This window comes from Bufo bufo, chromosome 2, assembly GCF_905171765.1.
Source record: "Bufo bufo chromosome 2, aBufBuf1.1, whole genome shotgun sequence".
Lineage (NCBI taxonomy): Eukaryota > Metazoa > Chordata > Amphibia > Anura > Bufonidae > Bufo > Bufo bufo.
In genome coordinates this window covers 55,062,672-55,639,387 of record NC_053390.1, presented here as the reverse complement: position 1 = coordinate 55,639,387, position 576,716 = coordinate 55,062,672, and the positions used below count along the sequence as shown (strand labels likewise).

Below are 576,716 nucleotides of genomic sequence, written 5' to 3'. Positions count from 1 at the left end.
TAAAGGAGTTTTGCGGTTACACAAAAAAACTAATAAAACCAGCATTCAACCTTATTGCATTGTGTAAGTCAGATTATGAAGTTCTGAGTGCATTTTGACTCTTCCAGCATAACTGCAATCTGTGTAGTACATCGTCCTCAGAGGCAAGATCACTGATGATGTGTCTACATGGCAGAGCCTTGCAAGTCTTGCCACGCCTCAGATGAAAACGTGATGTTATCAGGACAGGGAACCAACACAGTGGAAAATGTTATGTGACCGTGATGGATTTCAGGAAAACGGAGCATCACAGATAAACCATCACTATTAGGGATCATGCACACGAACGTATGTACAGTCCTGATCAAAAGTTTAAGACCACTTGAAAAATGGCAAAAAATCATATTTAGCATGGCTGGATCTTAACAAGGTTCCAAGTAGAGCTTCAACATGCAACAAGAAGAAATGGGAGTGAGACCAAACATTTTTTGAGCATTCAATTTAATGAAAACAACGAATAAACTGAAACAGGCTGTTTTTCAGCTGATCAAAAGTTTAGGACCACACCAAAAAAAACGAAACCCCCCCAAAACAGAAATCCAACTTCCAAACATGAACTCAGTAATGTTATTGTTTATCACTTAAAAAATTCGTTTCGGCATGCTTGATGCAAGCGTTTCCATGAGGTGAGTGGGAACATTTCTCCAAGTGGTGAAGACGGCCGCACGAAGGCCATCTACTGTCTGGAACTGTTGTCCATATTTGTAAACTTCCTTTGCCATCCATCCCCAAAGGTTCTCAATTGGATTTAGATCAGAGGAACACGCAGGATGGGCCAAAAGAGTGATGTTATTCTCCTGGAAGAAGTCCCTTGTCCTGCGGGCATTGTGTACTGTAGCGTTGTCCTGTTGAAAAACCCAGTCGTTACCACACAGACGAGGTCCCTCAGTCATGAGGAATGCTCTCTGGAACATCTGGACATAGCCAGCGGCCGTTTGACGCCCCTGCACTTCCTGAAGCTCCATTGTTCCACTGAAGGAAAACGCACCCCAGACCATTATGGCGCCCCCTCCACTGTGGCGTGTAGAAAACATCTCAGGTGGGATCTGCTTGTCATGCCAGTAACGTTGGAAACCATCAGGACCATCAAGGTTAAATTTTTTCTCATCAGAGAATAAAACTTTCTTCCACCTTTGAATGTCCCATGTTTGGTGCTCTCTTGCAAAGTCCAAACGAGCAGTTCTGTGGCGTTCAAGGAGACAAGGTCTTTGAAGACTTTTTTTGTTTTTGAAGCCCTTCAGTCTCAGATGCCGTCTGATGGTTATGGGGCTGCAGTCAGCACCAGTAAGGGCCTTAATTTGGGGCGAGGATCGTCCAGTGTCTTGACGGACAGCCAATTGGATCCTCCGGCTCAGTGCTGATAAAAAAATTTGGGGTCTTCCACTTGACTTTTTTGTTCCATAACCCTCAGGATCATTTAAGAAATTCCAAATGACTGTCTTACTGCGTCCCACCTCAGCAGCGATGGCGCGCTGTGAGAGACCCTGCTTATGCAGTTCAACAACCCGACCACGTTCAAAAAGGGAGAGTTTTTTTGCCTTTGCCATCACAACGTGTGACTACCTGACAGAAAATGACAATGAATCCACATCTTTGCACAGATTTGGGCTTTTAAAGGCATGTGGTCCTAAAATTTTGATCAGCTGAAAAACAGCCTGTTTCAGTTTAATCGTTGTTTTCATTAAATTGAATGCTCAAAAAATGTTTTGTCTCACTCCCATTTCTTCTTGTTGCATGTTGAAGCTCTACTTGGAACCTTGTTAAGATCCAGCCATGCTAAATATGATTTTTTTGCCATTTTTCAAGTGGTCTTAAACTTTTGATCAGGACTGTATTTTGCGGTCCGCAAAACACGGATCCGCACAAAATACGGATGACGTCCGTGTGCATTTCATACCTTGCGGAACGGAATAGGTGGCTCCAAATAGAACAGTCCTATCCTTGTCCTTAATGTGGACAATAATAGGACATGTTCTACCTTTTTACGGAATGGACATACGGAGTAATTCCTGTGTTTTTGTGGCCCCACTGAAGTGAATGGTTCCACATACGGCCACAAAAAAAAAAAAAGAACGGACACGGAAAAAAATACGTTTGTGTGCATCAGCCCTTAGTAATTGATAATGTGTTGTATCCTCTCAAATGATGCTGATAATTGCAAAAAGGGAATACCTTTTGAGCCCTTTCAGACCTCCGCTGTATATGTACATGCAAAAACTGAAAATTGCAAGGTCCTGAAAGGGTTAAGCAGCCATATGGGGAACTTGTTTATGTATGGTACATATCAATGAGCATTTGTATATATGCACTGTGACTAAAAAAGTTGCAATGGCCTTTGTGACCTTTTAACGCCATAAAACTGGCTGGGGGGAACGATAAATTCCCCTCATCGTTTATAAGGCTGAAAATGCAGACATCAACATCAGCTTATTCTTTGGCAATGTTGAGCCAGAAGAAGGCAAAAAACCCTTTAAGTACAAGCCAATTTTCATCTTAGGGGAAATGCAGGGGAGAAAATTGTTGAGACACAACCATCCCCTTTTAACAGACCCCACCTCTTTTCTTACAAGCCCCACCCATTTCTTAAGGCACACGTCCTTCCTTGTGGAGCCCAGCCCCTTTCTTCTCTAATTCCAAATCTGGCAATCAGATAGATCCATAGATCAACGACCCTTCTCCGGAAATATAGTAACTCTTAACTTCTAATACATCCGGTCTCATATGCAGCAAGCCCCTAAGGGGCCAGTGCAGAGGATGGGAGTGGTAGTGGCCATAATGCGGTGTGTCATAATAAACTAGTTCAGGCCGTTGCTCCCTGGAGGTCGGTGCAGTAAAAATGTAGTTTGAAGAATCAGGCCAGAAGTAAATGTATTACCAGATGCAAAATATAAGTTGTGGTACATCCAGTAGTAGCAACTACAAAGTGCCGTTTCTGGCACCAGTTAAGGAGCTATGGAGGCAGGTTGAATGACAATTATTGGCACTTGTGGGTATAGGTTCCACTGTCAGATTCAGACTGGAGCTTTATCTGGCCTAGTAGTGGTATTGGTGATGGGTGTCTGAGCCGTAGTCCCTCACCTTGCAGCAATGCCTGTAAAGCTGTATTTCGCTGATCACTCTGCAGTCTTGTCTCTATGATGCCTTCTGGACGCAGAATTTGCTGATCTCTCTGGAGTATTGGTCTCACAGGAGAAGAATCTAAGGTTCCTAGGAGTAGGAGCTCTGGCATGCGTTTCCTCTCCACTCTGTAACTAGACAGTAACTTCCCCTCCTGGCAGGAAGCAGACCAGAGAGAAGGAACAGGATGGACCAGAGAGAAGGAACAGGATGGTGAGCCCTGTTCCTGCCAACCATTGTCAACCATACCTTCCTCTTGCTGGAACAAGTTTAAAACAATAAAAAAAATAACATTACAATACACAACTATTTACAATTTGCAGATATCCCCAGGTCTGGGTTACTACACATAGTCTCACTGCTCTTACAGTAAAGAATCCCGTCTATGATGATGGTGAAACCACATATGTTAAAGTCATGGCCCACCAGCTGTTACAAAACTACAACTTCCATCATGCTCAGACAGCCTACAGCTATCAAGGAATGCTGGGATTTGTAATTTTGCAACAGCTGGAGGGCCATGAGTTTGGCGATCCTGCTCTAGACGTAGAGGATGTCCCCTCATCATGGTTACAGTCCTTGGTATCTGTATTTGCCTTTGATATATTTATACATAGTTTTTAGATCTCCTTTCAGCCACCTTTTTCTAAACTAAATGAGCCTCATTTTGATCACCTTTCTGGTTCCTGTAGTCCGCCCATTCCGCGCAGTCATGTGTCACTCGGATCTCCTTGTCAATCATCACATTTGTAATCCAGGCATCTACTACTCTTCTGAGTGGTCACTACATAAATTATGTACAGGATGCCTGTGCTCATGTCATTACTGCTTCCCTCCAAGGTCGTTAGAGAATGAGGATGTTTGAAAAATCTATACATTAATATTTCTAATATAATTTATCCTCAGGAGCAGACCCCGATATGTACTTATAGCCACCAAACATATATGCAGTTCACAAAATAAGCATCAGACAACATAGGACGTACCTGTATGACAACACACGTACATAACGAACATCATAGGCTACTTTCACACTTCCGTTTTTACTGGATCCGGCAGGGTTCAGCAAAAGCGCTTCCGTTACCTTTATCTTTAACATTGCCAAGACGGATCCGTCATGAACTCCATTGAAAGTCAATGGGGGACGGATCCGTTTTTTATTGTGTCAGAGAAAACTGATCCGTCCCCGTTGACTTGCATTGTAGTTCATGACGGATCCATTTTGCTCCGCATCCCAGGATGGAAAGCAAACCGCAGCATGCTGCGGTTTGCTCTCTGGTATGAGAATGGATTTTGGAGCATTCCGTTCTGTTCGGTTACGTTTTGTCCCCATTGACAATGAATGGGGGGAAAACAAAAGCGTTTTTTTCCTGTATTGAGACCCTATGACGGATCTCAATATCAGAAAATATTAACACTAGTGTGAAAGTAGCCATAATATCAAATACGCCAAAATGATGGACTATTTATGTAGGGGATTTGGAGCTTTGATATGATGTTAAATATGGACCTTCGTCTGCAAAGTAAGGGCGGGTAGTATCTACACCATACTATAGCCCTCTCTTTATTCTTCCTGGATGTCCTCCTCCTATTCCTACAGCACAATGAGTGACTAATCAGGTTTAATCTGGGGTCTGTATAAACCTGTAGTCTGATCTGGGGTCCATATAAAGTTTGGGGCTGATTTGTGGTCTGTATGAATTTGGGGTCTAATCTGAGGTCTGTATAAATTAGGGGTTGGTCTGCAGTCTGCATTAATTTTGGGGTCTGGTCTGGAGGTCTGGAATAAATTTTTGAATCTGTTTAGGGGATGTATATGAATTTTGGGCTCTGTATTAATTTTAGGGTCTATTCTGGGGGTGTGTATAAATTCTGGGGTCTGGTCTATGGGTCGGTTTGGTGTCTTATCTGAGGTCTGTATTAAGGAGGTGACCATCCATGTGAAATTTACTTTTGAAAACACACTAGAATGTCACAAAAAAAGTAGTGATGCCCCTCCTACTGTTCTCATCAATAGAGGAACTCTTGGCGTCATTCCTAGCCACGGCCGGTTGAGGTGAAGTTCGGGGCGGTGAGTTTGACACACATATGTGATGAACATGCATTATATGTAAGTACTGCAGCCCGTCGACTGGAATTTTAGTTTTTTGTGCAGCCCATATATCCGGTCAAGCTTAAGACCCCTGTTCTAGACCTTCTTAAGATGTCTGTTCTCCTTCTCTCAGAAGTACTTTAGTGTTCTGTGGAACTTGAGGCTTTGTCTGTAGAGCTTCTATCGCACATGCCAAGCTTGCAGCTTTCCTCAGACTAAACTCTCGTAATTAAATAAACAAGGCCATTACCCTGACAACCTGAATGATAAACAAGAATTCTTAAGTTTTTTAACCTCTTCGTTGCATGCACATTTACCATTGAGCTTACATAACACAGGAAAATCAAGTATTTAACCATAAATCACAAATTTGCACAAAATAATAGTAAGTCAAGTGCTCTAGCAATAGTTAACCCTTTGCAATAGCCCACTGGGGTACTGCACTAGGACATATTTACCAGTGATTATTGATATTCGTGTTAGGCATAATTGACAACATTTGACCTGCAGCATCTGGCAGAGGTGATGGTTCTGCACATGAAAGTGCACCACTGAAACTCTTCCAGACATAACCCGCCCTTTTTGATAGGCCACACCCCTTTTATTACATGCCCTGCCCCTTTTCTTTAGGCACTTGCCCTTTCTTGTGGAGCTGTGTCCCTGTCTTATAACACGGATACCCTTAAAGTATACTGTATGTAGGCCTGCTTCTTGGAGGCAGGAGCACTTCATGCTGATCCTGGGGGATTTGCCAGGAGTCCCGGAGGTCTCTTCCTTTTCTGGAAGCCTCTCAGCCGTTATGGAAGAGTTGGTTAATATGGTTTTAGACTTTTCATCAATTCTCTCAGACTATCCAGGAACTTTCTTTTGGACTTTCTAGGGAACAGGAATAGTGAATGCAGAATCAGCAGTTGCACTGTGTCCTGGTTCCTGATGCACCAGTAAACACCAGTATTATAAATGTCAGGTATTAGATGAGGCGGGCATTACAGATTTTGCACTGGAGTCATTTACACAAAAGGATATACAGTTGCAAGAAAAAGTAGGTGAACCCTTTGGAATGATATGGATTTCTGCACAAATTGGTCATAAAATGTGATCTGATCTTCATCTAAGTCCCAACAATAGACAATCACAGTCTGCTTAAACTAATAGACTAATGACATCTCCAAGAGCTAATTGAAGTGAGGTGTCAGCCAACTGGAGTCCAATCAATGAGATGAGATTGGAGGTGTTGGTTACAGCTGCCCTGCCCTATAAAGAACACACACCCGTTCTGGGTTTGCTTTTCACAAGAAGCATTGCCTGATGTGAATGATGCCTCGCACAAAAGAGCTCTCAGAAGACCTACGATTAAGAATTGCTGTTCATCAGTCCACGGTAAGACAAATTGTCTATCAATGGAGAAAGTTCAACACTGCTGCTACTCTCCCTAGGAGTGGCCGTCCTGTAAAGATGACTGCAAGAGCACAGCGCAGACTGCTCAATGAGGTGAAGAAGAATCCTAGAGTGTCAGCTAAAGACTTACAAAAGTCTCTGGCATATGCTAACATCCCTGTTAGCGAATCTACGATACGTAAAACACTAAACAAGAATGGATTTCATAGGAGGATACCACAGAGGAAGCCACTGCTGTCCAAAAAAAACATTGCTGCACATTTACAGTTTCCACAAGAGCACCTGGATGTTCCACAGCAGTTGGCAAAATATTCTGTGGACAGATGAAACCAAAGTTTAGTTGTTTGGAAGAAACACACAACACTATGTGTGGATAAAAAGAGGCACAGCACACCAACATCAAAACCTCATCCCAACTGTGAAGTATGGTGGTGGGGGCATCATGGTTTGGGGCAGCTTTGCTGCGTCAGGGCCTGGAAGGATTGCTATCATCGAAGGAAAAATTAATTCCCAAGTTTATCAAGACATTTTGCAGGAGAACTTAAGGCCATCTGTCCACCAGCTGAAGCTCAACAGAAGATGGATGTTGCAACAGGACAACGACCCAAAGCATAGAAGTAAATCAACAACAGAATGGCTTAAACAGAAGAAAATACGCCTTCTGGAGTGGCCCAGTCAGAGTCCTGACCTCACCCCGATTGAGATGCTGTGGCATGACCTCAAGAAAGCGATTCACACCAGACATCCCAAGAATATTGCTGAACTGAAACAGTTCTGTAAAGAGGAATGGTCAAGAATTATTCCTGACCAGTGATGGCCAGTTCGCCGTGTTCGCACGCGAACACATGCGAGCTGCCTTTTTAACTCACAAGTCCGGCGATGCACAGGTAAGTCCTTACCTGTGCCTGTGCGCGAGCCGGTCTAAAATTAAATGCGGTCTCTGGGTGCAGGCAGTACAGAGAACAGCCCGATGAAGGCCCCCGGAGGCTGTTTTCGGAACTGCCTGCTCCCAGTGACCGCATTTAATTTCAGACCGGCTCGCGCACAGGCACAGGTATAGACTTACCTGTGCATCGCTGGACTTGTGAGTTAAGATGGCTGCTCGCATGTGTTCGCGGGCGAACACGGCGAACTAGCCATCACTGCTCCTGACCGTTGTGCACGTCTGATCTGCAACTTCAGGAAACGTTTGGTTGAAGTTATTGTTGCCAAAGGAGGTTCCACCAGTTATTAAATCCAAAGGTTCACATACTTTTCCACCTGCACTGTGAATGTTTACATGGTGTGTTCAATAAAAACATGGTAACATTTAATTCTTTGTGTGTCATTAGTTTAAGCAGACTGTGATTGTCTATTGTTGTGACTTAGATGAAGATCAGATCACATTTTATGACCAATTTGTGCAGAAATTCATATCATTCCAAAGGGTTCACATACTTTTTCTTGCAACTGTATAAGGACACTAGGCAAACTATATACAACTGTATTCAGTGCCAGGTAGTCCCCTAACCTGCTTGTTTAATATCCTGATCCAGACCTTGACTTTGAACCTGGACTTTTTTTTGTCCCCCGACTACAGCCTTGAATTATCCTCTGTATCACAAACTCGTCACCGCTATATAAACCTTACTGAACCCTGGATTGCTAGATTACAATCCTGATCACCGACCTGTGCTGCGTACCTGACTCTGCTACATCGCTATTGCCAAACCCTGGATTGCCTGACTACCCTGCTGATCAATGCTTCTGTGCCACATACTTGACTTTGCCTGACTTCCCGTTCTAATCGCCATTTCTGTACAGGACCAGCTCTGCTACATCTCCATTAAGCCCTAGATTATTCTGTCATTAAGGACAAAGGTGGTCATTTATCAAGACCAGCGTTTTAGACCCCGATCTTAATACCCCTTTAGCTGGCGGTGGATCCATACATAACTTCGGCAGATCCACTGCTACTTCTAAATCTACCATCCTTGCTGGCGTAGATTTATTCTATGCCTAAAACAGACGTAGAAAATGATAAATGACACTGTCCTGCCAGGCCACCTCCGCGACGCCCCCTTATTTTTAGACCTAGCGTGAGCGGGGAAAAGCTGCAGATTGCAAATAACCATTGTGCCTCAATCTGCGACAGATATACACCAAAACGTGGCAGATATCTGTTTGTAAATGACCCTCCCCCCGAAAAAATTTTGATTTTATTTAGTTTTTTTCACATTCTGAAAGCCGTAACTTTTTTTATTTATTTTTTCTCCTGGATGGTTTGTATTTTTCAGTGGAGCCATTCTTTTAATTTTCTAAATATTCCCCAGTTGCCATGATGACCCATCGCCATCGGCATCCCGCAATCGTGTTGATGGGGTGTCATACAGTGTGATAAACCCCTTAGATGATCGGACATAACTCTGGTTGTTACTATGGTGTGAATTGTTTGACTACTCTTCTGATCACCACTTCTGTACCGTCCCAGCTCTGCTACATCTCCATTACAGTACTGTTTTCCTCTGCTATGACTTATTCCTGATAAGTTTCATTTGACTTTTGTGAATCTGACCCTTCAACCGTATCTCCAGTCTCCTCTGCAGAAATTATCTAGAAAATCAACCACCGGGCAAGATTGAGGCGTAAAAGTCCCGGGGACGGCTGTGTCCTTCGGCCTCAGAAATCGCGCCATCTGGTTGGTCTTTTTATTGCATATTGTAGGACCTGGATCGTTCCTCTGTCCTGGCTCAGAGTTGTAGTCACTTTCAAGTTTCCTATCACAAAGTCACAATTTCACCTCAATCTGCGAAATGCGTCTTGTCCTTCTGAATTGCACTGGGTGCGTTTCTGCAGGAATCTCCATGAAATCCAATGTGACAGCACTGTCCTCCTTAACAACTCCGGTAAACGGATCTATTATCAGTGGCCGGGCCCGGCTGTATTGCTACTAGGCGCAGTAATTAATTTCAATGCATATCATTGCCAGGATCGCTTAGCGGTAAAGGGAGCGAGATGAGACGTGTCACGCCACAAATTGAGCAAGAGTCTTCACCTCTGGGTCGTGCGGCCAATTTAACAAGAGCCTGACAAACTAACAACTAAAGGGGAGGTGGGAGAAGTCAAGGATCCCCGGGGTGATGGACGCCTGGAATTTACCCGATAAATTGTTACCTGGCCCTGGCTGTGCTTTGCCCATTAAAACACACTGACTTTTCTATTGTTTTCCATTACTGCCGGGCAGCTTTTAATTGGCACTTTGTTTACAGCAGCGATGGCGCGCGGGTGAACACGCCGACATCCCGGGAACGAGATTCTTGTTTATTAAAGGGAAGTGACACTGGCTTAATAAGTTTTTGTAGCAAGTCAAGGTTGGGACCCGGGAGCGTTAAAAAAACAACCACTTCTATTTTATGACATGAGATTTTCACGCCCCCCGGAGTGTACAGCTTAATTGCAGGTTTTCGTGTTTAATCAGTGAAGAAGCAACGATGACTATATCCTGTTAAGGGCTCATGCACACAAACATATTTTTTTTCCATGTCCATTCCGTTTTTTTTGTGGCCCGTATGTGGAACCATTCACTACAACGGGGCCGCAAAAAAACCAAAAATGTGCATTCCGTATGTCTGCATGGCCGTTCCGCAAAAGAATAGAACAAGTCCTATTATTGTCCGCATTACTGACAAGGATAGGACTGTTTTATAAGGGGCTGGCCGTTCCGCAAAATATGGAATGCGCGCAGCCAGTATCCGTGTTTTGCGGATATGCAATTTGCAGACCGCAAAACACCAATGGTCATGTGCATGAGCCCTATCTGATACATTCAGAATATTTAAAAAAGACTCTGGCCCCTTTATGACCAGACACGTTGTTTTTTTTAAGCAGATGTGGCTTCAAAAGCAATAAAAAAAAATTCCGCTTGGAAAATTAACTCTTTTTTCTAATCAGTTTTTTATGCCATTTTTACTTTACTGTTGTTTGATTTTTATACCCAGGAAAATGTAAATGAAAAATAAAAAATAGAAATATTTATTTAGGATACACTCACATGGCAGCTTATGACTTTGTCAAATCCTGCCGCGGGCATTGTGGCAGAATTCTCCGCAATTTTTTGTTGCTGTTCACTTTGGATTCCTGCCCTGAATGGAGCTAAACCGTGAGTGGACACCTGCCGCTGCTTCACGTGGCGTCTGTCCGCACACCGTGCCTAGAAGAGACACATCCCTTCATGGCGTGGTCAGGGCCGTCTTTAATATTGATTGGACCCTGGGCAAGAATTTACTTAGGCCCCTGGATCCTGCCTTCCCACACCCTAGCATGCAATCACGCCCTCCACCACTACACACACTCCCAAAAAAAATCCACACACCTCGTAGAGTAGTAAACTTTAAAGGGGTTGTCTGGGATTGAGGACTTTGTTCCATTAGTACAAGACAGACATACATATAACATACATCCATGTCCTACCTTTTCCACATGTTTCTGAAGCCCCGTTTTCTTATAGGAAATTCTTCGCCGGAAGTGAACCTTTCTTACACTCGGTGACGTACCGGGTCCCTTGCAGGAGCGCTGAAGCCTCTGCTTCCGGCTGCTCAGGGAGCCCGGTGACGTCACCGGCACTGATGGGCGGGCTTTAGCGCTGCTCTAGCCAGTTAAACGGCTAGAGCAGCGCTAAAGCCCGCCCATCAGAGCCGGTGACGTCACCGAACACACTGCCGGGAGGAAGCCTCCTTCCCGCAGTGTGTTATTGTAAACAAAAGAGCCTTTGCCCTGCGCAATTTAGCACAGCGCAAAGGAGAGCATCGGAGCATGAAATGCTCCGATGCTCAAGTCAGGGGGGCTGCCTGGGTGAAAATAGAGGTTTGTCAGGGTTCAGCTCTGAACCCGGACAACCCCTTTAATAATGATGAGTGGCCACTAGAGGTGTTCCTTGGCAGTAATATAAATACTGCCTTTTTTCTGAAAAGGCAGTGTTTACATGAAAAAGCTTGCAGAGACATGCTATAGACACCAGAACTGCTACGTTTAGCTGTTGTGGTTCTGGTGACTATAGTGTCCCTTAATATAGAGAAGAAGAAAAAAGAATCAGCACAAAAGTATCAAATAAAATGGCTGTATCATTATTCTAAAAATTAAAAAAGCACAACTTCTGACACAAATATATAGTATTATGAAGATTACTTTTTTTTTTTACAGTGTGCAGATAGTACTGTACTACTAACCCCTACATCCACCCCTTCATACAGGGTAATACAGCGCCACATACCTTTTACATCCAGTAACGTCTCTTTGATGTACAGTGTTGCCCATAATTATTCATACCTCTGGCAAATTTTGACTTAAAGTTACTTTTATTTAGAGGTGGGACGAATCCAATTTTTTCCGAATCCGAATCCGAAAAGGTTCTCGAATATATCGAATCTTTCGAATCTCGAATCCTACGAATCCTGTACATAATTGTGTGAACGCACGGTGTAAGAAACAAAGTCAGACCGCGTCAGTTTGTCTGAACCTCCACCTCCCAGTCACGGTCGCACCCTATATGACCGCGATGACCCCTGCTATGACCCCTGCTCCTATCACTACAGAACATACAGGGTAATACAGCCTCATACCTCTTACATCCAGTGACGTCTCTTGTAGATGTTCTCTTTCCTCATCTTCTCCTTTCAGACCAGACACCATTTTTCAGCCATCTTTAGTCTCTGCAGCTTGACAAAAAAAAAAAATCTTAGTTTACTACTTTTCCATCATCCTCCCATCTTCTGGACAAATCATCCTAACACCCCCAATACTGTTCCGCTGTGCTCCCCAATACTATACTGCAGAAACAGATAATACCCCTGATAATACTAGTACCACACAGAGCCCCCCATATAAAATACCCCTTCTTTGTGGCCTCAGTAGATGCCCCCATAGTGCCCCCAATAATGTGCCAATAAGAAGTGGCCCCACAGTGCCACCCAATAATGTGCCAGTAAGTGTCCCCATAGATGCCCCCCTAATCATGTGCCAGTATCAAGTGCGGAGTGCCTCTCTCCTCCCCCCCCCCCATGTGCCGGTATCATAGTGCCATCTCCCACCCAATGTGCCAGTATTATAGTGCCACCTCCGCCCATAATGTGCCCGTATCATAGTGCCACCTCCCCCCATAATGTGCCCGTATCATAGTGCCATCTCCCCCCCAATGTGCCCGTATCATAGTGCCACCTCCCCCCATAATGTGCCCGTATCATAGTGCCACCTCCCCCCCATAATGTGCCCGTATCATAGTGCCATCTCCCCCCATAATGTGCCCGTATCATAGTGCCATCTCCCCCCATAATGTGCCCGTATCATAGTGCCATCTCCCCCCATAATGTGCCCGTATCATAGTGCCATCTCCCCCCATAATGTGCCCGTATCATAATGCCTCCCCCCAATGTGCCAGTAGTATCATCTCATAGTGCCTCTCACCTCTCCCCCTGGCATTCACAGATCCCCCCACCCCATAACAGTGCCATCCACAGACCCCCCCACCCTATAACAGTGCCATCCACAGACCCCCCCCCCCCACCCTATAACAGTGCCATCCACAGACCCCCCCACCCTATAACAGTGCCATCCACAGACCCCCCCACCCTATAACAGTGCCATCCACAGACCCCCCACCCTATAACAGTGCCATCCACAGACACCCCCCCCACCCTATAACAGTGCCATCCACAGACCCCCTCCACCCTATAACAGTGTCATCCACAGACCCCCCACCCCCTCCATTGCCGCTCCAGTAGTTATAAAAGTGTAATTGTGATTAATAATTATGCTGCCCCCTCTGTCTGTAGTATTACATGATCCAATAAATCTTACTTGCAGGGCTAGTACTGCTATCGTAACAGGCCGGCCGGGCAGACGAGCGGCAGCGTCACTGACTGACGTCACCTGCCTGAACCGCCTGCTTCATTCATAAAGTAGGCGGCTCAGGCAGGTGACGTCAGTCAGTGACGCTGCCGCTCGTCTGCCCGGCCGGCCTGTTACGATAGCAGTACTAGCCCTGTAAGTAAGATTTATTGGATCATGTAATACTACAGACAGAGGGGGCAGCATGATTATTAATCACAATTACACTTTTATAACTACTGGAGCGGAGGGGCCGGAGCACAGTGAACGCACCGGCCCCCAGCTCCGCCTCCCAGTCCCTCCCACTGGATTCGTCGGATTCGTTTCAGGCAAATTACGTCGGGATTCGAGTCCACGAATCCCACGAATCCAGCAAGATTCGAGGGATTCGTGGATTCGACGAATCCCCCGTCCCATCTCTACTTTTATTCAACCAGCAATTTTTTGACGGGAAATGACATAGGTGTCTCCCAAAATATAATAAGACGGTGTACAAGAGGCATTATTGTCGGGAAAAAAAAACATTTCTCAGCTTTTATTTACATTTGAGCAAAAAATACAAGATGTTCCGCACTGTGGAAAATCTCAGAGGACGTGGTCGGAAGCCAAAAGTGACACCTGTGCTGGCCAGGAGTATAGTTAGAGAGGTGAAAAAGAATCCAAGGATCACCACCAAGGCCATCCTGGTGAATCTGGGCTCTACTGGTGGCAATGTCTCAAGGCAGACAATCCAAAGTACACTGCACTCTGCTGGGTTCCACTTCTCCAGATAAGGCACACAAAAGCTCACTTGGCCTTTGCAAAAGCTCATCTGGACAAAGAAGAAGACTTCTGGTCTTCTGTGTTATGGTCAGATGAAACAAAAATTGAATTGTTTGGTCACAATTATGTTTCCTTCATTTGGCGTAAAAAAGGAGAAGCCTTCAACTCAAAGAACACCATCCCCACTGTCAAACATGTTGGTGGGAACCTAATGCTTTGGGGGTGTTTTTCAGCCAATGGACCAGGGAACCTAATCACAGTAAACGGCACCATGAAAAAAGAGCAATACATGAGGATTCTCAACGACAACATCAGGCAGTCTGCAAATAAACTTGGCCTTGGGCACCAGTGGACATTTCAGCATGACAATGACCCAAAACACACAGCAAAAGTGGTGAAGAAATGGTTAGCAGACAACAACATTAACGTTTTAAAGTGGGCCAGTCATAGTCCAGACTTGAATCCAATTGAGAATCTGTGGAGGGGCTAAAGATCAGGGTGATGGCAAGAAGACCCTCCAACCTGAAAGATTTGGAGCTCATTGCTAAAGATGAATGGGCAAAAATACCTGTGGAGACATGCAAAAAGCTGGTCTGCAATTATAGGAAGCGTTTGATTGCTGTAATAGCCAATAAAGGCTTTTCTATTGATTATTGAGAAGAGTATGAATAATTTTGGACTGGATACTTTTTGCTCAAACGTAAATAAAAGCTGAAAAAAGTTTTTTTTTCCACAATAATGCCTCTTGTACATCGTCTTATTATCTTTTGGGAGACACCTATGTCATTTCCTGTCAAAAAATTACTTGCTGGTTGAATAAAAGTAACTTTAAAGAGGACCTTTCACTAGTTTAAAAACTAAAAACTAACTATATCAGTGGGACTCCCAGGCTATGAGCAGTGCGCTACGATTGGCCAGCGCTGCAGCAAGGGACAACCCTAATACAAAAACTCTGCCCAGTACAACAGAGGGAGCTGCAGACACCGGAGCCTATACCAGGCGAACAGAGCGGCGCCCAGACATACTAGTAAGTGCAGGGGGACCCCTGGGCGCCGCTCTGCCCACTGATATAGATAGTTTTTAGTTTTTAAACTAGTGAAAGGTCCTCTTTAAGTCAAAATTTGCCAGGGGTATGAACGATTATGGGCAGCACTGTAGATGTTCTCTTTCCTCATCTTCTCCTTTCAGACCTTCAGACCAGACCACAATTTTTCAGCCATTTCTCGTCTCTGCAGTTTGACAAACAAAATCTTAGTTTACTACTTTTCCATCATCCTTCCATCTTCTGGACATATCATCCTACCACCCACAATACTGTGCCGCTGTGCTCCCCAATACTTTACTGCAGAAACAGATAAACCCCCTGATAATAGTAGTACCATGTAGATAGTGCCCTTCAATAATTATAGCGCATAGCAAACAGTGCCCCTGACACTAAGGCCTCTTGCACACGACCGTATGGCTTTTTCAGTATTTTGCGATCTGCAAAAAACGGATCCGCAAAAAATATGGATGACGTCTGTGTGCATTCCGTTTTTTTGCGGAACGGAACAGCTGGCCCCTGATAGAACAATACTATCCTTGTCCGTTATGCGGACAATAATAGGACATGTTCTATCTTTAAACGGAACGGAAAAACGGAAATACGAAAACGGAAGTCATACGGAGTACCTTCCGTTTTTTTTTGTGGACCCTTTGAAATGAATGGTTCCGTATTCAGTCCGTATACGGAACACAAAAAACTGATCGTAAACGGAAAAAAAAGAAACGTTCTTGTGCAAAAGGCCTAATAGTGTAAACATAACGTCCCCCAAAAATAATTGTGGTAAAGGTACTTTCACACTTGCGGCAGAGGATTCCGGCAGGCAGTTCCGTCGCTGGAACTGCCTGCCGGATCCGGCAATCCGGACGCAAACTGATGGCATTTGTCAGACAGATCCGGATGCGGATCCGTCTGACAAATGCATTGATATCCCAGATCCGTCTCTCCGGTGTGATCCGGAAAAACTGATCCAATATTATTTTTTTTTGCATTTTTTAAGGTCTGTGCATGCGCAGACCGGAAAGCCGGATCCGTTTTGAACACTTAATGTTGATTCCGGCATAATACACTTCAATGTAAATTAATGCCGGATCTGACATTCCGGCAAGTGATCAGTATTTTCTCCATACAAAAAACATAAGAGGGACTGAACTGATGCATCCTGAACCGGATTGCTCTCCATTCAGAATGCATTATGATAAAACTGATCAGTTTTTTTCCGGTATAGAACTCCTGTTACGGAACTCAATACTGGAAAACAAAAACGCTAGTGTGAAAGTACCCTAAGCTGATACTGTGCCAAGGTGCCCTCACAGTAATAGTGCTCCCAAAAGTCCCACCAATAGAAATAATTCTCTGCTATAGCACACATGGTAGTAATAGTGTTCCTACAGTGCCCCCAACATGTCCCCACTGTGCCCCAGAAGTAATTATGCTCCCATAGTGCCCATACTAGTAATCATGTTCCCCATAGACCCCCCAGTAGTAATAAAGCCCATCATAATGCCCCAGTAGTAATAATTCTCTTTATAATGTGCCAGTGCAAAAATACCCCCTTTTAATGCCCCCAGTTGAGCTAATGTCCCCATAGTGCCCCCATAATGTGCCAGTATAAAATACACATATATAGTGCCCCCAGGAAAGGACCCATAGTGCTCCTCTCCCCCCTTCTTCCTAGTGCCCCCTATAATGTACCAGTATAAAATGCCCCATATATAGTGCCCCAGTAGATGCCCTCAGTGTCCCCATAAATTGTAAGTATAAAATACCCCTTCTTAGTGCCCCCCATAGATGAGGCCATAGTACTCCTCTCTCCCCTTCCCCATAGTACCCACCATAATGTGCCCCAGTATAAAATACCCCTATACAGAGCCCCCCATATAAAATACCGCTTCTTTGTGGCCTTAGTAGAAGCCCCCATAGTGTTCCTCTCCCCCCTTCCCCCTATATAAAATACCCCTTCTTTGTGGCTTCAGTAGATTCCCCCATAGTGCCCCCAATAATGTGCCATTAAAAAGTTCCCTCATAGATGCCCCCACAGTGCCCCCCAATAATGTGCCAGTAAGATGTGCCCCCATAGATGCCCCCCAATAATGTGACGGTAACAAGTGCCAACATAGATTCCCCCTAATCATGTGCCAGTAACACGTGCCCCCATAGATGCCTCCCAATCATGTGCCAGCAACACGCGCCCCCATAGATGCCCCCCAATCATGTGCCAGTAACAAGTACCCCCATAGATGCCCCCAATCATGTGCCAGTAACAAGTGCCCCCATAGATGCCCCCAATCATGTGCCAGTAACACGTGTCCCAATAGATGCCCCCAATCATGTGCAAGCAACACGTGCCCCCATAGATGCCCCCCAATCATGTGCCAGTAACAAGTACCCCCATAGATGCCCCCAATCATGTGCCAGTAACAAGTGCCCCCTTCGATGCCCCCAATCATGTGCCAGTAATACGTGTCCCAATAGATGCCCCCAATCATGTGTCAATAACAAATAGATGCCCCTAATCATGTGCCAGTAACACGTGTCCCAATAGATGCCCCCAATCATGTGCCAGCAACACGCGCCCCCATAGATGCCCCCCAATCATGTGCCAGTAACAAGTACCCCCATAGATGCCCCCAAATCATGTGCCAGTAACAAGTGCCCCCTTCGATGCCCCCAATCATGTGCCAGTAATACGTGTCCCAATAGATGCCCCCAATCATGTGTCAATAACAAGTGCCCCCATAGATGCCCCCCAATCATGTGCCAGTAACAAGTGCCTCCATAGATGCCCCCCAATCATGTGCCAGTAACAAGTGCCTCCATAGATGCCCCCCAATCATGTGCCAGTAACAAATGCCCCCATAGATGCCCCACAATCATGTGCCAGTAACAAGTGCCTCCATAGATGCCCCCCAATCATGTGCCAGTAACAAGTGCCTCCATAGATGCCCCCCAATCATGTGCCAGTAACAAGTGCCTCCATAGATGCCCCCCAATCATGTGCCAGTAACAAATGCCCCCATAGATGCCCCCCAATCATGTGCCAGTAACAGGTGCCCCGATAGATGCCCCACAATCATGTGCCAGTAACAGGTGCCCCGATAGATGCCCCACAATCATGTGCCAGTAACAGGTGCCCCATAGATGCCCCCTAATCATGTGCCAGTAACAGGTTCCCCTATAGATGCTCCCCAATCATGTGCCAGTAACAGGTGCCCCCATAGATGCCCCCCAATCATGTGCCAGTAGTAGTACCATATAAAAAAAATAAACACTTACCTCCATCAGGCTGGCAGCGATGCGATGCAGGCCTCTTCCGGCCTGTGTCCCGCACTGTACGGCTCAGGCGGATCGCGCCGCCTGCACCGGCCTCTGATAGGCTGCAGGCCTAGTGCCTGTAGCCTAACATAGGAATAGGGAAGGAAGACGCCTCTCCCTCCCCTGCCCTGCCGCAGAACTTCCATCTGTATTGCTGTCCTGAGGACGGCGATACAGATGACTATGAAGATGAGCGCTTCCACAATGGAAGCGCTCATCTCCCTGTGCCCTTCCACCTCCCCCCACGTCACCAGTGGCCAGCGGGGCTCAAGACAGCCCTGGGCGTGGTTATGGTTCTAAACCATCCTCCACGTGAAATGCAGCGCCGCCTCCCATTAAAAATAATGTGAGTCTGACATCACGTGGCCACTGACAGAAATTTGGCATGGAGCACGGCATAGACCACCATACGAATTTCGCCTTAAAGGGGTTATCCCATGACTAATGTAGAAATGAAAATCAGACATAATCTAGTACATGATAGTCTCTTTCTAACAAAGCTAGAACCAGCCCTGTACCTGACAAGGATCCAGAGATCTCCCCATTCATTGCTCTGCTAGATTTATATCAAGCTGACAGCTCAGGGGGGGGGTGTCTTTTCTGCTGGAGCTTTCTCCCTATAACAGCTCAGGAGATGTGTCCTCTTTCTCCCTATCACAGCTCAGGAAGCAGTTGAAGGATGAAACTGAGCATGTGCGGCCATCTCAGTGAGCAGGTCAAAGAAATAAGAAAAAGAACAAAGAGAAGGTGGCGCTATACAGATACATTTTACTGAATAGCTCAGTGGTTATGCTAAATTTAATAACATGCAATTAGAAAAGTACTCAGATCCAGTTGCTGGTTTGAAAACTGTACAATATTTTTCATGGGACAACCCCTTTAAATTGCTTTTGTTTTTATATGGGGGCTACATAGTTTTCGGTTACTGGAGGCGGGCTAGTTGTCACGAACCAGCAAGTGTGAACCCACTGTGCCATGTGTCCTACCTCCTCTAAGGGCGTTGTCTAAGTGAACCCCTCGATCTTCACAGTACCCCTGATGGTGAGGATAGACTTTCCCGAGGGGAACACCAGAGGGGAACACCAGACCAGACTTTCCCGAGGGGAACACCGGATCGCGCCGCCTGCACCGGCCTCTGATAGGCTGCAGGCCTAGTGCCTGTAGCCTAACATAGGAATAGGGAAGGAAGACGCCTCTCCCTCCCCTGCCCTGCCGCAGAACTTCCATCTGTATTGCTGTCCTGAGGACGGCGATACAGATGACTATGAAGATGAGCGCTTCCACAATGGAAGCGCTCATCTCCCTGTGCCCTTCCACCTCCCCCCACGTCACCAGTGGCCAGCGGGGCTCAAGACAGCCCTGGGCGTGGTTATGGTTCTAAACCATCCTCCACGTGAAATGCAGCGCCGCCTCCCATTAAAAATAATGTGAGTCTGACATCACGTGGCCACTGACAGAAATTTGGCATGGAGCACGGCATAGACCACCATACGAATTTCGCCTTAAAGGGGTTATCCCATGACTAATGTAGAAATGAAAATCAGACATAATCTAGTACATGATAGTCTCTTTCTAACAAAGCTAGAACCAGCCCTGTACCTGACAAGGATCCAGAGATCTCCCCATTCATTGCTCTGCTAGATTTATATCAAGCTGACAGCTCAGGGGGGGGGTGTCTTTTCTGCTGGAGCTTTCTCCCTATAACAGCTCAGGAGATGTGTCCTCTTTCTCCCTATCACAGCTCAGGAAGCAGTTGAAGGATGAAACTGAGCATGTGCGGCCATCTCAGTGAGCAGGTCAAAGAAATAAGAAAAAGAACAAAGAGAAGGTGGCGCTATACAGATACATTTTACTGAATAGCTCAGTGGTTATGCTAAATTTAATAACATGCAATTAGAAAAGTACTCAGATCCAGTTGCTGGTTTGAAAACTGTACAATATTTTTCATGGGACAACCCCTTTAAATTGCTTTTGTTTTTATATGGGGGCTACATAGTTTTCGGTTACTGGAGGCGGGCTAGTTGTCACGAACCAGCAAGTGTGAACCCACTGTGCCACGTGTCCTACCTCCTCTAAGGGCGTTGTCTAAGTGAACCCCTCGATCTTCACAGTACCCCTGATGGTGAGGATAGACTTTCCCGAGGGGAACACCAGGTCGCTACCTCTTGAGAAGGATAGGCACACAAGGCAGCTAGTCCAGGCGGACCAGGAGGTACCTGAGAAAGGTACCAGAGGTACAGGCGTTGTCAGCGGGCTAAGTCATAACAAAGAGCAACAGTGCAGGACCGAAGCATGAGGCAGAGGCGAAGTCAGACAGGCAATAGGTCAGGGCAAGTGGCACAGGTACAGATCAGGCAATCCAGATCAGCAACAGGAGAGTCAAGGCAAACAGGCAGGGATCAAACAGGTAGCACAGTCCAGGAACACAAGTACGAGTCAGGAACACAGGAACACAAGCGGATATTAGGAACCTTAGCAGGACACAAGGACCTTGACAGTGAGGCATCTGGGAAGGGGGCTGAGCCACTTATATATGTGCAGGAGGGCTAGGATTGGTCAGCGAGGTCACATGACCTAACCCATAAAGCACAGGGAGTGACGCGCGCCGGCCCTTAAGGAAATGCTGCAGGAAACAAGCAGCAAGCATGCTGTGGCCAGGGCTTAGAGGAAACTGGAACGGATCCTAGAACAACAGTACCTACACAGACAGAGCCCAGGACTGCAGCGGTGAATGGGAAGCATTCTTCTGCTTCCCAAGACCTCTCCTCAGGACCAAAGCCCTTCCAGTCCACAAGATAGTAAGTCTTCTTGCCACACTTCTTGATGTTCAGGATGTCTTTGACCTCAAATATCTCTTCAGAGTCTTCAGATATCGGAGTTGGAGTAGAAGAAGCCGTCGAGAAGCGATTAAGGACTACTGGTTTTAGTAAAGACACGTGGAAGGCATTAGGAATAAGCAGAGAAAGAGGCAGACGTAACTTATATGTCACTTTGTTGATCCTCCTCAATACTTCAAAAGGTCCAAGGAACCTAGGAGCAAACTTGAAACTGGGAACCCTTAAGCGGATGTTTTTAGAAGAGAGCCATACCTTATCTCCAGACGAGAACTGAGGTGGTTTTCTTCTTCTCTTGTCTGCATTTGCTTTCATGCGGGTCACCGCTTTGTTGATGCACTCCTTGGTGTCACTCCAAATCTTCAAAAAATCCCTACAAGAGGAATCTGCAGCTGGTGCCCCAGAAGATGTAGAAACAGGGAGAGGAGTACAAGGGTGTTGTCCATAAACGACAAAAAATGGGGAGGATCCAGTAGACTCACTAGAGTGGTTGTTATAGGAGAATTCCGCCCAAGGTAGCAATTGTACCCAGTTGTCGTGTTGGGCTGAAACAAAATGCTGGAGATAGTTCTCTAATATTTGATTGACCCGCTCTGCTTGCCCGTTGGTCTGGGTATGATAACCAGAAGAGAAGTCCAGCTCAATTTTGAGCAGCCGGCAAAGAGCTCTCTAGAGCTTAGAGGTAAACCGGACTCCGCGTTCAGAAACAATATGCCAAGGTAGACCATGCAAGCAGGATATGTGTCTCACAAACAGTTTAGCAAGTTCCGCAGCCGAGGACAGTCCAGCCAAAGGAACGAAGTGTGCCATCTTAGATAAGCGGTCCACGACCACCCAGATAGCTGTACATCCGGCAGAAGAGGGCAGATCTGTAAGAAAGTCCATGGCAATGTGTTGCCATGGGGCATCAGGAACAGGAAGAGGTAACAACAGCCCAGGTGGTTTGGTCCTGGAGACTTCATTCTGAACACAGACGGTGCAGGCAGACACATAATCACACACATCCTTAGACAGTGTGGGCCACCAGTAGTGGTGAGACAAAAGTTCTGTGGTCTTGTGGATCCCTGGTTGACCAGCCAGTTTGGAGTTGTGCCCCCAAGCTAGAATACGTTTTCTCTTGGAAGATGGCACAAATGTCTTCCCGGGAGGGGTGTCTTTCTGGTCAGAGAAGTCAAATGACCAAGACAGAGCATCCGCCTTGATGTTCTTCTCAGCCGGGCGAAAGTGAAGCTCAAATCAAAATGGGAGAAGAAGAGTGTCCATCTGGCTTGACGAGGATTCAGATTTTGGGCCCTCTGCAGATATCTAAGGTTCTTGTGGTCGGTGAAGATTATCACTGGATGCTGGGCCCCCTCCAATAGATAACGCCACTCCTCCAAGGCAAGTTTTATGGCCAGAAGCTCTCTGTCTTCTCTACAGTAATTCCTCTCAGCACGGAAGAAGAGTTTGGAGGAAAATTCAGGTGTAAACATCTTGCCCTTGGAACCTTTCTGTAGTAAAACAGCAGCGGCTCCTATGGAGGAGGCGTCCACTTCTAAAAATAATTGGTGGGAGACATCGGGATGACGCAGAACAGGTGCAGAAGCAAAGGACCTCTTTAATTGGATGAAGGCGACCTCCGCCTCAGGAGTCCAGTCTCTGGCATTCACCTCTTTCTTAGTAAGAGCGGAGATCGGTGATGTAAGAGATGTAAATTTCGGGATGAACTGACGATAGAAATGAGCAAATCCAAAGAAGCGCTGTATAGCACAAAGACCCTGTGGGCGGGGCCAGTCCATTACTGCATTAAATTTTTCAGGATCCATCTGCAACCCGCCATCCAAGATGATGTATCTGAGGAACGGTCTGGAAAGATTTTTCAAAGATGCATTTCTTGAGTTTGGCATAAAGTCGATTCTCTCTCAACCGCTGCAAAACTAAACATACATGTCTCCGATGAGTGGTCAAATCTGGAGAATAGATCAGTATATTGTCCAGGTACACTATCACTCAGACATAGAGCAGGTCCCGGAAGATATCATTTACCAACTCCTGGAATACCGCGGGAGCATTGCACAGACTGAAGGGCTTCTACTTATCGCCCTTTCGAATGCGGATAAGGTTGTATGAACCGCACAGGTCAAATTTTGTGAAGACCTTAGCTCCCCGGATCCTGTCAAATAGTTCAGAGATTAGCGGAAGAGGGTATTGATTCTTGACTATGACCTTATTCAGACGTTGATAGTCGATACAGGGCCGTAAGGATCCATCTTATTTTTTGCACAAAGAAGAGCCTGGCACCGGTTGGTGAAGTAGATTTCCGGATAAACCCCCTCTCGAGATTCTTCTTGATGTAATCAGACATCGCTTGGGTCTCAGGAAGTGAGAGCGGGTAGACTCGACCACGAGGAGGAGTGGCACCAGGCAGAAGGTCAATCGGACAATCATATGGACGATGAGGAGGCAGGGTCTCGGGCTCTTTCTTACTGAAGACATCCGCAAAACTAGCATACTGCTGCGGAAGTCCAGGCAGATCTACAGGTACAGTAGGCGAGAAAGCAGGTCGGACCTCTGATAAACAGGTGGACTGACAGGATGATCCCCAATGCAGAATTTGACCGGAGTGCCAGTCCACAACTGGAGTGTGCTGACGCAGCCAAGGAAGACCAAGGATAACCGGATTCATGGATGCTGGCAGCACATAGGAGATCATCTCTGAATGCAGAACCCTTATTTGCAACTTAAGTGAAATTGTAACAGAAAGCACAGGTTCAGAAAGTGGCAGTCCATTTACGGTACTGATGGACCAGGGCTTGTTGAATGAAGTTACCAGAGTCCAAGATTGCAGGCACAGACAGTGTGACTCCCTTGTGAGAGAGAGTCACCGGAAAGTTTCGGAGAGGACTTCTTCTTGTCTAGGACCACACCTCTCAACTGATCCTAGACATTGGTGTTTCCTGGCTTCTGTGGACAATTACATGGGCCTTGCCTCCACAATACAGACACAGGTTCTCTGCTTTGTGGCGCAAACGTTCCTGGTCAGACAATAGAAGGCGCTCTATTTGCATGAAGAACCGGCCTCTGGAAGGATGGAGCCAAAAAAAGTAGTCTTCTGGTGCATGATACCTCCTTAGAACGTTCCCTGAAACGCATATCTATCCTTGTGGTCAAGGTGATCAGGTCATTCAGAGTAGACAGACTCCTTAATCCGGTCAGAAAGGCCCTCCTAGAACAGCGCCAGTTGAGTCTCATTGTTCCATGCAAGTTTGGCAGCCAGGGTACGAAACTGGATGGCGTACTGACCCACAGACGAGAAACCCTGTCGTAGACACAGGGGAGGATGTGCGGCCGGGCTCTTCAAAGACCTGCCGGAAGGTAGCCAGGAAAGACTGCAGATTAGTGGTCTCTGGACCTCCATGTTCCCAAATAGGATTTGCCCAAGCAAGGGCCTCATCAGACAGCAGGGACACAATGAAGGCAACCTTGGACTGCTTAGTGGGAAACTTCTGCCCATGCAACTCAAAGTGGATCAGGCACTGGTTCAGGAATCCACAACAGTTTTTTTTATTTCCACCATAGCGGATGGGAGTTGCACACCAGTGGCACACAAATTCGGATTCACCGGTGTGGGTATTGTAGGGGTAGCAGCGTCTGGCGACCCTGCAGTAGCTGGCGAAGAGACGGCATCCAGACGAGCAGCAATATTTTGCATGAACTGCATCATGACATCCTGATGTTCACTCTGACGCCTCACTTCATGTAACAATTCCTGAACGACAGGCTTGGGGTGACCAGCAGGGTCCATGGTCTCAGTGTACTGTCAGGAACCAGCGGGTGTGAACCCACTGTGCCACGTGTCCTACTTCCTCTAAAAGGGCGTTGTCTACGTGAACCCCTCGCTCTTCACAGTACCCCTGATGGTAGGGATAGACTTTCCCAAGGGGAACACCAGGCCGCTACCTCTTGAGGAGGATAGGCACACGAGGCAGCTGGTCCAGGCGGACCAGGAGGTACCTGAGAAAGGTACCAGAGGTACAGGCGTTGTCAGCGGGCTGAGTCGTAACAAAGAGCAACAGTGCAGGACCGAAGGATGAGGCAGAGGCGAAGTCAGACAGGCAATAGGTCAGGGCAAGCGGCACAGGTACAGATCAGGCAATCCAGATTGGCAACAGGAGAGTCAAGACAAACAGGCAGGAATCAAACAGGTAGCAGAGTCCAAGAATACAAGTACAAGTCAGGAACACAGGAACACAAGTGGATATTAGGAACCTTAGCAGGACACAAGGACCTTGACAGTAAGGCATCTGGAAAGGGGGCTGAGCCACTTATATATGTGCAGGAGGGCTAGGAGGAGGAAACTGTGGAGCGGATCCCAGAACAACAGCACCTACTCAGACAGAGCCCAGGACTGCATCGGTGAATGGGAAGCACTGGCGCCCGAGACCGCGGCAGTAAGCAGGGGAGCAGCGGCGCACAGTAGCCGCTGTTACACTAGTGATGACATTCTTTCTTTTAATATTCATTTATTTACTTATTTTTATTTATTTATTTAATTCATTTTTTTTATATTACACTTTCTGCCCAGCCCGGCCCGTAAGGACATACAAGAAATTTGGGAGCATTAATTTGGGCATGGCCTGCAAATGGTAAAATAAAAATAAAGGTGCTTGTTCTCACTTAGCTGATCCCTGCCTCCACCATCCCAACAGTCCCCACTGCAGTCCACTTCCTGCTCCTGTTCTAGACACAGCAGGAAATGGCTAGGAGTGGCAATCAGCCAATCGCTTAATGAGGCGGATCATTGCCGCAGCCAGTGAGTGGCTGCTGAGTATTCACAGCCGCAGCAGGAAGTGCAGTGTAGTTGGGACTTGGGAACCATCAAAATTGCAGCAGCAGTGGGTCAGCAGGGGGAGTAAAAATACCTTTATTTATTTTTAAAAATAAACCTAAAGTTTCCCTATACATTATTCTGATGATGTTGACCATCATCAGAATAATGTATTGGGAAACTTTAGGTTTATTTTTTTAATTAGATGAATTAAAGTGTGTTTTTAAGGGTCTTACTTTTTGCTGGACTTAGTTTGATATATTTTGAATGACTCATATGCTGGAAATTATTGTTTTGATAGACTCTGGTATATTAGGTGGTTTATAATAAACTCCTATTAGTAATTTATTATTGTTTTTTAGCTCCATGTATCTCTACCCACAGTGACTCCACATGTTCATGTCCCTCACTTATATCTCCACGGAGTGTGGGCTTTAGACAGGACTTTACATAAAGGCAGACCCCTCCCCCTCTCCGGTTTTGGCGATTCTTTCTAAACAGACTGTAACCCTGTACATTAACCGCCCAGTCATAGCTATTAATCCAGCCATGTCTCAGTTATTCCCACTATGTCATAGTCCTCCTCACACATCACTAATTCCAGTCACCCAGTTTTATTAGTCAGGCTTCTGGCATTAGTATACATACATTTAAGAGGTTTATGTATATTTTGTACCCTACACCTTTCCTGCTGAGCTGTTCTAGTCCCTCCTTCTATTTCTTCCCCAGTCCCATTACATTGCCCCCGGTCTCTATCTGCACTATCTTCCCATCCTATAAAATAATTACCCTCCCCCCCAGTCCCTAGTTTAAACACTCCTCCAACCTTCTAGCCATCTTCTCCCCCAACACAGCAGCCCCTTCCCCATTGAGGTGCAGCCGTCCCTACGATAGAGCTTGTAGCCGATAGAGAAGTCGGCCCAGTTCTCCAGGAACCCAAACCCCTCCTTCCTACACCAGTTCTTGAGCCACTTGTTAACCTCCCTAATCTCCCGCTGCCTTTCTTGTGTGGCTCGTGGTACCGGTAATATTTCGAAAGATGTCTCAGTTTTTTGGGATCTGAAGCTTTGTGCTGTGCTGGAGGGCTGAGAGCCGCACGCTGGGGAAACAGGCCCCCTAAAGCCTGCTGTGGACTACTGGAGGCAGAACTGCCAGCAAGGAGAATTGTGTCATATGAACTTTCCATTGTGTGTGAATTAACACCAAGACTGCAAAGTTACATGCTGTTTTGTGCAATTGCCTCAAGTGTGAATAAACACTGACGTTTTGAGTTAAGAACTTTTATTTTGCCTCTGTACTGCGCCCGCTTACCCTATCTACCAGAGCAAAACCCCACTATATATATACTTTTTTTTTTTTGGCATTTCCTCCGAGACAGAGTATTTAAGACCCAAGACGTCTTCCGCTTCTTCAGATACATCAATGGACATTTTAAGTAACCGTCAATGTTTGATATTTACTAAAGGAATGATTTTCTGTCACGGTGCGACCAGTGTAGTAATCAGAGAACCCCGTGCGTCAGCCGTCAAGGTTACAGCAAATGATTCATATTTTATGAGCCCAATGTCATAATGTTTACATGCCTAAAGGTAAAGTTTCATGAAGTTGCCAGATATTGTTCCATATGTCTGTAAGGAGCCTTCACAATCTTCAGTTATAACATCTGCAAGCCCTGAAGGAACCCAGAAAAGCTTATCTTAGGTTTAGGCTTTATATATAAGGGAGCGTTAGCATTAGGGTTTTTCTTACAGGGGTTATCCCACTAAAATTATTACTATGCAATGAAAAGGGCATTTCAACTGAAATATACATGTCATAAAAATTTTGCTCAGTTTCATATGTACAAATTGCATTTTCCTCTCTGGTAGGGCCCCCTGCTGTTTATCCTTCTGGTCCACCTTCTCTTGCATTCAGTGGTTGACATGCTCAGTCGCTTCCTGCTATCTCCCTTCCCTCAGTGCCAGCAAAGAGATCTCATAGTGAAGCAGAATAGGTGGTCCAGACCCCTTTCATTTATTCATCCCTACTTCTGAATTTATAGAAATGCGGGTATATAATTAGGCAGTGGAGAAGGAAATTGTGGGGGCATTACATACCATATGTATCTCCGGGAGCATATCTGAGGAACTATTTTCTACGCAGAAGAAAAAGGGGATATGAGGAGCTAATTAAAATACATTCTGGGAGAGGCAAGTGCTTGACTGTCTGTTGTGAGCTGCTACCCACCCACAGAAAAGGGAAAAAGTCATTGAGATAAGCAAATAAGTGAGCAAAAAAAGAGTTTTAAATTCATTGGACAATCCCTTTAATTTGCAAACCTGTAGGCTTTTCTGTAGGGGAGGAGGGAATGGAAAACTTGGATGTCCAAGAGAGCAAGAAAATGTCATTCTTGCTTCCTCACATTTTATTATAATGTTTTTATTTTCCTAGACCATAATATAGATTTAGTGATTAATATTGCTAATATTGACAAATTTTTGTTAATTAAAAAAAAATTCACACCACTAGAGGGAGCAAACCGAAGACAGATTAAGGGAATGGCCATATGGAGTGGAATTTCCACCATAACGAGTCCACAGGAAAATTTGCAAGTGTTACATTTGGATTTGTCACATATTTTTCTGTAAATGGTGAAATCTGTGGTGGACATCTACAGCATACAATAAATTTATATGCTATGGTCAATTTCTGCCACTGATTTTTCAGTGTGGATGATATTTTGTAAAGTCTCATTTACATTGCTGGCACTGTAATACACTGCAGATTTTCCACACCCAATTCTGCAGTATATCCACCAGGTGTGAACATACCCTAATGATCTGTTCACACAAATTATCTGAACACTTCAGCACGTGCACCAGGAAAGCTCTTTGTTCATAATCCTTTCCCCCCATTCACATAACAAAGGCCAAAAGAGTTTTATCTGGGCCTCTACTAAGGTGGCATATGTTGGCATATCTTACTTCGTTTGTATAGAAATTCATAGCTAGCTGCTTTTTTATGCCGAGGTTTTATTTTAACATGGAGGTCGGCAGAATCCAAGATCATAGAACTACAGGTGTCAGAACTCCAAGGGCTGAAAGAGTAACAAAGTCTTGAACAAGCCTGGGTCAGAGCCATAGGACTACAAGTATCAGCAATCCAAGGACAGAGAATGTGGCAAAATCTAGAACAAGCGAGGGTCAGAGCCATAGAACTATAAGTTTCAGCAATCCAAGGGCATACAGAGTAACAAAGTTTTAAAAATACAAGGGGTAGAGCCGCAGAACTACAGTTCTCAGCAATCCAGGAATAAAGCAATAAATAGGTCAGAGAGAAGTGCAAGAGTTCGCAACAATGAAGCAATCTGAATAGAACTACAAATGTCAGCGATTCAAGGGCAGAGAGAGTGACAAAGTCTTGAACAAGCCAGGGTTAGAGACGCGGAACAACAGTTCTTAGCAATCCAGGATAAAGCAATAAACAGGTCAGAGAGAAGTCCAAGAGCCCGGAACAAAGAAGGCAATATGGAAATATATGGGCTCAACAGAGGAGATTAGCACTAAGCCTACAGTCAGACAAGATCTGCAGAACAGGAAGTAGTTTTAAATTTGCCACCCCATGACATTGTCTTTGGGCATTGGCTACCTTGTCAAACTGGTGCTGCAGAGCAGGAAAGCTGGGCAAGAGTATGGTGCAGGCAGAGAATATACAGGGTGGGCCATTTATATGGATGCACCTTAATAAAATGGGAATGGTTGGTGATATTAACTTCCTGTTTGTGGCACATTAGTATATGTGAGGGGGGAAACTTTCAAGATGGGTGGTGACCATGGCGGCCATTTTGAAGTCGGGCCATTTTGAATCCAACTTTTGTTTTTCAATAGGAAGAGGGTCATTTGACACATCAAACTTATTGGGAATTTCACAAGAAAAACAATGGTGTGCTTGGTTTTAGCGTAACTTTATTATTTCATGAGTTATTTACAAGTTTCTGACCACTTACAAAATGTGTTCAATGTGCTGCCCATTGTGTTGGATTGTCAATGCAACCCTTTTCTCCCACTCTTCACACACTGATAGCAACACCGCAGGAGAAATGCTAGCACAGGCTTCCAGTATCCGTAGTTTCAGGTGCTGCACATCTCGTATCATCTGAAGGCAATCGTCTATGCTGTAAAGATATGAGATGTGCAGCACCTGAAACTACGGATACTGGAAGCCTGTGCTAGCAATTTCTCTGCGGTGTTGCTATCAGTGTGTGAAGAGTGGGAGAAGAGGGTTGCATTGACAATCCAACAATGGGCAGCACATTGAACACATTTTGTAAGTGGTCAGAAACTTGTAAATAACTCATGAAATAATAAAGTTACGCTAAAACCAAGCACACCATTGTTTTTCTTGTGAAATTCCCAATAATTTTGATGTGTCACATGACCCTCTTCCTATTGAAAAAACTAAAGTTGGATTCAAAATGTCTGACTTCAAAATGGCCGCCATGGTCACCACCCATCTTGAAAAGTTTCCCCCCTCACATATACTAATGTGCCACAAACAGGAAGTTAATATCACCAACCATTCCCATTTTATTAAGGTGTATCCATATAAATGGCCCACCCTGTAGAAGAGCTGGTCTGGATCCTGGTAATAATGGGTAATGAGCTGGTATTAAACTCAATGATAAAACCATCTGCAGCTTACTTCCCCTTGAGGTCACCTTCTGCTGCAGAGATGACTATATACAATGTACACATAAATAATCGTTAGGCGGTGGATCCAGGTACAGCTTCTGCAATAGGATGAATATGCCTAGTCTCAGCCTACTGCTAAAGGTTCCATAAATGCCAATATATATATATATATATATATATATATATATATAATGCCCTACATACAGTGTATGTCTCCATAGGTGGCACTGTTTCTGGGGGAAAGCAGACTTTTTTCTTCACCGAGCTCAAACAACTTCTTGAAAGTTGCTGAGGAGTGTTCATGGAAAGTTTTACTGCCAACCCCAAATGTCAGTGTAGTCTATATCTCGCCATACAATCTAGATGTGTCAGATGGCAGATGGCAGGGGAGATAAGAACTGGACTTGCCTGATCCTTTTGTTCTCAGGAGTCCTCAGGTCTCCTCTCTCCGTGTTCAGGACACATGCACCCCTGACCAAGCCAAGGTTGCATGTGTATGGAGGGTTTGGGAGAGATAGTGCAGTACCCCAGACCTGGGGATATCTGCAATTGCTTGTATTATTATATTGCAATGTCATGTTATGTTATGCCATTCATTCCAGCAGAGAAGATATGGTTAGCAGAAACTTGGTAGGACTGGGCTGATCCTATTTCCTGCCAGGTGGGGGAGGTCAAGTCCAAACTGCAAGGAGGAAGGAAGTACATACCAGAGCTCCTACTCCAAGAGACAGTATCCAGTTCTCCTGTGAGACCATTACTCCAGTAGGATTTCTAGAATCAAGAACACTGCTTCCAAGAAGCTACAGTGTGCCAAGAAGGCAGAGTGATCAATAAAACTACAGCTTCACAGACCCTGCTGCTGGTGAGGGAAAACAGGTCAGACACCTATCACGTAAACCACCTCCAGGCCAAACTAACTTCAAAGCTGTATCACACAGTGGACACCTATTGTGTAGTCCACAAGTGCCTGCAAGTGCCCATTAAATTGCGAACCAATCAACCACCATACCTCCTCATCTGGTGCCAGAAACTGCACTTTGTAATTATTACTGCTGAATGTGCAACAAGTTATATTTTACGCAACGTAAAGAGAGACTGTTATACTATTACTTCTGGCCTGATTCTTCAAACCACCTATCCACTTCACTGATCCCCAGCGAGCAACGGACCAAGGGAGTACACAGTGACACAATACTTCATCAGGGCAATTACCACTCCCATCCTCAGCACCGGCTCCTCGGGGACTCGATGCAATAGGTTGTGGCCAACATGTTATGGGTAAACTGGCCATACACATTAGATGAATATTGCCACACCTGCCAATTTTCGCCAGCCATCTAATTTGTTTATGAGCCTCCTGACTTTTGTCAGATGTCGGGGGGTGAGAAGGACAGGGCAGTTGAATTTTAAAGGGACTCTGTCACCACTTTCTAACCCCCCTTTTCAAAGTATTGTTATCTGCATGGCGCCCCTGTGATTATAAATGTGTTGTTAGAAGTTAAATTCGCCGTCTCCTTTTGATAAAAAGAGCTTTATCTAACCTGTCAATCTTCTTGATAAGGTGCCCAGGGCGTTTCTTTTCGTCTCAATCTGCCGCCCGCCGCCGCCACCGTTGGTGCCCAGCTCATCCCCTCATGCTTTCAGCGCCGCCTGAATGTAATCAAATACGCCTTCCGGCTCTCTCTCAGTGCCCCCTCCTCCTTTTCAAAGATCCCGCGCGTGCGCACAGGGCTGTGCCTGATGCGCCCGTGCGGACATTTACAATCAGCCTCATTGAGCGAAGTGCGCATGCGCGCACTTCGCTCAACCTCCTCATCAGACGAGCACTGCAGCCAGCAGGCTGCAGTGCTCGTCTGATGAGGAGGTTGAGCGAAGTGCGCGCATGCGCACTTCGCTCAATGAGGCTGATTGTAAATGTCCGCACGGGCGCATCAGGCACAGCCCTGTGCGCACGCGCGGGATCTTTGAAAAGGAGGAGGGGGCACTGAGAGAGAGCCGGAGGCGTATTTGATTACATTCAGGCGGCGCTGAAAGCATGAGGGGAGGAGCTGGGCACCAACGGTGGCGGCGGCGGGCGGCAGATTGAGACGAAAAGAAACGCCCTGGGCACCTTATCAAGAAGATTGACAGGTAGATAAAAGCTCTTTTTATCAAAAGGAGACGGCGAATTTAACTTCTAACAACACATTTATAATCACAGGGGCGCCATGCAGATAACAATACTTTGAAAAGGGGGGGTTAGAAAGTGGTGACAGAGTCCCTTTAACATATCCATTCCTTTTTCTTTCAGGGCGATAAGCCACAGATAGAGGAGTTTGGCAGCGGCTTACTCTCCTCTCCTGATACAAAACACATGTATGCTCAGAGCAGTGGCATAGCGTGGAGGGGCCGTTGCCCCAGGCACAACATTTTAGGGGGCGCCAACAGGGTCGCACCGCCAATTAGGCAAAGTGAGGCAATCGACCCAGGCCGCGCGGCCCTGCTCAAAAGTGGGTGGGGGGCGGCGGCAGGTCACAGGGAGATGAGCGCTTCCATTGTGGAAGCGCTCATCCCATAGTCATCTGTATTGCCGTCCTCAGGACAGCAATACAGATGGATGCTGTGGGGCAGGGGAGGGAGAGGCCTGAGCCGTACAGCGTGGACACAGGCCGGAAGAGGCCTGCATCACATCGCTGCCATGGAGGTAAGTATAAGTGTTTATTTTTTTATATAGTACAATACTGGCTACTGGCACATGATTGGGGGGCCATCTATGGGGGGCACTTGTTACCTGAACACGATTGGGAGGCACTTGTACTGGCACAAGATTAGGGGGCACTTGTTACTGGCACATGGTTAGGGGGCCATCTATTGGGGGCACTACTTACTGGCACATGATTGGGGGGCCATCTATGGGAGGCACTTCTCAACTGGCACATGATTGGGGGGCATCTATGGGGGGCACTTCTTACTGGCACATGATTGGGGGGCATCTATGGGGGCACTTGTTACTGGCACATGATTGGGGGGCATCTATGGAGGCACTTGTTACTGGCACATAATTGGGGGGCATCTATGGGGGCACATCTTACTGGCACATTATTGGGGGCACTGTTTGGGGAATCTATGTGGGCACATCTTACTGGCACATTATTGGGGGGCACTGTGGGGGCATCTATGGGGGCACTTCTTACTGGCACATTATTGGGTGGCACTATGGGGGCACTAATTACTGGCACATTATTGGGGGAATCTACTGAGGCCACAAAGGAGTATTTATATGGGGGGCTCTGTATAGGGGCATTTTGTACTGGGGCACATTGTGGGGGTACTATGGGGAAGGGGAGAGAGGAGTACTATGGGGTCATCTACGGAGACACTAAGAACGGGTATTTTATAAATTGCAAATTATGGGGGGACACTGAGGGCATTTACTGGGGCACTATATATGGGGCATTTTGTACTGGTACATTATGGGGGGCACTAGGGAGGAAGGGGGAGAGGAGCACTATGGGGGTATTTTATACTGGCACATTATGGGGGCACTATGGGGACATTAGCTCAACTGGGGCATTTCTTTGGAGGTGGCCATGTCTTTGGCCGTACGGATTGATAGACATCTCTTAGGTAGAGGTGCAAGGTTCCCCTCGGGCAGGGGGTGCTGTCTGGTGGAGAATCAGTCCCTCCTGTCGCTCGGGGGTACTATGACACTTGTATTAGGGCTGGAGAGGAGCCTATGCAATTGGGTCAGATTACTTCTTGCTCTGGTAATAGAAATTTAGGAAGCTGAATAGACTGTGTTACTTCTGTGGTCAAGAAGGTCATTTGTTAATGTGTGCCATTTTATTAAACCTCAAAGTGGTAAGGAAAAACAAATAGGTGATCCCTTCAAAGAAAAAAAAAAACTCCCTTACCCTTGGTAGTGTGAATGGGGAGTCAGAGCAGGCATATTCGTATCCTACCTGCAGTACCCGATTCCTCCTGCCTGCCATGGTGGCGCTAGAGTCTGGAAATTTTGAGTTAAAGGTATTGTTGACAGTGGCTCAGGGGTTAATCTTATTGATTTCAATTTCTTCAGAGTCATGGTTTTAAAACTAGCGCATTAAGATGCGATACAAAGATGCCTAACTCATATTGTTCAGGATATTCATTTGAGGGTGGGTGATTCTCATGTTGAGTTCATTCCTTGCTTTGTTATGAAAGGTTTACCTGCTCTGATGGTTCTGGGTTTACCATGGTTGATAAAACATAGCCCTACCATTGACTGGCAAACAAGACAAATCAGTAATTGGAGTGAATTTTGTATGAACTGTCCTTAGTGCCTCTATTTCGGGGGGGTGTCCACTAAGGTGTTGCCTTAGTCTAAGGTGTTGCCTCAGTTTCTTCCGATTTTTCGGACATATTCTCGGTTAATCTTATCCCCGAACTCTTGCTCAGGTTCTTATTGATAACATTGTGGAATTACATGGCATTCCCTCTGATTTGGTGTCTGATAGGGGGACGCAATTAGTTTCCAGGTTTTGGAGGGCTTTTGTTCTCGTCTGGGTATTCAGTTGTCTTTCTCTTTGGCTTTTCATCCTCAGTCGAATGTCAAACTGAGCGCACTAACCAAAACCTGGAGACCTATTTGAGGTGTTTTGTCGCTGAGAATCAGGATGAGTGGGTCCCTCGTTCTTGTCTTTAGCTGAGTTTGCCTGAATAACCGTAGGCCGGAGTCACTGATTTTTTTGTGCATATGGTTTTCACCCTCAGTTTGGCACTTTTTCTGGACCGAATCTTCTGGGATACCAGAAGAGGAGAGATTCTCTTCCTCTTTGTCATCTACTGTATCTGGCGGAAGATTCAAGTTAATTTGAAAAAAATGGGTGAAAGATATAAACAGATGGCTGACAAGAGACGTATGACCTGTGTGGCGGTGATTTGGTGTGGTGGTCCACTAAAAACATTAAGCTGAAGGTGCCCTCTTGGAAATTGGGTCCAAGATTTATTGGCCCTACAAAATCTCAGCTATTGTCAATCCGGTGCGTTTCGTCTGGAACTTCCGCAGGCCTGGAAGATCCATAAATATGTTTTCACAGGTCCTTGTTGAAGAAATATGTGGAACCTGCGGAACCATCTCCTTTGCCTCCTCCTCCTGTTTTGGTTGATGGTAATCTGGAGTTTCAGATCTCTAGAATTCTCAACTCACCGCGTTCTTCGGGGTTCCCTTCAGTACCTGGGTGCATTGGAGGGGATACGGTCCCAAGGAAAGAATATGGGTTCCGGCTACTGATGTTAATGCTAGCCACCTTGTCAATGCCTTTCACAGGGCACACTCGGATAAAGTTGGACCTGGGTGTCCGGAGGTCACCCGTAGAGGGGGGAATACTGTCACGCCCTGCCCTGTGGGGTGTTTGAGGAGATCTATCAGAGTTACTGCACGTGACTCGATCTGACAGTTTGTTTTTTTGTGGGTTTTAACTGAATCTCACCTCCTCCAGGTGTTGTTCTTAAGGTAATTGGTGAGGCTATTTATTCCTCCCTCTCCCTATAGCCTTTGCGGGTTATAGTTCTGCCTTGTGTGAGCTCTGGAAGTTTGGTGGATCGTCTGCTCCAACACATCTCAAGATAAGTCCTTTTCCCTTTTTTCCTTCTGTGTCTGCTTTTACTAGGCCTCTAGGGTGACGCTAGCTTCTTTGGTTGTTGAGGAGCTAAGTGTCTCTTTCCTCTTCACTACAGCTGAGGGTTTGGTTCAGTGTGTTTATAGTCTTAGGTACGTGGGCATAGCACGTTAGGGAAAGTGTTTTAGGGATTGCTAGGTGGTGACGCCCTTTGTTCCCTAGCATTTGGGGCCTAGTCAGTTGTTTTGTTTGCCTTGTTGTGTTCAGTTTCCTTCCCTTATCTTACCCACCGTGACAGAAGAGAACACTACATCAAAGGAGACATCATTGAATGTAAGAGGTATGTGCGCTATATTACCCTGTATGTTCTGTAGTGATGGGAGGGTGGATATATAATTTGTCCCACACTGTAGCAGCCTGGCCCCAGACTTCAGGTCACACTGTGCGTGTTCTGAATTCTGGGGGGCTCACACCCATCTACTACATTATCTGTACACAGAGAGTTATCACCGTGTTATCTGTGGTGTTACATAGGACTGCAGGTGATATCTACTACATTATCTGTAAAAAGGGGCGTGGCCACAGGTTTGGGGGGGGACAATAACTGGCTTGCCCCAGGTGCTGGCAACCCACGCTACAACCATTGGCTCAGAGAAACAAGTATGCACGTGTATGGAAGGATCAGGAGAACTTCCAACAGCTATCTAAAATGCATGGTCAACCAGGAGCTGCAAAGATTGCTGTGATTAAATGTACTATGTGTACTGCTCTTCAGCCTATGTTAGCACTATAGAAATAAAGGGAAATACATAGTAACATAGCCAAGGAAGAATTCTTATTTAAAGTCAGTCCTCTACCAGCCAGAACAGCGTGGACGTTCTTCAGTAAGAGAAAATCTCTGAATTTGTGAAGCATTCCCTCCGGATTTCTCCATCCTGCTCGACTAAAGAACTTTATGTATCAAAATCGATTGTTGCTTTATTATTCTTACGTTTAATCTTCTTACACAGGGGCTGAAATCGTCTCCCTACCCTTGATTGCCTACAAGATCTATTGAACCTCTAATGAAATCCTAATTAACACAAGCAATACCTGGCGAAAAAGACGTTTTTTTTAGCTCCCGCCACCGCCCTCCTGCGCGTTAATTAGACCCATGCAATTCCATGGAAGGAAAAGTCAAGGCTGACAACGGCGCGTGATTGTAAAGACAATTAAATACTAAAAATTCAAGGTGAAAAAATAACAATTTGCAAAAAAAAAAAAAGGTCTCCTATTTTTATAGACTGCAGCTATTGAGGAAAAATTGAGTAAATTCCCAGACGCCCAGACCGCAGTCTTGGTTCACAATTCCATCAATTCCTTTACGGTACAATCAATATTTATGAATCCCCTAAGATATCTCGCCACGAGAAATATAGCCGAACGTTTTGCAATGCGGTTGCAAAGAGGTAACAAAGGACGAGAATAGCTTTCAAAAATAATCTCCGTGACAATCCGCCGCTGCCAATATTATTTAATGCTGCCTTTTTTATGTATTGACAAGGCCCGGAGAAGGCGTTTGTTTAATCCGTACGCCCTCCATAAACATCTGTCAATGGATTAACCCCTGCTGCATCGGGCCGCCCGCTTACCGAGGCATTAGGTATATTGTTATTAATGTAATGAGACTTTTAGCTATTTGAAATAGATCTCTGGCGAGAAAACAAAATCATCTTTACAGTAATGGCCATATTCCTTGAAATAGCTGAATGTATTCCGATGCGAATGTAACCCCATGCGGAGATATAGGGCAAGGAATGGATTTCTCTATACCTAATCGCTATTAAAATACAGGGTTTCATTTCCTGTATCGGGGACCTGTGAAATGTAACAAAATAAAATAAAAAACAAGCAATGTTATCAAAGGGATTTGACTGGATTTAGAGTGAAATGGAGGCTTTAAGGGGGGATACCTCTCATAGCATTGTGTAAGTTGGGAGGATGGATGACATCTGACTGATGTCTTATTGTCTGAGGTCTCTTCTTATTTTACATAGGCTTTTACTTGGCAGATGAGGAGAGGGGATATATCCGTGGTTGCAGATACACATGGAGAACACCGAGGCTCAGAAGTCCAGTGGCCAGAAGCAGTGACCAGAAATGATTACCCTCCCCTCAAGGTTTAATAGCCCATTAACTAATTTTATTTTAAGGGTTTTGCAGGAGTAGAGTATTAATGGAGTAGAATATTAATGTCCTATCCTTAGGAAAGGTCATCAATATCTGATTGTGGAGATTTGATCCCCAGCAGTCCCACCACCGATCAGCTGTTTGGAGAGGCTGTGATGCTTCAGGGTAGGGCTGCAGCCTGTGCAGTGTCCTAAAAATACACTGCAAAGTATTAAAAGTCTTAATATCAATGTATTTCATGTATTATGTGCTTGTACTACAAATTCTATAAAGTTGTATAGGGGTTGGGAGGTCCCATGAGGCTAGTCAGGGCTGGCTCCACCCTTCCTCTCTAGGACGAAGATTATGGAGTTAATGGCTGACTGCTGAGGAGTGAACACTCAGAGCAGCAAGGAGCAGCTCCTGTAGGAAGATTCCATTCCCCTACAGCCACAGAAAACGTATGTGCCAGTCCTCAGAAGGGAAAAGGTCTATAGAAGGTTTAGCCGACAGAAGGGATTGCAGATTATGGCAAAGAAGGTAATTGCCGCTAATCTGGCTACAGCCTCCTTTGCGTGTGGTGGAAACACTGTAAGCTACAAGCTGCTCAACATAACCAAAAGACGGGAGGGCCTACTGTCAGAGACTGTATCCTCTGAGGATACTGTGAATATCATATACACATATATCTGATGATAGAGAAAGTGCATCCTTTAGGGCCGGGAAAAGGAAAGATTGACCAGTCTGATTGTAAGAGAGAGAGAGGAAGCTAGCTTCCATATACAACCTTTGGGATCTACTTGAATTGACTGTAAAGACTGCATTTCATGTGAATAGTGCTTGTGTGGATCACCTGCTGACCGGCTTCAGTAAAGTATTGTGGATTTGTTATACCAACACCCATCTCATCATTATACCACACTATATTTGCACCGCAAGGTGCTGGCATCACAACAACCGGGACCCTACCTTGCAGTGTAAAACAGCAACATTAAGGGCACCTCAACCGCCATCAGGCAGGAGAACCCCAGAACCAGAGTGTGCCCCAAAGGGAAGAACCAGTGTGCCCGTCACTGCACGCTGGCCCAGGGAACTTCAGAAAACTGTGAGTACAATTACTGCAGCCACCCGGCCACCCAAACTCGCGTGCACCCCTGTGGCGCAGTCGCTGCACCCCCACACAGCATATTAAGCACAACACCATACACTGTATTGTGACTGTGATGGTATTGCACCTCACCTATGTAGCTGACCTTATCATTGGGAGTAGCCTGAGGAGGTTGCATTGGAGGTTGCACTTCAGATATGGGCCTCATAGCATGGACTGAACCTTAGTCTTTTTGGCTGGCTAATCAACTTTTGCAGCTGACATTGCTACTTGGGATTTGGACAACCGCCGAAGGAGTTGTAGATATTTGTACTCTCAACTGGAAACTAGAGGAGTTGTACAAAGAGCGTTTAGAGTAGAAACTGAATAACTGGTCTAAAATAGGTCCTAAAGAACACTTCAGACTCCAAAAGTATGGTGACTTCCTGCAAGCATGCAGCAATGCCATCCCACATGTTCAGGGACATGAAGTACTGAACGACTATCTAGTAAACCACAGGATGCTAACTAAGCTACCTGATGAAGTGGCTTCTAGATGGAATCGCTACGTGACTAAACAGTTAGATCTAGGTAAGAACTTCCCAAGTTTAAAAGAGTTCTCTGAGTTCGTGAATGAGGAAGCACGAATAGCATGTAATCCAGTAACATCATCTTACATCTTAAAATCCTTAGAAGAAAGGCCTGCAAGAGAGATAAGACGTGTCAGAGCAACTAGCTTTGCAACCAACACAGCAGCTAAAGGTCTAGATACCTACAAGAGCAAATTCAAAGTCACTACTGGGATCAGTAGAGAGACAGAGACCGACAAATCTTCAGACTACCTTCAAATGTATTTTCTATGGAGAGAACCACTCCCAAGGAGATTCCCCAGAAGAAAAGAAAAAATTTGTACTGGATAACCAATTGTGTTTCGGATGTCTAAGAAAAGGCCATGTTACTAAGGAGTGTAAGAAAAAGTCCACATGCAGCGTTTGCAAAGGATGCCATCCTAGCAACCACTACATGAAGAACGTCCAAAGAAAGATAAATCCTCAATGCCTAAAGATACTGAGGAAGGAAAGAAAGTTTCGGTATTCTCTTACAGAGTGAGGGAAGGAGAAAGCAACGACACTTCAATGGTTGTACCAGTGTGCATTTCAAATCCTAAAAGGAGGAAGAAGAAGGTATACCGGCTATGCGCTACTGCAGGGGTCAGCAACCTCCGGCACTCCTGGTGTTGTGAAACTACATCTCCCATCATGCACACATTGCTTGGCTGCTCTCTAAACTCCCACACAAGGGGAAAGAGCATGCTGGGAGTTGTAGTTTCACAAGCAGCTGGAGTGCCCGAAGGTTTGCTGATCCTGCGCTACTGGATGCCCAGAGTGACGTCACCTTCATTGATCAAGAAATCTGCAAGAATTACAAGTGGCTAACAGAACCAGTGAAGCTCAAACTCACCACAATGACAGGGAGAGACACAGTAGTGAACAGTCAAAGGGTCATATCTCATGAAATCTCCCTGCTGAAGTGAGTTTGGTGTTGGACTGTTGATAGGCTACGATTGTCCCGAAGCCTTGGTACCACGAAAGGTAATCACAGGAGGAAAGGGTGAACCCTACGCAGTTCAAAACTGATCTAGGATGGGGTGTTATTGGAGGAAAACAGCAGATCGCAAACTCAAGACAGGTGACAGATTGTGTCATCGAATATCTGTCCAAGAGTTACAACTGTAAGTCCAGCAAAAAGTATTCAAGATCCTTGAATCCAACTTTGCAGATTTAAGTTTTAAAGAAAAGAGTGTATCTCAGGAAGACATAAAGTTTGTACACACTCTAGAAGAAAGTATTCAGCAGAAATGCCCTTACCAAATAACTACCCAAGAATGCATGTGGAACCCTCAGCCACCTCCTCTATGGCATTCTTGGGTAGTTATTTGCTTATCCTTTCCACACATAGGTCTGTTTATGCCCTTACTTAGGATTTTTATGTCTGATGGCTTCTGTTGTCTTATTGGGCCTGCTTGTGTCGTGGCTTCTCTCTGCAATCTATATACCCTTGTGTGTTTGACCCCTCAGTCTCCTCTAGGGTTGTTAATTTCCTCACTGAGGTTTCCCCCTTCCTTGCCTGCTGTTTTTTTTACAAAGTATATTTTTATACATGTTAAATTAATGTATATTAAAAAAAGACTCTTTCATGTTTATATATACATGTGTTTGGTGCTCATTTTTTGTGTGCCCAGTAATCTTAAGAGCAAAAGAAATACTACAAGAATTATGCAGACAGAAGTTGGATGGGAACGAGCCCATACCTGAAAATATTAGGCCAAGGTGGGAGAGTTGGATAAGAGACTTGCAAAACTTGAGAGAAGTTCGAATACCCAGATGTTTTGTACCTCATGATTCGGAAAGTACAAGAAAATAGAACTTCATCAATTTTCCAGATTGCCAGTAGTTATGGTTATAATCAGTGCTCCTACATCATAGGAGAAGAAAAGATACACAGTGTGAGTAATAGGAGAAGAAAAGATACACTGTGCCCTGGTTATGGGGGAAGGCCAGAGTTGCACCTACCAGTATTCAGACAATACCAAGACTAGAACTGACAGCAGCCGAGTTTCATCATCAGGTAAGCAAGTTCTGAGAGAAGAATTGGAATTGAAAATAGATGAAGAATATTTTTGGACAAACTCACAAGTTGTCCTAGGATACATAAACAACAAAGCTCGAAGATTCAATATTTTTGTCGTCAACAGAGTTGAGAAAATTCGGGAAATAACAAATCTGGAACATTGGCATCACATTGACATAAAGCATAACCCAGCAGATCATGCTTCAAGAGGCCTGACATGTAACAGAAATTGAAAAATTCAAATTGGGTCACAGGCCAGATTTCCTTTGGGAAAAGGAAATCACGCCCTTAAAGGTTACACAGAATTGTCTATGGGTGATCCAGAAGTAAAATAAGTCTCATTCGACAGAGATTCTACAGTGAAGAGTTGAAGAGACTTAGTCAATAACCTAAAAGGCTTCCAAACAACCACCTATTGTACAAGCTTAATCTTGTTCTACAGGATGGTATACTGAAGGTGGGAGGGAGAATGGAAAATGCATCGTTACCTAGCAGAGTGAAGCATCCAGCAATTCTACCCAAAAAGTCTACCTTCACAAGATTGATTACTGATCACTACCACAACATATCCTTGCATCAAGGAAGAAGCTTTACCTAAAGCTGTTTGAGAGAAGGTGGTTACTAGATTGTGAAAGGAAGCAAAGTTATAGCAAAGTATATAAGTAAATGTGTTGTCTGCAGAAAGGCACATAGACCTACTGAAGAACAAAGAATGGCAGATTTACCGGCAGATCGTGTAAACCCATCACCACCATTTCTTTATAGCGGAATGGATTGTTTTGGCCATTCATCACCAAACATAACTGTAAGGAGTACAAAAGATATGGACTAATATTTACATGTCTAAGCTCCTGGAAATGTTAGGAGATATGTCAACTGACACATTCATCAACGCCTTGAGATGTTTCATAGCCATTAGAGGTACCATCAGAGAGCTTAGATTTGACCAAGGATCTAATTTTGTCGGAGCGAAGAATGAATTGAAGAAAGCTCTAAAAGAGATAGATAAAGAATAAGTAACTGAGTATTTGTTAGAGAAACAGTGTGATTTTTATATGAATGCTCCACATGCAAGCCATACAGGAGGAGTTTGGGAAAGACAAATCAGAACTGTAAGAAATGTTTTAAGTTCAGTGTTCAAAAAGAATGCCGGAAGAATAGATGATGCTTCCCTTAGCACCCTATTCTATGAAGTAATGTCTATTGTTAACAGTCGTCCACTTACAGATGATAATATCAACGATCCAACAAGTTTGGACCCATTAACTCCCAACCATCTACTTCACCTTAAGTCTAATTACATACAGCCACCACCTGGCAAGTTTACCAAAGAGGATTTATATGCTAAAAGGAGATGAGGAAGAGTTTAATATCTATCAGATCAGTTTCGGAATAGATGGAGAAAAGAGTACTTAGCCAATCGTATGATAAGAAGTAAATGGCAAACACCCAGAAGAAATGTCCAAGTTGGTGACAGTGGCGTACCTCCAATAGAGGCAGACCACGCAGCTGCTATGGGGCCCCTGGGGGAAGGGGGCCCGCCGTGGAGGATAGGCCCCGCCCACTAATTACACTTGTATGGCTACCTGAGAAAGTAAGAGGTGGCGAAGGACCTTTGGTGATGTCATCAACCATGTGACCAGTGCAGGAAGCCAATGAATAGCAGAGCAGCAGAAGTCTAAAGGACCTTTGGTGATGTCATCATCATGTGACCAGTGCAGAGGACTGGTGAAAGACCTGTGGCATATCACTGTGAGGGGGCGGAGCTTCTGTGTGGTGCCTGAAGGAGAGGTTAGTGGTGTTCTGGGATAACATAACATCCTAGAAAAGCTGGGAGTTGTAGTTTTGTCGTATTATATGTTTCTCAATGTAATTTAAACGTATGCCCTAGTACAGGCTGGTAATGCTGGGAGTTGTAGTTCTCTCCTCTTATACCCTCTCTTTGGAATGTATACTGATGACCCATAATAAGTCTGGCCATACTGGGGGTTATAGTTATTTCTTTTTAAAGCTCTTACCTGGTACAACTAGATGATGTCCTATAATCTGGACATGCTGAGAGTTGTAGTTCTCTTTTCTTAGGCTGGATTCTCATCACAGTTTAGTTTTCCGTTTTGCATGCAGGACTTTTTTCTGTCTAAAATAACGGATCTCCGACAGAAATGGCATAAACAGATGCCAAATGTGCAGAACTGATGCTTGAAATACAGGATCATTTTTTTTTCGTTTCTTTTTCTGTTTATCTGACGGATCAGAAGAACTGAAAACTAAACGGTGATATGAACCCGGCCTTATACTCTGTGTAATATCTACTTGTATCTGATCATAACAGCCTGGACATGCTGGAAATTGTAGTTCTCTGCACTTTCACCTCTCCCTGTGTTGCTCCCTAATTTCCAATAATAATCTGGTGATGATGAGACTTGTAGTTCCCTTGTCACTATTATAATGTTCTGCAGCAGCTGAGGTGTGTATTACTTGTTCACTTCTGTGCTGGTGACGGTCGCTGTTCTGCCGTCATAGGAGCACAACAACGAAAATCACTGCAGTTCCGGATCTGGCACTTCATGGACGACAACACCTGACGGATCCCGCTGACTATGATGAGATCTGTCAGGTTTCCATCTTCCAGGCTATAAAATTGTGTCCAGCATTTATGACCTGATCCACGAATGAGGCCCCAACACAGATGTGAACGAAGCTTTATATGTTCTGCAGCAGCTGAGGTATGCATTAGGAGGTTCTGACAGTTCATAAGGCAAGGGGGGCTATGGTGGCACTGGTATACTATTATGCCAGCACCACCATAGCACCCCCAATGAGCTGTGCCTGTGTGCTGCTTATAGTGGACAGTGCTGTAGTGTACGGGAACTGTAATACCCGTCACTACCAAAGTGTCACTTGGTGTGCTGTCGTCCCTCCTTAATTATGGAGAAGTTGGTATATGTCAGTTTTATAAATTGTCATGTAATGTAATGTTATGTATTTCCCTGTTACTGTGAAACTTGCATGGACAGGCCTGCAGGGGTGTCATTCCAGCTTCTAGTCGCTAGAGGGAGCTAGAGAGCCCTAGTTTATATAAGGCCCAAACAGGGAAGTGAAAGTGAGTCTTGTGGAGAGCTCAGAAGTTTCTAGAGCCTCAGGAAGCAGAGAGAGAGACAGAGGCAAAGATCAGGAAAGCAAGAGGTACTAAGTATAACAGAGGAGGTACTTATAGAAGCCATAGCCAAGGATATAAAGCCAGAATTAGGTTAATGGGCCTTGGTGAAGAATTGCTGTATTCCAGGATCAGACAGAATTAGAGTGCTAGCTCCTGTGCTGCAAGTCCTGTGTTCAACACTCTGTAATTACCCTGCTATAACCGACTTGCCTGCATCGACCGAATTGTAAAATCGACTGTATGCCAAGGAACTGCGATTCCAACATTGTCTCTGCTTGAAAATTACTAAAGTTGGAGTTCTGTTTTAAAGCTACGTTTCCTCAATTTATTCCTGCATCCGCAAACGGCGTGCCACCGTTTACTTGGCACTGGCGTCACGAACTATTTCTACCTATACCTGCCCTTGCAGAGAGTCAGCTGTACCAGGTTAGTGTATATTGCACTACATCACCCAGAAACACCTACTACACACAACTTGAGTACGCTGCACCTTCTCTTTTGGCGTCACGAACAGGATACGCACGCTTTCTAGTGCAAGAAGCGTGAACTTTGTGCCTTATACAGTTGCCCTGTGACCAAAGTGACAATTTTCCTGTTTTATTCAAGTGGACTTTGTGGACTGAAAATCGTACCCAAAGTGTACCAAAAACCTCTAAAAAGCGCTGTGCAGTGTTGCGCTACCCAGAGGAAGAAAATCGCCGCATTGGAGTGTGGTTTTGTGGACTTTTTACAATCCTGCTTGCTGTCAGTGAATGGACAGCGTTTTGCTAAAGATGGCCACCGGCTGCCTGGAGTAAAGTTTCCCGCGCCGCTGAGGACATTCGTGGGCGGATCCCTGCAAAGACACAGAGAGTCCCGCCCCTCTTCATCATCGCACCGCTGCGGCCCTGCTTCTCCTGCGTCACCGCGGGCTCAGGACGTCCGGAACCTCGCGAGACTTGGCCTGCGCAAGACCAGCGATACCGGTAAGCACTTGTAACCGGAGGGAAGGGGATTGTTCCGGCCCCTTTAGTCGCCAGCGGCCACCTCTCAATAGACTACCATGTCAGAGCCAGGAGTGCCTGAGCAGCCGGCCCCGGGAGAGCTTGCGGCTCCTAATCATCCTACAGCCCCCAGCATGATGCCCTTTACCATGCCTTACTATTTCGGGGCCCCATGGTTCCCCCGCTACAGGGGAGAGACCCATACCCTAAGGGACTTTAAAGAAAAGTTGCTGGCACTATTCCGATTGTACCCTATAAATGCCGACCAGCAAATGGAAATCATGCTGGCGCAACTGGAGGGAGCTGCCCGCAGGGAGGTATTATCCTGGCCTGCTACTGAGCGGAGTACTTTAGAACAGATCTTCACCCGCCTCAGAGCCACTTTTGAAACTAGGACTGCCTCAGAGATAAAGATGCACTTCTTTGGCAAGAAACAGAAGTCCGGTGAGTCCCTCCGTGACTTTGCCCTATCACTTCAGGAGGCTTTAGAGGCTGTAATCCAGATAGATCCCAAAGAGGCTGATAACCGGGACCAGACCCTGAGGGAACAATTTATCAACGGGGTGTCTAGTGAACAAATAAGGACCCAGTTAAAGATGCTGTCCGCCCAGCACCCTAACAGTGCCTTTCTGGACTTTAAAGAACTGGCTATAAAAATTCTGGGGTCCACAGTATCTCCTGAGTTGAGCGCCCTATCTGAGTCATCAGCCTGCAAGCCAAAACCGCTTGTCACTAACCGAGCTGAGGCCGGCCAAGCTGTTCAAGTGTCAGCTACTGATACTATTGCCATGCTGACAGAGCAAGTAAATCACCTCACTAAAAGTCTAGAGAAAGTGTGCAGAAAAATAGAGGAATGGGAAAAACCCATAATGCTAGAAGAAGAATTCCTGTCACCTCCTAGGCCGTTCCCACCTCCTTACCAAGAGACTCACCCCAGGGATCCTGGGAGGCGTAATAGAGGTCGCAAGAAGCCCGTGTGTACATACTGCAAAAAGCTGGGACACACAGAATCCACGTGCTGGCAGTTAAACGGGCAACCCCTGAGGCTGAGGACCACCCCTCGGGAGGTAGAACACTAGGTCCAGAGGATCCAAATTGGATGCCACGTTATGTAGGATCCCATCCTAAAATCAATATAGAGATCAACGGGATCCCCTTTGAAGCCCTATTAGATACTGGGTCTCAGGTCACTACTATTCAGCTGCCTGCATTTGAAAAGTTCTGGGACACCAACCAGTTGACCCAACCGCCTGAATCCTGGGTGGAAATTATCGCCAGCAATGGCAAACCAGTAAAGGTTCATGGATACTGGGAACCCACCCTGCAGGTGGGAGAAGTAACCCTGCCTCAACAGGGAGTGATCGTAGTACAGGCCGGTGACAGAGGAGGACATCCTGTCATTCTAGGCACCAATGTCTTCAAGAACTGTTATTCAGAAATACTTGCTGTATTACATCAGACTTTGCCCACTGCTTCCTCTGCATCCAGGAGGGTGATTCAAAAGACTATTACAGTGTTAAGTGCCCAGCAGAGGTTTGCTAATGGGAAAGGAGAAATTTGTACTGCCAGGATCCGTGATATTAAGCCTGTGACTTTGCCTCCTAATTCTCAAACTCTTTTGTGGTGTCGTGCTGTCCTGGGAGTCGAAGGCCGAGATTATCCAGCCCTGGTGGAACCAATCCAGATGGAGGATTACCCTTATGTGAGAGCTGCCAAGTGCCTGGTGAACGTCTCCCAAGGTAAAGTACCTGTCCGTCTGATTAATCTGAGTAATCATCCTGTTGCGCTTACTAAGCATTGCCCTGTTGCCCAGCTGTCCCAGGTGTCCTTCCAAGACATCATTCGTCTTCCAGTGACAGAAAAGCCGCCAGCTGCAGACAGCAGATGTTCGCCGGTGACCCAGCCACAAGTGCCCTGGTGGGAAGAGCTCCATGTAGGGGACGAGACTACCCCCCAACATCAACAAGAAGGGATTCTACAGCTTGTCAAGGAGCACCACCAGGCCTTCAGTAAGCATGCTACTGACTATGGAGAGGTTAGTGTCATACAACACACCATACCTACTGGCTCTCATCCTCCTATCAAGGAGAGATACAGACCCTTACCACCTACTTCATATCAGACTGTAAAGGAAATGATCCAAGAAATGAAAGACTCTAATGTGATCCGGGACAGCCGTAGTCCGTGGGCTGCACCCCTGGTTCTTGTAAAGAAGAAGGACGGTAGTATCCGTTTCTGTGTGGATTATAGGAAAATTAATCAAATAACCCACAAAGATGCATACCCACTGCCCCGCATTGAGGAGTCACTAACTGCTCTGGGCTCCTCTGCCTATTTCTCCACATTGGACTTGACCAGTGGCTACTGGCAAGTACCCATGGCCCCTGCAGATAGAGAAAAGACTGCCTTCACTACTCCCATGGGCCTGTTCGAATTCAATTGTATGCCGTTCGGGCTATGTAATGCCCCAGGAACTTTCCAGAGACTAATGGAACGGTGTTTGGGTCACAAAAACTTCGAAACAGTGCTGCTGTATCTTGATGACGTCATTGTGTACTCAAAAACATATGAGGACCATCTGAAACATTTGGCAGAAGTATTTGAAATCCTTATCAAATATGGCTTGAAGGTAAAGCCATCCAAGTGTCACCTGCTCAAACCTGCAGTAAGATACCTGGGGCATATAGTAAGCGGAGAGGGAGTGCAACCTGACCCTGATAAATTGGCAGCTGTCTGTAATTGGCCGGTTCCTACTACTGTCAAAGAGGTGAGGAGTTTCCTGGGTTTTGCCGGCTACTATAGACGTTTTATCCCCCATTTTGCTCAAATAGCTGATCCTATCCAGGAGCTCTTGAGGGGGCAACCCAAAAAGAGTCCTAGAACTCCTGTGCCCATTGAGTGGAATGAGAAAAGAGAGATAGCGTTCCAATTGCTAAAAAAGAAACTGACCGAGCCTCCAGTGTTAGGTTATCCAGATTATAGCAAGCCCTTCCATCTCTATACTGATGCTAGCAAGCGAGGCCTGGGAGCTGTGTTAGCCCAGATCCAAGAGGGAAAAGAGAGAGTGATAGCATATGCAAGCCGCTCCCTGAAAGGAGCTGAGAAAAATGACCAGAATTATAGTTCCTTCAAACTAGAGTTCCTGGCATTAGTGTGGGCGGTGACAGAAAAATTCAAGGATTATCTAGCCGCCACCCCGTTCATTGCATTCACTGACAATAACCCTCTGGCTCATCTCAATACAGCTAGATTGGGGGCCTTGGAGCAGAGATGGGCCTCTCGCCTTGCCAACTATAATTTCTCTGTAAAGTATCGTGCTGGACGTACTAATGATAACGCTGATGCTTTATCCAGGCTTCCCACAGAGACAGCTCCTGATGATGTGCGAGATGCTTGGGAAGATGTAGAGATGCCGGCTTTCTATAACAAATTTGCTCAACAGGATCAGGCTCGAGCTACCAATAACAGAGCTGCAGTTCCTTCACCCTCCAGTAGGCCTGAACCTAAAGAAGAAAGGTGGGTGAAACTACAGTCTGAAAGTAGAGTGCTGGGTGAGTTGTTGGACTTCATTACTAGTGGCAGGGCCCCTGAGAGGATTCGGCGTAAGAGTGCAGATCCTGAGCTCATCAAACTGTGGAGACAGCGCCATCAACTCTTCATACAAAAGGGCCTATTGCTACGGAGAAGCCTAGACCCAGTGTCCAACGAAAGAGTACACCAGATTCTCATACCCCGACGAGATGCAGGTATGGTGTTGGAGATGTACCACAATCAATCCGGTCACTTTGGGGTCCAAAAGACTGAGGCTACTATCCGCCAGCGGTTTTACTGGGTAGGCATGAGAGAAGACATGGAGAAGTGGTGTCGAGAGTGTGTAGCCTGTGCCTTGAAACGAAGTGAGCACCATGATCAGAGGGCACCACTGAGACCCATTGTAAGTACTCGTCCTCTTGAACTTGTCGCCATCGACCATGTAAAACTGGAGCCTAGTCGCTCAGGGTATGCTTATGCCATGACTATTATTGACCATTTCACAAAGTTTGTTGTAGCAGTGCCTGTGAGAGACCAGACAGCCAAGACTACAGCCGAAATGTTCTGGAAGCACTTCCTCCTGCCCTATGGATGTCCAGAAAAGATCCTCACCGATCAAGGACCTGCTTTTGAGTCCCATCTGTTCCATGAACTGTGCCGCTTACACAACTGTAAGAAGATCCGGACGACGGCCTACCATCCTCAAGGTAACGGATTATGTGAAAAAATGAATCAGACCTTGATAGAGATGCTGAGGGCCGTGCCTCCTGAGAACAGAGGAGATTGGCCCAGTCTGTTGCCACAGCTCATGTTCACATACAATCATACCATACATTGTTCCACCGGGTATACCCCTTTTTACTTGATGTTTGGGCGCCAAGGAACATTGCCTGCTGATCATTCATTGGACATACATGTGCCTGATTGCATTAACCCATTACCTAACACCGACTGGGTTGCTGAGCACCAAAGGCGATTAGATGCAGCCAAAGCCATTGTTCAGGAACGTATGGACCTTGCTAGAGACCGACAGCAGAGAGACTATGATCAGGCAGCCCATGCAGAACCCTTGACCATAGGGGCCGTGGTATGGTTAAAGAATAACCGTCGTACCAGCAAATTGGACAGTAAGTGGGAGCGAAGTCCCTATGTTGTCACTGCAATCCCAAATGTTGGAACTCACACTTATGAGATCACCCGGGAAGACAAGGGATCCCAAATTGTACACCGAAACCGGTTGAAGCTCTGCCTGACACCAGAACCTAGTGCCGAGAGTTCCGGATCTGAATATCCTGTGTCAGAGTCAGCAATACAGCCCGATGATCCTATGCAGGCTGTCAGTGACCTAAGGTATGACGCTGATCCCATGCATTGGCTTCTGACACCTTGGTTGAACTTGCTGGTGCCTGCTTCGGCACCTATTGCGTCTTCACCTCCAGAAGAGCCGGTGCAAGATGCTCCGGATCCAGTTCCCCCTCTCGTGGATATTGTTGTTCCTGTTGTTCCAGTTGTTCCTGACCGAGGTCTCACGGATGGAGACCCTCCTGTTGCTCCTCTCCCTTCTACCTCGTTGCTAAGGGAAGAGGAGACCCCTGTTTTGAGAAGGTCTACCCGGATGACCAGGGGACGCCCACCAGTCCGTTTAGGAGACTTTGATTATTCTGGTGGTGTCTCCTCCCAAACAGTTGCCACGGGCAATACTTTACTTGACATTTGTGCGCAAGAATGGACTCCTCCACGTGGGCCCTTGCCTGTGCTACACCCACAGGAAACCCCTGGGTAGTCCCGTTATTATGCTGTCATTTTATTGTGCAACTTCATACTAAGGAAATGTGCCCAGAGATGGACTCCACCGCATGAGAGCCTCTGTGATTTAATAAGAAATAACCTGGGTACGGACTCATGTTTGTTATTTGAGCCTCCAAGAACTTTTATACCGTTTTCTACTGTTTTATCATGGACTTATTCGTTGTCATGGACTATCCTGGTTCTAATGTTACGCTGTGCCAGGTCAGCGCCCCCGTTCCATTCACTATCCTGAGAGAAGAGAACGACGCCCCTTGTCACCACACTTCACTTTTGCCAATTGGACCTGATGTAAATGTAAATGCAGATGAATTACATGTATGTATGCCTGCATGTCTCTATTTTCTATTTCAGGTAGAGATTCCAGTTGGGCGACCCATGATGGAGTACGAGGTCGTACTCAGCTTAAAGCAGTGGGGTATGTAGTGTACGGGAACTGTAATACCCGTCACTACCAAAGTGTCACTTGGTGTGCTGTCGTCCCTCCTTAATTATGGAGAAGTTGGTATATGTCAGTTTTATAAATTGTCATGTAATGTAATGTTATGTATTTCCCTGTTACTGTGAAACTTGCATGGACAGGCCTGCAGGGGTGTCATTCCAGCTTCTAGTCGCTAGAGGGAGCTAGAGAGCCCTAGTTTATATAAGGCCCAAACAGGGAAGTGAAAGTGAGTCTTGTGGAGAGCTCAGAAGTTTCTAGAGCCTCAGGAAGCAGAGAGAGAGACAGAGGCAAAGATCAGGAAAGCAAGAGGTACTAAGTATAACAGAGGAGGTACTTATAGAAGCCATAGCCAAGGATATAAAGCCAGAATTAGGTTAATGGGCCTTGGTGAAGAATTGCTGTATTCCAGGATCAGACAGAATTAGAGTGCTAGCTCCTGTGCTGCAAGTCCTGTGTTCAACACTCTGTAATTACCCTGCTATAACCGACTTGCCTGCATCGACCGAATTGTAAAATCGACTGTATGCCAAGGAACTGCGATTCCAACATTGTCTCTGCTTGAAAATTACTAAAGTTGGAGTTCTGTTTTAAAGCTACGTTTCCTCAATTTATTCCTGCATCCGCAAACGGCGTGCCACCGTTTACTTGGCACTGGCGTCACGAACTATTTCTACCTATACCTGCCCTTGCAGAGAGTCAGCTGTACCAGGTTAGTGTATATTGCACTACATCACCCAGAAACACCTACTACACACAACTTGAGTACGCTGCAGTGCCCTCAGACAATGAATGGGGACAATCAAAAGCGGGTTTTTTCCCGGTATTGAGACCCTATGACGGATCTCAATATCGGAAAATAGAAACGCAAGTGTGAAAGTAGCTCCTAATGTCTACACGGCTGCAACTGCTGGGGGTATGGCAGGGGAGAAGCCAGGGCAGGTGGTGGGATGGGCCAGTGGACGGAGTTAGTGGGGCCCCATTAAGATTCTTGCTATGGGGCCCAAGGATTTCTATGTACGCCCCTGGTTGGTGACATAGTGTTAGTGAAAGAAGAAGATTTACATAGAAGTCAATAGAAATTGGCCAAAGTTCTAGAAGTCCAAAAGGATGAAGACAAACTTGTAAGAAGAGTGTTGTTACAAATAGGAGACTCAAAACTTGACAAAAAAGGAAAACGTCTCACTACTCCACTCAAGTTGGAACGTCCTATACAGAAGTTAGTTGTTCTACTTGAGAGTAATAAAAGACACTTGGAAGTTGAGAACATGATGGAAAATTCCTCAAATTCATGTTTAAGTCCTACTACTGAGAACATAGAATTATAGGTAATTTTGGTGGGAGTGTAGCTGGCCAGCTAAGACCTGTCCTAGGTTGCTAGTATAGCTTATATGTGTATACAGCTTGACCTGCAAATAACATTAATACAGCTCCTATGTTTGTGTGTTACAAAGTCAGAGACATCAAAATTCTTCTAATGCGGCAGGGCGTGACTTGAGGTGGGAGAACGGAGCCTCTAGGAGCAGGAGCAACGCCCCCCTGCTCCTAAAGGCTAATTTGCATATCATCAAAATTGTGCAGTAAGGGGTGCATCCATAAGCATAAGAATAGGAGAGTTAGTGTCACGGCTGAGGATGGGGAAAACCCTCAGCCGTGCGATGCCAGAAGATAGAAGGTCGCTACTTGGCCAGTACCACAGAATTAGGGAGCAGGTCACCTCCTAGAGTTTCCCTAATCTGACCCTGACTCCTAGCTGCATGAGCCGCCCTTGAAGGTAGGAGGGCTCATGCTCAGGAACCTCGGATCCCTATTGACCCTCCGTCGATCCCTCAACTAGGAGCTGGGTAGACAGCCCGTTCCTCCTGGACGCGGAGAAACAGGAGTCTAAAGTGGCCGAGCTACAAGGGGAACAGAAACAACTTATGGCAATGGCAGGTAAATGCAACAAACACCACACTCACCTGCCACAGACAACAAAGCCTGGAACCCATGTGCAAGTGCTGCTGTCCAGAACACAAACGAAGACAGCACACACCACACATCACACAGGAACCCAGGACCATAAGCTGCAATAACAATGAGACCACACACACACCTTCATAACACCATGTAACGTAATTTATGACCACAAGTGTGGCCCTCACTGACAAATGGTATTAGCCAGGAGGATGACTTCAGCTAACCATGGCTGAAGTACCCCTCAGAGTCTGGCATCCAGCAGGAGCTAAATAGCCTCAAGTGGCCACACCCACACACACACCCAGTGTTCACAAACTAAGAAGGGAGTAAACCCTTCCTACACCAGGCAAGGGAAAAAGCCACTTAAAGGGGAAGTGTCCAAATAAACATCACACTGCAGCTGTTACCGCAGGCAACGACATGCGTGGCAACCATGTCCTCGGAGTCAGCCAGAAGGCCGAGACACTGCCACCACATGTACACAATACCAAACGTTGCCACGGGCAGCCACAGTGAAGGGAAGTGTCACAGTGCACACCTACATAAACCTCGTGCACACCAGACATACAAAACCAGGAGCTACCGCATGCACTTGGCAGCAAGCTGCCTAGCAACCGCTCAGGATGCTATACCGCCAAACACAATCTTGTTGCCAGCGGCAACCACACGTGAGGCAACAAACAAGTAGCTCTCACCATGTAGTTGACCACTACCAAACCGCAGGCCACCACATGCGGGTCCAGAGTCACGACCATGACCATGGTCGTGACACTCCCACCCCTCAAAGCCCCCCCACCAAAAAAAAATAAAAAATAGTTAGGAACTAAGAACAGGGATGGGAGAAGGGAAAACATGGGGGAAACAGCGCCAGTAAATGCGAGTCTCCCCAGGACTGCTGCCGGACCCTGGAGCAACACACAGGAACCATGGATCCGACTGCCAGGCTCTGGAGCAACACACAGGAACCAGAGACCAGCAAAGAAACAGCCCGGGAAGACCGCACTGACACTGCGTCCACTCTCTACTCACGTTGCTACTCCAGTCGCTGCCAACAGCCACTCCAAACCAGCACACCGCCGGAACACCAACGGAATGCTGCCAGCAGACGACCAGAGATAGGAACGTAGAGAGGGACATGGGATCACCAACACGGACACGGAAGGCACGGTGGCGGGGAAAAGCCACTAACCGCGCCGTTAACGGTGATCCCTGGAACGCTCTCCCTCCGGAGAACGCGCAAGCACCCCACATAGATTGCGATGCATGCTGCACCCTCTTTCGAAGGTATTGCCACGTGAGGAGCCATTGTGGTCATACTGTCACGGCTGAGGATGGGGAAAACCCTCAGCCGTGCGATGCCAGAAGATGGTAGGTCGCTACTTGGCCAGTACCACAGAATTAGGGAGCAGGTCACCTCCTAGAGCTTCCCTAATCTGACCCTGACTCCTAGCTGCATGAGCCGCCCTTGAAGGTAGGAGGGCTCATGCTCAGGAACCTCGGATCCCTACTGACCCTGCGCCGATCCCTGAGCTAGGAGCTGGGTAGACAGCCCGTTCCTCCTGGACGCGGAGAAACAGGAGTCTAAAGTGTCCAAGCTGCAAGGGGATAGGAACAAGAACAGCCTATGGATATGGCAGGAGAACTACACTAGTTCACACCTACCTGCCACAGCCTTGCTGACTGGATCCCGTGCTCACAGCTGATGTCCACACTATACATAAATGGACACAGCAAGCACACATGAACCCAGATCCATAGCTGCGATAAACATGAAAGGAAAACAACATCAACTAAACATCACATAACATTTGCCATGAACACAAGGGTGGCCCTCACTGGCAGATGGTATTAGGTAGAAGGATGACTCCAGCAGACCATGGCTAAAGTACCCCTCTGACTACTGCTCTCAGCAGAGGCTATATAGGCCCAAGTAGCCAAACCCACACAGACACACCCAGTGCTCACAGTCTAGGAAGGGAATTAACCCTTCTCACACCAGGGAAGGGAAAACCGCAACTTAATTACACTGCAGCTGTTACCGCAGGCAACGACATGCGTGGCAACCGTGTCCTGGGAGTCAGCCAGAAGGCCGAGACACTGCCACCACATGTACACAATTACACGTTGCCTCAGGCAGCCACAAGTAAAGGGAAAATGTCAGTGCACACACACAAACCTCGTGCACAACAAACAGACAAAGTGCATACACAAAACTACACGTTGCCAAAGACAACCGCATGCATGGACAGCGAGCCGCCCAGCAACCAGCTCAGGCTGCTCCACTGATCAACAACCACAAGTTGCCAGCGGCAACCACACGTGAGGCAAGATACTAGCCCTCACCTGTGGTTGACAACAATACCAGACCGCGGGCAAATGCATGCGGCTCCCAAGGAGTCACGACCATGACCATGGTCGTGACAGTTAGGGTCTGCTGACATTAGCACATCGCTAATGTTAGCCAGTTTAATAGGGTTAATTCTGGTGACAGAAACCCTTTAAGAAATGGCAGTTAACAGGAACAGTGGAGGTAAAGAGAAAGTCTGTAAGACCAAGAAAAATCCTACAAGCAGAGAGCTGCTCGTAGGATTACTAGAAAGGCATATCTGAACCCCCACTTGACTTCAAAAGACCTTCAGGAAGATTTAGCAGACTCTGGAGTTGTGGTACATTGTTCTACTGTTCAGCTAAACCACGGATGTCAAAATCATGGTCCTCCAACTGTTGCAAAACGACAACTTCCAGCATGCCCTGATAGCTGTAGGATGTCCATCAATAAAATAAAAAAAGAAACCGCAGCACTTTTAATTGGTGAAAAAATGTGTTGTCCATTATTCACCCATACGACGTTTCAGTCCGCTTGCTGGGGCCGTTCTCAAGCTTGGCTTGAGAACAGTCCCAGCAAGCGGACTGAAACGTCGTATGGGTGAATAAAGGACAACACATTTTTTCACCAATTGGAAGTGCTGCGGTTTATTTTTTTATTTTATTGATGGAACAGTGGTCAAGTTTATACTGCTGGAACTCCTCTTCTTTGTACTAAGGTGTGCTGCCCTGGATTTGATTGTTTGTGTAGGATGTCCAGGCATTATGGGAGTTGTAGTTTTGCAACAGCTGGAGGGCAACGAGTTTGACATCCCTGAGCCACACCTACATAAATATGGCCTTCTTGGAAGAGTCATCAGACGAAAACATCTCCTGCGTCCACCCCACAAAACTCTGTGTCAGAAGTTTGCAAAAGAACATCTAAACATGCCTGATGCATTTTGGAAACAAGTTCTGTGGACCGGTGAGGTTAAAATAAAAAAATTTAGCCACAATGAGCAAAGGTATGCTTTGAGAAAAAAGGGCACAGAATTTCATGAAAAGAAAACCTCTCCAACCATTGAGCATGGGGTGAATCAATCATGATTTTGGGTTGTGTTGCAGCCAATGGCACGAGGAACAAGTAGAGGAAAGGATTCAATAAAATTCCAGCAAATTCTGGAAGCAAACATAACAATAACTGTAAAAAAACACACCTCAAAACCGACACCTGACTACCTTAAAAGCCACAAGCTAAAGGTTTTACCATGGTCCCCTGATCTTAACATCATTTAAAATCTGTGGATAGACCTCAAAAGAGCAGTGCATACAAGACTACCCAGGAATCTCACAGAACTAGAAGACTTTTTCAAGGAAGAATGGATGAAAATCCCTCAAACAAGAACTGAAAGACTCTTGGCCGGCTACAAAAAGTGTTTACAAGCTGTTATACTTACCAAACAGGGTGCTATTAGGTATTTACTAGTGTTGAGCGAAGTGAAGCATTCGAAGCAGAATTTTTTAGAAGTTTAGGAAACTTTGATTCCCAATGAATCCGAATTTCCTTGTGCCGTGGTCAGTTTTTCCTAAAACAGCAGCTGCATGTGTTACAAAGTGAAAGTAAGAAGCCCGGGAACGCAAGATCACCCATAATACTGTGCAGCCAGCCAATCCACAGATAGTCACCCCCTGTGATGTCACAGCCCTATAAAACCTTCATCCCCCGTGGTCTCCGCAATTGTCCTGTAAGCTAAGAATAGGGAGAGAAGTGGCAAGCACTAGGGACAGTGTTGCTGAAAATGATTAATAGATGAATATTGGAGTGGGAGAGTGCAGAAAGAGTGCAGGGAGAGTGCAGGGAGACTGCAAGGAGAGTGTATCGCCGTGTGCATCACGTTCTAGTGCATTGACATTCAGAGTTAGCATGGAGCTTACTATGGCAGGCCTGAAAAGCTTCAGAAGTATCCAGGCTGCCATGGTAACTGATCGGAGACCCGCGATTTCACTGCAGGTACTTCGATCGGAAGGCAGAGGGAGCCTCATCCCTCTGCCTTACCTCACAGATGCTGCGATCGATGTTAATCGCAGCATCTGAGGGGTTAAATGACGGGGTTCGGCGGGATCGCCATTCCCCATCATTGTGATCAGATGTTTGCTGTATGATACCGCTGGCACCTACCGCATATAGAGCGGGCTCACTGCAGCAGCCTGCTCCTTACTTTTCCTCAGCCAGCATGACATACAGGTACACGTAGCTGATTTATAGTGATTCTTGACTAAATAATTTGTAACTAATTGAATTTTTTGCCTAAATTTGGCAAAGTTGGCAAATCAAATTTTTACAAACGTTGCTCATCTCTGCAATATCTACTACAGTTTTGCTTTGGGCCCTTTTCCGTTATTTTGTAAAAGGTGGAAATAAAAATAGTTTTTGCTTAAACTGCAAAGGGAATGTGTCATCTTTAATGTTATGCCTTTTGGGGATCATTTCATCCTCAGCTTGCTTAATTGCTTCTCAGTAATAGTAATTTTGACCAGGGGTGTCCAAACGTTTGCATGCCACTGTATGTATGTCATTGTCATTCTGACATTATTTACTATAATATAAGCCGTCTTAGCATTAAAGAGCTTGAAAGGGGTTGGGAGAGAGAGCAAAAAATTTTGAAAAAAAAGTTCCCTCATTTGTTATCCAGTTCGCATCCACTGCATGTGTATGGGTTTTTTGGAACCCAGTTTATGTGCCCTGACAAATAATTGATGTGGATTGTTGTCCACGTGAAATAAAAAAAAATAAAAAATAGCAGCATGCTACTTATTCTTGTGGATTCTGGACAAAAAAAATTGCTGATTAGCTTCACCTGGATGGGGATAACCCTCATGCAGATCTGGGGATGGGTAGGAGAAATCCAAGCTTATATTACGTGTAATATTGCCGCCAATTGCCTGATAAACAAGCAAACGCTCGTTCATTGGGCAATTCAGATTTTTAAGCATGCTTAAAAAGCAGCGCTTGCCGGCAGCAGATCATGCTGTGTAATAGCGATCTGCCACCGGCAAACCACTATACAGCATGGGGACAAGCAATGGCATAACGATCGCTCCTGCCCATGCATGTAATAGCAGCGGTCTCCTCCACTAGCTAGCAAGCGAACGCCGGGAGGAAAAGCTTCCCTCCTGACAATCACTTGCTTATCTGCCTGTCTAATACAGGCTTTAGTGTACTTTGCTGTTATCTAGTGGCCATTGTTATATTTGGTTGTAAATTATCTATGGTTAATTCATTATTATTCATCTTGTAACTCCTCCTCTGTGAGCTCACATTCTGTGTCCTTTAGTATTTTCCTGTTTATTAGACATGCATCATAGATAGAGAGATAATGTTCCTTTGAACTCTCCGGGTACATTCAATAAATTACCTAAAGGCATATCTATTGCATCCACCTCACTGAAATTCTACATGCAATGGTGTCGCTAGGGGGAAGATTATAGCAAGTTTACCATCTTCCACTGATTGTACAAAAGACAGTCACTCACACTCATCTGAGACTTCTCTCACATACATCGGTGGCAGAATAGCATCCTTCAGTGAGACTTATCTTAGGAACAAAAGACAAGTCAACAGCAGCTTGCTTGTGGTTTCCAGTTAGAAACAAAATTATGTTTTTCAAAGTGGAAGAAAGGTTTTCTCTTCACTGACTCATAGCCAATGTTACGGAAAAGAAAAGATTTCTGTTAAAATGATGATCAAGCAATGTTCAGGGTTGGTGTAAAGAGAGAGTAAAAAGTTCACACAGCTACCACCATCATCAGGTCTCCACCGTCCACCACAGGAGGATTCACAGTACTGCAGGTCTCTGATGCTTGACTTGGAAACCCAGGCCCTGGGCACTGCAAATTGAACACTGTACAGTTGTGGCCAAAAGATTTTGAGAATTACATAAATATTGGAAATTGGAAAAGTTGCTGCTTAAGTTTTTATAATAGCAATTTGCATATACTCCAAAATGTTATGAAGAGTGATCAGATGAATTGCATAGTCCTTCTTTGCCATGAAAACTTAATCCCCAAAAAAACTTTCCACTGCATTTCATTGCTGTCCTTAAAGGACCTGCTGAGATCATTTCAGTAATCGTCTTGTTAACTCAGGTGAGAATGTTGACGAGCACAAGGCTGTAGATCATTATGTCAGGCTGATTGGGTTAAAATAGCAGACTTGACATGTTAAAAGGAGGGTGATGCTTGAAATCATTGTTCTTCCATTGTTAACCATGGTGACCTGCAAAGAAACGTGTGCAGCCATCATTGCGTTGCATAAAAATGGCTTCACAGGCAAGGATATTGTGGCTACTAAGATTGCACCTCAATCAACAATTTATAGAATCATCAAGAACTTCAAGGAAAGAGGTTCAATTCTTGTTAAGAAGGCTTCAGGGCGTCCAAGAAAGTCCAGCAAGCGCCAGGATCGTCTCCTAAAGAGGATTCAGCTGTGGGATCGGAGTGCCACCAGTGCAGAGCTTGCTCAGGAATGGCAGCAGGCAGGTGTGAGCGCATCTGCACGCACAGTGAGGCGAAGACTTTTGGAAGATGGCCTGGTGTCAAGAAGGCCAACAAAGAAGCCACTTCTCTCCAAAAAAAACATCAGGGACAGATTGATCTTCTGCAGAAAGTATGGTGAATGGACTGCTGAGGACTGGGGCAAAGTCATATTCTCCGATTGAAGCCTCTTTCCATCTGGAAAAAGGCTTGTCCGGAGAAGAAAAGGTGAGCCTTACCATCAGTCCTGTGTCATGCCAACAGTAAAGCATCCTGAGACCATTCATGTGTGGGGTTGCTTCTCATCCAAGGGAGTGGGCTCACTCACAATTTTGCCCAAAAACACAGCCATGAATAAAGAATGGTACCAAAACACCCTCCAACAGCAACTTCTTCCAACAATCCAACAACAGTTTGGTGAAGAACAATGCATTTTCCAGCACGATGGAGCACCGTGGCCATTAGGCAAAAGTGATAACTAGGTGGCTCGGGGACCAAAACGTTGACATTTTGGGTCCATGGCCTGGAAACTCCCCAGATCTTAATCCAATTGAGAACTTGTGGTCAATCCTCAAGAGGCGGGTGGACAAACAAAAACCCACTAATTCTGACAAACTCCAAGAAGTGATTATGAAAGAATGGGTTGCTATCAGTCAGGAATTGGCCCAGAAGTTGATTGAGAGCATGCCCAGTCGAATTGCAGAGGTCCTGAAAAAGAAGGGCCAACACTGCAAATACTGACTCTTTGCATAAATGTCATGTAATGTCGATAAAAGGCCTTTGAAACGTATGAATGCGTGTAATTATATTTCACTACATCACAGAAACAACTGAAACAAAGATCTAAAAGCAGTTTAGCAGCAAACTTTGTGAAAACTAATATTTGTGTCATTCGCAAAACTTTTGGCCACGACTGTACAGTAATAGTACTGTATGGTATTCTTATTTAGGCACTATATGGCACTGTCATTTTCTGCACTGTATGGCAGTATTATTTAGATACGAGATGGTTAGTTGTGCACTTTCTGGTAGCTTTCTTGCATAAGAGTGGCCCCCTTGGTATGTTTTACCAGAGGCCTCTCCAGATCTTGACATGCCCCTAGCAATGATATAGTGCACAATGGACTAGGGTTGCTGTGAAGACTTGGTGCAGCCGGAAAAGTATAAAAACGTCAGTCATTGTTTTTTGAAGTTTGTTTTTTTATAATGTCTGCAGTCACTATAGGACAATCTCACTCCGCAGGGCCTCTTATTTCACTGCCATGGTACTTTTCCGCAAATGTCCTAGAGGTGGATCTGTCAGCTGTTTTGCAGGTTTACTGATCCTCTTGAAATTAAGCACAATTAAATATTGAAAATGTCACTTCTGGGCGTCCAGCCTATTACCACTTATGAGGGCTTATTGCCCTCATAAAGTTACTTTTACAGCTTTCCTGGACTGTACAGTAAGGTTTGGCCTCATCGATGCCTTGAATTATTCAAGTCAGTGTACGGATATTGGAAAAATTCACTATTTAAGATGTTACTTGTCGGATGGGGTCTTCAAAGGAAAGTGCATCCATATTCTCCCATAAAAAGTAAGCTGTGCAAATGCTATGCTTAAAGGGGGGGTCCATTACAACAAGGAAATTTATACCCTATCCAAGTGGTCTGATCGGCAGGATCTGACTACTGGGGCCTCAGTCGGTCACTAAAACGGGCCCATGCTCCCTATTTGAATGAAGTAGAAGGCACACATGCGCGTTGCACTCTATTCTACTCTATTGGGCTGCACTTGCACTCTGGCATCAGCCTCATGCAATCTGGTGGGAGACCATAGGAATTTGGACAAACCCACTGTATTGATGTCAAGCCCTGGATAGCGTAGACGGAGGGCCACTGTTACTCTGTCACCCGGGGCCCCATAAACACCTTTTGAATGAGCCAGCACTGTGATGGCAGGCCATCGTTGGCTGCTCGATTGACTAGTCCACTTTAAATTTCTTTCTCCAAAGTCAGCAGATGATGCGTTTCCAAACTTTACTCAGTCCACATTCGCAAATCATTTTTATCTTACAATCCATTAAATGAAGTTGCAATGTCTGCACAGATAAACAATGCCCTCAATTGCTGCTCCGTTTGCGAGCAAGTAATATTCATGTCTGCGTGAGTATGGCATGTAATTAACATGTCATAATCAAAATGACTAAGTTTGACACATTCTAATCACTGCATGGAGATTATGGCATAGCCACGGGCTATGTTGCACGGCCTAGCTTAATATAATTTGCATAATGAAAGCACAGTATCAGTAATAGCTTTTTTTTTCTCCCTCTTGTTGTCATAATTTCACCCGGAGCTTCCATGGGCTTTGTATCCTGTCAGATGTTTCCAGCGACAATGATTGTATCCTCAAGACTATAGTAAAAAAAAAAAAATCTTAAAGTTCGGCAAATCTTCTACAATGGATTGAACCTACTAAGGAGCATTTAACCTAGTCATTCCGATGACCTTACATCAATATCGTGATATGGTAATTATATAACATAATTAACCCCGGAAATTGAATTGGTAACCATAGGTCGCATGGAAAAATATCGGACAAAATGTTTTATGTCTGTCTAGTCTCCCAAAAAGTCAGTGAACAAAAGAGAAATCTAAATCAAAATTTTGCGCGTCCATCCCTCACTGGAGGAGTCTGGCTAGAATGGTCTTCATGCAAGAATTAATCCAAAAAACCATACCTTCAACCTGGACTCAAAGCCAAGCGACTCAACTATGCACAAAAACATAGGAACTGGGTGCAGAAAAATGGTAGCAGGTGCTCTGGACTGATGAGTCAAATTGAAGTATTTGGCTGTAACAGAAGGCAATTTGTTCTCCGAAGGCCTGGAGAGTCGAACAATAATGATTGTCTGTAGGAGACAGTGAAGCATGGTGGAGGCTCCTTGCAAGTCTGGGGCTGCACTTTAGCAAATAGAGTTGGAGATCTGGTCAGGATTATTGGTGTCCTCAATGCTGAGAAATACAGGAAGATACTTATCCATCATGCAGTACCATCAGAGAGGCATCTTATTGGCTCCAAATTTACTCTGAAGCAGGACAACAACCCCAAAGATACACCCAATGTCATTAAGAACTATATTCAGTGTAAATAGGAGTCCTGGAAGTGATGATATGACCTCCACAAATCCCTGATCTCAACATCACCCAGTCTGTCTGGGATTAAATGACAAGACAAAAGAATTTGACCAAGTCTACATGCAGGACAACCCCAAAGATACACCCAATGTCATTAAGAACTATCGTCAGTGTAAAGAAGAGCAAGCAGTCCTTGAAGTGATGATATGGCCTCCACAAATCCCTGATCTCAAAATTGTCTAGTCTGTCTGGGATTACATGAAGAGACAAAAGGATTTGACCAAGCCTGCATCCACAGAAGATCTGTAGTTAGTTCTCTAAGATGTTTGGAACAACCTTCCTGCCGAGTTCATTCAAAAACTGTGTGCAAGTGTACCTAGATGAATTGATGATGTTTTGAAGGCATAGGGTGGTCACACCAAATATTAATTGGATTTAGATTTCTCTTTTGTTCAATCACTTTGCATTTTGTTAATTGATAGAAAAAAATAACCAAATATTAATTGGATTTAGATAAACTATTAACACTTCATTTTTACCTTGCAGAATTTTCCACTCCTGCCTAAAATTTTGGACAATATGGTATGTTGGTTCAGAGATGATGCCATTGACCCGATCCATTTTAGCTCAGTGGGGCAACCAATAACCTTTTTATGAGGGATCTAATGATGTAGACATTGACCTGATCCCTGGTAGTACAGTGGTAAAAACATTTACATTTACATTATAGTCCAATGGTAAGAACACTAGCCTTAACTTTTTTGACTTAATGGTGGAGACACTGACTGATCGGACGTGGTACACTTGTAAAGCAATTGACCAATGATTCCTGATGGTACAGTGGTGACATCGATTTACATTTCCATCATGGGCTAGTGGTTAAAAACATTAGATTTTACTCTGATGAATGATAGAGGCATTTTTTGATTGGAGGTAGTAGAGTGGTTGATTTTTTCCTTGATGGAATAGGGTCTGATTCCTGGTAGTCTTGTGGTTATAACATTACATCACCTATCAAAAATATGTGTATGCCCAAATAATGCAATGATCACAACCAAATATTAATACCACATAAAAGTGTTTTAAAAAACAGAAATCCACACAGTACATGAAGAAGGGACAACTGGAAAGGGGCTGGCCAAATTTCATACTCTGTGTATATTAATAATCAATTCCTCTATAGGTCTGTTTATAGGTTTTCTGGTTATAACATTAGTATAATCCTTAAATAGGTTGTCCAATTATAGCAGCTTATCACCCATCGACAGGATGGCAACAAGTATCTGATTAGTGAGGTTCTGACCGCTATTTTTGAAAGCATTCTTACCTTGCAGCATTTTTTTCCGCCATTGGCTAAAACATTTGCACAGTACTGTAGATCTGGACAATGGGGCAGGTTTACTATAGCAAATGTGCTAGAAGGCTCAGGTTTAGCCCGAATCTGGTGCACGTGCCTTATATCACATTTATTTTTTTCCGACACAAGGTAAGCTGACTAATAGACGGTATACACTTAGACTAGACGGTGTAATGTTGCAGCAGATCGTCCAGCATCAGCCACTGTGATACATTTGATGCAATTTTAGAATGTCTAATCAATGTTTACACTGTCTATTCCTTAAGTAGAAGTAATTCTGCCCCAATGTGTCCAAAAGTTAATCCTGAAGGATCAGGCCTGATTGGGACCCCCAAACCTCTGGGACCCACAGCAAGTTCTATGGCTGTTATACTAGGTTTCTGCAGCCACCACTAGAGGGAGTTCACTATGCATATGTGTATACAGCTTCCATGTAGTTCAATACTTGCTGTATAAATCCATAAGCAGTGAGTTCTCCCTAGTGGTGCCTGCTAGAAATTTATTATTTAAAGGCTATGGACAACTTTAGGGGCAATCTTTTTTTATTATTGCATTGTACTCATTTTTAGCCAAAATATGTTTTTCAATTAAAAATATCATCCCCTTTTTCTGTACATCCTTAAGATTATCTAGTGCCAGCCTCTGTGTTTATATTGTTTCCCGTCAGGCAGCTCAGCTGATGGCTCCTCAGATCTCCTAACTTTATAGACACTCATCATAGCTCAATTCTTATTGTGCAAAGATAAGGCAATATTGGCTCAAAGTGAAAGTGAAAAGCTCACAGCTTGGCAAGGAGCTAACCCTTTATGAGAAAAACTGTTGAAAATATTTAATTGAAAAAATCAATTTTTTTGCCCAAAATGAGTAAAATGCAATCATTATAAAATTATGCCCTCCCCCCCTCCCCCCCAAAGGTTTTCATAATCTTTATCTCTATAATGCGCAGGAGTGAGTTTGGAACTCTGTTTAAAAAAATGGGGCTCTGACCCCTATAAAATATGAGGCCCACTGAACATCCTCTTGGGCACTGACCAAAAAGTCAGTCCAACTCCTTCTATCAGTTGATAATCTGGTATCCAATAATCTTTGCAACAAGCAACAAATGAACAACTCCAAAGAGCAGGAAAAGAAAATTTAGCCAAAGATTAGATTATCAGTTCAACATTTTACATTATGTTAACATTCATCATGTAAAACATTAGCAGCAGATTCAAGATATTTCCTGTGCGTCCTTTTGTTACATGGTGGCGTAGGGAGACTTACATGCAATGCTCCCTAGTAGGCAAATTTGCTCTCCTCCACAAAGGAAGAAAACTGTCTCTCTGAAGACGCCCTGTGTATAAGAAGTACAAGTAAAAATAATGAAAAATAGCAAGAACAATGCAAATCTGATTGGTAATAAAAATATGCAAAATATATTTACACATCCTGGAAAATCAAGCTCAATAACTATATGACTGATTGCATATAGACCTGTGATTCCTTTCTTTCTTTAGGGTACTTTCACACTACCGTTATTCTTTTCCGGTATTGAGTTCCGTCCTAGGGGCTCAATACCGGAAAAGAACTGATCAGTTTTATCCTAATGCATTCTGAATGGAGAGAAATCCGTTCAGTATGCATCAGGATGTCTTCAGTCACTCTTACGGTATTTTCTCCGTTCCAAATTCCGGAACGTTTGCCGGAATGCCGGATCCGGCATTATTTTTCTTTGAAATGCATTAATGCAATGTTCATGACAAATTACTTTGTCACGAAGAGCATTTCTTTGTATTGGGTGCAATAACATTGTACCCCTTGGATGCCGCATTCATAGCTGATTGTGGGATCTGATAGTGTAAAATAAAAATAAAAACATTTACCACATCTATTTGCTCACTGGGCCGGCCCCCATCATCTTGATTGAAGATCTGGCGTGAAATCTTGCGTGGCCCATAAAGTCATCACATCTGCCGGCATGGTGATGTCATACATCACTACGCATGGGAATTCATGCGAGATCTTCAATCAAGATGGCGGTGTTTTTTTAACCGCGATTCACTACCACAAAGCACGAGGAAATTCGGCTCAACCTTACATCTGAGTAATTACTATAAAGTGAGTAATATTTTATCAGGTATTTTTATATTACTAATAATAATAATAAGAAGAAGAAGAATAGTAATAACAATAAAAATAACATAATCAGAATAGTTTTTACAGGTTTTGTTAAATATTTTATTACTATACTATTGTTGATATTTTATTATTTCCTTTTTTTATTCTTTCTTTTATTTCTTTTAGTTGCACTGTTACTATTATTTTCTGTTATTAATTGTATTATTTCTATTACTATTATTATCAGATGTAAGTAAAATACTTAATTTTCTCTTTATAGTCTCAGTTTAGTGTCTCTTGTGAATATATAGATAGATGACGGTGTGATTTATGCTCTGCTAAAGATTGTGTTGATATGTAATAAGACAACTGATACATGCTCTTATCACCGCGCTCTCCATAATTCTCATAGTTGATGCCTCTTGTAATCGCATGTTTTATGGTTAGCTAAAATGACCCTTGGGAGCTGATTAAAGGTTTACAAGAGCCAAGAAAATCTGATAGGATTTGGACTGAATCTGACCATTTTTAAGTTTTCTATCCTTAAGCTTTTAAGTACTTCCAAGCTATTATTTGTCTTTCATGCACTAGATCTTTTATTTTTCCACCATGAAAGAAAAAAAAGCTGCGAACTGAGCGTGTTGACGAATCAGATTAACAGCTATCACCAGATTATTTTTATATTTTTATAGCATTTTTTTTTTGCCTGGTAACACAGAGATTATAATATTCACTTGACAACTCAAGTAATATGTACATTTATATATTTAAAGGGAACTTGTCATGTCCTTTGTGACCCACAGGTCTCGCTATATGCCATGTAAAGTGATTGGAACACGGCTCTTCGCCATTCGCCATAGTCTAAATACTTGTCCCATACCTTTGATAAACTTTTCCTATGTCATACTTAATTTAGGGCTTAGGAGTCTGATAGGGGTTGAAGTCACAGGAAGAGTCCGGCGTATTCATGAGTTGGGGAGACAACTGTGCCTCTATCTACATGAGTGACACCACCACCTTCTAGATCCACTCACTGAAATCCTGCACATGCGCCATGGCAAGGTGTACTCAAAATTACTTCACTGCGCAACTGTCTGTTGGCCTTACGTACTATTGGTGCATGCATGGGGATTTCAGTGGCCGTAGCCAAACAGGTAAAAGAAACTGGTCTGCCCCATAAGGAGTTCCAATGGCTCATGAGCAGTGCCACCATATGGTGTCTCCATAGCAGAACCCATGTGGAATCCTGTACTTTGGTGAGCCCTCTCAGCCACCGGGCTTCATAGCAGCTGTCATGGCTACTGTGGGTATAGTTACAGCCATGACAGTGCCACTGTTGCCTTGCTGATTTTATCTGCAACCTGATAGTCCTTGAGCAAGGACTGATGTTTTTCCAAATGCCTACTGTCGAGCAATATCTTCTTATATTATATCTACTATGATGCATCAAGGTATGATCTACCTACAAAAAGTCAGTGTTGGTATTATGATGAGATGTCCTAAGTGTTAAGGACACCATGCTTGGTATTATTAGGATATGGTAGTCAATTCTGGGGTCTTCTCCAAGGGTGTAGATACCAAAGAGGCAGAATATGAAATTGTTATTGGGCCAAGTCCAGGTTGGTCTCATCCATTTTGCAATTGAGTAGTGAGAACCTGTGCAGGACTCCCCTCCCCAAAGGAACTGAAAAAGGCCCGCAAAAACGTGGGTGGCGGAGAAACACCAGAACCTTCTGTCCTGGGTGGTAAAACCATTGTGCCATAATCAGGAGATCCAATTTAATCTTTGCTATGGGGGAACCCTATGTTGTACACTGCAGGTCTTCTCCACTAAACATGGAATTTTCCAGCTGGAGCTGAATCAAGGGTCGGCTCTGAAATAACCTTCTAAAGGGAACATATCTGGAACATGATTGAAAGACACATAAATGCTACCCTTGTGAGGTTTAGATAGCTCCTTCTAACATCTAAGAACCTCCAACAGCAAACTGATTACTGGTGATCCTGCTGCCAGGTCTCTCAAAATCAGATTTGATCTCCAGGATTGCGTCCAGTGAGTCCTCACTCTCCTCATGAATAATGAAGCATTATATGGTACAAGCTGAAATTAATGGACCATCTGTGTAATGCATGGACAAATCCTCCAAAAGGAGCAGTGCTCTTAGTTGGCTCTCCATTCTGGCTAATAGAGTAGGGTACCGAGGTACATCCATCCATATGCCCTATTGGATAATTTTTACTAACTTTTCATTATTTTCCTCTTTGCAAATTCTGGATAAACATCAGCAAGCTGCTGCTGACAGATCTATTAGTCTTACTGTGCCTCTCTTTATTCATGTGACTATTATAACACATGAATAGCAGTGCATGTACAGCATTAAAGGGGTTGTCTCACTTCAGCAAATGGCATTTATGATGTAGAGAAAATTAATACAGGGCTCTTACTAATGTATTGTGATTGTCCATATTACTTCCTTTGCTGGCATGATTAATTTTTCCATCATATTATACACTACTCGTTTCCATGGTTATGACCACCCTGTAATCCAGCAGCTGTGGTCGTGCTTGTACACTATAGGAAAAGCACCAGCCTCTCAGGTGGCCAGGACCGCGGGAGCGCACATAGGGGCGCATGCGCAGCAGCTCCCGTCCCGGCCACCTCGTATCTGCCTCTGCAGTGTTGGCCATAACCTCTGGAAATGAACAGTGTGCAATGTGTTGGAAAAGCCAGCAAAGAAAGCAATATAGACAATCACAATACATTAGTAAGTGCCTTGTATTAACTTTCTCTACATGATAAATGCCACTTACTGAAGTGAGACAACCGCTTTAAGTATTTATGTGAGTATCTCTGATAGTCATGTGCTAATGAGCTGAGTTGCAAGGAACATTAATGTGGCACTTGCATGCACTACATATTAGGGCTCATTCAGACGGCCGTATGAATTTTGCGGAACGGGTGTGGACCCATTCATTTCAATGAGGCCGCAAAAGATGCATACAGCACACCCTGCGCTGTCCGCATCCGTGGTTCCTTTCCACGGCTCCACAGAAAAGATAGAACATGTCCTATTTTTGTCCGCAGTTGCTGACAACAATAGGCATTTTCTATTATGGTTGCGGCCATGTGTGGTCCACAAATTGTGGAACGCAAACGCCGGTATCCGTGTTTTGCGGATCAGCAAAGCACTACGTCCGTCTGAACGGGACCCTTAATGAGTGTTGCTGCTCAGCCATGATGGCAGATCATAGGCAGGATCGCACCATTACCATCTAGTGTACAGCAGTGTAGTGAGGCCCCATCCCCTTACCACATGGGCAGCTCTGCAAGTGGAGGCAACCAGACCTCCTCACATTCTAGGACAGGTTGCTGGTGGCCATTTTAAATAATTCCCAAGGAGAAGCCCTTTAAGCTACATAAGTCCTAATTAGAATTAAAGGGATTGTTCCACAAAAAATACTCTACATTTTTAAAAGCAACACCTGGATCGAAATAATTTTGTAATTGCATGTATGAAAAATGACCTAAAATAAAATCTATTTGTATAGCGCCACCTGCTGCATGTTCGTTTCCTTATCGCTCTGTCTACCTCGCCGTGGTGGACGCACATTCTCAGTTCCATACTTCAACTGCCACCAGCTATATATACTGCTAGAAGATGTGACAGTTACAGGGAAAAAGCTGCGGCATAAAGGACATGCCCCCTGAGCTGTGATAGAGAAGACTGCAGCAGAAAGGACATAACCACTGAGCTGTGATAGAGCTGCAGAAAGGACACAAACCCTAAGCTGTGAGAGGGAGAGAGTTTCAGCAGAAAGTACATACCCGCTGAGAAAGGACACACTCCCTGAGCTGCCATCTTGAAATAAATCTAGCAGAACAATTGGAGCCATAAATGGGGAGATCTCTGGATTCAACGAAGATACAAGCTTCGTTAGAACAAGATTGTCATGTACTATATGATGTCTGATTTTATTTTATTTTTATTGATCATGAGGTCATCAATTATCAACAAAACCTTTTGATGGTTTCCAGGTTCCAAGATATTTTTTTCTACACTGCACAAACTAAATTTTTTTTTACATTTGCTGACTACGGAGCCAGTGTTATTTGGTGGAGCTGCACTTCAAGTGCATCCGACTCCACAAGAACATGAAAATTAGTCAAAAATTCCTTTACTTTACCGTATATAATAAAGTATATAAAATAAGCATAATAAATGGAATGTTTAACCCGGCATAAACCCTTCTTAAATAAAAACTAGGGAGAAGAAATCATTTGCCATTTATTTTTTTATTTTTTTGGGGGGGAAGGGGTCTGATTGCTAGAAATCCTCCCTGATAAGAAAATCATTTCCCTCTTGGGCTGAGCCTTTAATGGGGAGGAAAGCCGCTGGTCTAAATACATTGTGCTCTGTCTACGGGATGAAGGTGAAAAGTCTCTAATGGAGAGATTAGACTTGCTACATCGCGACCGTAACTGACTTTTAAAAGGAGATTTTAGGGGTTAGAGAATGTTAAAAGGCTTAAGTGTCCTGTGTGATGTTTGCTTGTTATGTGCACTCATCCTAAGTAACATGGTCTACACGGTATAATGGAATAACGTAAGATCTGAGCCGAGAACGCGCGCAGGGTCTTCTGGATTCCTCGTTCGGCTCATTCCTAGAAGAATATAAAAAAGCCAGGCTGAATAACCAGGTATAAATGATCCATATACCCTGTTAGGGTCATAGACGTCAAGAGCCTAGCTCAGGAATCCCCTCTATGAGTCAGAGCAGAAGACCCACGGCTCTCACTGTGGTGGACCTGGCTACATGGACAGTCATTCATTTTAATGACCACCATGTAATACTACATTTTTCATGCTGAGACCAAAACTTCCCCAGAAGCCGGACCCTTAAAAATAAAATTTTAAGGAATACTAAGACATAGCCCATTACATGGGTTCTTTGACAGCTTCCTCAGGGGTAGAAGGAGAGGAGTAGTATTCCTCCAGCATATAGGCCAACGTTTCCACCCACGCTGGGGCCTTTCTCGACCTTCTTCAGGGGTTGTCACTGAAATGTCTCATATATCAAAATGAAAAATCCATAAATAGTCAGATTCACCATTCTGCAATCTGATAAAGCTGGGTGATCATCATATTAGTTCCCCCCAGAAAGAGATCTAATTTAGAGAAGGCTAATGTTGAACATCTTGAAAGGGAATCTGTCAGAAGAAGGTTCACTGATAAACCAGGCACAATGTCTTGTAGTCCATAAATGTAAACCAGCTCACCTTGCAATCCACAGCCCTTTGCACGGAATGAGCCAAGCCGATCGCTCTTGTAGAACATGAGAAGAAAAGATGGTTCCAGCACTTGTAATAATTCAGTTGCCTTTATTTCTTTTTTTTGTGGCATGTAACTCACATAGACACAAACCTTCACCCCAGCAAGGCAATTGAATTATTACAAGTGCTGCAACCATCTTTTCTTCACAATGTATTGTAGGCCTAGCTCAGTTGAATGTAATGATAACTTTCACTTAGCAATTCATTGCTTCATTCTGGAGAAAAAGCACTGTTAATCCATATGCAGATGGTCAGTTAAGTGCACAAAGGGCGGGCCCAAGCCCCTCTGTGCACCATTGTTCCTCCTTCTTGATTGACAAGGCAAGGTGTAGACTATGCAGAAACCTGGCCTGTCAACAAAGAATACGGAAAAGCTGACAGAGGAAGCAGGAGGAGCAATGGTGCACAGAGTGGCTTTGACCCACCCTTGGTGCACTTAACTACTTATTTGCATACGGATTAAAAGTACTCTTTCTTCAGAATGAAGCAATGGATGACCAAGTGAGAGGTTTCATTACAATACATTGAGCCTTTCCTGGTGACAGACCCTTGAATGTTGTCAGGGCATGGTGATGCAGTGAGCCCTTAGGGGAGCCAGAGCAGAGGATGGGTGTGGTAGTGGCCCTGATGGTGATACAGTGTACTCGCTCGATTGCTGGTGTCAGTGCAGTGAAGGAGGGGCACCCTATGTTCTCTCAAGGCACTCCCTGTAGTCTTGGGCTCCCTGCCTAATGATAGCTTACGAGTTCCCTTGATATTAATGCCCATGTGGGTGTTAGGCAGGGCATGAGATAGAAGCGCAACAGCCAGTGTGTGGTGTTAGGAGAGTTAGTAACCAGACCAGATTAACCAAATGAAAGTCTCTCATTATTGTGTGCACATTAGGGGTTGTAGTACATCCAGCAATTATCTGTATACAATGAAGACTCCTACCAGATGTCCAAGCATGAGCTGAGCAAGCAGTTTGTAGCAAAAGCCCTCTTAATACTCCTTCTCTGGCTAAAGTATCTGTGTCCGAGCTCTCTGGATAGCAATTACAATCTGGCAACCGTGGCTGTAGTGTCCACAGATCTGGGGGTGAGTAGGGTGTCTTAACATGTTTCCCCTTTGCAGCAGCAGGGTCTGAAATGCATCCAGCTGGATTACCTTGCTGAATTGGATATTGTGGCCATGCAAATCCTCCTTCAACACTTCCATCTCCTGGAGCTCTTGTTGATGCGGAAAGCTTGAAGATGAAGTCTGAGGAAGAGGATCACATCATGTCTGCCCCTACCTCCACCCTTCTCACTACTCTAACTTTTTGGAAAATCTGGGTGATAAAAACTATGGTCACTATTATTTTGGCCCAAACAAGTGCTTACGCCAAGTTTTCAAGAGCCTTGTAGGCTATATCTGTCTCAGTATATAAGACAAGGGTGTTATCACTGCAAGCATTGCAGTAGCATCAGAGCCCTGCTGCTTGAGGCGGCAAATAGGTTCCTCTAACACATGCATTGGCTCTATAACAGGTTTACATTGGGGTCCAGGAGTCACAAGATATAGAGCAATCACAATCTGGCAACGTGGCTGTAGTTTCCACAAATCTGAGGGTGCGTAGGGTGTCTTAACATTTTTTACCTTTACAGCAGCAGGGTCTGGAATGCATCCAGCTGGGTTCCCTTGCTGACTTGAATACTGTGGCCATGCAAAAAAGCAAAGTGGGTGCCAGCATCTATGGGAGCTGTAACAACGACCCAAAACGTTCACAAGAAGCCAATGACATACTAGGAAATGCCGAAGACTCTATGCAGATCAGGATAATTGGATAAGCTGACATGATCCCATCTATGTCCCATTGTGCTATATTTAATAATTCCACTTCATTTCTCTACAGGGCATCGCTTTGCACATGAAAACCACATGAGGTATTGTGTTTTCCGCAGCCGCAATGTTCTACTATTACAGTATCAACCAATAAATCAGTAACCACAAGGCACACAGTGATTTGGAAGCGCAGGAATACCGCCATTACTGCAGCTCATGTGACCGGCCGACGTGTGAGGTAAAATATATGTGTGGCCGGGGCAGTATTGACAGAAGCATAGATTCATTGACATGGCCGTTAATATTTAATGGCGAACAAGTCTTCGGCGAGGTTATGCGGATGTAAATAAGTGAGGGGAATGTGATAGTTACCCCGCCCTGAATCATTCATGAGGCCTGAGGATTTACAAAAGCTAAATATGACTCTGTATTTACTATAGGTCATCTGCTAGGCCGAGGCACAAAGCATTTCTGCTCTAATGGACAGTAACATAATACACTTCAATAATGCAGCCGCTGTTTCGTGTCCCAGGCAAAGCTTGGGTTTCCTGGAGCTGCTCTGCTGTAAACGACGATGGGCACGGAAAATAAAACTTATAGACCTTTATATGATATAGAGTCACTGGAGGCATTTGTGTATTATATTATGTTCTGGGGCGTCCACAGATTTCATAGGGCCCCATAGCAAAACTTAGTATGGGCCTTCCTCCCCCAAACAGTTTCCCAATACACATGTATCAATCACTGCAATGCAGAACGCAAAGCAGCGCAACGCCCCAGATTTCTGGGGGGGGGAGGGGGGATTACAATAAAACAATTGTCATAAAAAAGTCACCCTAGGGCTGAAAAAGTCGCCCACTATATCAGATCTCTATGTCATAAAAAGTGGACTAGGTGCTCCATAAATATATGAAGCTCATTCTGACCACATAAATGGCATAAATACATTGATAAATCCCCTGCTTCCCTTCTATTACAAAGCTGACTGCCTGCAGCCACCACCAGGGGGAGCTCAGTGCATAGGAATTTATGCAGTTACAATTGACTTTAAGGGGTATTCTCATCTCAGACAATGGGGGCATATCGCTAGGATATGCCCCCATTGTCTGATAGGTGCGGGTCCCAATGCTGGGACCCATACCTACAACGAGAACAAAGCGGGGAGAGATGTTGCTGGAGGACTACGGGAAATTTCCCGGGGTTCGTCCACCACCAAGCGCTTGGGAAAACCCCTTTAATGAGAAGCTGTAATTATCTGTTTGCATTGAGCTCCCCCTAGTGGTGGCAGTAGGGGTTTCACATCAGGAAAAGAGGAAGGAGTTCAGTGCTTGGTCCTGTAGAAAGTGTGGTCTGCCTTCACTTAAGGTACACTGCTGATTATGTTCTATTATATGGTATCACCTTTATATCTGCAGACAGCTCAGGAAAAGAGAACAGAGGATGGGAGTGGTAGTTTTAGTCCTGCAGATGGTAGTTGTACTCATAGTGACAATTCCCCCTCTGGCTCTCCCGAGGGTCACTCGAGGCACACCCTGGTCTTGGGGCTCCTGCCTGGTGGTGATTGGGGTGCCCTTGATGTTAAGTGTCTTGGCAGGGTGAAAGGCAGTAGTGTGGATGAAGTGGCCAGCGGATGATGGAAGAGTCAGTGATCAGGCCAGTTGACGTAAATAAATAAGTAGTATTTCCAACAATAACAAGACACAGTTCTAAGTAGATCACAGGGCAGTTCTTCCCCAATAGCAACATATGGTCAGCAGCCATGATGGGGGTTACAGCACTCCTTCTCTCTGTTTCTCTAAACTCTCTCTCTGCTGAACCTTAGGCAGGCAGTGAGGTTCCTTGTAAATGTTTCTGAGGGGGGCAGATTTGAGATACAGCTGGCCAAACCATCTCAAAGTGTGGAAGGGTGCGCTAACAATGTTCCCTCTCACAGCAGCAAGATCTCTCTCTGCCATAGACGTGCACAATACCTTGTTGACTGACTTCAATGCATGGCCTTGTAGATTCTGGACCTTCTGATTTCACATTCTCTCTGAAGCACCTTTAAGCTACATGCCTAAAATCGGACACACTGTCAGTTTTTAACCACTTCACACCCGATGACGTACATGTACATCATCAGGCGTGTGTTTAAAGATGGCACCCGCCCCTGCCCGTTGCGGGCACCATAACCACAGGTGGCCGCCTGCTTCTTTTAGCAGACACCTGAGGCTAATGTCCGCAACCGGCAGTAATGCCGATCGCGGGCATTTAACTCCTCAGATGTCGTGGTCAATCCTGACCACGGCATCTGCGCACGCTGAAAACCTTCTGCTCCAGATTCCCCGTGTGGTGATCGGAGGAGCCGGAGCGTGTATGCAGCGTGTATGCAGCAGCCTCTGTCTTTGTGAATGACAGGAGGCTGCTGCATAGTATTTCCTAAGGAGCCCTTGCCTGTAATAGGACTCCATAGGAAAGTAGTGAAATCATCATAGATTCCATTGGAGTCTATGATCATAGCAATCAGATGATTGCATGTTATAGTTCCCTATGGGAACTATAAAAAAGTTGGAAAAAAAAAAAGTTAGAAAAATAAATAAATAAATAAAAAACTTTTCCCAAAATAAAAATAAAATAACTAAAAAAATTTAAAAAATACACATCATGGGTGTCGCAATGTGCGAAAATGCCCATAGTATACAAATATAAAAATATATTCCCCATACAGAAACAGCAAAATTGCCATTTTTGGTCGCTTCATTTTCTACAAAAAATTAAATAAAAAGAGATCAAAAAGTCATACACACCACAGAATGGTATCAATGAAAAGTTCAGATTGCCCCGCAAAACATAAGCCCCCATACAGGTCCATACACATAATTACAAAAAAGTTATAGGGGTCAAAATATGGCGACAAAAAAATAAAACAGATTTTTTTTCCCCACTTTTTAATTTTTTTATCACTATCAAAACGCAAGAAAAACTATACATATAAGGTATCGCTGGATTCATACTGACCTGTAGAATAAAAGTAACTGGTCAGTTTTATCACATATCAAACGTTGTAAATAAAAAACCCGTAAAACTGTGGTGGAATTGCTTTTCTTTTGCAATTTCACCTCATTTGGAATTTTTTTCCTGCTTCCCACTACATTATATGCAATATTAAATGATGGCGTTAAAAAGTAAAACTTGTCCCGCAAAAAATAAGCCCTCATATGGCTATGCGAACAGACAAATAAAAAAGTTATGGCTCTGGGAAGGCAGGGAGCGCAAAACGAAAACGAAAAAAAAGGGTGTGAAAGGGTTACTAGCCTTTTTTTATGGTCGTCTGGCCATTTTTAATGACCGTTTTACATGCGTTTCTCATGGTTGTTAAAAATGACCATGAAAAATGGATGAATTTAATTTGCTTTTTTTTTATAAAGATCCCAACCGCTACAGTGCCCTCAGTACAAATAATGTTCCCCATAATGGCCCCCAGCAGTAATAATGCCCCCATAGTGGCCCCTATCTGTAATAATGCCCCCTATAGTAGCCTCCATCTATAATAATGTCCCCCATAGTGGCCCCATCTGTATTAATGTCCCCATAGTGGCACCCATCTGTAATAATGCCTCCACAGTGGCCCCCATCTGTTATAATGTCCCACATAGTAGCCCCCAGATGTAGTGTTTTGTTTTACCAAAAAATACAAATAAAAAAATACCTCATCCACTTGCACGTGCAGAGGCAGTCGCTCCTCTCTTCATTGAATAGGACCTGCAGAAGGACTTGTGCTCAGCTTGATGACACATCATGCTGGGTGCGTGCAGTGACGTCATCACACTGAGTGCAGGTCCTTCGGCGGGTCCTTTCCAGTGAAGAGAGGAGTGACTGCCTCTGGCATGCAAATGGAGAGGTATTTTTTTTGGGTTTTTAACCCCTAAAAGACTACATTGTCCTAGTGTACCCATTAGATGGGTGCACTCCTGTCTAAGCGGCTGTTAAAAACGGTCCAATTGATTTCAATGGGGTCTGTCTGGCCGTGAAAATGGCCAAGAATAGGACATGTCCAATTTTTTGACGGACGCTATTCACTGGCTGTTTAAAAAATGGCCATGTGAATAGCCCCATAGACTTTCATTGGTGCTAAAAAGGGCCGCGTGACAGTCATTAGTTAAACGGCTGTTACACTGCCATTTTTCCCTGTCTAGTGCATGTAGCCTTAATGATAAAGTCATTTACTTGGCCGTAGAAGTCTCAGAGATGAAGGTTCTGTAAGTTCGGGCCTAGCTTTGAGATGCTTGCACAAATAGGTCCTCTCTCTTCCTCAGCTAGACTCTCACTACCCTTGCTGAACTAACCAGGGGGCAGACCCAGATTCATCTTCTGGCAACATAAAAGAATGAGCCGAGATGTTAACCCTAAACTGTCCATACAGTGCCATTAGGTATACAAATACAGTAAATCACATATCACTTAGCAACATAACATTACAACAATTTACCCTTTGCAGTGACCCTGTTCTGGGGTACTGAAAGTCTACAGAGCAAACCAATATGGACAAGTGGGGTGAGCCCCCTGTACCACAATTGGCCTAAACTGGGCCAGGAGAACCCTCTTTTTGTCACACTTAAAGGGATAAGTGTGACAGGGTAGGGGATAAGTATCCAATCATGAAGGATCTGACCGTTTAGACCATCACAGATTCATATCTTGGAACAACCACTTTAAAAGAGTTTTTCCACTATACAATCGGTGGAGATCCTGGGGGTCAGCACCAAATTTATGATGTATATGAGCCATTTTCAGGGTAGTTTTCTCCATGCTTAACAGTTGGCTTTTTTTTTTCAATCAAATCGTTTTTATTATTCAAATAAATTGGCATATCACAGGACAGTTTACGTCTACAATTTTTCTGAGATTTTCTCCCCCCCACATCTCATATACACAGAATTGTATAAAACATTATCATATGTTCAAATATTTGATACATCTTCCACAGTCATTGTACATAATGAATATACCAATATAAAGACAAAAACAGTTACAGAGTTATTTGACTGTTAAACCCCAACAATCCCCCCCCTCCCCCAACTCCCTGGCCCCCCCCCCCCCCAAATCAGAGCATGAATTTTCAAGACCTTTTTATATTACTACATGAGTGTGAGACAACCATTCATTCCACAACTTTTCAAACTTCTGAGGACAACCTCTCCTAACAAACACTCCCCTCTCTAAAGTCAACATATCATTCACCTTTCTCACAAATTCATCCACAGTTGGCGGACTCCCCTGGATCCACCTGAAGGCAATCAACTTCCTGGCCACATACAATAGTCTCCCAACTGCCACTTTGACCGCCTCTCCCCCACCAATCTCCTTCACATATCCCAGCACACATATCTTTGGGTCCTTCTGCACCCTCAACTCCAGGTTACGATAACAGTTGGCATTTACTAAGGGACGGCCAGCTGTTGTATGGGCCGAGCTACATTTTTAGTCAGCTCTATTCAATTGAATGGGGCTAAGTTGCAGTACAGGACGCAACCACAAATACACCAAATGGGACTGTTTTGGGGACTGCAGTGAATATACTCTTTCCGTCTGCTGTCTATAACAGCTTACATTCTACAGAAGAGAGGACCCTACCCATAAGAGCTTACACCAGTGGCGTGCCTAGGGTGTTTGGCACCCGGAGCGGGTCCTTTCTTTGGCACCCCCCGTCCCCAATACTTTCAAAAAATTGGACCCCCTCACAGTAGTATTGCCCTCATTATACTACCTTCACAGTAGTTTTGTACAGATGTGTGCCCCCTCACAGTAGTTATGCCCACATTGTGCCCTCTCTGTGTCCCTTTCACAGTTGTAATGCCCTCTTTGTGCCCCCTTCACAGTAATAATCCCCATTGTGCCCCCTTCACAGTAATAATCCCCATTGTGCCTCCTTTATAGTAATAATTCCCACTGTGCCCCCTTCAAAGTAATAATCCCCATTGTGCCCCTTAATAGTAGTAATGCTAACTGTGCCCCCTCCATAGTAGAAATCCCCATTGTGCCCCTTCACAGTAATAATCACTATTGTGCCCCCTTCACAGTAATAATACCCATTGTGCCCCCTTTATAGTAATAATGCCCACTGTGCCCCCTTCATAGTAATAATCCTCATTATATAGTAACATAGTAACATAGTACATAAGGCCGAAAAAAGACATTTGTCCATCCAGTTCGACCTGTTATCCTGCAAGTTGATCCAGAGGAAGGCAAAAAAACCCTGTGAGGTAGAAGCCAATTTTCCTCACTTTAGGGGAATAAAAAATTCCTTCCCGACTCCAATCAGGCATCAGAATAACTCCCTGGATCAACGACCCCTGTCTAGTAGCTATAGCCTGTAATATTATTACACTCCAGAAATACATCCAGGCCCCTCTTGAATTCCTTTATTGTACTCACCATCACCACCTCCTCAGGCAGAGAGTTTCATAGTCTCACTGCTCTTACCGTAAAGAATCCTCTTCTATGTTTGTGTACAAACCTTCTTTCCTCCAGACGCAGAGGATGTCCCCTCGTCACAGTCACAGTCCTGGGGATAAATAGATGATGGGATAGATCTCTGTACTGACCCCTGATATATTGTGCCTCTTAATAGTAGTAATGCTCACTGTGCTCCCTCCATGGTAGAAATCCCCATTGTGACCCCTTCACAGTAATAATGCCCTCTTGCCCCCTTCATTGTAGTAATGCCCTCTGGCTCTGTGACCCCTCCACAGTAGAAATGCCCATTGTGATCCCTTCACATTAGTAATGCCCAGGGCCGGCGTTAGGGGGGGCAAACTGGGCAATTGCCCAGGGCCCCATCCTCTAAGGGGCCCCCCTGTCTCAGTGCTGCTTGCTGTTCAGCTGAACGTCCCTGGAAGCGGAGGGGTCAAGAGCTGAAAAGCTGCACTTTACAATGCAGTGTAAGGCCCCCTCCCTGTACACATAACACAAGTCAATACCACTGTGCGGCTCTGCAAACTGACAGCTCTGGACACCAGCAGCACTCTTCTACTGGAGCTGTAGGACCTGCCATGATGTCACCTGCAGGAGGTGGAGCTCAGCAGAGAAGAGGGGGATGAAGGACCTGCGATGACCTCACCACCATGTGACCAGAACAGGAAGCGGAGCTAAGCAGTGCAGTAAAGTATTGAAGAAGAAGACCAGTGATGCATGGAAAGAAGTGAAGGATTCAATGTAAGGCTACTTTCACACTGGCGTTTTGGCTTTCCGTTTGTGAGATCCGTTCAGGGCTCTCACAAGCGGTCCAAAACGGATCAGTTTTGCCCTAATGCATTCTGAATGGAAAAGGATCCGCTCAGAATGCATCAGTTTGCCTCCGTTCAGTCACCATTCTGCTCTGCTCGGGAGGCGGACACCAAAACGCTGCTTGCAGCATTTTGCTGTCCGCCTGACGAAGCAGAGCCAAACGGATCTGTCCTGGCACACAATGTAAGTCAATGGGAACGGATCAATTTTTTCTGACACAATCTGGCACAATAGAAAACGGATCCGTCCCCCTTTGACTTTCAATGGTGTTCAAGACGGATCCGTCATGGCTATAGAAGACATAATACAACCGGATCCGTTCATGACGGATGAATGCGGTTGTATTATTGTAACGGAAGCGTTTTTGCAGATCCATGACGGATCCACAAAAACGCTAGTGTGAAAGTAGTCTAACTGCCAGGGAAGTGCTGGGAGTTGTAGTCCTCTCCTCTTATACCTCCTGTTATGTAATATCAGAGTACATTACAAGATGAGGTATGAGGAGAGGACTAAAACTCCCAGCATGTCCAGCTTGTTATGCAATATCAGAGTACATTACAAGAGGAGGAAAAACAAGAGAATGAGGAGATGACTACAACTCTCAGCATGCCCAGGCCATTATTATGTAATATCAGGGTACATTACAACACCCTGGATATGCTGGGAGTTGTAGTCCTCTCCTCTTATACTTCCTTTTATAATCTACTCTGATATTACATAATAACGGCTTGGACATGCTGGGAGTTGTAGTTCCATCCTCTTATACGTCCCCTTCTAATGTACTCTATTATTAAATAATAATGGCTTAGACATGCTGGGAGTTATAGTCCTCTCCTGTTATACCTCCTGCGATAATGTGCCCTGAATTAGGGCCGGGACGATGAATAGGGGAGGGTAGTAATCCGCCTAGGTGTCATGCCCTGCTCAGACTATGTGCGGAGGTCTGCCAGATTGGCAGCATGTGTCTAGTCATTTGTTTTGTTTTGGAGTCGTGCTGGATCCGCCTCCCTTCAAGTGCTCTGGGTGGGGTCGTTGGTTTAAATTACTCTCACTCCCAGGGTTCAGTGCGGGTTATAGCTTCTGTCAGGCTGTGGAAGCAAGGAGTGAAGGATTGGCTTTTCCTGCTCAGATATGATAAGTTGGTTTCGGATTTCTTTGGTTTGCTGTCTAGGCTGTTTGTGTGTCGTCTGTCCCCTCCTGGTTCTGAGGCTGCCCCTTTTCCCCTTTTACCATCTCAGGGATTCTAGGGTATTCTCAGCCCAGGCACGAGGACACATTATTCCCACCTTCAGGGTCTGAATGTGGGCAAAGCAGAATAGGGAGAGCAGTTAGGGATTTGCTAGGAGGTGACCTTATCAGGGCTGGGACAAGGCCATTTGGTGCCCAGAGCGAAGATGGCAAACTGCGCCCCCCCCCCCCCCCCCCCCCGTTTTTAAGAAAGAATCAATGTTGTTTCAAAACAAGAATATACTTAAAGCAATAGAACAAAGGACTGTGGGACTTTGAAAGTCACAGACACTATAAAGTTCCCCCCCATCATCATGTGCCAGTATAAAGTCCCCCCCATCATCATGTGCCAGTTTTGTAATAAGCCCCCCCAATGTGCCAGTAACACTATTGTAAAGAAAAACAAAAAAAAAACACTTATACTTACCTAAGTGTCAGCGATGCGATGCAGCCTCTTCCTGTGTCCCACGCTGTAATGTAAGGCTCAGGCGGCACGATGACGTCATTGCGCCGGCCTCTGATAGGCTGCCGGCCTAGTGCCTGCAGCCAGGGGCGTACATAAAAATCACTGGGCCCCATAGCAGGAATCTAAATTGGGCCCCCATTCCCCTTTTATAGCCCCTCCCTTTGTTCCATGAACTATTCTTGCTGCTGCGTTTTATAATTTATGCCATCAGGGCCGGAATGGGATTACAAAACAGCCCTGGCACACAAAAGAGGTATAATAGATGCAGATGTATATTATATACAGCAGTGTACAGTTATGTGAGGTACGCGGTATAATAGATGCAGTGTGTACAGGTATATAGTATATTCCCTAGTGTTCTGATATGTGAGGTACAGGGTATAATAGATGCAGTGTGTACAGGTATATAGTATATACAGCAGTGTACTAATATGTGAGGTACGGGGTATAATATATGCAGTGTGTACAGGTATATAGTATATACAGCAGTGTACTGATATGTGAGGTACGGGGTATAATATATGCAGTGTATACAGTATATACAGTAGTGTAATATGTGAGGTACGAGGTATAATAGATGCAGTGTGTACAGGTATATAGTAAATACAGCAGTGTATTGACACCTCGTACCTCACATATCAGTACACTGCTGTATATACTATATATCTGTACACACTGCATCTATTATACCTCGTACCTCACATATATAGTATATACAGAAGTGTACTGATATCTGTACACACAGCATCTATTATACCTCATACCTCACATATCAGTGCACTGCGGTATATACTATATATCTGTACATATTGCATGTATAATACTGTGTAATATATGCAGTGTGTGTGCATGTATGTGTGTGTATATATATATATATATATATACAGAGCAGTGTATTGATGTGACACATAGAAGGTATAATACTGTAGATGCAGTGTTTATAGAAATATGTGGTCAGTTATGCATTATAGTCACTGTGAGGTACATGAGGTAGTGGTAACTGTCTGAAGTAGTATACATGAGTGAGCAATGAGTAAAAACAGGGCATGGAGGGGGGGGGGGGTAAATGATGAAAAGTGGAGGACCTCCTCTTACCTCTCCATTCCAGTCTGTATGGATCAATACAGAGCTGCTTGTGAACTTTTAATACTTGCTGTTAGGGGTTGAAGGACCTGTGATGATGTCATCACAGGTCCTGGCAGATGTACCTTTGAAACCTAGGAACTACACCATTTTTGGTGCAGTTCCTTTGCTAGATTCTGCAGGACCTGTGATGTTGAAGATGATGTCATCACAGGTCCTGGCAGATGCACTGTTCTAACCTGGGAACTACACTTTACACTGTGCAGTTCCCTTACAGGACCTGTGATGACATCATCAAAGGTCCTTTAGCTTTAGAAAGGTAAACAGGAGTAATTAGGGGGCGGGGCCTCTCCTCCACTTCGGTGCCTGCCTGCAGCCTATCAGAGGAAAGGGAAGGGACACGCCTCTCCCTCCCCTGCACCTCCGCTGGCACAGACAGTTTACAATGGAGATGAGCGCAATGGAAGCGCTCATCTCCCTGTGCCCGGCGGCGGCTGCTCACTTGGGGGGGGGGGTCATTTTAGTTGGGGGGGCACATGGGGGGGCACAGCATGATGTAGGGGGGGCCGTGGCCCCCTCTGGCCCCCCCCTGGCGACGCCACTGCTGCTGGCACTTCACCTGCGCCCCCCTCCTGTCCGCAAATGGTAGCGCCCAGGGCACCCGCTCCTTCGGCCCCTGCCTTGTACCGGCCCTGGACCTTATCCCCAGCTTCTCGCCTAGAAAACTTGTTTGTTTTGTTATCTGTGTATCTTATATCCTGTCCGCCGTCCGCCGTAGGGCGCCACTTCACTACCCATAAAGGGGGGACGCACTCATGGCCGTCCAACTTCACAAGCCTCAGGCCGCTAGGTCTCAAGCCTGTGAGGCATCAGAAAAGCACAAGAAGCCGCAATGACATCAATGCGACCTCCTGCGCTGGATCTCGCATGATGACGTGTTCCCGTGAGACCCAGAGCAGGAGTGGTGAGGTCATTGAGACTGCATGCATCAGGACTCAGCAACACAAGTCACAGATAACACTGTGGTCTGCATCACAGGCAGCAGAGGGGGAAGCGGGAGTGAGGTGTTTTTTTTTTTTTTATACTAAATATTCGCACTGCTGCGGGCACCAGGGAAGGGGGGAAGGAGATCATTATATACACCTTGCACTACTGGGGAGGAATGGAGGAGCATTATATACTGTGTGGGGATTTGCTCTGGTAGACAGGTTAGCGGACGCAGTACAGAGTACAAAGACTTTAACTTAAACAGTTCAGTGTTTTGTTCACACATAGGGATAAACAAAAAGTAACGGTTTGGAGTCTTGGTGTTTGTTCACACCAAAAAAAGTCCACAGAACAAAAGCCTTCACCTGGTCAGCAGTTTTTCCACCCGCAGTTTACAGCAGGCAAAATGCGGAACGGAATTGCGGACGTGTGAATGGAGCCAAATAAAATCCTCTTTGTCCCCTCCATAGTAATAAAGTCCTCTGTGCCCCCTCCACAGTGATAAAGTCTGTGTCCCCTCCATAGTAATAAAGCCCTCTGTGCCCCCTCTGTATAAAAAAAAACACAAAAAAACACAGTAACTACTCACCTTGTCCCGCTCCTGAAGCTCACATACCTCTCTTCCCTACAGGCACATATCGCTCTGCAGCACTGTGTGGGTGGAGCTTATGCAGACTTCCAGGCTGCAGGCTCCGCCTACACAGGCCAGCAGAGCGATCTGTGCCTGCAGGCTGAATGGTGGAGCGGGGAGAAGTCTTCCTGCTTCACCATTCTGTGCGCCGCCGGCCTGAAGGAGGGGAGGAGCGCGGGGAGCTGAGGGGTGAGTGACAGGACCACAGCTCCCTGCACTCCAGCAATGAGCACTTCTATCTGTTTTGATGGAAGCGCTCATTGCTTCTGGCACCCCCCTGAGAGCCGACACCAGGGGCAGACCACCCCCCATGCCCCCTTGCCTTAGTACGCCACTGGCTTACACTCTGCCCATAAGGGCTTACATTTTAGAGGAGAGAGGTCCCTGCACATATAAGCTTACACTCTACAGGAGAGAGGTCCCTGCCCATAAGAACTTACACTCTATAGAGGAGATGTCCCTGCCCATAAGAACTTACAGTCTACAGGAGAGAGGACCCTGTCCATAAGAACTTGCAGTCTACAGGAGAGAGGTCCCTGCCCATAAGAGCTTACACTCTACAGGAGAGAGGTCCCTGCCCATAAGAACTTACTGTCTACAGGAGAGAGGACCTTGCCCATAAGAACTTACAGTCTACAGGAGAGAGGTCCCTGCCAATAAGAGCTTACACTCTACAGGAGAGAGGTCCCAGCCCATAAGAGCTTACACTCTACAGGAGAGAGGTCCCAGCCCATAAGAGCTTACACTCTACAGGAGAGATGTCCCTGCCCATAAGAACTAACAGTCTACGGGAAAGAGGTCCCTGCCCATAAGAGCTTACACTCTACAGGAGAGATGTCCCTGCCCATAAGAACTTACAGTCTACAGGAGAGAGGACCCTGCCCATAAGAACTTACAGTCTACAGGAGAGAGGTCCCTGCCCATAAGAGCTTAGAATCTACAGAAGAGAGGACCCTGCCCATAAGAACTTACAGTCTACAGGAGAGAGGTCCCTGCCCATAAGAGCTTAGAATCTACAGAAGAGAGGTCAGAGAGGACAGCAGAGACAGCTGTAGATAGGTAACAAGGATAAATCTTTGGACAACTCTCTAATCAGTGATGGTCCTTTATGAACCCCTCTACTGGAAACCCCTGATATGGAACATATGACAGAGAGCTATCTATAGGGCTACAAAAAAAAAAAAAACAGTTAAACAGTTACATGTTGTAGTTGTTAGGAGAAGAAAAAAGAATCCTGGGCGGCATTATATCTTGATCAAGGGATGACTGATAATATTCCAGTAAGCCATCGTTCAGGCCTATCGTTTGATGACAAAGCGCTGCCTCTATCACACATCCATTATTGGCTGCCATCCCTCAGGCAAGCACATCAATAATCTTGCCTCTTCCTGTAGCCGTGGCACCTCTACACGGGGAGGACACTGCAGATCGCTGGTGGGCATCTCGGCTGCAGCAGAACCTCATTACAATCCCCGTTCTTGCAGAATCTTTAACATGGACACCGCTGTTAGAGCAGAGGTTAAATTAGGCTATTTGGTGACCATTAAATTGCCTTGACACAAAGCCTCAAAGACTTTCCCTTCTTGTTTCTTCTGTTCGCAACTCTCTCTAGTAGTCCCCCCCCCCACCCGTATCTGCAGGGTCTTCCACCAGTTGCACAGGCTGAGGCGCTCTTCCAGCCCCACGTCATCAACTTATTAGTCCTAATTAATGGCTGCGCCTCATTCTCCGGCTTCCTTGTGGTCCATCTCTTCATAAGGAAAAAAAAATGATTCGAACATTTGAAAGCATCTGTTGCAATTATTGGTAGATTAATAGAGGGAATCTCGCGGGCCATCTGCTCCGCAGCAGAACGTCGTCCTAGAAGATTCTGAGTTTCGCAGTTTTGTATTTGTACTTGAGTTCCATTAAAAGGGGAAATTCACAGAAGAGGTTCTTCTGATCGATACAGGTGAGAACATTGGTGGTCCTCAGAATGAAAGAGCTTTATAGATCTGTAACTCTAGAGATAAAAGAGAACAAACCCCTTTGACACTGCTCGGAGATTCTTTGTAGAGATGAGTGAATCGAAGTTGACGAAGTGGAATTCGATCCGAATTTCAGGAAAAAAACTAATCCGAATTTCCTCACACTTCATGGTAACGGCTGCTGCACGTGTTAGGACATGGAGCAAAGAACTCTGGGAACGAGTGATCACCCACATAGCCATGCATGCAGCCAATCAGCAGCCAGCCAGCCCTGTGATGTCACAGCCCTATAAATAGCCTCAGCCATTTTGGATTCTGCCATTTTCCAGTGTACTTAGTGCAGGGAGAGACGTCAGCAGGCGCTAGGGACAGTGCTAGGAAAGACTTCATTGTGCTGAAAAATGTATTTACAAGTTCAGGGAAAGATTAGTCATGGTGTAGGGAAAGCATAGGGAGGCATCATCTACACCAGGGGTACTCAACTAGTTTTATTAAAGGTCCACATACCAGGGTCTGCAGTCAGGTGAAGGTCCGAGCTGAACGCCAACAGTAAAGATGCCATGCGATCATGTGATACATGCACGTGGGGCGCTCTGACGTTATAGTGGAGCGCCCCGGGTAAGTCCCAGAATTAGTAATGGCCACATTAGTGCCCCAGTAAGAATAATGTCCCCATTAGTGCCCCCAGTAAGAGTATTGCCCCCATTAGTGCCCCCCTTCTCTGCTTTTGCAAAAAAAAAAATATATATTAGCATTCACCTGGCTGCGGTGAACATTCGCTGCTGACTGCAAGCTCAGGACCGGTGCTCCAACGTGATGACGTCTTGTAGGTCCTGTCCTGAGCTTCTAGTCAGCAGGGAGTGTTCTCCACAGCGTGAGCAAATGGAGGTGGAGGTACCGTAATACAGTGTTTCCCAACCAGTGTGCCTCCAGCTGTTGCAAAACTACAACTCCCAGCATGCCCGCACAGCCAAAGGCTGGAGGCACACTGGTTGGGAAACACTGCCGTAATATATATTTTTTTTTACTAGCACAAGTAGCGGTGGAGGTAAATGCTGTACTAATGGGCGTTCCATGATGGAAGCGCTCATTAGTAAGGGTACTTTCACACTTGCAGCAGGACGGATCCGACAGGCTGCTCACCCTGTCAGATCCATCTTGCCACTACTTCGCCGTGCCGCTGCTCTGTGCCCATCGACTATAATGGGGATGGGGGCAGAGTTACGGCGCAGCACGGTGAGAGGCCGCCAGACTAAAAGTACTACATGTCCGACTTTTACGTCTGGCGGCCCACTCAATATAATAAACATTGGTGGCGCAGTGCGCCCCCCCTCAAAATAATAAACATTGGTGGCGCAGTGCGCCCCCCCTCAAAATAAAAAAACATTGGTGGCGCAGTGCGCCCCCCCTCAATATAATAAACATTAGTGGCGCAGTGCGCCCCCCCATCACCCCAGTATAATAAACATTGGTGGCGCAGTGCGCCCCCCCTCAATATAATAAACATTGGTGGCGCAGTGTGCCCCCCAATATAATAAACATTGGTGGCGCAGTGTGCCCCCCAATATAATAAACATTGGTGGCGCAGTGTGCCCCCCAATATAATAAACATTGGTGGCGCAGTGCGCCCCCCAACATAATAAACATTAGTGGCGCAGTGCGCCCCCCCCATCACCCCAGTATAATAAACATTGGTGGCGCAGTGCGCCCCCCCTCAATATAATAAACATTGGTGGCGCAGTGTGCCCCCCAATATAATAAACATTGGTGGCGCAGTGTGCCCCCCAACATAATAAACATTAGTGGCGCAGTGCGCCCCCCCATCACCCCAGTATAATAAACATTGGTGGCACAGTGCGCCCCCCCTCAATATAATAAACATTGGTGGCGCAGTGTGCCCCCCAATATAATAAACATTGGTGGCGCAGTGTGCCCCCCAATATAATAAACATTGGTGGCGCAGGGTGCCCCCCAATATAATAAACATTGGTGGCGCAGTGCGCCCCCCAACATAATAAACATTGGTGGCGCAGTGCGCCCCCCCTCAAAATAATAAACATTGGTGGCGCAGTGCGCCCCCCCAATATAATAAACATTGGTGGCGCAGTGGGCAGTGCCAATGAGGGTTAAAAAATAATTTACTCACCTCCTCCAGTTGATCGATTAGCTGCCGGTCTCCAGTTCTTACTTCTTTCTTCAGGACCTGTGGTGACATCACTGAGCTCATCACATGATCCATCACCATGGTAATGGGCCATGTGATGAGCTCAGTGACGTCACCACAGGTCCTGAAGAAAGAAGTAAGTACAGGAGACCGGCAGCTACGGATCAACTGGAGGAGGTGAGTTAATTTTCTTTTATTATTTTTAACCCTCATTGGCACTTCCCACTGAGCCACCAATGTTTCTTATACTAGGGGGGGGGGGGCGCACTGTGCCACCAAAGTTTCTTATACAAATACAGGAGGCGGGTGCTGGAATCAAATAGCCGGCACCCGACCTTTGTGACAGGGGGCTGCGATCAGCTACAATTAACCCCTCAGGTACCGCACCTGAAGGGTTAACTCAACTGCAGCTGATCGCAGCTCCCTGTCACAGAGGTCGGGTGCCGGCTATTTGATTCCAGCACCCGCCTCCTGTATTTGTATTCAGCCAGGTCAGTTTTCTTCATTGGTGGCGCAGTGGCCACAGCCCCTCCCCTCCTCCTCCTGCCTCTTCTTATTGGCAGCGGCGGGGACAGCAGCAGCACAGGGGGGAGTGAGAGACTCCTCCTGCGCTGCTGAGAAGAACATCAGCTCCTGTGCCTGCCGCTGTATGGAGCAGAGCTGCCAGAGTGTGCAGGAGGAGGAGCGCTACATGTGGAGGAAGCCCTGTCTCACTGCGCTGTGGGACAGGCGGAAGTGCGCCGGTAAGCTCCTCCTCCTGCACGGCACAGTGTGCAGGAGAGGAGCAGCGCTCTGAAGGATGGCCGGGGTCCGGACAACTGGCGGCCGCGGTCCGTATTTGGACCGCGGTCCGCCAGTTGAGTACCCCTGATCTACACTATAAAAGGAGAACAGAGTGCAATAGGAGATATTCTATTACACCTTGAGCTGCACTTATTGGGGATCCAAATTGCTTTTAGGTTGTTTGCATTATATGATACATCACTAATTCCAGCAAACCTTGCTTGTGATTGGGGTGCAAGTTCTGTAATACAGCCATTTACGGGGTATATTAATAGGAAAGATACGTACATCCTATTAGCCGTTCTGCGTTGATTTTACATTGTTTTACTTTTTTGGGGGGGTGTATTAATATAAATATATATATATATATATATATATTAGGACTGCACGATGAATCGAAAAAATAATCGAATCGCAATAATCGGCAAATGCGATATGGCGATTTGGCCGACCCGAAAATGCCGCGATTATATATAAAGGGGCCCCGCGCACATAACTGGCTTTGTGTGTAAAGTATTTTACTAGTGTGTGAAACAATCTCTCTCCTATTGATAACAGGTCCAGCCTCTATACTCACTTTCACGATGAATGCACTGCAGCGAACGGCAGCGAGCGGGCCGGCCGGCGCGTGACTGACGTCACTTAGTAATGCTCCTGCTCCTGCTGCCGCCCGCTGTAGTGCATTCATAGTGACAGTGAGTACAGAGGCGGCCATGTTATCAATAGGAGAGAGATTGTTTTACACACTAGTAAAATACTTTACACACAAAGCCAGTTATGTGCGCAGTTTAGGACACATGAGGGGACACATAGGGCCATGAGGGGGACCAGCATAAGATGCTATATGTCTTATTCTGCCCCCCCTCATGGCCCTATGTGTCATAGCACACATCCCCTATAACAGCGTCCTCCACAGATCCCCCATAACAGCGTCCTCCACAGATCCCCCACATAACAGTGTCCTCCACAGATCCCCATAACAGCGTCCTCCACAGATCCCCCATAATAGCGTCCTCCACAGATCCCCATAACAGCGTCCTCCACAGATCCCCCATAACAGCGTCCTCCACAGATCCCCCATAACAGCGTCCTCCACAGATCCCCCACATAACAGTGTCCTCCACAGATCCCCATAACAGCGTCCTCCACAGATCCCCCATAATAGCGTCCTCCACAGATCCCCCATAACAGCATCCTCCACAGATCCCCCATAACAGCGTCCTCCACAGATCCCCCACATAACAGCGTCCTCCACAGATCCCCCATAACAGCGTCCTCCACAGATCCCCCACATAACAGCGTCCTCTACAGATCCCCATAACAGCGTCCTCCACAGATCCCCCATAATAGCGTCCTCCACAGATCCCCATAACAGCGTCCTCCACAGATCCCCCATAACAGCGTCCTCCACAGATCCCCCATAACAGCGTCCTCCACAGATCCCCCATAACAGCGTCCTCCACAGATCCCCCATAACAGCATCCTCCACAGATCCCCACATCTCCACATTCGATGGCGTCTGGCACGTTGGATAGGCGTTCTGTTCACGGATGAGTCCCGGTTTTCACTGTTCAGGGCAGATGGCAGACAGTGTGTGTGGCGTCGTGTTGGTGAGCGGTTAGCTGACGTCAATGTTGTGGATCGGGTGGCCCATGGTGGCGGTGGGGTTATGGTATGTGCAGGTGTATGTTATGGACAACGAACACGGGAGCATTTTATTGATGGCATTTTGAATGCACAGAAATACCGCGACGAGATCCTGAGGCCCATTGTTGTGCCATTCATCCACGACCATCACCTCATGTTGCAGCATGATAATGCACGGCCCCATATTGCAAGGATCTGTACACAATTCCTGGAAGCTGAAAACATCCCAGTTCTTGCATGGCCAGCATACTCACCGGATATGTCACCCATTGAGCATGTTTGGGACGCTCTGGATCGGCGTATACGACAGCGTGTTCCAGTTCCTGCCAATATTCTGCAACTTCGCACAGAGGAAGAGGAGTGGACAAACAATCAACAGGCCACAATCAACAACCTGATCAACTCTATGCGACGGAGATGTGTTGCACTGCGTGAGGCAAATGGTGGGCACACCAGATACTGACTGGTTTTCTGACACCCTCAACCCCCCCCTCAAGGCAAAACTGTGCACATTTCAGAGTGGTCTTTTATTGTGGGCAGTCTAAGGCACACCTGTGCAATATTCATGCTGTCTAATCAGCACCTCGATATGCCACACCTGGGATGGATTATCTCGGCAAAGGAGAAGTGCTCACTAACACAGATTTAGACAGATTTGTGAACAATATTGGAGAGTAATGGGTCTTTTGTGTATGTAGAAAATGTTTTAGATCTTTGAGTTCAGCTCATGCAAAATGGGAGCAAAACTAAAAGTGTTGTGTTTATATTTTTGTTCAGTGTATATATATATATAAGAATCGGAACAGCACCTCCTGATACCTACAATATACATATAAGCAATATATGTATATTGTAGAGGACCAGGCATCCTCTTTGGAACTTAGCACTCCCCGCCCATCCCCCACCCCTTGGTGTTTTTAATCAGAGTAACAATGGAGCTGGACCCTCCATGTTAGAGTAGGTCCCACCTGATAAGAAGCGACCTTGTCGTCTGGTAGGTGGGCTAGACATATTTTTGATCAATAATATGTGCTAAGGGCTTCTTCACTGCTTTGCAGTAAATAATGGCGTCATGTATTTGACCCTGTTCACATATTCACCTGTTCGCTCAGTCTTAGCGCATTTAGTGGTGTGCTGCAATAAAATTTAGACTAGAACCTTCAGAATCACAGGTGCATATCCATGAAGCGAACATAATTACAAAAAACAAAATGGCTGCACACCGTTATATATACAAACAATAGAGCTAAGAAATGGGGGTCATTCTAGGTAAAAGTGGTACAATACCGACTGTAAATGAATAATGGAAGCTCTTGGCGCACATACGTGTCGGGCCCATCTACCAGGCGTCAAGGTGGCTTCCGCAGATGGGTCCCTATCACTAAATATACTGCCTCACTTTGGACTTACTTAAGCCTACAATATTCAGGGCAGTGTAGGAACCAGCTACAAACGTACTCTGCTCAGAAGTCCCAGGTAGATGGGCGTGTTCAGTGGTGTGCTGCTACTTTATTTGTTTGCTATATATATATATATATATATATATATAAATTGCAAAAATCCACGGCACTCCTTGAAAGTAAAAAAATTTGCTATTTATTCACACTTGTCATACAGCAACGTGTATGAGAGAGAACCGAAACATTGCTGTATGACGTGTGAATAAATAGCACATTTTTTCACTTTCAAGGAGTGCTGTGGATTTTTGCAATTTGTCTACCACCCAGAATCGAGGGGTTACCGCTGGCACCCACTTTACAGGTGGCAAAGGAGTGCTGCCCTACTTTTGATGTACCGTATATATAAATATATACACTGCTCAAAAAAATAAAGGGAACACTTAAACAACACAATGTAACTCCAAGTCAATCACACTTCTGTGAAATCAAACTGTCCACTTAGGAAGCAACAGTGAGGGACAATCAATTTCACATGCTGTTGTGCAAATGGGATAGACAACAGGTGGAAATTATAGGCAATTAGCAAGACACCCCCAATAAAGGAGTGGTTCTGCAGGTGGTGACCACAGACCAGTTCCTATGCTTCCTGGCTGATGTTTTGGTCACTTTTGAATGCTGGCGGTGCTTTCACTCTAGTGGTAGCATGAGACGGAGTCTACAACCCACACAAGTGGCTCAGGTAGTGCAGCTTATCCAGGATGGCACATCAATGCGAGTTGTGGCAAGAAGGTTTGCTGTGTCTGTCAGCGTAGTGTCCAGAGCATGGAAGCGCTACCAGGAGACAGGCCAGTACATCAGGAGACGTGGAGGAGGCCGTAGGAGGGCAACAACCCAGCAGCAGGACCGCTACCTCCGCCTTTGTGCAAGGAGGAACAGGAGGAGCACTGCAAGAGCCCTGCAAAATGACCTCCAGCAGGCCACAAATGTGCATGTGTCTGCTCAAACGGTCTGGGTTGTGCTTACAGCCCAACACCGTGCAGGACGTTTGGCATTTGCCAGAGAACACCAAGATTGGCAAATTCGCCACTGGCGCCCTGTGCTCTTCACAGATGAAAGCAGGTTCACACTGAGCACATGTGACAGACGTGACAGAGTCTGGAGACGCCGTGGAGAACGTTCTGCTGCCTGCAACATCCTCCAGCATGACCGGTTTGGCATTGGGTCAGTAATGGTGTGGGGTGGCATTTCTTTGGAGGGCCGCACAGCCCTCCATGTGCTCGCCAGAGGTAGCCTGACTGCCATTAGGTACCGAGATGAGATCCTCAGACCCCTTGTGAGACCATATGCTGGTGCAGTTGGCCCTGGGTTCCTCCTAATGCAAGACAATGCTAGACCTCATGTGGCTGGAGTGTGTCAGCAGTTCCTGCAAGACGAAGGCATTGATGCTATGGACTGGCCCGCCCGTTCCCCAGACCTGAATCCAATTGAGCACATCTGGGACATCATGTCTCGCTCTATCCACCAACGTCACGTTGCACCACAGACTGTCCAGGAGTTGGCAGATGCTTTAGTCCAGGTCTGGGAGGAGATCCCTCAGGAGACCGTCCGCCACCTCATCAGGAGCATGCACAGGCGTTGTAGGGAGGTCATACAGGCACGTGGAGGCCACACACACTACTGAGCCTCATTTTGACTTGTTTTAAGGACATTACATCAAAGTTGGATCAGCCTGTAGTGTGTTTTTCCACTTTAATTTTGAGTGTGACTCCAAATCCAGACCTCCATGGGTTGAAAAATTTGATTTCCATTTTTTTATTTTTGTGTGATTTTGTTGTCAGCACATTCAACTATGTAAAGAACAAAGTATTTCAGAAGAATATTTAATTAACTCAGATCTAGAATGTGTTATTTTTGTGTTCCCTTTATTTTTTGAGCAGTGTGTATATATATATATATATATATATATACACTCACCTAAAGAATTATTAGGAACACCTGTTCTATTTCTCATTAATGCAATTATCTAGTCAACCAATCACATGGCAGTTGCTTCAATGCATTTAGGGGGGTGGTCCTGGTCAAGACAATCTCCTGAACTCCAAACTGAATGTCAGAATGGGAAAGAAAGGTGATTTAAGCAATTTTGAGCGTGGCATGGTTGTTGGTGCCAGACGGGCCGGTCTGAGTATTTCACAATCTGCTCAGTTACTGGGATTTTCACGCACAACCATTTCTAGGGTTTACAAAGAATGGTGTGAAAAGGGAAAAACATCCAGTATGCGGCAGTCCTGTGGACAAAAATGCCTTGCGGATGCTAAAGGTCAGAGGAGAATGGGCCGACTGATTCAAGCTGATAGAAGAGCAACGTTGACTGAAATAACCACTCGTTACAACCGAGGTATGCAGCAAAGCATTTGTGAAGCCACAACACGCACAACCTTGAGGCGGATGGGCTACAACAGCAGAAGACCCCACCGTGTACCACTCATCTCCACTACAAATAGGAAAAAGAGGCTACAATTTGCACAAGCTCACCAAAATTGGACTGTTGAAGACTGGAAAAATGTTGCCTGGTCTGATGAGTCTCGATTTCTGTTGAGACATTCAAATGGTAAAGTCCAAATTTGGCGTAAACAGAATGAGAACATGTATCCATCATGCCTTGTTACCACTGTGCAGGCTGGTGGTGGTGGTGTAATGGTGTGGGGGATGTTTTCTGGGCACACTTTAGGCCCCTTAGTGCCAATTGGGCATCGTTTAAATGCCACGGGCTACCTGTGCATTGTTTCTGACCATGTCCATCCCTTCATGACCACCATGTACCCATCCTCTGATGGCTACTTCCAGCAGGATAATGCACCATGTCACAAAGCTCGAATCATTTCAAATTGGTTTCTTGAACATGACAATGAGTTCACTGTACTAAAATGGCCCCCACAGTCACCAGATCTCAACCCAATAGAGCATCTTTGGGATGTGGTGGAACGGGAGCTTCGTGCCCTGGATGTGCATCCCTCAAATCTCCATCAACTGCAAGATGCTATCCTATCAATATGGGCCAACATTTCTAAAGAATGCTATCAGCACCTTGTGGAATCAATGCCACGTAGAATTAAGGCAGTTCTGAAGGCAAAAGGGGGTCCAACACCGTATTAGTATGGTGTTCCTAATAATTCTTTAGGTGAGTGTATAAATGTGTCATAAATGCCGTTTGGTAGTGAAGTTACACTGTACTACAGCCATTTACATGGTGTAGAAAAAGAGAATATATGTACGTCCCATCACCTGTTCTGCAGTTAATTGTGATTGTCATATTTGTTATTTTGGGGTGTAGAAATAGAAAATAGAATACATCTTAATTGGCGTTCTGTGGTGAATTGTGCTAAAAAAAAATTGGGCGGGGGAGTTTATTAATCCGAAAAAAAAAAGAATATATGTCTTAATTGCCATTCAGCGGTAAAGTTACATTGTACTACAGCCATTTGGTGTAGAAAGAGAAAATATACGTACGTCCCATCACCCTGTCTGCGGTGAAGTGTGCTTTCTTTTGGAGGGGTGGAGTTTATTAATCAGAAAAAATATATACAGTTGCAAGAAAAAGTATGTGAACCCTTTGGAATGATATGGATTTCTGCACAAATTGGTCATAAAATGTGATCTGATCTTCATCTAAGTCACAACAATAGACAATCACAGTCTGCTTAACCACCTCCGGACCGCTGTACGCACAGACGCGTCCTGGAGGTGGTTGATTCATTCCTCCTGGACGCGCCGGCGCGTCCTCTCGCGATGGCCGAGATTTCCTGTGAACGCGCGCACACAGGCGCGCGCGCTCACAGGAACGGAAGGTAAGAAAGTGGATCTCCAGCCTGCCAGCGGCGATCGTTCGCTGGCAGGCTGGAGATGTGATTTTTTTTAACCCCTAACAGGTATATTAGACGCTGTTTTGATAACAGCGTCTAATATACCTGCTACCTGGTCCTCTGGTGGTCCCCTTTGTTTGGATCGACCACCAGAGGACACAGGTAGCTCAGTAATATGTTGCACCAAGCACCACACTACACTACACCCCCCCCCCCCCGCCATCACTTATTAACCCCTTATTCACCCTTGATCACCCCTGATCACCCCATATAGACTCCCTGATCACCCCCCTGTCATTGATTACCCCCCTGTCATTGATCACACCCCTGTAAAGCTCCATTCAGACGTCCGCATGATTTTTACGGATCCACTGATAGATGGATCGGATCCGCAAAACGCACATGGACGTCTGAATGGAGCCTTACAGGGGCATGATCAATGACTGTGGTGATCACCCCATATAGACTCCCTGATCACCCCCCTGTCATTGATCACCCCCCTGTAAAGCTCCATTCAGACGTCCGCATGATTTTTACGGATCCACTGATAGATGGATCGGATCCGCAAAACGCACACGGACGTCTGAATGGAGCCTTACAGGGGCATGATCAATGACTGTGGTGATCACCCCATATAGACTCCCTGATCACCCCCCTGTCATTGATTACCCCCCTGTCATTGATCACCCCCCTGTAAAGCTCCATTCAGACGTCCGCATGATTTTTACAGGTCCACTGATAGATGGATCGGATCCGCAAAACGCACACGGACGTCTGAATGGAGCCTTACAGGGGCATGATCAATGACTGTGGTGATCACCCCATATAGACTCCCTGATCACCCCCCTGTCATTGATTACCCCCCTGTCATTGATCACACCCCTGTAAAGCTCCATTCAGACGTCCGCATGATTTTTACGGATCCACTGATAGATGGATCGGATCCGCAAAACGCACACGGACGTCTGAATGGAGCCTTACAGGGGCATGATCAATGACTGTGGTGATCACCCCATATAGACTCCCTGATCACCCCCCTGTCATTGATTACCCCCCTGTCATTGATCACCCCCCTGTAAAGCTCCATTCAGATGTCCGCATGATTTTTACGGATCCACTGATAGATGGATCGGATCCGCAAAACGCACACGAACGTCTGAATGGAGCCTTACAGGGGCATGATCAATGACTGTGGTGATCACCCCATATAGACTCCCTGATCACCCCCCTGTCATTGATTACCCCCCTGTCATTGATCACCCCCCTGTAAAGCTCCATTCAGATGTCCGCATGATTTTTACGGATCCACTGATAGATGGATCGGATCCGCAAAACGCACACGGACGTCTGAATGGAGCCTTACAGGGGCGTGATCAATGACTGGTGATCACCCCATATAGACTCTCTGATCACCCCCCTGTCATTGATCACCCCCCTGTCATTGATCAACCCCCTGTCATTGATCACTCCCCCTGTCATTGATCACCCCCCCCAGACATTTTTTTGGCCCAAGTTAGCGGAATTTATTTTTTTTTTCTTACAAAGTCTCATATTCCACTAACTTGCGTCAAAAAATTAAATCTCACATGAACTCAACATACCCCTCACGGAATCCAAATGCGTAAATATTTTTAGACATTTATATTCCAGACTTCTTCTCACGCTTTAGGGCCCCTAGAATGCCAGGGCAGTATAAATACCCCACATGTGACCCCATTTCGGAAAGAAGACCCCCCCAGGTATTCTGTGAGGGGCATATTGAGTCCATGAAAGATTGAAATTTTTGTCCCAAGTTAGCGGAAAGGGAGACTTTGTGAGAAAAAAATAAATAAAATCAATTTCCGCTAACTTGTGCCAAAAAAAAAAAAATTCTATGAACTGGCCATGCCCCTCATTGAATACCTTGGGGTGTCTTCTTTCCAAAATGGGGTCACATGTGGGGTATTTATACTGCCCTGGCATTCTAGGGGCCCTAAAGCGTGAAAAGAAGTCTGGGATCCAAATGTCTAAAAATGCCCTCATAAAAGGAATGTGGGCCCCTTTGCGCATTTAGGCCGCAAAAAAGTGTCACACATCTGGTATCGCCGTACTCAGGAGAAGTTGGGGAATGTGTTTTGGGGTGTCATTTTACATATACCCATGCTGGGTGAGAGAAATATCTTGGCAAAAGACAACTTTTCCCATTTTTTTATACAAAGTTGGCATTTGACCAAGATATTTATCTCACCCAGCATGGGTATATGTAAAATGACACCCCAAAACACATTCCCCAACTTCTCCCGAGTACGGCGATACCAGATGTGTGACACTTTTTTAGTGCGTTTTAGTTATACTGCCCTGGCATATTAGGGGCCCAAATGTGTGGTAAGGAGTTTGAAATCAAATTCTGTAAAAAATGACCAGTGAAATCCGAAAGGTGCTCTTTGGAATATGGGCCCCTTTGCCCACCTAGGCTGCAAAAAAGTGTCACACATCTGGTATCGCCGTACTCAGGAGAAGTTGAGGAATGTGTTTTGGGGTGTCTTTTTACATATACCCATGCTGGGTGAGATAAATATCTTGGTCAAATGCCAACTTTGTATAAAAAAATGGGAAAAGTTGTCTTTTGCCAAGATATTTCTCTCACCCAGCATGGGTATATGTAAAATGACACCCCAAAACACATTCCCCAACTTCTCCCGAGTACGGAGATACCACATGTGTGGCACTTTTTTGCAGCCTAGGTGGGCAAAGGGGCCCACATTCCAAAGAGCACCTTTCGGATTTCACAGGTCATTTACCTACTTACCACACATTAGGGCCCCTGGAAAATGCCAGGGCAGTATAACTACCCCACAAGTGACCCCATTTTGGAAAGAAGACACCCCAAGGTATTCCGTGAGGGGCATGGCGAGTTCCTAGAATTTTTTATTTTTTGTCACAAGTTAGTGGAAAATGATGATTTTTTTTTTTATTGATTTTTTTCTTACAAAGTCTCATATTCCACTAACTTGTGACAAAAAATAAAAACTTCCATGAACTCACTATGCCCATCAGCGAACACCTTGGGGTGTCTTCTTTCCAAAATGGGGTCACTTGTGGGGTAGTTATACTGCCCTGGCATTCTAGGGGCCCAAATGTGTGGTAAGGAGTTTGAAATCAAATTCTGTAAAAAATGACCAGTGAAATCCGAAAGGTGCTCTTTGGAATATGGGCCCCTTTGCCCACCTAGGCTGCAAAAAAGTGTCACACATCTGGTATCTCCGTACTCAGGAGAAGTTGGGGAATGTGTTTTGGGGTGTCATTTTAAATATACCCATGCTGGGTGAGAGAAATATCTTGGAAAAAGACAACTTTTCCCATTTTTTTATACAAAGTTGGCATTTGACCAAGATATTTATCTCACCCAGCATGGGTATATGTAAAAAGACACCCCAAAACACATTCCTCAACTTCTCCTGAATACAGAGATACCAGATGTGTGACACTTTTTTGCAGCCTAGGTGGGCAAAGGGGCCCATATTCCAAAGAGCACCTTTCGAATTTCACTGGTCATTTTTTACAGAATTTGATTTCAAACTCCTTACCACACATTTGGGCCCCTAGAATGCCAGGGCAGTATAACTACCCCACAAGTGACCCCATTTTGGAAAGAAGAGACCCCAAGGTATTTCGTGATGGGCATAGTGAGTTCATAGAACTTTTTATTTTTTGTCACAAGTTAGTGGAATATGAGACTTTGTAAGAAAAAAATAAAATAAATCATTTTCCGCTAACTTGTGACAAAAAATAAAAAGTTCTATGAACTCACTAAGCCCATCAGCGAATACCTTAGGGTGTGTACTTTCCGAAATGGGGTCATTTGTGGGGTGTTTGTACTGTCTGGGCATTGTAGAACCTCAGGAAACATGACAGGTGCTCAGAAAGTCAGAGCTGCTTCAAAAAGCGGAAATTCACATTTTTGTACCATAGTTTGTAAACGCTATAACTTTTACCCAAACCATTTTTTTTTTACCCAAACATTTTTTTTTTATCAAAGACATGTAGAACAATAAATTTAGAGCAAAATTTATATATGGATCTCATTTTTTTTTGCAAAATTTTACAACTGAAAGTGAAAAATGTCATTTTTTTGCAAAAAAATCGTTAAATTTCGATTAATAACAAAAAAAGTAAAAATGTCAGCAGCAATGAAATACCACCAAATGAAAGCTCTATTAGTGAGAAGAAAAGGAGGTAAAATTCATTTGGGTGGTAAGTTGCATGACCGAGCAATAAACTGTGAAAGTAGTGTAGGTCAGAAGTGTAAAAAGTGGCCTGGTCTTTCAGGGTGTTTAAGCACTAGGGGCTAAGGTGGTTAAACTAATAACACACAAAGAATTAAATGTTACCATGTTTTTATTGAACACACCATGTAAACATTTAAGGTGCAGGTGGAAAGAGTATGTGAACCCTTGGATTTAATAACTGGTTGAACCTCCTTTGGCAGCAATAACTTAAACCAAACGTTTCCTGTAGTTCCAGATCAGACATGCACAACGGTCAGGAGTAATTCTTGACCATTCCTCTTTACAGAACTGCTTCAGTTCAGCAATATGCTTGGGATGTCTGGTGTGAATCGCTTTCTTGAGGTCATGCCACAGCATCCCAATCGGGTTGAGGTCAGGACTCTGACTGGGCCACTCCAGAAGGTGTATTTTCTTCTGTTTAAGCCATTCTGTTGTTGATTTACTTCTATGCTTTGGGTCGTTGTCCTGTTGCAACACCCATCTTCTGTTGAGCTACAGCTGGTGGACAGATGGCCTTAAGTTCTCCTGCAAAATGTCTTGATAAACTTGGGAATTCATTTTTCTTTCGATGATAGAAATCCGTCCAGGCCCTGACGCAGCAAAGCACCCCCAAACCATGATGCCCCCACCACCATACTTCACAGTTGGGATGAGGTTTTGATGTTGGTGTGCTGTGCCTCTTTTTCTCCATACATGGTGTTGTGTGTTTCTTCCAAACAACTCAACTTTGGTTTCATCTGTCCACAGAATATTTTGCCAGTACTGCTGTGGAACATCCAGGTGCTCTTGTGCAAACTGTAAACGTGCAGAAATGTTTTTTTTGGACAGCAGTGGCTTCCTCTGTGGTATCCTCCAATGAAATCCATTCTTGTTTAGTGTTTTACGTATCGTAGATTCACTAACAAGGATGTTAGCATATGCCAGAGACTTTTGTAAGTCTTTAACTGACACTCTAGGATTCTTCTTCACCTCATTGAGCAGTCTGCGCTGTGCTCTTGCAGTTATCTTTACAGGACGTCCACTCCTAGGGAGAATAGCAGCAGTGCTGAACTTTCTCCATTTATAGAGAATTTGTCTTACCGTGGACTGATGAACAGCAAGGCTTTTGGAGATACTTTTATAACCCTTTCCAGCTTTATGCAAGTCAACAATTCTTAATCATAGGTCTTCTGAGAGCTCTTTTGTGCGAGGCATCATTCACATCAGGCAATGCTTCTTGTGAAAAGCAAACCCAGAACTGGTGTGTGTTTTTTTATAGCGCAGGGCAACTGCAGCGGCTAAGGCAGTGTGAGACAGCGGCTGAGCCAGCAGGGTGGCAGCAGTGGGAGGTCGGGAGTCAAACGTGACCGGTGTAAACCACCCGCTTTGCAGGAGCCTGCCGGCCCGGAAATTAGCAGTGCAAGGGTTCATGGAGGCAGCGGTAGCAGGTAATCAGCACAGAGTGTTGGTGGGAAAAATGCCATACTCTGCGGTGTGGCAATTTTTTTGTTAGGCCGCCCGAGGAGGTGAACATGGCCATTTGCCAGACTTCTGAGCAGAAGGTGAAACGTGGCCAGGGTGCCAATGTTGGCACCACTGCCCTGCGTCAACACATTCAGCATCACCATAAAGTGGCCTGGGAGAACCGTGGATCCAAAGTGGTGGTCCAGCCTGCCGCAGCAACCGCTGCATCACCCAGTGGCACGCACCCAATTTCATGCAAAGCTCCACCACCTCAGCCGAAGGGACCTGTCTGTCCTTCCTATCATCTGCTGGTCCTGATGCTCCTGCTTCTCCTCTTCCTACTCCTCGTTTGTCATTCAGTCAGCAATCGATCACCAAAGCGATTGCCAAGAGACAACAGTATGCGTGCACTCATCCAATGGCGTAGAAGCTGAATGTGCTCCTGGCCAAGTTGCTGGTCCTGCAGTCCCTCCCCTTCTAAGTGGTGAACTCTGCACCTTTCAGAGAACTGATGGCTTGTGCCGAGCCAAGGTGGAAAGTCCCAAGCCATAATTTATTTGCCAAAAAGGCAGTAACAGCCCTGCACACATATGTAGAACAGAAGGTGGGCCAGTCCTTGAGCCTGTCGGTGTCTGCGAAAGTGCACATCAGTGCCGACATGTGGAGCTGTAAATACAGTCAACAACAATATATGTCCTTTACGGCCCACTGGGTAAATGTGGTTGCTGCCCAGCCTCACCAGCAACTTGGCCAGGTGACGCCGCTTCCGCCTCCACGTTCTCACGCTGTTGGTCCTGCGACAATATTCGCCTCTACCTCCTCATTCTTCACGTGTCCTCAGCCTCCACTGCAAGGACAATTCACAGTGCCCCACCAGCATACCACATGTGAAGGGCATGGCGGTGTCACGCTGTTCTGTACCTAGTTTGCCTGGGCGAACGGAGTCACACAGGGGAGGAACTGCTCCGTGTCCTTCATCAAGAAATTGAATCCAGGCTTTCTACTTAAACTCAAAATCGGAATCATGGTGACCAACAACAGAAAGAACATGGTATCCACACAAATGAGGTACATGGTGTCAGCGCTGCGTCATGGAGGGCTGAGCCATGCCCCCTGCATCTCGCATGTGTTCAATCTGGTTGTAAAGCGGTTCCTGGAATTCCACCCTCCATATGTTGGACCAACTATATGAACAGAGAAAGGCCATAAACGATTTCTTGATGATACAGGGGGACAAAGATACTCCCCTGTGTAACTTCGATGTGAGCCAGTGGCAGCTCATGCGTGACACCTTCAGTTTGCTTGGGCCCTTTGAGGAGGCCACCTTATTTGTCAGTCGCCAGGAATATGAGATGAACAAAGTCATTCCACTGATTCATGTCCTGGAACAGATGCTGCTAAATCTGGCTGGCCAGAAGACAGGAGACGTGGTGACTACATCTCACGGCCACATGAGCCCTGTGGGGGCTGAACTAGAGAAGGAGGAGGACATTCGAGCACAAGCAATGTGTAGAGAAATGGGTGGTTTTTCTACACAGGTGACAGGAGAGGAGGAGCAGGAGCAACCAGAGGAGCTACAGGGCGATGAGGAAGACGAGGCAGAGGACCCAGACATACCGTGGCAGTATGCAGTGGAGATGGAGCCAGGGGGTGTCTCTGAGTCACTTGCGCAAATGACCCGATGCATGCTCACTTGCTTGCGTTACTGACAGCCGAATTGTCACCATTCACCAGAGGGATGACTACTGGCTCTCCACCATGTTAGACCCTCGCTACCGGTCCAAAATGGGGGCCTTTTTCACACCCGCTGAGAGGGAGGACAAACTGAACTACTATCGAGACATCCTATGTAGTCAGTTGGCCGCTGCCTATGTGCACCATCACCCATCCTCGTGCAGTCATCCTCTGTCATCTCCATATGCTGCTGCCACTTCACCACTCTGTGGTCTCCTCATGCTGCTGCCACATCACCACTATGTCACACACTCTATGGTCTCCTCATGCTGCTGCCACATCACCACTATGTCACTGGGCCACTCTGTGGTCTCCTCATGCTGCTGCCACATCACCACTCTGTCACTGGGCCACTCTGTGGTCTCCTCATGCTGCTGCCACTTCACCATTCTGTGATCTCCTCATGCTGCTGCCACCTTAACACTATGTCTCTGGGCCACTCTGTGGTCTCCTCATGCTGCTGCCACTTCACCACTCTGTCATCTCCATATGCTGCTGCCACTTCACCACTCTGTGGTCTCCTCATGCTGCTGCCACATCACTACTATGTCACTGGGCCACTCTGTGGTCTCCTCATGCTGCTGCCACATCGCCACTCTGTCATCTCCTCATGCTGCTGCCACATCACCACTATGTCACTGGGCCACTCTGTGGTCTCCTCATGCTGCTGCCACATCACCACTCTGTCGTCTCCTCATGCTGCTGCCACATCACCACTCTGTCGTCTCCTCATGCTGCTGACACATCACCACTATGTCACTGGGCCACTCTGTGGTCTCCTCATGCTGCTGCCACCTTAACACTATGTCTCTGGGCCACTCTGTGGTCTCCTCATGCTGCTGCCACATCACCACTCTGTGGTTTCCTTATGCTGCTGCCACCTCAACTCTATGTCTCTGGGCCACTATGTGGTCTCCTCATGCTGCTGCCACTTCACCACTCTGTGGTCTTCTCATGCTGCTGCCACCTCACCAATATGTCACTGGGTCGCTCTATGGTCTCCTCATGCTGCTGCTGCTACATCACCACTATGTCACTGGGCCACTCTGTGGTCTCCTCATGCTGCTGTCACCTTAACACTATGTCTCTGGGCCACTCTGTGGTCTCCTCATGCTGCTGCCACATCACCACTCTGTGGTCTTCTCATGCTGCTGCCACATCAACTGTATGTCACTTGGCCATTCTGTGGTCTCCTCATACTACTTCCTGGATTCTGTTCACTGATTGAATTTGCTATTGTTGGTTCCTCAAATAAGTCTATTTCTTTATTTGTGTTTTCCTGTTGGCTTGATCCTAGGTGACCCTGACTCCCTCCGTATTAAGTGTAGTGAGCCGGTGGTCGTGTCCCCTCACTATTATAGGGTGTTCAGGTGTCACACAGTCGAGGTACGTGGACATGCAACTTTCTATCATTGAGATCTTTGCATGGGCTGAGCAGCCAGGGAGAGTTCTAGGGCTTTAATAGGGCTCACCCTTTTGTTCCTTAGTTTGGGATCAAGTCAGTCGGATCTTTATTTGTTACTTCTTGTTTTCTGCAACACCATCCGTGACATTCACTCTGTGGTCTCCTCATGCAGCTGCCACTTCACCACTCTGTGGTCTTCTCATGCTGCTGCAACCTCACCACTATGTCACTGGGTCACTCTATGGTCTCCTCATGCTGCTGCCACATCACCACTATGTCACTGGGCCACTCTGTGGTCTCCTCATGCTGCTGCCACTTTAACACTATGTCTCTGGGCCACTCTGTGGTCTTCTCATGCTGCTGCCACATCAACTCTATGTCACTTGGCCATTCTGTGGTCTCCTCATGCTGCTGCCACTTCACTACTCTGTGGTTTTCTAATGCTGCTACCACCTCCACACTATGTCTCTGAGCCACTCTGTGGTCTCCTCATGCAGCTGCCACTTCACCACTCTGTGGTCTCCTCATGCTGCTTCCACCTCACCACTATGTCATTGGGCCACTCTGTGGACTTCTCATGCTGTTCCCACCCTCCCCACTTCATGACTGGGCTACTATTTTGCCTTTTTGGCCTGGTTGACATCATCATTTATTTGACCCTTATTCTGATCTGTCAGAAGGAAGGAAAAATGAGACGCACAATGGATCCTGTCTATGTAGCAGCTGTAAGGCCTGTTTGGACCATGGCATTGTCCTGTACCCCAAGTGTCAGTGTCATTATCCTCTACCCCAAGTGTCAGTGTCATTACCCTGTACCCCAAATGTCAGTGTTAGGCTACTTTCACACTTGCATTTAGAGCGGGTCCGTCTGGTGTCTGCACAGACGGATCCGCTCCTATAATGCAGACGTTTGGATCCATTCAGAATGGATCCGTCTGCATTATAGTTTAAAAATTCTAAGTGTGAAAGTTGTTCAGACGGATCCATCCAGACTTTACATTGAAAGTCAATGGGGGACGGATCCGTTTGAAAATTGAGCCATATTGTGTCAACTTCAAACGGATCCGTCCCCATTGACTTACATTGTAAGTCTGGACGGATCCGTTTGCCTCCGCACGGCCAGGCGGACACCCGAACGCTGCCAGACTGATGCATTCTGAGCGGATTCGCATCTACCCAGAATGCATTAGGGCAGTACGGATGCGTTCGGGGCCGCTTGTGAGACCCTTCAAACGGAGTTCACAAGCGGAGCCCCGAACGCTAGTGTGAAAGTAGCCTTATTATCCTGTACCCCAAGTGTCAGTGTGCCATTATCCTGTACCCCAAGTGTCATTATCCTGTACCCCAAGTGTCATTATCCTGTACCCCAAGTGTCAGTGTCATTATCGTGTACCCCAAGTGTCAGTGTCATTATCCTGTACCCCAAGTGTCAGTGTCAGTGTCATTGTCCTGTACCCCGAGTGTCAGTGTGTCATTATCTTGTACCCCAAGTGTCAGTGTGTCATTATTCTGTACCCCAAGTGTCAGTGTGTCATTATTCTCTACCCCAAGTGTCAGTGTCATTATCCTGTACCCCAAGTGTCAGTGTCATTATCCTGTACCCCAAGTCAGTGTCATTATCCTGTACCCCAAGTTTCAGTGTCATTATCCTGCACCTCAAGTGTCAGTGTCATTATCCTGTACCCCAAGTGTCAGTGTACCATTATCCTGTACCCCAAGTGTCAGTGTGTCATTATCCTGTACCCCAAGTGTCAGTGTCATTATCCTGTACCCCAAGTGTCAATGTCATTATCCTGTACCCCAAGTGTCAGTGTCATTATCCTGTACCCCAAGTGTCAGTGTGTCATTATCCTGTACCCCAAGTTTCAGTGTCATTATTCTGTATCCCAACTGTCAGTGTGTCATTGTCCTATACCCCAAGTGTCAGTGTCATTATCCTGTACCCCAAGTGTCAGTGTCATTATCCTGTACCCTAAGTCAGTGTCATTATCCTGTACCCCAAGTTTCAGTGTCATTATTCTGTACCCCAACTGTCAGTGTGTCCTATACCCCAAGTGTCAGTGTGTCATTACCCTGTACCCCAAGTGTCAGTGTCATTATCCTGTACCCCGTCAGTGTCATTATCCTGTACCCCAAGTTTCAGTGTCGTTATTCTGTACCCCAACTGTCAGTGTGTCATTGTCATATACCCCAAGTGTCAGTGTGTCATTATCCTGTACCCCAAGTGTCAGTGTCATTATCCTGTACCCAAGTGTCAGTGTCATTATCCTGTACCCCAAGTATCAGTGTCATTATTCTGTACCTCAAGTGTCAGTGTGTCACTATCCCATACCCCAAGTGTCAGTGTCATTATCCTGTACCCCAAGTGCCAGTGTCATTATCCTGCACCCCAAGTGTCAGTGTCATTATCCTGCACCCCATGTGTCAGTGTCATTATCCTGCACCACAAGTGTCAGTGTGTCATTATCCTGTACCCCAAGTGTCAGTGTGTCATTATCCTGTACCCCAAGTGTCAGTGTGTCATTATCCTGTACCCCAAGTGTCAGTGTCATTATCCTGTACCACAAGTGTCAGTGTGTCATTATCCTGTACCCCAAGTGTCAGTGTGTCATTATCCTGTACCCCAAGTGTCAGTGTCATTATCCTGTACCCCAAGTGTCAGTGTCATTATCCTGTTCCCCAAGTGTCATTATCCTGTACCCCAAGTGTCAGTGTCATTATCCTGTACCCCAAGTGTCAGTGTCATTGTCCTGTACCCCAAGTGTCAGTGTCATTATCCTGTACCCCAAGTGTCAGTGTGTCATTGTTATAACATACAGCTGTATATTATACTTTGTTACTCTAGTACAGTCCACCCCTGGCTGCTCCACTTTCTCCACGTTATTACGCCCCTGTACGTCTGGTAATGAGCTATTAATATCAGAATGACATTGTCTTTAACATATTTAACTAAGACTTATGAGATATGATCTAGATTTCTGCAAGTAACTTATTCAGCTGTTATTTAAAAAAGCAACACTCATGATAACTAGGCCATGAAATAAGGGTATCATTGTTTTAATAATTAGCAATTACCAGCTCTGAATTATTAATTGCATATTTCCCTGGTAAGAATTCCTCCTGAGAATAGAAATAAGCGGCGCTCAGAAACCTCAGGAACTCAACAATTCAATGGCAATGAGTAAAAATAGGCAGAAAAAGGTCTGAACTAGGTGCACGCAAGTCAATCACTACTGGGATTTCTCTAGAAGCTTTAATTAGTTCTTCTCTCCGTTCACCCTGATTGGTCTGTAGTTCATTAGTTATTAACTAGTGCGGCTTCCAGTGAAATGTGGTGAAATTCCTATAAATCGGTCAATAGTCTGGAATTTGTGTATCTATCCAACCATCTTCTTTTTCTTGTCTCTCTTATCAAAGAAGTTGTCCAGGCTCCTCTCTTTTGGCTCGGTCATGTAGCATCTATCTATCTAATATCTATCTATCTATCTATCTATCTATCTATGTATCTATCTATCTATCTCATATCTATATTTCTATCTACACCGTCGAGTTCTATTATTACAACCAATTCCTACTTTCAAAGTCGGCAGGGCGTAGCTCATGAAGGATAGTGGTGCTGCTCTCATATTGGTATTTTTTCTCATGAAGGAGGTCACGTGTGCTGAGCGGGCTTGGGAAGAAAGGGATGATTATTGGCTTTTGGATGTGGAAACAGTGGAGTACCATGTGCCATTGATATTATAGATGAACATCGACTATGAAGGTGCGCGAGGACGGACCGACGCGCTACAGTGGAGCAGCTGACCGTCAAAATGAACCAGGGGCCACAAGACATGTCTCAAAACAGTTCACAATGATCCCTACTGCATATGGGGCTCCCTGCACCTCTGCTAACAAAGTTGCATTGTCAGAAAAAGCCTTCAATTTTCATGGCAGTATCGGAATTGTACCATCCGCTGATTGGCAACGGGTTGTCTTCTCTGACGACTCACATTTTCTACTTCATGGAACGGATGGACGTTGGTGGGTCAGGAGAGAAACATCAGAGAAAAAACATACTGCAGCCATTGCTGGAAGAACACAAGCTGGTGGTGGCAGCGTTATAGTCTGGGGAAGGTTTTCGTGGTATTCTCTGCATCCACTCATCCATGTAGAAGGCACTTTCCACCAATTTGGGTATGAATCCATCCTGCAGATCAAGTACACCCATACATGTTGATTGTCTTCGCTGGGGCAGATGGGATCTTCCAGAAAGACAATGCTACATGGCAAGAAATGTCTGACACTGATTGGAAGATGCATACCTCCCAAACATCCTGGATCAGGCAGGACAGTCCTGGATTTCGGTGGCTTCCCTGCGGTCTCGGAATGGCTGAGATATGTCCTTAGGACACAGACAGTTGATTACACTGGCAAAGCAGGATGCTGTCCAACCCTATGCTTCACCATTTTGCTCACTGTTGGGGCTCCCCAGAAGGCCACATATTGAGCTGCTGGGCTATGTAGGAGAAGCTCACAGACCCGGGAATCATCCTGTGCTCTCCTCCTGCAAAGCCCAGCAGTGTTATGTGTGACCACTTCGTGCTGCTGCTGCTGAGAAGCGCAGGATGTGCCTGATCATCGGGGGAAGTAGATGAGTATTTATGTTTTTTTATTTATATTTTGGTATTGTACAGGGTACAGTACAGGGGGAGGGTAAATTACCATGAAAGAGGCACAATGTGGGCATAACTACCATAAAGAGAGCACAATATGGGCATAACTACCATAAAGGGGACACAGTATGGGCATAACTAGCGTGAAGGGGCACAATGTGGGCATAATTACCGTGAAAAGGCACAATGTGGGCATTGATTAACATAAAAGGGCACAATGTGGACATAACTACCAGGAAAAGGCACATAGTGGGCATAACTACTGTGAAGGGAGCACAATGTGGATATAACTTCTGTGAAGGGCACAATGTGGGCATAACTACTATGAAAGGGGCACAATGTGGGCATTTCTACAGTGACGGGTCACTAGGGGGGCATAACTACTATGTGGGGGCACTAAGGGGACTGGGTGGGATTGTGTGTGCATACATAGGCATTAGGCGGGGTCAGGGGCATGGCTCAGCATTAAAAAAAAAAACTGCGGAGAGCTATGTGCGCCACTATTGTTGTCCCTCTTTCTGATTTTCAAAAGTTGGGAAGTATGCAGACGAAAGGAGAGGTGTAGAGGAAGTCCAGTGGAGATAATGGTCTAAAAAGGACTTGCAGGCTCTATGGCACATGTGTCCAGGAGAAGCCTCTGGTGCCTGGATACCCATTTAAACAGCTTGATCACCTGTGAGAATCTCCACATCTCAAGGTGGATATCGCGTGGACGTGTACTGTTAGTGCAGCAACCTGTCCAAAAAAGTTGCAGAAGAGTTTGCCTGCCATTGAGGGGACCACTCTCTGTTTCCATAGTATTTTCTGAAACATACAGCTCATATCTGGATGCTTATATCAGAGTCTGATAATGGAGCGCTGTTACTAACCCCGCAGCTGTGAAACCTGTAACATCCATGAAAGTGCATTTTGTGTATCCATGGCAAGATAAGAACTGTCCTGATCTGTTTGCATGTGAATTCTTCAGTAAAGAACTGTTCTGCTGTACAACTGCCTGATCATTATTTCCTGCACTACTATTGTACTGAAAAGTGTTGACATCACGACGGGTGGGACCCTGCCTTGCAACTCAAAACCTTCACCATCAAGGTCATCAGGCAGGAGGACCCCAGAAAAGCAGTGTGCCCCAAATGGAAGAAAAGGTGTGCCCTTTCCGGCACTGCACGCCTCCCCAGGATGCTTTAGAACCATGAGGAAAACTACTGCTACACCCATCCCGTCGCCCAAACTCACACACCCCTGTGGACCAATTGCAGCATATCTACATACACTGCATTCAGAAAGTCTTCAAACCCTTTTACTTTTTTTTTTTGAATTAGTTATGTTGCTCCTTGTACTAAAATACAAGGAGACATTTAACTTCACTTTTTTTTTTTTTTTTTAACTATTGATTTCTCCTGTAGCCCCAGTTACAGGGGTAACACCGCTCCTAGAGAGGATGTACAGCAGTTAATCAGGCTGATGGATGTTTTTTTCTTTCTTTTTTTCTGTTTTCGCCCAGCCCTAAATTGAATATTTCAGTCAATACAATTTAGAAAGGAATGAAGAAATAATTACATTTATACAGTTGTGTTCAAAATAATAGCAGTCAGACATCACTAACCTGATCAATCACTGTTTTTGGTAGAAATGATATTTCTACATGGCAAATAATTTACTAGCAGGTGTAGTAGAGTAATAGAAATTCAACAGACACAACAGACATGTCCTGCATGCTGCTGATTCTCTGCAATTCAATTACTTATTGAAAGCGGCATGTTCAAAATAATAGCAGTGTGGAGTTCAATGAGTGAGGTCATTCATTCTTTAAAAAACAGGAGGCAATTATTGCCCTTATTTAAGGAAGGAAGGCAGAAAATGTTGTACATGCTGGTTACAGTGCATTTCTCTCTGAAATTCTGAGGAAAATAGGTAGTTCCAGACATTGTTCAGAAGAACAGCGTTCCTTAATTAAAAAGTTGATTGGAGAGAGGAAAACATATAAAGAAGTGTAGAAAATGATAGGCTGCTCAGCTAAAATGATCGCAAATACTTTAAAATGGCAACCAAAACCTGAAAGACGTGGAAGAAAACGAAAAACTACCATTCGAATGGATAGAGGAATAGCCAAAATGGCAATAACAATGACAACAATCAGCTCCAGGAAGATTAAAGAAGGTCTGAAGTCACCTGTGAGTACTGTTACAATTAGAAGACGCCTATGTGAAGCCAAGCTATCTGCAAGAAGCCCCCGCAAAGTCCCACTGTTGAAAAAAAGACATGTGCTGAAGAGGTTACAATTTGCCAAAGAGCACATTGCCTGACCTAAAGAGACATTTTGTGGACTGATGACAGTTTGTCAGACGACCCCCAAACACTGAATTCAAGCCACAGTACACTGTGAAGACAGTGAAGCATGGTGGCGCAAGCATCATGATATGGGGATGTTTCTCATACTACGGTGTTGGGCCTATTTATCGCATACCAGGGATCATGGATCCGTTTGAATACATCCGAATACTTAAAGAGGTCATTCTGCCTTATGCTGAAAAGGAAAAACCCTTGAAATGGGTGTTCCAACAAGACATCGACCCCAAACACACCAGAAACGTGCAACATCTTGGTCCCAGACCAACAAGATTGACGTTATGGAGTGGTCAGCCCAATCCGCGGATCTTAATCCAATAGAAAACTTGGGGGTGACATCAAAAATGCAGTTTGTGAGGAAAAGCCAAGAAATACAGAAGAACTGTGGAATGTAGTCCAATCATCTTGGGCTGGAATACCTGGTCACAGGGGCCAGAAGGTGGTTGACTCCATGCAACACAGATGGACAGCAGTTCTCAGAGACAGCGGTTATACAACTAAATATTAGTGAAGTGATTCAAAGGAAAGCAAAATCTTCAGACATTTTTCAGTTTATATAGTGAATGTTTGAGTTTGTAAAGAAGAATACAAACACTGCTATTTTTTTGAACAGTCTAATATTCACTTTTCTTAATTTTTTTTAGAGGAACAACACAAATGTGATATATTTTTCTTCATGTTTTGATTTGGAATAGAATGTGTAGTGTTCCCAATGCATTTGTGTGTATGGACATAAAAGCTATTAGAAGGATTTTGAGCTTTGTTCATTTTGAGCTATTATTTTAAACACAACTGTACATATACCATTAATTTCTTATACGCGCTGGTCTATGGTATACCTCATCTAATACATCACCTACTTGGGTCATGTGGATCTGTGAAAAGGAGATCATAACAAAGTACATGCATGTTTACAACTACTATGGTACGTAATATTGTAGGCCTTATAGGCCTCTGACATCCGCAGTAGAAGAACCTACATGCTAGAACGCCATATGTACAGTGGATATAAAAAGTCTACACACCCCTGTTAAAATGTCACATTTCTGTGATGTAAAAAAAATTAGACAAAGGTAAATCATTTCAGAACTTTTCCCACCTTTAATGTGACCTATAAACTGTACAACTCAATTGAAAAAAAAACTGAAATCTTTTAGGTAGAGGGAAGAAAAAATAAAAAATAAAATAATACGGTTGCATAAGTGTGCACAACCTTAAACCAATACTTTGTTGAAGCACCTTTTGATTTTATTACAGAACTCAGTCTTTTTGGGTATGAGTCAGTCTATCAGCATGGCACATTTTGACTTGGCAAGATTTGCCCACTCTTCTTTGCAAAAACACTCCAAATCTGTCAGATTGCGAGGGCATCTCCTGTGCACAGCCCTCTTCAGATCACCCCACAGATTTTCAATCTGATTCAGGTCTGGGCTCTGGCTGGGCCATTCCAAAACTTTAATCTTCTTCTGGTGAAGCTATTCCTTGGTTGATTTGGATGTATGCTTTGGGTCATTGTCATCCTGAAAGATGAAGTTCCTCTTCATGTTCAGCTTTCTAGCAGAAGCCTGAAGGTTTTGTGCCAATATTGACTGGTATTTGGGACTGTTCATAATTCCCTCTAGCTTAACTAAGGCCCCAAGTCCAGCTGAAGACAAACAGCCCCTTGGCATGATGCTGCCACCACCATGCTTCACTGTGGGGATGGTGTTCTTTTGGTGATGTGCAGTGTTGTTTTTGCGCCAAACATATCTTTTGGAATTAGGGCCAAAAAGTTCAACCTTGGTTTCATCAGACCATAACACCTTTTCCCACATGCTTTTGGGAGACTTCAGATGTGTTTTTGCAAAATGAAGCCTGGCTTGGATGTTTTCTTCGTAAGAAAAGGCTTTCGTCTTGCCCCTCTAGCCCATAGCCCAGACATATGAAGAATACGGGAGATTGGTGTCACATGTACCACACAGCCAGTATTTGCCAGATATTCCTGCAGCTCCTTTAATGTTGCTGTAGGCCTCTTGGTCGCCTCCCAGACCAGTTTTCTTCTCGTCTTTTCATCAAAATTTTGGAGGGACGTCCAGTTCTTGGTAATGTCACTGTTGTGCCATATTTTCTCCACTTGATGATGACTGTCTTCACTGTGTTCCATGGTATATCTAATGCCTTGGAAATTCTTTTGCACCCTTCTCCTGACTGATACCTTCTAACAATGAGATCCCTCTGATGCTTTGGAAGCTCTCTGTGGACCATGGCTTTTGCTGTGGGATGCGACTGAGAACATTTCAGGAAAGACCAACTAGAGCAGCTGAACTTTATTTGGGGTTAATCAGAGGCACTTTACATGATGGCAGGTATATGCTGACCCCTATTTAACATGATTTTGAATGTGATTGCTTAATTCTGAACACAGCTACATCCCCAGTTATAAGAGGGTGTGCACACTTATGCAACTACATTATTTTAGGTTGTTTTTTTTCTTCCCTCTACCTAAAAGATTTCAGTTTGTTTTTCAATTGAGTGGTACCGTTTATAGGTCACATTAAAGGTGGAAAAAGTTCTGAAATGATTTATCTTTGTCTAATTTTTTTACATCACAGAAACCTGACATTTTAACAGGGGTGTGTAGACTTTTTATATCCACTGTATGTCTGAAGCATGGGTCAGTGGTTAGCCCTTGTATGTTCCCCAATTTTGATAATATAATAAGGGGCATACATAAAAATCACTGGGCCCCATGGCAAGAATCTGAATTGGGCCCCCTTGTGAGTGACCCATCGCACCCCTTAGGGTACGTGCACATCTACTGCAGAGGTTCCAGCAGAAGCCTCCGTTGCAGATTCTGGCAAAAACAATGGGCAAAATACCACTGCATGCGGGATCTCGAATGACCCCATTATTGTGAATGGGATCCGGCAGGTGCCAGCAGTGTTTGGCATATGCTGGATCTGGCGATTCTGGTATTCTGCTGGTATGCTGGAACAGAATACCAAAATCTGATCACAAGTGATTACCTAGCCTTACCCGATGAACTGTGCCCGCTACTGCTACTTTTCATATAGTGCGTCATCCTTCCCAATGGACTGTGCCTGCTGCTGCTTCACCTCCTCGCCAATGCTGACTTACTGTTTGTGCTGCTGGCAGAGCGCAGTCAGGGCCTGGGGCAGATCTTCACGGAGATGGACTGTAGTCGGAACTGGTGACGCTGCTGGATCAGGTCAGTGCGACGCATGCTGGCGGAGGAACAGGACAGGGACATTTTACAAAGTGCAGACAGAAAACTAAAGGATTTAATTCAGTCACAACTGATGTTTCTCTGACTGCTGCAGAACCTCCTTATACACACCTCAGCTGCTGCAGAACCTCCTAATACACACCTCAGCTGCTGCAGAACCTGATAATACACACCTCAGCTGCTGCAGAACCTCCTAATTAATACACACCTCAGCTGCTGCAGAACCTCATAATACACGCCTCAGCTGCTGCAGAACCTCATAATACACGCCTCAGCTGCTGCAGAACCTCATAATACAGACTTCAGCTACTGCAGAACTTCCTAACAGCGGGATCTGTCAGGTGTTGTCGTCCATGAAGTTCCAGATCCGGAACTACTGTTATTTTCGTTGTTCTGCTCCTATGATAGGGCAACAACATCACCAGCACAGATGTGAACAAAGCCTAATACACACCTCAGCTGCTGCAGAAGATCACAATAGTGACAAGGGAACTACAAGTCTCATCATTACCAGATTGTTATTATTGGAAATTAGGGGGCAACACAGGGAGAGTTAAAAGTGGAGAGAACTACAACTCCCAGCATGTCCAGGCTGTTGTTATTGGATACAGGTGGATATTACACAGAGAGAGTATCAGGCCGGGTTCACATCACCATTTCGTTTTCCGCACTTCTGATCCGTCAGAATAACAGAAGAAAAAGAAAAAAACAGATCCTGAATTTCAAGCATCAGTTCTGCACATCCGTTTGAGCCATTTCCGTCTGAGATGTGTTATTTTAGACGGAAAAAAAAAGTAGTCCTGCAGGCAAAATGGAAAACGAAACGTTGATGTGAACCCAGCCTAAGAAGAGTGAACTACAACTCCCAGCATGTCCAGATTATTATAGGGCATCATCCAGTAGTACTAGGTGATAGCTTTAAGAGGAAATAACTATAACCCCCAGTGTGGCCAGACTTATTATGGGGCATCAGTATACATTACAGAGAGGAGGAAATATAGAAACATAGAATGTGTCGGCAGATAAGAACCATTTGGCCCATCTAGTCTAAGAGGGAAGAACTACAACTACCAGCATTACCAGACTGTACTAGGGCATAAGTTGAAATTACATGGAGAGGGATATAATAGGACAGAACTACAACTACCAGCATTACCAGACTGTACTAGGGCATAAGTTGAAATCACATAAATCTTTCTGCACAGATGGGAATGATTATTAATAAATATTTATAGTAAAATCGTGCATTTTTTATTGATACTTGCACTTTTGTGTTTATGTACTTTACACCATTCAGAAGCGGACTATTAGTATACTGCACTTGTATGTGTTATGTATATGATGTATTATGTGTAATGGACTCTTTATTTTTATGTAATTGCCAAATTACTTATTCATGGCAAATGTAAATTAGAGATTATGGGAAATGTAGTTTCTTAAGAAAAGTCCTAGTAACAGGACTGAAACGTTTCGTTTTCTGGTGAATAAGGCCTCATGCACACAACCATATGTATTTTGCAGTTCCCAAAAAAACAGAGTCGCAAAAAATACGGATGACAATTCCGTATTTTGCGGAACCGAACAGCTGGCCTCTAATAGAACAGTCCTATCCTTGTCCGTAATGCAGACAATAATAGGACATGTTCTATTTTTTTGCGGAACAGAAATATGGACATACGGAAACGGAATGCGTAATTAGTACCTTCAGGTTTTTTTGCGGACCCATTGAAATGAATGGTTCCGTATACGGTCCGCAAAAAAATTGAACGGACACGGAAATAAAATACGTTCATGAGCCCTGAAGGACAACAGATTTGAACTATTGGGAGCGCTGCGGTATTTTTCTACTCTATCTCTTATCTACTTAGGGTTGTCAAGATACCAAAATTTTGATTCGGTTTCGATACCATAAAATAGTATTGTGATACTCGATACCATTCGATACCACGCAAAAAAAAAAACACCAAGAAAGTCGCATGCATTCCGCATTTTATGTAATGTCCGGCCCATAATAGAACAGTCCGATCCTATTTTTTGGGGGGACAAGTTTTTTTTTTTTTTCTGTTATGATGTTCGAATAGGGGATATTTTTTTTTATTTTAATAGTTTGGACTTTTCGGACATGGCAATATGTAATATATTTATTTATTCATTGTTTATATATTTTATATGTAAAACTGGGAAAGAGGGTGATTTATACTTAATATTTTGGTGTTTGTATTTTGTGTTTAATTTTTTTTAAACTTTTTATTTACTATTAGCCTCCTTAGGGGCTAGAACCTGGGATCTTTTAATCCCTTGTCCTATTTACCCTAACAGAGCTTTATCAGGGTGAATAGGACATCACACTGTCCCTGCTGCCCTGTGCTTTGTGCACACGGCAGCAGGGAGCGGACCATGGCAGACATGGCTTCAGTAGCGTCCTGGCTGCCATGGTAACCGATCAGAGCCACAGGATTACACTGGGTAGCGTCCTGGCTGCCATGGTAACCGATCAGAGCCCCAGGATTACACTGCTGGGGCTCCGATCACAACTGCCACTGCCACCAATGAGGAGGAAGGGAGAGGACCCAGTGGGCACTGCCACCAATGACTTAAATACTGGGGGGCGCACTGCGCTACCAATGATTTTATTACTGGGGTTGGGGGGGGGGGGAGGCGCACTGCGCCACCAATGTATTTAATACTGGGGGAGGGGGTGCGCACTGCGCCATCAATGAAGATGACTCGCCCATTAATTCAAATACAGGAGGTGGGTGCCGCCTGCAGAATCATATAGCCTGCACCCGACCTCTATGACAGGGAACTGAGCGAACATGGCACTCGCTGAGAGCAACGCGCACCATGTTCTCTGATATTAGGCTGCACAGTAGAGCAGCCTAGTATCGTTAAAAGGCAAATCCCGGTATCGAATCGAAACTGGTACAAAAGTATCGATAATCCGATATCTGGTGCAACCCTATATCTACCTATATATTTATTATATATATGTTATCTTTGTAATCTGTCTAATAGCTATCAAATATCTAACTCATATCTATTTTGCTATCTATTTCATATCTATGTATCTCTCCATCTATCATCTTATATCTATCTTTTTATATACACTATGTATCATCATATCTATCTCATATCTATTATTCTATGTGTATCTATTTCATAATAATATTTGTAAATTGCTGCGGAATATAGTAGCACTATATAAGTGAGTATAATAAATAAATCTATGTCTATCAATGTATCTATTTATCTTATATCTATAGATAGATAGTGTGGGGATTCGCTATGGTAGTTGGAATAAGCGGGTGCAGTACAGAGGCAAAGTACAAGTTTGTAATTCAAATGTCCGTGTTTACTCACACATAAGGTCAAACAAAAACACTCTTTGCAAGGTTGGTCTTTGTTCACACCGAGTAGAAAGTTTGCATAACAATATTTTATTGCATAATAAAAAAAACGTCACCTTGTTGGCGGTTCTGCCTCCAGCAGTCCAAATGCAGGCTTTAGGTGGCCTGCTCTCCCAACACAAAGCTCTCAGCTTTTCAGCCCAGCACAAGGCTCAGTTCCCACACCAGCGATTGCCAGAGCTCCTCTGTCAAAGAGAGGTAATCACTCTCAGCTGACACTGCCGGCTGGGTTTTTTCATAGGCCAATTAAGACCCGGCCTGGAACGTGGGGAGTAGTCACCCACCCAGCACTTTGACTACTCCCAGTAAGAGCCGTCCCAGATCAGCTATACAGCCATACTAAAATAGCAAAGTGTCAATCAGCATTAGCTGCTGCTGACACCTGAAAATACCGGCTCTTACTTCACCGAGTCCAGGAACCTCGGCGACACATACCTTCCGGCAACGATGGACCCTTGCGCCTTCCTACAATAGATAGAAAGATAGATACTGTAGATAGATAGATAATTAGGCTGAGTTCAAACTTCGGTTATTTCAATCAGTTAGGGCTCATTCACACGAACGTATGGGTGCCGTTCCGTGCATTGGGGGCCGAAATTTGCGGTCCCCAATGCATGGAGAACGTTCGTGAGGCATCCGGGACGGATGCAGACCCATTCAACTTGAATGGGTCCGCATCCCTCCCTTCCGCAAAAAGATAGGACATGTTCTATATTTTTGAGGAATTAAAGTATGGAACCGAACCCCACAGAAGCACTCCGTAGTGCTTCCGCTCCGCATCTCCGGAACGGTGTCCGTTTATTGCAGGTCCGCATATGGGGTACGCAATACAGAAACGAAACACATACTTTCGTGTGAATGAGCCCTTATTGTGAGCCAAAACTAGGTGCGGGTCAAAAGCACAGAACAGGTGCAGATATTTCCCCTATACCTGATCTCTGAGTAGGCTTCACTACTGATATTGGCTCAAAATAGCTGATCAAATAACTAAAGTGTGAACTCAGCCTTAGGCCTCATGCACACGACCGTGCTGTTTTTTGCGGACCGCAAACCGCGGATCCGCAAAAAAACAGAAGCCGTCCGTGTGCCTTCCGCAATTTGCGGAATGGAACGGGCGGCCCATTGTAGACATGCCTATTCTTGTCCGCAAAACGGACAAGAATAGGACATGCCATATTTTTTTTTGCGGGGCCTCGGAACGGAGCAACGGATGCGGACAGCACATGGAGTTCTGTACGCATCTTTTGCGGCCCCCATGAAGTGCGGACCCGAAAAACGGTCGTGTGCATGAGGCCTTAGATAAATAGATATATATATGAGATAGATATTCTGGATGGATACAATAGATTATAATCAGGTGTCTACTGGATATAAAAGTCTTGATTGTTTCCTTTCAGCGTGGATGAGGGTCTCATGTGCAGACAGATAGAAACCTCACAATACAGAGGAGCAGCCACTCATCCCCAGAAATAAACTCAATTAATACATCTCATTCTCGAATTTGCTCAGGTCTTTTACGGCCCAGCTAAAGAAAAAGAGACTTACTCCATTTCCGAAAGGCCTGGATTTAACACACTATCTTTTAAGGAAGACATAAAGCTCGTTAAAAATTAATGGCAAATGTAACAAAGCAAAATGAATATTTCATCAATGCTTTTATGCTATAAAAATAGATAAATAACAAAAACAAAATATTATTATTACATTCCACCCGGCAGCGAAACGGTTAACGGCTGGCAGCATGCGACTTCTAATAAACACTCCTCTAATTCTGTAGGAAAAACACTAATTAGAAAAGCAATAATAATTGGTGTAATTGTTCTAAATTACCTTCCTAGCAGAGAAGTGTGCTTATATGAACAAGCCACAGCTGCTGCACCAGATCCCAGTCTTTCCCTTCTCTCTGCTGCCATCCAGTGGACAATAGAGGGGATTGCACCCTGCCATAGGTAATAAATTTCCCAACTGCACAGCCATTTACCAGCACCCTCAGGTGTGCAAACAATTCAATTTAACATAAGAATGAATTGGGTGCATTTAAGAATTACAAGTTCAGATTACACTGGCACAATTTCTTATATATGGCTGCAGCTAAATTAACAAAGCGGTGCCGGTTCATACAAGTATTGGCAAACAAAGCGCAATTTAAAAGAAGCTTAAGGGGAAAGAAGTGATTGTTGCTATTTATTTTCCAGTGCAGGAGTTTGGTTATCAAACACCTTGGCTACAATTTATTTTATTACATTTTCTTCTCGTGTATCTTGTTATTTTCCCCCCTTTTAATTCACAATGTGACTGGATTCTTGTATCAGGTTTTTATGAACTTGTTTTTTTTTAACAATTAAATAATTCAGTAGAAAATAAGGTTACCATAGAGCAGTGTTACCCAGCCACAGCCTGCAATTGTCAAGGCATGCTGGGAGTTGTAGTATTGCAACAGCTGAAGAGCCACAGGTTGAGGCCGCTGCCTTAGAGCAGGGATACCCAACCTGCGGGCCTGCAGCTGTTGCAAAACTACAACTCCCATCATACCCAGACAGCCTTCATCTATCAGCCTACAGCGGGGCATGGTGGGAGTTGTAGTTTTACAACAGCTGGAGGGCCGCAGGTTGAGCATCCCTGTCTTAGAGTAATATAGAGGGATGCATGTGCACACAGAGAATGCACAGCCGTGGGGGACGACACACCATGAAGGCGAATCTGTGGCCAATTTTCCCCTAGTGGATGGGGTTGAGGAAAGAAGGATCGGGCATGTTGAATTTCAGCGCTGATTCCTTTGGTTCTCAGTGGAGGCAAGCTGCCGATGAAGGTGTCTGGCAGTGGCTTACTCCCCTCTCCACAGTGAAGTCAGGCTGAGTGTGCATGTGTGCAAGGAGGCAGGAAGAATAGCAGATATGGAAGCTATTAAAGGTGCAGCACCTTAAAGTGATATTCCCATCTCTGCCATTCATTATCAGAATACCCTCTGCTATGGAAACAACTGAGCGAGCTGTGCTAGGACTATAGCTTTATGGAAACCGTGTAGAATAGTCCCCTTGGTTGTTTCCGTAACCCTCTGGACGTAAGGCTGTTAAAATGCCGCGCTAGTCACACCGCAAATATATTTTCATTGCGTCATGGCGGCAGGAAGGAGCTGTTTCTGATTATTAGTCTCATGGATTGATGAAATCTACAATATGTATAAAAAAAAAAAACATCCATATATCAATACATTTGGAGCTGTAGATGATCCTTGGAGTTAGTGCAGAGAGCCCCTGAGGAGAAGAATCAGGCCAGAAGTAAACATATAAAAGTCTCTCTTTAACGCAAAATATAACATCTTCCACATCCAGCAACATTAGCAGCAGATGAGGAGGTACAGTATGGTGGCAGGTTGGATAGCAATAGGTTGGCACTAGCAAGCACTTGTGGTTTTAGGTGCAAGGCAGGGAGCAGTCTCCATGTGCTCCTCTCCTGCAGACTCCAAGCCCAGTTAAGACCCATCCACTTAGCTCATGCTTGGACATCTGGGAGGACTTTGCACTATGTACAGATAATTGCTGAATGTACTACAACTCCTATTTTCTACCCAGTAAATAGAGACTTTCATTTGGTTAACCACTTAAGGACCACAGGTTTATACCCCCCTAGTGACCAGGCCCTTTTTTACAAATCGGCACTCCACAACTTTAGCGGTTTATTGCTCGGTCATGCAACTTACCACCCAAATGAATTTTACCTCCTTTTCTTCTCACTAATAGAGCTTTCATTTGGTGGTATTTCATTGCTGCTGACATTTTTACTTTTTTTGTTATTAATTGAAATTTAACGATTTTTTTGCAAAAAAATGAAATTTTTCAATTTCAGTTGTAAAATTTGCAAAAAAAACGACATCCATATATAAATTTTTCTCTAAATTTATTGTTCTACATGTGTTTGATTAAAAAAAAAATGTTTGGGTAAAAAAAAAAAATGGTTTGGGTAAAAGTTATAGCGTTTACAAACTATGGTACAAAAATGTGAATTTCCGCTTTTTGAAGCAACTCTGACTTTCTGAGCACCTGTCATGTTTCCTGAGGTTCTACAATGCCCAGACAGTACAAACACCCCACAAATGACCCCATTTCGGAAAGTAGACACCCTAAGGTATTCGCTGATGGGCATAGTGAGTTCATAGAACTTTTTATTTTTTGTCACAAGTTAGTGGAAAATGATGATTTATTATTTTTATTTCTTTCTTACAAAGACTCATATTCCACTAACTTGTGACAAAAAATAAAAACTTCTATGAACTCACTATGCCCATCAGCGAATACCTTGGGGTGTCTTCTTTCCAAAATGGGGTCACTTGTGGGGTAGTTATACTGCCCTGGCATTCTAGGGGCCCAAATGTGTGGTAAGTAGTTTGAAATCAAAATGTGTAAAAAATGACCGGTGAAATCCGAAAGGTGCTCTTTGGAATGTGGGCCCCTTTGCCCACCTAGGCTGCAAAAAAGTGCCACACATGTGGTATCGTCGTACTCAAAAATAATCATTTTCCGCTAACTTGTGACAAAAAATATAAAATTCTATGAACTCGCCATGCCCCTCACGGAATACCTTGGGGTGTCTTCTTTCCAAAATGGGGTCACTTGTGGGGTAGTTATACTGCCCTGGCATTTTCCAGGGGCCCTAATGTGTGGTAAGTAGGTAAATGACCTGTGAAATCCGAAAGGTGCTCTTTGGAATGTGGGCCCCTTTGCCCACCTAGGCTGCAAAAAAGTGTCACACATGTGGTATCTCCGTACTCAGGAGAAGTTGGGCAATGTGTTTTGGGGTGTCATTTTACATATACCCATGCTGGGTGAGAGAAATATCTTGGTCAAATGCCAACTTTGTATAAAAAAATGGGAAAAGTTGTCTTTTGCCAAGATATTTCTCTCACCCAGCATGGGTATATGTAAAATTACACCCCAAAACACATTGCCCAACTTCTCCTGAGTACAGCGATACCACATGTGTGACACTTTTTTGCAGCCTAGGTGGGCAAAGGGGCCCACATTCCAAAGAGCACCTTTCGGATTTCACCGGCCATTTTTTACAGATTTTGATTTCAAACCACTTCTCACGCATTCGGCCCCTAAAATGCCAGGGCAGTATAACTACCCCACAAGTGACCCCATTTTGGAAAGAAGACACCCCAAGGTATTTCGTGATGGGCATAGTGAGTTCATGGAAGTTTTTATTTTTTGTCACAAGTTAGTGGAATATGAGACTTTGTAAGAAAAAAAAAAAAAAACATCATTTTCCGCTAACTTGTGACAAAAAATATAAAATTCTAGGAACTCGCCGTGCCCCTCACGGAATACCTTGGGGTGTCTTCTTTCCAAAATGGGGTCACTTGTAGGGTAGTTATACTGCCCTGGTATTTTCCAGGGGCCCTAATGTGTGGTAAGTAGGTAAATGACCTGTGAAATCCTAAAGGTGCTCTTTGGGATGTGGGCCCCTTTGCCCACCTAGGCTGCAAAAAAGTGTCACACATGTGGTATCGCCGTATTCAGGAGAAGTTGGGCAATGTGTTTTGGGGTGTCTTTTTACATATACTCATGCTGGGTGAGAGAAATATCTCGGCAAAAGACAACTTTTCCCATTTTTTATACAAAGTTGGCATTTGACCAAGATATTTATCTCACCCAGCATGGGTATATGTAAAATGACACCCCAAAACACATTGCCCAACTTCTCCTGAGTACGGCGATACCACATGTGTGACACTTTTTTGCAGCCTAGATGCGCAAAGGGGCCCACATTCATTTTATGAGGGCATTTTTAGACATTTGGATCCCAGACTTCTTCTCACGCTTTAGGGCCCCTAGAATGCCAGGGCAGTATAAATACCCCACATGTGACCCCATTTTGGAAAGAAGACACCCCAAGGTATTCAATGAGGGGCATGGCGAGTTCATAGAATTTTTTTTTTTGGCACAAGTTAGCGGAAATTGATATATATATTTTTTTCTCACAAAGTCTCCCTTTCTGCTAACTTGGGACAAAAATTTCAATCTTTCATGGACTCAATATGCCCCTCACGGAATACCTTGGGGTGTCTTCTTTCCGAAATGGGGTCACATGTGGGGTATTTATACTGCCCTGGCATTCTAGGGGCCCTAAAGCGTGAGAAGAAGTCTGGAATATAAATGTCTAAAAAAATTTACGCATTTGAATTCCGTGAGGGGTATGGTGAGTTCATGTGAGATTTTATTTTTTGACACAAGTTAGTGGAATATGAGACTTTGTAAGAAAAAAAAATAATAATTTCCGCTAACTTGGGCCAAAAAAATGTCTGAATGGAGCCTTACAGGGGGGTGATCAATGACAGGGGGGTGATCAATGACAGGGGGGTGATCAGGGAGTCTATATGGGGTGATCACCCCCCTGTCATTGATCACCCCCCTATAAGGCTCCATTCAGATGTCCGTATGTGTTTTGCGGATCCGATCCATGTATCAGTGGATCCGTAAAAATCATACGGACATCTCAATGCAGCCTTACAGGGGGGTGATCAATGACAGGGGGGTGATCAATGACAGGGGGGTGATCAGGGAGTCTATATGGGGCGATCACCCCCCTGTAAGGCTCCATTCAGATGTCCGTATGTGTTTTGCGGATCCGATCCATGTATCAGTGGATCCGTAAAAATCATACGGACATCTGAATGCAGCCTGACAGGGGGGTGATCAATGACAGGGGGGGTGATCAATGACAGGGGGGTGATCAGGGAGTCTATATGGGGTGATCACCCCCTGTCATTGATCACCCCCCTGTAAGGCTCCATTCAGACGTCCGTATGTGTTTTGCGGATCCGATCCATGTATCAGTGGATCCGTAAAAATCATACGGACGTCTGAATGGAGCCTTACAAGGGGGTGATCAATGACATGGGGGTGATTAGGGAGTCTATATGGGGTGATCACCCCCCTGTAAGGCTCCATTCAGACGTCTGTATGTGTTTTGCGGATCCGATCCATGTATCCGTGGATCCGTAAAAAACATACGGACATCTGAATGCAGCCTTACAGGGGGGTGATCAATGACAGGGTGGTGATCAATGACAGGGGGGTGATCAATGACAGGGGGGTGATCAGGGAGTCTATATGGGGTGATCACCCCCGTCATTGATCATGCCCCTGTAAGGCTCCATTCAGACGTCCGTATGCGTTTTGCGGATCCGATCCATCTATCAGTGGATCCGTAAAAATCATGCGGACGTCTGAATGGAGCTTTACAGGGGGGGTGATCAATGACAGGGGGGTGATCAGGGAGTCTATATGGGGTGATCAGGGGCTAATAAGGGGTTAATAAGTGACGGGGGGGGGTGTAGTGTAGTGTGGTGCTTGGTGCTACATATTGCTGAGCTACCTGTGTCCTCTGGTGGTCGATCCAAACAAAAGGGACCACCAGAGGACCAGGTAGCAGGTATATTAGACGCTGTTATCAAAACAGCGTCTAATATACCTGTTAGGGGTTAAAAAAATCACATCTCCAGCCTGCCAGCGAACGATCGCCGCTGGCAGGCTGGAGATCCACTCGCTTACCTTCCGATCCTGTGAACGCGCGCGCCTGTGTGCGCGTGTTCACAGGAAATCTCGGCTCACGAGAGATGACGCCAATCAGCGTTAGCGTAGCCTGGGAGAGCCGCCGCAATGACGCCTTTCGGCGTTACATGTGCGGCAAGTGGTTAATCTGGCCTGGTCAACATTACAAGACTTGCCTTGCATCTACACAGACATATAACATCAAGATCACCCCAAGACCACCACCCAGCAGGAGCCCTAGCTAATTGGCGTGCCCAGAGGAAATATATGGTCCTTCTCTTTCACTGCACCAACCCCAGCGAGTGAAGGCCTGAGGGAGTATACCATGACACATCATCAGCAGGGCCACTACCACTCCTATGCTCTGCTCCAGCTCCTCAGGAACTAGGTGCAAGTTTTTGTTTTTTATTGAGTGAGATTTACCAGTGGGACAATTTTGTGGTGCCTAATGAAAACTATTTAGGCCCATGGTTTTCTCCAATGCATGACAACTCCCACAGTGATCTTGCACTACAGGAATCTGGCCAGCATAACCACCAGGATTAAGCAATTGATCTAGATTATATCATGGGTCTGGATTCCTTGAGTTTCTGATCCAGTTATATCTTCTTCTGTGCTAATTGCTAATCTCCTTGGCAAGGTGGCACCTAGAAAGGAGAGGGAACCCATGTCAAACAGGCAAATAGCGTCTCTTTCCTGGTTCAGTCCACCACATTCTTCCATCCAGTATAGACTGACCTGGCACGTGTTGACCTCTCTTTGTTGTATGACAGTCAGGTATCATGACCCTCAGGGTGGTTGATAGATGAGCCATGTGCAAGTGCAATTTGCCCATGAATAAGTGTGGTGGGACCAACCTGAGCTCCCACCATAGACCCACACTGGGTGCCACCATAGTTCTTACACCCTTAGTCAATATTTGCTCATCCAAAAATTCTACTTACCCATGGTAACCTTCCAATTTTGGCTCAGACATTGAACGCAGAGTATTTCAGCTGACACAGTACTCGTCTAGACCGTAGACAGGTTTTATTGTCACTTCATTGATTTAGCCTGAGACCTCCACAGCTGGGAAGAGCCGTGTTTCCTGCTCATAAACAGAATGATACTTTACTTAATTGTGGGGCCAGAATTTATACATGGCGGCTTGTCAATGTGCAAAATGAATTGAAATCCTATATAGCATTGACGGCCATGCAAGTATATTAACCAACTCTGTGCCAACTCTTATGGCTTTAAGTCCCACAGCTAAAATAACCTGGCAATGAATCTAATAAAGGGGGGTTCCAGTTTTAATTTTTTTTTATATATATATTTTTTTGTTTATATAATAGAAAATTATACAATTTTCTAATATACATTTATTTAAAATTCTGCATACATAACTTACTTATATCAGGCGGTTGACCCCTGTATGCAGTAGAATGGTATAAACCATGTATCAGTCCTGTGTAATGTATCCATAGCCTAACTCAACCATGGCATCAGTCATGTGACACTCTTTACATCATATAATCCTTGACATTCAGTAAGCAGCAGTGTTACATGACATACATGTGCTGGGTCAGCACACATTCATGAGATAAGTAAATAAGACTCGTGGTGAAATAATTATTTTTATTGAAGTTATTACAGTAACTACATTAAGGTGTGTATTTACATGGCTGCCTGTCTCTAGGTGATGTTATAAAATGGCTAACTGTCTTTAGGTGATGTTGTCATGGTTTTAATAAAGTCAGGTGTAAAAAAACAGATCTGTTTCTACACATACTATTTGTTTTCTTTAGGGAAAGGCTAGTGTATAGATATAATAAAAGTCTGCAATCAAAATTTTAAATAGATGTACAGTACAGACCAAAAGTTTGGACACACCTTCTCATTCAAAGAGTTTTCTTTATTTTCATGACTATGAAGGCATCAAAACTATGAATTAACACATGTGGAATTATATACATAACAAACAAGTGTGAAACAACTGAAAATATGTCATATTCTAGGTTCTTCAAAGTAGCCATCTTTTGCTTTGATTACTGCTTTGCACACTCTTGGCATTCTCTTGATGAGCTTCAAGAGGTAGTCCCCTGAAATGGTCTTCCAACAGTCTTGAAGGAGTTCCCAGAGATGCTTAGCACTTGTTGGCCCTTTTGCCTTCACTCTGCGGTCCAGCTCACCCCAAACCATCTCGATTGGGTTCAGGTCCGGTGACTGTGGAGGCCAGGTCATCTGGCGCAGCACCCCATCACTCTCCTTCATGGTCAAATAGCCCTTACTTTCAAAGTTTTCCCAATTTTTCGGCTGACTGACTGACCTTCATTTCTTAAAGTAATGATGGCCACTCGTTTTTCTTTACTTAGCTGCTTTTTTCTTGCCATAATACAAATTCTAACAGTCTATTCAGTAGGACTATCAGCTGTGTATCCACCTGACTTCTCCTCAACGCCACTGATGGTCCCAACCCCATTTATAAGGCAAGAAATCCCACTTATTAAACCTGACAGGGCACACCTATGAAGTGAAAACCATTTCAGGGGACTACCTCTTGAAGCTCATCAAGAGAATGCCAAGAGTGTGCAAAGCAGTAATCAAAGCAAAAGGTGGCTACTTTGAAGAACCTAGAATATGACATATTTTCAGTTGTTTCACACTTGTTTGTTATGTATATAATTCCACATGTGTTAATTCATAGTTTTGATGCCTTCAGTGTGAATCTACAATTTTCATAGTCATGAAAATAAAGAAAACTCTTTGAATGAGAAGGTGTGTCCAAACTTTTGGTCTGTACTGTACAGTCGTGGCCAAAAGTTTTGAGAATGACACAAATATTAGTTTTCACAAAGTTTGCTGCTAAACTGCTTTTAGATCTTTGTTTCAGTTGTTTCTGTGATGCAGTGAAATATAAGTACACGCACTTCATACGTTTCAAAGGCTTTTATCGACAATTACATGACATTTATGCAAAGAGTCGGTATTTGCAGTGTTGGCCCTTCTTTTTCAGGACCTCTGCAATCCGACTGGGCATGCTCTCAATCAACTTCTGGGCCAATTCCTGACTGATAGCAACCCATTCTTTCATAATCACTTCTTGGAGTTTGTCAGAATTAGTGGGTTTTTGTTTGTCCACCTGCCTCTTGAGGATTGACCACAAGTTCTCAATGGGATTAAGATCTGGGGAGTTTCCAGGCCATGGACCCAAAATGTCAACGTTTTGGTCCCTGAGCCACTTAGTTATCACTTTTGCCTTATGGCACGGTGCTCCATCGTGCTGGAAAATGCATCGTTCTTCAGCAAACTGTTGTTGGATTGTTGGAAGAAGTTGCTGTTGGAGGGTGTTTTGGTACCATTCTTTATTCATGGCTGTGTTTTTGGGCAAAATTGTGAGTGAGCCCACTCCCTTGGATGAGAAGCAACCCCACACATGAATGGTCTCAGGATGCTTTACTGTTGGCATGACACAGGACTGATGGTAGCGCTCACCTTTTCTTCTCCGGACAAGCCTTTTTCCAGATGACCCAAACAATCGGAAAGAGGCTTCATCGGAGAATATGACTTTGCCCCAGTCCTCAGCAGTCCATTCATCATACTTTCTGCAGAAGATCAATCTGTCCCTGATGTTTTTTTTGGAGAGAAGTGGCTTCTTCGCTGGCCTTCTTGACACCAGGCCATCTTCCAAAAGTCTTGGCCTCACTGTGCGTGCAGATGCGCTCACACCTGCCTGCTGCCATTCCTGAGCAAGCTCTGCACTGGTGGCACTCCGATCCCGCAGCTGAATCCTCTTTAGGAGACTATCCTAGCGCTTGCTGGACTTTCTTCGAAGCCCTGAAGCCTTCTTAACAAGAATTGAACCTCTTTCCTTGAAGTTCTTCATGATCCTATAAATTGTTGATTGAGGTGCAATCTTAGTAGCCACAATATCCTTGCCTGTGAAGCCATTTTTATGCAACGCAATGATGGCTGCAAGCGTTTCTTTGCAGGTCACCATGGTTAACAATGATTTCAAGCATCACCCTCCTTTTAACATGTCAAGTCTGCTATTTTAACCCAATCAGCCTGACATAATGATCTCCAGCCTTGTGCTCGTCAACATTCTCACCTGAGTGAACAAGACGATTACTGAAATGATCTCAGCAGGTCCTTTAATGACAGCAATGAAATGCAGTGGAAAGGTTTTTTTGGGATTAAGTTAATTTTCATGGCAAAGAAGGACTATGCACATCATCCGATCAATCTTCATAACATTCTGGAGTATATGCTATTATAAAAACTTAAGCAGCAACTTTTCCAATTTCCAATATTTATGTAATTCTCTAAACTTTTGCCCACGACTGTATATTAGAAAATTGTCCAACATCCTGCTCTCTAAATAAATAAATGTGATCATTAAAGGGGTAGTCCTCTTTTGTAATATTGATGACCTATCCTCAGGATAGGTCATCAATATCAGATCACATCAGTTGTTTGAAGAGAATAGGAAGGAGCCGCCCTATTGAAATGAATGGGACGTCTTCTCGTAATTACACCTGCTCAGCGCTGCGGTTGCGATGGCGAGCAGGTAAACAATGAATAGAAGGCAGTGGTTGTATGAGCCCTGTGGTCTCTTCAAACAGCCGGGAGGCGGACCACCGCTGATCTAATACAGAAATACCGTAATGCTGTATGGGATAAACCTAGGAAGTTGGGATGTGGGCAAGGAGGCTTGGTGTAGGATTTCCCTGATCTAGGAATAAGGGAGTGGGTTGAAGTTGATGCAAATGCAGGATTTTGAACTTGAAACTGAGGATTTTCACGGGTTGGGGGGGGGGGGTACATATTTACACTTTTTATGGAGCCCATCCGCAATAATGTGTGACTTTACATCGGATAATTGACAAATCATTGGGATCTGTTTGAAAAAGGATCTCTCATATCTATCTGTCATGGCTCCATGTACAATGGAAGCATTGCCGCTAGTGTGAATAGATACAATGTAACAGAATTCAGATAATATATGCAGTAATGTAAAGGAATAAGCGTCTGACAACGGGGAGAGGGGACTCCCCAACCAGTAAGCTATAGCAGATGTTGTTTGTTTTAAATCACGGCACCAAGTAGTGCACATTGTTACTCACAGCACCGTCCTTATTTCAGCCTCCCTCCTCCTGACCACCAGGGATCCTGCAAGTAACAGAAGGCATGCAGAAATTAAAGAATAAAAAAAATAAATAAATGAAAGTTTGATGAACATTTTTTGCCAGTTTTTGCTAACAGGACCTCTGACAAATTTGCGCAAAAGTTTGCATCTTTTCTCGTCACTAATCAAATTTTTATTGTAATGAGAAAAGGCACAAGGTCTACTTTATTATCTACTTGCATTCCCCACGTAATAACAATCGTCATTCCTGTTATTCCTACTAGAAGTTTATGAATGAATTGCCAGTAGTCTCCATTAAAGGTTCATCTGGGTGTTACCAGTTGTGGGGTGTCCCTGTACTTTCTAACACTGTCCAATCTGTGCTGCCGGTGGCAGATTGTGCGGGACACACCCCAACTGGTAACACCCAGATGAAACTTTATTGCAGACTGCTGCCAATTAAAGCTAGGTACACAGCGACATTGGTGGCACCAATGTCGCGCAACATTTATTGCATTGATAGTCTATGGTGTCGCACTGCAACATGCTGCGACTGCGACACGACGGTGGCAAAAAATCCTTCCAAAATCCATCGCAGTGCGACGCCATAGACTATCATTACAATAAATGACATTGGTGCGACACATGTCGCAATGTAGTTGTACCCTTTTTGTCGGACGACTTATTGTCAGTCGACACATGTCGCTGTGTAGACCTAGCCTTATTGATAAACTTCTATTAAGAATAATAGGTGAATGACACAACATCTCAACATAGAGATCTAAGAAATTATGATCCACACTTGTTATGACATGGAGAATGCAAGTGATTACTAAAAAAAGATACATGTCAGGAGGGGTGACAGGTCCTCTTTAAAGGGGTTGTTCACCCCTGGGGACATTTTCTGCATGGCCATAGCCATAGAGGCAATTATACTCCATCACTCCTGTGGCTCTGCCGCAGCTCCTGAGTCTCCACACATGTTGATCCAGTTTGATGCCGGTCACGTGGCCACTGCAGCCAGTGCATGTCACCCATGCATTACGTAACCTTGTGACATGACGCATGGCTTACACATCACTGTTGCGACCAGTCATTGGCTACCACGGACAGGTGAAACACGTCAAACAAGATGTTGACGCAGGAAGACCCAGGAGCTGCAGCAGAGCCAGGGGAGCAAAGGAGCCCTTTAAGTGAAAAAAATATCCAGGGAAAATCTATGCCTGTTCTGCTTTGGGCCACAGATTCTGGGTGCCACCAATCCATTCTGCTTTGACTAGGGTATAAGGCTAGGGCACCAAACTTTGCAGTGGATAAGAGAAGCCAAGCTACAATATATATCTTCCCCTTTAAATAGATAGGACCCAGATAATGAGATGATTGATCCTTGTGGTTCCAGTCCTTCACAGTGACCAGTTCCTAGGCCCGCCGGTATGACGGGCTGTACCCAGCCTTTCACTTCCTCTGTGTTTAGAAGTCTTATATATTAATGAGTCTTTCTCCAGCAAACAATAAGGACTGAGAGATCCCTTTCAGGTCCCCTCATTAGCGGCCCCGTCCCCTGGTTGAGTAAGGTAGATGTAGGTCTTAGGTGATATCTGTTTTCCGAGTGATTAGTCCTCCTTGTGTCTTCTTCAAAGAGCATTCTGGTATTTTAAGATGCCCTTGTTATTCTTGATCAGGAAGAGTGGAAAATTTATTTTGGACTAATTAGTCCAGCATTGGTGAGCATTCTCCGGTTACGGCAGCGGTTCAGCCATGGTGCGTTCATCCAACACTTGACACTGCCCAAATTAAGAGAGTCAACACAAAGGCTCCTGGGCCGACTATTGTGCAGAGTGAAAGGTCAGGGGTAGAACCGAACAAAGTTCTAATTAACAATTAATAATTGACCACGCTGGCTTTTGTTGGACTTTAATTATTAGTAGAATCTACGCTTCAGTGGGTCAAACCAAATTGTGCCTTCTCCTCAAGATGTTCTTCTATTCTTCTCGACACAATGGAGGGCTGTGCAAGCAGAAGACGAAGATAATTTGTTTCTTTAAACTGTGATAATGTATGGAAAGTTACTTTCTGCTCTAAGACGTACAGGAAGATTGGGGGCGGTGGTCTTAAAGGGCTATTCTACTTTACCATTTCATGAAAATATATTCATTCCATGTGCCTTAGAAAAACATGGCTTCTTTGTTCCCATAACAGGGCCACACCTGTCCACATTTTATGTGTGATGACGCAGCTCAGCTCCATTTACCTTAGTAGACATGACCCATGGAAAGCCGTGAGGCTCTTTTTGGAAGAAAGCAGACATGTTTTTCTAGTCCATGACGTTCCCTTTCTGTTAGAGCAGTTTCTGATTTATCATGGTCTCCTACATAGGAAACAGATGCTGGGGGATGCTCTATTTTATTGGTGCAGAAGCCTCTGAAATCGAAGAAAATAAAAGTATTTTTTTCTTTCACCATATAAGTAATCTACATAACATATTTTGACTTTTTTTTTTTTTTTTATATATTACATTACTTGTTATACTGATCCTGTTACATCTTGTATTATACTCCAGAGCTGCACTCACTATTCTGCTGGAGGAGTCACTGTGTACATACATTACATTACTTACGGTACTGTACTGATCTTGAGTTTCTTCCGTGAGTTAAAATGGAAAAACCGGGTATAGAATGTGTGGCAAGGTTTATTTTTAGTGGTTCCCTTTCCTTATAATTATTAGCTTTATTTAGTAGCCTTTTAATGTAGTGATATCCCTTGTAATGTAGTTAGTGAGCATGTACAGGCCCCTATTGTTCCATGTTACGACACTCACCGCCAGGTAGATGAAGCCGCTGTTTAGTGAATAAGCCCCTTTCTCCAGAAATGCAGTTTTTAATCCAGCCGATCGCCAAACTCCCGAATGGAGCATACGAAGTGGCAACTCCCGATCAGCAATTCAGTCGAACTCCTTCCACAGCTAGCAATATACGAAAGCGCTGTCCCAATAATAAATCCCTCCACAAACGAGACCAAGCTCCGTCTTGAAAGTCAAACAGGAATCAATTTTATTGAGGGCTACCCGCCCGTATTTATGCAGGTCTCCATCTGGTGGACACGCCCCTAGGGGACCAGAATGGAGACTGACACAGGACAGACATGCAGCACTACAGAGACAATACATCCCCCACAATGCATCATGGTCTCCTCCTCTCTGCCCTGGAGACCTGAGGAGTAATCCCATTATCTCTCAAGACAGAGGGTAACCACAATACACACGTGGGGACAACAGAACAGACATCACCATTTAAACATACAATGTCACAACCCTTTTCAATACACAGACATTTAACATCCCACAATGGCACGAATTAGACCAGGAGTTCAAGTTAGTTTAAGTCCTTTGTGAACAATGAGGCCATTTGGGTTAACTAGCAGCACACTCTTCTCCTGGGTGGCCGTCCGTTCAGTAGTTCCAATCGGTATTTGGGGAAACACACAAACAGGGGCATACGGGCAGGAAATCCAGCGAAATAAAGGCAAACAGACGAACCAGCAATATAGGTCTATACAGATGGATCTGTCACACGGCTCCCCCCTTGTGGGACACTCCGGCAGACCCGGCTTGACCCTTTAGCGGGTCAACTTGGGGATGACCGGACTAGGAGGTAGCAAGAACGTCGGTTTGCCGGGACAATCCATCTGCATTCCCATTCTGCTTACCGGGTCGGTAGCTGATGGTGAAGTTATACGGTTGTAAAGCTAAACTCCACCGCAGCAGTCTACCATTGTCTCCTGAGACCCGGTTAAGCCAGACAAGGGGATTGTGGTCCGTCACAAGGGAAAATTCCTGTCCATACAAATAAGGGCTTAACTTTTTTAATGCCCAGACCAGGGCCAAGCATTCCTTCTCCACTGCCGCATAACTCACTTCTCGGGGTAACAGCTTTCTACTGAGATATGCGACAGGGTGCTCTCCTCCATCTTCCCCGACCTGGCTCAGCACAGCCCCCAGTCCATACATGGAAGCATCTGTATGGACGAGAAAACGTTTGCTAGGGACTGGGGCAGCCAGGACAGGGGCATTTACAAGAGCCTGTTTGAGTGCTTGAAACGCAGCTTCACAAGCCGGAGACCACAGGACCTGCTTAGGGAGATTTTTCTTAGTCAGGTCAGTCAGGGGCTTAGCAATAGTGCTGTAGTCTGGGACAAAGCGTCTGTAATACCCTGCTGTCCCTAGGAAGGCTAACACCTGGGTCTTAGTGACAGGTGTGGGCCAGTTAGCTACTGCCTCTATCTTAGCCGGCTCCGGTCTCTGGCTCCCACACCCCACTCTGTGACCCAGGTATTGCATTTCAGCCATGCCTAGATGGCACTTCTCTGGCTTCAATGTCAGGCCAGCAGCCCGAATTTTGTCCAAAACTACCCCTACATGTACTAGGTGTTCCTCCCAGGACCCACTGTAGATCGCAATGTCATCCAGGTATGCACACGCAAATTCCTGGAATCCATTGAGAAGTCTATCCACCATACGCTGAAAGGTAGCCGGGGCATTCTTCATCCCAAATGGCATGACCTTAAATTGGTACAAGCCAAATGGGGTGACGAAGGCCGACTTGGGGATAGCATCCTCGGCCAGGGGAATCTGCCAATAGCCTTTACACAGGTCTATGGTGGTCAGATAGCGTCCCCTGGCAATACGATCTAATAATTCGTCTACCCGGGGCATCGGGTAGGCGTCAGTGGTGGTCCGCTCGTTGAGCCGCCTGTAGTCTACACAGAACCGCGTGGTCCCATCTTTCTTAGGCACCAGGACTACAGGCGAAGCCCAAGGACTATCGGAGTGTTCGATGACCCCAAGCTGGGTCATCTCCTGTATCTCCTTCCGCATTCCTTCTCGGACTGCTTCAGGGATACGATAAGGGGGCTGTCGCAGGGGGTTCTGTCCAGGGGTCTCTACCTTATGTACAGTTAGGGTAGTGTAGCCAGGCTCTTGGGAGAACGTCGCCTGCTTCTCCCACAGAAGCTGTCTTGCCTGTCCCTTCTCTGTGGGGCTTAATCTATCCCCTAGCTGTACAAGACTAGTAAGGTCAGTCTGGGAGTCCCTCTCTAACAAATCGGGTAAGGGTAAACTCTCTGTATCGTCCGCAGCAGGGGCACATACTGCAGCGACATCCTCCGGTCTCTCCTGATACTCCTTTAGCATGTTCACATGAAAGGATCACTGGATCCTCTCATCTGAACAGCTGGCTATGAGGTAGGTAGTATCACACACCTGAGCTACCACCTTATACGGGCCCTGCCAAGATGCTTGCATCTTGTTCGCCTTCACAGGTTTGAGCACTAGCACTTTCTGCCCAACCTGGAAGACTCGCTGCCGGGCACCCCGATCGTACCATCTCTTCTGTCTCCCCTGGGCCACCTGGAGATTCTCTCTTACCATCAGGGACAGTTTCTCCATGCGGTCCCGGAGTTCCAGAACATACGGCACTATGGGGGTCCCTTCCTGCTCTGTCTCCCCCTCCCAGTGGCCTCTAATGAGATCTAGGGGTCCGCGGACCCTCCTCCCATAGAGCAACTCAAAGGGGGAGAACCCAGTAGATTCCTGGGGCACCTCTCTGTAAGAAAACAACAGATGAGGCAGGAATCGCTCCCAGTCTCTGCAAGTGTCAGAAAAGGTCCTCAACATCTGTTTGAGGGTGCCGTTAAATCGCTCGCAGAGGCCGTTAGTCTGTGGATGGTAGGGGGAACTAAGTATCGGTTTAATGCCGCACACCCTCCACAGTTGCTGGGTGAGCACAGCGGTAAATTGGGTTCCCTGGTCAGAGAGAATCTCCTTAGGGATCCCGACCCTAGTAAAAATCCTAACCAGGGCATCAGCAACTGTCTCTGCCTCTATATTAGACAGCGCTACTGCCTCTGGATAGCGAGTGGCATAGTCCACCACGGTGAGAATATACTTCTTACCGGATGGACTAGCCCTGGCCAGTGGACCCACAATGTCAACGGCTATGCGGGCAAAGGGCTCCCCAATGATAGGCATAGACATAAGCCTAGCTCTTGGGTGGTCCCCCCGCTTTCCTACCCGTTGACAAGTGTCACACGTACTACAATATATCCGCACAGCCTGATTAAAATTTGGCCAAAAGAAGTTCTGCATGATCCTATAGGCTGTGCGGCGGGACCCTAGATGTCCGGCTAATGGAACATCATGCCCTATCCGCAGAATCTCCTGCCGGTATTTTGCGGGCACCACCAGCTGTCGATTCGGCGGATGGGCAACACTTTTCTGGGACGGTTTAGGGATCCTATATAACCTGTCCCCCACCCATTCATACCGCTCCCCATCTACTCCTACCTCTCCAGTATCTGCTCTGTCTCTATACTTCTGGAGAGTCGGATCTGCCTGAGTTTCCCTCCCAAACTCCTCTGGGGAATCCCAGCTAGCAAAGGTCTGTCCTAGGGTATCAGTCGGGGAATCGGGTCTTACCTGGGTCTCAGCAGCAGGTGGGCTGGTTCCAGCAGCACGGGTCTGGGCCCGGGTAGTCACTGGGTTGACATCAGCAGGTCCCATTGGAGCATAAGCATAAACCAAAGGGGCCAGGTCATTCCCGAGCAAGACATCAGCAGGCAAGTCTTTCATAACCCCCACATTCACATGTCCAGAGCCCACTCCCCAATTCAAATGAACCCGGGCAACAGGTAGACGGAACACGGCGCCTCCTGCTACCCTCACTGCCACAGTATTTCCAGTGTGTTGGTGTTCCGAAACAAGGTTCTTTTGGAGCAGGGTCATAGTGGCTCCGGTGTCTCTCAGACCAGTGACCACTTTGCCATTTAGTCTAACGGTCTGCCTGTGTTGCTGCCGGTTATCCTGCTGGGCTGCTTGTACTGGATCCGCCTCATGTAGTATACCCCAAAATTCCTCCTGCTCAAGACAGTGAGCGGAAGACTGGGGTGGCTGCTGATGTCCGCCGGCTGGTTTTCTCCACGACTGCGCTTGGTTGTTATTGTTCAATGGGCACTCCGGTCTCTTGTGCCCCAACTGTTTGCACCCATAGCACCGGATAGGCTGAGAGTAATCCCGGGCGTTGAACCGAGCTGGCTGAACATAATTGTTCGCTGGTGGTATTGTGGGGCTGCGTTGCGCTGGGGGGTGATACACAGTAGTGGTTGGAGGTGCTGCCGGTTTGTACTCCACTCGGGTAGGGACCTTGGCTGCTGTCTGGTCTAGCCTTCGTGCATCTGTGTATTCATCGGCCAGACGAGCAGCTTCAGGTAAGGTAGCGGGTTTGCGGTCCCTCATCCACTCTCTGACTCCTGCAGGTAACCGATCAAAGCAGTGCTCCAACAAAAATACTTGCAGCACCTCTTCCCCAGTTACCGCTTGACACCCTGCCATCCAGTGGGCTGCGGTGCGGTGTACCCTGCATGCCCACTCCACATAAGAATCGCCAGCCTGCTTGTTAGTGTCCCGGAATCGCCGCCGGTACGCCTCAGGGGTGACAGCGTATCTTAGCAAAAGGGCATCTTTTGCTGCCCGGTAACTTGTAAGTTCCTTCTCTGGGATGGCCCGAAAAGCCTCACTGGCCCGGCCGGATAATTTCCCAGAGAGGATAGTGACCCATTCCTCTGTGGGTACCTGGTGTAAGGCACACTGCCTTTCAAAATCGGCCAGGAACCCGTCAATCTCTCCCTCCGTTTCCACAAAATGTCTAAATGCAGCAAAAGGTACCTTTCTCCTTCCATTATTATTATGGGGTACCTCTGCTGCTGCAGCTCCTCTTCCCTGGAGCGCCTGTTGTGCTGCTACTGCTGCTTGCACCTGGATCACAATATCTGCTGCAGGGTTGGGGCCAAGGTGTGCCAGCCTTATCTGGACTGCCCGGTTAAATTGTACCTCCTCGGGTGTTAAATCCAGTATGCCAGGCACATTAGCTCTCTCCGTTCCCTGTGCTGCATCCATCTCCAATAATATTGAAATAATCTCTCTCTTCTTGAGATTACTCGCTGATCGTCCTCTGCGTTCCAATATATCTTTAAGGGTAGAACGCCTTAATTCCTCATACTGCATTTCCACCCTGGGATTTGTAGCTGGCCTTCTGGGAGGTGGGATTCATCCCGCTGCTTGCCACCAATTGTTACGACACTCACCGCCAGGTAGATGAAGCCGCTGTTTAGTGAATAAGCCCCTTTCTCCAGAAATGCAGTTTTTAATCCAGCCGATCGCCAAACTCCCGAATGGAGCATACGAAGTGGCAACTCCCGATCAGCAATTCAGTCGAACTCCTTCCACAGCTAGCAATATACGAAAGCGCTGTCCCAATAATAAATCCCTCCACAAACGAGACCAAGCTCCGTCTTGAAAGTCAAACAGGAATCAATTTTATTGAGGGCTACCCGCCCGTATTTATGCAGGTCTCCATCTGGTGGACACGCCCCTAGGGGACCAGAATGGAGACTGACACAGGACAGACATGCAGCACTACAGAGACAATACATCCCCCACAATGCATCATGGTCTCCTCCTCTCTGCCCTGGAGACCTGAGGAGTAATCCCATTATCTCTCAAGACAGAGGGTAACCACAATACACACGTGGGGACAACAGAACAGACATCACCATTTAAACATACAATGTCACAACCCTTTTCAATACACAGACATTTAACATCCCACAATGGCACGCATTAGACCAGGAGTTCAAGTTAGTTTAAGTCCTTTGTGAACAATGAGGCCATTTGGGTTAACTAGCAGCACACTCTTCTCCTGGGTGGCCGTCCGTTCAGTAGTTCCAATCGGTATTTGGGGAAACACACAAACAGGGGCATACGGGCAGGAAATCCAGCGAAATTAAGGCAAACAGACGAACCAGCAATACAGGTCTATACAGATGGATCTGTCACATTCCACAATATGGGCCAGACCAAATCCTTATGGGCTGAGGTAACTGTAAATGTATTTTATCACTGTTTAGTAAACTTTTTACACACCTAAGCCTTGTTAAGCCTACTTTTTTTCCTGGATTTTTGAATTAATGGTAAAACAATCCTGTATTATTCTCCAGAGCTGCAAAATTTGAAAAAAGCAGCTCTCACCTGCTCCCTGCTGTGCAGAGCATGGATAACAGCCCCTGGGCTTTGCTGTTCCAACAATAATTCTAAAAAAAACTCTAGGAATCCAGCTCAAAGCAAAAAGAGGGGAATCTTTATTTCAGCGGTTAAAAACTTCCAGTACAGGATATAATGTTACGCGTTTCAGACCTCTTTTAATTCGGGTCCTTCATCATGACATATTCTCCAGAGCTGCACTCACTATTCTGCAGGTACAGTCACTGTGTACATACATTACTTATCCTGTACTGATCCTGAGTCACATCCTGTATTATACTCCAGAGCTGTACTCACTATTCTGCTGGTGGAGTCACTGTGTACATACATTACATTACTTATCCTGTACTGATCCTGAGTTACATCCTGTATTATACTCCAGAGCTGCACTCAGTATTCTGCTGGTGGAGTAACTGTGTACATAATTACTTATCCTGTACTGATGCAGAGTTACTGTACATCAAGCATGTCAAACTCAAAGGCTAACATGGGCCAAAAAAACAAAATTTTAGTTTATGTGGGCCGCATCAAAAAAAAAATTTTTTTTTTTACAATATAATGCAGACGGATCCGTTCTGAACGGATCCACCGTCTGCATTATATGAGCGGATCCGTCTCAGACGGATCCGCTCTGAATGCAAGTGTGAAAGTAGCCTTAGGGGCGAGAACCTGGGATCTTTCATCCCTTGTCCTATTCAGCTCTATCAGGGTGAATAGGACTTCACACTGTCCCTGCTGCTCTGTGCCTTGTGCACACAGCATCAGGGATGTTACCATGGCAACCAGGGCTTCTGTAGCGTCCTGGCTGCCATGGTAACTGATCGGAGCCCCAGGCTTACACAGCTGGGGCTCCGATCAGAAGCTGCCACTGCACCACCAATGAGGGGGAAGGGAGAGGTCCCTGTGGCCACTGCCACCAATGATTTTAATACTGGGGGGGTTAAGAGGGGCTGGCGCACTGTGCCACCAATGATTTTAATGGGATGGGGGGTTGAGGGGGGGGGCACACTGCACCACCAATGATAAATTACCCCTTTATACAGGAGGCTGGTACTGGCAGATCAGCAGTTAACCCCTCAGGTGCGGCACCTAAGGGGTTAACTGCCTCTGATCGCAGCTCCCTGTCAGCGGCAGGGTGCCGGCAATGCGATTCTGCTGCCGGCACCCGCCTCCTGTATTGTGTTAAAGACTGACTTTCACTATCAGGCTACACAGAGCGGCGCCCAGCGATGTCTCAGCACTCACCATTAGTCCTGGGCGCCGCTCCGTTCGCCTGCAGTGCTCCATTACTGTCTCCTCTCCTGCTCCACATGCTGCTGATTACTATCGGAGCGATGGGAGGAGACATCAGCTTCACTAGTGGGCGTTCCTTCTCCCTGGCTGTAGCGCTGTCCAATCGCAGCGCAGGGAGAAGGAACGCCCACTAGTGAAGCTGATGTCTCCTCCCATCGCTCCGATAGTAATCAGCAGCATGTGGAGCGGGAAAGGAGACAGTAATGGAGCACTGCGGGCGAACGGAGCGGCGCCCAGGACTAATGGTGAGTGCTGAGACATCGCTGGGCGCCGCTCTGTGTGGGAAATGGGAATAGTCCTATCATTGGTGGCTCAGTGCGCCCGCCCCTCCTCCTCCCCTCATCCTGTATTATACCCCAGAGCTGCACTCACTATTCTGCTGGTGCAGTCACTGTGTACATACATTACATTACTTATCCTGTACCGATCCTGAGTTACATGCTGTATTATAGTTCAGAGCTGCACTCATTATTCTGCCATATTCCACGAGACTCCACAAGAACGATAACTTTTTTGGGTGCTAAATTCCAGGCAAAGTCCATGTATGACAGATTATAATTGGGCCTAGTTATAACCCCTCATAATTACACAAGACGTTTCGGTCACATAAGACCAACAGTCTACAAACTACATAAATGCAAAAAACACATCTGAAACCGAACTTAAAGGGGTTGTCCAGGATTACAAAAATATGGCTTCTTTCTTAAAAAAAAAACAGCACCACCCCTGTCCACAGGTTGTGTGCAGTATTGCAGATCTGTCCCAGAGGCTCCAATACAGCTGAGCTGCAATACCAGACGCAACTCATAAGCAGGGGTGGTGCTGTTTTTGGAAGAAAAAAGCCATGTTGTTCTAATCCTGGTCTATCCTTTTAACATATAAATACCCCTACAGTGAATCAAACACAACAAAAAAATTGTAAAGTAAAAGTAAAAGAATGTGAATATATACCTAAAATATTTTTATAGTAAACGAGCGCTATATTATGCATCTGAAAAATAGACATAACGAAATTATAAAATAGGAATCCCAGATCTGTAAAATGACATAATTGTGGTACTACAAGTAGCAGCAAGTCGTGGAATGAACATCTTGCGCCCTTGGTTGGACTTTTATGTATACACAGGGTAATAATGCAAACATAGAGGTTCACTCCTTCTCCCTTCTGTATCTCACGACATGCTGCTACTTGTAGTACCACTATGATGTCATTTTACAGATCTGGGGTTCCTATATCATGATTTCTTTATGTCTTACTGATTTATCATTGCTCAGATGCATAATATAGTGCTTGCTTACTATGGGAATATTTTAGGCATATATTCACATTTGATTGACTGTGATAGGGGCAATGTCGTAACTATAATCATAGCACTTGCTATGGAGCCCAAGGTTTTGGGCCCCCAATAGGTGCAAGAATGTTGTACTTTTTTGCAGAGAAGAACGATATGGTGGCTTTTTGATATAATGTGGGTTTTCTGATATATGTTGCTATTAAACATATCTTTAATTATTACTGCTTATGCTGCTCTTTGTCTTAACTGGGTGGTTGTGGCTCCACCTTATTTTGCTATGGGGTCCTATGGCTCATGCACATGGTCGTGCCCATATAGCGGCCTGCAAACAGCGGGTCCGTAATATGCAGGCACCGGCTATGTGCACCCCGCATCAGTTAAATGGTGTGGAACGGAGGCACGGAACCCCACACCACAAAAAAGTAGTGCATGCACTACTTTTTTTGCAGTGCAGAATACGCACAGATGTGGTCCCCCAATGCACGGAACGGCCTATCAACAGCCGTGTGAATGAGCCCATATAATTACGGGGCATCATTTATTTTTTTACTTTTATCTTGTTCATTTTTGTCCTGTTTTATTCAATGTAATGTGATTCCTATGTTACATCAGGCTCCAGGTGTGGTATTTATGGGCTTATTTTGCATTGATTTATTTTATGTAGACTCTTACCATTGATGAAGGTGTGATATGACCGGAACGTCCCGTTTAATTACAAGCAGCTATAACTATGCATCAATATAATCTATTATATTAGCACCCTGCTTGAAATTTTGCACCGATAACAGTATATCATTATATGAAGCCCTATTACATTTGAGTGCTATGGAATACTTTCCCTGTATGGATATTGGCTATGACAAGCCCTGTTCTAAGCACCTAGGAGCGCAGGTGTCAATAATTTTGTTGTCGCATAACCGTGGCATATATGTACCTACAAACTCAGCATCAAGCACATGTAATACAGTGAATTACTAATTGCTCATACAAGACAATGTGCTTATATTATAACTAGTGAAGGTATGTGTCGCCATCTTGTGGCAGGCTAACATAATGCATAATTGGTAATAACTGAGTGACAAAATGGTATACAGCGCAGTATTTTTAGTTCAAAATGGGAATCAATCTCATCAGAAAAAAGCAGAGGAGGAAAACATCCAAATACCAGCATATTACTCTGAAATATCCATGGTAGACAGCTCTGTGCAACCACAAGCATCTGATGATAGTGGTGTTTAGTCTACAATATTTGGGGACCTAATTTGCAGTCCTGAGCAAAAGCTTTGCGTTGCATTGGAGAGGGAATTTATTAAAGTCTGTACTTCATTTTGTGCAGGGCGTGGCCTCCCGCACACCAACAGGTTTAGGGCTCATTCACATGACCGTGCCGTTTTTTGCGGTCCGCAAATTGCGGATCCTCAAAGCACGGATGGCGCCCGTGTGGCTTCCGCAATTTGCGGAACAGAACAGGAGGCCTATTAAAGAAATGCCTATTCTTGTCCGCAAAACGGACAAGAATAGGACAGGTGTAAGGGTCAGCCCTTAGAATACTGTTCTTTGCACAGATATCTACAATATGGTGTTACATAGACTGTGATGACTTATTTCAGCCACTAGAGGTCGCTGTGGCTCTGAGTAGAGGAAGCTGAACTTTTTCTGAGATGCACAAGAGGTAGAAGGAGCCAGAAGTTCCCAGGGTTTGAGTCCTGGCTGGAGGTGTGTGTGTGCCCTGGTAGCTGTGAGGGTGGCTGCCATGTAAGGAGCCAAGTAAAGGCTAGTGATGGGACATGGGGAGCCTGACTGATGGAGTCCTGAGAAGCTGGCTGTGTTGGAGACAGGCCAAGATAGACTCTGAACTGAAGTGCTGCAGCTGTAATCCAGAGAAAGAGACTGCACAGTGTGTTCCAGAGGAGTGGGACCGTGTGCAGAGACCAGTACAAGCCGGATCCTTCCTGCTAGAGCTGAAACTAGGTGAAGGTCTGCATCTGCTGTAACCAGAGAGAAAAAGACAAACAAGCAAGCGACCGGACCTGGAGCCAGACTGCATCTTATTGGATCAAGGAGAATCTGCAGAACTGTGAGTGGCACCGGTGCAAAGCTGTGATAGGTTATAGAGTCAGGGACTTAGTCAGTGCGCTGTAGAAGCGTCCCCTGGGTAGCAGGGCTAGATAGGAAATAAGTGTTGAGAGTAGCTTGTAAGCTGTCTGTTTGCTGTTTAGATCATTCTGTGTCTATGCAAAATTCCTGTACCATTGTTGATGATTTATGTTCACCTGTTCATGCCATTCCTGTCATTGACCCATTGTGCCTCTGGTGCAGTGGTACTGTGCTGTTATTCAGGTTTTCAAGCAGTTTCATTTTGCTCCTTAATAAAGCAGTTTTTTGCTTCAGTCTCCTTGTCTGCTGTACTGTACTTGAATCCTGCCTTGCAGTCTCTCCCTCACATGACCGCTACAAAGGACTCAAAATTTTTGAGGGGCCACGGAACGGAGCTCTTTTGCGGACCCATTGAAATGAATGGTTCCATATACGGACCGTATGCGGAAAGCAGAAAACGGCCCGTATACGGAACACAAAATACGTTCGTGTGAACGAGCCCTTACTACACATTTATGCCAGGAATTATAGGGGATTATAGGGAAATAGAACCATGGATTTCATAGGACCCCATAGCAAAAAATAGTATGGCCCCCCAGCTCCACCCAGTTTCCCTATACACATGCATAAAACACTCCCAGAACACGTGGATTGCAAAATTTACATTTTTATTTTTTTATTTAAATGGAAGAAATTTTTTATTAAAAGCATAGTAATAAAAAGAAGTCATCTTCCGCCTCACCCACTTTAGCCACTGTCAGAAGTAGTGGAACAAGTGAATCACACCAGACAACTGGTATAAATACACGGATAACAATAATTGCTCTTACCGGTAATTGTTTTTCTTGAAACCCATGACGGCACCTATGCGACCAGGACCTCCCATCCAGGACAGGAAACCTGACGAGATAAAAAGGTTCCCACCCCCACCACACCTCAGTGATTATAATAAACCAAACTCCGGAGGCGTGCCAACACCAAGAAAAGAAGAAAGCACAAAAAGAGAAAACAAATTTAGTAACTCCCCAACTTCCGTAGGGGCACTGTAACTGATATACATATTAGGTGCATATATATATATATATATATTACACATACACACACAGTGGATATAAAAAGTTTACACACCCCTGTTAAATGTCAGGTTTCTGTGATGTAAAAAAAAACAAAAAACGAGACAAAGATAAATCATTTCAGAACTTTTTCCACCTTTAATGTGACCTATAAACTGTACCACTCAATTGAAAAACAAACTGAAATCTTTTAGGTGGAGGGAAAAAAACTGGGGATGTAGCGGGGTTCAGAATTAAGCAATCACATTCAAAATCCTGTTAAATAGGAGTCAGCATACACCTGCCATCATTTAAAGTGCCTCTGATTAACCCCAAATAAAGCTCAGCTGCTCTAGTTGGTCTTTCCTAAAATTTTCTTAGTCGCATCCCACAGCAAAAGCCATGGTCCACAGAGAGCTTCCAAAGCATCAGAGGGATCTCATTGTTAAAAGGTATCAGTCAGGAGAAGGGTACAAAAGAATTTCCAAGGCATTAGATATACCATGGAACACAGTGAAGACAGTCATCATCAAGTGGAGAAAATATGGAAATAACAGTGACATTACCAAGAACTGGACGTCCCTCCAAAACTGATGAAAAGAAAACTGGTCTGGGAGGCTACCAAGAGGCCTACAGCAACATTAAAGGAGCTGCGGGAATATCTGGCAAGTACTGGTTGTGTGGTACATGTGACAACAACCTCCCGTATTCTTCATATGTCTGAGCTATGGGGTAGAGTGGCAAGACGAAAGCCTTTTCTCACGAAGAAAAACATCCAAGCCAGGCTACATTTTGCAAACACACATCTGAAGTCTCCCAAAAGCAGGAGGGAGAAGGTGTTATGGTCTGATGAAACCAAGGTTGAACTTTTTGGCCATAATTCCAAAAGATATGTTTGGCGCAAAAACAACACTGCACATCACCAAAAGAACACCCTACCCACAGTGAAGCATGGTGGTGGCAGCATCATGCCAAGGGGCTGTTTTTCTTCAGCTGGAACTGGGGCCTTAGTTAAGCTAGAGGGAATTATGAACAGTTCCAAATACCAGTCAATATTGGCACAAAAACTTCAGGCTTCTGCTAGAAAGCTGAACATGAAGAGGAACTTCATCTTTCAGCATGACAACGACCCAAAGCATACATCCAAATCAACAAAGGAATGGCTTCACCAGAAGAAGACTATAGTTTTGGAATGGCCCAGCCAAAGCCCAGACCTGAATCCGATAGAAAATCTGTGGGGTGATCTGAAGAGGGCTGTGCACAGGAGATGCCCTCGCAATCTGACAGATTTGGAGTGTTTTTGCAAAGAAGAGTGGGCAAATCTTGCCAAGTCAAAATGTGCCATGCTGATAGACTCATACCCAAAAAGACTGAGTGCTGTAATAAAATCAAAAGGTGCTTCAACAAAGTATTATTTTAAGGGTGTACACACTTATGCAACTATATTTTATTTTTATATTTTTTCTTCCCTCTACCTAAAATATTTCAGTTTGTTTTTCAATTGAGTGGTACAGTTTATAGGTCACATTAAAGGTGGAAAAAGTTCTGAAATTATTTATCTTTGTCTAATTTTTTTACATAACAGAAACCTGACATTTTAAGGCTACTTTCACACTAGCGTCGGGGCTCCGATTGTGAGCTCCGTTTGAAGGGTCTGAACGGATCCAAACGTCTGCATTATAGGAGAGGATCCGTCTGTGCAGACACCAGATGGATCCTCTCTGAACGTTAGTGTGAAAGTAGCCTAACAGGGGTGTGTAGTCTTTCTACATCCACTGTATCTCATATTCTTAAAAAATATATATTTTTTTTTTAAAAGGGAGGGAAAATAGGGGTGCCGTCATGGGTTTCAAGAAAAACAATTACAGTAAGAGTAATTATTGTTTTCCCCTCACCGATGACGACACCTATGCAAGAATAAAATGTAAGTCAAAAACTAGGGGGGGGGACTGAAGTACTTTTCTCCCAAGGGCGCATCTGAGTTGAGATGTAACCTATAATGTTTGAAAAAAGTGTTGGGAGAACTCTGAGTAGCCGCTCTACAGATCTGGGCCAACAAAGCCTCAGCCCTTTCTTGCCAGGAGGTAGCTACTGCCCTAGTAGAATGAGCCCCAAACCTCGTTGGAGGGGGAAGGTCAAGAGAAGAATAGGCCATCGAAATAGCATTCTTAACCCATCTAGCTATCACACTAGAGGAGACTTTATGGCCCTTACACTTTCCTTGGAACTGAATAAGGAGGTTTTCATCTATCCTCGAAGGAGAAGTGGAATCTAAGTAAAACAGTAGACACCTTCTGACATCCAAGCAATAAAATCTCTCCTCTAACGCATTGACTGGGTTAGGGCAAAAGGACGGAAGAATCACATCCTGATTTATGTGGAAATCTGAAACCACCTTTGGCTGAAAAGTAAGGATAGGCCTGATGATAACCTTGTCTTCTAGGATGGTAGTATAGGGAGGGAATGCAGAAAAAGCTTGTATTTCAGATACCCTTCTGGCCGAGGTTATAGCAAGAAGGAAGGCCAATTTACAAGAGAGAATCTTAATCGAAATGTCACTTAATGGTTCAAAAGGTTTCTGGGATAGAGCCGTAAGAACTGTATTTAGATCCCAGGGAGGGGACAAGGATCTGAGGGAAGGCTGAGACCTAGAAGCAGCAGATAAAAATCTCCTGATCCAAGGATGCTCCGCTAACCTGTAATCAAAAAAGTAACTTAGGGCAGCTATCTAAACCTTCAAAGTTGAGTCTTTAAGATGTCTGTCAAGCCCTGCTTGTAAAAATTCTAGCACTTTTGGAATTTCTGGAGACTTAAGAGGATCTGGACTATAACCTAAGAAGGGAGAAAACACATTCCAATTTTTATATATTTCTTAGAGGTCACCTGCTTTCTACTTTTTAGCAATATGGAGACCACTTTAACTGACAAACCTCTTCCTAACCAGATTTCCCTGACAAGTGAAGGACTTCTGGATTGGGGTGAAGTAACGGGCCCTGGAAAAGAAGATCTTCCCTCAATGGCAGAGTCCAGGGAGGTTGAATTGTCAATTTCAGAAGACTCGAGTACCAGGATCTCTTGGGCCACTTTGGGGCTATTAAGATAACCGAGGCCCCTTCTCTCTCTATCTTGTTCAACACTTGAGGGATTAGACAAACGGGAGGAAAGGCATACCCCAACTCTAGACTCCAGTCCTGTGCTAACCCATCCACTCCTGATGGGCTGTCTAAGTGATTTAGGGAGAAAAATCTTTCTACCTTCCTGTTGGCTCAGGAGGCAAACAGGTCTACCGTAGGCAGACCATATTTCTAGACTATCTGAGAAAATATTTCTTTGTTCACTCACCAGTCTCCCTGTTTTACGGAAACTCAACTGAGGAAGTCCGCCACAATATTTTCCTTTTACTTCAAGTGAATTGCTGAAAGGAGAGCATCCTTATATAATTCAAGTAGCCTAGTTTCCCAGACTAATAAACTCCCGTTTCCGGTCAAATTAAAATATAACATTTATTTTTCCTATTAAGAATAATATAAAATTGGAGAACAAAGGAAAACTTTAAAATTCTAGGTATGGCAGGACTCTATGGGCAGAGATAAGGGTTAAATCACCCATGTATTCTGCCTCCATAGCATACATCCACCTGCCTTTTGCTTTTTATTTTGGCGATATACTTTATTTGCCTTGATGGAATTTATGTAAGGAGGTCGCCTGTAGAGTCGCTTTAGATCATTTGTTTTCCATGTCTATATATTTTATTTTTTAGCGCGGCTCTCCACCGCTTGTGGTCAGGATTCAGAGGAGCCTGCAGTTACTCAATATGGTTGATAGTAGCTCCATTCCCCTGAAGAAGCCACGTTCAGTGGTGAAACATGTTGGGGGAGCTCTCGTTCTAAGATTTTAGATTAGGCTAGGCAGGACCAAGAGTCATGGTGAGGAGTAACTGCAGGCTCCTCTGAATCCTGACCACAAGCGGTGGAGAGCTGCGCTAAAAAATAAAATATATAGACATGGAAAACAAATGATCTAAAGCGACTCTACAGGCGACCTCCTAACATAAATTCCATCAAGGCGAATAAAGTATATCGCCAAAATAAAAAGCAAAAGGCAGGTGGATGTATGCTATGGAGGCAGAATACATGGGTGATGTAATCCTTATCTCTGCCCATAGAGTCCTGCCGTACCTAGAATTTTAAAGTTTTCCTTTGTTCTCCCGTTTTATATTATTCTTAATAGGAAAAATAAATGTTATATTTTAATTTGACCGGAAACTGGAGTTTATTAGTCTGGGAAACTAGGCTACTTGAATTATATAATTTGAATTTCCTGGGTCTAAAGGGTCTTTGAAATATCATATACGAAGAGCATCCTTGTCTCTGCTAAATAAAAAATCTCCTGGCATAGGTGAAAGAGGGAGGAGACTATTGTCCCCCCTTGACGGTTTATATAAGAAACCACTGTTGTATTGTCAGAATAAAAAATCATCCTCTTGTTTCTTACTTCCGGAAGTGCTACCGTCAGAGCCATTTGTACCGCTTTTAACTCCTTGAAATTGGATGATTCCTTTCTTGTATTCAGGTCCAACCTTCCCTGCCAATACCTGCTCTGGGAGTGGGCACCCCCATCCCAAAGGGCTTGCATCGGTGATCACAATGGTCTGATCTAGGAATGTCCATGGGACACCTGCTGAAAGGTGCTCTGGCATCATCCACCACATCAGGGAGCGCCTTGCTTTTGAGGATAGATGGAACTTCTGATCTAAAGAATACGGGAAACCGTCCCACCACCTCAGGATATCTGCTTGAAGATTTCTGGAGTGGATCTGCGCATATGGAACTGCCGGGATTGCAGACGTCATTTGTCCCAGTACCGCCATCGCTTCTCTAAAGGTACACCGGTAAGACAGGAAGATTGACCATATCAATTCTATAATTGTCTCCTTTCTTTGTGGTGGAAGAAAACTCCTTTGTAGACAAGAATCTAACTGAATCCCCAAAAACACACAACTCTGAGAAGGAATCAAGTTTGACTTTTTCCAATTGATTAACCACCCCAGGTCTTCTAAAGTGGAGCAGAGGAACTTGATATCTTTTTCTAGCCCTTCTCTTGACTGAGAAACAATCAAAAAATCATCCAGATAGGGGATTAGAGAAATGCCTGACTGTCTTAGAAAAGCTGCCACCTCTGCTATCACCTTGGTGAAGACCCTCGGTGCCTGTAACACACTGAAGGGAAAAGCTTGGTACTAGAGATGTAATAACTTCCTCGGAACCCATACCGCTTGCCATCCAGCAACTCTGGAAAATAATATTCACCGTAGATTTTATTGTCTCCATTCTGAATTTTTTGTACACTAAGGATTTGTTCAGTTTATTTAGATTTAGAATAACTCAGAATGTTCCATTCGGCTTTTTTACCAGAAACAAAGGGGAATAGAATACTTTGCCTCTTTTTGCTATGGGAATTGGACAAACTACTCCCTTGTGTAAGAGGGAAAGAACTTCTGACTGTAAGGCCTTCCTTAGTTCCTGATTTTGGGGGCAGGCTGTCTGGACGAAAAAATTCTTCTGGACAAGAAAGGAACTCCAGCCGGAATCCGTTTTCTATTATGTTTAAAATCCATTTGTTTTGGGACACAGATTTCCAGGCTGGAAGAAAGCCCGACAGTCCTCCTCCCACCGACTTCTGGCGTCATTGAGAATTGTCTTTGGGTTTGTTGTCCTGGGTTTCGAACCGAAAACCCCCAGACTTCCTAGAGAATCTCTTTCACTTCTATTACTCTGCTTACTCCTCTGCCCTTTAAACGAAGCCTGATGTTTACGAAAAAAAGGGATTCTTTTGGGGGACCGAAAACCTCTTCTTGTCGTCTGAAGCTCTCTCTAAAATGTCATCAAGAGAGGAACCGAACAGTCTAGAACCTTCACATGGGAGAGGGCAAAGTCTAGACTTTGAGCCCTGATCCCCTTTCCAAGACCTAAGCCATACAGCCCGCCTAGCTGCATTTGACATGGCCGCAGCTCTGGCAGAAAAACGAACTACATCCGTGGAGTCATCTGCCAAAAAATCTTTCACCTTGTGGAAGGTTGGTAGAGAGGCAAATAAATCTTCTCTTGGTGTTTTGTCTCTGATATGAGATTCTAACTGCCCCAGACATAACCTTAAAGAGCTAGATACCCACGAGGCACACTCCCATGATCGTCTGAGATAAATATCCGCCTTTTTGTCTAAGGGGTCTCCTAAACAGCCTAGGTCTTCGAAGGGAAGGTCTGATCTTTTGGCGATCTTGGCTACCGGAGCATCTACGGAAGGAGCTCGGTCCCATACGTTAGATACCGATTCCTCAAACGGGTATTTACGGTTGACAGAATTTGGAATAAAACATTTTCTGTCCGGATTTTTCCATTCCTTTTTAACCACCTCCGGACCGCCTAACGCAGGATCGCGTTCCGGAGGTGGCAGCGCTGCGCACAGTCACGCATATACGCGTCATCTCGCGAGACGCGAGACTTCCTGTGAACGCGCGCACACAGGCGCGCGCGCTCACAGGAACGGAAGGTAAGAGAGTTGATCTCCAGCCTGCCAGCGGCGATCGTTCGCTGGCAGGCTGGAGATGTGTTTTTTTTAACCCCTAACAGGTATATTAGACGCTGTTTTGATAACAGCGTCTAATATACCTGCTACCTGGTCCTCTGGTGGTCCCCTTTGTTTGGATCGACCACCAGAGGACACAGGTAGCTCAGTAAAGTAGCACCAAGCACCACTACACTACACTACACCCCCCCCCCCCCCGTCACTTATTAACCCCTTATTAGCCCCTGATCACCCCTAATCACCCCATATAGACTCCCTGATCACCCCCCTGTCATTGATTACCCCCCTGTCATTGATCAACCCCCTGTAAAGCTCCATTCAGACGTCCGCATGATTTTTACGGATCCACTGATAGATGGATCGGATCCGCAAAACGCATCCGGACGTCTGAATGAAGCCTTACAGGGGCGTGATCAATGACTGTGGTGATCACCCCATATAGACTCCCTGATCACCCCCCTGTCATTGATTACCCCCCTGTCATTGATTACCCCCCTGTAAAGCTCCATTCAGACGTCCGCATGATTTTTACGGATCCACTGATAGATGGATCGGATCCGCAAAACGCATCCGGACGTCTGAATGAAGCCTTACAGGGGCATGATCAATGACTGTGGTGATCACCCAATATAGACTCCCTGATCACCCCCCTGTAAAGCTCCATTCAGATGTCCGCATGATTTTTACGGATGCACTGATACATGGATCGGATCCGCAAAACGCATCCGGTCGTCTGAATGAAGCCTTACAGGGGCATGATCAATGACTGTGGTGATCACCCCCCTGTCATTGATTACCCCCCTGTAAAGCTCCATTCAGATGTCCGCATGATTTTTACGGATGCACTGATAGATGGATCGGATCCACAAAACGCATCCGGACGTCTGAATGAAGCCTTACAGGGGCATGATCAATGACTGTGGTGATCACCCCATATAGACTCCCTGATCACCCCCCTGTCATTGATTACCCCCCTGTCATTGATTACCCCCCTGTAAAGCTCCATTCAGATGTCCGCATGATTTTTACGGATGCACTGATAGATGGATCGGATCCGCAAAACGCATCCGGACGTCTGAATGAAGCCTTACACGGGCGTGATCAATGACTGTGGTTATCACCCCATATAGACTCCCTGATCACCCCCCTGTCATTGATCACCCCCCTGTCGATGATCAACCCCCCTGTCATTGATCAACCCCCTGTCATTGATCACCCCCCTGTCATTGATCACCACCCCTGTCATTGATCACTCCCCCTGTCATTGATCACCCCCCCTGTCATTGATCACCCCTCTGTAAGGCTCCATTCAGATATTTTTTTGGCCCAAGTTAGCGGAATTTTTTTTTTTTTTTCTTACAAAGTCTCATATTCCACTAACTTGTGTCAAAAAATAAAATCTCACATGAACTCCCCATACCCCTCACGGAATCCAAATGCGTAAAATTTTTTAGACATTTATATTCCAGACTTCTTCTCACGCTTTAGGGCCCCTAGAATGCCAGGGCAGTATAAATACCCCACATGTGACCCCATTTCGGAAAGAAGACACCCCCAGGTATTCCGTGAGGGGCATATTGAGTCCATGAAAGATTGAAATTTTTGTCCCAAGTTAGCGGAACGGGAGACTTTGTGAGAAAAAAATAAAAAATATCAATTTCCGCTAACTTGTGCCAAAAAAAAAAAATTTCTATGAACTCGCCATGCCCCTCATTGAATACCTTGGGGTGTCTTCTTTCCAAAATGGGGTCACATGTGGGGTATTTATACTGCCCTGGCATTCTAGGGGCCCCAAAGCGTGAGAAGAAGTCTGGTATCCAAATGTCTAAAAATGCCCTCCTAAAAGGAATTTGGGCACCTTTGCGCATCTAGGCTGCAAAAAAGTGTCACACATCTGGTATCGCCGTACTCAGGAGAAGTTGGGGAATGTGTTTTGGGGTGTCATTTTACATATACCCATGCTGGGTGAGAGAAATATCTTGGTCAAATGCCAACTTTGTATAAAAAAATGGGAAAAGTTGTCTTTTGCCAAGATATTTCTCTCACCCAGCATGGGTATATGTAAAATGACACCCCAAAACACATTCCCCAACGTCTCCTGAATACGGCGATACCACATGTGTGACACTTTTTTGCAGCCTAGGTGGGCAAAGGGGCCCATATTCCAAAGAGCACCTTTAGGATTTCACAGGTCATTTACCTACTTACCACACATTAGGACCCCTGGAAAATGCCAGGGCAGTATAACTACCCCACAAGTGACCCCATTTTGGAAAGAAGACACCCCAAGGTATTCCGTGAGGGGCATGGCGAGTTCCTAGAATTTTTTATTTTTTGTCACAAGTTAGTGGAAAATGATGATTTTTTTTTTTTTTTTTTTTTTTTCCATACAAAGTCTCATATTCCACTAACTTGTGACAAAAAATAAAAAGTTCCATGAACTCACTATGCCCATCAGCGAATACCTTGGGGTCTCTTCTTTCCAAAATGGGGTCACTTGTGGGGTAGTTATACTGCCCTGGCATTCTAGGGGCCCAAATGTGTGGTAAGGAGTTTGAAATCAAATTCTGTAAAAAATGACCTGTGAAATCCGAAAGGTGCTCTTTTGTATATGGGCCCCTTTGCCCACCTAGGCTGCAAAAAAGTGTCACACATCTGGTATCTCCGTAATCGGGAGAAGTTGGGGAATGTGTTTTGGGGTGTCATTTTACATATACCCATGCTGGGTGAGAGAAATATCTTGGCAAAAGACAACTTTTCCCATTTTTTTATACAAAGTTGGCATTTGACCAAGATATTTATCTCACCCAGCATGGGTATATGTAAAAAGACACCCCAAAACACATTCCTCAACTTCTCCTGAGTACGGAGATACCAGATGTGTGACACTTTTTTGCAGCCTAGGTGGGCAAAGGGGCCCACATTCCAAAGAGCACCTTTCGGATTTCACAGGTCATTTACCTACTTACCACACATTTGGGCCCCTAGAATGCCAGGGCAGTATAACTACCCCACAAGTGACCCCATTTTGGAAAGAAGAGACCCCAAGGTATTCGCTGATGGGCATAGTGAGTTCATGGAAGTTTTTATTTTTTGTCAGAAGTTTGTGGAATATGAGACTTTGTATGAAAAAAAAAAAAAAAAAAAAAATCATCATTTTCCACTAACTTGTGACAAAAAATAAAAAATTCTAGGAACTCGCCATGCCCCTCACGGAATACCTTGGGGTGTCTTCTTTCCAAAATGGGGTCACTTGTGGGGTAGTTATACTGCCCTGGTATTCTAGGGGCCCAAATGTGTGGTAAGGAGTTTGAAATCAAATTCAGGAAAAAATGAGGAGTGAAATCCGAAAGGTGCTCTTTGGAATATGGGCCCCTTTGCCCACCTAGGCTGCAAAAAAGCGTCACACATCTGGTATCCCCGTACTCAGGAGAAGTTGAGGAATGTGTTTTGGGGTGTCTTTTTACATATACCCATGCTGGGTGAGATAAATATCTTGGTCAAATGACAACTTTGTATAAAAAAATGGGAAAAGTTGTCTTTTGCCAAGATATTTCTCTCACCCAGCATGGGTATATATAAAATGACACCCCAAAACACATTCCCCACCTTCTCCTGAGTACGGAGATACCAGATGTGTGACACTTTTTTGCAGCCTAGGTGGGCAAAGGGGCCCATATTCTAAAGAGCACCTTTCGGATTTCACAGGTCATTTTTTACTGAATTTGATTTCAAACTCCTTACCACACATTTGGGCCCCTAGAATGCCAGGGCAGTATAACTACCCCACAAGTGACCCCATTTTGGAAAGAAGAGACCCCAAGGTATTCGCTGATGGGCATAGTGAGTTCATAGAACTTTTTATTTTTTGTCACAAGTTAGTGGAATATGAGACTTTGTAAGAAAAAAAAAATAAAAAAAAAAATCATCATTTTCCGCTAACTTGTGACAAAAAATAAAAAGTTCTATGAACTCACTATGCCCATCAGCGAATACCTTAGGGTGTGTACTTTCAGAAATGGGGTCATTTGTGGGGTGTTTGTACTGTCTGGGCATTGTAGAACCTCAGGAAACATGACAGGTGCTCAGAAAGTCAGAGCGGCTTCAAAAAGCGGAAATTCACTTTTTTGTACCATAGTTTGTAAACGCTATAACTTTTACCCAAACCATTTTTTTTTTTACCCAAACATTTTTTTTTTATCAAAGACATGTAGAACTATAAATTTAGAGCAAAATTTCTATATGGATCTCGTTTTTTTTTGCAAAATTTTACAACTGAAAGTGAAAAATGTCATTTTTTTGCAAAAAAATCTTTAAATTTCGATTAATAACAAAAAAAGTAAAAATGTCAGCAGCAATGAAATACCACCAAATGAAAGCTCTATTAGTGAGAAGAAAAGGAGGTAAAATTCATTTGGGTGGTAAGTTGCATGACCGAGCAATAAACGGTGAAAGTAGTGTAGGTCAGAAGTGTAAAAAGTGGCCTGGTCTTTCAGGGTGTTTAAGCACTGGGGGCTGAGGTGGTTAAATAATGCTTCAATGTTCTTGTGAATGGAAAAAACTCTATGGCATTTTGGGCCCAGACCCTCAAAAGCCTGGTCAGCAATAGTTTTAGTCTCTTTAACAGCCTCCAATTGCATAGTAGATTTTACGGCTTTTAATAAGGGCTCTACATTTTCTGGAGGAGACAGACTTCCCTGCTGTATCTTCATCAGATTACATATAATCAGAGGACAAATCCTGGCCTGATTCTAGGTCTTCATCTATTCCGGAAGGCTCAGAGTCAGAATCCCAGTTATAGGCCTGTCTCTCTGGCGATTTTTGCCGGTCTCGCTTGAAAGATTTTATGGAAGATTTAACTTCCGCACGAATTAAGGCCTTAATGGTTTTTGATAAGTTATGGAATTCTTCCATCACTAGCTTATCAATACACGATTGACATAGTGGTTTAACATATGTAGAAGACAGAGGCACTTTACATCCTCTATGTTTGGATTTGCCAGAAGCTCTCAGGTACTTTAGCAACCTATGAATAAAGCATACAACACCCAGAAATAAACGGGGGGTTAGAAGATGGTCAGTCTCACCCAGGTGTAGCGTCAATCTTTCTCCCTCCTCAGGTCCAATACCTGGCTTGTGGGCCTCGAGGGTTCCACGGGGTCGGCGCGTCCGGTGTCACCTGGCTCCGACATGATACGCGGCGGCTCCAGATTCTGCACAGCACTGTGTGCATCCACGGTTGGCTGCCTTCTCCTGCTGCCGGATTTATAACGCGCCTCGGCTCCTTCCCATGGCCCAAGAAAAAAAGGGGTGAGGGGTGCCTAATCCACGGCAGCAGAACTTCCGGACCTGCCACAGGAATGACGTCTATGCGTCGGAAGCCGCTCTGAGTCTGCGCATGCGCCGAGCGTCCTGGAGCCAGATTCCGCCATCTTGGAAATGGGACGCCGGCACAGCCACTGATAGTCAGCAGGTAGGAGACAGATTCATGATCTAGAGGGAACTGCTCATGTACCTCCTATCCAGAGGACTGAACTGAGGTGTGGTGGGGGGGTGAACCTTTTTATCTGGTCAGTTTTCCTGTCCTGCATGGGAGGTCCTGGTCACATAGGTGCCGTCATGGGTGAGGGGAAACATCTGTTTCCCTTCACACAGTATACACTACTCACAAAAAAGTTTAGGGATATTTGGCTTTGGGGTGAAATTTATGGAAAACGTAAAAAGTTCCCGCTGCAGTGATATATCATGAAAGTCGGGCATTTAAGTAAAAGCAGCAATGGTGATTTCCTCACCTCAAACAATTTATTCAAACAAAAGCCAACACCAGTGGTGGGTATACCCCCCACAAAAATTTCAGTGTCTCAAGAACTTGTCATGTGGCCTGGAGCATCAATCACAGCTTGACGACGACTTCTCATGCGGTTCACAAGTCGACTTATTGTCTGCTGAGGCATGGCATCCCACTCTTCTTGAAGGGCTGCCCTCAGGTCATTAAGGTTCTGGGATACAGAGTTACGAGCCTCTACATGGCGACACAGCTAATTCCATAAGTTTTCAATGGGACCTCGATGAGCTGGTGCATTGAAGATTAGGCCTGTATTGTTCATGCAGAGGCACAATGACTGGATTATTGATGTTATTCAAGTAGTATGGGCTTGTCACTGTACCATTCACAAAGTGTATGGCAGTTCTGTACTGACTAGACACACCTGCCCACACTGTAACACCACCACCAAAAGTTGGTTTGGTGACAACAGTGGCTGATGTATAGCACTCTCCTTGACATCTCCAACATAAACGACTTTCATCACTGAACAGTGCTGAGGCCCCTGGTCCCTACTCCAGAGTAGATCCTCCCTGTCCCATGCAAGATGATGCCTGTAGTCAGGTACCCTTGCAGGTCGTCTAGCATGCAGACCACTCTGGTTTCGAATGGTTTGACGTGACACTTGGGTGCCTCTCACCTCCCTTAAATGTGCATGGATTTGTGTGGCAGTCATCATCTGGTTCCTCAGGGTATTGTTCACAATGAAGCGGTAATCTGTGTGGGATGTGGCCAAAGGACTTCAATGCCTTTCTGTGACTCTTCCAGTCTCTCTGTATCTATGATACAACCTGCTGATGACACTCTAAGCTCAGTGGCCACTTCCGTCTGAGAACATCCTGCTTAAAGCCTCACAATGGCGAGGTACTGCTGATCAATTCTTAGGTATTGTCTTGGTCTCATGATGTCAGAATGTGAACAGCATGATGAGGAGGACTGTTTAAATACCAATTCTAATTGAACCAGGAAATGTATTGGTTCATGGATCAAACGACTGTTGTGAATTTTGCCCTTAAAGGGATTCTGTCATGACATTTTAGGCCTATAACCTAAACATATGGCCAGGTCCATCCAAATAGCATGAATCCGAAACTGTACTTATTAAATGTGCCTGTGGCTCTATTAGCACATAAAACAGGTTTTTATAACCTGTCATTCACCTACCTAAGGTGCCCAAGGGGACGTCGCTTCATACAGGGTGCCCGGCTGCAGCCATCTCCATCTGGTGCGCAGCACCGTCTTCCCAGTTGAAATCGCCGCCTTCCTCACCTCAGCCCCGCCTCCGCAATCATCCAGTGCCTCTGCCAGATCCCACGCGTGCGCACTAGGCATAACCTGAGGGACCAGACGATTGCAGAGGCGGGGCTGAGGTGAGGAAGGCGGCGATTTCAACTGGGAAGGCCGGCGCTGGGCACCAGACGAAGATGGCTGCAGCTGGGCACCATGTATGAAGCGACGTCCCCTTGGGCACCTTAGGTAGGTGAATGACAGGTTATATAAACCTGTTTTATGTGCTAATAGAGCCACAGGCACATTCAATAAGTACAGTTTCGGATTCATGCTATTTGGACGGACCTGGCCATATGTTTAGGTTATAGGCATAAAATGTCATGACAGAATCCCTTTAAGCTCTCCTTGTTAGAGAATAGCAAGTTGTGCAAAAAGTACTGAAACAATGAACAGTTGGACATGTGCATTCAAAACTTTAGAGAAGATCACATTAAGTTCACTTGTAAAGGTTAGAGTGCATTTAGGTTCATCCTGAAAGTTCACCCACAAGCCAAATATCCCTAACTTATAAACTGGCCGCCTCTGAATAACAAATAAAAAAAATGATGCTGGGTTTTCTTGCACTTCTGGGGTCATGGTATTTAGCGAGTCACACTGTGGCGGAACCCGCCTCGCCACTGGGCATTGGAGAGGCCTGGCTGCCCGCCTCCTACCTGCTGACTATGGCCCCTGGTAAATTGGTACGTTTGAATGCAATATTTGGGCATGTGGTATTTTATATTGCTGCTACTGGCCCTTTAATGGCCATCCGTGGACATGTTATGACTTTTAGGAACAATGCCCCTTTAAGACTGTGTAGCAGATTGCATTCAGGCTGTCTTAAATATTATGTATGTTATTATGTGTTCGGTTAAATTGTATATGTGTATGCCAGGGTTCAAGTTAGTCCATTACGTTTGGTAATTGTATTTTGTGGATTGCGTCTCAGACAATGCTTATTGTGTAGGTTAATTACATCTCAGACAATGCTCATTGTGTTTTGTTTATTGCATTACAGACAGAGGGAAGGGGATTTTGTGTACAATTGCTGGGAAGGGTTAAATACTGTAGATACATATGATTGCCTGTTTTTGCAGAGTCCTGTGGGTCGTAACCTTGTTGGAAGATGTGTATAAATCAATGCTTGTGTTAAAATAAAGGGAGTTCCTGTTTTAACCCTCAAGGTGAAGTGTCGTCTCATTCTTGGGGGAGGATTTATTGCATGCTGTCCCAGTTTAACTGCTAGGAGTGAAAACCTATTCGTATGGTTTCCTATTCAACTGCCTACAGCATTCATATGCTTGAAGAGGATTTATCTGCTTCTTCGGTTCAGTGATTGTGGTGTCTACCAGAGTGCTTGGAAACCTCAGGAAAACGCTAGGAGCATCAGTCAACGGAGGTACTCAGTCGGGGTGCCAGGTGATCCGTTACACACACATTAACCTCATCCTCATTCAATTCAATTCAATTCAATGGCTTCACATCTGGGGTGATTTACAAAGACTGGCATTTTGGACAATGCATAGCACATCTCTTCCCCTGGGGAACGTAATATTTGCTGCCATTTTACTCTACAGCCTAGCAGCACATTTACATAGGGCAATTATTGGGAGCAGGCACTAGTTCAAACACTCATCCCTGATTAATTGACCTGATCTTCCCCTCCCATGTACAGTGCATTCGGAAAGTTTTTAGACACTTAAATTTTTCTCACATTTTGTCATGTTGCAACTAAAAACAACTAGTTTTCCCCAACATTCTGCACTTAATTCACCATAATGAGAAAGTAAAAACAGAATGGTAGAAATCTTTAACCACTTAAAGGGCTTCTGTCACCCCACTAAACAGTTTTTTTTTTGTTTTGGTTAGTTATATTCCCTATACTGCGATTTTTTCATACATACTGTAATTAATCATTTCGGTTCAGTAGATTATGTTAAAAACGTATTTTTAAAATATGCAAATTACCTTGCTACCAGCAAGTAGGGCGGCTACTTGCTGGTAGCAGCCGCATCCTCCCATCCTAAAGATGCCCCCTCCGCATGTTGATTGACAGGGCCAACGGACGGGATCATCCTCTGGCTGGTCCTGTCTGCTATCAAGATCTCGCGCCTGCGCCGTAACGGTATTCAGTCGGCGCAGGCGCACAGAGGAGGATGCTCACTCGGCCGCTCCATCCTCAATGCGCCTGCGCCGATGACATCATCAAGTACACCTGGAAGAGAAGACGCCGGCATCGCTGGAAGGAGGCGGAGAGTCTGGTGACGTCGCTGGATGCTCGAATCAGGTAAGTATGTACGTAATAAGCATGCTGCCACAAAAACCACCAACGAAATGGGAATAAATAATTTTATAAAAATGAGTTATTAACACTATACCACCAACGATTATTAATAATAAATCTCTTCCGGGTGTACTTGATGACGTCATCGGCGCAGGCGCATTGAGGATGGAGCGGCCGAGTGAGCGTCCTCCTCTCAGTGCGCCTGCGCCGACTGAATACCGTTACGGCGCAAGCGCGAGATCTTGATAGCAGACAGGACCAGCCAGAGGACGATCCCGTCCGTTGGCCCTGTCAATCAACATGCGGAGGGGGCGTCTTTAGGATAGGAGGATGCGGCTGCTACCAGCAAGTAGCCGCCCTACTTGCTGGTAGCAAGGTAATTTGCATATTTTAAAAATAAGTTTTTAACATAATCTACTGAACCGAAATGATTAATTACAGTATGTATGAAAAAATCGCAGTATAGGGATTATAACTAACCAAAAAAATATAAAAATGTTTAGTGGGGTGACAGAAGCCCTTTAAGTGGTTAAAGATTTCTACCATTCTGTTTTAACTACTGAACCGAAATGATTAATTACAGTATGTATGAAAAAAATCGCAGTATAGGGATTATAACTAACCAAAAAAATATCTTTTACTAATCGGCACTTCACAACTTTAACACTTTATTGCTCGGTCATGCAACTTGGCACCCAAATGAATTTTACCTCCTTTTCTTCTCACAAATACAGCTTTCTTTTGGTGGTATTTGATTGCTGCTGAGATTTTTTGTTTTTTCTGATATTAATCAAAATAGACAGCAATTTTCTCGAAAAAAGTGTAGTTTTAACTTTTTCTGGTAAAATTATTCAAATATAATTACATTTCTATACAATTTTGTGTCAGAATTTATTGTGCTACATGTCTTTGATAAAAAAAAAAAAATCCAATAAGTGTATATTTATTGGTTTGCGCAAAAGTTATAGCGTTTACAAACTATGGTACAAAAATGTGAATTTCCGCATTTTGAAGCAGCTCTGACTTTCTGAGCACCTGTCATGTTTCTTGAGGTGCTAGAATGCCAGGATAATATAAATACCCCCCAAATGACCCCATTTCAGAAAGAAGACACCCCAAAGTATTCGCGGAGGGGCATGGTGAGTTTATGCAGGGCTTTTTTTCTGGCGGAACGGCGTTCCGCCACCTTTTGACATCGCAGCCTGCGATGTATCAGCAGGGAGGGACTGGGAGGAGGAGCTGGGGGCCGATGCGTTCACTGTGCTCCGGCCCCGCAGCTCCAGTTAATGTGTAATTAAATGAATAATGATTCCTGCTGCCCCTCTGTAGTATAACTTTCAATATATCCTACTCACAGCCGGCTACTGTTATCGTAATGCAGGCCGGCCGGGCAGACGAGCGGCAGCGTCACTGACTGACGTCACCTGCCTGGGCCGCCTGCTTCATTCATAAATTAGGCGGCGCACGCACGTGACGTCAGTCAGTGACGCTGCCGCTCGTCTGCCCGGCCGGCCTGCATTACGATAACAGTAGCCGGCTGTGAGTACAATATATTGAAAGTTATACTACAGAGGGGCAGCAGGAATCATTATTCATTTAATTACACATTTTATAACTGTACTGGAGCGGCAATGGGGGGTCTGTGGATGGCACTGTTATGGGGTGGGGGGGGGGGGGGTCTATGGATGGCACTGTTATGGGGTGGGGGGGTCTGTGGATGGCACTGTTATGGGGTGCGGGGGTCTGTGGATGGCACTGTTATGGGGTGGGGGGGGGCTATGGATGGCACTGTTATGGTGTGGGGGGGGGGCTGTGGATGGCACTGTTATGGGGTGGGGTCTGTGGATGGCACTGTTATGGGGTGGGGGTGGGGGTGGGGTCTGTGGATGGCACTGTTATGGGGTGGGGGTGGGGTCTGTGGATGGCACTGTTATGGGGTGGGGGGTCTATGGATGGCACTGTTATGGGGTGGGGGGGTCTGTGGATGGCACTGTTATGGGGTGGGGGGGGGGGGTCTGTGGATGGCACTGTTATGGGGTGGGGGGGTCTGTGGATGGCACTGTTATGGGGTGCGGGGGTCTGTGGATGGCACTGTTATGGGGTGGGGGGGGGCTATGGATGGCACTGTTATGGTGTGGGGGGGGGTCTGTGGATGGCACTGTTATGGGGTGGGGTCTGTGGATGGCACTGTTATGGGGTGGGGGTGGGGGTGGGGTCTGTGGATGGCACTGTTATGGGGTGGGGGTGGGGTCTGTGGATGGCACTGTTATGGGGTGGGGGGGGGGGTCTGTGGATGGCACTGTTATGGGGTGGGGGGGGTCTGTGGATGGCACTGTTATGGGGTGCGGGGGTCTGTGGATGGCACTGTTATGGGGTGGGGGGGGTCTATGGATGGCACTGTTATGGTGTGGGGGGGGGTCTGTGGATGGCACTGTTATGGGGTGGGGTCTGTGGATGGCACTGTTATGGGGTGGGGGGGGGGGTGGGGTCTGTGGATGGCACTGTTATGGGGTGGGGGTGGGGTCTGTGGATGGCACTGTTATGGGGTGGGGGGTCTATGGATGGCACTGTTATGGGGTGGGGGGGTCTGTGGATGGCACTGTTATGGGGTGGGGGGGGGGGTCTGTGGATGGCACTGTTATGGGGTGGGGGGGGGGTCTGTGGATGGCACTGTTATGGGGTGGGGGGGGTCTGTGGATGGCACTGTTATGGGGTGGGGGGGGTCTGTGGATGGCACTGTTATGGGGTGGGGTCTGTGGATGGCACTGTTATGGGGTGGGGGGGTCTGTGGATGGCACAGTTATGGGGTGGGGGGGTCTGTGGATGGCACTGTTATAGGATGGGGGATCTGTGGATGCCATCCCCAGATCCTCCACCCCATAACAGTGCCATCCTCAGATCCCCCCATTAACAGTGCCATCCCCAGATCCCCCATTAACAGTGCCATCCTCAGATCCCCCCATTACCAGTGCCATCCCCAGATCCCCCCATTACCAGTGCCATCCCCAGATCCCCCCATTACCAGTGCCATCCCCAGATCCCCCCATTAACAGTGCCATCCCCAGATCCCCCCATTAACAGTGCCATCCCCATCTGGGGGGTTTCTTTGCTGGGCTGGACTTTTATAGCCCCCCCCCCAAAAAATTTTACTTGCGGTCCTAGGGTTGGGTAGAGGGGGCGGTCCTAAGGGTGGGTAGGGGGCGGTCTTAGGGGCAGGTAGGGGGCGATCCTAGGGTTGGGTAGGGGCGTGGCCAGGGGAGGGGGTGTGAGTTCCACCACCTTTTCTCTGAGAAAAAAAGCCCTGAGTTTATGTATGATTTAATTTTTTTTCACAAGTTAATGGAAAAGGACACTTTCTGAGGAAAAAAAAAAAATATATAAAGTTTCCATTTCTGTTAACTTCTGGCAAAAAAAAAAAAATCTCCCACGGACTCACTATGCCCCTCAGTGAATACCTTGGGGTGTCTACTTTCCGAAATGGGGTCATTTGTGGGGTGTGTTTACTGTTCTGGCATTTTGGGCGGGGCTAAATTGTGAGCAACCCTGTAAAGCCTAAAGGTACTCGTTGGACTTTCGGCCCCTTTACGCACCTAGGCTGCAAAAAAGTGTCACACACGTGGTATCGCCGTACTCAGAAGAAGTAGGGCAATGTGTTTTGGGGTGTATTTTTACATATACTCATGCTGGGTGAGAGAAATATCTCTGTAAATTGACAACTTTGTATAAAAAAAATTAATAAGTTGTCATTTACAGATATTTCTCACACACAGTATGGGTATATGTAAAAATAAACCCCAAAACACATTGTCCTACTTCTTCTGAGTACGGCGATACCACGTGTGACACTTTTTCGCAGCCTAGGTGCGCAAAGGGGCCCAAATTCCAATGAGTACCTTTAGGATTTCACATGGCATTTTTACGCATTTGGATTCCAAACTACTTCTCACACTTTAGGTCCCCTAAAATGCCAGGGCAGTATAAATACCCCACAAGTGACCCCATTTTGGAATGAAGACACCCCAAGGTATTCCGTGAGGGGCATGGCGAGTTCATAGAAGTTTTTTTTTTGGGCACAAGTTAGTGTAAAATGATTTTATTTATTTTTTTTCTTACAAAGTCTCATATTCCACTAACTTGTGACAAAAAATAAAATTTTACATGAACTCGCCATGCCCCTCACGGAATACCTTGGGGTGTCTTCTTTCCAAAATGGGGTCACTTGTGGGGTATTTATACTGCCCTGGCATTTTAGGGGCCCTAAAGCATGAGAAGAAGTCTGGAATCTAAATATCTAAAAATGCCCTCCTAAAAGGTACTCATTGGAATTTGGGCCCCTTTGCGCACCTAGGCTGCAAAAAAGTGCCACACATGTGGTATCGCCGTACTCAGGAGAAGCAGGGCAATGTGTTTTGGGGTGTATTTTTACATATACCCATGCTGGGTGAGAGAAATATATCTGTAAATGACAACTTTTTCAATTTTTTTATACAAAGTTGTCAATTTACAGAGATATTTCTCTCACCCAGCATGGGTATATGTAAAAATACACCCCAAAACACATTGCCCTACTTCTTCTGAGTACGGCGATACCACGTGTGACACTTTTTTTGCAGCCAAGATGCGCAAAGGGGCCCAAATTCCAATGAGTACCTTTAGGATTTCACAGGGCATTTTTACGCATTTGGATTCCGTGAGGGGTATGGTGAGTTCATGTAAGATTTTAAGTTTTTTGTAGAGCCTAAGGTGACCCTAATGTACTGATATAGATCTGATAGCGATCAGTCTTGATCACTTACAGATACTATATAGTACTAGTGCTGATTAGCGACAGCGATGACGCTAATCAGCGACTGCGGTGCAGTGGGCTGGGCGCTAACTACCTAACAAGTAGCTAACTAACTGCCGGTAATAAGGGACCCTTAGGCCCCATTCACATGTCCGCAATTCTGTTCCGCATTTTGCGGAACGGAATTGCGGTCCCATTCATTTCTCTGGGGACAGACTTTGTCTCGCTCGGATCCGGAATTGCAGATCTGCACTTCCGGGTCCGCACTATTCTTGTCTGCAATTGCGGACAAGAAAAGGCATTTTCTATATAGTTCTGGCAATGTGCGAATCCGCAAAATGCGGAAAGCACATTGCCGGTGTCCGTGTTTTGCGGATCTGCAAAACACATACGGACGTCTGAATGGAGCCTTACAGGGGGGGGGGGGGGGGGGGTAATCAATGACAGGGGGGTGATCAGGGAGTCTATATGGGGTGATCAGGGGTTAATAAGTGACAGGTGGGGTGTAGTGTAGTGCTTGGTGCTACTTACAGAGCTGCCCGTGTCCTCTGGTGGTCGATCCAAGCAAAAGGAACCACTAGAGGACCAAGTAGCAGGTATATCAGACGCTGTTAACAAAACAGCGTCTGATATACCTTTCTGATGCGATTTTTTTTAACATCTACAGCCTGCCAGCGAATGATCATCGCTGGCAGGCTGTAGTATAACTTCCGAGCAGCGCGCGCATGTGCGCGTTCACGAGAAATCTCGGGTCTCACGAGATGACGCCAATAGGCATCATCGAGACCTGAGAGAGCCGCCGCACTGACACCTTTCGGCGTTAGTGTGACGGCAGGAGGTTAATTTGTTGAAAATATAAACCTTGCATTGACATTAGTATTCAGACCCTTTACTCTGGACTTAGTTGAAGCCTCATTGGCAGTGATTATAGTCTCCAGTCAACCATCTTCACACGTCGGCAGAATCTTTGGAGCTCAGCCACAGTGACCATTGTGTTCTTTGTCACCTCTCTCTTACCAAGCCCCTTTTCCCCTGATTACCGGTACTTAGTTTGGTGGGCGGCCAGGTCTAGGAAGAGTACTAGTTCTTCTACATTTCCTCTATTTAAAAATTATGGAGGCCCCTGTGCCTTCACACAATCCTGTCTCTGAGCTCTACAGGCAGTTCTTTCCTCCTCATGGCTTGTTTTTTGCTTCGATATGCATTGTCAGCTGTGAGACCTTATGTTGACAGGACTGTGTCTTTCCAAATCCTGTCCAATCAACTGAATTTACCACAAGTGGATCTTCAAGCTCGAATTAAATAAATGTGTTAAAGCAGGGATGCTCAACCTGCGGCCCTCCAACTGTTGTAAAACTACAACTCCCACCATGCCCTTCTGTAGGCTGATAGCTGTAGGATGTCCGGGAATTATGGGAGTTGTAGTTTTACAACAGCTGGAGGGCCGCAGGTTGAGCATGCCTGTGTTAAAGGAAATGTTTTCTGCCAGTTAAAACTAGATAGTAACACATCTCCCTTTTTTCTAATCTGTTTTTATTTTCTGATTGCAGATTTTTTAATTTTATTTCCTGAACATGATTATGGGGGCAGCCATCTTGCCTGAGCTTTTCTTAACAGCATTTACAGCATTAGAAAAATTGCCTTACGACAGCCCTATGGTCCATGGACACAATGGTCTGGAGGGGGCCCTATTGACTTCTATGGGAGAGTTTTCTAGGCATGCTCTGCGACCTGTGCAGAGGTCATTGTACAAGGAAAGAATAGATAAGATTTGACGATCGCCTATTGTGAATGGTGGATCCTGTCTTATCAGTCATTCTAATCCTGCCTCTAATGATATCACTTCTGTGTATAGATAAGCAGGTAACTGCAGTAAAGTGATCTGTACAGAGCAAGAAGTGGCGCCAATTATTAGACTTGTGGCCAGTGCGAAAACTGCAAGATTTTATGGTTTTTATTTAAGTATAGATATTGAAAATTAAAAATATCAAAAATTCTTCAAAATATGTTAAACATAAAAACGTGATTTAAACAATAGGTAATTTTCTAATGACACATTTCCTTTAAATAAATGTGTAATCTGTAAAAACCACTTCTACATCAAACACCACGGATGTCTTACATTTAGAATCAGCAATGGATATGCCGAAGTTATCTAGAGGCCGGTGTGGGACTGCCACAGCCATTCAGTGACCTCAGAGGTGATGATCGCATGTATGGCACGTGAACATAGAGGCCAGAAAATGACTACAGCAGTCACACCTGGTATATAAAACTGTCTGGGACCACCAGCGCGGCAGGGGATTTATAGAGGTTATCCCATCTAGGATACTGAGGGCATATTACTAGGATATGCCATCAATGTCAGATAGGTGCAAGTCCCACCTCTGAACTCTGCTCCCATCTAGAGAACAGGGCACACGAAGTGAAAGAGAGCAGCCATGCATGCGCTCCATTCATCACTATGGTAGCTCCGAATACAGCCAAGAGAGCGTGCTCAGCTATTTTCGGAAGTCCCATATTGGCAAATGGAGATGCCGGAAATTGCCGAAGCAGAAGTCAGCTATTTTCGGAAACGTGGGATGTTGTGCATGCATGGCTGTTCTCTATTCACCTCAAAGCTCCCGTTCTGGAGATACGAGCGGGTCCCAGACATCCTATCTGACATTGATGGCATATCCTAACAATATGTCATCAATGTCCTAGATGGGAATAGCCGCTTAAAAAAAATCCCTGCAGCAACTCTCAGACAACCCCTCTACTGCAGCTCTATGCCAACTGATAGAATATTACCATAGACTTGCTGAACGGTGAGCAGTGAGGTTCATCTGTACTTACCCACGTATTGTCATTACAGAGTACGGACAATGTAATACCGCTCAGAATCCAGTGACTACAAGCGGCTCTGAGGAAACACCACCACCACCACACCATGTGAGAATTTATCCTTTTTATTAGTGTATTCACATACTCGGCAAATGCAACACGCACAAAGCTTACGTCAAGTTCACAAGTTCTACCAATACACCAATCTACTGGTAAAACTAGTTCACAAATGTTAAATGCTTTGCCAGTTACGGTTCAATGGTTTGGCTTTCTGCTTAACATCAGTGCGAGATCTTTTTGGTTTTGGGACTGCAACATATGCAGAACAGCAAGGGGGATTCTTAGGTCGGGGTACTCGAGTACCCCATAACAGGGCATCTTATCAGAAGTCCCCTATCCGGACGCAAGGCGTTCTGGGCTGGCGTCCAAGCCGTAGTCTGTAGAAAGAACCCTCGAATCGTGACCTACTGAGAGTGGGGCCAGTATACAAGCCCTCCATGAGCCATCACTGCCCACGAATCAGCCTAGAGAGAAAGCCTGAGTAACACTGGCCGCTAGTTTGTTCTGAAAACCCGATAATTTCCACTAGAGGTACTCACAAAGTACGCTAGTGTCACTGATACAGTCCGAGGTGATAACGAGAGAGAAAGAAGAAAGGCAAGTCTGACACCGTCACGTTTATAAAAGGATGACAGACAGCTACAGAACAAGTACTGTATGTTAATAAGATGTACACTTAATTCTGAGTACCCTTTACTACACAACCTTTGACCCCCACCCGGCCCTAACCTTGCATGTCCATAGCACAATTCTAAAAAGTAGGGTGCAAAATGTAGTGTCCAAGGGTTCAAAATAACATGCACTTAAAAACAAAACAAAAATATGAAGTCTTCCTTTATTTCCACCATCTGATCGGTCTGCGCTGTGGAAATGTTAAAATCAAAATTGGGGGAAAAGCTGCAAACCTTTTCCAAAAAAAAAATAAAAAAATTGTTGCTGATCGTCGTCCAAAGCTGTGAAAGATATAATTCTAGGTCTATGTGGCCGCAGCAAGAAGACGAAATGAAATGAGGAGAGCAAGCGGATGCAACATGACTAGGGCAACTTATAAAATAGGCAAAAAAAATAATAATAAAGACAGATAAGCTCAGCAGAAGATAAATTGGAAACTTAAGCCAGGTCTGGATTTTTTGGAAACAACTAAAATAAGAAAGCAGACAAACCCTATCTGGGATAACAGCAAAACAGGTTAACTATACAAGACAAACAGGCAAGGGGCTAATCATGTTATTGTTAAACCGTTCGGACACTTCCGATATATGCCCAATAATACATTAAACGTCCTTTTAAAAATCTAGATTTCCCGGTAAGGAGTGACTTCACACTGCACTTTCTTCTATGGGATGTCCGGAGAACAAGGTGCTTTCAAAGCTGATGGGACCTCAAGTGCTGCTTCTTGGTATTATGATTGTAAACAGTTCATGGGGACCATACACAAATACTACGACAGACGAGCTGTAATTAAAGTCTGTTGTCAGGACTTCGGGGGTTAAGCCCGTAGGTTGTATGGATAAAAAAGAAAAGAAAAAGAAGGGAGGAAAAAAATATGAAAAATCGGAGGAGTCCCCATTAGGACATGCTGGAGCAACGGACTGAAGGAGAACCCATCTGAGTCAACACTTTGTCCAACCATTGCAAAGGTCCATTCAGGTGAAGCTCAATCCAGCAGGGAGTGCTTGTGACTGTCTGCCGCCTGCAAAAGGGTAGAAGACACATCGTAAGGAAAACGCACATTCTCAGAGAGTGTTAATAGAGGAGAGTCTCTCTTTTAGGGCCAACTAGTAAAAGTCAGGGTACAGTAATTCTACAAAGAGTGTTGCTCTGGAGGACCAGATGGACAGCTTTCACTAAAAATGGTGTAATGCTTCTTTTCTCCTGCGGAGGTGCTGCAGAGAAAATGAATTGTTTTGCACAGGGCTTTTTTGTTATCTATAACTGGATCGGTTACCTGCTACTAAAAGGGTCAGACAAATGGGGAAGGGGGGTTGGACATACGCAGCAAGCTGTCAATTGAAAGCTCATTCAGCCAGCAGCTCTCTCTTGATTCCTTGTCACACATGTAAACCAGTGACTGGTTGCACAGAAATTTCCTGCTTGTCCAGAGGGTTCAGGAGGTAGAGACTAGTGTGGAATTGGGAATTGTCGGGGGATTGGTAAAGTACTACTATTTTCTTATTACATCATTCTCAGCCATTTTTTTTTCTAAGAATTTCAATTGGCCTTTAGCCTAAGGCGACCTCTTGCCACACCAACATTTTTTATAACGATAGTCTATGGCAGGGCTGTCCAACCTGTGGCTCTCCAACTGTTGTAAAACTACAACTCCCACCATGCCCTGCTGTAGGTTGATAGCTGTAGGCAGACTGGGCATGCTGGGAGTTGTAGTTTTGCAACAGTTGGAGAGCCGCAGGTTGGCCATCCCTGGTCTATGGTGTCACACCGCGGCATCCTGCGACTGCAATACAGAAGTTGCCAAAATCCATCCAGGTTGGATTTTTGTGTGACTGTCGTGTCGCAGTATGTTGCAAGTCGCACTGTGTCACAACATTGACTCATTACAAAAATTTTTTTTTCCTTTTGCACGGAGTTCTGCATGGGATTTGTCTAATCTCATACACTTTGCTGGTACTGTGGTTTTTCCGCATGAGACTAGTCGCAGGAAAACTGCGTAATCCACATTGTGCTCAGGCAGCCTTAATGCCTGAGCACCTGACACTCATGTCACGATGACTGCGATACTGGAACATATGGGTTCTGAGAAGTGTGAAACCCCTCACTGCTGTATGCAGTTAAAGGGCTTGGCCACTTTCTGGCTACTTATGACCAATGTGGATGTAACATGACTATATGGAACTTACTAATATGTGCCGTTTGCTATATTTTATAAGACAGACCCCCTGGTTGGGGAAATCTTCTGTGCTGTCCAAATAGAGATCCTGTCCACAAGATGGCACCTGATGGAGGGCCTTGTGACCAGAACATAACCTTCATACGATTTCTCCTCTATCGAAACACACTGCACCTTCACTAAACTCCCAACAGTGCAAGTGCAAGTGTATTGTCTTCTCTATTCCATCACATGGAGGTCAGTTGCCTGGTCACATGACCCTCCGTCAGCCGCCATCTTATGGACAGGACCTCTATGTGGAATACACAAAAGACTTGGCAAACAGGGCATACCTTATTAAATATAGAAAATTGCGCAGAATTTCAACAAAGGCCATATTAGTAAGTGTCATATAATAATCTTACAAAACACACTAGTCAACAGTAACCAGAAAGTGGGCAACCCCTTTAATCCGTGGGGAATGAACAGGTACTTTACTTTGATTTCCCATGGATTTTTGTGCAGTTGACTGCTGCGGATTCTTTCTGTGCCACACTGCAATGTGTGGAAATACCATAGAGCTGCCTGCGCATGATGCGTACTAAAGTGTGGATGTTCGTGTGCAAAATCCACTGTGTTCTACAGTACCATTTTTAAATCTACAGCATGTGATTTTATATATTGACATGGACCAGATCTCATACAGAAAATTCCCACTAATATCAATGAGGTTATATTCTGTATGAAATGCACAGGAATAATGACAGATGCAGATTTGCCGTAGATCTAAAATCCACAATTTTTAAAAAAAATTTTTTTGCTCCTCGCCTTTTGTCCACCATATGGTGCAGATTTGCTGCTGCAGGTCTCACGGCTGATCCGTGCATAGTCACTACAGAAAATTTCCACAGCAATTCTGCAACACATGCAGGTAGCTTAAGATATTCAGTCAGCAGCAATGGATTGTTCAGGTCCACGAGACCACGACCTACCTGTATTCAGCACCCCAGCCCTTTACAAAGCTCATTCTGATGGTGCACATTCTGGTTAATTGGTAAACTGCTTCGAAGCCCTGGTTCACAGACTGAGCAAGGAGGGCAGCAAATTCTTGGTTATTGAAAATCTTCAGGTTGCAGCCTATGAGACGAGATAAAGAGACGTCTTAAGAGACAAGCATAGAAGAGTGGACAATCCCTTTGAGATCATTGTATTCTGGGTCTTCTGGACCAGACCTAGTTTAGTAATTATCGTCATGCGTTTAAAGGCTAAATATTATTTTTTTATTATTATTATTTGCTGGGCTATTGACATGATCTTTGAAGTGTGACAATTTAATTTTTATTTTAATTTTCTTCTTTAAAAGAAGTTTAAAGCATATATGAAAAAAAAGTTAAAAAAAATACTTCTCTTACATTCTTGCCAATTCTTTGAGTTAAGCATAGCTTAAAGGGGTTTTCCAAGAATGTAATACCGATGACTAGGGAAGAGCGAACTTGCATTTTTCAAGTTTGGGTTCAGTGTTCAGGTATTTCTGCAATTCCGTTATCACGGAATATAACGGAATGCTATGACAAAATGCCCCACGGAGGCCTTCAAGAGGCATTCCGTTTTGCATTTCCTCATAACAGAAGTTAATAGGGGGCATAACAGATCCAGCTGAATCCGTTATGCTGCCCATTGACTTCTATTATGACAGAATGCAAAACGTAATGCCTCTTAAAGGCCTCCGTGGGGCAGTCAGTCATATTCCGTGATTACGGAATCCATAATGGAATTGCACAAATACCCGAACGCCAAACCCGAACTTCAAAAATGCGAGTTCGCTCATTCCTACTGATGTCCTATCCTCTGGATAGATGAATGAAGAACAGACCAGCACTCACTGATCGATGATATAGTGCATTCTTTATTGTCAATAGTTCACAGTTACGTTAGAATTCCGGTGGCCTAATCTGGCTGGGGATCAGGCTCCCGGAGCTCAACGTATCCAGCATTGCCAGAAACAGTGTACCTCCAGATCCCCATTGACTAAAATGGTACCCGGCAGTGATTTGGCTGCTTTTCCCAAATAAATGAATGGCTTCGGTTGGCCAAATACCGCTGTCTGGCTGACAGCTCCAGTAGGAGAGTTGGGTAGGAAAACTGGAGTAGCTTTTCTAAACAGAAGTGTTCGGTTTAAGGATGAGACAAATTTATCAAACAACATAAGACATATGATAAATGTTACATAAAGTACGCCAACACTGACCCAAGAAAAACTGACTTTAAATATTCCCCTCATGGTAAATTCACTGCATATTTCATACACTGTTCCTGCCTTTTCTGACTGTATAGATAATATTTTCGGTCATTTATTAGGACAGGCTCTGGCCTCTACATAACTTAGGCGCATCCACTGTCGGCGTACTCCCTTGCTGCGTGGATTTAGATAATTTTCTATGACAAAAACAGGCATAGAAAATTATAAATGAGACGGGCTTGGCGGTCCGCCCTCTCCACCGTCCACGCCCTTTTTTTTAGAACTGGCGTGTGTGGAATAGGAAGAAATCGGAGATCTTGCCGCAAATCACCTTTGCGACAAAATCCGCGCCAAATATACATAAAAAAGTGGTGTATATTTGGTCATAAATGACCCCCATTGTTTTTAAACTATACTTTTTCACTGAATATTCCATACACTGCTTATGACTTTTCCCCAGGGTCCCCAGCAGGGAAAACTCATTCTGTTACAATGACAATTAGGGCTGAGCATGGTCTAGTTATGGCGGGATTACACGGCCCGATTGTGAGACAGATTATCGTCCCCGGTAAAGGAGAAGACAATCACCGTATGAATGAGAGAAACGGTCGTTCCTGTAGGCAAGTGAATTATAGTTTCTGGGCAGCAGATCTGCGTCATCTAAACAGCGATCTGCTGCCCTGAAACAATGCAGCTGTTCTCATACTATGGAGGTGATCACTGCCTGTAAATGCAGAGATTCACCCCCACTTAACGAGTAGCCAGTTGTAAGGGAAGGAATGCTTCCTTCCTGATAATCATCAGCTGCTCCTCGGGCCGTGTAAACCCGCCACTAGAACCAACAACAGACTAGTAATACTTGAATCCTGGAAACCATGTGACCCCGGCGTCTCATTGAGTGCTGAGAATACGGAAGACAGCAACTGTGAAAGTCTTTCTGTCAGACATGATATTGCTCGGGCAGCTAGCTTAAACCCAAGAGATAAATACATCCTGATGTGGGTTTAAGAAACAGGACCACAAGCTGTAAATTCTGGCAAAAGACATGTAGGTTACCCATTTTATTTCTTTCAGTTTCACTTGTCAAGTGGATTTACCTGGTGGAATCTTACACACCGTCGCTGGATGCCACCCATACCGCTGGTTACAATTAGGACTCTGGACAAATATAGCACTATCACTTAGGCACTCTGCAAATACTTCGCCCCCGATGTAATACAACCGCACTCCTCTTCCTGTGACAGCAGAGAACACAGTGGTCACTGGGTGTATTAAAAAGCAAAAAGAAACAAATGAATACATTTCTCCAAAGGTTATTGATCTTATTACCTATATGGCGCCGAGTCATTTCCACCGTGGCGTTCCGGTTCACATTGGACAGCAAACCTAAACAGAATCTCTCAGAATTTGATGGATCTGTGAAGCCGTCAACTGTGAGCGAAGGTTGTGATGCATGAAAGGTTTCCCCCACTCGCTGGTTCAGCTCATAATAAGCTATGGAGCACCAGAAAGCCGGTTCAGAGTAAGTGACGGGTTGCAAGTCTGTAAGACCAAAAACACTCGAGAATCAGAATCAAGTCAGAGAATATCCTCCACATGCTATGGTTTTAAGAGGGGTTGTCGGACCCCTGATGTTCAGATACTGATGACCTATCCTGAGGATAGGCTATCAATAGTACAGCTGACAAATATACAGATTTCTGTCTCCTACCAAGTAGCTGGACATGATCAGAAATTTTCCAGTTTCATACAGTATCGCCTCAAAAGCAACGTCTCCATTTAGCTAAATTCAAGATGCCAGAAGACTGGTTGGGCTCCCTCCTGGATTCAGGCATCTTCCCCACTTACATATCCATGTATCGAGCTATTTTCCATCATTTTTAGCATAGTAACAAATTAAAAGACAGATTAAGATGTCCTGGTCTAGTTAAAATTGGATTTTTTGTACTCACCGTAAAATCCTTTTCTCGTAGTAGGCATTGGGGGACACAGCACCATGGGTATATGTCCAACTACCACTAGGAGGCACTAGACACAAAAAGTGTTGGCTCCTCCCCGTTGGGCTATACCCTCTCCACAGGCACAAGGCAGCTCAGTTTGTACCAAAAGCAGTAGGAGAGAGAAAAAAAGCAAGGAACCAACAACTCCTGTACCGGGAAAAATCAAGAGACCAGCCCGGAAAATCGGAAGTAAAAACATAGGGTGGGATCTGTGTCCCCCAATGCCTACTACGAGAAAAGGATTTTACGGTGAGTACAAAAAATCCAATTTTCTCGTGCATGGCATTGGGGGACACAGCACCATGGGACGTCCCAAAGCAGTCCCCGAGGGTGGGAAAAGAACAGCCATGCCACCGGTTGGGCATACAGGTGCGGTAGAACCATGTGACCCAACAGGAGAAAGACATGGAATGGGCAAGAGGTTCCATAACAAGGAAGAAACCTCAAGGAAGAATCAGTGAAGACTGTCAGCACCCCAGGAAAAATGCCTGGAAGAAAATCCCAAATGCAAGAAGGCGGCAAAAGGGAACACCGAGCTCAGCCAAGGGCTGGAGAAAAAATTAGGACAGCACCGCGTGTTGGGACTACCTAACGCTCTAAATTGTCTCAGACCCAAAGAGCGAAAAAACCTGTGGCCAACCCCTGACAGGCCAGGGGAGAAGGAAACAAGGAAGTACTGGAAGCCAAACGAGTGAGTGAAGCAATAGCAAGGCTCACATGTGAAGGGAGCAGGTCTCCCCTCACCGCAAGGCAGGTGATGAAGTTAAGCGCCCTATTTAAAAGGCGAAAACCCAAGGCTGCTAGAGGAAACCGCCAACCCTTGGAGAAGGAGGGGGTTGTAGGTAAAAGCCAGGAAAAAAGAGTAAGACCTGCGTCCCAAAAACAGGAGACGAGGCTCGAGCCTCTGAAAACAAGATATCACTGTGAAGCGTAAGACCAGAGGTAACTCTGGGCATGTGAAGCATCAGGGAAAAAAGGAACCAGATACAGGCCCAGGAAATCTCAGCAGGACACACTGGACTGAAAGACATGGAAGTAGAAGGAGAGTACTCCAACAGCCTAAGGAGGAAAGGTTCTACAACAGGAGGAGGTCCCTCCCGAAGGAGACCATACGGCGGAATTGCAAACCGTAGCGCTAAACCACTCAATACGAGGTACTTGACGTGGGAGGATGGGAAAAGAGACACGAATCCCAAGAAGACCACAAGGCTATTGGAACCCAAAAAGGGAACAATCAAACAAGGCCCCGACCCCCCCAAAAAAACGATTGTCATGCAGAACCTGAGTGGTCAAATGAACGGGGACAGGGACTCCAGAAAGGAGTACCCGAAATGGGCTCACAAGGAACCAGGAGCTGAACCACCAGAAGACAACGCAAGCCAGAATATCCAGGAAAGGAGAAATGAAACTACCATAGGGGAAGGGACATTGGCCATGGACAACTAGCCATTCCAAGAACAGTGACTAGCAAACTGTATACATTGTCCCAGAGAGGGCAAGTACAGCAGCTCGGGATGTACCACTAAATTGACAGACATCCATATGCATAAGGAATGCAGAAGTCGCCATGAAAAAGCCGGGTGAGACTACACAGAAAAGTAGAAACCAGATGCGACCGGCGTACTGAAAACTCCCAGGGGGGAGAAAGTACCTGACAGGTGCAAACGACGGCAAGGTCCAAGGGGACTGCCCCTCTGACATGTAGTACAACTAAGCAGAGAATATAAGGGAATACCGAGAACACCTGGACCCAGAAGGAACTACGGGACCCTGTCCGATGCCAGAGCAATCAGCTGAAAAAATACCTGCCAGGCAGGTGTGTGGCGCTCAGTGGTCCTGTCCCTGACCCGTCAGGGAGGACGTCCAGCGACGAAAAATGCCGATGACCCCAGAAGGATTCCATGTGGCGGAGGACATCCAGCGATGACCGAAAACTGCTGCAGCGGCCGATGCTCACCAGCTACGTGCCCCAACAAGGTAGAAGATCCAGTGGAGATCCCTGTACTCCACCAGGAATGGGCCACTCTGTAATAGGAAACCACGCGAGTACTCCTCTATAACATGGGGTAACGCGAAGCGCAGCATACCGTAGTACCTTATAGAGATGGCAAGTGCAACGCTAGCACAAAGGCCAACGACCACCTGGCCATGGTGTAGGGAGCGTGGTTGTATGTGGACCACCCGCCGGATCAGAACAGATCAGCCATATACTGGAGCTACAAGAAGTAGCACTAGACCGACAAGGTGGGGGTTGGGCTGGCCCACCCCTGCCAGATATGGTAACCATGCACATGCAGAACCAGGATGGCCTGTTGTAGACAGTGCCCTGAGAAGTACAAGGAGACCATTGAGCACGACAGTAACGGAGTGGAGATGTATGGAAGAACCAAAAGGGTGAAACCAACATCCGCAGCACAGATTAGAACCTGGGGGCAGAAAGCACCCAGTAATACAGAAACTGTATGGGCCACAGATTGCACCATAGGGCCCAGCACTTTGAGTAATACAACCACACGCCTAAAATATAGGGAATGTGGCTGCATGTCTAAGGAGAGTGGAAACATAGCCACAACATCTGGGAATGCGACAGCATTTGGAGGGTACAGGTACTCAACCTGTAAAGTAGAAATATGGCTGCGAGTGCAGAGATACGACCAGAAAGGTGTAATGGGTACAGCATCTGGAGATGGTAGAGGTACTACCTTTAAGATCGGAGCAATGTGGCCACATGGTGCACCCTAGAACCAGAGAGGTGCAACAGCTGCCGCGTTAGCAATGGTACCTATATTCCGCCCGGGAAGGGGAAAATAGGGCCGCACGGTACCACAAAGAACAAGACAGGTGCACACTACAATCAGGTAGGTGAAATGGCAACTGAAGGAGGCCCTCTATTTCGCCTGAAAAAAAGGGAAACAGGGCCGCATAGTACACCATAGAGCCAGACAGGTGTAACGGCTGCAGCATCAGAGACGGTGCAGGAACTCTACCTATGAAGGGAGTAAGATGGCTGTTTGGTGCACACTATGATGAGGTAGGTGCAATGACCACGGCAATTGGAGGAGGCCTCAATATCTCGTCCGGTAAGGGAGAGAAAATGCCACATGGTACACCATAAAGCCACACAGGAGCAACAGCTACAGCATCAGGAGATGGTGCAGGTACTCTACCTATGAAGGGACCAAGGTGGCAGCTTGGTGCCGACTAGAAGCCGACAGAGGCAATTCTACGGCAATTGAAAGTGGCCTCTATATCTCGCCCGTAGGGAGAAATGTTGCCGCATGGAACACAATAGAGCCCGCCAGGGGTATTGGCTACAGCATCGGAGATGGTGTAGGTACTCTACCTATGAAAGGGAGCAAAAAAGTCTGGGAACAGACAGGAGCAATTGCTACGGCAATTGAAGGCGGCCTGTATATCCCGCCCGGAAGGGAGAAATAGTGCCGCATGGAACACCATAGCGCCAGCCAGAGGTATCGGCTACAGCATCAGGAGAGGTGTAGGTACTCTACCTATGAAAGGAGCAAAGTGGCTGGGAACAGACAGGTGCAATTGCCACGGCAATTGAAGGCGGCCTGTGTATCTCGCCCGGAAGGGAGAAATAGTGCCGCATGGAACACCATAGAGCCAGCCAGGAGTAATGGCTTCAGCATCTGGAGTAGGTGTAGGTACTCTACCTATGAAAAGGAGCAAGGCGGATGGAAACAGCCAGATATAATTGCTTTTCCTTACCAACCTACAGGAGGCGCTTGCCTAAGCTATCAGCTTGCCTAGAACAGGGGCCTCCTGTTATGAGGTAGAGTGGCGAACACCAGCACCAGGATGGGGACCCGGTGGAAACACTCTCAAATGTGTAGAGCATAGCCCCTGGTATAGGGGAACCAGGAAGGCTTGTCAGGTACAGCCAATGGCAGTGGTGCAGGTACTCCCCTGTTAAGGAGAAGGCGTACGTACCAGAGACACCAAGTAGGTGACTCATTATGCTAAACACGGGGACGGCTGCCTTACCTGTGCGGTTGAATACCTGTGCAGTCAGGGGAGCGCCATCCGAAAATCCCCTAGAGGGGATACCAACCCTGGGTAGGAGAGGTTCCTCCGTGCACGTTAGTCTTGACCTTCCAGGGGGCTTCTGTATGGAGGAAGACCGCCTGATGCTCTGTTCCGAGGGAATCGGTGCAGAGGTGTCCCCAGAGGCAACGGATGGGGTGACAGTAAAGGATTCGTCACCAGCCTCAGGCCTGTCCTGGGGAGGACCCGAGGATGCCGAGGAGGGGTGGAATCCTGTTGAGACCACCCGAGGTTGTACTGTGAGCTACCCCTTGCCGGAGCCGGTATCTAAGCATGCCTCATCTGCAGGGAGGACCCTGGGAGGGCATAGGTGGCCGCAATTGGATAGGTAGCGGTCCAGCGACTCCGCCAGAGATTGGGAGAGTCGGACAAGGTTCCCATGGCTTTGACAAAGAGGGAGACCATTCAGAAGGGACCTACACAAAAGGATTTGGTCAGGGGACACAATGGGGTCTGGGAAGAGGTACTGCACACAAGCAGGGACAGGCCGACCGCATGGCAGCCTTCGTAGACAGCGGACGCACGTGAAAACACGTGGCGATCCGAGGAGACCCTCATAGAGCAGCCAGCAGAGGCTGTCATATCTGGACCCGGATGCCATGTTCCCCAAAGAGGTGCTGCAGCAGCTATAGAGAATGCAGGAGAAATGAAGCAATTGAGAGACAAAAACATAGGACAATGACTTAAAGAGGTTCTGCAGTTCTTTTAAACTGGGGATCTATCCACTGGATAGATAACCCACGTTAGACCAGTAAAGGGTGGAGGAGATGGCCCCTCCCGAGGGCCGGGCGGGGTCAGAAAAGCCCGGGAAGCAAGGAGGAGTGGCCGGGAAGATCGTGGCCTAGCAGGCCCAAAAGCCGGGGCCTCGATTTATGAGGCGGCCGGGAATGGAGCGAGGGGGGCGGGGCGAATCGCGGCCGACCGAGGGGCCTCCGGACCCACAAAACTAGGTGAGGAGGGTGGGGGGGGGGGAGCGACGCCTGGGGGTGGGCGGAACAGGGCAAACAGAGCACCTGGGAGCCGGGAACAGGCCATGGAAGATGAGGCCTAGTCCCTACAAAAGCCGGGGACTAAAGTAGTGGGGAAGGCCCAGGAGAAGACTGTGTGGCCAGGGAGGAGAAAAAAAAAAAACAACCAAGGGGGAAGAGAAAGGTGGAGGAAGATGGAAGCTTCCCAGGACCCCCAGCTAAGGTGGATCCCACCCCCCTGGCCACAGGAGGGAACCTAACCCTGGGGCAGGGACACAGGGACAGGGGTACTCACTATACTCACCATCTGATGTCTTCAGGCGCCGCAGGGTCACCCCTTCGGCAGACTCAACACGGGAACCGTGGGAATGCCGGCAAGCCACTGCGGATGCAGTCTGTGGGGACTGGGTGACCGGCGATGGTACAGAAGTACGCGCCCGCAGGGGGGGCAACTAAAGTGGAACACGATGGAGCCCCAGCCTGCAGCAGGTATAACGGTGGAGATCACCGAGACCTGCAGAAGAGAGAAAAAAAATAAAAAAAATAAACAGCAGGTCCTGCAAAAAAAAGCAGGACAGGTCTGCCTCCTACGGACACTAGACAAAAACTGAGCTGCCTTGTGCCTGTGGAGAGGGTATAGCCCAACGGGGAGGAGCCAACACTTTTTGTGTCTAGTGCCTCCTAGTGGTAGTTGGACATATACCCATGGTGCTGTGTCCCCCAATGCCATGCACGAGAAAGTGATGCTCCGGCAGCTCTTCCTCTGAGGGAAGGCACTGATCACAAGTTGTACTTATCTAGTCAGTGCCCTTCTCAGGTCCACAGACGGATATTTGGCCTGGCTGGTGTGTGGTGCTCCATGAATTTGTGAAGATTCATCCTAAAAGGACTAGATAAGTATAACTGGGAAGGGGTTGCCTTCTCTCCAGCAAAAAGATGCATTTTTATTTTTTTTTGCTCTTAAAGGGCCAACATGCGGATTCTGACAGTTTTCACTGAAAATTTGGTGTCGATTCTGCAATAGAACATCATTCATCTCCTATTTACCGCACAGGTATATATAATAAAAAAAAAAAAAAAAAAAAGTGTGACCCAGTAATCACATACTCCAGAACTCACTACCCCAGCACACCAGACTGTCCCCCACCATTGAAACCTTCAAATGCAACATGAAAACCCTCCTCTTCAGGAAAGCCTACCATAACCCCACAGTACCATCTGAGCAGCTTCTACCCCTCACCTAAGGTCTCTTCCCTGGGTGATTGTAAGCCCTCACCAGCAGGAGTGGTACCATGGAACCAAACCAGTGTTTTTTTTCAGCATAAATCAATTTCTGAAGGTATTATGCGAAGTCTTGCTCATTAAGACGGCTGTATGCTGTACGCAAAAATGCAGCGTGTCTGCAAAAAATAACGGATTGCATTCCGTTTTTTTACTGATCCATAGACTTCAATAGGGCCATGTCCTGATTTTCACTGACAAGTATAGGACATGTTTCATTTTTTTGCTGAGCTGTGCAATGGAAGAAAAGGGCCCCATAGAAGTGAATGGGACAGCATCTAATCCGCAAAAAAACGGATCCGCATTTTTGCGGACAGCATACGGCCGTCTGAATGAGCCCTAATACTGTATGGAGCTCAGAGAAAGGAGTCCGATGAAGTGCTTGCATCCTCCTCCGGACATTGACAGGTTTTTGTTCTATTGTGCAAAGAGAAAAACTGTCAATCATCGATCGGATAGCGGTGGCAGCTTCATCGGACTCATCTCTTTCAGCGCTGGCTGTATAGTTTCAAAGGTCAATAAAACTACTTAATGCTCCTAAACCAGTGACAGCTAAAAATGACAGCCTGTCACGACAATATGCTGCTTGGTTCCCTTTAAACTCATGTTTATTGTACTGGTTTTTAGCCTTTTACCTTTTTGATACGTATAGCGACCTAAAATTAATGCTACTTTACCATAAACAATAATGATGTAAAAAAAAAATAATAATAATACAATCTTCACTTTCTAACACAAACAGATGTAAAATCAGCATGAACTCCACAGCTCTAAAGGTTTATATCCATCACAGGATACATAGTCTGAAAGAATTAGACCCCCTTCACACGAGCAAGTTTTCTGTGCGGGTGCGATGTGTGACGTGAACGCATAGCACCCGCACTGAATCCTGACCCATTTATTTCAATGGGTCTGTGTACATGAGCATTTTTCAGTTCTTCTGAGTTGCGTAAAAAACGCAGCATGTTCTATATTCTGTGTTTTTCACGCAGCCCTGGCCCCATAGAAGTGAATGGGGCTTCAGTTAAAAATGCATTGCATCCGGATGCAGCGCGTTTTTCATTGATGGTTGCTAAGAGATGTTGTTTGTAAACCTTCAGTTTTCTATCACGTGCAGGAAAAAACACATTAAAACACATTGCACCCGCGTGGAAAAAACTGAACGCATCCGGAGCTAATCCGTCACGCTCGTGTGAAAGGGGCCTAAGAGAATAATCACAAAGTGCATAGAAAAGATCAGACTTACCCAGGTTATGATTGACTGGAGAAAGTGTACTAGGAGAAAGTTCAGCTGGAGAGCCTGTATATTGTAAAACAAAAAAAACTAAAACTTTAACTACTTCTAGGCATACAAAAGTTCATATACATTGGTCAGAAGAATTGGTCCATTTTTGGAACAAAAGAAATAAAAATTAACAGCATATGCTACATAATGAAGATTAAAAAAAAAAAAATAATAATAATCACTCCGCACCTCTATCGATAAAGCATTTGACTGTTGCAGTCTCAGTGGACATAATGGCTCCCATCGCTGAGTGTCACGGTAATACCCGCAGTGCAGCCGATGACCCACATTTGTGGTCACGTACTGTACTACTGAAGTTTGCCACTTTTTATTCCTGTTATTTTTCCCAAGAATCTGGATTTCCCATTTAAAGGGATTTTCTGAGATTTTGATACTGATGACTAGTCTTGAGAAAATCAAGTCATGGATCTGAAGTAGATTCATTCAAAAACTACGATTTTAAAATAGGAATCCAGAGTCAGGTTTGGTACCGAGGTACCAGCCAGTACCAAACCCGACTTCGGACTCCTATTTTAAGATGTTTTAAAGATGTAGATAGGAATACTAAATTATTTCACTGAAGTCTATGCGCAGCCCATACATTTTAATGCTGTACAGAGACAGCATTAAAATCAAAGTTTTTGAACGAATCGACTTCAGATCTTTGGTATGAAGCTCAAGACTACTAATGTCCTATCCACAGGACAGGTCTTAAGTATCGGATCGGTGGGGGTCCAACACGTCTCTCCTGTGAGCACCACGGCCTTCTCTCAGATTACCACGCAAAGCGCCGTACATTGTATAGTGGCTGTGCTTGATATCGTGTTCAGCCTGATTGAAGTGAATAGGGCTGAGGTGTGATACCAAGCACAGCCACTATACAATGTACGACGCTGTGCTTGGTAAGCAGGGAGAAGGCCACAGCGCTCACAGGAGAGTCAGTGCCTTCTCGAACAGCTGATCGGCGGGGGTCCTGGGTGTCAGACCGCCATGATCATAGGATAGGTCATCAGTATCAAAATCTCGGAAAAGCCCTTAAAAGACGACCTGGCCCCTCCCCTGAAAAGTCTGTTTTCCGTATCTCATATGACAACAATTCTGGAGCATCTATGAATGAATCCCTAGCAGTTTAAAATGATGGTGTTTGTTACCAGTTGGGGGGGGGGGGGGTTGGGGGGGGGGTGTCCCTGCACAATGGCTGCACTGACTGGATAATATCAGACTGTGCAGGGACACACCCTCAACTGTTAACACACAGCTGGGCCTTTATTGTAGACTGCGGGCAATTTGTTCATACAATTCTAGGAGGACTAATAGAGAAATGGCACAACAGGCAGTATAAGAATAGATGCTACAGAATGATGAGTACACGGGGAATGTGAGTAGCTGCTAAAACGTACATCAGGAGTGGTGACCGATCCCCGTAAAATCCACCTTAATTCAACTGCACTTTATTCTTCTTAATAATCCTTAATATCCTCCTTATCCATAAATCTGTAGTAACCCCACTGAAGGCAAGGGTACCTGTGTCCATGCTTTGGTTAAGTTGCTGATCGCTAGTCTCGCCATCTTCACTAATGTATCCCGGAGGTGGAGTTTCTGTAGAAATAGAATTAATTAGCCCATAGAAAACATGACAGAATCTAAAGCAGTGTTTTTTATAAATCCGTAACTTTTTTTTTTTGCTGCAGCTTTGCAAAAATTGTGATAAGACTGGCATGTGCGAATGCGCCCTTATTAATGATCAAGTACAAAAACAATTCAACAAGCAAAACCTGATAAGTAGTAAAACAGCTGGGTCATAGTGGAAAATAAGGAATGAAACACCAAGCCCATGTGATTTCTGTTCTCTATTGAATTCCCATTGTAGATATGATAACTATAGTGGAGTATAATAGACGGCTGGAGCCCTAAACCCAGGAGAAACTGCAGCCACATCTCCCTTCTCCCAGTCTTTATTTACCAATCATATACTGGTAATAAATATATATAACACTGGGCAGCACCGCAATCAAGACTGAAAAATAGGGAGTGCTAGGAAAGAATTTGGTAATTGCATAAACAGCAATTACCGAATATAATTCTACCAAACACTGATAACGCTATTCCCTGAAGGAACACCAGAATATCATGTGGCAGACAGCAGTTACAGCAACTGTGCGGCTTGGCTACTTTCATACATCACTTCACATGTGATGAAGTGAGGAGTGGTTTATAAAGGAGCCCTGTTCTATAGTAGGCCTGAGTCCCGCATCTATCAGACATTTGTATTAAATCCTGTTGACGTGCCATAAAGGGTTATATCCATTTCAGACATTGGTGGCATATCACTGTGGTTCCACCTCTAGGGCCCGCTTCTTTCTCCACAACAGGGCCCCTGAAATGAAAGAGTGTGCACTGGCACGGCTATTTTGGAAAGTCCCACAGTGGTGAATGGAAAGTGCATGCATGTCACCACACCGCTTATAGGACTGCCAGAAATAGCCAAGCCAGCACTCTGCTTTTTTCAAAACTCCCACTGTGGAGAATGGTGTGTGGCCGAGCTTGCATGGTCTGCACGCCTTCACTTTTGGGGAGGGGGGTGCGTGCTCTGGAGACGGCAGACAGCAGCAGGTTCCAAAGGTGGGACTCTATAGCCTAGTGATATGCTACTATTGCCTGAAATGGAAAAAAACCCATTAAGACTATGGTCTACTTTGGGAAAATAACCCACTGACATAGCCACATATAATTTGAGTAAGGAGTTATATTTTAATAGTACAATATTGGTGTACATAAAATACATTTTAATCATTCTTCTAAAGGGGGGGATGGGGGAAAAAAACTATTTTGCCACTGTTTTTATGGCACTGTGGTATAGAACAGGTCAGTCGATTATGTTATTGTATCAAAAGGCATCCAGCAAAAAAAAACATATACTCAAGGAAAATATGGGTAACGCATATCACAGTGTGCGCAAGTGCCAATCGTCAGAGGCCTCCACTGGGAAAAACGAGATTTTTGTATAACTTACCAGTAAAATCTCTTTCTCGCTCTTTCCTTGGGGGACACAGAAGACCTTGGGTATAGCTCATCTCCATAGGAGGCGTGACACTAAGTGAAAGCTGTTAAGCCCCTCCTCCACAGCTATACCCTCAGCCTGGAGAGAGAGACTGCCAGTTGCGTGTCCAAGCAGTGAGAAAAGGCAAAGTCCAACAAGGAACCAACAAGCCAACTACCCAACGGGTAACACAAACTCGGAAACCGTTTAGAGAAAAACAATGAATGGGTGGGTGCTGTGTCCCCCAAGGAAAGAGCGAGAAAGAGATTTTACTGGTAAGTTATACAAAAATCTCGTTTTCTCGCCCAGTTTCCTTGGGGGACACAGAAGACCTTGGGACGTTCAAAAGCAGTCCAAAAGGGGAGGGACCACAGCTCCAAGGCGAAGCACCCGAAGGCATCAAGGAACCGCCGCCTGCAGACCCTGGCGGACCAAGGCAGCATACGCCGAAGCCAGAGTATGCACCCTGTAGAACTCTGTAAAGCGTGCAAGGAAGACCTGTGGCCGCCTTGCTCAAATGCATGGCCGAAGCCCAATGCCTCCGGCCCAGGAGGCACCAACCGCTCTGGTGAAATGAACGGTGACAGCAAAGGCAGATCCTGCCCTCGGTGCGGTAACCTCAGTAATAGCCAATCTGATAAAGCGGAGGAAAACCACCCTGGAGTCCGTCAACTCTAAGCGCGGACCTCCAGGAAACCCAAGAGACCGAACGTCGACAAGAGTCGGAGATCTCCAAGTAAAACCGGCAAGGCCCAAACAACGTCCAAATCGGTGAAGTGTTGAAGCGAAAGGCAACACCACCTTCAGAAGGAAGGAACGGGATGTAGAAACAGCCCTGTCCTGGGAAAAGACAGAAGGCTCAGAACAAAAAGGGGCCATTCAGGCACCCGTCAGAGACACGACTGATACGGAAACACAACCGTACAGGACAGGCGGGGTAGAGAGAACTTCTGTAACGGCTCCAAGGAAAAGATTGGAGCGCCGAGAGCTCAGTATGTAGTTCCCAGGGCGGTACCGAAGGACAGTACAGAGGAACCAAAGAGCCATTTCGAGTAAGAAGGTCTTGACAGGCCCAGAGGGCCGGGGAACGCTGGAAGAGGAAGAATAGCGCTGACACTTGACACCTCAAGTAAAGGAATCCCAGTCCCAGGTCCAGGCCGGACTGGAAAAAAGACAGAACCATGGGGAGAGAAAAAGTCAGAGTGGGGAATGCACAGCTTCCCACAGAACCCCAGACAAAAAAACCATAAGTCTTACTGTATTTCGTCCAGGAGCGGACAGTAGCGAACCCGCTGGAGTCGCCTGGCAAGCGGGCGAAAACGCAATGTGATCAGGCGCAGACCAGTAACACGGGCAGAAGTCGACAAAACTGGTCCCGTCGGCCCCCGAGCAACGTTGTCCCGTATCCACCCGAGTGGGGGAGCAGAAGGACAGACGGAACGGAACCAAAGGGTCCGCCCAGTATACGCCAGATGCCAGGACAAGACAGGCTAAAGTCCATGCTGATGTAGCCATGTTCTACAGTCCCGGTGTGGGAGATCAAAGGACAATCTGGACCGAAAGGTAGTCCCCCCAAGTTACCGAGAAGGTAAGTCTACAGCAGGACCATTGTCTTAGAATGGACCACGCAATCTGCACTCAGCGGGAGGACAGAACGCGGTAGACTCGGTAAATAGGCACAGCTAATACAGCCAGTGTGAACAAGGGAGACAGTACGAGGCCAAAAGGAACACCGGAACCATCCACATGAACCACCATGCTCTCCCCAGAGGGGAGGACAGTGAGGGAACAGCCTCTGAAGTCTGGCGGGACAGAAGCCACATCGGAGTGATCTGTACCGAGCGGGAGCCAAACAGAGCCGGCGAGATAAGGTAGTCGAGGCAGAGGCCGGCATAACCCCCTCCAACCAAACGGAGGAGTGGGCAACAGGGAAGCCATAGGACAGCTCAAAAGCAGAACCCTGCTACACTGTGAGATGCCCGGTTCACCGCCTCGCAGAAGGCGAATACCCTGAAGAACCCAAGGTGGAGGTCCTCCGACCTGGGTAATCGAGCACCCAAGCGAATTTGGGTGACCTTCCCGAGAAAAGCGGCCCGCACCTGGTAGCAGATCAGACTGAAGCGTAGAGGCGCCAAGAGGAAGGACTCATACCACACTACATCCGAAGAGGAGGAAATTGCAGCAGGCAAGGGAACCGCAGTCCTGCCAGAGCCAATGAAGAATTCGAGGGGCGCTCCAGACAACAGCACTCTCGACCATGTGACCACTAGCGCAGGGAAGCAATACCGCGGAAGGACGAATGGGCACGCATCTAGGAACCACGAACACTCCCTGGGATGAAGGGCCAACTAAATGAATGAGTACCACCCAGCTCCGTGCAGCAGAGAGCAAGTAGAGCCCGTCCGGGTCAGGTGGACAGAATGAACTCCTTAGAGACGAGTGCAAGGCTTGCGGCAAGCATCGTATCCCAAGAAAACAAAAGTATGCCGCAGGAAGCAGATGAGGCATACGTACGAGCAGCCCGTAAGCAGTGAGAAGGCCAACCCACCTACAGGAGGAGAAGGCATACACGGCCCAAACAACGCACAAGAACGTCCGCTCACTGCAAAAAGGTTAATTCAGCGAAAAAGGGGGCTCGCCACAGAGTGCCACAGCATGTACGTAATTGCAAAGTGCAACCTGCAAGGGAGTTATGCACAAGCCTAGTATAGCATGCGATGGAACGCAAGCAGTCCGCCCCGAAAGGGGGGAAATTGTATCTGGCAAACTGCAGTCGGCAAGAGTGCAAAGGCCGGTCCCAAAAGGGAGTGATGCCTAAGGCCGTACCTACTTCAGAGAAGCAGGACATACCCTATAATCCAGCAGGAACGCAGGAGGTCCACCTAGTGAAAGGGGAACATGCACAGGGTTATCCTAGCATTAAGTGAGTGTGCAATAATACACCCAACACTGACTTAGCGAGAGTGCAACTACTCTGCCAATGAAGGGGGACATGTACAAGTCCAGCACAGCCACACAAGGACAGCCGTGAATCTCATGAGCGTGCCAAATTCTGCCCATGGAATGTGGGGTGGTCACGCACAAGGCCAGCACCGTATCCAATGGGAGTGCAAGCGTTCCACCCATGTTAGAGGGCCATGCTCATGGCCAGCAAGGTATCCGGTGAGAGTGAAGCATGCCGCCCAGAAAAAAAGGGGGGGGTAATGCACATGGCCAGCATCTCATCCAGGGAGAGTGCGTGCACCCGCCATGTATGGGAGTCATACACATGGCCAGCAACGTACTGGTGAGAGACAAACACAGTCAGTGAGAATGTGTGTATGTCACCTGAGGAAGGAAGGCATGCCCATAGCAGGCAGCGAATCCAGCGAGAGTGCGTACACCGCCCACGGAAGAGGGGTCATGCATATGGCCGACAGCGGATCCAGCGAGAGTGCAAGCACCCCGCCATGTATGGGGTACATGCACATGGCCAGTAACGTACCTGCGAGAAAACAACCACAGACAGAGGGATGTATGTATGCTGCCTGTATCATGCCTATTGGCCGGCAGCGAAACCAGTGAGAGTGCAGCATAGTAACATAGTACATAAGTACATCATAGCCCATCAGAGAGAGTGCAGCGTTCCGCCTATGGAAGGGGGTCGTGCACATAGCCAGTACCGTATCGGGTGAGAGTGCAGTATTCCGCCTAAAAAGGGGGGTCATGCACATGATCGGCAACTAATCCAGTGAGAGCGCTGCGTTCCGCCCATGGAAGGGGGTCACGCACATGGCCGGCAGTGAATCCAGTGAGAGTGCAGCGTTCCGCCTAGAGAAGGGGGTCGTGCACATGGCCGGCAGCAAATCCATAGAGAGTGCAGCATTCCGCCTATGGAAGGGGGTCGTGCACATGGCCAGCACCGTATCCGGTGAAGGTGCAGTATTCCGCCTAAAAGGGGGTCATGCACATGGCCAGCCGGCAGCCAGGGAGAGTGCAGTATCCCGCCTAGAAGGGGGGGATGCACATGGCAGGCACCATAACTGGAGAGATGATGAATGCTGCCTACGGAAGGGCCGCATGCACTTGGCCAGCGCCGTATCCTGGAAGAGGGCAGGAAAACCGCCTAAAAGGGGAAATGCCCTAGCAGCGACGCAGGTTGGAAGCGCAACACTATGCCGCCTGTGGAAAGAGGGCATGCAGACATGCAGCACTACTGATGAGGCTGCAGCGTCCTGCGCAGTCCAAAAGAAATCTATTTTATATATATATATATTTTTTTTTTTTAAAACACAGCCTCTCTGAGGCTAAAGGGGGCCACCATATAGGGGCACAGTAGTCAGGAAAAAGGGGGGCCAGCCATACAGGCCCATTGGGATCCGGCCTGTACCCAAAGGGTTAACATGGATCCGGCCTGGAGGGCGGCGCTGCGATCCCCTGGGGGCGGAGGAACCTCCCGTCGGGAAGAATTCGCGCCTGGAGAAGTTCCCGCCCCCTCTACCAGAGGCCGGAATTTTGCGGCCTAGTAGGCCGTGAAGCCGGGGTCTAAATTTTGCGGCGCCCGGTATATACCGCCGGGACCTGAGGCGGAGCGGTGCATCAAACCGGCCGCGGGTGCCCACCCCGCGGGCCGGTCGGAATTGCGGCCCAGCAGGCCGCGAAGCCTGGGCCAAAATTTGCGGAGCCCCACCGACCGGCACCGACGGTCGGCCGGGGCCTGCTGGGCCTAGAAGTCAAGCCCAAAGCCGGCCGCGGGAGCCCACCCCGCCGGCCGGAAGAGTCAGGGGCCCAGAATGGCGGCTTGCCGGCCGCGGGAGCCCACCCCGCCGGCCGGAAGAGTCAGGGGCCCAGAATGGCGGCTTGCCGGCCGCGGGAGCCCACCCCGCCGGCCGGAAGAGTCAGGGGCTCGGAATGGCGGCTTGCCGGCCGCGGGAGCCCACCCCGCCGGCCGGAAAAGTCAGGGACCCGGAATGGCGGCCTAGCAGGCCGCGGAGCCTGGGCTAAGATTTTTGCGGCGCCCGGCCGCACCGGAATACCAATGTCGGCCGGAGGCGAGGCCTTACTCCACAGCCGTCAGGAGCCTCAGGCCTGGAGCAATACTCCGGTAGGAGATGTAGGGGGGGACCCAGAGACCGGGTGCCTGTGCTGATAGAGAAATAAACTATGTTGCCGCATAGATCCAGCAGGGGACTAGAGGCCCAGTATGGGGGTCAGGCACGCAGGAGACCAGGGTGGGGGGGTGGGGCACGTAGGGCTGGAGAAGCCTCTCTCTTACCACAGCCGTCTTCACCCTCGGTCCATTCCAGCAGGGTCGCCCCTTCAGCTACTGGCACCGTAGTGGCAGGACGCTGGAAGAGGGACTTGGCGTGCGGGCGACCCTTGGGCTGGCGGGATGTAGGGGAGCTGGGCTGCCCTGATCCACCTTGTCTTCTGTGGGGGAGGCAGCAGTGCGGGTGACCGGCACTGGCGCAGCTCAACCCCGGGAGAACAGAGAGGTCTAGTGCGTCTCTGTTATCCCTGATGATCTGGAACAAAAAGAAAAGAAAAAAGTAAAAATCTAAAATTTAAACAAGGAGAAACCAGCCCTGCAGAGCAGGGAGTGTCTTGCCTCCTTGGACACTAAGCAAAAACTGGCAGTCTCTCTCTCCAGGCTGAGGGTATAGCTGTGGAGGAGGGGCTTAACAGTCTTCACTTAGTGTCACGCCTCCTATGGAGATGAGCTATACCCAAGGTCTTCTGTGTCCCCCAAGGAAACTGGGCGAGAAAACACCCTTCGATAACATACAGCATTACATTAGTCAGTGTTTTACTGACAGCCTGCCTTAGGCAGGTAGATTGGATTGAGAGCTCAACAATGTTATTCCCTGAAGCAGAGATCAGCAACTTTTAGCACTTCAGCTGTTCTGAAACTACAACTCCCAGAATCTTCCTTTCACTTTTATTGGAGTTACAAGTAGTGTTGAGCGAACTTCTGTTTTAAGTTCGGCGTCTAAAGTTCGGCTTCCGGTTAGCGGAGAATCCCGATATGGATTCCGAATTCCGTTGTGGTCCGTGGTAGCTGAATCAATAATCGGCCATTATTGATTCCGCTACCACGGACCACAACGGAATTCGGAATCCATATCGGGATTCTCCGCTAACCGGAAGCCGAACTTTAGACGCCGAACTTAAAACAGAAGTTCGCTCAACACTAGTTACAAGAACAGCCGAGTGTGCATGATAGGAGCTGTAGTTTCACAGCAGCTGGAGTGCCGAAGGTTGCCGATCCCTGCCCTATAGCAAAGGTAGTGAATTTTATTAATGGGCTTGACCAGGATTTGAAAAATACGTCCAATTTCTTCCAAAAACAGTGCCACTACTGTCCATGGATTTTGTCTGTTATTGCAGCTCAGCTCTATTGAACTGAATGAGGATGCGCTGCAATACCACACACAGCCCATGAAGAGGTTTTTGGTAAAAAAAAAAAAAAGTTATGTTTTTCTAACCCTAGACAACCCCCTTAAGAGGGGGTTTGTATATTAATGAGCAGCTTTTGAACTCACCAGGTATATAGTTGCTCTGGGGCTCAATTCCTGCTGGAAAGTTAGTGTTCTCCGGAATGGAATGCGTGTAGTCATCGAGCGGAGGAAGTTCTGTTAATATCTCCGTGTGCCGCGGCACCAGAACAGGCGGTAAAACTACAGCAGAGAGAAAGAACATTCCATCACAGTGTAAAAGGACAAGGACACAAATCATGGAGCCTTTCTACATTCTGAAACGACCCACAAAGAATTACATAGCACTCACCCCCCAAATGCTGCCCAGTTTTATGGTAGTAAACATGCATGGTTGGCCAGTCTGAGCAGTCATGCCCATGGGGGAGCTGTATGGCTGTTTTCACATAACCATGTGTGGTCTGTGTGATGGCCACTTTTCCCAGACCACTAATACTGCATAGGTTGCTATGATACAATCATAGATTGCAAGCTTTCGTGCCCTCACTCCTATTGTCTGAACTGTTAACTTTTCAATCTGTAATGTCCACTCTGTACATGTTCCCTCTAAATTGTAAAACACAGATATGTTGGCGCTATATAATTAACGATAATCCTCATTATATATATATATGTCACCCTAGAATCCCATATAAAAACAATATTAAAAAAATGTATGCGCTAGTGCAGGCATGGCCAACCTGCGGCTCTCCAGCTGTTGTAAAACTACAACTCCCACCATGCCCTGCTGTAGGGTGATAGCTGTAGGTAGTCTGGGCAGGCTGGGAGTTGTAGTTTTGCGACAGCTGGAGAGCCTCAGGTTAGCCATCCCTGCGCTAGTGCATATAGAAGATGGACACTGCAGACACGGGATGAATGTACCCTTATTGTTGGGGCACGGTCATATACCGATTTCGGTGTAGATTGCAGGGAACAGGATGTTTTGCTTCTCCTCTCTAAAGCATGCATTACACTACCCGATTTTTTGAGAGATAAATCGCTAACAAGCATTCATATGGTTACTTGTTAGAGATCATTCTGCAGTGTAAGGCCTATTGCACACGACCGTATGGCTTTTACAGTGTTTTGCCGTCCGTTTTTCACAAATCCGTTGTTCAGTTTTTTGTTTCCGTTGTGTTTCCGTTTCTGTTCCGTTTTTCCGTATGGCATATACAGTATACAGTAATTACATAGATAAAATTGGGCTGGGCATAACATTTTCAATAGATGGTTCAGCAAAAAACGGAACGGAAACGGAAGACATACGGATGCATTTCCGTATGTGTTCCGTTTTTTTTGCGGACCCATTGACTTGAATGGAGCCACGGACCGTGATTTGCGGGCAATTATAGGACATGTTCTATGTTAAAACGGAACGGAAATACGGAAACGGAATGCATACGGAGTACATTCAGTTTTATTTGCGGAACCATTGAAATGAATGGTTCCGTATATGGAATGCAAAAAACGGCCAGTAAACTGGAAAAAAAAACGGCCGTGTGCAGGAGGCCTAAAACTGCCACGATTGCCCGATGAACAAACAAACGCTCGATCATTGGGCAATGCAAATCTTTTGGAATGTTAAAAACTTATCTTTGCAGGCGGCAGATCGTGGTGTCTAATAACTAGGGTTAAGCAAATTGGGTTTGGATTTCTGTATCTAAAAACTGGGTTAACAATAAGGGCTCCGTCCTACTGTAAAATGTATGTCCTCTGCGGAGGCCTTTCCAAAGTTTCTGCAAATATCGCAAGACTTCTTCTTGCCTCTATCACGTTTCAGTTCGTTTATTCGCATAAATGACTATATGAAAATACTAAGTCAAACTCGGCTTCGTTATTGAGGCATGGAGCAGAATTCAGCTTAGGATTTTGATACAGTAATTTACGCAAATAAACGAACTGATATGATAGAGGCGAAACAAAGCAAGTCTTGCGGTATTTGCAAAAACTTTGAAGGACATTTTACAGTAGGAAGGAGCCGATATTCTTAAAGGGGTTGTCTAGGCTTTTTTAATATTGATGACCTATACTCAGGATAAGTCAATATCAAATCGGCGGGGGTCCACCACGCCCATACAGCTGATTGGCGGGGATGCTGGGTTTCAGATCCCCGCCGATTTGATATTGATGACCTATCCTGAGCATCGCTGAGTATTCAACCAATGGGAGCCTAAGTGATCATGAGAACAAGGATGCCAGGGTTCACATGTGATATCACCACTCCATTCATTTGTATGGGACCGCTGAATAAAGCACTTGGCGTTATCTCCAGCAGTCCCAAAGAAGTGAAAGGAGTTTTGGGCATACATGCGCAGCACTGCTCCATTCACACTGAGAAGTCCAGGACCCCCATTCTTGTGATCAGGCACCCAGAAGAGTTATCACCTATCCTTTAGATAAGATACAGGTCTAGTGAGAAAACCCTGTCACTTGTCCATTGACGTCATTGGATTTTCAGTGCGTCAGAACAGCAAGCAGCGCTCCGCTGTGCCATTCTACCCAGTGCCATCCAACGAGATCAGTCTAGTTTTTTGTTACGACTGGTTTCATAAAGGATCGTATATGAATCTGTCGGAGTAAGCAGACGCCAAACTGATCACAGAGAGGCATAAGACGAGTGTACTTACCTGGCGTCTCCACCCTCTGATAGTGATAAGGGTTGACACAAACTTCATCCTTCTTAAGATTAAAAGCATATTCACAATTTTCAATCGCCTTCAGTTCGTGATGACTATGGAGATCGGGCCAGCGCCAAAGACGACAGTAAATAACATGGGGTAAGCCCTTGCGGTGAGACACTTGAAGGCGGCCATCTAGAGACCTGGGCAGAGCAAGAATGGATATTAGGGAGAAAAAAAAAAAAATGGAAAAAAAAAAGAAAGAAAGAAAGAAAGAAAGAAGAAACCATTAAATTATCCCATCGCGTTAAAAGTACAAACACTGAAGCAAGAAGAGGAGATGGAAGATTTCAGCAGAGAGAGCACACAGAGAAAGCAGGAGCTACGTCAGCATTCACCGAGACGAGGAGGTACAGGGCTGTGGATTCATGTACCAGCCACTTACACGTAGCACATACACCTGGCAGAAAGGCAACTGGTTGAGAGGCAGAAAAAAAAAAGATAAAAAAAATGAAGATACACTCGAGTTTATAACCAAGCGTAGAGAGAAGCTGCAGCAAAATGGAGGCTAGATCATCATGCAAACACAAAGACGGCAGCAGCGCTGGAAAAAAAGAAAAAATAAAAAGAGCAAAAACATAAGCAAAGCCGAGACACTGACATGTATCCTAATGTTCACAGGAGGCGGCATATTGCACAGCAGAACCATCCTGATGAGAAAATTCAGGACTGCACCTATAGCGCCCCCTAGCTGCTCTACACTAATAGTTACCTACACTCGGAGACAAGCCCGACTAGTGTAAAAGCAGACGCTATCAGCTGCAAGATGCATTAAGGAGAAGCGTGGCAAAGTAAAAGCAGTCTAAATTTAAAAACAAAATTTAAAAAAAAATACCCGATTTAAAGCCTGTCCACTATTGAACATCATTTACCTATGGAATAAACCTACATAAAAAGCTGAGGCACTTTATATGTCCGTTACACATCTTGTGCTCCAGAGTTGCATTCAAAATTCTTCACAAGCTGAACGCTTACCCTTGCTCCCTGTCCGCTGCGCAGAGCTTTCTCTCTCTGGCAATTTGCATACATCAGACATGGAAGAATTGCGAAGGCAGCCCTGGAGCGCTACGATGTGACATATTTGCAAAAGTGACTCAACTTTTTCAGTTGTCGAAATGGTGCTCAACGGTGAACCTACCTTCTAACGCCCCCGCTTGCTTTTCGCACAATAGACCATGAAGACTAACTGCATATGTACATACACAAATGCAGATGTAAATGGTTATGAAATGAACAAAATAAAAAAGACAAACAGAAAAGAAAAAAAAATGAAACTGAATAAAACTGAGAAATAATCTAGTATTGTTTGAAGCGTCAATTCTCTTGCTCCTCAATCAATACAAATGGCTGACAAAAAGAACCGTGGAATGATGGATTGAATAAGCAGCTCTACGGGCTACGCTTGGGGTCCGTTAAACGGATTTAAAATGTACGTGTTGTCTAGCACGGTGGAAGGGAATCAGGTTTTCAGGGCACCGAGGCCGATCGAATTGCAAGGAACAGACGGCGTCAATTGCTAACGTTTCCACCCACAAGATGGCTACTTCCACCGTGGCCGATCAACAGGCACACTCCAAAATCTGATTTCGTTGGTCAAAACATCAGCTAATAAAGAAAAGAAAACATAAAAGCTAAAAATAAAAAAATTAACATCCAGAATGTAAACTGATTAAGAAGCATCCTGTGATACACGGCTAGACCCTCTCCCTCTCCTTCTAGGCGACAGAGTGCAGAATATTCACCTGGTTTGTTCAGAGAAGCTGTAAAGGGCTGTGGTATCCCACTGATCTATGGTATTTGGTGTACTCAGTCCCCAAATTTCAGAGCAAGTGCTGTGCAATAAATTGAAAAAAAAAACAAAAATTGATGTGAACAATGGAAGCATGGTTACTTGATATACCATGAGGTCAAAACATGGAGAAAATGTACAGAACACTTCCTTCACATATAAGATACAAAAGAATGGCATCGTTAGTGTAAAGGAAGGGGTTAAATGGAAGAAGTGATCGGAAGGAAGCTATGACAATGTGGAAAAGCTGAACACAGAGGAGAGGAGAGTGGATGGATATCACAATGCAGCTCGGAGGATTTACAGAATTCAGGACAACCCCCCCCCCCCCGTCTCCCGCTCCACCTCCGAAAATGACCGGCGGAACATGAATGACACACACAAGTCATGGCGTCGGCACAGAGCGGTTGGTGGTCCTGTATTAATGCATAAGCTATAGAGAAGCAGACCTTGCAGGTAGGCCAATATCAATACCGATAGAATATACTGCGCCCCCCCCCACTAGTGAGACTTAAAGGGCTGTTCCCATCTCAGACATTGGTGGCATATCGCCACCTCTGGAATCAGCTCCTATCTCCAGAACGAGACCCCCACAGTGAATAGAAAGCACCCACGAGTGTAGAGGGCGCTCTCCATTCATCACTAAGGGAGTTCCTGGCTATTTCCGGCGGTCCCATGGCAGTGGATAGAAAGGTGGTGGCGTATGCGCAGTGCACTCACCATTTACTCCTATGGGACTTCCGAAAATAACCAACTGTGCTCCACTCGATGAACGGAGAGCGCACCATTCTCCAGGTAGGAGCGAGTCCCAGAGGTGACGCTGCAAAATGCCATCGATGTCGGTGATGAGTCAACCCCTTTAAAGAGTTTTTCCTACAGTGGAAAATAATGTCGGGAATAAACAGCGCTCCTTCCGGATAATTGCTCTGGTAAAGGTGCCGTCATTCAACCAAAAAACAAGCAAAACACTCTTTTGTGAGGTAATGGCATCTTCATCGGAAGCACATTGCCCGGTGTAAAGGGTTGTGCTGCCAGCAAGATGCAAAGTGAATACGGGATGGACAATGGCTCGTCCATCTATCACTTTTCATAAGATCGTGCGAGAGGCACAAGAGCATGTTTAAAGGGCTGTCTCATCTCAGATATTGGTGGCATACCCCAGTGTCAGACAGCTCTGGGATCCGCACCTATCTCTAGAATGGAGGCCCCAAAGTAAATGAAAGTGCACTGCAGCATGGACTCCATTCACGCGAAGTTCCGCCTGCTCGTCCATTTTTGGAACGCCCACAGAAATGGAGAGCGGCCTCGCACATTTTAATGCCCGACATCGGCCCATGTAAGACTTGCCCTTATAGGCGGTCTCTGCATGGCGGTTCTCCCAGCCACTTGGTGGTACAGGGAAATGCACCATCATCCATTCACTCAAATAGGTCTTGCTGCAAAAGAGTGGGGGGGACGCAGCGCTACACCAGGGCCCAGAGCTCGGACCCCCAGCAAGCAAATCCTACCAATACCCATTCACACTATAACGTATTAGCACAGTGTAACTGCTGCTTCCATAAGAGCTCCAGGAGAAAATCAATCTCCATGTGTGAATATCACAATCCTGTATGTACATGAGACGGGGAGAAATGTGGATAAATTGGGATTTTTCTCGTTCTCATCACTGGGTTGTTTCCAAATCGAGGCTTAAAAGATAGTTTGTGCTTCTAATCGTTACCAGGAGGTGTCACTAAGAATGATGACGCCCTGAAGAGAGTGTCTGTACATGTAGCAGATACCACGCTAACTGCCACGTGGCCAAGGAACATGTAACAAAAATTTCAAGTGGATGACTACATGTGAAGCACATAAAAAAATATAAAAATATTTTGCTCCACCCTTCTCAGATGCGCAGCAATCAGGCACCATTAAGTTGCTGCTTATAATTGGCATTTTTATATATATATATATATATATATATATATATATATATATATATATATATATATATACACTTCAGATCTATAACTTAGGGCAGAATCACACTTGAAGGATGCAGCTGGTAGAAGTTGGTTGTCAGTCAATGGCCGCGCAGCTTACAGGTTTACCCACAAAAGCAAATGGCCATTAAAAATTAAATTCTTTTAACCAGCCATTATCTAACCGCAGCAGGTTGCACGGCCATGCGGTTTTCTGTTGCATCACGAGGGTCCAGCCGTGCTCGCTGCTGAACCAGGTGCCACCTTGGCAGGAGACGAGCCAAAGCCTTCCTCAAAGGCTCGGATACATGTAGAGCACGCCAGCATGTAAACCGCAAACCACGTGGTCATTATCAAGTTGAATACTCGCTGTTTTCAGCTGCACCGTGCTAAGTCTCAGGTGCCAGGCACAGGTTATACCAGTCCATACCTCGACCATTCCCCGTTTTCTCCTGCCATACCAAGATGCAATTCATTAAAAATAAATACAGAAAGCAGAATTAAACCCCCCCCCCCCCCCCCGACATGTTTCATGGTGGCTAACTAATCTGACGAGCTGCCATACTGTGGTTTGTCACATCTCTAAAAGGAGAGGCAGTAAACCCCAATCGGTGGTGGGCTCAGGAGCCGGGCATTCCTTGATAGTTTCTGACATACTATGCCAGTACAACGCTCGGCTGTCTCCGGAGCTCCCACAGAAATGAATGGTGCGGCGCACATTTCCGACCAGACACACCATGCACTTTAGGGGGGCTCCACAGGGTACAGGGCCCCCGTTTTCATGATCGGTGGAGGTCCCAGCGGTTGGACTTCCACCGATCTGATAGTTATCCCCTATACTGTTGATAACTTGCTACAACTGGAATACCCCTTTAAGGGTATGCTCAAGGTTAATACACTCCAGATTTTCCACCTCAGGACTGCTGGAGGAAAATCTGTGGTGTATTAAAGGCTCATTCAAAAAGTATGCTTGCTGGGAGTTGTAGTTTCACAACCACTGGAGGTTTTAAAAAAAAAAAAAAAAAAAAAAGGGGCCTATAAAGCAAAGCTTGAGCAATCCGTACGTCCTTTCACTCATGGAGATTACGCTGTAAGTTCTGTGTCTGCTTGCAACACGTAAAAAGCTCTTTTTTATATGTCAGTGACTTTAATCGGAAGAAATAAACTCCAAGTAAGGCCTCATTGCACACGGCCGTTGTTTTGGCCCGCATCCGAGCCGCAGTTTTGGCGGTTCAGATGCGGACCCATTCACTTCAATGGTGGCGCAAAAGATGTCCGCATCCATGGCCTGCAAAAAAATATAACCGGTCCTATTCTTGTCCACGCTTTGCGGACAAGAATAGGCAGTTATATCAAAAGGCAAATTGCGGAACGCACACGGACGCCATCTGTGTTTTGCGGACCGCAAAACACACAACGGTCGTGTGCATGAGGCCTAAGGAACAGAATACACGTGTTCAATAAGTAATGGTTTTATACATGCAGACTAGGGATGATCGAATCAACTTCAGATGAAAAATCCAAAGTCGATTTGCATAATATTCCATTTGAATACTGTACGGAGCGAGCGCTCCGTACAGTATTAGGGCTCTTTCACACTTGCGTTCTTTTCTTCCGGCATAGAGTTCCGTCGTCGGGGCTCTATGCCGGAAGAATCCTGATCAGGATTATCCTAATGCATTCTGAATGGAGAGAAATCTGTTCAGGATGCATCAGGATGCCTTCAGTTCCAGACCGGAACATTTTTTGGCCGGAGAAAATACCGCAGCATGCTGCGCTTTTTGCTCCGGCCAAAAATCCTGAACACTTGCCGCAAGGCCGGATCCGGAATTAATGCTCATTGAAAGGCATTAATCCGGATCCGGCCTTAAGCTAAACGTTGTTTCGGCGCATTACTGGATCCGACGTTCAGCTTTTTCAGAATGGTTACCATGGCTGCCAAGACGCTAAAGTCCTGTTTGCCATGGAAAAAGTGTAGTGGGGAGCGGGGGAGCAGTATACTTACCGTCCGTGCGGCTCCCCCAGCGCTGCAGAGTGACGTCAGGGCGCCCCACGCGCATGGAGCGCTCTGACGTCATTCTGGAGCGCCCCGGGAGCCGCACGGACGGTAAGTATACTGCTCCCCCGCTCCCCACTACTACTATGGCAACCAGGACTTTAATAGCGTCCTGGCTGCCATAGTAACACTGAACGCATTTTGAAGACGGATCCGTCTTCAAATGCTTTCAGTTCACTGTTGTTACGGATCCGGCGGGCACCTCCGGCAAATGGAGTACACGCCGGATCCGGACAACGCAAGTGTGAAAGAGGCCTTAGAATGTATTGGCTCCTATGAGCCGAAGTTACTTTGCGAAGTAGTATTTCTACTGTAAAAAAAAAAAAAAAAAAAACATTTCCAGAACTCTGGTTCAGTTGCAAGGTACACTGGCATTCCAAGCTTTCAGACAATACCAGAATAATATCGATATGTTCAGTACAGGGGAAGATATCACTGATAGAAATCGGGATGCGGTGAATGCAGCTGAAAGTGAAAGTATAATGAGGTTTTACCAGCGATTATTCTAAACCCAATTTCTATTAGTGATTTCTCCTCTGTTGCTTGGACTTCAGCTATCATTTTTGTCTTGTATGGGATGTCATCTTTCAAACAAGACCAGTTCCATGTCTCTAGCTGCTACCATTCAGGAGATATCAGCAGCTAAAACTGCCCTCCCCCTCCAGTTAGCTACTTTTCCCACTGCCTGAGCTGGACTCCGGCAAAACAGTTAGGTGGTTAAGGTGACATTCACACAACTGTATTTTTGGTCCGCATCATGGGAGTCAGATGTGGACCCATTCATTTCAATGCAAAAGATGTGGACAGCAGGCAGTGCTTATGTCAGTTCTACAGCCCCGCTTAAAAAAAACCAAAAAAAAAACCACAACAACATAGAACATGTCCTATTCTCATCCGTTTTGCAGATAAGAATAGGCATTTCTAACAAAGGGCAGGACGTGCTAACCTGGAAAATGTGGAATGCAGATGGCCGTTATACGTATTTTGCGGAACCCCAATTTGTGGACCGAAAAACAGATACTGTGATGTGAATGCCCCCATAGGCTCCATTCACACGTCCGCAAATGGGTCTGCATCCGTTCTGCAATTTTGCGGAACAGGTGCAGACCCATTCATTTTCTATGGGGACGGAATGGATGCGGACAGCACACAGTGTGCTGTCCGCATCCGCAGTTGCGAAACGCGCCCCCGATCTTCGGGACCGCAGCTCTGCAAAAGATAGAACATGTCCTATTCTTGTCCGCAGCTTGCGGACAAGAATAGGCATTTCTATAGGGGTGCCGGGCGGGTGTGTTGCGGATCCGCAATTTGCGGGTCCGCAACACACCACGGACGTGTGAATGGAGCCTTATTGGGGAGAGCTGCGACAGGTTTGTCTCAGGCAACCAGGCCTTTCTTTTTAGATTGCCTGGATAAATGACGAATCAGTGTGCACACGTAGAAATACACACAACTGCTGTGAAGCCGACATTGGAGCACGGAAAATCCACAGCACAATACAGTACAAGCAAAGTCAATTAACAAATCTATTCTACACAGTGCAGAAATCATGTGCACGTAAGCAGTCATGTGGGGCGGATTTTTGCATTTTGTGCATTTGTGGCTTTCACTCCTTTTAACCCCTTAAGGACCCTGCCATTTTTCACCTTCCTGCCCATTTTTTGCAAATCTGACATGTGTCACTTTATGTGGTGATAACCTTAAAACGCTTTTACTTATCCAGGTCATTCTGAGATTGTTTTCTCGTCACATATTGTACCTCATGACAGTGGTAAATTTGAGTCAAAATATTTCATTTTTATTTATAAAAATAACAAATTTACCAAAAATTTTGAAAAATTCACCATTTTAAAAATTTCTATTTCTCTACTTTTAAAACAGATAGTGATACCTCCTAAAATAGTTATTACTTTACATTTCCCATATGTCTACTTCATGTTTGGATCATTTTGTAAATTACATTTTCTTTTTTGGGGATGTTACAAGGCTTAGAGGTTTAGAAGCAAATCTTGAAATTTTTCAGAAAATTTCCAAAACCCACTATTTAAGGACCAGTTCAGGTCTGAAGTCACTTTGAGGGGCTTACATAATAGAAACCACCCATAAATGACCCCATTTTAGAAACTACACCCCTCAAGGTATTCAAAACAAACTTTATTAACCCTTTAGGTGTTCCACAAGAATTAAATGAAAATGTAGACAAAATTTAAGAAATTCACTTTTTTGGCAGATTTTCCATTTTAATCAATTTTTTTCCAGTAAGAAAGCAAGGATTAACAGCCAAACAAAACTCAATATTTATTGCCATGATTCTGTAGATTACAGAAACACCCCATATGTGGTCGTAAACTGCTGTACGGGCACGCGGCAGGGCGCAGAAGGAAAGGAAAGCCATATGGTTTTTGGAAGCCAGATTTCACTGGGATAATTTTATTCTGCCATGTCACATTTGAAGACCCCCTGATGCACCCCCAGAGTAAAGACTACAAAAAAAAATCACCCTATTTTGGAAACTACGGGATAGGGTGGCAGTTTTGTTGGTACTATTTTAGGTTACATATGATTTTTGGTTGCTCTATATTACACTTTTTGTGAGGCAAGGTAACAAAAATTAGCTGTTTTGGCACAGTTTTTATTTTTTATTTACAAAGTTCATCTGACAGGTTAGATCATGTGGTATTTTTATAGAGCATGTTGTTACGGACGAGACAATACCAAATATTTTCTTGGTTGTTTGTTTCAGTTTTACGTAATAAAGCATTTTAAAAAAAAAATGATTTTTTTTCGTGTCTCCATATCCTGAAAGCCATAGTTTTTATTTTTTTGGGCGACTGTCTTATGTAGGGGCTCATTTTTTTGCGGTATGAGATGACGGTTTGATTGGTACTATTTTAGGGGGTATATGACTTTTTGATCGCTTGCTATTACACTTTGTGATGTAAGGTGACAACAAGGTGACAACAAAAATGGGGTTTTAGCGCAGTTTTTATTTAATTTTTTTGACGGTGTTCATCTGAGGGGTTAGGTCATGTAATATTTTTATAGAGTCGGTCGATAAACATGGCGATACCTAATAAGTCAAAAAATTTTCCCCCCTATTTTTTGCAAAAAATTTTTTGCTTTATTTTGGGAAAAGGATGATTTTTTTTTGGGGGGGGGGGGGGGGGGTTTACATGAAACTTAATTTTTTTGTAAAACTTAATTTTTTTGTCCCACTCTGGGACTTCAACTTTTGGGGGTCTAATCCCCTTTACAATGCATCACAATACTTCTGTATTGTAATGCATTGGCTGTAAGTGTAATACACCCTGTGGGCTGGATCTCACAGGCTCTCCTGGAAGGCAGCCAGGCTGCCTTTCCTGCCATTGGGTACCCGTCACAGCAGCGCGGGGACCCAATGGTCACCCTGGACCCGGCAGGATCCTGCACATGCCGTGATCAGCGCTGACTGCGGCAATGCGAGGGTTAATACACCGATGCCCGCGCATACAGACTGTGCCTATTCTTGGCACATTCCAATAGCCAGAACCTTTTACATTCTCCATTCTCATAGCCATATGAGGACTTTTTTTCTGCAGGACAAATTTTTTTAATGGCACCATACATTTACCATTGTAATTGTATTGGAAAACTTGAGGGGCGGTTGGGATAGTGCGGTGTCACTTTTTTACTTTCTTATGCCATTTTATGCCATTTTTGAAGAATAAAGTGTCAGCCGGACAACCCTTTGACATCTTGTCTTTCTGGCCGGGATAAATTGTTGATTTTGGTGCTCAGAGCGCCAGAAGACAGCAGACCACAAAGCGCGTCTTCTTTTTCGGTGAGGTCACCAGTCCCATATGAAAGAAAAGGCTGTGTTTAGAGGATGGGTAACAGGTCGAAGACGAAACAGTCAGTGATAAAAGTAACTTAGCCCTGGAACTTTATAATACTTTCCATGCTCTCTACATTACAGGAGCGTAGCTGACCTCTGGTATTTTTATCAAATACTTGAGAGGCCGCAAAGCAAACAGATAGAGGGATTACACAACGTGGGACGCTCAAGGGGGCAGCCAGCACACACTCAGCTTCAGGAGACGGGCCAAATGCAATTAGACTCAAACAACGTGAAATTATATAATTTTTTTAAATCAGATTATCTTGAGCAGAGAAATCCATTCAGACGCCGAGCTGAACCCCTAACCGTTCAAACAAGGAGCCTCCAGTGAAGTCTCGTGTGTATGGGGTCCGGTGGGACCATCCGCCGACGACTCCCTTCAGTAAAGAGAAGGGTCTGGAAAATTTAGATTAAAACATGACTGATCCCCTTTCTCTCTGGAGATTAGTGACCAGAAGCTGCCGACTCCCCGAGCACCAAAATTACAATTACCCCAGTAAAATAACGGCTTTAGGCCTCATGCACACGGCCGTTGTTGGGTTCCGTGTCCGTTGTTCCGTTTTCCGTGATTTTCTGCGGACCCATTGACTTTCAATGGGTCCGTTGAAAACTCGGAGAATGCACCGTTTGTCATCCGCATCCGTGATCCGTGTTTCCAGTCCGTCAAAAAAATATGACCTGTCCTATTTTTTTTCACGGACAACGGTTCGCGGACCTATTTAAGTCAATGGGTCCGTGAAAAAACACGGAGGCACACAAGATTGTCATCCGCGTCCGTGATCCGTGCAAGGCAAACTTGACTTAGATTTTTTTTTCACTTCTCATGTCTGGTGATCCTCCAAAAAATCAAGGAAGACACACGGAGAAAAAAAAATGAAACGGATCACGGAACAACGGAAACCCGTTTTGCGGACCGTGAAAAAATACTATCGTGTGCATGAGGCCTTATGGAAAGTAGCACTTATGCCCTGACAATTATCAGGAACAAACTGAACATCCCTGATAATTGCCAGATTGAGAATAGAGGTGAGAGCTGCATTTATATGGAGCAATCATCACTTTAGCATAGGGATGAACAATCACTACTGCAATGTCTCATCCCCACACACATTCACTGGTCACCAGCGATGCGCTGCTGGCAAACCATGATTTTACGCACCGGATACAAAATGCGATCATCAGGTGATGGGTGGCACACTGACATGTTCATACAGACACTCATCCCTGATAATTGCCCCACGTAATAACGCCTTAACCCTCAAGTACCTGGCCCATTTTCATTTTGGAAATCTATTATGGTGAATGAGATTCTGCCGTTCACAAGTGACATTGATAGCAAATTCTCAGATAACCCTTTTAACCACTTCCAGACTGGACCATTTACCCCCGTACCATCTTCTCCTGACCAGTCCCAACTTTGCAAATCTGACATGTGTCACTTTGTGGTAACTTTGGAACGCTTTTACTTATCCAAACCATTTCATCACACGTGGTACTTCATGTTAACGGTAAATTTGGGTCTAAATGCTTTAGGGCTCATGCACACAAACGTATTTTATTTCGGTGCCCATTCGTGTTTCTTTTTTGCAGACCGTCACGCCGTGTGCATTCCATTTCCATATGTCCATTCCGCAAAACAAAAAATAGAACATGTCCTATTATTGTCCGCATCACGGACAAGGATAGGACTGTTCTATAAGGGGCCGGCTGTTCCGTTCCATAAAACACGGAATGCACACAGACGTCATCCTTATTTTTTGCGGATCCATGTTTTGTAGACCGAAAAATACATTTTGAAACAATTTTTCCAATTTCCCAAAAAATTTCTGAAACAGTTTTTTTTTCCAGGACCAATTCGGTGACTGAGGGACTTACATAATAAAAACCACCCATAAATGACCCCATTGTAGAAACTACACCCCTCAAACTATTCAAAGCATATTTCAGAAACTGGGTTACTTTAGGTATTCCACAAAAATGGTCTCCATTCAGCAAGTGGCATTTATCATGTAGAGAAAGTTAATACAAGGCACTTACTAATGTATTGTGATTGTCCATATTGCCTCCTTTGCTGGCTGGATTCATTTTTTCAGCACATTATACACTGCTCGTTTCTATGGTTACAGACCACCCTGCAATCCATCAGTGGTGGTCGTGCTTGCACACTATAGGAAAAAGCGTTAGCCTCTCTGGTGGCCGGGACCATGGGAGCGCACATAGGCTGGTGCTTTTTCCTATATTGTGCAAGCACGACCACCACTGATGGATTGCAGGGTGGTCATAACCATGGAAACGAGCAGCGTATAATGTGATGAAAAAATGAATCCGGACAGCAAAGGAGGCAACATGGACAATCATAATACATTAGTAAGTGCCTGGTATTAACTTTCTCTACATGATAAATGCCACTTGCTGAAGTGAGAGGACCCCTTTAACTGTAGAGACGCGCTCCACATTGACTATGGCTGCCCTCACTACCGCTCTAACTCCACAGCCCTGGACAATCCTCAGGCTCTTAAAGGAGCCGCTGACTCTATATGCCCTGCTGATGTGAAGCACAGACCGCAATCCTAAGTAAAACCTGTTTTTCCTGCAGTCTGGCAAAAATGGTAAAAAATGTGAGGTGTAAACCCTGTGTTTACAAGCCCTGCTATTAGTTATTGGGGCAGGTATAAGGAGTTAACCTCTGCTGAAAAAATAAAAACTACCACATGCATATTGTATTGCATCACTGGAAAAACTCAAAAATGTTGTTGCAGTAATTACTAAAAGCAATTACTTTTTTTTTTTTTTAAGAAATGGTCACGATTAGAGATGTCAAAGCGACTTTGGATGCTACATCTGAAGCCGCTTCGTTAAAAAAATATTGTTATAATACTGTACGGAGATTCGTCTCCATACAGTATTAGAATGTATGTGCTCCGATGAGCCGAAGTAATTATTCACAAAAACACTTCAAAACTTGGAACCGAACTCGGCTTTGGTTCCGACTGGTACCTTGGGACAGAAGCAGGAGTTCAGTTCCAAGGTTTTTCACTGTAATAATCAATTACCGAAGTTATTCAACGATGTCGGGTGCGACTTCGTGAATAACTTACTTCGGCTCATCGGAGCCCATAAAACTAATTTTTTTAGCTGTGAAACTACAACTTTCAGCATGCGCATTTACTCGGCTGTTCTTGTAACTCCCATAGAAGTCAAAGGAGTATTCTGGGAGTTGTAGTTTCTGACCAGCTGGAGTTCCAGAGGCTGCGGATCCCTGGCATTGGGCCACTGTGAACCCAGTCAGATCCTCATACTGCTGTTGCATGCAAAATGAGCAAATCGTAGAAAGTCCCTGCGGACACCAGAACAGCTCGAGCAAAAATGAGGGTTTGTAGCTGTGGCTGCGCATCTCTGGTCACTAAACACACTAAATGCAAAACAAGATAATAGTACGTTTTCTACATTTTTATTTTATTTTATTTTTTTTAACGCAGATGCCAAAACGATGTGAGGATTTAAAAAAATAATAACAATTAAATCTACCTTTATTATCTATTCCCAACTTTGGCTTCAGAAACTGCATCAAAATCTGCACACGTGAAAGCATCCTTACTAACAAACCCTATAGGCCTATATAGCTTACCACAGGGAACAAAATTAGACTTTAAAGGATTAATCCAATCCTAGAAAGTGCCCCCATAGGGCTCTGAACTCTAAGACCCCCACCGATAAGAAGAGCGGAGAGGACACAGCACTGATTTACCCAAAAGAATCAGCAGAAAGGGGTTAAAGTTCTGCAGCCCCTCATTGTTGTACCCAAAAAAAGCTTAGGGTGCTGTATTCAATACCGCAGCTGCCATCATGTGCCTGAGACGCAGGTACCAGAGACCCCCAGCATGAATGAGAGCCGCACTGTGAGCCATTGGTGCAATGAGGGCGTCACCATTGCTCTTGCTGGCACCAAACCTCCATTCCTTTCTGAGGCCAGCTCCTGCCTCGCACTGTCAATCAATGCAGTGGGGGAGGGGCTGGCTACAGAAAGGAGAGGAGCTTGGGTGCAACAACAGCAATGGCGATACCCTCATTGCAAAGGCCTACTTTGTAGATTAGGAAAAAGTATCAGAACTCTGGAAAAGAGCCTCAGATCAATATTCTAGAGATATGCCAGCAATACCCCCTTTTAAAGGGAACCGGTCACCGGAATTAACCTGAGATGAGTCCTGTACGTGAGATAAGTCAGGGACAGGACTCATCTCAGGGTAATTTGCATATGTATCAAATCAGTCTTTTTACACAATAAAAGCACACAGAGCTATGGGGACTGGGTATTGCGGATGTGTTAGCGCCCATCTAGCAACCCATGTCCTCAGCTCTATACACAAAATCCCAGGGACAGGTTCCCTTTAAGGATAGTCCATCCATGTTTAATCCTGGAAACCCCCGACAAGAAAAGCATTCTGAATGCGGCCGTGTCATGTGTGGGAAAGAGAGGACAGAAATAAATGTAATAAACTCGTGGGATAGAATGAAATGCTCTCCTGGATCGGCAGGAGCTGCCTGGGCACAATCAGTCCTAACGCAGCACAAAGTGAACAAGGGAGTTCTGAAATTACACTGAAGTGTTGACCAAGGAAATAACGCCAGAGTAAAAACTTTAGAAGCGACCCCTTATCAAAACGGGTCAATTGGTGGCTCACTCAGTAAAGCTGATCCTCTGGTGCAGAAGACCTGGTGGGTAGCAACCTACCTCCTATGATAACTGTTCTATCTGGACCAAACTTTAGACCGAAAGGAGGACATGCTGCCTATTCACTCATGTCCACTTCACAGAATATATCAAGGAAATGCTCAGGTGATAATTTCTTAAACTTTAATCCACAATTCTGCCAGTCTACCTCTAATTCCATAGACTCCATGGTGGGAGTGCGCACATTCATTAACTTTCTAAATAACTTGCATTGCAGATTCTTTCCTACATAGCAGCACATACTGCCAAGGCTGTGAGCTGCTTATACCTATGCACTAGGAGACAGAGGGGGTCATTTCTTTAAGTTTTTACACAGGTTTTAAACTTTTTTAAATGCCTTTAAAGGGGTTATCCAATTTCAAGAAACCCCCCCCCCCCCCCCTAACATGTGCCGGGCCCCTCACCAGTAATATACTTACCCCAATCCCCGCTGCTGCTTCTCCCTGCACACAGATGAAAACATCCGTTGTCAGGGGGGGGGGGGGGGGGGGGGGGGGGGGGGGGGGGAGCAGCCAATGGCAGGTGGGACAGGGACAAGCCTCCCTAGGCTTGTCCCCGCCTGCCATTGGCTGCTAACCCCCCCCCCCTGGATGTTTTCATCCATGTGCAGGGAGAAGCAGCAGCGGCAGTGCAGGGACCAGGAGCGGGGTATACCACCTTTAAAACAATACATTGCCTCGTAGGCGTTTTTAAGTCATCCTCTCGACTGGCGGGGGCCAGGCCGAGGCTTTGGCCATGGCAAATTTACTAAGATTTAAGCATGAAAGCAGGGGCTGGAGTAGTTTCTACTCCAGGAGCAAGGACTGCCGGAGGTGCGCCGAATTTAGGAGGAGGCCTGCACCTCACCATAAATTAGGTAAAGCCTCCAGCAACGAAGTAGGGGAAACAAAGACCGCCAAAAAAGCCAGTCTTTGTAAATGACCCCCAGAGTGTCCTGCTTTGTCACCTAGAAAAGCATTACATTTACAGCACCGACTCTTGTACTGGACACGGGATGCTAAGGCCTCTTTCAGATAAGCGATATGGAACATGTCCGGGTCTGTTCAGTGAAAGACTAATGGTTTTACAAGCACGTTGAATCAGGTTTGTCTGCAATTGCATTCAGTGTTCCCGCTTTTTCCCCCCCATCAGGATTTCATCCATTTTACATCAGTAAGAAAAACTGAAGAATGACAACACACAGCAACTACGGGCAATTTAGTGAAAAATGGACTGCGTCCAGATGCCATGCGGGTGCTGTCAGTTCTTCCCCCCTCCCCGACTTAAGTGAAGCAGTCCTGCATGAAAAACTGATGAAGATAGAAAACACTACAATTTATACTGAACGGACATATGATCAGTGAAACATAGTGCAACGGGTCAGGATTTAGTCCAGATGGCGACCCATTGTAAAAACGGACGGCACACAGATGGAAAAAACTCAGTAAGTGAAATTAGCCTTAGGCCTCTTTTACACAAGAGAGTTTTCTGTCCGGATGCAATGCGTGCATTAATGGGTCTGTGCACACGAGCGTCGCGTGTCACGCTTCATCTCAGCGTTCAGGAAAATCGCAGCATGTTCTATATTGTGCGTTTTTCACGCAGCTCAAAAATAGAAGGTGGCCAGATGCAATACGTTTTTTCCCTAATGGTTGCTGGCAGATGTAGATTGTCATTCTCCCAGTTTTCTTCTCGCACATTCATTTCGGAGGAAAAAATAAATAAATATAAAAATAAATAAAAATACACACTCACAGAACGCAATCATATAAAAAAAAAAAAAACTTATTGAACTTGCGTGGAATGCCACCAGTTTTTACGTGAACAGATTCTGACACAATCCGTATAGTTCATGTGAAAGACACCTTAGGGTATAACGGGAAGCGTTTTCTGCCACGAAATCCATGTCAAAAACTGCTTAAAATAAAAGAGCCCCATGAAATAAATGGAAATCAGCGCTGCAGTTCAAACGCCACAGATTTCTCAAGACGCAGACTTGAAATGTGCTTTTTTGGCAAGAAAAATAAAAATAGATCAAGCATGATGCTGCAATGAAGCAGAGGTGGGCACGTGCACAACGGATAGGGCCAAATCTGCAGATTCGCAGTAGTTCAAACTGAAACTACAACAGAAATCTAAGACTAATGGACTAATGCCGCAGATTCCATGGCAAGAACACGTCAGATTCTTTTTTTTATGCATAACTCTGCTGTGTGAACATACCCTAAAAGACAGAGCAGGGCTAATAGTATTCTAAGTGCATGCTAGAGACCGAATCTGCAAGGCAGGGCCACTTAGAAAAATTATTATAGCACAGCCGGATTGTGCACAACTAATTCGGAGACACGATAATAACTATACGTTTTTATGTAATCTCCTGTTTTTCTAACCCACTTGTCTACAGGGAAATAAAGTTACAGGTTTTCTGGGATTTTAACACTGGTGACCTATTCTCAGGATAGCTCCCCAACATCAGATCGGTGGGGGTCAAACTCCCGGCACCCACACCGATCAGCTGGTTGAAGAGAAGGCTGTGCTTGTATGGGCGCTGCCTTCCCTTCATTGTTTACCTGCTCGCCATCGCAGCAGCGGGGAGCAGATGTAATGACAAGAAGCCGTCTCATTCATTTCAATTGGACAGCTCTTTTCTGTGCATAGGTGGAATTACACTTGCTCATTACTGCGGTTGCGACAACAAGCAGGTAAACAATGAAGGGAAGGCAGCTGATTGGCAGAGGTGCTGGGAGTCGGACCCCGCTGATCTGATATTGATGACCTATCCTGAGGATAAGCCATCAATATAAATAAAACGGACAACCCCTTTAATCAATAAATTATAGGTACACCAAAACGGTGTCCGTAAAAACTACAATTCAATAGAAAAAGAAGAGTCATTGCCAGGGGGGGAAAAAATAAAAATAAATTAATAAATTTTTTTAAAAAAACGATAATCGGCCTTAGGGTCTAGTCAGACGTCCGTATAAATGGGTCAGCATCCGCTCCGCATAATTCATTTCAATGGGGCCGCAAAAGATGCGGGCAGCACACCATGTGCTGTCCGCATCTGTAGTACTGTACCGCAAAAAAAGATAGAGCATGTCCTATTCTTGTCCGCAGCCACAGGGAAGGCCAGGTGCGGTCCGCAAAATGTGGAATCCACAAGGCCAATGTCTGTGTTTTGCGGATCCACAATTTGCGGACGTGTAAATGGATCCTAAAGTAGACAATAATAAAATCAAGATTTATTTTTTGGGGGGAAAATAGCCTGGCCCTACTCCTGAGATTTCCCATAATATCTGATAAAAGGAAATGGGCCTAAAGGGGGAAAAAATGGCTCTAATTGTTTAGGCCAGGGATGGGCAAACTGCGGCTCTCCAGCTGTTGTAAAACTACAAATCCCATCATGCCCTGCTATAGGCCGATAGCTGTAGTTTTACAACAGCTGGAGAGCCGCAGTTTGCCCATCCCTGGTTTAGGCAGTGGGGAAGGGAAGCCATTCTACACCCGCTACTAAAAGTGGTGACCCTGATAATAAAGTAAGACGCTTTGCTCTCATTTCCTTAATATATTCTGAAATGTCAGCAGACAGAAACTCGGTACGAAGCAGCCTGATAAACATAGCCTTTATGTTGCAAGACCCACCGTGCAGCCCACCAGGAAGGTAGTGACGTCACTAGAATGAGTAACTGAGTGACACGGCTAGTTCCTAACGAATGGACTCCCTCCGTGTACGACCATTAAGTTGTGTAAGACACAAAGAGCAGGATCCTGCGGGAACAATTCCCAGCTATGAGAGAACACCACAGAACCTTGTGGAGGCAGATTAAAACAAAAACGAGACCAATTCTTATAGATTACAAAAACAGCTCATAAATGTGCGAGGAAAGCACAAGACCCGGTCACATCTGCTATGTCAAATGTTAGTGATGTAAAACGAGTTAGAAGAACTTGTCTGAGCCACGCTCTGCCAAGGGGTTAAACACACACTATGCCGGTGCACTCATCCAAATGTCAGCAGCGAGATCAGGTAAAGCCAATCTGAGCGTATACCTTGGGATGGTAACACATTTGGTATTGCAGTTCTGCGTTGTGATCGCCTTCTCGAGCTCGTCCAGTTGTCCCGTCTTCTTCAGCTTTTTCACCAGGCTCTTCACCGCCTTTTCACACCATTTCTCTTCCTGACCGTTCTGCTCCCCGCCGCCAGCGCCTGTGGTGCCACTCGCCGACTTCTTCCATCCCAGGAGACGTTTCACAACGGGAGGTGTAAAGGGCAATATGGAGGACATAATGGTGCAGTCTCAACTCAAGTCTGACCTAAAAGAGACATAGCGCATAAGTTGTGAGGTGCTCAGAGACCCAGCAACCCGCCTAGAGACCTCCGACCACTCAGGATCTAATCATAGCAGCACAAAAAAAAAGGGGGGACAACTAATTCAAATCTTACCCAGGATTCATTACACCAGGGGTCAGCAACCTCCCCCACACTAAATGTTGTGAAACTAAGGTTCCCAGCATGCTTCATTCACTGTTCTGAGAACAGCCAAGCAAGTGTGTATGCTGGGAGTTGTAGTTTTACAACAGCTGGAGTGCCAGAGGTGGCTGACGCCTGCATCACACAGTCATATAAATATGATACCACTATGAGTAGGCAATGTAGTTACTGCGAGGGAAAGAGAGCACAGTGGACAGGACAAAGATTAGTCTAGTGCAGGGATGGCCAAGCTGCGGCTCTCCAGCTGTTGCAAAACTACAACTCCCAGCAGGCCCAGTCTGGCGACAGCTATCAGCCTACAGCAGGGCATGGTGGGAGTTGTAGTTTTACAACAGCTGGAGAGCCGCAGCTAGGCCATTCCTGGTCTAGTGGGAAAGCAGCCAGGTGGAGCAGGCCTACGAGAAGACATTAGGAAGGGAACATGCCAAAAATAAGAATCCCTATTGAAAAAAGCAACATTTTGCTGACATCGCCATGCTGAATATAAGATTACAGAAGAGAATGCTCCTATCACAGGTCTAAGGTGTGGCCCCTGAAGCCTACAACACGTCACATGCTTTATCTGATCCCATTACATGGGTTATCCTATGAAGCTAATAAATCTCTCACTGGTTCATCTGCCCATCGCAGATTATGGCCGCACCTTTACACAGGCAGATCAGGAACGATCATTTGTATTAACGCTCGTTCCGGATTATTAGCCCCTATGTGAACCCATCATTAGTCCACTCATGAATGCAGGACCACAATTTCAGCCACTGGAAAAACGCAGGGGGCATTACCACAAAGAAAAAGAAAATTATGTACATGAAAAAATGAATAATATTTGCATTGCATGTTTATTGGAATGATAATTTATCGGCAATGCGCTTTTCACTGCATCGTAATCTGTTACATGGGATAGCCCCAGGAAAACTATTTCTCACTGAGCGGCAGCTACCGCCGCCGAGTGCCGGGCAGGCAGCTACCGCCGCCGAGTGCCGGGCAGGCAGCTACCGCCGCCGAGTGCCGGGCAGGCAGCTACCGCCGCCGAGTGCCGGGCAGGCAGCTACCGCCGCCGAGTGCCGTAGACCATCCATAGGGATGGTAAATATGGACCACCGTTTGCAAACAATATAAATGCATCAAAATACGCAGGTGGCCAAAAAAATAACAAAAAAAATGATATGCGGTTATTCTGTTTATACAGCCAACAAAATTGGCAGTGTACCATTTTTGTGCACAAGGACTTTTAGGGTATGTTCACACAGCATCTTTTGCCGTGGAACTTTTGGCGCAGACACCCAAGCTGAAATTTCGCCTGAGATGCGTGGTTTTTCCTTCAATTCAATGGGAGGTAGCACTGAGGATTGCAGCGAGGAGGCTTAAAGCTGCAGCCACACGAGAAGAGACATGTCCACTCTCAGTGCGGCTTTAAAGGCTATGTACACCTTTGGTGTCAATTTGTTATTTTTTATTATTATTATTATAGCATTGTACTCATTGTAAGCTAAAAATCTTTTTTTCTATTGGTCTTTATTAAAAATATGGAGCCCTTTTCTCTGTACAGAGCCAAGTTGCTCTACTAGCAGGATCTGAATTGTCTCTCTGCTCCATCAGGCAGCTCAGCTGACGGACTCATTATCTTACTGATAAGAATGTGGCTTAAATAAGCGTTTATGACCTCTTAGTAATTTAGAGATAGCACAAAGTGAAAGTAGGATGCACACAGCTAAAAAAAACAGCTAACCCATTGTGACAGAACGGATCAATATTTTTAATAAAGACCAATTGAAAAAATGATTTTAGCCCCAAATGAGTAAAATGCAATCATGAAAAAAAAATTGATTGCCCAGAAGGTGTACATAGCCTTTAAGCTGTCGCTCTGCGATCCTCAGTGCTGCCTTCCATTGAAATGAATATTAGACAAACCATGCGGCTGCCGGTAGGATTTCAGAGCAGGTGCAGCTGTCCGCGTCAAAATTCTGCAGTAAAACCTGCTGTGTGAACAGCCCCTTATATAATTTTTCTACTTCCAGATTTATTCCTATTTCATAACAAAAAAAAACTAAAAAAACACAAACTCTGTAGAACTGAAGCTTCAAGCTTTCCACTCCATACAGGAGATCTGTTATTACACCATGACATAAAATACCGCACATAACACATTCTTGTGGGGGAAGTACAATGTGCAGAGAAATGTAACGCCGCCACACGTACAGTTAGGGAGTCTGACTCACAGCAAAACATAACAGGGGGCTTGTGCCATCTGAGGGGAGCCCATCAATCTGCTCATGTGTCAGACAGCCAATGCTTAAATTTACATAGCAGATGGTTCCAGAGGGCTGCGGATGTAACATTTACCCCCGACCCGTCTATTCTTTGTAGTTCTTAGGTCACCGAAGTTTAAGCCTATGGATGTAACAGGGGTCGGGGTAGCACTTAGCCCTTTATTTTTAGCCCGAGAACAGTCTTCCTCCCTGGAAGAACCTGCATTGAATATGTAAAGGTAGGTTCACACACCGCAAGTTTTTGGAAGAGATTTTTGGAACGATAAAAATCAGTTCCATTTATCTGAACGGGTGCATGGATTTTTACATGGATTTGCATGGAACAGTCACGGATATATCTGCAATCTGAACGTCCCCCGGAGCGATATCATGCCTGCAGCTTCCCGACAGCCATCAGCTCTCCATAGAAGTTGTCAACTGGGCGTGACCATTTTATTTTTTTTGGGAGGGGAGGGGGGAGGGGGGGTATGTCCCTGCACAGTCTGACGTTATCCAATCAGTGCTGCTGGCATCATATTGTGCAGGGAACACTCCCTCATTTCCCCCCCCATTAATAAAAATCTAGTAGGAATAAAAGAGCAACAGCACGATACAAGGTTATACGAAAAGATGCTCCAGCTCTATTACATGGGGAACGCAGGCCGGCCTGTCAGGAGCGGGGACGGGTGCTCCTACAGGGATGTGATCAAAGCTGACGTTCAGAAACAAGAAAAAAAATATTACAATATATTCAAACAAACACCCTACTCTTTATCTATTACAACACCCTTAATAACTTTAATTTAGGGCTCATGCACACAAACGTATTTTCTTTCCGCTTCCGTTCCGTTTTTTTTGTGGACTGTATGCGGAACCATTCACTTCAATGGGTCCGCAAAAACAACGGAAGGTACTCCATGGGCATTAAGTTTCCCTATTTCCGTTCCGCAAAAAGGTAGTGCATGTCCTATTACTGTCCGCAAATCACGGTCCGAGGCCCAATTCAAGTGAATGGGTTTGCAAAAAAATACGGAACGCACGCGGAAAACATCCGTATGTTATCCGTATTTTGCGGATCCATACTGTAGAAATGTTATGCCCAGCCCATATTGCTCATGTGTTTGGTGATTAATAAGTTACTGTTTCCGTTTCTGAGCCGCAAAAAAAAAAGATCAAATACGGAACCAATATGGATATGTTTTGTGCAATAACGGAACGGAAGAGGACTTAAAACAGAGAAGAAGAAAAAAAAAAACAGATGCGGAACAGATCTGTGAAAAACGGACCGCAAAACAACAAAAGTTGTGTGCATGAGCCCTTAGGCAGAGGTCACATCTGCATTCAGGACCTCCACTGCAGATTCCATTAAAAACAGGAAAAAATGCAGGACTCCTGAGCATAGACCAGACAGTCCCCATTATAGTCACTGGGGTCCGTCCAGCCCAGGTCATCTCAGTTATGTGCTGGATCTCTTATTTTCTTTCTTCTTCTATATCAGAACAACAGAAATCAGCAGCACCAATGTGAACAAGGCCTTAGTAAGAACCTTCTATTTTAGGCTAGTTTCAAACAGGTGAGTTCAATGCGAGAAACACGCCGTGTGTGTGTAAGGCCTCATGCACGCGAAAGTTGTTTTGGTCCGCATCCGAGCCGCAGTTTTGGCAGTTCGATTGCGACCCATTCAATTCAATGGGGCCGCAAAAGAAGCGGATAGCACTCCGTCTGCTGTCCGCATCCGTTGCTCCGTTCCATGGTCTGCAAAAAAATTAAAATTCAAAAAACAAAATAAAATAAAAATATATATATCCTGTCCTATTCTTGTCCGTTTTGCGAACAAGAATAGGCAGTTAATATTAATGGCTGTCCGTGCCGTTCCGCAAATTGCAGAACGCACACAGACGCCATCCGTGTTTTGCGGACTGCAAAACACGCAACGGTCGTGTGCATGTAGCCTAAGGGTAAATTCAAATCTGCAGCATGCCTGATCCGGCACCAATGCCACCCATTAGCTGGACAACAAGCGCTGCATGCAACTATTTTTGTCTGGCCAAAACCCAGCATTTATGCCAGAAAGCGGCCACAGCACCACCAGACCCCATTATAGTCAAGTGGGATTCAGCTGTGAACTGTAGAATCCAGCAATGCAGATTTAGTATATGCAAATAAGCCTCTATGAGCAATGGAGGTGTTACCATTACACCTACAGGCTCTGCTCTCTCTGCAACTGCTGCGCCCTCAGACAGGGCCAGAGCAATCTAGGGGGAAGAGGGTGCGGCAACTGCAGAGAGAGCAGAACCTCTCTAGTGTAAAATCAACACCCTTGTTGCTCCTAAAGGCTCATTTGCATATATTAAGACATTTTTCTCAGTAACGCGGGCACATAAGAACATGGGACCAACACAGACGCCTTCAGCTGCCAAGCGCACATGTAACAGGTCAGCCAGTGTCATAGGGACAGAACTGCTGACAGATGCCCTTTAAAGTGGCGGCTTAGGGCTCTTTCACACTTGCGTTGTTCTGTTCCGGCATAGAGTTCCGTCGTCGGGGCTCTATGCCGGAAGAATCCTGATCAGGATTATCCTAATGCATTCTGAATGGAGAGAAATCCGTTCAGGATGCATCAGGATGTCTTCAGTTCCGGAACGGAATGTTTGTTGGCCGGAGAAAATACTGCAGCATGCTGCGCTTTTTGCTCCGGCCAAAAATCCGGAACACTTGCCGCAAGGGCGCCCCAAGCGCGTCAGGGCGCCCCAAGCGCATGGATCATGTGATCGCATGGACCACGTCATCCATGCGCATGGGGCGCTCTGACGTCATTCTGGAGCGTCCCGGGAGCCGCACGGACTGTAAGTATACTGCTCCCCCGCTCCCCGCTCCCACTATGGCAACCAGGACTTTAATAGCGTCCTGGGTGCCATAGTAACACTGAACGCATTTGGAAGACGGTTCCGTCTTCAAATGCTTTCAGTACACTTGCGTTTTTCCGGATCCGGAGTGTAATTCCGGCAAGTGGAGTACATGCCGGATCCGGACAACGCAAGTGTGAAAGAGGCCTTAGTATGGTGCACTATGTAAGGGCAGCACATTAAAGCTACAGGCCCATACTTTAAGGCCATCTACACATGGGTGCGGGCTGCACGAACCACACACACAAAAAAAAAAAAAATTAAAATAAAAAACAGCTCGCTTGCATATTACTAAGGCTAGTTTCACACTACCGTTTTGGCTTTCCGTTTCTGAGATCCGTTCAGGGCTCTCACAAGCGCTCCAAAACGGATCAGTTTTGCCCTAATGCATTCTGAATGGAAAAGGATCCGCTCAGAACGCATCAGTTTGCCTCCGATCATCTCCATTCCGCTTTGGAGGCTTACAGCGTTTTGGCGTCCGTCTGACGAAACTGAGCCAAACGGATCCGTTTTCTATGACACAATCTGGCACAATAGAAAACAGATCCGTCTTGGCTATGTTAAAGATAATACAAACGGATCCGTTCTGAACGGATGCAGACGGTTGTATTATCTGAACGGATCCGCACCAAACGAGAGTGTGAAAGTAGCCTAAGAATGCAGATGTGTCACCAACGGTTCTATAACACAGGTATTGTCTTCAGACGGTTGATCATGCCGACAGATGCTCTTTAAATTCTTACTCATTCTGGGCTTTGACGTCCCGGAGGCGGTTCTATCGGTGACTGACAGCCTTCCTGCTATAACTGTACATACAGAGACAGCTGTCAATCACTGATAGGACCGCCTCCTGGACTACAAAGCCCAGAATGAGCAGGAATTTAAAAATATTAAATTACAACTTTTACAGAATTATATCCCATAAAGCTCCGTCTGCTCTATAACATGCTGGCGGCAGATTGGACAGCATTTTCATGGTGACAGGTTCCCTTTAAAGTCACTGCACAATGTCTCATGCAGACACGATACTTCCCAAAGAAAAAAAAACAGAGCAAACGTCCTGCGCTGATCGAGCAGAAAATGCTGAGAGATTTCAGCACTGAAGACTACAGAACTGTGAATGCAGCTCATCAATACGAGAAGGTCATGTAGATGCTGGCTCATCGTGTGCTCACTCCAGAGCTGCATGCACACTTCTGCAGTCTTCCTACATGTTGTACACAGCGTGGTCTGGTCTTTCACCAGACGGGGAGTAACTGCGCATAGAAATCATCTGCTGGCGCCAATAACATACTCGGCAGTCACAGGTGGTAATGCTACCGATGGGGGAGGGACATGAGACGCAGGCCATGTTCTTTGTGGCTGGTGCACTGTATAAACAGCGACGACCCCCAAAATACCTAAAACGAAGAAGCTGTAGTGCATCATGAAGCTCAGCTGTCACTCCCCCCCTCCAAAATAGACAACTTCTGACCGAGCAAAGCAGTCAGACACTGGTGGCAAAACTAAAGTATATCCCATCAAGGAAAAACCTAGTTAAAGATGGTTTTCCAGTAGTAAAAAAATTAAAATAAATAATAATAATAATAATAATAAACACGCTCCCCAGACGCTGCAGTTTTGATACGGCCCGGGTCCTTGCTGGTCTCCAATTCCCAGTTGTGTTTCCACCAATCACTGGCCACAGGGATGACCCGCCTCAGCCAGTGATTGGCTAAGGGGCATTTCCCGTGTCAAGACAGGACCAGGAAGTAGAAAGCAGCAGAAACGCGGGGGAGTTCCTGGACTTGTCGTGTTTTACGGATGATCAGAAAATAAATTTTCAGCTGTGCAGTGTCTGTGGGGCACAGATGACACACGGAGAGCAAAAAACGGACACACGGACCAAAACCGGATCAGTCATGGAAATCTTCATCTCATCACAGATTACATCACAGACACGGACGTGTGGCTATAGCTGAAGGGTGGATTCACACGCTCTGTGCGTGCACTCAGTCCAAGAAACGCTGCCCCCGTGTCGGCCACGCGTCCTGGACTGACTGCATGGTAACTTGCTATTATGCAGTCAGTTCAGGTCGGGGGGGGGGGGGGGGGGGGTCTCGGTCGGTCCTGGAGATTTGTCTGACACGTGGGGAGTGTTTCCCAGACTGAGCATGGTTGTGTGAATCAGGCCAGGGACATTCACATGGTGGCCGCGTGGTGTTGTGCTGCTCTCTACTTCCCATTCATATCAAAGAGAGGCAGAGCTGATGATCGCGGAGCAGCGGCTTTTAGCCAGGGATGCCCAAGCCGTGGCCCTCCAGCTGTTGCAAACCTGCAACTCCCAACGTACCTAGACAGCCTACAAATATCAGTGCATGATGGGAGCTGTAGTTTTGCAACAGCTGGGAGGGCCGCAGGTTGGGCATCCCTGGCTTAAAGCCTTCCGACAGAGACAGGACGTGTTCGTTTTTAACGTGGCTGCGGCTTTAAACTGCCGATCCACGACTTTCAACGCTGCCTCCTATTAAGAGGTATAGGAGCCAGAAAGAAAAAACTAAAACCTGTGTGAACAGCCCCTAAATATTATCTAAGGACGGCACACAAATAATTTCAAAAGGTTGTCTCAGTACTACAGACATGCTCCTGGGATATGCTATCAATAACTGTTCAATGGGTGACTGACCGCTGGGATCCCCAGGACCACCAAACAGAACGTGGGTTGTGTCCCCCCATTAACCCTAAGGCCCCTTGCAGACGAGAGTGTCCAGATGCCTTGCGAATACGTTCCGTGAAGAAAGCGTGATTTCACAGGCAGAGTCATTCAGTTTTGTTTGCGATTGCGTTGATTTATTGCGGTTTGTTGGTTTATTGCGCGAGTGCAATGCCTTTTGCACGCGCGTGAAAAAACTGAATGTATACAAACAACATCTCTTAGCAACCATCCGTGAAAAACGTATGCGATTTTCACGCAGCTCCGTTCACTTCTATGGGGCCTGCGTTGCGTGAAAATCGCAAAATATAGAACATGCTGCGATTTTCACGCAACGCAGAAGTGATGTCTGAAAACCAACGCTCATGTACACAGCCCCATTGAAATGAATGGGTCCGGATTCCGTGTGGGCACAATGCGTTCGCATCACGCATTGCACCCGCGCGGAATACTCGCTTGTGTGAAAGGAGATAGCCGAGTACAGTGCAGGAAGAGCCGTAGAACTGACGCGTGCCACGCAAAAAAATAAATACATCATAGTTATTACATTACTTAAACTAAGACACAAGCAAGAAGAAAACATAAGTGACATTTCACGGCCTCGGGCCACCACACGTCCCAGACAACCACACGCAAAACCTGCGACGACTCCTCGCCAATGACACAGTCCACTGACTCACTTACCTACTACTACAAGAAGCCACATACCTAGCCTGGACGGGCAGCCATGGCAGGGCTCGTGTAGCCGCGCTGAGGCATCGATCGCTTTCTCCAGGTTTACAAGGGGAACATCTAGTGCAGACACATTGATCGACACTAGATCATTTTCTGCCAATACGTCCCCCCCCACCCAGTGTAGAATGTGGGGGAGGGCAGGTACAGGAATGTAAACAGGAGCGGGGGAGGGGGAGCTGCACGCCATCTCCGCTATGGATCCAGTGATGCACGTCCGGTGTGCGGTGCACTTCACTGCTGGAGTGCAGGACTTAAAGGGGAACGAGCGGTGAATCTCTTCTGTCAGGTCATGGATATGTAATGGCGGCATCTGCGAGGTGGACCACGACAAAAGCACCACAATAGACGGGTAATAGACGGACGGTCCCTACATCTCAGATGACCATTCACAAGTGGACTTCCCATTCAATAAATACAAGACCCGGATTTTTTGAAAATGTGAATTGTGAAATACAGCAGTCACAAATCACTGAGACACCCTAAAGTGTGTGTCAGGTAAGGAGTGCCCCCCCCCCCCCCCCATTAGAAAAGCAGTAGATGCTAAGATCTGACTGCAATCTAAGGTGACGTCAGTAGATCAGACCTGTCTGCTGCGTCCTCAGTCACCCATTATCTACGCAAATAGCAAAAAAATATATATCAAGGAGCTTGCAATCAGGTTAGGGTTAAGCTTTTGTAAGGTGCAGTTCACACCTGCATGGAGCTTCCCATTCCCCGGATTTGGAAAAATAATAAAAAAAATAAAAATAAAAGCCTGATCCGTCTAAGGGCTGTTTCACACGAGCAAGACCATTGCGGGAATTGCGCTCTGTGTGATCATCCGTTCTGGGCGTTATCATGATTTATAATGCGGTGTGTCTCTGCTTGACCTTATCGTTACAGAATCATAATGACACAAAGCTGTCAGTGTGAACCTGTATCATTTCTGGAACGCTGGCCATCTGGAACCGCATGTGTTCCAAATGCGGGACGCATGGAGCATGCACAGAAAATGCTCAGCCCTCCCCCGCCTCTATAAGCTTGCTGGACGCCAGGAGGAAGAAAGAGACCAGGCCCCAGACCTCCTAAACACCGCCAGGAGGGTCCGGCGTGTCGGCATTACCTCCCAGTAACGCCACCACAATATAGTCTTAGACCCAGAAGGATGGCCCCAGACTAGGCAGGCGCCGCACCAGGTAAACCCTATCTCCTATACACATGCGGGGCTCCTGCAGCCTAATCTTCTAGCTCTCCACTATAGGTCCTATCCCTAGGACAGGAACTGGTGCAGAGCCCCTCCTTAAGAGCTCTCCACGAAGGTTCCTGTTTCCTGTCCTGGGTGGAGGCGGTCTCTCAAGGGTGCTGCTGTCATGGGCGTAGGGGAAATCATAGTTACTGCTGGATGAACCTTCTGCAACTTTCTATTATATTTTGTTTCCAAGACCTCTGCTTGCTGACAGTGAATCTACAGATCTGTTCCCATTCTAGCAGCAGAAGTCTCCCTGATGGAGCGCTACAATGTTCTTAGTGCAGGAACTTGAGTCCAGGTGGCTGAGCCTACAGAGGATTGTCTACACTGGAAACTATTGTAGCAAACCCTCAGCTGAGAGGAAGTCACACACTGCAGATTGTCATGTGGATTCCGAAAGTCTGTGACAGTTTACCTCACAGCACATGTGGACGGGGCTTTCAAAACTGCATTCGTGTGACCCGGAAGGAAAAAAAGAAGAAAAAAAGAAATCTATCCAGAATTTTCTGCTGCAGATCTGAAGAGAGAATGGCACTCGGAAATGAGCAGGATGAGATCCTCCACGTGTAGATTCTGCATAGATTCATTCAATGCAAGCAACAGAGATCTTATAAATCAGGCCATCACAGAGGAAACAAAGATACACCTCTAGGCTTAGCAACATATATGGAACCATTCATTTCAACGGATCCGTTTCCGTATTTCCGTTCAAAGATTGAACATGTCCTATTATTGTCCGCATAACGGACAAAGATAGAACTGTTCTATCAGGGGCCAGCTGTTCCGTTAACAACGCAATGCACACGGACGTCATCAGCATTTTTTGCGGACCGCAAAATACTGAAAAAGCCATATGATTGTCTACGACCAGCGTTAGGCCTCTTGCACACGACCATATGGCTTTTTCAGTATTTTGCGGTCTGCAAAAAACGGACCCGCAAAAAATACGGATAACGTCCTTGTGCATTCCGTTTTTTGCGGAACGGAACATCTGGCCCCTGATAGAACAGTACTATCCTTGTCCGTTATGCAGACAATAATAGGACATGTTCTATCTTTGAACGGAATGGAAAAACGGAAAAATGGAAACGGAAGGCATACGGAGTACCTTCCGTTTTTTTTGCAGATCCATTGAAATGAATGGTTCCGTATACGGAATGCAAAAAAATGGAAGGGAAAAAAAAAAAAAAAAAAAAAAACATCCCCCTTTGTCCATTCCAGGGTTTTTTGTCCGTTCCACAAAAAAATAAATACATGTCCTATTAATGTCCGCATTACAGACAAGGATAGGACTCTTCTATTAGGGGCCGGCCCTCCCATAAAATGCGGACGACAAAACACCAACAGTCATGTGCAACTCTACCTGAGCGTTCTGAAAGGAGCGCTCTGTATGCGCGATTGTACGGGCGTTTACAAGCGCGCATACAGAGACAAGCGTACACACAGTGTCGCGCGTTCCCTAAAGTCTATGTACGGGAACGCGCGACAAGCGCCCAAAAAAACGCTCCTGTACTTGTTTGAGCGTCGGGCGTTTTACAGCGCGATCGTACGCGCTGTAAAACGCCCAGGTGAGAACCATTCCCATAGGGAAGCATTAGGTTTCTCCTTGTTGAGCGTTTTACAGCGCGTAGGAACGCGCTGTAAAACGCTCAGGTCTGAACTGAGCCTAAGAGAGGGATCTCCATTCAGGGGATTCTACAATCATTTTGTGCATAGGTACAGCCACATGTAAAGCATATCTGGCCGAAATCTAAAAGGAGGATTCTGGTCTGGACTGAAGAGCCGACAATCCAACCTTATAATCTAATACTAGAGGAGAAGGACCCTGATCTAGACTGAATCCTGTTGTGTATGGGTACGTCCACATGCAGCATATCTGGCCAAAATCCACATCTGCACTAAATTTGCCACCGATTTCCCCCTCTGCACTGCAAAAAGTGACATCTGCAGCAGTAATCGGGAGCATGAAGTTGTTGCTGAGGATTTAGCCCGGGGTCACCCAGTGTTGGGCAGTGCCAGCAGAATGACCATTTCTGAATTATCATCCACATGCTGCAGAAAAAAAAATAAAAAAAATGCGGAAAAGGTGCGGTATTACGGATTTAAAATCCGCAGCATGTCAACTTATACAGCGGATCTGTGGTGCAGATTTCACCCGTTGCAAATTAGAGGGCGAAATGTAATACACGCAGTTTAATTGCAGAAATGCAGCAAAATCCACAGCAGATTTTTCCATTGCATTTCAGACACTTGTAAACCCGGCCTTAAAATCAGCCTCGTGTGGTCATTTCTATGCTCATCTACGTAGACTGAAAGGCTAGCAATCTAACCTCCGGATAAACCACGGACAGGTGAAAAGGAGGGGAAAGGGACTGGTCCTGGATTGTTAGCAGTGCTGAAGATGAGAGATCCAATCACATCTATGCATCCAACCCACACTAGACTGGGGAGCTTGCACTCTAATCTTATATGACGGTGACAAGTTTACAGTCTATCTCCACTATCAGACCTTGGACGACCCATATTGCACTGTGGAGCTGCATTCACAATTTTGCAGACTTCAGAGCCAAAACCATCCTGCGCTCCCCTGCTTGTTCAGCGCCGGCCACTCGGCAAGGAGGTGAGGCTATGTTCACACTCAGAATTTGCCTATTCCAAATCCAGTGTGCATTTTCCAGATAATCCAAGGCTGAAACTGACATTTTTGCCACGGATGTGCCAGTGGATCCGCACGTGGAATAGCCCCATTGTCATTTGAGATTTTCCTTGCAGAATCCACACAAATAATGAACGCGCTGTGCATTTCATGATCTGCTCCTCGCTCATTATTCCACGCTGATGAATGCTCGTTATCGTCCTGAACATGTGAGCATACCCTTAAGGCTACTTTCACACTAGCGGCACAGACCTCCGGCAGGCTGTTCCGTCGGGTGAACAGCCTGTCGGATCCGTCCTGCCGCTAGTGACCGTGTGCCCCCGGACTGCTGCTCCGTCCCCATTGACTATAATGGGGGAGAAGTTCCGGCGGAGGAACGGCGAGAGGCAGCTGGACTAAAATTTCATGTCCGACATTTATTCCGGCAGCCTCCGCCCCGCCCCCATTATAGTCAATGGGAACGGAGCGGCAGTCCGGGGGCACACGTTCACTTGCGGCAGGACGGATCTGGCAGGCTGTCCGTGCCACTAGTGTGAAAGTAGCCAAAAGGGGTTGTCTCATCTTAGACATTGGTGACATTTCGTTAGGATGTGGCTCCAATGACAGATAGCTGCGGGTCTTAGAGGTTGAACTATCCGACATTAGTAGTAGGGCCTAATGATATGCCATCAAAGTCTGAGATGACAATCCCTTTAAGGGTCTGTCCGATGACATGCTTGCTGACTATTTCCAATAACCAACAGCAAATAAAGCTGTGGGATAAAAACAGAGGCAGTGACCCACTGTGCAATAAAAACGAAATCGTTACAAAGTGACATCATCAGTATCTGATCGGTGGGGATCCGACACCCGGGATCCCAGCTGATCAGCTGCTTGAGAAGTGAGCGCCGCAGCCTTCTCTCCGCTTTTCCTAGGCCGATTGACTTCATGTTCATCGATCACATGGCCTAGGAGCAGCTCAGCCCCATAGAAGTGAATGCGGCCGGGTGCAATACCAAACACTGCCACTATACAATGTACGGCACCGTGCTTGGTGGCAGCGGCGCTCACAGCGCCTTCTTAAAGGGGTTATCCCCACCCCATGTGCCGGGCCCCTCGGAGGGAATATACTTACCCAGCTCCCCGCTCCGCTGCTGCTTCTCCCTGTACACTGATGAAAACATTCGGTGTCAGGGGGGAGGGGAGCAACCAATGGCAGGCGGGGATGGGGACGAGCCTTCCTAGCATCACGGGTGACGCTAGGAGGCTCGTCCCCATCTACCATTGGCTGCCCGACACCGGATGTTTTCATCAGTGTACAGGGAGAAGCAGGAGCGGGGACCAGGAGGGGAGCGGGGTAAGTATATTGCCTCTGAGGGGGCTGTTTGTGATAACGGATAACCCCTTTAAACAGCTGATCAGCGGGGGGTCCCAGTTGTCAGACCCCCACAGATCAGATACTAAATGACCTATCCTGAAAAATCTTGGAAAACCTTTTAAAAGGGGTTTTCCGGGCTAAGGATATTTATTACAGGTCACCAATATCAGTCTGGTGGAGGTTGGACGCCCAGAACCCCCCCCCACATTCAGCTATTAGCTCCAGCCGCCAGCACCACCAGGGAGAACACAGCCGGAAGCTCCATTCAAAGAGTAGTGCAGGGTTACTGCAGCTCAGCTCCCATTCAAGAGGACTGGTCACCCACATCGCTAGCCCAGAAAATACTTCAACTTTTTAAGTAGATTATTTGTAAAATTAAAATAAAATAAAAAATAAAAAAAAGTAAGAAGATTACCAATATTAGAAGAAGGTTATAGTTTGGTCTGACCCTTGAATGAAGAGCTAGCAATCTAATTATACTCCCCACATCAGACAGGACAATGGGATAGAGAGACTAAACCACGGACCATCGTGTGCAACCTGCGGCTCCCCGGCCGCTGAGAAGCTACGAATGCCAACGAGACGCACTTGCATGCTGGGAGTTGTAGTTTTGCAAAAGTAGTACTGCTGCAGTTTGGACAAGAACCAGCATCAAGTTAGAGGCAGATAGTGAGGAGATATCTGGGGTAGTAGGATACATACAGGCCTGGGCTGAGGAGCATGCAATCTACTAAGAAACTAGAAAACTTCTACACTGAGGAGCTTAAAATGTACGAGATTCTTATAACATCAGAGAAGAGAGGACCCTGCTCCCAAGAGCTTACAATTTACTAATATAATGGAGAGAACTGGAAGCGGGCTGCTTGAGGCCTAGACTAAAGAGCTGGCAATTATAAGGGTAAGGCAAGGACTGATAAGCAAAACCAGGACCGGGTCAAAAACCCAGAACAGGAGCAAATCTTTCCACTTCTGGTCCTGATGTGTGAACCAGGCCTAATACTGAAATGGGAAACTCAGAACTAGACTGCAGAGCTGACAATCTAACCCTATAATACAACACTAGAGGAAGAGGATTCTGGTCTAGACTGCAGAGCTGACAATCTAACCCTATAATACAATAGTAGAGGAAGAGGACTGTGGTCTAGACTGCAGAGCTGACAATCTAACCCTATAATACAATACTAGAGGAAGAGGATTTAGACCGAAGAGCTGACAATCTAACCCTATAATACAATAGTAGAGGAAGAGGACTCTGGTCTAGACCGAAGAGCTGACAATCTAACCCTATAATTAGTGTTGAGCGAACTTGTGTTTTAAGTTCGGCGTCTAAAGTTCGGGTTATGGATTCTAATATCCGTTATGGTCCGTGGTAGCGGAATCCATAACACGATTCTTCGATAACCCCAACTTTAGACGCCGAACTTAAAACACAAGTTCGCTCAACACTACTAGAGGAAGAGGACTCTGGTCTAGACCAAAGAGCTGACAATCTGACCCTATAATACAACACTAGAGGAGGAGGATTCTGATCTAGTCTAAAGAGCTGACAATCTAACCCCAATACTAGAGGAGGAGGACTCTGGTCTAGACTGAAGAGCTGACCATCTAACCTTATGATACAATAGTAGAGGAGAAGGATTCTGGTCTAGACTGAAGAGCTGACCATCTAACCTTATGATACAATAGTAGAGGAGGAGGACTCTGGTCTAGACTTTAGAGCTTGCAATCTAACCTTATGATACAATAGTAGAGGAGAAGGATTCTGGTCTAGACTGAAGAGCTTGCAATCTAACCTTATGATACAATAGTAGAGGAGGAGGATTCTGGTCTAGACTGAAGAGCTTGCAATCTATTCAGCTAAAGGGAGACAGGAGGGAAGGAATTCAAGACTTGACTGAAGAGCTTGCAATCAGGCCTTACAGGAGACACTAAAAAGTTGAGCATACACACAGCGCGGGGGAGAGGAATAAGTTTAGGCTGAAGAGCTTTCCATCTAGAGACAGAGGTGCCTGAGGGCAGCAGGGCTGGGGGAGGGGAGCTGCAGGAATGTAAACAGAGCTGAGGAGGGGGTCCTCGCTGCTCTCCCCTCCGCTCAGTGCGGGTTTCACCCGGCAAGGCACCATGGTATAATAGGCAGAAGAGCTAGCACTCTAAAAGTTGCGAGACAATCCGCCAGACGCAAGGCCCGGGAGAGTAGTTACCTGGAGGAGGGGGTGGGCACAGGAGGTCGCGCAGTCTCTCAGGCCGGGGGCCCCGGTGTGAGGTGAGGCTTGGAAAGGACTCCGGACGCCCCCCTGAAGGCCGCGGTCAAGGCGGGATCCTCAGCCCGGAGAAAGGCCTAGACGGCCGGGGAAGGTAGAGGAGGGGGGCGGCGGAATACGCAACGACGACCCCTGTTCAAAATGGAGGGAGGGGCAGAGCCCGCTCCGCGGCGCCCCGGCGTCGTCCGTCCGCCGGTCCCGTCCCGATATTCTTATTATATTTATTATTAATATTGTGATTATTCTCCCGCAAAAAAAAAAATTCTCCTCAAAGCCGCGCACGCAACCGGCCAACCTCAACCTCGCCACGGCCCGCAGCACCTCCCGCCGCCCAACCACTCACCGCCATTGGTGCAGAGCAAAACATCCTGCTACACTATTGGCCGACTGAACTGTCAATTCTTGTTGCCCCGCCCCATAGCCTCAAGCGCACTGTTGCATTGGCGGACGAAAAAGCATCAAGATACTTTATTGGTCAACTGGACTGTCAGTCATTTTGCCCCCTCCCCTTTTCTTGTCCTGCTTTTTACGTCAACGCTTCTTTTTCACGGTCGGATGGGTATTCCCCGCCCCTAGGAGGCGTGTCCTAGGTTATGCGAAGACAATGAAAATGACGTTTTCAAAGGGAGGTCAATCAAGAGGTGGCCCCGCCTACATTTGATGACGCGCCTTGGATTGCTTGGTGCTTGTTGCGTTCAAGAAGTCGAATGCGAGATTGATTGACAGGCAGAAGGAGTCTTGCGCACATGCGCAGTAAGATAACAAGCTGTTACATCACGCACCCTGAATGGCCGTTAGGGGGCGCATGTCTTACAGATAAGGCGCTTTTCTTTTTTTTTTAACCCCTTGAGCCCCGGAGGATTTTTCATTATTGAATTTTCGTTTCTTACTTTTTTTTTTTCCATTCACATAGCAGCAGGAAATTATACTTTCTATTGGCTCCATTTAGTATTTCATACAATGTGGTTAAAAAAAAATTCCAAATGGGCTGGAATTGGAAAAAAACTCAATTCTGCCACAGTTTTACAGGTAAAACTGACTTGTTTTCTTCATTTTCCGGATCAGTACGATGACACATTTGTATAGTTTTACTTGTTTTAATACTGAAAAAATATATTTTTTTCTTTTTATTGCCATTTTCTGACCTCCATACGTTTTTTTTAGATCTATGGAGCAGTCTGAGGGCTCATTTTTTGCGGGACGATCAATATTTTTTATTGATACCATTTGGGACTGTGTGTGACTTTTTTATCACTTTTCATTAGATAAAAAAGCGATAAAAAAAAAACAGCAAATTGGCCATTATGATTATTTTCCATTACACTGTTCATCATACGGGATGAATACATTTACATTTTAATAATTCTGGATTTTTGGGACGCGACGATGCCTATTATGTTTATTTTTATTTTAATTCTGGGGAAAGATTTAAATTTTTACATTGTTTTATTTTTTTATATTTATTTATTTTTTACTTATTTTTTCATAACTTTTTTGGACCCTCTAGGGGACTAGAACATGCGATCTTCGGATGGCTTGTAGCTTACATTATAGTGAACTAGCACTGCATTTGTAACACCCCAGAGTTGTGTTACGAAACTCTTTTACCCCGCTACAATCTGTTAAAAGCATTTGCCTTGTCATCTAATGTAATTTCACAGTATATCCTCACAAATGTGCATTATAAGCCTTGCTAAATGTATATTGTTGTCATTCTTCATGTTCACCAGCAGGTGGCAGCAATGTTCTGGCAGGGACTTAAGCAAGTTTAGTGTTCCTGAACTGGAATAGTACATTCCAGTTTAGCTCCCCCCTCTGTGAGCAGAGTGGCTGTGCCCATATCCTGCCTCATGGGTGGAGAAGGAAGTTAAGTTAGTGTGCCAGCCACCCCGGCTAGGGGAAGGCTGTGCGTGTAGGAGCTCCCAGATATAGGGATCCAAAGCCAGGATCTTGTCTTGGCTGAGACATTGATCATCATCCCCAGCTTGAGCTCTGCAGCCTCAGCTGGTAGAAGCAAGCAGACCACTACAGTTCCAGGAAGAACCATACCCTGTGAAGATAACTGTGAGTACAGACCAGAGACCCAGGAGAAGCCATATTCCTCCTCAGCTAGTCAGTCCCTAGACAGCAGAAGATATAAAGTGCAGAAGCCAAATTCCTGCCATATTTCAGAGCAAAAAGCAGACGTCCTTTTCCTGCAAAGCTCCAGGCACATGATAGAGCAGAAGATATATTCCTGCCACACATTGCCAATACCTGCTGGGACCAAAGACTAATGCTGTACCTTGCTTGGATGAAAGCTACTACCAGTAAAGACAAGTTTGAACTTTACCCAAGGTCTGGATCTCAATTACTGCTGCAAATCCCTCTATTACTCCTACTAGCACCACACTCATTTTATTGCAAGTGAGCCAGGATACAGGAGTCCAGCCGTACCCAGGTAGGAGACACCGTTGACACCATTACCACTACCATCCAGAGACATTACACCACTCTGGCATTCCTAACCTGGTACGTGAGTTACAACACCTTAAAGGGCCCTGTGACAGTACCCTGCGCACGCTGCAATTGGCGTCACAAACAAACTATAGACTATTATACCCATATCCTGACCCACTGCATAATTTGGTGTCCATGTAACCATACCACGGTCTGGCTCTATTGCACATTGTGTTATCCTATGGAGTCCTGCCACCTACAGGCTGACATAGGAACTACACTTCTGATATGCTGGGTTTCTTCAGAAAGACCCAGGCCATCATAGCGATGAAAGGCTACCCTGATCGCCAAGTGGGAGAGCTGTTCCAGTCCCGGAAACGCAGCGTCCACAGGTTTCTGGGTGTAAATGCCATGGTCACATTTGACCACTGCATCTTTAAGGGCTAAGTTTCTGAGATAAGTGTTATTGCCGATCACAGACATTGGCCCCGGAACCTCTGCTTTTTGAAACGGACGCCATATTTAACCACCTCAGCCCCCTTAGCTTAAACACCCTTAATGACCAGGCCACTTTTTACACTTCTGACCTACACTACTTTGACCGTTTATTGCTCGGTCATGCAACTTACCACCCAAATTAATTTTTCCTCCTTTTCTTCTCAATAATAGAGATTTCATTTGGTGGTATTTCATTGCTGCTGACATTTTTACTTTTTTTTGTTATTAATCGAAATTTAACGATTTTTTGCAAAAAAATGACATTTTTCACTTTCAGTTGTAAAATTTTGCAAAAAAAAAACGACATCCATATATAAATTTTTCTCAAAATTGATTGTTCTACATGTCTTTGATAAAAAAAAAATGTTTGGGTAAAAAAAAAAATGGTTTGGGTAAAAGTTATAGCGTTTACAAACTATGGTACAAAAATTTGAATTTCCGCTTTTTGAAGCAGCTCTGACTTTCTGAGCACCTGTCATGTTTCCTGAGGTTCTACAATGGCCAGACAGTACAAACACCCCACAAATGACACCATTTTGGAAAGTAGACACCCTAAGGTATTCGCTGATGGGCATAGTGAGTTCATAGAACTTTTTATTTTTTGTCACAAGTTAGCGGAAAATGATGATGTGGTAAGTAGTTTGAAATCAAAATCTGTAAAAAATGGCCGGTGAAATCCGAAAGGTGCTCTTTGGAATGAGGGCCCCTTTGCCCACCTAGGCTGAAAAAAAGTGTCACATATGTGGTATCTCCGTACTCAGGAGAAGTTGGGCAATGTGTTTTGGGGTGTCCTTTTACATATACCCATGCTGGGGGAAATAAATATCTTGGTCAAATGCCAACTTTGTATAAAAAAATGGGAAAAGTTGTCTTTTGCCAAGATATTTATCTCACCCAGCATGGGTATATGTAAAATGACACCCCAAAACACATTGCCCAACTTCTCCTGAGTACGGCGATACCACATGTGTGACACTTTTTTGCAGCCTAGGTGGGCAAAGGGGCCCACATTCCAAAAAGCACCTTTCGGATTTCACCGGCCATTTTTTACAGATTTTGATTTCAAACTACTTACCACACATTTGGGCCCCTAGAATGCCAGGGCAGTATAACTACCCCACAAGTGACCCCATTTTGGAAAGAAGACACGCCAAGGTATTCGCTGATAGGCATTGTGAGTTCATGGAAGTTTTTATTTTTTGTTACAAGTTAGTGGAATATGAGACTTTGTAAGAAAAAAAATAAAAAATCATCATTTTCCGCTAACTTGTGACAAAAAATAAAAAATTATAGGAACTCGCCATGCTCCTCACGGAATACCTTGCGGTGTCTTCTTTCCAAAATGGGGTCACTTGTGGGGTAGTTATACTGCCCTGGCATTCTAGGGGCCCTAATGCGTGGTAAGTAGTTTGAAATCAGAATCTGTAAAAAATGGCCGGTGAAATCCTAAAGGTGCTCTTTGGAATGTGGCCCCCTTTGCCCACCTAGGCTGCAAAAAAGTGTCACATATGTGGTATCTCCGTACTCAGGAGAAGTTGGGCAATGTGTTTTGGGGTGTCATTTTACATATACCCATGCTGGGTGAGAGAAATATCTCGGCAAAAGACAACTTTTCCCATTTTTTTTATACAAAGTTGGCATTTGACCAAGATATTTCTCTCACCCAGCATGGGTATATGTAAAATGAAACCCCAAAACACATTCCCCAACTTCTCCTGAGTACGGCGATACCACATGTGTGACACTTTTTTGCAGCCTAGATGCGCAAAGGTGCCCAAATTCCTTTTAGGAGGGCATTTTTAGACATGTGGATCCCAGACTTCTTCTCACGCCTTAGGGCCCCTAAAAAGCCAGGGCAGTATAAATACCCCACATGTGACCCCATTTTGGAAAGAAGACACCCCAAGGTATTCAATGAGGGGCATGGCGAGTTCATAGAAAAAAAATTTTTTGGCACAAGTTAGCGGAAATTGATTTTTTGGGGTTTTTTCTCACAAAGTCTCCCTTTCCGCTAACTTGAGACAAAAATTTCAATCTTTCATGGACTCAATATGTCCCTCAGCGAATACCTTGGGGTGTCTTCTTTCCAAAATGGGGTCATTTGTGGGGTGTTTGTACTGCCCTGGCATTTGAGGGTCTCCGCAATCATTACATGTATGGCCAGCATTAGGAGTTTCTGCTATTCTCCTTATATTGAGCATACGGGTAATGAGATTTTTTTTTTTCGTTCAGCCTCAGGGCTGAAAGAAAAAATGAACGGCACAGATTTCTTCATTCGCATCGATTAATGTGGATGAAAAAATCTCTGCCAAAAAAAAAAAAGGAGGGGAAAGGCGTCTGCCAGGACATAGGAGCTCCGCCCAACATCCATACCCACTTAGCCCGTATGCCCTGGCAAACCAGATTTATCCATTCACATCAATCGATGTGGATAAATAAATCATTGCCGGGATTTTTTATTTTTTTTTATATATACAAAGTGTTTGCCAAAGCATATGAACACCGCCGCCTCCTCAGCTCATATGCCTCGGCAAACGTATCTTTTACTGCAGAGGAGAAATCTCGACTTTTGTGTAATCTGACAGCAGCGCAATGCTATTGTCAGAATGCACATCAGTGCTGCAGCTAGTCGATCGGTTGGTCCACCTGGAAGGTAAAAAAAACAAAACAAAAAAGAAAAAACCAGGCCGCAACGCAATAAATTTTATTAACTTTATAATAAGTTTTGAACAGAACATATAAACTTTTTTTAACTTTTTGAACTGAAAGTTAACTTTTTTGCTTACTGGTGTTTTTTTTTGTTTTTTGTTTTTTTACCTTTTATAGGACAAACCTCTCCTTCCCCATGGGACAATGTGCAAAGCGCAAATCGCCCAAAGATGTGGCGAAGTACATTATGCACTTTATCCCAGGTGAAAGGAGAGGTTTGCAGTAGCTGTAAGTGTAAGGGCCCTAATAGCCCTGTGTGCCTGTACTGTGAGATGCAATCCCTATGCTAAGTGTACCTGTGTGTGGTACTTCCGGAAACACTCTCCAAAGCATAGGGCAGGGTGGTCAGGACAGTCAGGACAGAAATAGCGGGTGTCACGCCTTATTCCACTCCTGCTACAGACACGACATCTTTTTCGGGGTGACGGTTGGGTTGAGGTACCAGGAACAACACTGGGGAAATGTCGTTCGTGTAGACGGCTCACTACACTGATGGTTGGGGCCACGGAACCTCCTGGATACAGGAGGTTCTCGATGATCTCTTCCTGAAATTTGAGGAAGGATCGTGTTCTCCCAGCCTTACTGTAGAGAACAAAACTATTATATGCAGCCAATTGAATTAAATATACAGACACCTTCTTATACCAGCGTCTGGGGCGTTGGGAAACTAAATACTGAGCCAACATCTGGTCATTGAAGTCCACCCCTCTCATGAGCGCATTATAGTCGTGTACTGAGAGGGACTTTTCAATGACACGGGTTGCTCGCTCAATTTGGATTGTCGTGTCTGCGTGAATGGAGGAGAGCATGTAAACGTCACGCTTGTCTCTCCATTTCACCGCGAGCAGTTCTTCGCTACACAAGGCAGCCCTCTCCCCCCTTGCAAGACGGGTGGTAACGAGCAGTTGGGGGAAGCCCACGCGACCAGTTCACGTGGTGCCACAGCAGCCAATCTGTTCTAGGAACAAATGCCTGAAGAGGGGCACACTTGTGTAGAAATTGTCCACATAAAGATGGTACCCCTTGCCAAATAAGGGTGACACCAAGTCCCAGACTGTCTTCCCACTGCTCCCCAGGTAGTCAGGGCAACCGAACGGCTCCAGGGTCTAATCTTTTCCCTCATAGATCCGAAATTTGTGGGTATAGCCTGTGGCCCTTTCACAGAGCTTATACAATTTGACCCCATACCGGGCGCGCTTGCTTGGGATGTATTGTTTGAAGCCAAGGCGCCCGGAAAAATGTATTAGGGACTCGTCTATGCAGATGTTTTGCTCTGGGGTATGCAAATCTGCAAATTTCTGGTTGAAGTGGTCTATGAGGGGCCGAATTTTGTGGAGCCGGTCAAAAGCTGGGTGGCCTCTGGGACGGGAGGTGGTGTTGTAGCTAAAGTGCAGGAAACGCATGATGGCCTCAAAACGTGCCCTGGACATAGCAGCAGAGAACATGGGCATGTGATGAATTGGGTTCGTGGACCAATATGACCACAATTCATGCTTTTTGGTTAGACCCATGTTGAGGAGAAGGCCCAGAAAAATTTTAATTTCGGAAACTTGGACTGGTTTCCACCGGAAAGGCTGGGCATAAAAGCTTCCAGGGTTGCCGGATATAAATTGAGTGGCATACCGATTTCTTTCTGCCACGACTAAGTCCAAGAGCTCCACAGTCAAGAACAGCTCAAAAAATCCCAGGGCCGAACCGATCTGAGCTGTCTCAACCCGAACTCCAGACTGGGCGGTGAAAGGGGGAACTACAGGTGCGGCTGAAGTTGGTGACTGCCAATCGGGGTTTGCCAGCACCTCAGGGACTCTAGGGGGTCTACGGGCCTGTCTGTGCGGTGGCTGCGACGGGGTAACTACTGCACGTGCCACCGTACCAGCTTCAACTGTCCTTCTGGTGCTCGCCACTTCACCATGTTGTACGGCAGTGCTGGTACTAGGTCCAGGAAGGGCTGCGCTGCTGGTGTATGCCTCACCACGTAATCCGACAGCGCCAGCCCCACTCTGCTGCTCTTGAAGCGGATCCTGCGCAACCTGTGGTCTAGCGACACGGGGCCGGGTACGCCTGGTTCTATCAGGGACCTCAACCTCCTCGTCCGAACTTTGGGTCAGACTGCCACTGCTTTCTACAGGTTCATATTCTGACCCGCTAGATTCGTCAGATGAGGGTTCCCATTCCTCATCCGACTGGGTCAGAATCCTGTAGGCCTCTTCAGAAGAATACCCCCTGTTTGACATTTTGGACTACTAAATTTAGGGGTATTCCCTAAGACTACCCAAGAAAAAAAGCAAGCCTGTCTTACAAAGGGGAGGCTAGCGAAGTACCGGAGGCCGCTGCGGTTGATAAAAAAATATCAAAACTGATTTTTTTATCGCCGCAGCGCTTGGAAAATGATTGTGCAGTGATCAAAAAAATATATATTTTTTGTCACTGCGGTGGGGCGGACGTGGGTGAACGCACGTGTGGGCGACCGATCAGGCCTGATCGGGCAAACACTGCGTTTTGGGTGGAGGGCGAACTAAGGTGACACTAATACTATTATAGATCTGACTGTGATCAGTTCTGATCACTTACAGATACTATAAAAGTACAAATGCTGATTAGCGATACGCTAATCAGCGAATCAGTGACTGCGGTGCGGTGGGCTGGGCGCTAACTGACGCTAACTACCTAACCAAGGGGCCTAAACTATCCTAAAACCTAACAGTCAATACCAGTGAAAAAAAAAGTGACAGTTTACACTGATCACTTTTTTCCTTTCACTAGGTGATTGACAGGGGCGATCAAGAGGTGATCAAGGGGTTAATTCAGGTGATGGGGGTGATCTGGGGCTAAGTGTGGTGTTGGTGGGTACTCACAGTGATCTCTGCTCCTCTGCTGGAACCAACCGACCAAAAGGACCAGCAGAGGAGCAGACAAGCCATTTAACACATCATATTTACTAATATAATATGTTAGATGGCTTGTGATTTGATTTTTTGAAAATCGCCAGCCTGCCAGCCACGATCATTGGCTGGCAGGCTGGTGACGAAATACTTCTTTAACTTGTGCCGGCCCGCGATGCGCATGCGCGGGCCAGCTTTGAGCGAAATCTCGCGTCTCGCGAGATGACGCGTATATGCGTGACTGTGCGCAGGGCTGCCGCCTCCGGAACGCGTTACTGCGTTAGGCGGTCCGGAGGTGGTTAAACAGACAACTTCTGCCGTACATGTATAGTGGCGGTTGTCTAAAGGAGTTGCCCATGAATCTGCTTTCTTTCAAAAGCAGCTCCACTCCATGGGTCCTCCTTTTACTCTTCACATGGGCAACGTTTGTCTGGATACAAGATGAGATACGGCCTCTAGCCTGGATACAAGATGAGATACGGCCTCTAGCCTGGATACAAGATGAGATACGGCCTCTAGCCTGGATACAGGATGAGCTACGGCCTCTAGCCTGGATACAAGATGAGATGCAGCCGGTAGCCTGGATAGAAGATGAGATACGGGCTCTAGCATGGATACCAACTGAGTTACGGCCTGTAGCCTGGATAGAAGATGAGATACGGGCTCTAGCATGGATATCAGCTGAGATACAGCCTCTAGCCTGGATGCAAGATGAGATACGGACTCTAGCCTGGATACAAGATTATATCGGTTGGGTATGGACACATACAGGTTCCTGGTATCCTGCGGCACAGATGTTACAGCTGGACCTGTAGATCCTGCACACTGGTAGGTTGCTGTCGCTGACGTCCCAGCTGGTCCCATAAATGCTGGATTGGTGATAAATCTGGTGACCGGGCAGCCAAGGAAGTGCTGTAATCTGGAGGAGACGTTCCTGGAAACCCTTGCTGTGTGCGGGCGAGCATTATCCTGCTGATAAATCCAGTTGGAAGCCCTGCCATGAGAGGAGCACACGTGGTGGCAGGATGTCCTGCACATATCGCTGAGCTGTTAGTGTCCCTCCTATCACTACTAGGGGTGACGACTGTCCTATGTGATGGCTCCCAGATCATCACACCAGCAGTGGGGGCAGTGTGTCGCTCCACAGCAAAGGCAGGATTGAAGTGCTCACCACGAGGTCTCTATACTCCATTGTCGCATCCCAAACAGAACCAAAATGTAAGTTTCATTTGCTTTTCAATTGCTCTGCCCGCCCCACGCTGTAACTTCTGGGCCTGCATGATCATGTAATATTCAGCATATCCATGACCACTGCAGGTAATCTCTGCCGCCGGCAGGGATTGGAGTGGCGGCACAGGACATTTTAAAGGTGAGTGTTTTTCACTTTACAAAGCCTTACTATGGATGACACACTGTTATGGGGGATCTGTTGATGACACTGTTATAAGGGGACCTGTGGAGGACACACTGTTATGGGGGGATCTGTGGATGACACACTGTTATGGGGATCTGTGATGACACTGTTATAAGGGGACCTGTGGAGGACACACTGTTATGGGGGGATCTGTGGATGACACACTGTTATGGGAGATCTGTGATGGCACTGTTATAAGGGGACCTGTGGAGGACACACTGTTATGGGGGGATCTGTGGATGACACACTGTTATAAGGGGACCTGTGGAGGACACACTGTTATGGGGGGATCTGTGGATGACACACTGTTATGGGGATCTGTGATGACACTGTTATGGGGGATCTGTTGACACACTGTTATGGGGGATCTGTGGATGACACACTGTTATGAGGGATCTGTTGATGACACTGTTATGGGGGATCTGTTGATGAAACTGTTATGGGGGATCGGTGGATGACACTGTTATGTGGGATCTGTGGATGACACACTGTTATAGGGGATCTGTTGACACACTGTTATGGGGGATCTGTGGATGACACTGTTATGGGGATCTGTGGATTACACACTGTTATGAGGGATCTGTTGATGACACTGTTATGAGGGATCTGTGGATGACACACTGTTATGGGGGACCTGTGGATGACACACTGTTATGGGAGATCTGTGAATGACACACTGTTATGGGAGATCTGTGACGGCACTGTTATGGGGGATCTGTGGATGACACTGTTATGTGGGATCTGTGGATGACACACTGTTATAGGGGATCTGTTGACACACTGTTATGGGGGATCTGTGGATGACACTGTTATGGGGATCTGTGGATTACACACTGTTATGAGGGATCTGTTGATGACACTGTTATGAGGGATCTGTGGATGACACACTGTTATGGGGGACCTGTGGATGACACACTGTTATGGGAGATCTGTGAATGACACACTGTTATGGGAGATCTGTGACGGCACTGTTATGGGGGATCTGTGGATGACACTGTTATGTGGGATCTGTGGATGACACACTGTTATAGGGGATCTGTTGACACACTGTTATGGGGGATCTGTGGATGACACACTGTTATGAGGGATCTGTTGATGACACACTGTTATGAGGGATCTGTTGATGACACACTGTTATGAGGGATCTGTGGATGACACACTGTTATGGGGGCCCTGTGGATGACACACTGTTATGGGGGCCCTGTGGGTGACACACTGTTATGGGGGACCTGTGGATGACACACTGTTATGGGGGATCTGTGGTTGACACACTGTTATTGGGATCTGTTGATGACATACTGTTATGGGGATCTGTTGATGACATACTGTTATGGGGATCTGTTGATGACACACTGTTATGGGGGATCTGTGGATGACACGCTGTTATGGGGGATCTGTGGGTGACACGCTGTAATGTGGGATCTGTGGATGACACACTGTAATGGGGGATCTGTGGATGACACACTGTAATGGGGGATCTGTGGATGACACACTGTTATGGGGGATCTGTGGATGACACTGTAATGGGGGATCTGTGGATGACACTGTAATGGGGGATCTGTGGATGACACTGTAATGGGGGATCTGTGGATGACACTGTAATGGGGGATCTGTGGATGACACTGTAATGGGGGATCTGTGGATGACACTGTAATAGGGGATCTGTGGATGACACTGTAATGGGGGATCTGTGGATGACACTGTAATGGGGGATCTGTGGATGACACTGTAATGGGGGATCTGTGGATGACACTGTAATGGGGGATCTGTGGATGACACTGTAATAGGGGATCTGTGGATGACACTGTAATGGGGGATCTGTGGATGACACTGTAATGGGTGATCTGTGGATGACACTGTAATGGGGGATCTGTGGATGACACTGTAATGGGGGATCTGTGGATGACACTGTAATAGGGGATCTGTGGATGACACTGTAATGGGGGATCTGTGGATGACACTGTAATGGGGGATCTGTGGATGACACTGTAATGGGGGATCTGTGGATGACACTGTAATAGGGGATCTGTGGATGACACTGTAATGGGGGATCTGTGGATGACACTGTAATGGGTGATCTGTGGATGACACACTGTTATGGTCGTGGCGTGAGGAGGAACAGGAGGCAAAGGTCACAGAAAACCTCAGTAAGGCTCTGTTCACATTTCAGCACTGTCAGAGATGCAATCTATCAGCTTTCTTCTGTCCAAATAACAGAACCTCGGCATTTGAAAAATTCCAAGACTTGATAAGATGATGTCCTCTGTGTCTAATATTCTCTAAGAATGAATGTGACGAATATGGGACATCAGGAAGGAGGGGGCACATACTTTTTCATGGCGCTGTGCTTCTTGTGCTGTATGTCCCTGGTCCGACATGTCTGCTGAGAAGAGGGAGAAGATGACACTGGCCAGCTTGTTCAGAGCAGATCTCTGGAAAATCCTGAGCTCATAGCAGAGGATAATTCGATATCCACTAAGTGCCAGCCGGGTATTCCAGCAGGAAAGCAAAAACAAATGTTGCAGGCAATTACAATGGCGTTTCCTTTCATTGCAAGGAATGAAAAAATGGACAGACTCCTGAAAATAATAAAATATCTTTCTCTGGGAAAGCTGGGTGACAACTGGCTGAGGTTACAGATCCCACATGGTATGTTACTAGGCTTGAGCGAATCGAGCTTCAGATCATAGATCCGAAGTCGATTAGTTCAAAAACTTCGTTCTTAATGTTGTTCCGTCAGATCCGTTACTTTTAACAGGACAAAAAGTCCTGCGAAGAGGACGAAACTGATGTAAAATTAGCATAACAGATGCTCAAAATAAAGGATCTGTTTTTGTTTTTGTTGTTTTTTTCTGCGTAATGTACCCAGCATTACTTCCCCCATTAGTGGCCCCCAGTATTAATAATGCCCCATAAGTGGCCCCCAGTATTAATAATGCCCCCAGTATTAATAATGCCCCCATTAGCAGCCCTTAGTATTAATAATGCCCCATAAGTGGCCCCCAGTATTAATAATGCCCCCAGTATTAATAATGCCCTCATTAGTGGCCCCCAGTATTAATAATGCCCCCATTAGTGGCCCCCAGTATTAATAATGCCCCCATTAGTGGCCCCCAGTATTAATAATGCCCCCATTAGTGGCCCCCAGTATTAATAATGCTCCATTAGAGGCCCACAGTATTAATAATGCCCCCATTAGTGGCCCCCAGTATTAATAATGCCCCCATTAGCAGCCCCCAGTATGAATAATGCCCCCGTTCGTTGTCCCCAGTATTTATAATGCCCCATTAGTGGCCCCCAGTATTTATAATGCCCTATTAGTGGCCCCCAGTATTAATAATGACTCCAATAGTGGCCCCTAGTATTATTAGTCCTCCCATTAGTAGCTCCCAGTATTAATAATGCCCTAATTAGTGGCCCCCAATATTATTTGCGCCATTAGTGGCACCCAGTTGTAATAATGCCCCCATTAGTGGCCCCCCAGTATTACTAATGCCCCATTAATAGCCTCTAGTATTATTAATGCCCCTATTAGTGCCCCCCAGTATTTATAATGCCCCATTAGTAGTTCCCAGTATTAATTATGCCCCAATTAGTGGCCTCCAGTCTTAATAATGCCCCATTAGTGCCCCCAGTATTAATAATGCCCCATTTGTAGTTCCCTGTGGTTCCCAGTATTAATAATGCCCCAATTAGTGGCCCCCAGTCTTAGTGCCCCCTGTATTATTAATGCCCCCATTAGTGGCCTCCAGTCTTAATAGTGTCCCCAGTAATTATTAATGTGTCCCCCTTCCCATTCTGCTTGTGAAAAAAAAAAAATATATATATATAACATTTGATGGCGCTGCTCACTGGATGCGCAGGACAGGACCTGTTCTCCAACGTGATGACGTTTCGCAGGTCCTTTTTCCAAGGAGTGAGTTTCTCCTTGATTTGAAGCAGCAGGACCTGTGAAACGTCATCACGCTGGAGAACAGGTCCTGTCCAGTGAGCAGTGAGTGTTCCCCGTGGCGCGATCAAATGGATTAGGTGAGGGTTTTTTTTTAACACAAGCAGAAAGGAGGAGGGGGGTTGGGGCAAAGGCTGTAATAATGAGCGCTCCAAAATGGAAGTACTCATTAGTAATAGTGCCCGTCCGGAATCCCGGACATGTCTTCTTTTTCATAAATACCGGCCGAGCCATTTTTCTTGGGTCCAAAAAAAGAGGACATGTCCGTGAAAAAGAGGATGTACGGTTACCCTACCCAACGGTATGCTTTCAAAGCCAAATAACAAACTCAAATACTTGCCTCCATACTACTGTCAGCAATGCGGTGCAGAACACAAGCATCTTCCGGTCTCTGTCCTGAGCTGTATGCACATAATTAACCTACAAAAACCTCCCTGTCCAATCAGACAGCATCTAAACCCAAAGAAAAAATCTACATCTGCACATACAAAGAAAGCTGTGGGACTCCAAATGTACAAAAAATATATAACCATCTTTATTAATTGGTAACTATTAAAAAATAGATTATTCTAAAGAAAAAGGTAAGATGGATATTGATACAGAGAACATTGCGAGGGGCGTTATCACCAATATAGTGATCCACGTCTACAAGATATACAATGGAAATAAATGGCACTGCTGAGCATATCATTACCAAGGAGATGAGATATAAAATCTTCAACAATCACCAATAGATCGTACAAGAACATCAATGTGTTCAGTGATTAAATGAAAGGATTGCCCCATAGGCCCACAGGTAGGTCAGTTAGGCACAATATTGCATTAGCAGTGTCGCTGACCAAGACACCACATTACATGCAGATGTCTAAAATATCACAAATAATAACTGCGGTGCAAACTACACTGGCAAAAAGAATATATAATTAGTTCAGCAGCACTGCGGATGCATAAAATATACCAAATGTTTACATATAATGCCCCTTATAATGAAACAGATGTCCCCTGTCACATGGTTCACTAGTAATCAGGAATGCCGTCCCGCGCACAAGTACCTCGACGCGCGTTTCACCTTTCACCCTCTTTAGAATAAACTTTTTTAATATTTATCGATTAATAAATATTGTTATATATTTTTTGAGCTGTATGCAGCCCGTCTCAGGCCTCTGACAGAGACAGCGATACAGCTGAATATTGACACAATGGAAGCACTGATTAGTGATTAGTGCCATTTCCCCATGTGGTGCTGCCTGAGGCAATCGGCTCACATCGCCTTGTTGGTAGTGGGCGCTGTTAGTACTGCCTCGATGTCTCTTCATGTACATCATGGAGATACAGATCGTATTGCCTTCCTGCCTCTCCATGTTAATGATGTAGGTACAGACAGTACTGCTTCTGTGTCTCTCCATGTAAATGATGTAGGTACAGATAGTACTGCCTCCCTGTCTCTCCATGTAAATGATGTAGGTACATATAGTACTGCCTCCCTGTCTCTCCATGTAAATGATGTAGGTAGAGATAGTACTGCCTCCCTGTCTCTCCATGTCAATGATGTAGGTACAGATAGTACTGCCTCAGTGTCTCTACATGTAAAGGATGTAGGTACAGATAGTACTGCCTCCCTGTCTCTTTATGTAAATGATGTAGGTACAGATTATACTGCCTCAGTGTCTCTTTATGTAAATGATGTAGGTACACATAGCACTGCCTCCCTATCTCTCCATGTAAATGATGTAGGTACGTACAGATAGTACTACCTAAGTGTCTCTCCATGTAAATGATGTAGGTACAGATAGTACTTCTTCTGTGTCGCTCCATGTAAATGATGTAGGTACAGATAGTACTGCCTCCTTGTCTCTACATGTAAATGATGTAGGTACAGATAGTACTGCCTCCCTGTCTCTCCATGTAAATGATGTAGGTACATATAGTACTGCCTCCCTTTCTCTCCATGTAAATGATGTAGGCAGAGATAGTACTGCCTAAGTGTCTCTCCATATAAATTATGTAGGTACAGATAGTACTGCCTCCCTGTCTCTCCATGTGATAGTACTGCTTCCGTTTCTCTCCATGTAAATGATGTAGGTACAGATAGTACTGCCTCCCTGTCCCTTTATGTAAATGATGTAGGTACAGATAGTACTGCCTCCCTGTCTTCCATGTAAATGATGTAGGTACAGATAGTACTGCCTTACTGTCTCTCCATGTAAATGCTGTAGGTACAGACAGTACTGTCTCCCTGTCTCTCCATGTAAAGGATGTAGGTACAGATAGTACTGCCTCCCTGTCTTTAAATTAATTAATTAAATTAAATGTTCTAGACTGACTTTCTGCTGTTTGGCCACAAGATGCTGCTGTTTCCTAAACACAGCTACAGACTGCATATATAAATCCATATTCATGAGAGAGGTGGGGTTTTACACAGAGAGTCTGGAGATGAGAGAAGGAGAGAGCAGTCATCTTAGAGGGAGGTGAAACTAAGGAACTGTGTGAGCAGAGAATCTAATGGCATCCAGGTGTGAGAGCATTCTTCAGGGACCAGAACTGCAGCTAAGTGAAGCTGATCGTGTCCAAGACCCTGATCCTGTCCAGAGGAAGGAAGATTGCTACCAGGAATGCAAGAAGAGAGCAGAGGAACAAAGCAACATACACTGCGGTACCGCATGCTTGTTGGAGAGACATTTGTTCTGTTCAAAGTCACCAGCAGATGCAAACCAGACCCGGGTCGGTAAGATCGTGCACGCACCTCGTTACAGTGTTGGCGCCTAGAGACTGAGACCAGGCCTGTAGTTAGTTAGATAGGGTTTCTGTTTGTGTCAGGCCACAAGTGTTACTACTGCTCATTGCAAGGACTCTATAACTTAAAGTGACATTTCACATTGGAGAGCTGATAAAATTCTCACAAACTCAAGCCAGGCTGGTGTTTTTTGCTCAGGAGGAATACTCAGGCACGTGCTACAGGTCCAGTTATGTGGGGGAGCATATTGTAGAGCTTGGTAAGATTGTAAGCTGTTGTGCTGCACCGCAGGCTAGCCCGTACCACACACCCATACAGTGGTTCTTGTTTTTAAGGTAATAACAGGTAAGGTGTGGCAGTTTAGTTGTGTCCGCCAGTAGGTAATTTACTGCTGTTTCTCCCTGCATCCATCAGAGGGCGCTGTGCTGTGCAGCACAAGGGGCTCAGCCTTCGGGCTGGGTGTATGTAAATGTATGTATGTTCCCAGCATTTGTGGTTGTGTTTATTCCTACATTTAAGTAAAATTCTTCTTTGGCACTGTATCCTCCTCAGTGTCTCTTTATGTAAAGGATGTAGGTACAGACAGTACTGCCTCCCTGTCTCTTTATGTAAATGATGTAGGTACAGATTATACTGCCTCAGTGTCTATCCATGTAAATTATGTAGGTATAGATAGTACTGCCTCCCTGTCTCTCCATGTAAATGATGTAGGTACAGATAGTACTGCCTCCCTGTCTCTCCATGTAAATGATGTAGGTACAGATAGTACTGCCTCCCTGTCTCTTCATTTACATGATGTAGGTAAAGATAGTACTGCCTCAGTATCTCTCCATGTAAATGATGTAGGTACAAATAGTACTGCCTCCCTGTTTCTCCATGTCAATGATGTAGGTACAGATAGTACTGCCTCATTGTCTCTCCGGTTAAATGATGTAGGTACAGATAGTACTGCCTCCCTGTCTCTCCATGTAACTAATGCAGGTACAGATAGTATTACCTCCCTGTCTCTCCATGTAAATGATGTAGGTACAGATAGTACTGCCTCCCTATTAGTGATGAGCGGGAGGTGCCATATTCGATTTCGCGATATTTCGCGAATATTCACATGAATATTCGTGTTATATTCGTCGAAATCGAATATTCGCAATTATTCCAATTATCGCGAAATTATTTTTTCGCATATTGCGAAAATTTATCTTGATAGTATAAGGCAGCGTTCCTATGCTAATGACTATGGCTAGGATAATATGTGTATTTTACGAAATTTCGTAATATTGCTCTAACTTCGTCTCTTAGAATATTACGAATATTCTAAAAGACGAAGTTAGAGCAATATTAAGAACATTTGCAAAAGTCGAAATTGCGATGCGAGTAATAGAACACGAAATAGTCGCATGAAGATTTAAACTTAGCACTGCTATATTCCATATTAGGCTAGAATATGGAATATAGCTGTGCTAAGTTGAAATCTTCATGCGACTATTTCGTGTTATATTACTCGCATCGCAATTTCGACTTTTGCAAATGTTCTTAATATTGCTCTAACTTCGTCTTTTAGAATATTCGTAATATTCTAAAAGACGAAGTTAGAGCAATATTACGAAATTTCGTAAAATACACATAGATTGTATTTAAGCTAATATACTGCTATAGTAATAATTTTTAATAGTGTACATATTTTACAAAACTTAAGTTCAGAAGAGGCAAGGGATTATAGCACTATATTAGCTAAATTACAATCTATATGTGTATTTTACGAAATTTCGTAATATTGCTCTAACTTCGTCTTTTAGAATATTCGTAATATTCTAAGAGACGAAGTTAGAGCAATATTACGAAATTTCTAAAAGACGAAGTTAGAGCAATATTAAGAACATTTAAAAAAGTCGAAATTGCGATGCGACTTATATAACACGAAATATTCGCATGAAGATTTCAACTTAGCACTGCTATACTCCATATTCTAGCCTAATATGGAATATAGCAGTGCTAACTTAGCACAGCTATATTCCATATTAGGCTAGAATATGGAGTATAGCAGTGCTAAGTTGAAATCTTCATGCGAATATTTCGTGTTATATTACTCGCATCGCAATTGCGACTATTGCGAAATTTCGTAAAATACACATATAGATTAGATTGTAATTTAGCTAATATGGAATATAGCAGTAAGTTGAAAACGCCACTGACTGGAGCAGCCAGGAAGCCAGGAATCCAAAGGACAGGTAAGAACAACTTTAGGGAAGTGGGAAAGAAAAAATATAATAAAAAAAAAAAGAAAAAAAAGAATATTCGATTTCGCGAATATATAGAACGATATTCTAAATATTCGCGCGAAATATTCGCATCGCGAATATTCGCGCCCAACACTACTCCCTATCTCTCCATGTAAATTATGTAGGTACAGATAAAACTGCCTCCCTGTCTCTCCATGTAAATGATGTAGGTACAGATAGTACTGCCTCCCTGTCTCTCAATGCAAATTATTTAGGTACAGAAAGCACTGCCTTCCTGTCTCTCCATGTCAATGATGTAGGTACAGATAGTACTGCATCAGTGTTTCTCCATGTAAATGAAGGTACAGATAGCACTGCCTCCCTGTCTCTCCATGTAAATGATGTAGGTACAGATAGTGCTGCCTCCCTGTCTCTCCAAGTAAATTATGTAGGTACAGATAGTATTGCCTCCCTGTCTCTCCATCTAAATGATGTAGGTACAGATAAAACTGCCTATATATATATATATATATATATATATATATGTATATATATATATATATATATGCCAATTCTTTTTTTTTTTTTTTTTTTTTTTTAACAAGGGAGATAAAAAAAAAGTTTATTTCACAAACAGGACACAGCAGGCACAGAAGGGGCAAAACCACAAGATTTAAAAGACAAACTGAAAAAAAGTGCTTCATCAACAAGAATGGATTGATGACCAGTGTTGGGGTGAACACGATGGTAATGCATATAGATCATGAAATGTATGGGGTTATGGCTGATAACTGGAGGACAGTCCAGCAAACAAGCCGACTCCAGCTCATTCCTACACAATCACAGCTGGAAGGTTACTGGTCGGTACAGGCAACACCCGAAAATCTTCATAAATAAACCTTAGTATCTGCAGGTCTCACAGCCGCTGTAACAGAACGGTAAGAAGCAGTATAACATGAAGTAAGCACTGCAAGGATCATGTCTAAGACATGTAAGACGTCCGGGGGGTCCCGAACATTGTGAACAAGGTTCGAGATGAGTGTCGTCCATGTGTTCAATACTGGATGTTATTGATGGCCTGCTTCATGATGAATCCCAGCACTCGGATTAGGTAGTCCTTACTGAGGAATTTTTTTCTTCACAATTGGCTGATGCTACAGATGCCGTCACCTTGACGAGCTGGGTTGCTGATAAGTGGATTTTAAAGTGTCTTAAGAAATGTGAGTAAATACATTAGAATAAATTGTCCACTTCCTCCAACGTGACCTCTTCCTTTGATTTATGAATATCATTACATAAAGTCTTGAAGTCCTCTGCGTGAATGGCATAAGAAATGTCAACGCGAGGTTCGATGGGCACAAAAAAAACAAGCTTTGTGGCCGACACTGATCCCGACACGTCATACCCGGTCCACATCACTGATAGCCAGGTAAGGTCGTGAGAACTGATCATCAGCTTACTTAAACAACCAGTCAAAGTTTCTTTGGAACCACGTCCCTACAATAGCCGTGAGCGCCTCAGAGCCGTTATACAGAAAGAGTGGGAGGCAAGTAAATGTCTCTGGTAACACCTCCAATTGATCGTCCTCTGTGTACGTCCCACAGAACCAACCTGTCCACACAATCCGGTCCTTTGTGCTTGCCTTGGTGAGTGGTAGCTTGGATGAAATCTGTATGAGCACAGCCAGTGCAGAATCTCTGTCCTTTCCTTTGAGTCCAGGTAAACAGAAAAATTTGGGTTTTAGGTTGAGCTCTGAGCCAACTTCAATGGCAAGACCCTTCTGCTTCTCGGCAGCTATGTGGACAGACAGGTGCTTGGAATACTCTTTCAGTCTGGTGTATGAGAAATTATACATCAGTGTCACGCTGTACACAGTCCATTGTTTTTGAAGGAGCAAAGCAGCCTGTACCAGATCAAGAGTTTCCTCCAAGGGGGTGCACTGCAGGATTTTTCTTTTAGACAAACTTCGCAATACAGACCGTCGACGTGCAGAGGTCAAGCTTCCTGGAGGATACCTCGAGCTGTGAAAATGACTGCTCCTTTGCACCGATGACCTACTTCTGGGGGTTAACACCCCATCAGTAGGTGTTTGCATATCCTTGCGATAAATGATGTTCCCGTTCACTGACTGTAAACAGAGATCTTGACAGACAAATGTATCAAGCCATCTTTCTAGGCGCCACGTCTCCAGTCCCCTGACCAGCCAGATTTACCAGCATCTGTTCCAGGACATGAAGCAGTGGAATGACATTGTTCATCCCGTAGTCTTGACGACTGACAAAAAACGTGGCCTCCTCAAAGGGCCTGAGCAAACGGCAGGTGTCACGCATGAGCTGCCACTGGCTAACATCGAAGTTACACAGGGGAGTACCTCTGTCCACCTATATTATCAAGAAATTGTTTATGGCCTTTCTCTGTTCATACAGTCGGTCCAACATATGGAGAGTGGAATTCCAATGGGTAGAAACGTTGCATATCAGCCTATGTTGGGGGATGCCGTTCTGCCGCTGTGGTTCGAGGAGGGTGTGCTTTGCGGTGTACGAGTGGCTGAGGTGCATGCAAAGTTTCCTGGCCATTTTCAGGATGTCTTGCAGATGGGCAGACTTAAGGAACCGCTTTACAACCAGATTGAACACGTGCACCATGCAGGGCGCATGGCTCAGCCCTCCTTGACGCAGCGCCGACACCATGTTCTTCCCGTTGTCGGTCACCATGGTTCCGATTTTGAGTTGTCAGGATTTGATTTCTTGATTAACCACCTCCGGACCGCCTAACGCAGGATCGCGTTCCGGAGGTGGCAGCCCTGCGCAGAGTCACGCGTATATGCGTCATCTCACGATGGGCGAGATTTCCTGTGAACGCGCGCACACAGGCGCGCGCGCTCACAGGAACGGAAGGTAAGAAAGTGGATCTCCAGCCTGCCAGCGGCGATCGTTCGCTGGCAGGCTGGAGATGTGTTTTTTTTTAACCCCTAACAGGTATATTAGACGCTGTTTTGATAACAGCGTCTAATATACCTGCTACCTGGTCCTCTGGTGGTCCCATTTGTTTGGATCGACCACCAGAGGACACAGGTAGCTCAGTAAAGTCCCACCAAGCACCACTACACTACACTACACCCCCCCCCCCCCCCGTCACTTATTAACCCCTTATTAGCCCCTGATCACCCCTGATCACCCCATATAGACTCCCTGATCACCCCCCTGTCATTGATTACCCCCCTGTCATTGATCACCCCCCTGTAAAGCTCCATTCAGATGTCCGCATGATTTTTACGGATCCACTGATAGATGGATCGGATCCGCAAAATGCATCCGGACGTCTGAATGAAGCCTTACAGGGGCATGATCAATGACTGTGGTGATCACCCCATATAGACTCCCTCATCACCCCCCTGTCATTGATCACACCCCTGTAAAGCTCCATTCAGACGTCCGCATGATTTTTACGGATCCACTGATAGATGGATCGGATCCGCAAAACGCATCCGGACGTCTGAATGAAGCCTTACAGGGGCATGATCAATGACTGTGGTGATCACCCCATATAGACTCCCTGATCACCCCCCTGTAAAGCTCCATTCAGATGTCCGCATGATTTTTACGGATGCACTGATAGATGGATCGGATCCGCAAAACGCATCCGGACGTCTGAATGAAGCCTTACAGGGGCATGATCAATGACTGTGGTGATCACCCCATATAGACTCCCTGATCACCCCCCTGTCATTGATTACCCCCCTGTAAAGCTCCATTCAGATGTCCGCATGATTTTTACGGATGCACTGATAGATGGATCCGATCCGCAAAACGCATCCGGACGTCTGAATGAAGCCTTACAGGGGCGTGATCAATGACTGTGGTGATCACCCCATATAGACTCCCTGATCACCCCCCTGTCATTGATTACCCCCCTGTCATTGATTACCCCCCTGTAAAGCTCCATTCAGATGTCCGCATGATTTTTACGGATGCACTGATAGATGGATCGGATCCGCAAAACGCATCCGGACGTCTGAATGAAGCCTTACAGGGGCGTGATCAATGACTGTGGTGATCACCCCATATAGACTCCCTGATCACCCCCCTGTCATTGATTACCCCCCTGTCATTGATTACCCCCCTGTAAAGCTCCATTCAGACGTCCGCATGATTTTTACGGATCCACTGATAGATGGATCGGATCCGCAAAACGCATCCGGACGTCTGAATGAAGCCTTACAGGGGCGTGATCAATGACTGTGGTGATCACCCCATATAGACTCCCTGATCACCCCCCTGTCATTGATCAACCCCCTGTCATTGATCAACCCCCTGTAAGGCTCCATTCAGACATTTTTTTGGCCCAAGTTTTCCCATTTTTTTATACAAAGTTGGCATTTGACCAAGATATTTATCTCACCCAGCATGGGTATATGTAAAAAGACACCCCAAAACACATTCCCCACCTTCTCCTGAATACAGAGATACCAGATGTGTGACACTTTTTTGCAGCCTAGGTGGGCAAAGGGGCCCACATTCCAAAGAGCACCTTTCGGATTTCACTGGTCATTTTTTACAGAATTTGATTTCAAACTCCTTACCACACATTTGGGCCCCTAGAATGCCAGGGCAGTATAACTACCCCACAAGTGACCCCATTTTGGAAAGAAGAGACCCCAAGGTATTCGCTGATGGGCATAGTGAGTTCATAGAACTTTTTATTTTTTGTCACAAGTTAGTGGAATATGAGACTTTGTAAGAAAAAAAAAAAAATCATCATTTTCCGCTAACTTGTGACAAAAAATAAAAAGTTCTATGAACTCACTATGCCCATCAGCGAATACCTTAGGGTGTGTACTTTCCGAAATGGGGTCATTTGTGGGGTGTTTGTACTGTCTGGCCATTGTAGAACCTCAGGAAACATGACAGGTGCTCAGAAAGTCAGAGCTGCTTCAAAAAGCGGAAATTCACATTTTTGTACCATAGTTTGTAAACGCTATAACTTTTACCCAAACCATTTTTTTTTTACCCAAACATTTTTTTTTTTATCAAAGACATGTAGAACAATAAATTTAGAGCAAAATTTATATATGGATGTAGTTTTTTTTGCAAAATTTGACAACTGAAAGTGAAAAATGTCATTTTTTTGCAAAAAAAATCGTTAAATTTCGATTAATAACAAAAAAAGTAAAAATGTCAGCAGCAAAGAAATACCACCAAATGAAAGCTCTATTAGTGAGAAGAAAAGGAGGTAAAATTCATTTGGGTGGTAAGTTGCATGACCGAGCAATAAACGGTGAAAGTAGTGTAGGTCAGAAGTGTAAAAAGTGGCCTGGTCTTTCAGGGTGTTTAAGCACTGGGGGCTGAGGTGGTTAAGGACACAGAGCTGTTTCTCCCCTGTGTGGCTCCGTTCACCCAGGCAAACGAGGTGTAGAACAGTGTGACGCTTTGCCCTGCACATGTGCTATGCTGGAGCAGCACTATGAATTGTCCCTGCAGTGGAGACTGAGGACACGGTAGAGGTGGACATTGTCGCAGGACCAACGGCGTGAGAATGTGGAGGCGGAAGCAGTATCACCTGGCCAAGTTGCTGGTGTGACCGTAAAGGACATATATTGTCCTTGACCATAGTTACAGCTACCGACCAATTTTCCCAAAAAAGGCTGTATCACAAACGAATTTCACCACTGAATGGCTAATCGACGTAATTCGGTTCGTACAGGTTTACAATCACCTATCAATTTTCCCCATACAGGCTGTTTCACAAAAAAAAATCACCAATGAATGGCTAATCGACATAATTCGGTTCATACAGAAGAAAGTCTACAATCACCCATCAATTTTCCCAAAAAGACTGTTTCACAAAAACATTTCACCAATGAATGGCTAATCGACGTAATTTGGTTAATACAGAAGAAAGTCTACAATCACCCATCAATTTTCCCGTATTCTTTTTGCTATTCATACACCCCAAAAAATAAATATAACAATCACAATTCACCGCAGAACGGCTAATAGGACGTACGTATCTATCCTATTAATACACCCTGTAAATGGCTGTAGTACAATGGAACTTCACCGCTGAACAGCAAATATCTATTTTTGTCACTAATACACACCAAAAATGGCGAATAAGCCCTCCCCCCCCCACTAATACACACCAAAAAGGGCTTTAGAACATATCCGCAGAACGGCAATATATACTTCTTTTTTTTTGCCACTAATACACGCCAAAAAGGGCTTTAGAACATATAACTGCACCGCTGAATGGCAAATATATTTTTATTTTGCCACTATTACACGCCAAAAAGAGCTTTAGAACATATAACTGCACCGCTGAACGGCAAATATATTTTTCTTTTGCCACTAATACATGCAAAAAAGGGGCTTTAGAATATATAACTACACTGCTGAATGGCAAATATATTTTTATTTTGACACTATTACATGCCAAAAAGGGCTTTACAACATATAACTGCACGGCTGAATGGAAAATAGGCCCTTATTTTTTCCACTTATACACACCACAGAAGGATTTAGAACATATAACTGCACCTCTGAACGGCAAATATATTTCTCTTTTGCCACTAATACACTCCAAAAAGGGCTTTAGAACATATAACTGCACCGCTGAATGGCAAATATATTTTTATTTTGCCACTATTACATGCCAAAAAGAGCTTTAGAACATATAACTGCACCGCTGAACGGCAAATATATTTTTCTTTTGCCACTAATACATGCCAAAAAGGGGCTTTAGAATATATAACTACACTGCTGAATGGCAAATATATTTTTATTTTGACACTATTACATGCCAAAAAGGGCTTTACAACATATAACTGCACGGCTGAATGGAAAATAGGCCCTTATTTTTTCCACTTATACACACCACAGAAGGATTTAGAACATATAACTGCACCTCTGAACGGCAAATATATTTCTCTTTTGCCACTAATACACAACAAAAGGGCTTTAGAACATATAACTGCACCGCTGAACGGCAAATATATTTTTCTTTTGCCACTAATACATGACAAAAAGGGCTGTAATTTTCGCACTTCACCACACAACGGCTAATAAGCCCTTTTTTCCCACTAATACAAGCCAAAAAATGCTTTAGAACATATAACTGCACCGCATAAGGGCAAATAAGATGTAGAAATATTTCCTTGTAATAAACCCTGTTAATGGCTGTATCAAACAGCACTTGCACCCCAATAACAAGAACGGTTTGCTGGAATTACAGAGCAGTATAATGGCAATTTGGATCCTCAGTCAGTGCAGCAAGGTGTAATAGGATTGTTTCTATTACTCAGGCTGTCACCTCCCCTACTGAACCCTGTTCAACATAAATGCTGTGGAATGATTCCTCCCTATCCTTTCCCAACACACTTTCCCTGAACTTGTAAATCGTTTTTTTAGCACAATAAAGTCTTTCCTAGCACTGTTCCTAGCGCCTGCACACGTCTCTCCCTGCACTAAGTACACTGGAAAATGGCAGAATCCAAGATGGCTGAGGCTATTTATAGGGCTGTGACATCACCGGGCTAGCTGGCTGCTTATTGGCTGCATGCATGGAATTATGGGTGATCCCGCATTCCCAGAGTTCCTTGCTCCATGTCCTCACACGTGCAGTAGCCATTTTAGGAAAAAATGCGATTCATTACCACGAAGCGTGAGGAAATTCAGATTCGGTGCGAATAGAATTTTTCCTGAAATTCGGATGGAATTCCACTTCGTCAACTTCGATTCGCTCATCTCTAGATGTGAATATTAGCTGAGCCATAAAAGTCCTCTCTATGCTCTGCTCAGCACATTATTACAATAAGGTATACATTACGGCATTCATTTACATCTTCACTTTTCTTTAGGCCCATTAGACTGCCCGATGTTCGGGCAGTTTATCACTAACGAGCGTTCGTACGAATACTCGTTAGCAATAATCTGCCAGTGTAAAGATGCTGCCGGATACCCGATGTATGGGCAAAACACTCATTCATGGTATAATAGGACTGTTCGTGCGATCACCTAAGTCATTGTTTGCTGGTGGCGGACTGTGCAGTCTAAACAATATCTGCTGCCAGCAAACAGTGATTCTTTAAGTGGGGCGAGTGTAACATCCCAGAGTTATTTTACTAAACTCTTTTTCCCCGCTAATATTTGTTGGTAACATGTGCCTTGTCATCTAATGTGATTTTATGTAATATCCCTCACAAATGTGCATTTTCTAAACCTGTTACATGTATTTGCTGTGATTTCCATGTACACCAGCAGGTGGCAGCAATGTGTTTAGCAGGGCTTTAGTTCAGTTTAGCATATCTAGACTGGAATAGTACATTCCAGTTTAGCTCCCCCCTCTTTGAGGAGGTGTGGAATGTTCCCACATTCTGCCTCATGGGTGGGGAAGGAAGTTATAGTTAGTGTGCCAGTCACCCCGGCTAGGGGAAGGCTGTGCTGGTAGGAGCTCCCAGTTCTAGGGATCCCAACCCAGGATCGAGTCTCGGCTGAGACCAAAGATCACCCTTCCCAGTCTGAGCCCTTCAGCCTCAACTGGTTGACAAGCAAGCAGCACCTCCAGATCTCCAGGACGAACCATTCCCTGTGAGCAGAACTGTGAGTAATTATCCAGAGACCAGGAGAAGCCAAATTATATTTCAAGCCTGGATCTCATTCATTACTATCAAGTTCCTCAATTACTCCTACTAGCAACACACTCATTTATTGCAAGTGAGCCAGGATCCAGGAGTCCAGCCGTACCCAGGTAGGAGACACCGTTGACACTATTACTACTACCACACAGAGACATTATACCACTCTGGCATTCCTAACCTGTTACGTGAGTTGCAACACCTTAAAGGGCCCTGAGACTGTACCCTACGCACGCTGCAATTGGCGTCACGAACAAAAACTCTTAACTATCATTTACACCTGACCCAGTCAGTGCATATTATTGCGCCAGTGTGCATTAGTCCAATCCGGCTTACTGCACGAGCAATGGCATTAGCGATCACTGCTCCCTATACTGCGGAGGAGATGCTGCATGTAATGAAGGGGTCTCCTCCACTGATGAGCAGGCGATAGCCATGAAGTAACGGTTTCTTCCTAACAGTCATCTGCTCTGTTGAGCAGCGTAAAGAAGCCTTTAGTGTCCTGGCCCTGCTCAGAGCTTAAGCCGCCTTTCTCAGCCTGCGGGAGGGTCAGCTTGCTTGTCTGCCGGTGTCTAACCCTGTATACAGTATGATGTAAAATAACATGGACAGGATCTCTTCGCTCTGAAGTAAGTGAGGATGAACTTCAATACCACATTCGCAGGCAGGAGTGTTGCTGTTCTGGGAAGAAAGCAGCCATGTTTTTATAATTGCGTAAACCCCTTTAACCCCTACTCGCCTACGTAACGTAAAAATACGTCAGCGGACGGGTATTTAAGGGGATAATGTATGCTACGATAACGTCGATTGCACAGCCCAGCATCAGGAAGGTTAAAAACCGAGAGAGCACGCTCCCCTGCATCAGTGACCCCTAGCGAGGATCGGGGGAGCCGGATGGTGTGTGCGGCAGCCTCGGTGCTCCTGAATGTGGCAGGGCTCTATAGGAACACAGTGTAATTCTCAGGAACTACTGGGAGAACTACTAAAAAGTGTAAAAAGAAAAAAGTTTAAAAAAATATATATTTGAAATCAACCCCCCTTAAAATTAACCCCTTAAGGACCCATGACGTACACGTACGTCATTTCTTTGCGAGACTTAAAGACCCGTGACGTACATGTACTTCATGGGGATCGGGCAGGTGCAGGAGCTGCGCCCGATCCGCGGCAGCTGTCCGGCAGTCACTGATAGCCGGATGCCTGCTGCATGCGCCGGCATCAGTGAAACCGCGGCACGTGCGATGTCGGGCGGGGATCGGCGCTGCCATCGGGTCCCCGTGCTGTTGTGATGGGGACCCGATGTCATTTTCCCCAAATAAAGTTAAAAAAAATTGTAAAAAATAGATAGATATATTAGGTATCGCCGCGTCCGTATCGACCAGCTCTATACAGGGAGTGCAGAATTATTAGGCAAGTTGTATTTTTGAGGATTAATTTTATTATTGAACAACAACCATGTTCTCAATGAACCCAAAAAACTCATTAATATCAAAGCTGAATATTTTTGGAAGTAGTTTTTAGTTTGTTTTTAGTTTTAGCTATTTTAGGGGGATATCTGTGTGTGCAGGTGACTATTACTGTGCATAATTATTAGGCAACTTAACAAAAAACAAATATATACCCATTTCAATTATTTATTTTTACCAGTGAAACCAATATAACATCTCAACATTCACAAATATACATTTCTGACATTCAAAAACAAAACAAAAACAAATCAGTGACCAATATAGCCACCTTTCTTTGCAAGGACACTCAAAAGCCTGCCATCCATGGATTCTGTCAGTGTTTTGATCTGTTCACCATCAACATTGCGTGCAGCAGCAACCACAGCCTCCCAGACACTGTTCAGAGAGGTGTACTGTTTTCCCTCCTTGTAAATCTCACATTTGATGATGGACCACAGGTTCTCAATGGGGTTCAGATCAGGTGAACAAGGAGGCCATGTCATTAGATTTTCTTCTTTTATACCCTTTCTTGCCAGCCACGCTGTGGAGTACTTGGACGCGTGTGATGGAGCATTGTCCTGCATGAAAATCATGTTTTTCTTGAAGGATGCAGACTTCTTCCTGTACCACTGCTTGAAGAAGGTGTCTTCCAGAAACTGGCAGTAGGACTGGGAGTTGAGCTTGACTCCATCCTCAACCCGAAAAGGCCCCACAAGCTCATCTTTGATGATACCAGCCCAAACCAGTACTCCACCTCCACCTTGCTGGCGTCTGAGTCGGACTGGAGCTCTCTAACCTTTACCAATCCAGCCACGGGCCCATCCATCTGGCCCATCAAGACTCACTCTCATTTCATCAGTCCATAAAACCTTAGAAAAATCAGTCTTGAGATATTTCTTGGCCCAGTCTTGACGTTTCAGCTTGTGTGTCTTGTTCAGTGGTGGTCGTCTTTCAGCCTTTCTTACCTTGGCCATGTCTCTGAGTATTGCACACCTTGTGCTTTTGGGCACTCCAGTGATGTTGCAGCTCTGAAATATGGCCAAACTGGTGGCAAGTGGCAACTTGGCAGCTGCACGCTTGACTTTTCTCAGTTCATGGGCAGTTATTTTGCGCCTTGGTTTTTCCACACGCTTCTTGCGACCCTGTTGACTATTTTGAATGAAACGCTTGATTGTTCGATGATCACGCTTCAGAAGCTTTGCAATTTTAAGAGTGCTGCATCCCTCTGCAAGATATCTCACTATTTTTGACTTTTCTGAGCCTGTCAAGTCCTTCTTTTGACCCATTTTGCCAAAGGAAAGGAAGTTGCCTAATAATTATGCACACCTGATATAGGGTGTTGATGTCATTAGACCACACCCCTTCTCATTACAGAGATGCACATCACCTAATATGCTTAATTGGTAGTAGGCTTTCGAGCCTATACAGCTTGGAGTAAGACAACATGCATAAAGAGGATGATGTGGTCAAAATACTCATTTGCCTAATAATTCTGCACGCAGTGTAAACATATCACATGACCTAACTTCTCCGATGAATATCGTAAAAATAAAAAGTGTGCTAAATAAACAATTTTTTTGTCACCTTACATCACTAACCCTGGGTTCAGACCTGAGCGTTTCTGAGACGCGCGTACTCACGCGCGTATTTGTTGCGCGTTTTTTGCAATAGTAAACGCGCGTTTGTGTGATTGACAGCAGTGTCCTATGGCCGCAAACGCGAGACAAAACGCCCCAAAGAAGCTCAAGAACTTGTTTATGCGTCGGGAGTTTTTCAGCGCGTTCGAACGCGCTGTAAAACGCGAAAATGTGAACCAGTCCCATAGGGAAGCATTGGTTTGCATCGGTTATGCGTTTTACAGCGCGTTCGAAAGCGCTGTAAAACGCGCAGGTGTGAACTTAGGGTAAAAGTACAACACCAAGCGATCAAAAAGGCGTATGCCCGCCAAAATAGTACCAATCTAACCGTCACCTCATCTCGCAAAAAAATTTGCCCTTACCTAAGACAATCGCCCAAAAAATAAAAAAACTATGGCTCAGAATATGGAGACACTAAAACATTGTTTCTTTTTGTTTTAAAAATGCTGTTATTGTGTAAAACTTAAGTAAATAAAAAAAGTATACATGTTAGGTATCACCGCGTCCGTAAGAACCTTCTCTATAAAAATATCACATGACCTAACCCCTCAGATGAACACCGTAAATTTTTTAAAATAAAAACCATGTAAAAAAAGCAATTTTTTGTCACCTTACATCACAAAAAGTGTAATAGCATGCGATCAAAAAGTCATACGCACCCTATAATAGTACCAATCAAACCGTCATCTCATCCCGAAAAAAATGAGCCCTTACACTAGACAGTCGCCCAAAAAATAAATAAAACTACGGAGACACAAAAAAAATTTGTTTTTCAAAAATGCTTTGTTATGTAAAACTGAAACAAACAACCAAAAATAGTAGTCATATTTGGTATTGTCGCATCCGTGACAACCTGCTATATAAAAATACCACATGATCTAACCTGTCAGATGAATGTTGTAAATAACAAAAAATAAAAACGGTGCCAAAACAGCTACCGTATTTCTTGTTACCTTGCCTCACAAAAAGTGTAATATAGAGCAACCAAAAATCATGTACCCAAAAATAGTACCAACAAAACTGCCACCTTATCCCGTAGTTTCCAAAATTGGGTCACTTTTTTGTAGTTTCTACTCTAGGGGTGCATCAGGGGCCTTCAAATGGGACATGGTGTAAAAAAAACAGTTCAGCAAAATCTGCCTTCCAAAAACCGTATGGCGTTCCTTTCCTTCTGCGCAATGCCGTGTGCCCATACAGCAGTTTACGACCACATATGGGGCCATAAATATTGCTTTGTAACTAGAAAAAATTGATTCAAATGGAAAATCTGCCAAAAAAGTGAAATTCGGAAATTTCGTCTCTATTTTCCATTAATTCTTGTGGAACAACTAAAGGGTTAACAAAGTTTGTAAAATCAGTTTTGTATACCTTGAGGGGTGTAGTTTCTAAAATGGGGTCACTTTTTTGGAGTTTCTACTTTAGGGGTGCATCAGAGGGTCTTCAAATGTGACATGGCAGCTTAAAATTATCCCAGTGAATTCTGCTTTCCAAAAAACTATATGGCGTTCCTTTCCTTCTGCGCAATGCCCGTGTGCCCATACAGCAGTTTACGACCACATATGGGGTGTTTCTGTAAACTACAGAATCAGAGCCATAAGTATTGAGTTTCGTTGGGCTCTTAACCCTTGCTTTGTAACTGGAAAAAATGGATTAAAATGGAAAATCTGCCAAAAAAGTGAAATTCCGAAATCTCATCTCCATTTTCCATTAATTCTTGTGGAACACCTAAAGGGTTAACAAAGTTTGTAAAATCAGTTTTGAATACCTTGAGAGGTGTAGCTTGTAAAATGGGGTCAATTTTGGGTGGTTTCTATTATGTAAGCCTCACAAAGTGACTTCAGACCTGAACTGGTCCTGAGAGGTTTTCAAGATTTGCTTCTAAACTTCTAAGCCTTCTAACGTCCCCAAAGAATAAAATGGCATTCACAAAATGATCCAAACATGAAGTAAACATATAGGGAATGTAAAGTAATAACTATTTTTGGAGGTATTACTATCTATTATAAAAGTAGAGAAATTGAAATTTGGAAATTTGCTAATTTTTCCAAATTTTTGGTAAATTTTGAATTTTTTTATAAATAAAAATTAATTTTTTTGACTCAATTTTACCACTGCCATGAAGTACAATACGTGACAAGAAAAAAATCTCAGAATGGCCTGGATAAGTAAAAGCATTTTAAAGTTATCACCACATAAAGTGACACATGTCAGATTTGCAAAAAATGGCCTGGTCCTTAAGGTGAAAAATGGCAGGGTCCTTAAGGGGTTAAAATAAAAATACAAAAACAATAAAAAAATAAACATCATGGGCATCGCCGTGTGCGAAAACGCTCATACTATTAAAATATATAAAATATTTATCCCATATACGGCAAACAAAAAAAAAAAAAGCTAAAATGGCCAATTCTCCATTTTTTGATCACTTCAAAAATTCACAAAATTAATAAAAAGTGATATATTTGCACATGCTCCAAAATGGCAACAGTAAAAACTGCAGATCGTCACGTCAAAAATAGGCTCTCACGCAGCTCTGTACACATAAAAATAGTTTTTCCAAAGTTTTAATTTTTTTCAGTATTAAAACACAAGAAAAACTATACATATGTGGTATCACTGTAATCGTACTGACCTGGAAAATGAAAGTAAAAGGTCAGTTTTAACGCACAGGAAACGCTGTAAAAACAAAACTTATGAACTGTGTGGCGGTATTGTGTTTTTTATAATTCCAACCCATTTGGGATTTTTTTTTTCCTGCTTCCCACTACTGCAACCCTAAATAGAGCCATTAGACAAGTACAACTTGTCCCGCAAAAAAAAAGCCGTCATACGGATATGTGAATGGAAAAATAAAAAAGTTAGGCCTCTTTCACACTAGCGAGATTTCCGCGCGGGTGCAATGCGTGAGGTGAACGCATTGCACCCGCACTGAATCCGGACCCATTCATTTCTATGGGGCTGTGCACATGAGCGGTGATTTTCATGCATCACTTGTGCGTTGCGTGAAAATCGCAGCATGTTCTATATTGTGCGTTTTTCACGCAACGCAGGCCCCATAGGAGTGAATGAGGCTGCGTGAAAATCGCAAGCATCCGCAAGCAAGTGCGGATGCGGTGCAATTTTCACGCATGGTTGCTAGGAGATGATCGGGATGGGGACCTGATCATTATTATTTTCCCTTATAACATGGTTATAAGGGAAAATAATAGCATTCTCAATACAGAATGCTTAGTAAAATGTGGATTGAGGGATTAAAAAAAAATAATAATAACTCACCTCCTCCTCTTGATCGCATAGTTTCCGTTCTCTTCTTACTTCTTTAAAGGATAACTGTCACATTTAGACCCTAATTTCAATTTTCATATATGTAGTTACTAATAACATGATATTCCAGAATCAGTTACTATTAGACTGACTTACCCCATATTTAATAAGATTCCGCCCTTAGCAACCAGTCTGCATAAAACTGCAATTTCACTATTCAGTTAAGATGGCCGCCACTGCCCTCACCCTGAGGCTAATCCCGCCTGCCCTGACTACCGACAATGCATTGAGCTCCTCACATGCACTAGCCAGTAACAGTAGCCCCCCAAAAGTGTCAGTAACCAGAGCCCTCCCCTCCTAAAGGGTTAATCTCCTGCAGCGCAAAAGGGTCCTCTTACCACATGTTGCTTTCATTTATACACTGAGCAGACGGCAGATCTCCCTTCCCTGGTCTGCGCTGCTCCAACTCTGCATTCTCCAGCTCTGCTGAGTGAGGGAGCGTCTGCCAAGCGCAGGGACAGGGAGAAGTGCACACAGCCCAGGCACTGTTATCAGCTGCTGGGGAGGACCTGGCTTTAATCATTTATTTACAGTCCCTGGATGTCAGTAATGTGACCCTGCACGCAGCGTGCTCCGTCCTTCAACAGATAGACGGACCATGCCTAGCAACCCTATTTTAGGCACAGGTAAAAGTAGGCAGTACAGGGAAAAAAATGTGGAATTAAATACACAGTGAAAAGTTGAAATAGGGCCACCAAGGTGAATCAATCACCACAATCCAATACTCCAAAAAAAAAATATACGACAGCTATCCTTTAAGCATGAGCTTCCTGCTAAAGGACCTGTGGTGACGTCACATCACATGGTCCATCACCGTGGTGATGGACCATGTGATTGGACCATGTGATTAGCTCAGTGACATCACCATAGGTCCTGAAGAAAGAGCAGAGACCGGCAGCTATGGAGGAGGTGAGTTATTTCTATTTTATTTTTTTAACCCTCAATTGACCTTCTACTAAGCATTCTGTATTAAAGAATGCTATTATTTTCGTTAACCAAATGTGTTCTAAGGGGAAAAAAATAAAATCTACACTACAACTAAGGCTTCTTTCAGACGGGCGTTGCGGGAAAATGTGCGGGTGCGTTACGGGAACACCCGCGATTTTTCCGCACGAGTGCAAAACATTGTAATGCGTTTTGCACTCGCGTGAGAAAAACCACGCATGTTTGGTACCCAAACCCGAACTTCTTCACAGAAGTTCGGGCTTGGGATCGGTGTTCTGTAGATTGTATGTTTTTCCCTTATAACATGGTTATAAGGGAAAATAATAGCATTCTGAATACAGAATGCATAGTAAAATAGCGCTGGAGGGGTTAAAAAAAAAATATATTATTTAACTCACCTTAGTCCACTTGATCGCGCAGCCGGCATCTCTTCTGTTTCCTTTGCTGAACAGGACCTGTGGTGACGACACTCCAGTCATCACATGATCCATCACATGATCCATCACCATGGTAAAAGATCATGTGATGGATCATGTGATGACCGGAGTGACGTCACCACAGGTCCTGCTCAGCAAAGGAGACAGAAGGAGATGCCGGGCTGTGCGAGCAAGTGAATTAAGGTGAGTTACATTTTTTTTTTTTTTTTTTTAACCCCTCCAGCGCTATTGTACTATGCATTCTGTATTCAGAATGCTATTATTTTCCCTTATAATCATGTTATAAGGGAAAATAATAATGATCGGGTCTCCATCCCGATCATCTCCTAGCAACCGTGCGTGAAAATCGCACCGCATCCGCACTTGCTTGCGGATTGTTGTGCCTTTTCATAGGTAAATACATTCATATCCAATTCATTATTGTCAAAATGGATGTTCATTGCCTTTGAGAGCCATGCTCGACTATAGTTGCAATTTTGTATGTCTTGAGTAGGCCAATTTAAAGAGGACCTTTCATCAGCATCAAGTATGTAAACTGAATATACATACATGGAGAGCGGCGCCCAGGGATCCCCCTGCACTTACTATTATCCCCGGGCGCCGCTCCGTTCTCCGGTGACAGGCTCTGGTAAAGTCATAGTTAGGCTCCACCCATTTGAGCCTGCCGCGGTCTCCTTCTCCTATGCTGTAGTGCTGGCCAATCGCAGCGCTCAGCTCTTAGCCATGCTATGAGCTGAGCGCTGCGATTGGCCAGCGCTACAACATAGGAGAAAGAGACGCCGGCAGGCTCAAATGGGTGGAGCCTAACTATGACTTTACCAGAGCCTGTCACCGGAGAACGGAGCGGCGCCCGGGGATAATAGTAAGTGCAGGGGGATCCCTGGGCGCCGCTCTCCATGTATGTATATTCAGTTTACATACTTGATGCTGATGAAAGGTCCTCTTTAAGGTCACACAAAGATTTATACTCTTCAGTGTTATCCTTCCCATGAATGTACCAGTCTGAGAAGAGGCCTCCTTGTCTACTTTTAAATTTATGATGGGAGAAAAAGTTAAGCTCTATGCAGCTGGTGATAATTACCTATACAATTAGGCATTTATTAATGAAGCAAAATATATAATATGTGTGTATTCATTTATTGAGCCTTAGTTAGTCCTTAGCATAAGAAAATCAGTAGGACATATATATATATTACTTTATATTATATTGTTATATGTTACGAAGACAATATGTATCCAGTATATATATATATTTCTCATTAGGAATATCTGTCTCTAAAAGAGTGTCTGTGAAGATGTGTGTTTTGTAACAATTAATCACATCTTTGGTATGACAGAGGAGGTACTGATATCTCTGGGAGAAAACAAGGGAATTTACGATCCACAAATAAACAGTGTGAGAGACATTCAGAGAGACGCCTAGAGGTCTGTCTCTAATTGCTACAAGTGTCAGAATTAATCCCTATGGCTTTGAATTAAAGCTTCTAAGGTCAAAATGTATATTCAGACTTACATAAGTTAACCCTTTATACTATGATGCAAATAGCTTACACAGCAGTGCCACCTAGGTATCAATAGGTGACATTACAACAGTAGCAAAAGTGCATTCTGGGTAAGGTTATGATGTCACATTTTTATCAATGGTCACGCCCATCCGACAATGATTGGAAAGTTCCAAACTGGGAAGGTGTGTCTAACTGATAAGTTTGGGATCATAAGCCATACACAAAAGAGAGAGAAGAAGAGAAGTTGAGCTCTCTAGAGGGGTCTATCAAGATGAAAGCCATGGTGAGATGTGTTATGATGGACCACCCATCTTTCCTAGGAGCAGAAGTGAGATTCCTACTAGGACTTGGTAAGAGACACAGAAAATGATATTTCATTTTATTAAGACTAATTTGATAGTGTGGGTGAAATTATACCATCTAGATTGGCGAATAAATAAATAATTAAATTAATTGATCATCTCCATATTGAGATGTAGTCTTAGGATATTGTGAGGCTTCATTCTACCTGCAGAAGAATCAAGACTCATAATCTAGCAAAGCATTAAATGATTGCTTTTATATATATATATATATATATATATATATATATATATTGATAGAACATTCTTCGCCAAGCTAAGTGATGGATTCCCACAAGGAAGATTTGTTTCAAATCCTTTCCATTTAAGATCCTAGATCCCTGTTATTTGTCTTAATAATCTTACCAAAGTTATATGTGTGAAAATAGTCCAGGATGGGGGGAAGGATACAGTTATCTCTTCTAAGTTATATCCTTGGATGGATTTGCCCATCTTGAAGCCATGTGATGTGTAGTTGGTTAGGGGGGGGCAGAATGTATTTAGCATTCTATATTGATGTCTAGGATTAGACATTCCCATCCTGATATCATGAGGTTTTCTCTGAACAGAAGTAATGTATATAACTTATGTTCCTACTTTGATATCCTAACCTAATAATAGCTTGGTTATAATGTGACAAGTTATTTCCACTCACATGTATTGTTAAGCTTGTAATGCTTTATATTAACGCTATATATATTCATTTGCATGTATCTTTGTGTTTATTTACTTATATATGTTTATAACCTTGTAACCAATAAATCTGCATATTTTTTATAATACCTGTGTATTATTGTATAATGCAAAACTACATTTTATCATTAACATCATCTCACGTCAAAAAGAACTTATTTAGGCTACTTTCACACTAGCGTTCGGGTGTCCGCTCGTGCGCACCGTTTGAAGGGGCTCACGAGCGGCCCCGAACGCATCCGTCTGGCCCCAATGCATTCTCAGTGGAGGCGGATCCACTGAGAATGCATCCGCCTGCCAGCGCTCAGCCTCCGCTCCGCTCAGTGAGCAGACACCTGAACGCTGCTTGCAGCGTTCGGGTGTCCGCCTGGCCGTGCGGAGGCGAGCGGATCCGTCCAGACTTATAATGGAAGTCAATGGGGACGGATCCGCTTGAAGATGACACCATATGGCTCAATCTTCAAGCGGATCCGCTGAACGGAACGGATCCGCTCAGACAACTTTCACACTTAGAAAATTTTCTAAGTTTTAATGCAGACGGATCCGTTCTGAACGGATGCAAACGTCTGCATTATCGGAGCGGATCCGTCTGATGAAACATCAGACGGATCCGCTCCGAACGCTAGTGTGAAAGTAGCCTTATCTGAGGAAATAGTCGGACTCAGATGTGAATTGTATCAATTAGTTTGTCTACAATTCACCAGGTCATGATTTTAAGAATTTATGACAAATTTTATAAATTTTATTTTTTATGATTAATTATTTTTATGACCATAATTAATAATTCATAATTGAATTATTACCCACCGACAGGATGCTTGCGATTTTCACGCAACCCCATTCACTTCTATGGGGCCTGCCTTGCGTGAAAAACGCTGAATATAGAACATGCTGCGATTTTCACGCAACGCACAAGTGATGCGTGAAAATCACAGCTCATGTGAACAGCCCCATAGAAATGAATGGGTCGGTATTCAGTGCGGGTGCAATGCGTTCACCTCACGCATCGCATCCGCGCAGAATACTTGCCCGTATGAAAGGGGCCTAACCCAAACCCGAACTTCATTGAAGAAGTTCGGTTCTGGGTACCACATTCTGTTTTTTCTCAAGCGCGTGCAAAACGCAATGCACTCGCGCGGAAAAAACTGAACCACGCAACGCAATCGCAGTCAAAACTGACTGAAATTGTGTGCTCACTCGCACGATTTCCCCGCCACGCACCCGCATTCCCAATCTGTAACGCCCGTGTGAAAGAGGCCTTATGTCTCTGGGAAAGCAGGGAGTAAAAAATGAAAAAGAAAAAACAGAAAGGGTTAAACCATGCCCTGTTTGAACCAAATTAGCACAAGCACTATGCAGAGCAGTTTATAGGAAAATCCTGGGGAAAGTGAGACCGTTGTCTCCTATGCCTTATGTGAGCAACAAAACATCCCTCACCCCCAGTTCTCTTATCAGCTCGTATGAAGTGAATAACTCAGCAGAGGGCGATAGTGAGTGCTCACCCTAAGGGCACATGCACGCGACTGTAGCTTGTATTGTGGTCTGCAATTTGCGGATCCGCAAAACACGGATACTAGCCTTGCATGCTCCACATTTTGCATAGTGGACTGTCCTGGCCTCTATAGAAAAGTCCTATCCTTGCCTGTAAAACAGACAAGAATAAGACATGTTCTATTTTTTTGCGGGGCCGCGGAATGGACATACGGCGTGCTGTCCGCATCTTTTGCAGCCTCATTGAAGTGCACATTGATCAGATGCGGAAAAAAAAAATTAATCCTGTGCATGAGCCCTAAGACCTCAACCATAGTTTTGGTGCGCACCCAAATCCACATTCAATTCAATGGGGCAGCAAAAAATGCGGACAGCACACCGCGGCCCCACAAAAAAGACAAAAAACAAATAGTGTCGTGGACAAGAATAGGCATTTCTAACAGAAGACAGAACGTACCGATCTGCAAAATGCGGAACACACACAGGCAGTATCCGTCATGCGGATCTACCGATTTGCGGACTGCAAAAACGGATAGGGTCGTGTGCAGGATCAACTAAATCTCTTCAAAGAGGATTTGGGCCTAAAATTCTGAAATTAAAATAGCTGAAATTTATGTTGGGTCTCCAGTGCTGAATAAAAACCGACACCAGACACAATCAGGATTTATATAAAAAAAAAGATTCATAGACATTAGGGAAATATCTGTGCCAAATAATAGAAAACTCTGAAAGGAAACTCCACTTTTTAACAAAAAAAATAAAAAATTCACAATGTAAGTTTTCTATACTCCACTCACATCCAAAGCTAAGGCCCCTTGCAGACGAGCGTGTCCGGATTAGGTCCAGATGCGTTCAGTGAAACTGAATGTTTTCAAACATCTGTGAAAAACGCATCGCATCTGCACTTGCTTGCGGATGCAACGCGATTTTCACGAAGCCCCATTCACTTCTACGGGGCCAGCGTTGCGTGAAAATCGCAGAATATAGAACATGCTGCGATTTTCACGCAACGCACAAGTGATGTGTGAAAACCAACGCTCATGTACACAGACCCATTGAAATGAATGGGTTTAGATTCCGTGCGGGCGCAATGCGTTCGCATCACGGATTGCATCCACACGGAATACTCGCTCGTGTGAAAGGGGCCTAAAGGCAGAATTCTGCTAGTTTCCTGCTGACGATTACACTGCTTAGGTCACATGACTGCGTGTGGAATGCTGATTGGCTACAGCCTGTTTCCAAGGGCAACCAGCAGAATTTCTGAAGCAGCTTTGAAGGTGAATGGAGAATAAGTGTACAAAATATGTCAAGCAAAGCATCTATAAATACACTCAGAATTTTATATTGTTTTAAAGGCAATGTCCACCTTCACCACCATTTTTTAAAAAAAATCCTCCAGTTCATCTACAATTTCTAATGAAGCAACTTTGTAAATGTAATCTTTCCTAGAATTCTGTGCACACAGCAAACATGCAGATCTATTCATCTCCATAGTAACAGACAACCAACAATGCATGTGTCATATGATCCGGCTGCCACCCTCCCTTCTATATGTCCCCTACACATTAGACTGATCTGACAACCATGCTGTGTATGGAAGTGTCCCAAGTTCCTCCCGACAGCAGATGTCATAGGAAAGAAGGGGCGGGCATTTTGGATTTCTAATCATGTGTTTGGCAGCGGCCAGTGATGGACTGGCCATCGGGAGTACCGGGAGAATCCCGGTGGGCCGATCGAATTATGGGCCGGCCAGGGCCGCCATCAGGGGGGTAAAGCCGATACCCCAGTAAGGGGCCCGGACCCCGGGGGGGCCCGGCCGGTCCCGAGCCATTTTAATTTTTTTGCTGTCAGTGTGTTAACTTTAAAATCAGCGCTCATCTCTTTACTATCTTACACTGACTCAGCTCCAGTAACAGCAGGCAGTGTGGGGGCGGCGCTCACTCACTGACGTCACACGCCTGCTCCTCCCACTAGGCGGCGCAGGCGCGTGACGTCAGTGAGTGAGCGCTGCCGCCCGCACTTGTTACTGGAGGCTGGAGGGAGCTGAATGTAAGGTAGTAAAGAGATGAGCGCTGTGTTAAAATTAAAGTTACTGTCTGCAGCCTGCAGGATACCGATTTATTAATGTATACTACTGTGAGTGGCGGGGAGGGGGATCTATGGATGACGGCACTGTTATAGGGAGGGGGATCCGTGGATGGCACTGTTATGGGGGGGGGTCTGTGGATGACACTTATGGGGGGGGGGTCTGTGGATGACACTTATGGGGGGGATCTGTGGATGGTACCATTATGGAGGGGGATTTTTTTTTCTAAATTAAGAGTAAAAATAAAAAACCTGTTTATACTTACAGTGGAATGTTTTTACTTATGTTTTTTTTTGAGTGTGTTTGGGAAAAATAAAGTGGGCCGGTCTGGCTGAAGTCCAGGGCCACTTTATTGTCCCAGTCCATCCCTGGCAGCGGCCTTCTCCGATCTCCCCTTCAAGAACACATGCATGCTTGTTGGAGCCCAGTAATCATGCGTATGTGGACGTTGGGAGGATAGGTGTCGACCAAATGAGTTTTCCGCCAACGGCCAGCTTTAGGGTGCAACCCCACAGTGCTGCGGGCCGTATGACTACATAGGGTTTAGTTGTTGTCTGTTACCATGGATACTTTTAGAGTCACTGCGGGAGATTTATCCAACTGGTGTAGAGTATAAATGGCTTAGTTGCCCATAGCAACCAATCAGATTCCTCCTTTCATTTTTCAAAGGAACTTTGAAAAATGAAAGGTGGAATCTGATTGGTTGCTATGGGCAACTAAGCCATTTCTACTTTACATCAGTTGAATAAATCTCTCCCACTGTACTTTCACACAATTTTATTCTATGTAATAGAAAATGGTGCAAATTTCTAAATCAATTCATTAAAAAAATTATGCCTGCATCTACCACACTTCCATCTAAGTTGCTGTTCACTGCCTGTTGTCAGGCAAGATTCATCCCTAGTAAAAGAGAGGCTGAGAGGAAGTGGGGGAGGGGGGTGTCAGACGTAGCTGAGATCTTGAACCTGATAGAAGAACTGCTGTGAGCGTGATCTCCCCTTCCTTATCTGTTCTGTGAGCTCCAAACATAGTGAGAAGTAAGGGAATGAATGTCACAGCAGTACAGTGCTGGCAGATTCCACAGAAGGGAGACACCCCCTGCTTCTGAGTGAAATGCATCTAGCTGTACAGCTGAAGAGGGGAATAATATAACTGAAAAAACATTAGAGAAGCCCAAACATAACTATCACGGTTATGATTGTACAAAGAAGCACAGCCATTTTTTTTTTTTTTTTTTACTCAGGTACACTTTAAATCTGCATAGGAGCTGAAAGGAGATTTTGAAAGTTGCCTCACTTTTCAGTTAAAAGTGGAGTTACTCCTCAAAAAGTCTCTGAAGTGCATCTGTTTGTTAATGACAGTATTGCTACCATAAGGCCCCTTTCACACAGGCGAGTTTTCCCGCGAGGGTGCAATGCGTGAGTTGAACGCATTGCACCCGCACTGAATCAGGACCCATTCATTTCTATGGGGCTGTTCACATGAGCGGTGATTTTCACGCATCACTTGTGCGATGCGTGAAAATCGCAGCAAGCTCTATTTTGTGCGTTTTTCACGCAACGCAGGCCCCATAGAAGTGAATGGGGCTGCGTGAAAATCGCAAGCATCCGCAAGCAAGTGCGGATGCGGTGCGATTTTCACGCACGGTTGCTAGGTGACGATCGGGATAGGGACCCGATCTTTATTATTTTCCCTTATAACATGGTTATAAGGGAAAATAATAGCATTCTGATTACAGAATGCATAGTACAATAGCGCTGGAGGGATAAAAAAAATATATATATTATTTAACTCACCTTAATCCACTTGCTCGAGCAGCCGGCATCTCTTCTGTCTTCTTCTTTGCTGTGTACAGTTAAAGGACTTGTGGTGACGTCACTCCGGTCATCACATGGTCCATCACATGATCCATCACCATGGTAAAAGATCATGTGACGGACCATGTGATGATCGGAGTGACGTCACCACAGGTCCTTTTCCTGTACACAACAAAGAAGAGAAGCCGGGCTGCGCAAGCAAGTGGATTAAGGCGAGTTAAATTATTTTTTAATTTTTTTTAACCCCTCCAGCGCTATTGTACTATGCATTCTGTATTCAGAATGCTATTCTTTTCCCTTATAACCATGTTATAAGGGAAAATAATACAATCTACAGAACACCGATCCCAAGCCCGAACTTCTGTGAAGAAGTTCGGGTTTGGGTACCAAACATGCCGATTTTTCTCACGTGCGTGCAAAACGCATTACAATGTTTTGCACTCGCGCGGTAAAATCGCGCATGTTCCCGCAACGCACCCGCACCTTTTCCCGCAACGCCTGTGTGAAAGAGGCCTAAGGGTTGGCAGAAATAAAGCAGGAATCCCTGGTAATTGAGTCAGCCCCCCTCCTTACCCCAATTAACCCGAATAGAGTGCCATTTATGACCAGTGTGTATTTGATAGGACTGTATCATCCAGAGTTCACACAGGATCAGCCTATGAGACACTTTTATAAAAAGTAGCTTTTATTCATTTTTTTTCTGGTTCTGCACCAAATTTCCCAAAATGCCATAAGTTATGAAGTGAATTTGGAAACCCTCATCCAAAGCAAGAAACGTTGCACAGGGCTGTGACACGATTGGCCATCATAGTCATATGACATGATGATGATATCACTAGGGGGCAGCAGTGAGTCAGGGTAGTGGAAACTGGGAGAGACTTATGAAACCTTCTAAAGGGAGAGCTGTCGTTGTTGCCCATAGCGACCAATCATAGAGCAGCTTTCATTTCTGATAGTGCTCCAAGAAAATGAAAGCTACTCTGTGATTAGTTGCTATGGGCAACAAAGACATTCAGGAGTTGTAGGACCAGGGCTGTAGCTATAGAGCGTGCAGAGGTAGCAGTCACACTTAAATCCTCGGTCATGTTAGGTGGGGTCCCGATTTTGTATTGGGGCTCACGCAGTTGGCTATAGAGGTTGCAGAGGAATAGTGGCCAATAGACCCAAATTTGCAGGGACTGTCCTATATTTTTTAGAGGCAGTCCCTTGTATAAGTCCCACTCACAATTGGGTGTTTCCAGTGGGCTGGGGCGTTCCTGGGTCAGGGCTTACATGACTTAAATTTACCAATGGTGGTAAGTATGCTGAGTGGCCCTGAGCTTAAGGGGCCCAAAAGACACATAAGAAGTCACCAGTATTGTAAATGGCCCTTGGTAGGTGGTAAGGAGGGCCCTTAAACATTTGCATTGGGGTCCAAAAGTTTCAAGTTACACTACTGGCTATTACAGAAAACATGTAAAAATGGTGGCAGATCATACTTAAAAAACACCCATCAGCTATAAAATGGGTGCTCTATAAGATCAGACATGGGTGCTTTATAAAATTAGACATATTGCCTGATCGGGTTGATCCTGCTGATTAAAATGACACCTGTCTTGTGAAAATCGGTTGTGGCATTCCTGAGAAAAAAAAAGACTTTTGTTCTTTATGCAAATTAGGCTTTCAGTGCACCCAGGGTGGGGCTAAGCCCCTTCAGTGCACCCAGGGTGGGGCTAAGCCCCTTCAGTGCACCCAGGGTGGGGCTAAGCCCCTTCAGTGCACCTCAGCTTATTCAATGCACTGAAGCCCTCAAAAGTCTTTTTTTCCTCTGGAACATCACAACTGATTTTCGTAAGACAGGTATCATTTTAATCAGCAGGATAAACCCCATCATTCACTGTGCTTAGGGTGCATCCTGCTGACAGGTGCTTTATACATTTGCATCATTTTCTACTCCACAGCTTTTATAAATGTGCCCCATTGTGTGAAGTCCTTTGACTAGTTAACACCCTACCCAATTTTACAATACATTTTTCGCCTCTCCAGGGCACTTGAATAACGACCCCGGGTCTTCAGCTAATGTCAAAAAGTTTACTAGAAGAAAAAGTTGACATGCATAAATGAACATTATACTCCAATATACATATAGTCACACTATACATATATATGGTGTCTGTGCTTCTTTGGAATGATTAGTCGACCGTCAATATCCATAAAGTTGTAAAGATCTCATGGGGAAAAAAAAGAAAGTCATCTACAAGGGGTGGAGCAGCGTGCATGTCGGTTCATAGATGTGGACCGGCCACCCGGTCAATGGTTTTGGCAGCCATTGATTGTGTCCAGAGAGAGTTCAGCCAATCAGGAAGTGCATGTCATTGGTACAGTCCACAACATGGCTGCCTCCATGAAGTGGGGACCCCTCGAAGCCAATATTTTGGTTCTAGTTACTAGGATCAGAAAGTGGAGCATGATTCAAAGTCATATTCCAAGGGTCACCGGCGCCGACAAAGAACGGCTGAGGGGAGATATTCTCATTGTGTGCCAAAGAAAACGTGTACAGTCCGCTATGTCTGTCCGCCTCCAAACGCGTTCGCTCCAGAAGCTTCAGTTGAGAGTCCTCATACTGTTTGTCCAAGTCTTGCAAATTTAGAATGTTTTTAGGTTCTTCAAGTAGATGTTTTGGGCTAGGCCCTGGTACACCAATAGTCCCATTGGCCCTGTGGTTACCGCCGCTCTCCAGGCTCGGAGGCACCATAACAAAGGCCTCGTCTTCCGGACGGTTGTTGCGGGCAAACAGTAGACTGGAGGTTCTCCAGTAGGCTGGCTTCCTGCCTCTTCTGGGCCTGGACATTCGACAGCTCTGCCTCTTGATGTGACGATGGAGGTGATCGGACCTGGTGAAGCTTTTGTAGCAAAACTCGCACTGGTAGGGCCGGATCCCTGTGTGGATGCGCATGTGGTTCTTGAGGTCATAGTTATGGACAAATTTAGCGTTGCAGTGGATGCACAAATATGGCCGCTCCCCGGTATGTTTCCGCATATGGATCTTCAGCTTGTCCTGCCTGAAAGAATAAGATATTTATGTTTAATTACTTGATAAATACATGCCATACAATTCCAATTCTATCTATAATACTGTATCTCTCTATCTCATATCTATCTTATATCTATCTATCTATCTATCTATCTATCTCCTATCTATCTATCTATCTTTCCTTATCGTCCTTCAGGCAGCACACACAAAGGGTTAATGTCTTGCTCCTCCTGCCTAGAACAAAAGATAAATCATTAGTAAATCAGACTAATTAACCCCCCTATAAAGGAGGGCACACCCACTAGGTAGATGTGTATTTTTTTCTTCTGTCTAGGTCAATGAAGCCTACACATAGGGCTCATGCACACAAACGTATTTTCTTTCCGGTCCGTTTTTTTTCCGGACCCATTAACTTAAATGGGGCTGTAGAAAATACAGAAGTTACTCCGTGTGCGCTCCGTTTGTCCGCATGGCCGTTCCACAAAAAAGTAGTGCATATCCTATTATTGTCCGAGGCCCCATTTAAGTCAATGGGTCCGCAAAAAAAACTGAACGCACACGGAACACTTCCGTATTTTGCGGATCCATACTGTAGAAATGCTATGCCCAGCCCATATTGCTCGTGTGTTTTTTATTAATAAGTTACTGTTTCTGTATACGATCCGCAAAAATCGGATCAAATACGGAAACCATACGGATATGCTTTGTGCAATAATGGAACGGAAGAGGACTTAAATCAGAGAGAAAAAAACCTCAGATACTGAACAACGGATCCATGAAAAACGGACCGCAAAACAACAACGGCTGTGTGCATGAGTCCATACAGAGGCTCCTGCTGCTGTGAAGGTCAGTATGGTTGTATGAGTGTCCAGAGCTATATGCATGTTATAGAGCTGGAGGGTTGCTCCAGAATTAACTGCATGACATGACTGATCTGAAAGTGGTTTCCAGGGTTTATTTTTTTTCCATCGGGTGTTCCATGGGATGATTGAGTTTCTCATATGCAGTGGGTGTTCCCTACAAACTATCTATGTATGTTTCAGGGCAAGTCCCTGTGAGAAGTGCTGGTTTGACTGTTACAAGCACTGCTATTACCTTCAGGCCTGCAGGCAGTGTCTCCATCTCAGGAGCCATTTTGGAGTAGAAGTATACAGGTATGAGCTGATCTTGATGGGTAACATGTTATGTAAAAAATGGCACAAGAGGTTAACTGACTTTCAATGTATTTCAATAAATAGTTTGTCACAAAATGGTATGAGATAACTGTGCCATGTGTTATCAGAGGCGTTTTTTTTTAGCTCAGCTGCATCTGTGGCTCTGCACAGTGTGAGATCTTACTGCAGCAGCGGAATCACAGCAGGTTCTGTGTCCTGGAATGGGTCACCAACTGCGGACAAAGTAGGAGGTGTGTGCACCAACTGCGGACAAAGTAGGAGGTGTGTGCACCAACTGCGGACAAAGTAGGAGGTGTGTGCACCAACTGCGGACAAAGTAGGAGGTGTGTGCACCAACTGCGGACAAAGTAGGAGATGTGTGCACCAACTGCGGACAAAGTAGGAGATGTGTGCACCAACTGCGGACAAAGTAGGAGATGTGTGCGCCAACTGCGGACAAAGTAGGAGATGTGTGCACCAACTGCGGACAAAGTAGGAGATGTGTGAGCCAACTGCGGACAAAGTAGGAGATGTGTGAGCCAACTGCGGACAAAGTAGGAGATGTGTGCGCCAACTGCGGACAAAGTAGGAGATGTGTGCGCCAACTGCGGACAAAGTAGGAGATGTGTGCGCCAACTGCGGACAAAGTAGGAGATGTGTGCGCCAACTGCGGACAAAGTAGGAGATGTGTGCGCCAACTGCGGACAAAGTAGGAGATGTGTGCGCCAACTGCGGACAAAGTAGGAGATGTGTGCGCCAACTGCGGACAAAGTAGGAGATGTGTGCGCCAACTGCGGACAAAGTAGGAGATGTGTGCGCCAACTGCGGACAAAGTAGGAGATGTGTGCACCATTACCTCCCAGCTAAGGTCTCCAGGGCAGACATGGTGCAGAGGTTGTGGAATGGTTTACTTCTTGGCGGTCAGAAGCTTTCACTCAGGTCCTTTCTGCTCATATATCTATAAGACCTCGCTAAGGCTACTTTCACACTGGCGTTTTGTTTTCCGTTTGTGAGATCCGTTCAGGGCTCTCACAAGCGGTTCAAAATGGATCAGTTTTGCCCTTAATGCATTCTGAATGGATAAGGGTCCGCTCAGAATACATCAGTTTGCCTCCGTTCAGTCACCATTCCGCTTTGGAGGCGGACACCAAAACGCTGCTTGCAGCGTTTTGGTGTCCGTCGGACGAAACTGAGCCAAACTGATCCGTTCTGACACACAATGTAATGACACACAATGAGGACGGATCCGTTTTCACTGACACAATCTGGCACAATAGAAAACGGATCCATCCTCCATTGACTTTCAATGGTTTCGGCTATGTTAAAGATAATACAAACGAATCCATTCTGAACGGATGCATGCGGTTGTATTATCTGAACGGATGCGTTTGTGCAGATCCATGACGGATCAGATTCAGCACCAAACGCGAGTGTGAAAGTAGCCTTATCTACAACTCCTTTTACCTTATCTCCTGCCATCATCTCATCTGGATGTGGACTCTGTCTCTGTGATCAGGAGGATTCTGAAGATCTATGTTTCATGATGGCGTACCTTTATTTACCTCCATTATTAAACGCTGTGCTAGCTCACCTTGAAATGGTTACACCTAGAGGGGATAAGCCCAAAATGGATGAAAAAAAAAAAATCGAGGGTATTTCCTGATGATCCTATATTAAAGGGATGTATGGCAGGAGTGTGGTCCCAGCCGGACAGGTAAAGGTTCATTTACACGTCCGCAAAATGGGTCCATTCCGCAATTTTGCGGAACGGGTGCAGACCCATTCATTTTCAATGGGGCCAGAATGTGCTGTCCGCATCCGCATTTGCGGATCCGCACTTCCGCATCTGTGCTTCCGTTCCCGCAAAAAAATAGAACCTGTCCTATTCTTGTCCGCAATTGCGGACAAGATTAGGCATTTTTTATTATAGTGCCGGCGATGTGCGGTCCACAAATTGCGGAATGCACATTGCCAGTGTCCGTGTTTTGTGGATCTGCAATTTGCGGATCCGCAAAACACTTACGGACGTGTGAATGGACCCTAACATTATGTGGGAGCTAGATTATAGCAGTGTGTTACAGATCCTGCAGAGGAACCTTCCTAAGGTAATATCCAAGTGGCCAGCCTGGCTGGGAAGACTTTTCTGGCAGTCGGTTATTCCATGTCGGGGACCCTATGGTCAGAAAGATTGTTTCCTGCTGAAACATAGTAATTCCGTGTCTACGGCAGTGTGCAAAGCGTTTTTGGCTTCAGTCTCCTAGTGACCTAGGGATTGCTTCCCAATGAAGTCCCGCTTAGTCACTAAGTTTGGGAGTCTATTCACAGAACCATATCCGATTTGGCAGACCACAGGTTGCGGATCCGTAGGACACTGATGCCGCCGTGAACATCCTGCCCTATGATGGTAATGCCCATTCTCATCCGCAATACGGACAAGGGTGGGACATTTTCCATCTCTTTTCGGGGCGGCAGAATGTATGTGGACGGCACACTGTGTCCCACAGTCCTACTGTAATAATGGGTCCGCATGAGATCTGCAAGTCGCGGGACATGTCGGAAAGAAAAAATACTTTCGTGTGTATGGACCCTGAATGTGCCTCTGAGTTCATGTGGTCAGCATAGACACTCTGTGCAGAGGGACATTCTGTTAGCGCCATTTTGTTCCTCACCAATTAATGCTATTTAGAATCAATCGTTGTTACAGAGGGGTCTCCTTTCCAGAATATACCTCTAGGTCTAGTTTCATTCTTGCTATTTTCATTCCAAAGATCACCTAAGAGGGGCTCAGAAGGGTCAGATAGAGAAGAGTAAGTTCAAAGTGTTCAGGCTCTCCAAGTAGGACTTCACAGGAAAATCTTGACCTCTTGCCCAGGAAATTTCTGGGGTCTTTTCCAGAATTGATTCGGTGCCAAAGCCACAGGTAAGATGGAGGCTAGATCTGATGTGTCTAAACAAATACCTTCTTAAAAGAAATTCACTAGGTGAATTTCTGTTCGTTATCAACATTCACCAGCAGGACGATTTTATGGCCATCACTCACCAGGGTTTCTCATCTTCAATTCACTGGCCTTTGGCTTCTCATCATTGCCTGGTGGTTTTACTAAGTTGGTTTTGGCACTAACTCAGCCCTTAGCTTCCAATTAGACTCCACAAACTGGTTGCTTAAGCTTTCAAAGGAGAAGATCCAGAAATCGAGGTTTATGTGAGATCTAAGGTACCATCACTAAGTGCCAGTCAGGACCCAGTGGAGTAACTAGAAATAACTGGGCCCCACAGCAAATATTGGAATAGGGCTCCCCCAGCAACTTCTGTGCAACTCCCCCCCCCTTCCCTATCATGCAACCGCCGCTCCTGTCGCTAGTCAGGATCGCTATCAGATCAGGCCAGGCAGCCACTTTGTCTACAAATATATACTTTCCTGACCTCTTCAATAGAAGCCGTAACATGGGCATTAGTGTACATTGCAAACCAGCATTGTTTCAGGAAGAAACCAATGTTTATCAGGTCTGGTTCGCCTTGTGGTGATCAAGCCAGAAACTCGGGAAGACCTGTTGCAGTGTCCTACTCAGTGATGGTCGTGGGCACTTCAAACTTTTGTACATGCTTATCTGTGCAATCTGTAAATTCCTTATAACAGGCTGTTTTAGAGGAGGGTGTTATTACATTTATTTGCCCCTAGGTGGTGCTGAGGGTGTGTCTAAGTAGTGTAGAACAAGAGAGAACAGGAGAGTAGAAAGGAAGTTAATGGAGGAGCAGAACAGGCCTAGTCCACAATGTGGCTGCTATTTTAGCCCCTTGGCTCTGGCCAGGCTAAGGGAGTATAGAGAACAGTATTATAGCAGCGCAGCACAGACCGGCGAGTCTACGTCTGAATATAGAGAAAGTCTAGTGGAGGTTGGAGCTAAATTAGCCAATGGACTTCACAAGCACCAGTGACCAGGAGGAACCTAAAAGTACCTGGACACAGCCGGAGGATTAATGCGCAAAATTATCCTTTACCACATTCCTCTATGGACACAGTGGACTGTAATCCTTCAGTGAGCATCCTTTCCAAAGAATGGAGCAGAAGACTGATGCCGGCCATTAGGGAGACCGCCCTGACCAGTAAGAGTTATTATATTCAGTACCTGAGTGCTAGAGTGTGGACAAGATATAGAGAGAAGGAAAACTCCTCAAGTTACAATTGCCAAGACTTTTACAAGGATTACAGCTAAACCAATATCTCAGTCATCTCTTTATGCCATATAAAATTAACTACCTGAGACAAGTGATTTAAGTAAAAGTTTAACTGTTTTACTACAACCGACTCCTCATCTTTTCCACCACCAACCTTTGTACCTAACGGTGCAGGCGTCACAAACCACCGGGGACCCAGCCTCCAAAGCACCCTAAATAGCTACACCATCAAGGGCACCTCAACTACCATCTGGCTGGTGATCCCTTTACTGGAGAGTGCCCCGGATGATTTAGTGCTGTCTTCCCCATCACTGCACGCCGACCCAGAGAGGCTCTGCTAACCGTGAGTAAGCTACTACTACCCCCATCGGTCCACCGTAGCTCACGGGTTGCCTCTGCTGTCTTGATGGTTTCATCCGAGAAATACTGAACAGGGCAGATTATACTGGCCATTCCAATAACTTTGGTCAGGAAGTATACTTCCACATTCTTTGAGTTCAGGGGAGATGGTCTCCTCAAGAAATGTATCTGTGATCCAATATCAGAGACCTGGGAGCAATATATCTAGATCTTCATTTAGGGCAGGCTGAAGAATCAGTCAGTGGTGAAGCAAACAGGTACTATTTCCACTATGTGCTATATAAACAATTGGCACAGGACTGGCTCCGATACATGGAACAGTGAATACAGTCAAATTATGACTTGGGCAGTGGAATGTCAAACCGTAGACAGCCCTCCACATTCAAGGTGTTCTGAATGTTCAGGCGGATCTGTTAAGTAGGTCACAGTTGAAGTCTCAGCGACTGTGTACACTGCTCGAAAAAATAAAGGGAACACTTAAACAACACAATGTAACTCCAAGTCAATGACACTTCTGTGAAATCAAACTGTCCACTTAGGAAGCAACACTGAGTGACAATCAATTTCACATGCTGTTGTGCAAATGGGATAGACAACAGGTGGAAATTATAGGCAATTAGCAAGACACCCCCAATAAAGGAGTGGTTCTGCAGGTGTTAACCACAGACCACTTCTCAGTTCCTATGCTTCCTGGCTGATGTTTTGGTCACTTTTGAATGCTGGCGGTGCTTTCACTCTAGTGGTAGCATGAGACGGAGTCTACAACCCACACAAGTGGCTCAGGTAGTGCAGCTTATCCAGGATCGCACATCAATGCGAGCTGTTTCAAGAAGGTTTGCTGTGTCTGTCAGCGTAGTGTCCAGAGCATGGAGGCGCTACCAGACAGGCCAGTACATCAGGAGACGTGGAGGAGGCCGTAGGAGGGCAACAACCCAGCAGCAGGACCGCTACACCTCCGCCTTTGTGCAAGGAGGAACACTGCCAGAGCCCTGCAAAATGACCTCCAGCAGGCCACAAATGTGCATGTGTCTGCTCAAACGGTCAGAAACAGACTCCATGAGGGTGATATGAGGGCCCGACGTCCACAGGTGGGGGTTGTGCTTACAGCCCAACACCGTGCAGGACGTTTGGCATTTGCCAGAGAACACCAAGATTGGCAAATTCGCCACTGGCGCTCTGTGCTCTTCACAGATGAAAGCAGGTTCACACTGAGCACATGTGACAGACGTGACAGAGTCTTGAGACGCCGTGGAGAACGTTCTGCTGCCTGCAACATCCTCCAGCATGACCGGTTTGGCATTGGGTCAGTAATGGTGTGAGGTGGCATTTCTTTGGAGGGCCGAACAGCCCTCCATGTGCTCGCCAGAGGTAGCCTGACTGCCATTAGGTACCGAGATGAGATCCTCAGACCCCTTGTGAGACCATATGCTGGTGCGGTTGGCCCTGGGTTCCTCCTAATGCAAGACAATGCTAGACCTCATGTGGCTGGAGTGTGTCAGCAGTTCCTGCAAGACGAAGGCATTGATGCTCTGGACTGGCCCGCCCGTTCCCCAGACCTGAATCCAATTGAGCACATCTGGGACATCATGTCTCGCTCTATCCACCAACGTCACGTTGCACCACAGACTTTCCAGGAGTTGGCAGATGCTTTAGTCGAGGTCTGAGAGGAGATCCCTCAGGAGACCGTCCGCCACCTCATCAGGAGCATGCACAGGCGTTGTAGGGAGGTCATACAGGCACGTGGAGGCCACACACACTACTGAGCCTCATTTTGACTTGTTTTAAGGACATTACATCAAAGTTGGATCAGCCTGTAGTGTGTTTTTCCACTTTAATTTTGAGTGTGACTCCAAATCCAGACCTCCATGGGTTGAAAAATTTGATTTCCATTTTTTAATTTTTGTGTGATTTTGTTGTCAGCACATTCAACTATGTAAAGAACAAAGTATTTCAGAAGAATATTTAATTAATTCAGATCTAGGATGTGTTATTTTTGTGTTCCCTTTATTTTTTTGAGCAGTGTATTTTTTAACAGATTGTGTGCAGATAGGGAGAGGCTCCAATACAAAGCTCAAGAAATTCTGCTCCCTGAATCAAGTGGATCCACCAGAAAGAATAGATGGCCTGTCTTTCAGTTGGGAAGGAATTTTTCATCAAAATTTTCCTCCATTTCCCCTCATATCCTGAGTGCTCAGGAAAATGAGACAAGAGTCTCGGCCATAGCAATAGTGCTCATCTGGCCAGGAGGGCATGATCCCTCACTGGCTTCCACTTTCCAGAGGAAATTATTGGACATACAGTCCAGCCAGATCTTCTCATTCAAGCAGGTCTACAGCATCCACATCGAAGATGTTTCAGCTAACAGCCTGGAATCTGACGGTTCAGGACTGAAGAAGAGCTTTTAAGATGTGGTGGTGGAAACTTTACAGAATCCTGTTCTGTCTGAAGTCTTACACTTTTTTTTTACTGGAAGGTTTTCAGTTTGGGTTATAACCTAACACTGGGAGAGTGCATTTCACGGCTGCCACTGCTTGCATAGATAGAGCCTTCAAGCATTCTTTTTTTTTTTTTTGTTTACGTTCTTTATTCAATTTAAATTAATTGGTTAAGCCTTGTATTCCAGCCTGGGATCGGGCTGTTCTCCTGAAGAACCTGGTTGAATCTCTATTTGAGCCTCTTACAGAAGCACCACTAAGGTTTGTATCTTGGAAGGTTTTATTTCTGTTGGCCATTGCATGAGCCAAGAAAGTGTCAGACTTTGCAAGCTCTATCATGGGCCATATCTGAAAGTACATCAAGAAGACCAGATTTTAAGGTTGATGCCCTATGATGTCCTACAAAAGGTCTCATCTGACAACATTGTAAGTTAAGAAATTCATCTATCAGAATCCTCAATCAGTGGAACAAGACAAGCTTCATCTACTGGTCATTGGAGAACCAGGGTCCTTCAGGACGGCTGACCAGCTGTTTAAAAGAATTCTTAATCCAAGCAGTGTAGACTTGCTGGCTTTTATACTTCTCTATAAAGTCTGCTTCTAGATTTCAAGTACTCTAGATACCAGGTGGAGTTACAGCACACTCAACTCGGTCCAGTTAGTCGCTTGGGCAGAGAAAAGAGGAAAAAAAAAAAAAGCATTGGATCAAATATTCAGGGCCGCTACATGGTCTTCTCCATGCACCTTTACAAAACAATATAAGTTGGATGTATCTGGTGCTTGCGATTCAGCCTTTGACAGACAAGTGATTATTAAGGCTGCGATTTCAACCGCCCCCCCCCCCCCAACTTGTTTAATACTGCTGTCCAAATCCCTTTGTGTTTTGCTGCCAGAAGGACAATAAGGAAAGTCTAAACTTGCTTACCGAAATGTATCTTTCCTTGAGTCCAAAGGCAGCACAAATATCCCTCTCTGAAAAAGACATTGGGCCAGATTTATCATTACTCTGACAGCTCACTCCACTTTAACATATGGCTAAAGTCAGTTTTAGCCAAGTCAGATTTATAATCGGCCCTTTAAGACTGTAATAAATGTGGTTTGACGGTAGCAGTTTATCCGTCAGTAAGCAGCTTTACAAAAGTCGCACATCTTTACGAAAAAGTCGCACGTTTTTATGAAAAAGTCGCACGTTTTTATGAAAAAGTCGCATGTTCTATTAAAAAGTCTCATAAGATAAGCATGGTCCTCACTGGAGTGAAATTGCAACTTTTTTGCGAGTTTTTAAATAGTCCCAATAGTAAATCTGTCTAGAGATTCATTTACATAAGAAAACACGCCCACTTTCAGAAAACTGGCGAGCATAGTGCAGAGCAGAAAAAAGTCGCAAATTTGTGCGCAGTTTTAGCGTTTGGGACTTTTTTTGGGACTTTTTCACTCCATTATTCTGACCTGAGCTAATGATAAATCTGGCCCATTGTTTGGAAAAAACACATCTACCTAGTGCAGGGCTGGCCAACCTGCGGCTCTCCAGCTGTTGTAAAACTACAATTCCCACCATGCCCTGCTGTAGGCTGATAGCTGTAGGCAGTCTTTGCATGCTGGGAGTTGTAGTTTTGCAACAGCTGGAGAGCCGCAGGTTGGCCATCCCTGACCTAGTGGGTGTGCCCTCCTTTATAGGGGGGTTAATTAGTCTGATTTACTAATGATTTATCTTCTGTCCTAGATGGGAGGAGCAAGACATTAACCCTTTGTGTTGTGCTGCCTTTGGACTCAAGGAAAGATACATTTCGGTAAGCAAATTTATTCTATATCATATCTATCTGTCTATCATATACTATACATATATTTCTAATAAGACAAGTTTATACTAAGGGTACTTTCACACTAGCGTTTTTCTTTTCCAGTGTTGAGTTCCGTCACAGGAGCTCAATACCTGAAAAAAACTGATCAGTTTTATCCTAATGCATTCTGAATGGAGAGCAATCCGTTCAGGATGCATCAGTTCAGTCCCTCTTACGTTTTTTGGCCGGAGAAAATACCGCAGCATGCTGCAGTTTTCTCTCCGGCCAAAAATCCTGAACACTTGCCGGAATGCAAGTGATCCGGCATTAATTTCCATTGTATTAGTGCCGGATCCGGCATTAAGTGTTCCGGCAAAATGGATCCGGTTTTCCGGTCTGCGCATGCGCAGACCTTTAAAAATGCAAAAAAATAAACAAATACCGGATCCGTTTTTTTGGATGACACCGGAGAGACAGATCCAGTATTTCAATGCATTTGTCAGACGGATCCGCCGGATTGACGGAACTGCCTGCCGGAATCCTCTGCCGCAAGTGTGAAAGTACCCTAACAGTTGTAGACAAGCAGGTTGATTCGCCCATTTGCTCTCCCTCCTGTTCTGCACATTTCTCAGCACATAGAAGAATAGCTGCAGAATTGATTCGCTTTGATTCACTAAAGATGAGCAGCAAATTGATTTTCCCTGTGGCAGATATCAGTCATCTCCATCTACAATACACAATCTTAAATATTTGTAGCTACAAATCTTCCACTTTCAGCCATTGACCCATTATTTTGGATTTTTTTGTGACTACCAACATGGACACTGTTTCAGCTCCCACAGGGGTTGTCACCCAGCTCGCCCACGCTTCTGAACAGCATAGACATACTGAACTCAATGATACAGTAACCCAAGATTTGTGTAGGGATTTCATACATTGCAGCCCATTCAGAGAAGTTCTGAGCTCACTGCCGCCCCCACCACCACTAGTCACTGTGACGATCGGTGGATTCCTTTGGAAGTAATGGGATTTCTATAAGACTTTTTATCAGATAAACCTCAGAAGGAAAAACAGGATCCTTTTATCTGTCTGTGATCTACAGCTAAGATGCAGGCTGAATGTGACGGATGCGGGGATAGCGGTCACATCCTGAGCCTGGAGTCTGCAGGAACCCTAAGCATTTCAGGGGCAAAAGCTTCCACTTTATAACTGTGGACCAAAATGTGTTGAAAAGTCTCAAAGCACTGACTGATCTTCATTGACCAAAAACTGGACGACACCATTAAAGGGGTTATCCTATGAATAATGTAAAAATAAAAAAATAATGAAAATGAGAATCTTCTTTTTAACAACGCTAGAACCAGCCCTGTACCTCACACGGATCCAGAGATCTCCCCATCCATTGCTCCAATTGCTATGCTAGATCTATTTCAAGCTGGGAGCTTAGGGAGTGTGTCCTTCTCAGGGGGCGTGTCCTTTCCACAGCAGCTGAAAGATGTCACTGAGCATGCGCTTCCATCTCCGTGAGCAGGACAGAGAAATTTGAAAAGGGGCAAACAGCAGGTGGCGCTGTACAGATAGATTTCAGTGAATAACTCAGTGGCTATGCAAAATTTTTAATTACTTGCAATTACAAAAATATTCAGATCCAGGTGCTGTGGTTTAAAACCTTTAGAAAATTATTTGTGAGACAACCCCTTTAAGTGAGCTCATTTATAAAACCCCATGCTGCTACAGGTATTCAGGGGGAGCTGTGCCTGGACCAGTGACCGCAGTGCCTTCTGCATCCCGTATACATGTACGTAATATCCCGGTGCGTAATAAGTATATATAGAGTGCTATCCGCAGGCCAGGCTGGAGACTTTCTATCAGGATGCTGGGCCAAGTGTTCCACACTGTAATGTTTTATTACACAGCCAGTTTCTGGCACGGGAACCATCATCCTGGCTGGAAAGACACCAGATAAGACACGGACATAGCTGTGAACAGAAGGAGAACATGTTACAATTGACATTGTGTGAGCAACACAGATGATAACCGGATTCCTGCAGCTGAGCACAACAAACAGCCCCGACTGCGGCGCGTTCCGATCGTTAAGGAGTGGGGGAGGGGATGGAGCACAGAGAAAATGGAATTTCGGTAATTAGATGTAAGTCTGTAGAAGAGAAATTATGCGCTCTCTTTTTTTTTTTAATACTGTTATTTTTTCATTTTCAAAAACTTCTTGGGGGCAGCCATATTGGGGCCACTAAAGAGGGTAGACAGTTCAGCAGGTTGTGTGCTTTATGGCAGCTGCAATGAATGGGAGTCAATGGACAGAGAAATGTCATAAAATGAGAAGAAGAGATGGAGTAAGTACGGCCCCTTCTCCAGAGGGCAGGGATTGATGGGGAGGCTGCGTACAATTCTTATCTGTGGATGTAGTCTTATAGGGGTTGTTTCAGCTGGGACTAAGATATGACACTAAAAAGGCTCCGGCAGCCGGATTAACCTTATATGCTATATGCCTGGTAGGGTTCATGACGCTGACAAAAACGATACCTTTCTTTCTGCTGTCGGTAGTCCGGTGATGGAGAAAAATGAACTTTGAAAAATATGCGAATGAAGTATTCGAGCACCAGGGGGCAGGCTTATGTGGTTCGAGCACTGCTCCAGGGACGTCCCTGGTGCTCCATAATGGTGCCCCTCTGCTGTAGTTCACGCCCCCTGCCTTTAGATTGACAGCACTAGACCCTCTGGTCGAGCGTTGAGATCCTGCGCACCAATGTCCAGAACGGTGTGTGCACACATCTTCGGCTTCATTCCCGACTTGATGTATAGTGTGCATGCGCCGTCAGGTCACTCAACCCAGAAGTGACGGCGCGTGCGCACTATACGTCTTCACAAGTCGGGAATGAAGCCGAAGACGTTCTGGACACAGGTGCGCAGGCGCGTATCTCAGCACAAGACCAGAGGGTCCTGCACTGTCAATCTAAAGGCAGGGGGGGCGTGAACTACAGCAGAGGGGCATCATTATGGAGGACCAGGGGCGTCGCTGGCATAAGCCTGCCTCCTGGGGCTCGACTAGTTAATTTACAAAGTGAGTGGAGAGCAGAAAAAAATCCTTCTTGACTCCAGATGTGGCAATCGGAACAAATCTCTGATTCAATGTCCACCTTCCTTTTAAGGAGGGGCTGAGCCAAAGGGAAAAGGTGCGTAGAACAAGATTTCTCTACATTTTCATAAGTCTCAATGTGGAGATAGGTGCAGGTCCCAGAGGTGGGACCGTTTGTACCAACGTTCGTTCATGATATTTGCCCACAAATGGTGCCTTGTAAATTCACCATTACTATCCTGTCTGGCCTAGGTCCTTCTCTCTGATAGTAATGAGATGACTCTGCTCATACCACCCCAGGCTATACAGCAAAGCTGACAAGCGTGCACATAAGACAGGAATTGTGTCTGCTCTGGTGGTCAGTGTAAAAACTGCAATATTTCAGGATTTTGTAATAAAATAAATTTAAGGGATAGGACATTTAAAAAATGAGAGATCTTTATGGCACAGAGCTACAGACTCCTGTTCACATCTGACCACTGCAACAAGATGCATGTGAATCTTTATTTCTCATGATTAGGCATCTTGCACACAAACGTATTATCGTTCAGTGTCCCTTCTATTTTTTTTTTTTTGCGGACCATATACGGAACCAGTCATTTCAATGGGTCCACAAAAAAACGGAAGGTACTCCGTGTGCATTCCGTTTCCGTATTTCCGTTCCGCAAAAAAATAGAACATGTCCTATTATTGTCCACATTACAGAGAAGGATAGGACTGTTCTATTAGGGGCCAGCTGTTCCGTTCCGCAAAATACGGAATGCACTCAGATGTCATCCGTATTTTTTGCGGATCCGTTTTTTGCGTGTGCAAAAGGCCTTAAAAGAAAATCTCTACCTTTCATACAACAGACATCAGCGGAGGATCACCGGCTGACAGCCGTGGGGGTCATTTACACCTGCGCTGGTGGAGAAAGCGTCCAACCCAGTCACTCCCTTGCCACTCCCAAGTGGCGAGGACAGTGTAAAAACACCTGTTTGGCAAAATACTGTTGCACGGGCATTTAAAAAAGTCACAAAATGGGGTCTTGCATCTTTTTTTTAGGCATAGCACCTGTTGTAAATGACCCCCGGTGACTGCATGAGCTCCTGGGCCACAATGCAAAATCTGTAACAGGGCCCCCACCCTACCATGTGCTATTTATAACACCGCTGTCTTCTCATGTGGTTGTGCGGCTTATTGCCACTCTTAGGCTACTTTCACACTTGCGTTGTTGTTTTCTGGTATTGAGATCCGACAGAGTATCTTTATACCGGAAAAAAAAAAATTCCATTTAGTCCTCGTGCATTCTGAATGGAAAGAGATCAATCCGTTCAAGATGTCTTCCGTTCCGGCAGCATTCAGTTTTGTGACCGTTGCAAACTGTGGTTTTATGTCTGGTCATAAAAATGGAAAAAAACGGATCCGGCACTGAAAACAATGTAATGGTGTCAGATCCGTTTTTTTAGGAGCTGAGAAAAAACGGATCCATCACCTATTGACTTTAAATGTATTTAGTGACAGATCAATTTTTTTTTCGTTTTGATTTCAAATCACTACATCCTAAAGGAACGGAGGCATCCTGATGTGGAGAATCAAAACGGATCCGTTTAATTACGGTATTGAGATTCTCTGCCGGATCTCAATTCCCGGAATTAACAACGCAAGTGTGAAACTAGCCTAATACTTTGTGAACCTTTCTCTCTCACAATTTTCAAGAGCTGAAAATCTGTACAGACCTAGGGGGTCATTTATTAAGACCGGCGTTTTAGACACCAGTCTTAATAAGCCCTATAGCTGTTGGTGGAGCCTCTGAAGTTATGAAGAGGCGCCGGCCTCTACATAACTTCGCCGCATCCAGCGCCGGTCTAAATGTAAGACAGCTTCCCTTGCTGTCTTACATTTAGACGATTTTCTATGCCTAAAACAGGCAAAGAAAATGATGAATGAGACGGGGCTGCCAACCGTCCCCTTCCCCGCCCACGCCACACTCACTTTTTTAGACCTGGCATCAGCGGGGAAAAGTCGCAGATTGCGGTGCAGATCTGCACCAGAAAGTTATCTGCACTGATACCTTGTGGCAAACTATCAGAACAGGGGAGTAACGAGAATCCTCTTTTATTTGAAAGTAGACAAAAAAAATTCTGACCAATACCTAGGTGGACCACTAGATGGCACTAGATCTTTACGGACGTCGTATGATTTGCTGTACAGATGAGAAGAGCTCAGTTCATTCTCAAAACAGACCTTGAGACGTGTGAGTGTTGTTTAAAGGTAAGAAGCAAATTATGGACATGTCTTCATACCCCGCTGGATAAGGGAAAATAATATTTACCTTACAAATTGGAAGATTTTTTTTACATGTTTATATGAACAGTAGACCTTAGAGACCTCCAACACCCCCATTAAAGGGATTGTCTATCCTGTTAGGGAATTCTGTGTTTATAGTGGGGAGTTCTCTGTTCAAGATCCTGCAAAGGTCGTCTGGAGGACCTGTCCTGTCCTGCATTACACAGACAACCCATTTATTTGAATAGGCACTGTGTAATACCTAATTGCCCCTGTGGTGGTGCTGCAGGGAAACTGAACTCTTAACTGCCAGATCACAGATGATCTCTGAGGGTCTAAGCTGTAGAACATCTTTTGATTATCTTAGACCTCATGCACACAACCGTATTTTGGATTGGATCCGCACAATACGGAAGTGGTCCATGGGCTGTCCGTTTTTTTTTTTTTTTTGCAGACACATGGACTTCAATGGGTCTGTGGTCTGCATTTTATGGCCAAGTAAATGAAACAGTCTATCTTTATTGCAGAACAGACATACGGATGTAGACGCATTCATATGTCCGTACTGCAAAAATACAGAATGTCAGAAAAATGCAGACCCGTGTGCTGTCTGCAAAAAAAAAAATGCACATGGCACGCGGAGCGCATCCGTATTTTGCTGATACGAGATCTGCAGATGACGAAACAGACCGGGTCTTGGGGTCTTACTGTCAAGGGTCCCTTCTAAAAAGTAGGGATTATCCAAAGCAGAGAACCCCCATGACACCCCTGCTCAACAAATAGAAGGATATATCATACATTTTTGGATATTTTCTATATAATAATCATGTGACTGTATGTAATGAAAGTCTGTATTTTATGTTGGGTTCTAACCTGGTGAATCGGACCTCACAGATATTACACATATATGGCTTCTCTCCTGTGTGCGTCCTCATGTGTCTTGGAAGTTTTCCAGCTCCCATGATGACTTTATGACAGATTGGACATTGTTGGGAAGCCTTTGGCTTTATTTTTCTCTCTTCTTCCAAAGGCCATGGTGGGAACATACCCAAGTGAGCAGCGCTAAGAAAACTAAGGTAAGCACTGTAGTCCATTTCTGCCTTGATCTGCCCAAAGTGTTTGGAGGAATGGTCCAGGATTGTGTCTTTGAAGAAATCAGTGGGAAAGGGCAGAGCAGGTATCTCATCGGTCTCCTCCTCCTTAATTTTTTTATCTTTGATGACAAGATTTAGAGGTCCGATATCGACCTGCTGCTCTTGGAGTTGGGAAAAGGCTGTCAGATCTCCATTCCAAAGCTGTGGAAAGAAGCCTGGAAGAAAATGTGAAATGGTTGGTCTTTTGTCCGACAAGGTGTTTTTGGGATGGGAGTCTTCACTTAACAAAGACTCGATGGAGAAGTCCTTGACAGCACTTTGGTGGCCAGAAGAATTATGAGTGGAAGAGTATTGGGTTGGTAAGTCCTTTTGAGATCCATGGTAGGTCTCTTCTGGATGGTCAGATGCAGAAGGGCTTTGGTGACAGCTGCTTTCCTGAATATCAATTTGGTTCTCCTGGTTGACAAAGTCTTTTGTGTCTTCTTCATCCTCATCATCATCTTCATCATCATCTTCTTCCTTCTCCTCCTCTTCCTCTTCCCCTTCTCTTGGTGCCTCCAGGATTTCCAGGCAGACATTGATGATACACTGGATCTCCAACATCTCAGCTGCGTCCAGGATATGTCTGACATTGGACGTGGTGATCGTTAGCGTGGATGTGTAAGCAAATTCCAATATGGCAGAAAATGCATCTGGTTTAACAAAGTCAATCTCATAAATGTATGGCTGGTCAACCACTGATGCAGTGGTGAAAAGCTTCTTGAAATATTTGCTGCAGGCTGCTAGAACGGATCGGTGCGTCCGGTACTCTTGGTCCTGGATGATAAGGATGACATCACAGAGGAAGCCATCATGTCGCTGTTGATTGAGTCCACATAGGATGTCACTGCTGTGATTAGGAAATGGAATACCAATCAGATCTTCCTCACCACTTGCCATGTTCTCATGAGTGATCCTACAATAAAGAGAATTTGAGATCAGTATAGGAAGTATACAGGAAAAACCCTTTTAGATATCAGAATGTATTAAATCAATTTGCAGCTATTGGACGTGTTGCTGGTTGCTGAGGGAGCCCAAAGACCCTTCTACTACAGTGGAAGACACCAGTATTGTATATGGCACATGGTAGGTGGTGGTCGTATTACAAATTTCGCATTAGAGCCCAAGAGCTTCAAATAGACATGGTCAATATCAGCCTCCATTCCATTACAGAATTCCAATTCAAAGGCCTCATGCGCACGATCGTGCCGTTTTTTGCAGTCCGCAAACCGCGGATCCGCAAAAAACGAAAGCCGCCTGTGTGCCTTCCGCAATTTGCGGAACTGAACGGGCGGCCCATTGTAGAAATGCCTATTATTGTCCTCAAAACTGACAAGAATAGGACCGGTTATATTTTTGCGGGGCTACATAACGGAGCAACGGATGCGGACAGCACACGGAGTGTTGTCTGCATCTTTTGCGGCCCCACTGATGTGAATGGGTCCGCACCCGAGCGCAAAAACTGCGGCTCGGATGCGGACCCGAACAACGGTCGTGTGCATGAGTCCAAAATCACATGGCAAACCTCATGAATTGACTGGAAACCAAAATATTAAACCTCTTGAACATATATGATTAGGAAAATCTGGAAATACTCTTGCCACAATGGCAGCAACACCAGAGACAAGGGAGTTAAATCCTGTCACTTGCTGTCACTTCAGTGCATGGCAGCTGAAGACTCTGTATGAGAGACTAAAGATTAAAACAGTTTCCTAGTATTCGAAAAACATGGTTGCAAAAGCAGTGCCACAGCTGTTCATGGGTCGTGTCTGGCATTGCAGGTTAGTCCCATTGTAGTGAATAGGGCAGAGCTGCAATAATACATATAATCTGTGGAGAAGTGTAGTGGTGTTTTTGAATGAAAGCAGCCATGTTTTATGTTTCTAATCTTGGACAACCACCGAAAACGGTGTCCTCAGTCTCTGGCTTTTAAACATTAAGAATCAGCTGTTATACTCCTCCTCTAGCAGATTAATCATTTACAAGCAGCTGTATCCTCCTCCTCTGGCAGATTAACCTTTTATACCCAGATGTATTCTACTCCTCTACCAGATTAACCATTTACAAGCAGATGTACCCCTCCTCTAGCAGATTAACCATTTACAATCAGATGCATCCTCCGCCTCTAGCAGATTAACCATTTACAAGCAGCTGTATTCTCCTCCTCTAGCAGATTACCTATTTACAAGCAGTGGTATCCTCCTCTTCTAGCAGATTAACCATTTACAAACAGCTGGATCCTCCTCCTCTAGCAGATTAACCATTTACAAGGAGCTGTATCCTCCTCTTCTAGCAGATTAACCATTTACAGGCACCTGTATACTCATCCTCTAGCAGATTAACCATTTACAAGCAGCTGTATTCTCCTCCTCTAGCAGATTACCTATTTACAAGCAGTGGTATCCTCCTCTTCTAGCAGATTAACCATTTACAAACAGCTGGATCCTCCTCCTCCTCTAGCAGATTAACCATTTACAAGCATCTGGATCCTCCTCCTCTAGCAGATTACCCATTTACAAGGAGCTGGATCCTCCTCTTCTAGCAGATTAACCATTTACAGGCACCTGTATACTCATCCTCTAGCAGATTAACCATTTACAGGCACCTGTATACTCATCCTCTAGCAGATTAGCCATTTACAAACAGCTGGATCCTCCTCCTCTAGCAGATTAACCATTTACAAACAGCTGGATCCTCCTCCTCCTCCTCCTCTAGCAGATTAACCATTTACAAGCATCTGGATCCTCCTCCTCTAGCAGATTAACCATTTACAAGCATCTGGATCCTCCTCCTCTAGCAGATTAACCATTTACAGGCACCTGTATCCTCCTCCTCTAGCAGATTAACTCATTTACAAGCAGATGTATCCTTTTCCTCTACCAGTTTAGCTAAATATGTGTAGTTTTGCCACAGTTTGTTAATTATGGACCTCTCTGCCAGGAGGGGGTACAGGGGCAATGTTTACTATTGGCATGCCTTGCAGATGACCTGTTTTTCATAGGATTATCCTGCAAAACTGCCTTCAAAGAGTCAGGGTTTATATATCCCAATAAAGGCTTTTCTGAAATGTTTTGTGGGTGTTAAGTAAATCGGTTGTGGGGCTTAAATACTCCACAAATGGGAGTTCAAATGTTTGGGTGTTGTCTCTTAGAATGAAGCTGTACCCTTAATGGTAGGTAATCTCCCAGGCTAGCAGTGTTCGTCCCCAGTTGCAGTATGGAACCTGTTTTCTAAGTTTTGGAGCTCGCTCCTTGACCTGGCTACTATTTCTTCAGGCCTGATGTGTTATTATTTGCAATTACAGCCACTCATTTCTGTGCGCCCGTCATATAAACCGTTTTAATTGGGCTGCAATACCAGATCATCTTCCCATGACAACCTCCTCCTGCAGATGAAGCTACGCCGGGACACGATGATGTTAGTCTGGCATCACGCAGATGTCCTTTCCCAACAGGACTTGGTGTACCATGACCTCATGCCTTGTGTAGTCATTTATTAAGGCGCAGCTCCACCCACTCTGTTGGATGTTCAAAGAATTTTCAATCATTTTTAATAATTATACCACTTTTTTCATTTTAAAGTGTGTTTTCACCCAAAACACAAAACTATTTAAAAATCTAATAATTTGGTGATTATATTTTATTTTCTTGCCCTACTATATTTGCAACAGGAAGTGCAGCCATATTGGATGCCAGTATTGAATGAGCTTCTCAGAAATAGATTGTCAAAATGTTTTATTAATAATGGTGACAACGCTGTTCAAAAGTGACAACCAATATGGCTGCACTTCCTGTTGTCACTTTTACAAAAAATTATCTCTTTATAATCCTTAAAGGGGATGTTCATCTTTTGGAGGTTGTTCAACAGACCCTCCTCCCCCTCCATGGCCTCATACCTACCTGCTCACGCCGCTGGGTTGCAGCTCCTTTGCCTCCCCGCCGCAGTGCTTGGGTCCCCTGCTGTCAACATCCGATGATCTGCCCCCCTTGCATCTCATGACCAACTGACATGATGCAAACGGGCAGGTCGCCACTGCAGCCAATCACTGGCTGCAGTGGCTTTAAACCAGATGTTGATAGCGGGAGAGCCAAGTGCTGCAGTGGAGGCAGAAGAGTGAAGGAGCCGAGATCCAGTGGCGGGGAGCGGGTAAGTATGCTTCAATCACACATCCGACCATGAAGGGGGTCTGCCAAAAGACCCTTAAAAGCTGGACAAACCCTTTAAAAGTAGGAAAGACTGATTTAAAGGGGTATTTTGCTTTCAAGAAATAAAGCTTTACCATTGTTTAATATACTGTCAATATCAGTTCCTTAAGATCTCTGCTTGCTGTAAGTGAATGTAATTTTCCTTGCTTGTTTTCAGTGAATAAAAAGACGATCACACAGGTGCACTGCTCATTAAAGTACGGATATCAGGCATGTGTCTTGAAATGAACTGTGCACCTGTGTGTCCCTCTTTGCTTGCTGTAAGTGAATGGAATATTAACATGCCTGTATTCAGTGAATAAAATGTGGATGATCACACAGGTGCACAGCTCACTAAAGTACGGATATCAGACATGTGTCTTGAAACGAAACCGTGCACCTGTATGTCCATCTCTGCTTGCTGTAAGTGAATGTAATTTTTCCATGCCTGTTTTCCGTGATAAAAAGCAGATTACCACACAGGTGCACGTCTCATTACAGTACGGATATCAGACATGTGAAACGAACCGCGCGCCTGTGTGTCCATCATGTGACCAGGACAGATCTATGTCTGCTGGAAGTCAACAGGTGTGTACCCCGATGTACACTGCTCGTGCAATACCTCATAACTAATATTCTATCCAGAGCAGACACTAAATCATGGCGGAGGGGATGGACGCCTGGTCTGACACTGCTACATCCCTATTCCTTTCCTATTGAATGTGTTTTTCATTCCTGGTGCTTTGTGATAGAGGCAACTTTAAGTTGCATGGTGGAATTTACACGCTGCGCTGGCTTCCTCTTTCTTCATGGAAGATCAATGCATACATGGGACCTTGTCCTGATCTCTGTCCATCTCCCACCCCCAGACAGCAACACCAACATGATTAGCGTGTGGGAGCAGGAAGCCTGGGGCCATGGGAAAAGGGATGTGTAAATATTACCCTCCAGCTGCTGGGGGGGCTACCTACATCCAAGAGTCACTGAGGACCCTGATTCTTCTCTGCAGGGACATTTAACCCTCTAGATGATCATTTTCCCATCATGTATTGCTGACATAAGCTATCACTAAAATGTCAGGTCTACATGTACTATTTAATGCTGCGCCACCGGGGGGCGACTGAGAGCAGCTGATGGGAATTAATTATACAGCAGGGCAACAGAGAGCAGCTGCCGGTAATAATTTACAGTAAGGTGGGCTGATTTTTAACGTGGATCCCACAATTAAATCAGGAGTTTCTACTCTGTCTAATAGATGAGGATCTCATGAAGAGGACCCTCACTTAATGACTTCCATATTTCCAAAAAGGGTGCATGGGTGCAGTACCACAGAAGGGGTATTGCAAAGGATTAATTGGTGTAATGTCATATTATTTAGTTAAATGTTGTGATGTGTTATGTTTTGCCATTTAGTATACAATGTATAAACAAATAATGGCTAGCATCATGGCTCACTCTGTTAGGTTGTCAGGGTGATTTACCTGGGTCTGCACCTTGATTGGTTAGTTAGTCTAATTTAAGTTGCAGAACAGTGAAGACTTACATGTGAAAGCTCCTCAGAGCAAGGCCTAAGTACAGAGACTCTCCACCTCTGACACTTCAACAGCCAAGGAAGCATCTTTGCTACCAGAGTTCTCCAGGGAGAAGGAGATTAGAAGGTCTAGAACCCACAAGGCTGTGCATTGGACTGAGACACAAGGTATTGTGCATGTCTATGGCAGAAAGACCTTACTGCTGTGGAAAAGAATATTGCTAAGGCATCTCCCATACTTTGAGACAGATTTGCCACGTGTTTTCTAAGTTCTGCACCTCTCAATCCGGGAATTGCAAAAGCGTTTAACAAGAACCTCATTGCATGCCTGTGGTCCTGTCGACATACTTTAGAGAGAGAGAGAGAAAAGGAGTACTACAACCTATATTTTGGATGCTGTGCATGTGCTGTTATTGGGAAAGGATTGCACTGTGATATGCTTTGGAACTGTGCCTTGTTAGTGCCGGATGTACTACTACTCCCATTCTGCAGTTTAGTAAAGAAAGACTGCCTGACTGACTCCACCATTCTCTGGCATTTTTACCTGCTATCCTGCCTTGCACCCAAAAACCTTCTGTGGGAGTGCCACAGGGGAAAAGGGTGTGCCAGGGAAAGCCGGAAGGAGAGATTGCCACTGTGAGTGCTATGACCACCAATAACTACCACTCTCATCCTCCCCCACCCCCCTGTGGGTCGCTGCATGGGTCCCGATGGGACAAGCCATCATGGATTTAATTTTAGTTTCATTGATTAGTTATGTGTAGAAGAGAAATAATGAGGGGGGATTAAATAATCAAAATGCGCCAGAATTTTGTTTTAATTGTTGCTAAAAAAAAGGTTGAACACGCTTTGCACTGTATTTTAGAAATTTGCACTGTTTTAGACTTTTTTTTTTCAATTCATCCGACAAGGAGGTGTGACCTACAGAGAAAGGGGGATGGTCTGCTGGAAAAGGGTTGTGATTAAGTTGTGACAACGTGCACCAAAAAATGTGCCAAAATTCTGGTGAAAAGGTCTAGCATAAACAAAGCCAATAAATCTGTGATAAATCTGGCACATTTTTAGACTGTCTAACCTAAGTTTACACTGCCTAAAAGTTAGACAGGCTGCTCCATTGGGTTTGTTGTTGTTTTTATTTTTTTGTTGCAACAATACATTTTTTTAACTTTTAAAAACTTTTCTGGGGCAGCCATTTTGGATACAGACAGTTCCTAGACAATGCAGGTGCTTCATGGCAGCTGCAATAAACGGGATTCAATTGACCGAGAAATGTCATAGATTATTACAGTCTCCAGGAAGTGATGGATTACAACCCCCCTCCCACAGAGCCCAGGGAGTGGCAGGGGAACTGTCATTAACTTGCCTGTCCTCTAATAATTAGATGACTCTGCACATTGTCTCCCAGTCTACACAGCAAAGTTGACAAGTGAACCCCAGAAAACAGGAACGGTCAGTCTATTTTGTCTGCTTTAGTGGCCAATTGGAGAACTGCAATATTTTATATTTAAAAAAAAAACTTATCAAAAATATAAAGGATGTATGTTTCTAATAAAAGAAAATCATATAAATATTTTCTGATTTTGATTTTCGGATACATTCATACCGCAACAGCAAAACTGAATGCAACTGTGCTACATACATGCAATGTTATGATTGATTTTTAGGGGTTTTGTTTTCTTAAAGAAGCCGTTCTAGGAAATACAGTATATCCAGGTCTTTTACTCTACAAGTCTTTTAACTCATTAACCCCCCAATGTAAACTCATCACATGGGCAGAATGACTCAGCGACGGACTAATTCCTAGCATTCAGATCTAAACATGTCATGATTTAGTCCACTAGGATTCTGACGTCTTGTTATTAATAATATTGTTTTCCATGGCATAACAGCCAAAGGGATAACAACCATGGATGTGCTGACAGCTATACGGACCATGAACCCAGGGAGCTCGGACATTGCAATGCCAATGAATGAGTCTTGCAGTGCAACCTTGGAAGCTGCCATACTATAGCAGCATTTGAATCTTTAATGGGTACCGTATTTTTCACCCTATAAGACGCACCTGCCCATAAGATGCACCTAGGTTTTAGAGGAGGACAATAAGGAAAATATTTTTCATTACACTTCAGATCAGACCACCAATCAGATCCCCCAATGTTAATCAGACCTCAGCTCAGAGCCCTGATCAGACCCCAATCAGGGCAGCGGGGTACTGTGAGGTCACGGTTAAGGCAGCTGGGTACTGTGAGGTCACTGTTAAGGGAACGGGGTACTGTGGCAGTTCCTGTTAAAGGGGCAGTCGCTGTGGAGGTCTCTGTTAAGGGGGACGAGAATGGTGGAGGTCACAGTTAAGGGTACTGTAACCTATGGTCAGTGTTAAGGGGCAGGTGCTGTAGAGGTCACTGTTAAGGGGGCAGACCCCTGTAGAGGTCACTGTCAAGGGGGTGGGGTGCTGTAGAAGTCATGTTAAGGGGAATACTGTCTATCTTTTAACAACACGCACAAACATTAAATGAAATAGATTAAATATACCCGTGCGAAGCCGGGTCCTTCTGCTAGTATATGTGTGTGTGTGTGTGTGTATGTATATATATATATATATATATATATATATATATATATTGTAAGAAGGTACAAGAAATCATCGTGGATGATAGACATGTGTCACCGAGGTTCCTGGACTCGGTGGAGTAAGAGCCGGTTTTTATGTGTCAGCAGCAGTTGCTGTTTGACACCTTGGTACTTAGAATGGCTGTAATAGTTGATCCGGGACAGCTCTTACTGGGAGTAGTCAAAGTGCTGGGTGGGTGACTACTCCCCATGTTCCAGGCCGGTTTTTGCCAGGCATAAAACCAGCCAGCACTGCCAGGTGGAGAGGATTACGTCCGTCTGACAGTGGAGCTCTGGAGGTCTGTGTGCTGGGATCTGAGGCCTGGCCTGTGCTGGGCTGGAGAGCGGAGACCCGTGTGTCAGGGGAACAGGCTGTCTAAATCCTGTGTTTGAACTTTCTGAGGCAGAACTGCCAGTGACTTTTGTCATGTTAACTTGACATTGGGTGTGAAGTAACACCAACAATGCAAAAAGTGACATTTTGTTTTTGGCATCATGTGTGAATAAACAATGAAGTTTAAATTACGAACTTGCATTTTGCCTCTATACTGCTCCCGCTTATCCTAACTACCAGAGCGAATCTCCACAATATATATATATATATACAGTACAGACCAAAAGTTTGGACACACCTTCTCATTCAAAGAGTTTTCTTTATTTTCACGACTATGAAGGCATCAAAACTATGAATTAACACATGTGGAATTATATACATAACAAACAAGTGTGAAACAACTGAAAATATGTCATATTCTAGGTTCTTCAAAGTAGCCACCTTTTGCTTTGATTACTGCTTTGCACACTCTTGGCATTCTCTTGATGAGCTTCAAGAGGTAGTCCCCTGAAATGGTCTTCCAACAGTCTTGAAGGAGTTCCCAGAGATGCTTAGCACTTGTTGGCCCTTTTGCCTTCACTCTGCGGTCCAGCTCACCGCAAACCATCTCGATTGGGTTCAGGTCCGGTGACTGTGGAGGCCAGGTCATCTGGCGCAGCACCCCATCACTCTCCTTCATGGTCAAATAGCCCTTACTTTCAAAGTTTTCCAAATTTTTCGGCTGACTGACTGACCTTCATTTCTTAAAGTAATGATGGCCACTCATTTTTCTTTACTTAGCTGCTTTTATCTTGCCATAATACAAATTCTAACAGTCTATTCAGTAGGACTATCAGCTGTGTATCCACCTGACTTCTCCTCAACTCAACTGATGGTCCCAACCCCATTTAGAAGGCAGGAAATCCCACTTATTAAACCTGACAGGGCACACCTGTGAAGTGAAAACCATTTCAGGGGACTACCTCTTGAAGCTCATCAAGAGAATGCCAAGAGTGTGCAAAGCAGTAATCAAAGCAAAAGGTGGCTACTTTGTAGAACCTAGAATATGACATATTTTCAGTTGTTTCACACTTGTTTGTTATGTATATAATTCCACATGTGTTAATTCATAGTGTTGATGCCTTCAGTGTGAATCTACAATTTTCATAGTCATGAAAATAAAGAAAACTCTTTGAATGTGAAGGTGTGTCCAAACTTTTGGTCTGTACTGTATATATATATATATATATATATATACAGTTGCAAGAAAAAGTATGTGAACCCTTTGGAATGATATAGATTTCTGCATAAATTGGTCATAAAATGTGATCTGATCTTCATCTAAGTCACAACAATAGACAATCACAGTCTGCTTAAACTAATAACACACAAAGAATTAAATGTTGCCATGTTTTTATTGAACACACCATGTAAACATTCACAGTGCAGGTGGAAAAAGTATGTGAACCCTTGGATTTATTAACTGGTTGAACCTCCTTTGGCAGCAATAACTTCAACCAAACATTTCCTGTAGTTGCAGATCAGACGTGCACAACGGTCAGGGGTAATTCTTGACCATTCCTCCTTACAGAACTGTTTCAGTTCAGCAATATTCTTGGGATGTCTGGTGTGAATCGCTTTCTTGAGGTCATGCCACAGCATCTCAATCGTGTTGAGGTCAGGACTCTGACTGGGCCACTCCAGAAGGCGTATTTTCTTCTGTTTAAGCCATTCTGTTGTTGATTTACTTCTATGCTTTGAGTCGTTGCCCTGTTGCAACACCCATCTTCTGTTGAGCTTCAGCTGGTGGACAGATGGCCTTAAGTTCTCCTGCAAAATGTCTTGATAAACTTGGGAATTCATTTTTCCTTCGATGATAAATACGTCCAGGCCCTGACGCAGCAAAGCAGCCCCAAACCATGATGCCCTCACCACCATACGTCACAGTTGGGATGAGGTTTTGATGTTGGTGTGCTGTGCCTCTTTTTCTCCACACATAGTGTTGTGTGTTTCTTCCAAACAACTCAACTTTGATTTCATCTGTGCACAGAATATTTTGCCAGTACTGCTGTGGAACATCCAAGTGCTCTTGTACAAACTGTAAACGTGCAGCAGTATCTTCCTCTGTGGTATCCTCCCATGAAATCCATTCTTGTTTAGTGTTTTACGTATCGTAGATTCGCTAACAGGGATGTTAGCATATGCCAGAGACTTTTGTAAGTCTTCAGCTGACACTCTAGGATTCTTCTTCACCTCATTGAGCAGTCTGCGCTGTGCTCTTGCAGTCATCTTTACAGGACGGCCACTCATAGGGAGAGTAGCAGCAGTGCTGAACTTTCTCCATTTATAGAGAATTTGTCTTACCGTGGACTGATGAAGAGCAAGGCTTTTAGAGATACTTTTATAACCCTTTCCAGCTTTATGCAAGTCAACAATTCTTAATCGTAGGTCTTCTGAGAGCTCTTTTGTGCGAGGCATCATTCACATCAGGCAATGCTTCTTGTGAAAAGCAAACCCAGAACTGGTGTGTGTGTTTTTATAGGGGAGCTGTAACCAACACCTCCAATCTCATCTCACTGATTGGACTCCAGTTGGCTGACACCGCATTCCAATTAGCTCTAGGAGATGTCATTAGTCTAGGGGTTCACATACTTTTTCCACCTGCACTGTGAATGTTTACATGGTGTGTTCAATAAAAACATGGTAACATTTAATTATTTGCGTGTTATTAGTTTAAGCAGACTGTGATTGTCTATTGTTGTGACTTAGATGAAGATCAGATCACATTTTATGACCAATTTGTGCAGAAATCCATATCATTCCAAAGGGTTCATCGAACATGCTCGGCAGAACACCATTTTGACTCGAGCACCGCGATGCTCTGCACATCGCTGTGTTCAGCCGAACACCGCGTGTCCTCGAGCGCAATGCTCGAGTCACTGTATTTAAACCTAATTTATCCTCTATTTCTGAAAGGTTCTTAAAAGTCAGGATTTAAACTCACAACCTTCTACATTAGAGGCAAGAATCTTAACCACTCAGCTATAAAGCTGAATGATAACTGTCTCAGAAAAACCTCATAGTAGTTTCTCATGCAGTAAGTATTCCTATACAGCAGATATATCATTTTATATTTAACTCCTAAGCGCAAACTCACACTGGGGGATTCCCCCACTGTACTGCGATCTTCTGAATAGACCTCAGTGGGACTTGGCACCCTCCCCTCTTCAGAGCAGGGGGTTCCTGGTTTAATGCTCGGGTTCTCCCATTGACTTCCATTGTGCTCGGGTGCTCTGTAGAGCACCCGAGCACTTTGGTGCTTGATCAACACTACTTAGTACCAAAGATGATCATATTCCAGTTGGAATGTTATACCATCATTGAAACTGGGCATCAGGGTTAGAACGCTATAACTGGCCTTTGGCACCTGGTTACGGTGTTAGCATTTCCTACTAATGAAGTGTTTACAGCAGGGATGCTCAACCTGCGGCCCTCCAGCTGTTGCAAAACTACAACTCCCAGCATGCCCTAATAGCTGTAGCCTGTCCAAGAATACTGGGAGTTGTAGTTTTGCAACAGCTGGAGGGCCGCAGTTTGAGCATCACTGGTTTACAAAATAAGAACCCTATCACTGGCTCATTGGACAGGATCAAATAACGGGCACTTGATGCCACAGGCACCATTGTACACGTGGATTGCCACTTGCCATTTTTCACATGCAAAATGTGCTCTTTCATATTTGCTTGCACATCAAAAATATGGTCATGTAGAAATCTTCATAATAGAATCATCTCCAACCACCACAACCCTCCCTCATAGGGCAGGAGGTCTCACCACAGATGTATACATAGAGGAGAGGGAGTTGTTCATGTCACCGCCATCCCTCATAAGGAGAATCAAGCCTTTGTTCAACTTTCTGAGGAAAGAAAGGGCATGAGAAATAGGGGTTACCTAAACCTTTATTTGTAAAATTTGAGATAACCAATTTGAGGCTCTACCACTCTTCTTCCTAACAGGAGATGGGAAGATTGAACAAAGCTTGGCCCTCCTTCTGAGGGATGGTAATAATGTTGCACTGCCTGCCCAATATTTGACATCACCCATAAGGATGTGGAAAAAATTTTGACCCCCCCCCCCACGCATGAGGATGGGAAAACAACACCATGCATGAGGATGGGTGGAAATGTAGACACCACTCATGAGGATTGAGGGAAAAATGTAGACATCACCCATGAGGATGGGGGGAAAAAAATTACATATTACCCATGAGGATGGGCAAAAAAGCTCAGCCTGGGCCCGACTCTCCATGGAACCCCTGGCAGGTACATGGGCTGTCTGTGTGGTTTATATTGGCCTTTGGTTCAGCATACTTCCTCTCATATTGCCATCCTTTGTAGAACAGAAGGCTGGCATGATCCTTAGGTCACTGCTCGTGAGAAGGGAGCCCTGTGTAGCTATATACCACCCATGAGGAAGAGAGATAGGACTACACTGAGCTGCAGTCCCCTTCTCAATGGACTAAGTTAACAAAATCTCATATATTTATTGGCTGAGATTTATCTTGTATTATCAACTGGAAAAATAAACTTATTAGCAGTGCCTACATTTTACCAGATTTCAGGGAAGTTGGGTAGCAAACAATATGGCTGACATTATAGTGCCCAAAGCAGAGGTCACCCAGCTTTCCTACCACCCTGAATGGCACATGCTTGTGTTGTTATACACACCTTCTTTCATTTAACACCCACCTATGTGCCCATTCTACTTCCCCGAGTCCCTGCCCGCTTACTGTCTCCAAATTTATCCCCCACAGAGTTCCTGCCTATCTACTGTCTCCTCCCTTGCACCTCTACAAAGCCCCTGCTCACCTACTGTCCCCAAACCTTGCCACCCACAGAGCTCCTCCTTACCTACTGTTGTCTCCCCTCTTGCCCCCACAGATCCCCCTGCCAACCTACTGTCTCCCTCTTGTTCCTTCATGGATCCCCCAGTCAGGTTGACTCTTCCCCCCCCCCCCCCATTGCCCCCTCTCCCCACATCTGCCACTTTACTTTTCCCCAGCCCCTCTGCCAATAGAGATATGCCACCTAGTGTGTCTCCCTTACCCCTGACTCCTGCCCACCTACTGTCCCTGCTCTTCTCCTCTACAGAGCCCCTGCCAGGCTACTTCTCCCATCACTTTCTGTTACCTCCTCCTCCAAAACGTCCCCGCTACTATGGGCCACTTTACATACCCCAACAGAGCTCTGCTACTCTGTGCCACCTTACATACCCCCAATAGAGCCCTTCCACCTAGAGTCTCCCTCCTGCTATCCCACAGATTCCTGCTTCCTTAATGAGGGGTTGGGGCCCAAAATTCTTGACTGTATCCACCCCAGAAATTCCTGATGGCAGCCGGCAACCCCTTAAACCTACCCCACAAAGTACTCTGATTTGTCTTGATCGGGAATACACAACCTGCAGCCCAGGGGTCATATGCGGCCCTTGATACCATTCTGTGTGGCCCCCAACCATCTGGTAACAGACATGTCTGTCTAGGTCTTGTGGCTGCTCACATATATTTTTCATGTATTTCTCCCATTAGATGGGAGTCCTGGAAGTGTAACCAGACATTACTGGTATATACTGAATGTACAAAACGCCATTTCACTTGTTAATACACCTTTAAATTCTATTTTCGTCTCTTGTCATTGGTCCATTGTCAATGTGGCCCCCAACCAGAAAATGTTGTGTACCCCTGGTCTAGATGATATGGACAATAACCCTTCTGGGTGCTATGTGCTGGCCATACTGGTTATCACCTAGCTTTGGAAGAAACAAAGTAAAAAAAAAAGTCCCTATTTACTGACGATTGTTTGATTTTAAGAGTTAATGTTTCTATTAGAATCAAAATTGAGCAAAATGTTAAGAATGAGAAACCTTCTGGAGTCGGTGTACACTGTCTGGAGCAGCTGCCATTAAGATCAGTGGCCCTTACATTGCTCCTCTCTTCGATTTTTCATGTTGTATAGGAAGAAGCCGTTCACAGGTCGATATTTAATTGAGAAATAGAAGAGGATCCTGTTTATTCAGTGTATACAGAACACATTAATTGGCGATGTGCGCTGCCCGCAGCCATTGTCCTGGTTAACCTTGATATATTGTAGATCAATACAGCAATAAAAATATCGCCATCTCTCCTGGAAAACCAGAAAAGTGCTCAAAGAAAGTAATTGTTTTCTTAATCTTAGGCCGTGGCAGACCCTGGGGAGATATTCGTTCTAAGTCGCAGATACTCCAGCTCATCGCAACCCCATCGAGAAACAAAAAGAATGAAAAAGCAGGAAAATATGTATCCAATCAGTGAATATTATGCTTCACATAACGGAATGGATACATTGTATTCCCTTAAAGGGATCATCCCGCTTGACAGAAGCAAAGTATGTTCATTGTATAATGAAGAGGTTTGCAACTTTCCAATATGGCTTCAAGATCTCTGCTTGCTGTCAGTCACGGGAGGGGGATTAATATCTAAAAACGTGTACACGTCCAATATCTCTCATAGGGTTTGTCACTCGCAGGGTTGCTGCAGTGTAACAGTATGACCCAAGCACGGCAGCAGCACTATTGTCCTTACCTGCCTACAGGCTCTTATCATAGTATGAGGCCGACCAGCTGTGTGAGCAGGATAGGTTTTCAGCTTTGGCACGGTGTTTCCATTCACTGACATCTAGCAGGGATCTTAAAGCTGCTTTGTTTTTGGATACACAAAAACTAGGAAAAAATTATTTAAAGGGGTATTCCCACCTGGGACCCTGCATAAATGTCTGTTAGGCCTCATGCATACGACCGTAATGTATTTTGCAACGGGTCCACAATCCAAGGACACCCTTTGCGGTGCGGAGGCACAGACCAGGAAAAACATAGAAGCCCTTCCGTGTACTTCTGTGCAGCAAAAGAGGAAGTCCTATCTTCGGCCGCATCTTGCGTATCATGGACGCATTGAAGTCAATGATGCCGAGTGTACACGGCCTGTGCCCGTGTTTAGCGGATCTGAGGGTTGCGGTCTGCCAAACAGGCATGGCCGTCCCATGGTTGTGTGAATGCGGCCTTACAAAGAGCATCCACCTCTCTCTGGCGGACCTGTCCTCCAACCCAATGATCTCAATAAGCAATGTGCAATGCTTCGTTTGTCCTGTGGTGGCGCTGCAGAGAAATCAAACACAAAGCAGATCACTGGTGGTCCCAGCCGGAGGGCACATTTGTGATCATCTTACTGTCAAGTGACCCATCTAAGAAGTAGGGCGCATCCAAAGTGGGCAACCCTTTTCATAGGGTTTAGGAAACCCATTCTCCAGGAAATGGCATCCTTCATTTCCCCTGTCTTGATGCTGCAGGGTTATTGAAGACCTACTGCCGGGTACCCCACCATTGCAACTAATAACTGGGGGTCCAATCTTATTGTTGGAGGACCCTTTTAATAAAAAGCTCACTGTTCCTTTGTTGAAGATTTGCAATGTGAAACTTGTTCTTTTCTATTTTTTGGTCTAATATAAATTCACCTTTTCTTTGTTTTAAGTTTTTCTTTTGCGTTTGTATTGATTTTTTTTCATTGGAAGATTACTATATTCTTATGTTTTTCCTCTTATTCCATACACTTGGAGCAACCAACATGTAATCATTTTTTTTATTGGGGTGGGGGCGGGGGGGTTTATTGATGTCTGCTTTGTCTTCACTAGAGGGCAAAGCAAGTACAACAGTAAAGATATTAAATGCCCAAACGCTGCCAAGAAGACGAGTAGGAGGAGGAGGAGGCGGTGGTGGAGAGACTGAGACAGGCAGCGGCAAGCGGAACTTGGGGGGGGGGGTGATTAACCCATTCTCGGCCATAATAGTACGTGCTTACCTTTTTATGACGCTATGAAGAAATCTTCAATAACGAAGGAGGATGAGAGACTGAATGACGATATCTGGGCTAATTTCAGATAATCATCTCACAGAACAACCTTTAACTTTAACTGGACCCCATGGTATTGGGAATCTCAGCATGTTTGTGAGGGCATGATGAGGGTTATAATACCACTGCACTCTAGTTCGGTGGATCTGTCCATTCACAGGTCCTCCACTGCAGGATCAATGAAAGACGAGCACCCAAGAGAAACCTAACCTATTGATGAGACAATTCTCTATAATCCAGAGGGGTAGCTATAGAGGGTGCAGAGGTTGTATTCACAACCTTCACAACAAATAGCACATGATTTCATCGGGGCCCCTGTATTGAGTTCGAGAAGTGTCCTGGACCTCAATGCACTCCAGTGACATACATCACCATCAGTAATGGGGCAAATTTCAGTATGACTATGGGCATCCTTTGCACTGAATTTTCTTTTTGTTCATTTTCGGAAAATTAAACAACTTTGAAAATAATCTTCATAAAAAAATTCCCACCATTTTGCTTCTGCAGAGTATGTGCAAGTCCTTCATCTAGCTACTGGCGCTGCCGATTCTCACAGTTCTGCTCCTGTTCCTGACAGCTCTCTTTGCTCTCCCCCTCCCTTTTCTCTGTGATAATCAACAGGGAGGTAGTACACAGCAGATCAGAGAGTGGAGAGGGGGAAAAGATCCAAGAGGACAGCACTCACAGTCTGTAGATGGCGAAGAAAGCACACACACAAGGCAGTGTGCAGGGGTTGAATCACATAGCCTGTGTAGAGTGAAAACGGAGCACCCATGACAGACTCTGCAGGTGGAGAGGCACCCAAGCTCCTCAGCATCAGTGTTTGTAGGCACAAGAGAGAGAAAATCCCTCATGAGCTGTAAAAAGGAAAATCAGTCCAGGAATGAAATTGTGTTGATGCATGGCAGCTAGTGAGGACATCAGAATCCTGGACACACAGACCTCACCACCAGAGTCTGAATATAGGAGCAAGTTGTACACTAAAGTTAAGGGTGTCTGAAAATGAGTGAAGAAATAAAGATTACACTTTTTTTTTTCACTCAAGGAAACCATTAAAATACATAAGAAAATATTTGTTCTATGTTAAAGGTGTCCATACCCTTTAAAGTTAACCAGATGCTTTAAGAGTCAGTTATTGATCCCTAGGTTTAGCTGAAAAACATCTGGAGGTGGCTTATCTCCCCTAGAATAAAACGATTGGGCATGTGGAAACAGGCTCGGACTGGCCCACAGGGGTACAGGGTAATCCCCGGTGGGCCCCTGAGCAAGGTGGGCCCCTAGTCTCCCACCTCCTGCACAAGTGACACATAACACATTATATTTACTGCACTACATACATATAGTCAATGTAAAGCCCCTCAACCAGCCTATGCTCATATAAAAAACTTGTTAGATTATTTATTATATTTGAATGTATCCGTACGGTGGGCCCCCAAATTTCTTTTTACTGGTGGGCCCTAGGTACCCCAGTCCGACATTGTATGGAAATCCAACACGCCCGATTGTTATCATCCAAAACATTGGGAGTCAGGAGTATGCCGAACATATTACATGGTTGGCCAAATCCACCAAAATGAATGGGTTCAGACAACATAGACCTAATATGTATTTATATCTGCGGAATTAAAACCGGTTGCTGAACCTCTGCTATACATCCTAGAAAAGAATATAAGATGAGAAAAAAAAACCTCCACATCCATTAGATCCCGCCTGACGACAAAAACTTTTTTTTTCTTCACAATAGATCAAAATACATTAAAAAAGGTAAAAACCATTAAAACATAATTATGACTGTCCTTTATAATGTAAAAAGAACAATAAGAAAACATTTAAAGGAGGTTTCTAACCCTTCAAACGACTCTGAATCATCAAAATGTCAAGTCATCCACTGCCCCATAAAGCCTCGGCCAATCTTTGACCTCACTGGTGTTCATCTCACCCATAACATGACAACCTGTTACACGGTAAGGGAAGACAAGAGTCGCGACAACCGGGTGCACCCTGGCAATGGAACCAGGTGCTTAAAATATTTAGAACTTGCTTAGCCCTATTTGAGTCGGAATACCCCTTTACTTGTTAATGAATGAACCGATAATGTACATTCTTTTACTAAAATGTCTACAAAAGCTGCAGCGAAACTTACAGCAGCATTCAATGAAATGACTGGAATGCTTCAGCAGACCTGCTACTATATAAGAAACACACACACACACAAAAAAAAAAACATAAAATGTAAAACACAAAAGCTTATATATCAATTGAACAACTTGCTGACTGTGGGTCCTGCAGTAAGCAGCCTTAAAATGAGTGTAATTCTTGCTGTCAGAGATGTACAGATATAGCAGAGCTAAGTGTGTCCTTCCTCACAACTCCTTGAGATATCTCAATATGTTATCTACAGGATATATAGACATTATTGGAGTTATCACATAGCACAACCAATGCAGCCCCTAAAAGAGCTCAGGGACGGATTGTGCACTTGCCTGAACCCCCAGCCTCGTCGTGTCCATGATTTCTTAAGATGCAGATAGAGGTACGGTACCTTGGTAGGTCTGTGGTGCAGGAGTTATGACCCCATTGGAGCAGATTGATTGCAATCACTGGTTTCAACCCTCTGCAGTCCGAGCTACGTACAGTAATCCAACGCAGGGAGCTGACGAGACACCCTGTCGCATAGGGTTAGACGGTGCTCCAGATAGGACTGAGATTTTGGCTTGCACTCTGGTCACATCACTTACTAAACAGCCCTACTAGTCCCCCCACCCAACAACATCAGCACGTCAGATCAGAAGGTAAAGACCAACCCTTGTGTCTTCATTCAGAACATGGAATCCGGGCCAAGAGTGTGATTGTAAACCTGCCTAATGGCCACACCCGAGCCAATAATCACACGGCCCTGCCCCAGCTTTCCCTGCTAATATCTCTGCTACAAAAACAGTGCTGGTTCTGTGCTGTGCCCACTTTCGTTTAACCCTTGCCTGCCTGCTGTAGCCATCTGAATGTGAACTATACATCAAAGCATAACCGGTCACAGAGAGCTAGTATTATAGTAGTTATATTCTTGTACATAGGAGGCAGTATTATAGTAGTTATATTCTTGTACATAGGAACAGTATTATAGTAGTTATAGTCTTGTACATAGGAGGCAGTATTATAGTATTTATACTCTTGCACATAGGAGCAGTATTATAGTAGTTATATTCTTGCACATAGGGGGCAGTATTATAGTAGTTATATTCCTGTACATAGGAGGCAGTATTATAGTAGTTGTATTCTTTTACATAGGAGGCAGTATTATAGTAGTTATATTCTTGTACATAGGAGGCAGTATTATAGTAGTTATATTCTTGTACATAGGAGGTAGCATTATAGTAGTTATATTCTTGTACATAGAAGGCAGTATTATAGTAGTTATATTGTTGTGCATAGGAGGCAGTATTATAGTAGTTATATTCTTGTACATAGGGGCAGTATTATAGTAGTTATATTCTTGTACATAGGAGGCAGTATTATAGTAGTTATATTCTTGTACATAGGAGGCAGTATTATAGTAGTTATATTCTTGTATATAGGAGGCAGAATTATAGTAGTTATATTCTTGTACATAGGAGGCAGTATTATAGTAGTTATATTCTTGTACATAGGAGGCAGTATTATAGTAGTTATATCCTTGTACATAGGAGCAGTATTATAGTAGTTATATTCTTGTACATAGGAGGCAGTATTATAGTAGTTATATTCTTGTACATAGAAGCAGTATTATAATAGTTATATTCTTGTACATAGGAGGCAGTATTATAGTAGTTATATTCTTGTACATAGGAGGCAGTATTATAGTAGTTATATTCTTGTACATAGGAGCAGTATTATAGTAGTTATAGTCTTGTACATAGGAGGCAGTATTATAGTATTTATACTCTTGTACATAGGAGCAGTATTATAGTAGTTATATTCTTGCACATAGGGGGCAGTATTATAGTAGTTATATTCCTGTACATAGGAGGCAGTATTATAGTAGTTGTATTCTTTTACATAGGAGGCAGTATTATAGTAGTTATATTCTTGTACATAGGAGGCAGTATTATAGTAGTTATATTCTTGTACATAGGAGGTAGCATTATAGTAGTTATATTCTTGTACATAGAAGGCAGTATTATAGTAGTTATATTGTTGTGCATAGGAGGCAGTATTATAGTAGTTATATTCTTGTACATATGAGGCAGTATTATAGTAGTTATATTCTTGTACATAGGAGGCAGTATTATAGTAGTTATATTCTTGTACATAGGAGGCAGTATTATAGTAGTTATATTCTTGTACATAGGAGCAGTATTATAGTAATTATATTCTTGTACATAGGAGCAGTATTATAGTAGTTATAGTCTTGTACATATGGGGCAGTATTATAGTAGTTATATTCTTGTACATATGGGGCAGTATTATAGTAGTTATATTCTTGTCATTTTTCTTTTTATTGAGCAGAAAAAATAGATGCATAAAGGATCCAACTCCTTGTAGTAACTGCACATAAGGCTGGAAAATCCCATTTATAGAACAAATGTGAATGATCCCCTGCAAATAAATGAATAGGCTATAGCGCTGAGATCATCACCAGGGGGTGATAGGTTTGACTACAGGGCTGAGGATGACGCTGTGTTGTTTAGTCTGATAATAACGGGACCTCAGAGTAATTTTCTATCATTAGCACCAGAGCTAAGAGCACATAAGAGTCAGACGTCAGCGACAGGTTACACTCCAGCAGCTTATATCATTAGCAATGAGCGACTTGCTTGATGGTGGAAAATCAAGTACAGAAAATGTCGGACAATCGCTGTTTGGCTCGATGACTGCTCTAACCACACGCAATGTGTCCGCATGGAGATTTTACACTTGGATCTTGATTTTGCCCTCTCTAGTAACATTATGTCTGAATAACCCACCTAGGAAGCAATTAGTTTTGATAATTCATCAGTATCAATCATATATAGAAAAAAAATGCACCAAATATACATTTTTCAGATTTCCCTTTAGAATGTACAAGTGAACATTTTTGCTGACTTATCTATGTCGGTTAATGAGGTTGTGTCTGGTATTGCTGCTCAGCTTCACTAAAGTGAATTAGACTAAGCTGTAATACCGCATGCAACCTGTAGACTGGTGTGGCGCTTTTTTGAAAGAAAGCAGCCATGTTTTTCTAATCCTGGTCAACTATTTTAATGTAAGAATTCTTGAAATGACTCAAAGAAGGGCTAGGATGGTGATCTACAACCTGCCTAAGCCCCAGTTAGGGACCCAGTTATGGGCGGGATTTACATTACCCCTCTCATTTTTGGCCCAGGAGAGCCCAAATTTGCCTGGACTGTCTCTGAAAATCAGGGATAGTCCCAGCAAATTTGGGTCAGTTGGCAACTATGCATCAATGATATTCCACAACCAAAGCAACTGGATGAACCTCTTATAATTCTGCCTCCCCTAAACAGGCCCTATGAAAACTTAAAGGGGTTGGCCACTTTCTGGCTACTTTTGACCAATGTGTAGGTAAGATGACTATATGACACTTAGGCCTCAGGCACACGACCGTTGTTTGGGTCCGCATCCGAGCCGCCGTTTTGGCGGCTCGGATGCGGAGCTATTCACTTCAATAGGGCCGCAAAAGATGCGGACAGCACTCCGTGTGCTGTCCGCATCCGTGGCTCTGTTCCGCGGCCCCGCTAAAAAAAATAACATGTCCTATTCTTGTCCGCGCTTTGCGAACAAGAATAGGCATTTATATTGCCGGCGCCCGTTCCGTTCCGCAAATTGTGGAAGGCAACACGGGAGGCTTCCGTTTTTTGCGGATCCACGGATTGCGGACCGCAAAAAACGGCACGGCCGTGTGCATGAGGCCTTACTAATATAGCCTTTGTTGATAATCTGTGCAGTTTGCTGTGTTTCATACGTCATGTCGTTCTTAGGCAAACTTTCTGTGCCGTCCACACAGAAGATCTGTCCATAAGATGGCCGCTGATGGAGGGTCATGTGACCAGGAAAAATAACTCCAGACACATCGCTCCACTCGAAGACACCACCTCTGCCACCTGCACTTGCAATGGTGAGAGTTTTATTGCAGGTGCAGTCAGTGTGCTTAAATGGAGGAGACTGAGTGATTTGCCTGGTCACGTGACCCTCCATCAGCAGCCATTTTATGGACAGAACCTCTGTGTGGACAGCATAAAAGACTTGACCAACAAGAGAGAATACCTTATGAAATATAGAAAATGGTTCAGAATATCAACAAAGACTATATTAGTAAATGCCCTATAATAATCTTACAAACACATTGATCTACAGTAGAGAGAAAGTGGCCAACCCCTTTAGGAATGCAAAAAAGGTGCAACCTAAAATCACAGTGGTAGTGCTACATATATATATATATATATATAACTAAATGCTGTTTTCTAGAATAATATTCTCATATTTTCATCTTTTAACTGCTATGAGGATCGGCCTCCAGAATGTCTGCCTCATATATTTTTTGAAGGCCTCACTTACACTGCTGATGAACCCCTGGACGACCAGCACAGCACATGACGGCGCAGCAGGAAGTGACTTGCTGACCAGCGCCGTACATGTATGGTAAGCTGATCGGTAGCTGTGTTTGCCAGATCAGAGGCAGGAGCCTGGCAGATTAACCCCTTAGATCCCACATGAATTGGTCCTTAAAAAGTCAGTTTTGCTAATTTTCTTGAAAAATTGCTTCTAAAATTATAAGCCTTCACGCGTCCTAATAAAAAAAAAAAGACAATTCTAAAATGCTCCCAACATAAAGTAGTATGGGAAAGGTTAATTAATAACTATTTTAGGAGGTATCACTGTGTCTTAAAAGCCGAGAAATTCATATTTAGTAAATTGCAAATTTTTCAAAGTTTTCTGTATATTTTGAATTTTGTTTACAAATAAAGGTAAAACATAAAAGCGACACAGTTGCAAAATTTTCTAAATTTGGCTTAGTCCATAAGGGCTCATGCACACAAATGTATTTTCTTTCCGTGTCCATTCCGTTTTTTTTGCGGGCCATATGCTGAACCATTCACTTCAATGGGTCCGCAAATAAAACGGATGTTACTCCATGTGCATTCCGTTTCCGTATATCCGTATTTCCGTTCCGCAAAAAAATAGAACATGTCCTTATATTGTCCGTTTTAGGCATTGTTACAATGGATCTGCAAAAAGGCATCTGCGCTGCCTTCCGGTGACGAGCCTGTGAGATCCAGCCCCCTGGATCTCATAGGCCGGAAGCTGTATGAGTAATACACACAGTATTACTCATACAGCCAATGCATTCAAATACAGAAGAATTGGAATGCATTGTAAAGGATTAGACCCCCAAAAGTTCAAGTCCCAAAGTGGGACAAAAAATAAAGTGAAAAAAAAAATTGAAAAAATAAAGTTTTCCCCCCAAAAAATTAAAAGTTTCAAGTAAAAATAAACAAAAACTACATTTTCCCCAAATAAAGTTTAAAAAAATTGGTAAAAAATAGGGGAAAAAAAAAAGTATACATATTAGGTATCGCCGCATCCGTATCGACCGGCTCTATAAACATATCACATGACCTAACCCCTCAGATGAACACCGTAAAAAATAAAAAATAAAAACTGTACTAAATAAACAGTTTTATTGTCACCTTACATCACACAAAGTACAACAGCAAGCGATCAAAAAGGCGTTTGCCCACCAAAATAGTACCAATCTAACCGTCACCTCATCCCACAAAAAATGAGCCCCTGCCTGAGACAATCGCCCAAAAAATAAAAAAAAACTATGGCTCAGAATATGGAGACTCTAAAACATCTTTTTTTACATAAATAAAAAAAAAGTATACATATTAGGTATCACCGCGTCCGTATCGACCGGCTCTATAAAAATATCACATGAACTAACCCCTCAGATGAACACCGTAAAAATATTTAAATAAAAACTGTGCTAAATAAACCATTTTTTGTCACCTTACATCACAAAAAGTGTAATAGCAAGCGATCAAAAAGTCACACGCACCCCAAAATAGTGCCAATAAAACCGTCATCTCATCCCGCAAAAATCATACCCTGCTCAAGGTAATCGCCCAAAAACTGAAGAAAATTATGGCTCTTCGACTATGGAAACACTAAAACATATTTTTTTTTGCTTCAAAAAAGAAATCATTGTGTAAAACTTACATAAATAAAAAAAAGTATACATATTAGGTATCGCTGCATCCGTGACAACCTGGTCTATAAAAATATCACATGATCTAACCTGTCAGATGAATGTTGTAAATAACAAAAAATAAAAACGGTGTCAAAACAGCTATTTCTTGCTTTCTTGCCTCACAAAAAGTGTAATATAGAGCAACCGAAAATCATATGTACCCTAAACTAGTACCAACAATACTGCCACCCTATCCCGTAGTTTCTAAAATGGGGCCACTTGTATGGAGTTTCTACTCTAGGGGTGCATCAGGGGGGCTTCAAATGGGACATGGTGTCAAAAAAACCAATCCAGCAAAATCTGCCTTCCAAAAACCGTATGGCGTTCCTTTCCTTCTGCGCCCTGCCGTGTGCCCGTACAGCTGTTTACGACCTTATATGGGGTGTTTCTGTAAACTACAGAATCAGGGCCATAAATTGTGAGTTTGGTTTGGTTGTTAACCCTTGCTTTGTAACTGGAAAAAAATTATTAAAATGGAAAATCTACCAAAAAAGGGAAATTTTGAAATTAGATCTCTATTTTCCATTAATTCTTGTGGAACACCTAAAGGGTTAACAAAGTTTGTAAAATCAGTTTTGAATACCTTGAGGGGTGTAGTTTATAGAATGGGGTCATTTTTGGGTGGTTTCTATTATGTAAGCCTCGCAAAGTGACTTCAGACCTGAACTGGTCCCTAAAAATTGGGTTTTTGAAAATTTCTGAAAAATTTCAAGATTTGCTTCTAAACCCCAAAAAATAAAATATCATTCCCAAAATGATCCAAACATGAAGTAGACATATGGGGAATGTAAAGTAATAACTATTTTTGGAGGTATTACTATGTATTATAGAAGTAGAGAAATTGAAACTTGGAAATTTGCTATTTTTTTTACAAATTTTTGGTAAATTTGGTATTTTTTTATAAATAAAAATGATTTTTTTTTTACTTCATTTTACCAGTGTCATGAAGTACAATATGTGACGAAAAAACATTCTCAGAATGGCCTGGATAAGTCAAAGCGTTTTAAAGTTATCAGCACTTAAAGTGACACTGGTCAGATTTGCAAAAAATGGCCAAGTCCTTAAGGTGAAATAGGGCCGAGTCCTTAAGGGGTTAAAGGACATTCATTAATGAGTTGGAAAGAACGTCACCAGTGAAGAGCATCTCTCTCTGGAGGACTCACCGTGTCTGTGCCTTATATGGACACCCCACTGATTTCAATAGGAATTGTGTAATGCTTCATTTCTCCTGTGGAGGAGCTCTAGTGGAACTGAACACTTGTTACTACGTTCCCTGCAGATTAAAGCTTTTTGTTGGTGGTCCAAGAGTTGGGACGCCCTGTGACCACCTTAATTTTGTGGAACGTTTAGTAAGCTGGAACTCGCAGAAATGGTTTATTCTGCTGTTGGTAAAACAGAACCTATAATTACAATGGCGCCCACACTGGTCGTGCTCGTGTCTGCAACACCTTGAAGAACAATTAACCAAACCTAACACCTGATGACATCGGTATAACATCAACTTGTTCTGTCAGGTTCATTTTACCAGATTTAATTTGCTGGGTTGATTGATATCTATAATGATAATGTGTGAATGGTGGCACCAAGCAATAGACAAACTGGATCATGTGCAACAGGCTATGGCACAATACATTTTCCCCTTTTATATCATGACAGTGCAGTCATAAAACCGGTCATCGCCCTCAGAGCTAATTGGCTTCCTTTGCTGCAACATCTAATATCTCACCAGAGGTGTTGAAAATTCAGACCCACCACCTAGGATGATAGAGGACACAGGCCACTGACTCAACCAGATGCGGATTGGGAACTTAAAGTGGCCCTGGAAAAAAATTAAATGTTGTAGGTGGGTTCAAACTGACGGAAGACAGGCCAAAACAAGTAGGTGGGGACAACCAAAATATACCGCCCCAGCAGAACCAAATTCAATAGGGCACCTGTGGCCATTGAGCATCAGATCATTATGTACCTGGCCTGCAGACTTGAGTGGCCCCCTGGGCATCGGCCGACCGGGAAGTTTCCCTGTAGAGTCTATGGCCAATCTACCCCTGGACAACACCCACTCCTTTGTCCCAGGAGCTTCCATTTCACTTGCTGGCCATGCAATACAATTTGCTGCATGCAGCCTTTATTGAGAAGGGGGTACATACTTATCAGCCTTTGAATTCCAAATCAATTGACATTTTAAGTCCCACACCCTTTTTGCAGGATTTCCCCTGATTAATGTTAAAGGGATTGTCCCATGAAAACACACTCTACAGTTTTCAAACCAGCACTTGGATCTGAGTTCTTTTGTAATTGCATGTAATTCAAAATTTAGCATAGCCACTGAGTTATTCAATAAAAAAAAATGTATTTGTTTAGCGCCACCTGCTGTTTGTATTTTTTTTTTCTTATTTCTTTGTCCTGCCCACTGAGAAGGCCGCACATGCTCAGTTTCATCCTTCAACTGCCTGCTGAGTTTGGATAGGGAGAGCATGGGCACGCCCCCTGAGCTTCAGCAGAAAAGACACGCCCCCTGAGCTGTGATAGGGAGAGCATGGACAAGCCCCCTGAGCTGCAGCAGAAAAGACACGCCCCCTGAGCTGTGATAGGGAGAGCATGGACAAGCCCCCTGAGCTTCAGCAGAAAAGACACGCCCCCTGAGCTGTGATAGGGAGAGCATGGACACGCCCCCTGAGCTGCAGCAGAAAAGACACTCCCCTTGAGCTCTCAGCTTGATATAAATCTAGCAGAGCAATGAATGGGGAGATCTCTGGAGCCATGTGAGGTACAGGGCTGGTTCTAGCTTTGTTAGAAAGAGGTTGTCATGTACTATGTGATGCCTTATTTTCAGGTTTTTACATTAGTCATAGGATAACCCCTTTAATTGCAAATTTCCGGAAAAGTTCTTGCAAATTCTACCCCCAAAAATAAAATGAAGAATTGTAAAGTAGCGAAAGTTACTGCGCCAACCAAATTTCAGCCCATAGCGGTGGAGTCATTCTGTCATGTCACCACTGAGACAATGATCCTGTGTAAACCGCCACCCCCCCCCCCATGCTACCGATAACACATATTGGCGTCACTTGGAGCAGGTTGGGGGTTATTAAATCCACTGTAATACGGGCCCCCTTGTGCTATGCACATTCATGTTTGCAGGCTATTCCCACTATTATGCATGCATTTTGCAAACCCTTCACCCTCCTGAGGGTTGTATGAATAGGTTTGCCTCTATTTCGCCCCCCATAATACAGGTTATGCAGCAGGAAGCTATTCCAGCCTTCATCCAGCGTTGCTCAGGACTGTCTTTCTCGCTGTGACTCTTTATACCGCCCCACGGGGTGACAGACATCTGCAGGGAGATTAACCACACTGCAGCGAGGACAATGCGGCCCCGGGTCTCCTCCTTCCTGCACACCTACATTTTGTACATCTTGTCTCAGGGATAAAGTGTTATGACACCACCCACCCTAATCGCAACAAGCTCTTACCCCCGGGCAAGAAGGTGTTTCAGCACCTGTTAAATTCTAACTACTTAGACACATACAAAACAAGAAATCCCAGCCTTGTTTATTCAAACCTGGGCGAGATGATTATTACATGGGCCCCTCTCCTCTGGGAGTGCCTGATACTCACAGGAGGAGACTCGCCCCATATACACAGTCACTCACCAGGACTCCCGACCTACCTGCCCTCACAACCATGTCAGTATTCACCCCCCTTACAAAAAAAATGCCATTGGTCTATACAGCTTTGACTATTTCTGTTTTGTCAATTCTATTTGAATTCCATGTACCAGTATTCTTGTGATGTGCTTGAGAAAGGGGGCAGACTGCCCCCCCGAAATGCATTGTGCTCTATTATACCCTCATGCATACCTCCCAATCGTCCTTGATCTGGCGGGACAGTCCCAGCGATGGCTGAGGTAAGTCCCGCTTTCAACGGACTCTGCGTCCTAAGGGCACCTGAAGCAGGGAGCTGTCCGTTCCCTGCTTCGCCATTCAACTGAACCGCCGGCGCTCCCCAGCAGGCACAATGCGGTCACACATCACACTGATCGGCAGTGTAGGAGGAGTGTGCAGGCCCGGGAATCAGCCTGTCCGCTCCACCTACCCATCTCAGCAGGCATGATGCATGTGTGACCACATTGTGCCTGTTAGGGAGAGCAGGATGTGCTGCGATCATCGGGGGGACGGCCTAGGTGAGTATTTAGTGGGATTTAGCACTACTGAAAGGGGGGGCATACAAACTGATGGGGCACAATGTGGACATACTGTAACTACACAGTGGAAGGGGAACAATGTGGGCGTAACTACTGTGTTGGCATAACTACTGTGAATGGGGCACAATATGTACATATCAACTGTGAGGGGGCACAATGTGGGCATAACTACTGTGTTAGCATAACTACTGTGAGAGGGCACAATGATGGAATTATTACTGTGAAGGGGCACAGTGTGTGCATAGCTACTGTGAGGAGGCACAATGTGGGCATAACTACTGTGAGGAGGCACAATGTGGGCATAACTACTGTGAGGGGGAACAATGTGGTAATAACTACTGTGAGGGGGCACAATGTGGGCATAACTACTGTGAGGGGGCACAATGTGGGCATACCTACTGTGTTGACATAACTACTGTGAAGGGCACAATGTGGACATAACTACTGTGAGGGGCCACACTGTGGGAATAACTACTGTGAGGGGGCACAATGTGGGCATTACTACTGTGTTGGCATAACTACTGTGAAGGGGCACAATGTGGGCATAACTACTGTGAAGGAGCACAATGTGGGCATAACTACTGTAAAGGGGCACAGCGTGGGCATACCTACTGTGAAGGGGCACAATGTACTAAAAGGACTGGGTGGGATTGGGCATGTGTAGATATGTATTGGACGGAGTTAGAGGCATGGCTTAAAGGGACACTGACAGGGCCAAAAAGCATATTAAGGTATATATATGACCGTACAGGTCTTATAAAGTGTATAAGAATCATGTAAGTATCCCTCCTGTCCACCTTATAACTACAGTAATGTGAAGTTTTATAACCTGCTGATATCGGGTTCAATCTGCCCAAGGGGCGGTGCTTCACCTCAGCTTGCGCCCAGCCAGCCTCGCCACAACTGCCGTTTGAAGCGCCGCCCAGCTCATCAATATTCACTTCGCTGGGCGGCTACTAGTGTCCCCGGCTATCTTCAGCGCATGTGCCCGGCAGCCTCACTGCCCGGGATCGCATCGCGCCTGTGCACAGTCTCATTCTCAGAGGCATTTTGTGTGGTGCACTATGCATGCCGCTGTTACTGTCCCTCTTTGCGATTTTCAAAAGTTGGGCGGTATGCTCATGAACTTTGTACTTTTAAGGCCTCTTGCTCACGAACGTTGTGCATCCGTTCCGTGCATTGGGGACCGCAATTTGCTGTCCCCAATGCACGGGCAACGTCTGTGCGGCGGCCGGGATGGATCGAGACCCATTCAACTTGAATGGGTCCGTGATCTGTCCGCAGTGCTTCCGTGCGGTTCCGATCCGTGCTTTCGTTCCGCATCTCCGTGATTGTAGACCCATTCAAGTTAATATATGCGGAGTGCACACGGGCCGGTGCATGTGTATTGCGGACCTGCCGTATGCGGGCCACAATATGGCCACGGGCACACAACGTTCGTGTGCAAGAGGCCTGAGTTCTCCATCATCTCATTATGACCCTTATTACATCATATCTCCTCATCTCATTATCATCATCTTTACATGATCACAACTCCCATTATACACTCCCATTCTCTCATAAATCAGAAATGAGTGTTTTTTTATTTTATTAATTATACATAATACAATTACATTTTTATTGCCCCCTATTGCTCCATTGTAGGTGGTTTCTCCAGTTGACGAAGAGGAGGATTTCTTATAGAGCCCTTGTCTATTGACTTGCATGTATTATTGAGCTCTGTTATAAATTTGTCCTCAGCAGGCTCCCCCTAGTGGCGGCTGAAAGCAGCAAGAATAATATCTAACACTATGTCTATGCAGGAGATTTGGAGCTGTGTGCCAGAAAAACAAAGCTCCACCCCTTATAAAGATATATTAAGAAATGAATCAGAGCAGATTGATAAAAGCCCTGAACTACACGTCCACTGCAGCTGTCTTACCCAGGTCATTATATGACATATGGAGCCACTTAACCCATACCAACACCCTTATATATGACCCCCTTAAAATCTCCCGCTACGTAAGCTGACATGATTCCACTACTCCACCCATTATCATGATGGTTAGTCTCCAAGCGTTTGGTTGTCTGGAAATGAAAGGTGAAGGTGTCCTCAATGAGGAAGACCAATCCCAGTTATACATATCCTGCGAGAGCGAATTCTCAGGAAGGCGATCCCCTCCCTCCTGTCAGCGATGCCCACACCTCTCATCCGTCCCATTGTATTTCTATACATGTATATGTCTCATGTCTCTCATTCACTCCACATTTGTACTTTTGCATCATTTGCTTCCTTTTGGGTGTAAGCGGCAGTAAAAGTGATGTCATAGCCCAGTGTTATTTATTATGCGCTGCAATATAAGGAGGCAGCCTGGCAGACAGTGGCGCAGCTACAGGGGACCTGGCACCTCTGCCATGAGTGAATATTGCAAAGTAATACATGGAGAGTGTCATAAGTGAGAACTATAGGACATGCCGCCACTGATCCTGAGACTGAAGGGGTCACACAGTGTTGGTCAGCGCTCTGTCCTCTTCACTGGGGTATCCCCTGCAGTATGGCGCCATTCACACCACAATACACATCCCGCTGTAGTTTCCCATTGAAATCCATGATTACGTTCACAAATGGATGAAAGGTAGTGCTGCGTTTTATCACACAAGAACAGCTTAGGTACACCAACTCAGCAGGAAGTATCACATATGATGAGCTTAGATACGCCGGCTCAGCTGACAGTATCACATATGATAACCTTAGATACGCCGACTCAGCAGACAGTATCACATATGATCAGCTTAGATACACCGGTTCAGCAGACTGTATCACACATGACCATCTTAGATACACCGGCTCAGCAGACTGTATCACACATGACCATCTTAGATACACCGGCTCAGCAGACAGTATCACGCATGATAAGCTTAGAAACACCTGCTCAATAGACTTGTGTCACGCATGATCAGCTTAGATACACCGGCTCAGCAGACAGTATCACACATGACCATCTTAGATACACCGGCTCAGCAGACTGTATCACACATGACCATCTTAGATACGCCGGCTCAGCTGACAGTATCACATATGATCACCTTAGATACGCCGACTCAGCAGACAGTATCACATATGATCAGCTTAGATACACCGACTCAGCAGACTGTATCACACATGACCATCTTAGATACACCGGCTCAGCAGACAGTATCACACATGACCATCTTAGATACACCGGCTCAGCAGACAGTATCACGCATGATAAGCTTAGAAACACCTGCTCAATAGACTTGTGTCACGCATGATCAGCTTAGATACACTGGCTCAGCAGACAGTATCATGCATAATCAGCTTAGATACACCAACTCAGCAGATATTATCACACATTACCAGCTTAGATAACCAGATGAGCAGATAGTATCACCTACAGCCTGCTCAGCAGACAGTATCACACATGATAGGCTTAGATACACCGGCTCATCAGACAGTATTACACATTTTTGGCTTAGATACACTTGCTCAGCAGACAGAATCACAGATGATGAGCTTAGATACAGCTACACTGCGGACAGTATCACACATGATAGGCTTAGATACACTGTCTCAGAAGACAGTATCACAGATGATAGGCTTAGATACACCGACTCAGCAGACAGTATCGTACATTGTTGGCTTAGATACACGGGCTCAGCAGACAGAATTACAGATGATAAGCTTAGATACACATACACTGCAGACAGTATCACACATGATAGGCTTAGAAAAAAGGGGAAATGTGAACATTTCTATGTCTGATATGGGGTTATGCTAAATATATCCCCTGCAGGAAAAAAGCATCTGATGGGAGGGGATCTGACCACGGAGACCCCACTGATCACGAGAATGGTGTGCTGTTCTTCTCAATGAATAGACTGCAGGTAAGAGACTGCAAGAGACAGCCAAGTATTTAGCCACCTCCCGAAGTCCCACAAAGAATGAATGAAGTGGCAGCCCTCATGCACAACCTACTGCTCCATTTATTTGGGGGAACAGGACCCCCATTCTTAGGATTGGTGGGGGTCCCAGTGATAAGATACTTGTGTTCTATCCTGTGGATATAAAATAGATATTGGAGCCAAGCCCCCCATTATATCCACCACAGTGCTTAGTGTACCAGGATTAGAAAAACATGGCTGCTTTCTTCCAGGAACAGCACCACCACGTGCGTACAGGTTGTGTGTGGAACTGCAGCTCGGACCCATTCACTTTATAATGAGACGTACAGTAGGTGCAATACTGGACACCACCCACGGGTAAGTGTTGTGCTGTGTGATGAAGAAATCAGCCATGTTTTTCAGATCCTGTAAAACCCCTTTAAGACTGGAGATATACCAGTCATGTTATTTGAAGGACGAGACTGGGCGTAATTGGGTGTGCTTGGGCAGGAATGGGTTGTGGTAGGAGATGAAATTGCCACGTCACTATGACCACAGCATCAAATGTGTCCCTCTTTTATTAAAAATTGGGGTGTATGCTATACCCCTATCACCAGTTTATTCGCGCAGAGCCGGCGGGGTGCCAGTATGACTGCCAGGCCTGATGCTATACTATGGAAGTTTGTGGCTGGCCTCTGAGACTAGAGCAAATCTAGAGCTCCTCAGAAGCCGTCACCTCTTCAGGACGCAGAACTATATATATATATATATGACAATATAATCCCCCCCCCTCCTTTCATGTGCCCACAGGAAGCAACCCAGTACCCCCGCCCAAAATAAACCAAGATCGGGAAGAGTCTGGGAGATACTATTTCAGCTGCAGCCCACTCTGGGTGGGTTTGCTTCCTTTCTAAAATAAAATTCAGACCATTTCCCGACCGCAACATCTCAAAGAGCTCAGAATGGAAAAAGTCAGATAAACACATGGTGATAACTCTGCCCGTCACACAGGCTTCAGCGGTGAAGGCTTTGCCCACCAGGACGTGTATACACATACAGATATATATACTGAAGGGGGGGCCTCACGACATAGCAAGTGGAATAAGCAACAGATGCTAGGGGAAATCATCTCATGCAGGGTGCATGACTGAGTCACTGACAGCGAGGGTGCGGACGTCAGGCCAAAGGATATTCTAAGGAGCTGGGTGTGGGGTTGCAGGAGGGGAGTGGGGAGAAGAAGGGCGTATTAAACAATGCAAACACCAAATGTCAGAATGTTTGATCTAGCTGAGCTCACTGGGTGCAGCAGGTACGGGCAGGCTGGATTTAGTGTGCCAGGGCAAAAGTGCCAGGGAAAATTTCTTCAAAGGATGAGATATGAACGGGAGATGATTGGTAAGGGGCTATAGAAATGTAATTTGTGGGGTTCTTAAGATTGTCCCAAAACCTTCATGACCCTAAAACCCACTATGTTTATATGCGGAGACTGATTTATGAGGCTGATTGGTTTATATGTAGAGACTGAGTTTCCAAATATAGTGCCTAAATAATACCTCCATGTAGAGTCCAAAAACCAGTGCCAGATGTAGCATAAAAAATACCTCCATAGACTGTCCAAAAACCATTGCTATGTGGAGCCATAAATAACACCTCTATATCGAGTCCAAAAAACAGTGCCTTGTAGAGTCTATATAATACTTCCATATAGGGTCCAAAAAACAGTGCCTTGTGGAGTCTAAATAATACCTCCATATAGAGTCCAAAAAGCAGTGCCACATGGAGCCTAAATAATACTTCCATATAGGGTCCAAAAAGCAGTGCCATGTGGAGCCTAAATATCACCTTCATATAGGGTCCAAAAACCAGTGCCTTGTGGAGTCTAAATAATGCCTCCATGTAGGGTCCAAAAAGTAGTGTTGCGTGGAGCCTAAATAATGCCTCCATATGGTGGCCAAAAACCAGTGCCATGTAGAGCCTAAATAATACCTCCATACAGTGTCTGCAAAACAGAAAAACAGTACCATATGGAGCCTAAATAATACATGCAATGTCCAAAAAACTGTGTCATGTAGTACCTGAATAATACCTTTATACAGTGTCCAAAAAAGTGCCATGTGAAGGCTGATACCTCCATACATTGTCCAAAAACTGCCACATGGAGCCAAAATAATACAGCCATACATTGTCCAAAAACAGTGCCATGTGGAGCCCAAAAATACCTCCATATAAAGTTAAAAAAAAACCTATGCCATATGGATCCTAAATAATACCTCATTACAGTACTTCTAGAAACTATGCCAAAATTGCAACAAAAATTGCAATTATGTACCGTATACCTCCTATTAAATGTACACTCACCATTCCATTAGAATCCCTACAGAAGTACTGCTCAGTCATTTATGAGTACTGTAGGGAGATTTCGGCTCTACATGGTATTGTTGTTTGGGCACAGTCTGGAAATATTAGCCTGTTATTGAACAGTATGGAAGTACTATTTAGCGGCTATATGCCACTGCTTGGGCACTATGGTTGTATTCTATAGCTACTGTTATATTTTTTATGTACTATATAGCATTGGTGTTTGGGCACTAAATAGAAGTATAATTTAGATACTTTATGGCACAGCTTGGGCACTATTATTTAGGTACTGTAATCTGGGCCTATATTTTTATGTATGGTTTAGCACATTTATTGGGCACTGTATGGAATTATTATTTAGTGGCTGTATGGCACTTCTCAGGCAATATGGTGGTATTATTTAGGTACTGTTATTTGGGGAAGATATTTAGGTATTTTAATATACAGCTTGACATTGTTATTTAAGTACTGTTTTGACGTACTATTTAGTGGCTTCATGGCACTGCTTGGATAGTGGTATTAGATACTATTTGCATACTGTATAGGGTACTGTAATGTGCCGTATGGCACTGTTACTTGGGCACTATATATTACTTAGTGGTTGTATGGCACTTCTTTGGCACTATGGCTGTATTGCTCAGAGATACTGTTATTTGGGGACTGGTTTGGGGTATTTTTAATGTACAGTTTAACATTATTTGGACACTGCGTAGTATTATTAGTAAGGCATTGACACTGTTATTAAGGCACAATATAAAGGCATTAATAGGACACTATTATTTAAGCACTGTATGGAGGTAATAGTCACTCAGTACAAAGTAGAAAATTTTTGGGGTCCAGACCCACAGTTTGGTAAAAAAGCTCACCACGAACCTTAAAGGAGTTTTCTGGAATTTTCATATTGATGGCCTAATAGGTCATCAATATCAGATTGGCGGGGGTCCGACACCCAGCACTCCCACCGATCTGCTGTAAAAAGAAACTGTGACGCTCTGTGAGCCCTTAGGCCTCTTCCTAGGCCAGTGATGTCGCGTTTATCGGTCACATGACCTAGGCGCAGCTCAGCCCCATTCAAGTGAATGGGTCTGAGCTGCAATACCAAGCACAGCCACTATACAATGGACGGCGCTGTGCTTGGTATGCAGCAAATAGGTGGCAGGGCTCACCGGAGCTCAAGTAAGGGCCGAGGCCTCCTCAAACAGCTGATCGGTGGGTGCGCTGGGAGTTGGACCCCTGCTGGTCTCATATGGATGACCTATCCTGACGATAGGCCATCAATATGAAAATTCCCGAAAATCCCTTTAATGCTACCTTGATTGTAGGTCACATTCTTCTATGGTGGATTACAAGCCAAGAAACACAGATATATTGATTTATTGCTGTCTCTTGCTATACGACATCTCAGAGGCAGTGATTATATGCAGTAGGATATGCAAATAAATTTTTGCTCTGTTTTTCATCAGGCGATTTAAAGGGGAAGCCTCTATTTACGTATGGAGGAAGTGGGGGTGACCACACTCAACCCATAATTATCAGAAATCCGCACAGCCGTACTCTCACAACCCTTATTTCCATGAAAATTCAATTTGCTTTGTGGCCTCGAGACAATCAGATACAGAGCGGAGAACATATGTTAAACTCATCTTTTTTTAATTTTTTTTAATTTTACATCTGAAAAATAGAAACACAAACTGATCCACTTTTAACCAGCAGAAATGGGCAAAACCATGAAAAGGCAGCGATTTAGCCAAGTCCCCAGGCTACGACTTTCATCCCGGAGCCAGGGAAACTGAGCTGAAGTTATCATTCTGCCAGAGTCAGTGGAAAAACACAACGCGGTGTCATGAAGAGCAGATTGCCATGTTTTACATGTGTATTTTTAGATAGCCGGTGGCTATGGGCCAGAAGAAGACAATGGGTTTGGTGCTGCCGTATCAGGGACCAGAAAATCAGATGACCAGAGTTGCCACTCATTATAGGTCAGTTGTGTGACTACCTTCATCCCCCAATTTTGACATGGGATTGGGGGGGGGGGGGTCCGTGTTGCAGTTGCATTTTGCTGAAGAAATATTGAGACGTTCCAATGGGTGCGCCAGTCATGCATCTTTAATGGTAGCATCTACGGTCATTATCTCGTCAGGGTCTAATTGCCGTTAGCAAACTACACGTCTCCTTGAGGTCCCTGGAGTAAAGCAAAGTGCCATTCGGGATCATGGTTTCTACCAAAAATGGTAATTACTGAAAAATTAACCCTTTCCTCCAACTTGAACAATCACTGTTATTAGCCCTTCTGATTGTTAAAAGGCTGTGTCCACCTTTGCAACCATTTATCGCTCCAACTGTTGCAGGGCCTGGCCATAGACCCTACAGGGAAATCTCCTGGTGGGCCGATGCCCAGGGGGCTGCCTGAGTCCTCCTCACGGCCGCCAGCCAGCCAGGTAAGTAATGGGAGTATCAAGTAGTTCTGTACCTGGCTAGCGACTAGAGATGAGCGAATTTCCGCTTATGAAATTCGTTCACACTTTGTTTGGTGGTTACCACGAACCGTAACGCAATTCTATGAGTCCCGTTTTGCAGCCCATAGACTTCTATTATGCCTCTAAAAGCATTCCGTTATGCATTCTGTCATAGAATTGCGTTATGGTCCGTGGTAACGGAATCCATAACGCAATTCACCTTTTACCACCAAAAGAAGTGTGAACGAATTTCAAAATATGAAATTCACTCATCTCTACTGGCGACCACATTTGCCTTTCTTACTCCTGAATTCACTGAGACAACTGGAGTAGGAGGACAGGACGTGGCAGCTGGAGCTGGCCACCACAGAAGGGCAGCTTCTGGGGCAGTATTTTGTCTGCACCGTGGTCTTTGGCTCTGTTAGGGCGGTATTTTGCACCGCAATATGGTATCGCTGGTCCTGCCTTCTCTCAGTTTGGACACGCCTACAACATGGGGCCACTTTTTTTTTTTTTTTCCGGGCCACTTTTAGTTTTTCTTTCCAGGGCCACTTTAAGCTTCCAGTCCGCCTCTAAACTGTTGATTAACACTATCCTACCCTAAGGCTAAGTTCACACGAATGTGTGTGATCCGTGGCCGTATTGCGGCCCGCAAATCGCAGGCCGCAATACACGGCCACAGTTCCGTGTGCATTCCGCATCATGGATGCGGACCCATTCACTTCAATGGGTCCGCAAATCCGGAATCGCGGAACGGCCGCACGGGACGGGATCCCTCGGAAGCACTACGAAGTGCTTCCGTGGGGTTACGTCCCGTACTTCCGTTCCGCAAAAAGATAGAACATGTCCTATCTTTTAGCGGAACGGGCGCCGTGTGCTTCATGCCGCCACTGCACTACAGTAATACACTATACGAGTGTATTACTGAACAGCAGCAGCGGCATGAAGCGCACGGCGTCATAGCAACCAATGACGCCGTGCGCTCCTGCTCTGAACAGGAATCCAGCCCGTCATAGCACGGACCGCACTGGGACGCGGAATACGGCCGTGTGCATTCGGCCTTAACCTGAGATGAGTCCTGTCCCTGACTCATCTCACCTACAGGACTCATCTCAGGGTAATTTGCATATGTATCAAATCGGTTTTACACAATAAAAGCACACAGAGCTATGGGGACTGGATATTGCGGATCTGCTAGCGGCCATCTAGCAACCCATGTACTCAGCTCTATACCCAAAATCAAGGTGACAGGTTCCCTTTAAAGGAAGCAGCCCAGGAGGACTGGTTCCTTATAGATTAGGGCATTTACTGAGCAATCTGCTGCTCCATGCACTTACTAAAAGGCCGTCAGGGTAGGTGTAGATGCCAAAACAGGGCTAAATCTACTAGATAGCCACAGTGACCCCATAATAAAGACAGCCACAGTGACCCCATCATAAAGACAGCCACCATGACCCCATCATAAAGACAGCCACAGTGACCCCATCATAAAGATAGCCACAGTGACCCCATCATAAAGACAGCCACAGTGACCCCATCATAAAGACAGCCACAGTGACCCCATCATAAAGATAGCCACAGTGACCCCATCATGAAGACAGCCACAGTGACCCCATCATAAAGACAGCCACAGTGACCCCATAATAAAGACAGACACAGTGACCCCATCATAAAGACAGCCACAGTGACCCCATCATAAAGATAGCCACAGTGACCCCATCATAAAGACAGCCACAGTGACCCCATCATAAAGATAGCCACAGTGACCCCATCATAAAGACAGCCACAGTGACCCCATAATAAAGACAGACACAGTGACCCCATAATAAAGACAGACACAGTGACCCTATAATGAAGACAGCCATAGTGACCCCATAATAAAGACAACCACAGTGACCCCATAATAAAGACAGTCACAGTGACCCGATAATAAAGATAGCCACAGTGAGCCCATAATAAAGACAACCACAGTGACCCCATAATAAAGATAGCCACAGTGACCCCATAATAAAGACAGCCACAGTGACCCCATAATAAAGATAGCCACAGTGACCCCATCATAAAGATAGCCACAGTGACCCCATCATAAAGCCAAGATGCCCCATAATAATAATAATAATAATAATAGCCATGGGGCTTATTAATAATAATAATAATAATAATAATACCCATAATGCTCCCATAATAAAGAAAGTCATGGTGCCCCATAATAATAACAGCCACATTGCTCCCCTATTATAAACAATGTCCTAATAATAATGACAGCCAAAGTATTCTCAAAAGAAAACCATAGGGCCCCGTAAGTTCCACACATAGCCCCCCTAAGTGCGAGCGAGAGCCCCTATACCTTTAGTGTGTGCCCCTTATTTTCTGTTGACTGAGATGATCTCCTGTTTACACCTCCAGTTTGGCTTCGTCTGGTTCACACACAAATATGGAAGCCATCCCACCCTGAATATATATTACGGGTGTGAAATGGAATAAACAGGAGATTACAGAGGAGTCCACCTGCATGTAGTGTTACAGCACAGAATAGACCTGATTATTGTGGAGGAGCCAGTGCAGGAATCTCATTCTCCTCCCTCTATTGATACTTGCTTTTCTCTGCCAAAAATAAATTAGAAAAATAAAAGCCTATCTCACGGCGGGAACCTGTGGTGTAGCTAAGCCAAGTCCCCATGTACAATCAAACACCTGTGTAATCACCCCACACAATGCTGGGATATCTCCGTTCTGGAAAATCTCCACAATTCTTTTCATGTTCACATTCAAACCTATGGCTGTTGGGCTTAAAAGCTGCAACCTGACACTGAGCTGACCCATGTGGTGCATGGCTTCTAATAAAGGCGTGCAGCCCTCCCCCTAAATGTGAGATCCAAAAGGCTGAGATTGTGCAGAACAATAAAACGCGGGTCCATGTCCGTCCACCATTGTCAAACCTTTCGGCATTGTTTAGTTTATTTGGAGCGTGACTTCATATATCATCGGATTGACGCTTGTGCGGGGAAGGGAAAGCGTCAGCTGCTATGAGCGCATTTGAGGCTCTAGTAGGAGATGGCCTGTAGGGGGCCCTAGTGGTAACTGTGGTAGTAGAACAGCAGGTTTAGTTGAGGCATAAGAAAGGGATGTACATAAGTCTTCACTCCGCAGAGGTGCATAAGCATGATGGTTTCAGTTCACCCACCAGTACATAAAACACAACTTTACGGTTGCAGTTATTGCTGATGGCGGTTTTCAACAGACGAGACCGGCTATATCCACTTAGCGCTAGGACCCCTAGTCAGGTGCCCATATTCCCCACTTTTCCTCCGGATCCCCTTCACTGAGGCCTACTTGTCGTTCCCTCAGTCAACTCACGCATCGGGACCTTGGCATGAAACCACATATAGGCCTCACCCTTAGCGTCACTCGTCATCCAAATGTTGCAGACTATTTGGCGACAGACAACCCCTCAGTTCTCCCAGTGCAGCTCCACTTCCCAGTGGAGGAACCATTACAGAATCTAGTCACTAGGAGCCCCTCCCACCCACTGGCCGCCGACTACACTAAATTACACTTGGAAAACCGCCATCCTCACTTCAGCCTAAAAGTACAGACATATTCTCTGTGCCGTATTTAGCCTGCCGGAGATGTGAACGAGCCCTTAACAGAAGAAGACAATAATGGGGGAGATTTATCAAACTGGTGTACAGTAGAACTGGCTTAGTTGTCCATAGCAACCAATCAGATTCCACCTTTCATTTTCTAAAGGAGCTGTGAAAAATGAAAGGAGGAATCTGATTGGTTGCTATGGGCAACTAAGCCAGTTCTGCTTTACACAAGTTTGATAAATGACCCCAAAAATGTAGTAAAATACAGCCGAGTGGAGTCATCTGGGTAAGTGTGTGCATATTAGTATCTGTGTGTATTCCCTGTGTATAGGAAATATTTTTACCTTAAAGGGTTTCTGTCATGAGAAAAATCGTTATGTAGGTGACTGACATTAGTGATGTATATAACAGTGGGCTTTATAACTCCCTGCCCGCCGCCGTTCCCTCAAAATAAAGACTTTTATAACATGCTAATGAGCCTCTAGGTGCTAGTGGGGCGTTGCTGCAGCACCTAGAGGCTCCGTCTTCTCACCCTTTGGCACGCCCATGTACAGTTGATTGACATCCGAGTTCTCCTCAGTGTCCCGTAAATCCAGTGCCTGCGCCGTCCCAGCTTCCTCACTGCGCCTGCGCCGAATACTAAACGGGACGGCGCAGGTGCGGGATTTACGAGACACTGAGGAGAACTCGGACGTCAATCAACTGTACATGGGCGTGCCAAAGGGTGAGAAGACCGAGCCTCTAGGTGCTGAATCTACGCCCACATAGCACCTAGAGGCTCATTAGCATATTATAAAAGTCTTTATTTTGAGGGAACGGCGGCAGGCAGGGAGTTATAAAGCATATGATGTACTGCTGACATTAGCGCATCGCTAATGTCAGTCACCTACATAACGTTATTTCTCATGACAGAAACCCTTTTAAAGGGGTTGTGTCACGAAAAACATTCTATATTTTTCAAACTAGCGCCTGGGTCTGAATACTTTTGTAATTGCAAGTAATAAAAATTGTATTATAGCCTGTAAGCTATTCAATAAAATGTATTTGTATAGCGCCACCTACTATTTGTTCTTTTCCTGATTTTTTTTTGGTCCATCTCACTGAGGTGGTCGCACACGCTCAGTTTGAATCTTCAACTGCCACCAGCCATATGTTCTGTTAGAAGTGACGGCATTTTTACAGGGAGAGAGCTGCAGCAGAAAGGACACACCCTCTGAGCTGCCACGCTGAAGATAATCGAGCAATTCGAGCAGTGAATGTGGAGATCTCTGGATCCATGTGAGGTATAGGGTTTGTTCTAGCTTTGTTATATATGATTTCTGATTTTCATATTTTTTACATCAATCATGGCATAACCCCTTTAAAGAGACATTTGCAAAGTTTTGATCACATATTACCAGCCCATATGTGAATCTTCTATGTTATTTTGGATATCATTTTTGGAAGTCATCCTATGTAGTCTTCTTCCTGTCCTTACACTTTAACTTCTTCTTTGTTTGACAGTCTTGCTTAACTCTCTCAGTCAGACCATCACTGTGGCCAGAGAGAACCTCAAATAGAGCATCACACATTAAACTAAATGCAATTATCTTCTGTGGCCATCCCTACCTAGGCTTATCCAGGGAACAATTGAGCTGTAATACTGTAGCCCCAATTCTACACCTACTATTATCAGTGGGATTACCTTGAAGATAACATCTTTCCCCTCACAGCAGCTGTAAACTGACTCCCATATAGGAGTTTTATCTCTCTGTGCTGATTGATAGGACAATATTCTATATTTAATTTTTAATGGTATAGCAGTGCAGAAATAAAAAAGAAAAATAGCCAAACATTAAAATCTTTGAATTTTTTTAAATGAATATTGAATTTACGTGCCCCTTTAGGCTATAAATGTGTATCAGTGATTTTTGTTGATGTTTCTGTGGCTAAAGGGGGCCCCCATAGCAAAATTTGCTTTAAAGCCACCCAGGCACCAGATGAAATATCACTTCCGTCTTTCTTACCAGGCAGCACATGTTAACGCGGACATTTCTCTTTCCTACGGAATATTCCGCACACGCAGACTCAGTTCATTAAGTCAAGCTGAGCGGTGCCAGGGCAGAAATTACCTGGATGATAATCTACATGGGTGGGGTCCTGTCTCCCACACCTTGGCAGAAAAAGAGAGCAAACAAGCGGGGGCGTGAAAAGGAAGGCAAGAGGAAAGAGCGGAGGGCGAGACTGAAATCACGAATGGAGAAGAGACAGGACGTGATATAATGGCCACCACATGGACAGAGGGCCATGAGGTCCGTCAGATGTAGATGAATAGGGCTTGTGAAAGGTTTGGGATCAGCTTGGCTAGTAGGAGAAACCTGAAGACCAAGACTAAGGTTACTTTCACACTTGCGGCAGAGGGATCCGGCAATCTGCATGCAAACGGACAGCATTTGTAGACGGATCCGCATGCGGATATGTCTTACAAATGCATTGCAAGAACGGATCCGTCTTTCTGGATGTCATCCGGAGAAACGGATCCGTTATATATTTTTTAACATTTTTACCGGTCTGCGCATGTGCAGACCGGAAGTACGGATCCGGCATTGCGGTATTTTTAATGCCGAATCCGGTACTAATACATTTCGATGTAATTTAATGCCGAATCCGGCATTCCGGCAACTGATCCGGAATTTTGGAAGGAGATAATACCGCAGCATGCTGCGGTATTTCTTCCGTCCAAAACACCGTTCAGTGACTGAACGGAAGACATCCTGATGCATCCTGAACGGATTTCTCTCTATTCAGAATGCATGGGGATATACCTGATCAGTTATTTTCCGGTATTAAGCCCCTAGGACGGAACTTAGTGCCGGAAAAGAAAAACGCTAGTGTGAAAGTACCCTAGGACTAAACATATAGTGAACGAAGGGCAAAAACGAACTCTTTGACAAGTAAAGTCCCATGGATATGGCAACGACGACATGGTGGTATAGTCCATACTGGTCCGTGTTACTGACCTGTAGATGCAATAGTCAAGAAGAAAAACCTGCATGTTCCTCAGGCAGGCTGGTAGCAGTCTACAAACACCTGCTTGGGTCCTAACAGACATAACACTGATAAACATGGAGGCAGAAGAGAGCTGGAAGTGGCTGTGGTTTCTTGTAGGTGGGTGACCGAAGCTCCCTAACTCCAAAATAGCATGGTTGGAGCCTGTCTGGAAAAGTATGAAGAGCAGCTCTGGAGCACAAACTGCTGCTCTAACAAGTGAGCTTTCTTTGGTAGAAGAGGAACATAGATATGTTATAGTGGTCCTTGAAGGACTTGTTGCTGTAGGTGGACCTCCGTTTCCAGGCAGATATAGTGTTAACAAGACATTAGCTAACCCTGGAGCTGGAAGTCGTCCTCCCCCAGAGAAGAGGAAAGGCGCAGCCTGTCTGTTTTATGTGGTTGACATTGCTGAACTTGAGAACTGTACAGCAGCTGGCTGAATGGGATCCAGCAAAAGCAACGGGAAGCCGCCCACTGGATCTGTACTCAGCATAATCTAGCATAGGGCTGGACTTCCCTGGTCCTATAGATAACAGCACCTGACTATGGGCAGCCACCAGTGACTTGTAATCAGGAGGGCCAGATAATGTTCTACTTATCACAGGCGGGGGCCTCGCTGGAGATCCGCTTCATCCCAAAACCTCCCACCTCTGGGGAAACCTACAAGAAGGTCCTCAGTTACTTTGCATAAATCTGGGAATCAGCAAAGAAATGATCAACTAGTTAATGAAACACTGGACGACCGCCAAAAATACCCCAGTCTAAGCCCTCCTGCACACGGCCGGTTTTTTTTCCCGTTTACTGGCCGTTTTTTGAGTTCCGTATACGGTCCGTATACGGAACCATTCATTTCAATGGTTCCGCAAAAAAAACTGAATGTGCTCCGTATGCATTCCGTTTCCGTTTTTCCGTTCCGTTTTAACATAGAACATGTCCTATTATTGCCCGCAAATAACGTTCCGTGGCTCCATTCAAGTCAATGGGTCCGCAAAAAAAACGGAACACATACGGAAATGCATCCGTATGTCTTCCGTTTCCGTTCCGTTTTTTGCTGAACCATCTATTGAAAATGTTATGCCCAGCCCAATTTTATCTATGTAATTACTGTATACTGTATATGCCATACGGAAAAACGGAACGGAAAAACAGAACAAAAACGGAAACGCAACGGTAACAAAAAACGGAACAGCGTATCCGTGAAAAACGGACCGCAAAACACTGAAAAAGCCATACGGTCGTGTGCAATAGGCCTAACCCACCAACTCAACTGGTCAGAGATGGATAACCCAATTTATGCAAATAACCAACATTTATTTGTTACAAAGTTCTAAATAATATATATATATATATAAATAAAAAGTCATAACATGCCCTGACGACCCACTCTATCCTTCTTGTTTTAAGCCATAATATAGGCTGCTGACCGCTTTTAGCCTTCTTGTTGATGGTTTCTATTTAGCAACAGGAAACATGCAGAATGTATATAGCAGCAGAAAAAAATGCTATCAATTCTAAACTGACAAATAAGAATAATAGTATAAAATATTTTAACTTAAAGGGGTTGTCTGAGATGATTAAAAATCTCGGACAAGCCCTCTAAATCATGTCATACTCACGGTGTCTCCGGTGTGGTTTTCTGTGACGCTGGTCCGGTCCTCCATGCGCTGCTTGTTTAAAACCTTTTGTGTATACGGCACGTGACCGCTGCAGCCAATCAAGTGTCCTCGGTGTTAGGACTCATGCAGACGAACGTATTTTCGTTCCGTGTCCATTCAGTTTTTTTTTTGCAGACCGTATGCGGAACAATTCTTTTCAATGGGTACGCAAAAAAACGGAAGTTACTCCGTGTGCATTCCGTTTCCGTATGTCAGTAGAACATGTCCTATTTTTGTCCGCATTCCGGACAACGATAAGTACTGTTCAATTAAGGGCCAGCTGTTCCGTTTCGCAAAATACGGCATGCGCATGAACATCATCCGTATTTTTTGCGGACCGCAAAATACATACGGTCATGTGCATGAGCCCTTAGACCGCTGAGGACAGGGATTGGCTGCAGCGATCACGTGCCCCGCTGCAGTTTGTAAAAAAGTAATGGCAGGAGGATCGGACCAGCGCTGTAAAGAACAGCGCCGGAGAAAGGGGAGAGTTTTTTTCATTTTAGGCTATTGCAGGGCTTGTTCAAAATTTAACCCCTTTAAATACAAAAACATACGTGAGCAGACCGGTTCTGGATTCTAAGAATTTCTGCATGGTCAGCCATTGAAAAGAAGATACATTTTACTTCTACGAATAAGCCTCAATGGTGACCCGGAGTGACCTGTGATTTGAAGCAAAATTGCAGCAATGCTATGACTCACAACGTAAATGTTTTCTTGTGGGAAGGAAAGGTGCAACCAACCTTGAAAAAAACCACCCTTAAGCCCCTTTCACATGAGCGAGTTTGCATTGCGTGACGTGAACGCATAGCACCCGCACTGAATCCTGACGTATTCATTTCAATGGGTCTGTGTACATGAGCTTTTTTTTTCACGCATCCGTTCTGCGTTGCGAGAAAAATGCAGCAGGTTCTATAGGCTACATGCACACGAGCGTTGTGTTTTGCGGTCCGCAATTTGCGGAACGGCACGGACAGCCATTTATATAACTGCCTATTCTTGTCCGCAAAATGGACAAGAATAGGACAGGTTATTTTTTTTTGCGGACCACGGAACGGAGCAATGGATGTTGAGGCCCCATTGAAGTGAATGGGCCCGCATCCAAGCCGCAAAAACTGCGGCTCGGATGCGGACCAAAACAACGGTCGTGTGCATGAGGCCATATTCAGCGTTTTTCACGCAGCACTGGCCCCATGAAAGTGAATGGGGCTTCAGTGAAAAACACATCGCATCCGGAAGCAAGTGCTGATGCGATGCATTTTTCACTGATGGTTTCTTAAAAGATGTTGTTTGTAAACCTTCCGTTTTTCATCACGCTCGTGAAAAACGCATCAAAACGCATTGCACTCACGTGGAAAAAACTGAACAACTGAACGCAATCGCAGACAAAACTGAACTTGCTTGCAAAATGGTGCGAGTTTCACTGAACGCATCCGGAGCCAATCCGTCACGCTCAGTGAAATTCGCACCATTTTGCAAGGAAGTTCAGTCAGTTTTTTCTGCGATTGCATTCAGTTGTTCAGTTTTTGGCGCGCGGGTGCAATGCGTTTTGATGCGTTTTTCACGCGCGTGAAACAAATAACAATCTTAGCAACCATCAGTGAAAAACGCATTGCATCCGCACCTGCTTGCGGATGCAATGCGTTTTTCACTGAAGCCCAATTCACTTCTATGGGGCCAGGGCTGCGTGAAAAACGCTGAATATAGAACATGGTGCATTTTTCACGCAACGCAGAACTGATGCGTGAAAAAAAACGCTTATGTACACAGACCCATTGAAATGAATGGGTCAGGATTCAGTGCGGGTGCTATGCGTTCACGTCACGCATTGCACCCGCGCGGAAAACTCGCTCGTGTGAAAGGGGCCTTCGGCATCACTTGTGCTGTGAAAATCGCAGCATGTTCTATATTCTGCGTTTTTCACGCAACGCAGGCCCCATAGAAGTGAATGGGGCTGCGTGAAAATCGCAAGCATCCGCAAGCAAGTGCGGATGCGGTGCGATTTTCACGCACGGTTGCTAGGAGACGATCGGGATGGAGACCCGATCATTATTATTTTCCCTTATAACCATGTTATAAGGGAAAATAATAGCATTCTGAATACAGAATGCATAGTAAAATAGCACTGGAGGGGTTAAAAAATAATAATATTTTTTTTAACTCACCTTAGTCCACTTGCTCGCGCAGCCCGACATCTCTTCTGTCTTAATCTTTGCTGATTGCAGGAAAAGGACCTGTGGTGACGTCACTCCGGTCATCACATGCTCCATCACATGATCTTTTACCATGGTGATGGATCATGTGAGTTTTTATTTTTTTTTAACCCCTCCAGCACTATTTTACTATGCATTCTGTATTCAGAATGCTATTATTTTCCCTTATAACAGAAAATAATACAATCTACAGAACACCGATCCCAAGCCCGAACTTCTGTGAAGAAGTTCGGGTTTGGGTACCAAACATGCGCGATTTTTCTCACGCGCGTGCAAAACGCATTACAATGTTTTGCACTCGCGTGGAAAAATCGCTCATGTTCCCGCAACGCACCCGCACCTTTTCCCGCAACGCCCGTGTGAAACCAGCCTTAGGGTTCCTTCACACACTGTTTTGGTGTTGGCATTTTTTGAACAGAAAAAAACTAAAAACCTTAAAAACACCTGACAATCAGCGTTTTTTAAAGGGATTATCCCATGATTACTATAAAAGAATTATATCATTTAGTACATGATAATCTCTAGCAAAGCTAGAACCAGCCCTGAACCTCACATCCAGAGATCTCCCCGTTCATTGCTCCAGTTGCTCTGCTAGATTTATATAAAGCTGGAAGCTAGGCGAATGTCCTTTTGCTGCAGCTGGTTGCAATTGAAGACCAGAACTGAGCATGTGCGTCCACCTCGCTGAGGTGGACAGAGAAATTAGAAACAGAACAAACAGCAGGTGGCGCTATGCAGATAGATCTCATTGAATAACTCAGTAGCTATAATACATTTTTAATTACATGCAATTACAACAGTATTCAGATCCAGGTGCTGTGTTAAAAAAAAATGGAGAATATTTTTTGCATGTCTAGCGTTTTGGAGGACAGTATGTGCCCCCATTTAATGTCACTTCTACACTAGAGCTGTGTGGGAAAATGGCACTGGCAGAAAAACTGTCCTGCAAAAACCTCCATTAGAAGAAGCAAACAAAAAAAAAAAACTAACCCACAGAATGCTGCAATTTGCTAAAAAATGTCATTTACATAAAAAAGGTGAAAAAAAAAAGCCAAAAGCCCTAGAAAAAAAAAATCGATTTCCATGCAACAGCTGAAATTGGTGTTTTTGCCTAAAAAATGCATAAAAAGGCAGAGAAAAACACAATACCCCTACAAACTTCAGAATAAACCTATGTGTGACACCCGCCTAAGGGGACAGAACCGTGAAGTTGGCGACTAACATAAAATTTGCAGCTATCACTTTTTTAGGAGTATTCTTGTGGCAATATCCAACCGCAATGGTGCATGCTGTGATTTTCTCTGCAAGGACCAATAGCTCATGTGAATTTGGGCCCAATGTTGAGAACGGGTCCGAGTTCAGTCCAGTTGAGTACAGAACAGACAGCACCTGGATGTCAACCATCGCTCATCTGAATGAGCCCCAAGCTACTGTAGATGCTGCTCAGCCCCACTTAGGTAAATGGGGCCGCGTTGCAGTTCCCTGCACAGCACGTAGATGGCAGCGCTGATGTAAAGGGTTAAAACTAGTGCTGCAGTGGAGGTCCCAAAAATCGAAATCCCCCCCCCCCCTCCAATCAGGAAGTGATGGCATATCCTACCAATATCCCCCTTAATCAGAGGGGACACCATATTGTCTATGGTCAGTCCTCTACTTCTGTGACGGATTATCGGAATATCTTCACTAATGCATGCCGGATAAGGAGAATTTGACAGATTTTTTGAAGAATAAATAAATAAAAAATCATGAATTGCTATAATTATTCCTGCAGACCTGCAGAATGATATCACTCATGTGCTATACAACTCCAATTTGCAACCTGTGTCTCTCCAGGTGTTCTGGGACTACAAACCCTAGCTTTAGTCTATCAGGGCATGCTGGGTGCTGTAGTTCCACAAAACCCAGAGCTTCTATAAAGCATGAATTGCACTACATAGATCACAAGGTCACCCAAACCTGTATTTCCAGCGCACAGAATCGTATTCTGCGTAATCCCTTTAAGCTTCTCATTTTTCTTCTGCTTTCATTGCAAAATAACCAGCGAGGTCTCCTCTGAAAATAACCCAGCTCCTGCCTGCATCCTATAATACAATATAATCATCTAGGCTTTCATAAGAAATCATTGCACTGACCTTGCGCTGTGTCCGTCGGAGCAGGCAGCTATTATAGGACTGCTGGTTTGTTCCAAAAGTGGGAAAATATCAGTTGGGGGGGGGGGGGGGGGGGTGGACTGGAAATTGTCATTGATTTGTATGAAGAGAGCACTGCTTCCCTAGGAGTGGTTACATGAATGTACTCCCACCACTCCCTCGTAACCAAAAGTATTTGGCGTGGAGCCCTTCCCGTCCACCTGTACAATTAAGCTCTAGGCTCTGTGTGGGACTATGTACTGTGCCATCTTTCATCAGCAGTACTCCTATATTCAAATTGCTCATGTAACTTAAGACTTTATCTATTGTGGACTGAATGCAGGAACTTTCTTCAATGCAGATACAAGAAAAGCTCTGGAAGACTCAGTACAAAAGGTTTATCAGCATTTCCCCCTCCATCTACTGTTTAATATTGGTGTCTTCTTATGTGGCAGAAGGACTTTTGGGTCCCCTTTGGCACCAGGGCCAAGATGCTACTGCTGCCTTTGTCCCCCTATTGCTAAATACCTAATCCGCTCATAGGAACTTGAGGACTTAAAAACTCTGCTGAACATACCCATAGGCCCCCATTCATCCAGTGTGTGCCAAAAAGGTTTCCCTCAGAAACTGACCAGAGCGTGGTGTCCACCAACAGTCCAGACTCCAGCCATCAAACCACCAACTGAACCTAGAGCTAACTCATCAAACCACCAATTCATCCTAGGGCCAACTCATCAAACCTCCAACTCAACCTAGATCCAACCCATTAAATCTCCAACTCAACCTACAGCCAACTCATCAAATCTCCAACTCTACCTAAAGCCAACCCATCAAATCTTCAAACTCAACCTATAGTCAACACATCAAACCACCAACTCAACCTTGAGCAAACTCAGTAAACCTCCAACTCAACCTACAACCAGCCCATCAAACCAACAATTCAACCTAGGGCCAACTCATCAAACCTCCAACTCAACCTAGAGCCAACCCATTAAATCTTCAAATCAACCTACAGCCAACTCATCAAATCTCCAACTCTACCTAAAGCCAACCCATCAAATCTTCAAACTCAATCTAGAGCCAAACCATCAACCATCAACCAAACCATTAACCCAGAGCTGCCAAAGGCCAACCATGAACCAGCTTGTAATACTTATTAATAGACCATCATACCAATGCCCAGCTGTCTGCCAGCTCAGTATACAGTAAAGTATAAAAGTAGCCTAACTATATCATGGGTCCTCACTGAATCTGCATTTGCACTAATCATCATGGGAGACACTGCCGCTACTGGATCTCCAGACTGATCTCATCCACCAGCGAAGATGAGCTAAGGATATGATTTCTCCTCCACGTGTACTGTGTCACTAGGAAATGATTTATGGCGGAAGGTTAAATTCATGATTTGGCCTTATCCACTAGGTGTGGCGTGTTTATTTTGTTTTTTGGGTGTGTTTGTATAGCTGTGAGGCATGTGGGAAGGGGGGGGGGTGAAATATTAGACAGTCATGTGACCCACAGACGGGAATTAAACATAATGACCTCAGAACGCAGTGTACCCTCATAATCACCCACGTCAAATGGCGCAATATCTCTTCATCTCCTAGCTGCAGATCTCAGTATGCTACTAAGGTGCATGTCTGCTAGGAATGATCCCTTTAAATGCCATAATAGGCTATGCTGAGCATGTTTATATATCGTTTTGTGGGAAAAGATTCAGTAAAACTTGTAATTTATTCCTGTAAATCTCTTTCTATGGTTAGGAGTCCAGTGGGCGGTCCTAGCTGTGATTTATAGCTATCCCTGTCTCTGTATACAGCTGTCAATCACTGAGAGAACGGGAGGTGTAGGAGGTGTGACTACTGCAGAGGAAACTGTGCTGCAGGTGGAGCAGGACCTGAGAAATATTACAGAGCCATACCGCCCAACTTTGAAAAGGCCAAGGAGGGACAACAGCAGCGGAGTGCATCTATTAAGCTATGCCTCTAACTCAGTCCAATGCCTATCTATATAGGCCAATCCTTCCCCAGTCCTCTTTGTGCCCCAACACAGTAATTATGCCATGCCCCGTTACTGCCACCATATTGTAGAATGCTTCCTTAGTGCTCCTTTCACAAGGGTTATGCAGCGCATGGGGGTCAACGTCCATGGGATCTCTTTAAGATGAGAAAAGTGCACAGGGCCCCTTTTAGTGATATGGTGGTACCCAGGTGTAGGAAGGCCAGAGTGGTGTAGGGTGGCCTAAATGTTCCTAATGGTGTTGCACCTGTCACGGTGCTCCTACCTGGATACGCTGGAATCCCAGGAGCAGTCGTGCAAAGCAAATCAAGGGGTAGTGGATGAAGGGGATGATGAAATAAGTTGAGTCCAGACCTTCTATATAGTTAAACAGCAACTTTACTTGAATAAACCTTTCTCCAAAACGATTACAGGCTTTGTCTTGGTTTCCAGCAGGTTTTGGCATTGACTGTGGCAGGCAAACTCCTTTCTGCTGTACTCTACTTTCTGTAGGCTGGTCTGTCTCTAGTCGTATCCAGGGAAATTTATCCTCCTGGCTTCAGAGGCTTCAGGGTTTGGCCTCAATATCCAGCAGAGCTGAAGGTGCTCTAGCTGGCCTAAGCAGGGCTTGCCCAACAGGTACTCTCAACTCCATCTCTCCCCTAGGTAGGTTAGAGTGACTCTAACTGGCTAAACTCTTCCCTCTCTCAGAGAGAGCTAGAATGGAAAGAAGGGTTCTATTCCAGGTAAAGTAGCTCTGCCATGCTTGCTGCCACCTGCTGGTGAACCAGGCATATTACACTTAAACAGTTACAAAACAAGTAAATGGGAATACACATTTTGCAGGCCCTGGCAATTAATACACGGAATGACACAGGGTTAACCATAGGAGATAGTAGAGGGGTGCAGAAGGTGGTAATGCACCTCTGTGGCATTGCAGTTATACCCCCTTAGTGCCTGCAAAGAGTAGAATGTCCCTTTAGTGCCTCCGCAGTTATGCCCTATTAGTCTCCCCTTCACAGTAGAATGCCCTCTTAGTCCCCACACAGTAGTTATGCCCCCTTGGTGCCAACACACAATAGCTATGCCTCCTTACAAAAAAAAAATGATAATAATACTCAACTAGCCTCGTTCCCCCGATGATTGGAGCACATTGTGCTTTCCCCAGCAGCAGGCAGGATATGGTGACATAATCACACCTGCTAAGCTGAGCAGCAGAGTGCACAGGCCAATTAACCAGCCTATTCCTCTGGATAGGTCATTAGTATTTGATCGGTGGGGGTCTGAGACCCGGGGCGCCAGCCGAGCAGCTGTTTAAGAAGCACTGGTGCGCTCATTAGCGCCGCGGCCTCCTCGCAGCTCATCAAGCTCAGCGCCGTACATTATATAGCTTTAATGGGGCTCAGCCGCGCCTAGGCCATGTTGGGGGCACTAATAGGGGCATTACTATTACTGGGGGGCACTAATGGGGGCATTACCATTACTGAGGGCACTAATGGGGGCATTACTATTACTGGGGAGCTCTAATGGGGGCACTATTCATTCTGGAGGCACTAATGGGGGCATTATTAATTCTGGGGGGCACTAATTAGGGCATTAATATTACTGAGGGGGGGCACTAAAGGAGACATTACTATTACTGGGCAAACTAAAGGGGGCATTATTAATTCTGGGGGAGCTAATGGGGGCATTATTACTGAGGGGGCACTAATAGGGGCATTATTTATCCTGGGGCACTAATGAAGGCATTACTATTACTGGGGGCACTAATGGGGGCATTATTCATACTGGGAGTCACATTACCACATGGCCTAGGGAAAGCTGCAAGAAGGCTGTGGCACTATTGTGAGCGCCGATGCCTTCTCAAACAGCTGATAAGCAGGGGGTCCTGATTGTCGGACCCCCACCGTTCAGATGCTCGGAAAGTCTCGGAAAACCCCTTTAATCTATTTTGGATCTGATACAGTAAAAAACAACACATTTAAAGGATTTAATCACTGGATTAGTCATTCCCTATAAATGGCAAACTCATAGCTTTAATCAACAAGAACAAGTCTACACCATATTTTTATTAGGTGACGCAATCCCTTTAATTATTATTTTGAGCTGAAAGATTTGTTTAATCCATTTCCTTAAAAAACAGAAAGTTTAGGTGGGGATTAACAAAAAATCCCAAAATATAGAGAGAAGGTACACATTTCAGGAAACATCCTATCCATCTTAAAGGGGGTGTTCCAGTCTTCAGGATAGGCTATCAATACCTGATTGGCAGAGGTCCGACACCCTGCACCCCCACCTATCAGCTCCAGCACTGGAAGTCTGTGCCGCAACTACATCTCCTTCCATTGTGTTTAGTGAATGGAGCTGGTGACTGCAGCGCTGCTTCCAATGAACACTCACAATGGATGGAGATGTGAAGTTCTGGGTCAGACTTTCAGTGTAGAAGCTACCGCAAAATGTCTGACAGGCGGGGCTAAGCGATGTCAGACCCCCGCCAATCAGTTGTTAATAGCCTATCATGCCTGCTGGCTCTGATATATTACTGAAAAGATGACAGGGAGGAGGGGGATGCAGCTGCAAGTCAGCATTTCAGCTAGACAATACCTCCCAATGTCAGTAGAAAGTTCCTACTTTTGAAGCAATTCCCTCTGTCCATCTTTGTTCCCCAAATATACCTCGTTTTCACATGTATTAATAAACTCTATAAACTGTGTATAGGGAGAAAGCTGCCAATCAGAGCGTACATTGCATGGAGTGGACTCCAGTCCTTAAAGGGATTCTCCAAGAATTAAGAAAATGAAAATACTTTATTATTACTATTATTATTATTATTATAAATATATAATCCCAAATACTTTTCATTATTATAATGGCCTGTTTTGTCTAGGGAGCAATCATTAGGAGAAATAAAATGGCTGCTGTTCTATTAGTATACATAAAACCTTGAGTGGGACTCACAGACTCCTCCCTCCTCCCATTGCAAGCATGGCCACATGCTGTAGGTAACTGGTGAGTTGTTTGTGAGTCGGCCTTATGCTCCTGTAATTTGCCCACTGGCTCCTGGTATCGCCCATACGGCTCAGGTAGGAGAGTGTAGGGTCCCGGGCTACTTGAGAAACCTTGTCGTGGTGTCCGGGCTTAGACATGTTCTACACCGTAGGACATGTTGACTAATCTCTCAATTTTAAAATCAGTTTGAGGATTTAGTGAGACTGCAGAGTGCACCTGTGTTTGTTATTGTTTTGTTATATTGTTATACATAAAACCTGTCCTAATCACACAGGAGGACAAGTTACTTCACAACACTGAGCTAAAGAGCTGCCTCATCCTCCTCTCCTACATGTCAGGTCAGGGATTATGATCCTGAATATGGCTGATAAGATCTTTAGCCGAGTCTCTGTAGGAATGGAGTTCATGAGGAGACATGAAGTACAAAGAGGAGGGACAGGACAGACTGTGGTAATGGAGACTGCTCATCAGCCACATCCCCGCCTCCTGTCTCCTCACAAACTCCATTCCTACAGAGATTCAGCTAAAGATCTTATCAGCCATATTCAGTGTCATAATCCCTGACGAGCAGAGCAGAGCAGAGAGGAGGATGAGGCAGCTCTTTAGCTCAGTGTTGTGAAGTAACTTGTCCTACTGTGTGATTAGGACAGGTTTTGTGTGTAGTAATAGGACAGAGGCCATTTTAATTCTCCTGATGATTGATCCCAGACAAAATGAGCTTATTATAACTAATGAAAGGTGTTTAGGAATATATTTATAATAAAGTAATACTTAAGTGTTTTCATAATTCCCAGAAAACCCCTTTAACAGGTACTGGACACAAAAAACTGACCTTGCGTTTGACTCTCTAGTTTGGACAGAGCAGTATAAAACAGGAGACAGGTTCCTTTAAACAAGAGATCTTTTCCTGAAATGAACCATAAGTGTCCCTTACTGGCCATCCCCCAAAAAAGTTGTGAGATATGGATAAAAGGAGTCCATCAGCAGGAAGACGCCTAAGCAACCCGGCCCACTGCCAAGTAGGGTTCCTTCACCTGAATCAATGGCTGACTTTCTTTAGGAAATCCGCATTTAATCAACATGAAAATGAATTGTTAAATGTACTCCAGTGCACCCTCCCCTTGGTGCACCCAAGCTCCGTTCCCCTACCTTGGACCATTGATCGACAGGGCCAGGCATTAGGTATGTCATCTCACCTGGTCCTTTATTCTCATGCATTCAAATCAAAAATGGCACAGTATACTTGTTTCAGTCCAGGCAGAGACCCAAGGCTGTACTGCGCACGTATTCAAGAATCCATTCTCTGCCCAAACCCCTGCCTGGCCCTGCCAATAAATGGTCTGAGTGAGTGACTAGGCAGAGAATATAGTGGACCCTTAGAGTAGAACAAGGGCAGGAACTACTCCCTCAGTGACTTTAACAACTAATTTGCTTGCTGATTCGAAGTGGAATGGAACCACAGATTCACTAAATAAACGCAGCCTGCTTGGATTTGGCTGGGATGCATAAGACACGTTCCTGCTGGCAGACCCCCTTTAAACTGCATGAGATGGTCTAGGGCAGGGGTAGGCAACCTCCGGCTCCCAGCTGTTGTGAAACTACAATTCCCAGCATGCTCCATTCATTTCTATGAGAGTTCTTAGAAGAGCAGAGCAAGTATGCATACTGGAAGTTGTAGTTTCACAACAGCTGGGAGCCGGAGGTTGCCTACCCCTGGTCTAGGGTAATAAAGGGGTTAATAGTGGAATGTATTATTCAGGGTGGTCTAGAGTGATTACTGGTTAATATTATATATCCCTAGCTATAGAGTGTAGAGCCGTTTAGAGGTTAACACCTAGTATTAGATGAAGGGGTTAATAGTAGGGGTCTAGTGTGCCTATAATTTCATTGAACTTAATGAGGAAAGATACAAAATTCTCAAATTATTTTTTCTTGTAGCTCTAAAATCTGTTCCCTTTATTATACAGTGATAAAATGCTGTTTGTCTGCAGCCACCACTAGAGGGAGCTCACTGCATAGGTATCTTTATAAATATATAATTTTATGTTTTGTTGCAGTCCCCCCCACCCAGTGCAGCACAGGGGACAACCTGCAGCCAACCAACTGGAAAAATTGTAGATTTTAACTCTGAAATGCCAAAAATACACCCTAAAAAAGTGCCAGTTGGGTGCCTGCTGGATTATCCACCCTCTGCCTCTGGCAGCATCAATTCAGCTTGAAGAAAAGACAGAATTAGGAACGTGTTGTATCCACAAATACCCCAAACACCCTCTTTAAAAAAAATACATGACTTCAGCTGCGGCTGCCCCCCCCCTCCCAATCTCTGCTCAGGATGGAATGTTTTTCTAAGCCTCTCCCACACATGTTCACACAGCAGAATCTCTGCAACCCATCCAGAGATACAGCACAGGGTGGACACAAGCCGCCCCTCCGAATTTCCAGCTGAATGAATATCAGACCCTTCCCTCCATGCATCTCCTGGGCCTCCTTCACTTCTAAGGATATGGGCTCAATCTCACACCAGGGGGAACGCCTGCGCTGTGTGATCATGGAGCCACGTCTGCCATCCTGCATGCTAGGCTGCGGTTGTAATGGCAGAAGTTGACGACATTGTGGCAGGGAATGTCCCAAAATGAGTTATCCAGTGCCCTCATAACAGTGCCAGCGACAGAGCCCTCAAAACAGTGCCAGCCGCAGTGCCCACATAACAGTGCTGGCTACAAAGCCCCCACAGTAGTGCCAGCCACTGGTGGAAAACCCCTTAAAATGTGAAAAGGTTTACAACCTTTGGATGTGAACAAGGATGTTTCTATTCACTGACAGCAAGCACAGATCTTGAAAAAAAATTTTAAACACAAGGCATAGTGATGTAGTGATTCAAGGGGTTGTGCAAGAATGGGGGGTTTTGGCAACCCCCCCACTTGGCTCCCTGCTGGTCTCCAGTTTGACATCTGGCCGCGGGAGGGACCAGCTCTCCTTACATCGTGACAAATGGTCATGAGGATCCGGTCTCCACTGCAGCCAGTAATTGGCTGCAGCGATGTAAAACCAGGAAGAGAACAAGTGTAAAGTCAGTGCCGGGAAGCAGGTAAGTAATTTTCCTTTTACAGGTCCGGTAACGTGTGTGGTTGGGGGGGGTTGCCAAAAACATCCCCCATTCTTGCACAACCCCTTTAAGTTAACTCCGGAAATGCCCTTTAACTCCTTTTTGCACCTCACGAGTGAGAGGTACAGTTCTGTACATGTACAGTGCAAGCATTCGAGATGCCCCCCAACTGTGACGCTCCCAAACAGGAGATGCGCCAATTCTGGCTGCTTAACCCGTTAGATCCCATGGTCAAAAGCAACCGTTGCATCTTAGTGGTTTTACATAGGGAGGAAGGAGCTGTCAACCCATCAGTGCCCCTGTAACGCAATCGCAGGGTGCCAGTAGCTCGCCATGACAAAGGCCCCCAGGCACTGACAGGCAAACGACATTGCAATGTATTATAGAAGAGACTGGGGGATTTCAAGCTCTAGTGGAACTAACAAGAAATGTAATAAATATATTTATAAGTTTATTGCAAATATTTTTTTAAATATAGCGTGTCCTGAAAATAAAATCTACGTGAAATGAACGCAAAAAAAATTAATTCTAAGTTTCGAAGCCCAAAAAAACGTACGTTCTTAAGGTGTTAAGTAAATTTATTGGCGCGTCATTTTAAAACAAGAGTAAAACAGAAACATAAAACACAACAGAATCTGAAATGACCTTGATTATAACGATAAAACATCACAAATAATAATAATAATCTAATGCACGACCTTGCCGCGATCTCTACCGCGGACAATTTGTCTATTTCCATTTCTTTCTCTCGGCTTCCCGTTGCTTTTCCACCTCTTATCACACAAGGACAGTTGGCCCTGGCATCTTGGTGAGCGGTGCAGGTCCAGGGAGCCACTAATCTCACGGAGCATTTTACAAAGAGTGGCATCTGTAAGGCCAGGGATTATTCTTGTACGCTGCGAATGGATTCATGCAGCAACCTGGATAACATGAAACGCCGCAGAGGTCGCATCTTCTCCAGCACCATTGTGCGGCAGGAGACTGCCCGCTGTGTGGTAATTAATAACCCCTCCAAGGACGTGGCTAATTCTGGCCTGCAGGACGCAGCACATTTAACCTTGCGTTTTTTATTTTCCGCTGAGTGGGCCTTGTTTTAACATTTCGGGTGTAGAATTAACATTTCTTTCATTTAAATTCCCCTTTTTTTTACTATGGTTTTTAACAGATACATTCATGTACCTGCTTACCTCATGTACATCTTATCCATGCTTTTTTTTTCAATTTTTTTACTCTTCCGACCCATTTTCACCATGTAAACCAGCCCTCTGCTTTGTTTCCATCCTGTATGTAGCACTTCCTGTTGCTGTATCCAACCAAACCCATGATGCACTTCTCCTTCCTCTGCCACACCTCCAGCCCCGCCCCTAACAACATCCAGCTAGTTTATAGCTCCTCCCACCCAGCTAGTTACATAGACACTCACCTATCACTGCCCCGCCCATGCAGATGACATCACAGTGCAGCGGACCGGACAGCGGGGGCAACACATGAGGCTACGGTGGGACGATGGGGGTAGTAGTTCATCTACTCACGGTTAGCAGAGCCTCCCTAGGCCGGCGTGCAGTGATGGGGAAGAAAGCACTAAATCCTCCGGGGCACTCTCTATTGCAGGGAACACCAGCCAGATGGTGGTTGAGGTGACCTTGATGGTAATGGGTATTTAAGGTGCTTTGGTGGCTGGGCCCCTGTGTTGTTCGTGATGCTAGAACCGTAAGGTGCAAATGTTGAGGGTAGTAGAAAGGATGAGGAGTCAGTTGCAGTAGAAACAGTTGAACATTTACTTAAATCAAAGGTCTCAGGACCGTTGGTACAGTTCATCAGTACAGTGCACTTGTATGGCAAAAAGGAGGATTCAGAAATTAGTTTAGCTGTAATCCTTACAACAGGTCTGGCAATTGTCAGTTGAGGAGTTTTCCTAATGCTGTTACTTTACAGGCAAGACAAACGTTCTCTTCTTAGATAGTTCGACTTTAGGTTCAATCTCTAGCACTCAGGTACTGAATATAATGGTTTCCTTACTTTATGTTGAGCAATCCAATAAGGGCCTTCTCCCTCGTGGCAGGCAAACTCTCTGCTACATTATGTTATGCAGGATGCTCTCCTTAAATATTTAGGTTCACTATGTCCCAGAAGGCATGTAGTGAAAAAGGACAATACTGCACACTAATCATTCATTTGTGTCCAGGTACCTTTAGGTAGCTTGTGAAGTCCCTTGGCTAGATTCAGCTCTAATCTTCACTAGACTTTCTCTATATTCGTACATAGACTCACTCAGGGCTTCCATCAGAAATTTAGGGGCCCCTTACACAGCTCAAGGCCTGCCCCCCCCCCCCCCAGACGAAAGCTAAATTTGCCGCCCCCCTTGACTCAACCCATTGACCACACCCTTTAACCCGCCCCTTTTTGTCGGCCACCTATTTAATGATTGTTTCATGCAACATTTTACTTGACCAGCTAATTTTAGATATTCTAGATATTCTTGGTGGTCATCTGTGCCATTTTGGCCTCAAAACATTATATGGCCCCCTACACTACATTACATTATTGAGAACTGTAAGTTTTTACCTTGACTGGTGGTGGCCTAGGTGTGTTTATCAGCAGGTCTGCTCCAGTCACTGTTATGGGGGGATCTGTGGATGACACTGTTATGGGAGATCTGTGGATGACACTGTTATGGGAGATCTGTGGATGACACACTGTTATGGGGGATCTGTGGATGACACACTGTTATGGGGGATCTGTGGATGACACACTGTTATGGCGGATCTGTGGATGACACACTGTTATGGGGGATCTGTGGATGACACACTGTTATGGGGGATCTGTGGATGACACACTGTTATGGGGGATCTGTGGATGACACACTGTTATGGGGGATCTGTGGATGACACTGTTATGGGGGATCTGTGGATGACACACTGTTATGGGGGATCTGTGGATGACACACTGTTATGGGGGATCAGTGGATGACACACTGTTATGGGGGATCTGTGGATGACACACTGTTATGGGGGATCTGTGGATGACACACTGTTATGGGGGATCTGTGGATGACACACTGTTATGGGGGATCTGTGGATGACACACTGTTATGGGGGATCTGTGGATGACACACTGTTATGGGGGATCTGTGGATGACACACTGTTATGGGGGATCTGTGGATGACACACTGTTATGGGGGATCTGTGGATGACACACTGTTATGGGGGATCTGTGGATGACACTATTATGGGGGGGATCTGTGGATGACACACTGTTATGGGGGATCTGTGGATGACACACTGTTATGGGGGATCTGTGGATGACACAATTATGGGGGGGATCTGTGGATGACACTTATGGGGGGGATCTGTGGATGACACTTATGGAGGGGATCTGTGGATGGCACTGTTTTGGAGGGGGATCTGTGGATGACACATACCGTATATAGCATCTTATGCTATGTGTCATTCACAGATCCCCCTCCATAACAGTGTCATCCACTGATCCCCCTCCCATAACAGTGCACAGATCCCCCCCCCATAAGTGTCATCCACAGACCCCCCCATAACAGTGTCATCCACGGATCCCCCTCCCTATAACAGTGCTGTCATCCATAGATCCCCCTCCCCGTCGCTCACAGTAGTATACATTTATAAACTGTAATCGGTATCCTGCAGGCTGCAGACAGTAACTTTAACTTTAAATCAGCGCTCATCTCTTTACTACCTTACATTCAGCTCCCTCCAGTAACAGGCAGTGCGGGCGGCAGCGCTCACTCACTGACGTCACGCGCCTGCGCCACCTAGTGGGAGGAGCATTCGCGTGACGTCAGTGAGTGAGCGCCGCCCGCACTGCCTGCTGTTACCGGAGCTGAGTCAGTGTAAGATAGTAAAGAGATGAGCGCTGATTTTAAAGTTAACACGCTGACACCAAAAAAAAAAATGGCTCTGGACCGGCCGGGCCCCCCCGAGGTCTGGGCCCCTTACTGGGGTATCGGCTTTACCCCCCTGATGGCGGCCCTGGACTCACTTTACTGTGCTGGGACTGCTGTGACTACTTGGTTTGTCCTCTCCAGGCTTGATCAAGGCCCAGAGGAAAGAAAGGCAGCTACATCTTGGACTGAGCCTGCTCTGCTCCTCCATACACTTCCTTGTCCTCTCTGCTTCGTACATTACTCACTTCTGCTTCAACACTTCCTCCACACACTGGGTCAGCAAACCCCAAGCTATATATAATATGTGGCACCAGCACCACCTAGGGGCGAATAGATGTAATGACAATGCCAGCCTGAACTTAGGAAATACAATACATTAAAAACATATATAGAAATTTAAGGGGACCACTTATACACACATAAGTGGGACACTGCAACAGGAAATAAGAAAGAGCTGCATGGACATGGTCATGTGATCACAGCCCAAAATGGGAGATAGGAGCAACTAGGTAAAAGAAATGCAAAATTTCAGTGACCTTCATAAATCATTATTTTCTAGGATGTATATTTAGGCCGGAAAATTCCTTTCAAACTATCAGCTAGAATAGATAATGAGCTAGAAGTAAACGGAGCCACCATTCCTTGTGATGGCGCTACTGCTATTCACGACAGCATCGATGGGTTAAAAAGTCGGGATCAGGGTCAGTCGCAGGTGTTTGTGACCCTGCCCCGTCATTCTGCTGATGGTGGTGGTCCAAGAGGTAGGGCCTAATCACTGATCAAAACATTTGAGGCTTTGCCTAAAGACAAGTGGTCAAAGTGGAAACAGTCAAGTTGAATTTTTACATTTACTTGGCCTACAACTTATGGCCCTCCAAAAAAAAAACAACTACAAGTCCCAGCATAAGCTGCGCACAGCGGGAGGTGAGACTAAGAATGATTACATACAGTCAGAGATCATTCTTGGCCACCTCACAGAAATATTAGCCCCAAGAGAGCAAATATGGCTGAGAGGAACTAGGTAAGAAACTATGGACGTCAGGAGAAGGACTGTACCCGACGGCTGCACTTTTGGCACCACTGGAAAGTTTACTTTTTTTTTTGACGGTCCACCCAATAATTTTATAATTTAATAAAAACACCAAACAATCAATGGTATGGTAAGAAACCTCCCTAGCTTCTCAGGTGTGCTAATACATTTCAAGATGCTATCTGTGATAATCCATTGACCCCCTCCATCCACCATTGTACTCTCTCCGTCGCTCCCTGGTCTTGAGGCACATCTCCCCTACACAATGATTGACAGTTTTGTGCCTTAAAGATGCTTCTGTGTAGCCATCATCCACCTACGTAGTTCTATCTTTTAAATCTTGGTTCCCAAGGCCAAATAGCCTCAACGAATGTAATACAAGGCCAATTACCTCAACTGGCTTCGGAGATTTGCTGCATTTTGACCATCTATGAATATTTCAGCTTGCTGAGACGCATGTAGAAAGTTCAGCCATGACCTGTGTCCTGGAAAACGATGTAAGAGACCCAAGTAGTAATTGACCAAAAGCAACGTAGTAATTGAGTCAACAATGACCTACTGTACTATCTGCAGGTCCCGAGTTAAAGAAGCTTTTGCTTGTACTAAGACAGTACATAGCTGTAGTAAACGATGCAGTAAATAAAGAATACAATGTATGGCCTTCTCCACCCGAAATACCCTCATACATGGATGCAACTAGTGTCTAACCCAGGGGTAGACAACCTCCGGCACTCCAACTGTGGTGAAACTACAGCTCCCAGCATGCATACTCGTTCTGCTTTTCTAAGAACTCTCATAGAAATGAATGGAGCATGCTGGGAATTGTAGTTTCACAACAGCTGGAGTGCCGAAGGTTGCTGATCCCTGGTCTAACCAATGCTTTTGGCCACGACTGGTTGTGAACTATGATATTGTATGAGGTCATCCTTCCAATGATGCCCCATACAGATGTCTACACAAAAAGATCTTCGAGATGTTCATGTTCTTCTTCCATTACAACTTTCCTTACGATTCTTTTGTGGAGACACATTCTACATTTTTCAAACCAGCACCTGGATCTGAATACTTTTGTAATTGAATCTAATTAAAAACGTAATATTGCCACCGAGCTATTCAATAAAATTAAATCTGTATAGCGCCACCTGCTGTTTGTTCTTTCCCTTATTTCTCTGTCCACCTCATTGAGGTGGTCGCATGTGCTCAGTTTAAATCTTCAAGTGCCACCAGCCATATCTACTTTTGGTATCATGCCTAGTAGGGCAGGGAATGACTAGAAAGTGTGATTCTCACTAAAGTGGAGGACTTTGCCCAATCATGAGTCAGGTATCCAAGATCTAACTTCCATTGATGGTCTGGTTGGAGATATTCGAACCCATAATAAACAGCCATACCCATACAGCTTCGATCCTCCTCTTACTTATGCATTTCTATAGACTTCCATAATTCCCATCGTTTATAATAAACCAATGGCCTCAAAAGCCGCCCGTCACACATTTCCCCAATATATTCTATAAAAGGTAAGCCAAATATCAAAAACGACATAAATCGGATGATGGAACTTATGGAAGATCGGTGAGAACCAAATCAAGCTCTTTTGGCCTCTGTTGGATCGATGGAGCCCTACGGACACATTAGATGTATACTCCGGAAGCTTTCCAGGCATCTATGGCAAAGGTAGGGCTCAAATGTGAACAGAGCCTAATCCTGGTATCCTGAGGGAACGTGTGGTTCAATATCATATTCTGCGCACAGGTAAAATTGGATTAAAATATAATTAATGACCATTACAAATGATTTTTCCTGCAGGTTTATAATCCTTTTTTAATAAGGTTCCCGCGCTGGTAATAAGGTGGGAAATGTTAGGATCAGCATCATGACGCACTCCAGTTTAATATCCGTATTTGAAGGGTTTGTCTGGTTTAGGGCTGATGCACACAAATGTGTGCAGGCCGGGGCCCGCAAACAGCGAGTCCGCAATATACGGGCACCGGCCGTGTGCTCACCGCATCACAGATGTGCACCCCTTCACTTGAATGGGTCCGCAATCCGGAAGTTCGGTGCGGAACGGAGGCAGGGAACCCCACGAAAACACTACGGAGCGCTTCCGTGGGGTTTCTCTCCTTGCCTCCGTGTTCTATTTTTTTTGCGGTGTGGACGGATCATGGACCCATTCAAGTTGAATGGGTCTGGATCCGTCTGCGGCAACTGGCCTATTGATTTCAATGAGATCTGTGTAATGCTTCACTTCCCCTCAGGTGGCGCTGTAGGGAAATTGAACACTTACTACCAGGTAGCCAATCACTGAGGAGTCCAAAGCCGACACCCTGTGATCAATTCTGCAAGCTTAGTTCAGTAGAAATGTGGAGGGTCTTGCTGTTATATACAAACTGTTATATACAGGTATAATATAGCACCTATAGATCCTTCCTGCATCTGCCATGCCTCCCGTCCTCCCGTCCTCCTATCCTATACCTGCACTGCGCCTGCGCAGTACATCTCCTTCAGTTTTCTCTGCTGCCAAGATGATTACTGCACATGCGCCAATTACAGACTGTATAGAGCATGCACAGGATTACAGGGCCAGGCAAGGGGACAATAATAATAATAATGCATGGCCCTGTCAGTCAAGCAAAGGGAGCATAGGAAACACAGGAAAAAGAAGGAGCTGGGGTGCACCGGCCCACCCCTTGGTGCACTGAAACTCAAATTTACATATGGAATTGAACATTCTGTGGAATGGCATAACATTCAGGTATACATTTTCAGCAGGGTCAACTGTGCCTGGTTTAATAGGGTTGATCCTGCTGTGATGTCCTGTTTAGAGCAGCTGTCCATTTTGGATATTTTTTCAAGAAAAACATTTTTTTTGGGGACTGAAGACTATTTCCAAGGTGTCCTGCCAGGTGGGAACTGGCAACAAATCTACGATTTCTCTGCAGCGGAAATTAAGCATCACACAAGTCTCACTGAAAACAATGGGCAGTTGCAGAGAGAGCGGAGCCTCTAGGTGTAATGGTAACGCCCCCGTTGCTCCTAGAGGCTCATTTGCATATAATAAAACAATTTTTCTCAGCAATGCGGGCACATGTGAACATGGGACCAACACAGATGCCTTCAGCTGCCGAGCGCACATGTAACAGGTCAGCCAGTGTCATAGGTACAGAACTGCTGACAGATGCCTTTTAATAACTGATATAAAGTAATATGAAATAATGATATTATGATCTTAATCTTTCCTAAAGATTTAATAGATTTTATTAAATCCAGATGAGATAATATACATGAAATAATGTAAATAAATAAAAAAAAACTGTAAAAAGGAACAGTTGCAGAATGTGCTAAATGGTTAAACCCCCGGCCGTGTGTCTACACTCTGTAAATACGCGTCTGTACGATTTTGTCTCCTGCCATAATGTGGTTTAAATGACAAAAGCTTTACAGCTTCAATAAAAGGCAGGCAGCAGCGGAGCGCTCTCATCACACCGGGGAGGCAGCCTCTTGTAAAGTGTGCCGTCCTGCGTACTGTCACCACTCGGGTGCCCGGCGTCCTCTCCAGTCAGCTGCGCCTGCACCATCATTGATTTTACTATTGATCCTAAATCATTTGCTCTAGTGCCAACTGGCTGCTGTCAGCTGCAGGCCTGCGCCTTTCTTCTGCCCGCCTGCTGGTTTTGTTTAAGCTGGGGAAGAAAACTGCGCGGTGTGGCGCTTATTGCCCTCATTGTTTCTACAAATCACTTCATTGAGTGACTGGGAAAAGTGCCGTGCCAGGGGCAGCCATTTCTCTAAGCAGGGGCTGCTCTATCCTTACCCAGCAATCTACACTCTCTGGACCTACAGTAGGAAATGCAATGCTGGTCCGAAAATCCCAGGTCACCGAGATGCCACCTTTGATATAATCTGCATGGGTCCCGAGAAAAGGACCGGTCAAATATCAGCAACCTCCAGCACTGCAGCAGTTGTGAAACTACTACTGTCGGCAACGCTCCATTCTCATCTATGGAAATTTCCAAGAACAGGCAAGCAATGCACATGCTGGGAGTTGTAGTTTTACAAAATCTGGTTTGCAGGAGGTTGCTGACCCATAAAATAAAGAAAAGTTTGTTGAAGCCTTAGATGTAGCAGAACTAAATATGTTCCTTTAAGGCAGTGTTCCTCAACTCCAGTCCTTGGGACCCATCGGCCGGTCAAGTTTTCAGGATGTCCTCAGTATTGAGCGGGTGATATAATAAGTGTGAACACATCAGGATTTACCACAGGTGTTCATTCCGTGGGATATTCTCAAATTATGACCAACAGGTGGGCCCTGAGGACTGGAGTTGAGGAACACTGCCTAATGGCCCCTTTAAGACAGCGAGTTCCACACTCCAGACTCGTAGCATAAGTATGCGGCAGCTCCTGTCCTGACCTCCCAGGGCGTTGCATAGCAGTATATTGATTTATGATGCTATGAAACCCTTAGGCCCCTTTCACACGGGCGAGTATTCCGCGCGGATGCGATGCGTGAGTTGAACGCATTGCACCCGCACTGAATCCTGACCAATTCATTTCTATGGGGCTGTTCACATGAGCGGTGATTTTCCCGCATCACTTGTGCGTTGCGCGAAAATCGCATCAAGCTCTATTTTCTGCGTTTTTCACGCAACGCAGGCCCCATAGAAGTGAATGGGGCTGCGTGAAAATCGCAAGCATCCGCAAGCCAGTGCGGATGCGGTGCGATTTTCACGCACGGTTTCTAGGAGACGATCGGGATGGGGACACGATCTTTATTATTTTCCCTTATAACATGGTTATAAGGGAAAATAATAGCATTCTGAATACAGAATGCATAGTACAATAGCGCTGGAGGGGTTAAAGAAAAATATAAAAAATTTTAACTCACCTTAATCCACTTGCTCGCGTCTTCTTTCTTTGCTCTGTGCAGGAACAGGACCTGTGGTGACGTCACTCCGGTCATCACTTGATCCATCACATGATCTTTTACCATGGTGATGGATCATGTGATGGACCATGTGATAACCGGAGTGACGTCACCACAGGTACTGTTCCTGCACACAGCAAAGAAAGAAGTCAGAAGAGATGCCAGCTGCGCGATCAAGTGGATTAAGGTGAGTTAAATTATTTTTATTTATTTTTTAACCCCTCCAGCGCTATTTTACTTGTTATAAGGGAAAATAATACAATCTACAGAACACCGATCTCAAGCCCGAACTTCTGTATAGAAGTTCGGGTTTGGGTACCAAACATGCCGATTTTTCTCACGCGAGTGCAAAACGCATTACAATGTTTTGCACTCGTGCGGAAAAATCGCGCATGTTCCCGCAACGCACCCGCACATTTTCCCGCAACGCCCGTGTGAAAGAGGCCTTAGAGGTCCGGAATGTATTGGATAAGGCCTCATGCACACAACCGTATGTGTTTTGCGGTCCGCAAATTGCGGATCCGCAAAAAGAAATGGATGACGTCCGTATGGCAATCCTTTTTTTTTTTTTTTTGCGGATCCGTTATTTTTGCAGATCCATTGTAATAATGCCTATCCTTGTCCGCAAACTAGAAAAAAATAGGACATGCACTATTTTTTTTGCGGGGCTACGGAACGGACATACGGATGCGGATAGCACTCGGTGTGCTGTCCGTATTTTTTGTGGACCCATTGAAATGAATGGGTCTGCATCCTATCCGCAAAAAAAAAACGGAATGGACACGGAAACAAAATACGTTCGTGTGCATGAGGCCTAACACTAACCTAATTCGAGAACTGTAAGGCGGGGGGCGAGTTTTCTGCGCGGGTGCAATATGTCATGTGAACGCATAGCACCCGCACTGAATCCTGACCCATTCATTTCAGTGGGTCTGTGTACATTTTTTCACACATCAGTTCTGCGTTGCGTGAAAATTGCAGCATGTTCTATATTCTGCGATTTTCACACAACCCTGGCCCCATAGAAGTGAATGGGGCTTCAGTGAAAAACGCATTCAATCCGGAAGCGGGTGCGATGCTTTTTTTTACTGATGGTTGCGAAGAGATGTTGTTCTTAAACCTTCAGTTTTTTATCACAGGCGTGCAAAACGCATTAAATCGCATTGCACTCACGCGGAAAAAACTGAACAACTGAACGCAATTGCAGACAAAACTGACTGAACTTGCTTGCCAAATGGTGCGAGTTTCACTGAATGCACCCTGAACACATCCGGACCTAATCCGGCCTTACAGTTCTGAGAGTTTCCCTTTAAGACGCATAAAAATGGCCCCTGATTAAAATACATATTTTTTGTGGGAATTTTTGCCAATGATCCCCCTCTGGTATGTCACTGTCCATGTTGTGGGACTATTTGTGCACTTCTAGTAAGTATTTGGTGGCTACAAATATGACCTGAAGGTTTTTCAGGTTCACCTGCTATTAAAGTTAATGGGGTCCGCCGCGAACGTGCGATCCGCGAACATTTGATCACGACCGCGCGTTCACAAACCGTCCCAGCATATGTTCGTCCATCACTAATCACTTGTCCCCATACAGAGAAGATGATTGCTGCCTGTTAATACAGCTTTAATCTCCACCGATGATCAGGCAATTATTGGGAATGTTTGGTTCATTCCGGATAAGGCTAGGGCTAGGCGATGACATTTGTCGCAACTATGTTGCACAACATGTTTTGTAATGATAGTGAAGGGTGTTACACTGTGACATGCTGTGACAGGACAGTAGCACAAAAATCTATGCAAGTCAGATTTTTGTGCAACTGTTGCGTTGCATTTGCAGCACACCAGTGAGTATCATCACAAAAATTTTTGCACAACATTCCTGCGACAAGTGCGAGCGGCAAATGTCATCGTGTAGCCGTACCCTAATTATCTGCTAAATTTCTCTGTGTAAGGCCTCATGCACACGACCGTTATTGTGGTCTGCATCCGAGCCGTATTTTTGGCGGCTCGGGTACGGACCCATTCACTTCAATGTGGCCGCAAAAGATGCGGACAGCACTCCATGTGCTGTCCGCATCCGTTGCTCTGCTCCGTGGCCCCGCAAAAAAATAAAAAATAGCGTGTCCTATTCTTGTCCATTTTGCGGACAAGAATAGGCATTTCTACAATGGGCCGCCCGTTCCGCAAATTGCGGACCGCAAAAAACAGAACGGTCATGTGCATGAGGCCTAAAAGGACCTTTATAGGGCATTGGACAGGGGTTCTCACCAAGAGACAGCCCCTTTAAATGCTTTGTCATGTCATGATAATGAGATGACACTGCTGACTCTGTCGCAGTCTGTACAGCAAAGCTGAAAACTGAGCTGCAGAATTTATGGAAGGTTAACCTACTGTGTTCCTTAGAGGCCAAAATGTTTTCCAAAACCAGCACCATCCTTACTTATGGCTCTGTACAGTATGAAGCATATACGAGCACGTCCTGTGTGAGGTTTCACTGCCTTTTGTTGTTTTATAGGAACTCTTTTTTAATCTGAACAATCGAGGTTGACATAATATAAAATATCAGACCTGACAATAAAACCTAAATAATAAAATGTCATAAAACAACTTACCCAAAGTTACACCCGCATCAGATTCAGCTTCACTAAAATCACTTCAGGACTCCAAAAAAAAGTATGATAGATTCTAGAAAAGAAGAGTAAGTTATTATTATTGTCAAGATCTCTGCTGGCTGACAGTGAAAGAAAAGATCCTTGTTTACATCCAGAGGCTGAAAACCAATACAGACCTAATACTTCTCACTGGTAAAGGTTTGCTACAATTTGTATCATCTGTGAGCTTAAGACCTGAGGCTGATACATTTTACCCGCACTGATACATTGTAGCAAACTATCAGGACAGGATTCTATTGCTGACCTATTTACCTAAGGGCTCATGCACACAAACATACTTTGTGTCTGTGTCGATTCCGTTTTTTTTTTTGCTTCCTGTATGCAGAACCATTCATTTCAATGGGGCTGCAAAAAAAACGGAAATGACTCAGTACGCATTCCGTGTCTGTATGTCCGCAAGTCCATTCCGCAATAAAACATTACTGACAAGGATAGGGCGGTTCTTTTAGGGGCTGGCCTTTCCGTTCCGTAAAGTGTGGAACGCACACGGCCGGTATCCATGTTTTGCTGATCTGCAATTTGCGTATCACAAAACAACAACAGTCGTGTGCATGAGCCCTAACAGAGAACTGTCTACACAGGATACAATTGTCTCACACTCTCAAAGTGCATGAAATCACAGAGGAGCCTTGGCGTTAAAGGGGTTGTCTCATCTCAGAGGGCATCACTGGGGGATATCCTCCTCTAAGCGCAACCGCAGCTCCATCACTGGCAGGTCCAGTCCAGTATGGATGGCCACAGGACTTGTGCCGCACCATATCCACAATGGATGATAACCAGCCGATATCCCATTGTAATGGCTGGGATTGGAGATAACTCCGATCCAGGCCATTTAACCCCTTGCCCCCATCAACAGCAACTGCAGCTGTGGATGTAACAAGAAACCCCAGGCCTGCTACGACAGCATGCCTACTTGGCTGTGCCACGGACTAAAAAATTGCCAGTTATATATATATATATATATATATAAAGCATTAGGGTACGGCCCCCCTACTGCTGGATTTGTTGCGACTTGTGCAGCAATCCCATTCATTTCTATGGGATCACCGCTACTCTGCTATCCTGGCAGTGTCGCTGTACCCTCATATATGCGACCAGAAGATCACCTAGTAGATAGTTTACATGTGTACGAAAATATAAAACCCCATTTACATAGAAAGTGCTTTTATTTTGCAAAATAGTTTAAAAAACCCTCGCACATATATGCGTTATTGCTGCAAGCATCACTGCCCGTGTAAGAGGGTAAAACCTCATTTAAATGACATGGTCAATACATAGTAACATAGTTTATAAGGCTCAGAAAAGACATCTGTCCATCCAGTTCTGTTATCCTGCAAGTTGATCAAGAGGAAGGCAAAAACCCCATGAGGTAGAAGCCAATTTACCCCACTTTAGGGGGAAAAATTCCTTCCCGACTCCAATCAGGCAATCAGAATAACTCCCTGGATCAATGACCCCTCTCTAGTAGCTATAGCCTGTAATATTATTAAACTCCAGAAATACATTCAGGGCCCTATTGGACTCTTTTAGTGACTTCACCATCACCACCTCCTCAGGCAGAGAGTTCCATAGTCTCACTGCTCTTACCGTAAAGAATCCTCTTCTATGTTTGTGTACAAACCTTCTTTCCTCCAGACGGAGAGGATGTCCCCTCGTCACAGTCAATGACGCAAAAAAAGTTTCTGTTTTCAGCCCACAGACTTCTATTACGACGGAATGAATAACGGAATGCCTCTAAAGGCATTCCGTTATGCATTCTGCCATAGAATGGTCCATGGTAACGGAATCCATAACGAAATTCACCTTTTACCAGTAAACGAAGCATAACCTGAAATTCGCTTATCTTTAATCATACTGTAATACCTGACAAGCAGAGCAGAGAGGAGGATGAGGCAGCTCTTTAGCTCAGTGCTCCAAAGTAACTTGTCCTCCTATGTGATTAGGACAGGTTTTGTGTGTACTAATAGGACGGCAGCCATTTTATTTCTCCTAATGATTGCTCCCTAGACAATACGAGCCATTATAACTTATGAAATGTATATGGGAATATATTTATCCTAAAATAATACTTATGTATTTCATGTTCTTAATTCCCAGAGAACCCCTTTAGCCAGAATATCCATGTATAATATAAAGCATCACATGGTGGTGAGCACCTGAGCTACAGGCTGCAGATGTGGAGATACCAGGCGGCAGCACAAACAGCCAGGGTCAGCGTTATAGAGAGTGGGCACCCGGGCAGCAAGCAAGGTCAGTTTTTCTTGTTGGACTTGGTCTAGGGTAGTGAAAGGGTCCTTCATTCCAAAATCTCTGGTGGTCTAAGGCAGTGAAAGGGTTTAGCTTACATTCCCTTGTGATCCAGTGCATTGAGGAGGTCAATGGTAAATCCAGTGCTTGTTCTGGGGGCCTTTGGCTGATATTATAGGCTATATCGGTGGTTGGCACTATAGGGGGTATCTGTGGTCGGCAATATAGGGGTATTTAGGGACTGTAACTAAAGCTGCAGTGGGCATCTGTGGTGGGCATTATAGGAGGCTGTTGTAGATGGCATTATTGGGGGCATTTTTGGTTGGCATGAGAACATCTGAGGAGGGGACTCTTAAGGGCATCTTTGGCACACTCTAAGGGGTAGTTGGGGTTGCCATAATAAGGGCGTTTGGGAATAAAATGAGGGTATCTATGGCAGGCAATCTAAGGGTCCTACCCTGTTAAGGGACCCTGAGGACCAATATAAAATAGATGGAAGTTTGAATGTACAGCTCGAAAATGTGTTGTGGTCCCTTTGTTTTAAGGGCCAGTTAACATGGAGTTTTTGGAGCTGATTTTAGTGCATTTCAGCCTCAAAATGATCTCCACAAAACGTTTAAAAAATAGTCTCTCATTCCAAAAGGAAGAGTGAAAAAAGAAGCAGCATACACTATCTTGGGGCAGAATCTGCAATGAATGTACCATTGAAATCAATGGGAAGCAGAAAAACACTGCTCTATACGTCTTCACATGTTTTCTGGCACCAAAAACCACAAGCTGAAAATGCAGTTTAATATTGAAGTAAAAACCCACAAAAAATGCGTCAAAAACTGCACATGCTGAAAAAAAACACGCATGGGTCAATCTATTATGTGAACATGCCCTAAGGGATTAGCTACACTGCGACTATTGTCACGTCACATTTTTTTGTAATGATAGTCAATGGTGTCACAACACGACAGTCGCAAAAAAGTCAGACCGTAACTTTTTTTTCAACTGTGGAAATTTGTACTCATACATACACATAATGAATAGAACACCATAACTACAGTGAGGACTGACACAGAGTAAAAGGAAATGAGAGCTGGGAATGGGGTTAAATTCTTAAAGATCCAGAGTTAAGCTGGTCATACACTTTCAACCGAACCCATCGAGAACAGCGGGTCTGACCAACACACTAATGTGTATGGGGCGCTCCCGACTCTCCCCTGACAGATGATGTCGGGGAAGACAAGGATCGGGCAAAATTAATATTTCATGTTCTCCCAGGAGATATGTCTCTGTCTGGCAGCAGCTTTGTCCGCTTTCTTATAGCATACACATACACGTTTGGCCGAGCTATTGCATGTGTATGGGCAGCTTATGGCCCCTTCCACACGAGCAAGTTTTCCGCGCGGGTGCAATGCGCGACGTGAACGCATAGCACCCGCACTGAATCCTGACCCATTCATTTCAATGGTGCTGTGTACATGAGCGTTTTTTTTCACGCATCAGTTCTGCGTTGAGTGAAAAATGCAGCATTTTCTATATTCTGCATTTTTCACGCAGCCCTGGCCCCATAGAAGTGAATGGGGCTTCAGTGAAAAACGCATCGCATCCGGAAGCAAGTGCGAATGCAATGCGTTTTTCACTGATGGTTGCTTAGAGATGTTGTTTGCAAACCTTCAGTTTTTTATCACGCGCGTGAAAAACGCATCAAAACGCATTGCACCTGCGCGCAATCGCAGACAAAACTGACTGAACTTGCTTGCAAAATGGTGAGAATTTCACTGAACGCATCCGGAGCGTGACGCTCGGGTGAAAGAGGCCTAAGGCCGCTTTCATACAATCAGTGTTTGGTCAGTGATTTCCATCAGTGATTGTGAGCCAAAACCAAGAGTGTCTCAAAAACACAGAACAGGAGCAGATCTTTCCATTATACCTTATCTTTGTATGGGCTTCCCTCCCAGTTTTGGCTCACCATCAATGACAGAAATCACTGATCAAACACTGACCAAACACTGAATAGGTGAAAGCGGCCTCAGCATGTGTGTGGAATGCAGGGTAACATCTCATACAGCTTTGATTATCCATATGAAGGCTCATTCCCATTAACCCAGTGTATAATAGGCTCGTCAGTCTATACGTCGGATGGCATCCGCAGTGATTAAAGCTTCTTTCTGCGCTCTGCCTGGTCTGGGCGGAGAGTCTCCCATTCTGCTGACTTGAGTTCATTATTTCTCTGTGTCATGCAAGGGGAGCACTGATGCTGAAATTTTACATTGAGCTGATCCGGCGTTTCAGAGTCGGTCTCATACAATTAGGTGTTACAGAGAGATCCAAAGGCAAGGATGAGATTTTAACATTTTTGGTTCTGACATGACTGGAAGTAAATCTAATGATATAAAACAGCATGCGGTAACCATACAGCAACGCAGTGAACAGAACCCCAGGACTGCATGGATCATAAAGGCAAACTAGGCTCAGGCCTAGGGCACTGCAGTTTAAAGGGCAGCATAGAAATTGTAGTACATTCCTCATTGGCTGCCTGTATGTAGTGGGTGCTCCTAGGAAGAGGAGCTAAAGTAAGGCCTCTTTCACACGGGCGTTGCGGAAAAATGTGCGTGTGCGTTGCGGGAACACCCGCGATTTTTCCGCGCGAGTGCAAAACATTGTAATGCGTTTTGCACTCGCGTGAGAAAAATCGCGCGTGTTTGGTACCCAAACCCGAACTTCTTCACAGAAGTTCGGGCTTGGGATCGGTGTTCTGTAAATAGTATTATTTTCCCTTATAACATGGTTATAAGGGAAAATAATAGCATTCTGAATACAGAATGCTAAGTAAAACAGGGCTGGAGGGGGTTAAAAAAAATAAAAAATCATTTAACTCACCTTAATCCACTTGCTCGCGATGCCGGGCATCTCCGTCTGACTCTTTTACTGTATAGGACCTGTGGAGAGCATTAACTATAGTTTAAGGACCTGGGATGACGTCACTCTGGTCATCACATGGTACGTCACATGATCTTTTACCATGGTGAATCATGACGTCATCCCAGGTCCTTAAACTATAGTTAATGCTCTCCACAGGTCCTATACAGTAAAAGAGTCAGACGGAGATGCCCGGCATCGCGAGCAAGTGGATTAAGGTGAGTTAAATGATTTTTTATTTTTTTAAACCCCCTCCAGCCCTGTTTTACTTAGCATTCTGTATTCAGAATGCTATTATTTTCCCTTATAACCATGTTATAAGGGAAAATAATAAGGTTCGGGTCTCCATCCCGATCGTCTCCTAGCAACCGTGCGTGAAAATCGCACCGCATCCGCACTTGCTTGCGGATGCTTGCGATTTTCACGCAACCCCATTCATTTCTATGGGGCCTGCGTTACGTGAAAAACGCACAAAGAGGAGCATGCTGCGATTTTCACACAACGCAAAAGTGATGCGTGAAAATCACAGCTCGTGTGCACAGCCCCATAGAAATGAATGGGTCAGTATTCAGTGCGGGTGCAATGCGTTCACCTCCCGCATCGCATCCGCGCGGAATACTCGCTCGTGTGAAAGGGGCCTAATAGTTTCCAGAAAGAGGAGGTTATCACCCCTACCTCTAAACTGGGAAGAGTCGTAGGAAGCAGCAAATAGTATTCTGCTCTCCCTCGGCACAGGTCATCAACATCGGATTGGTGGGGTCCAACTCCCGACAACCCCGCCGATAAGCTGTTTGGAGAGGCTGTAGTGCTACAGTGAGTGCTGTGGCCTCTTCCTAGTACAGTGATGTCATGTTCACCGGTCACATGGCCGATTTGCAGATCAGTCCTAATCAAGCTGCAATACCAAGCATGACCACTATAAAATGAATGGCGCTGTGCTTGGTATGTTTTGAGAAGGCCGCAGCCCTCACTGGAGTGCTGCAGCCTCTTCAAACATGATCGGTGGCAGTGCTGGGTTGGCCTGTCCCACCAAAATCAGCGGATTTGGTCAACATGTATCTAATGTGCATGGCTTTTGTCTATTGGTTACCTACTTGACCCCATTCTGCCATGGTACTGTTGGTTCTGGAACAAGGGTAGACTGGGAACTTAAACTGGACCTGGATAAAATACTAAAAGTGGCCAATTTGGTAGACGATTCCAAATTGATGGAAGGCAGGACCAGCAATACTATATTCTGACACATTATACCACCCCAACAAAGCCAAATACCACAGTCCATCACAAAATACTGCCACCAGCAGTACAAAATATATCCCCAGAAACTTCCACTGGCCGGCCGTGAGGAGGGTCCCCTGGGCATTGGCCCACCCAGAAATTTCCCTGTCAAGGTCTATGGTCAATCCGCCCCTGTTCTGGACCTAGACAGGAAGTATAAAAAAAAATCCAAAAACATATGTACATAGGGTGCCTCTAGTTCCCCCTTTCTGCCCAAGGATTGTTTGAAGAAGAAGACATAACATGGAAAGTGAGCCCTTGTTGCAAACATGCATCTGTCAGTCCTAGATATAGGACCGTCTCTAGACATGGTGGATATCTGGACCTCTTACATTGTCTTTTATTTACATTGAGGTCACCTTGAGGTCTTCCAACGAATTTCCCACCAAAATTATTCATGGGGCGGCTCTTCTAGCTCCCCTAACGAATAGTTACTTGGCCCCATTATTTCTGATGCATTGGACCAAAAGAGTAACAAGGACCGATAGCTGGAGCCACATTGTCCACTCTTATGGAGACCTGAAGGTGTCACCTACATTCATTACAAGTGCAGGGGCAAGTATTGACCCATTGTGTTCTGGAATGGGGGAGACTGGTGGCAATCGCACCTCAGCAGTGAAGTAGTAATATTTCTTCATTTTTTCCCTTTCACTAGACGCTGCAGGATGCCAGGAGATCTGCACTGGGACTTGATGTTCTCCTTGAAGTTACTCAACTCCAATCCCAATAGAATAAAATATGGAACTAAAACTACTAAAAAGTTCTGATGGAGAATCCTCTTAGAAGTGATGATGGTTCTTGTTATTATATAGCGCTCATTAATTACAAAGATACCAGCATGTGACAGCTGTGAGGCCAGATGGAAGAGAATGACTTATAAGACGCAATATGTCAACATGGACGCGTTGCTATTCTACTTCAAGCCTGGCTCCAGATTTGTTTTTGGAAAATATATTTTTGTGATCTTGCCGATAGTGAAGGTTTTGTGTACTTCACAGTTAAAGGAGTATTCCAGTGTAAAATGTTATCACCGTCTCACTGGATAGGTGATAAATGTCAGATCACTGGAGGTCCAACCCCTGATATCTACACTGGTCCTCCATCTGCTGTGCTCGACTTTTTCTATCAAGTACCAGCAATCTAACATGTGACACCTATCCAGTGGAAGACACTTTTAAGAACAGACTGCAATCAGTTTTGAGGAACTCTTCACCGTTACTGGATCCACTATATACATTTGCCCGGCGTCAGACTTAGGTTCTCAGGGTCCGAACGAGGAAATAATTCTGAGGGCCCACCATCTATCTATACAGAACCTGTGCATGTCCATAAAGAACATAATGCCAATAATAGAACTAGACCCTAGTGGTCAATGACTGGCTCCAAAGTCATCTCCAAATCGGGTTGTCTCTGGCTGGTAATTAGGGCCACATTTCTGGACATGGATATCCCCTGACCAAAAGGGATTTGCTTTGTGCATGCCGCATCACAGTTCAGACCACAGTGCAGACTTCAACAGGTCCATGATCCACACGTTACGGCAAAGTACAGGGGATATCCATGTCCGGATTCAGAAGCTTCCATGTGCTTCAGCATCTGTACAGAAGATAGGGTGTGTCCCATACTTCACTACACCATGATGTGGCCGGCACACATCCGGTAACTGTGTTTTGCGGATCCGCGGTCTGTGGACCACAAAACACATACGGTCATGTAAATACAGCTTTAGTGTGTCAGAGCCTGGATGTACCAGACAATACATGGGTACAACCCAGTCCAACCCTGCCCTTGCCTGTACTAAAAGTTATCTGTTTGGAGAGGCTGTGGTGCTCCAGTGAGTGCTGCGGCCTCTTCCTAGTCCAGTGATGTCACGTTCACCGGTCACATGGCCTATTTGCAAATCATCCTATTCAAGTGAATGGATCTGGGCTGCAATACCAAGCATAACCACTATACAATGAATGGCGCTTGGTATGTTCCGAGAAGGCCGCAGCACTCACTGGAGTGCTGCAGCCTCTTCAAACAGATGATCGGTGGCAGTGCCGGGTTAGCCTGTCCCACCAAAATCAGCAGGTTTGGTCAACATGTATCTAATGTGCATGGCTTTTGTCTATTGGTTACCTACTTGACCCGTTTCTGCCATGGTACTGTTGGTTCTGGAACAGGGGCTTGTGGGAACTTAAAGTGGACCTGGATAAAATACTAAAAGTGGCCCATTTGGTAGACGGGTCCAAATTGATGAAAGGCAGGGTCAGCAATACTATATTCTGACACATTATAGCACCCCAACAGAGCCAAATACCACAGTCCATCACAAAATACTGCCGCCAGCAGCACAAAATATATCCCCAAAAACTTCCACTGGCCGGCCCTGAGGAGGGCTCAGGTGCCCCCCTGGGCCTCGTACTAAAGGTTATCTGGACATTTTTAGAGAATTTAAAAAATTCACCAGTCCTCATGATGTTCTCCAGTTCTCCAGTCCTCGAGTCGTTCTCTTCCTGCTGTTTCTAAAATGTATCTGGTCTTGGAAAGCCCTTGAAAAATGATCTGTCCTACTATGCACCAAATTTAGATAATTAGATAATGTTTTGGTGTCCAGTATGTAAAAAAATTTCCTCCAACATGTTACATGTCTAAGGCAAGAGATAAGCAGGGGATGCCATTTTGACAAATCTCTGTACTTGAACCTCTGTATATAAAAGAAGGGGAAGCATCTTTTTGCTTCAAGATATTTCCTGTGGTATAAGGGTGATCATCCACATAAGATGGCTGTTGGCCAAACCCACTATCACTCCCGATCCACCAATACACATGCATGCTCAGCCGAGCTTGCGCTTTCAGTAGGAGGAGAAGAGGAATCCACTGCCACACACCTGTCGTGATAAAAGGATCAGGCATCTTAATATCCTACTGTCCGATGCTTCTTCTCTCCACCCCCCATACACAATAGTCCCACAAAATGAGTGGTTTGCAACCATTGTGTATGGCCGGCCAAGACTGGTTCAAAGATCTGTAGAAGTCCCTGAGCAAAATATTTGGGGGCCTCTCCCATTTGTACGAAGTGAGACAGTAAGTACTTTCACACTTGCGTTGTTGTTTTCCGGTATTGAGATCCGACAGAGGATCCCGTTTAGTCCTCATGCATTCTGAATGGAAAGAGATCCGTTCAGGAGGCATCAGGACGTCTTCCGTTCACGCAGCATTCCATTTTGTGACCGAATATAAAACCGCTGCAAGCTGTTTTGTGTCCAGTCATAAAAACTTGAAAAAAAATAAAAAACGGATCCGACACTGAAAACAATGTCATCGGGTTTTTTAGGAGCCTAAAACACCAGACCCGTCACCCATTGACTTTCGATGTATTTAGTGACGGATCCGTTTTTTTCCGTTTTGATTTCACACAACCGCATCCTAATGGAATCGATCCATTCCGTTTACTTCCGGCATTGAGATCCGGCAGAGGAATTAACAACGCAAGTGTGAAAGTAGCCTAATACCGCCATATTACTGACCCAATAAGACCACCATACTGTGTGAAGAGTACTCACATACAGTACGCATACACAAAGCACGTGAGAACCTAAATAATACCGCCATGCAGTGCCAAAGTAATACCACCGCCAGAACCAAATGTAAAGCAGGTGACATCTGATTTAGATGAGATGGTTTAGACCCCGGGGGCAAATACCTCTTTGTCTCACTAGATGTCGGTTTATTGCTCCTTTAGATACACGCGGGCTAATCCTCGAAATAAGGCTGGAGGATAGAGGAGTGAATTAAGTAAGAATTTAGTCTCTCCTGGAGTATTAAGTGGAAATGCTCAGCTGTGAGCAAACTGCAAGAGATACATATTCCTCTCTGCCAGATAATCCGTGTGCCCTTGGCACCGCTCTTCCTGAATACTGATGAGATGAGAAGCCTGGAGATGGCATTTTTAGAAAACAGATCTATACACCTTGGACCTTTTCCTGCTGTCACGTCAGACGCCGAGCTCGGCTGCTGAGCCCCTTGGAGGTGTTGATGAAGTCCCTACAGTCACATCCATGTCAGGAAGAATTCTCCAGCGAATCCTCCGTGACACTGACCAATGAGAACTTGTCTGCGTGGATGGGAGAAGGGCTCGGTAATTACAGGCAGAGGGGGGGTGGGTGGACGGCAACTCTCAACAGACACAGCGCATTAACGTCAGCCTTATGGAAGGGATATTTCTGGAAAACAAAACGGAGCAGGCGAAGCACAGGCCTGACAGCGCGCGGGATGTGCTTTAACCTTTTACATCTATATTAAAGTTATAGGAGTCCTGTCTCATATGTCACCCGCGTCCTAGTTTAAAAAAAAACAAAAATGTTGAAATTCAATAAATGATCCGAATACGGACTTTTTGTAGCAAGATTTTTCCCATTTTAACCATCAAGCTGCAGGAACCCATTAAGGCCGGATGCACACGGCCGTATCCATTTTGCGGTCAAATCGCAGATATGGATGCAGTCTGTCTGTCGCGCGCAGTTTTTTGCAGGCCCATTGATTTCAATGGGTCCGTGTTTTGCACATTTTCTGATCGGTGTGCTTTTTGCACCCGTATGTTCGTTCCACAAATGGTTAGAACATGTCCTATACTTGGAGGACATTCAAGTCAATAAAGGCAGATGCAACACGGATGATATCCGTATTTTGTGAATCTGCAAGTTGCAGACCGCAAAATATATACGGTTGCGTGCATGAGACCTAAAGCGGTTTTCAAGGACCCAGCGGGTCCCACATATACAACTTAATTACACAGTACACCACTGTAGGAGAAAGTTGTCATATACTTACCGTTTCATAAGTTGTGGGATCAGCCTCAAGTGACACTTCCCTTCTGAAAATCCAGCTTCCGTCAACGTCACATCCTTTATCAGGTGCAAGGTGAGGGACTACGGCTTAGACACCCATCACCTAAACCACCACTAGGCCAGATCAAGTTTGAGTCTGATTCTTACTGTGGACACCTATACCCACAAGTGTCAATATAAAGTCATCCAACCTGCCTCCATACCTCCTCAACTGGTGCCAGAATCTGCACTTAAATTTGCTGCTACCAGATGTACAGCGAGTTATATTTTGTACAAAAAAAGAGAGACTTTTATTATTTTACTTCTAGCCTGATTTTTCAAACTACATTTCCACTGCACCGATCCCCAGGGAGCAATGGCCTGAGGTAGTACACTACCACTCCCATCCTCTGCACTGGCTCCTGAGGGGCTCGCTGCACATGTAGACAAAGTTAACACAGGGCACTTACTAATGTATTGTGATTCTCCATATTGTCTCCTTTGCTGTCTGGATTTATTTTTTCATCACATTATACACTGCTCATTTCCAAGGCTTGCGACCACCCTGCAATCCAGCAACAGTGGTCGTGCTTGCAGCCTTGCACACTAGAGGGAAGGCTTTTTATTATAGTGTGCAAGCATGACCACTGCTGCTGGATTGCTGGACAGGGGCTGACATACCACCTGTGCAGCCAGTTCGGGTGCACAGGGGCCAAGTGTGGGAGGGGGGGCCCATTGGGAGGTTTGGCGGCAGGGCAGCGAGAGATGAGTGCTTTCATTGTGGAAGAGCTCATCTTTAGGACCGTGATATAGATGCATGCTGCGGTGGGGCAGAGGAGAGGCGTCTCCCTTCCCCGTTCCTCTGATAGGCTGCAGGCCTAGTGCCTGTAGCCTATCAGAGGCCGGTGCAGGTGGTGCGATGATGTCATCGCGTGCCTGAGTCGGGCACAGTACAGCGCGGGACACAGGCCAAAATAGGCCTGCATCGCATCACTGAAAGCAGCATGGAAGTAAGTATAATTTTATTTTTTTCATTATTTTTAATATAGTATGTCGAAGAACGGAGGGGGAAATATTATGGGGGGGGGCACTATGGAGAAGTGGGGGGGGGAGGAGCACTATGGGGGCATCTACTGGGGGCCCTATATACTGGTACACATTATGGGGGGCACTATGGAGAAGGGAGGGGAAAGGAGCACTATGGGGGAATCTACTGGGGACCTATATACTGGCAAATATTATGGGGTGGCACTATGGAGAAGTAGGAGGGAAGGAGCATTATGAGGGCATCTACTAGGGGCCCTATATACAGTACTAGTACACATTATGGGGGGCACTATGGAGAAGTGAGGGAAAGGAGCACTATGAGGGCATCTACTGGGGGCCCTATATACTGACAGTGACACACATTCCAGGGGTATTACGGTGGGCTTTATTACAACTGGGTAACATTAATACTAGTATGGGCACTATGGGAGCATTATTACTTCTGAGACACGGTGGGGACATTAGTCCTTTTGGGGGCCCTGTAGGAGCACTATTACTACTAAGTGCACTCTGGCAGATAATTATTACTATTGTTGGGACTTTGGGAGCACTATTACTGTGGGGGGCACCCTGGCACAGTATCAGCTTAGCACAGTTCTTTTTGGGGTACATTATGTTTACCCTATTAGTGTCAGGGACACTATTTCCTGGGCGCAGTTATTTTTTAGGGCATTGTATTTAAATAATTATTAAAGGGGCACTGTCTGTGTGCTACTAGTATTTTCAGGGGGTTTATCTGTTTCTGCAGTATAGAATTGGGGAGCACAGCGGGCACAGTATTGGGGGTGCATGAGGGGATGTTGAGAAGGTTGGAGGATGATGGAAAAGTAGGAAACTAAGATGTCTGTTTGTCAAACTCTGCGGCGAGAAGAGATGGCTAAAAGAAATCATCATGGCGGTCTGGTCTGAAAGGAGAAGATGAGGAAAGAGAACATCTACATCAGAGGAGACATCACTGGATGTAAGAGGTATGGGGCACTGTATTAGGCTGCCTTCACATCTGCGTTAGTGACACCGGATCCAGCACTGCTGGATGCAGACGGAATGCCCGCAGGCCCCAGGGAGGTCAGGATGAACATTGCTGTTTCCCCCATGGAATAGTGAGTGTGTACAGGTACATAATGGATCATGTGAATTATAATAGAAAGGGGAATACTTTTTCAATGTGACTATTATCAGCAAGGGATGCTATATTTGTAGCTGCAATATATAGGTCTCTGCTTGCTGACAGTGAATGGAAGCATTGTTCTTTACATGGCACGATGTACTGTAGCAGGCGATTTCGGGAAGGAAGCTTTCCTTCCCGACAGTCGCCTGATCATCAGTAAAGGGGACTTCTGCAATTACATGCAGTGATCCCCTCCACAGTATAAGGAACAGCGAGCGCTAATGCCATCGCTCATCCCCATAATGAATCATGTTTGCCGGCGGCAGATCGTGTCGTATAAACAGCCTTTGTTGCCGGCAAACGATGACTCAGGTAAAAATGGTAAGGGACTGAAAAGCAAAATGGTGGTCATTTATTTATATTTTTTTGTGGTCTTCTTTGTACCTTTTACTCCGGCGTTGCTGCCAGAAAATGCTCTAATTTATGCACCTCATCATAAATTTGGTGCATCTTTGGTAGTCCTTGTGCCTACCGGAAAAATGTACGTCAGCCAGGGGCAAATTTTACACCTTTTTCCTGGATTAAAATTTGTAAATTTGTTGGAGCCTGCCATGCCCCTGTCATTCCTATGTGTCGAACACAGTGTAAAAATGCCAGTGCAACAAATATTGTCACACAAGCGTTTAAAAAGATTCAAAATAGCGGTAATGCGACAATTTTACGACAAAAAGTGGCGTAAAACTGGTCATTAATGACCCCCAATGTATTTAAAAGTTAATGCAAAACAAGCAGTCTTGCCATTCAGCTACTTTGGAAAGCTGGGTGTCATGAGGGAGCTATAAAGGAGGACACGCTGTTTGTCACCCAGCTTTCCTACAGACAGAGTGATGCTTTGATTTCACGGGCAGCGGGGGAAACGTATAATTAAAGTTTTTGAATTGGGACTTGTCTTCGGGTACATGAAATATGAAGTCTTGTCAGTCTCCAGTCCCAGCTTGCCGCAAGTTGTCATCTCAGCCATCATCTGGAGGAAGGTCTCACAGGAGCAGACGATGCTCGGGCGGACAGACTCAGACAGAGACTCTGCGAGGATCAGAGATGTTTTTGTTGGAGAGCGAATCCGACACCGAGCAGAGGCCGCAGACACCCCAACATGAGCACGAGGAGTCTGCCCCAATCTGCCCACAGTCACACCACATAGGGGCCAACATCAGGATCATCTCCAGAGAGATGCTGTTGGTGTATCTAATCCTACCATGTGTGATACTGCTGAGGTGCTGTATCTAAGACAAACCCCTGTGATACTGTCTGCTGAGCTTCTGTATCTTAGGCTACTTTCACACTTGCATTCAGAGCGGATCCGTCTGATGTCTGCACAGACGGATCCGCTCCTATAATGCAGACGTTTGGATCCGTTCAGAACGGATCCGTCTGCATTATAGCTTAGAAAAAATTCTAAGTGTGAAAGTAGCCTGAACGGATCCGTCCAGACTTTACATTGAAAGTCAATGGGGGACGGATCCGTTTGAAGATTGAGCCATATTGTGTCATCTTCAAACGGATCCGTCCCCATTGACTTACATTGTAAGTCTGGACGGATCCGTTTGCCTCCGCACGGCCAGGCGGACACCCGAACGCTGCAAGCAGCGGAGCGGAGGCTGAACGCTGCCAGACTGATGCATTCTGAGCAGATCCGCGTCCACTCAGAATGCATTAGGGCAGTACGGATGCGTTCGGGGCCGCTTGTGAGAGCCTTCAAACGGAGCTCACAAGCGGAACCCCGAACGCAAGTGTGAAAGTAGCCTAAGACAATCCCATGTGATACTGGTGTATCTAATCCTATCCTGTGTGATACTGTCTACTGATGCGTCTGAGCCTATCATGTGTGATACTGTGCTGTGTATCTAAGCTTATAATGTGTGATTCTGTCCTGCTGGTGTGTCTGTGTGAGATGGGAAAACAGCTCTCCTTGTCTGAACACTGTGTAGATTAAAATCAATGATCTGGACTGACATTCTGCTGTTTGGCCACAAGATGCCGCTGTTTACTAAACACAGCTAACAGACTGCACATACACTCACCTAAAGAATTATTAGGAACACCTGTTCTATTTCTCATTAATGCAATTATCTAGTCAACCAATGACATGGCAGTTGCTTCAATGCATTTAGGGGGGTGCTCCTGGTCAAGACAATCTCCTGAACTCCAAACTGAATGTCAGAATGGGAAAGAAAGGTGATTTAAGCAATTTTGAGCGTGGCATGGTTGTTGGTGCCAGACGGGCCGGTCTGAGTATTTCACAATCTGCTCAGTTACTGGGATTTTCACGCACAACCATTTCTAGGGTTTACAAAGAATGGTGTGAAAAGGGAAAAACATCCAGTATGCGGCAGTCCTGTGGGTGAAAATGCCTTGTGGATGCTAGAGGTCAGAGGAGAATGGGCCGACTGATTCAAGCTGATAGAAGAGCAAAGTTGACTGAAATAACCACTCGTTACAACCGAGGTATGCAGCAAAGCATTTGTGAAGCCACAACACGCACAACCTTGAGGCGGATGGGCTACAACAGCAGAAGACCCCACCGGGTACCACTCATCTCCGCTACAAATAGGAAAAAGAGGCTACAATTTGCACGAGCTCACCAAAATTGGACTGTTGAAGACTGGAAAAATGTTGCCTGGTCTGATGAGTCTCGATTTCTGTTGAGACATTCAAATGGTAGAGTCTGAATTTGGCGTAAACAGAATGAGAACATGTATCCATCCTCTGATGGCTACTTCCAGCAGGATAATGCACCATGTCACAAAGCTCGAATCATTTCAAATTGGTTTCTTGAACATGACAATGAGTTCACTGTACTAAAATGGCCCCCACAGTCACCAGATCTCAACCCAATAGAGCATCTTTGGGATGTGGTGGAACGGGAGCTTCGTGCCCTGGATGTGCATCCCTCAAATCTCCATCAACCGCAAGATGCTATCCTATCAATATGGGCCAACATTTCTAAAGAATGCCATCAGCACCTTGTTGAATCAATGCCATGTAGAATTAAGGCAGTTCTGAAGGCAAAAGGGGGTCCAACACCGTATTAGTATGGTATTCCTAATAATTCTTTAGGTGAGTGTATATCTCCATATTCATGAGAGGTGGGGTTGCACATAGCCTGGAGAGGAAGAGAAAGGGAACAGCCATCTTAGAGGGAGCTGAGACTGAGGAACTGTGTGAGCAGAGGATCCGACGGCATCCAGGTGTGAGAGAATCCCTCAGTGACCAGAGCTGCAGCTAAGTGAAGCTGATCGTATCCAAGACCCCGATTCTGTCCAGAGGAATGAAGATTGCTTTCAGGAACACTGATGAGAGCAGAGGAAAAAGCGACATACACTGCGGGACCGCATGCTTGTTGGAGGGGCATTTGTTCTGTTCAGAGTCACCAGCGGAGGCTGAGAAGACCCGGGTTGGTAAGATCGTGCACGCATCTCGTTACAGTGTTGGCGCCTAGAGACTGAGACCAGCCCTGTAGTTAGTTAGATAGGGTCTCTGTTTGTGTCAGTCCACAAGTGTTGCTATTGTCCATTGCAAGGACTCCATAACTTAAAGGGACATTTTACATTGGAAAGCTAATAAACTTCCCACAAACTCAAGCCAGGCTGACATTTTGCTCAGAAGGAATACTCAGGCACGTGCTACAGGACCAGTTATGGGAGGGGGAATCCTGTAGAGCTTTGTAAGATTGTAAGCTGTTGTGCTGCACCGCAGGCTAGCCCGTACCACACACCCATACAGTTATTCTTGTTTTTTTAGGGTAATAACAGGTAAGGTGTGGCGGTTTAGTCATGCCAGCCAGTAGGTAAATTCCCTCCTGCATCCATCGGAGGGCGCCGTGCTGTGCAGCACAAGGGTCTCAACCTTCGGGCTGGGTGTATATAAATCTATTGGAGGTTCCCAGAATTTATGGTTGTGTTCATTACCATGTTTAAGTTAAATTCTGTTTTGGCAAAAGCTGGTGTTGGAGTTGTTTTCCTCGTTCGTGACTTCGCTGTATCCTGGGAACCCACCCCGGTACACGACTTACATCTGAGCCTATTGTGTGTGATACTGTGTGCTGAGCTGCAGTATCTAAGACTATCAAGTGTGATAATGTCTGTTGAGCTGTAGCATTTAATCCTATCATGTGTGATACTGTTCTGCTGGTGTTTCTGAGCCTATTGTGTGTGATACTGTGCTGCTGTATCTAAGACTATCACGTGTGATACTGTGCTGCTGAGCCAGTGTATTTGAGTCTATCATATGTGATACTGTGCTGCTGAATCTAAGCCTATCATGTGTGAAACTGCGCTGCTGAGTTGGTGCATCTAAGCTCATCATGTAAACTTGTCTTCTGAGCCAGTGTATCTAAGCTTATTGTCGGATATACTGCTTGCAAAGCTGCTGTATTTAAGCCGACCATGTGTTATGCTGCCTGATTAGCAAATGTATATAAGTAAAAAATAAGGGGTTGGGTCAGCACAACCTGCCTGTAGGTGCAGATCACTATGGCGAAATACATATACAAACGGAAAATGCAAATGTGATCGCACACTACATCCAGCACTCTGCCCTCCATGCTGGATGAGACATTGGTTTATATTTTGGCCAAAGCATAGTAAGCCACTCACCGCGTCAAGGCTGTCTCATGAGTGGTCCCTAACTCTTGTTCCTACCTGTTCATGGGCCATGACAGCCACACAATGGTGGGTTCAGCATGCATGTTGGTACTTGCATCCCTGGATCCGATGAAAGCTGTAATGGCACCGGACGGGGTTACAAGCAAAGTGTACTTGGCTTGCATGCTGACCTGCATTCCCTGGATTTTATGTGGCTGTCATGGCCCATGAACAGGTAGGAACAAGAGTTAGGGACCACTCATGAGACAGCCTTGACGCGGTGAGTGGCTTACTATGCTTTGGCCAAAATATAAACCAATGTCTCATCCAGCATGGAGGGCAGAGTGCTGGATGTAGTGTGCGATCACATTTGCATTTTCCGTTTGTATATGTATTTCGCCATAGTGATCTGCACCTACAGGCAGGTTGTGCTGACCCAACCCCTTATTTTTTTCTTTGTAGTATATATTGGAGGCGTGGCGATCTCCTTGGAGTCATTGCACACCTGACCAGTTAATCTGTCCTTGAGGCTGGTTTTAAAGTCAGTATAAAACTGAGTCTGCTTGTATAGAACCTACCATTAGCCATCTGGCTCCAGGAGAAGTATATGGTGGGTTCAGCATGCATGTTGGTACTTGCATCCCTGGATCCGATGAAAGCTGTAATGGCACCGGGCGGGGTTACAAGCAAAGTGTACTTGGCTTGCATGCTGACCTGCATTCTCTGGATTTTATGTGGCTGTCATGGCCCATGAACAGGTAGGAACAAGAGTTAGGGACCACTCATGAGACAGCCTTGACGCGGTGAGTGGCTTACTATGCTTTGGCCAAAATATAAACCAATGTCTCATCCAGCATGGAGGGCAGAGTGCTGGATGTAGTGTGCGATCACATTTGCATTTTCCGTTTGTATATGTATTTCGCCATAGTGATCTGCACCTACAGGCAGGTTGTGCTGACCCAACCCCTTATTTTTTTCTTTGTAGTATATATTGGAGGCGTGGCGATCTCCTTGGAGTCATTGCACACCTGACCAGTTAATCTGTCCTTGAGGCTGGTTTTAAAGTCAGTATAAAACTGAGTCTGCTTGTATAGAACCTACCATTAGCCATCTGGCTCCAGGAGAAGTATATGGTGGGCTCAGCGTGCATGTTGGTACTTGCATCCCTGGATCCGATGAAAGCTGTAATGGCACCGGACGGGGTTACAAGCAAAGTGTACTTGGCTTGCATGCTGACCTGCATTCCCTGGATTTTATGTGGCTGTCATGGCCCATGAACAGGTAGGAACAAGAGTTAGGGACCACTCATGAGACAGCCTTGACGCGGTGAGTGGCTTACTATGCTTTGGCCAAAATATAAACCAATGTCTCATCCAGCATGGAGGGCAGAGTGCTGGATGTAGTGTGCGATCACATTTGCATTTTCCGTTTGTATATGTATTTCGCCATAGTGATCTGCACCTACAGGCAGGTTGTGCTGACCCAACCCCTTATTTTTTTCTTTGTAGTATATATTGGAGGCGTGGCGATCTCCTTGGAGTCATTGCACACCTGACCAGTTAATCTGTCCTTGAGGCTGGTTTTAAAGTCAGTATAAAACTGAGTCTGCTTGTATAGAACCTACCATTAGCCATCTGGCTCCAGGAGAAGTATATGGTGGGTTCAGCATGCATGTTGGTACTTGCATCCCTGGATCCGATGAAAGCTGTAATGGCACCGGACGGGGTTACAAGCAAAGTGTACTTGGCTTGCATGCTGACCTGCATTCCCTGGATTTTATGTGGCTGTCATGGCCCATGAACAGGTAGGAACAAGAGTTAGGGACCACTCATGAGACAGCCTTGACGCGGTGAGTGGCTTACTATGCTTTGGCCAAAATATAAACCAATGTCTCATCCAGCATGGAGGGCAGAGTGCTGGATGTAGTGTGCGATCACATTTGCATTTTCCAAATGTATATAAGTCTATCATGTGTGATACTGTTTGATGAGATGGTGTATCTAAACCTATCCTGTGTGGTACTTAATCCCTATCTACTGCGGTGTAGGGGAGCAATAGATGAAGCCACTGTGGAACCAGTCAGTGGGCATGGTGTTTGGTCACTTAGTGGTTTGGCCCCGGTTCTGTACCATATTGACACCAGGATGCCCTCATTCATTATATGGTTATTACGCCTTTGTGGGGGAGGCAGCAGAGAAACCATCGAGGCTGGGATGGAAATAACAACATCAAGGAAAATGTGTCATCCCCAAAGTTCAACGGTTTCCCCCTGACATCACCCACTTTCAGCTGGCACCGACTGTGCCCACCAATACCAAGTCTAATGAATAAGGCTGCCAGGAAAGCAATGATTTAGACTTCCCTCACATGCAGAGGGATCTAGGAAGCTGAGATACTGTATGAGGAGCTATTTGGAGGGGTCCTCATTAGTGTTGATCGAGAACCAAAGTGCTCTGGTGCTCGAGTAGAACACTTTGGGATTCTCGGGTTCTCTACAGAGCACAATGGAAGTCAATAGGAGAACCAGAGCATTATACTAGGCACCCCCTGCTCTGAAGAGGGGAGGGTGTCTGGTTCACAGGAAAAGGTCAGAAATTGATGGAAACACCACTGAAATGGTTCGGGAACAGCATGGGTGTAGTGTACGGGGACTGTAATGCCCGTCACTACAAAAGTGTCACTTGGTGTGCTGTCGTCCCTCCTTAATCATGGGAAGTTGGTATATGTCAGTTTTATAAAATGTCATGTAATGCAATGCTATGTATTTCCCTGTTACTGTGAAACTTGCATGTACAGGCCTGCTAGGGGTGTCATTCCAGCTTCTAGTCACTAGAGGGAGCTAGAGAGCCCTAGGTTATATAAGGCCCAGTCAGGGAAAGGAAGAGGAGTCTAAAGAAGCCTAGTCTAAGTGTCTGTCTAAAGCTGCAGCCTGCAGTCTGAAGCTGGAGCTTAGACTATGTCAGAGACAAGTCCAGGCCTGAAGCCTGCGGACCAGGAGAGGGTATTGTAGTCCCTGTAACCGGGTTCCAAATACAAGGAGAAGGTTCCCCTCCTGAATATATATATATGCAGAAGCAGGAAGACCACTGTTCAGAAGCTTCTAGAGCCTGAGGAAGCTGAGAGAGAGACAGAGGCAAAAGCGCAGAAAAGCAAGAGGTACTCAAGATAACAGAGGAGGTACTTTATAAAGCTAAAACCAAGGATATACGCCAGAGTTAAGGTATTGGGCCTTGGAGAAGATTTTCTATGTTCCAGGATCAGTCAGAGATAGAGTGCAAGCTCCTGTACTGCAAGTCCTGTGTGTTTCACACTCTGAAGTCACCTTGCTTAATCTGTATTGCCTGCATCGACCGTATTGAAAAATCAACTGTATGCAAAGGAACTGCGCTTCCATTAATGTCTCTATGAAAACTACTAAAGTTGGAGTTCTGTTTTAACATCACGGTGTTCCTCATTTATTCCTGCTATCAGCAAACGGCGTGCCACCGTTTAATTGGCACTGGCGTCACGAACATTTTCTACAATCACCTGCCCTTGCAGAGAGTCAGCCGTCTCAGGTTAGTGTGTATTGCACTACAACACCCAGTAACACTATTAAACACAACTTGAGTACGCTGCACCTCTCTTTTGGCGTCACGAACAGGATACGCACGCTTTATAGTGCAAGAAGCGTGAACTTTGTGCCTTATACCGTTGCCCTGTGACCAAAGTGACAAATTGCCCGTTTATTTAAAGTGGACTTTGTGGACTGAAAATCATACCCAAAGTGTACCTAAAACCTCCAAGAAGCGCTGTGCAGTGTTGCGCTATCAAGGGGAAGAAAATCGCCACATTGGAGTGTGGTTTTGTGGACTTTTTACAATCCTGCTTGCTGTCAGTGAATAGACAGCGTTTTTGCTAAAGATGGCCGCTGAGCTTGCTGAATTTACTGCTGAGTCATCTTCATCCCGAAAAGGCGGGAAAAATTGGCGCCTTTCTGAGGAAATAGCGGGAAGGAGTTCAAGGTCAGGCGTCACTGCTTATCTGGACATTTGCATGTCTGCCAGCATGGACACCGCCTTCCATATACTGGAATACCTGGGGGGCGGCCTCCCAGGGCAATGGGAGGAGCTGGCTACTTTAATTGACGCGACCCTATCGCTCACCAGAGAAGGATCGAGCATGTTGGAAAGTGAACAGAGCGTTGCTGCAGCGTCCGCGCCTGAAATCCCAAAAATGCATGATATTGGTGTAGAGCCAGAGGAGGCTCCACCGGCCTACTCTCCGGGACCGGAGAAACCCGCCTGCCGCCCACGGGAGAAAGAACCAGAGCATCACTTCAGCTCATGGAAGGACTTCTTTCAGCCCTCTTTCAAGTGGTCGTCACTTATGGCAGAGATCCGGGAGGCCGCCATAAAGCGGAATACCAAGACCAAGATCTACTATGAAGAGTTGACTAAAACTATCCATGAAAGACACACCAACACCCAACCCCGCCTGGAAAGGAGAAAGGGAGTGGTGGTGTCCTTTGACAAAACCCGTGGCTATGGGTTCATCCAAGACTATCTGACTGGCAGAGACCTATACGTTAATAGAAGGTCTGTCAAGAGAGACTACCTCCCTTCCTATCAACACAGCCTCCGCGAGGGAGAGGAAGTGGAGTTCACCCCTGCCGAGAGCCTGAGAGGCCCTTATGCCACTGCCGTGACCCGTCCCAAGCGAGAACCTGAGGACTGGGAGGCAGAAGAAGAAGACTACTCTGGCTGCGAGCGGGAACCAGAACGCTCTCCAGAGCCGGCCCATCACGCCTTCCAGGAGCGGAGCTCCTTCATTGGGCCCAACGTCTTCTGGCAGCCAACCGTGTTGGAAAAATGGGTGAGCCCCTATCCTTCCCCCGAGCTGCCTCGTCGGGAGAAGACCATACAAGAGATGGAGAATTTAAAAGGACTTCAAAATACCTTTAAGAACATCCGGAGGGGTCGGAGACCAGACGCATCGCCAGAACCTGCAGAGGCCGAGTCCGCGCCATCGGTGACTGTACCTGCGCCGGCGGCGCCAGCAGATGACAGCGACTATGACACGGAGAGCATCGGTGAGCAGATTGTCCGGCTGGAGGAGAAGTTGCGGGAGCTGCGCAAGATCGCGACCGCCAGGATCCAGACACCGCCAAAGAAGGACGAGGTAAGGGTGCCTGTCACCACCCGTAGACCACCTTCTACTGCCACCGCTCCGTCAGTGCCCCAAAGAAGGCCTCCTGTTGCTGTGAGTAGCTGCACAGAGCCTACCGGACCGCTTGAGGCGGCGGTAACCACTCCATTCCATCCCACCATTGTCATGCCGGGACCGGTACGGTCCACCCAAGGGTTTACCCCTAGGCCCATGGGGCCAATACCTATTAGGGGCCCCTTTACTCTGCAGCTGCCCCCTAACACCGTTATGTGGGCCCATCCTCCTGTAGAGGACTACTACAGGCCATATTTGCCAGCAGGGTCAAGTGATTATGATATGCCTCTGTAAATCAGCCTGCTAGGCCTTTTGATTTATTTCATCAATGAATGAGGGTATTAACCCTTCCAGGACAGGGGTCCTATGTTTCCTGGTCGTTTGTTGCGGCTGCCAGTTCATCCACGGCTCAGTGGTAGGTGTTGGCCACTGAAGTAATAAAGCCAACAAAGCCAAGTTTGTTTCCAGGACCTCCTGCCTGCTTTTGCTACCCCACGCCAAGTTGTGCCTGTTCCTTTGTTGCACCTTTTACCCTTCACCCCCTTTTCAGGTTGATCAGGGGTATTACAGCACTTGTCTTTGCTGTCCTTTTATTGTGCAACTTCATACTAAGGAACCGTGCCCGGAGACAGACTCAAAAGAACCTGAGCCTCTGAGATTTTTGCTCTTTTAAAGGAAATGTGCCCAGAGATGGACTCCACTGCATGAGAGCCTCTGTGATTTAATAGGAAAATAAGCTGGGTACGGACTCATGTTTGTTCTTTGAGCCTCCAAGAACTTTTATACTGTTTTATCCATTTTGCTGTTCTATTATGGACTTATTCATTGTCATGGACTATCCTGGTTATAATGTTACGCTGTGCCAGGTCAGCGCCCCAGTTCCATTCACTATCCTGAGAGAAGAGAACGACGCCCCATGTCACCACCCTTCATCTTTGCCAATTGGACCTGATATGAATGTAAATGCAGATGAATTACATGTATGTATGCCTGCATGTCTCTATTTTCTGTTTCAGGTAGAGATTCCAGTTGGGCGAGCCCTGATGGAGTACGAGGTCGTACTCAGCTTAAAGCAGTGGGGTATGTAGTGTACGGGGACTGTAATGCCCGTCACTACAAAAGTGTCACTTGGTGTGCTGTCGTCCCTCCTTAATCATGGGAAGTTGGTATATGTCAGTTTTATAAAATGTCATGTAATGCAATGCTATGTATTTCCCTGTTACTGTGAAACTTGCATGTACAGGCCTGCTAGGGGTGTCATTCCAGCTTCTAGTCACTAGAGGGAGCTAGAGAGCCCTAGGTTATATAAGGCCCAGTCAGGGAAAGGAAGAGGAGTCTAAAGAAGCCTAGTCTAAGTGTCTGTCTAAAGCTGCAGCCTGCAGTCTGAAGCTGGAGCTTAGACTATGTCAGAGACAAGTCCAGGCCTGAAGCCTGCGGACCAGGAGAGGGTATTGTAGTCCCTGTAGCCGGGTTCCAAATACAAGGAGAAGGTTCCCCTCCTGAATATATATATATGCAGAAGCAGGAAGACCACTGTTCAGAAGCTTCTAGAGCCTGAGGAAGCTGAGAGAGAGACAGAGGCAAAAGCGCAGAAAAGCAAGAGGTACTCAAGATGACAGAGGAGGTACTTTATAAAGCTAAAACCAAGGATATACGCCAGAGTTAAGGTATTGGGCCTTGGAGAAGATTTGCTATGTTCCAGGATCAGTCAGAGATAGAGTGCAAGCTCCTGTACTGCAAGTCCTGTGTGTTTCACACTCTGAAGTCACCTTGCTTAATCTGTATTGCCTGCATCGACCGTATTGAAAAATCAACTGTATGCAAAGGAACTGCGCTTCCATTAATGTCTCTATGAAAACTACTAAAGTTGGAGTTCTGTTTTAACATCACGGTGTTCCTCATTTATTCCTGCTATCAGCAAACGGCGTGCCACCGTTTAATTGGCACTGGCGTCACGAACATTTTCTACAATCACCTGCCTATGCAGAGAGTCAGCCGTCTCAGGTTAGTGTCATTGCACTACTACACCCAGAAACTCTATTACACACAACTTGAGTACGCTGCATGGGGAGGATGTCTGGATGCATCTTGGACTCCCAGGTCACTGCTGGGAACGATGTTGTCCGAGTAGTACGCCACTTTTACAGACTGGTAATAATACGCACAAAACTGAAGATAAAATCGATTTTAGAGGAAAAACTGTTAGGAAACATTCTTTCCAGTATATTTACTTGTATATAAAGTGCAAGTGCTGCCAAAAATGAAAAAGAAGAGGCACTCCGATACAAACTGTATATCACCTAAAGGGGGGCCTCATTCACATTGTGGTACAATTGTTCAGGTAGTGGGACTCCTACTCTCATAAAGCCTATGCACTAAGTGAAAGGGCTGACAAAAATTACAAGGAACCGGCATTACAATACACCCTTTATTACACATAAAGGAGGGCATCATACACACCCTTGAAAAATTATGATTGATGGCCTGCTGGTGACCCTCAAAAACATTAGGGGTGAGGGCCTGCTGCTGATATCTGACCATCTAAAACATTAGGGGTGAGGGTCTGCTGCTGATCTGACCATCTAAAACATTAGGGGTGAGGGTCTGCTGCTGAGCTAACCCTCTAATACATTAGGGGTGAGGGTCTGCTGCTGAGCTGACCCTCTAATACATTAGGGGCGAGGGCCTGCTGCTGAGCTGACCCTCTAATACATTAGGGGCGAGGGCCTGCTGCTGAGCTGACCCTCTAATACATTAGGGGTGAGGGTCTGCTGCTGAGCCAGTAGAAGTACTAGGAGATGAGCGCTTCCATTGTGGAAGCGATCATCTCCATATCTAATCCATCTGTATCGCCGTCCTTAGGACAGCGATACAGATGCCTGTGCTGTGCTGCGGCAGGGGAGGGAGAGGTGTGTCCCTCCCCTGTTCTTCTGATAGGCCGCAGGCACTAATGCCTGCAGCCTATCAGAGGCCGGCTCAGGCGGCGCGATGACGTCATCATCACGCGCCTGAGCCGGGCAGCACACAGCAGGGACACCGGCCGGAAGAGCCTGCATCGCAACGCTGCTGATGGAGGTAAGTATCAGTGTATTTTTTTTATTTATTTTTTTGTTTTGTTTTTTTGGAGGGGGGGAGCTGGCACTATGGGGGCACTAAATGGGAGAACGGCACTATGGGGCATCTGGTGGTACTTTTTTTTTAGGTGGCACTTCTTACTGGCACATTATGGGGGGGGGGGGCACCATGGGGGAGAGGAGCACTATGGGGGCTCTAAAGGGGCTTTTTTTTTTTTTTACACATTATGGGGGGGGCACTATAGGGGAGAACGGCACTAGGGGGCATCTGGTGGCACTATAGGGGCATTATTTGGGGGGCACCATAGGGGAGAGGAGCACTATGGGGGCTCTAAAGGGGCTTTTTTTTTATTGGCACATTATGGGGGCATTATGGCATCTGGTGGCACTAAGGGGGCATTTTTTTACTGGCACATTATGGTAGGCACTATAGGGGAGAGCGGCACTATGGGGGAGTGGAGCACTATTGGGGCATATGGTGGCACTTTTTTACTGGCATATTATGGGGGACACTATGGGGAAGGGGGAGAGGAGCACTATGAGGGCATTTACTGGGGCACTATGTAGGGGTATTTTATACTGGCATACATTTTGGGGACATTAGCTCAACAGCAGGCACTAAGCGGGGGTATTTCATGTACTGTCATATTGTAGGGAGAATTATTAGTACTAGGAGGTATTATGCGGAGCTTTGCTAATACTGGGGGGCTATGAGGAACATGATTACTAGTATGGGCACTATAGGGGCATTATAACTACTAAGTGTGCTCTGGCAGAGAATTATTTCTATTTTGGGGAGCCCTGTTACTTTGGGGGCACCCTGCCACAGTATCAGCTTAGCACAATAATTTTTGGGGGACATTAACTTTATACTATTAGTGACTGGGCGCAGTTAATTTTTTAGAGCACTGTGTGCCAATAATTGTTGAAGGGGGCACTATCTGTGTGGTAGTAGTATTTCCAGGGGGACTTTTTCTGCAGTATAGTATTGGGGGCACAGCGGGCACAGTATTGGGGGTGGCAGGAAAGGGTGTTCAGAAGATGTGAAGATGATGGAAATGTGGGAAACTAATGTCTGTTTGCTAATCTCTGCAGAGATGGGAGATGGCTGAAAAATCATTATGGCGGTCTGGTCTGAATAGAGAAGAAAGAAAGAGAACGTCTACAACAAAGGTGACATCACTGGATGTAAGAGGTATGGGGCGCTATGTAGGAGAGGAGATGCTCCGGCTCCTCCCCCTGCCATTTGCAGAAGGAGGATTCAGAGCTGGGTGAGGACGACGAAAGGGGGCAGCAGGCCACGGGCGGGTGGCAGATGGTGGGGGGAACCACAGGCCTTGAGCAGGATCTGGGGAGGGAGGAGAGCGGAGGAGCTTCCTGGCTGTAGCTTGTTGTATAAGCAGGCAGTGCAGCCAGGACAGACCTCCCCTCTCCGTATGATGTGTAGAGACAGGCCGCAACTATGGAATGTCAGCTGTACAGTGTTTGTTGGGAGTGGCCTATTATATGTAGGAGGGGCTTTTAATATTGGGCGGGGCCAAAAAATTGCGACGCGCGAAGTGTTGTTTTCCTGCAGGGCTTTTAGAATCGCCAAGTAAAAGAATCAGCGCAACACACTACACCCCTTCCCTGCATTTTTAAATATAAAGGGGGCTTTGAAAAATTGAATTAGCACAGCGCACTACACATGCCACATTTTTTTGCCTTTTGGACCCACCCTAGACAAAATTCCTGGGTGCTCCCCTGTAAGGCACGAAGGTATCACTGAGGACGCTGACATGGTCTGCTACGTACTCCTTCACCAGCTTCCAAAACCTTTCCCTCCTTGTGACACTAGGCCGCGCATCAGGATGAGGGTGCTGGCGGGGTGTCATGAAACTGTCCCAGGCCTTGGAGAGTGTTGCCCCGCCTCTGTTGGAACTGCTGTGTGTTCCACTCGTCTCCCCTCCTCGGTTGCCCAAGGAACTATGTACTCTGCCGCCAGCGTAGTCAGCTGTAAATTTTTGGAGCAATTCTTCCACAAGGACCTTCTGGTATTGCACCATTTTGCTAGTCCTCTCCACCACAGGAATGAGAGATGAGAAGTTCTCTTTTTAGCGGGGGTTAAGAAGGGTGAACAACCAGTAATCGGTGTTGGCCAAAATGCGTATAACGCGAGGGTCACTGGAGAGGCAGCATAACATAAAGTCAGCCATGTGTGCCAGAGTCCCAACAGACAAGACTTCGTTGTCCTCATCAGAAGGATGACTCTCAATCTCCTCATCCTCTTCCTCCTCTTCTGCCCATCCACGATGAACAGATGGAATAAACCTGCTATGGGTACTACCCTGTGTAGCGGAGGCAACCGTCTCCTGCTCCTACTCCTCCTCATCATCATCCAATTTGCGCTGAGAAGACAAACTAAGGGTGGTCTGGCTATCACCCTGTGTACTGTCTTCCCCCATTTGCACCTCTTCCACATGCAAAGCATCTGCCTTCATTGTGAGCAGCGAGCGTTTCAGTAGACACAGAAGTGGGATGGTTACGCTGATAGTAGCGGCATCGCCGCTCACCATCTGTGTTGATTCCTCAAAGTTGCGTAAAACCTCACAGAGGTCAGACATCCATGCCCACTCGTCTCTTGTGAAGAGCGGAGCTTGACTGGAAAGGCGACGACCATGTTGCAGCTGGTATTACACTACTGCCCTCTGCTGCTCACAAAGCCTGGCCAACATCTGGAACGTGGAGTTCCAGCGAGTGCTCACGTCACACAACAGTCAGTGAGCTGGCAATTGCAAGTGCTGCTGCAGTGTTTCCACGCGGTGCACCTTCACCACTAGCTCAGGCAAATTGAGGTAGGTTTTGAGAAACCGCTGAACCACTAAGTTGAACACGTGGTATAGGCATGGTGTGTGAGCTTGCCGAGCTCCAAAGCTGCCACCAAGTTACGGCCATTATCAGACACAACCATGCCTGGTTGTAGGTTGAGTGGCGAGAGCCACAGCTCAGTCTGGTCCCCTATACCCTGCCACAGCTCTGCGGCGGTGTGCTGTTTGTCACCTAAGCAAATTAGTTTCAGCACAGCGTGTTGCCGCTTCCCCACTGCAGTGCTACACTGCTTCCAGCTACTGACTGATGGTTGACTGGTGCTGCAAGATGAGAATTCAGAGGTGGAAGTGGAGGAGAAGGTGGAGGAGGAGAAGGAGGGGTTGCAGCCACTAATGTAGGTGGTGGCGGAAATCCTGATGGAAGTAGGGCCCGCAATCCTTGGCGTCGGTAGCACCTGTGCCATCCCAGGGTACGACTCACTCCCGGCCTCCACAACGTTCACCCAGTGTGTCGTCAGGGAAATGTAGCGTCCCTGGCCAAAAGCACTTGTCCATGTGTCAGTCGTTAAGTGGAACTTCCCAATAACTGCGTTGGTCAGGGCACGGGTGATGTTACGGGACACATGCTGGTGTAAGGCGGGGATGGCACACCAGGAAAAATAATGGCGGCTGGGGACTGAGTAACGAGGGACGGCCACCGCCATCAGGCTGCGGAAAGCCTCTGTGTCCACAGGCCTAAATGGCAACATTTCCAGGGCCAGCAATTTGGAAAGCTGCGCATTTAGTGCTATGGCCTGTGGGTGGGTGGCTGGGTATTTGCGCTTTCGTTCAAAGGCCTGGGGTATGGACATCTGTACGCTGCGCTGGGACACAGAAGTGGATGTACTAGCTGATGGTGCTTGCAAATGTCCAGGTGCAGGGCGGGAGGCATCCGGGGCTGCGTCCTGGACAGGGGATTGGCCAGCGCGTAACACAGGGGAAGAGGAGGCAGTGGTGTGACCCGCAGACACTGATTGTGGACCCAGGCGTTCGGCCCACCTATTAGGGTGCTTTGATGCCATGTGGTGGATCATGCTGGTGGTGGTGCGGTTGCTAGTGTTCACGCCCCTGCTCATTTTGGTACGGCCCAGGTTGCAAATGACAATTCTTTTATCGTCCGCACTTTCCTCAAAAAAGCTCCAGACTGCGGAACACCTACCCCTTGGCAAGGGAGATTGCCGCAAGGGGGTGCTCCAGGGAACAGATGCGGGCCTGTTTGGTGTGGCCTGCCTTCTCCCTTTTGCCACCCCACTGCCTCTTCCAGTCTGTTGCGGTGCTGTGGATCCCTCCCCCTCTATACTGCTGTCCTCGTTCGGCTTGCCACCTTCCCAGGTTGAGTCAGTGATTTCATCGTCCACCACCTCCTCTTCCACTTCCTCACTCTGGTCATCATCCTGACTTGTTGACCTAACAAGAACCTCACTTATTGACAACGTTGTCTCATCCTCATCATCAACCTCTTGAGACACTAATTGCCGTTGACTTATTGGCAACTGTGTCTCATCATCATCATCCACCTTGTGAAACCATGCATCCTAAATATCTGTGACATTCGCATTGCCGTTCCCCACCGTCATCTTCTTCTGACTGTGGATGCTCAAGAGTTTGGGAATCAGTGCACAAGATCTCCTCATGTCCCTCTTCAAGCGGATGGCGATGAAAAGAGCTCCTCTGAATATCCGAGTGTGGGATCACTTGTTTGCCAAGACTCTCCATGGTGGGAGAAAGGAGGATCAGGGTGAGGATTCTGTTGACCAAACTCTTGGCTACTGAGACTGGACTTTGTGGAAGACAGGGTGGTGCTTAACCAACTGGAAGCATTATCTGCTGCAATCCAACTGCCAACCTGGTCGCACTGGTGTCCTGCGCCGCCCTTCAAACTGGGACATGAAGCTAGGTATCGTGGATGAGTGTGTTTCTTGTACTTTGGCAGCAGGCACAGTTTCACCGCACCCAGGGCCATGGTCTCTGAGTGCACCATCAGCAGCACGGCCACTTCCCTGTCCCTTACTGTTCGCCTTGAGCATATTAAATGGTATATATGCTTACAAGTATGTCACACGTACAGTGAATGTCACAGATATTTAGGATGCGCAAACGTTATACAGGAGATATAGCGCAAGTACTGTCGCTGTCACCAGCCGCGAAAAATTACACTGAATGTCACAGATATTTAGGATGCGCAAACATTATACAGGAGATGTAGCACAGGTAATGTCGCTGTCACCAGCAGTGAAAAAATTACACTGAATGTCACAGATATTTAGGATGCGCAAACGTTATACAGGAGATGTAGCAGAGGTTGTATCACTGTCAGCAGCGGACAAACAATTGCACCCAATTTATTGCAGGTTGCGCTAATAATATATATTGCAGCCAGATAAAACAATAGTCCTTAAAAGGACTTTTGGGTCTCTACCTTTCAACAGTAAACCCTGCCTGAAAAAAAACAACTATTCCCGTCCCTACACTATCTGTCCCTTCTGCTGAAGCTCTCCCTGACTAAGACTGAGCCGAACCACGTGTCATCGGGTGCTATATAGCACCCGATGACGCGTTCCGGCCAGCCAATCACTGTAATGCCAGTAACCAACATAGCTACGGCATTACAGTGAGTGCCAGTACTTGCCCGCACGTTTATTGGCTGCGTAGCAGTGGGGAGGAGACTCAAGCATCGCGCTCGAGCACACGCGGTGTTCGGCCGAACACCGCAATGTGCCGAGCATCGTGATGCTCAAGTCAAAATGGTGTTCGGCCGAGCATGCTAGTCCTCATACTGCCCCTGTGCTGCCTCTGACATGGAGGGAACGTGGCAGTCACCGGTAGTTCACTTCACATGGCTGACTTCTTTCTTTACCCTACAGAGCATGAGGATTAAAGATGAGTAAATGTATTCTACCGAATTAGTTCTTGTCCAAAAAAGTTTGGATTATAATGACCCTAAGATAGAGAGGGAGCGCATAGTATGCTACTCTGGGTTTCTGGGTTATATATTTATGCATTGTCTGCTGGTACTCTTCATCATTATGGAGAGCACCTACTATGCGTAGTATGTGTATGGAGTATTGTAGGCCAGACAGTGCTTCTCTGGGTTTCTGGGAAAGATATTCAAATTAGCTTTCCTGATGCCAGCAGATGTAAATTATGTTAATTTTCATATATTTTCCCAGAAACCCAGAGGACCATTGACTGGCCTACAGTACTCTTCATGCAAACTTGGTGGTCTCAAGAAGAAGAAATAGTACCCCAACCAAGGTCTCTCAGGCATCCAGGCAAAGTTTATTTGTTTTAGTTCTGTTCAGTAAACGCGTACTTACCCAGAAAGTAAGAGTCCTGGTATGAGACAATTTGTTTTCCTTTCCTTTTGGAAAGGAGAGTAGCTTGCATTATGTGGGGGTCACAGGCAAAGCAATAGATAAAAAAAATCCTACTCTTAAACTGTTCAATCAGTGCTTTTTCATAATAAGATTTTCCCCTGGTGGTAGCCTCAAACTGTTCAATCAGTGCTTTTTCATAATAAGATTTTTTTTAATCTATTGCTGTGCTTCTGTCCCCACACAATGCTCCTCTCTCTTTCTTTCTCATGTGCCAGTCTTTCCAGAGAGTGTTATATACCAACTTCCAGGACAATTGGAGCATATTTCATTCGGATAGAATTGATTGGTACCTGAATTATATTTTTTCTACATTTTACGCATCTCTAATGAAGATCCCACCAGACAGCTCCTCATATCTCAGCTAAGCTTCCTAGACTCTCATGAGTCCACAGGTTATACGTGGCATTGCAGGACAGCTCCATTCACTTCAATGAATTTTAACAGTAGAACTAGACACAACCCGAGGTCCAAGGTTTACTTTGTTTGTTTGGATAGTGCAGACATTATTATCACTCTCTGTCCCCTATGGAGTTCACATTCTAGATTCTCTATTAGTATGCCTTTGGAGTGTAAGAAGAAACCCACCCACTGGGGAGAACATACAAACTCCGTGAAGATAATGTCCTTGGTGGGATTTGAACCTAGGACCCCAGTGCTTCTAGCCACTGAGCCACCATGCGGCCCATAAGGTGTATGCTTTTGTAAATCTGGATATCCCCTTTAAGAGATCACTGTGTAGCTTTAACATCAGATTTAATATCAGATGTTCTGTCAGTGTTGAAGGGGTTACGCAGGAATTAATAATGATGACCTATCCTCAGGATCAGCAGGGATGTCGGACCCTGACCGATCTGATAGTGACAGATGCGTCATCAATTTAAATTCCCAGATAATCCGACCATTAGCTGCTATAGGACTTCAAAAACATTCTTGCATGCTTATTCGGTTACTCTTAGAGGTCTCATAGCAGTGAATTGAGAGAGTTGTGAATGCACAGACACCTCTCTATTCACTAACGGGGTCACTCTCCTGAGACAGGAGTGAGTCCCAGAGGTGGGTCTTGCACCTATCAGACATTTATGGTATATGATATCCTGTAGATATAGCGTATATGCCCAGGTGAATCAACTCCTTTAACTTCAAAGGGAAATGTGTAATTCTTTATTTCCCCTGTGGGGGTGCTGCAGGGAAACTGGAAGTTTGATGCCTATTCCCCCCACAAACGACAGCTGAAGTCCCACCAGTGGAGCACCCTGCACCCGCCAGTGGAGAACCCCTTTAAGAACATGGCAGCAAGTACCCCCTTTTTATAGAGGTCCACAACCTCCATAGTCCTGGAGAGGCTTTTAATGAGAAGATTAGATATCAGGTAGGTGGATGTGCTCTGTCATGGTGACCAGCTGGAAACTAACAACAGTGCAGGATGGTTGAGGTTTGTACAGCATGACTCCATTGTCCTAATCTCCTGCTCTTTCACACTTATCAAACTTAAACAAAGCCGTTCTGATTCCTCCCTGCCGCTCATTACCAAGGCTGGAGGAGACCTTCCTCAGGGCCAGAAACTAAAGAATAATCTACAGTGGTGGATCAAGTCCAAAGTGGTCTTAAGATACCCATAAACCTTCAATAGCTGTGGGCCAAATGCTCATTAGGCTGGCAGATATTACTTCTGAATCCCCTTTACACATGCATGCTTGGTTCAGCCGAGCATGCATGTATTCTCAATCGCAAGGGAGGAGAGGGCTACATCATGTCAGAACAAAAGTTTGGGTTGTTGAAATTCAACTCGCCCGATCCTTCCTTCCCCAACAAGCAACAGGTTCAGTCGACGATAATCCAATATATGGGGGGGGGGTCTTCAGTTGTCCACCTTTACAGGTATTTATTATACAGCTCCAATGCATAAAAAAATGAAAAAATAAACAGTTTTGCAAGTAGTCTTAATTAAAATGAATCTACCGTTTTGTGTCTACAGCTCCTATGCACTCCTATACGTCTCCATGGTCACAGACTACAAAAAACCCTATGTAGTCTGATCCTGCAGTCATATTGCAAGGTAGAAATAGGGAGAAATGGAAGGGAATGTTACTGCAGGAATAGACTACTCAGGGTCTGTTTGTAGTCTGTTACCATGGAAACACAGACACATGCGGAATGCTGAGGAGCTGTCGACACAAAACGATAAACTTTTTTTTTTTTTTTTTAAATGCAAAGTTAGTTTTTAAATGCACTGGTGAAATAAATAAAAATGGTTGAGAAAGCTATCGATCGTCACTTGTGATGGTAAAAGAGGACGTGGCTTCCAAGTCTTATCACATTATTATTGTGCGGTTGTTCATAGAAGAGCTGCTGAGCTTTCAAAAGTACCATAATGTTAAAGGACTGGGCTGTCTTTTTGGAAAGCCGTGAAAAAAAAAATTGCATAAAACCTTGACGTGTTAATGTAGGCTGTGTGCGGCGGTATTATATGGACAGTGAATGGCGGTACAAAATTTGCTTAATGTCAAAGGGCTGGGCTGTCTTTTTGGAAAGCTGTGAAAAAAAAGAAATAAAACCTTGACGTGTGAATATAGTCTGTGTGCGGTGGTATTACATGGACAGTGAATGGCGGTACAAAATTAGCTTTGTAGCATAGTATTATGTAGCAAAGTGCATGGGGGCATTGTACCGCAGTATGACTCATGCAGGGAGCTCTGGGTGAAGCAAGGATCAGAGGTGTCTGGCAGCGGCTTATCCCCCCCCCCCCCCTCACTCCCCATGACAATACACCTGCCGCCTCGACTTATCCATCCGCGAAGCAGGGCGTTTTCTGTGTATAATGATTGGACTGCTCTATGACGGTAAACACTGGACTGGAGTGAACTCTATTATACATCCATCTCTGGAGAGATAAGTGGCTACACGCATCAGCTCCGACCATCACTCCTGCAAGATGTTTGTCTTGGGCTGGTCCAGGCTATAGCAAATACTCCAGATGATGACATTACACCACCGCTGATAGCACTTCATGGACCCAGCCCTATAGAAGGATAATTATTAAAAGATGATTCCGTTAAACCTATTCTTCTGTTGAGAAGGTTATAATGGGGGCCGACGCCTCTGGACAGCTCCTTTATAGCTTCTATAAAATGCTAAAATTCTGATTGCAGCAGCCACCACTAGGGGGAGCTTACTGCATGCTGGTATTGTCATGTACTTACCTGCCTGCGCTGTAGCAACCAGCCCCGAAGACTGGTCGGACTATCAGGTAGCAGGGCTGCTGGGACAATCAGGCTCGGTGGAGGCATCATGTGCTTCCTTCCTCTGGATTTCTGACCACCGACCTTCTTTTGACTTCGTCTTTGTCTGCCGATTTGACTCCTGACGTGACTTCCTCGTATTGACCCTGTCTGGTATTGGACTCAGAGTCTGGCCTGTCTGACTCTTCCCACCCCCTCTAGTTTAGGTCTAGTGCACTTATCCAGCTTAGGGACCATCGACCAGTTGGTGGCTGCCATTTAGAGTCGATCGTTCAAGTAGGTAGGGGCAGTGGTGAAATGGAGTTCAGGGCTGCACTGTTCCCTACCTTATGTGACAGTTATACATTGACCTCAACAATAAAACACTATGCAGTCAGCTCCCTCTAGTGGTGGCAGAATGTTACCATTTAAAGAGCAACTGTCAGCAGGATCAATCCTATTAAAACCCAGTAGAAATGGCCTTGCGGTTTGCCCGGCGGTCGTTTCGCTGCGAACTTTGCGTGTTCGCGATTCGCCGAACATGCGAACATATGGAGAAATTCGTGCCCGCCATATTCTTTTACATTATAAAGAACTTTGACCCATGACCCATGTACAGGACAGCCAATTGAGACATTTCGGCCCATGGACACACCCCCTACCTTATAAATAAACCCGATCTGGCCGCCATTTTACATTCAGTGTTTTGCCAGTGTAGGGAGAGGTTGCTGTGTGGAGCAGGGACAGGCTGTTAGGGACACCAAACGCTAGCTAATAGGGCCACAAAAGTCCTTTTAAGCACTAGTATAGGTGTGCTATCGATAGGTGTGATACACTGAGGGGTGCGATATACTTATAATATACTTTTATAATGAGTGAAAAACACATAGATCTATATAGTGATCACCTAGAAGTCAGGGGCCTAGGGGCTAGGGGCTTACTAGGGCCATTTTTATATAGGCTAAGGTTCCGGACGGGGTCGCTCTTATCAGGGCGGGTGGTCTGTGGTTAGGCTATCAGGGCCAGAATAGCACCCCCCTGTAGGGCAATATCAGGGACAGTTCTTTGCCCACCCTGTCCTTTAATACCACATCATCATCTAGCCCAGGGATGGATGGTTTTTGCTTTCCCTCCTGGATTCATCGATGTGCACTGGATTGTGGTAGGACATATGGTTTCTGATTTGGTGCCGCCGAACACCTGATTTAGTGCCGCCGAGCACTTGTTATTGCCGACCACATCTATGCTTTTTGCTTAAAGGGGTTCTGCACTTTGTTTTAACTGATGATCTATCCTCTGGATAGATCATCAGCATCTGATCGGCGGGGGTCCGACACCCAGGACCCCCGCCGATCAGCTGTTTGAGAAGGCAGCGGCGCTTCAGCAGCGCCGTGGCCTTCTCGCTGTTTACCGCTGGCCCAGTGACGTCACGACTAGTATCAACTAGTATGGGCGGGGCTAAGCTCTGTTCACTTGAATGGAGCTGAGCCCCGCCCACGCTAGTTGATACTAGTCGTGACATCACTGGGCCAGCGGTAAACAGTGAGAAGGCCGCGCCGCTGCCTTCTCAAACAGCTGATCGACGGGGGTCCCGGGTGTCGGACCCCCGCCGATCAGATGCTGATGATCTATCCAGAGGATAGATCATCAGTTAAAACAAAGTGCAGAACCCCTTTAACTTTAATAATTTAATTTATTTTCATTTTGAGGGATATCTTTTCCATTCACAAGTCCGCAAAATGGGTCTGCATCCGTTCCGCAATTTTGCGGAACGGGTGCAGACCCACTCATGTTCAATAGGGCCGGAATGTGCTGTCCGCATCCGCATTTGCGGATCCGCACTTCCGCATCTGTGCTTCCGTTTCCGCAAAAAAATTGAAAATGTCCTATTCTTGTCCGCAATTGCAGACAAGATTAGGCATTTTCTATTATAGTGCCGGCGTTGTGCGGTCCACAAATTGAGGAATGCACATTGCCGGTGTCCGTGTTTTGCGGATCCGCAAAACACTTACGGACGTGTGGATGGACCCTCATAGTAAAATTATTAAAGGTTACGTTTTATCTTCATGTATATTCTAATGGATTGCCTTCCTTGTACAATGTTATAATATACTTTCTATGTTAGACAGTATATTATAGTGCATTTGTATTGTGCGGCAGTCGTGTGCGGTTCTGCTGCGATACTGCAGGTATATAGAGGGACGAGCGTTATTGGAACAAATCATTTCTACTGGTGTGATATACCAGTTGTCCCACAAAAAAACTAATTGAAGCGGGGTGTTATATACCAATATACTTTCTTTATAGTGCATTTGGGTACTGTACAGTGCATTTGCGCATGCGCGTACGCGAACATTATATTGCCGATATTTCGCATTGAAAAAAATAATAAATAGAGATCGCAAATTGGAATAATACATCTGGTATGTCACTGTCCATGCTGTGGGACTATTTGTGCACTTCTAGTAATTATTTCTTGGCTGCAAATATGAGCTAAAGGTTTTTCAGGTTCGCCTGCCATTAAAATGAATGGGACCGGCCACGAACTTGCGGTTCGCGAACATTTGATCGCGTTCGGGCGATCACGTTCGCGAACCATTCCGGCAGATGTTCGTCCATCACTAAACCCGAGTATATTGCCTGGTAGGGTTAATTCTGCTGATTAAAATGAATGATACCTGACTTGTGAAAATTAGTTATGGTATTCCTAACAAAAAGACTTTTATGTATTATGCAATTTAGGGCTTCAGTGCCCTGAGTGGTTAGGGCTTAGCACTTCAGCTTTACAGTGCTGCCCAATGTACCGAAGTCCTCTTTTGCATGAAAAATAAAAGTATTATTTCTTGGGAACGCCGCAACCAATTTTCACAAGACAGGGGTCATTTTAATCAGAAGGATTTACCCTACTTGTCAATTTAATAGGGTTGATTCTGCTGTATTTTTGCCGCAAAAGTGGAGCAACAACAACTCTATTAGGAAATTAGTCAGTTTTAAATGTTAACACTCGAAATAATTTTAAAAGGTGGAGTAATGGAGGTACTACAGACAGTAATGGAGGTACTAACAGACCAAATTGTGAACTACCCTCCACCCACCAGTCCAAAGGGGATTCAAAGTCTAATTTCTTGGAAACTCCAATTTTATTTGATATTTTGGATTGCAGGGCGAGACCGGAGTAGGCAAAGACATGGGAAAAGAAAACTCGAGGCAGCTGTTGCCCTATATTCCCACCCATAAAGAGAATGCATGACATGCCAGGAATTACAATACAGGGGGCAAAATATTCCGATGCTGCAGAGGTGAATTTGTGGTGACGCCATTTGGGGCTCCGTCAGGTTTGCACCGTAACTCCACAAAAAAATCTGCTTTCTTCCAGATGGAGCTCCTGGCTGCAATGCCACATACAACCTGTGGACAGGTGTGGCGCTGTTTCGGAAGAGAGCAGCTGTGTTTACTAATCTTAAACAATCCCTTTAAAGGGGCATTCTCGGATTTTACTATTGATGGCCTATTCAATATCTGACGGGCGAGGCTCTCACTCCTGGCCCCCCTGCTGATCAGCTGTTTAAAGAGGCCGAGGTGTTCTGGTGAGGTCACGTTCATCGGTTACATGAGCTATGTGCAGCTCAGTACCAGTCAAGAGAATGGTCCTGGGCTGCAATACCAAGTACAGCCACTATACAATGGGTGGCGCTGTGCTTGGTTTGCTGTGAGGAGGCTGCAGCCCTCACCGAAGCCGCGCAACCTCTTCAAACGGCTGATCGGTGGAGGTTGGTTCCCCACCGATCTGATACTGATGATCTATCCTGCGGAGTTCCCTAAAAAAAATAAAAAAAAATACAGCAATGAAATAAAAAATGAAATATCAGAATCTAAAATTCTCTGGAAGGGGGCAATCACTTTTTATCCCCGCCCCCGCGTCGGCCATGCTGCTCTGGTTTGATGCAGAAATTACATAAAAAAATCCAGCACCTATAAAACCGCACACTATGGAGTAACACCTACAGCACATTACGGGGCTGCGGCCGGAGTTGCCAGGCAACCGCCGGAGGTGGGAGTAGTACAGCTAAAATCAGGAATGTTACCAGCATTCAGAGGAGTCCAGAGATTACTGAGAACTGCAGGATCTAATAAACTGCTTTGTGCTTCTGCCCCTTCCTGTTTTCTGCCAGCAGAGGGAGCTCTTACAGAGTTATCCCATGATAAAACCATCATCTTATAGTGCATGACAATCTCTTTCAAAGAAAGCTAGAACCGGCCCTGTACCTCACATGGATCCAGAGATCTCCTCATTCATTGCTCCAATAGCCCTGCTAGATTTATTTCAAGCTGGCAACTCAGGGTGTGTGTCCTTTCTCAGTAAGTGTGTCCAGGGACAGTATGCAGCTCTCACCCTATCACAGCTCAGGAGGCATGTCCTTTCTGCTGCAGCTCTCTCCCTATCACAGCTCAGGAGGCATGTCCTTTCTGCTGCAGCTCTCTCCCTATCATAGCTCAAAGGGTGTGTTGTTTCTGCAGTAGCTCTCTCGGAATCACAGCTCAGAGGGTGTGTCCCTTTTGATGCATCTCTCTCCCTATCACAGCTCAGGGGAAGCTTCCTTTCTACAGTAGCTGTCTCTATCGCAGCTCAGAGATGTGTCCTTTATGCTGCAGCTCTCTCCTTTTCACAGCTCAGGGGATGGGTCTTTCTGCTGCAGCTTTCTCCCTATCACAGCTCAGGGTACATGTCCTTTCTGCAGCAGATCTCTTTCTATCACAGCTCAGAGGGTGTGTCTTTTCTGCTGCAGCTCTCTACCTATCACAGCTGAGGAGGTGTGTCTTTTCTGCAGCAGCTCTGTGACAGGGAAAGGGCTTCAGCAGAAAGAAAACGCCCCCTGAGCTGTGATAGGGAGAGAGCTGCCGCAGAAAGCACACAACCTGTGAGCTGTAAAAGAGAGGAGTGCTGCAGAAAGGACATGCCCCCTGAGCTGTGATAGGGAGAGAGCTGCAGCAGAAAGGACATGCCTCCTGAGCTGTGATAGGGAGAGAGCTGCAGCAGAAAGGACATGCCTCCAGAGCTGTGATAGGGAGAGAGGTGCTGCAGAAAGGACACACACCCTGAGCTGTTATAGGGAGAGAGCAAGTGCATGTATATGGGGAGTGTTGTGAATGATACTGAAACACGTGTTCGGCAGACAACTATTGAAGGCGTGCAGACAGCTATCATAGGAGAAAGGACCGAAGAGCAAGTGGGAGATAATGAATAGAACCAGGTTTATCCAACAGCACAGAGTATTTTAGGAGAGACCTGTGCAGAGCTTGGAGTGCAGAGTGTTATATATTCAGGGATGTACTGTATGTGAGGAGAGATCACATGGAAAAGAGAGTGGAAGGATCATAACCCATATCAGCACAGAGTATTTCAGGGAAGTAGCAAGGTCTCAGCATGTCAGGTATTTATTGAGCTAATGTGGGAAGATGGTTTTGCAGAAGCAGCACGGGGAAAATAAATTCCCTTATTTATTGGATTAAAATGCAAAAGTTCCCAAAATTATGTCAAAATCTACTAAATAATAACCCCAGAAACAATTCAGGAGAGACATTCTAAGGATGCTTCTAATCCTTTCGCCACACACGCTCTTTGAGCCTGGCTCACAATCCCACAAAAAGTCTCAAGGGGTATTTTTCCAATAACTGTTCCAAAAAGCAGAAAGAGGGTTGTGATTCCTGAAGGCGGAAAATTGAGAGCATCTGCACAAAACTGAGAGCCACGAGTGCCTGCGGAATTCTGCTCTACCCTGGCAGGTATTCACCTCTCAGCACCATTATACAGATTATGGGGGAATTTATCATTGTAGGGGTGTTTTTCCCGTTATTTTTAAAATTGGATTTACCTGCATCAAATTTATGAAGTTGGCGTTTGGCTTTATTAAATTTGGCGCAGGAGTGATGTGGCTTCACCACTTTTAGTATGCCAGGGGGTTGGAGATGCAATTTTTTTGTGACATTTTAAAAAGTCGCAAAGTATAAATGAGATATAAAGGGGTTCATTTACAAACAGATAAACGCCACTTTTGTGGCATACGGTATATTTGGTGCAGATTCTATATCGTGCCATGTTGCGGCAGGATCTGCGACTTCTTCCCCGCTTACGCCAGGTCTAAAAATGGGTGCGTGGCGTCGGCGGGGGAAAGGGACGGGCCGGAAGGTCTCCTTGCATATACTTTACATTACTTATCCTGTACTGATCCTGACTTACATCCTGTATTATACTCCAGAGCCGCACTCACTATTCTGCTGGTGGAGTCACTGTGTACATACATTACATTACTTATCCTGTCCTGATCCTGAGTTACATCCTGCATTATACTCCAGAGCTGCACTCACTATTCTGCTGGTGGAGTCACTGTGTACATACATTACTTATCCTGTCCTGATCCTGAGTTACATCCTGCATTATACTCCAGAGCTGCACTCACTATTCTGCTGCTGGAGTCACTGTGTACATACATTACATATCCTGTACTGATCCTGAGTTACATACTGTATTATACTTTACAGCTGCACTCACTATTCTGCTGGTGGAGTCACTGTGTACATACATTACTTATCCTGTACTGATCCTGAGTTACATCCTGTATTATACTCCAGAGCTGCACTCACTATTCTGCTGGTGGAGTCACTGTGTGCATACATTACATTACTTATCTTTTTTTTTCTCATTTGCATACCTTCTTCCCAGAATTCCACAGGGACGTGCATGACCTATAAGCATCCTCCCTCCATAAGGAAATATAGTATCCCCCAAATCCTGACTCAGGCCTCTCACCCAGTTAAGCCAGTACTCTCTAATCTGCACTGAAGAGGGGCAATCACCCCTAAACAGCTATCTGCAGAAGAGGTGCTGGCTTAGTTATTGTCCAAGTCATGTCTCAAGGCCTATTTAAAAGGTCGAACATTGACTTGTAGGATCGCTGCCTTACATTTGGTGGCATCAGAGGCAGAGCTTGTTAAGAGCTCATTTGCATCCCTTCTTCCCATTACTTACCTTGTACTGATCCTAAATTCATTGTGCGTTATACTTCGGAGCTGCACTCAGTATTCTGCTTCTGGAGTTACTATGTACATACACTACTTATATTAAAGGTAGGATTCATCACTTTATACATACATTACTTATCTTGTACTGATCCTAAATTACATCCTGTATTATCCTCCAGAGCTGCACTCGCTATTCTGCTGGTGGAGTCACTGTGTACATACATTACATTACTTATCCTGTACTGATCCTGTTACATTCTGTATTATACTCTAGAGCTGCATTTACTATTCTGCTGGTGGAGTCACTGTGCACATACATTACATTACTTATCCTGTACTGATCCTGAGTTACATCCTGTATTATACTCCAGAGCTGTTCTCACTATTCTGCTGGTCAGGGCTGGGACAAGGCCATTTGGTGCCCAGGGCGAAGATGGCAAACTGCGCCCCCCCCCCCCCTCCCCCCGTTTTTAAGAAAAAAATTAGTTTGTTATTTGTATTACATTATTTTCTTACTTTTTACAGTCTGTGTGTGAGTAGCAGCTAGTGAAGGCAGGCTCCTCGTGGCTTGTTCTTCACGCGCCGACACAGCTCCCTGTAGGCTGCGCGAGTCCTCCCTCTCTCACCTCACACCTCGCCTCCGGCGTGAGCCGCGTGACGTCACACGGCGCACGCCGGTGGTATCAACCAAATGAATCCTCCATGGGGGGGGGGGGGGCGAGGAAACGCAGAGGAGGAAAGGGAGCCCGAGCCACGAGCGCAGTCGGCACAAAATTCATAGGGGGAGAGAAGGAGCAGCGCTGACATGGCTGGTGTGGACGGTGTAGGCGGGTGCAGGAGCGCACTCAGCACAGCAAGCACAGCAAGTGGCGCTTGGCTAATGTGGTACAGTGAAGCTGTACACTGCTGGCACTTCACCTGCGCCCCCCTCCTGTCCGCAAATGGTAGCGCCCAGGGCACCCGCTCCTTCGGCCCCTGCCTTGTACCGGCCCTGCTGCTGGTGGAGTCACTGTGCATATACATTACATTACTTACTGTCACTACCAGAGCTTTGAGACGTTCTCACAGCTCTGTTTCTCCACCCCTGTGATGATGTCACTACTAGAGTTTGGAGGAGTTCTCACTGCTCTGTTTCTCCGCCCCTGTGATGAAGTCTTTACTTTCTGTTTCCTTCCTCCCAGCTGTTCCTCCTGCGGTTGATTTCCCTGCCTTTAAATCACCCTTCCTCCTATTGTAGGGCGTGGATTATTTTTCTCATTTCAGTTGTAGCTCTTGCTTGAGTATCTTCACTTGTAGCTATCAGTTCTCTGGACCTGTGTTCTGCTGCAGCAAGCACTCCGGATATTGCCAGCTGTCCTTGGATCCGTCTTCTCTGCGGCTGCAGCACCTTCAGCTAAGTGTGCAGACATTGTTGTGTACCTGGTTATTTTCTGACTGGATCTGAGGTGGCCACGGTTCCCTCCATATACTGAGCAGGGCACCGGTGGCCGTGCCCCTTCCACTATTGTAGGGGTTACGTGGGCATGCCTCGTTTCGCCATTTGGATCCGGGCATGTGCTTTAGCAGCATAGGGAGAGCTTTGAGGATCTGACAGGGGTCACCCTTTATCCTCCCTAGTTTGGGTCCGGTCAGTAGCTCTTTTTACTGTGTATACTCTTGTTGCTCACATACAGCCGTGACATTATAATCCACCAAAACCGTCCTTTTTTGACATGGATCCGCTTTCTGGCCTGGTTGACCGCATGCAGGGTCTTTCTTTGGAAGTAGCGGATCTCCGTCAATCTATGACTCAGCTTCAAGCATTGGGCTCTGCTCCGGCTCATGGAGTCTGTTGCGAGCCAAAGGTCTCACTTCCGGAAACGTTCTCCGGGGGCAGTGAGAATTTTGTTCGCTTCAGAGAGGCATGCAAACTCCATTTTTGCTTGTGTCCCCACTCCTCTGGTAAGGAGGAGCAGAGGGTGAGGATTGTCATCTCCCTGCTCAGGGGTAATGCTCAGACTTGGGCTTTTTCGCTGCCATCAGGGGATCCCTCCCTTCGATCCGTGGAAAGATTTTTCGTGGCCCTGGGGCAGATATATGATGACCCGGATCGTGTTGCTTTGGCCGAATCTAACTTACGTGTTTTATGCCAGAACAAACTGTCTGCGGAGCTTTATTGTTCTGAATTTCGGAGATGGGCAGCTGATTCAGGTTGGAATGATGCTGCACTCCGGAGTCAGTTCTGTCATGGTCTCTCAGAGAGATTGAAAGATGCGTTTGCTTTCCATGAGAGACCAACGTCCTTAGAGTCTGCCATGTCATTGGCGGTACGCCTTGACAGGCGTCTAAGAGAAAGAAACAAGACCTCTCTGTCCAGCCATTGTCAGTCTAGGGGCAATGGTGCGGACTCATTCAGTGTGCAGGGGCCTCATCCTGTCTCGCTCCCCTCTGAGGAGGAGCCCATGCAGCTAGGTCGACTTGCCCCTGATAAAAGAGGATTTAGTCCTCAGAGTATGGTGTGTTTTTGTTGTGGGGGCATAGGTCATTTGGCAAATGTTTGTCCGTCTAGGAGATTCTTGAACTGTACTAAGAGCGATAATAAGAGAAAAACCTCAAAAGGTAAATCATCAAGTTCTGCTTCATCTGCTACTTTGGGCAAAGTTGATGTAGGAATTGATGCTTTTCCTCTGACCTGCAGTTCCCGTTTTCTCCTGTCTGCCAGGGTGGCGCTAGAGAGCAAGGTAATTTCTTGTGAGATTTTTGTCGCTAGTGGAGCGGCCGTCAATCTTATTGACACTCAATTTGTAGCCATGCATGGTTTTCAGGTCTGCACATTAGAAAAGGATATACCTGTTTTTGCTATTGACTCTGCTCCACTCTCACAGAGATCTCTGAAGGGCATTGTTCACAATATCCGGCTAGCTGTAGGTGACACTCATGTGGAGGATATATCTTGTTTTGTCCTTAACGGATTGCCTTCTCCTCTAGTTTTAGGGTTACCCTGGCTCACTAGACATAACCCCACTATTGATTGGCAAGGAAGGCAAATAAATGAGTGGAGTGACTTTTGTAGAGAGAATTGTCTCACAGCGACTTTTGCAGAGGTGTCTACTAAAACTGTGCCATCATTTCTCTCTGATTTCTCGGACGTGTTTTCCGAGAGCGGTGTTCAGGAGCTACCTCCTCACCGGGAGTTTGACTGTCCCATTAACCTCATTCCCGGCGCCAAGCTGCCAAAAGCACGCCTCTACAATCTCTCACAACCGGAAAGAATCGCAATGCGAACTTATATCTCCGAGAGTCTCGATAAGGGGCATATTCGTCCCTCAAAGTCACCTGTGGCCGCGGGTTTTTTTTTTGTTAAAAAAAAAGATGGCTCTCTGAGACCTTGCCTAGATTTTAGGGAGCTGAACCGTATCACGATTCGCGATCCCTATCCCCTTCCTCTGATCCCGGACCTCTTCAACCAAATTGTTGGGGCCAAGGTTTTTTCCAAATTGGATTTGAGAGGCGCGTACAACCTGGTCAGGGTCAGAGAGGGGGATGAATGGAAAACGGCCTTTAATACTCCTAACGGGCATTTTCGAGACTCTCGTTATGCCTTTCGGCCTGATGAATGCTCCGGCCGTCTTTCAGCATTTTGTTAATAGTATTTTCTACCATTTAATGGGGAAATTTGTATTGGTGTATCTTGATGATATTTTGATTTTTTCCCCTGATGTTCAGACCCATCAGGATCATCTTTTTCAGGTTCTGCAGATTCTGCGGGAAAATAAATTGTACGCCAAGCTGGAGAAATGTCTTTTTATGGTATCGGAGATTCAATTTCTGGGTTTTCTCCTCTCTGCTTCTGGTTTTCGCATGGATCCGGAGAAGGTCCGTGCTGTACTTGAGTGGGAGCTTCCTGAGAATCAGAAGGCATTGATGCGCTTTCTGGGTTTTGCGAACTATTACAGAAAGTTCATTTTGAATTATTCCTCTGTTGTCAAACCCCTTACTGACATGACAAAAAAGGGGGCAGATTTTTCCTCTTGGTCGGAGGAGGCGCTTGCAGCCTTTTCTAAGATTAAAGAGAGTTTTGCGTCTGCTCCCGTCTTGGTGCATCCCGATGTTTCCTTACCTTTTATTGTTGAGGTGGATGCTTCCGAGGTGGGTGTGGGTGCAGTTTTGTCCCAGGGCCCTTCTCCTGCCAAATGGCGACCCTGTGCCTTTTTCTCTAAAAAACTCTCCCCAGCAGAGAGAAACTATGATGTGGGAGATAGGGAGTTGTTGGCCATCAAGTTGGCTTTCGAGGAATGGCGCCATTGGTTGGAGGGGGCCAGGCACCCTATCACCGTTTTTACCGACCATAAGAATCTGGCATACTTGGAGTCGGCCAGGCGTATGAATCCGAGACAGGCCAGATGGTCTCTGTTCTTCTCCAGATTCAATTTTGTCGTTACATTCCGACCTGGGATCAAAAATGTGAAGGCTGATGCTCTCTCTCGCTGTTTTCCGGGAGGAGGAAACTCCGAGGACCCGGGTCCCATTTTGGCGGAGGGGGTAGTTGTTTCTGCTCTATATTCCGATTTGGAGGCCGAGGTCCAGGCTGCTCAGACTGAGGCACCTGCCCGTTGTCCTTCTGGGAAGTTGTTCGTGCCTCCTGAGCTACGTCACAAACTCTTCAAGGAGCATCATGATACGGTTCTTGCTGGTCACCCCGGGAGTAGAGCCACAGTAGATCTCATTGCTCGGAGATTTTGGTGGCTGGCTCTTCGTAAGTCGGTGGAGGGTTTTGTGGCTGCTTGTGAGACGTGCGCTCGCGCTAAGGTCCCTCGTTCACGGCCTTCAGGTTCCCTTCTCCCGTTACCCATACCTTCCCGTCCTTGGACACACCTGTCCATGGACTTTATCACGGATCTTCCTCGTTCCTCGGGGAAGTCGGTGATCCTGGTGGTGGTGGACCGTTTTAGCAAGATGGCTCATTTCGTACCTTTCCCTGGTTTACCCAATGCTAAAACGTTGGCGCAAGCTTTTGTCGACCATATTGTTAAATTGCACGGCATTCCCTCTGATATTGTTTCCGATAGAGGCACGCAGTTTGTGTCCAGGTTCTGGAAGGCTTTCTGTTCTCGCCTGGGGGTTCGGCTGTCCTTCTCTTCTGCTTTTCACCCGCAGTCGAATGGTCAGACTGAGCGCATCAATCAGAATCTGGAGACATATTTGCGCTGTTTTGTGGCAGAGAACCAGGAGGATTGGTGTTCATTTCTCCCTCTTGCTGAGTTTGCTCTGAACAACCGTCGTCAGGAATCTTCTGATAAGTCACCATTCTTTGGTGCATATGGGTTCCATCCGCAGTTTGGGACATTCTCGGGAGGGGCTCTTTCTGGTTTACCTGAGGAGGAGAGATTTTCCTCGTCTTTGTCTACCATTTGGCAAAAGATTCAGAGTAATCTTAGAAAGATGAGTGAGAAGTATAAGCGTGTGGCTGATAAGAGACGTGTGCCTGGTCCGGACCTGAATGTGGGTGATCTGGTGTGGTTGTCTACAAGAAATATTAAACTGAAGGTTCCCTCCTGGAAATTGGGTCCCAAGTTTATTGGGCCTTATAAAATCTTGTCAGTCATCAATCCTGTTGCCTTCCGTCTTGATCTTCCACGGGTTTGGAAGATACATAATGTATTTCACAGATCTCTCTTAAAACCATATGTCCAGCCCACGGTACCCTCCTCTTTGCCTCCTCCTCCGATTTTGGTTGATCGCAATCTGGAGTTTGAGGTTTCCAGAATTGTGGACTCTCGCATTGTCCACGGTTCTCTTCAGTACCTCGTTCATTGGAAGGGTTATGGTCCTGAGGAGAGGATGTGGGTTCCGGTGTCGGACATTAAAGCCACTCGCCTCATCAGGGCATTTCATAGGGCTCATTCTGAGAAGGTGGGTCCTGGGTGTCCGGAGTCCACCCGTAGAGGGGGGGGGTACTGTCACTACCAGAGCTTTGAGACGTTCTCACAGCTCTGTTTCTACACCCCTGTGATGATGTCACTACTAGAGTTTGGAGGAGTTCTCACTGCTCTGTTTCTCCGCCCCTGTGATGAAGTCTTTACTTTCTGTTTCCTTTCTCCCAGCTGTTCCTCCTGCGGTTGATTTCCCTGCCTTTAAATCACCCCTCCTCCTATTGTAGGGCGTGGATTATATTTCTCATTTCAGTTGTAGCTCTTGCTTGAGTATCTTCACTTGTAGCTATCAGTTCTCTGGACCTGTGTTCTGCTGCAGCAAGCACTCCGGATATTGCCAGCTGTCCTTGGATCCGTCTTCTCTGCGGCTGCAGCACCTTCAGCTAAGTGTGCAGACATTGTTGTGCACCTGGTTATTTTCTGACTGGATCTGAGGTGGCCACGGTTCCCTCCATATACTGAGCAGGGCACCGGTGGCCGTGCCCCTTCCACTATTGTAGGGGTTACAGTGGTCATCAGTCTTAGGTACGTGGGCATGCCTCGTTCCGCCATTTGGATCCGGGCATGTGCTTTAGCAGCATAGGGAGAGCTTTGAGGGTCTGACAGGGGTCACCCTTTATCCTCCCTAGTTTGGGTCCGGTCAGTAGCTCTTTTTACTGTGTATACTCTTGTTGCTCACATACAGCCGTGACACTTATCCTGTATTGATCCTGAGATACATACTGTATTATACTCCAGAGCTGCACTCACTATTCTGCTGGTGCAGTCACTGTGTACATTCAGTAATTATCCTGTACTGACCTAGAGTTATAACCCAGATCTGCACAGGTTGTTATTGGAAACCGCTGCGTGCAGGGAGGGAGCTTATTAATAATGAAGTAATCGCTGGACTGGTTTCCAGCCGTATATCAGTGTCCCTCCGGCAATGGAAGGCAAATTAATGGACAAAGATGTGGAATTTGAGAAATTAAATTCTAATGTTCCTCTACAGCTTAACCAATGTACCGTTCAAAAACATCTCGAAATTTAATGTATAGCTGCTCCATTCATCATTGAAGAAGAAGGATTAGAAGACTATGTCACAACAAAAAGGTACACGAAAACTAAATGAATACAATACAATCCGACTGGCGAAACATCGGACTGATGAGTTTTGTGAGCAATTAAGAAGTATTATTTGATTTCCTGTTTGTTAAGCGTTTGGTAAGCAGGTGGTGTTCAGACAACAAAAGGCTGGTGGGAATTACACAACTCTCATGGTAGATCTGGAATCTCAAAGCAAAGGACACATGGGACTGGCCAGTGGGCGCATGGGGCTAAGGCATCAGGCTAACAGACATCAAGGACTTGAAAGATAAACCATTGGACTTCAAGGGCCAAAGAATCAAGTCTCAGGCCAAATCATCTGAACAAAAAGGACTAAGTCAGGGGTCATCGAGCACTGCAGCACCAAGCCAGGAGATGTCAGGTATGGAATCATATAGTGGACATCAGAGATATGAACCCTAAATGCTGGAATACAGAGATTAGAGAACAAAACACTAAGTCACTGTACATCGAAGATCAGAGATCCTTGACATAGGAGATCTTTTGGACTTTATGGAACAAAAGCTGCAAGTCATTGGTCATCGTGGCCAAGTTAAATAATTGACTAAACATCAGGGACAGAGACTCACAGCAAAGACATCAAGGGCTATAGATTTAATTAATTAATCAGGGACTATAGCATGAAACCACTGGACACAAGGGACCATCATAGAACCAAGGAACTCAACCCCTTTAGATCATCAAGCTACTGGGCATCATGGACAAAGCATAAGTATAAAAAGTACTGGACACTGGAGATCAGGTATAGCAGGGATGCTCAACCTGCGGCCCTCCAGCTGTTGTAAAACTACAATTCCCACCATGCCCTTCCTTAGGCTGATAGCTGTAGGCTGTCTGGGAATGAGGGGAGTTGTAGTTTTGCAACAGCTGGAGGGCCACAGATTGAGCATGCCTGAGGTACAGGAACATTAAAAGCTGTGTACACCTTTAATGGCAATTTTGTTTATGACTGCATTTTACTCATTTTGGGCTAAAAATCTTTTTTTTGCTGTGTGCATCTTACTTTCACTTTCTGCGTATAACGCTTATCTCTAAATTACAAATAGGTCATAAACACTTATTTAAGCCATAATCTGATCACTAAGATAAGAATTGAGCTTTGATGAGTGTGTATAAGGTCAGAGAGAGGACATAAGGAGCCCATCAGCTCCCTGTCTGACGGAGCAGAGAGAAAATTAAGATGCTGCTAGTAGAGCTTCTCCGCTCTGTACGGAGAAAATGACTCCATATTTTTAACGAAGACCAATTGAAATAATGATTTTTTTACCTCATAATGAGTACAGTGCTACAATAATAGAACATTGCCCCCAAAGGTGTACATAGCCTTTAAACCACTAGACATCAGGAACCTTAGAACTAAGCCAATGCACACAATGGATACAACTACCAAACCACAAGACATCATGGAGAACTGAAATCCTCCACTGAATATCAAGACTAGAGGACCAGTCCTCTGGAGATCAAGAAGTAGAGCATCAAAGCACTAGATGCCAGGGTGCATGGGCTCAAACCACTAGACCTAAGCACAAATCTACTCTCCAAACAATACTTTGCCTATTGTACCTAGGAGAGAGATTTTGTTTTTAAATGTCATAATAAGTACAGACTATGGGCATCTTTGGGGGGGCACTTTTTTAATATTGCATCCTACCAATTGTGGGCTAAAGGTCATTTTTCCAATTGGTCTTTTTTTAAAATTGTCAACAGTTGGTCTTCTACAGCCTTCAGTTTCACTGCATCTGCAGACTGTTCCTTCTCCTTCTCAATATATTCCATCAGATAAATGATTTGACAGCTTGATCTGTTGCCCTTATCTCTAGTCCCCTGACAGCTCGTAAACAGTCATTTACCCATATTCTATATCAGCTTGAGCGGAAATACGTTTTTATGAGCTGACAGGAAAGTACAGACAACGACGTCGGCTATCAGAGCAGTTTTTTGATGGTTTTCAATGAGAAGGAGAATCAGCGAAACTGAAAGCTGTGGAGGAAAAACTTTAGAAATTTTTTAATAAAGATCATTTGAAATACATAATATTTTTATTTTAGCCAAACAATAGTAGAACGCAATAATACAAAATAATAAATAAAAATAAATATTGCCCCCAAAGATATCCATATTTCTGTCACCAGATTTAACCCTATTAAGCTAGCTGACATTAGCGATGTGCTATTGTCAGCTAAACCTAACTAGCCTATTCCTACTTTTATCTATGCCCCCGTTACACCAGAAATCTAACTTTTATGATATGCTAATTAGCCTCTAGGTGCAGGCGGGCGTTGTTCCTGCTCCTAGAGGCTCCTTTCGCCGACCTTTGTCGTCTCCCTCCAAGTCCTGATTGACAGGGCCAGGCAGCGCGTGCATCTGTCTGCCAGCCCTGTGCTTTGGTGAAATTTTGCGCTGTTCAGAATTCGGCGCAGGCGCGGGGAGGGAATGACGCTCACAGGCTGACAGCTTTCTCACCGTGTCTGCTCCGAATACTGAACGGCGCGAGATTTCATCAGAGCACAGGGCTGGCAGACAGAGGCGAGCACTGCCTGGCCCTGTCAATCAGGATTTGGAGGGAGGCGACAAAGGTGGGAGAACGGAGCCTCTAGGAGCAGAGGCCTCTAGAGGCTAATTAGCATATTATAAGAGTTAGATTTCTGGTGTAACGGGGGCATAGATAAAAGTAGGAATCGGCTAGTTAGGTTTAGCTGACATTAGCACATCACTAATGTCAGCTAGCTTAATAGGGTTAAATCTGGTGACAGAATCCCTTTAACTAAATCACATAGTCCATGGTGTAAGGTTCAGAAAATCAGCAGCCACAAGAAAGGAAAAATGATGGTAGTAGTAGTATATTATCAGTCCATGGAATAATTGTGAAGTATTTATGGCTTGTTCTAAAAGGAGGATAAATCTAGTTTTTCTCATGTTTTATCTAACCGCAGTTTCCTTCCCATCCCAGAACAGTGTCAACTGTATATAACACAGTGTGAATACACCCTGATAGAGCTTGCACAGATGGGCACAGCGCAGACATCTACTTCTTCTGTCTGGCTGGGCACAATAACAATGGGAACATATACAGTACTGGAACTGGTATCATTGGTACCCTTATTTATTTAATGCACTTATATAGCGCTACTATATTCTGTACCGCTTTACAGTCATTAGCATCTCCATTTCTGCAGTGGGGCTAACAATTAGAGATGAGCGAATTTCATATTTTGAAATTCGTTCACACTTTGTTGGTAAAAGCAGAACTGCGTTATGGATTCCGTTACCACGGACCATAACGCAATTCTATGACGGAATGCATAACGGAATGCCTCTAATTAATTCCGTCATATTAGAAGTCTATGGGCTGCAAAACGGATCCGTCCCGATTCCGTTATGCAGGAGAGGACTCCCCTGCATAATGAAAGTGGGACGGATCCGTTTTGCAGCCCATGGACTTCTATTATGACGGAATGTATAACGGAATGCCTCTAAAGGCATTCCGTTATGCATTCCGTTATGGTCCATGGTGACGGAATCCATAACGCAATTCTGCTTTTACCACCAAACGAAGCGTGAACGAATTTCAAAATATGAAATTAGCTTATCTCTACTCACAATCTAAGTTCCCTATCAGTATGTCTTTGGAATGTGGGAGGAAACCCACGCAAACACAGGGAGAACCAAAACTCCATGCAGAAGTCAGATTCGAACCCAGGACCCCAGCGCTGCAAGGCACCAGTGAACGAATTATTGGGCAGACTAGATGGGCCAAATGGTTTTTATCTGCCGACACATTGTATGTTTCTATGTTTCAGTACTAACCACTGAGCCACCATGCTGCCCCAAGGTAACGCTAGTGCTTAAAGGGGCAAAAAAGTCCCTCCATCAAGAGAAACACAACAACAAATTTTGCAATGGGTCCCAAAAGCCTTGGTTTACACCTCTGGTTAGACGAATAATTAGATATTAGCCACAGGTTCCGCCTGTGTCTCCCATTAGTTGGTTTATGCCTCATTCACACAGTTGTGTTCGGTCAGTGATTTCCATCTGTGATTTTGAGTCAAAACCAGGTTCGGCTCTAAACACAAAACAGGTGTAGATCTTTCCCTTATATCTTATGCCTGTGGAGGCTCGAATCCTGGATTTGTCTCACAATCACTGATGGAAATCACTGACCAAACACTGAAGAGAGAATGAGGCTTTAGGGTACGGCTGAACTGAAATTGGACCCACACTAGAAAAATAAAATAAATGTTACAATGTATTTACAATCTACATTAAATCATAATTAGAGATGAGCGAATTTCTCAAAAATTTCATTTGGTCGGTTCGCCAAAAGATTCCATTCGGATTTATTTGTGGCGAATCGCATTAGGCTACTTTCACACTAGCGTTCGGGGCTCCGCTTGTGAGTTCCGTTTGAAGGGGCTCACAAGCGGCCCCGAACGGATCCGTCCAGCCCTAATGCATTCTGAATGGATGCGGATCCGCTCAGAATGCATCAGTCTGGCAGCGTTCAGCCTCCGCTCCGCTCAGCAGGCGGACACCTGAACGCAGCTTGCAGCGTTCAGGTGTCCGCCTGGCCGTGCGGAGGCAAACGGATCCGTCCAGACTTACAATGTAAGTCAATGGGGACGGATCCGTTTGAAGTTGACACAGTATGGCTCAATTTTCAAACGGATCCGTCTCCCATTGACTTTCAATGTAAAGTCAAAACGGATCCGTTTGCATTATCATGAACAAAAAAAAAAAAAAATTATTTTTTTTATTTTGTTCATGGTAATGCAAACGGATCCGTTCTGAACGGATCTAAACGTTTGCATTATAGGTGCGGATCCGTCTAGGCACATACCAGACGGATCCGACCTAAACGCAGGTGTGAAAGTAGCCTTAAACAGCTATTTCCTGGCTGCAGGGAGCCTGTATAGTGGTGTAGAATAGCGATGAGCGAATCGACTTCGGATGAAACATCCAAAGTCGATTCGCATAAAACTTTGTTTCAATACCGTACGGAGCAAGAGCTCCGTACAGTATTAGAATGTATTGGCTCTGATGAGCCTAAGTTATTACTTTGCGAAGTCTCGCGAGACTGTATACTGTAAAAAAAACATTTCCCGAATTCGGGTTCGGTTCCAAGTATTAAAACAAAGTTTTATGCGAATCGACTTCGGATGTTTCATCCAAAGTTGATTCGCTCATCCCTAGTGTAGAACACTGTGCCTTGCAGTAACAGGCATATGGAGTCTGCTGTGGTAGTGAATCAATACTGTGAGTCAGTATGACATGCAGATGACAGGCGTCGCTCTTAGAATCACTGCACACTTCACTTATTTGGGCAGTTGTGGGGCCAAAACTAACCAAATAACTCAAGTGTGAACTCAGCCTTACAGGTCAATGTTAGCGCCAGGTATAAAGAACCGTGCAAAGGCCCAAGATCCTACTATAGCGTGAAAGAGTGCACTAGTTTTAAACAGTCGTCAGCTGATTCCACATAGATGTCTACAGAACCTGTTCTATTAAATGCTTATACAAGTAGAGCCCCCCTGAACAGAGTGGAGAGGGTGTCAGCAGTAAGTTTGTGTTGACGTCACTGATTATTTTGCCCTTACTCTGATCCGTCAGAACAATAACCCACAAAAAACGGATCCTGTCTGTGGAGCATCCGCCTTCACTCGGTCAGGATTTTGTCAGTAATCCATCAGTATTGCTAAAGCCCAAAAAAACAGGAGTGGATCCAAAATAGAGATGACACGTGAATAGAATATTTGCATCTCTTCTGTGTTTTGTACCCACTCCTGCTTTTGGCTACCAAATCGTAAGCCAATTCTGATGGGACCATACAGGCCTTACAGCTGCTACATAGGCAGGATCCATTGTGCGTCTAGTTTTTCCTTCCTTCTGACAGATCAGAAGAAGGGTCAAATAAATGATGATGTCAACCAGGCCAAAAAGTCAAAATAGTGGCCCAGTCATGAAGTGGGGAGGGTGGGAACAGCATTAGAAGTCCACAGAGTGGCCCAATGACATAGTGGTGAGGTGGTAGCAGTATAAGGAGACCAGAGAGTGGCCCAGTAACATAATGGTAATGTGGCAGCAGAATGAGGAGGCCACAGTGGTGATGTGGCAACAGCATGAGGAGACCACAGAGTGGTTAAGAGACATAGTGTTGAGGTGGCAGCAGCATGAGGAGACCACAGAGTGGCCCATAGACATAGTTCTGAGATGGCAGCAGCATGAGGAGACCACAGAGTAGTGATGTGGCAGCAGCATGGGTAGACCACAGAGTGGTGAAGTGGCAGCAGCATGAGACCATAGAGTGGCTCAGACACATAGTGTTGAACTCAAAGACCGAGTCAACCATTCAAGCACCGCTGGGTTGCTGGTAAAGACACGACCATTAGATGACACTGGGAGCTCAGGCTTCTCGCTGTGACTCCTGCTGCCACCTCCTTCTTCTTCTGCCTGCGACAGAAACATTTTGGCCACTGCCCGTTCCCTTTGAAGGGCCTGTCGGTTTGACATACTGTATGATAAAATAATTTAATTAAAATAATACCCCTCCTATTTCTACACCCCAAAAAAAGAAATATAACAATCACAATTCACCGCAGATCGGCTAATGGGATGTACATATATTTCCTATTAATACACCACGTAAATGGCTGTAGTACAATGTAACTTCACTGCTGAATGCCAATTATGACATATATTTTCTCCTTTTTCTCCTATTTCTACACCACAAAAAAAATTATATAAGAATCACAAATTAACGCAGAATGGGTGATGGGACGTAAGTATATTTTCTTTTTCTACACCACGTAAATGTCACGGTAGGTAGGTAAGCGGCGAAATAATCAAACACGGGAAAACAAACAGAATAAACAACTAGGCCCAAAAGCTAGGGAGAAAAGGGTCACCTCCTAGCGATCCCTAAAAGCTTTTCCTAAACTGCTGTGCCCATGTGCATACCCTTAGGGTGGATAACACCCTGGGCAAACCCTAAGCAGCAGGGAAAAGGGAAGAGGCAACCTGCTTCTTCAAACCAGGAAGAAGCAAGCGTCTCCCTAGAGGCCTAGATGAAACACACAAAGGGGAAATGAAGGAGAGGACTTATCTGAGCAGAGCTGGAGCAGACGATCCAACACACATCAAGAGCTCCCAGGAAAGAACTATAACCCGCACAGGCCACTTGGAGAAGGAGGAATAAATAGCCTCGCTAATAATCAACCCAGTACACCTGAGGGAAGGTGGATCCAGCTCAAACCCAAAACAAAGAGAAGAATCAGACATGTGCAGCCAGCCTGGCAGATCTCCGCATATTCACAGGGCAAGGCGTGACAGTAAATGGCTGTAGTACAATGTAACTTTACCGCTGAACGGCATTTATAACATACAGTTAGGTCCATAAATATATTTGGACACTGACACAAATGTTGTTTTTATTACCTGTCTACTAAAACATATTCAAGTCATAGTTATATCATGGACATAAAGTCCAGACTTTTAGATTTAATTTGAGGGTATCCACATTAAAATTGGATGAAGGGTTTAGGAGTGTGAGCTCCTTTACATGTGGCACCGTATTTTTAAAGGGACCAAAAGTAATTGGACAATTGACTCAAAGGCTGTTTTATGGGCAGGGGTGGGCAATTCCTTCATTATTTCATTCTCAATTAAGCACATAAAAGGCCTGGAGTTGATTTGAGGTGTGGTGCTTGCATTTTGAGGATTTTGCTGAGAAGTATACATGCGGTCAAAGGAGCTCTCCATGCAGGTGAAACAAGCCATCCTTCATCTACGAAAACAGAAAAAAAACATTCGAGAAATTGCTACACTATTAGGAGTGGCAAAATCTACAGTTTGGTACATCCTGAGAAAGAAAGCACTGGTGACCTCAACAATGAGAAAAGACCTGGACGCCAACGGAAGACAATAGTGGTGGATGATCACAGAATAATTACCATGGTGAAGAGAAACCCCTTCACAACAGCCAACCAAGTGAACAACGCTCTCCAGGATATAGGCGTATCAATATCCAAATCTACCATAAAGAGAAGACTGCATAAAGGAAATACAGAGGGTTCACTGCACGGTGCAAGCCACTCATCAGCCTCAAGAATAGGAAGGCTAGATTGGACTTTGCTAAAATAAAATTATAAAAAATCAGCACACTTCTGGAAGAACATTCAGATGAAACCAAGATCAACCTCTACCAGAATGATGTAAAGAATAAAGTATGGTGAAGGCATGGTACAGATCATGATCCAAAGCATACCACGTCATCTGTAAAACACAACGCAGGCAGTGTGATGGCTTGGGCGTGCATGGCTGCCAGTGGCCCCGGGGCCCTAGTGTTTATTGATCTTGTGACACAGGACAGAAGCAGCCGGATGAATTCGGGGGTTTTCAGAGACATTCTGTGCGCTCAAATCCAGCCAAATGCAGCCAAACTGATTGGTCAGCGTTTCATAATACAGATGGACAATGACCCAAAACATAAAGCCAAAGCAACCCAGGAGTTTACTAAAGCAAAGAAGTGGAATATTCTTGAATGGCCAAGTCAGTCATCTGATATGAACCCAATAGAGCATGCATTTCACTTGTTAACCCCTTCCCGACCAGCGCCGTAATAGTACGGCGCAGCGGGACGTGACTTGCCACCCAGCGTCGTACTATTTCGGCGCGACTAACCCCCGACCCCCGGACATAATCGCTCAGGAACCGGGGTGCAATGGCTGCTCTGCCAAGCAGGCAGCCATGTTAGCTAAGGGCTGCAGGAGGTATTTCCGATCCCCTGCAGCCCCGATCACTGCTATTGGTCGGATTCCAAAGACATGCGCATCGCAGCTCCGGCTGCAAAACGGAGCTGCAGGGGGGGTTATGGAGGTGACCGGTGCTGAACAAGTCAGCACCTTTCTCCTCCTAGGTCAGGCAGGGGACACCGGTGTTTTAGGTCCCCTGCCGGCCCTGCTATTGGCTGGAGCAATGCTCCAGCCAATGGCAGCGCTATAGCTGCACAGGAAGAGGCAGAACTTCCCTGCATGCAGCCATTCTAGCTGGGGACTGCATGCAGAGAGGTTCTGTGCCTTTCTGTGCTGCTTGTGGCTTGCAGCGTTTTAACCCCTTTCCTGCTGACAAGAAGAAGAAAGAAGAACATCTGGACTAGCTGCACAGATATTTTTTTTCATTTGCAGCTGTTACAGATCCCTAAACCACCCTCCGTCCCTGTCCCTTCCGGCTCCCCCTCCCGTCCATTCTTACGGATGCCATTTGGTCCGTGCACTTTTTTTGGTCTTTTTATTTTTTTTTACCATTTTCCAGCTCTGCACTACTTTTTCTGCGTGCGAGCTGTGACCGCCAAGCGCTATTTAGTGCGTACCTGCCTGATCAGCACCTGCGGATTTTTTGTGCTGATTTTTTGGCAATTTTTTATTTTTTGGGGTTAAAAAAGAAGAATAAAGTAGTTTTAGTAGGGCTTTATATAAATATATAGAGTTCTACAGTATATTTCTATATATTGTGGCAATGTGAATAGTGATGGTGCAGTAAAGTCCCGGGGAAGCATGAAAAAGGTGTGTTGTTTGCACCAGGAGTGTGTCACCAAGGGGCCCGGCCTTGGTGGAATAAAGGCCCTAGATATAGGTGGCCACTAAGCTAGTTGGTGGACACCAAGCTACTTAGCTTAGCTTATTCCAGCTAGTCCAGGGCGGGCTTTTACTGGGAACAGGCAATGTGTTGGGTGGGTGCCTGTTCCCCATGCTCCAGTCCGGATTTTGGAATATGCCCATTTCCAGGGATGGTATTTAATCCTGTTGCTGGACTTGGGTGTGGCTCCCAGTCTGGGGAAGGAGAGTTTGTTTTCCAGAAACAGAGGCCTGTTGAGGCTCTGTGTGTGGTCTCAGCTGGGCTAGGCTGAGGGACCACGAGGCTAAGTGACAGCCTGGAATTTGGGGGATGCAGTGACGCCTGCGGCAAAAGGGCCACAAGGTAAGAGTCAGGAGGACTGCTGGACCAAAATCCCCCAAAGGGACTTGCATTTGCTACAGCCTGGAGGCTGCTGGACTATTGGTCTGAGAAAGCCGCATGTTATGACCGTGTGTGAACGGTCCTTTAAGTGAGTCAGCTTATGTTATGTTTAGTTAGAGCCCAGCGGGGAGGTGTTTATTTTGTATAATTTATGTTTGATTTGCTGAGTGCCAAATAAAGCAATGTTTGGACCTGAAACTTGGTGTCTGGCGATGATACTTGTGTGAATGACCCCCGGAGAAGAACTAACTCCCCACAATATATATATATAGGTAAAATTTTTAGCCAGTGTTCACTGTAGTGAATTTTTTGCACGCACGCACAATCTGTGTGCATGCTGCAGAGCACCGATCAGTAGTGTGCTTAGTAGCATCTGCACATTTTTGAGGTTTTGTTTTTTATTTTAATGTTTAATATTTTTGGTGTGAAAAAAGAACTGCAGTTAGTGGTAGTTATATATATATATATATATATATATATACTCACCTAAAGAATTATTAGGAACACCTGTTCTATTTCTCATTGGTTGACTAGATAATTGCATTAATCACATGGCAGTTGCTTCAATGCATTTAGGGGGGTGCTCCTGGTCAAGACAATCTCCTGAACTCCAAACTGAATGTCAGAATGGGAAAGAAAGGTGATTTAAGCAATTTTGAGCGTGGCATGGTTGTTGGTGCCAGACGGGCCGGTCTGAGTATTTCACAATCTGCTCAGTTACTGGGATTTTCACGCACAACCATTTCTAGGGTTTACAAAGAATGGTGTGAAAAGGGAAAAACATCCAGTATGCAGCAGTCCTGTGGGCAAAAATGCCTTGTGGATGCTAGAGGTCAGAGGAGAATGGGCCAACTGATTCAAGCTGATAGAAGAGCAACGTTTACTGAAATAACCACTCTTTACAACCGAGGTATGCAGCAAAGCATTTGTGAAGCCACAACACGCACAACCTTGAGGCGGATGGGCTACAACAGCAGAAGACCCCACCGGGTACCACTCATCTCCACTACAAATAGGAAAAAGAGGCTACAATTTGCACGAGCTCACCAAAATTGGACTGTTGAAGACTGGAAAAATGTTGCCTGGTCTGATGAGTCTGGATTTCTGTTGAGACATTCAGTCCGAATTTGGCGTAACCAGAATGCGAACATGTATCCATCCTCTGATGGCTACTTCCAGCAGGATAATGCACCATGTCACAAAGCTCGAATCATTTCAAATTGGTTTCTTGAACATGACAATGAGTTCACTGTACTAAAATGGCCCCCACAGTCACCAGATCTCAACCCAATAGAGCATCTTTGGGATGTGGTGGAAGGAGAGCTTCGTGCCCTGGATGTGCATCCCTCAAATCTCCATCAACTGCAAGATGCTATCCTATTAATATGGGCCAACATTTCTAAAGAATGCTATCAGCACCTTGTTGAATCAATGCCACGTAGAATTAAGGGAGTTCTGAAGGCAAAAGGGGGTCCAACACCGTATTAGTATGGTGTTCCTAATAGTTCTTTAGGTGAGTGTATGTATATGTGTGTGTATATATATATATATATATATATATATTGTAAGAAGGTACCTGGAATCATTGTGGATGGAAGGTATGTGTCACCGAGGTTCCTGGCCTTGGTGAAGTAAGAGACAGTATTTTATGTGTCAGCAGCAGCTATTGCTAATTGACACCTTGAGAGTTAGCTTGGCTGTCATAGCTGATCCAGGATGGCACTTACTGGGAGTAGTCAAAGTGCTGGGTGGGTGACTACTCCCCATGTTCCAGGCCGGGTTTTGCCAGGCATAAAAACCAGCCAGCACTGCCAGGTGTGTGGATTCATTACCTCCCTCTGACAGTGGAGCTCAGGAGTCTGTGTGCTGTGAACTGAGGGCTGTGCTGGGATTTGAGGTTTGAGGTGGGCTGGAGGACTCAGGCCCCTCTAAGGCCTCTTTCACACGGGCGTTGCGGGAAAAGGTCCGGGTGTGTTGCGGGAGCATGCACGATTTTTCCGCGCGAGTGCAAAACATTGTAGTGCGTTTTGCACTCGTGTGAAAAAAATCGCGCATGTTTGGTACCCAAACCCGAACTTCTTCACAGAAGTTCGGGCTTGGGATCGGTGTTCTGTAGATTGTATTATTTTCCCTTATAACATGGTTATAAGGGAAAATAATAGCATTCTGAATACAGAATGCATAGTAAAATAGCGCTGGAGGGGTTCAAAAAATAAATAATAAAAGATTAAACTCACCTTAGTCCACTTGATCGCGCAGCCCGGCTTCTCTTCTGTCTCCTTCTTTGTTTGCAGGAAAAGGACCTGTGGTGACGTCGCTCCAGTCATCACATGGTCCATCACATGATCCATCACCATGGTAAAAGATCATGTGATGGATCATGTGATGACCGGAGTGACGTCATCAAAGGTCCTTTTCCTGCACACAGCTAAGATGAAGACAGAAGAGATGCCGGGCTGCGCGATCAAGTGGATTAAGGTGAGTTAAATTATTATTTTTTAACCCCTCCAGTGCTATTTTACTATGCATTCTGTATTCAGAATGCTATTATTTTCCCTTATAACCATGGTATAAGGGAAAATAATAATGATCGGATCTTCATCCCGATCGTCACCTAGCAACCGTGCGTGAAAATCGCACCGCATCCACACTTGCTTGCGGATGCTTGCGATTTTCACGCAGCCACATTCACTTCTATGGGGCCTGCGTTGCGTGAAAAACGCACAAAATAGAGCTTGCTGCGATTTTCACTCAACGCACAAGTGATGCGTGAAAATCACCGCTCATGTGAACAGCCCCATAGAAATGAATGGGTCCGGATTCAGTGCGGGTGCAATGCGTTCAACTCACGCATCGCATCCGCGCGGAATACTCGCCCGTGTCAAAGGGTCCTAAAGGTGAACAGGTCGCCTATGGACTTGATGAGGAGGAACTGCTAACAGAGTGTGAATTAACACCCAGGAGAAAAGGTGACTTATTTTTTATGGACTTTCCTTGTGTGTGAACAAACACCAAGCCACCCGCGTTTTGTGATACATCTTATCTGCATTTTGTTATACACTAATGTGTGAATAAACACCGCTGTTTGATTCAAGAACTGTGTACTTTGCCTCTATACTGCATCCGCTAGTCCTAACTACCAGAGCAAATCCCCACAATATATATCAATTTCAGTTAGTGTGAGTTTAGGTTTTTGCACGAACGCACCATCTGCGTGCATGTATTTTGCAGAGCACTGTAGTGAATTCTTATACTACAGTTTTTGCAAGCACGATCTGTGTGCGTGCGTGCTGCAGAGCACCGATCAGTAGTGTGCTCAGTAGCATCTGCATATTTTTGAGGTTTTGGTTTTTAAAAAATAATAATTTTTGTGTGATAAAAGAACTGCAGTTAGTGGTAGTTAGTTAGATATATATATATAAATTTCGGTTAGTGTGAGTTTAGGTTTTTGCATGAATGCACCGTCTGCGTACGTGCATTTTGCAACCACTGAGCACCGATCAGTAGTGTCCGTTACTGATCGCGTCTGCTCAATTTCCACTGCAAGTTTTTTTGTTGCAGAAAATACTTTTTTTTGTGCAGAAAGACTTTTTTTTTTTTTACAACTTTTCTTCTAAATTTAAATTCAAATTTATTACAATTACAAGCCCCTTCACTTCAGTTGTGAAAACACTACATACACACCCCTCACACTAAATAAAGTTTTACACATTTCACACGTTACACCCCAATAAAATAAAAATGGCCCGTCCATTCCAACGACTATACTCAGCTGAAGAGGCATACGCCATTCTTGCCTCTGATACTGAGACTGCTAGCGAGGGAGAAGAGGATGCCACTTTCCTCTACTCCTCTACCCCTCATCATCATCTGCTGATGAGGGACCCTCTAGAAGGCGCCCCAGGATAGCAGCAGAGGCAGCCCTCCCAGAGTGACCCCATATGGACCCCACCCCATGATGATTATCAGCCACAAATTCCAGAGTTTGTGGGAAACTCTGGAATCCAAACTGACTGCACGGGCTTCAGAGAAATTTATTTTTTCAAAATCTTTTTCAGTGAAGATTTAGTAAATTTTATCGTGGCCCAAACAAATTTATATGCCCAGCAGTTTATTACCCTGAACCCCACATTGCCATTCGCAAGACCCCTTGGTTGGACCCCAGTTACAGCAGCATATGCTGCATATGGGGCTTGTTAAAAAAACCTGAAATTAGACAGTATTGGAGTGCGGATGTCTTGTACCACACTCCAATATTCCGTGGCCCGAAATAGATTTGATTCGATTCTGAAATTATTATAATGATAATGCACAGTGTCCGCCCCAAAATGATCCAACATTTGATCGGCTTTTTAAAATTAGGCCCGTCCTTGACCACTTCAGCACCAAGTTTGCTGAAGTGTACACCCCAGAACGAAATATCTATATAGATGAGTCCCTGGTACATTTCAAGAGGAGGGTAAGATTCCGCCAGCACCTGCCCAGCAAGCGGGCAAGGTATGGCGTAAAAATTTATAAACTCTGTGAGAGCAACTCCGGGTACACCTATAGGTTTCGGGTTTATGAAGTGAAAGGCTCCCGGATTGTACCCCCAGAATGCCCCCCTGTCCTAGGAGTTAGTGGGAAGATTGTGTGGGACTTACTCCACCCACTGCTGGATAAGGGTTACCACCTCTATGTGGATAACTATTATACCAGCATACCCCTATTTATGTCCCTAAAAGCCAGAGGTACTGTGGCTTGCGGCACAGTACGCAAAAATCTGAGAGGCCTCCCTAGATCCCTGGTAGGGTGAAAGCAGGGCTCTCCTCCATGAGAACATGCTGATGGTTAAGTAGAAGGACAAGAGGGACGTCCTTGTACTGACCACCATTTACAGTAACACAAGCTCTCCTGCCGCTGTACGTGGTACCACAACCACTACCCCCAAACCAGACTGCATTCTGGACTACAACAGGCACATGGGCAGGGTTGATCTTTCAGATCAAGTTTTGAAGCTCTACAGTGCCACACAAAAAACAAAAGTGTGGTACAAAAAGCTGGCCGTACACATTGTACAGGCGCAGTGGCGTCGATAGGGGGGGGGGCGAGGGGGGGCAATCGCCCCCCCCCCCCTATGTTGTCCTTTGCCCCCCCGGTTGCCCCCCCGCTGATTCCCCCAGGTGAATACTAATGAGCGCTTCCATTATGGAAGCGCTCATTAGAACCGAGAGACCAGGAAGTGGTGAACGCTCTGTACTTACCACTTCCTGGTCCTCGGCTGTAGGCTGTGCACAGCGTGAAGGCGCTCTGTGACCTCATGCTGTGCGCGCCAGTTCAGAGCACAGTCGACTGAGGAGAGGCAGGCGGCGTCCAGGAGCAGGAGAGGTAAGTTTTTTTTTATTTTATAAAATATGTGGCTGCTGGGGGCATAAGGGGGCTAATGATGAGAGGCATATGGGGGCTAATGATGAGAGGCATATGGGGGCTAATGATGAGAGGCATATGGGGGATAATGATGAGAGGCATATGGGGGCTAATGATGAGAGGCATATGGGGGCTAATGATGAGAGGCATATAGGGGGGTAATGATGAGAGGCATATGGGGGCTAATGATGAGAGGCATATGGGGCTAATGATGAGAGGCATATGGGGGCTAATGATGGGAGGCATATGGGGCTAATGATGAGAGGCATATGGGGGCTAATGATGAGAGGCATATGGGGCTAATGATGAGAGGCATATGGGGGCTAATGATGAGAGGCATATGGGGGCTAATGATGAGAGGCATATGGGGGCTAATGATGAGAGGCATATGGGGGCTAATGATGAGAGGCATATGGGGGCTAATGATGAGAGGAGGCATATGGGGCTAATGATGAGAGGCAGCATATGGGGGCTAATGATGAGAGGCAGCATATGGGGGCTAATGATGAGAGGCATATGGGGGCTAATGATGAGAGGCAGCATATGGGGGCTAATGATGAGAGGCATATGGGGGCTAATGATGAGAGGCATATGGGGGCTAATGATGAGAGGCATATGGGGGCTAATGATGAGAGGCAGCATATGGGGGCTAATGATGAGAGGCAGCATATGGGGGCTAATGATGAGAGGCATATGGGGGCTAATGATGAGAGGCATATGGGGCTAATGATGAGAGGCATATGGGGGCTAATGATGAGAGGCATATGGGGGCTAATGATGAGAGGCATATGGGGGCTAATGATGAGAGGCATATGGGGCTAATGATGAGAGGCATATGGGGGCTAATGATGAGAGGCATATGGGGCTAATGATGAGAGGCATATGGGGGCTAATGATGAGAGGCATATGGGGGCTAATGATGAGAGGCATATGGGGCTAATGATGAGAGGCATATGGGGGCTTAATGATGAGAGGCAGCATATGGGGGCTAATGATGAGAGGCATATGGGGGCTAATGATGAGAGGCAGCATATGGGGGCTAATGATGAGAGGCATATGGGGGCTAATGATGAGAGGCAGCATATGGGGGCTAATGATGAGAGGCAGCATATGGGGGCTAATGATGAGAGGCATATGGGGCTAATGATGAGAGGCAGCATATGGGGGCTAATGATGAGAGGCATATGGGGCTAATGATGAGAGGCAGCATATGGGGGCTAATGATGAGAGGCATATGGGGCTAATGATGAGAGGCATATGGGGGCTAATGATGAGAGGCATATGGGGGCTAATGATGAGAGGCAGCATATGGGGGCTAATGATGAGAGGCATATGGGGCTAATGATGAGAGGCAGCATATGGGGCTAATGATGAGAGGCATATGGGGGCTAATGATGAGAGGCAGCATATGGGGGCTAATGATGAGAGGCAGCATATGGGGGCTAATGAGGCATAAGGGCTGATATGGGAGTGATGAGAGGCATAATGGGGGCTAATAAGAGGCATAATAACAGTGTCATCCACAGATGCCCCCATAACAGTGTGTCTTCCACAGATCCACCATAACAGTACGCCTGCGCACTGACGAGAGACAGAAAGAAGGGGAAAGAATCCGCGGAAGCAAGCAGAGGACGGCACAGCAGACGACTGAATGGCTTCTTTTGTAAGTAAATAGTTTTAGTATAAATGTATCCCTGCATACCGCAATTCTGTCGTATTTTGTAATCTTATTTATATATACTTAATTTGTTTTTGCCCCCCCATTTTTGACTGTGGTATCTTTGTGCCCCCCCTATATATTGTTCCTAGAGTCGCCACTGTACAGGCGGCAATGTACAATGCGTATGTGCTATATAAGTCTAGCGGACACACAGGAACATTTCTTCACTTTCAAGAAGTAGTGATCAAGGCCCTTATTCTTCCAAACCAAGCAGAAGAGGGCCCCAGTACTTCTGTAAGTTACAGTGGCCGTATTGTACCAGGACAACATTTCCCAGCTGAAGTCCCCCAGACAGCAAGAATGGGAAGGACCCAAAAAAGGGGTATTAGGGATGTGTTCAAAAAGGGGTATTAGAAAGGACACCATTTACCACTGCAAAACCTGCCTTGAAAAACCTGGCCTGTGCATAAAGGAGTGTTTTAAAATATACCACACATCCATGGAGTATTAATTTAATTTCATCCTTTATGCTCCCTGTAATATTTCCACATTATATCTCTGATTTAGTCCACCTCGCTTGCATATCCACTTTCCAGCCACCACTACATGTTTTTTTTCTGTGAGACAACTGTGCCTTTTGCACCCCTTGTTCGTACGAGGGTGTACTTTCCAAAAGGGGGTCACTTCTTGTTTTTTTTTTATTTCTGGGGACCTCAGGAATTTTTTAAATGCGACATGGCACCTAAAATCCATGTCTGCCAAATTCACATTTAGCTGTTTGCTTGATGTGCGCCCATACAGCCGGCTACAAGCCTATATGGGGTGTTTGCAAAAAGGGGAGAAAATGGGGAACATATACTGGGGTGCATTTTCTCTAACCCCTTGTGAAAGTTAAAAATTGGGGTCTGCTAGTAATTTTTCATTTTTACAAAATGTGTGCTTTGAAATGCTTTCACAAGTATTTCTGTCTTCTGTGAGACACCTGTTTGCTGAAAAGTACCCTTTCCACCACTTAAAATGTTTGTACGGGGGTGCTCTTTCTGAAATGGGGTCACTTCTTGGGGTTTTTCATTTCTGGGGACCTCAGGAATTTATTTAATGCAACATGGCAGCAATTTACCAATCCAGCCACGGGCCCATCCATCTGGCCCATCAAGACTCACTCTCATTTCATCAGTCCATAAAACCTTAGAAAAATCAGTCTTGAGATATTTCTTGGCCCAGTCTTGACGTTTCAGCTTGTGTGTCTTGTTCAGTGGTGGTCGTCTTTCAGCCTTTCTTACCTTGGCCATGTCTCTGAGTATTGCACACCTTGTGCTTTTGGGCACTCCAGTGATGTTGCAGCTCTGAAATATGAAATATGGCCAAACTGGTGGCAAGTGGCATCTTGGCAGCTGCACGCTTGACTTTTCTCAGTTCATGGGCAGTTATTTTGCGCCTTGGTTTTTCCACACGCTTCTTGCGACCCTGTTGACTATTTTGAATGAAACGCTTGATTGTTCGATGATCACGCTTCAGAAGCTTTGCAATTTTAAGAGTGCTGCATCCCTCTGCAAGATATCTCACTATTTTTGACTTTTCTGAGCCTGTCAAGTCCTTCTTTTGACCCATTTTGCCAAAGGAAAGGAAGTTGCCTAATAATTATGCACACCTAATATAGGGTGTTGATGTCATTAGACCACACCCCTTCTCATTACAGAGATGCACATCACCTAATATGCTTAATTGGTAGTAGGCTTTCGAGCCTATACAGCTTGGAGTAAGACAACATGCATAAAGAGGATGATGTGGTCAAAATACTCATTTGCCTAATAATTCTGCACGCAGTGTATAATTATTATATATAATGGCCCCTCTGAATAATATATAATGGTCCCCCTGTATAATTATTATATATAATGGCCCCTCTGAATAATATATAATGGTCCCCCTGTATAATTACTATATATAATGGCCCCTCTGTATAATATATAATGGCCCCCTGTATAATTATTATATATAATGGTCCCCCTGTATAATTATTATATATAATGGCCCCTCTGTATAATTATTATATATAATGACCCCTTTGTAATATTAGGATATATAATGGCCCCCTCTATATTATTGTTATATACACTGCTCAAAAAAATAAAGGGAACACAAAAATAACACATCCTAGATCTGAATTAATTAAATATTGTTCTGAAATACTTTGTTCTTTACATAGTTGAATGTGCTGACAACAAAATCACACAAAAAAAAGAATATGTAAATCAAAATTTTTAACCCATGGAGGTCTGGATTTGGAGTCACCCTCAAAACTAAAGTGGAAAAACACACTACAGGCTGATCCAACTTTGATGTAATGTCCTTAAAACAAGTAAAAATGAGGCTCAGTAGTGTGTGTGGCCTCCACGTGCCTGTATGACCTCCCTACAACGCCTGTGCATGCTCCTGATGAAGTGGCAGACGGTCTCCTGAGGGATCTCCTCCCAGACCTGGACTAAAGCATCTGCCAACTCCTGGACAGTCTGTGGTGCAACGTGACGTTGGTGGATAGAGCGAGACGTGATGTCCCAGATGTGCTCATTGGATTCAGGTCTGGGGAATGAGCGGGCCAGTCCATAGCATCAATGCCTTCGTCTTGCAGGAACTGCTGACACACTCCAGCCACATGAGGTCTAGCATTGTCTTGCATTAGGAGGAACCCAGGGCCAACCGCACCAGCATATGGTCTCACAAGGGGTCTGAGGATCTCATCTCGGTACCTAATGGCAGTCAGGCTACCTCTGGCGAGCACATGGAGGGCTGTGCGGCCCTCCAAAGAAATGCCACCTCACACCATTACTGACCCAATGCCAAACCGGTCATGCTGGAGGATGTTGCAGGCAGCAGAACGTTCTCTACGGCGTCTCCAGACTCTGTCACGTCTGTCACATGTGCTCAGTGTGAACCTGCTTTCATCTGTGAAGAGCACAGGGCGCCAGTGGCGAATTTGCCAATCTTGGTGTTTTCTGGCAAATGCCAAACGTCCTGCACGGTGTTGGGCTGTAAGCACAACCCCCACCTGTGGACATCGGGCCCTCATATCACCCTCATGGAGTCTGTTTCTGACTGTTTGAGCAGACACATGCACATTTGTGGCCTGCTGGAGGTCATTTTGCAGGGCTCTGGCAGTGCTCATCATGTTCCTCCTTGCACAAAGGCGGAGGTAGCGGTCCTGCTGCTGGGTTGTTGCCCTCCTACGGCCTCCTCCATGTCTCCTGATGTACTGGCCTGTCTCCTGGTAGCGCCTCCATGCTCTGGACACTACGCTGACAGACACAGCAAACCTTCTTGCCACAGCTCGCATTGATGTGCCATCCTTGATAAGCTGCACTACCTGAGCCACTTGTATGGGTTGTAGACTCCGTCTCATGCTACCACTAGAGTGAAAGCACCGGCAGCATTCAAAAGTGACCACAACATCAGCCAGGAAGCATAGGAACTGAGAAGTGGTCAGGTCACCATCTGCAGAACCACTCCTTTATTGGGGGTGTCTTGCTAATTGCCTATAATTTCCACCTGTTGTCTATCCCATTTGCACAACAGCATGTGAAATTGATTGTCACTCAGTGTTGCTTCCTAAGTGGACAGTTTGATTTCACAGAAGTGTGATTGACTTGGAGTTACATTGTGTTGTTTAAGTGTTCCCTTTATTTTTTTGAGCAGTGTATATGTATATATATAATGGCCCCCAGTATTATTATAATATATAATGGCCCATTATATATCCTAATATTACAGCGGGGTTATTATACAGAGGGGGCCATTATATATTATACAGAGGGGGCCATTATATATAATAATAATAACTAATAATAATTAAACTCTGCAGAGATGAGATGCGGCTGAAAGAAGGTGTCATGTCGGTCTTATCTCCGAGTGAAGACGTTGAAGAAAGTCTACATAACAGGAGATGTCACTGGATGGATGAGGTATATGGTGCTGTATTATACTGTATATATCTATTGTAGTGATGTATGTAATGTCCAAACACATATTTGTTTCACGGTTGGGTTAGGGGGTGGATTGAGAATATGGCCCACCCTGCCACATCCTGGCCCCAGACTTCAGGTCACATTGTGCGCGTTCTGAATTCTGGGGCCTCACACCCATCTACTACATTATCTGTACTCAGAGAATTATCTAATTATCACTGTATTATCTGTGGTGTTAGGACTGCTACATCATCTGCAAAAAGGGGTGTGTCCACAGGTTGGGGGGGCGCAATACATGGCTTGCCCCGGGTGCTGGCAACCCACGCTACGTCACTGCTCAGGGTGTCTTCACATGCAACATAGCTCCCAATTACCATTCCAGCTAAATCCTCTCTCCTAACGCCATATGGTGCTCCTTCCACTCTGAAGCCTGCTGTGCGCCCAAACATCATTTTGTGAGCACATATGGAGTGTTGGCGTATTCGAGGGAAAAGGGGAACAAAATTTGGGGTGCATTTTGTCCTGTTACCCCTTGTTAAAGTGAAAAATGTGGGTGTAAAGCAACTTTTTCTGGAAAAAATTTTAATTTTTCATTTTCACAGCCACGTGTTTCCTAATTCTGTGAAACGCCTGATGGGTCAAAGTGTTCACTACACACCTTGAAATATTCCTTGAGGGGTCTAGTTTCCGAAATGGGGTCACTTTTTGGGGGTTTCCACTCTAGGGGTACCTCAGGGTGTGTTCAATTGCAAGATGGCGCCTGTCAATTATTCTGGTGAAATCTGCCTTTGGTGCTCCTTTCCTGCTGACCCCTGTGGTACGCCCATATAGCAGTATACAAGCACATATGGGGTATTGCTGTAATCAGAAGAAAATGGGCAATAAATTAGGGGGTATATTTTCACCAGTTCCCCCTTGTGAAAGTGAAAAATGTGGGCCTAAAGTCAATTTTTCTGGAAACAATTGTAATTTTTCATTTTCACAGCCAATTCCATGAATCACCTTTGAGAACAAAGTTCTTACTACACATCTTGAAATATTCCTTGAGGGGTGTAGTTTCCAGAATGGGGTCACTTTTTGGGGGTTCCCACACTAGGGGTACCTCAGGGTGTCTTCATATGCGACATAGCTCCCAAAAGCCAATCCTTCAAATCTATCCTCCAAAAGCCCTATGGCGCTACTTCTCTTTTGAACCGTGCCATGTATCCATACATCATTTTTTGAGCACATACTTTTTCTCGAAAAAATTTGAATTTTTCTTTTTCACATCCAAGCGTTTCCTATTTCTGTGAATCGCTCGATGGGTTAAAGTGCTCACTACACACCTTGAAATATTCCTTGAGGGGTGTAGTTTCCAGAATGGGTGACTTTTTGGGGGTTTCCACTGTAGGGCCACCTCAGGGTGTCTTCATATGCGGCATAGCTCCCAATTACCATTCCAGCTAAATCTGCTCTCCAAAAGCCATATGGTGCTCCTTCCACTCTGAAGCCTTCTGTGAACCCATACATCAGTTTTTGTTATTCAATTACTTTTATTGAAGAGAATACAGATATTATCATGTAACTTTGTTAGCCACATATTTTTCAAACATGACAGCAAATAAGGTACATACTTTGGCCTCATGCACACGACTGTTGTGTGCATCCGCGTCCGTTACGTCATTTTCACAGTTTAGCGGAGGTCCCATTAATTTCTATGGAGCTGTGAAAAAAACCGAGTCCTCAGTTTTTTCTCCGCGTCCGTGATTCCAGTCCGTCAAAAAAATATAACCTGTCCTATTCTTTTCAGTGGAAAACGGAGGACGGACCCATTCAAGTCAATGGGTCCGTCAAAAAAAAACGGATGCACAACTGGTATGTCATCCGTGTCCGTTTTTTTCTACAAGACCTTGGTGCAATAAAATTACACTTTTCATTAACCTTCCTTTTTTTTCCCCTGTCAGACAAAAAAAAAGGAAGACACAAGGAAACACAACTGAAGCAAAATCGGACACGGACCACTGAAGCCAAATCACTGACAGTGAAAACCACTGTCGTGTGCATGAGGCTTTATGTGATGTATGAGCAAAATTGGTGAACATCAAAGGATTACATAGAGAGAACAAACCCACTAACATAAGGGGGGAAGGAAAGGGGATTGAGGAGGAGGGGGGGGTGTAATATTAGGTATACTATATTTTCTATGTATAGACTTGTGGTAACCAGTTTTGAAAAGCTTGGGTACCCTTGAATAGGATCCAAGGGGTCCATGTTTTGATATATCTCTCATCTGTTCCCTCGTCTTCCGCTGATAATTCCTCCATTCTACGGATCATTTCAAGCATGTCTAACCAGTCCCTAATGTGTGGGGTGTCATGGGACCTCCAATATCTTGGTATGACCAGGCGTGCGGCCTGCAAAACGAATCTTAGGAGTCCTCCTTTTAAAACAGAAATGGGACCTGGGAGCATAGATAATATTGTCCCTTCAAGGGTCCACTGCACCGTACTGCCGCTCACCTGATCATACAGATCATTCAAGTCCTTCCAGAAGGAAGTCAGTCGAGTACACTGCCACCAAATGTGGGACATCGTACCCACCTCCCTGTCGCAGCGCCAACATAGGTCTGGACATGTGGGACAGAAAGAATGTAGGAGTGCTGGGGTTCTATACCATCTGAATAGAACCTTGAAGTTCTTCTCCTGTATGCTGCAGCTAATGGACGACCTGTGCGATAAAGTAAATGCTTTCTCCCACTGATCTGAGGAGAAAGACATTCCCAGCTCCCTTTCCCAAGCCGACACATATGGCAGGGAAGATGGGGGCCTTCCACTCTCCTGAAGCAGCCCTTAGACCAAAGACACAAGATGTGTGGGTGGAGTGGATTGAAGACAGAGATTCAAAAGGGGTAAGGTCTCTGGAGAGAGTCGAGATAGAACCCAGTGACGATAGGAAGTTTTTAATACTAGTGTATTGATACCAAGCCCCTCTGCTACTACCCCCAGGGAATGAGTCGAAAGGTCGGACAGAATTTTCCCCTAAGAACTGATATGCCCGAGGGTTATCTTTTCTTCCGTAAGCGCAACAACATCCGTTGTCCCACTCCCGGGGTGGAAGTCTGGGTTATCAGGAGTCATGGGCCCCGGAAAGGTTGTGAGACCCAGAAACACCGCACATTTATCCTAGACTTGTAATATTCCCGATGTTAGAAGGGGAAGACGCGTGGGTCTATTTGGTTTTGTGATCCATAACAGATCCTGGACTGGGCATCCTATTTTCTTCCCCTCGAACTGGATCCATCTTTCAAATAAACGATCGCGGAACCAGTCCAAAACGTATGAAAGGATTGCTGCTTTGTGGTACATTTGTAGATCAGTAAGCCCCACTCCCCCCCCCCCCCCCCCATCTTGATAAGGGTCAAATAACGTATACCCAGTCTAGGGGATGATCCTGCCCATATAAAATCTAAGAACATTGATCTAAAGGCCTTAAAGAATTTATATTGTAAGGGGATAGGAATAGTTCTAAAGAAATATAATATCCTTGGCAGGACATTCATTTTTAGTGTGTGGATCCTCCCAAACCAAGATAAAGGTGTTTTCTTACAAGCCTGTAGTTCTTTCCTGATTTCCTCTAAAAGGGGGGGCAAAATTGGTGGAGTAAAGATTAGTTACTCGTGAGGGGATAGCCATGCCCAGGTAATTGATATGTCCCTTAGCCCAGTGGAAGGGAAATGGTGTCTGTAACATGAGTACAGTGCTAGGAGGTATAGTTATATTAAGTATCTCAGACTTTTGGAGGTTTACTTTAAAATTGCTAAGGTCTCCAAAGGTTGAGAACTCCTTCAGAATATTGGGGAAGCCGATAACCGGGTCAGAGCAGTAAATGAGGAGATCGTCTGCATAGATAGCTATTTTGGACTCCACTCCCCCCCAGTTTGACTCCTCTAATAGACTCATTAGCTCTGAGAGGTCTAGCCAGGAATTCAATGACCATAATGTATGATAGGGGGGAGAGTGGGCACCCCTGCCTGGTACCATTGTGTATCATAAAGGAGGATGACAACAAGCCATTAACTTGGACCTGAGCTCTGGGGTTCTTATAAAGGGCAAGGATACGAGTGACCATGCAAGGGCCCAAGCCAAAGGTCTTTAGAGCTTCTCCCAGGAAAACCCAGTCCACTCGGTCAAATGCTTTTTCAGCATCGATCGAGAGCAGACATAGGGGGGAAGTGGTCGTAAGGGGTTGGGCTATAAGAGCCAGAGACTGTATAGTATTATCTCTTGATTCCCGACCTGGAACAAAGCCTACCTGTATTAAGAAGGGCATACAAGTCTTCAATCTATTGGCCAGAATTTTAGAATAGATCTTTACATCTATGTTGATCAGTGAGATCGGTCAATAGTTGCAACAGACCAGGGGGTCTTTGCCCAGTTTAGCGATTACACATATATGTGCAGTCAGAGCCTGAGGGGGAAAGGAGGAACCCTCCGAAAGAGAATTACACATTCTAGTAAGAGGATTAGAGACATCATCCAGGAACTTCTTATAGAAACGAGGTGTGAATCCATCAGGACCTGGGCATTTACCGACCTCTAGTCTTTTTTATAACCCCTTCAACCTCCTGTAAGGTAATTTCCCCCTCCAGAGTGTCCCCATCAGCTATCGAAAGCCTAGGGCCCAGTAGGTTGGAAATATAGTTTCTGATTTTCTGAGTTTTAAGGTCTGTGTGTAGATCTGCATATTTTCCTTTCAGATTATAGAGGCCTTCGTAATAAGATTGAATTTCCTGCAAGATGTCCCCGGTGGAGTGAATGCGACCTCCCTCTCTATGGTTAAGGGTGGGAATGTAAGAAGAAGTCTGTCTGGGCCTCAACATCCTTGCCAACAATCTACCACTCTTATATACCTGTCCATAAAAGAGCTTCTTAAGCTTATCTCTAGCTCCTAAATATTTTTGGTCAATCAGTTTCCTAAGAGCCGACCGTGTATCACATGGCTCTTGGTAAACCGCAGATGAGAGGGAACCTTTATGTCTCTTTTCCAGTACAGCTAACTTCTGAAGGAGTGTATGTATCTCTGTAGACCGCATTTTCTTAAGTCTAGAGGCGTGCGATATGAGTATACCACGCACCACACATTTTAGAGTTTCCCAGTGAATTGTAGGACTAGAAGAATCCATGGTGTGCACCTCCACAAATTTCTGAGATAGCGGATTTAATATCTGCCACGCAGACAGGGTCCCTGATAATGTTGTCATTAAGCTTCCATGAACTCCTAGAACGGGTGGTGTCTCCCATCTCCAGTAACACCCAGATAAGGGAGTGATCAGAAAAAAGAATAGGTTCAATGCCTGCTGCAGGAAGCAGGTCAGAAATGAATGAGAAAGAAAGAGGTAGTCAAGGCGGTGGTATGAGTGGAAGAAAAGAATGTGAAATCTTTAGTGGTGGGATAAAGGATATGCCAGATGTCCACCAGTCTTAGGGACTGTAGGTGTCTCCTGAATCCCCGCGCCACTCCAGCAGAAACAGAAGATCTATCTGTTGATGTGTCCAGAGCTGCATCCAAAGGGAAGTTAAGGTCTCCACCTAGAATGACTGGAGGGCCATCTGCAAAGTCGTCCAAAGCTGCAAACATCGCAGAGGCGAACGAGGCCTGCCCTGTATTAGGGAAGTAGACATTGGCTATTATAAATGTCCTAGAAGAGAAAGATATTTTAAAAAAGAGGTATCGACTTGAGTCATCAGATGGCCTATCCAATATGGTACATGGGATTGATTTGTGAACAGCTATAGAGACCCCCCTAGCTTTGGAATCAGCAAATGTGCTGTGAGACCATACAGAGAAATACCGATTCTTACAAGAGGGATCATGTCCCGATTTAAAGTGAGTCTCCTGCAGAAGGGCTATAGCAACCTTATGTTTATGGAGGCTATACAGAATCTGGTTCCTCTTGGCGGGGTCATTCAAGCCATTTACATTATATGAACATATTTTGATAGAAGCCATAGTACTATATGTGATATCTTAATCACTGAGTTTGTATACCAAGGAATGGGAAGGGGTGAGAAGAACATGAAGGAGGACAAGTCGAACAAAGGGAAATCCACACACATTTTGCACAAACTCTAACACCTATAGAGTATAGTGCAAGTTTTAAACAAACAGCAGCAGACTGGGAGAGCACCCCTCTGCTATTTAGGCAAGAGGGAAGTGAAAGCCTCGACGTAGCGAACGCCCCCCTCCACTCCAGCATCCAGTATAAAAGGGTAAAATGTAGAACTATCCAACATTTAACTACCAAGTAAAATGCACTCCTATCTACATATGACCTCCCCGAGATGGTCGCCTTACAGGAAGAGAGGAGTTTCTCCCCTCACCAACATAGAGGCGAGGAAGAAATAAAGCTCCATCTCATAGAAAGCCCCACATAGAACCTCCCTGAAAGAAGACCCTAAACCAAGCCTTCACTCAGCAAACTAGGCAGTGGAACAAATATAACATTGCAGAATAAATGACTTGTTTCACTGTGTCTTCCTCTGTTTAGAAGATTGACACCTGGGAACACTGCTCCCTCATGGGCAACGGACTTGGGGATGACACGGTCGGCCAATCAGGAAGGGAGACCGCCAGTAATGCAAAAGTCTCCAGGAACTTGGGGAGGTCTTCAGGATCCTTGAGTGTTGCTGATCTGCCGTCTTTCCTAGTGTGTAGTTGAAATGGGAAGCCCCATCGGTATGTGATATCTTTCTCTTTCAGGAGAGTAAGAACGGGCCTCACTGCCCTACGTAGCTGAAGTGTCCTCCTTGATAGATCCGGCAGGATCTGGAAAGTTGAACCCCCAATCTCTAACTTCTCTGCCTGGCGGGCAGCTCTCCTGTCCTCCTTTATTTTGAAAAAGTGGACACAGGCATACAGTGTCTCTGGGTCTAGCTGCGTCAGTTGGTCTAGGGCCCAAGGCCCTGTGTATACGATCTAGCTCAACAGGGAGTTGTACTGTGCCATTTAACAGAAAGTCATACAGGGTCTGGATCGTGGCCTCTAGATCCCCCGACTGGACCGTTTCAGCGACCCCCCCCTTATCCGCAAATTATTTCTGCGGTGACGTTTATCAGTATCATCCAGATGGGACAACAGTTGAGAAATATGTTGAGAGTGGGCCTTCAGTACCTTATGATGGTCATCCAAATGCATATGCATGGCCTCCTGCGTCTTTTCTGAGGCCTCAACACGGTGGCCCAAATGTTTAATCTCCCCCTTCAGCATCTCCATCTCTGCGCAGTATATCCGCTCCAATCTGGAAACAGAATTCTCCAGATCGTCTTTCGTGGGTAGGGCCTGTAGCTGTGTTCCTGAATCTCTGTCGGAGGGTGAGGAGCGTGTGCTCTGGCTTGAGGCCGATAAAGACGCTTTGGCGGCCATCTTGTGTGTAGCCAGAGGTCCCGATGCTTGAGACTGGGATCCAAAAAACTTTTGGATGCCGGCCTTGTCGGGTTGTTGTTCGGTCTCAGACGATCCCTTGGCCGTTTTACGACCCATCTGGCTGGTGCGCTGGTAAGTACTGCTGGTTGGATAACTATAATAGCAGAAGTGGAGGGAGAGCTACAATCCTGCACTTCCTACTCCGCCATGAGCAAGCCACGCCCCCCCCATACATCAGTTTTTGAGCACACATGGGGTGTTTCTGTAAACTTCAGATTCAGGGTAATAGATTTTGAGTTTTGTTTGGCTGTTAACCCTTGATGTGTTGCAGAAAAAATAGATTAAAATTAAAAATCTGCAGAAAAAAATGAAATTTTGAAGTTTCATTCCCATTTTCCTTTAATTCTCGTGGGGCACCTAAATGGTTAACAAAGTTTGTAAAATCAGTTTTGAATAACTTGAGGGGTGTAGTTTCTAAAATGGGGTGATTTATTGGTGGTTTCTAATATGTAAGCCCCAGAAAGTGACTTCATAACTGAACTGGTCCTGAAAAAATTGGGTTTTGGAAATTTTCTTAAAAATTTTAAGATTTGCTTCTAAACTTCTAAGCCTTCTAACGTCCCCAAAAAATTAAATGGCATTTTCAAAATTATCCAAAAATGAAGTAGACATATGGGGAATGTAAAGTAATTACTATTTTTGGAGGTATTACTATCTATTATAAAAGTAGAGAAATTGACATTTGGAAATTTGGAAATTTGTTAAAATTTTTGGTAAATCTGGTATTTTTTTTATACATAAAAAAAGAAATATTTTGACTTAATTTTACCACTGTCATGAAGTACAATATGTGATAAGAAAACAATCTCAGAATGGCCTGGATAAGTAAAAAACTTATTACCACATAAAGTGAAACATGTCATATTTGCGAAAAATGGCCTGGGCAGGAAGGTGAAAACTGGCCTGGGGTTGAAAGGGTTAAAGACTAAACTTCAGACAGAAAAGTCCACAAACAAACAGCAACTGAAAACCGCTGCAGTAAAGGCCTGGCCGAGCATTAAAAAGGAGGAAACATAGCGTCTGGTGATGTCCATGAGTTCAAGTATTAAAAATTTACATTTTATTTATTATTATTTAATTTGTCCAATTACTTTTGAGCCCCTGAAGTGAAGGGATTGCGTTTAAAAAATGCTTTAGTTCCTCAAATTTTTATGCAATCATTTTGTTCAACCCACTGAATTAAAGCTGAAAGTCTGAACTTCAACTGCATCTGAATTGTTTTGTTCAAAATCCATTGTGGTAATGTAAAGAACAAAAATTAGAAAAATGTTGTCTCTGTCCAAATATATATGGACCTGACTGTATATTTAAATTTTTATTTTTTCTATTAATACACCCCCCCCAAAAAAAGTTAAACAATCTAAAATCAACACAGGACGGCAAATAGGACGTACGTATCTATCCTATTACCGGTAATACAACCCTGCAATGGCTAGTACAATGTAACTATATTTTCCCCTTTTTTTCCTAATAATAAACCCCCCCCCCAAAAAAAAAGTAAAACAATGTAAAAACAACGCAGAAAGTCTAATAGGATGAACATATCTTTCCTATTAATACACCCCGCAAAGGGCTGTATCACAGAACTTGCACCCCAATCATAAGCAAGGTTTGCTGGAATTAGTGATGTATCATATATAGGGTTGAGTGAACCCGTGGAAGTTCGGGTTCGCCGGGTTTGGCCGCACTTCTGGTCAAAGTTCGGGTTTGGGACCCGAAATTCACCCCGAACCCAGACCCCATTTAAGTCAATGGGGACCCGAACTTCGGTTTATTATTTTCCGTTATAACATGGTTATAATGGAAAATAATAGCATTCTTAAAACAGAATGCTAAATGAAATGTCTATTGAGGGGTTAAAAAAAAAAAAAAAACTCGCCTCATCCACTCGAACGCACAGCCGGTATCTTCTTTTCTTCAGGACCTGCAAAAGGACCTATGGTGACGTCACCACAGGTCCTGCTGAATCCAGATAGAAGGTTTTTCTATCTTCATTCAGAAGGACCTGCAGTGACGTCACCGCGCTCACCACGTGGTGAGTGTGGTGACGTCACCGCAGGTCCTTTTGCAGGTCCTGAAAAAAACTAGATACCGGCTGCACGATCAAGTGGATGAGGTGAGTTTATTTTTTTTAACCCCTCAATAGACATTTTATTTAACATTCTGTTTTAAGAATGCTATTACTTTCCGTTATAACCATGTTATAACGGAAAATAATAAAAGCACCCGAACACCGAACTTCAGTGAAAAAGTCCGGGTTCGGGTCCGGGTACCCGAACTCGCAAAGTTCAGTACGACCTCGAACTTTGCATTTCGGGTTCACTCAACTCTAATCATATAGTGCAAACAACCTTAAAGCAATTTGTATCCCCAATAAGTGCAGCAAGGTATAATAGGATCGCTCCTTTTACCCAGGCTGTACACTCTCCTATTACACCCTGTTCTCCTTTTATAGTGTGGATGATTCCTCCCTATCCTTTCCCTACACCTTGACTAATCTTTCCCTGAACTTGTAAATCATTTTTTCAGCACAATGAAGTCTTTCCTAGCATTGTCCCTAGCGCCTGCTGACGTCTCTCCCTGCACTAAGTACACTGTAAAATGGCAGAATCCAAAATGGCTAAGGCTATTTATAGGGCTGTGACATCACAGGGGCTGGCTGCTGATTGGCTGCATGCATGGCATTGTGGGTGATCACTCGTTCCCAGAGTTCTTTGCTCCATGTCCTAACACGTGCAGCAGCAGCAATTCGTTACCACGAAGCGTGAGGAAATTTGGATTTGGTGCAAATCGAATAATTCCTGAAATTCGTATCGAATTCCACTTCGTTAACTTCGATTCGCTCATCTCTAATTATAATATCAGCACTTTATGACCATGTAATGTATTTCTCCGGAAGGTTTACATAAGTTTGAACATGTCTTGTCTGTATGATAAATGTTTTCAGAACTAAAGGAACCCCAGCTGCCATTCTGTGTATAGAAAACAAGGTGCAGGAGACGCAGCCTTTATTACAGCGAGGTGAGGCACTGAACTAATCACGTGGACCAGTACATAAACAGTCATTAGGATACAAGAGTCTGATGGAAAAGTGTTATGCTGACCTCCTTGTAAAGTTATAGTGACAGAAAATGGGTCATCCAGCGGCATGTGACCGAGATGAAAAAACGCTGCCCTCAGTGATATAGACAGGGGCGTAGCTATAGGGGAAGCATGGGAAGTGGCTGCTTTGGGGCCCAAACTCAAAAGGGGCCAACCAAGGAGGGGGAGTAAAAGATGTTATTGTCAGGGCCCCCTCAACATTATTTTAAAATGAGAATATATACACAGACAGTGATGGTCAGTTCGCAGTGTTCGTCAGCGATCACATGCAGGCTGCCATCTTTAGTAAGGTAGACTCACCCGTCCGGCGATGCACAGGTAAGCCCTTACCTGTGCCTGTGCCTGTGCCGGTCTGAAATCAAATGCAGTCACCGGCAGTTCCGAGAACAGCCCGATGAAGGCCCCCGGCAGCTATTCTCGGAACTGCCTGCTCCCGGTGACTGCATTTGATTTCAGACCGGCTCCCGTCACAGGTACAGGTAAGGGCTTACCTGTGCATCGCCGGACAGGTGAGTCTACCTTACTAAAGATGGCAGCCCGGATGTGTTTGCTGACGAACACTGCGAACTGACCGTCACTGCCCACAGACACGGTAGAAAACGGACGGAGCGGCTGTCAGTTCTCGTCTAAGAGTGATCTTGACTAGCCACAGGAGTGGGTGTTGCACAGGAGAAAGGGGGTCGCAAAGAAGTTGCTGTTGGGGGGAGGCCCACTCAAAAATTTGCTATGGGGCCCAGTCACTTCTAGTCACGCCACTGAATAAAGATAAGACACGGAACCCAAATAACTTGCAGCAGGGGAATCCCCAAAAATACACAACAAGTATATAAATACTACATTATTGCATCCTATGTATTAGGATATAACTACTATAATACTGCATTCTATGTACAAGAATATAACTACTATAATACTGCTCCTATGTACACGAATATAACTGCTAAAATACTGCCTCCTATGTACAAGAATATAACTATTATAATACTACCTCCTATGTACAAGAATATAACTACTATAATACTGCTTATATGCAGTAATGGTCAGTTCGCACACATGCGGGCTGCCATCTTTAGTAAGGTAGACTCACCCGTACATACTGCTCCGATGTACAAGGATATCATTATTATAATACGGCCTCCTATGTACAAAAATATAATTACTATAACAATGCTTCCTATGTATTATAATAGAATTACTATAACACTGCCCCCTATGTACAAGAATATAACTACTATAATACTGCATTCTATGTACAAGAATATAACTACTATAATACTACTCCTATGTACAAGAATACAACTAATAAAATACTGCTTCTATGTACAAGAATATAACTACCATAATACTGCTCCTATGTACAAGAATATAACTGCTATAATACTGCCTCCTATGAACAAGAATATATCTACTATAATACTGCCTCCTATGTACAAGAATATAACTACTATAATACTGCCTCCTACGTACAAGAATATAACTACTATAATACTGCCCTCTATAAACAAGAATATAACTACTATAATACTGCCTGTTATGTACAAGTATATAACTATTATAATACTACCTCATATGTACAAGAATATATAAATAAGTAATAGTGGGGCACTCTCTGTAGTATTAAGAACAGTAGGGTTTATTAATAAATATGAATATAAAATTGATAGATATCCTAAAATCTAGATTAGTTGATTGATTTAGCAGCAATAATAGTGATTTTATTACATGACACAGAGGCTCCTATTGCTTTCTCTTCCTTTACTGACCAACCAATAGCAGCAAAGAAAACAAAAACAAGTAACCATGGTAACAGGACCCTCCCACATAAGACCCCCTATAATAGTCCTGCTTTGCATAGATTCCTCCTCTTTCTTTGCTGCTGACCACTTAGATAAGTAATCATTGTGGTCTTCACATTCAATAGGGATTTGAGTATATACTGTATTACTGTGTTATTGCATTGGTATATACAGTATATATAGAGGTTATATATTTAGTATCTATTCCTTTCCTGTACAGGGTTGTTTCCCCCCTCTTTTCTGATTTTGCCCTGCGGTCTCGTTCCCCCCTTTGTCTTCTGGAGTCGCTTCCCAATTGGGTATCGTTCTTATATCTTATTCTACCTGTTATTTTCCCCTCTCTCCGGTTCTTATTTCGGCCTTTATCCTGTTCCACTGCCTCCGGTTCTTGCCGGCTACCTCACCAGTGTTTCCTCAGCTGCCCTTTATCGGCGGCCGAAATCTCGCGCGTTTTCGTCTACCATCTTCTTCTTCTTCTACATACCTGGAGCGGGATCTTCTTCCCGCTTCTCCATCAGCTCTGCTTGTCCCGCCCGAAGTCTCGCGGGACTTCGGGCGCAGTTATCACTGAATCCCTTCTCTGTACAGAGCGGCGCGAAATCTCGCGGGATTTCGTGCGCGTCCTCAGTGTACGCCGGACGCTCGGTCACATTGGCAGCTCTGGCATCCTGCTGGTGGTACCCTATCCTTTTAGATTGCTCTGCCTGGTTTTTCTCCCCTTCTGTGACCACAGTAGGTTATAGCTAGTATAGTCAGGGGTATTTTGCTTTCGCCATATTTACAGTGATCATGCCAGAGGACGGCCCCCCCAGTAACCGTATTCCTGAGGACATGGAGGTCACCCCCCATGCCCAGGCAGCAGGTTCCAATTGGGATCAGGCTATGGCAATTCAACGTTCTGTGGCTGTGGCTGTCCACTGCTATTTCGCAGTCTATTTCGGACGCCCTTATGGCACACTCATCCTCTTCCGGTCCCAGTAGCCGCCCTAGACCCTTGACCTCAGGGACCGCTAATTCTGATCCTCCAGCCTCCAGAACCACTAAGACTGGTGTGATACTTGCCACCCAAGAGAGCGCGCTGAGTTCACGCAAAAGAGCCTATGCCCGCCAGGCAGAAAAGGCGAGGCCATGGAAATGCGCCAGAGCGCAATATGATACACAGTCCGAGTCCGAACTCGGATCAGAAGAGGAGGCGCAGTCAGAGCCTGACTTTGGTTCAGAGCAAGAGGACCCAGAACTATTGGAGGTCGACCCTCCTGGGCCATCGTCAGTTCCTAATCCCCCCCTTTACAACCCCCCCAAGGTCCCTTCTAATACATTAGAGGTTATTATGGACCCTTCTGGAGAGCCGCTATTTGACCCAGAAGCGCTCCATCACCCGAGGTCCGAAGAGTGGCTCCCATCGGACCACATTGCTAAATATTTGGAGTCACGTGTACGTCAGCCCCTTAGCAAGAAGGTTAGGAATAAGTTGAGGGCTGAGTGCCCTAGGCCCATTGTCCCTAACAAGGTCTGTGACACACCGGTGGTGGATCCAAAAATGATCCAGTTTCTGGCCAAATCTGGGTGGAACCCACGTAAGGGTCTTGAGTCAGCTCTAAAGGCCTGCCAGGACAAATTACTGGATGTCCTAGGCCCCCTTACTAAGATCTTTGAGTTGGCGGAATCCGCCAGAACCCAGAACACTCAGGTAGATCCGGAGGAACTCCGGTGGTGGACACAGCGTGCTCTGTGTCTCACTGGCAACGCTAATACCTCTCTCTCTATTGAGAGAAGGAAGGCCATTCTGTTCAAGATAGAACCGAAGCTTTCCAATTTGACCTTGACTGAGGCGGGCAAAGATACCCAGGGTCTCCTTTTTGGAGACTCTTTTATTAAAGATTTGTCCCGTTTTGTTGGTGCCTTCACGGCGCTGGATAAAGCCCAATCGTCAATGAGACGGGTTTTTCAGGGACGGGTCTCCACCAGGGCCGGCAGTGCTAGGGGCCGTCTGTCCGGCCGGTCATCTTTTCAGACCCGCGGTTCGGGTCGAGGCTCCGTGTCATTCAGATCGTCCAGCCAGGAATTCTGCCAGCCTTCCACCTTCTTCCCCACACGTGGTGCTTCTTGGCGATCCCGCGGGACCAGAGGATTCTCGGGGTCCAGACGCTCATTCGGTAAATCTACCAATCCCTCTATCTTCTTCAACTGTTTGGGTAGGGGGCAGACTCCGTCTCTTTTCCCACGCTTGGTCAGCCATCACGGCCGACCCATGGATCCTCACTACCGTACGAGGTTTTCACATAGAGTTGGTGGTTCCTCCCAGTTTCATTCCACCCCCTCATCCCATCGTCCTCCCGGCCCAAAAGCAACTCCTGTTGCACAGGGAGTTCAAGCAACTTTTTCTGAAAGGCGCGATAGAACCGGCCTCAGACCCCTCTAATTGTATTATCAGCAACATGTTTCTGGTGGACAGATGCGTCCTGTGATCAACCTCCGGGCATTGAACGCATTTGTCCGTTATCGCCACTTCAAGATGGAGGGCATCCACCTCCTCAGAGACATGCTCCTCCATGGAGATTGTTTAGTCAAATTAGACCTGAAGGATGCCTATTTAACAGTACCGATTTCCGAGACTTTCAGGAACCTACTGTGTTTCCAATGGAACATGGAGATGTGGCGGTTCACCTGCCTCCCTTTCGGGCTGTCCTCAGCTCCTTGGTGCTTCACCAAGTTACTACGGCCGGTCGTATCCTGCCTCCGCTGTCGCGGAGTTCGGCTAATTGTGTACCTAGACGATATCCTCCTCTTGGCCCAGGACCGTCCAACCTTGCTCACACACTTATCCTGGACAATGGACTTGTTGTCTCACCTTGGGTTTCTCCTCAACCTGGAGAAATCCTGCTTTACTCCTTCCCAATCCATGTAGTTTTTAGGCTTCACAATCAATTCAACGACGGAGACCCTCAGTCTTCCGTCATCCAAGGTCCGGGCCATCCGCAAGGAAATCCGCCAGACGTTATCCCTTCCACAGGTATCCTTACGTCACCTGGCCCGCATCATAGGCCTCCTCTCGTCTTCTATCCAGGCAGTTTTTCCAGTGCCATTACATTATCGTGCCATGCAACTCCTCAAGATATCTCACCTTTGCGCGGGTGCATCATACGCAGACCTGATCACGTTAGACGAGGAATCCAGGGACGAGCTGATGTGGTGGATCCGGAACTTGGAGGTTTGGAATGGCAAAGCGATTTTCAGCCCGCGTCCGGACTTCACAGTGGAATCAGACGCCAGCCTGTTGGGAGTGAACACCGGGGGACGTTGGTCCGAGGAAGAGTCTAGACTCCATATCAACGCCTTGGAGCTTCTCGCAGGATTCTTCGCTATTCGCAGTTTTGCAGGAGGACTGACCAGCACCTGCATCAGATTACGGATGGACAACATTTCTGCAATGCGATATGTCAACGCCATGGGCGGCACGCACTCGACTGCATTGTCCCATCTGGCTCGGGATTTCTGGACGTTTTGTCTGTCCAGGGAGATCACCGTTGTTGCAGAGTATCTTCCCGGCCTTCACAATACGCACGCGGACTGGAGCTCTCGTTTTCTCTCCGATTCCAGCGATTGGCAATTGGACAAGACTGTCTTCTCATCCATATCCTCCCGATGGGGTCCCTGCTGTATAGATCTATTCACATCCCGCTTGAACACCCATCTTTCCAGATTCTTCAGTTGGCGCCCGGATGCGGAAGCCAACGACGCCTTTCTACAGAACTGGGCCGGCAACCTCATGTATGCCTTTCCCCCATTTGCTCTGATTCCCCGAGTGCTAACCCGAGTCCATCAACAGGAGGCTGAACTGGTCCTGGTGGTTCCTTTTTGGACCTCCCAGTCTTGGTTTCCTCAGCTGATGGAATGCCTGATCCAGTGTCCTCTCCTTCTCCCGTTTTTTCCGGATCTCTTGTTAGACCCGTCAGGTCTGCAACATCCTCTCGTCTTAGACGAAACCCTCCAACTCCTAGCCTGCAGGATTTCAGGGAACCCTGGGACGTCGCAGGAGTTTCGGAATCTACTAGACGCCTCTTGGAGGACCCATGGGCCCCCGGTACTAGACGAGCTTATCGGGCAGCCTGGACGTCATGGGCTGATTGGTGCTTGGCTAGGCACGTGGATCCCGTTTCAGCTCCTGTGACGGAGATCCTTCAATTCCTCACTTCACTTTTCGAGTATAGTAAGGCATATCGTACCATCAATGTTTTTCGCTCAGCCATTTCTTCCTCTCATCAGGGATTCGATGGTTGCCCAGCCGGTCAACATCCTTTGGTGTGTCACCTTCTTACGGTTCAATCATTATTTTATTGAAGCATATAAATGAATGATGTAGTAAGTATATCTAATACATATACAAAGGAAATGCAGAGGCCAACAACTGGCCTTACAAATGATTCAGAGGTAGTAGTGTCACCTTCTTAAAGGCGATCGTCTTTCCCGTCCTCCTAGGCCCCGTTTCTCGGCCATGTGGGATGTGGCCTCCGTATTATCCTTGTTCTCTTCTTGGCCTCCTAACGCAGAACTTTCTTTGCGTCAGCTTTCGGCCAAGTTGGTCTTCTTATTCTGTTTGATTTCTTGTAAAAGAGTCTCAGATGTCCGAGCCTTGGATCATGATGCTCGTTCCTTCACTCCGATCGGGGTCGTGTTCAATATTACACGCCGCACCAAGACCAACATTAAATCTGTGGCCTATCCCAGCTTCCCGGATGCTCCAGCTCTCTGCCCAGTCGCCTGTCTGAAGGAGTATGAGTCATGCACGGCCTCGCACCGCGAGACAACACGCCCTCAACTTTTTCTGTCATACCGACGTCCTTTTCTTCCTGTCACTAGCATCACTCTGGCTCGATGGGTTAAGTGGATTATGTCCTTGGCAGGAGTAGACACTTCGGTGTTTACTGCACATTCTACGAGAGGTGCTTCGGCGACATCCATGGCAGTTGCGGGGGCCAGGTTGGAGGACATCATGAAGATAGCAGATTGGTCTCGGGTGTCTACGTTTCGTGAATTTTATTTTCGTCCTCCTGTTCATGTTTTTTCCTCGGTGGTAAGTCAGCTTTAAACTCGCAATAGGAACCTCCGTGTCATGTAATAAAATTGCATGATTTTCCTAACTTATGACGTAAAGTCATGATTTTATTAAAGACACGGAGGCGAGTATTGCCCCTCCCAATTTTTTGCTTCCCTCCCTAGTTTTGTGTGGGGTCTATTGTTGCCTTCATTTGTATATTGCAATTTTCGGATGCTTGTTTATGCATTTTTAAGGTTTGGTGCTTGATCCATAGTTCTGAGCAGTCCCGATTACCGTTTTTTTTCTTCTTTTTTGTTTTCTTTAGGATGAATATTTCCGGCAAGCTACGCCTGACACCTACAGTCGTTTTCAGTTATTCTCCAGTGCCGTTCTTCAGGTGGGGAGTTCATGTGCTGTTCGAGTTCAGTTCTTTGTTGGAGTTTAGTGGATAGACCTTCAGTGTTTTCAGAAGAGAATCACCGCCAACGAAAGAGGAGGAATCTATGCAAAGCAGGACTATTATAGGGGTTTTATGTGGGAGGGTCCTGTTACCATGGTTACTTGTTTTTTTGTTTTCTTTGCTGCTATTGGTTGGTCAGTAAAGGAAGAGAAAGCAATACTCGCCTCCGTGTCTTTAATAAAATCATGACTTTACGTCATAAGTTAGGAAAATCATGCAATTATCAAAGACAATAATGCATAGTATACTAAAACCAGTAGTGCAATATTGCAAAAGACAACTCCTTCAATAGTCCATCAATAGCCTTCAATAAGTGTTGAATAGTCCGCAATATAAGGGATATATCAATATGATCAAGTGGCAGTCAGATATCTATCCAATTTGAAACAATATGTCAGGTAGTCTCCAGTCTAAAGCGCAAGCAAGCGCTGACAATATTCAGAGCGGCGTCCCGCTCACTTAACTGAGACAGCGGCGTCCCGCGGTATACTTCAAAGAATGCGATCAACTTGTTTATAGAAGAGTCCTTCTCGAAATAAGCCTCACTATAGGACCCTTTATTTGACGTAATTATTATACCTATTGTATCTAATTCTTAAGAATATTGGCTTTATTTCTTTATAAACACCCTACGGATAACAATTTTTATGTAAATTTTATTTTTTAAATGTTTTTTATGTTTGTTTTTTTTAAACGCACTGAAACCGCACTAAAACCGCAGCGACATCAGTGTGTTTTTTATTTGATAGGATTCCTGAGACAATGGACAATAATTGTATGGAAGCTCTTTAGTCTTGAAGACTGCTAACAGCCTAATTTTGACATTTTTAGGACTTGAATATTGAACTTTGTATGATTATCTGCTTTTTCCTTGACGCTCCTTCTATACCAGACTCAGAATCATTTACATGCGATTTTATTGTTTGTACCATCTTGAAAACCATTCGCCTTCAGATATGTGAAAATTGATATATATGTATTTATATATATGTACGGACTAGACTGGAAATATCCGAGATTTGGAAGATTCATTCTATGGCCAGGTTTTCCTGAAAACCGTGACCCCTATAAAGGAGGGGTACTAACAAGGGGGACACTAACCACTAATGAAGGGGTCATTCTTTTAAACCCCGAAACGCGTATGGTACTATCCCCCAGTATTGGAACACAGACACACGATTATTTACCACCTGAGGAGGAATGGAATTTACCATCCTGCAAACTCCATTCGCGCGTACAACGCCTGCTGCACGAGGGGAAGCCGTTATCCTTAGCGGGTCCACGTGGATTGCCATCCTTGGCGCGGGATCTTCTGGTAACTGACAGCCCTTGAGACCGGAGCACCGAAACACACAAGAGGCGCACCGTGTAGAGGGCAGGAGAATCCATTGAAGCCCACCTGGTAAGATTTTATCTGTTTGTGAGAGTAAGCGATCGCATTCTTTGAAGTATACAGCGGGACGCCGCTGTCTCAGTTAAGTAAGCGGGGCGCCGCTCTGAATATTGTCAGCGCTTGCTTGCGCTTTAGCCTGGAGACTACCTGACATATTGTTTCAAATTGGAAAGATATCTGACTGCCACTTGATCATATTGATATATCTCTTATATTTGTGGTTCTGGATGATCAGTATCCCATTCAGCTATTGGGAATTATTGAAGGCTATTGATGGACTATTGAAGGAGTTGTCTTTTGCAATATTGCACTACTGGTTTTAGTATACTATGCATTATGGTCTTTGATAATCACTATTATTGCTGCTAAATCAATCAACTAATATAGATTTTAGGATATTTATCAATTATATATTCATATTATTTAATAAACCCTACTGTTCTCAATACTACAGAGAGTGCCCCACTATTACTTATTTATATATTTCGCTCTTTGTCGGATTGGGTGCTATCTGTCAGTGGGTGCACCTCAAATTGATTCCTTGTCACTCTTGTGCGACATATCTTTAACATTTATGTACAAGAATATAACTACTATAATACTGCTTATATGTACAAGAATATAACTACTATAATACTGCCTCCTATGTACAAGAATATAACTACTATAATACTGCTTATATGTACAAGAATATAACTACTATAATACTGCTCCTATGTACAAGGATATAACTACTATAATACTGCCTCCTATGTACAAGGATATAACTACTATAATACTGCCTCCTATGTACAAGAATATAACTACTATAATACTGCCCCCTATGTACAAGGATATAACTACTATAATACTGCTCCGATGTACAAGAATATATCTACTATAATACTGCCCACTATGTACAAGAATATAACTACTATAATACTGCTCCGATGTACAAGGATATAATTATTATAATATTGCCTCCTATGTACAAGAATATAACTACTATAACACTGCTTCCTATGTATTATAATATAACTACTATAATACTGTCCCCTATGTACAAGAATAACAACTATAATACTGCCTCCTATGTACAAGAATATAACTATTATAATACTGCTCCTATGTCCAAGAAAATAACTATTATAATACTGCCTCTTATGTACAAGAATATAACTACTATAATACTGCCTCTATGTACAAAAATATAACTACTATAATACTGCTCCTATGTACAAGAATATAACTACTATAATACTGTAGTGTCCCACTACGTAAGGGTGGGCACTACTCAAGGGTCAATTGGGTCACGTTGTTCTCCACCTCCTGTGGAATATGATCATGGTATTTTATATTGCATTGTAATGTATACTTTCATGTTTATTTCCTGTGTACCAGGCCTGCTAGGGGTGTAGTTTCTCCTCCTAAGCTGTAGAGGGAGCTAGGGAACCCCCTAGTATATATAGTCAGGTCCAGTTCAGGAGAAGAGAGGAGTGTGGTCAGAAGCCAGTATTGACTTTAGCCAGGTGTTAGCTGAAGTCCAGCTTCTAACATGCAGCTAGATAGCCCAGGCTCCTAGCTTGCCCCTAGGAGAAGAGGCTCCCTCCTGAAGTTATCCTGCATCTTACAAAGTACTGAGCAGTGCTAATTTTAACCAGCAAAGTAGAAAGCTGAAAGGCAGAAGGTTATTTGCAGTAAATGGATTCATACCAGAGGAAGGTTCCCTCCCAAGGATAAAGCCAGCTATTAGGCATCCGGGCCTTGGAGAAAGTCAGACAGGATTCTGCAGAAAGTACAGCCTGATCTGTGAGTTTATTCCCTCTGAGTTATCTTGCTAGGATTTTACCTGCCATTTATGTCAAGCCTGCCTGATACCATTAACCTGCATATGGAACTTTATCTGAAGCCTGTAAATAGTTGAACTGTTCAGTAAAAAGGAGTTCTGGTTCACTACAACTGTGTGTACCTCAATTATTCCTACAACAAATCGGTGTGCCACCGTTACCGCCACTGGCATCACGAATTATAAGGGATCTTGCCACTGGCACACTAAACTTCCAACACCCAGGGCACCTCACCTACCACCCAGCCTGGTCCCTATATACAGAGAGTGCCCCAGAGGATCCATGTGCCGGCCTCTCCATCACTGCTATACGCCTGCCCAGGGTCTTCTACAAATTGTGAGTACCAAGAGTAACCCTCGGTCTGCTAACTGACCCCCGTGACCTCACATTCGCTCACCCTGCAGGACTGGCGTACTGCAATACTACCTCCTATGTACAAGAATATAACTACTATAATACTGCTTATATGTACAAGAATATAACTTCTATAATACTGCTCCTATGTAGAAGAATATAACTACTATAATATTGCTCCTATGTACAAGAATATAACTACTATAATACTGTTCCTATGTAGAAGAATATAACTACTATAATACTGCACCTATGTACAAGAATATAACTACAATAATACTGACTTCTATGTACCATAGATAGAATAACAAAGGTTTTGATGGGAAGGTGTCTAGTCCTGGAGGTTACTATCCGAGGTAGACGGCTCCGGCTCATCAATATCTATGGTCCACAGACAGTCACTGAGAGAAAAGACATTTTTAATGAGGTAAAGCCATGCCTGTTCACATCTGTTTCTGTGGTCATGGTGGGGATTTTAATGCCACTATGACATGCAGTGACAGACCTACTTGCAGACCCCTTACTAGAGACTATAAGGTCCTAAACAGGATGATTCTTCAGGCTGGCCTGTTCAATTCTTGTGGTGGCAGAAGCAGTTGGATAGACTTAGCTCTGGTGACTCCTTCTGAAAATATTGGTGAGAGGAGGGAAAAAGTTGTCCCTTATTCTGAAAAAGCGCCCTGATGTGGGGAGAGGGTTATGGAAAGTCAACTTCAGTCTCTTGGATGATGCCTATGTCCAGAGCTGCATCCACTCCCTTCTTGAAGATCAGCTAGAGAGAGTGGATTTTTAGGCAAACATGGCTGACTGGTGGGAGGATATCAAGAATGGGATCAGATCCCTCTTAAAGAGAAGGGAAGAGTAAGTATAGCCAGTATCTCAAGCTGCAGAAACATTTGGAGTCACTATATTTAGCATATGGGGGACCACCAAAAGACTGACCGACTGAAATCTGAGATAAGGCAATATCAGTACAGAAGGTACACCTTCCTGGTTCTTGAACAGGATTATGGGATCTTAGGGTCACCCGATCCCTTTGAGAACTGCCAGGAGTGTGTGGCAAGTGGTCACAGGTCTCACTGACTCCCAGGGTGTTTTGCAGGAATCTTGGGAGGGTATCCTGCGGGTGGTGGGATCTTACTATACTGACTTATTTTAGAAGAAGGTTTTGTATAAAGAGAAGATGGCTCAATTCTTAGAGGCAACTCCAGGCCCTGATACTTATGATTTGGACATTTCTTCTTTAACAGCAGAATTGACAGTAGAGGAGGTTAAAGTGGTCATTAATAAATTACATCTGAAGAATGCACTAGGTCCAGATGGTATAACAGCAGAATTTTATAAGAAATTCAGAGATCACTTAGCTCCAATCCTTGTGGACGTGTACAAAAGCTGTCTAGAAAACCACCTGATGACTCCGTCCATGAGGGTGTTCTCGTTAATTCTGCTGTCTAAAGGTAAGGTGCCTAGTGACATCAAGAACTAGAGGCCAATTGCCCTCTTGAATGTCGACAGGAATATTCTGGCAAAAATCCTGTTATCTAGATTAATCTGTTTGTCCCGGGCACTGTTGACAGGCTGTCAGTTCGGCACAGTAAAAGGGCAGAACATCTCTGGAGCAGTCATCTTGATCAGGGAGATGTTTGAGAGATGTAAAGCTCTGAGGTGTGGGAGATATGTTGTTGGTCTTGACCAGGCTAAAGCCTTCAACAGATTAGACCATGAGTATCTATGGGCCACTTTATCAAAGTATGGTTTTCTGGGACAATTTATTGACTGGCTGAAAACCTTGTATAGAGAGGCAGAGAGCTTTCTTCTGGTGAATAGTTGTCAGGGTTACCTGTTGTCTGCTGCTGTGTTTGTCTAACACATTTCTGAGGTCACTGCAAGAGTGTGATTTTCGTGGGGTACCGATCCCCCACTGATTTCCTTTGAGTGTTGTTGCCTACGCGAACGATGTGACGATGGTGATACAGTAGCTGAGCCTTGTGAGGTGCAGATGTCTGCAGCCATCAGAAGCTACTTGGAGGCCTCAAGGTTTTTGGTCAATCTTGAGAAGAGTCAAGCTTTCTGGACACTGACTTGCGATCCAGACACAATTTGCGAAAGTATCCACCTATAGAATCTAAGATCTTAGGGGTTAAATTTGGGAGGGACGATAACACCTGGCTAAATTGGGAAGAGAAATTGGAATCTGGAAATGCAAAGATTCAGCATTGGAAGAACTGGAAGCTGACCCATAAAGAAAGGGTTAAAATGTTGAAGACTTACCTGGTCCCTGTCTTTTATGTGTCTGTCATTTTACCTTTGACAGAATATTTCTCAGCTAGGCTCTTTAGCCTGTTCCCAATTTTATGGCGTGGACTAGTTGAACCTGATAAAAAGGGGTATAACGTATCTACAGAAGAGAGAGGGTGGGCTGGTTATGATAAATCCAAGGGTGTTCTTTGACTCCATGTTTGTAAAAGTTAATTTTAGTGATCTGGACTCAAGTAATAGTCCTCTGTGGGTGAACACTGTTAGGGACTGGATATTGCCTTTTACAGAATCTTGGGTTCGAGGTGGCAGTTTAAAGAGGAAGAGATGGAGTTAGCCCCATTGTCTGATAGGTGCAGGTCCCACTATTATTGAGAACGGAACCCCAAAAGTGGTGTAGCTATTTTGGTCGGGCCCATAGAAGTGAAGACATTCAGGATTTTGTACATTATCGGTATCGGCATCTAACCTTGCCGATATACCGATAATGCGTATAAAGCGAATACTAGTGAGCGCTTCCATTATGGAAGCGCGCACTAGTATGCATCGGGTGCCGGGAGCGGGGAAAAAGTGCAGCAAGCGCTTCCGATACTCACCCTCCTTGGTCTTCTTTGATGGGGCCCGCGCTGCACTGTCCTGACCCCGTACAGCGCACTATGACCTGACGCTGCACGCTGTCAGGTGACAATGCAGCGCAGGCCGGAGAACACAGGGGAGCGAGACACCGGACCGGGAGATGAAGAGGCGCTGCGGTGCAGGAGAGGTGAGGAGTTCTGATAGGGGTTAATAAAAGGTCTGATCTGAGGTCTAATAGGGGTTAATAAAGGTCGGATCTGAGGTCTGATAGGGGTTAATAAAGGTCTGATCTGAGTCTGATAGGGGTTAATAAAGGTCTGATAGGGGTTAATAAAGGGCTGATCTGAGGTCTGATAGGGGTAAATAAAGTCAGTGAGGAGAGAGGGATGGTGTGGAAATTGGCATTTGGCAGTAGTATATTATAAATGTAAATTTTTTATTGACTACCAACTAAGGGCTTTATTAATTTATAATTTACATTTATAATATACTAGTGCCAAATACAAATTTCCACCACCTCAGTGACTACCAACTAATATTATATATATTGAGATATAAAATATCGATATAAATTATCGGCTATCGGCCTAAAAGTTCACAGATTATCGGAATCGGCTAAAAAAAATCAATATCGGTCGATCCCTAGTACACGGTAAGGTTTTAACCGGACTTTTGCCTGAGGCTCAGTGACAATGTCATGCTGGATTATGGAAGTGCGTCCAGGGAGGTCCGAGAACACATCCGTGTTCCGACTAATGAACTCCCTGGCTTCCTGAGTCTGTTTAGAGGAGAGGCTGTCAGTAATTTTCACTGTGGCAACTGCTTCTCTTGCATCAGACCGAGGAGCCTGAACCTTTTCTCCTACAAAACCCCGCCGCGGCTGTCTTCTGTACAGGTTTCCCTATCTTTCCATGGTTTTAGTAAATTTACATGGGACACCTGCTCTGGCTTTCGCCGCCCTGGCTGGTGTACCTTGTAGTTTACCTCTCCCACTTTCTCGAGTACCTCGTAGGGCCCCTGCCACCTAGCTTGGAACTTACTGTCTACGGTTGGTACCAGAACCAAAACCCGATCACCCGGGTTAAAGTTCCGGACCCGAGCCTGACGATTATAGACCCTACTCTGGGCTCGCTGCACTGTCTCCATATGCTCCCTGACCAGAGGCAACACTGTCTCCATCCGTCCTTGCATCTGGGTGACGTACTCAATAATACTTTTGTGCGGTGTGGGTTGTTGTTCCCACACTTCTTTGGCTATGTCCAACAGACCGCGAGGGTGTCTGCCATATAGCAGTTCGAAGAGCGAGAACCCAGTAGAGGCCTGGGGCACCTCTCGCACTGCGAACATGAGATAGGGCAGAAGAAGGTCCCAGTCCCTCCCATCCTTAGACACCACTCTTTTTAACATATTTTTTAATGTTTGATTAAACCTCTCTACCAGGCCATCAGTTTGCGGATGATACACGGACGTCCGTAGCTGTTTTATGTGGAGCAACTTACAGAGTTCCCTCATGACCTTGGTCAGTCAGAACCTCTTTAGGTAGTCCCACTTGGGAAAACATCTCCATTAACTCCTTAGCTATGAGTTTGGCCAATGTATGTCGCAGGGGCACCGCCTCCGGGTACCGAGTGGCATAGTCTAGGACGACCAAGATGTGTTGGTGCCCTCTAGCGGACTTCGGTACTCGGCCTATGAGATCCATAGCGATTCGCTTGAACAGAACCTCGATAATCGGGAGAGGTACCAGGGGACTACGGAAATGTGGCTGGGGGCTATTTATCTGGCAGGTTGGGCAAGATTTACAAAACTCTTCTACCTCTCTGAACACACTGGGCCAGTAAAACCGCTGTAGTATCCGGTCCTGCGTTTTCTGCCACCCTAGGTGACCCTCAAGAAAGTGTTGGTGGGCAAGCTCCAATACTAGCTTGCGATACGCCTTGGGCACCACCAGCTGTTCAATATGCTCACCCCGTAGTTGGTTTACCCAGTACAGCATTTCCTAGTGAATGACAAACCGGGGAAACATCGACTCGGCCCCAGGTTTTTGTGGTTCACCATCAATTACCACATTCTCCCAGGCCCGGGATAAGGTTGGGTCCCGGTGTTGTGCGGTTCTGAAATTTTCACCGGAAACATTGAGGTCTGACAATTCAGGAGCCGGCGGCAAATCCTCCACGTCTCCCACCATTATAATCAGTGGGGTTTTCTCCCCCTCTTCCACCAAAGTGGTGGTCACCCCTACCGCTGGCCCTTCGGTCTCAGGTTCCCAGGGTTCCGATTTCCCCCCTGAGCAAGGCCACTCTACTGGGGTTACACCTGTCTCACGGGTATCGGTGACTTTCGTATGAGGCCACAGTGCCGGGAAACCCCAATTATAAGTTCATAATGTAAATTGGTAGCGACGGCCACCTCTCGAGTCCACCTGCCAGCCACCGTGGACAGAGACACCATGGCGGTGGAATAGTCCTTTAAGTTTCCATGGATGCACACGACCCCAACTTTTCGGCCAGTATACGCCGCGGGCAGGGCAGCTCTTACCAGAGACACCAGACTCCCTGAGTCCAGCAGAGCCACCGCCAGAGTGTCTCCCACTTTCACCTGGCACAGGTTGCTATTGTCTATAGTCTCAGGGGTAGTTAGTATCCATGGGTTCGCCCCGATGGGGACAGTCGGCCCTTATAGGGCCAGGCTCCTGACAACGCTAGCAGATCATCAGAGCTGGGTCTGCAGAGGGTACATCCCTAGCGGGTTTTCCTGGCACCAGCCGCCGGGTCTGGGGTGGAGATTTCCGGGGTTTGACTGCCCCCCTCCCAAAAGAACCCTCCTGCAGATTCCTGGTAGCCTCATAGCGCTCCACCAGGTCAACGATCTCAAGGGCATTACTAGGAGACACCTGGCCGATCCAGTACTAGAGAGGGTATGGCAAAGCCCTCCAGAAGACATCAGCCAACAGACGGTCTAGCATAGCAGTGGAACTCAGCACGTCAGGCTGCAGCCATTTTTGCAACCAATGTAACAGATCATAATACTGAGGTCTCGCAGGTTCAGCCCTGTTAAACCCCCACTGATGCACCCGCTGGGCCCGGACCAACACATTCACCCCCAGTCTTGCCAGAATCTCACCCTTTACTGTCGTGTAATCGGCCGCTTTATCATCCGGTAAGTCGAAAAACCCCTGCCCATTGATCTCGGGGTAGCTTCTTCCTCACAGCCACCTTTTCAAACACCGCCAGATAGGTCTCGACGTCGTCCAAGGGGGTCATCTTAGGAATCGCCGCACTGACCGCTTTCCGGGCATCGTGGACATTTTGGGATGCTCCTGCCGCTTGTAAAGCCATACAGCAGCTGGTTGGTTTCCTGCTGCTGCTTATTAGCCTCCCACTGCTGCAAGTTAGCCTCCACGAGGGCTTTCACGACAGCTTCCATTTTGTCCAGGGACACGGGTTGTAATCTCGCTGGTTTGATGTAAGACATGCAACCGTGCCCGGAAAAACTAAAATATTTCGGCTTTCAGGCCAGCCTCACTGCGCTTGCCCACATCCTCCACCAATTGTGGGGATTCGCTCTGGTAGGCAGGCTAAGCGGACGCAGTACAGAGGCAAAAAAAACTGCTTGTAAAGCAAAATTTCTGTGTTTATTCACACATAAGGCCAAAACCAAACAACACTTTTCAGTCTTGGTGTTAGTTCACACAATGGAGAGTCCACAGAACAAAAAATCACCTTTGCAGTTTGCAGTTTTATCTCTAGCGGGCCACAGCAGGCTCTAAGGGGCCTGTTTCCCAGCGTGCGTCTCTCCAGCACGGCACAAAGCCTCAGATCCCAAACACAGAGACTGACCGCGCTCCACTGTCAGAGAGGAGTAATCCACACCCAGCTGACACTGCTGGCTGGGTTTGATATAGGCCAGTCAAGACCCGACCTGGAACGTGGGGAGTAGTCACCCACCCAGCACTTTTGACTACTCCCAGTTAGAGCCGTCCCCAATCAGCTATACAGACATACTACAATAGCAAAAGTGTCAATCAGCACTAGCTGCCGCTGACACCTGAAATTACCGACTCTTACTTCACCGAAGCCAGGAACCTCGGTGAGACATACCTTCCGTCAACGACGGACCCTTGCGCCTTCCTATACTATGTAAAAAATATAACTACTTCTTTACATAGGAGCAGCGTTTCCGACACACACCAATTCGCTTCTAAAATTAGTAGTGGAATAAAAAAAATGGCAGCAGCCTGGCATTTTATTATATACTGTGCCCAAGAAATAACTGGTGGTTGCTATAGACAGCTGATCAGATGCCCACATTTTTGTATTAACAGGAATATTCCAAGGTGTGTGTCCCACTCCTAAAATACAAATGGCAGAAGATGTTTTTGGCAGGAAGTCTTGAAATATTCGCCGTCATGATTAGTACTTCCTGTTGTGTTACCGTTCAGCCAATACGCCAAGTGCCAGGGTGAGAGAAGAGGACGTTGTAAGCCGCCAGCTGCACCTCTGTGGTAAATCAGCTATTTCCACTCCTGTTGTAGAATTACTGCAGAAGCTGCAGAACGATAACAAGAGTGGAGATGAATGTGCTACCACTTGTGGATTTCAGAATTTAAAGTGCTCAGAGCATCTACGGTACTTCTTTGAATATGAGAGGATCTCTTTTATGACTGTAAATCTCCCCATGACCAAACAACTATAACAATGAAATCAGCTGGGTGCCACCAAAATAGCTTATTTTCTATACTGTACCTTTTAATGGGTATTTATGAAGTTCCATAGCTCCCATTCATAGCTTTTAGGTAGTTAGTAGTTCTTGTCCGTTAGGAGCAGTATTATAGTAGTTATATTCTTGTACATAGGAGCAGTATTATAGTAGTTATATTCTTGTACATAGGAGGCAGTATTATAGTAGTTATATTCTTGTACATAGGAGCAGTATTATAGTAGTTATATTCTTGTACACAGGAGCAGTATTATAGTAGTTATATTCTTGTACATAGGAGGCAGTATTATAGTAGTTATATTCTTGTACATAGGGGGCAGTATTATAGTAGTTATATTCTTGTACATAGGAGGCAGTATTATAGTAGTTATATTCTTTAACATAGGAGGCAGTATTATAGTAGTTATATTCTTTAACATAGGAGGCAGTATTTGTCACGGTCCCTCAGGTGACAGAGGTTAGAAGCTCTGAAAGACTGGCTGCACGTTAGGTCATCTGACAGCCTATCTGTTTTCACTTGTTGCAGTGTTGTTGGTAATGACCACACCTCTTGTTTCAGGTGTAGCTTGTGGTCATTACTGCGCCTCTATTTAGTCTGGACTCACACTTCATACCATGCGGTTGATATTCTTTGCCTGGAGTTGGAAGAGTTGGTGTGTGGACCTCATCTGAGTTCCTGCTCAACCATTTTCTATTGAAAATAAGTGTACTTCCCTTGGTATTTAGTTGTTCCCATTTGCTTGTTGTTTACTAGGCCTCAGGGAGACGCTGGTTTGTTCATCTGGGAAGGAACCAGTAGTCTCAGACCCTGTCACTAATCCTAAGGGATTTTCAGGGTTACTAGGGCCTAGGTTTCCAGTGTATGAATATTTCCACCTTCAAGGTCTATTCATACTGACAGGAGTCAGGGCTAGGTTTAGGGTTTCCGTAGGTGGTCACTATTTCTCTTTCCCTAGCCTTGAGGCCTAGTTCCTGGTCATTTTCCTTCTGTTATCATGCTGGTGTTATCATGCTGTATTATAGTAGTTATATTCCTGTACATAGGAGCAGTACTATAGTTGTTGTAGTCTTATAAATAGGAGTAGTATTATAGTAGTTATATTTTTTTTTTACATAGGAAGCAGTTATTATAGTAGTTATATTTTTGTACATAGGAGCAGTATTATAGTGGTTATGTTCTTGTACGTAGGAGGCAGTATTATAGTAGTTATATTTTTGTACATAGGAGCAGTATTATAGTGGTTATGTTCTTGTACATAGGAGGCAGTATTATAGTAGTTATATTCTTAACCAAATATCTTTTTATTGGTCATGTCACAAATAGTCACAGGTAGAATGATACATGATACATTTTCAGCATAAAGAATACATTATGATAAGCGTAAGGTATGAAGGATCATATTAATCATATAAAACAGTATGCATAGCGAGATGTCAAGCAAAGGTATCATCTCTAACCAGGCAAATAATTAGTATTATAATCAACAAAAGAGAGACTAGACAACATTATAACATTGTTGAGAAAAGAAAGGTTTGGGGAGGGGGGGGGGAGTTTCTGCTCTAGTTGTTAGGATATCTAAAGTTCTTCCAGGGAAGCCACGTTTTAAGGTACTTCATGCGAGAGAGTGTGACTCCCAGTGGGCCAATTCCTCAAACCTGCATAACTGGTCTATTCTTTCCATCCAGCCCAAGATGGTAGGAGCTAGGGTTTGTCTCCATAACAGGGGAATCAGAAGACGGGCAGCTGTAATGAGTATGGTTGGTAAATCTGACTTGGCCGGAGTGAGTGATGCATTAGGACACCAGAGTAGGATTAGTTTTTGATCCAGGACGATGGAGGTGGAACAAATTCTGTTTAGTAAATTCTCCAGTTGGCTCCAGAAAGGACGTATACATGAACAGCTCCACCAGATGTGCGAGAGAGAGCCGACGCCCGCCTCGCACCTCCAGCAGACCTCTGGAATCTCCGAATTAAGTTTATGGAGGAACTCTGGTGTTTTATACCAGCGGGTGAGCAATTTATACGAGTTCTCCTGGATTTTAATACAACGGCTGAAGCCATGCGAGTGTGTCAATATGAAGGCTTTTTCTGGGTCCGATAGTTTGATAGATAACTCTTTTTCCCAAGAACTCAGGAAATGTGGGTCGGAATGAGTAGAGGATAGTAGTTCCTTATACATCGTGGAGAAAGGTCTGCTGGAGGGCCGCGCGGACCCCAGCCTCCGCTCCAACCAAGTAGGTTAGGCAAAGTGAGAGGTCTGCAGTTGCAAATGTTTTATGTCCCTTTTAAAGCTATGGAGATGTAGAAACGCCGCTGAGTGGACTCTAGGCAATTGGAGAACCCCATCCCAATCCAGTTCCCCCTCCAGTGTCAGCACATCCTGCAGGGTGTGTTTCTTGAGCAGGGCCCAGACTCCCGTGGCGTCTTGAACTGAGGGATGAATAAAGGACTGCAATAGGTATAATGGGAGCTCGGGGCTAGGGAAATTAAGTGTCTTGGAACTACACTGCTCAAAAAAATAAAGGGAACACAAAAATAACACATCCTAGATCTTTGAATTAATTAAATATTTTTCTGAAATACTTTGTTCTTTACATAGTTGAATGTGCTGACAACAAAATCACACAAAAATAAAAAAATGGAAATCAAATGTTTTAACCCATGGAGGTCTGAATTTGGAGTCACACTCAAAATTAAAGTGGAAAAACACACTACAGGCTGATCCAACTTTGATGTAATGTCCTTAAAACAAGTCAAAATGAGGCTCAGTAGTGTGTGTGGCCTCCACGTGCCTGTATGACCTCCCTACAACGCCTGTGCATGCTCCTGATGAGGTGGCGGACGGTCTCCTGAGGGATCTCCCCCCAGACCTGGACTAAAGCATCTGCCAACTCCTGGACAGTCTGTGGTGCAATAGTTGGTGGATAGAGCGAGACATGATGTCCCAGATGTGCTCAATTGGATTCAGGTCTGGGGAACGGGCGGGCCAGTCCATAGCATCAATGCCTTCGTCTTGCAGGAACTAATGACACACTCCAGCCACATGAGGTCTAGCATTAGGAGGAACCCAGGGCCAACCGCACCAGCATATGGTCTCACAAGGGGTCTGAGGATCTCATCTCGGTACCTAATGGCAGTCAGGTTACCTCTGGCGAGCACATGGAGGGCTGTGCAGCCCTCCAAAGAAATGCCACCCTACACCATTACTGACTCAATGCCAAACCGGTCATGCTGGAGGATGTTGCAGGCAGCAGAACGTTCTCCACGGCGTCTCCAGACTCTGTCACATGTGCTCAGCGTGAACCTACTTTCATCTGTGAAGAGCACAGGGTGCCAGTGGCGAATTTGCCAATCTTGGTGTTCTCTGGCAAATGCCAAACGTCCTGCACGGTGTTGGGCTGTAAGCACAACCCCCATCTGTGGACGTCGGGCCCTCATATCACCCTCATGGAGTCTGTTTCTGACCGTTTGAGCAGACACATGCACATTTGTGGCCTGCTGGAGGTCATTTTGCAGGGCTCTGGCAGTGCTCCTCCTGTTCCTCCTTGCACAAAGGCGGAGGTAGCGGTCCTGCTGCTGGGTTGTTGCCCTTCTACGGCCTCCTCCACGTCTCCTGATATACTGGCCTGTCTTCTGGTAGCGCCTCCATGCTCTGGACACTACGCTGACAGACATAGCAAACCTTCTTGCCACAGCTTGCATTGATGTGCCATCCTGGATAAGCTGCACTACCTGAGCCACTTGTGTGGGTTGTAGACTCCGTCTCATGCTACCACTAGAGTGAAAGCACCGCCAGCATTCAAAAGTGACCAAAACATCAGCCAGGAAGCATAGGAACTGAAAAGTGGTCTGTGGTTACCACCTGCAGAACCACTCCTTTATTGGGGGTGTCTTGCTAATTGCCTATAATTTCCACCTGTTGTCTATCCCATTTGCACAACAGCATGTGAAATTGATTGTCACTCAGTGTTGCTTCCTAAGTGGACAGTTTGATTTCACAGAGGTGTGATTGACTTGGAGTTACATTGTGTTGTTTAAGTGTTCCCTTTATTTTTTTGAGCAGTGTATATAACATAGACCAGGTGAGTAGTATCCCTCTCCACAGCAGAGATAACTTGGAGGCTGTGGGGGAACATGGATGGACACCCCACATAATCAATTTCTCACGGTTAGTGAGTAACGTCTGTTCCAAATGGGAACAAATATTCCCAGGATGTTCTGAGAGGAGGGTCACGCCTCTACACATTAGCCTTGTAGTACGTATGTACATCAGGCAGCCTAAAGCCTCCAAACCTCTTCTCCCTAGTCAGAATGGTGTAGGCCACTCTAGGGGACCGGCCCTTCCAAAGAAAGAGGGACATCATCCGGCGGACCTCTATGAAAAACGACTGTTGGATAGTAGTTATATTCTTGTACATAGGAGCAGTATTATAGTAGTTATATTCTTGTACATAGGAGCAGTATTATAGTAGTTTTATTCTTGTGCATAGGAGGCAGTATTATAGTAGTTATATTCTTGTACATAGGAGGCAGTATTATAGTAGTTTTATTCTTGTATATATGAGACTGTATTATTAAGTGTTCTTGCATAGCAAGACCACTTAATGTTATCTCACATATACATTATTATTATTATTATTATTATTATTATTATTATTATAGCCAAATTTGCCACCCTAACTCCTCCCACAGTTTTTACACTACACTGCGTGCAGAATTATTAGGCAAATGAGTATTTTGACCACATCGTCCTCTTTATGCATGTTGTCTTACTCCAAGCTGTATAGGCTCAAAAGCCTACTACCAATTAAGCATATTAGGTGATGTGCATCTCTGTAATGAGAAGGGGTGTGGTCTAATGACATCAACACCCTATATTAGGTGTGCATAATTATTAGGCAACTTCCTTTCCTTTGGCAAAATGAGTCAAAAGAAGGACTTGACAGGCTCGGAAAAGTCAAAAATAGTGAGATATCTTGCAGAGGGATGCAGCACTCTTAAAATTGCAAAGCTTCTGAAGCGTGATCATCGAACAATCAAGCGTTTCATTCAAAATAGTCAACAGGGTCGCAAGAAGCGTGTGGAAAAACCAAGGCGCAAAATAACTGCCCATGAACTGAGAAAAGTCAAGCGTGCAGCTGCCACGATGCCACTTGCCACCAGTTTGGCCATATTTCAGAGCTGCAACATCACTGGAGTGCCCAAAAGCACAAGGTGTGCAATACTCAGAGACATGTCCAAGGTAAGAAAGGCTGAAAGACGACCACCACTGAACAAGACACACAAGCTGAAACGTCAAGACTGGGCCAAGAAATATCTCAAGACTGATTTTTCTAAGGTTTTATGGACTGATGAAATGAGAGTGAGTCTTGATGGGCCAGATGGATGGGCCCGTGGCTGGATTGGTAAAGGGCAGAGAGGTCCAGTCCGACTCAGACGCCAGCAAGGTGGAGGTGGAGTACTGGTTTGGGCTGGTATCATCAAAGATGAGCTTGTGGGGCCTTTTCGGGTTGAGGATGGAGTCAAGCTCAACTCCCAGTCCTACTGCCAGTTTCTGGAAGACACCTTCTTCAAGCAGTGGTACAGGAAGAAGTCTGCATCCTTCAAGAAAAACATGATTTTCATGCAGGACAATGCTCCATCACACGCGTCCAAGTACTCCACAGCGTGGCTGGCAAGAAAGGGTATAAAAGAAGAAAATCTAATGACATGGCCTCCTTGTTCACCTGATCTGAACCCCATTGAGAACCTGTGGTCCATCATCAAATGTGAGATTTACAAGGAGGGAAAACAGTACACCTCTCTGAACAGTGTCTGGGAGGCTGTGGTTGCTGCTGCACGCAATGTTGATGGTGAACAGATCAAAACACTGACAGAATCCATGGATGGCAGGCTTTTGAGTGTCCTTGCAAAGAAAGGTGGCTATATTGGTCACTGATTTGTTTTTGTTTTGTTTTTGATTGTCAGAAATGTATATTTGTGAATGTTGAGATGTTATATTGGTTTCACTGGTAAAAATAAATAATTGAAATGGGTATATATTTGTTTTTTGTTAAGTTGCCTAATAATTATGCACAGTAATAGTCACCTGCACACACAGATATCCCCCTAAAATAGCTAAAAGTAAAAACAAACTAAAAACTACTTCCAAAAATATTCAGCTTTGATATTAATGAGTTTTTTGGGTTCATTGAGAACATGGTTGTTGTTCAATAATAAAATTAATCCTCAAAAATACAACTTGCCTAATAATTCTGCACTCCCTGTACATAGACAAAAATTTACCAAAACGTGCAGATTGTTCCCGATCGGATTGCTATTACTTTGTGGAGCGATCCCACCCCCGGGGCCCCCGTGGCGGGCCCCGGAAGCCCCCTTTTTTCCCATAGACTTTGACAGGGTAAATTTTCAAATCGCTCCCACTCGCCAGGCTTTGACGCTAAAGTCACTAAACTTGGGTCACTTAGTCATGGGATCAACCCGAAAATTTTTGTCACTTTTCGGGGACCCCAAAAAGTGGGCGGGGCCACACAGAACCAATCAAAATCTCCCCATTGACTGTAATGAGACGTTCAAATTGCTACTCCTCCCACATTTTTAGGAGTACAAATTCCAAACTTTGCAGACTTGGTTGGCACCCACCCTAGTACCTTACTTGTGCTTTGTTAACCGATCCCACCCTCCGGGCCCCTGGGACGGGCCCCCAAAATCCACGTTTTTCCCATTGACTTTGACAGGGAAAATTTTCAAATCGCTCCCAGTCGCACAGATTTGAAACTAAAGTCACCAAACTTGGGTCACATAGTCATGGGGTCAACGCGCAATTTGTTAGAACATTTCGGAGACCCTAAAATGTGGGCGGGGCCACACAGAACCAATCAAATTCTCCCCTTTGACTATAATGAGACATTCAAATTGCTACTCCTCCCACAGATTTAGGAGTATAAATACCGAACTTTGCACTCTTGGTCGGCACATACCCGAGTATCTTGCTTGTGCTTTGTTAACCGATCCCACCCTCCGGGCCCCTGGGGCAGGCCCCCGAAAACCTCTTTTTTTCTCCCATAGAGTTTTATTGGAAAAATGCAAACGTTTGTCACTCATACAGCTTCGGAGTGAAACTCACCAAACTTGGGTCACTTAGTCATGGGGTCAACCTGAAAATTTATGTCACATTTTGGGGACATTAAAAAGTGGGCGGGGCCACAAACAACCAATCAGATTTTCCCTATTGACTTCAATGAGAAAATTTTAAATTGCTGCCATTTCAACAATGTTAATGGCAGGGTTGTTAAACTTAATATATTCGGTTAATAGGTGACTAGAATTCAAATGTTTAAAAGTGGGCGGAGTCTACAACGGCCAATCAAATTTCAGCCATATGTTTTAATGGGAAAATTTAAAACTGCCGCTGCTCTTAGAGGGTCAATGGCAAAGTCACTAAACTTGGAACAGTTGGTCAATGGGTGACTGGGATTCAAATTTTAAAAAGTGGGCGGAGCCTAAAATAGCCAATCAAATTTCAGCCATTTAACTTAGACCACCAGGTGACCCCCACCCCCGGACTACCAGGTGACTCATGGGTGCCCCCGCCCTAGCCCTTAGGTGCACCCGCCCTAGCCCTTAGGTGCACCCACTCTGACCCTTAGGTGCACCCACCCCGACCCTTAGGTGCACCCACCCCGACTTTTAGGTGCAACCACCCCGACCCTTAGGTGCACCCACTCCGACCCTTAGGTGCAACCACCCCAACGATTAGGTGCACCCACCCCGACTTTTAGGTGCAACCACCCCGACTTTTAGGTGCAACCACCCCGACCCTTAGGTTCACCCACTCCGACCCTTAGGTGCAACCACCCCAACGATTAGGTGCACCCACCCCGACCCTTAGGTGCAACCACCCCCACTATTAGGTGCAACCACCCCGACCCTTAGGTGCAACCACCCCAACGATTAGGTTACCCAGTTACTCCGCCCACTCCAGTTGTAAGCTACTGGTGGAGGCAAGAACACTTCACACAATTTCCCCAGAAATTGTACCTTTTCTAGTATTAGTTATATTCTTGTACATATAAGGCAGTATTATAGTAGTTATATTCTTGTACATAGGAGGCAGTATTATAGAAGTTATATTCTTGGATATATGAGACTGTATTATAGTAGTTTTATTCTTGTACATAGAAGGCAGTATTATAGTAGTTATATTCTTGTACATAGGAGGCAGTATTATAGTAGTTTTATTCTTGTATATATGAGACTGTATTATATTAGTTATATTCTTGTACGTATAAGGCAGTATTATAGTAATTATATTCTTGTACATAGGAGGCAGTATTATAGTAGTTTTATTCTTGTATATATGAGACTGTATTATATTAGTTATATTCTTGTACATATAAGGCAGTATTATAGTAGTTATATTCTTGTACATAGGAGCAGTATTATAGTATTTATATTCTTGTACATAGGAGGCAGTATTATAGTAGTTATATTCTTAACCAAATTTCTTTTTATTAAAAGAATAAAGTACACCATACAATCACATACCATCATACTTTGATGAAAGGCAGTATGACAAGCATTTCATGGAAGTGAAGTGACAAATAAAGCAAATCAAAGCTGTACATGGTGTCTAAAATAAAACCATTAATAGCAAAATAATAACAGTAGGGGACAACGGGAAAGGAATGGTAAGGGGGGGGGGGGTGGTGGTTGGGGGGGGAATCAAGAGATATCTAACTCCGTCAAGTAAACTTTCTAAAGTTTTTCCATGGTGACCAGATTTTAAGAAATCGAAGGCGGGTGAAGGATTTCCAATGGGCCAGCTCTTCAAATCTATAAATCTGATCCACCTTGTCTCTCCACATCATTACAGTAGGAGGTTCAGCATTCTTCCAAAGCAGCGGTATCAGCAATCTCGCCGCCGTGATGAGCATAGTGGGAAGATCAGATCTACAGGGGGACAGCGAGTCATCGGGGCACCAAAGTAAGATCAGTTTGGGATCTAGTTTGACCTGCGTAGCACAAACCTCATTGATCAATGCTTCTATGCTTAACCAGAACGCTTTGATCCTCTCACAATACCACCAAATGTGTGATAGGGAACCTATATCCTTCCCACACCTCCAACACTCACTTGAGATGTCTGCGTTGAGCTTGTGTAGAAATTCCGGGGATTTGTACCATCTGGTAAGTAGCTTATATGAATTCTCTTGTATTCTAATACAGCGACTAAAGCCATGGGAGTGTGAGAGGATAAAAGCCCTTTCCGGATCTGAGAGCCGAATAGAGAGCTCCCTTTCCCAAGAATTAAGGAAGTGTAGCTCAGGAGGGGAGGATGAGAGCAATTCTTTATATATGGTAGACAGCGGTTTAGGAATCTTACATGTGTCTGAAATCCGTTTTTCTAACCAAGAAGGGGAGCTAGTGGTAGTTGAAGGTGGAAGTTTAATTAATTTAATATCTTTCTGCAGGGCGAACACCTGAAGAAAGTGGGCATTTTTAATTTTGAGGTCATTCAAGACTGGAGTCCAATCTAGGTTCCCATCTGGAGTCTGGATCTCACTAATGGGAGTCTCAGCCAGGAGAGGCCAGATGCATGAAGGCATCTTAGCTTCCGGGTGAACGTGGAACTGTAAGGAGAAGAGTGGTGTGCCTGGGATAGGAAATGTAAGCACTTTGGCTTTGTATTGCCTGGCCCATTCTACCAATAGGCTCTTCCATAGGAGCAAGAAGGAGGAGCTACCAGGTGAACAAGGGGATAGACCCCAGAGTATCCGTCTCATTTTAGTGGTAAGCAGAGAGCGCTCTAGACGCACATATGGCGCATCATAGGAGTTATTAAGAAGAGACAGACCTCGGAATAGTTGATAAGCCGCATAGTAGGAGCGCATGTCAGGCAGACCAAAGCCGCCAAACCTTTTCTCTCTGGTCAGCACAGAATAAGCAATTCTGGCAGGTTTGTTGCCCCACAAAAAGAGTGAGAAAACTCGCTGAGTGTCGAACAAAAAATGAGTGCGGCAGCCAAATAGGCAAAACTTGTAGTAGGTACAAAAATTTAGGGGCTATAAATGTCTTGAGGTAGCTCCTCCTTCCACACCAGGAGATAAACGGGAGTTTGATAGATTGTAAGTGTTTCCTAACCGATGAGAGTAAGGGGGCATAATTAAGAGCAAACAAATCCTTTGCTTGAGCCGGGACATGTACTCCTAAAAATACTATATCTTTTGTAGCCCATTAAAAGGGGGTAATTTTCTGAAGGGCCTCTTTCACCGAGTCAGGCCAGGTGACATTGAGGACCATGGACTTACTATAGTTGATTTTGAAGTTTGAAACAAAACCAAATTCCTCAAAAAGGAACAAGAGCCTAGGGAAAGAAGTTTCGGGATTAGAGGTCATTATTAATAGGTCATCAGCAAATGCGGCTGTCAAGTGGGTCTGAGAATTGATGGTAAGGCCCCTAACAGCAGGATCCTGCCGGATCTTACAGAGCAAAGTCTCCATAACTAAGACAAATAAAGATGGAGAGAGGGGGCAACCCTGCCTCGTCCCGTTAGAGATGGCGAAGGAGGGAGAAAGCATACCGTTTATTTTGAGTTTGGCAGACGGGGCTGAGTACAAAGTGAAGATCGCTGATATGAACGAGTCTGGGAAACCAAACCTCGACAGGGCCCGCGACATATAATGCCAACCGACCCTGTCGAAGGCCTTCTCTGCGTCCGTGCTCAACAAGGCCAAAGGCGTGGATGAGCTTCTAGCCCAGTCCATAAGATGGAGCAGGCGTATCGTGTTCTCACAGCCCTGTCTGCCACGCACAAATCCCACTTGCTCGCTATCAATAAGATCCAGCAGGATCAGCTGAATACGCTGCGCTAATATTTTGGCCCACCACTTGACATCCGCATTTAGCAGTGAGATAGGACGGTAGCTGCCAATTGGAGGGGGTCTTTGTTTTCTTTGTGGATTATAGTTATGTGAGCTTCTAATGTTTGGGGGGGCAGAGATCCTCCAGACAGGAGAAAATTACAGAGTGTCTGAAAATGAGGGGTCAAAATGTCCCTGAAGGCCTTATAATACGATATGGGAAGTCCATCTGGACCTGGACTCTTACCTGATGGTATGGAGGATAGGACCTTGTCAATCTCTTCTCTTGACACAGGGGCGACTAGCTGGGAAGCTTGGAGGGGGCTAATGGAGGGGAGCTGTAGAGTTGATAGCAACTCATCTGTGGCCTGCTCAACCGAAGTGGAACCAGGACGGTCTGGGGTGGGAAGGTTATAAAGATCAGCATAAAATGCGCTAAAAGCTTTTGCTATGTCATGGGTCGATTTATGCTTATTGCCTTTTGCGTCCAGAATTGCGGGGATAAATGAATCCGCGTGGCGTTGCTTAGCCATGGCAGACATCAGTTTATTCCCCTTGTTCCCATGGGCATAAGTTTTAAACTTGGAGCGGAAGATAAGCTTCGCAGATTTAGCATTAAACAGGTTTTTCAGTTCTGTCCTGGCCTCCACCAATTCAGCAGCCACAGCCTGAGCCTGGGTTTGCTTATGAGTCAATTCTAGACTTGCTATGCGGGACAACAGGTCGTCCACAGCCTTGGAGCGCAGTCTTTTAACATGCGAGCCCAGGGCTATTAGTTCTCCTCTAACTACTGCTTTATGGGTTTCCCACAGAATGGAGGGAGAAGGAGGGGGGTCGTCCGCCGTATTAAGAGAGAAGAATTCAGACATAATCTTGGAGATTTTAGTTGCATTAGCGGGGTAAGAGATTAAGATGTCATTATGACGCCATATTATTTCCCTTTTAGGAAGAGCGGTCATAGACACCCGGAGAAATACTGGAGCGTGGTCAGACAGCGTGATGTTACCAATCCTCGCATCTACTACATGAGGAATATGGGGGGAGGATATAAATATGTAATCCAGCCTATGGAAGGACTTTTTTGCATTGGAATAGAACGTGTAATCCCGACTAGAGGGATGCATAGTGCGCCAAACATCTATAACCCGCAGTTTCTTCAGCGCAGTCTTCAGACGGCGTAGAAGTTTGTGGGATAACTCAGATTTCTGGGAGGACGAGTCAAGGTCAGGCTCAAGGGTCACATTAAAGTCACCTCCTAGTATAAGCATACCCTCACTAAAAGAGTCTGAACGAGCCAGGGGATCTGACCCCTATTAGGGGCATAAATGTTAGCCAGGGTGACAGGTGTGTCAGCGATGTGCCCTTTCACGAACAAGAAGCGACCGTCTGTATCTGTAAGTACAGCGGAGTGTTTAAAGGGCAGACGCTTGTGGATGGCCACGCTGACACCCCTGCAAGCTGAGGCATATGAGCTGTGAAACCATTGTGAGAATACTTTTGGGGATAGTTTCGGGAGTTTTCCAGTCTTAAAATGAGTTTCTTGAAGAAATGCAATCGAAACATCATCTTTCTGTAACAATGAGAGCACCTGAGACCGCTTACATGGCTCGTTCAGACCCTTGGCATTCAATGAGGCAACTACAATAGAGGCCATAGTAAAGACAGAGGAGGCCAGTCGGCCCAGAGCAGAAGGACACCTAGTCTGGAAAGCAACGGACAGAGTAAGGAGGAGGAGGAGGGGAAGGAGATTAAAGGGAAAGTCAAAGGAAAAATAAAAGGCATAACAGATAAGACATAGACACTATACATGTAACAAGGCATGTCTCCCCATGGACGGGGAGCTCGTGGTCCCACCCAGCATCTGACATGATGGAGATCCTTTTTCATAGCGGCGGACAGCCGGGATCTATCAGAGGGGGGCTCCTGTGGGGCCACTAGGGGGTTTAAGGAGGGGTGTGGGGTAGAGGGATTAATCAGTAACATTACCGACATAAAGGCAAACATATAACCCCAGCAAAGTTATCAGTGCTAACATTGCATCAAATCACAACCTGTATCTTGTGCAGGAAAGGTAGCGATAAAAAGGGCAAATCCCAAAGCCCATGGAAACGGGGCAATGGGCTAAGACCCTGATCAAGGCCACAAATAGGTAACAAACAGGCAATAAACAGCTCGAGCAGAGCAAACAGAGTCCCTTCAGCCTGAAACTCAGAAATGTCCCAGGACAATGGACTCAATAGTGAACAGACATAAGAGACTTCAGCTTCTCACAGAGCAGAGTCACGTGACAGCAACTCGAGAACGGCCTTTTCCTTGCTTCTCTGGTCTGGATGGCGAGACTTGCTGCCACAAATCCACACCCGGGGGGAGAGGCAGGGGGTCCCCTTGATCAGCCGGCATCCAAGAGGGAACTGTGATGGGTGCAATCCCAAGAGGGCCCCATATAGCTTTAAGGTTTCCCGGTTTCCGCACCGTGTACTGCCTTCCATTTTTCAAGATGGCCAAGCCGAAGGGATAGAGCCACCGGAATGGCGTGGCTGTGGCTTTAAGGGCCTCCAGGAGTGGCCTTATGATGCGCCTCTTGGCTAAGGTGGAGGGGGCCAGGTCTTAAAAGAATAGGATGGGGGTCTCACCATACATGATGCGATCCGCCTCTCTTTCCGCCCTAAGCAGTGCCGCAGTATCCACGTAGCTGAGGATGCCACATACTACATCCCGCGGTGGCTCACCAGGTTTAGGCTTGGGCCTCAAAGCCCTGTGGATGCTCTCAATCACAATCGGAGCTGCCCTTTCAGCACCTAGCAGGGAGGAGAAAATTTCACATGCTGCTGAATTAAGCGCATCAATCGCAATATTTTCGGGTAGACCGCGGATGCGAATATTTTGCCGCCGGCTCCGATTTTCTTGATCTTCAATGCGCAATAGTGCATCATTTAGCAAGTCTCTGTGAGTTTGCAGGGCCGCGCTTGTCTTACCCTCATGCACCAGGATGGCTTCCTGTGCGAGCTCCAGGGACTCCACTCGATGTCCAATGTGTCGCAGGTCTCCTTTTATTTCCTCCAAATCCTTCTTCAGAGGTGCAAGTGCAGACTCCAGGATATCCCTGAGGACTGCTTCGGAGAGTGAGGAGCTTTTTCTCCTAGGTCTGCAAACTGATACATCGGAGGCACTTCCCGCCTCTGAACCTTCTTCTGCATCAGAGAGCTGCCGCGCCATCTTAGACACTTCAGCAGCAGGGGTCCTGGATTGTTTCTTGAGATATTTATCCATCTCAGGCTGTCTGGAACGAGCCCCTGTCGGCTCTGGTGTCTCAGGGTGACGATCTTTACCTAGTTTCCCCATTTGCACAATGTAAGTAGCCAGAGAAAGGGGTTATAATAGCTGCCAGGGAGAGGAGCTCAGGAACAAGCAGCCATTCAGCTCCAAGGTCAGGCTCTGCCCCTATGTAGTTATATTCTTGTACATAGGAGCAGTATTATAGTAGTTATATTCTTGTACATAGGAGCAGTATTATAGTAGTTATATTCTTGTACATAGGAGGCAGTATTATAGTAGTTATATTCTTGTACATAGGAGGCAGTATTATAGTAGTTATATTCTTGTACATATCAGGCAGTATTATAGCAGTTATATTATTGTGTATAGGAGCAGTATTATAGTAGTTATATTCTTGTGTATATGTAGCCAGTTGTCTATAAACACTATGGAGTAGGAATGTAGGTATGAATTTATCTTCAAACAAGTCAAAGAAAACATTGCAGAAACCAAAAGTTCTAGGAAAATGCTTTTCCCATCCAGAAAAACTAAAAATACATCTTAGGACGCACCTTTTCCTATAAACACAGCAGCCGCTCACTCTCACTATTTCCCCACTTCCTCTGCACACATGCCAAATGTCATTTATAACACAGCTTGAATATTTCCTTTGTGGATGTAATATTTCCTGATGTGTATCTCGCTCTGTGTTCTCAGCTCCCGCTTTAAACCATCTGGTACGCGATATTTTCACACCAGAAACGTAAATGAAAAATCACTGGTACAGAGGCAATCACTGTCAGATATAATCCATGGGAGCAGAGTGATAAAACTGTGCATTTAGTGGTGGTTTCTAAATGATCTCCTAATATAAATGGTAGTGATAGTATAACATTTCTGATGGGTACATTACAGCGGATCTGTCACTGTTCTATCCTCTGTTTAAAGGAGTTCTCTGCTTTGGACAATTACTACTTGTTAGATGGCTTCCTTGACAATAGGCTAATCATAAAGTGTCCCTGGGCTGAGACCTCCAGTGATCGGTTGTAATCTGCTGGGGAACCTGCCAGTAAGGGGGCTGATTTATCAAGACCAATGTTTCATACGCTGGTCTTAAAGGGGTTTTCCAAGACTTTTATACTGATGACCTATTAGTATCTTATTGTTGAGGGTCCGACAACTGGAACCCCCGTCGATGACCTGTTTGATAAGGCACCAGTCTTCTCGTAGCTTAGCCTAGGTCATGTGACATCACGTTCATCGGTCATAGGCGTAGCTCAGCCCCATTGAAGTGAATGGGTCTGAACCGTAATACCAAGCACAGCCACTATACAGTGTACGGCACTGTGCTTGGTGAGCTACTGCGAGCGCCGATTCCTTCTCAAACAGCTGATCCATGGGGGTCCCGGGTGTTGGACCCCCACTGATCAGATACTGATGCCCTCTCCGGATGATAGGTTATCAGTATAAGGGCTCATGCACATGAACATGCCGTGTTTTGCAGTCTGCAAATTGTGGATCTGCAAAACATGGATGCCGCCCGTGTGCGTTCCACAATTTGCAGAACGGAACGTGCGGCTCATTATAGAAATTCCTATTCTTGTCTGCAAAACGGACAAGAATAAGACATGTTCTATTTTTTTGTGTGGCCACGGAACGAAGCAACAGATGTGGACAGCATGTGAAGTGCTGTCGGCATCTTTTGCGGCCCCATTGAAGTGACTAGGTCCGCATCCGAGCTGCAAAAAATGCGGCTCGGATGCGGAACCAAACCACGTTCGTGTGCATGAGCCATAAAAGTCTTGGAAAACCCCTTTAATCTAAGCTGGACTAAAATAAAAAAGCCCAAAATTTGGGGATGTTTCATGTCAGAAAGCTGCCGTACAGCAATTCACAAATTCCTACCTAAGTGTTCAAATTCTATAAAATAGCCATGACGGATCCGGCATGAACACCATTGAAAGTCAATGGGGGACGGATCCGTTTTCTATTGTGTCTGAGAAAATGGATCCGGCACTATTGACTTGCATTGGGGGTCATGCCGGATCCATTTTGCTCCGCATCCCATGCTGGACAGAAAACCGCTGTTTGCAGTGGTTTTCTGACCGGTATGGGAACGCAACCAAACGGAATGGAATGCATTCTGGTGCACTCCGTTCTGTTCAGTTGAGTTTTGTCCCTATTGACAGTAAATGGGGACAAAACGGAAGCGTTTTTCTCTGGTATTGAGATCTTCTGCCAGATCTAAGAAAAAATGCAGATGTGAAAGTAGTCTAACCTGTATTTGCAACGGCTGCCTCCCCCCAGGGCCCTTTAAGATGGCGACCTAGACTTGGGAAATGCCGAGTGGTATATGGTGGCCTAAAATGTCTTTCTAAAATGTGTCACGGTGCTCCTACCTGGATACGGCTGGACCCCAGGCTTTGGCTCTGAAGCAAACAAATAGGGGGAATAATTGAGGGATAAAAGAATAACTTGAGTCCAGACCTTAAGATGCAGTTGAAAAGTAGATTCAAGTTTTATCTTGGTCCCAGCAGGCTTTAGCATTACACTTGGCAGGCAAACTCGTCTCTGCTACATCTGTTTCTCTCTGGCTCTGCTGTACTGACAGGCTGGCTGTATAACTCAGATTCTTCTGTATGCTGCACTTTCTTTCTGTGATCTGACTCTTACGTTATGCCAGGGAACTATGCTCCTGGCTTCTGAGGCTTTAAGCTTTGGCCTCCATGACCAGCAGAGCTGAGGGTGCTCTGGCTGGCTTGGGCATGTCCAGCAGAGATGTGCCCAGCACACCCTCCCTTGGCAAGGGGTAAGCAAGACTGCCTAAAACTGATCCCCACCCTTCCTGCAGGAAGTGGGACTCACCCACTCCTCCACAGAGGGGGGTTAGAATGGATCGGAAAGCTCCATTCTACCTAACTGTAGCTCTGCCGTATTTGCTGCCACCTGCTGGTGAACCAGGCACATTAGATTTGAACATAACAGTTGCAAACATTAGAAATACACAGTGTATAGGACCTGAAATAAATACACAAGATGACGTTATATTAGACCAATAAAGACAGTAGCGGGGTGAAGAAGTGGTAATGCCGTTAGACGTTAGATATTTAATTTGGGTGGAGTTCACCTTTACACTTACTGTGAAGTCTGCAGGTGATAGAAAATGCACTGACCGTCAGGATTATATCGGAGCACTGAATGCCATTAAATGTCCTCGCTGTGAACGTCTACAGTTACAGGATGAATGCAGCTCTTCTGTCGCCATAAAAACATGAGACATCATTAGGAAAAATCCCTAAAGGCGACAGAAGCTGTAAATCCGGCAATTCTACAATAATGAGTGAAGACCTGTTTGTTATCACTCCGTCTGGCAGCAAAGAGGTTAACTGCGCCTTGTCTCTGCCCCTCCAAAGTGATGTCTCCCCAGGAAGCCAACAGCAGTCTCCTAAAAATACTTCTTGTGGTTTCAATAAAAGCATTAGCTTCAAAGGGCAGGACTGAGATCCTCTGCACCAGGCTGAGCCAGAGGAGGGGGCACGGAGAACGTCTACATCTGGGAGAAGCTGCAGATGTGTGAACAGAGGCCAAACAGTGCACCCACTGCACATCTGCACTGTACTTCACTGCACTCACTGCTTATTTATAACACTGCACTTGTTGCTTAGGCTACTTTCAGGCTGGTGTTTTGGCTTTCCGTTTGTGAGATCCGTTCAGGGCTCTCACAAGCGGTCCGTTTTGCCCTAATGCATTCTGAATGGAAAAGGATCCGCTCAGAACGCATCAGTTTGCCTCCGTTCTGTCTCCATTCCGCTTTGCAGACGGACACCAAAAGGCTTCTTGCAGCGTTTTGGTGTCCATCTGACGAAATTGAGCCAAACGGATCCGTTCTGACACACAATGTAAGTCAATGGGGACGGATCCGTTTTCTATGACACAATCTGGCAAAATAGAAAACGGATCCGTCCTCCATTGACTTTCAATGGTCTTCAAGACCGGATCCGTCTTGGCTATGTTAAAGATAATACAAACGGATCCGTTCTGAACGGATGCATATGGTTGTATTATCTGAACGGATCCGTCTGTGCAGATCCATGACGGATCCGCACCAAATGCGAGTGTGAAAGTAGCCTAAAACAGACCATTCACTGCCTATAGCACTGCACTCACTGCATATCTGTGCTATACTTCACTGCTTATTTATAACAAGGCACTCACTGCTTATTACTAATATTGCATTCACTGCTCATTTATAAGGGTCCATTCACACGTCCGCAATTTCGTTCCGCATTTTGCGGAACGGAATTGCGGACCCATTCATTTCTAAGGGGCAGCACGATGAGCTGCCCGGATCCTGAATTGCGGACCCGCACTTCCGGGTCCGCAATTCCGTTCCCGAAAAAAATAGAACATGTCCTATTCTTGTCTGCAATTGAGGAACGCACATCACTCATGTCCGTGTTTTGCGGATCCGCAAAACACACACGGACGTGTGAATGGACCCTAATACTGCACTCACTGCTTAGTAATTATACTGTACTCACTGCTTATATATAACACTGCAATCTGCTTATCAACAATTACCCTACAATCACTGTTTACAACTGCACTGCCTTCATGACTGATCTACAAGTACACTGAACTCACGGCATATTTACAACTACACCATTCTTAAAGGGCCCTTTACACAGGACGAGAATTGAACAGATCATCGCTAACGAGTGTTCACAGTAGTGCTCGTTAGCGATGATCTGGCTCGTTCATCGGGTAATTGGATCGTTGGTGCAGTACCAAAGATCATCGTTTCCCAGTGGCAGATCCTGCTGTGTGAACACAATCTGCTTCTGGGGAAAAAAACAAGACAATATGGGGAAGAGCGATGGCATTAGCGATCGTTCCCCCCCATATTCTGGAGGAGATTGCTGCATATAAACGCAGCGCTCTCCTCCCTTAGCGATCAGCAGATTATCTGCTTGTACATTGTCCCGTGTAAAGTGACCTTTACTGCAGTGAACTCTACTTTTTATCTACACTACACTCCCTGCGTATCTACAATGCACTGTACTCATTGTTTCTATACAACTAGAGTGCACACAGTGCTTTATTTGATTGAAACAATACTTCATAATAATTACATCTGCCAATAAAAACATGTACATTCTACCCCCCCCCCCCCCCCACCTCCACCAGTGATAATTGTAATAATTGTCTATTATTTCCACTTAAAAATTTAATCTATGGCATCCTGCTGAACAATGCAAATTTTTACAATATATTTTTCCCATAATATATTTTTTTTTATAGCTTTTCCCAGTCCTTAACAATGGGGTAATTTATCGACATCCAGTAGGAAGCAATCATTTTCCTATCACCATATAAAGTCTTATGGATGGATGGGCAGTATACTGAAGGCACTACCACTTCACCCAAACAACCCAAAATGCATATGTTACAGTTACTGAAAACGACTGATTCAGTATATTCACCACCTCCTCCCAAAATCTGAATAACTTGTGGCAACACCACGATAGATGAACCAAATCTGCTCCATCCCTTAAACATTTAGGACCTTTCGATTCTTGCCTTCTCTCTATTCTACCCATTCTTTGGTGTTATGTATAACCTACAAAAAAATGAAATATTGTCCATACCCATGATTGTGTGATAATAACGGATTGTTTTTATAAATGCTCCCCACTGTGCTACTGAGATATTGCCCAAATCCTCCTCCCATGTGGATTATCCAATACGTGTTCCTTTAGCATCTTATACACTTTCGTCAGAATGGCCTTTTTTAACTTTAGCATTCCTAATTGTGGTCAACCACTTAAAATGTATACCCAACACCAACAGATCTAACCAAATGTTTCACTTATTCACATTCACAACTAAAGCCAATGGTTCTTTACCGGGCTCAAGTTATCCCTCATTACTATAAAGGAGATGATATTACAATTAATGAACAAATCCTTGTCTTCTCCAGAAACATTCTAATTCAGGCCTCTTCATTTCCCCAAAGTAGGGTTGTTGCCAATTACTCTTTTACACCTAAAATATCACATACATGAAGTTCTTTGGAACAGAGATCACCTTAATTGACCAAACTCCAGAAGTTTATAAAAATCTGACTACCTTGTCATAGGTTTCATTACACAAGCATTGGATATAACATTTGACTTGTCCAACTGATGGAGCTGAGAAGTAAAAAAATAACCCGCTACCCTCTTTTGGGTACTGTAGGTAATGCTGTTATATATTACTCTTTTACATTGCTGAATATACTCATTGCTCATAACATCTACTGATCTGAATATAGATTCCTTCAGAATTGGTGATGACATATAGAGAGCCTGGCAATACAGTTATTTTGACAAGACTCAGCCTAGCCATGAATGTTAGAGGGACTTTACTACATACATTTAGCTTAGTTCTGATCCTGGTCAGCATAGGCTGAATGTCTAACTTCTCAAAGTCCTCTAAATGACTACTACTACTACAGCCGAGTCACATTATTATGACCACAAGATGATATCCAAAATAACTGCCATGTGCAGCACGGACAGCAACTAGATAGGCTCAATAAGGTCCTGGTAGGTTGTCACCGGTATCTGGAGCCAACCACAGCTCCTGGAGGAGGATTCATAGAGCGAACACGACCATCAGGGTGGTCCCACAGAAGCTCAACTGGGTAGTACATGGAAGTCTTGGTCATGCTCTTCCAACCAATTTTAGACATTTCTAGCCGTGTGACATGTCACATTGTCTTGCTGGAAGATCCCATCTGTCCCAGGGAAGACAATCAGCATGTATGGGTGTATGTGATTTGCAAGGATGGATTCATACCCAAATCGCTTGAGAGTGGCCCAGGGAATGCCACGAAAACCTTCCCCAGAACATAACACTGCCCCTAGCAGCTTGTGTTCTTCCAACAATGGTTGCAGAGCGTTTGTTCTCTGATGTTTCTCGCCTGGCACGCCAATGTCCATCTCTTACATGAAGCAGAAAACGTGACTCATGGGAGAAGACAACCCTTTACCAATCAGCAGAGGTCCAATTCCGATACTTTAATAGAAATGGAAGCCTTTTCTGCTAATGTAACTTCATCCGTCTGCTTTGCAGCCAAATATGCAGTTGAACGTGTCTGGTAGCCCCCTGCTCCACTGTAGTGTGTCGGTCTGCCCTGGCGCATCTTCGTAGCCGACATTCACCTCTCACATCAATGGCACGTGCTGCTCCACAGTTTCCACATTGCTTATTCACAATGGGGCCATGTGTCCTCTCACCATACACTTTCACCACAGCAGCACTGTACAGTTTCAGAAATCCCACCACCCTTGGCCCAAAAAACCCAATAATCATCCCTTTTCTACAAATTTTACCCATGACAGTAACGAGGGATATGTGTGCAGACTATCACACACTTTATATACCCACCGAGCCAGCTCACAAAGTAAAACGTAGCGAGTGGTCATAATAATGTGACTGTGTATTCAATCCCAAGTCCTTAAAACTAGAAAAGGGGTCTGTATACTAAAGATGCCTGTAATATGGGCACAATCCAGTGGGAGCAAGACAGACTTTAATGAACTCATCCAAACCCATGAAAATTGTCCAAGTAGCTGAAATGTAGATAGCACAAAGCTACACTGCACCTACTGCTTATCCACAACTACTCTGCACTGCAGTCATTGCTTATGTGCAACCACACTGCACTCAGTACATATCTACAACTAGGGTGCAATTACTGCTTATCTACAAGCACACTGCACTCACTGAGCTCTACAAGTACACTGCACTCACTGAACTCTACAAGTACACTGCACTCACTGAACTCTACAAGCACACTGCACTCACTGAACTCTACAAGTACACTGCACTCGCTGAACTCTACAAGTACACTGCACTCACTGAACTCTACAAGTACACTGCACTCACTGAACTCTACAAGTACACTGCACTCACTGCTTACCTACAGCTATACTGTAACCACTGCCTCTCTACAACTACACTGCATTCACTGCTTATCTCCAATACACTGAACTCATTGCTTAGTGTGCCCTCAATGTTTATCTACAAGTACACTGTAATCACTGCTTATCCTCATTACACCGCACTCACTGCTCATCTATATCTACTCTGCGCTCATTGTTTATTTACAAGTGCACTGCAGTAATTGCTTATGTACAACTACATTGAACTCACTGCATATCCTCAACAAGAGTACACTTAGGGCTCATGCACACGAACGTGTGCTGCCCGTTGCTGTATTGTGGAACCACAATACACGGGCACCGTTCCGTGTGCATTCCGCATCACGGATGTGGACCCATTCACTTCAATGGGTCTGCAAATCCGGAGATGTGGAACGGAACACTACGGAAGCACAACGGAGTGCTTTCGTGGGGTTCTGTTCCGTACTTCGGTTCCGCAAAAAGATAGAACTTGCTCAATCTTTTTGCGAAACGGACGAATGCAGACCCATTCAAGTTGAATGGGTCTGGATTCATCCCGGCGGCTGTACGGAGGTTGCCCGTGCATTGGGGACCGCAAATTGCGGTCCCCAATGCACGGAATGGTCCCTTTATGGCCGTGTGAATGAACCTTTATGCCGAGTTCACACTTCAGTTATTTGGTCAGTTATTTTGATCGGTTATTGTGGGCCAAAACTAGGAGCTGGTTAAAAACACAGAACAGGAGCAGATCAAATCTGATCTCTGAGTCGGCTTCACTACTAATTTTAAATCACAATAACTGACCAAATAACTGAAGTGTGAACTCAGCCTTACTTCTTCTCTACAAGTACTCTGCACTCACTGCCTTCTACAAGTACACTGCACTCACTGCCTATCTACAAGTACTCTGCACTCACTGCTTATCTACAAGTACACTGCACTCACTGCCTTCTACAAGTACACTGCACTCACTGCTTATCTACAAGTACACTGCACTCACTGCCTATCTACAAGTACTCTGCACTCACTGCTCATCTACAAGTACACTGCACTCACTGCCTTCTACCAGTACTCTGCACTCACTGATTATCTACAAGTACTCTGCACTCACTCCTTATCTACAAGTACTCTGCACTCACTCCTTATCTACAAGTACTCTGCACTCACTGCCTTCTACAAGTACACTGCACTCACTGCCTTCTACAAGTACTCTGCACTCACTGCATATCTACAAGTACACTGCACTCACTGCCTATCTACAAGTACTCTGCACTCACTGCTCATCTACAAGTACACTGCACTCACTGCCTTCTACCAGTACTCTGCATTCACTGATTATCTACAAGTACTCTGCACTCACTCCTTATCTACAAGTACTCTGCACTCACTCCTTATCTACAAGTACTCTGCACTCACTGCTTATCTACAAGTACACTGCACTCACTGCTTATCTACAAGTACACTGCACTCACTGCTTATCTACAAGTACACTGCACTCACTGCTTATCTACAAGTACTCTGCACTCACTGCTTATCTACAAGTACTCTGCACTCACTGCTTATCTACAAGTACACTGCACTCACTACTTATTTAAAAGTACTGTGCAGTCACTGCTTATCTACAAGCACTCTGCACTCACTGCTTATCTACAAGTACACTGCACTCACTGCTTATCTACAAGTACACTGCACTCACTGCTTATCTACAAGTACTCTGCACTCACTGCTTATCTACAAGTACTCTGCACTCACTGCTTATCTACAAGTACACTGCACTCACTACTTATCTAAAAGTACTCTGCACTCACTGCTTATCTACAAGTACTCTGCACTCACTGCTTATCTACAAGTACACTGCACTCACTGCTTATCTACAAGCACCCTGCACTCACTGCTTATCTACAAGCACCCTGCACTCACTGCTTATCTACAAGCACTCTGCACTCACTGCTTATCTACAAGCACTCTGCACTCACTGCTTATCTACCAGTAGTCTGCAATTACTGCTTATATACAAGTACTCTGCACTCACTGCTTATCTACAAGTACTCTGCACTCACTGCTTATCTACAAGTACACTGCACTCACTGCTTATCTACAAGAACTCTGCATTCACTCCTTATCTACAAGTACACTGCACTCACTGCTTATCTACAAGTACACTGCACTCACTGCTTATCTACAAGTACACTGCACATCTACAAGTACTCTGCACTTACTGCTTATCTACAAGTACTCTGCACTCACTGCTTATCTACAAGTACTCTGCACTCACTGCTTATCTACAAGTACTCTGCACTCACTGCTTATCTACAAGTACTCTGCACTTACTGCTTATCTACAAGTACTCTGCACTCACTGCTTATCTACAAGTACTCTGCACTCACTGCTTATCTACAAGTACACTGCACTCACTGCTTATCTACAAGCACCCTGCACTCACTGCTTATCTACAAGCACCCTGCACTCACTGCTTATCTACAAGTACTCTGCACTCACTGCTTATCTACAAGTACTCTGCACTCGCTGCTTATCTATAACTACACTGCACTTATTGCTTATCTACAACCATAGTGCACTCATTGCTTATCTATAAGTGAAATGCCCATCAACATCATGTACGCTGCATATATACAAGTATAGTGCACTCTATTAATGTCAAACTACACTCATCGCTTACCTACAAGTATACTAGACTCAATGGTTAGACAGCTATAATACATTCACTGCTTACCTACAGTTATTCACACCTTACCTACAACTACACTGCAATCACTGCTTATCTCTAACTACAGTGCATTCACGGCTTACCTACAAGTACACTGCTTTCACTGCTAATCTACGCTGCATTCAATGCTTATCTACAAATACAGTGCCCTCACTGCTTATTAACAACTACACTGGATATCTACAAGTATACTGCACTCACACCTAATCTATGACACTGTAATCATTGCTTATCTATAACTACAGCATACTCCCTGCTTATCTTCAAGTACAGTGAGAAATGACAAACATTTGTAATGTGCTTTTCTCACAGGGACTCAAAGCCCAGGAATAGTTGTGTGGTAGGGGCTACTCACTCGGACGTCAGTGGCAGCCTTATAGACGCACAACTCCAACACATATTAGAGTCAATTTTGTAGGAAGCCAATTTCTATATTTTTGGGAGTGTGGGTGGAAACCGGAGTATACAGAGGAAACCCACGAAAACATGGGGAGAACATACAAACTCCAAGCAGATGTTGTTCCTGATCGGATTCAAACTCAGGACCCCAGTGCTGCAAAGCACCAGTGCTAACCACTGAGCCACCATGCACTCACTTATTTTACAGTGTACTCACTCCTTATCCACAACAACTCTGCGCTCATTGCTCATCTACAATTGCACTGCACGCACTGCTTAGCTAGAACTAACCACTTAGATCACTGCTCAATAAAAATGACACTACATTCACAGCGTATCTACTAGTACAGTCCATTCTCTGCATATCTTCAAGTACAGTACACTCACTACACTCACTGCTCACTATACTTGTGGCAGAGGAATCCGGCAAGCAGTTCCGTCACCGGAACTGCCTGCCGGATCTGGCAAAACGTATGCAAACTGAATGCATTTTAAGACTGATCAGGATCCTGATCCGTCTTACAAATGCATTGCAAGAACGGATCCGTCTGTCCGTTTGTCATACGGACAAACGGATCCGTTACGATTTCTTTTCACATTTTTATCGTTCTGTGCACTAATACATTCCCATGGGAAAAAATGCCGGATCCGGCATTCAGGCAAGTGTTCCGTTTTTTGGGCCGGAGATAAAATCGTAGCATGCTGCGGTATTATCTTCGTCCAAAACGCCGTTCAGTGACTGAACTGAAGACATCCTGATGCATCCTGAACGGATTGCTCTCCATTCAGAATGCATGGGGATATACCTGATCAGTTCTTTTCCGGTATCGAGCCCCTAGGACGGAACTCAGTGCCGGAAAAGAAAGACACTAGTGTGAAAGTAGCCTTATTTACAACTACACAGCACAACTCTGCACTGCGTATCTACAAGTACACTGGACTCATTACTCATCTACAAGTAAACTACACTCACTTTGTATCTAGCACTACACTAAGGTTACTGCTCACTAACATTTACACTGCACTCACTATTTATCTAAAACTACAGTATACTCACTGCTTTTCCACAACTACTCTGCACTGTTTTTACCACATAGACACTGCACTCATTGCTCGTCTACAACTACACTGCATTCACTCTGTATCTACAACAACAGTGCACTCACTGCTTATTTTACAGTGGACCCAATGCTTATCTACAACACTGAACTGAATGCTCATCTACAAGCACACTGCACTCACTGCTTATCTCCACCTCCAGTGCCCTTACTGCTAATCCACAAGTACACTGTGCATATCTATATCTACACTGCACTCATTGCTTATTGTATGTAAAAGAAAACCGCACTCATTGCATATGTAGAAGTACACTTGGCTCACTGGTCATTAACAACTACAATGCAATCACTTTTTATCCGCAAGTACACTGCACTCACTGCTTATCTAAAACAGCTCTTAGTTCACTGCTCATTAGGAACTACACTGTACTCACTAGTTATGTATAACTACAATATATTCACTGCTTATCCACACCTACTCTGCACTCACTGTATATCTACATGGACACTGCATTTGCTGCTAATTTACAACTACACTGCATTCACTGCTTATCTACAACTAGACTGCGCTCACTGCTTATCTACAACTATACTGCGCTCACTGCTTATCTACACTGCGCTCACTGCTTATCTACACTGCGCTCACTGCTTATCTACACTGCGCTCACTGCTTATCTAAACTGCGCTCACTGCTTATCTACACTGCGCTTACTGCTTATCTACACTGTGCTCACTGCTTATCTACACTGCGCTCACTGCTTATCTACACTGCGCTTACTGCTTATCTACACTGTGCTCACTGCTTATCTACACTGCGCTCACTGCTTATCTACACTGCGCTCACTGCTTATCTACAACTATACTGCGCTCACTGCTTATCTACACTGCGCTCACTGCTTATCTACACTGTGCTCACTGCTTATCTACACTGCGCTCACTGCTTATCTATATGTATGCTACACACATTGTTTATAAACAACTATACTGCATTCACTGCTTATCTACAGCTATACTAAAACCACTGTGTATCTATAACTACAGTGAACTTACAGTTTATCCACAATTACACTGTGTTCACTGCCTGGTAATAACTACACTGTATTCATTGTTTACAACTGATGGTTTTTGTGGTTTTACATTAATTATGTTCGGGACAGTCTGTCCATCAAAATATTCATATAAAACAGATTGTCCCACAATTAAATATTAACTCTGTTGAATTCCAAAACATAGCAACATAGCATAACATAGTGTTCAAAATGTCATTGATCTGATAAAAACTGCCCATTTGTAGAAATTACTGTTACATGCTTGTCATAGAGCCGCTGGTGTTTCATACCTGATCGCGGGGCCCATCAATCAGCAGACACACCTTTATCACCATCCACAGTATCTTTGTGGGACAACCCCATTTAACTAGAATATATAACAATGTGGCACATATCACACCCTGGTAATATAACTATATTAACACATTCACCACCTTAAATCCCCAGGGACGTTGGCACTAAACTGATTGTCATAGTCCACAAACCACTTCATCATCCTAGACCACCAAGGATATTCAGTTTCTAAAAATACATTGTATCAGTATGTATCTGTATAGTTATAGTTGCTATACAATGATCTTTCTATCATATCAATTTCTTTCTATCTATCTATCTATCTATCTATCTATCTATCTATTCTCTATCTGTCCATCTACTATCTATCTCGTATCTATCTATCTATTGTCTATCTATCTATCTATCCATTTACTATCTATCTCATATCTATCTATCTAATGCCATCCTGGCAGTGCTCTACCCAGGTAAGTTCTGTTTGCTCTTCGTATGACTGTCCATTAAACTAGATTATTTCACAATCTGACACGTACCACATACACATGTATCTACTACTACTATACCTTAGTGAATATATTCCCTTATGTTCAATATGTGTCTACAACCTCCACCTGCACATTACCTATATGCACTAACCATACTACCAGTACCACCATAAGTGATGCCTAATATTTCCCTAGAACATCTCCCATCTGTATAATTTCCCACACAAAGCTCTACCAAAACTTATAATTACCCATACCTATAGAAATGTGCGCGAAGCCTACGACATGCAACAGGATAAGCTCTGCTACATCCTTATATAAAGCATGGACACCTAGATGACTTACCTAGCATCAATTACACATCTAGAAAAAGTTAGAACAAAATCCCGTCTGATCACCTAAGGGTTAATACACCTCCCAGGTAGTCAGGACCCCTATTAGACAGACCCCCACGAACGTGGCGGACGCCTCAACTTCCTTGCAGACACATAGTAAGTTTACCATGATGCTAAATGGAAGAAGACACAAAGATCCCTGACCCAATGGCTAAGTGTCCGGTGCGCGGGGCCAATTAGCCTAAAATGATGCATTCATTAGGTTAATGAGAGTGGCTTGGTTGAGGACGCTCACCTCTGTGTGTGTGATGGCAGCTGGTTGCTGGTGCCAGCCTGTGGGTGTCTGTTCCAGCACTCAGGAATATCTCTGCAGCTGCTAATGACAGGATACACTGGATGCACAATGTCTTCAGCGCTTCCTCTTCTTGTCTTTGCTTGCAGAGGTGAAATGCACTGGGCAGAAGAGGCTGGATGTCTTACGTTGGCGGTCTACCTCCTTGGACATGGCTTGAGCCTCCCTGATCTCAGTCTGGCTTGCATGTCCCTGGTTGCACAGACTCATCTCTCTGTGTCTCTCCCTCCCTTACTTGTCCTTTCCCTCTTGCCCCCTCCCATGCTTGTTTTTTTTTTTTTTGTCTCACTTATTTTTTATGTCACCGTGCTTGACTCTCCGCTCATCTCCCACAGATATACATCCTACCCTCTCCTCTGCACTCCCTGTCTCTATCTATATATCTTCTTTATTTCCCCCAAGCCCTCATCTCCTCCCACTTACTGTATTTTCTTCTAGATTCCATCTCTCACACTTATTTTCATTAAAAGTGACACCAGTCGCCCCGAGGCGCCAGGAAGGTGACCCCAAAATCACCCCCTCCAGGAAAGTGCACTACCTTAGGTGTTTTTGCCTGAGTACTTTTCTTTTTTTTTTGCTGGCCGCACTCTGTAATAATCTGGCAGAAATAATGTGGATTTCGACGTATCCTTATTCCCAGCTGCCTGAATTTATCCCTGCAAGCAAGGAACTGAATAATTCTCAGACCCTTAGGAAAGACACTGGCGTAATAAATACGTAGGATTATTCTTCTATAAAGCTCCCACGTCGCCCTTTAACTGGGCATGCTAATGAAAACTTCAAACCGCAGCCATGTAAATTAACCAGTGCAGCAGATTTCCACTTAAACTAACCCCGTTGTAGGGAAGCTTCTTCGGAAATTCACAAAATATTATAGGCACTGCAGCGGTGAAAGTTATAGCAGAATCCTGAGGTTAAAACGACAAAGGATTAACATGTAAGCATATATATATAGTAGTTATATTCTTGTACATAGGAGCAGTATTATAGTAGTTATATTCTTGTACATAGGAGCAGTATTATAGTAGTTATATTCTTCTATATAGGGCGCAGTATTATAGTAGTTATATTCTTGTACATAGGGGACAGTATTATAGTAGTTATATTCTTGTACATAGGCTGCAGTATTATAGTAGTTATATTCTTGTACATAGGAGCAGTATTATAGTCGTTATATTCTTGTACATAGGAGGCAGTATTATAGTAGTTATATTCTTGTACATAGGAGGTAGTATTATAGTAGTTATATTCTTGTATATAGGAGGCAGTATTATAGTAGTTATATTCTTGTACATAGGAGGCAGTATTATAGTAGTTATATTCTTGTACATAGGAGCAGTATTATAGTAGTTATATTCTTGTACATAGGAGACAGTATTATAGTAGATATATTCTTGTACATAGGAGCAGTATTATAGTAGTTATATTCTTGTACATAGGAGACAGTATTATAGTAGATATATTCTTGTACATAGGAGCAGTATTATAGTAGTTATATTCTTGTACATAGGAGGCAGTATTATAGTAGTTATATTCTTGTACATAGGAGGCAGCATTATAGTAGATATATTCTTGTACATATGAGCAGTATTATAGTAGTTATATTCTTGTACATAGGAGCAGTATTATAGCAGTTATATTCTTGTACATAGGAGACAGTATTATAGTAGTTATATTCTTGTACATAGGAGACAGTATTATAGTAGTTATATTCTTGTACATAGGAGACAGTATTATAGTAGTTATATTCTTGTACATAGGAGGCAGTATTATAATAGTTATATTCTTGCACATAGAAGCAGTATTATAGTAGTTATATTCTTGTACATAGGAGGCAGTATTACAGTAGTTATATTCTTATACATAGGAGGCAGTATTATAGTAGTTATATTCTTGTACATAGAAGGCAATATTATAGTAGTTATATTCTTGTACATAGGGAGCAGTATTATACTAGATATATTCTTGTACATAGAAGGCAGTATAATAGTAGTTATATTCTTGTACAATGGCAATATTACAGTTTTAATTTTCTTAAAAATAGGGGGCAATGCTATACTAGTTATATCTTTGTGCATAGGGAGCAGTAATACAGTAGTTAATGGGCACTCATTCATTTCAAAACAATTATAGACACAAGCCACTAATATAGTTTGATAGTAACACTATAGGGAGCGATAGAGTGATATAATTGTGTAGATTTTAGGGAATTCGATCAGGGAACGCTTTGAGGGAGTGAGAGGCTGGTCACGCTGGGAGAGATTTATCAAACTGGAGTAAAGGAGAACCGGCTTAGTTCCCTATAGCAATCAATCAGGTTCCACCTTTCATTTTTACAGCTTCTTTTGAAAAATAAAAGGTGGAATCTGATTGGTTGCTATGGGCAACTAAGCCATTTATACTTTACACCAGTTTGATAAATCTGCCCCACTGTGTTTAATACAGCCCTTTGCTGCTGCTGCTACAGGAACTTAGCCTAGCAGTTCTGCATTAAAAAAAAACCTACAAGATTTTTTATTATTTTTTCTGTATGTGAATAGACAGCTTTTCCCCCCAAAACTTTTATACATAAACTTATTGCCAGCACAACACCCCAATAGCATTCTGCTGCGAACGCATTGCATTATATCCATGTTATTAAACAAGTGGCATTATAGCAAAACTATTTTACAGCAATAACACCATATTTATACTCATGTTATGTTATTGAATGCATAGTTCAAAAACATTTCACAACAAACATTGCATTGTTATATCTGTGTTAGCAGTTTTTCTGCATCAGACCATGTGTGTAATAGGCATTTTACTACAACATTTTTATTGTTGATCCAGTGATATTAAACACATAGGGGGTCATTTACAAATGCATGCCATGTTGCGGCAGAATCTGCAACTTCTCCCCCACTCACGCCAGGTCTAAAAAAGGGGACGTGGCGAGGGCAGGGAAGGGGTGGATACGGCGAAGTTATGTAGATCCAGCCCCTCTACATAACTTCGGCAATCCACTGCCAGCGCAGGGGCTTATTAAGTCTGGCATCTAAAATGCTAGTCTTACTAAATGTGCGTCATAGTTCAAAGACATTTCACCGCAAACACTGCATTGTTATATCCATGTTAGCAGACACATTACTGCATCAAACTGTGTTTCATAGGCATTTCATTACAAAAATGTTATTGTTGAACCAGTGATATTAAACGCATAGTTCAAAGACATTTCACTGCAAACACTGCATTACTCCCAGTATTTGGCAAGCAGATGCCTGCCGCCTGTGTGTCTGAGCAGGAGGCCCCTCTCCACCCCCCACAGTGATCCACCTCCCACCATCTCCACTACCACAAGCAGCAAAAGCCACAGTAACCAGTTCAGTATCAATAACATGATGGAGCAATTTTTTGATATGTGGTGCCAGGCCGATGTGAATAAGCAAATGAGGATATATCGCCTGAACAACCAGGTTCAGTCCTTTCTCTGGTGCATATTGCTGACCCCATGGATTTCTGGGCAGGCAGATTGGAGCAGTGACCCCAACGGTATTCTCTCTCTGTTCTGTCTTGTCCAGCCTCCAGTGTCATCTCAAAGAGAGTCTTCAGTGTGGCAGAAGGCATCATCACAGTCAAACGGACAAAGTCATCCTTCAATAGTGTACAAAGCATCACTTTTGTCAAATGGAATGAGGTATGGATCTGTGAGGATTTTCAAACACCTCTGGCTAAGACAGATAATTAGATCTGGCGTTAGGGGGAGGCAAACAGGGCAATTGCCCAGGGCCCCATTTCCGAAAGGGGCCCTCTGCAGTTTGATACTTAGTTGTGCTGACGGTGGGAGCCTTTTTTTTTACATTTAATTGAGTTATTCTTCTACTCCACATGCTCCCCGGGTGCCACTCTAACATGCTGCATTGGGACCCCGATGCTCTCCCCCACCCCCCGCACAGTCTCCCCGTCTCGCCAGACCTCCACAGACCGGTATCAGGACGTTTGTTGTGGGTGGAGCTAATATAGATCCGCCCCCACCCTTTGCCTGCACTTGCTCCTGGCTGCAAGTACCAAACCAGACTGGGATGACTGGGCCTTCTGCTCCATCCGACGACCCCCAGACTCTGACCTCAGCTGCTGGACTGCAGGGGCTCCCAGGACCCTCTTATCAAAGCAAGTGGCATGCTCCCTATCCAGCTGGTAAGTCCATCCAGTCAAAAACGTGCAGCAGTGTCTGTGGAGGAGGGGGGAGCAGGGCTGCTGGGGGTCACACTCTCATTGTAGCAGCCCTGCACTGCCCTCAAGTACTGATGGTCACTAATCTGTGAGTTCCCATTGTGAGCGCCCTGTGCCCCCTCTGTGTGCGCTCCCTGTGCCCTCTCTGTGTGCTCTCCCTGTGCCCCCTCTGTGTGCGCTCCCTGTGCCCCCTCTGTGTGCTCCCTGTGCCTGCGCTCTGTGGGCTACCTGTGCCCGGTCTGTGTGGGTTCCCTGTGCCCACTCTGTGTGGGCTCCCTGTGCCCCCTCTGTGTGCGCTCCCTGTGCCCGGTCTGTGTGTGATCCCTGTGCCCCCTCTGTGTGCGCTCCCTGTGCCCCCTCTGTGTGCGCTCCCTGTGCCCCCTCTGTGTGCGCTCCCTGTGCCCCCTCTGTGTGCTCCCTGTGCCTGCGCTCTGTGGGCTACCTGTGCCCGGTCTGTGTGGGTTCCCTGTGCCCACTCTGTGTGGGCTCCCTGTGCCCCCTCTGTGTGCGCTCCCTGTGCCCGGTCTGTGTGTGATCCCTGTGCCCACTCTGTGTGGGCTCCCTGTGCCCCATCTGTGTGCACTCCCTGTGCCAGTTGTGTGTGCCCTGTGCCCCATATGTGAGCTGCCTCTGCCCCCTGTGCTTCCAGTGTGGGCCCCCTATGTTTTCAGTGTGGGCCCCCTGTGTTTTCAGTGTGGGCCCCCTGTGCTTCCAGTGTGTGCCCCCTGTGTTTTCAGTGTGGGCCCCCTGTGTTTCCAGTGTGGGCCCCCTGTGTGAGCTGTGTGTGTTGTCTATGTTCTCTATGTAAGCTCCTCGTTCCCCCCTATGAGAGCTAACAGTGTCATTCACAGATCCTCCATAACAGTGTCATTCACAGATCCTCCATAACAGTGTGCCATCCACTTATCCTCCATAACAGTGTGCCATCCATAGATCCCCCATAACAGTGTGTCATCCACAGATCCCCCATAACAGTGTATCATCCACAGATCCTCCCCATAAGTGTCATCCACAGATCCTCCATAACAGTGTCATCCACAGATCCTCCATAACAGTGTCATTCACAGATCCTCCATAACAGTGTCATTCACAGATCCTCCATAACAGTGTGCCATCCACAGATCCTCCATAACAGTGTGCCATCCTTAGATCCCCCATAACAGTGTGTCATCCACAGATCCCCCATAACAGTGTGTCATCCACAGATCCTCCATAACAGTGTATTATCCACAGATCCTCCCCATAAGTGTCATCCACAGATCCTCCATAACAGTGTCATCCACAGATCCTCCATAATAGTGTCATTCACAGATCCTCCATAACAGTGTCATTCACAGATCCTCCATAACAGTGTGCCATCCACAGATCCTCCATAACAGTGTGCCATCCTTAGATCCCCCATAACAGTGTGTCATCCACAGATCCCCCATAACAGTGTGTCATCTACAGATCCTCCATAACAGTGTATTATCCACAGATCCTCCCCATAAGTGTCATCCACAGATCCTCCATAACAGTGTCATCCACAGATCCTCCATAATAGTGTCATTCACAGATCCTCCATAACAGTGTCATTCACAAATCCTCCATAACAGTGTGCTATCCACAGATCCTCCATAACAGTGTGCCATCCACAGATCCCCCATAACAGTGTGTCATCCACAGATCCTCCATATCAGTGTGTCACCCACAGATTCACATAACAGTGTTCTCCACAAATCTCCCATAACAGTGTCCTTCACAGATCCCCCCATAAATGTCATCCACAGATCCTCCATAACAGTGTCATCCACAAGTCCCCCATAACAGTGTGTCATCCACAGGTCCCCCATAAGTGTGTAATCCACAGATCTCCTATAACAGTGTCATCCACAGATCCCCCATAACAGTGTGTCATCCACAGATCCCCCATAACAGTGTGTCATCCACAGATCCTCCATAACAGTGTATCATCCACAGATCCTCCCCATAAGTGTCATCCACAGATCCTCCATAAGTGTCATCCACAGATCCTCCATAAGTGTCATCCACAGATCCTCCATAACAGTGTCATCCACAGATCCGCCATAACAGTATCATCCACAAATCCCCATAACAGTGTGTCATCCACAGATCCATCATAACAGTGTGTCATCTACAGATCCCCCATAACAGTGTGTCATCCACAGATCCCCCATAACAGTGTCATCCACAGATCCCCCATAACAGTGTGTCATCCACAGATCCCCATAACAATTTCATCCACAGATCTCCCCATAACAGTGTGTCATCCAAAGATCCCCCATAAGTGTTTCATCCACAGATCCCCCATAACAGTGTGTTATCCACAGATCCCTCATAACAGTGTGTCATCCACAGATCCCCCATAACAGTGTGTCATCCACAGATCCCCCATAACAGTGTGTTATCCACAGATCCCCCATAACAGTGTGTCATCCACAGATCCCCCATAACAGTGTGCATGTGCAGCATTATCTCTATTCACTGCTATGGAATTGCCAGTGATCAGCTATTTTCAGAATACTCATAAACTGCAATAATGCGGATTCTGCATTAGGTTTTTTTAAGCACAGAAAATACTCTGTGTGAACATACCCAAAGAGGCTGCAGGATCAGCAGCTTACAGTGGAAAGGCTAAAGAGAAATAATGTGGCATTAGATCTACAATCAGCAGCTGCCTTCAAAGTGCTGTCAGACTTCTGGCCCAATATTTCAGGATTTGGGGCCCCACTTTCAACTTTACTCAGGGCCGCACTTTGTCTAAAACCAGCCCTGCTAACAGGGCCGGCTCTAGGTCCATGTGGGCCCTTGGGCGATAAAGTCTCAGTGGGCCCCCTTGTGGCATTTTGCACGACGCATGCGGCAATGAAACTGCATGTATTATAGATGTTGCAAAACAAAATAGACAGAGCATGCTACAGAGCGGATATATGTGAATCAGTCCTTATGCACTTACTTTTTTTTACCTACCCAGTGTTTCAGTCCCTCAGGTCTACTCACAGTATCCCATTTTTAACTTTACACCCTCTAAAGAGAAACTATAGACATTGAATAAACTGCAGACACACTGCCCCCACTTTATGCTTATGATATGCAGCTAGCGTCCTCTGACTGGCTGCTCACACTCCGCACTGGCACCTAGCCTGTTGGGCTTTCCTGTAACTTCATTGCAGATCACAGAGTCGCCAGCTACTATTGGCTGAGAGCAGAGGTGTAATTATTCCCCCTTCGTGCCAGCACACAATAGTAATGCCCAGATGTGCCCCTTCACAGTAGTTATGCCCACATGTGCCCCCTTTACAAGCTATGGCCAGATATGTGCCCCTTTCACAGTTGCTATGCCAAGATATGTACCCCACTATACAGAGGACATCACGCTGCTGCTGCTGCTGCAATCATGTATTGCCGCTGTCTGCCTGCCAACCATCATGACACGCACATTATGGTTGCTGCTGCCATCATGCCACTGCCGCTGTTTGCCTGCCTACCATCATGTTCAGTACCATATAGCTGCTGCCATCATGCCGCTTCCACTGTCTCCCTGCCTAACATCATGTTCTGTACCGTATGGCTGCTGCTGTCTGCCTGCCCTCATGTTCTTTGTTGTCGTATATAATAGGAGACAGCACGTCAATGTATTTATTTGATTGCTTATTTTATTTAATTCATTTCAATCGGTTTTTAACACTAGCGGTATAAAGTACACATCAGTGCAACGTTTCGTGCCCTTTTAGTGGGTGCCCTTTTTCAAGCTGATCCGATGCTCGGCCATGCGTTAGTATGGTGTGCACATGTGTGTGTTTAAAAACAAGGGCAGGTATCTGCCTCCGTTAGGGCACAATTTGTGGACACTTGTTCCCAACAAGTCAGCAACAGTTTTTTCCCCCATAACACCATGTGTTTAAAAAGCATCTGCTCCTGATACGGACAATTTTTGGAAGGTTTCTAATATTAAAAAGCATAACACATGAGACGGCGCAATGTGTTTTTAAACACACTATTTGTTAACACTGTCAAACATGCGTTTACTCATAGCTATATGTCAATGTCACTGACATTATTTGCCATTGCTGCCATTGTGTTCAAGAGCTTCACAAGGGGGAAAGAGAACAAAAATTCATAAAAATTAACCAAAAAACAACATATTTTCATTTAAAAAATCCTAGAGTCCTAGGAGACGGTGTCATATACCAATTTAGCGACCAATTGGAGCACATTCAATTCACGTAGAACCAATTCAGGTCCAAATAAAAAAAATGGAAAAACACAAAATGAATTTCAAGAAGTTTGCTTATCTCTAATCCAACTCTAAGGTTACTTTCACACTAGCGGCACGGACCTCCGTTGGGTGAACAGCCTGTCGGATCCGTCCTGCCGCTAGTGAACGTGTGCCCCCGGACTGCCGCTCCGGTCCCCATTGACTATAATGGGGGCGGAGTTCCGGCGAGAGGCTGCTGGAATAAAACTACGACATGTCCGACATTTATTCCGGCAGCCTCTCGCCGTGCGCTGCCGTGCCTCCGCCCCACCCCCATTATAGTCAATGGGGACGGAGCGGCAGTCCGAGGGCACACGTTCACTAGCGGCAGGACGGATCCGACAGGCTGTTCATCCGACGGAGGTCCGTGCCGCTAGTGTGAAACTAGCCTAACAGTCTCTACTCCAGAAGCCAGACTAAAAGGTAGGAAGACGGCATAGCCCAATGAGTTCAACTGTTCTGGAGCAGAGAGGCAGAAGGAGTCTTGACTTGAGAGACAGTCAGTTATTGAATTTTCAAACTGGTTCTGCTAGATTATTCTTGTTTGCAACTGTGTTTGATCTCTAACTGTTTAGTGACTATTCTCCTGCACATCTCTGTACCTCGGTCTCTATGACTTGGCTATTGGATACTGTTTTGTACCATTTGACCATTCTGTTTTTGACCCCAGCTAGTACAACTACTTGACCTGTTCAATCCATCAGCTACCCGGTGAAAGCAACACAGAATACCAGTCACCAGGGGTGCACCACCAATGAGGCCAGGTGTGGCGTTCGCCTCAGGCAGCACCAGGTAGAGGCAAGAAGGGGGCAGCCGAAGGGCCATGGGCTGAATGGAAGGGGTTAGGTTAAAGAAATTGGCATTGGGGAGTGGGGGCGCCCTTTCAGTTTTCGCCACAGGCAGCAGAAAGGTTAGGTGCACCCCTGCCAGTGACTGCTCAGGATAACTAGTTAGGTTCCTAAATGGGATTACTTTTCTTAGAGCATCTATTCCGCTGTAGGCTAATCCCCTACAGTTAGGGTTGTTGAAGGGCAAGTTCGCCAGCTGGTAGCTAGCACCAAGTCTGCCAGTGGAGGTGCAGTTTGCTGGACAGGTATTACGTCAGCTCCGTCACACCTATGAATTAACATGGAGATAAGGACCATACGTGCAGGGGTAGTTTTTGTGGGTGGCAATCTGCCCAATTGCCCAGGGACCTCAAGGACTTGACCTCCATGAGCAACCTGAAAGTAGAACGTGCAAACCTTTCAATGTCCTAAACCACCAGGGACTTTACCGTTATCCTCTTTGCTACTCTAGACCACCAGGGAGTTTACAACTCATTTTTTCACTGTCTATGTCAGTATTATTTGAGCACTGAATAACAGCATTGTTTTATACATATATAGAGTAGGGGCCTTACTTCTTAGCAGAAGAGAGTAAAAGTTTAAAACAAGCTAAATCGATTTCTTGAAATTTTCATTCTCACTTTCTTACATGCAACGGCAATGAGATCCAAAAAATTCTTGTAGTCCACTCATAAAGTTTCTGGTGGCATGAGGAACCTAGTGAAATATGTCGTCTCCTTATCTCCATACAGCGAAGGTTTTGTCCAGACATCATTTCTTCACATTAAGAAAGAAATGTTATGTAAGATGAAGACAACAGAACGTACAGCAGAGCCGACCTCACAGACCCCGATGATGAAAGAACGCTGTCTGTTTTCTATTGTCCTTCTGGTTGCCATAGTACTGAAAACATCCTGGATTCTAGAAGCACAACTATAGGCACCATTTATCAATCCCAATGTTGAAATTACTGTACAAAACGCAGACATACAGAATTGTACACTGTTATCAATGTAGAAACTCATTTTTAACCATTTCTTGACCGGACCTAAAAAAGACCTGAATGTCCAGGGAATTTTTCATGATTTTGCGCACGTGGTGGTTTAGTGACCCTAACTTTTTTTATTTGTTTGATTACCAAAATAATTTTTGACACTTAGGACTTATTAATAGCATGTTTTTTTTTTGTTTTGTTTTAATTTGGGGAAAACCGCTAATTCTTATTAAAAAGTCATTTTTGATCAATTATAGCTTTTCATTTCTTAAATATTAAAACTTACACAAAAATTTGTTTTTGCAATCGCTTCCCTATTTTGTGACGATCGTTTTTTATATATAACATATATAGGTTTGAGTGAACGGGGCGACTATGGTGACGGTTTTCAATAGTGACATTTTAAATTTTTTATTTGTATTTTTTATTTATATTTCAATTTATTTTTGCCACATAATTCATCATTAAAAGACCTCTGGAGGACACTGACTTCTCCTCAGGGTCCCGCTGAGTCTGACAGCCAGGACCCGACCTGCTTCTGCTAGATTGCAGGAGCTTTAATCCCAGAGCTGATCCGGGCTGGGATTAAATCGCTGCCTGACCGTTTATATACGTGCTATCTGCATGGGGTATGTGCAGATAGGATGTATATAGCCAGTGGGCAGTTGGGAAGGGGTTAAACCAACTCAGATTTTCAAATACCCTGCTTGGGAATTTCAGGTTGACAGAAGGAGGCCTTGTGTTCTTCATCTATTGTCCAGCGTGCAGAGCACATACAAAGAACGTTTGTTGCTCTGGAGGACCTGTCCTGTCCTGTCCTGCATTACACAGACTGCCTATTGATTTTATTACATTATTATGTAATGCTTTACTTTACTTCTGGTGGTGCAGTAGGGAAACTAAACGCTTAAGGAGCAGATTTGATGACACCGGCTGACCTGTTACATGTGAGCTTGGCAGCTGAAGGCATCTGTGTTGGTCCCATGTTCATATGTGCCCATATTACTGAGCAAAAAGTATGCAAATGAGCCTCTAGGAGCAACGAGGGCGTTGTCATTACACCTAGAAGCTCTGCTCTCTCTGCAACTGCAAGGTCCAGATCTGCTGACAGATGCCCTTTAATGCCAGGCTCCTAACAATTTACACTTGATCACTGGGGTTTCCAGCATGATCTTATTATCATGAGAATTTTTCAGTACTAATTGTCCCAAGTGCAAAGCACTTTTAAAGACAATCTTTTTAGAATAGGTTTTAGGATGATTCTGGTATCTCTGGATGAATTTTTTTTGTCTTCTCAAAGTCAACCCCTTGCAGTTTGGAGCCACTACAGCAGTCAGCTCATTGCCATGTGTCCGGCTCCTGGCACCTCCAGAAAATTTTGAGTCCACTAGAGAAGGGGCCGCTATGATTAAGTGGCTCTCCATTCTGGTTCAAACAGGAGGGTTCCAACTCAGACAAACCCTTTAAGAGACAAACATGATGGTGTACCAATAAACCTGCCATTCAGTTGCCTAAATATCAAGACTATACAGTACCAACAATGCGCACTCTGCATTACAATTACAATGGTGCCTGAAACCTTTCAAAATTTTCTATATTTCTGTATAAGTTCTGCATAAGACTACACACGTCCTAAAAGTAGATATAGATAACCAGATCATACAAATGAGTCAAAAATATTAGACTTTTAACATTTATTTGTTGAGGAAAATGATCCTATCAAGTTTGTGAGTGGCAAAATTATGTGAAACTTTGAAATTTTTAGATAATTTGAAGGGAAAACTAGAGTCAGGTGTTTTTAATCAATGATAGGTGTGAGTGGGCAGTTTTATTTAAAGAACAGGGATCTATCAAAGTCTGATCTTCACAACATGTTTGTGAAAGAGTATCATGGCATGAACAAAGAAGATTTTGAAGGACCTCAGAAGAAGAGTTGTTGCTGCTCATCAGGCTGAAAAAGGTTACAAAATCATCTCTAAAAGTTTGGACTCCACCAATCTAGTGAGAAGATAGTGTAAAAATGGAATAAGTTCAAGATCATTATTACACTCCCCACGACTGGTCGACCAACAAAGATCATGTCAACAACAAGGTGTATAATAGTCTTTGAGGTCACAAAGAAACCCTAGGTAGCTGAGACTAACTACCTTTCTCAGAGTAGGCAATGTTAAAGGGGTTGGCCCATCTCACTGATATATCATCAGTGTCAGATATGGGTAACCCAAAGTGAAGGAGAGCACACCACACATGAGCGGCGAGCTCTCCGTTCACTGCTATGGGAGTTCCAAAAATAGCCAAGTGAGCACACTCAGCTATTCTTGGAAGTCCCATAGTGGTGAATGAACAGCGCACAGTCCATGCATGGCCACCTCTCCATTCACCTCTATGGGACTGACAGAAATAATCGAACCAGGACTTGGCTATTTTCCGAACTCCCATAACAGTGAATAGAAGGTTGCCACCCTTGCGCTGTGGGCTCTCCTTCACTTCCAGGGGCCCGTTATGCAGAAAGGAGCAGTTCCCACTCCTATGTGATGTTGATGGCTTATCCTAGCGATATGCTATCAATGTCTGAGATGGAAGTACCTCTTTTAATGTTCATGAGTCCACCATCAGGAGGACACTGAGCAATAATGGTGTGTATGGCAGGACTGCAAGGAGAAAGCCGCTGCTCTCCAAAAAGAACATTGCTGCCCGTCTGCAGTTTGCTAAAGATCACCTGGAGAAGCCAGATGGCTATTGGAACAATGTTTTCTGGATGGATAAGACTACAATAGACTTTTTGGTTTAAAGGAGAAGCGTTAGGAGAAAATAAAACACTGGAGGTTTATTAAAACTAGAAAAAATTCTTAGTTGCCCATAGCAACCAATCCGATTTTGCCTTTCATTTTCCAAAGGAGCTCTGAAAAATGAAAGGTGGAATCTGATTGGTTGCTATGGGTAACTAAGCCAGTTTTCCTTTACACCAGTTTTGATAAATCCCCACTGCATTCCAGCATAAAAACCTCATCCCATCTGTAAAACATGGTGGTAGTATCTTGGTTTGGGCCTGTTTTGCCATGTGGGCCAGGACGGCTTGTCATCATTGATGGGACAATGAATTCTCAATTATTCCAACAAATTCTAAAGGAAAATGTCAGGACATCTTTCTATGAGCTGGATGGTTAAAGAAAAATAAAGGTTCCTGGAATGGTCGAAGTCCAGACCTTAATCCAATAGAAATGTTGTGAGTACGTTTGGCAATCGCGTTCCATCAAATATCTAGGGACACATATTACTGTCTCATACTCCACCCTTTATCGTGCAAATCTCCCCCGACTGATTACTGAAATAACTTCACTCCTGCGTAAAGCCTCATTCACACGTCCGTGTCCGTGCTCAGATCCGTGAGCAGGTGGTCCGTGATACATCCATGAACGATCCGTGTTGGGTCCGTGTGTCTGTTTTTTGCTGTCCGTGTGCCATCCGTGTTTCACTGACACTCAACAGCTGCAAAAAAAAATTCAAAGAATCTCTTCTTAATAATCTGTGAAACACGAATGCAACACGATGGCATCCGTGGTTTTCACGGACCCATAGACTATGGCCTCCTGCACACGACAGTTTTTTCCCCCCGTTTACTGGCCGTTTTTTGCGTTCCGTATACGGTCCATATACGAAACCATTCATTTCAATGGTTCCGCAAAAAAAAACGGAATGTACTCCGTATGCATTCCGTTTCCGTATTTCCGTTCCGTTTAAAGATAGAACATGTCCTATTATTGCCCGCAAATCACGTTCCGTGGCTCCATTCAAGTCAATGGGTCCGCAAAAAAACGGAACACATACGGAAATGCATCCGTATGTCTTCCGTTTCTGTTCCGTTTTTTGCGGAACCATCTATTGAAAATGTTATGCCCAGCCCAATTTTATCTATGTAATTACTGTATACTGTATATGCAATACGGAAAAACGGAACAGAAACGGAAACACAACAGAAACAAAAAACGGAACAACGGATCCGTGAAAAATGGACCGCAAAACACTAAAAAAGCCATACGGTCGTGTGCAGGAGGCCTATAATAGACGTGATGGATCCGTGAACACGGAAAAAATAGAGCATGCATCCGTGCTAAAAAAATGGACGCACGGACCGTGCTAAAACACTGATGTGTGAATACACACATTAAAATGAATGGGGACGTGTGCTGTCCGTGAAACACTGACGTGTGAATGAGGCTTAAATGTGGATCCCTCCAAATATCTTTATTGGGCAGTATTGCAGCAAATAAAATATCCATATTGCCTAGATTTCTATATGTCTTTAAGACACTCCCGATTCGGGTACCAGTGCTTCGATCAATACAATCTGCCTCCCTCACCTTTGGAACAATAAGCAACACCAGCTATCTAAATCAGTCCTAGCTGCAAAAAAAAAACATGGTGGTCTGGCACTTCTGATATCTCTGTATTGTGTCGACGTTTGGTAACTAATTTCATTTACGGTTCTCGTCTTTTGAACTGATTCTCTATGATTGTTATGAAAATGTAAAAAAATAAAATAAAGTTGAAAAAAAAAAAGGAGTCTAAGGCCTCTTTCACACGGGCGTGACGGATTGGCTCCGGATGCGTTCAGTGAAACTTGCACCATTTTTAAAGCAACTTCAGTCAGTTTTGTCTGCGATTGCGTTCAGTTGCTCAGTTTTTTCCGCGCGGGTGCAATGCGTTTTGATGCATTTTTTTTTACGTGCGTGATAAAAATCTGAAGGTTTACAAACAACATCTCCTAGCAACCATCAGTGAAAAACGCATTGCATCCGCACTTGCTTCCGGATGCAATGCGTTTTTCACTGAAGCCCCATTCACTTCTATGGGGCCAGGAATATAGAACATGCCGCGTTTTTCACGCAACGCAGAACTGATGTACACAGACTCATTGAAATGAATGGGTCAGGATTCAGTGCGGGTGCTATGCGATCACGTCACGCATTGCACCCGCGCGGGAAAACTCGCTCGTGTGAAAGGCGCCTAATAGTTTTGACTCATTTCCTTGATTTTGTTATCTTTATCTACTTTTAGGACTTGTGTGAAAATCTGATGTAGTTTTAGGTCCAATTTATGCAGAAATATAGAAAATTCTGAAGGGTTCACAAATTTTTAAGCACCACTGTATATACTATACAGTATACCACACAAATACCACCATACAGTACTCAAATAATACCAACATATAGTTCAATATATAAAGTACCGTAATTCAATAACAGCTCTACACAATTCATGGTGGGTAGCTTTGAGTGCCAGCCAATCTGCTGTGCCCCCTTCACCAGTGGCAGCTGATGTACACTGTGTGACTGCACAGGTTGCATACCCTTAAGGCCTGCCTAGGGAAGTCACTCTTTATAATATCCATGTGCCTAAAAAACACACATGGACAGGGGATCTCTTCATGAGACAACCCCTTTAAAGAGAACCTTTCCCCTCTGATGATGTGTCTGTTTAATAACTACTTGCATTGCCCATGTAATAACAATGTTGGATCATCTATTCCTATGACTCTATGCTGTGCCATTCCTCTTTGTTCCTTCTAGAAGTTTATGAAAGAATTAGCAATAAAGGTCCAGCTGGGTGTTTCCAACTGGGTGGGTGTCCCTGCACAGTCCAACACTTGCAGCTCCCATTGGATTGTGTCATTGTGGTAACACCCAGCTGGACCCATATTGTAGACTGTTGACAATTCATAACTTCCGCATCCCAGGACAGGGGAACTGCTGTAGATGAAGCCAGAACTATTTGTATCCCTGGCGCAGTGCAAACTCCGGAATCAACCTCATCTGCACATGCATCTGGCCCCGTCCAAAGCATCTTCTAGATCTTGGGCTGCGAAAGTAACATCCCCATCTATAGACCAGACCGGAAACCTGGTAACAGATGTAAGGTTGGCAGATGAAGGATTTTTTTAAGCAGAGGCTCGTCATTTGAACGGGTTCCTGAGTGGCCGATCCATGCAACTTCGAGATGGTAAGTATATTACAAACTTCTACAGGCGAGACATGAGTAATTATGGAGGGTTTTCCAGGCCTGCTGGTTCTAGGGAAGCCCCTTTAATATACTGCAATATGGTTAAAATTTTGTAAGGTAGCTCCAGTAGACAATGCCGGGAATCAGTCAAAAAAAGCTTGCTGTGGTTTTTGTCCAGCCGATTCTCAGCATATTTGCTGGGTTGCGGCTGGATCTCATAAAAGTCAATGGGGTCCGGCAAGAAGGCAGCAGTATCCGGCAATGCCAGATATGGAGATCTTCTACAGGCTGTTCTCTACGCAAACAGCCTGCTAAGGGTATGAGATCCTAATGAAACAAAACCAAAGTTCCGCCATAACAGTGCCAGGCAGGTCAGCCGTGCAGGAAGACAGGTGCTCGCTTGAAATATCACAATTTGATGAAAATAGTAGGGCTGGGGAACATAGGGCGGCTGAGCATCGCCATCCCACTTTGGCAAGATGACATATTGTAGGAACAGCTGGGCTTCGCCATCCCACTTTGGCAAGATAACATATTGTCCAAGATCATGAAAAGTTTCCTGTCTTACCTGTCTTGGCCCCAGCAACCTTGTGAAGATTCTTCTGAGATGGTGTGGACAAATCACACGTAACACGTTGCTGTCTGCACCCTCAGCCCACACTCCATACACGTTACCCGAAAAAGAAAACAAGGAACATTGGCTCTGCCAAGACTAGGGTACGGCCGTCTGGATCTGTCAGCAGAAGATATTTGCTCTAAGTATTATGATTCATACACTGTGACTCAGTTGCTGGGTGGGTAGTGCTCAATGAACAATAGTACTTACCATTTTTGCCAAAAAATATCTTACAAGCTTTCTTGGCAACACCAGTCATATGAAAACCAATGGCCGGGATGGGGGAAGGGAGGTGCTTGCCTGAGAACACAAGTTCTGTATGGGCCTAACTCTGTAATATACTTACCTTTCCTCATTTTCTCCAATCCTCTGCTGTTGATCTCCCCGAAGCCAGTGTGATGTGTCCATAATAATGTCCCCCTAGACAAATGGTCAGTGTGGTGAGCAGCGAATGGCTGAATCCATCATGAAATTATGGAAGACAAATTGTCACGCTGGCTCCTGTGATTGACCTCAGATTCTGAGAAGATACTCAAGTCCTTAAACATCATTAAACCTTGAATATACCTAGGTTGCAATATTTGGCATGAAAGCCAGGTGGCTACAGAGGGGACGTCATGGATATAAGCAAATAAATTGGATTTTCCCACACTATTGTATCTTAATTGGCTCATTTGTATTTTTAGGTTGTAAGGGAAACATCCAGGTTTTTACTAATAAAAGGAGTCTTCTGCCTTTTGGAGTCAGAGGAGGAGGAAGACTTAATTACCAGTCATGTTTTCTAATTTTTTTTGCCCCAAGAATACATTTTGAGATTTAGAACTTTGCAACAACATGGTTAGATCCTTTGTTTAGGGATCATACAAAAATTCTACCATGACCCACATCATCCATGTAACAAGAACATGTGGTCAGAGATAAAAGGGGTTGTCCGGGCTTTTACTATTGAAGGCCTATCCTCAGGATAGGTCATCAAAATGAGATCAGCGGGGGTCTGATACCCGACACCCTGGCTGGTCAGCTGTATGAGGAGACATGCCGTCTCCGTTCTCTCTTCCTGTCCGCTGCTGCTGTCTATGGTCTTTGCCAGGGGCAGACTGGCCATAGACCCTGCAGGGAAACATCTTGGTGGGCCGATGTCCAAGGGGCCGCCTGAATCCTCCTTACGGCTGTCAGGCCGGTACATAACCACCTGACAATCCTAGCATTAATTACCGCTGGCAAAGTCCAGTACTTATGTACCCGATTGGGAAGTGTCTTCAGATGGCTTCCTGCCCCACCACAAAGGTGTTGACCTCCACTTGCTTGAGTTGTCCCTGCTTACTTGTGTCTGCCTCATGTCAATTTGCACCACTCTACAACATGGGACCATTTTTATTTTTTCCAGGGCCTATTTAACAGTCAACCCATGGATGCTGCTGTTCTGGTACCACATGGATTTCTGTCTCCTCCATTTGTGGTTTCTTGTCCAGTATTTTTTTCCATCGCCTCCTCGTGCTTGTAGCTGATGTCCCGGATACAGCGCGGCTGCACATACACCCTGGAAGTGTCCTCCTGGATCCTTCTCCTGGGTGTCTGGTAAATGGGTTTCTCACTGCTGATGTTCCTGAGCTCTTGCCCTGTATGTGGAGCTTGCACTGCACGAACCGGTCCTCCGGCATGGACTCCATTGGTGGGCGGAAGGAGGACTAGGACAGTAAAGTTGGACATTGACAAGACAGTGCAATTTAGGCAGATCCTTCCATGGAACAGACGAGGTTCTGCTGCCTTCCTGTAGGGTTAGAGACAGCTTCTTACTACCTGAGGAACAGAAGACATAACGTGAATCAGACAAAATGCAGAGCACTGACATGTGAAATGATGACATCACAGAACTTCTCATCTGTGATATCATGTCATAATTGTAATGCTCCTACATCCTCCATTCTTAACCCACCACATCTCATCTGTGGTGCCACCTGGTTGTGTCTTGTATCACCATGCACATTGAACAGACCTGATATCATGGCCATAATGGCCAGCTACTCTGGGGCCCCACAGGTAATAGGGCCAATATCAGCTGAGGTGTGAGATGCAGTTAATGATCAGGATGTAGAATAATCACAAATCGTCCATATCCTGAAATCAATCATTTGCTGCAGGTCAGGTTATGGTGCTATGAGGCTCTCTTCCCCGGTCCCATGGTTATTAGGCCCATTGCAGGAAATTATTATGGGGGGGTCCAACCTCTGGATATACAGAACTTATAAACGCTGATTCTGTAATATATGGGTAAGAATATGAACCTGTTATACAGTGGTCGATGACCTAATAAAGTCCCTTATGGTAGATGTCATGGCAATCAGATATACTGACTCGCGGTTTGCGGTCCACGACATAGACATGATGGTCATGTGAATGGGGCCTCATGGGGGGTAAACTACAGGATTTAAAAAATATGGCGACTTTCTTCCAGAAACAGCACCACACCATCCATGGTTTGCATCTGGTATTGCAGCTCCGCTCTATTGAAGTGAATGGGGCTGAGCTGCAATACCGCACACAACCTGTAGGCAGGCCCGGCGCCGTTTTGGAAAATCTGTAGCCATGTTTATTCTCACCCCCTTTAAATCTGACGGCACATGAGAGCGTTGATCTCATTCCACCATTTGGTCTCCTCTGAACTTATTAGACGCTCCAGTTTAATGAAACCAAGGACATATTTTCTCAATCTCCGTAACAAGATCTAAAGATAATGATAATGGGACAATTTAGCCCTGCAAAAAAAAAAACATAACATTTCCCGGTGTAAGTGCTTTTTCAGATACGACTAAATCTGTTTTATGTTGCTCATTTCCTCAGCGTTTCCTACCAAAAAAACATAAATGAAATAAATTGAATCCACCCAGGATGGATGTGAGCGGAGCAGAAGAGCTAATAGCTGGTAAAAGTCGTTTTTATCCCAAAATTTGGCATTTTTAGAAGTAATTATACAAGCTGCACGCTCGTACGTATAATCAGAGTGGAAATGTGAGATCTGGAATTAAAATGATACGCTTTAATCATAGAAGGGTCTATAATGGGATCGCTCCTTTGATCACAGGTCAAATTTTTATCCCCCACTGCAAAAAAAAAAACTGGCATCTTGTAACAGTACGACTTGTAATGGTGAATTACACTTCTACCCACTATCCATAATCTAGATCATATTTTCACATGGTAGAAGGGCACTTAATTGGGCAAAAAGTGGCACCCGCTTTGTCATTTTCAGTCCTGCCTTGTATGATATGGCCGCTTAATTTGAATGGGCAACCTGTAATGCTACTTTTCTCCTGTAGTGGCCGCTGCAATGCAAATGTAAGTCTAGACCAGAAGGGGGAGGGGGGGCATTTTCTTGCTCTTTCCTGCGTTTTTTTTTTTTTTTTCAACTGTACACTTAGAACAGGCATTTTTAAACTACCATAGAGATGCCTATGAGGCATGAAAAACACGCCATACCTAGAGCATACTCCAACCCCAGTCATTTAACCCCTCAGATGCTGCAGTCAATAGTGACCGCAACATCTGAGGGGTTAGACAGAGCGAGAGGGTTATCTCTGTCTTCCGATCCGAGCCCTCATGGTGAAATCACAGGGCACTGATCGGTTTCTAGGGCAGCCTGGGGCCTTGTAAAAGCTCCCAGGTCTGTCATAGTAAACTGTGCCTGTGGCAGAAAGCGTGTAAAAATCACATAGACTGCAATAGAAATAGTATGGTGCAAGCGATCAGAAGATTGCATATTCAAGTCCACTAAGGGGACTAAAAATTACAGGAAAAAAAAGTCTCGAAAATTTAAAATACACAAAAATATAAAAAATTTAATGACTCCACCCCAATTTTACAAATAAAAATAAACCTAATAGGTATCACCGCATTCAAAAATGTCTGAGCAATTAAAATATTAATTTTTTTTTTCCTGAATGCTGTAACAGAAAAAAAAGAAATTTATTGTTTTGCCATTTTTAGTCATCTCGCCCCTCCCAAAAAATTGACTAAAAAGTGATCAAAATGTTATATGTACCCCAAAATGGTACCAATAAAAACCTACAGTTCTTCCCACAAAAAAACAAGCCCCATACAGCTCTATAAATTACTTATGGGTGTCAGAATATGGCAATGCAAATTTTAAAAGGTTTTTATTTTTTTTAAAGTAGCAAGAGAAAATAAAAACAACATAAATTATGTATCACCGAAACAGCAGAAGCTAGTTATGCCATTTTTAGTGCATGGTGAATGGCATAAAAACAAAAACAGAAAAACTAGGGCAGAAATGTGTTTGATCTTTTTTTTAATGTCACTCGACAAATATATTTTTTCTCCCATTTTCAATTCTAGATATAGTGAAATTATGCGGCTAAAAAATACAACTTCTGCCGGAAAAAAATAAGCCCTCATATCATTATGTGAATGGGAAATAAAAAAATTATGGGTTTTGGAAGGAAAAAAAGAAAATTCAAAAAAGAATTGAACTGGTCCTTAAAGGGGTTGTCTCAAGTCAGTAAGTGGCATTTATCATGTAAATAAAGTTAATACAAGGCACTTACTACTGTATTGTGATTGTCTATATTTCCTCCTTTGCTGGCTGGATTCATTTTTCCATTACATTATACACTGCTCGAATCCAGGGGTTACGACCACCCTGTAATCCATCTGCAGTGGTCGTGCTCGCACACTATAGGAAAAAGCTCCAGCCTCTCTGGTGGCTGTGATTATGGGAGCGCCCATAGGGCCATTGGCCACCTCTTATCTGCACGGCAGCTGTGGCTATGCTTACACACTATAGGAAACAGTGACAGCTTATTCTCGCTCCTGGCCATCAGACAGGCCAGGGCCTAGTATGTAAACACGACCACCCCTGCTGGATTGCAGGGCGGTCGTAACCCCTGGAAACAAGCAGTCAATATGGACAATCACAATACATTAGTAAGTGGCTTGTATGTTGTATTAAAGGGGTTTTCTGAGATTTTTGAATTGGTGACCTATCCTCTGGATCAGTATCCAAATCAGATCATCCGGGACCCCCACCGATCAGCTGTTTGAGAAGGCATGGGCACTCCTATGAGCGCCGCAGCCTTCTCGCAGCTGACCAAGCACAGCGCCACACATTGTATAGTGGCTATGTTTGGCATCTTGGTCAGCCCCATTCACTTCAATGGGGCTGAGCTGCCCCTAGGCCGTGTGACCGTGCGCCTGGGCCGTGTGACCAATGAACATGACGTCATTGGTCTAGGAAAAGCTGGAGAAGTCCACAGTGCTCACAGCAGTGCCGGTGCCTTCTCAAACAGCTGATGGTCGGTGGTCCTGGGTGTCGGACCCCCACTTTTCAGATACTGATGACCTATTTTTCGGTCAGGTCATCAGTTCAAAAATCTCAGAAGACCCTTTTAACTTTGTCTACATGATAAATTTAATTTGCTGAAGTAAGACCACCACTTTAAGGGGTTAATATCCCAACCTCAAAGTCACGGGGCTTCAGGAAGCTGAGATATGAGGTGCTGTTTGATGGGGGTCTTCACACTATCTATCTGAATTAGCTGAAATATAAAGGGAAAAACTGTTGTCGCCAGGGATTTTCTTATAGGTTACAGTTTAGACCTGGAGGAATGCCTCGTTGGCCTGGGCTTCTTCACTCCAATCCTGTGACATCACACCATGGGACCATTACTCCATGACATCACGGAGGGCACCAGGAGGAAGGGCACTGTGCCCAGCATAGGTAAGTCCTTCTTCTCATTCATATTGACACTTATTTTCCTTATTTCCAATGGTATTTTTGAAAAACTGTCCAAGACACTCGTGCATTTCTCCCCTCTCCTTCTTCAGTACACACACACATGCTGGGCTGAGCCGAGCATGCATGTGTGTGGGGGCTCCGGCTAATATTGTGTATGGACAGCATAATAACTAGCCGATGGCCATCAGCTCATTGCTCTTCTAGCTTCTCCATTACAGTGGCCATAGGATTTGTCACCAATATCTCCTACTGAGATTACTGCACGTGTGTCAGTCTTCACTGTATTTCTGGCATGATATTCACAATCCAGGAAGTCCAGGATGAACAATACAACAGGTCTGTCCCACATAGATGAATGCTGCAGTGCACGTAACTGTGAACGGTCCCCACTGATTGGAAGGAGATGGCATTTCAAGCTACCCCCCATGCCACGATCACCGGCCGCCACTTCTTTAGCGCAGTAACACTTCAAATAAACAAAACTGCAATTAGCAACTTAATCCGCATCCTGATCTGCGGCGAGCGCGCTGGGGGAGGCTGATTTAGGAATCGTTATCATCCTTCAAGAAGCGGCGATCTGCATCCCCAAATAAATTACCAGGTTATTAAGGCAATGGCTCACTTGGCGAGCCCCGGCAGCTGGGTACATGCATCCCCTGACGCCCAAAACCTGCTCTTAATACCCAGTAAATAACCTGATGGAGAGATGAATCACACACAGCTGACATGCAATATACTGCACAATCCTCCTGGCATCCATGAGACTGCGCAGGAGAAGTCACCGGTGTGTTCAATCCTCCGCCGCGCAGGACTCCGCCGCAGACGGATGTGTTTTCACAGCTGGGTTCATCTCCAGTTGTCTTCTCTTCTTCTCTTTGTCTTTTTTTTTTTTTTAAGAAAGTAAATAAATCTTATAAGATGAAATCTGAAAACTCGGAGGTCACTTCTAGACTAAGTGCAGATGTTTCATCAAATACGGCGGGGACAAGGAAGGGCAAGGCCGGGTCTGGTCTTACGGAAATAGAAAGTAAAGGGGGGGTCTACCAGATAGAACGCGCACGTAATAAGTTACGGCGGGAATAAAGTTGTCAGTGACACCGCGTTTCAGGTCTGCGGTGATCGGTAGCTGCATTGTCTATTGGAAGAATTGAGATTCTTCAGTGGTTGATACCTTTTAGGGTCCATTCACACGTCCGTAAGTGTTTTGCAAACTGCGGATCCGCAAAACACGGACACCTGCAATGTGCAATCCGCAATTTGCTGATCCGCACATCACAGACACTATAATAGAAAATGCCTTTTCTGGTCCGCAATTGCGGACAAGAATAGGACATGTTCTGTTTGTTCGAGGATCCCGAAAAAACGGATGCGGATCCAGGAAATGTGGATTTGCATCCGTTCCAGCCCCATTGAAAGTGAATGGGTCCGCAAATTGTGGAACGGGTGCAGACACATTCATTTTCAATGGGGCCGGAATGTGCTGTCCGCATTTGCAGATCCGCATTTGCGTATTCGCACTTCCGCATCTGTGCTTCCGTTTCCGCCAAAAAACAGAACATGTCCTATTCTTGTCCACAATTGCGGACAAGAATAGTCATATTCTATTAGTGCCGGCGATGTGCGGGCCGCAAAATGCACATTGCCGGTGTCCGTGGTTTGTGGATCCACGGATCCGTGGATCCGCAAAACACAGTGCGGACGTGTGAATGGAGCCTTGATGGCTAACTGACACAATTGCAAGCTTTCGAGGATACTCGGGCCTCTCTTAAAGCTACTTTCACATCTGCATTTTCCTTTCCGGTTTTGAGGATCTCAAAACTGCAGCAAAACGCATCCCTTTGAATAATACAATCGGCTGCATCCGTTCAGAACGGATCCGGTTGTATTACATAGAAAGTCAATGGGCGTCGAATACGTTTTTTTTTTCATGTGCGAAAAAAAGCGGATCTGATACCATTGACTTACATGGTTTTTGATGCCAAATTCAACATGTTCAGTTTCCCATGCCACACACACAAAAATGCTGTTTGCAGAAATTTTGTGTTTGGCAACGGAACCCAACAAAACGGAACGGAATGCATTCTGGTGCACGCCATTCCAGTCTGTTCAGTTTTGTCCCCATTGAAAATGAACGGGGACAAAACTGAAGCGTTTTCCTCCGGTTTTAAGATCCTACGCTGGATCTCAAAATTGGAAAGGAGATGTGAAAGTAGCCTATGACAGTATCTAAAAAGTCACATATTTAGCGGACCGCACATTGCCGGCACTCTCATAGAAAATGCCTTTTCTTGTCTGCAATTGCGGACAAGATTAGGACATGTTCTATTTTTTGGGCGGAACGGAAGTGCGGATCCCCAAATGCAGATGCGGACCAGCACATTCCGGCCCCATTGAAAATAAATGGGTCAGCACCTGTTCCGCAAAATTGCGGAACGTTTGTGGACCCATTAATGGACCCTTATTCACCAAAGTACATAGGAATAATGAGGTAGAGGAGACAGGTGATGTAAAGCAGATCAGTAAGGCTCAGTTCACACCTGAGCGTTCTTAAAGGAGCGCTCTGTATGCGCGATTGTACGGGCGTTTACAAGCGCGCATACAGAGACAAAGTGAACACACATTGTCGCGCGTTCCCGAAAGTCTATGTACGGGAACGCGCGACAAACGCCCAAAAAAACGCTCATGTACTTGTTTGAGCGTCGGGCGTTTTACAGCGCAATCGTACGCGCTGTAAAACGCCCAGGTGAGAACCATTCCCATAGGGAAGCATTGGTTTCTCCTTGTTGAGCGTTTTACAGCGCGTTTGAACGCGCTGTAAAACGCTCAAGTGTGAACCCAGCCTCAGAGTGGCGGAGGGAACAAACAGTTGGAGCAGTTATAGATAAGGCTAGTTCCACACTAGCCTTAGGCCCCTTTCACACGGGCGAGTTTTCCGCGCGGATGCGATGTGTGAGTTGAACGCATTGCACCCGCACTGAATCAGGACCCATTCATTTCTATGGGGCTGTTCACATGAGCGGTGATTTTCACGCATCACTTGTGCGTTGCATGAAAATCGCAGCATGCTCTATATTGTGCGTTTTTCACACAACGCAGGCCCCATAGAAGTGAATGGGGCTGCGTGAAAATCGCAAGCATCCGCAAGCAAGCGTGGATGCGGTGCGATTTTCACGCACGGTTGCTAGGTGACGATCGGGATGGGGACCCGATCTTTATTATTTTCCCTTATAACATGGTTATAAGGGAAAATAATAGCATTCTGAATACAGAATGCATAGTACAATAGCGCTGGAGGGGTTAAAAAAAAAAAAAAATAATTTAACTCACCTTAATCCACTTGCTCGCGCAGCCCGGCATCTCTTCTGTCTTCTTTGCTGTGTGGAGGAAAAGGACCTGTGGTGACGTCACTCTGGTCATCACATGATCCATCACCATGGTAAAAGATCATGTGACGTCACCATAGGTCCTTTTCCTGCACACAGCAAAGAAGAGAAGCCGGGCTGCGCGATCAATTGGATTAAGGTGAGTTAAATGATTTTTTTTTTTTTAACCCCTCCAGCGCTGTTTTACTATGCATTCTGTATTCAGAATGCTATTATTTTCCCTTATAACCATGTTATAAGGGAAAATAATACAATCTACAGAACACCGATCCCAAGCCCGAACTTCTGTGAAGAAGTTCGGGCTTGGGTACCAAACATGCGCGATTTTTCTCACGCGCGTGCAAAACGCATTACAATGTTTTGCACTCGCGCGGAAAAATCGCGCATGTTCCCGCAACGCACCCGCACCTTTTCCCGCAACGCCCATGTGAAAGAGGCCTTAGACATCAGCAGGGAGCAGCCTGCCGGAGATGTCTGGACCCGGCGTTACCAGCCCCATTTACTCTAATGGGAACTGGCGGAGATCAGGCCGCAACATGGCAAGAATCGGCCAGTTGAAAGCCGCAGCAGTTTTCCACCGGCCGATTCTTGGCATATTGGCTGGGTTGTGTCCGGATCTCCGCCGCTCCCCCTTATAGTGAATGGGGCCGGACGGCGAGGCAATAACTTCCAGCAATGCAGAGAGATCCTGCAAGTTGTTCCCTGCCGAAACAGCCTGCCGGATCTAAAAGCGCTAGTGTGAAACTAGACCAGGGCTGGCCAACCTGCGGCTCTCCAGCTGTTGCAAAACTACAACTCCCAGCATGCCCAGACTGTCTACAACTATCAGCCTACAGCAGGGTATGGTGGGAATTGTAGTTTTACAACAGCTGGAGGGCCGCAGGTTGACCAGCCCTGATCTAGACTAAGCACCACAGACTTTCCTGTCCTTCTGAGGCTACTTTCACACTTGCGTTGTTGTTTTCCGGTATTGAGATCCGGCAGAGGATCTCAATACCAGAAAAAAAAACATTTGCGTTTAATCTTAATGCATTCTGAAGGAAAAGAGTTCCGTTAAGGAGGCATCAGGACGTCTTCCGTTCCGGCAGCATTCCACAGCTGCAGTTTTGTGTATGGTCATAAGAATGGAAAAAAACGGATCCGGCACTGAAAACAATGTAAGTCAATGATGATGGATCCGTTTTTTTTTAGGAGCTTAAAAAACGGATCCGTCACCCATTGACTTTCAATGTATTTAGTGACAGATCGGTTTTGATTTCACACAACTGCATCCTAACGGACCGGATGCATCCTGATGTGCGAAATCAAAAACGGATCAGTTTAATTTCGGTTTTGAGATCCTCTGCCGCATCTCAATACCGGAATTATCAAAGCAAGTGTGAAAGTGGCCTTACTGATGTGAAGTTCCCATTTAATATCGGTACTTTTATGTCTGTGATGTTGCGGTCACGGCTGCAAAAGTGTTTCGGTACAGGCGAATCTTTCTTCTTTTATTGTGTAGCGATGAGCGTTCATTCTTGTTCTAAGCTTTCGACCAGTTTCAGAAACCCGTAGTTGGACATTTGGTACATACAAGTAGACCACATTTGGCGTGGGGCAGATGAAGGAACCTGGGATCTTGTAGTTCTGATGTGTCTTGGGGACCTGCACCCTGTCAGCTCAGCATCTATTGGAGTGGGCGGTAGCCTGAAGTCAACCTCTTGTCACATCAGACTGCTTCACTCCCTCTCTTTTATTACTTTACACTGCAGCTCTGCTTGTTCGGATTGGCTGCTATTTATTGGCAGAAGCCCATCGCCAATTCCAGTAATGATTATAAATGATGCGCAACTCAACCACCATATAAGAAAAAAGGAAAACTGTCAGCTGTGGCATATAGACTTTTGATAATAAACGCCAAAAGGAAAGGATCCTGGAGGTGTGTTTAAGGCCTCCTGCACACGACCGTATGTCTTTTTCAGTGTTTTGCGGTCTGTTTTTCCGTTCCGTTTTTTCCGTATGGCATATACAGTATACAGTAATTACATAGAAAAAATTGGGCTGGGCATAACATTTTCAATAGATGGTTCCGCAAAAACGGAACGGATACGGAAGACATACGGATGCATTTCCGTATGTGTCCCGTTTTTTTTGCGGACCCGTTGACTTGAATGGAGCCACGGAACGTGAGTTGCGGGCAATAATAGGACATGTTCTATCTTTCAACGGAACGGAAATGGAATGCATACGGAGTACATTCCGTTTTTTTGCGGAACGATTGAAATGAATGGTTCCGTATACGGAACGCAAAAAACGGCCAGTAAAGGAAAAAAAAAAAAACGGTTGTGTGCAGGAGGCCTAAAGAGGCTCTCCGCTTTGGACAATTGTTAGAAGGGTGCCTTGAAAATAAGCAGATAACAATGAGTAATCTGTGGGAAAATGAGGCAATAAGTGTGAAATTTGCCTGCAGCGCCCCTACAGGAGGAATTAAATATTACACCCTTCTAAAGCAATGGGTTTTAATAACTGTAGGACAGACAGGTCCTCCAACAAGAGATGCTCTTCTGCACTCCGGCCAAGGGGTGAGGATGCTAAACAGAGGATACGCCACCAAATTACTGATGGGTACAGCACTCAGCATAGATACTTAAAGAGGCTGGCCCATCTGTGACATAGATGGCATATAGGTGTGGATCCCACCTCCGAGACCCGATCCTATCTAGAGAATGAGAACCTCAAAGTGAATGACGCATGCACAGCGTTCTTTCCATTCATCGTTATTGTAGTTCCGAAAATAGCTGAGAGAGCATGCTCAGCTATTTTCATAAGTCCCTTAGTGGCGATTTCAGAGCACACTGCGCAAGCGCCACCGCCTCTCCATTCACTGATATGGGACTGTCGGAAATAGACGAGCCAGCACTCTGCTATTTTCGGAACTCCCATAGCTGTAAGGCTCCATTCAGACGTCTGTAGTGCATTGTGGATCCGCAATACACCCGGCTGGCACCCCCATAGAAATGCCTATTCTTGTCCACAATTGCGGACAAGAATAGGACATGCTCTATTTTTTTCCGGAGCTGCAGACCGGAAGATCGGGGGCGCGCTCCGACAATGCGGATAGCACATAGTGTACTCTCCGCATCCATTCCGTCCCCATAGAGAATGAATGGGTCCGCACCCGTCCCGCAATTTGCAGAACGGATGCAGACCCATTATACGGACGTGTGAATAGAGCCCAAGAGGAGGGTGTCTACGCATGTGTGGCTGCCCTCCCTTCACTTCGGGGGTCCTGTTCTGGAAATAGAAGTGAGTCCCAGAGGTGGGACCTGAACCCTAGTGAAATGCCATCAATGTCCCATATGGGAATATCCCTTAATTGCCTTACAAAACAAGGGGAATCATCCAAATGAACTCAGACATTTAAAATAATAGATTACAAGATGTATCATTTCGTGGTGAATTCTGTGCAGTACTTCCCCTTTAAAATCTCACTTCCCCTTTAAAATCTCTCTTTTGAGGGCACTCTGATGCCGTCCAGCCCCACCAGTTTCCATTTCATACTTTCCGCTGTCTACACCCAGTTTAGAAACCTTGCAAAACAGTATTTTTTCCCATTGACAGCCACAAAAACAACGAACCAAAACTTCTCACCAGCTCACCAGCGCCATCTCGTGGCCATTCCCTAAACATTCATATGTTGGTACATTGTTTTAGATTTTTCTCATTTTCTTTCTTGGAGATGACCTTAAAGTGAATTTACCCCTAAAATTCAAAAATAAAAAAAAAAATGATTGCAGCTCGTGTGTGTTTGTTGTATCAGTTTTGGGGAAACTTGGGTGACAACACCTGGCTGAGCTGTAATATTTAGGCGGCATTCAAACAACTACATCCGTTTTGCAGTTCGCAAATTTGCAACATACGGGTGGGGTCTGTGTGCATCCCGCCATTTTTGCAGACCCCATTGAAAAAACGGCTATTCTTGCATGTTCTATAATTCGCAGCCCCATAGAAAATAATAGATCCGCAAAAAATATGGATCGGACACGGACCGAAAATACGGTCGTGCGAATGTCCTTTTATTCTCACCTCGTTTACCCAGAAACCAATAGAACTCTAAAATGGTTGTATAATGGCTGACAACCAATACTGCTCCATTCTAGTTCTCATCCTGGTTGTCACCCACATTCCCCAGTACAGTAATATAGCTGACAACCAATACTGCTCCATCATAGTTCTCATCCTGGTTGTCACCCACATTCCCCAGTAAGGTAATATAGCTGACAACCAATACTGCTCCATCATAGTTCTCATCCTGGTTGTTACCCACATTACCCAGTACGGTAAAATCTATCCAGTTCTCTAACAATACTACCATTGCTCCGGCACCTGTGAATAAATCATCAGATTTTCTGTTCTGACTCTACAAAAGCTGACAACTGTGAGTTAGACAGTTTACCAGTTGTCAGCAGTACTAACATCTTGTAGGTAAACTTCTCATACTTCAGGAGGACCTGTCACCTCTTCTGATATGTCAGAGTAAATCCTACAATTCCACATACAGTAACAACTGTGCAGACTTAAAAAAAAAAAAAAAAAAAAAATCTGCATTGTGCAGGCCCTCTGTTATTCCTGTTGGAAATGAATGAAAAGACTGAAAAATGGGTGTTACCATTGCCCTTGTCAATAGGGTGCGTCAGACAATGTAGAAACCTACCCCAGTGACAAGGGGAATGGCAATATCCAGTTGTGCATCTAGCCTTACACTTCCAGGAGGAATAACAGAATAAATCCACTGTAGTTATCAAGCAAAGATTCCCATTTTTGGAAGAGGGGCATCTAGATTGGGGAAATTCTGTGTCATTTAGAGGATGGTCCCAGGGAGCAGGGAGATGGCTTCAAATCTCCCACAATTTGGGACTCAAATGTTGGCTTCAGTCAGTAGCAAACCTTCAATGAAGGCAGGCCACGTGACTACCACAGGCCAGGGGGGACCAGCACTGAACTCCTTCTCTTACCGATGTGAAACCACTGCATTTTCATGCAGCAGCCACTAGAGGGCGCTCACAGATTATTACAGCTTCTAATTCAGTCCATGGTAACTGAATACATTCCTATGCACTGAGCTCCCCCTAGTGGTGGCTGTAGGCAGGTGGGAAGCAGGAGATTTATCAATGTATTTATGCCAGCGGGTTTATTTAACCGTTTCGTTTTACGTTCTTCTGATCTGTCGGAAGAACAGAAAAAAATACTAATCCTGTATCCGATATGCTCAGTTATGCACATTTGCATGTTTTTTTAGACATTTCCATCAGAGATCCGTTATTTTTGACAGAAACAAAGTCCTGCATGCAGGATAAAATAATGGATCTCAGACGGCAATGGCTAAAACGGATGCAAAATGTGCATAACTGAGCGCAACAAATGTTTAAAATACGGGATCCGTTTTTTGTTTATTTTTCTGATGGATCAGAAGACCGGAAAACTTTGAGATCCTATGGCAGCATCGCATCGGATCATCTGAATTTCTGGACTATTGGATGTCTTAAAGGGATTTTTTTATTGTTTATTTTTTTTGCATAGAAGTTATCTGAACCCTACTGCAAAAACTTTCACTTCCCGTTCCATGCCCTCTCCCCCCATCTCTGCTCCCCCGAGAACCCGCTCTGCCATTTAATGTATGGATACGACGGGCGACAGAAGATCACTCGCCTTACAAAGAGGCCAATGCGTGAAGAATAATGAGAGTGAAAAGTCGTTTGACCCGGTAGGAAGGCGATGCGATGACTGATGTGCGTGCGCAGAAAGCGGTCAGCCTGGATCCACGGCGCAGAATTTTAATAAGCGGCAAGCAGTGCGAGGGGAAGTGCGGGGTCGCCGGGGTCGCTGGGATGAATAGTGATTGTTCCAGATGCAGGTTTACAGCAGTGAAACGCTGGAGGCTTCATTATGCCCGAGCGCTTCTAATCAGGCTGCCTGTTCAGGTACAATAGCTGAGCGCGAGCTGTAGGGACACATACGGAAAGGCAATTACGGCGGACGCGGACGCCTGCGGTCTCTTTGTGAAACTGTCGCACAAAAAGGATCAACTTGCTGGTTATTCTTGTCTAATCAGAGATCGTGCCGAAGCAGATAAAGGCGCAGATCGTTACATACCGCTCATAGGACACCAGGAAAGTATCACCGTCAAGTGGTTTTCATCATGACAAATATGAAAAATCACTTTTGTTTTAAGAGCAAAATTTGTATAGTGGTTGCTTATACCGAATATATATATATTTTTAAAGGGGACCCCTCAGCTCTCCTGACATGTCTGTTAAGTAGCAAATATTTGCATTTCCCCATAGAACTGTTGTGTTGTGCCATCCCTCTGGTATTTATCCTGGTGACATACTGTATAAATAAATGAAAGAGCACCCATCAGCGGGATCAACCCTATTAAACCAGACATATGGCCGGGTAGGGTTGTTCCTGCTGATTAAAATGATACCTGACTAATGAAAACTGATTCATCAGTACAAGTCCCCTAGTGGGACAAAAACAAAACAAAACTAAAGTTATTAAAGTTTTAAAAAAATACAAATTACATACAGGTATGGCTGCATCTTCAGTATGAGTTTTGGCACCAGTTCACACAGGGATATACGAGGGCTGAACAACTAATTTTACCATGATGTACGTGATCAGCGTTAAGGGGATGTATGGAGCGAGCTGTATAATACAATAATAATAATAGTAATAATAATAATACAGCTGCCACACGGCCGCTATGACCGGGATCGGCGATGACACCAAACCCGGCCATCCATAGTGACCACGGCATCTGTGGGGTTAGGCCTCATGCACACGACCGTTGTGTGCATCCGTGGCCGTTGTGCCGTTTTCCGTTTTTTTTTCGCGGACCCATTGACTTTCAATGGGTCCGTGGAAAAATCTGAAAATGCACCGTTTTGCAGCTGCATCCGTGATCCGTGTTTCCTGTCCGTCAAAAAAATATGACCTGTCCTATTTTTTTGACGGACAACGGTTCGCGGACCCATTCAAGTCAATGGGTCCGTGAAAGAACACGGATGCACACAAGATTGGCGTCCGCGTCCGTGATCCGTAGGTTACTTTCATACAGACGGATCCGAAGATCCGTCTGCATAAAAGCTTTTTCAGAGATGAGTTTTCACTTCGTGAAAACTCAAATCCGACAGTATATTCTAACACAGAGGCGTTCCCATAGTGATGGGGACGCTTCTAGTTAGAATATACTACAAACTGTGTACATGACTGCCCCCTGCTGCCTGGCAGCACCCTATCTCTTACAGGGGGCTGTGATCCGCACAATTAACCCCTCAGGTGCTGCACCTGAAGGGGTTAATTGTGCATATCATAGCCCCCTATAAGAGATCAGGGGCTGCCAGGCAGCAGGGGGCAGACCCCCCTCCCTCCCCAGTTTTAATTTCATTGGTGGCCAGTGCGGCCCCCCCCCCCCCCCGCCCCCCCTACCTCCCTCTATTGTATTATTTTCATTGGTGGCACAGTGTGCAGCCCCCCCTCCCTCCCTCTATTGTATTATCATTGGTGGCCAGTGTGCGCCCCCCCCCCCCCCCCCCGCCGCCCCCTCTATTGTATTAATATCATTGGTGGCCAGTGTGCGGCCTCCCCTTTCCTCCCGATCATTGGTGGCAGCGGAGAGTTCCGATCGGAGTCCCAGTTTAATCGCTGGGGATCCGATCGGTAACCATGGCAACCAGGACGCTACTACAGACCTGGTTGCCATGGTTACTTAGCAATATTAGAAGCATCATACTTACCTGCTGCGCTGTCTGTGACCGGCCGGGAGCTCCTCCTACTGGTAAGTGACAGATCATTAAGCAATGCGCCGCACAGACCTGTCACTTACCAGTAGGAGGAGCTCCCTGCCTGGCAGCCCCTGATCTCTTATAGGGGGCTATGATATGCACAATTAACCCCTTCAGGTGCAGCACCCGAGGGGTTAATTGTGCGGATCACAGCCCCCTGTAGGAGATCGGGTGCTGCCAGGCAGCAGGGGGCAGTCATGTACACAGTTCTCAGTATATTCTAACTTGAAGCGTCCCCATCACCATGGGAACGCCTCTGTGTTAGAATATACTGTCGGATCTGAGTTTCACGATCTAACTCAAATCCGATGGTATATTCTAACATAGAGGCATTCCCATGGTGATGGGGACGCTTCAAGTTAAAATATACCATCGGATTGGAGAAAACTCAGATCCTATGGTATATTAACCCCTGACTTTACATTGAAAGTCAATGGGGGACGGATCCGTATGAAATTGCACCATATTGTGTCAACGTCAAACGGATCCGTCCCCATTGACTTGCATTGTAATTCAGGACAGATCTGTTTGGCTCCGCACGGCCAGGCGGACACCAAAACGACTTTTTTTTCATGTTCGTGGATCCTCCAAAAATCAAGGAAGACCCACGGATGAAAAAAGGGTCACGGATAACGGACCTACGGACCCCGTTTTTGCGGACCTTAAAAAAAAAAAACGGTCATGTGCATGAGGCCTTAGAAAGAGGGAGGGGGCTCCCTCTGCCTTCCGACTGGAGCCCCCGTGGCAAAATTATGGGAGTTCTGATTGGTTGCCATGACAGACTGGGGCCTTGTGAAGGTTTCCTGGCCTGTCACGGCTAACTGCCTGAAAAGCCATGCCCAAGGCAGGGAGTACCTCAGAATCCCATAGACTGCAATAGTATTCTATTGCATTGTATGGGACAAATGATCAGAAGTTCACATGTTCAAGTCCCCTAAGGGTTACTGTGTAAAAAGTAAAAAAAAAAAATCTAATCACCCCCCATTCCCAAATTTACATATAAAAATACAAACAATAAAAAAAATAGGTATCGCCACATCTCAAAATGCCAGCACTATTAAAATATAAGCAATGAACACTGTAATGGGAACCAATGCTGTAATGGGGGGAAAAAAATCATGATACGCCATTTTTGGTCATCCTGTACCCCCCCCCCAAGGAAAAAATGAATAAAAAGTGATCAAAAAGTCATCTGTACCCCAAAATAAAATCTACAGCTCGCCCTACAAAAAACAAGTCCCCATACAGCTCTGTAGACAGAAATATAAAAAACTTACGGGTGTAAGACAATGGCAGTGCATAGAAATTTTCATTTTAAAGTATGTTCTCGCATGACTAAATATGACATTTCTCAGATCATGCAAAACATTATCATTTTTCAACAGTAATCACGTATAAATTGCTTGTGTGTAGATATTGATGTTGCATACTGGTTATGGCTCCCCCTGATACCTGCTTGTTATTGAGCCCCTGGTTTTACATACTTGTTATGCACCCCCTGGTGCTACATACTTGTTATAGCGCCTCCTGGTGTTACATGTTATAGCTCCCCCTGGTGTTACATACTTGTTATGGCACCCCCTGATATTAAATACTTGTTATAGTGCCCACTGGAATTACATACTGGTTATGGCGCCCCCTAGTGTTACATACTTCTTATGGTGCTCTCCGGTATTACATACTTGTTATGGCACCCTATGGTTTAACATACTTGTTATGGTGCTCCATGGTATTACATACTTGTTGTAAAGCACTTCGGCATTACAAACTTGTTATGGCGTCCCCTAGTGTTACATGGTTGTTATGGCGCCCCTTAGTGTTACCTAATTGTTATGGCGCCCCCTAGTGTTACATACTTGTTGAAGTGCCCTCCGGTATTACATACTTGTAACGGGACCCCCTGGTATTACATACTTGTTATGGTGCCCCCTGGTGTTACCTACTTGTTATGGCGCCCCCTAGTGTTACATACTTGTTGAAGTGCCCACCGATATTACGGTACCTGAATAAAATGAAGGATATAAGGACTAGCAAGGTGGGCGTCATTTCTTTGACTCAGGCCAGCCTTGCTAGTCCTTATATCCTTCATTTTATTCAGGTACCAGGCGTTTTGATGTCATATTATTGTTCATTGTGTATTTACTGCGGACTCTAGGAGATACTCTTGTCTTACACCATTAGACATTGTTATTTTGGACTAAATACATTGTGCCCATATTTGGGGTTTTTGGTGGGTGCTGTCAGGTGTCTGGTCTTATTTTGTACCAACACACGTTATTGTATACAATTTTTAATCATGTTTGTGTGTCTTTGTGGTCTAATAAAATTTATATATTGATTTTACATTCAGTGGATGTGCAGCTCATTGGGGTTTTCTTGGGCCATGTGGCCTGTTTTCGGGATATATTGTTGATTTGAACCACCATTGCACTTCATTCTCATTGCAGTGTGCCCCCTATTTCATGGTTTACTCGGTATTACATACTTGTTACGGCGCCCCCTGGTGTTACATACTTGTTATGGCGCCCCCTAGTGTTACATACTTGTTATGGCGCCCCCTGGTGTTACATATTTGCTATTGGGATCCTTGGCATTTTATATTTGTTATGGCACCTCCTGGTGTTACATGCTTGTTACGGTGCCCCCTGGTGTTACATAGTTGTTATGTGGGCCCCTGGAGTAACATACTTGCTACTGTGCCCCCTGGAGTAAGATACTTATACTTATAGTGCCCCCTGGTTTTATATACTTGTTATGGCACCCCTAATATTACATACTTGCTATGGGGCCCCCCTGTTACATACTTGTTATGGGGCCCACTGGTGTTATATATTTGTTATGGCACCTCCTGGTGTTACATACTTAATATGGTGCTCCCTAGTTTAACATACTTGTTATGGAGCCCCCTGGTGTTATATACTTGTTATGGCGCCTCTGATATTACATCATCATTATCACGCTGTCTGAGCCGGGTTGCATACAGTTCAAGGCACAGACTGGAAGAGACCTGTGTCGTGAACCGTGTCCTGACAGTGACATGAAGGTAAGTATTTAAGTTTGTTATTTTTCCTTTGCGGTAGGCTGTTGGGCCACTATGTGGGAAGGGTCATTACTTATAACTGGGTAGCAATATGGGGACATTGAAGGCGCTAAAAAGGGGCATTTTTGTACTGGTAAACATTATAAGGGGATACTTTGGGGATGTTGGTTGTACTGGGGGCACCAAAAGGGGGTATTTTTTTGTACTGACACACATTGTAAGGTGGCATTTTTTTGTACTGGAACATGTTATAAGGGGGCATTTTTTGTACACGTTAAAAGGTGGGGGGTCAAAGCACTCACTACACCCCATATGGTGTTTGAAGCACAGATTTTGCTGGAATGGTTCTTGGGTATCATGTCGCATTTGAAGAGACCCATTTTAGAAACTACACCCTAGGGGTGTCCGGGTTCAGCTCTGAACCCGGACATACCCTTATTTTCACCCACACAGCCCCCCTGAGGCTAGCATCGGAGCATCTCATGCTCCGATGCACTCCCTTGCCCTGCGCTAGATCACGCAGGGCACGGGCTCTTTTGTTTTCAATAACACACCGCCGGGCGGTAACTTCCGCCCGGCAGTGTGTTTGGTGACGTCACCGGGTCTGAGGGGCGGGCTTTAGCTCTTCCCTAGCCGTTTTACTGGCTAGGGCAGAGCTAAATCCCACCCATCAGTGCTGGTGACGTCAACGGGGTTCCTGGCAGCCCCATGGAGAGCCCCGGTACGTCACCGGAACTCCTAAAAATGCCTTTGCCCAGTGCAATTTAGCGCAGGGCAAAGGAGAACATCGGAGCATGAACTGCTCCGATGCTCTTGTCAGGGGGGCTGCCGGGGTGAAAATGGAGGGATGTCCGGGTTCAGCTCTGAACCCCGACAACCCCTTTAAAGGGTGTAGTTTCTAAAATGGGTCTCTTCAAATGCGACTTGATACCCAAGAACCATTCCAGCAAAATCTGTGCTTCAAACACCATATGGCGCTCCTTCCCTTCTGTACCCTGCCGCAGTTTACAACCACATGTGGGGTGTTTCTTTAAACTGCAGAATCAGGGTAATAAATATTGAGGTTTGTTTTGCTGTTAAACGGGTTGTCTCACTTCAGTAAGTGGCATTTATCATGTAGAAAAAGTTAATACAAGCCAATTACTAATGTATTGTGATTGTCCACATTGCTTCGTTTGTTGGCTGGAGTCATTTTTCCATCACATTATACACTGCTCGTTTCCATGGTTACGACCACCCTGCAATCCTAGAGAGGTGGCCGTGCTTGCACAACATAGGAAAAAGCACCAGCCTATGTGCGCTCCCATCGTCCCGGCCACCGGAGAGGCTGACTCTTTTTCCTATAGTGTGCAAGCACGACCACCACTGATGGATTGCAGGGTGGTCTGTAACCATGGAAACGAGCAGTGTATAATGTGATGGAAAAATGAATCCAGCCAACATAATAAATGCCACTTACTGAAGTGAAACAACCCCTTAAATCCTTTATGTGTTGCTGTAAAAAAATGCTAAAAATTAAAAAGATGCGTGCACCATCACCTGTATCGATACAGTATTGCATTGGCACTAAACCACCACCATTGCTTTTGTTTACTTTCAAGGGACCCCTGCCTTGCACCCAAACCAACACTGGGCAGAAAATCCCGAAGTCCGAGTGTGCCCTGAGGGAACCAGGGTGCACCCGTGTGGCCTAGGGAGTCCTGGGGAAGACCACAGCCACCGTGAGGACTACTACCACCATTGGGCCTCTACTACCACTCCCATCCTTTCTTGCCTCCTGCCCGAGCCACTTCAATAGTAACGCCTATATAAAATATTACAAAGAAATAAAAGAAAAGTTCAAACCTGCATAAATAACACACAGTGTAGAGCTGCAATTTCATAGTGATACCACTGGGTGGTGCTGTCATATTTCTCATTAGCACACCCATCGATTTGGTATCTTCTGCTGTTTATCAGGCGCTGGCAGACGAGCTATTGACTTAAGTGTTTATATTGGTGTTACTTTTTGATGCAGAACTCTGCGTGATTTACACACGGCTGGTTTGAGCCGCTGCTACCGCCTACCATGTGGGAACCATTGTGCTGTACTCAAGTGCGAGGAGGTTGCAGTTTACAATTCACAACGACTTATTTGTGGGGCGTGGCCTGGCGCTGGACGGAGCAGGACGCCTGTGAGGTGAGCTCCGCTTCTGCCTCTTTGCCGAGGGCAAAATTCTGTCTCCCTACAGAAGCTTTTGGATCAGAATCCACTTACCTGAGCCCATCAACACACAGAGACCTTTTCTGGCCGAGCGGGGACCCCGCACACGCCGAGTGTTTTCTCGGGCCTACTCAGCCTGCAGCGCGGCGGCCACCGCGACATCTCCGGCTATACCAACCCCACCGGAAGTTCCACTGCAGTGGCGGGAAGCAACAACGGTCCTCGCAAGGCTCACAGGCCACTTGAGCAGCAGCGGTCAGTACCCTCTAAATGCTGATAAAGGCACTTTTCCCACCCTATTGGGACCTTGCCCTCTACGAAGAGCTTTGCTCTAATTTTTTACGGACCGCCCGGAGAGCCGGTCTATTCAATTTTCCAGACCTATTCAGGGTCAAAAGCCCGCAATTTTTTCTGAGCATTGAGTAACAAACGACACTCCGATGCTTATGGAGTGAAATACGGGGGTTTGAGCGCCTCGAGTTGTTACTAGCACCCCCCTACCATTACCATTCCCTACAATTCTCCCCTCCCTAAACACCATGGTGAAGGTAGGAAAACCAGAGGGAACAGGCCCTAAGACTGTGAAAAAGTCACAGTCAGAAATTGAGAAGTTCCTCCACAAAAAGCTCCCAGACCCCCAAACAAGGAGCCAGCCGGCTGACCGGAATATGGCGGCTGCCACGGAAACATCAGACCATGAGAGCTCCGGTTCTGAAGATCGCCAAGAGGGAGATACTAATATCTCAACATCACGAAAAACTCTACAACAGATAATCGAATTAGCAATAGCCCCCGTTCTCAAAGAACTTTCAGATATAAAAACAGATATCATGGAGATCGGAGGCAGAGTAGAACAATTAGAAGAAAACCAAACATCCCTGGTATCTTTTGGAGAAGCCACCGTATTGTCTCTCTCACATTGTCAACATCACCTCAATAATCTACTCTCTTATGTGGAAGATCAGGATAACAGAGGGAGACGTAACAACCTCCGATTAAAAGGAGTCCCAGAATCTGTGTCTTTATCATCTGTGATGGACATGACTAGTGACATATTAAAACCTCTATTACCACTGAATATGAGACCATTTCACTCGAGAGAGAGCACATAGAGCGCTCAGATCAAAGCCCAGGGAAGGAGAGTCTCCACGGGACATCATCTGTAAAGTCCTCAACTCCCACCACAGGGACATGATTTTAAAAGCGACTAGGAGTGGCCAGGAACTTTCTTTTGAGGGTTCTCCCATACAAATATTCCAGGACTTGTCACAAGCTACTTTTTCCAAATGACGTAAACTGAAACTCTTTTTGGATATCCTGAAAAGTATGGACATCCCTTATAGATGGCTTTTTCCATTCGGGATTGCTTTTACCCTTCAAGGAGCTCACAAAGTAGTGCGAACCCTGACGGATCGACTTCTTATCTATGAACTTCTTGACTTGGATCCCTCAAAAGCTCCATTTTGGGACCCCATATCTGACGTGGTGAAACTACCAAGCCTACCTGCCACGACCCCATGGAAAGAGAACAAGACTCGGAAAAGGCAGGCAGCCAAATCGGATTGATGATCAGCCAAACAGCCCAGAGTCCTGGGACATATTCAAATATTGCTATAGTAATGCTATACAGGCAACCAGGCTTTAGAGCCCTATCTTCTACTTCTACTTATGCTGTACAACCTTTAATCCCTTTCTAACCTCATATCTCCAATTTCCCGTACCTTCCTCCCCCCCTTTCCCTACTCTCCCTCATTCTTTTTTTTTTGTTTTTGCTTTTTCCCTCCTCTCCTATCCCCCATATGCTATTTCTAAAGTAGCTCTGGTGCTACCACTGTTCCTGCTACTCAGTAGGTGTGACTGAACTCTCCCCTCTCTGGGGCACACTCCTAATAATACTACTTTCCACTGTCACCAGTTTTTGGACATCCCCTGGAGGTGTCCTGGTGATAGGAGGAGAACTAGTCTCTCTTTTTGCCTGTTTTTCTTCTTCTTTTTGCACTGTTTTGTTCCCATAATGATCTTTTAACCAGTGTTTTAAACTGATTATTTTGTTTTCTTACCAATAGGAAGACTAAATGTCTGCTATTAATGTGGTGTCGTGGAACGTGCGGGGACTGAACTCACCTTCTAAGAGATCCAGGGTGTTTTAACTACTTAAATCTCTTCACGCAGATGTCGTGATACTCCAAGAGACCCATTTTAAACAGGGTAAGCTTCCCACTCTAAAGAAAACCTATTTTACACAATGGTTCCACTCCTGCTATTCCACTTCTAAAACCAGAGGTGTAACCATTGCTATCAAAAAGTTACTCCCCTTTACTCTATCATCTAGCCTAATAGACACGGAAGGTAGATTATTGTTCTTGAAGGGCCAACTCACCAGTCACAATTGCAGGTATCTATACTCCTAATGTACGCCAGGTACCCTGGTTGATAGAGACCCTTAGACGTCTCAAATCCTTCCAAGAAGGCATCTACATTCTAGGTGGGGACCTGAACATGACGTTGGACCCATCACTTGACTCCTCCAACCCGAATCACTATGTCACTTACAGAAAACTTAGAGCACTAAAACTAGCTCTGTTATCCTGCAAACTCCTGGAAACTTGGTGAACAAACAATCCCTCTGGTAGGGATTACACACATCACTCAGAAGCCCACAATTCTTATCAAAGAATAGATTACATTCTCCTCTCCTCCAACCAACTAACGACGATGATCAAATCTTCAATCCATAATATCTCTATCTCAGATCATGCTCCGATCTCGCCGTCCCTGGCAGTGGAATCCCTCCCTGCTCGATCTTTAACATGGCGACTTAACGAAACGATCCTTCAAAACCCGCTGCACAAAACCCGCATTATGTCCCTACTAAACGATTACTTCGCCCAGAATACGCCCTCAAATACTTCCCCAACTATGATTTGGGAAGCTCATGCTGATGACTTATAAGTCATTACCTCTAACCCCGAATCCTCCCTCCCCGCTCTGTCTCGCCTTTTGACCAATTCCACCATTTATCCAACTTTAAAATAAACCCATCAAAATCTGAATCGCTGAACATCACGGTCTCCGAAACCAAAAAAGCCACATCCTGGGTTTACGCATATCTTCCTCACCTGACAGATGGTATTCATTGAACTATGCACCCATGTTATGAACGATCGAAACAACTCTCCACATATGGGAGATCCCATATATTTCATGGATGGGTAGGTCCAACTTGCTTAAAATGATAGTAACCCCTAAAGTATCTTATCTGATGCAGACGCTGCCTATCTATCTTCCTCCCTCCTTCTTTCTTAAACTTCGCAAGCTATTTCTGAAATATATCTGGGGTTCATTTCACCACAGAATAGCCTATAGTACTCTGGTCAAGCGAAAGAGGGAAGGAGGGATTGGATTACCAGATATTTGGTCAACATATGAATCAATACAAATCACGAGAATCCTTGACTGGCACAAAAGACCTTGTCCAAAACTTTACGTCCCCATTGAAGAAGAAGCAAATAATTTCTCCAAAGTTTGTCCAAACGCTCCCCCTCTGACGCCTACAGTAATATTCCTCAACCTCATACCGTCCTTAATGAAAAACTACTGTGGACACAACTGGTGCTACTGGCCAAGGCCATGATCCTACTTTACTGGAAACAGTCGAAGGCACCCCCAATATATCATTGGATCAAAAAGATAGGTTAAGTGGAGAGGCTGGAGGAACTATGTTCCTATGTGAATGGCAGACACAAAAAATATAAGCATATTTGGGCTCCCTGGAGGTCCTTCGCACAAGGGTCAGATATACTTCCATACATATCCAACCAATGATAGGAATCAAGCCTACATATACAGTGGAAATAAAAAGTCTACACACCCCTGTTAAAATGTCAGGTTTCTGTGCTCTAAAAAAATTAGACAAAGATAAATAATTTCAGAACTTTTTCCACCTTTAATGTGACCTATAAACTGTACAACTCAATTGAAAAACAAACTGAAATCTTTTAGGTGGAGGGAGGGAAGAAAACTAAAAAAAAACTAAAATAATGTGGTTGCACACCCTCTTATAGCTGGGGGTGTAGCTGTGTTCAGAATTAAGCAATCACATTCAAAATCCTGTTAAATAGGAGTCAGCATACACCTGCCATCATTTGAAGTGCCTCTGATTAACCCCAAATAAAGTTCAGCTGCTCTAGTTGTTCTTTCCTGAAATTTTCTTAGTCTCATCCGACAGCAAAAGCCATGGTCCACAGAGAGCTTCCAAAGCATCAGAGGGATCTCATTGTTAAAAGGTATCAGTCAGGAGAAGGGTACAAAAGAATTTCCAAGGCATTAGATATACCATGGAACACAGTGGAGACAGTCATCATCAAGTGGAGAAAATATGGCACAACAGTGACATTACCAAGAACTGGACGTCCCTCCAAAATTGATGAAAAGACAAGAAGAAAACTGGTCTGGGAGGCGACCAAGAGGCCTACAACAACATTAAAGGAGCTGCGGGAATATCTGTCAAGTACTGGCTGTGTGGTACATGTGACAACAATCTCCCGTATTCTTCATATGTCTGGGCTATGGGGTGGAATGGCAAGACGAAAGCCTTTTCTTACGAAGAAAACATCCAAGCCAAGCTACATTTTGCAAAAACACATCTGAAGTCTCCCAAAAGCATGTGGGTAAAGGTGTTATGGTCTGATGAAACCAAGGTTGAACTTTTTTCGCCATATTTCCAAAAGATATGTTTGGGGCAAAAACAACACTGCACATCACCAAAAGAACACCATCCCCACAGTGAAGCATGGTGGTGGCAGCTTTATGCCAAGGGGCTGTTTTTCTTCAGCTGGAACTGGGGCCTTAGTTAAGCTCGAGGGAATTATGAACAGTTCCAAATACCAGTTAATATTGGCACAAAACCTTCAGGCTTCTGCTAGAAAGCTGAACATGAAGAGGAACTTCATCTTTCAGCATGACAACGACCCAAAGCATACATCCAAATCAACAAAGGAATGGCCAGAGCCCAGACCTGAATCCAATTGAAAATCTGTGGGGTGGCCTTGGTAACGTTGCTGTAGGAGATGTGTTGAAAGGCGATAAAGTTCCGGACTTAGAGTCCTTGAAAAAGTCTTTCGGGGCGCGCAATTGGTCTTATTTGCATTATCTACATTACAAAAAAAATTGTGTAGCCTACTTAAACATCGCCTTTAAGGAGTACATTCCCTCTTGGTATGATGTCATTCTCCAGTCCCCTAGCCCTAGAAGTAAACTGCTTTTCAAACATATATAACAAAACAATGGACCTGGGGGACTCGGGAAGACCTCATTACATTACCCAGTGGGAATCTGAACTTAATACGCAATTCTCAGATGGAGATGTGAAGAGGATTCTGAGCCACTCTCATGGTTTCTCCCGCTGCATATCCATACAAGAGAACGCTTTCAAGACAGTTACAAGATGGTACCGCACACCAGATGTATTAAGCAGAATGTTCCCTGAGGTATCTGAGAACCTCTCACCCTATTACTCCTCTGCCTCTCCCCTCTGCCAATCCCTTCACTGGCTCCCCATTGCCCAGCGAATTCACTTCAAAGTACTAACAAATACATACAAGGCCGTCCATAACCTGTCCCCTCCCTACATCTCGGAGCTACTTTCCCGATACATCCCCACACGCACTCTCCGATCCTCACAAGACCTCCTTCTCTCCTCTCCTCTTATCGCCTCTTCCCACAATCGACTCCAAGATTTCTTCCGTGCATCCCCCATACTCTGGAACTCGCTACCCCAACATATCAGACTCTCACCTACATTGGAATCCTTCAAAAGAAACCTGAAAACCCACCTCTTCAGACAAGCCTACAACCAGTGACCCTGCTGCCTCTATACCGCCATGACCAACTTAACTCGCACCTACTGTGTCCTTCTCCCATACCATGTAGATTGTAAGCCCTCACGGGCAGGGCCCTCTCTCCTTTTGTACCAGTTTGTAACTTGTCTTGTTTATGATTAGTGCAATTGTCTGTATTATGTATGTGCACCGCTTATCACATGTACAGCGCTATGGAATGAATGGCGCTTTAATAATAAATAATAATAATAATTGTTGGAGGTGTTTAGCGGGTAAAGGTACAGCTTTGCATGTTTGGTGGTCCTGCCCGGGATTCCGCCCTTTTTGGGATGGAGTGGCTAGTGAAATAAGGAAAATATGCCCGGCCGGTACAACCCTAACACCCACAGCTGATCTCAATTGCCCCCTTCGCAAACACTCCCTATTGTCACATCTTATTGCAGCTGCGAAACTTTTAATCCCATTAAAATGGCTTTCGGTTCAGCCCCCTACGGTGCAGATGTGGAGGGAGAAAGTGCACGAGATCTGTAGATTTGAGGAGCTGTCTAGTTGGGAGGCGTTGTCCCATGACAAATATTTGACAATTTGGGCTAAGTGGTTGGGTGAATCCTAGGAGTATTTGTTCGGAATCTCTCAAACCTTTTAGGTTAGCATGGTCACCCTTGTTCCCTTCTAGGTGTCTACATCAAGGTCACGTTTTCATTTGTGGTATATTATGTAATGCACTTCATATGCGCGCTGTAATGTCGAGTTTCTATGTAATGCTCTGCTTTATGATCCTAGGACATGTTGTCCTTTATGTTTATGAATGTATATTTCGATTTATTATGCTTAATAAACAGAAATTTTAAAGAAAATCTGTGGGGTGATCTGAAGAGGGCTGTGCACAGGAGATGCCCTCGCAATCTGACAGATTTGGAGTGTTTTTTGCCAAGAAAAGTGGGCAAATCTTGCCAAGTCAAAATGTGCCATGCTGATAGACTCATACCCAAAAAGACTGAGTTCTGTAATAAAATCAAAAGGTGCTTCAACAAAGTATTAGTTTAAGGGTGTGCACACTTATGCAACCATATTATTTTATTTTTATATTTTTTCTTCCCTCCACCTAAAAGATTTCAGTTTGTTTTTCAATTGAGTTGTACAGTTTATAGGTCACATTAGAGGTGGAAAAAGTTCTGAAATGATTTATCTTTGTCTCATTTTTTTACATCACAGAAACCTGACATTTTAACAGGGGTGTGTAGACTTTTTATATCCACTGTATAAGGTTTCTTGGCACGTAAGAGTGGGTTCTCACGAGTGTCGTCCCTACACGGTCCACGCCATTGACTATTATATGTTCCACATCATTAAGTATTATATGGTTACATGATAAGAACTACTGTTAAGACTTGTTACCTACCTAATATCTAAACCATACTGGGTTCGAATCAGCCGTAAGCACGACTGCGCTCCTTAAATACAATGGATGTCAGTACATCGTAAGTTTGATTAGTATAAAAGCCCATACGCCAGTAATGAAGCCATAGAAGCTTCTAGAGATCTTTATTCATATACTAATATCATCTAATGTTTGTTGCTCACAAATATGTGTTGTAAACTTAACCAATATGTTAAAATCAATAAAAAGAGATTTCACACAATCAGGCTACTTTCACACTAGCGTTTTGGCTTTCCGTTTGTGAGATCCGTCACGGGCTCTCACACGCGGTCCAAAACGGATCAGTTTTGCCCTAATGCATTCTAAATGGAAAAGGATCCGCTCAGAACGCATCAGTTTGACTCCGTTCCGTTTCCATTCCGCTTTGGAGGCGGACACCAAGACCCTGCTTGCAGCGTTTTGGTGTCCGTCTGACGAAACTGAGCCAAACGGATCCGTTCTGTCACACAATGTAAGTCAGGGGAGACGGATCCGTTTTCTATGACATAATCTGGCACAGTAGAAAACGGATCCGTCCTCCATCGACTTTCAATGGTGTTCAAGACGGATCCGTCTTGGCTATAGAAGACATAATACAACCGGATCCGTCTTGGCTATGTTAAAGATAATACAAACGGATCCGTTCTGAGCGGATGCTGACGGTTGTATTATCTGAACGGATCCGTCTGTGCAGATCCATGATGGATCCGCACCAAACATACCTTATTTGTAAACTTTCCATTCCAATGTGAAATGTATATGTCTGTATCCCAGTGTACAGATGAAATACTCCATAGATGGCACCTAGCATTTCACAAAACTTCTGTCATGTCACGGTGACATGTCATAAGTTTTGAATGTTGGGAGTCTGGGTGCTGAGACTCCCACTGATCGCTAAGAAGAAGGAGAAGTGTTCAGATGAGTCTATCTATTTATCTATCTATCTATCTATCTATCTATCTATCTATCTATCTAATATCTATCTCTTATCCAGGGGTGTAACTACCATAGCGGCAGACCATGCGACTGCTATGGGGCCCACGGCAAGAGGGGGCCCAGATGGGATCATCTCCTCTTCTACTGGGGGTGAAAACTTGGTCAGGACTCTATCCTCTAAATAAACAACTTTTAGCAAACGAGGCAGTGGACAAAATGGCCCAAGGATCATTAAAAGGGGTTTAGGCAGAAACCCTTCTGTCCTGTGAGGGGGCCTGGTTTGATCCTTGCTATGGGGCCCTTACTTCTCTATGTACGCCACTGCTCTTATCTTCTATCTACCTATTATCTATCTCCTATCTATCTATCTACAGATACCCGGTACATTGTAAAAATGCCACCCAGCACTTTACATAGGCAGCTTCATGTAATCTTGCATCAATACTTACCGTTTTCTAAAAGAAAATGCATAAAAGGGAGTGATTAGATAATGCAACCAACTTAAAGGGGTTTTCCGAGACTTTTATACCGATGACCTATACTTAGGGCAGTTGATCAGTATCTGAAACCCGGGACCCCCACCGATCAGCGGTTAGAGAAGGCACCGGCGTTCACACTATTGCCACAGCCTTCTCTTAGCTCACCAAGCACAGCACCGTACATTATATAGTGGCCGTGCTTGGTATCTCAGCTCATCCCCATTCACTTGAATGGAACTGAGCTGCTTCTCGGCCATGTGACCGATGAACGTGACGTCAATGGCCTAGAGAAAGCTGCCAAAAGGCTGTGGAGCTACTCAGAGTACTAGTGCCTTCCCCAACAGCTGATCGGTGGGGGTCTCGGGTGTCAGACCCCCACCGATCAGATACTGATGACTTCTCCTGAGGATAGGTCATCAGTATAAAAGTCTCAGAAAACCCTTTTAACACCCATTTAAGTAAGAAAAAAGAACTCCCCTTGAATATGACAATAAGAGCACATTACGTATCCTCTTTCACTGGTGAGAGCACCCTGGGGTCACTGGACATTCTACAGGGTGTCACGGATCGGCGGATATAGACCCACTGGACCACTGACCGGCTATACTCTGGAGCGGCGTGTCTAAGCAACTACCTGGTTTTCACTGGAGCCTCAGATGGTGAGGATAGACTTGAGCCGTTAGGGTAGTTGCCAGGAGCTACTCCAGAGCAGTCACCGAGTCAGAGGCAGCTGGTCCGGACCAGGAGATACCTGAGTAGGTACCAGCAGTACAGCATAGTCAGGCAGGCGTGGTCGTTACCAGGAGCAACAGTGCAGGATCAAGGATGAAGCAGAGGTGTAGTCAGAAAGGCAAAAGGTCAGGGCAGGCGGCATAGATACAGGTCAGGCAATCCGAATCGGCAACAGGAGAGTCAATGCAAGCAGGCAGGTGTGAGATTGTGAAACAGCTCTTATTGCATGAACACTGTTATTTTGCAGTTTGGCCACAAGATGCCGCTGTTTCCCTACACAGCTAAACAGACTGCTCAGATTTAAATATTCATAGGGGGTGGAGCTGTGTCTATAGGAAGGAAGCTGGTGTCCATCTTAGTTGCAGACTGAAAAAGTGTGTGAGAGAAGAAATCCCTTAAAGCGAACCTTTCACCAGGATTTCACCTAATAAACTATTACCAGTACCTTGTAGATTATGCTCATTCTGTTTAAATGCATTCTTGTCCCGCTTTCCTGGGATGTATATTGATGAAAAAAACGACTTATAAAGTCCTTGTCTCCAGCTCCTGCAGTCACGGTGGAAGTCAAGGGGGTAGCCCTTCCCTCACTCCGGGCTGTACCTCCCCTGCCCTAACCCCTCCTCTAACTAGTGTAACTGACACCCGGCTCAGTCGCCGGGACCGCGCTTGTACTGGCGGCGCATGCGCCGTTGGTCTCAGTAGCAGCGCGATCCCGTCTAGGCGCGGACTGAAGCGCGATCCTGTGAGTGAATTGCGCATGCGCCGTCCGTCCCCGATGCCTCCCTGTCTTCTGTTCTTCAGGCGCGCTCCTGAATAGAAGACAGGGAGGCATCGGGGACGGACGGCGCATGCGCAATTCACTCACAGGATCGCGCTTCAGTCCGCGCCTAGACGGGATCGCGCTGCTACTGAGACCAACGGCGCATGCGCCGCCAGTACAAGCGCGGTCCCGGCGACTGAGCCGGGTGTCAGTTTCACTAGTTAGAGGAGGGGTTAGGGCAGGGGAGGTACAGCCCGGAGTGAGGGAAGGGCTACCCCCTTGACTTCCACCGTGACTGCAGGAACTGGAGACAAGGACTTTATAATTCTTTTTTTTATCAATATACATCCCAGGAAAGAGGGACAAGAATGCATTTAAACAGAATGAGCATAATCTACAAGGTACTGGTAATAGTTTATTAGGTGAAATCCTGGTGAAAGGTTCGCTTTAACATCCTAGCGTGGAATCACCCTTTTGCGACCAGGACTGCAGCCAAGTGAAGCTGATCGTGTCCAGGACACGAATCTCATCCAGAAAGAGGAGTACTGCTGCCCAGGAGACAGAGGACATCTGCCAGGAGTGCTGATGAGAGCTGAGGAACAGATTACCCATTCTGTGGTACCGCATGTTTCTTTGAAAGACTGCTTGTTCGGAATCATCACCGGAGACAGAGCAGACCCGGTTCGCTAAGACAAATCGTGGACGCACCTCAATATAAGAATGGCGCTGGTTACCCCAGTGTGTTTATTGGGAGTGATATATATTAGGCACGTGCCACATTAACAGTTTTGGGGAAAAGGGAGGGGGAAATCACTGTATAGGCCGGTAAGATTGTAAGCTGCTATGTCGCACCGCGGATATCTCACACACACGATTGTTCCTGTTCTTCAGGGTAATAACAGGTGTGGCAAGGCAGAGTTAACTCTGCTCGCAGTAGGTAAATTGTGCAAGTGTTTTCCGGTTACCATCGTAGGGCGCCGTGCTGTGTGACACAGGGGTATCAGCCTCCGGGTTGAGTGTATGTAATCTGATTTTATGTTCACTGCATTTGGGGTTGTGTTTGATATCCCGTAACAGTAAAACAAAGTCTGTTCTACAAGAGCTGGTGTCAGAGTCGTTTTCCTTGTTGGTGACTTCGCTGTATCTTGGGGAGCCCAGGTACACGGCTTACACGGGGAACAGACAAAAGCAGAGTCCAGGAACGAAGCGTAAAACAGGAGCACATGTAAGTATCAGGAACTTAGCTGTCACCGCCAGTTCTGTGAGAAGGTCTGACAGACGTCCTTCTCTACTTCTTGCATGATGTTCTTTGTTTTGGTTTCACTTTGTCACCTCCTTTCCTTCTCCCAGGTTTCACCTATTTAGACTAATCGTCTCCCTTTATATTCCCTCCCATACTGCCTCACTTTGCGGTTTATACTAATTCCTGGATGAAGTGTTCACTGCTGGAGGCTGCTGCTGCTGCTGTTTGCTCAGATAAGTCTTTTCATGTATTGGGTTTCCTTGCTGGCTTGATTCTAGGTGACCCTCACTCCGTCCGTATTAAGTGCAGGAAGCCAGTGGTCGTGTCCCCTCACTATTATAGGGTTTTCAGGTGTCACACAGTCTTAGGTACGTGGGCATGCAATCGTCTACCATTGAGACCCTTGCATGGGCATAGCAGTCAGAGAGAGCTCTTAGGGTTTTATAGGGCTCACCTATATGCTCCTTAGTTTGGGATCAAGCCAGTCGGACGTTTATTCATAAGCTCCAGCTATTTGCAACATCATCCGTGACATTAGCAAGCACAAGGACCTTGACACGAAGGCACCTGGGAAGGGGGCCGAGCCACCTTAATACTTGCCGGAGAGCCTGGGTTGGTCAGTGAGGTCACATGACCCAACCCCTGCAGCCCAGGGAGTGATGTGTGCCGCCCCCAGGGCAGTGAAACCAGGCACCAGCAACAAGCATGCTGTGGCCAGGGCTGAATGGAACCCGTGGAGCGGAATCCTCAGCACCACAGCACGTACATGCGACAGAGTCCAGGACTGCAACGGTGGACAGAAGAATCAACGCCGAGCACGGCGCTCAGGTCCACGGCGGTAAGTGGGGGAACAGCGGCGTACTGCAGCCACTGTTACACAGGGTAGAGAGATGACAGTTTAATCCTCCTCAGTTTGTCCAATCCTTTGTAGTATGGTTTATTAGTACCTGAGTGGGACTAATGGTGATAAAAGTCTCACCGATATTTCAAGATTCAAAGCTGCCAGTGGCCCACAGTGTGAAGTGTGGGGAAATATCCTTTTAAAATATAGCTTTTATAAGATATGCGATAAAATATACACCAAAGGATGCATCAACAATACAAAACATATATAAGGGGTTTCTGTGGTAGATGCCCCACTGCTGATGAAGCTGAGGTAAGCAATGAAACTGCTGCGCCTGAGTGTACGCACGCAGTCTTACCTAAAGCAAAGGTAAGTATTAAACCGGTCGCGCCCTGTGGACGCAATCAGTCTCACCTGACCAACAACAATACAAGACATAAAATACAGGGGGTTCCTAAATAGATACCCCACAATGATTGATACAATGGTAAGTATAGAACACTGCTGCGCCTGTGTGGACGCAAGCAGTCTTACCTGACCAACCAGGTGACCAGGATCGGCATGACGGGGAATGATGCTGTGATGGAACTGGGTGTAGAACAGAGATGCAGTAACGGGAGTGTGAATACTGTACCCTAATTCGCCCTATACACTTGGTAGGAAGGGGGCTGCTCCCATACTGCCTGTCTACACAGAGCACTCGTCCTGAAAAGGACGACCCCGTCAGGATACCTGTCCCTAGTTATGGACCTGGTCACTAGTCTAACAACAAAAATTATAACTACAGACCTCCCGACGTGGCACGTTTCTGTCGTGTCGACTCCTCAGGGGGATTCAGTACATGTAGAAAAAAGAAACAGTGTGTACCACCTTAAACTGCATATAGCAGGTAAGCATATCCTGCAGTAAAGTGGTTACACTACAAAGGTAAGCTCAAGCACTCAATGTAGGAGCTGAGGGCAGACATCCAAGGTGCAGGATTGTCATGCTGGAGGGGGATAGATGCTCCTCCGCTTGTTGGTGTGTGAGGATATAGTGATCCTCGCCAAAGGTAATATCCCTATGGTTTAGGGGGGTTCCTCAACCAATACCAGCCACACTGACACATACCTTGTTGGAGTTTAAATAGAGCCCAAACGCGCCTCTTCTTGGGAGACCGCCCTGTCAGCATCTGCGTCGGCGTCTGACGTCACGCGCATGCGCCGCGACGCACCAGACGCCGCCGCCCATACCACATGATTATGGCGGCCAATCCGATCCAGGGGCGGAGGGTGTGAGCGGTTACCTAGGAGACTGTGTCAACAGGAAGTAACCACACAGCACGACTCATAATAGAGGCGTCTGTGATAACGCTATGACACAGAATCATAGCAAGATTAGACTGACATTTTTTGCAGGAAATACAGGAACACGGACAGGTTACAGAGAATTACAAACATGAGGCAAAGTGGATTTGAATTATATTTGACATAGATGTTACAGATGTATTCATCCCATCACTTAGAACGGGATGTCACCGTTGACCTGGGATATATCCTTTTTAAAGGGGCCATCACCGCAATCTATATGAAGCACCCATAATCAAGCCTTTCATTAAGGCCACGAGGTGCAGTTGTTTTGAGATGGAATATCCATCTGGATTCTTGTTGAAGCAACCGCCTGTCCCAGTCACCCCCTCTCAGGGGGGGGTTTGACAAGATCGATACCCAGGAACTTCAAGGAGGCTTTACCATTATGCACAGTATGTACATGTTTTGAAATTGGGGTATCTCGTTTGAGTGAGATATCCCCTATATGCTCCCCTATCCGTCTCCTGAGTTCCCGTATCGTCTTGCCTACATATTCAATCCCACATTCACATTGGATCCGGTAAATGACCCCTCTAGATTTACAATTAATGAAATGTGGGATTGAATATGTTTTGCCTGTAACATTGCTCACAAAAGATTTGGTGACTTGTATGCGCTTGCACGCTATGCAATCACCACATCTGTAACAACCCTGGATCCTACATCGCAGCCATGTGGTCTTAGTGCGATCAGGTGCATAGTGACTGTGCACGAGTTTGTCACGGATATTTGGTCCCCTACGATAGGTGATTTGTGGTTGATCACCCAAGACATCTTTCAAGTCAGGGTCCATTTTGAGGACTTCCCAGTGACGTTTAATAATCTGTCTGACTTGTTGGGACCCCCTATCAAAATTGGTGATTATTCTCATGATCTTGGTTTGCGAGGTAGACGGTGGGTTAGGGGTGAGCAACGAGCTTCTTGGACGAGACAGGGCTGACTGAAACGCTGCTCTCAACACATAGTCGGGGTAGCCCCTGGACAAAAATCTCAACCTTAAATCAGCTGCCTGGTGGATAAAATCATGTTTGTCTGAGCAGTTGCGTCGTAGTCGCAAGTATTGGCCCCTAGGAATTCCTCTCCTGAGTGGGAGAGGATGGTTACTCTCCCATCTCAGGAGGGAATTCGTGGAGCTCTCCTTCCTAAAAATTGACGTGTCAAGTTCCCCCCTTGCATTCTTGGAGATTTTAATATCCAGGAATGGCAGTGATGTAGGGTGCGACTCACACGTGAAACGCATGCCTATGTTATTCTGGTTGATATGTTGGACAAAGGTTTCAAAAGTCCCTTGTTCACCATTCCACAGTATAAAGATGTCATCAATGTATCGCGCCCACAAGCCAATTTCGTAGGTATCCAACGCCTCCTCTTCCCTAAAAACGATGGTTTCCTCCCACCAGCCCAGGAATAAATTTGCATACGACGGGGCACACGGGCTCCCCATCGCTGTACCCCTGAGCTGGTGGTAGGTCCTCCCGTCAAAGGCGAAGAAATTACGTGTTAGGGTAAACTCAAGAAGACGCAGGACAAATTGGCTGTGGGCGCGATACTGACATCCCCGTGATCGTAGAAAGTGTTTTACTGCGGTGAGGCCCAAATTGTGCGGTATAGATGAATAGAGGGCCTCAACATCAATGCTGGAAAGAAGGCATGTCTCCTCCAATGTCAGACCCTCCAAACGTTTAAGGAGGTCAGTAGTGTCCCTGACATGGGAGGGGAGAGCTGTAACAAAGGGTGCCAATACCTGATCAATATAAATACCAAGATTCTGGTTGAGATTGTCCACCCCCGACACTATGGGTCTCCCCTTCAGAGGACTGACCCCCTTATGCACTTTGGGGAGACTATAGAATGTAGATTTGCGGGGATGCAAAGGAAATAGAAAGGCAAATTCCTCGGCAGTGATGACATTGGAGGTTTTCGCCTCATCCAAAATATTTTTCAGTTCCCGCCTATAACCCTCAGTAGGGTCGTGATTCAGAACTTCATATGTCCCTTTATCTGACAGTATGTTCCTGCACATATTCTTATAGTGCGCCGAGTCCATGACCACAATATTTCCCCCCTTGTCAGCAGGTTTAATGACAACTTGGGGGTCATCTGCTAGTGAAGAGATGGCAGTGGTCACAGACTCGGCGCAGTTAGAATAATGTGTGGATACTTTAAGGTCCTCCAGATCCCTGGTGACCATGTTCAGGAACACATCAATACATGATAATTCATTCGCAGTGGGTGGCATAGTGGTGCTTTTGACTTTTAAATTGGTAAACGGACCGTTACCCTGGGTTTTACCCTCCTCTGAATTCAAGGAATGTAGCAATTGTACATCCTTCAGTAAGTCTGTCGGAATACCCAATTCAAGGCATCCACGGCGGTCCATAAGTCTAAAGTGCTTATGCCACCTTAATTTGCGAATAAATAAATTAATGTCTTTGACAGATGAAAATCTATCGAATTTGGGGGTCGGTACAAAAGTCAAGCCTAGTTCTAAGGCTTTAGTCTCGTCACTACTGAGTACACGTGAGGAGAGGTTGATGACTTGTGGTCCTAGAACTAGTTGGGGGGCTTCTGTGTGCGACTGCGTAGCGGATATTCCATTGTCTGATTGAACTGACCTAAAAAACGGTTCTCCTGTCCTCTATATGAACCCCGACCTTTACCCTTTCTATACTTTCCCCTATTCGGGTGTTTGTTCGCTTTGGAAACAGTCTCTCTCTCAGAGTCAGACTGGTCAGTCTCAGTAGAAGATCTCTCGGAATTACTTGGAACCGCTTCTCTTCTTGTGTTACCAAGAGAGGAGTATATACGATTCTCTTTAAAATCGGAGAGATCTCTAATAAACTGCCGGTGTTTTCTCTCTTTGAGATGATATTGGTATTTTTGTAGGGTCAGTTGAAGTTGTTTTTCTTTATTTTGGAATTCCGCTTCCTGTATAAATGTCTGCACAACCTCCGTATATTTAGTCAATTTCTGACTGAGGGTGGCTAAATTAGCTCTCTCCTCATCCAGCAGAAGTCTCATAAGCCTGAGGGAACTATTGGTGGCTTCGTGCTCCCATTTAGTTAAAAAACCAGGATGCCTTGAGCGAACCGCTGGGAGGAGAGAGATACGCAGCCCCCTTGGGACAATATTGTTTTTAATATAATTGTCCAGACTTTGCACCTCCCACCAGGACGTGATCTGTTCTTTATAGACCTGGGTGAGATCTGCAAAGGCGGTCTGAAAAGATGGTAAATATTTTTTCTGATTGAACTGTTTATCAGAGAATATGTCCTTGGCCTCATGTAGCCAATTCTCTGCGTCAAATCCCGTCGCTAGAAATCCTGCCATATCAGTGGGAAAATAACAGTACCTGAGTGGGACTAATGGTGATAAAAGTCTCACCGATATTTCAAGATTCAAAGCTGCCAGTGGCCCACAGTGTGAAGTGTGGGGAAATATCCTTTTAAAATATAGCTTTTATAAGATATGCGATAAAATATACACCAAAGGATGCATCAACAATACAAAACATATATAAGGGGTTTCTGTGGTAGATGCCCCACTGCTGGTGAAGCTGAGGTAAGCAATGAAACTGCTGCGCCTGAGTGTACGCACGCAGTCTTACCTAAAGCAAAGGTAAGTATTAAACCGGCCGCGCCCTGTGGACGCAATCAGTCTCACCTGACCAACAACAATACAAGACATAAAATACAGGGGGTTCCTAAATAGATACCCCACAATGATTGATACAATGGTAAGTATAGAACACTGCTGCGCCTGTGTGGACGCAAGCAGTCTTACCTGACCAACCAGGTGACCAGGATCGGCATGACGGGGAATGATGCTGTGATGGAACTGGGTGTAGAACAGAGATGCAGTAACGGGAGTGTGAATACTGTGCCCTAATTCGCCCTATACACTTGGTAGGAAGGGGGCTGCTCCCATACTGCCTGTCTACACAGAGCACTCGTCCTGAAAAGGACGACCCCGTCAGGATACCTGTCCCTAGTTATGGACCTGGTCACTAGTCTAACAACAAAAATTATAACTACAGACCTCCCGACGTGGCACGTTTCTGTCGTGTCGACTCCTCAGGGGGATTCAGTACATGTAGAAAAAAGAAACAGTGTGTACCACCTTAAACTGCATATAGCAGGTAAGCATATCCTGCAGTAAAGTGGTTACACTACAAAGGTAAGCTCAAGCACTCAATGTAGGAGCTGAGGGCAGACATCCAAGGTGCAGGATTGTCATGCTGCAGAGGGATAGATGCTCCTCCGCTTGTTGGTGTGTGAGGATATAGTGATCCTCGCCAAAGGTAATATCCCTATGGTTTAGGGGGGTTCCTCAACCAATACCAGCCACACTGACACATACCTTGTTGGAGTTTAAATAGAGCCCAAACGCGCCTCTTCTTGGGAGACCGCCCTGTCAGCATCTGCGTCGGCGTCTGACGTCACGCGCATGCGCCGCGACGCACCAGAGGCCGCCGCCCATACCACATGATTATGGCGGCCAATCCGATCCAGGGGCGGAGGGTGTGAGCGGTTACCTAGGAGACTGTGTTAACAGGAAGTAACCACACAGCACGACTCATAATAGAGGCGTCTGTGATAACGCTATGACACAGAATCATAGCAAGATTAGACTGACATTTTTTGCAGGAAATACAGGAACACGGACAGGTTACAGAGAATTACAAACATGAGGCAAAGTGGATTTGAATTATATTTGACATAGATGTTACAGATGTATTCATCCCATCACTTAGTATGGTTTATTACCCAGCTTTTTTTATGGTCCTGAATGGCAAGTCTGTTAATTATCCAATATCACAGGAACAGAGGAAATTTCACTGCAGAGCTAGGCTTTGTGAAGATCCTTTTAAAGCAACATGTTGATTGGTAGCAATCATGGCCACAAAGATGTAAGTTCCATGTAAGACCATAAATGGAGCAAAGCGTGACCGCCTCTCCGTGCAAATGGCGCACAGGCACCCCCACCCCTTCAGCGATCAGATACTTATCTCCCATCCTGTTCATCGGTGATTAGTGTTGATTATGGGACAACACCTTTAATAGGCGGCTCAAAGACAACACAGCATTGGAAAAAGTGCTTCAAAAATATTCCGCTCATTCATAACACCATATTTGTCAATGTATTTGCACCAGATAACTGGCATAAATACACTGATAACCTGGCAAATTTTAGCCTGGGGGGCAAGCACACAGCACTGGCCCATGTGTAGCGTCCAATCTTAAAGGGAACCTGTCACCGGGATTTTGTGTATAGAGCTGAGGACATGGGTTGCTAGATGGCCGCTAGCACATCCGCAATATCCAGTCCCCATAGCTCTGTGTGCTTTTATTGTGTCCAAAAAAGATTTTATACATATGCAAATTATCCTGAGATGAGTCCTGTCCCTGACTCCTCTCACATACAGGACTCATCTCAGGTTAATTTGCATATGTATTAAGGTTTTTATTTTATTACACAATAAAAGCACACAGAGCTATCGGGACTGGGTATTGCGGATGTGCTAGCGCCCATCTAGCTGTTGTGTTTTCATGTTGGGATCGTACACATGTGCATTCCCAGATACAGGACATGATTGAGCTGAAGAGACTCCATGGACTATTATGGGGTCTGCTCAGGATGCTACTCCTTTACTGGACAAAAAAGTCTTCCATGCAGGAATCTGTGACAGTGGCCCGAACACAGATGTGAATGGATGGTATTAGATCAAAGTATAGCATCAGCTGCATGTTTAACACACAAATACAGAGCAAGAACCAAGATCACTACATACATACAGCACCAAAACCAAGCCTATACAGTGAGGATCAGAAGTATTTGAACACCCTGCGATTTTGCAACTTCTCCCACTTAGAAATCATGGAGGAGTCTGAAATTCAAATAAAAAAAATCTGGAAATCACATTGTATGATTTTTGAAGAATTTATTTGTCTTGCACTGCTGAACATAAGTGTTTGAACACCTGAGAAACAGCAAGAATTCTGGCTCTCAAAGACCTGTTACTGTGCCTTTAAAAAGTCCACCTCTACTCCACTCATTAATCTAACTTAGTAGCACCTGTCTGAGCTCTTTAAAGACACCTGTCCACCCCACAGTCAGTCAGACGCCAACTACTACCATGGGCAAGACTAACGAACTGTCAAAAGACACCAGAGACAAAATTGTGGACCTCCACAAGGCTGGAAAGGGCTACGGGGCAATTGCCAAGCAGCTTGGTGAAAATAGATCAACTGTTGGAGAAATTGTTAGAAAATGGAAGTGGCTAAAGACGACTGTCAGTCTCCCTCGGACTGGGGCTCCATGCAGGATCTCACCTCGTAGGGTATCACTGAAGATAGGAATCAGCCCAGAACTACAAGGGAGGAGCTGGTCAATGACATGAAGAGAGCTGGGACCACAGTTTCAAAGTGTCATGCCCCACTCTGACGATGTGCGGAGGTCGGCCAGGATTGCAGCACGAGTTTAGTGTTTGTTTTGGAGTTGTGCTAGATCCGCCCCTCATCAGGTGCACTGGGTGGAGTCATTAGTTTAAATAGCTCCTCTGCCCAGTGCCCTGAGCGGATTATATTCATTATTGTGATCTTGGAAGCTAGGAAGGAAGGTTGGCTGTCTGCTCCAGCTCAGGAAGATAAGTGTTGTTTCTAGTTGGTTGTTTTGTGTCATCTTTCCCATCCAGGTTCTGTGCGAGCAGGCTGCTCCTATTTCCCACTTCACCATCTCAGGGAATTCAGGGTTTTGTCAGCCCAGGCACGGGGACATCTCAGATCTACCTTCAAGATCTGTAGATGGGCTGAGCAGTGCAGAGAAAGAGGTCAGGGATTAGCTAGGAGGTGAGCCTTCCCTGTCTCTTGCCCAGAGCCTGGTTGGTTCGTTAACTGTCATACTGAGTGCACGCCCGCCGTGACATTATAATCCGCCATATTGTGACTGCCATCACTCAGCGCTTTTGTGATGGCGTCAATTGATGCACTGGTTGACCGCATGCAGGATTTATCCCTAGAGGTTGCGGATCTGCGTGGTACGGTCACACAGTGTCAGAGGTTTCTGGCATCAGGTACAGGTCAAATTGGTGGGGAGCCTAAAGTCGCTCTTCCCGACAGATTTACAGGGAGTACGGATGATTTTTTCCGCTTTGAAGAGTCATGCAAATTGTACTTTCGACTGCGTCCATTTTCGTCAGGTAATGAGGATCAGAGGGTTGGTATCATCATGTCTCTGCTTAAAGGGGACGCTCAATCCTGAGCTTTTTCTCTGCCGCCCGGTTCTCTGGCTCTCCGGTCAGTGGAGGAATTTTTCCAAGCCCTGGGATTGATTTACGATGACCCAGATCGGGTCTCGATGGCAGAATCGAAATTGCGTAACTTACTGCAGGGTGAACATACTGCAGAGGGTTACTGTACAGAGTTTAGGAGGTGGGCTACTGAGTCGGGGTGGAACGACCCCGCGTTATGTAGTCAGTTTTGTCAGGGGTTATCTGAAAGGTTGAAGGATGCCCTGGCTTTTCATGAGTATCCGGATACTTTAGAGAATGCAATGTCTTTGGCTATACGGTTGGATAGACGTATCCGAGAGAGGGGTAAGGGTCCCTCCGTGCAGGGGATCCCTCCTGCGTGTGGTTTTGTTTCTTCTTCTGCCCAGGGTGATATTGCTTATAACTCTGGAGTAGCGGAGGAACCCATGCAATTGGGTCAGATTTCTTGCCATTCTGATTGTAGAGACTTTAGGAAATTGCACAAACTATGTTACTTTTGTGGAAAGAGGGGTAATTTTATTTTTTCTTGTCCTCATGTTAAATCACAGGTGGAAGAGAAAAGGAAAAAAGAAAAAGAAAACTCCCTCACACTTGGTTGTATGAATGGTGTGGTGGAGCAGACAGGTATGCAAGCTCCCTGCAGTTCCCGTTTTCTCCTTTCAGCTATGGTGGCGCTAGAGTCAAAAAATGTGTTTGTTGATGTATTCCTTGATTGTGGTGCTGGGGTAAACCTAATTGACTTTCTTTTTCTTCAAGGCCTGGGACTAAGTACTTGCACGTTAGAGAACGAGATTCGTGTTTTTGCAATTGATTCTTCCCCTCTTTCTCAAAGGAGTCTCACTCACATTGTTCATGGTATTCATTTAAGGGTGGGTGATTCACATGCTGAAATTATTTCTTGTTTTGTCATGAAGGATTTGCCAGCTCCTATAGTTTTGGGGTTGCCATGGATGATTAGACATAACCCAATTATAGACTGGCAAGCGAAACAAATCATTGGTTGGAGCGAGTTTTGTTCGGACAATTGTCTTGTCACATCTATTTCTGAAGTGTCCATTACGGCTTTATCTCCGTATCTCTCGGATTTTGCGGATGTTTTTTCGGAGGGTGGGGCTCAGGAATTGCCCCCTCATCGGGACTATGATTGTCCAGTTAATCTCATTCCTGGCGCCAAGTTGCCAAAGTCTCGGCTTTACAACCTCTCTCAACCCGAAAGAGAGGTCATGCGAAAGTATGTCGCCAAGAGTTTGGCAAAGGGTCATATTAGACCATCTAAGTCTCCAGTGGCAGTAGGTTTGTTCTTTGTGAAGAAAAAAGATGGATCACCGAGACCGTGTTTGGATTTCCGGGAGTTGAACCGTATTACAGTCCGGGATCCATATCCCCTGCCCTTGATCTCTAATCTTTTTGATCAGATTGTTGGAGCCAAGGTGTTCTCCAAGTTGGATTTGAGAGGAGCCTACAATCTGATCAGGATCAAGGAGGGGGATGAGTGGAAAACGGCCTTCAATACGCACGAGGGTCATTTTGAAAACCTGGTGATGCCTTTTGGGTTGACGAACGCGCCAGCAGTATTTCAGCGATTCGTCAATGACATTTCTCATCACTTGGTGGGGAGGTTCGTAGTAGTTTACCTGGATGACATTTTAATTTATTCTCCTGATCTGAAGACCCATCAGGATCATGTGAGACAGGTTTTGACGATCCTTCGGGAGAATAAGTTGTATGCCAAATTGGAGAAATGTTTGTTTGCGGTGCAAGAGCTTCCGTTCTTGGGATACATGCTTTCTGATTCCGGTTTTCGTATGGACCCCGAAAAGGTCCGGGCGGTTCTGGAGTGGGACCGACCAGAGAATCAGAAAGCTTTGATGCGGTTCTTGGGGTTTACAAATTATTATAGGAAATTTTTTTCAAATTATTCTACCCTAGTAAAACCTCTTACTGATATGACCAAGAAGGGCGCCGATGTCTCTGTCTGGTCGGATGAGGCGTTGCAGGCCTTTTCGGCTGTTAAGGAGTGTTTTGCGTCCGCTCCCATTCTGGTGCAGCCGGATGTGTCTCAACCATTCGTAGTGGAGGTTGATGCATCAGAGGTGGGGGTTGGGGCGGTGCTGTCACAGGGTTCATCTCCTGGCAAGTGGGTCCCATGTGCCTTCTTCTCCAAGAAGCTCTCGGTTGCCGAGAGGAATTATGATGTTGGAGATAGAGAGTTGTTAGCTATCAAGTTGGCCTTTGAGGAATGGCGCCACTGGTTGGAGGGGGCGTCTCACCCCGTTACGGTGTATACTGACCATAAGAATTTGGCTTACCTGCAATCTGCCAAGCGTCTGAACCCTAGGCAGGCCAGATGGTCACTTTTTTTTTACCAGGTTCAATTTCGTGGTTACCTTTCGCCCAGGGGTCAAGAACGTCAAGGCTGATGCCTTGTCTCGCAGCTTCCCTGGGGGAGGTGATTCAGAAGATCCAGCGCCGATTTTGGCGGATGGAGTGGTGGTCTCCGCTCTGTACCCTGAATTGGAGATGGAGGTGTTGGGAGCTCAGGAGGGGGCTCCTGGTTCGTGTCCCCCAGGGAGGTTGTTTGTTCCTGAGGGCCTACGATACAAGGTGTTTAAGGAACATCACGATACTGTTCTCGCTGGACATCCTGGTGGTAAGTCCACCTGTGATCTGGTGTCCCGGAGGTTCTGGTGGCCAGGTTTGCGTAAGAGTATTGAGAATTACGTGGCAGCTTGTGAAACCTGCGCTCGGTCTAAGGTTGCTCATACTCGACCGCCTGGTTCACTTCTTCCATTGTCTATTCCATCTCGTCCTTGGACACATTTGTCCATGGACTTTATTACGGACCTACCGAGTTCCTCCGGGAGAACAGTGATTTTGGTGGTAGTCGATCGTTTCAGTAAAATGGCTCACTTTATACCACTAACAAGTCTGCCTAACGCTAAGACTCTTGCGCAGATTTTTGTGGATAATATTGTTAAATTGCACGGTATTCCTTCGGATATTGTCTCTGATAGGGGCACGCAGTTTGTCTCCAGGTTTTGGAGGGCGTTCTGCTCTCGACTTGGCATTCAACTTTCTTTCTCGTCGGCTTTTCATCCACAGTCGAATGGTCAGACGGAGCGTACCAATCAAAACCTGGAGACCTACTTGAGGTGCTTTGTGGCTGAGAATCAGGAGTACTGGTCCTCGTTCTTGCCCTTAGCAGAATTTGCATTGAATAACCGTAGGCAGGAGTCCACGGGTAAGTCGCCATTTTTTGGCGCATACGGTTTCCATCCTCAGTTTGGTACCTTTTCTGGGTCTGGTTCCTCCGGGATGCCAGAGGAGGAGAGATTCTCTTCTGCCTTATCCTCTATCTGGCGGGGGATTCAAGGGAATTTGGAGAGGATGGGTGAGAGGTATAAACGAATGGCTGACAGGAGACGTGTGACTGGTCCGGACCTGTGTGTGGGTGATTTGGTGTGGTTGTCCACTAGGAATATCAAGTTGAGAATGCCATCTTGGAAACTGGGTCCAAGATTTGTTGGTCCATATAAGATTTCTGCTGTGATCAATCCTGTGGCATTTCGACTTGATCTGCCGCAGACTTGAAGGATCCACGATGTCTTCCACAAGTCTTTGAATCAGATCTTTTTTATTAAACATTTTACAGTGTAGATACACGTTTTAACACATTACAAACAAGGATGACATAGAGACATACTGTCCATAAGGCTAATAACAAAAAGGATATCAGCCTATGTGTAGTAATTAAGTACCAAACCGATCCCCCCACCCCTCCCTCCCACCCTAACCTGCAAAGTACAAAGGCACATTGTTAAACATTTCTATTCAGACGTCGAAACGACAGCCATGGATCCCACAATTTTTCAAATTTTGCTGGGCATCCACGCTTCTGATATACCATCCGTTCATAACTCAGCATCGTGTCAACCGCACTTAGGAATTCGCCTAGGATTGGCGGCGCTGTCTGTATCCAATGTAAGGCTATTAACTTTCTAGCAACATATAACATTCTACCTATAGCTATTTTATGTACCTGACCTGTGGCCAGTTCAGAGACATATCCTAACACACACACTTTAGGGTCAGAGGGTATTCGTACCTTCTAAACGTCCTGTATTGTCTGGAGTACCAACTCCCAGTATCTCCCTAACCTCTCGCATGTCCACATCATATGCAACAAATCTGCAGAAACCACAGAGCATCTTGGACATTCATCCGTGGGCCTAAACCCTATACGGAACAAAAAAAACGGAGTTTTGTAGACTCTATGGACAATAAACAGCTGCGAGAGTTTGCGTCCTTCACTCAAGGAAGAGAGAGGTATCGCCTCCAGTATGTCAGACCATTGGTCATCAGTTAATTCGCCAACATCTTTCTCCCATTTACTTTTAGCCGCAAGCGGATGTGACATTAGAAACTTATCAAGCAACAGCTTGTATATACAGGAAATCATACCTCTCCTCGCCCCCCCTAGACAGAATCTGGTGCAATGCAGCATCTCTCCCTGCCACCTCAGTCGTACCTTTAAATGTGGAATTGTAAGCATGTCTCACCTGAAGGTACTTATAAAAGTGAGTTCTAGGCAGTTCATACTTCTCCTGAAAACTGGTAAATGACATGAACTTCTTTTCCTCCAAAAGATGGCCCAACCTCAGAATACCCTTCCTTTTCCATGCCCCAAAATCAGACAGGGAGAGGAATTCCGGCAGCACGGGATTGTCCCACAGTGGAGTGTATTCCGTATTGCCGAAAACCCCCCCTCAGGAGCTTGACCTTATTCCACACGGACTGCATGAAGTGTCCCAAATCACCCACCGGACCACTCCTTCCAGCCCCCTTAGTCTCAAGGATCATCAGTAGGTCATTAGAGGACAAGCAATGTTTAAACATCTGACACGACATCTCACTCGACTCCAGTTCTATCCACCCCTTAAAATGTTGGCATTGTGCAGCCAGGAAGTACACCCAGGGGTTTGGCACTGCAAGACCCCCTTCTGTTTTAGGATATTGTAACGTTTCAAGCTTAATTCTCGGTTGCCCCTTCCGCCATATGAGCTCCCTGAAAGTAGCATTGATTGGAACAAATTTGGACTTTGACAGCCAGACCGGGGAGTTATGTAGAACATAGAGTAGCTGGGGCATCAACACCATTTTAATGAGATTAGCTCTTCCCGCCACCGACAGGTATAGTTTACACCATGCCTTAGTTTTATTACGAAATTTAATAACCAGCGGGTCAAAGTTAAGGCGCCCAAAGTCTCGGATTCTCGGGGATATATGGATATCCAATTATTTAAAGGTCGCTACACATGGAATACTTCTGTCTCGGACTGTCTGTGATTGCACTTGCCCGTCAAGCAGCATAATCGCTGACTTACTCCAGTTAATAGTCAGACCCGACAGATCCCTGAAGCAATCAATGATTTTCATAGCCGCTTCCAACGATGGACCAGTATCCCCCAGAAAAAGCAAAGTGTCATCTGCATACATCGCCACTTTATTATTAACTGTCCCATATTGGAACCCCCGAATGTCCGTTGATTTACGAATCGCTGCGGCTAATGGCTCAATCACAACTGCAAATAGCAGAGGCAACAACGGGCACCCCTGTCTAGTACCCCGGGCCAGACAGAACTTGGGGGACACCCCTCCATTCGCCCTGACACATGCATTGGGTTTAGAGTATAGCACCCGGACCCAGGATATATACTCATCTCCAAATCCCATATACGCCATAACTCTCCACAGGAATCGCCACTCAATGCTGTCAAAGGCCTTGGCCGCGTCCAAAGAAAGGATAGCTCTATCTCCAACATTATCAGCTGGAAGTTGAATACTGGCAAACGCTCTTCTAATATTAATTGACGTTGATTTCTGAGGCATGAAGCCAGTCTGGTCAGAGTGTATGATAGACAGAATCACTTTAGACAGACGCATGGCCAAGACCTTTGCAAGCAACTTAACATCAGTGGAGAGTAACGATATCGGTCTATATGAGTCAGGGAGAGAGTGATCCTTGTCCGGCTTAGGAATGACTACTATTACCGCCTACTGCATGGACGGAGGTAGCTCCCCCCTCTCCTTGGAATAATTAAATACCTTCAGAAGTTCCGGGAGCAGCACTTCCGCAAAGGACTTATATACTTCCGCCGGAAGCCCATCTAATCCTGGAGCCTTGTCGTTAGCCATGGCAGCTAATGCCGCCCTCAATTCTTCCAACTCAATCGGCTCCTCTAACCGCATACTGTCTTCCCTGGAGAGCTTAGGAAGATCTAATGTGGCTAAAAAGGCGTCAATCTCCTCATCCGAACATGTCACCTTGGAAGCATACAGAGAGGAATAAAAATTATTCAGTATATTCAAAATGCTATCCGTATCGCGCCTGAGGATGCCGCCAGCATCTAACAGGCCAGATATACATTGTGACCCTTGCTGCGCTTTTGCGATAACCGAGAGCATATGGCCTACACTCTCTCCTTCAGTAAAAAATTGCTGCTTGTAAAACAGTCGTTTCCTCTCTGCTACCTCCAAGAGGTGACACCTCAACTCCTCCTGCCTAGTCTTTAAGGTATTGCTTGTTATGATAGAAGGCTTTAACACAAAAGCTTCCTCCGCTATCTTCATATTATCATGTTTCTGCCGATCAAGCTCTCTAGATTTAGATTTAATCCGACTGACTGTTTTAATAAAGGATCCTCTGAGAAAGGCCTTCATCGCTTCCCAGACGACTAACGGAGACGCAGTCCCTTCATTTATACAAAAATATTCCCTAAGGGATTGAAGCATATCGGACGGATCACCCATCAGTTTTAACCAAAAGGCATTTAGTCGCCAGTATCTAACCCCCGGCCTGGCTGTCACAGAGATATCAAGGGTGATGCTAAATAAGGAATGGTCAGATGGGGTCCTAGAAAGATATTCTGAGTTCTGAACAAACGGAAACATATGAGCATTCACCAGACCCAGATCTATACGCGACAGGGAGCCATATGTCGAGGAGCAACACGAGTACTTCCTGTCCAGGGGGTGGGTCTCTCTCCATACATCAATCAGACCAATTTCCCTCAGTATTCTTGCAAACGAGGTTTCACCCGTATTACTACCGCTAGGTGTGATCTGGCATCTATCAAGCAAACTGTCAAGTACATTATTGAAATTCCCACTATTAACATTGGAAGTTCAGAAAATTCTGCCATAAACTCCATAAGCTTCCTTAAAGGCACCGAGGAAAATGGTGGGGGGATATATAGATTGTCGCTAACACCATTCTCATCCCTTGGACCACACAATGCATTCCTATAAACCTTCCCTCTTCATCCACACATACCCTGAGGCATTCAAATATGATATTCTTATGAACTAGGATACTAACCCCCCTGGAATGCGAGGAGAAGACGGAATGCGCCGAATACCCCAGCCACGGCTTTTGCATGACATGTATAGATTGTTTGGTCATATGCGTTTCTTGCAAGCATATTATTGCCGGCTGATATCTAGATAGGTAACGGAACAGACCGTATCTCTTCGTAGCATCCGCCATTCCCCTCACATTCCAGCTAAGTATTCTCGTTACAGGTCCCATAGGAATGCATACATACATAAAAGTACATTTGAGATCTACACCTTTCCACCTCCCAACAGCTGCGGGGAAAAACAATGTTAGTCACCAGATTACAGATTCCCATCTCTTCTCTATTTCCCCCTACAAAATATACAAGGACTGTACGTTTCAGCATTTTAGAATTGCCATCAATAGCACCTTTGACGGTAATAACCCCCGCTAAGGGAACAGAGACACCTGAACCCCATTAATTTTTAGATCAGGATGAGACCTTGCAGCCCTCAGTATAGTGTCTCTGTCTCGATAGTGCAGGATTTTAGCCAGTATTGGACGTGGCGGACGTCCTGGCGGCAAAGGTCTGGTGGGGACCCTATGTGCTCTTTCAACAGCGTAAAGTGCAGAGAGTCCTCTATCACAGAATTTTTCCGCGAGCCATTTCTCAATAAAATCAGTAGCCTCTGGGCCCTCAGATTTCTCAGGAATGCCCACCAGCCTAATATTATTGCGGCGAGAGCGGTTTTCGAGGTCGTCGGTTTTAGCATAGAGCGCCGCTATATCCTTTGACGCAGCCCGGCTCTCTCTCTGAAGGGTAACAGCCCCAGCTGCCAGATCCGAGACCCTCCTCTCTACTTCCGAGGTGCGTTCAGCCACCTTATGCAGGTCATGACGGATAATGGACATGTCCGCTTTTAGACTTCCAATATTAATATTCATATTCTGGAGGGTGGCGTTACAGCTAGCAATAGCTGCCATCACATCTTTCAAGGTGGGCTCAGGGGCATTGACCACAGGCAGACACTTTTCAGTGCTGCACAGGCTGGCACTCGCCCCCCCCTCATGCTGAACTGGGGATTGCTGATCATCATTACAGGGGCCATCTTGCTCCCCTAAGCCTTCCTCCACTTGTGCCAGGGTGCCCTCTCCTTCTCCCCATACATGTCTGGGGGACTGGTGTGTCTTGTGAGCAAAGCGCTCAAGCCGCGCTGCCGCTCCCTGACTCACCGCCGCCCTCAGGTCAGGCCACTCTTCCTCCTTAGCGCTATCTTGGGATCGTTCCTCTCTGTCCTGCCGGCTCGGCGTTTTGCCTCTCTTTGCAGGCATGACGATAACACTCTTCACCGGACCGCTTCCTGGCTATGTCCCCCGCTCCTACTGATGTTTTACAGGTATATCGCCACCGTTGTATGTATATTAGACAGGATTCTTGCCGGAGCTAGTGCGGCGTGTGTCCTACTCCATGCGCCGCTAGGCTCCGCCCCCTTCCACAAGTCTTTACTAAAAAAATATGTTAAACCGGTGGTACCATCGCCATTGCCTCCTCCTCCTGTTCTGGTCGAGGGAAACTTGGAGTTCGAGATCTCCAGGATTCTCGACTCGAGAGTTCTGCGGGGTTCCCTCCAGTACCTGGTTCACTGGAGGGGATACGGTCCTGAGGAGAGGATGTGGGTTCCGGCGTCAGATGTCAACGCCAGCCGTCTGGTGAGGGCCTTTCATAGGTCCCATCCGGATAAGGTTGGTCCAGGGTGTCCGGAGGTCACCCGTAGAGGGGGGGGTACTGTCATGCCCCACTCTGACGATGTGCGGAGGTCGGCCAGGATTGCAGCACGAGTTTAGTGTTTGTTTTGGAGTCGTGCTGGATCCGCCCCTCATCAGGTGCACTGGGTGGAGTCATTAGTTTAAATAGCTCCTCTGCTCAGTGCCCTGAGCGGATTATATTCATTATTGTGATCTTGGAAGCTAGGAAGGAAGGTTGGCTGTCTGCTCCAGCTCAGGAAGATAAGTGTTGTTTCTAGTTGGTTGTTTTGTGTCATCTTTCCCATCCAGGTTCTGTGCGAGCAGGCTGCTCCTATTTCCCACTTCACCATCTCAGGGAATTCAGGGTTTTGTCAGCCCAGGCACGGGGACATCTCAGATCTACCTTCAAGATCTGTAGATGGGCTGAGCAGTGCAGAGAAAGAGGTCAGGGATTAGCTAGGAGGTGACCCTTCCCTGTCTCTCGCCCAGAGCCTGGTTGGTTCGTTATCTGTCATACTGAGTGCACGCCCGCCGTGACACAAAGGTCACTGTCGGTAGAACACTACGCCGTCATGGTTACAAATCATCCATTGCACAGAAGGTTCCCCTGCTCAAGTCATCACATGTCCAGGCTCGTCTGAAGTTTGCCAATAACCATCTGGATGATCCAGAGGAGGCATGGGAGAAAGTCATGTGGTCAGATGAGACCAAAGTAGAACTTTTTGGTCTAAACTTCACTCGTGTTTGGAGGGAAAAAAAAGAATGAGTTGCATCCCAAGAAGACCATCCCGACTGTGAAGCATGGGGGTAGTAACATCATGCTTTAGGGGTGCTTTTATGCGAAGGGGACAGGACGACTGCACTGTATTAAGAAGAGGATGAATGGGGCCATTTATTGTGAGATTTTAAGCAACAACCTCCTTCCCTCAGTCAGAGCATTGAAGATGGGTCGTGGCTGGGTCTTCCAACATGACAACGACCCGAAGCACACAGCCAGGATAACCAAGGAGTGGCTCCGTAAGAGCATATCAAGGTTCTGGAGTGGCCTAGCCAGTCTCCAGACCTAAATCCAATAGAACATCTTTGGAGGGAGCTGAAACTCCGTGTTGCTCAGCAACAGCCCCGAAACCTGACAGATCTAGAGGAGATCTGTGTGGAGGAGTGGGCCAAAATCCCTGTGTGTGCAAACCAGGAAACGTTTAACCTCTGTGATTGCAAACAAAGGCTTCTGTACCAAATATTAACACTGATTTTCTCAGGTGTTCAAATACTTATGTTCAGCAGTGCAAGACAAATACATTCTTTAAAAATCATACCATGTGATTTGCTGAATTATTATTTTTTATTCTGTCTCTCAGATGGGAATGCACCTACCATGTGAATTTCAGACCCTCCACGATTTCTAAGTGGGAGAACTTGCAAAATCGCAGGGTGTTCAAATACTTTTGTTCTTTGCTGTAAGGCCCCTTGCAGACGAGCGTGCCCGGGCAAAATCGTGCGAGTATGTACGCAATTGCAGTCAGTTTTGACTGCGATTGCGTTCCGATGTTCAGTTTTTATCGCCCGGGTGCAATGCGTTTTGCAAGCAAGTGATAAAAAACTGAATGTGGTACCCAGACTCGAACCTGGACTTCTTCACTCAAGTTCGGGTTTGGGTTAGGAGTTCTGTATATTTTATTATTTTCCCTTATAACATGGTTATAAGGGAAAATAATAGCATTCTTAATACAGAATGCTTACTAAAATGTGGCTTTAGGGGTTAAATTAAATTTTTTTAAAAGTAACTCGTCTCATCCTATTGTTCGTGCAGCTGGCATCGTCTTCTTTTTTCAGGACCTGCAAAAGGACCTTTGATGATCTTCTATCTTCATTCAGCAGGACCTGCGCTGACGTCACCACGGTGGTGAGCGCAATTACATCATCAAAGGTCCTTTGGCAGGTCCTGAAAGAAGAAGAAAGAAGATGATGCCGGCTGCGCGAACAACAGGATGAGGTAAGTTAATTTATATATTTTTTTAACCCCTAAATCCACTTTTTAGTAAGCATTCTGTATTAATAATGCTATTATTGTTCCTTATAACCATGTTACAAGGGAAAATAATACAGTAAATTGACTTTTATCAATTTACTTACATCATCTCCTAGCAACCATGCGTAAAAAAATCGCACCGCATCCGCACTTGCTTGCGATTTTCACGCAGACCCATTCATTTCTATGGGGCCTGCGTTGCGTGAAAAACGCAGAATATAGAACATGCTGTGATTTTCACGCAAATCGCACAAGTGATGCGTGAAAATCACCGCTCATCTGCACAGCCCCATTGCAGTGAATGGGTCCGGATTCAGTGCGGGTGCAATGCGTTCACCTCACGCATTGCACCCGCATGGAATTCTCGCCCGTGTGAAAGGGGCCTAAATCTAATACAGCACCAGAACCAAACCCATAAGTCAAATAGAGCACCAGAATCAAGTGATGACCTGGGGATAAAGGAATCCTGAGAGAGAGAGAGGGGGGGGGACTTGGACACAGAAGGCTGGAGTGGCTCTGTGTGGTCTGAGCCGGGAGGGCTGAGAGACCACGATCCCACAAGAGACACTGGTGTGGGAGCAGCCTGGAGGTTGGGCTGGGAAAGCCGCATCTCATCACGGGTGTGAACTGTGGCACGCTTTAGGTGAGTCAGGGAAACCTATGTGTTTAGACAGGGCCCTGACGGGCAAGGTATTTTATTTTGGCTTTGTGTGTTTTTCTTTATGCCGTGTGCCACAATAAAGCACAGTTTGGCCCCTAAATCCTGGTGTCTGTGAAGAAGTGTGAAAGAGCCAACACAGCTTGTACGGTGTGAAACTACAACTCCAAGTATGGCCTGAACAGTAGTAAAGGGATGCTGGGAGTTTCACAAAACAGCATGCTACCACCCATCATCCAGGTGACTACAACACTCACCATACACAGTCAGTAGCAGAATAATCATTTCCATTTAGTGACTCCTGAGTTCTTCTCCATCTGGTTCAGACCACCATGATGACATTTCCCGGGCCAAACTCTTCTTAGTGCCACATGCTGTGCCCTGAGTATAATAGCAGCATTACTGCCACACACATTTCCCACAATGGTAGTGTCACATACTCTGTGCCCTCTGTATATAGTGCCACACACTCTGTGCCCTCTGTATAAAGTGCCACACACTCTGTGGCTTCTGCATATAGTGCCACACACAGTGCCCCTAATGCTAGTACCACATGCTCTGTGCCGCCTGTATATAGTGCCACATGCTTGGTGCCCTTTATAAATAGTGGCACTTATCTGTGCCCCTTTATATATATAGTGCCTCTTATATGTTCCCCATTATGTACAGTGCCTCTTATATGTGTGAAGTCACAGGTCACATGTTGTCAATGGTCCCGTGGTAAGAGGTATAATACATGCAGTATGTACAGATATATAGTTCATACATTAGTGTACTGGTATGTGAGGTAGAGGTACATATCAGTACACTGCTATACCATATACTGTATCTGTACATAGTGCATGTATTATACCTCATATATCAGTACATTGCTGTGGATACTATATATCTGTACACACTGCATCTATTGTATCTCGTACCTGACGTATCAGCACACTAGGGTTGCACTGTCTATCGAATTGTCGATGACCAATCGATACTTTTGTACCCGGATCGATACGATACTGTGATTTGCTATTTTTCATAAACATGGCACGCGCCACTCTAAGTGCCCGCCATGTTCTCATCAGCAATCACAGTGGAGAAGGGGAGAGTTCCTCCCTCTCCACTGTGACACGGCCGGCGCTGCCACCAATGAGGAGATAGTACTGAGGAGGAGGGGAGGGGCTGTGGCCACTGCGCCACCAGTGAATATAATTTACCCCTGAATACAAATGTAGCCGGTGGGAGCCGGCAGTGTCACATGACAGGGTGGATCGCCGTGCCCCGTCATTAAGGCCGGGTGCCGACTGTGTGATACTGCCAGCACCCGCAGCCTATAGTAGTATTTAAGGGTTAATCATATGCATTGGTGGCGCAGTGGCCTCAACCCCTTCCCTCCTCCTCAGTATTATAATCATGTTCATTATATTCATTGGTGGTGCAGTGCGCCCCCACCCACCCCAGTGTTATAATCATTGGTGGCAGTGGAAATAGGGTCCCCTTCTCCCCTCCTCATTGGTGGCAGTGGTAGTTCCGATCGGAGCCCCAGCATTCTAATTGCGGGGCTCCGATCGGTTACCATGGCAGCCAGGACGCTGCTGAAGTCCTGGCTGCCATGGTAATCTCCCTGCTGCTGTGTGCACAAAGCACAGGGCAGCAGGGACAGTGTGAAGTCCTATTCACCCTGATAAAGCTCTGCTAGGGTGAATAGGACAAAGTGCCCCTTAAGGTGGCTAAAGTAAAAAAAAATAAAAAGTTTAAACACCTCCCCCCACCAAAAATTTATAGTTTAGATCACCCCTTTCCCAATTTTACATATAAAAATATGAACACAATAAAAAAATATATATGTTAGGTATCGCCACGCCCGAAAAAGTCAGAACTAATAAAATATAAAAAATATCTCCTAGGCGGTGAACGCCATAACAGAAATAAACTATAAAAAACAGGCGATTTGCAATTTATTTGTCACCTTGTCCCCCCAAAAAATAGGATAGGACTGTTCTACTATGGGCCAGACATTCCATAAAATGTGGAACGCACGTGGCTTTTTTTGTGTTTTATTGCTTTTGTGTGGTATCAAATGGTATCGAGTATCGCAATACTCTTTTATGGTATTGAAATCGAAACAAAATTTTGGTATCGTGACAACCCTACAGCACACTGTGTGTATACTATGTAGGTACAAGGTATACCAGCAGGGCCGGCTCCAGGTTCATGTGGGCTCTTTGGCGATAAAGTCTCAGTGGGCCCCCTTGTGGCATTTTGCATGGCGCTTGTGGCAATAAAACTGCATGTACTACAGATTAAATACCTTACACAGAGCAGGCTACAGAGCGGATATATGTGAATCAGTCCTTATGTGCCTACCTTTATTTTCTACCCAGTGTTTCAGTCCCTCAGGTCTACTCACAGATATGTGCCCCCTGTCAGGTAGTGACGGGCCGCATGGCTGCTAGGGGAAGATTCATAGCAGGAGTTTCCATGTCTTCTCCGTCAGTCATCAGTTCTGAGGCAGCACCAGGTGCCACAATCAGTCTGGGATACGACCCCACCCCAGACTGTCAGCCGGAGAGAGGTTCTTTGTGCAACAGAGGCCTGCTGGAGGCACTGGAAAGGTGGTCTCAGCTGGGCTGGCTAAGGGGCCACGGGACTAGGTGTTAGCCTGAACTTTGGGGGACTCTGAGAGGTCTGGGAATCGACGGTCACTAGGCCAGAGTCAGGCGGACTTCTGGGCCACAATCCTCCAAAGGTACTGGACTTTGTTACAGCCTGGAAGTGCTGGAGTATTGGCTAGGAAAGCCGCATGTTGGTACCGTGTGTGAACGGTGCTATAAGTGAGGTAGGGTTATGTTATGTTCATTATTTAGCAGAATTGTTTATGTTTACGCGGATGTGCGGCAATAAAGCGTAGTGTTTGGACCTTAAATTTGGTGTCTGGCCAAAATATCTGTGGGAATGACCCCCAAAATAGAGCTGATCCCTTACACCCCTCACAGTAGATATGCCAAGATATGCCCCCTTCATAGTAGATATGCCAAGATAGCTGAGCGGTGAGTGACAGGACCGCAGCTCCCTGCACTGTATTGATGGAAACGCTCATTGCTCCTGGCCTCTGGCAGCTGCGCTGTGGGCCCCCGCACTTGCCCAGGTATGCCGGGTGCTGACGCCAGCCTTGGTTGCAGCCTCCTCCCAGCTTACCAAGCACAGCGCCATACATTGTATAGTGGCTGTGCTTGGTATCGCAGCTTAACCCCCATTCCCTCGAATGGGACTGAGCGACCCCTAGGCCACGTGACTGATGAACGTGACATCACTGGCTTAGGACAAGCTGCAAGAAGGCTTCAGACTCCTTAGACTCTCCAGGAGGTCTCAAAACTGCAGACTCCTTAGACAGGGGAGGATCCCAGGTGTCAAACCCCACCGATCAGATCCAAAAACTCCTTAACCAAATTCATTTGAAAGTTCGATCCAATCTCACTAGCCACACCCAGGTATGATTACTGCCAGACCTGTAGATTCTAAATGTCATTTATAAAGAACCTGTCTGGCAATGTGACGCAGCTAGAAGGTCTCAAAAAGCAGCACATGATGCCATGATCTGAAGAGACTCAAATACAGATGCCAACCAAGGTCACTGAAAAGTAACCGACTGGAAAAGGTCAATACGCCATTGCTAAGGCTCTAGGACCCGGCAAACCACAATGAGGGCCATTATCCACAAAAGGAGAAAGCTTGTGATGAAGTGGTAAGCCTTCTCATAAACGGTCGGCCTACCAAAATTTCACCAAGAGCGCATCAACTGCTCAAAGAGGTCTCAAAAGAACCCAGAGGAACATCTAAAGAACTGCAGGCCTCACTTGCCTCAGTTAAGGTCGATGTACGGGATTTCACAAGATTTTATCACCAATCATTGGTCAGATGGTTGTTTACACACACAGATCTTTTGTTATACACACCAATTATTGGTCTGATTGGACAGACATTGGTCAGATAACCTGTTGGTGCAAATGCAAAGAAGAGAAGCAAGTAGCAGACCACTACTGACCAAAGAGGACACAAAGGCTTGTCTCACATTTTCCAGATATCATCTAGATGACCTTCAAGATAATATTCTGTGGACTGAAGAGTCAGAGGTGGAAGTTTTTGGGTCCTGTCACAAACATGGTGGGAGTGATGTGATGGTCTCGGGCAGGACCTGGATGACTTGACAAAACCGAGAATTCTGCTCTTCAACAGAAAATCCTGACTTGGATCGCACTGAGATCCTGGGGCAAAACCCTAAAGGGGCAGTTTATGTTGGAAGACCCTCCAGTGATGGCGAATTACACAAAGACAAAATCCCTCCACACAGATGTAGACGACTCATCACAAGTTTTTGCAAATGCGGGATTGCAAATTTTACTGCCAAGGGTGGCACAACCTGTTATTCAGTTTAGGGGGCAATTAAGTTTTGACATAAGTCATCAATACTGATCCTCGATAAATGGAACGATCACTGAGAAGCTGCGGTTTATGTTTCCTTGTGTTGTCTTTATCTTACAGTAAAATTATTTGGATGATATGTAACACTTAAATGTGACCTATTAGCTAAAATATAAGCAGTCGTGTGCTGGGCAAATCCTGTCTCACCGCACTCTGTACGTCCAGCCTTCTGGGGGCGCAGTGATGTCGGCTGGACGTGTCCCCGGCTGCGGCCCAGTCTCCTGTGTCTTATAACTGAACAGATGTAAGATGCAGGAGGATGAGAGCTTCCTCAGAACAACGCCGCGCTGTGTCCTTGGAAACAAGGTAAGAAAAACTGAAGGAAGAACAAATCAAACCCATGAAAAAGCAAGAGACTATCAGACATTTACCATACATTACTATTTATATCTATCTATCTATCTATCTATCTATCTATCTAATATCTATCTATCTATCTATCCCATATCTATCTAATATCTATCCATCTATTTATCCATCCATATTATATATCTCATTTAATTTACTAGATGACATGTATTCCAGTTAGGGCTGCAGCAAACGATTATTTTAGAAATCGAGTATTCTACTGATTATTTTTACGAATAATCGAGTAATCTAATAGGGAAAAATGAATTTTCTTTATAAAAAACTCATCAGACCCCCTGCCATCAGTCCCCAACACCCTTCGTTCCCCCCTGTGTGATCAGCCCAAGTGCACCGGTCCCCCCCCCCCCCGTGCTATCAGCTTTGTTCCCCCAGTGCCTTCAGCTCTCCCCCACCCCAGTGCCATTAGCCCCTTCATGCCATCCATTGCCATGTCCCCCGCTCCCCCAGTGCCTCCATGCCATCCATTGCCATGTGATGCCCCCCACTGCTATCATATCAGCCCCTCCATGCCATGTCCCCCACTCTCCTAGTGTCTTCAGCCCCTCCATGCCATCCATTGCCATGCTCCCCAATCCCCTAGTAGTGCCTCCATGCCATCCACTGCCAATTGCCATGTCCCCCACTGCCATCAGATCAGCCCCTCCATGCCATGTCCCCCACTCCCCCAGTGCCATCAGCCTTCCATGCCATCCATTGACAATTGCCATCCATTGACAATTTCCATGTCTCCCACTCCCCCAGTGCCATCAGATCAGCCCCTCCATGCCATGTCCCCCACTCCTCCAGTGCCATCTGCCCCTCCATAGCCATGCCCCCTTCTCCCAGTGCCTCCATGCCATCCATTGCCATGTCCCACTCCCCAGTGCCTCCATGCCATCCATGTCCCCCATTCCCCCAGTGCCATCAGATCAGCCCCTCCATGCCATGTCCCCCACTCCCCCAGTGTCATCAGATCATGCCATGTCCCCCAGTGCCATCAGGTATTATCAGCCCCTCCATGCCATTGTCATCCATGTCCCCCATCAGCCCCTTCAAATCACAGGTGCCCCCTTCAAAACACCATCACCCCCACCCCGGGCCCCTGCTAGTGCTTACTTTATACTTCCCTTTCCTGGCAGTGCGCTGACATGTGTGCACGCAAGGCCCTGCAGCGCGGTGCGGACGGGAGGCCACGGAGCGGGGAGTGAAAGGCTTCACTTCACTCACGCTCCGTGGTCACGTAATTTAAACGAATCCTCGATTCTCATTACATGGATGAATCGTTGCAGCCCTAATCCCAGTGCCATGCAGTGTCAGATGAAGCTCATTTCTCTGATTTGGATCTTTTCCACAATTTTCTTAAAACAGATAAATAACCCTGTCCCAGTACAGAATTTAGTTTACCTCCATTTGAAACTATAAACAATAAGACCAAAGCAGAATCCCAGCCATGTGGTCAGAGGACATAAGGAGGTCACCGCCGGGGTGTGAACACAGGGGGTGCGGAGGCTGTGGTTGCACCCAGGCCCCGGATTCTGCTCCCTCATCAGGTCGACTATTGGGAAGGAGAGTTCCTAGGAAAGCTTGTTCCCAATAATTGCCCTGTGTAAAGGTGCAAATGAGCCCTTTAGGTGCAACGGGGGTGTTGTCGCAGTGCTCTGTGAGGTAAACAGCCTGCATTCCAGACTGATACATTGTAACAAACCAGCAGAGAGACGTGTGCAGCTGCTGTCTAGACTGGATGCAAGCTAGCTATGGACAGGAATACAGTCTCTGAATGTAACCAGGAGTGTTCCCATTCACTGACAGCAAACACAGATCTCGAAAATGGTGAGGAACTGAAACACAAAGGGGGAGATTTATCAAAACTGGTGAAAAGGAAAACTGGCTTAGTTGCCCATAGCAACCAATCAGATTCCACCTTTCATTTTCAAAAGGAGCTCTGAAAAATAAAAAGGTGGAATCTTATTGGTTGCTAGGGGCAACTAAGCCAGTTTTCCTTTTTCACCAGTTTTGATAAATCTCCCCCAAAGTATATTAGCAAATTGTAGAACTTTTCATGAACACAGAAATATTTACATAAAGCCAGAAGACCCCTTTAAGGCAGCGCAGTCTTTGTCAGGTACATTTACCAGTTTATGTCATTGAGATGTATGAGATGGAGAGCCCAGCATCGCATCTGATGAGCGCAGGAAGAACCCCGCTGCCCTCCTCCCCGCCCATCTCTCTGCTATATATAGCCTGTGTCTAATAGGACATGACTGCTCTCATCTGGAAGATGGAAGGTGGGTGAGCGGCCAACAGCACCAGCAGTCCTATCAAATATGGTCTGCAATGCGTGCTGGGAGGTCACATACCGCCTCTTCAAGGGCAGCTCCATTCATAGGCATGGCAAAAATAACATCATGACCTCATAGAGAAGTGACATCTCTGACACCATAGAGAAGTGACATCACTGACACCATAGAGAAGTGACATCACTGACACCATAGAGAAGTGACATCACTGGCACCATAGAGAAGTGACATCTCTGACACCATAGAGAAGTGACATTACTGACACCATAGAGAAGTGACATCACTGACACCATAGAGAAGTGACATCACTGACACCATAGAGAAGTGACATCACTGACACCATAGAGAAGTGAAATCACTGACACCATAGAGAAGTGAAATCACTGACACCATAGAGAAGTGACATCACTGACACCATAGAGAAGTGACATCACTGACACCATAGAGAAGTGACATCACTGACACCATAGAGAAGTGACATCACTGACACCATAGAGAAGTGACATCACTGACACCATAGAGAAGTGATAAAAGAAAAATGCAGAGCAGCACAAATGGACCTCCTGACCAATCCGGAATGCACCAGCCGCGATAGGACCACCGATCCACAGCAGTCCCAGGAACAGTAGTAGATAGCAGAAAGGTTCCCAGCAGCATGTCCGGTGTGACTATTTATTAGGAACCAAGAGTGCACACACAGAGATACGACGTTTCGGCTACGCAGTAGCCTTTATCAAGTATACAGATACAAAAAAGTAAGCAATCTTATATACACCAGAGTGACCACTCCTGTGACATAGTAAAGCCAATCAGCTGAGGGCTCAATCAAATCAACAGATGTGTAACCATTAAAATGGCCAGAGCTCCATTTAGGCTATATATAGTTAATAATAAAAGCAATGTGCACCTGATATCCCATTGAGTAGTATCCGATTGCCTCAACCATATGAATCTCCCAGGTCGGCGTCTCAACTAACCTATTGCGCATGTCCGTGACGACATCACGTTTTGTTGTGGGCGTGCGCCGTCATTGACATCAAAGAGGCAGCTGCATCTGATTCCATCGCTGCACCACATACCGCCAATTGTCGTTCGCATATCAAGGCACATGCATAGCGCGTCATCGGCACACGTGACCGTCACATGACCGGCAAAAGGTCCTAGATTCATCTAAACATAAAGAACGCATCTAAACCTGATATATACCTATTATTTCCAACCACTGGTATGTAGATGGGGACAAAAAATATATGTCTCACTCACATCTAGTCATATTATAAGAGGTTTAGAAAAATTATCTGATAAACTTCTACTAGAGGTTACTTACATCTCCCTACATATCTCGTGATGGATAAATCTAATCAAATTGTCACTAGACATCGACTCAAGAGAAACGGGAAAAGCAATGGATGGACCAATGAGTATCGGTATATATATATACACTCACCTAAAGAATTATTAGGAACACCATACTAATACGGTGTTGGACCCCCATTTGCCTTCAGAACTGCCTTAATTCTACGTGGCATTGATTCCACAAGGTGCTGATAGCATTCTTTAGAAATGTTGGCCCATATTGATAGGATAGCATCTTGCAGTTGATGGAGATTTGAGGGATGCACATCCAGGGCACGAAGCTCCCGTTCCACCACATCCCAAAGATGCTCTATTGGGTTGAGATCTGGTGACTGTGGGGGCCATTTTAGTACAGTGAACTCATTGTCATGTTCAAGAAACCAATTTGAAATGATTCGAGCTTTGTGACATGGTGCATTATCCTGCTGGAAGTAGCCATCAGAGGATGGATACATGTTCTCTGTCACGGATGGTGTACAGGAAACAAGACAATGCAATACAATAATGACTCACTGGATCCACAACTAAGGAACAAAAGGGAGACCCCTACATGAGACCTGCCACTCTCCCTAATTGCTCAGCCTATGCGAACACCCCAAAGGTGGATGGGCGCATATCCACGTACCTCGGC

At 45.3% G+C, this 576,716-nt stretch overlaps 2 protein-coding genes, 1 long non-coding RNA gene and 1 pseudogene across 8 annotated transcripts; 1 reads left to right on the top strand and 3 right to left on the bottom strand.

Annotated features, from left to right (window-relative positions):
• The first annotated feature begins 170,869 nt into the window (after window positions 1–170,869).
• Window positions 170,870–182,497, top strand: LOC120992262. Its single transcript, XR_005776950.1, has 3 exons — window positions 170,870–170,881; window positions 182,170–182,289; window positions 182,456–182,497. It is a non-coding gene; the product is annotated as an uncharacterized LOC120992262 (long non-coding RNA).
• Window positions 171,945–234,039, bottom strand: SMAD2 (SMAD family member 2). 2 transcript variants are annotated; one of them, XM_040421122.1, is made up of 11 exons: window positions 233,641–234,039; window positions 217,175–217,438; window positions 200,473–200,562; window positions 198,680–198,873; window positions 196,122–196,256; window positions 188,085–188,159; window positions 186,522–186,575; window positions 178,291–178,503; window positions 178,059–178,196; window positions 175,715–175,859; window positions 171,945–173,588 (listed from the first exon to the last, which is right to left on the bottom strand). In XM_040421122.1, the coding sequence occupies exons 2-11, from the start codon at window positions 217,408–217,410 to the stop codon at window positions 173,465–173,467; spliced, it is 1,404 nt and encodes a 467-aa protein (XP_040277056.1). In that variant the 5' UTR covers window positions 217,411–217,438; window positions 233,641–234,039; the 3' UTR covers window positions 171,945–173,464. The 2 variants fall into 2 exon arrangements, with proteins under 2 accessions (XP_040277056.1, XP_040277057.1); XM_040421123.1 differs by lacking the exon at window positions 200,473–200,562.
• Window positions 234,040–253,595: 19,556 nt separating this feature from the next.
• Window positions 253,596–254,636, bottom strand: LOC120991320 (annotated as a pseudogene).
• Window positions 254,637–277,362: 22,726 nt separating this feature from the next.
• On the bottom strand, window positions 277,363–495,987 carry ZBTB7C (zinc finger and BTB domain containing 7C). Of its 5 annotated transcripts, none has more exons than XM_040421121.1 (3): window positions 495,808–495,987; window positions 296,046–297,221; window positions 277,363–279,932 (listed from the first exon to the last, which is right to left on the bottom strand). In XM_040421121.1, the coding sequence occupies exons 2-3, from the start codon at window positions 297,203–297,205 to the stop codon at window positions 279,311–279,313; spliced, it is 1,782 nt and encodes a 593-aa protein (XP_040277055.1). In that variant the 5' UTR covers window positions 297,206–297,221; window positions 495,808–495,987; the 3' UTR covers window positions 277,363–279,310. The 5 variants fall into 5 exon arrangements, with proteins under 5 accessions (XP_040277055.1, XP_040277054.1, XP_040277050.1 ...); XM_040421120.1 differs by lacking the exon at window positions 495,808–495,987 and adding an exon at window positions 346,624–346,809; XM_040421116.1 differs by lacking the exon at window positions 495,808–495,987 and adding an exon at window positions 315,684–315,704.
• Window positions 495,988–576,716: the final 80,729 nt, after the last annotated feature.

Excerpts from the sequence above, each read along its gene's own strand:
- SMAD2 (XM_040421122.1), bottom strand. The coding sequence starts at position 217,410 with ATGTCCTCCATATTGCCCTTTACACCTCCCGTTGTGAAACGTCTCCTG. Across the intron at positions 200,563-217,174 it reads AAATGTGTTACCATCCCAAG|CACTTGCTCTGAAATTTGGG; the intron begins GTATACGCTCAG and ends TTTATTGCACAG. Across the intron at positions 198,874-200,472 it reads AGCTTCTCTGAACAAACCAG|GTCTCTAGATGGCCGCCTTC; the intron begins GTGAATATTCTG and ends TGCTCTGCCCAG.
- ZBTB7C (XM_040421116.1), bottom strand. Across the intron at positions 279,933-296,045 it reads TGTGAGGTCCGATTCACCAG|GCAGGACAAGCTGAAGATCC; the intron begins GTTAGAACCCAA and ends TTATTCTTTCAG.